Source organism: Elgaria multicarinata, chromosome 2 (genome assembly GCF_023053635.1).
Source record: "Elgaria multicarinata webbii isolate HBS135686 ecotype San Diego chromosome 2, rElgMul1.1.pri, whole genome shotgun sequence".
NCBI classification, from domain to species: Eukaryota; Metazoa; Chordata; class Lepidosauria; order Squamata; family Anguidae; genus Elgaria; species Elgaria multicarinata.
In genome coordinates this window covers 69,231,595-69,808,310 of record NC_086172.1, presented here as the reverse complement: position 1 = coordinate 69,808,310, position 576,716 = coordinate 69,231,595, and the positions used below count along the sequence as shown (strand labels likewise).

General features: G+C 42.4%; 2 protein-coding genes across 2 annotated transcripts; one reads left to right on the top strand and one right to left on the bottom strand.

Moving 5' to 3' along the window:
• Positions 1-132,872: 132,872 nt before the first annotated feature.
• On the top strand, positions 132,873-410,850 carry GLI2 (GLI family zinc finger 2). Its single transcript, XM_063116688.1, has 14 exons — positions 132,873-132,998; positions 198,418-198,589; positions 318,549-318,654; positions 353,842-354,044; positions 357,866-358,057; positions 377,721-377,922; positions 380,673-380,886; positions 382,625-382,738; positions 388,745-388,876; positions 393,580-393,729; positions 396,856-397,020; positions 401,332-401,613; positions 405,208-405,544; positions 408,439-410,850. The coding sequence occupies exons 2-14, from the start codon at positions 198,439-198,441 to the stop codon at positions 410,796-410,798; spliced, it is 4,608 nt and encodes a 1,535-aa protein (XP_062972758.1). The 5' UTR covers positions 132,873-132,998; positions 198,418-198,438; the 3' UTR covers positions 410,799-410,850.
• A 102,165-nt stretch (positions 410,851-513,015) lies between these two features.
• On the bottom strand, positions 513,016-557,525 carry TFCP2L1 (transcription factor CP2 like 1). The gene is made up of 15 exons (XM_063116686.1): positions 557,464-557,525; positions 545,562-545,713; positions 533,931-534,007; positions 531,228-531,333; positions 530,677-530,783; positions 529,538-529,690; positions 527,897-528,007; positions 524,634-524,725; positions 521,621-521,669; positions 521,430-521,523; positions 520,877-520,967; positions 519,657-519,757; positions 517,761-517,903; positions 514,664-514,715; positions 513,016-513,536 (listed from the first exon to the last, which is right to left on the bottom strand). The coding sequence occupies exons 1-15, from the start codon at positions 557,523-557,525 to the stop codon at positions 513,499-513,501; spliced, it is 1,428 nt and encodes a 475-aa protein (XP_062972756.1). The 3' UTR covers positions 513,016-513,498.
• Positions 557,526-576,716: the final 19,191 nt, after the last annotated feature.

Here is a 576,716-nt window from a genome sequence, read left to right as displayed (position 1 = left end):
CCCTAAGTCAAAATCTCTCAAGTTATTACATCAGAGAAGACCTGTGAAAATCAGTACAAATTTTATGTTGGAACTCATTCAGACAAATCCCTTCTTGCGTGAAAATCCGGGGATGAGTCACAGTGTGTGGACTTTACCACCTCCAAGGCAAAGCATTAATTGGCCCTCAATAGCGAGTGTTTGACTGCAGCAATAAAGAGGGCTAGCGTAATAGCAAAGTGATGGAAGCCCTAAGTGGAGCATGCTATTGAGGCATTCTAGTGGTTCCCACCTCAGCTTCTATTCAGCTAGCAGAGTTAACTGAGGATAACGAGAACAAAGTGTACATGTGCTAGAGAGAGAGAGAGAGAGAGAGAGAGAGAGAGAGAGAGAGCTTGCTTTGGCATGAGTGTAGCCCAATATATTATGCCACTTTCTTCTGGGCTCTTTCTCTTAATGTTGCTGCCCAAATCTGTTCAACAGTTGCCATTTCAGTGGCACGTAGAAGAAACCTCACTTTCCCTCTCCTTCCAAGAAAGTCGATTTACGGAATGAACGTAGAAGCTTTCTAGGAAACCATTTGGAATTTCCACCTCTTTTTTTTTTTTTTTTAAGAGGGAGATATTATAGTCTGAAAAGAAAAGAAACCCCTGGATCCAACAAAGCTCACAATATAAAACAACCACCACAACGCGAGAAGTATCCGTGAGGCATAATAAAACAGGGTATGTATACGTGTTGTTCTCACAGAGTGTTCGGCTGAGCCCGGGCAACGTGAAAGCATGCATAGCTAACACTCTTGACTGTGTGAAACCCTTTGTACATTCCACAGCCTCCACAAGAGACTTTGATTGCTGCATTTGGCATGATACCCAATACATTTTTGGAAGGGTTTCATGTCCATCGCTGACACATAATGAGAAATTTATACGCTACCCAAAGCGGAAAAATTAATTTCAAACACTTCAGACCTGGGTCAATAGTGCCTACCGGCAGAGCCTATTATTTGTCCTTTCTATTACAAAAAGAGAGGGGGGGGTGGGACAAGAGAAAGACATTACTCTTCTTCATGGTGATGCCATGGTACAGTGTAAGCAGCAGAACTGCTGGGAGAAAGGCTTGGCAAACACACGCACACACACGCACACACACGAGAGTGCTAGGTTAATGTTAATGTTTCTTACATTGAGGATTGTTTGCTAGAGTGTGCAAGGTCTACTATTTATCTAGTACAGCATCGATGCCTAATTCCTGTGTCACAATTTCCTACATAAGATAGTTTCCATCTGGGAAAAAAGCATGTGTGCTGTAACAAATGAAATGTAGTCATGACTGAGCATGCATAACATAAATACGCACTATATCTGCCCAGATATATGTACTGGGGGCTGGAAAACCAATCTCACAGCATGACAAAGGTTAGATCTAAATGTAACTGAACATTGACATTCTCATGTAAATACTGATATTGAAGACACGTGCTGGTACTGTATATACCCCCAAAGTGGGGGAATCCATATTTATTTTTGGATATTAATGACATTAATCTGAAACTAACAGCATTCCCATATGAATGACAGATTTCAGAGAATGGTGGACATTCACTATACCACTATACTGTTTTGTGCACTATACTGTTTTGTGTGCTGTAACATAATACCATGTTTAATCCCCATTCAGAAACTTCTAGGGTGTGATATGTCTCTCAATGAAATGTCTGAATTTGTACCCTCCACAAACAATACATGGATCCCCATATCCTGTTTCCATGCTGAACTTTCCCAGGCATGATTGTCTCATCCAACATGACTGAATTGGAACTCAGCTTGGATTGAGCCTGAATTAGTTTGTTTTCAGTTTGGACCCATTCTGGTCTTCAGACCTCATCACACCAATGATATCAATGAGATGATAAGGACACTCCTAACTCTGTCATGCATACCCCATTGCCTTTCCTTGTTCCAAAATGGAGAGTGGTCACGAAAAGGATGGCTGTGGTGGTGTTCGTGATCCACCAGGATCAGCAAGGGCACTAGATACAGTTCTTTTTCATTGATTCCAATGGAACCTATTTTTACACATGGAGGAGGGGTGGCATTTTGGGGAGAAATTTAAGGAGCTTAAACCCTCCCATCTTGGACTGCCACAGTTCAAATCCAGAACAGGATGGCATTTGCTTACAGGAGAGTAAAGAAAAACAGCAGTCTCAACAACACCAATCTGCTTAGTAGCATGTGTAGTCTGTCCCTCTGGCCCCACAATGTTGCTCATCATGTTTGCTAAACCTCCCTAAGCACTGGGTTTTCTGGGAATTGTGCTTTCCCAGGGCTCTTGAACTCCCACTGAAGGCCCAGAAACCCTGGGGAACTACCGTGTATATTCCTGTAGGAAAGGAAAGGGCAGTGCCTTCAGTGGATGGAATGGGACTTCCTTGTGGAGGCTAAAGAAGGATTGGGCTCACCATATTCAGTTTGCCCTGCTGCTGGAAACAGATACCTGGACTAAACCCAGCAAAATTGTTGTCAATAGCCTAGAGAACTTCAGCGATTTGGTGGTATATAAATAAATAAATAAATAAATAAATAAATAAATAAATCACCCCAGGGATCTCTAGCAAAAAATATAGCTCTGGGCATGGCACTATTTTCTCCGTGGTTTGGGTTATTTTTGCTTGTTTGGTTTTTGCACACAATTTTGGTGGCATTCCTTAACAGCCTAAGAAGTAGGAACTTCATATGTTGTTGCTGGGAAAATCCATTCCTCTCACCCCACCCCACCCAACTACCGTGAGGAATGCAGCAAAATTCAGAGGAAACAAGAAAGCCTCTGTGTGTGTGTGTGTGTGTGTGTGTGTGTGTGTGTGTGTGAGTGTGAGTGAGAGAGAGAGAGAGAGAGAGAGAGAGAGAGAGAGAGAGATGATGTCATTGCTCCTGCGAATCATTCCTATTTTAATCCTGTGAGCCTTGGTGACACTATGCCACTGGATATACAAGGGGGAGTGTGGAGGCTGTGGGCTGCAGAATTCAAAGAATTTACTCTTGCCTGGGTAGCTGAATGTTATATATGGTTTGGAATATAGCAGACAAAGGTTTGGCTGTACGACACTTCCCTTAAGGCTTTACTGTATTAGAATTCTTAAGGACGTTGTTTCACACCAATAAGTGAAAACTGCTTTATGATTCTTTGTTAGTGCTGGGTTGAAGTATTCAGCCCAGCAATTTTCATTCATTTTGGAGACTGGGGGCAAAATACTACCCCAAGTTTGGATTAATCTTGTAGGAAAAGTAAAACTCCAAGGATGTGTGTGTGTGTGTGTGAAGATTTTTTTAAAAAAGCATTTTTATAGCGCCGCCTCACCATTTCTGGCATCGAGGCGCTTTACAATAACATATAAAACAATTCCATTAAAACCCTCAACCCACATTAAAACAATTCCATTAAAACCCTCACCCTCAAACCATTAAAAGCCCTCAACCCCAATTTAAACCACGTCCTCCCCAGACTCTTGTGAAAATAAAAACGCCTTACAAAGGCATTTGAAGCAATTGAAAGTGGGAGCCTGTCTAATCTCCATTGGCACATTTTTCCATAACCGGGGACCAGCCACTGAAAAAGCCCTGGCCCCGGCACATTCCAATTTGTAACGGGGGACCATCAGGGCACCCTGCTCCTGAGAGCGAGTCTGCCAATGGTGAGATACAGGAGAAAGGCGAGTGCTCAGGTATCCAGGACCCAAGCAATGCAGGGCTTTATACATGGTCAACAAAACCTTGTAGCGCACCCTAGCAGCCACCGGCAGCCAATGGTAAGACAAGATGGTTGTCTTACCTTTAAATTTAAAGTGACTGAGGGTTTTTTCCTGTTCCCTTTTCCTTTATTCATTTTAAACCTGTCATTTCAAGCAAGAAATAAAGAATGATGAAAAAACCCCAAATTTACAATAAAAATAAATACAGTTAACATGTCATCACTCTAAAATAAAACCTCTTTAAAATAAAGAACGGGGAGGGCAAGGGGAGAAACAGCCTTTTCAGCACTAAGGGTAAATCCTATGCATGTTCAGACAGAAAAAAATAATCCTACAATTCCTACCATTTCCCAGCCAGCCATGCTGGCTTGTGAATGCCGGGAATAGTAGGATTTTTTTTCCTGTCTAAACATGCATAGGATTGTGCCCTAAATCAATTAAAATAAGGGGAAGAGATGTAACAATCCACAGAGCTAGAAAAGCACAACATAGTCTGAAAGTTCTGGGAAAACTGAAAGGTCTTGTAGGGTGTGGGAAGGACATTAAAGTTAGAAACATTGGGCCACTCTGGGAAGGGCATTCCACAACCAAAGGGCCACCACTGAAAAGGCCTTCTATGTTGTGTCTACCCACTGCACCTCATTTGGTTGAGGTCAGGTGGAGAAGGACTCAGATGACAATCACATGATTAATAGACAGTTGAATTCATTTTAGTAACCAAAGGAGGAATAGGGTAATCCTAAAATAGAATATCAATGTTTTTACTTTCAGTTCCAGTAAAAAAAAAAAGTCATCAGTTTAAAAAAAAAGTCATCACCATCTTTTTACATGGTTAAAAGTTGTCATTTTTGCTCCTACATTTAATTGAGGGAGTGGGTAGCATAAGAAGCAATTATTCCATTGTTAATGATGACATTTTACACAACAGCAGGTTCTTTCAGCTGGGCAGAACATTCTTCATCTCTCTTTCCCAGATTGAATACACCTTGCTTTTAAAAGCAATCATTTTTCACACTTAAGAATATTTTTGCATGATCTGTTAAAAGGATAGTTCTTACACTATCCTTTGTGAGAATGCACATTTTAGGTGTGAATTATGCATCTATCAGTGATTCCCTTTATATATTTTTCCCCAACTGCTTGGGACTTGCTTTTCCATGTGTGGCTCTTGCACAGCTGGGGTAATATTTAAAAGACTCAGGTTTCAAGCTTATTGTCCCTGGAAGGGTGTCCCATGGACTGTTAAATGCTGAAGATCTTCTCCTCTGCTAATGAAGTGGGAGATCTGCAGGCGGAGAAAGTGGTATTCCCTAAATGGTGATGGACCACACTGTCACCGTGGCTGAATCAAGTCCCTCTTTCCCAGCATTCTCCACTAGGAATGGAGGAGAAATTAATTTGGTTTGCATTTTAATGCGAACTTAGCTAATTTTGCACTTTCTATGCAAACTTAAATTCACTTGTCCTTCAAAATTGGCACTTGTCTGAATATTTCAGTAGAGTTTTCCAATTAAAAAAAAGCATACAAAATGCTTACATTGGTGAAATTTCTGCATGAAAACAGGAAAGGGGAGCTTAAATGCCCCACCACTGAACTGTCACATTCCTGATCCAAATCGGACTCACACATGCTTACACAGAGGCAAGTAAGCCAATCTTGCATAGCTGTGCTGTGTGTGATTAGCAGAATGTGTAGTTTGGCATTGAACTCTCATGGGCCACATGACCTTGTGCTTTCTCACAGGCAATCAGGAGGAGTTGCCATGCTCTCTGTAAGGAGTCCTGTGCTGCTGCAAGGGTATAGGGGCATTTTTAAAGTTTAAAAAATAGACAGAAGGCACACACACACACAGCCACCTTCTTCTCTTTAAATGTTAAAAGGGAAAACCTTCCCCTCTCCCCAAGGAGAAAATTATTCAAAATTCTCGCCTCTTTGACTGGGTGCTTTGGTTCAAGCCAACCCTATAAATTGCCAAAAACAGAAGCATTGAAATATTCAGCCCAGTTTTCAAAAATACTGTGGTGCATTGGAGACTATCTGGTTTATAATGCAATGGAAGTTGGTAGGGAGACATCCGGCAAAGGAAGCTGTCGCCTTCAAAAGTAGAAGCGATAACAAATCACTAAACTGATAGGTCAAATAGTCCTTAAACAAGAAGAGACAACCAAGGGGGAGCTTTGGCTTCTGTAGAGGATGGCTTGGGGCCATTATTTTTACTGGAGTGGAACCAGGACTAAAATTGGTCCAACGTTTCTCTTACAAATTGTTTCTTTGGCATACAACAAAAGAAAAGTTACTGAATTTTCAGGAGCAAACCTGCCTAGAAATGCATCTACATAGTAAAGCTGCTGGCATTATTGGAACCTCCTTAAGGAACTTTGGAGGAATGCCGAAAGGAATGGGAGAAAATGGGAAGCATATACTTCTGTCACTGACAAGAAAACTGGAACCTCTAGCTTGTTATAATTACATAACAGATGATGTATTGTACAGCCTGTACCCTCTCTCCTAAAGTGTAAGAAGTGGACAAGCCAAAGAAGGCTACAGCCTGGCGATGAGTGACCAACTCTGGCCTAACTCCATTGCCATGAATAAAGACAAGGAAGAGTCAAGTTAGTAAGAATAAGCAGGCATAAAAGCTCTGCTTCTTCACAGTATCTAGATTGCTACATAGTCAACAAAACTCTACTTAAAATCGTAATCATAAGAACATATGAAGTGCCATGCTGGATCAGACCAAGGGTCCATCTAGTCTAGCACTCTGTTCATGCAGTAATCAACCAGTTGTTGACCAGGAACCCACAATCAGGACATGGGTGCAAGAGCACCCTCCCACACATGTTCCCCAGCAACTGGTATATATAGGCTTACTGCTTCTGCTACTGGAGGTAGCACATAGCCATCAGGAGAAGTAGCTACTGATAGCTTTCTCTTCCAGGAATTTCTCCAATTCCCTTTTAAAGCCATCCAAATTGGTGGCCATCACCACATCTTGTGATAGCAAATTCCATAGTCTGGCTTTGCTTGCATAAGCATGATTGGAAGGGCAGTGGAGAAGCGAGATGTACAAAAAATGTCAATTTTGGTTTCTCTCAGCTTCCATTTTTCCAATCTTAAATATAGTACATCTTGAAGTTTGAGAATTGCTTTAGTCTTAAGTTTGTTTATTATTTATTTATTTATTTCACTTATATACCGCCCCCATAGCCAGGGCTTTCTGGTCAGTTTACAGAAATTCTAAAATTAAGATAAAAACGAGTATACAAAATTTTACATTTTAAATTCTAAAACACAGAACATTCACACATAAAGCATTGAAAACTGTTTAGTTATGAACCTAGAGAATTTTTAAAAAAGAAACTTTGCATGACAATTCATAACCATTTTTGTGTACATTTCTCCAAATATATGTATTTTTCTATGCACAATATGCCATTTTGTTTTGCATGAAATGTTATTTCTCCTGATATTTTTGTATGCATTTTTTATTAGAAAACTCTACTGAAAAATTCATACAAGTGCAAATTTTGAAGGATGACTGAATTTCAGTTCACATACTGGTTGAAAAATGCAAAATTGGGTAAGTTAACATTAAAATACAAACCAAATGAATTCCTCCTCCATCCCTTGAGGAGATTGCTGGGGAGGAGGGAATCTATTCTGTTTATCTTCCTTTCTTCCTTTCCCTCATTCCTTCAGTAAAATTTATGAGTCAATGCACAGATGGTTTATTTATTTATTACATTCTTATACCGCCCAATAGCCGAAGCTCTCTGGGCGGTTCACAAAAATTAAAACCATGAAGAGCATAAAAACAACCAACAATTTAAAAACACGAATACAAAATACAATATAAAAAGCACAACCAGGATTAAAACCACACAGCAAAAATTGATAAAGGTTAAATATGGAATTAAAACAGCAAAGTTTAAATTTAAGTTTAATTAAGTGTTAAAATACTGAGAAAATAAAAAGGTCTTCAGCTGGCAACGAAAGGAGTACACTGTAGGTGCCAAGCGAGCCTCTCTGGGGAGCTCATTCCACAGCCAGGGTGTTTATAATAAGAACATGAGAAGTGCCATACTGGATCAGATTGAGGGTCCATCTAGTCCAGCACTCTGTTCACACAGTGGCCAACCAGCTGTTAGCCAGGGACCAACAAAGCAGGACATGGTGCAACCACACCCTCCCATGAATGTTCCCCAGCAACTGGGTCACACAGGCTTACTGCCTGGGATACTGGCTGAGGCAGTAATCTGCCAATTTCCCACACAAGCACACCTTCATTACAACTCTCAGAAGACCCTTCTGATATTATTTTCAAGGCAGGAGAACTACAACAACATGGGTCCCTCCACATTGCAAAGGTCCTGTCAAGAGTATTCTGTAGTATTGGAAGCCGGTCTTTCCCATGACAAAGCTACCCCACTTGGAAACTGGGGCAATGCTCGAATGGGAAGGAAATGAATCAGGGATCCTTCCCATGTGACCTAAGACTTCTGACTTTATCGTTGTGGCATGAGAAAGAGCTGCAATGTGTTTAGTAGTGGATTTGGAGGATACGGGGAAGCTTATGCTAAAGCCCATGCTGAAGCGCCACAGTTCTCTGTGAGCAAAATAGCATGAGATAACGGGTTTACTTAGACCAGATAGTGAGTTCATGGCTGAGGCAAGAGTTCATGGCTGTAGACTTCCTGTCTCACAGTTCATCTCTTAGGACATGATACTATATTGACTCTCCTAAATTGAGATATTCATCTGTGTTAGCCTGTATCATATCAGAAAGTATCCTTCATGGTGAAGTTTCTTGTGTTAGAGAAATATTCAACGAAATATATTTGTTCAGGAACAATGTTCTGCACCAGATTGAGCACAACATATCATATCTGCTAATAATACACACAGCAGGATGCCAAATTCCAAGGTATTAAATTCTTCCTGAATAGTCAAAATGTCATTTAGTCTAGGGAGACATGCGGAGAGAGTCGAGTGCTTAAAGCTTATCTGGGCAATATTACTGTTACTGGATATTTATTAACTGACATAGATTCAGGACAATGAAAATTGCAACTGGAGTCAACATCACTTTGGGATTTGTCAAGAACTGATATCTGAAATTCATGTGAATGCTCAGATCGCACAGATGCAGTGATGCTCCTGTTGCAGTTCTAGCAGATGTTCCCAAATATTTAGATATGAATTCCAATCCCACCATATACTATACAAATACCACTGAAAGGAACTTGCCAAGATATGGCACATTTGCATTCTCATGACAGCTGATCTCATTGTCACCACTCCAGATAGTCCATGGATAGGTCATCACATGGAGGAATATATTGTGTGCACCATATGATGCACAGAAATATGGAACAGCAAGTTCTATGATTGCACTGGCACTTTGGCCAGAACTACACAATGTGCTTCCAGTTTTAGGGTCCTCTTAGGTAGGATGGGCTCTCTGAGTGGGACCACCTTCTCATCACCATTGTCATCACCTACCCAATCCACACAATATCTAGAGTGAGAGTTCAAGGCAAGGGTATGCCAGTTTTTGCAAAATTTTGCTAGCCCAGATTAGGGGAGTGTCGTAGTGACAATAGTAAATTCTAATAAGATGTCTGTTCCAGCTGGATTCTGTTTCCCAAACAGGGAAACAAATAGAGGAGAGAAACAGCACATTCCAGCAGATTTTCAGCCTCTGCTGGATTTTGCAAGCCGGGGGCTAAGAGACAGCAGTGATGAAAGGTAGCAAATTTCAGCAAGGTATCTCCGCCTTCAGGATTTTGCTATCTGCTAGTCTAGAAGAAAGAGGGAAACGTTATACAAATTGCAATAGGATGTCTGCCCATTCTGAATTTTGTGATCTATGGAGTTCTGGGCCCATTCTTGATGGTGCTGTGAGCCTCAGGCTCCAGCATTGGCGGTCCTTCCTGGGATCTGCATGGGAAGGAGTGCCAATGAGGAGTTGCTAATGAGGAGGGGGGAGGAATGGGGCAGCCAGCTCACCTCCCTCTGGCTGCCCCATTCCTCCCCCCACATTTTCATTTTTTAATCTGTAGATTAATTTTATTTTTTAAGATTGTTTTTTAATCACATCTACAGATTAATTTTAAAAAAAACAGAGGTGAGGGGAGAGGAAAGGAGCAGCCAGAAGGAGGTCAGAGGGAGGAGAGCCAATTCAGGCACCGTGCGTCCCTCTCTTCATCCCCCTCTGGCTGCCCTGTTCCTACCCCCCAGTTTTTCTTTTAGTCTGTAGATGCGAAGGTTTGCATCTACAGATTAAAAAAAGGGGGGAAGCAATGGGGCAGCCGGAGGGGGAGGAAGAGAGGGATGCACGGTGCCCGAATCAGCCCTCCTCCAGCTGATGGCGACCAATCAGGGGGCGCCATCAGCTGTGGCAAGCCTCCACTTAAAAGAAGTCAGGGTAAGTGCCCAACTTTTTAAAAGCGGAGTTTAGGGGTTTGCCCCTGGATGGCTGTGGGATGGCGGCTGCGTCATATAGATGACCTGCTGCCACTCTGAATCCACTCTGGGGCAAACCCCTCATCAAGACAGGCTCCTGGAGAGTATAGGTAGCAAATTCTGGTAATTTTAACAGATCACAGAGTCATTAGGTTATCAAGAATATTTAGAGTAGTAGAAGGGTAATGGTATCTGGAAAGGAAGCAGGGGTTGTCATAATCCCTGGTTTTGCTACCCATAAGAATGTCTGCCAGGATACTCAATTCTGATGCTGAATTGGGCCTGTGCTGTGTGGCAACCAAGTTCATGGGGACTACTAAGTGCCTGAACTGGTCCATAGCTGTCACACAGTATGGAATTACCCTGCCTTCATTTGTTAATGGGGCTACTTTGGGCAGTTCCAGTCTCAGTGCTCCAACTCCAGCTTCCAACTAAAGATCCCACACTTCAGTTCATTTTCAGGTGCAACTTCAGAGAGATCTCAAGGTGTTGTCATTCTCTCTCTCTCTCTCTCTCTCTCTCTCTCTCTCTCTCTCTCTCGGTGTTGTAGGGTGCTTACAGGTCACTAATGTGAGATATATTGTATTTCCCCAGCTCCATACGCAGGACAAGGCTGTTGTCTCCCTTGTGGCAAATGGGCAAGTCCACTCATGCAGCAGGCCTCAAATTGAAGGGTAAGAGTGATAATAGCCTTTTCAGTTCATCAGCCAATTTTCCTAGTAGTTACTTCTGTCTCTTATTGTTATCTAATACTGAAATTGCAGGAAGCACGGTGACATTCCAGCAAGAAGCTGCTGCCAGTAATATGAGTTGTTGTACAAGCATATACGACCTGTGGCTTGGAAAAAAACACACACGCAGCCATTCACCTACCAGGAAAACTGGCAGAAGTGGGAGGTGGTGGGTGGGGAGAAAGGGAAATGGTTGCATGGATGCGATGTTTAAATGTACAGCCTTGTAACAAATGCCAAATCAAAGATCAGTTATCCTGCCTTGCACTCGTCCCCAACTCCAATAATTGGCTGGGTCTTTGCTACAAAATGGTTCTTGAGAAGGGATTTGAAAGGAGGGATTTAAACTGGGATTTGAAATGTTTGGTCACTAGCTGATCAGCTTTTCCAGTAATGATAGCTGAGCTTTGTCTTATAAATCTTGCATTAACTCTGAGTTTTGATCCAGTATTGTTTTCTGCTGATAAGCCTCATCTACAGTTATGTATGCTCCCATGGTTTACCTGCAATGAATTGGGTTAGCTCCAGAACTGAGACAGCCCTTGGTAAAATGGGCTCCCTCCAGCTTTGGTGGGCCACAGACCTATCTGGCAGCAGCAGTGGGCAACTACGACCCATCATTTCAAATTTCCACAATAGTCCTGATGTAATATCATTCTGGGGCAGGAGCTGGCAAGCTAATCCCATCCCAATGTTTTGGACTACAACTCCTGTCAGCCCCAGCCAGCATGGCCAATGGTCAAGAATGGTGGAAATTGTGGCCTAAAATATTTGGGGGACACCAGTTTACCCACTCCTGCTTCAGGGACAACGATACCCTGAATCCTTACTGCTAATACCTGTAAAACCACTGATAACCTGGCTTCCCCTCTCACGGGCATTTCATTTTTATGATTCACCTGAATTCCTTGAAAAGGATGGTTTCCTTTCTTTCCTTTTTAAAATCATCATCATCATCATCATACAATACACCTTAGAGACATATTATCAATTGAAAACCCATTGTGCAATGACAGTGACACCTTTATTCAGGTGAATTTTTGCATGGTTTTCTTTTTATTCCTCAAGGTAAGAAGATTGCAGATGTCATAACGGTGCATTTCATTCAAATACAATAAAAGAAAACATTGTGTTTGGATCTCATTAATACAGAAATGCCATTCATCTGAATTCATTGAAACTCGCCTGCTCACCCGCATACATATTAGGGATGTGCTCCGCTTCTCTTCGGTTCAGAGAAGCAGGAGCGAGGCGGCCTAATTCGCCTCTGGAAAAGGCAGAGGCAAAGAGAGTCAGGGGGGCTGCGGATCGAGGTGAAGAGGATTGCCTCAATCCAGAGCTTCGCCTGCAGGTAAGGGGGCGGGGCCTAGTCTACCTGGCACCACCGTCGGCGCCATCCATGTGGCGGCGGTGGCAGCACCAGGTAAGGGAGCAGGGAGGAGGGACGCTTACCTTCCTCCATTGCAGGCTTCAATTGAGGCCCCGGTTGAAGCTGGAAGTGAAGGCCGAGGCCTCTTCTGGCTTCAACTGGGGCCTCAATTGAAGCCCGCGATGGAGGAAGGTAAGGAGGTGGGGTGGGTGGGTGGCTTATCTTGCGCTGCTGCTGCCGCCCATATAGGGCCGGTGGCGAAGCTGGATCTCGCTCCGCGGAGCAGAGCGGGAGACGGGCGGAGTGGCGCGAAGAGGATCAGGCCCAATCCGGATTTTCTGGATCGGACCACGAAGTGGATTGGGGGGTCCGTGCACACCCCTAATACATATCAGTATATACATTTATAGTATTTATTTATTTATTTATTACATTTATATACCGCTCCATAGCCGAAGCTCTCTGGGCAGTTTACAAAAGTTAAAAACAGTGGACATTAAAAAAAGTATACAAAATTTAAAACCATCAAAATGTATATAAAAACAACAGTATAAAACAGTAGCCATTTTAAACAACAACAATTCTGGGGTCCATTAAAAAACAAACAAACTTAGCATATGTTGTTAAATGCTGTTAAATGCCTGGGAGAAGAGAAAGGTCATATATGTCATACTATATATACTATATTTTCATGAATCCCATGACAATGTAATCATGCAACACCAATATTTTAATCTAGAGCTTATGTGCACTCTAATGCCTGCCCAGAGATCTCTGAAGGCAAGCTTTCTCTCTGGTTTCAATGGAGGAATCATCTCGGGGCAGGACTGGGAAAGATTCCAGTCTAAAACTCCAGAGAGCTACTTCCAATCAGCATATAACACTCTTCCCCAGCCTAGTATCTTCAAGATCTTGGGAGCTATGGCCATGTTGGCTGGGAATGATGGTGTAGGCAACGCTGTATTTGATGAACCATTAGTCTGTCTAATTTATAAAGCAGATTCCTAGAGCGGTACCATGTTTAAAGTCAATGGGGAAACTCCAGTGGGCAAGGGAACTCTGTGAGTGCAATGCAGCCCTGCATCTACATTGACTCTCTGGATCAGCATATGTCCATATGTATGATAGGGCTGTCAGTTCATTTACTGGCTCACCACCTGTGCCTGTAACAACAGTCTGACAGAAAGAAATTAAGCAGGTAAAGCTCTCCCTGCAACTTTTATCAAAATGCAATCAAGCAATAAATCATGATCTGTTAATTATGGTATTTGTGCCAGGATGCCGTTAAAGGCACAGGAGCAAGGCCACTAATGTAATAAAATCACTTTGCAACTCCAGCGAAAGGGCTGCGTACGATGTCATCCCATGAACAATCCCACCAAGGTTCCTTGCTACCCACCTCAGTTTTTCAGCCCTTCCAACAGGGCTTTCTGTGCATACTCTACTGAGTTCTTTAGGGTGCAAACTGCTCTGGGTACTCAATGCCCCCCCGAAACTTGGGGACTTATGCCTATCCCAAGCAGGGTGGCTGCAGCATAGAGGGGGCCATCTCCTCCATGCACTGTCCACCCAGCTTTTTCAACTAGATGGCCGCTTTGGGCTATCTACCTGGGGCTTTGGAGTAGGAGGGAAGAGGCCGAGCAGCACGTAGGAAGCTGTCTAAAACAGCTTCAGTGGTCTCCCCCCTCCCTGCCCCAGGACCCCCCCATTTCACTCTCTCTGCCCTTGGATTACCAAGCAGCCACCACGGTTCACTCTGCGCTAGCTGTGAGGAGGAGGGGGAGGGGAGAGGGAGTGCAGTTTCCTGGCTTCATGCTTGGAGAGCTGTCTCAGAGCCAGAAAACAAAAAAAAAATCCTATGTTCCCTCAGATGCTGTCCAGGAAACATAGGCTTCCTCTCTCAGTTATATGTTTATTATAACATATTCCTGCCCTATGACTTTTAAATTAGAGGAAATGCATCACCGAAAAATAAAATAAAGAGGGCAAATGTATTTGCATAAAATTCACATTTGCTAATGTATATGTAAAGATGCAAATTCAGAAATAGTAATTGTAATTTAAATAGAAATACAGTACTTTCCCCTCACTATAGTGTGATGAAGTAGCCAGTGTTGGCCTTCTTCTGCCATCAGCTGGGCATGGGCTAACCGTTGGTGGGCAATGGTTCTTATAGTTCATCATCTTTAAAGTGCAATTGGACTGGACAGCCCTTCAAACAGAGGACACCATCAAATAGAGGTAGGTCCTCTGTTAAAAAAAGAAAAGAAAAAAGGACACATAGTCATCCTAATTTAGGAAACCACCATCTTTATGAAAGGTGACCCTGTCAACTGGACTAAATCGAAAACCAGTTGTCTTACCTCCCTGTTTCTATCACCTCCTTCTCAGGAGCTGCTACTATATATATAGTAGATGAGTTTCTAAGGAGGGGTAAATAAACTGCTGATGAAACAGGCCATGCACCAAATGCTGTGTGGAGTAACATGTTAGGGGGAGTATGATTTTATATAGTGAATCCACTCTGGCTAACGGTGTTGTGATCCTCCATTAATTGGAATATATTCTATCCAATGTTCCAAACAATTAGCATAGACTAGAGGATAGCTTTTACCAATTTAGTAACTAATTAGGTAATGGCCATTGGCACTGCAATTACCTATTAGGAGCAGGCAATTTGTGGAAGGGTTTTTTTGATGCGTCAAGCTGCAGGTGCAGATGGTCTGTCAGCAGGACTTCTGCAACATGTACCACAAGGTATTTTAATTAGCCATGTGACCTTGATCATGGTTAAAATGCTGCATTCATTTTCTCACCAGTTGCTCTCTTGTTATTGTGTAGGACTGATGTTGGATTAGTCCAGCCCATTTTTATATGTCATAAAAAAAATTCTTAGTTTGAAGGCAATCAAATTCTAGTACTGAATTCATTTACATGTTGTGAACATGAGTAAAATCAATCTAATGACTCTGAGCTCCATCAGATGAGCGTTTTATTGCATGCTCGATACTGGGAACTCATGGATTTTCATGGGTCCCTCTCACAACGTCATCTGCTTCCCATGCGTCTCCCTCCCCTTCTAGCCTTCTTTGCGTCACAAAAAGACACCCCAGTAAGTCTGACTTATTTTTAAAGATGGAAGTTTTCGCTATCTCCTGCTGTGTGCAGGAGAAGCAGCGTAATCAAAACAGCCCACTGAATGGGCCATGTGCACATTGTTTACTTCCCTTTTCAAATGCGCCAGCGGAGAAGCGATGGTAAGCAATCGCCATTTTCCCCATGTGATGATGTTCTTAATGCTGTTGTCATGCGCATGTTATACTAAGCTGAAAATATATTTCCATCTTGTACATCTTAAACAGGAAGAGCCTTTTCACACATTGTAAAATAAAATACATAAAATCAGGAGGGATGGCAATACAACAGTAGTGAACATTTTGTTCGTGCTATGAAGTTTTTGGATTATTTCCCCCTAAAGGTGCCTTTTATTGGAACGTAGAGGTGACAAAGCAGATTCTAAATTTCAAACTACAGTTAACATCAATGGTGTGATTGTATTTCATTTATTTTTTAAAAAAAAATGGAGGAGAATTTTAGCTATGATGCATAGAGAGAGGGGTTAATCCTCCCCATTCATTCAATTTAAATCCCATTCATTTCAATGGGTCTACCCTGAGCAGAATTTATGTTGGATTTTACCAGTTGTAGCCCATTGCAGATTTCCTCCAGAGGGAAAGCTTCTGATTGGTTGAATTTTGTTGAGCCCAAGTGTATATGTGTGCATATGTGTGGGTAGGTATAGTATTAACCCCCCTCCCTGATCATACCTAGCACACAAACATAGCTGGTATGTTAAAAACAGCAATAAATCATATACATTCAAAGTGATCACCATTTAACATGACATGTAGCTTCTCCCTAATTAGTCCATTTAGGGTTCTTACTTTCAAGATAATTAGCAATACTATACTTAACAAGGATCAGAACCTCAACAGTTTACTCTGTTTAGATAAATAAAAATCTAAACTGCCCAGAGAGCTTTGGCTGTGGGACAGTATATAAATGTAATAAATAAATAAAATAAATAAAGATAAAAATAAAGGGATAAAAATTTGAATTGCTCATATTGCTATGGTTGCCCGCATTTAGCTGAAAATGCTTGATAGTTTAACAGTTTCACAACAGGCAAAAATCCAACAGGTATAGCTGTTCTTATCATGACATTTCCCCATTCTATGGAAAATTACGCATGTTGAATTACCTCTTGTCTTACAGCTATTAAAAAAATCTGTTAAGGGAAAAAAGGTGTCATTTTGAAATATTACACATGGGGGAGGTAAGTGGGAAGTGTTTGCCACACCAATCTCAATTTAAATAAATGTGGTCAAAATAATAATTTCCAGTCCCAGGTGATGTGGAGTGAAAGATGACTCATCAAGACACCTGCTTTGCTTGCATTTGCCAGAACGTAATCGCAACGTGCTACATTTTCTGGACCACCTACTGAGACAAACATGAGGTAACTTTTCTGTATCCAAAATACCAATGCCCATAAAGTTAAATTGGACACCCCCCAATAGAAATTAAGCAAAAACTATGAACACAGATTATGACTAGACTGGAAAAAAAACACCTGACTAGCAAAGTGAGATGCCAAGACTGTACCCTTCTACGTCTTAGGAATTTAAGTTTTAGGCTGCGACCTGATGTACACTTGCGAGTAAGTACCAGTGAACTGAGTGGGTTTACCTCTGAGTAAACATGCTTCAGATTGCACTGTTAAATGGGTAAAATGTGGTGTAAAATTTTATCTGAGTTCAGCTGAATAAGTGGCTGGGTTCAGATGACATGATAATCAATGGGGGGGGGAAGGAGGCAACTGTCAGTTGAGTTGATTACTGTGTCATGCATGGGGGGACACACACAATGCACACACAACTGACAGTATGCTATTTTACCATTTTAATCACTGGAGAAAAGCAACGGGCTGTTCCGTTGCTTATCAAATAATCAATTGATTAAAATGTCGTGTGGAGGGCTTCCCCCCCCCCCCCCCGCATCAAGTGCACTTTCTATTGGCCATAAAGTTCTCTGGCAGGAGCAGCTTAAAAACACTCCGGCTGCTCCTATACAGCTGGCAGAACTTGCAATGGCTGATGGGATGCAGCCAGGAACACTGTGGGAGGGTGGAGTACTGGCAGCCCAGAAGAACACCAGGACTTTCAGCTGCACGACAGGGGAGGGGCAACACGTTGTGTGAGGAGTACCTGGACAATAATGAATAATGAACTCAGCTAGTGTCTTTGTCACAGTACAAACAGGAACCTAAAGATCTGTCTAAAGTTTGAGGAAGTGGTTGAATATGCAGCACATGGCCTCAGAGTTGCATGGCCGCAGAGTGCGAGGAGAATAGGGTGATGACAAGGGTGCTTCTACACTAGGTTTCTTTGAGGCATTATTTTTCTGCAATCAGCTCAAAGTGAAAATAATACAGTGGTTCCACATAGCATTTAATATAGTCTTATATTATCTTGCAAACCCTGTTTGCATTGCCATGATGATCCTATAACATCTACTCAGAAGAAGCATATTTAACACAGTTCCCCTGCAATTTTAATTATAAGCTTCCCCCTTGTAGCTTCTTCATTATATCTGAAGTTACACTAGTGGAAAAAATACAAGAGCTGGTGTTCTTCCACTATTGTTTCCTCAACTGATAGTAGAACAAGTAGTACAATTAGTTCAAGCAACAACTAGTCTAATGAAATTGTATTGAGTTGTGCAATGCCTTGTGGTACATCTTTAATTTTTGTGAACCGCCCAGAGAGCTCCGGCTATTGGGCGGTATAGAAATGTAATAAATAAATAAATAAATAAATAATCTTGTGCAATGCCTTGCACAAGTGGAATCAAATTATTGGATGTGACATTTGCACAAGAAATCTGGCTTTCCACAAGTGACAGAAGCAGAATGTTATTTGTGGATGCAACCCCCTGCCTCTATTTTTTTCCTGTCAATTATTGTTTAATTTAATTAGTCTTTAATTGTCAATTCCCATTCCTGAAGGAACTGTGGGCTAGTCTTCAATTATATATTTCCTATCATTATTATCATTGTTGTAAAAACAACATTCACAATAAAAAAGAAAATAAATAATAAGAGAAAACCAGTAGTTATAACCCAGACTGCTGCTTTTGAGGGAATAGGAACTGACTAACTAGGGTGCAATTATCTAGCCACACTAAACAGGAAACAATCAGAGGTAGAAGTCACCGGGGAAGCTTCTAATTAAAGGTAGAGTGGCTTTGAAAAGCCTCACTAGCTTTTGAACAGGTTGATGCTACAATTGTATTTTAAACAAGGAGAAACGACCACAAATGGTGATCTTTTCAGCACCAAGTTAGGATTTCCCTCTATTCCTAGGCATTTAATGGCATATGATGGGCTTTTTAATGCATCAGTGGAAGTGTTTCATTGTCACAAATGTTTTAGTTGTTCATGAAGTCATGTCCCAAATGTTTGGGGGCTTTCGTGTGGCTCTGCTCTTTTCTTAGGTAGAGAATAACAAGCATTGAAATGAACAACACATTCTTTGTAAGTATGTTTTAACGATATGTTTCTTTGAGCAAAGTTTAAGTTTAAAAGCATTTAAATATGTGAATAATTTCAGGAAAGGAATGATTTTATCTGCTGCTTAACCTCTTGTTTGGATTATTGCAGTGCGTTATACATGAGGCTGCCTTTGAAAATGGTCTGGAAACTTCAGTTGGTACAAAACAGGGCAGTCCGCCTACTAACAGGGACTGGCCGGGGAGATCATATCATGCCAGTCCTTCTGCAACTTCATTGGCTGCCAGTCCAGGTCCAGGCTTGATTCAAAGTGCTGGTATTAACATTTAAAGCCCTAAACGGCTTGGGGCCAGGTTATTTGAAGGAACGCCTCCTCCCATATGTGCCTGCCCGGACCTTAAGATCATCCACAGGGGTCCTTCTCCGTGAGCCCCTGCCAAAGGAAGTGAGGCAGGTGGCTACTAGGAGGAAGGCTTTCTCTGCTGTGGCACCCCGGTTGTAGAACGAGCTCCCCAGAGAGGTTCGCTTGGCACGTACATTGTTTTCTTTCCGTCGCCAGCTGAAGACCTTTTTTATTTTCTCAGTATTTTAACACTTAATTTAACTTAAATTCAAACTTTGCTGTTTTAATCTCATATTTTAACCTATATTAATTTTTGCTGTGTGGTTTTATTCTGGTTGTGTTTTTTATATTGTATTTTGTATTTGTGTTTTAAATTTGATGGTTGTTTTTATGCTCTTCATGGTTTTAATTTTTGTGAACCGCCCAGAGAGCTTTGGCTATTGGGCGGTATAAAAATATAATAAATAAATAAATAAAGGTGAAATCCTCCACTTCATTCACCAGTTGGACTTACATGCGCACAGTTTTGTGCAGGATCCCACTTGAGGGCTCAGTCCTTTAGACCTATACCTTAATTACACAGGAAGGAAAGGAAGAGGAGAACATTGCATAATGTAGGGATGATAATCCAAAGGAGGGTAGCCCACAGACAGAATCTGGATTGAAACATAAGTAGGGGCTTTTCAGTACCAAAGCTGCTTAGGAAGACATAACCCCTCATATAATGTTATTAATGCACAAATCCACTGATTGTGATAGGTAATTAAAACCACAAATCACTTTGCAAGAGATGAAGCACGCATTCGCGCAAAGTTTCATTTAGTTATTTTTCCACACAGATGGATGTCATTGTCAATTGAGGATTATCTCATAATGGTCACATTTACAATCCATTTCAGTGGGCCCCATGCACCCCTGTGTTGTTTGAAATAAATGGACTTCTTCATCTGGTTGTACTTTAGACTATTATTTATTCAAATATGTAGCCATGCGTTGGGGAAAAAGAGTAATCCCAAAATAGCTGACATGATAGAAATGGCTGTTACAGATCTTTAATATTACAAAAGTAGTTGTTGGATTTGCACCCAGAATCCATGCTCTGTTGTAGGGTTGCTGGGTGGCTTACTAACCACCCTCGAGCCATGCAAACTGGGCCATTACCACTCAGCTGTGATTGTCAGCTTCCTGGAAGGCTTTGGCTAACTACTGTGGGGAACAGGAAGCTGGACCAGAGGGATTTTAGAGGCTCTTCTTGTATAGGTGTCTTGGCTTCACTGTGTCAGGCTCACTGGCATTGCTCTTATCCCACTACTGTTGGGCATGGGGGAGGACACCGAGGCCAGATCTACACCAAGCAGGATATGACACTTTGAAAATGGTTTGAAAACTGTATAGGGAGTGTGTCCTGGGCCCCAACAGTTGTCACTACTGTTATAAACCATTTTAAAGCAGTAGTGTAGATCCTGCCCAATTCTTTATGTTAGAATCCAGTCTTTAACTATGATGCTATTGCTCTAAACAAAACTAGGTCCACCTTGATAGAAACAGAAGGGATCCACTCTTGCAAAGTGTCTGTGCTCAATTGGTGTGATGGCATGGGAGGCTGCAACCTTGATGAAGCTAAGTGGGTCTAGGCCTGGTCAGTTTCTGGAAGGGTGAATACCTGGCAACCCCATGTACATTGATTCCTGCACTGAGCAGGGGGTTGGACTCGATGGCCTTGTAGCCCCTTCCAACTCTATGATTCTATGACTGCAATATTTGGGGGGGTGGGATCCCACCTCTCTGCTGCAACACAACCCATTCCATCCAGCACAGTTACCCTACCCAAGCCTCTCTGTAGCACTTCCAGGGGGATGGAAGGGCTACTGTGGGGAGGAAGGAGAAGGGAAGTCAGTTTTTACCAGCCCAGTTGCATAGCCTAAATCTGGTTCCAACACACACACACACGCACACACACATACATATATCGCTCTCTTTCCAGTTCCATTTAAGAGGAATTCCTTAGGATTACTGTAAATTCTATATCAACAGCAGTTCCGTGGGTTAAATCAGATAAAATGGGCTTTTATCAGATTATTAGCCACATTAGGCAATTACATCCTAATCTCTTAGTAATAATTCTCGCAGGCTTTGTGCTTATTTTTCCTCATTAGCAGGAGCTAATTCCTGATTAAGATCTTTGGCCTTCCGTACAATAAACCGATGTATTGGATTTGCCATATAAATTGGAAAATACCTTGCATGAGAGACTAGCCAGCTGTAATCTGACATGGAAAATTATACTTCTTTTGTAATTTATGAAATAATGAATAAAGTTGCCTTGCTTTGAATGAGAACCTATGCTAAAGAGCTACTGTAGGTGTGGATGTTAAAAAGAACTGTGCTCCCAGTGAAACACAGTCACACAACAGAGAAAAATAAAATGAATTTACAGCACAATCCTATACCTGTCTACTAAGAAATAAGTCCTGCTGAATTTAGTGGGGCTTATTCCCAGTTAAATGGGCATAGGGTTGCAGGCTTATGTATTCATGGTCTTGCAGAATATAATGTATACTTTTGTATAGTTTGGAGGAGATTCTTATGTTCTTTTTTGAAACTCATCACTACAAAACATATAACTGCTTCACACATGCACTTGATTTCTCTATACTTCGGGGGTACTCTACACAAGTATGTCCATCACTTGATGACTATAACATCAAGTGATGGGTTGCATGAATGAATGGGCCACCACAGCTATAACACCACATACCTTCTCATATCAAGCAACACTTTTTTTAAGCAGGGATTGGTTCACACATTTAGCTGACATTCAGCAGTTAGATGCATGAGTGATGCACCTTTGTTTGGAATATGAATATGTGCTAGAGAGGTATGGGCATTAGAAATAATTATATATTCCCTATGAAAATAAGGTCACAGAACAGAGAGGAATTAATTTCATTTCACATTCATCCAAACATATACATGATCTTGCAGATTACATTCAAGCGATGCAAAGGCATATGTGAACTAGGCCTTGATGAGTATCAGATGAATGTGTGAATGGATTCTGTGGGAAAGCATGGTACTTCAGGTCATCTAAACATCATATCTAGGGCATTATGAGCTCCATCAGATGAGTGTTTATTACACGCTTGTTACTGGGCACTCAACAGATTTTCGTGGGTCCTTCTCATGACGTTGTCTGCCTCCCGCATACCCCCCGTCCCTTCTAGCCTTCTTCACACCACAAAAAATCATCCCAGTAAGTCTGACTTAGAATAAAGATGGAAATTGTTGCTATCTCCTTTTGTGTGCAGGAGAAGCAGCATGATCAAAACAGCCCACTGAATGGGCCACGTGCGGGTTGTTTACTTCCTCTTTCAAAAGAGGAAGTAATGAGGGACAAATGCACAGGTGGAGAAGTGACAGTAAGCAAATGCAATTTCCCCCATGTGATGATGCTTTTGATCTCTGGTTGCCCATTTATAAGTTGTCACTTTATCCTGTGATCACTGATGCATGTGTGAAGGCGATAGCTTGTGGGCTTCCCACAGGCATCTGGTTGCCACTGTGTGAACAGAATGCTGGATTAGATAGGCCTTTGGTCTGTTCCAGCACAGTTCTTCTTATGTTATTTAAAGATTTAAGCAAGATCATGGAGCATTGGTAAGTCTATCAAACAATAATGATAAACAGGAGTTTATTTATTTACATGCTACTCATGGCAGCTAACATTAAAACCAACCATAAAATATAAAATCCCCTAAAATACAATATAGTTAAGACAAAAAAAATAATGATGCTTAAACATTTATGTAGTGCATTTAATTCTCAAATGGTGCAATCCTGTGAATGTCTACCTGGAATAAAATCCCACTAAGTTCAAGGGTAATTACTTTCAAGAAAGTGTGTTTAAGATTGCAAAGACGTGCTTCACATAAAGTAATCTCAGTCATATTATTATTATTATTATTATTATTATTATTATTATTATTATTATTTATTTATTTATATAGCACCATCAATGTACATGGTGCTGTACAGAGTAAAACAGTAAATAGCAAGACTCCGCCGCATAGGCTTACAATTTAATAAAATCATAGTAAAACAATAAGGAGGGGAAGAGAATGCAAACAGGCACAGGGTAGGGTAAGCAGGCACAGGGTAGGGTAAAACTAATAGTATAAAGTCTGCACAACATCAAGTTTTAAAAGCTTTAGGAAAAAGAAAAGTTTTTAGTTGAGCTTTAAAAGCTGCGATTGAACTTGTAGTTCTCAAATGTTCTGGAAGAGCGTTCCAGGCGTAAGGGGCAGCAGAAGAAAATGGACGGAGCCGAGCAAGGGAAGTAGAGGCCCTTGGGCAGGCGAGAAACATGGCATCAGAGGAGCGAAGAGCACCTGAATGCCTCATATTCAGAGGCATTATACCTGCCAGTATCAAAATGGACGAAAGAAACACTGCATCTGTCATTTATCAAGAGAAAACCACTCACATATGGCATGTGCAAACAGCGATGATATGTCCTGTAGAAAAGACTTCATAAACATTGATACGGCTAAATTCATGGTAAGAGATCCTTGGGGTAGAGCGAGGTGGTGGTGGTGGTGGTGGTGGAAGAGAGATTGGAGAGCACAACTCAAGAGTGCCAGGAAGAGTCAAAGACAGCTATCCAAAATGAACCCAGTACTCTACCAGTTGCTGGGGAACACAAGTGGGAGGGTGCTATTGCAGCTGGTCGGCCACTGTGTGAAGAGAATACTGACTAGATGGACCTTTGGTCTGATTCAGCACGGCTCTTCTTATGACAGGTTCAATTTGAGTGGCAGGTACTCCAGCCAAAGTAGAACTGCATTATGTTATTCTTGTCTGCCTATGGACTGAAAAATGTACATTTAAGGCTGCCAGGTCTAAGCCTTGAGAGGCTCCTGTATCTTCCACAGAATTTCTACACATGCGGTTTTTCCATTATAGCAAGGGTGGGCAACTTGTGGCCTACAACTTCCATGAGCTCTTGCCAGCATAGCCAATGTTGAGGGATGACAGGAATTGTAGGCCAAAACGAGTTGCTCACACCTGTATTATAGTGTGGGAAGAAGTTTCCCTGCAAGTCCAGAGGCAGTCAACATGTAAGAGGCAATAGGATGGCAATAATAACCACATAAGGGGTTGGGAAAAGTTATTTTTATGGCCCACTCTGGGTGGCTACTTTTACATCTCCCCTGAAAGGCAACTGCATCACAAAAAAAAGGCCATAGATTTATGGAACTCACTACCACAAGATGTAGTGATTGCTACCAATTTGGATGGCTTTAAAAGGGGGTTGGATAAATTCCTGGAGGCAAAGGCTCTCAATAGGTACTAGGCCTGATGATTGTGTGCTATTTCCAGTATTCAAGGACGTAAGCCTGTGTGCACCAGTTGCTGGGGAACATGGGTGGGAGGGTGCTGTTGCACCATGTCCTGCTTGTTCATCCCTGGCCAATGGCTGGCTGGCCACTGTGTGAACAGAGTGCTGGACTTGGTCTGATCCAGTATAGCACTTCTTATGTTCTTACATAACATTTGCATATGCTAATTTATATGTAGAGATGCATGTTTAGAAATAAGCACTTCAATGTATATAGAAATACAATGCATTTCACCACTGCTTGGGAGGTTGTGACAGGGGCCTTAGCTAGACCTAAGGTTTATCCCGGGATCGTCCATGCCTGCTCCCGGGATATCCTGTGTGTCATTTACATGAACAGGGAAGACCCCAGAATGATCCCAGGCTAAACCTTAGGTCTAGCTAAGGCCTAGGTGACCTGTGGGCCTGTTCAGCCCATTTATGGGCCACTTCAAGGCCCTTGCTCAGCTCCTCCTTCTTGGGGTTCTTTCTTTTTAGACTAGACTTGGCCTGGCTATCCGTTCAAATAGAGGAAGCCTTCAAATAGAGGATGTTCCTTTGGCAGCCCTGCAAATTGAGGACAGTCCTCCATAAAGTAAGACATACAGACACCCTAGGCACTGGATTTCCACACACTGAGGGAATAATTCATCTGTCAGTTAAGATGCCTTTAAACCTCTTTTGTGCCATCAAACTGCTTCAAAGCCGTCTGAATGGAGCCAAGTTTCTGGCATTTGTATATATTGTCTTCTTTCTTCATAGCAGCAGCATACCTGTCCCGGTATTCACTGGAGCTGGCTTAAAACCATCAAACAGATACTCATCCCATAAACTGGATCTGTGTTTACACCAAAACACTCGGTTATTTTGGCTAAGGTCCATTTTATGAAGAAAGTCTGGCAGGATAAGAAAAAAAAAAACCCAACAGTGTAATAAAGCAAGTAAACATATCTCTGGTAAGGCATTATGTTTGGCTCAATTCTTGGCTAGTGGTCAAATGAAAATGAAGGTGTGGCGTGCTAAACAGCCAAGTTTATAGAATATTCCACTGTTGCAAAAGATACATAGTTTACTTCTAAAGTGAAGGATTTTTACATGGTAGGTTCTGAAATACACTCACCTTCTGGGAAATGAGGCTTTAAAGAACGCCCCACTCCTCCTTTGGATATTTATGGCAAGGAGCATGTCCCACTGAACTCTTTTGGAAAATTTGCTTTAAAAAAAATGAGAGAGGGGTGCACTAAGGAGTAGCAGAGCTGTATACTATCCATTTACTGACAATAAAGCAATTTTTGAAATTCAGACCTAAAAACGTAAAGATTCATATCAAAATAGTACAAAACAAAGCAACCTATTTCATGGACAAACTGAACTGGAAGAATGTTGTAATTTTTATCTTAAAGAACACCAGAATAGTCTAACAAAATATGACACCACATAACACGGCTTAACATGTAACATCTTGTACACAACTTGATGGGTTCACATGACACCTCCTACCCCTTCCACACACATTGAAAGGATGTGTAATGTTAGCCCCTAATGCACACTGCAGCCACCATCTCTGCCACCAAAGCCTATGGCAGAAATGCTTCCTTCCAATCCATGCATGCTGCAGCTGCAGCCTCATGCAAATTCTTATCTGTGCCTTCTATCAAACTAAAGTGATTAAATCCTATAGTCGTTATACTGGATTTCACTTAATTTTACCTGATCAAAATGGGAGGGGGGACACTTTATACTAGAGACTCCCAGGTTCAAATTCCTCCAAAGTCATGGGGGCATTTGAACCTGGGTGCCCACAGTGTAGGGGATAAAGTCCCCCTCCCCCCAGCTCCTTGGAGGAAATACAGGATATAAATTAATTAGATAACAATATAACATGTTTTTGGTCACAGCACATGAGTGCACAACACCAAAGGGGACTTCTGAATATTCTAATTCAAGAAGGCTGCATCTGAGTTATGATTTTAACTTAGTTTTCTTTGCAACCCCCTTTTTCCTCTGCCCCACAACATTTATTCTTCTCTCTTACACTACTATCTCCCTGTAATCCTCTCCTTTCCTCTCTCTCTCTCTCCACCCCATCTTTTTCACCCTTTACCCTTTTTCCATTTTCCTGCTTCATGAGTAGCCTCATCCTCTCTCAGTTACCCCCTTTCTTTTCTTCAATCTCTCAATGTTCTGTTTCTGTAGTTCCTCCACCCTAATCTCTAATCGACTTTGATGAATAGTGTGGTAACAGCACGCAAAATCCCCCTTTCCTCAGCCTTGAAATTCACTGGGCCGGTCTCTCTCTTAGCATAACCCTGCTCACATAATTTTTGTGAGGTTAAAGTGACAGAGTAGGGGTGGAAAGAGCTGCATTTGCTGTCCTGTGCTACTTGGAGAAAGGGTGGGTTATAAATGTAATAACACTTCTGTCAGAAATCCCTGTTTCCATATGAATAAGCACAACTTTAATTTGGTATGTACGATATAGCTATTCCAGTTGGATTGCGTATTGCTGGAGGAATATAATGTTCTTTATTTTCATAAAATTTTCCTAAACAGCTTTTCCTTCCCTTGACCCCATCACTGGTCAGGTTTGTAGTATTGTTTTTCAAAACCAACTCTTCCTCTTGGTGGCAATGAAAATGTTCACAGTTTTATCTTCATAAGAACAAAAAAGGGGGGAAACAATTACCAAAGCAAATCTGCTATTTTGACTGGGATAGGATCAAATGTGCTAATTTCACCAGTGATAAAGGTGGTTCTGCAAGCGTAAATGTGAAACAGCCTTCAGGGTCATCAGTGTTATTATGTCCTGCTTTTCTCAGATGTTTTTGGGAGCTTGTGATATTCCCCCTCCCATCCCTAAATGTAGGATTGCCAAAACTTTGGTCTCCAGACTGGAAACATCTCTCATGTTCTGACTCTCACCTGCATGTCATTGGATTGGGGGTGGGGGGATTGAGGCAGGGATCCCTGAATCAAGTGTGCAAGGCAGGAAAGCATCCAAGATGAACAAGAAAAAGAGAGAAATATCTCAGGAATTGTTTACTACAGGTTGTCTTGGATATATACACTATTCATTCTTACAACCCCATGAAGGCCTATCAGAAAGCAAGAGGCCAAAATGTGTTGGGCTTGTACACAATAAAGTTGTCCACTGCATCCTGAGATGTTTCTCCCTTTTTCTTATCCCTGAATCAAGACCTCTGAAGTCCATATCCTCAGCGATTGCACCCCCTGAAGAACCAAGCTTCTCCATACCAGGGACCTATGCTCCCATGTGGGCTCATCAATAGGCGACAACATGTGTGGGGTGATGGTCATGTGAACCCATCATGTTGTGTACAAGGTATTAACTTGTGTGCGTCCTTAACTTCTTTTTACCTTGATGTTTATCACCGGGGCTCCTCACACTTGGTGAGCTTCAGCCAACTTCCTGTTTGCTTGCCACCACCCAAGTATCCTTCTGCATCACCTTGATGGGATGGGTGTCATGACTTTGACCATGTTGTGACCTTGACAAAAAGCACACAGGGCAGAGCAGGCCATAGTTGCAGCACCATGGAAAGCTCCAAGTACGTAATCTGTTCCAACAATGGTTGGGATTCAACTGAAGCATTTTATACCTCCAGGTCCAGATTACCCCACCCAGGCTTTAAGGCCTTCCACATGCGAAGTGGAAGGCCTTAAAGGGGAAGTCTTTTTGTTTGTAGCCCAGCTGTCCTGCTCCTCCACTCTTTGGATTTGCTATAAAGTGCTTAGTTTTGACTGGATGTTAGTGGACAAAACGGTGGTGAATTGCTTTTCATGGCAACGACTAAGGGCCAAAACAGACATTACATTACATCGGTATCTAGCAACTGAGCCTTTTATCATTTTTACTCTAGAGTAGGTGCAGCAATCTTTAAAAACAAACAAACCCATCTATACCCACACACCCCAGCTAGGGTCCCAATTCAGATCAGAGCCTCTACATTTTCAGTTTACAGTGAAAAAACAAATGTAGCTGCTAAATATGGATTTAAAGGATTTTGGATTTTGGTTAAAATAGGGAGTAATTTAAGTGCAAAGAGAAATCCATAGCAGGATCCAGCACACCCTAGAACAGAAGAAATGGCCTGTATCCTTGAATGAACCCTCTGACGCATTTTGCTATTTACCTCTGTTTTGAAGTTGGATTTTTAGTGCCACACTAACCTTTAGGCTTCATATTGTTAACTGTACAAGAGGCTGCTTCACCAATAATGGGCTCAGCTCTGGTTGAATGCATGCTCTGATTTACAAGCATGATATAACCCAAGGGAGCATTATAAAGGTATGTGGAAGTCAAACTTTGCAGCACGAGTGATCTAAAGCTAATTGTTTTTATAGCCAATGTAACAAACACAAAACTTAAGTAGCCTGAACTTTTTGTTTGCTTCGACCTAACAAAAGCTTCGGTTATAGTCGTTGCTGTTTATTTTACAAGGCAGTTAATGGCCATTCTTCCCCCACCATCCAACCTGCCCCATAGTATAGTTACATATGTAACTACTCTTGTTTCCCCAAAGAGGGAGGGGCATGGCTCACATTTCTATTCCAACATACTGTGCGAAACAGAGAAGGTTACTACTTGTTGGATTGTTCATTCCATGGTACACTGGTGTGTTTGTTCCTGTTCAAACAAAGCTGGAAAAGAAAGGGTTTTTAACAATTGTTGTTGCTAAAGGGGACTGATTCATGTTTCTCATGACAGCATTGAACGTCCTTTTTTAAAAAAACGGATTAACCATTTCATTATGATTCTCCATGCAAGGAGATCTTGTATAGCAGCTATCCACACCACTTCTCATGGGTCCCATTTTAGAGTTCGTTGTTGTTGTTGTTGTTGTTGTTGCAGTAGAGTCTGGTGGCTGATTTCAGTGGGGCTGTGATTCCATTCTGGGTTTCAGTCAGAACCAGCCAGAACTCTAAAAGAGCTATCCAGGGTGATGAACCCATTTTGGGGATAGGGGTCAACACCTTGGCCATGGCAACTCAAGGTCCTCCATCCTTCCCATTCAGTGACCCAATCTCTCCCCATTCAGCCCAAGGGCCAGATATCATTTATCCAGGGTGTGTGTGGATAAATTCCTGGAGGCAGCAGCTATCAATCACTACTAGTCCTGATGGCTAAGTGCAACCTCCGTTATCAGAGGCAGTAAGCCTGTATACATTAGTTGTTGGAGAACATGGGTGGAGGTGTGCTGTTTCACCACGTCCTGCTTGTGGTTCCCTGGTTGACAGCTGGTTGGCCACTGTGGGAACATATCAAATAAATATTAAATATGTATTTAAATGTGAATTGTGCAGCTTTTCTTTTTAAATCACAGATTAAGGCAGAAATGGGTCACAGCAGAGTTATGAATGAAGACAAGCAAAATTGACATGGACTGATCCATCTATCCCTCTTCACAATACACACCTGATGAACCATACTCCACATTCTTCTCAGTATGTACACTTCAACTGCATGTTTTGACAGGGCAGGATTCAAGGGTAGGCGCGGTCGGGGTACTGCCATGGGCCCACATGCCAGCAGGGTCCCTGGAGATGCTCCTCCACTTCACCATTGCAGCCTCCTTGTTCACCTGTCTCTCAGCCTGGTTCAGACAACAATGGAGCCAAGAAAGAGGAGCAATAGATGCCATTGCCAACTTGCTCACTGACTCTCTGCCTACCAAGCAAGCAAGTGATAGCAATGATGAGAAAGAGGATGAGGAGCAATAGCAGGTGGTGACAATGGCGGTGAGTATGTAGACTCACTGAGGGACAGGGTCCATTGAGGGTATCTTGCCCAAGGACCCACCAAAACCTGGAGCTGGCACTGCTTGTTAGGATTTTCATGAGGATAGCTGGTTCTCATCAGCATCTTTAAAGTATAAGCATGCCCACAGCTTTTCATGTAATCTTATGCTTGGGCTGTTTACACCACATTCTATGATTTTTAGCCACTTATAAACTAAAAAGATTACTGTAGCACCCACACACATAGGGCCCATTCAGTCACTTTGACGCAGTGATTCCAGGGTATCCAGGTTCTGTCTCCCCTTGCCCTTCTTGAGGGACATCAGCTTCAGGAAGGGGGCAGAGCCTTGGCCAAGGCTCAGCAGGGCATATGAGGAGGCCTGGTGGACCTCATCCAGCCCATGGTGCAGAGGTTATCAAGTGCTGACATAGGTGCTTTGGAGCAATTGTGCTCATGCATATAAAACTGCATGTGCAATGCTGAGAGTAGCAAGGACAGAAACCTTTGTGGGAAGAAGGAGGAGGAAGAAAGGGGAATGGGACATGAAATTGGAAGAGTTTTAGTGCATCTAGAATCTATATTCTAATTACAGATCCTAAATTGAAATTTGGGAGTGACACAGAGGTTGGAGTAGTCTGCCCCAGCATGTGAAATTCTTTGGCATCCTGCTGGCATTAAGACCACTATTTCCATTGATAGGTAACTCTCTATTAACTCCAGCACCCTGCATAGAAAGCATTTCTCCCTTCTTCCATGGAACTCTGAGTGGTGGTTTGGTCTCACAGCACCAAACCTGTGAAGCAGGTTGGGTTGAGAGACTATGATGTGCCAAAGCCACATAGTCAGCTCCTCAGCAGACCAGAGATTTGAACCGCAGTTCCCCACAACCAAGACCAATATGCTAGCCACGTTGTCATACTGACTTCAACGGAATGTCTGGGAGTCACATGCATGCCCTCACATCCCATATTATGTGCCCAACCCATGACAATTAGTTTGTAGAATGTGATTTCACACACACACACCGAACGCAGCTGAAGCAAACCCTTTTTGAGCCTGTGCTGAAGAGATTGCTCCATAAGATCAGAGTTTAAATTTACATGGCTCTGTATTAGTTCAGGTACCAGAAGTTTCCTTTTGCTTTTCCTTTGAAGTGCATTCCCAATAGAATCAAAAGAAAAAGCTGCCACATTCGATTTGATACCCTCCAGCTGCCCCTTACACTGTGGTTTTTCCCTCCTTTGGCATCCTACAAAACAGCTCTTTGCCAGTGTTTCCACTGGATTTAATTTCTTTTGTTTGAGTGGTTCAGATTGGAATTTTAAATACACACAGAAACAACCATTAGGCAGATGGCAAAGGGAAAAGAAATAGTGTTTTGTAAGGCAGCTTGCTTCCGAAACTGCCCACTCAAAGCAATGCTAGCAAACACAGATGAGATCCAAGTGACATGAATTGTCCTTATTGGGGACAAAAGCGTATCGGCATTATATGGGCATGGTCTGCATTTCTAAGACCCATTTAATAAGGGATAAACCACTTTTCTTTCTGTGAAAGAAAAGTGAAAATGACACAGTAGTTCACAGTTGTGGACTTTGCTTAACCCCTCCCCCAAAATTGGTGGGAGTGGGGTGCCAGCCAACTCCACTGGGTTTAGATACAAAATAGTCAACATTCATTTGCATACTTCCAAATGTGATAATACAAATGGTGACTGTGACTCCTGGTTATTTTGTTGCAGTTTTTATAATATGATGGTGATTCCATGATGAGATATTATAGTGCAAGGCCGGCCCTGCCATTATGCAGAGTGAGGCAATTGCTTCAAACAGCAGATGCTGTGGGTGGGGGTAGGCAGCAGTGATGGCGTTCCAGCTGTTCTTCCTGAACTCCCAGCTGTTTTCCTCTCATGGATGGCAGAGCTCTGTAAACTAGCCTGCTGCCTCAGGTGTGGTGGAAGCAGAGATGAAAAGGCCCAGAAAAAAACCTGGAAAAAATCAGAAAAAAGTACACACGCACACCCCTAGGACCATTTTTTCTTTTGTTGTTTCTGAAAAATTGGAAAAATTGAACAGCTTTGGATTATGAAATATTTTCTTTTAGACATTAAGACAAAGTATTTATATATTGTTACCCAGCTTTTAGTCCCTTAAACTGATTTCTAAAAGCTATGTAATAAGAACACTTTTATAGAAAAACTAGGGATGTAAAAGATCTGGAAATAATGAAGCCAAGAGGAAAATGTGTTGTTGTTTATTAAATCCTCTCTGTAAGATTCCTTTCATTCCTCATTAAAACTATTGTTCTAAAGTATATTTTACTCATGACATTTATGCTCAGTTTCCCTACACATGTGAGTAGAGTCACCATTGTGCATTCTTGACAGTTTGGGTTCTGTTCTACAGAGTCTTGTGTTTCTGATGGTACAGCAGGCATTTAATGTAGTTCTAATCTATTCAGACAATAATTACAAGTTTACTAACAGGGTTTACTTTAAAAAGTTTTAAAATATAATGATAATTTTGTGAGCAAACTAAGTTATACATAAAATAACTTTAGGAACAGAAAGGCTGCTTTATGCCCCACCCCCAGCTGATCTGCATGGATCAACTGAGGAGAGGGCTGGGAAGGGTGTGTGTGCTTGGTGTATGTGTGTGTGTGTGTGTGTCTGTCTGTCTGTGAATGGTGAGTGAAAGAGTGGGCTCTAGCCTCACCTATTGCTGGCATGCAACCCTTGGGAAGCTTCCCTCAGACTGAAAAAGGCTTCCTGCCCCTGACATACACAGTCACAAGATACTTCCCCAAACCCAATACTCATAGCTAGTCAGCCCATCTACAAATCTCCAGTGACTTGTACTTGGGTCTCACCAACATACCATGGGAGAATTACAGTGGCAGAACATCCCTTGTAAATGCAAAAATGTTCACAATTTGAGCCACTTCTCAATTGCTAATGAGCACACAGTACAAAATGGGGGAATTTCCATATTGCATGACAGTACCAGGCACCAACAACCTGGGAACTTAAAAACAAATGAGTTCACTAACTTAGTATTTTAGATCATCAGATAGATTTAATTTGCATGATGAGTTCATGACTGCAAGAAAGTTAGATTTTAAGTAGCAAAGTTGTGTGTGTGTGTGTGTGTGTATATGTGTGTGCGATTATCCACTTACACCTTCAACGTACCTTAAGGTCTACATTAGATTGTCCTCTCTACTCCTGTCTACCTGTCAATTAACACAGTTACAAATTAATTCTTTCAGACATATGGATGCTTTGGTTTATACAAAGAACTCCCACAAGGAGTTGACAAAGGATTTTTAGACCAAGGCCATCATTTTTTAATTCTTCAAAAGACAGAGGTAAAATGTATTCATTGCATAAGAGATCCATAATTTAACAGCCGCTGTGCAGCAGCCTCTCTGTGTCCTAATGCATTCTACTCCTATCAATGATTTTAAATATTTATGCTGTCATCCCTCAGTCATGAAAAAAATATTTAAATTAAACATGGTTAAGGAACAGCTGCCTTTCTGCTTTGATAGGAAACCCCAGCCCTTAACTTCTGCTCATGGAATATTACTTCAGCCGACCCCATCAGTGTGACAACCAAGACAAAGCAGGCAAAGTTTGCCCTGCTTATGAATTCTACAGAGATGAGGTACTTTATTTCACTGATAGGTGCAAGATGTGTCGATTCAAATTTATTTGGTGCATGTTAGGCTTGATTTAAAACACACACACACACACACACACACACACCAACTAGCTGAAGGTGACCTGATAACTTAATGGGGGACCTCACCATAAGGCAATATTTTCCCCACCCTCACTCTTCCATGATTATTCTGGCCCCTGTATGGTATTATAAATGTCCTCTCCGATGTGAAATCAACCTTCAGTGATACGAAATCATGACACAGACACATCAAGAACAGAGATGTTAAATCTCACAGAAATTCACCCATGTGTAGGTTTATGTTTTTTGCATATCATGACCACAAATGCTCCCAGAGTAGGATATATAGTGCTATGCTTAATGTGAGCATGGTAGAGACCACACACAAGTGGATGCAAGTTATTAGATTGTAAGCCTATGCGGCAGAGTCTTGCTATTTACTGTTTTACTCTGTACAGCACCATGTACATTGATGGTGCTATATAAATAAATAAATAAATAATAATAATAATCATAATCATGGGGGATATTACAGGAAGAGTCGCCTTGTGTTGTTATTTCCCCATCAAAACTGACTGCATGAGCTCACACAAAGTCTGCCTTCAAATACAACCTCAGGACCATAGCCTTCCTTCTCACTAGACAAGGCTGCCACATTAGCAGGTGGGGCGTCATAGAAATGAATGGAAAATCTGCAATTTGCTTACAACCAACACAAATTTCACTAACCATTTTGTCAAGCACAAGTGCCTGCGTATTTTATTGCATTCTATGAATCACTGGTGTCAGAAATAATACATTGAATAAGGACTGCCATGTTCATTCATAGTAGGAATAAAGGGATTTCTGGCCACCCAAACACACACACACACACACACACACACACACACACACACAGATGATGATGACTTTTGGAAATCCACTGCGAATTTTCCAGGTTAGGTGGGTGGAGTTTGAACACTACTGTTATTGGGCATGGTACCAGCTGCCACTATTTGTTTTTAAGTGGACATTTTCCTGTTCCAAAACCAGGATCTCATGCCTTAAAGGGGGAAAATGCTCCCTTTTGAAATCAACAACAACAGAAGCCCTTACCAAAAATTGGAGATGTTGCAGAGTGGGCAGAGACCAGTGCAGGGTTGTCTTCTCTCTGTCTATCTGCATGTGTCAGTGGAGGCTGTTGGCTCCAATTTCAGTGAGGCTGTGGATCCACTCTGGGTTTCAGTCAAAACCAGCCAGAACTGTAAAGGATAAGGGTTTGGGGGATAGGGTTCAGCACCTTGGATAGCACCTTTAGAGTTCTGGCTGATTCTGACTAAAACCCAGAGGTGTCCATGTCCTCTGTGTGAATGGGGTGGGTAGCAGTGCCAAATATGCCTTTAATAAAAGGGTTAATTTACATCAGTGCATAATGATTTAAAGTAAACCTTAGTTGCTGAGTGATCTCCAAATCCATACCCCCTCCTTGTGTAAACTTCTCAGAAATTCCTCAGAACACTGGATTGGATCTAGACTTACTCATATTAGATTCATTGAAAACAAATGCTAGGTGTGACTACACCTGGATCAAACTCACTATCTGCAGTTCCCACAGAGAAACCCCTGGCTATGAGGAAGGAACCTTTTCATGGGGCAAGCCATGCTGCTATGTGCCCCTTAAAGGGTGCTTAGTTAATTTTACTCAAATATAGGGAAGTGAAATTGACAATACTAGGTTTTTAAAAGGTCTGGGAAGCAGCATGCCAGAGAGTGAGAGTACATAGCTTTTAGAAAACAAGGAGGAGAAGGAGAAATAATGACGATGGTGACTCTCCTGCAAACACAACCAGCACAGTGCGCACACTCATCATAGATACAAACTGCCTGTAGTAGCCTCTTATTTTTAGCACTGTCAAAAACATTGCAGTTCAAGTGTTGGGGAAATGCTAGTTCCCCCACAAGAGAAATACTTTTTTGAGGAAAGAGGTCTGGATCCTACATCCTACAACTAAACAACATTATGTAGTAAAGCCCCCCCTCCATTAATAGGGTGGTCAATTTTTTGAGCATGATCACTGATAACATATAACGTTGTGTTGGGTTAATTGTATCCTTGTTTTGGCCTTGTAAATGGGATTCCATGCTCCTCCCCTTCCCCAGCCTCAAAATAAGGTTAGTCGAGTGCAGGATGCTAGATAAAATATTTACAGCCCAGTTACAAAACTGAGCCATATCAACTAGATCAACCTTTCCCCCCCCCCTTTCTTTTGTATAAATAACCAGAAAGAACCAACTCATTTCACCTGGTCAGCTGTGGATGCATGTAACTTTCCCCTTTTCCCATTGCAATCATAGTCCTCCTCCAGATGCCTTGCTCAAGGGAAGGTGGCAATAAGAAAAAAGGCCTTCTTGGTAGTGGCCCCATTTGTGGAATGCTCTCCCCACTGAGGTCTGCCTGGTGCCAACATTGACAAGACTTTCTAACAGGTCCTGGGATTTGTATCATTGATTGTGTAAATTTGTTTTGTATGTTTGGATGTGAGTGGTTTTATATTATGGTACTATATTGTATTTTTATGGTTTAAATCTTTATATACCACTCAGAGAGTTTTGGCTATTTGGCCAAATAGAAATGGAATGAATCAATCAATCAATCAATGATCAACAGATTGCCACTGCCTTACTCTATGATATGTGAACATTGGTGAAATGGTTCTGCCACCAGGTCACTGGAACTGATGTATTTCCAATTTGGAACGAAGGATGAGATCTTTAAAATATGCTTTCTTTCTACAGGTCACACAGATGGATGATATTACAGTTTTTCAGAAATAATGGCAGCAGTGGTGATAGTTTTAACAGGTGCTGGTAGACCGGTAGTTTTTGCAAGCCCAGCTGGCCACGGCTGGTTAGCTGGATCTGACACTATTAAGGAGCCTGATTAGCACCACTAATTCCACATTGTAAGCAGACTATGCGGATCAGACGGACCAGCTGTCAAGCTTTATGGGGAGATTATTATTACAGGATTTCATTTTATTGTTTCAGATTGGAATTATAATTTTAATTAGCGATTTTAGCGATTTTGTGATTCACTCCAAATTAGCAAAGGCTGAAGGGGGAAGTGGGGGGGGGGAAATGCCATTCTCCTCCTAAATCCCTCCCATTTCATGTGAGAGAGATAATGAATTCCCTTGGGGGAACGACCCTAGCATTCAACAGGAGATATAACAGTGCAATTTGGCTCATATTATATGATAAGATTTTATGCAAAATCCCTTAATTATTTTAATGACATTTTTCATAACGGTATGTGGAATGTAGAAGAACCAGATTTGGTTTTGGATTTGTAGAGCGCATATCGTCCGTCCTTCAGAGTCCATATCCAGATATGTTTATTTTTAAATCATATTTGAAATTCTTACAATTGGGCAGAGCAATCCAGACACCTGCCGAAGGCTGGCTGAGGGGTCCTTGGATGTGGTGGAATAGTCAGTGCCACTCTGCGGGTGAAGAGGAGCACCGCCAGTAGGATGTCACTTCCACGTGGAAAGTTCCATGGGTGTTGAAGTACCACTGGTGGTGTCCTCTCCAGTGCAGGCTCCAGGCGTTTCAGGGCCCTTGGGCAAGACACCTTCAATGTGCTTCTTCACTGAGTGAGTCCACTATCTCACCACCATTGTCACCATCTCCTATTACCCCTCATCCTCCTTCTCTGCATTGATACCACTTGCTTGCTTGACAGCCAGTGAGCAAGTATGCAGTGGCATCCATTGCTTCTCCTTCTCAGCACCACTACTGTCTGGGCCAGAGCAAGCGGCAGGTGAAAAAGCAGGTTGCACTGGTGAACAGAAGGAGCTCCTCTGGCAGCGTCTTCTCAGTGGGCTACTGATCCTTGGCAAGTGGCTGACCATGCCTACCTTTGCTGCTGGTTCTTGCCACTGGTAGGGCCCAAATCGGGTGTGTTGGGAGCATGTCAGGGATGTACTGGGGCAACCATGGATCCACAGAACCAAATGAGGTCTGGACCTTTCTTCTCTATTGGATACCATCCAATCTGGACCTTTCTTCTCTATTATAATATACTCTTTTGTATTGTGTTTAATAAGATTGTGAGCCTGTGAGGGCAGGGACTGCCTTCTCCTTTCGTCTCTGTACCACCCTTAGAAAACATGCAGGTACTTTAGTGTTAAATAATGAGCATGGACATTTGCAAGAACATCCCTATACTATTTTATATGCAGCCCGTTCCTATCTGTGTTACTCAAAAGCAGGACTTGAAATCAATGTAAGACTCACCACTTTCAACAGGACTCCCAAGAGAACAATTGGGAACATTTTTTTTCCTTGCAGAACAATTTTAAGTCAGGCAGGAGATTTCCGAGTTGGAGGAGCTGCTACTTCCTAAGCCCTGCCAGCTTGCTGCAGCCAGGGCAGGAGGTTAGAGAGGCAGGACTGCAGCAAGCTGGCAAGACTTGGGAAGTAGCAGCTTCTGTGCCTCAGAAATCCCCTTCCTGGCTTACAGTTGTTCTGCAAAGCACAATGTCTTGGGAGTAAGTCATGTTGAAAGTAGTGAGTCTTACCTTTGAGTCCTTTGTGCCTGGGCCAACGTCGTGTGGTCATGTCCTCGGATAGAATCGGGTCACTGACTGCATGATTCTGGCCTATACAAGGTCATACTCACTTGTTCCAAACCTGCAGGTACATGCAGGAAAGTTGGAAATGAGGCAAATATGCTAGGAGTGTAGGGAGGGGAGAATATGCTCTTTACCATCTTCCATGTGATAGTCTAGACTGGGAGAGAAGTATTGTCTGATCCAACCCAGAGATAGGGAGCAAAGACAAGAGCAGAAAGAAGAATAAGAAGGACTAAACCACACAGACACACACAGAAGAGAAGAGAAGTAGATATGCTAGAAATTTAAAGATGCAAAATCCTCTGCTTACTCTGGGATTAGATCCCACTACCAACAGAGGAACTTTTATATATTTGTATATGAATGGTTTTATATTTGGCAGTGTAGAAACATAATAAATATATTACTGTATTGTTCTTTTATGGTTTAATCTTTGCAAACTGCCCACAGAGCGTTGCTATTGGTTGGTATCGAACGGAATGAATGAATGAACAAACTTCCTAGGACTTCCACAAGTGGCTGCCACATTGCATGCTGGGATTAAAGCTAAACCTGGGGACTTTTCAGTTCTGACTGAAAAGATCGAAGACTGCCATTCACGAAGATTGCACCCTACTTCCTTGTGAGTTTGGGGTGCATGATCACATGTCCAATTATGCTAGTCTTGAATTGGGACCACTTGTCTCCTTCTCTACTATGGACCCACAGCTCAGCAGTGGAGCAAATATTGTTAACTGGCACCTGAAATTAAAGAGGATCTTAAATAAGAGGCCTGGTAGAGCACTCTGCCTGAGACTTTGGAGAGTTGTTGTCAGTCAGAGCAGATAATACTGGCCTAGATGGATGAGTGATTCAACTTAGTATACGATATTGGAGCGATGCCTGCAGGCTAGGCTTGCAGATTAATAGCAATTCTTCTATACAGACAAAATATGAGATATCTTCTCAATTACCTGGGGAACAGCAGTAATCTATAATCTGACTGGTTGCTTTTCTCATTTTATTTATTTGGCATGTACTTTCAGCCTTTCCCTATGAAAAAAGTAAAATTTTCTGTACTGTTTCCTGTTGGTTTCCTGTTTCCCAGCTGCTCTTCTGACTCTTTTTCTTCCTTGTTCTTCTCTTCTGTTCTAACATTCCACTGTTTGTCCCATTCTGGAAGTGTTCTGCTCCTCATCTGTTTATCTCAGACTCCATACTTAAATTGGGCATGGATTGACCCCTAACATTAATTGCTGATTATGGTTTTGGCAAACTGATTTTCTGGGCAAATATAGAAAACTCTGTCCCTCTTGGGGTCTTGGTCTTAATTAGGGAAGCCATGTGGCCTACTTGACAGAAGAGTCCTGTATTTGAAGGGCTGTTAGAGTACAATCCTCCATTTGAAGGTATCCTGTCTTTGAAGTGCTGTTCAGCCCAAGTCTGCTTTAAAAAAATAAAGAGCCATAAGGAAGTGAGAGCGGGGTGTGTGTGTGTGTGTGTGTGTGTGTGTGTGTGTGTGTGTGTGTGTGTGTGTGTAGGTTTTTTTTTTTTAAGTTGGCTATCAACAGTTGACACCTGGACAGCCGACTGAGCAAGGAAAACAGGTCACCTTGTCAGTCTTCCTCATGATGGTGAGATGCATTGTATTTCTATTTAAATTATAGTAATTATTTCTAAATTTGCAGCTATACTCGTCTCCTATATCTTTAATGGTTGTATTAAAAAGGGAATTTCAGCAGGTGTCATTTGTATATATGGAGAACCTCCAGATCTACACCAAGCAGGATATGACACTTTGAAACCAGTTTGAAAACTGTATGTGGTGTGTGTCCTGTGTCCCAACAGTTGTCACTACTGTTATAAACCGTTTTAAAGTAGTAGTGTAGATCCTACCCCTGTTGAAATTTCCTCTTCATCACAACAGTAAAAGCTGCCCTGCCCTCTTTTAAATCTGGTCACTCTAGCATAGCTCCTGCACTTTAACTGTTGTGATGAAGAGGGAATTTCACCAGGTTCTCCATATATACAAATGATACTTGCTGAAATTCCCTTTTCTATGCAACTGTTAAAGATACAGGAGCCCTGTACTCCTTTTCATATGGTCACCCTATGTAACATGAGTTGTGTTCTAGCCATTCGTCAAAAACTTAACACCAGGTTCAGCTACTGCTGATTTTCCTATTGGAGAGGTTATTTTTATTTATTACATTTACTCTCTCCAAGGTTTTCAGGGTGGTGTACATGAGGACAATTTAATTTTGTCCTCAAAATAATGCTGTGAGGTGGGTTAGGCTGAGAGATTGATTGGGTCAACCTTTGAATTGCATGGGTTTTACCCAGGTCTCACTTGTTACAAATTCTCCAAAGTTTCATATGTATGCTACACTGATTTCTTTACAACCAAGTTCTAGGGAGTGCTAAATTCATCAATTAAGTGTTATGTTGCAAGGTGGAATAGCTCGTCAAACTGAAAATCACAGCCATGGGAGGAGGTTATCCTGAAAAGAAGGAAGCACAAAGCCCGAGGGAACATGTTGCTGCTGTCACTGGGCCTTCTGCCATCAGCCAATCAAAGAACAACATTGTCTCTCCTATTTGAGGTGGCCCTGGCTCTTCCCAGGTGCTCTTTAGAGCAGCCCAGCCCCACAACCACTGCAATGACAGTCCTGTTTGCTGACTAGAACCAAATTGAAATGGGGGTGAGGAATTCACTCCCTAATTGGGTTTTTTTTTTTTTTTTTTGCGCTGCTGCTGGGGTTGAGGGAGAACCTTTAATCTGAGCTGGTGCATGTAATTTGGCTGGTTATGCCCTATTTAGTCATCATTACTGGCAGGCTCAGATTTGGTTGGAAAGTAAACACTGGATAGCCAGGTGAGCTTTCTAAGGCATCACAGGCCTACTCAACACAACCTCCCAGGGCTTATTGCCTAGAGGACATCATGGATTGGGAACCCTTTGGGGCCTGCAAACTTTACTGACCCCAAGGCTTACTGGTTTTATGGACAGATTTCACTAATAGACCCTCCTCAGCACACCATTAAGGTATGTCAGTACTTAAAGCAAAAGCTATAAAGTATACTGTTTTGTGGCTTTGAGCCACTTGCTGGAAACATAAGAATTTTACTCTGCACGAAGAATGAGGCCTTTATTTAATCCCATACTGGTATCTTTATTCTGAGGTGTTGGTGCAAGTGGTAATCGTCTCTAGCAATTCCCCCCCCCCACACACACACTGGAAATCTCAAGTGCCCTTGTCTTTTCTTCTTCTTTTGTTTAAACAGAGGGGCTAAGCAATTTTGCACAAGAATCAAAAAGCTTCCTTTGTTACATATGCCAGGTGGGTTGTGTGTGGATGATTAATTTTAACTGTGCTTTGACTGTGCACGTCACAAGAAAGATGAAAATGACTTTTTGCTCAGTTGACTTCTAAGGACTTCATTTTAAGGTATTCATTCTATTTCAGTGCAGGAAAAAAATTAAGCACAGCCATTTGACTCAATAATTAGTTTCTATTCTCTGTCATGTTAACAGTAATATTATGCTTCCTCAATTCTTTTTTTGAAAATATATGGGCTTCCCCCACCTCCATTTTTTTATTTTTAGTGGAAGACTTATGAAGATTGTAAACATATTTCTGGTCAGAGATACGCACCTGCGCATGCATATCCACCCCCACACCAGTAGGTTAAGAAGTACAATTGTTTCCTTCTTGAACCCACAGTGAGCTGTAATGTATAGATGGAGCTCCATACATTCATTCATTTGAACAGAGGAGGCAACTCTGGCTTTCTCATCTCTTTGTATGAATCAAGATGTTTCTTTGATAGAGTTTGTAGGACAGGGAAATTCTGTGTAAGGATAGCCAGTTACATATCACCAAAAAGAGGACACCAGTTTGCATAAAATTAATATATGCTATTAGGGATGTGTGGATTTTATAAAAATCCATTCTATCTGTGTTTTGGGGATTGTCATCTTTCATTCCTTTGTCCACTCATTGACAGAATTGGAATTTTTTTTTACCAGAATTTTGTTCTACTTGTGCTAATCCACACAAGTTAGTACAAATTAGCACTAATGTAGAATAGCACAAGTAGAACAAAATTCTGTCTTTAAAACAACAACAATTCTTTCAATGAACGAATGATGGCATGGATTCCTCTGACATCCCTAATGCTAATATAGATCTGTGTGAGCATTAGGATCTCCATGGTAAGGGGCCTCTCAATCAGGGTTAATAATATCTAGCATTTTTATAGAGACTCTCACATTGCCATCCCCTCTATACCTGTGTCTAGAATTGGAGAAATCTGTGATGGATTCAAATGAGTTTGGATTTTCTATGAATCCAACATGTGGATTTAGCAATGTCCTGGCTTTTCTGGAGTAACGTGGATTCTGTGGACCAGTTTTTCACTTTGCAAGGGGATTTGCCATGACCAGTTAAGCTGTGCAGATGCACTACTAACTGTGGGTGGGCATCTTCAAGGGCCCTGCTCAGCTCTCCAATCTTATGGTTCTTTGTCTTTTGAATTGGACTTGGACTGGGCAGGCCTTCAAATAGAGGACACCTTCAAACAGAGGACTGTCTCAAGTAAAGGAGGACATAGGGGCACCCTAGCTCTGAGGTGTGAGCATTAGAATCTTTGCAGCAAAGAATTGCTGGATCAGGCTGAGAAATATCTAGCCTTTTTGTAGATTCTGAAGCAGAGAACCTAGGTTTCCACCCCCCACTCAATCAGACAATGTGGTGGAGATCTTTGTCTGGAACTCCCCAAGGTGGTTGTTTTTCTCCATGGCTAAAAACAACCAGGATTAAAACCACACAGCAAAGTTTAAATTGAAGTTAAATTAAGTGTTTAAATACTGAGAAAATAAAAAGGTCTTCAGCTGGCGACGAAAGGAGTACACTGTAGGCACCAAGCAAACCTCTCTGGGGAGCTCATCCCACAGCTGGGGTGCCACTACAGAGAAATCCCTCCTTTCTCTGTTGTGTAGCAGAGGATGTTCAAAATACACATCCATGTGCATATTATATTTTGTTACCTATGGATGTTTGGAGACAAGGCTTTTGTGGTGCCATTGCCTGTCTCATTCAGGAAATTTTATGGGGGACCAAGTCCAGGTATGAAAGTGAGGCGAGGTTGGTCACCAGCTTCGGGCCCACACCCCAATAGGGGCCCACTGGAGTTGCTCCTCCTCTTCACTTGTAGTTACTAGTGGAATAGGCTGCCGAGGTTGTGCTGCAAAGGCCAATGGGATATGTCCAGGGAGCTGGTGGGAGGCCTAACGGAGTTACAAGCCAAGGCAAGCTACAGAATTCCTGATAATCTGTTCAGAGTAATATTGGTTAGTGAGTGAATAATCCACCCACCGTAACTTATTTTCAGGGTGGCTTATTGTGATATATGAAGAGGCCCACTGGATGAAATGTTTTGTGCTGGTTTGCATGATCACTGGAGCCCACCATGGCTTATTTAAACCGTGGTGGTTTGTGGCACCTGCGAGTGCCAAGTTGCCAACTTATGTCACATCGTGGCTTCTCATGTCATCCGAAGTTGGCAAGGGTGGCTTGTTAACCACCCAAAACCCTACAACAAGCCATGGGTTCTGGATAGTTTGTTAACAAGCCACCTTTGCCAGGGTCAGAGGTTGCAACAATCCTCTCCCAGTGAGAGTTAGGGAAATCGACTGGCACATGTGGGGGGTGGTTAATAAGCCCCTTGTGGGTTATTAACCACCCTTATTTCATGCAAACTGGGCCAGTAGCTCTTAGCTAAAGAAAGGTAGCTGCACAAGTGCTTTGCATTATGTCAAATGACTACCACATATTGTTAATTTCAATAGGAAGTGCAGTTAATTTTCTCTCATTTGTGGCCTTGTTATACAAAATGTGCTGCGTGACTGAAGGTGAATTCTTCTGTGCAACTGGAAACTTTGTAAGCCAAGAGTTTTCCAATCAGTCAGTGTATATGTAGTTATTTATCAGTTGAAGGGAATGACGTAGTTTTTACTTGCTTATTCATGCTTGCTGGTAAACCACCTACCTTGACCTCTTAGGTATAATAAATCTACCCAAATGATTGCAGAATGCTTCTACTCAGCCAGGATTTGGGTATCTTACTGACAGGTTTGTTGGTTCCAGTCACTGGAATTTATGATAGGTTGCTGTGCTCTTGTAATTAAATATGATTGACCTGATAGCGTGTTTTTAAAATGCCAGCTCCATTATCTTTCAAAACACATGCCTTTCTCAATTGAAAACTCTTGGTTTCGCAAGGCAGCATTCAAAACTAGCAACCAACAATATCAACATACAACAGCAGCGTTTGCCATGATTTGAACAGTTCAAATTATGGCAGAATTATGGGTTGCTAAAAATCACAATGGAGTTCAAACAAGATCCAACCACATCTGAAAATTGCCCAAAAAACCAACCAACCAACAAAAAACAAAGACCCAACAACAGATCTCCATTTTTTAAAAAAAGATTCTGAATTTCTTTCACATTTTGCTTTGAAAATTTATTGTGAGTGGTGCTTTGAAAAAGAAAAGTGAGACAACCATTTTGAGGGCTAAAATGTTTAAGACGTTATGTTTGAAACCAATACACTTGGACCATGATATAATGATCCAAGAAATAGAATTACATAGGTTTGGGTCCAGAATCATTCCTCCAACCACAGAATGATACCACTGACAGAAGAGATGCTTCCATTTGCTTCCATATTCTTTGGCAGAAATTTAGAGGGTGTGCTGGGACCTGTAGGTGAAAGGGAGGAAAAGACACCGAAATCCTGTTCTGCCAGTGTTATCCTTCCATGGAGGAATGATTCTGAATCCAACCAGTAGGGTTTATATGCATGAGCTACTTCTGTGGATCAACACCTTTACATCCACCTGCCCTCACTATCTGTAGGTCCTCTTTCTCCTTCCTTCTGGAAGGAAGTAGGGCAACAACAAATACTGGCTCCAGAGTGTGAAGCTATTACTGGTGTCTTGAGGCCAACACTGAGAAGGTTTGGGAAAACTGGGTACAACTTCCAAAGCCCCACATGCCCTTTCTTTTCACTGTAGCCTTAACTAGGGTCATTGTTGCCCTTAAGATAACAGAAACAGATGCGAAATTTGCACATTTATTTATTTATTTGTTGCATTTCCATACCACCCAATAGCCGAAGATCTCTGGGCGGTTCACAAAAATTAAAACCATTCAACATATAAAACAACAGTATAGAACCATAATATAAAATACAATATAAAAGACCTTCATCTTGTGTTGTATTTGTATTTAACATGTGGCTTAGCTGGACTTGCATGAAGTATCTGAATGGAGGATTCTCTCCCAGTGTGCATTGCCACCCACTGATTTCAAGTGGCCTCCTGATTCTTTCTCATCTTCCTTCTTCCCCCCACAAATCTTGAAACCAGCACTGCTTACGTAAGACTTCTATGACCCTTTGTTAAGACTCATGTGTAAACATTACTGCTAGAGGCTACAACTGAATGATAAGATAAAACACTTGAATGGTTTCCATGCTAACACATTTTATTTATAATATGGAACTAAACATATCACTGATCAACATTAGTTTCCATAGCCACAGGACTTTCCTTTATGTTCCTATAGCTGTAAGCTGGGAGGACAGTTAAAATGAGTTTCAAGGACCCCCCTTCTCCCAACTTTGTGAGTCTGTGGTTGTGAAAAGTGATTGCTAGAATGGGTCAAACTGATTGAGCAAATTTAGCCTAGGAGATTCCCTACTGTTATGATCCATGGAGATTAGCTCAGTGGTGGCTGTCCTCCGAGATGGCCATAGGTAGATTGTTCTGGAATGCGGCTTACCTTTCTCTCCCCACACCCAAGTAATGTGCTAATTCTGTGAGAACAATAGAAACAGCTAGGTCTCTAGTTTGGGGCAGTCTATACTGGAACTGGATGTGAAGAGGAGGCAGAGAGCTGACTTTGCTCTTTTCAGGAGAACCTGCAGCATGGTAGGTTCATCTAGACATCTGATGGGGAGCAGGATACTGTTGGAATGTTAATCCTGTGAACCCTCATCTTATGCTCAGCCTGTACATATATGTAAGAACATAAGAAGAGCCATGCTGGATCAGATGAAGGTACTGTCAAGTCCTGCACTTTGTTCATACAGTGGCCAACTTTGTCAATGACACCAAATTATTTAAGGTTGCTAAAACACAAAGGGATTGTGAAGAGCTCCAAAGGGATCTCTCCAAGCTGGGAGAGTGAGCATCCAAATGGCAGATGTGGTTCAATGTAAGCAAATGTAAGGTGGTGCATGTTGGGGCAAAAAAACCCAACTTCAAGTATAATCTGATGGGATCTGAGCTGGCGGTGACTGAACAAGAAAGAGATCTTGGGGTTGTGGTGGACAGCTCAATGAAAATGTCCACCCAGTGTGCAGCAGCTGCAAAGAAGGCAAACTCCATCTTGCATAGTATAACGTAGGATGCTGTATAATTTAGCAGTAGTTAAAAGACTAAAGAATTGTAAACTGCCCAGAGAGCATTGGCTATTGGCTGGTATAGAAATGAAATGAAATAAATGAATAAGAAAAAATTGGATTCAATGGTAGAACAAGCCCTGTGGACCCATGACATGAGAGTTTTAGCTACTACAATAAGAGAAGATAGGAGCTCCTATCAAGGAACAATGCACAAGAACTCACTGAAATGTTGCCATGCATATGAGGGAGGAAGTACACATTACATAGAACATGGGGCTGTCACTGAAAATGGCATCCCTATGTCAGGTTCCTCTGGCTGTTACAAGAACATGCATGTCCCTGATTAGCTGCTACCAGTTGCGGAAGATAAAAATACAACATGCTGAAATCAAGGCATGGTTAAGTGGATTGTGCACTTTACAGTAAAGAAGGGGTAGACAACATGGTGCCCACAGGCACCAATGTCCATCCAGACACCTTTCTTGGTGCCCACCAAGTGCCCTGCTCCTCCCATTTTTAAAGAAAAATTGACATATTTTCTTACCAGCAGCGAGATTGCTGTGAAAAAGGTTGGTGCTGAAAACTGTGGGTTCAAAGGAGTTGTTTATTATATTGAGTTTCAGACCTCACCTCTGCTGTGTACACAGTCTTTTGGGCACAAGCTAGGCATGTGCTCCACTCCGATTAGAAGCGTAGAAGCTGGAGCGAATTGGCCTGCTCCGCCTTGCCCAGAGGCGGAGTAGAAGCGGACCATGGACCCCTAGAAGCAAGGCAAAGAGAAGTGCCCATTTTCGGAGCACTTCTCTTTACGCGGACCGATCCGATCGCCATTTTGAAACATTTCGCCCATAGGATTGCATTGCGGAAAAGAAAAGGGGATAACTGTGTTGTTTTTGAAGCTATCTTTCTGAAACTTCCTGTGCTTAGAGAGTCATGGCTGGGGGTCATTTTGAGCCTACTCTCAGCTCTCTGTGTGGTGCGGTTTGCTTGCTAGAATTTTTTAAAAAACTGGCAGGAAAAATACCTTTTCCGAAGGGCTGAGAACAAGAGTCAACTCCCGGTCATGATCACATGATCCCAAAGTTGGAGGAGGGGATAGGCAAAACGGGTAACTTGGGATTCTGGGAACTTCTCTTTCTTATTCTGAATGGACTTTTCCCAGTGTATTTTAAAACAGTAGCCCCACCAAATGCACAAACACAACCTGAAATCATATACTAAGCCAATAATAAGAGAGCACTGCTACCCACCCTAACTTTGGGGAACAACTGAAAAGATGTGGTGCAAGGGGATGAGCTCCCCTAGGGCATGCCATGTGGACGTGCCCTCACTCTCTCCTGTACTTGGAGGGCCATCAGAGGCCTCCAAAGAGAGTAACCTGGTGGAGCAATGCCTATCATGAGTTGAAGTGAGAGCATTGCTTCTTAAGACTGGGTCAGAGTCCTCCAGTAGCGTGGTGAAGCAATACCTTTCATGACCGGAAGTGAGAGCTTTGCTTCTTAAAAGACTGGTTCTTAGACAGGACCAGTTAAATTGGCCGATGATTCCCCCTCCCCTTGGCACGTCCCCCTCTTACTGGTAAAAGACAGATATAGCCTTTTTAAAAAAAAGTTCTTCTTGTTGTTTATTCAGCAACACTGCTGCTTTTAACTCCACCCCTCCTTCGTTTATTTATTTATTTATTTATTTATTCCATTTTATATGCATTACTGGCTTATCCTTGGCTCACTTCCTTATGCCCCCAGAAATGTCTGCTGCCTGCCTGCCTTCCCTCCCTCCTCCCCTGCCCACCTCACAGGGATGGTTTGTGTCTGGCTTTGACTCAGGGGAGAAGTCCTTCCTGCGCTCACTTGGAGTTTTGGAAGTTCCAAATCCATTTTTCAAGTGTGGAAGAAGATTCATATTAGGTTGATGATCTCTACTCCCCAATTCATGGCATGTTGGGATTTCCTTTGAAACGGCCCCATTGAGCTGTCTGCAGGTTTAAGCCCCGCCAAAAATCAGGGGATGATGGGATTGCCTTGTACCTTGGCATGATTGTGGGTCTAGATGGCATCTGTGAGTGTGCCCACTTCCCTTTTTTTTATCTGTCCAAATGTCAGAGAACAGTCCACGTCTGCAAATGGGGTGCCCGATTTTCATAAATTCCCCAAAAATCAGGGGATGATGTGACTGCCTTGAGACTTGGCATGCATGTGTATCCCTGGATAAGCTGTCATGGTGGTGAGTTTGAGGTTTCTAACGTGCAAATTGATGGAGCTATCAAAAGGGGTGTGAATGGGGTGCCCGATTTTCATAAATTCCCCAAAAATCAGGGGATGATGGGACTGCCTTGAGTCTTGGCATGCATGTGTATCCCTGGATAAGCTGTCACGGTGGTGAGTTTGAGGTTTCTAATGTGCAAATTGACGGAGCTATCGAAAGGGGTGTGAATTAGGGTTATGGGTGGTGTGTTAGAGGTTAGAGCCCCGCCAAAAATCAGGGGATGATTGGACTGCCTTGAGTCTTGGCGTGCATGTGTATCCCTGGATAAGCTGTCATGGTGGTGAGTTTGAGGTTTCTAACGTGCAAATTGATGGAGCTATCGAAAGGGGTGTGAATGAGGTGTTGGATTTCCATAAATTCCCCAAAAATCAGGGGATGATGGGACTGCCTTGAGACTTGGCATGCATGTGTATCCCTGGATAAGCTGTCATGGTGGTGAGTTTGAGGTTTCTAATGTGCAAATTGACGGAGCTATGGAAAGGGGTGTGAATGGGGTGCCCAATTTTCATAAATTCCCCAAAAATCAGGGGATGATGGGATTGCCTTGAGTCTTGGCATGCGTGTGTATACCTCCATGAGGTGTCATGGTGCCAAACTTGAGGTTTCTAACTTTCAGAGAAAAAAAGTTGTATACTTTTTTAGCTTAATGCAAGCCTATGGGGGGGGAAACCGGAGCTCCGATCCCGATCCAGAGCTCCGCAGCGGAGTGGAGCGGACATAGGCGGAGTGAAGCGGCCTGATCCGCAAATCACGGATCTGGAAGAGAAGCAGAGCGGGGGGTCCGTGCACACCCCTAGCACAAGCTACTTATCCTTTGTCATGCCTCTCAGGCAGCCATTTTGTGGTGGTGCCCAGACAGTGTCCCAAAGTGGCCAATGTACCCATGGCCAAAACAGATTGCCTACTGCTACAGTAGAGGGAGCACCTGAAGGTACAGGTGTCATTTTGGGTGGCAGTCCCATGTCTAGCATTACATGTGGTTCTGATTTTCCCATTGATTTAATTTTCCTAGGCAATATGAAATAGTGATGGCAGAGATTTTGGGATGCCTTTTGAAACCAGGTGCAGCTACACATGAACAAGGCTATGTGACCGAGATGAATAACAATGAGGTATGGTAGTGAGTCAAAGGCCATCTGTGTATTGCTCCTTGCCCCTAGCCAGCTTCCCCATTACTTTCTACTAAAGAATATCTCCTTCAGGATTAGACTCTTACCCTCTGCATTGCACACTGAAATACTTATCCATGCTTTTGTGATTAGCACACTGGATTATTGGGTAACTCTATCATCCGCTCCCTTTGGTTGCTGCTCCTCCGTACTGAGTTCACACCATGCTAGCCAGCCTTGGACAAATCTCAACTTTTAAGATCCTTATGTTGACTTAAGCAAAGCCCTGCTGTATGCAGGGTTTGTTTCACAGATCTGATTTGACTTCATCCTGTTTTGATCGGGAGAGCCTGGCATTCCGTTAAAGCTGCCCCTGGATTAAACTCCTCAGGTCTAACATTTTGGTGACATTGGATCCTCCTTGAAGGAGATCACTCAGTTGACTTTGCCTTTCTTCAGGATTCTGTCTGGGCCCCATCTTTATGGAGGTGCTTTGGTGCCACAAGATGCCTTGCACCCGCACTTCCCGGCATCTGCATGGGAAGGAAGGCAAGTGTGCCCCACGCCTCTGGAAAAGTAAAAAACAAAACCAGGGGGAGGAAAGGAATGGGGCTGTGCCTCCCCCTTTCTAAAATTTTATCTTCTGTATCTGCGGAGCTCTGCAGATACATATAATAAAAATAAAAATGGGAGGAAAGGAATGAGGCAGCAGAAGAGGATGCGAGAGGAACTGGGAGAACCACTTCTCTTCCCTCTGTCTGCCCGTTCCTCACCCCTTTTTAAAATTTTATAATCTCTATCTGCAGAGCTGTGCAGATACATATAATTAAAAATAAAAATGGGGAAAGGAACGAGGCAGCCAGAGGAGGAGGACATGAGAGGGCCTGGGCGAACACCCACATCTCCTCCCTCTGGCTGCCTGTTCCTCCCCAACCACACCATTTATTTTTATTATATGTATCTGTGGAGCTCCGCAGATAGAGATAATGAAATTTTAAAAAGGAGGGAGGAACAGCCCCATCCCTCCCTCCCTGTTTTATTTTATTTTATTACTTTTCTAGAGGCGCAGGGCTTCCCATGGCAACCAATCAGGGGCACCATGGCCTCCACTGCCAAAAAAGGTTGGGGTAAGTACCAGACTTTTTTGGACCAGTGTTTCCAGGGTTTGGCCCTGGATGGCTTTACAATGGCGGCTGCATCATGTAGATGACATGCCGCTACTGCGAAGTAACCCCAGGGCAAACCCTTCGTGTAGGTGTGCCCCAGCTCCTACTGAAGTGCGTAGAGAAATTTTCACTGAGAATTATATGATGTGGGAGTGAACTGGGGGTCAGAGGCTAGTGCAGCACAGTAATGGGGAAAAGACACACACACAGAGAGGGGGGATCTACACTACTGGTTTCTAATGGTTTATAATGGTATTCAGAACTGTTGGGGTCCAGGACACATTCCATGTAATGTTTTCAAAGTGTTATATCCTGCACTGGCAAACCTACCTGACCATTCCTTGGTTTTCCTTGCATGCAGCAAAGAAGTGTCCCTATATTTGTGCTATTCTAAGTTACATATTCGAATAATGTTCAAAAACCTCTTGCTCCTGAGGGCTAGTTCTGTCCCCATTTATGCTTAATATTTCTGAAATGCCATGATAATCCCATAGCTGGCATGGGGTGAGTTGGGGGCAGGGACCCTTCTCTAGTGCTCAGGTCAATAGGAGAAAAATGCAGGCACTTCCCCTTACACACACACACACACACACACACACTATGGAGCTGCTTGGGGATGATGGAGCTGCTTGGGGGTTCAGATGATGACCCGGGAAAATAGTGAAACACGCCCACTCTGTGTGCCTCCTCCCCAATCAAAGTTGCTACCGTATCCTTACAAACGCAGTTGGATAAAGACAAATGCATGCACACGCCTTGGGAGATCCATCATGGATTTCCCAGTGTAACATGTTGTTTGGCCCCCAGTCTGTAGCTTTCAAGGCAGGGGCCCTCTATAAAGATTTCTTTGAAATCTAAGTACAAGCTTACTTCTCCTCTTGTGCTTCACACACTTCTAAGGATACCCAGCATGATAAGCCTTTTCCCTTTTTTGTGGTTTCCATTTTCAGACATTTTAAAAACTATCCTTCTGGCACAGAGTGTGCCTTCTCTCTCTCTCTCTCTCTCTCTCTCTCTCTCTCTCTCACACACACACACACACACACACACACACACACACACACACACACACACAGAGCAAGAGCAAGAGAGCGAGCTAGTTATACTCCAGGAAGAACTCATCTTACTCCCCCTAGTCTGGCCAATGTGGAGAGACTGATATGTCCCCAATTATCTTAGTGGAGCACAAGTAGATGGACTGTTCCTGCACCACATACCAGAAAGACTGCAGATTCTACCAACGTCACCAGGCAGATAAATAATCAGAACATTTCCCTCCCTCTATTATCTGGGCTACTTGATGACTACCTGGACTGATACATGGGTCAGTGAAAGTTCTTGCTGTTCTTGACTTTTCCCAAAACAACAGTGCTCTTTATCTAGGTGGCAAAAAAGAAAAAAAGTTTTGTATGTTCATTTTACTTTTTTAGGTAGCTACGATTCTCAGATGTTGTGACTCTTTCTAGCTAAACTAACAGCCGTTTGAATCAACAAACCTGCAATCCTCTACACACCATTTTGGACGAAGTCCCATTGAACTCAGCTGGATTTACTTCTGAATAAGCAAGCATAAGATTGCATTCTTAGGCTGCAGTCCTGTACCACTTATCTGGGAGTAAGTCCTCTTGAATGCAGCTGGACTTTCCTTTGAGTAAATCTATATGGAGGACTGTCCTGTTAACATTGCCATTTTGGAATGATTCATGATGGTTGTAATTCTTAAGTCCTTTCTTCAAATTGTCCTTACTTCTTGGTTGCTGTTGTTTTAAATGCTGGGCATTCATTTGCAAATGCTACATTCAACGTAATGTCAAGAAATATATGATGGCACAAGCAAATCCAGTCAGTACAATCAAACCAAAATTAAGCATTTTCCAGTCTGATCCTAAGTGTGTCTTCTCTGAAGTAAGTCTCACTGAGTTTTATCGCGCTTGCCCAAATTTCCAAAAACAATGTACACAAACTAGTCATTAGATGCCATTTTAGTGGGAGAGGGCCCACTGAATTCCATTGGATTTACACATGCTTAATGTCGATTGGATCATGCCCATTACTTTTAGACACTGTGGTTGGTGCATTTGAGAGAAAGTGTGGTGTACGGAGATCCAGTGAAATCAAAAAGGTCTAATATATGTCAGTGGGGCTTACTAGGAGTATGCAGAGTGGTTTTTCTCCAAGCTGAAATTTGAGGTGGAGCTCCACTAAGCAAGTCCACCACTCTGATTTCCAGAGGCAGTCCATCTCTCCACACCACTGGGTTACTCATCAGAAAACTGCTCCGATTTTGGAGAACCACGCTATTATCAATGTGAATTAACAAAAATGTATACATCTCTGTCATTTTTAAAGATAAAGAAATGAAACTTGGCACCCTGGTAGCTCTTAAGAGCAGCTTTAGCCATGCTGGGCTTAAATCATACCCCCTTCATCCCTTGAGTTTTAGGGTTTTTTTTAAAAAAAAAAACCCCTCGAACCATTCAGGAGGAGGGGCAGCTGCTGCCCCATGCGCCCTGTTCCCTCCCACCCCCTCCAGTTTTTTCCTCCTTCTGCTCCCTCTCCCAACACAGCCAGGGCCAGCAGCAGCAGCAGCACCCATTGCATGCCTTATGATGGAATAATAAACCTTTATTAATCGAGAAAAAATGTGTGCTGCCTGTGCACAAGCTTTGAAAAAAATGTGTGCTGCAACACACTCAAACTAGACAGACTGTAGAAAACACAACACAGAACTCACTATGGATTATTTTTTAAAATATATATATAGTAGAGGAGTAGATGCACACACAATATATAACTAACAGCAAGCACTGGGGGATGAAATGTAAGATAAAGTATTGGAATAGAAAGATAACGAGACTTTTTTGGTATTTTTATATAGTTTTGGGGGAGAGTAGACTGGGTAACAGTAAAACACACACACTGGGTGCTTTGAAGCAACTTCAATTCAAACACACTGACCAGATCTACACAAAGCAGGAGATGACACTTTGAAAACGTTTTGAAAAATGTATCTGGAGTGGGTCCTGGGCCCCAACAGTTGTCACTACTGTTATAAACCATTTTAAAGCAGTATTGTAGATCCTGCCTGAGACAGACTGAGATTTAAAGAGAAGTTGGAAAGATAAAGGATTTTTTTTTCTTAATTCCTTAAATTTTTCACTGGGGGTAATAGGGTAGCACAAGAACACACACACACTAATGGGTGAGTGTGGGGTGAGCAAATAAAAGCAGACAGACACACACAGAGAAAAGCAACCCAGCAGCAAATAAACAAACAAAGGAAGCAGGAGCGATTTCTCTCAGCAACTAGAAATGAAGCAGGCAGAGCAAGCAAGCACAGACTGAGGGCCCTCTCCTTCTCTCTGAACCTCCCCTCCTCCTCCGTTCCCCAATGCTCCACGAGGAAGGAGTTCCAGGGCAGGGAAAAATGGGTTTTATCATTTGTAATTCCCTTGCCCTAAGCAACGTGATTGGAGGGGGGACAGGGAGGAGACTGTGGCTATTGGTTAGCCACAGATAACAATCTCAAAACTCCCCCCTTCCCCCCTTGATGTCTTCCTAATATGGAAGTGTTCAGTTAGCCATCTATCAACATGAAACGAGCCCTCACATTGCCTAAAAACCTTCAGATACAGATCTCTTTGGGGCTCTGAACAATGTTCTACCTCCACTGCGGGTTTCTGTCAACTTTTGAACCACCCCCCTAACTGCACCACGAATTTGGAGGTCCATTGCAGGTCTGTCGAATGCACACCCCTAGAGCTTATATGTATTCAACATCCTGCCCATGGAGAAAGGTGAAAAAACTGTGTATGTTCAATCAAAAGAAAAGAAGATTAAGCAGAACACAATAACAATTTTGAAATATTTAAAAGTTGCCAAGAGAAGATGGTGAACTTACGGTCACAGACAGTAGGATGGGATGATGACATAGGTTCAAGGGGTGAGATGATAGATTTATGTTTGCAGTTAAGAGAAATAATGTTTTGCTGTAACAACAATTGGGCAATGTCCTTTTTGCCCCAAGGGATTTTAGAAGTTCATCCACGGAATGGTTTTAAGAAGGCCTTGGGAAAGCATTTAATAAAGCTAGTTTGAGTATAGGAAATCTGACCTGAGTGTAGGAATCTGGATGAAATCCAAGGTTTTGGAACACTGCCCTGTGCATTGGTGACACAGTGTATATCTCCAATCTTCTATGTATGGGCTGTAATTGACTAATACATACAATATGTGCTGATACACACAATAGGCAGTATGCAAAGCTAGCATGTTACATTAACAGCAGGGAAAAATGGGTTTTATCATTTGTAATTCCCTCCCCCTAACCAACGTGATTGGAGGGGGGACAGGGAGGAGACTGTGACTGCTAGCACAATTGGAAAGTAGTGTTTGCTAGTTCAACCCAAGAAACTACTTGAAAGTATCAGTTCCAGAATGAGACAAGTCAGCAGAGCTCCCTTCCACTTGTCCCATTCCATAAGCTGTAGTTTTGGGTAGTTTCTGGTTGGGCTAGCTGTGCAGGGGCACTATTGGATACTGCCCATTATATGTATTTATTTTCTGCAAATGAATAGTGCAAACTAGTGTCTCAAGGAAGAATAATTGGGACGCAATCCTATGTTCCCTAGACAGAATCTGGGGGACATAGGATTTTTCAGTTTCTGGGATCTGAGATCGGAAACAGGGCTCCAACCAGAATCCGTTCCCTCCACCCCTCTCATAGCTGGTGCAGTTCTCTCCACACTGGCTGTTGCCCTTTCTACACCTAAGGAATATCCCAGGAAAATGGAGGGATCATCCCTGTCATTTGGATGCACAGGGAGGATCCCAGGACGATCCCAGGAAAAAAGGCAGGTGTAGAAATGGCCTATGTCTCTGCGCTCAGAAGTGGAGCGCAGAGATGGCAAAAGGGGGTGGTCCCAGGAGACTATGGAAGATGCATTATGCAGCTTCCAATGCAGTGCACAGCCTCCCCCCTCCTGCTGCAAAACTCTCAGCTAGATAGGCAATATCGCCTGACTAGCCAAAAATACAGGGTGGACACAGCAGGGAGGTGAGGATTGCCTCCATTCTCCAGACACCCTGCAATGGATAGTCATCCAGCTCCGAGTTCGGTGGCTGATGAAAATCTCCACAGGATTGGGTCCACCAACAGATAAAATGCACCTGGAAGAAGTATTTAACACAGCCTTCCACAACCCGATACTTTGGATCAAAAATCCGTAGTGTATCTTAGGCAAAGAATGCATGGGAAAATGCATGTCTTAGGAGACATGTGCACCAAAATATTTCTAAATTTCCATGCAAACTTTTAAAAACAAACTTCTCAAAGTTTGAGATGAACTGGCTTTAAGAGTGGAAAAGTGAGAAACTGAGAGAATCTCAAATGGACACATTTGTCCATTCTTAAAGCTAACAAGGCAGCCAGAAAGAAAAGGTTGCACCCCTGCGCCCCCAAGAAACTACTGCACTCTGCCGCCTGCACTGCAGACTATCATGGCACTGCAGGTAGGTGATCTGCATGGAGAACCAGCAGGAACTAGGAGCAGTCGAATGAACATGGAGCTGCTTGGAACACCACTGCCACCTGAAACCACCCATGTTAGCATTTCAGTGGCAAGGCCATGGGGAAAGTTGTAGACCTTCAGCCCTGGTGGAATCTGGTTGTGGGGACCTGAATGCTATCCTTCCCCAGGTGTGGCCCTTTGAGGAGGCATCTCAGGAGTGTAACAAGTAGCAGGCTGGTGATCCCTTCTTTCCTTGCCCTCATGAGATAAGAGATACAAGTTGAAATGCTTAGTACTCTCCAGATGTTCCGGCTTACAACTCTCACAGGGCCAGCCCTACTATTAGGCAGACTGAAGCCATCACCTCAGGTGGCAGATGCTGGGAGGTGACAGCAACTGTTGGGGAAAATACCTGTGACTCGTATGGCCTTCTTTGGATCTTGCTGTCGTCAGATACAATGGAGGATATTGCCCCATCATCAGTGTTGAAAACAGATTCATATCCCCTGCCCTCATTGTCTTTTTAACATGGAATGGTAGGGGCACCATCTTGTTCTTTGCCTCAGCCAGCCAGCCAGCCAGCTGCCTTGAGCCAGCCCTGAGTTCCCACACGCTCCATCCAGCATGGTGGAGGGTCAAGGATAATGTAAGTTGCAGTACAAAATGTGGAAGTTGTAAAGAGATCCAAAATATGGGGGATCCAAAATATCTGGGGAGCATCAGGTTGTCTACCCATGGTCTACAATGACTAGCAGCAGGTAGGTCCCACTCTTTCCCAGTTGTATTTGTAGATGCCTTGCACCTTTTGTATGCAGAACCTTCAGCCCTTCCTTGAGATATTTTCTTTAGGGACAGGACGAACCAACAGAGGGGAAATGAATCTGATATCAATAACATATTTAGCTGTAATGTTTAAGGAACGATGAAGTGAAAGATGGCCATCCTTGTAGGTCTTTGCTGTTGTATAAAATCCCACGAAAGATCCCACCGAGACCAAATTTGAGCGAGGTTCCATACTGTATGTCCAGCAAACATGAACAGAATTTGTGCCAAGACTTTTATGGAAAGCTACTGCTTTGTATATTTCTATCCCTTTGTGTAGAGATCAAAGACACATTTTTATTCCACTAAAGTAGCAATTGGGTACTCCAGATTTATGGAACCAATTTAGAGAGTTAATAAACCATGTCATAAATCTTGTTAAGGTCACACAGTGCGTGATTGTGCCTGTTTGTAGACAGGGAAATTTGGGATTCTTCCAAGTTGGAAATCAAGTGGGGTGAGGGGGGGACCTAACCCTTTTCAGTGTAGCTAACAACAAGCAATTAAATGTGTGCCCCTCAAATAATGAATGGTGGAAGGGTTGTGAATGCTTGAAAAGATTTGCAGAGCCCAGAATCATGCTGCAGTTGAATTTTCTAGCTTTTGAGGATGGGGGCATATCCAGCAATATGCATTCATGGACTTGCAACATTCATTTGAATGCTCTCTAGGGACCTGTTCAGATAACAAGCTAAGCCATGGTTAGGCCTCTAACCATTTTGCAGTAAATGGTTAGTGAGCATGTTTAAACCATGGTTATGAAATTGTCATGCTTAGGAATGGTTCACATGACACACTAAGTCATGGTTCACACCATACGTTTAGCTCAAAATGCTTAACCACTGTGTTTTGCATATTGTCTGAACAGGGTCAATGTGAGGCTAGCTACCTTTAAACAGTTTGGGGACTCAACTGGATCAACGTGTGGCAGCTTGGCTTTTACCTGGAGCCAATTGCAAAATTGTCATGAGTTACTAGTTTGTTTGTTTGTTTCAGGGCTAAATTCAAGGTGCTAGTCTAACCTTTACAGCCCTAAATGGGCTGGGATACCATTAGGAGTGCTATCTCTTATCTATTTTCTCCACCCACTCACCCACACAGATTTTGCTTCAGGTGTAGGTTGGCCAGGTGTCCTGCTTTACAGAAGTCAGCCCTCTATTTTGGAGAGCTGGCAGAGGATTGTCCTCAATTTGGATCTGTGCTCTCTTTGATGGGCTGACCAATCCAAGTCTGGTTTAAAATCTGAGAACCGTAATGAGGGAGAGCTGCAGGGGTCCTGGTGTTGCCCATCAACCTGGACAGCAGATTCAGAAGGCCCACAGATGACCTGGTCACTGCCTTCCCCACCATGGTGAGATGTACTGCATTTCAATTTAAAATATAGCTATATAATATAGTTATTATTTCTGTGGTTGCACCTATACTTATAAATATGCACATGCAAATATTATGCAAATTGCTACCCTCTTTTGTATTCCTCTCTCGTGATGCAAATCCAGTTTTTTTTTTGGGGGGTGCTCTATTCAGGTGCAACTACTATTTGAAAGGAGGTTGCCATTCTGCTCAAAGAAAAAAGAGTGTGTGTTTTCTGTGGTGGCATGGATGTTGAAGAATTCCCTCCTAAGAGATACCAACCAGACCTACTCAATTGGCAGGTGTGGTAAAAAGAAACCTTTATGTAGTTGAACATCTATTTGTCGCATATGGGGTATGCCAACACAAGAGGACTCCTTTTGCACTAATCAAAAGATGTGCTGCTATCCAAGGCCTTCCTAGACGAGGCCTTAGCGCGCCTTCTGTCCCGGCTTCCCTGCTGTGCGTCCAGATGACGCACAGGGGAATCCGGAGACAGGCCGCGCTGAGGCCTCCTCCAATGCGCCATAAGCGAATTCGCTTATGGCTCGCCTTTTCCCCAGCTCCGGCCTCAGGCCGGAGCTGGGGAACGTCTAGGGACTTCCGCAGCTTTTCGCGGGTCCTCGCTTACTCGTGAGGAGCCCCGAAAAGCCGCGGACCTGGCACAGCGCTCATAGGAGCGCTGTGCCCATCGGCGGGGGGGGGGGAAGGCTGGGACGGTGGGTGGCAGGGTGGGTGGCACGGTGGGAGGGCGGGTGCGATCGTGCTGCGCGCCGCCTGGGCAATGCCTGGCATGGGGCGGCATTGCCCGGGCAATGCCGCCCCATGCCAGGCATTGCCCGGGCTCGGGCAGCGCGTGGCGCGATCGCACCTGCCCTCCCCCCATGCCACCCCCTGCCACCCCCCTCCCAGCCTTCGCCCCTCCCCCGTAAAAATAATTAAAAAAAAACACTTACCTTGTCCGCCGTCTTCGAGCCGCACCCGGCCCCTTTAAAATAATAAAAAAATGGCGGACGCCGCAGGGACACGACATCCCTATGCGTCCGCCGTGTGGTAGCCTGGGGGAGGCGCGCTAACGTTAGCGCGCCTCAGCCCCACCTCCCTGCCGGCGTAAGCCGGCAGGCCTAGCAAGGCCCCCAGTCTCCTCTTTAAGTGTTGTTGTTGTTGTTGTTATTTGTGTATGGTCTCATCTACACCAAACAGGGTATGAAAGCAGTATGAAAGTGGTATATAAAAAGCAGGAGCCACACTACTACTTTATAGTGGTGTTGAAGTGCACTGATAACTGTTGGGGTCCATTGACACGTACCATATACCACGTACCATTGACACGTACTTTTATACCACTTTCATAGTGTTATATCCTGCTTGGTGTAGATGTGTCATGGGCCCCAACACTTGTCAGTGCACTTCAGTACCACTATAAAGCAGTAGTGTGGCTCCTGCAGTGCATTTCAATACTTCTATAAAGCAGTAGTGTGGCTCCTGCCTTTTACATACCACTTTCATAGTGTAACATCCTGCTCATGTAGATGAGCCCCATGTGTGTAAAGAAAAAAAATCCTGGAAGATGCAGTGGGAGAAACACAGGAAGTTTATAAGTGGAATAAACTGGCATTTGTGCCCCCATCAAATTCAGTGAATGAAGCAGGGCAATTCCTGGATAAAAGCACCCTCTGGAAGCTGCCTAGGACGTCTGTGGTCTTTGACTTGCTGGCTGTTATTTTTGTACGGCTAGTTTAGTATTATGATCTATCTTAATTTTAAATAGTTTCTAATATTTTATGTTGTACTTTTTATCATAGGTTGAAGGCCTTTATAGTCCAGAGACAAATATAACCAAATTAAAAAATAAATAAATGCCTCGCTGTCACAATTGAGCCAAAGGGAGAGGCGGGTAAGAAATTATTATTATTATTATTATTATTATTATTATTATTATTATTATTATTATTATATGTAAGATGTATCTATTTCAGTGAGAGAGTGGAGCACATGCTGAAATATATCTTATTTAAACATCAATAGAACATAATAGTGATTGACTTTGATCTTCCATCTAGGACTTCATTATTACAGTCTCTCTCTCTCTCTCTCTCTCTCCCTCTCTCTCTCTCTCTCACACACACACACACTCACAGTCACACTCTGCTGTAAGGAGTTTGGACCACAAACTACCATAATCATAGCAGCTGAATTTTGAGTTCAGGTTCCAGGATTTCTATATGGCAGGTGTTGGCCCTCCAGATGTTTTGGCCTACAACTCCCATCAGCCTTAGCCAGTATGGTCAATACTTAGGGATCATGGGCGTTGTAGGCCAAAAATCTGGAGATCCACAAGTTGTCCATCCCAACTATATGGGCAAAGCTCTTCATTCACCTTCATTAGCATCTGATGGTGGTGCTTTGTGTTTCTACAAAATCCAACACTTGAAAGTGGCTTACAGTGCAATCCTATACATGTCTACTTCAAAGAAAGTGCTATTGAGTTCAATGTGGCTTACTCCCCAGTCATTGGGTTTAGGAATTCAGCCTTACATTGAAAGATCCCAAGCTCCAGCATCATCAGAGACTTTGAAAGATGAAACCAAGATCTTTGTCTACTACAAACTAATATTTACTGTTCACATTGCCTTAAAAATGCATTGGTACAACAACTATGGCTACATGTAGAAAAGAATAAAAATGGTGCCAAAAACATTAATATAAAATACTTGACATTTACAGAAAGTTAAATGCATCTATTAAAGCTGGAAGACATAGACACAGACCCTACACACACTCAGAAGAAAAATAACCTGTTATAGGTAGAATGAATGGTAAACACTAAACAGAAATCTAAGCCTCATTTAGATTGCTTTTCTACAGACAGCTTCCTTTTTCAATATGGATACTATGAGGATTTATGATATTGCGACATTTGAAAGTTGTCCCCAAATATTATCGAGTGACAACTATGGCCGTGATCCAGCCAAAGTAAAAGATTTGGAAATCCCATTGATTTCCCCTGAAAAATTAAAGCACATTTGTGCACCAACCTCTGTCTACAAATACTGGTAGAATCTGGCACTGTTTGTAATATTGCCCCTGGGCAAAACATAAGCCAGATTCCCTGTGAATTCATCTTTGGATTGCTGCCAGTATCGTTGCTGAAAGGCAAAGCTACAGAGACAGCACCAGAGGTGGGACAGCAACTTGCAAATAAAAGGTGGCCATAGACATTTCATGGTACATAGTTTTTATCAAGTTTAATAGAGTTGATATAGGGCTTTTTGTGTAGCAGCACCCCAGTTGGGAATACTCTCCCTGGAGAGGTTAAGCTAACCCCCCTCTCCTTAGTGTCCTATAGACAGCTGGTGGAGACAATATTATTCCATTGAGCTCTTAATCATTGATGCCACTCTCTGTTTTATCATTGTCCCAAGTTTTGAAGTCTCTTTGGGGCTTTTGCACTTTTATGTATTCTTATCTTTTATTTTCATTGTACATCACCTGGGGTGCTCATTGAGTGGACAGGCGATCCAAAAGTACTCTGAATAAATAAACAATGAATGACTCACATTTTAATTCTAGCTAATGAAAAAAGAAAATACTATTGAAGATTATAATTAAAACAAGCCTTACATACTCCCAATCTGGCGTGCAGTCTCATGAACCCAGATAAGACCTGGTGGTTCTGGTGGGTGATGCAACTTGTGGGCTGCAACTCCCATCATCCCCATCCAGCATAGCCAATGATGAGGTATGATGGGAGTTGCAGTCCAAAAGTGTTTGGAGGGCACAAGTTGCCCACCCCTGGATTACAGAATGCAGTTTTTTGTTACTCCAAGCCTGTTCAGCATAATAGGCTGTACATTTCTCACTGGCTGATTGTCAATCATGAATTTAATTACCCAGTAACTAGAGCTGTTGCTACTTCATTCAGGCCAGAAAATGTAGAGGCAGAGGTCCTGGTAATTTGTCGGTTGACCAAGCTGAACATGTTTTTTTCTCCACAAGAAGCAAATAAATCAAATGCAGCCTTTAAGTAGCACAATCGGTTGCAAAATTGGTGTGAAGGAATGGGCGAAACCCAAAACGGATGGTGAGAAAGTAGGCAAGGTGTTTATTGGCACTGTGCAGAACAAATACCCATGGCAGGTGCTAAGAGAATGAGGGGGGCATAGGGCGCAGATGGAAACCACACATTAGGAGGGGTGAGAGCCCCAGTGCCTTGGGCCAGTCTATGCCTACCCGAATTGGCAGGGCAGTGAGCAGTCTTAGCATAAATCGCTGACCTTGGATGGAGGTTGCGATAAAGCCAGGCCAGACAGCCCTTCAGTGTGCATTAAGAAAGTCATGTGTCACTGATAAGAGAGAACCGTATCTCGAGGGAACGCTTGTTTACACAAGAGGTTGTTCACTCAGACTTGGGGCTGTTTCTTGAGGGTTGTTGTTTATCCTGAGATACACAATACAGATCTGTGAAGATCCCAAGAGGAATTCTATGCTGGAATACGTTTCCCTGGCCCAGAGGAAGAAAGTTCTTTGGAAAATCCATCTGTGCTTGAGAATTTGTAAAGTTCCCAATTGTACCAACATATAAATCTCAGATGTTTTGGGCATGCTTATTAGCACTGTGCTCAATTTTTTGTGTGGATCTATTTATTTTTGACCATTTGTTGGAGGGAGGGACAAGTGCCTCGCTGAGTGCCTGAAAACTGAATGAGAACTACTACTACTACTACTACTTCTTCTTCTTCTCCTTCTCCTTCTCCTTCTCCTTCTCCTTCTCCTTCTCCTTCTCCTCCTCCTCCTCCTCCTCCTCCTCCTCCTCCTCCTCCTCCTCCTCCTCTGAAGAGCAATGCTGGATCAGACCAAGGGTCCATCTAGTCCGGCACTCTGATCACATAGTGGCCAACCAGCTGTTGACCAGGGAACCACAAGCAGGACATGGTGCAACAGCGCCCTCCCACCCATGTCCCCCAGCAACTGGTGTATACAGGCTTATGCCCACTCCCCCACAGAATCTTAGGACCTGTCACTCAGTGTGCAAAGAATTATTTGTTGGATCTGTACAACTCTCTCCCCAAATCGTAATTCCACAGGGTCCTTAGGGAAAAGGAATAACTTAAGCCAATATGTCTCCAGCAGAGTATAAATGCACTGAGAAAGACTGGGGCAGGGGGTGGGCAGAGATGGACATATAGACATGTTACTGGTTGGGATTGAAGGTGGGTCCCAGAGCTGAAAAAAAGTGCAAAACCAACTGACTTAAAGCGTGGTCTCAAACCCAGGGATGTCTTCCTAAAAAGAGGCATGACTAACTACTTTGCAGCCGGCCTTTTCTGCAAGTGCCAGGAAAAAATATCAATCAAAGAAAAAGAAGGCCCAGGGTGCACGTGCAAAAGTGCCTTTAGCGCCCTGCCACTATGCTTCTGGAAAGTAGTGTCCATTTGCTTTTCATGGATTGCGCTTTGGCAAGATGAATTGCAGGTGTGCTGTGTGGGGGGGGGAATCTGATCCAAACCAGGACTGCAACAGAGGGGCTAAGGTTAAGGGTCCTCACCTCCCCACCCCATCTCCCAAGCTAGGGGCCTGATTCAGATCAGAGGTGCTGCGCTTTCCCGGGGTAAAAAAGAAAAGACGAAGATGCAGTTGCTAATGATGTCTCTTTATCATCATGTGTGCTTTCCTTTCCTGGAGCTCATGTTGCTCTCTGCTGACCTCTGAATGAAAGGAAATAATAAACCATTCCTATGTGGGCACCATCTCTGCTGGTAGTCCTTCCATAAGTATGTGTGTGTGTGTGTGCATGTGCATGTTTCATGGCCCAGCCACCAGCCCTGCCCACTTATGCAAAGTGTTCTATGGGGCCAAACCCCCCAAAGTCGCTCCCCTCTGAGCCTCTTGCCACATTAAGGATGGAATACTGTTTACTGTGTGAGTGGGTTTGAGAGAGTTAGAACCCAGCAGGGAAAGACGACCATGGGTAGCTGACATCTTCCAACAGGAGGGGAAACGGAGCTGATTCTAACCGCCACCCCACCCCCTGCCTGGACCATTCTGTACACCTGGCTTTTGTCTGTACTTCAATTGCCTAAACGGCAAAGAAGTATGAGAGTATAGTTGGAAGCATGAGCGTTTGAGGAAATTGCTCAGAAGGATTCATGGAGGAATTTGGAACTTTTTTGATCATTTGTGTGTGTGTGGAGGGGGGAAGAGCAACATGACTCAGAGGAGCAGATGGAAGCGATTGTGGCCAAAAGGCTCCATTTCCTAAAAGATTAAAATGAAGCAGATTTGCTTAGGCAACAGATTTTCACATTAGGGAAGACGAGTGATTCCGTATTTTCCTCTTCTGCTGAAAACAGCACATTGCCGCTTCTGCATTGTGCTCAACCTATCAACAAGTCCTCTGACTGACAAAGGACATCTGATGAAGTGGGCTGTAGGCCACAAAAGTGCATGCCATAATAATACATCTGTTAGCATTTAAGGTGCCACAGGACTCTTTGTTTCCTTGCTGCAACAGACTAACATGGCTGTTATCCCTGCGGAACAAGTCCTTAGGCTGTGTGTATCTTGTTCTAGCTTTCACGCGCAGTGCAGTATCATTACCTTCCATTTACATGACCATATTGGTTGATCATTCATCAGGGCCTTTACAGACATGTTGTTTGTTGTTAATGACGATGTGCAAGAATTGCATAGTTTTTACTCAGTCATCCAGGTTGTTGCAAAGAATCCTGCTGTGAGAAATTTGCACTTCCCCCCAGAGTTCGGAAAGAAACATTTTATCATTGGGACGTTATGATTTTCTCCCTTCTACCGCTGCAGATAACATGAATATTGTATGGAAGGAAGTTCTAGGGATGCCATTTGTGTCTACTACATAGTGACAGGGCCTATAGTAACTAGCAATACAGCTCCTCCCATGCACACCCTATGTGATTTTGCATACATTAAACACACACACACACACACACACACACACACACGTGTTTCTTCTCAGAAATCTTAGGGGGTCAATACTCTCCAGCAATATAACTCGAATGCAGGAGTTATCCTAGTCTTCAGACACACCCACAAATCAAAAAGGTCAGTGAAACTACCCTTTCTACTACCACAGTACCCTTGACATGTTATTCACCTTAACCTTCCCCCCCTCTCTCTCTGCCACCCACCCACCCTCCATCCTTATTCCTTTTTCATTCTGCTCCCTCCTTCTTTCTTTCTACCTAGTGGGCTGTCAAAGGAGGACTAGGGGTAGATCGCTCTTGCCAGATGTCTGAACTGCTCACTTGCAGAGGGTTCTTGAAATTGGGCAATGGGCCACAGGTGTGTCATCCCACCCACCAGCCACCAGCTAAAGTTTTTGTGAACCGCCCAGAGAGCTCCGGCTATTGGGCAGTATAGAAATGTAATAAATAAATAAATAAATAAATAAATAAATAAATAAATAAAGTCTGCCTCTATGGTCTGATTAATGAGGAGACTGCTTTTGCAACCTGGGAACATCCAACATCATTTCCCACTTTGCTCTCATCTTGATTTGCCTCATCCAATTTTCCCCTAAACTTTTACAAGCAGGGAGACTTCTTAAGCTTCCGGAACCAAATCCAGACTGGGGGGCTGACTTCACAGCACTGAGTTGGTGCCACATTCCCCCTAAACCTGAGTTGGCATTGGGTAATCCCCACACCAAGGAGGGATTGTGGGGTTTCCGGCAGTCATCTGGGTATTGGAGCCGCCTGCCCTCTTCCTGTCTTCCAGGGACCAATCACTGGTCGCCATCCTCCAGGAGCCTCCCCCCACCCGGATCGGCCATGGAGCTAAGTCAGATGGTGGAAGAGCTGGGGTAATCTTGCTCTCACTGAATAAGTCAGGAAGTCCCCAGTTTTTTTGCTGCGCAGTGTTGCAGAAAAGCCCAGGAGTGGCTACGAATGTGCGACTGCATCATATAACTTGCAGCCACCGCAGAGCTTTGAGCATGTATAGACAGCCCCTGGTTCTTTCCATTTTCAGACTTTGGTCACATCTACACCAAGCAGGATATTCCACTATGAAAGCAGTATATTGAAAGGCAGGGCCACACTACTGCTTTATAGCAGTATTGAAGTGCACTGACAACTGTTGGGGCCCATTGTCACACACCACATACCGCTTTCATACCGTTATATCCTGCTTGGTGTGGCTCCTGCCTTTGATATACCGCTTTCATAGTGCAATATCCTGCTTGGTGTAGATGAGCCCTTTGTCACCAGCAAGAGTCTAATTCTGACAACAAGAGAAAAGACTAAGTGCTAGAAGTTGAGCTTATTATAGATAAAAATGCAAAGAGCTTGGAAAGCACTCCCTTTCTGAAGTCTACATTCCTCTTGCCATGCCTTTGGTGGAATAATAGATAAGAAGATGCAGTAATTGCTCCGATCTACATTACATGATCATGTCTTGGCAACCCAAATGCAGCAGGTGGGAAAGAAAGGAAAAGAAAGATTGGTAAAGAGGGGAGGAGAAAGAATGATTTCACAGAAAGGAGGGGATGGGGGTCTTGGCAGAGAGCCAATATTTGCTAACCTGTTGAAGGGTCCGCTTGTAAAAGAGCTGCCAACACAAATGCCTGCATTTTCGAAAGCTGAAATGGAGCAGAAAAGATTTAGCACTTGATCTCTGAAAAGTAAACACAGCCCAATAAAATGTTGAAAGCTTTCACTTTGAGGATCACTTGACCTTACGGAATGAGATGGTGACCTTAAAAATCAACGTTCTCACTTAAACCTTTGAGAATAGTACTTCAGAAGAGAAAACACAACTCCGAGGGTCAGCTCAGACATTTGTATGAAGAAATAAGGAGTGATCACAGATACACCCACAACCTCCCGGAAGTCATTTCTGTGCATACCTACAGTAGCTGAAAAATGTGCCGGTACCACCTTGGGAAATTTGCTTTTGGGAGGCTGTGGCTCAATCAGGGCAGATTTGATTATTTGAAACCTGCCCTCCCTTCCATTCAGTTTACAATAACGAATTAAAATTAAAATATGATCAGAACAACAGTGAACACAGAGATAGTGGTGAAAACAATCACAGCAGGGGGGAAATGCACCAAAGGTTAAAAGGCTGGGGAAATTAAAAATATATATACTTTCCTGCCTCCTAAAAGACAGTAGTGTCGGCACAAGATGAACCACCCTGCAAGGGGGAAGGAAGGGGTGTTGGAAATCCAAAAGCATTTTGATCCCCCAGACTACCATCCATAGGCTGCACTCTATGGGGCACTGTGCAATATGCAGTCTGCTCCCCTCAACAAAACTTTTTTTAAACAGCTAAATTTAACTCTGAAGTGTAACCCCTTAAAAAAGATGGAACAGTAGTGCTAAGAGCACTGGTGTGGATGGAATATAGTGGGATATACACCCAGAAAACGCAAATCTGAGAATGTGGAGGAGCACTGCATTGACTTCTGCTGCATGCACATACCTTTTCAGTTCATGACACAGTGTTGTTGGCTCTGGACCTTGCTCTTTGGCTATTCAATCAAATGAAGAGGCAAGAACATGGATTAGTTTTCAGCACACATGTAGGGGGGTTGGACTCGATAGCCTTATAGGCCCCTTCCAACTCTATTATTCTATGATTCTAGATAGGTAGGTAGGGATGTGTGCTTGCAGGAAGCTGAAAATATCCCTGAGTTTGTACTTTTGAAATTAACCATGTTTTCCATTTCACTCCTCTCCCTCCCCACTCAATAACATGTTCATCAAATGTTCAATTTTTATTCCTCAAGACCTTTTGCTGGACAAGATGGTGGGCTCCTTCTGTATTCCATGTACTGAAGCTGACTAGGCTGCCACTTGGATCTTACTTCAGTCCTGGTGATGGGATAGCATCGTCCACCACACCTGAGGGCAGCTGGCCAGCTTAGCAAATGCAGGGCAGATTGCATGGCACAGGGAGGGGCTCAGCAGGAACAGCTGGAGGGCTGTTGTGGCCTGGGGCAGTTGCTTCACTCTGCCTAATGGTAGGACTGGCTATACAATTAACTATGTTGCATTCACCCAACCCATTTCCTTTAACTTAGCCCTTGCAGATGCTTACAAGAGAGCTTCAGCTATTGGGCGGTATAAAAATGTAATAAATAAATAAATAAATAAATAAATAAATAAATAAATAAATAACAAATGGGTCCCTGTGAAACTAGGTTGGGTCATATGCACTGCTGATAAAAAGGAAAATATCTTGCATTTTCTTGCTAATAAAAATATATATTGCATCTCCTTTTTAGCTGTCCTTCTCACTCCCTGGTATCCCTAAATCACCCTATCTTAAGTTGACGATACTGGTAGGTACAATGATAATCCATAGCAATTCTGTGCCATTGTACAATCTTCCCAACAAGCTACCCCAACCCTTCCATTTTCCTTGGCTTCTTTTCATCACCCCTCTCCCTCCCTAGGTTTAACCTAGTTTTGCAAGAGAGAGGGGTGGGAGGCAAGGGAGCAAAGCAGGGCCAATGAATGAGGCAGTAACAATTCTTTGGAGAGCAATGCAAGACACCTTTAAATGCAGAGAGAGTCCCTCTGCCTTTTTCTTTACTTTTGCCAAAGTGCTTTTTATCTGTGGGAATAAAAAGGGAGGAAGGTCAGCCTAGGTTCTATTGCCAAATAAAAGCATGCATAAATTAAGCTATTCTTAGTAAGCAAGGGGAAGGGGTGGTGGTGGTGGTACGGTGGGCAATCTATATCTATTCCTCAAATACTGTCACTCACACACACCGCCTCAGTTGGTTGGACATGATAGAAAAGGGCTGTTGTTTGTTGCCTTTTTAAATGATAAATAATAATGTGAACAGGGAATCATCCCATCAGTCCATTGGGCATTTATGACTCACAACCCCCATTCTATTTATTAGGAAAGTGGCGGTGAGGTAGGGCTGGCGAATCTGATATTCTGCAAAAAGGGTAGTTTTTCTTCTAATTTCCCCCTCCCTTCATACTTTTTGCCTTCTCCTTTACTGGCTTAAGACAGAAAGGAAGCAGAAGGTCTCCTATTAGGCAGAATTAGGAAACATAGACCTGGGTGACAGCCGCTCCGTAACTCTAATCCAAGAGAGGAACTTAATGGTATCTGGTTTAAGAGTCATTCGAGCAGTTTTGCAGCAGGCATGGCAAGGCAATTAAGGACATTGGGTGGAGAACAGAAATCTGTTCATTAGCCTAATAAAAGTGGACTAAGCTTGCTTATTCGGCCACTAATAATAATCCTACTATAAGCACCGCACTAGGAGATGGTATTAAAATATGTGTGGCTTACGAGTATCACGGTAGGAATATGGGTCAGCTGATGGCTTATCAAGATGATCAGTTCAAAATGTGCCTCTACCACATTTTAGTTCTTGTGGGACAGTCCTCCAATTCAGTAATAGCATGATATCCAGTCACCCCACATATATGATGGATGGGGCAGTAGCCGTGCTGCACAGGTGGAGAGGGAATATGTTTCCATACCTCTCTTTTAAACAGTGGACGCTTGAACTCACATGGAAATTGACTAGACTCAAGGTAAAAGCTGATGACTCCCCATTGAAGGTGGGCAGATCACCTTCAGTGGGGTGAACTCATTTTGTCTTGAGGTTATTCTATTTCAGATTCTCCTGGGCTAAACTAGCCCCCACTTTTGCAGACTAGGCATTGCTGCTAGCTTAAAAACATATGTGGCCAGGAGATTCGGCAACTTGACAGTCTTTTAGAATTTAAAAAAGCAATAAAGACTGATCTATTCCGGCAGGCCTACCCAGTGAAATTTTAGAATGTTTTTAGAATGTTTTAATCACATATACTATGTTTTAATCAGTTTTTAACGTGTTTTATATTCATTGTTGTTCCATTATTATTATTATTATTATGATGATGATGATGATGATGATGATGGTGGGTCATTTTGTTGCTCATCATCCATGTCACATCCATAAGTGATATGGGCATCTATCCAATAGATGCCCATGTCACTTATGCAATCACATTCTAGATAGCGTTTTTTTTTTTAAAAAAAGGCAAAGGCCTGGCTAGCTAGGGGAAAACTTGAATTTTTCAATCCATAATAAATTGCAGATCAGATGGGTGGCTTTTTGAGTTTTCTTACCATCACTATGGCCTCCTGCTGCTGTCCCATAATAGTGATGATCTCATTACACGGGGAAAGAAAGGGGAAGCAGCAACAACCACGTGGCCCGTTCAGGAGCCATTTATATCACACCACTTTTCCTGTACACAGCAGGAAATGGCAGCACATTCTGTGTTTTTTAAAAAAATGGATTAAAAGGGGTCTATTTTGCAACAGGAAAATGGTTGGAAGGAGCGGGAGGCATGTGGGAGGTGGACTTCGTCATCTAAAGGATACGTGAACATTCATTCGTAAGTGGATACTGTTGTTTTTATGTCCTTGAAGGTTTAAAATTTTGTATACTTTTTAATGCTCACTGTTTTTAACTGTTGTAAAGCGTCCAGAGAGCTTTGGCTATGGGGTGGTATATAAATGTAATAAATAAATAAATAAATAGTATCAAGCATGCAATAAAACGCTCGTCAGATGACACTGTAAGTGCTGAGGAAATGTGATACTGTACACTTCCCAAGGACATGTTAATTAAAACCATTTTCACCAAGCTAGCCACAATAGACTGCAAACTCACCTTCCTCCTGCAAACGTTTCAGCCCAAGTTTGAAAGTTGACCCCCACCCACCCCGGATTTATTTATTTTTTAAGGTTGTGTGAGGACAAGGCAACTGGTTACTTATAGTGATGGGTGTTCTTGAAAAGAAATTGCTTTTTTTCCACGGGTAGTAGTTTCGGTACAAAAGAGCTTTGGCTGTATATCAAATATGAACAGAGGCTAATTGTCTTATTATATGGCCTTCCTGCACTGAGTTGCACATGGAGACACACGTCTCAGGGAGTATGATGAAATTAACATCTAACGCAAGAACACCCACCTAGACAGTACGCATGCCAAGCCTCGATTTTGAGGCACAAGGTTTTCCTTTGGCTCAAGCCATGACTTTTATATTTCTCTGAAAGGGGGTTGGTTGGGTAAGGCACCAACTTGCTGGGCCAGCAATCTTGGACTAGTTCTTTAGTGGCTCATTAAAATGACAGCAATATCACCTTGTTGTGTCCATCTCTAAAGCAGTGCAATTTGCTTAGGACACACATTTTTTAGTGCAGTCATTAGATCGTTGTTAGTTGCTGCACAGGATCCAAATGCTTTTTCTCAAAGTAACACGTTCCATTATCTGGAGTTGCATTTTCCTATAATTCAAGACACAATATTTTTTTATTTATGCCCACTAGCAGACCTGTTTGAACTCATGAATGGTGGAAAGAAGGCAGCTACCTGATTGCCATAGATATGTTTAGTAGTCAGAATTACCCCCTGGATTCCACCTAAAGGAGCATTTATAGCAAATTGGAGGTTCCTAATCTAGTAAAGCATCGAAGGAACGTCAGAGGAAGCAAAGGGTTTTTTGATAAGACACATGCTTACTGTTGACATGACTACTGACAAGTCATGCAACTTCAGACCCATTAAAAACACCCTTTTGTGCACTTTTTAAAAAAATAATGTACTTTAAAACTTCTGCATGCTGAAGTCTGCACCACTGCCCTCCTTGAGACTTTTCACCTATAAATGGATGAATCTCTCCAGTTTGGTTTCTTTCTATTTCTCGTTTTTTCAGTTGTAGGTTTGTTTCCTCCCATTTCCACAGCAGTTTGTTAAGAGAAAAGTCTATATGAAAAATCATATGCACTTCCATGTATATTTCTCCTAATGCATGCATTTTTTGCAAGCAATTTTCCCTAATGTAATGCATTAGTGTACATTATTTTTACTGATATATGCCATATTTGTGTGCACTTTCCCCTAAGACACACATTTTTATATGCATTTTTGACTGGAGTAGTGAATCACAGAACTGAGGTCAGATTTTGATTTCAAAATACAAGTGCTGAATTTTGTGTGTCTCTAAATTGTGTGTGTGTGGCCTTAGCTAGACCTAAGGTTTATCCCAGGATCCCCTGTGCGTCATTTACATGAACAGGAATGACCCCGGGATGATCCCGGTTTAAACCTTAGGTCTAGCTAAGGCCTGTGTCAAATATTGACATCCAAATCAGAATGATCAGATTATTAATACAGATTGTTCCCACTCCAGTTACGGCTATAATCTTTACCTGAACACGTAATTCTTTTACATTTCTGATTGACAAGTATTATTTACTCCTCTGTCCTTGTGGAAGATTCTCTCTTTCCTATGCAATAGTAATGGTATCAGGTGACGTGTACAAGTTAAGCCTGATCATTATGTAACCTTCCCAGCTAAACCCCAGATTGCACGGCAGGTTTTTCCAATCCCGTTACATAGGTGCCTATTGTGTAACCATCAGAATCTAGCACACTGACCTGCAAGCAATGGATATTTTTAAACACTCTAGAGTGTTCATTCATGGTACTGGCAGCACATGGAAAGATCATTTGAGTCTAGACTGGAGGGTAGCTTTAATTGGATTCCTGTAGCTTTATATAATCAAGGGGCTTGGGGCTTAATTCCAAGAAAACACAGCATGAAGAGTCAAGTCCACCTATTTGTATGCACCTGTTGGACAAAGCAACTTCTGTATTTCACTTGTTCATCCTACAACTGAGCGGGAGCCCAACGTTCATAGAAGATCTATCTTGCTGTGCTCCTCTGGACACAAGGAATGTTGTATTGAATTGCTTGATCATTTTCCGTGGGGATGGCTACTACCTGACATCAGCTTTTGCCCAAAGGCACATTTTCAGTAGAACAGCTGTGAAAGCCACACCAGAAGTTATTTGGGGGGATTTTCTGACTGTTTACTTGGAAGTTACATCTCACTTGTGTTTAATAGAGCTTCTTTTTAAACATGTGTGCATAATCTTTAACTCACTCATTATTTTTTAAAATTATACCCCACCAATCCATATTTCTACACACAGGGCAGCTAACAAATAACAATAAATAGTTAAGGCTGATAAAACAGGGTATAACATAACAATCAAATTGTGTCAAAACAATCAGATATGTTAAGGCTTGCTAGCCATGATATTGGGGGGTGGGATTTTGTGGATATTGCGGGGGGAGAGCAAATCTTTGGTGGGAGCAAAACTGGACTGGGCTGATCACACATACCTTTTCCGCCTGATTGGACCAATCCATGTGTTTGTGGCATTCATTTCCATGAAGATCAAAGCTACATGTGATATAACCACCAAGAGCCTTGATGCTGGCCAAAGTGTGCTGCAACACTTCAAAGAATTTGAGACTGTAAAAAACTTTAGTCAGTAACTTGTCAAATGCTGATGATGGCACATTTTGTCATGAAGGCATATGATTAGGCTAGCTTTCCCAACCTGGCACCCTCCACATGGGTTCAACTACAACTCCCATAATAGCCATGCTGGCTGGGAATGATTAGGGTGACCATATGAAAAGGAGGACAGGGCTCCTTTATCTTTAACAGTTGTATTGAAAAGGGAATTTCTGCAGGTGTCATTTGTATATATGGAGAACCTGGTGAAATTTCCTCTTCATCACAACAGTTAAAGCTGCAGGTGCCCTGCCTTCTTTTAAATCTGGTCACTCTAGTATAACTCCTGCATTTTAACTGCTGTGATGAAGAGGAACTTTCACCAGGTTCTCCATATATACAAATAACACCTGCTGAAATTCCCTTTCCTATGCAGTTGTTAAAGATACAGGAGCCCTGTCCTCTTTTTCATATGGTCACCCTAGGAATGATGGGAGTTGCAATCCAACAGATCTGGAGGGCACAAGGTTGAGGAAGGATGGATTTAGTGGCATGAATAAACCACTCCCGCCCCTATCCCCATTTTGCTCTGGGATTTTCAAATTATACTTTGCACATTATGGTAGGGAGGCTATATTAAAAGGAGGATACGGCTCCTGTATCTTTAACAGTTGTGTAGAAAAGGAAATTTCAGCAGGTGTCATTTGTATGCATGCAGCACCTGGTGAGATTCCCTTTTCATCACAAACAGATGCAAAAGAGGTATGGCTCTCTTCATCACAACAACTGCATGCATGCATACAAATGACAGATGCTGAAATTCCCTTCAATACAACCGTTAAAGATAGAGGAGCCCTGTCCTCTTTTCCATATGGTCACCCTACATTATGGACAGTTGCTTCCATTATACATAGGTACTTTAAGTAAGCTGTGCTGAATTAAGAAAATACCAGAGAAGCTGCACAAGGCGAAACCACTTATTTAATGTTGTTCCACTGATGGAGAAAAAAGTCTGTCAAAAATAATTTGTGACCCCCCATGGGGGTGATTTAAATATGTAAACAGGATGCCTGAAATCAACCTAACATTTCTGAGCACACAACAGGCATTTTGTCAGCCTATTGCTGGACAAACCTAGCCATACTGATTGACTTCAAGCTGTCCGGCAAAATCCGCAGTTCATTCAAGGTAACAATAGGCCTCTGAACATGCTGTTGATTTCACAATAAATACCTGACATCACCTTAGGCTAGTGTGTATGTATACATCCTATCCTTAGTCATCCTTATCTCAACTATTCTGCTTTCCTTGTGTTTTCAGGTTTCCCCTGACTGGGGTCACTGCAAATCAAGGGCTTGTTTACATGGTGTTTGACATCACCCAAATAGGCGAAGACTGAAAAGATGGTTGATGGTGGAGTTGTGTAACCTACCACATGCCAGAAATATCTCACATACAGTTCTTTAGTTAGATAATATACTAATATTCACCACCAAGATACTTTTTAAAGATAATAAATAGTGTTGCGGAGCACCCAACGCTCCAGGATAGTTAAAACTAAGTGGGTGGGGACCTAATTAATGCCTGGATTGGAGGCCATTGGGAGACCCAATATATGTGGCTCTGAATGCTTTAGGGTGTAATCCTAGGCACATTTACTTGAGAATAAGCCCAAGGGAATATAATTAAAATGATACCTCAGGCACGCCTCTCTCTCTCTCTCTCCATGACACTTCCATGACAAACACCTGGAACTTTTAATTACTTCTTGAAGTATATATATTGACCACTAATTAAATGAAATATCAGACATATCTGGCTTGATAAAATGATTCATTTTTTTAAAATGGGGGCACACTTCTAGTATACAGTGGTACTGTATATTACAATTCTGAACAAAATAAGGAAACCATGTTCCACAGCAGTGAGAACCTGGTAGAAGAGCCTTCCACTCTGTAGAATGGATATGAGGCTTTTATTGTGCAACCACACTGCCTCACTCATGGAATATTCCAGATGATGTTATCTTCGGGGTTGTTGGTTGTTGTTGTTTTTTTATTTTATTTTTTAGCCTTCTCATGTTTTGCCACCATTTCCATCATTTTCATCATCAGAAAAACACTGTTAAGGAGGAAAACATGGAATACCTGCACAATGGCCTTTGATTGGAAGCCCTAGGAGCCCTCCCTCTGAAAGCATCCAAAGAAGGCCTACCTGACAGATAAAACAAGGCAACAATTCCAGATTAACTACATGTGTATTAAAGGGCTTTTCATCTGGAGTATGAAAGAATTTTGCACTAACGTTGGGCATTTTGTTTTCACTTTTTTAAAAAAAGTTAAAATGAAGTTAGACCATCAATTTCTGAATGACATACTTCAATACAGCATAGTGGATTTTATATAAGACATCCTCCTTTTCTTTGGGAATCAATCTCTTTGTAAAAGCAGGAACAGACTTGAACAAATTTTTAGGGATTCAATGCACTGTGTCCTATTCTGGGCAAATTCATATGTATTCAAGAATGCTTATATCAGCAACCAGAGGACCCCCCCCCCCCACTGTGGATAGTTGGGCAGCTACAGTTGGACCGTGGGGCTAAAGTCCAAGGCCCCACAGCCCAGTCCAAGACACACACCCCCAAATTGACCATCTAGCAAGCAGCAGGTGATAGAGCAAGGGCAAACATGCCTCACATCAGCACCTGGGTCAGCATGGGCATGCCAGAGGCCACAAAGCCAATGCTGCTCACCACAGCATCATTTTAGAGGGCAGCCAAGTGGGCATGTACATGGTTACAGATGCTCATTTTATTATTATTTTCCTCATTTTTTTTCCTACAGAAAAATGATTATTTCCAAATAAATGGGTTTAGCATCAGGAAGGAAGATGCAAACTTCATTTTATTCCTGCAGTCATAAAAGTGCTATGATTTTAGGTAAGTTAAAAATGCAAAAATACACAAGTTTAGAGTCTTTCTTTTTAAATGGGGTTGGTAAACAGGTTTTGTTGTCCTTCTAACTTATTAGGAATGTAGAAGATGCTTTGAAGCATGGAATGACCAGGGGGCAGGGTCTGTGTATGAGATGAGAAATATTAGTCGAGGTCTTTTTTCACAACTAAAGTAACTCACATAGTCTAAAAGAGGCCTCCACAAGACTAGTCAGTATAGAGTCTAAAATTACTTAGCTGCACCACTGGCTGTGGACTGGGTGGCCAGTAAGGAAAATCTTTTCTTGGTGATCCTTTCAAGAGAATCCTGCAAACTAGGATAACATTCCCCAAAGGGGCACCGGAAATGTCATTTGCCAAGTGTAATATGTCACCCATGTCACAAGGGGATTAACAGATGGCACCCTCTAGAAACTCTAGCTTTAAAAAGCTGCCAACTGTGACAGAGTTTGCACAAGGGGACTGTCAAAGCAGTTCTGTGCATCATCACACTAATGTATTTGTAGGAGGCAAATGACTGTATCTCTCTGCAACTGTAACATCTTCTCTCTCACACTTCACCCTTTGCCCAGTCACACCCGAGTAAAAAGTTCTCAGCTTGTCAGTTAACATTTATTTCTCTAACAAGTACTTGCAGGTCCAGAGTTTTTCAGGTCCTTGGTTGAAACCTGCTGTAGCACAGAAAAGAACAAATCGAAATAGATAGATAGATAGATAGATAGATAGATAGATAGATAGATAGATAGATAGATAGATAGATATTCAGCAGTTTATTTTGCGACTGTAGGATTGTTGCTCTTTTACAATGTCTTACAAAAATATATATATCATGTTTTGTTTCAGTTTCCGTTCACTCTAGTTGGTTCATCCCCAGAATTCCTTCTTTCTAAAATAGCACACAATGCCTTAAACTAACTAACTAGCAAATGTTTGTATGGTCCACAAAGCCTTAAACTAACAACAAATGAACAAACAAATGTTTCTATGGAGCTGTACATTCTGCAGAAGAGTGTATTATGAGAAAAGATGTCAAAGATGAAATCAATTTGAATATTATGTCTAGAGATATGTTATACATTGGCAGTCATCGTCAGAAGTACTATAACACTTGCTTGGAGGAACAAGCTTTATTAAGGATCTACAAGTTATTTCAATGGCCCAGGCCTTCAGCAGCAATCTGACCTTTTCAGAAACCTTTCCCAAGACAGAACAATGACAAGACAAAATCCAAAAACTTAGCAAAGCATTAAGAACATGGAACAGCACCATCTGTTGGTTGGGGGTGTTGCTTATATAATCGTTAGAGTACCTGGACCGGCTTAGGTTGGTAAATTGTGTCCCTTGATGATTAGGACCTGGTCATTATCCTGTACATGGATGGCCTAGAAGCTTGCAGCTGATTGTGAACATGGCAGCCTACAGACAGGCTGGCTACAGAAAAAAATAGTACATCTATGTTAGTTTGTTGACACTGGCTGGCTATTAACTACTGGGCCCACTTCAAGGTGTTGGTCATAATCTTTAAAGCTCTAGAAGACCTAGGCTCAGGGTGCCTAAAGGAATGTCTCATCCTGTATCTTTCCACATTTAAAAACCCACCAAAGAAGCCTAGCTCTGGGTTCCTTCTTTTTATGAGATGAAAACTTATCGGGCCTGAGGCAGGCACTGACGTTTTGGATCAGCCTCCCAGGGAAGCTTGCCAGATGATCTCACTATTATGCTAGTGCAGAGGAAATATATATACTTTTTAATTATCTTGTGCTTTTAAAATTATTCTCCATCTGTGCTACTGCCTTTGCCTTTTTCATTGTTTTGGTGTATGCACTGTTTTATCAACTGCTTTTTTAAAAAAAACACATATTAATAGAAAGTAAATTAAAATCATAAATGAAAGGAATTGGTCCAAGGCCATATTGCATCGTATTTGCCCCTGTACTGTAGAATGATTCATATCAAAAAAGAAAAGAAAAAGACAGCTTCCATAGACAAGGCTGATACCTTTTCTACTCCAAAGTACTTTAGTGCCAAAGCAGGAGACCTGGCTGTGACCAGTCAAATCCATAACTGCCTTTGAAAATAGTGTGGATAAACAGGGAGCTACCACAGCTTCAGACCTTCAGGTGGAGTGTGTGATCAGATGCACTGCATGTAAGATGGCCACTTACAAATCTCCGAACAAAGGGGGAAATGCATCACCCAAAAGAGAGGACAAAAGTGGACCAATTTGCATAATATTTGCATTTGCAAATTCATATGTATAGATGCAAATTTAGAAATAATTATTATAGTTCAATTTTATTTATTTTTTTAAAAAGTACATTTCACCATATTATGGAAGACTGTGACAAGGGGGGTATCTTCACAGTGCTGGGGTGGTGCCGCGTCCCTCTCAAACCCCATGCTTTCCCTTCCCCAGAATTGCATCTGGTAATCCAGATGCTGAGGAGGGAGCGCGGGGTTTCTGAATGGCCATCTGGGGACCATTCACTCTTCCTGGTGAAAGGTGATCAATCGCAGGTCACTTTCCACCAGGCAACACCCAGCCGTGCCTCTGCTGTGACTCCAGAGCAAGGCTTTGGACTGTCTTTATGCCGTCTTGCATGTCCTTGCTTCACTCTAGAGAAAAATGTTCTTTTTTTCTCCACAGCTTTGACAGAAAGCCCTGGGGTGGGTGCATGATTGCAGGAGCCTCATATAAACAATGTCGCACCACCAAGCACCCATCCCTGGGCTTTCCGAGCCTTTAGATACCCCCCAGGTGACCTGCCTGTTCAGCCTACAGTTGATGGGCAACACTTCTTATAGTTCATCATCTTAAACTGGCATTGGACTGGGCAGCCCTTCAAGTAGAAGACACCTTCAAACAGAGGATGGTCCTCTGGCAGCTCTTCAAGTAGCAGACTGTCCTCTGTAAAAGATAACACCTGGACACCCTAAAATGGCTGTATGTTATTTCCCCCAGCTAAGCCATCTCCAGTATGTCCCAGGTTCTAAAGTGTACTAAAGCAATTGCCCATGGGCCTGTGCTTGTGAGGCATATAGGGTTTTCTCTTGAGCTTATCAGCTCTTAGAGTAATGTTACTATTGGGCTATGGACCACCACATAGAAGTGCTGCTCCAGAATTTGGGAGGCACAAGTTCAAAGGGTAAGTTTACATCCAAACCCCCTTTGACACAACTAAAGTTAATGTGGAAGGATATCTTAGACCGGTGGGGGGCAGGAGCAGAGGAGAAAGTAGATTGAGAATTACTGGTTGATCTCTGGGTTATTTGCAGTAGATCAGCAGGCGTCTCTGACTTCCAATCATCTAACAACAGTAACAAGGATAAAGGCTGCATCCCTAGGCAAAGTTGCTTGCCAGCTCCATGAGCCAATTACATATTTCTGGGGCAGGATCTACACTACTGCTTATAATGGTTTATAATGGTTATGACAACTGTTCAGGCCCAGGACACATTACATATACAGTTTTCATACCGTTTTTAAAGTGTTATATCCTGCTTGGTGTAGATTGGCCCTCAGTGTTGCCTAGCTGTAAAATGGGACTTGGTGCTTAAGGGCATAGGCACCACGTGCTGCTACAGAAGTCAAACCATCACCCCATCCTCCACTTTCAGTGTTCCTCACTTGTAAAGTGAGTATTAATTGGTTGCTCTTGAGGCAACTCTGCAAGCCAATTTTAGAGTTCTGTGTTGGAATCTCTGATTTGTAATCACTCTGATGTAAACTTCTACTTACCCATGCAGGGCATACCAGTGTATGACTCATGAGATGCAGTAGGTAAGGGGTGTTGAATCTCAGGCCTATGGGTCAGGTCTGGGCCTGCCTGGAATTCCTCAGATGGTCCTTTGCTTCACCTGGCCATCAGTCATTTGCTGATATTTGCATGTACCCCCCCCACACACCATTTTAAAATATTGAAATGCCTTTCCTAAGGCTTAGTTACTGGTGTTTGGCATATTTCTGCCCCTTTTGCTTTTGGCTCTGCCTGACACTGGGCCCCAAGAGCTCCCCAAAAATTGAATTTGGCCCTTGGTTCAACACCATTGCAGTAGATAATGGGCTTCACTTCTGAACCACTGTTTTCTTTCTACCCCCAAACATTTATCTTGCTCTTCACTGCTCCAGCTGCACTGCTTACCAGTGTGTTTTTGACCTTTAAAGCCTTACTTGGTTTGGGACCAAATTAGTTGAAGCACTGTGCTCTTATCATCCTGCCCACACACTTTAAGATCACCAAGTGAGGCATTTCTCACTTGCTCACCAGTGAGGGCAATTAGGAGGGCGAGTGTATGAGACAGGACCTTTGCCACATGGCCCTACACTTCTGGAATAAGTTGTCCCCAAAGGTCTACTAGGCCCTATCATTGCAGGCTTTTAAGAAGGCCGTGAACATTCTAGCCTTCCCTGATTATGGTTTATCAGAGTGGGAGCTTTTCTACATGAGGCTGTCAATCCACTGTAGCTACTTTCAGTTTCATTGCAAAATGACACCTCATGTTATCACAACCTACAAAAAGATTGTAATGAATTAGCAGGGGTGGTGGTTATGCTTTATTTCCAGCTTTCATTCATGATTATAAAATGCAGATTTAGGAGATACACTAAAAAAGACATGAGGCTGGCTCCAGATTTTGTCATACTTAAGTAGACCCATTGAACTTATGTTTGTCAATGAATAACTTAAGTCCCATTGATTTCATTGGATCTATAACTATGTGGCCTACTGTACTATGTTTGGCATTTGGCTGGCTGACTAATTCGCCTATGTTCATCCCTTTTTTCCATGGCCTATTCCATTCCTCCCCTCCAATCGTGTCTTCCCATTTCCAGTCTAAATTTAATTCCAGTGCAAACTTTTGAAGGCGGAGATGTTTCCGTTGCCTATGCTTCTCTACAAAGTGCCAGGTACCTTGGTGGTTCTGTGTAAATAATAACAATCCTAGGTAAATAGCTTTGTGATTCTTTTGCTCCATGACATTTTTGGCAACATGTGGATTTTACAAGTAGCCTAAAATGCCATGTTGGGGGTGGGGAAGAGAGAATTATGATGAATGTTTTATGTTCTGACGTTTGCATGGAATTAAACATCTTTGTCAAGTGCCACCTAGTGGCTCTTAAGCATGTAGAGTTATGTGGCCTTATGCAAGGAACATGCAACTCTTCCATTCTTCCCTTACAAATAAGTGGATACCTTGAGCATGCCAATTTCTTAGAAAATTGTCTCCACGCATACATTTTGTTCCACAACATACATGACATCTGGCACTGGATCACAGATAGATTCCCCCCCCCCTAAATTGGCACACACTCTAGCTTTGATGACACATACTAACAGATTAGTAATGCAGGAAATACTCGACCCTCCATCACTTCAGAAGATTGAATTAGGCAATGGCTGAGCTCTATGCTGCCATAGAAAATCTAAGTCCTATGGAATATGGGAAGTGATCGAGTCAGCCTACTGGTCCATTTAGCTAAGCTCAGTATTGTACTCTGTTCTGACAGGTGTGTGAGTGTGTGTGTTGGTTGCTCAGTGGTAGAGCACCTGCTTTGCATGCAGAAGGTCCCAGATTCAATCCCAGGAGATTTTGTCTGAACATCTGAAGAGCTGCTGCCAGTCAGCGTTGACAATACTGGGCTAGATGGACCCATGGTCTGACTCAGTATAAGGCAGCTTCCAGTGTTCCAGGAGGTTAGGTGGAGGTCTCCTGTAGCCCTGCTAACTGAAATGGTTTTTGGTTAGAGATATAGCCTAGGAGGGACTGAGCCAGGGACCTTCTGCATGCAAACCATGTGCTTTACTACTGTACTGTACTTCCAGGAGCATAGGAAACTGCCTTATACCGAGTCAGGCTATTAGTCCTTCTAGGTCAGTATTGTCTATCCAGAGAGCCTCAACCTAGAACCCCCAAACATTGTTGAACTACAACTCCCATCTCCCTCAGTCAATGTGGACAATGGCTGGGGATGCTGGGAACTGCAGTCCCATGTCTGGAGGGGCACAGTTGGGGACCCCCGGGGCTGGCAGAGGCTCCCCAAGGGCTTCACAGACATCTTTACTTGGAAATGGAGATGCAGCTGAGCTACAGCCCCATCCCCTTTTTGTCTGAAAAGAACTTTCCTGTTCTTCTATCCTGTCCTGATGAGACTGCTGTGAAAAAGAAAGCTCCGGCAAATCTGTCTGAGAGAGTCTCTCTTTTTCTCTCCTTCTCTTTTTCTCTCTCTCTCTCTCTCTGTGTCTCTCTCTTTCTCCAGTAGCCTGCTCAAGCCCAATTCGGTCACCGCCCTTCACCAGTGAGAAGGAGAACAACGGTGAGGGGGGTTAAGGAGGTCAGCTACCTCAAGTTTCCATTGTCAGCCGGGGTTATAGAAAATCACAAGTTCTGATTAGGTTACACCTCACACCTATTGCGGCCTGCGCACGGACTTGGAGTTGCTCCGTGCTCGAACAAAGGCAGGAATGTAGCATATTGTATCTCTAATGCAAGAGGAGGGAGAGACTCACACGCTGGTATGTGACCTTCACTGTTGGGCTGTGCAGGTGCCACTCACAGGCCTCATTATTCAGGCTGTGATATTGATACCAGACTCAAAAGAAGTGGGTGAACAGAGAGAAGTCCGTAGTAAAAACGTTGCTCTTTCTCCCCTCCCCCTCTTTATCTCTAGGAACAATTTTCCCTTTGATTTTGCTTGGGTTTGTGGGCTGAGACACTGTTTTCTTTTCAAGGTCTTACCCTTGCATGATATCCTCCCCCCGCCCCTGCCCCACACCCCCTTTCCCAAGTATAACAGTTCGCTCACTGAAAGAGACATTACTCTTGAGCAATTTGGGGTGGGTATATTTCTGTTTGTTACCAAGCTCATTAATTGAATCCCAACATGGCTTTATGCATTGAAGTCACATATGCGTAGCTCATCACCCACACACATGCACAGGCACAGAACCTGCCTCTTTAGTTAAGACCATTTGCAAAACAAACAAACAACAAAAAGGGGTTCTGCCCTTATAAGTGTCAAAATGCTACTGCTTATAGCAATGGCCAGATCTACACCAAGCAGGATATTGCACTATGAAAGCGGTATGAAAGGGGTATATAAGAGGCAGGAGCTACACCAAGCAGGAAATGGGACTTTGAAAGCAGTATGAAAGCATTATATGGTATGTGTCAATGGGCCCCAACAGTTGTCATTGCACTTCAATACCGCTATAAAGCAGTAGTGTGGCTCCTGCCTTATATATACCACTTCCATACTGCTTTCATAGTGCAATATCCTGCTTGGTGTGGCTCCTGCTTCTTATATACTGCTTTCATACCACTTTCATAGTGCAATATCCTGCTTGGTGTAGATCTGGCCAATGACAATTTGAAACATGACATCTGTGATCTACCTGATGGGTTCTACAATTGTGCAAAATTTCAAACCAATCCAGTAAAATTGCCCTAGGTACAACAAGTTTAAAAGTGCTGAAAATTGACACATATGTACTATTTTCTTTAAGCTGCAGCTCAGCATGTCATATATGTCTTCCATGTATAGGTGAAAGTACTGATGCACATGATTCTGGCTTGCTGAGAAGGTGTGCCTTTCATTCACGATGCAGGAGACGGTGATGAAGCTGTAAACCTCTCTCTGGATTGTGCTATAAGCCTGTAACCGCCCAGAGAGCTTTGGCTATGGGGCGGTATACAAAAGCAATAAACAACAACAACAGCTACATCTATGCACATGTAACTGGGTGGGAGGTGTTGGGAGGGGGAATCTCAGAACTGTTCCCTCTTTAATCCTGCCTCTCTTTTTCTCCCCTGCCATAGTTGTTTTCCCTATGTTGATTTTTTATTATTATTTATTGAGAAAGTTTACAAGAACAAAATAGCTATAGCATACATCAAATACACAAGCACATACAACATACCAAAAATCAAACAAACCAAAAATCAAAACAAAAAAACCCCAAACCCATCATTGGCTCATGCAAAAAGTTTAAACAGATAGCAAATGACTGGTCTCCATATGAGGCAGATGATTCCCTTTCTTGAATTTTAGATTGTAAGCTGTACAGGGCAGGGACCTGTCCTTTTGGACTCTGCAATGGGCCATGCAGAGTGACGATGCTTCAGAAAGAAACCAATTTTAAAATAAAACAAATTCCAGTAAAACTGTGCTTTCCCAAATATATCAGAGTGGCTTATGGATGGTTCTCAGGCAGTCCCCCATCCAGAGTCTATATATGATAAAAGAGGGCACTGTTTTGCATAATATTTGCATGTGGTAATTTATATGTATATTTGCAAATTTAGACAGAATTATTCTAATTTAAATAGAAATACAATACATCTCATGAGACCGTTCAAGTGAGCTGCGTGCCTGTCAGTCTGCTGTCCAGGTGCAAAGTGTTTTGCAAGCAATTTCAAGCCCCCTTGAACTTTAAGTGGGGCTTGGACTGGATAGACCTTCAAGTAGAGGACACCTTCAAATAGAGGGCTGACCTCTATAAAGTAGGACTCACGGTCACCCTACCTCCATCAGGCAGGGCCTTGTTTAGCTTCAGCAGGAGAAATGCCTTGTATGCTGCCTTTGGACCTGGGATGGGAACCTCTATCAGCTCAAGGGCTGGATTTAATTTTGGAGAAGCTCTCAGGGGCCACATTCCAGTAGTGGGTGGGGCTGAGGCAAAAAGGGGGCAGGGCCAAAGGCAAAATGGGTGGGTCCAAACCCGCCCCCACCATATTGTAACTTAAAGCTCTTACTGCCAGTCATTAAGCTGTAGAAGATGCATTTCAACTTCTTAAAATGGAGAAAACACTGCACAACACCCACGAAACCACCCAATGATCAGAGGTCAAGAGAAAGAGGGTGGAGTCAGGAAAAGAGGACATGGCCGCTGTGGAAGCCCAAATGGCTAGTTTGAACCCTGGAAGGGACAGATTTGGCCCCTGTGTTTGAGGAGGCCACACTCATTCACAGGCCAGCTCCAGAGGCATTGTACATATGGACAACATGCCCTGTGTTTGAAGCCCAGTCTCTGGCCATACTTTCTAGCCAAACCAACCATGTCTTCCTGGGCTTGGATCAGGATGAGCTGAATATTAAAAACAGCAATTACACCCCCAAGTTAACTGAGGGTAGCAGATTTACCCTCTCAGTCTCAGATGCCTACCTATTATATAATAACGCTCTTGATTTAGGACTTTAGCCACTCATGGCAGAGGGGGAATGCAGGGCAGAATAGCTCCATCATGGCTTTTTTTCCTTAGAGAAGGAGCAATGAGGTCATCTGCTGGACTGTCAGGGTAATTGATGGAATTTCCTTACTCTGGCAAGTGAAGGAGGTGAAAATGAAGCTTTCTATTTTTACTATTGTTCAGAGAGAAGGGGTGGAAAGGAGATAAATCTCCAGATGTTTGGGACTTCAACTCCCAGAAGCCCCTGCCAACATGGCCAACAGTCAGGAGTTGAAATCCAATACATCTGGAGATGTACTTTTTGCCCCTCCTTGGCATAAAAGAAGTGAGAGAATGAGCAAAATAATCATGCTGAGGCTGGATAATTGTCTTCTTTGATGGGGTTCCTACTTCATACTACCAGTTGAAATATTAACACTTCTTTGCTTGTTTAGATGCATTTTCTTCTGGCTGAAGATCTTTTGTTAAACCTCAGTGTGTTTTACAAGCTGAACCTATGCAGCCTTAAGTAATCAACACTGAGATAAATGGAGTTTATTCTTCAGCAACTATGCACTCAATTACAGTCTTGTTGGTTTGCTTAGGATGTCTGTATTTTATTAGATAGTCTTTAACCAGAGTATAGCTTGTTTGAGTATAATACAAGAACAAGAAAATACACAGAGAACGAGAAAGAGAGAGAGTGCAGAGCATTTTCCTCAGGGTGGGTTACCTTGTTGTCTGAACACAGTGTATTTTCAATAGGGTGACTTGTTAACCACAAACAAGCCAACTTGAGAACCCATGGCTTGTTGCTGGGTTGTTTAGTGTGATTAACAAGCAATACTGCATGGTTAACGAGTAACCACGTGGAAAACATGCTGCATTCAAACAGCACAATAACCCATGCTGTGGAAAACACACTGTTTTCAGACAACATGATAACCCATGGTTCAACAACAACCTACACTGGGTGGGTTGATGTGTTGTGTGAACCAAGCCAGAGAGAAGGAAATCCTAGGGATGTGACTATAAAGTCTCCTTTGAGGCATGGCAATGGCAGCTGTCATGATGAGCAACTGCATATCAAAATTTACCACCACATCACAGACAATGAATAGGATGCATCAGTAGCATCCTGGCAGAAAACAGTAATGTCGCTTCTCATGGTACAAGTGCCTAAGAGCCAGACATTTAGATTGCACAGCCCACACTGCTAATTCTTATAATAGCCCTTTCTGCTGTATAGACAGGTGAGTTGGGCGTAAACCCCATAGGCATAAACATCTGTGCATTTGGATGTCAGTGAATTGGATGCTTACCTGACCCTCTTCCCTTTAGCTATACAGGTATGACTAAGATGGGAGAGCAACTGAACCATGGTGAAGTGAAGCAGAAATGAAAATCTCTCTTTACCACTCAAAGAACTGGATGAAGTCTAAATATGCCAAACTTTTTCCAGGCTTGTAGAGCTAAGTAGATGGACTTTTTTTATGGGACCCCAAGGCCAGCTTAGCACTGGAAAAGTCTATTTCCTTCCTTGTTGATAATGGCAGTGATGGGTTTTATATAGTCCTATAAAACTCCACAGAGACCCATGTGTCTTATCTGCATGGAACTTAGATAATAATAGTGATCATAAATACTTCTTCCTTTGACAGTTTCCCCCTATCCATGGCCTCAACAACATGCTTGGCCAATTAAGTTCCCCAAAATTCCCTGAAGGAGGAAAGAGTGAACTACATAGAGTAATTTCCCAGAGACACTCAGGAATTCTAGGGCAAAATGAGAAATAAATAGGCATCAGAGTAGAAGCAAATATTTGCAAGTCTTCAAAATTCACTAAATTTTCAAACTTTGGGAAAATCTCTAAAAGCAAAATTGGCACATGTCAAATATAAAATCTCACAAATTTAAAAACAGTCAAATACGAAATGCCATTGTGTATCACATTTCAAGTGCTGTCATATGCTCAGCACCATTATGTGTCAATGATTTTTTAAAAAATGATCAATTATCAAATCAGACTGCAAAGTCAAAGAGGGCTGAGCCAAAGCTATCCATCCATAGTCCCCATGGGAAACTAGCCTATCAGAAAGAAGGCTTCAGCCTGGCTTCTACTTGACAAGCTGATTTTCTATATGCAGGGAGGTTTTCAGGGTTCAAATATGTGATTCCCCTGTCCTAGAGCAATATGTAGGTCAAAGCAAGCTTTACGATTTGGTTTCTGGTCATGTATGCTCATGATCTAAATATGAAAACTGCATTTTACTGAGACAGACCCTTGGTCCATCTAGCCCAGTATGGTTGACACTGAGTGGCAGCTCTTCAGTATCCCTGGCAAAATCTGTACCTGGCCCTACCTTGAGATGTTAAGGATTAAACCCAGGACTTTCTGCATGCAACTGATGTTCTCTACCACTGAGCTACAGACCTTCTGAGCATCATAGGAAGGCTGGGGAAAGGTCCTTTCAAAAAGAACAGATTTTTTCCCCAATCCACTTTCATGCCAGTCTAAATGGCCAGTGAAATTCCTGGTTGGTTCCAGTGCCAGAGATATGCAAAGGGAATGAATGCAATACCAGCATCTCCAGGCATGTGTGCTTGCAAGGTTCCAGTGACTTTGGATAGCTAGATGCCTTTTGGATCGCTTCCGAATGCTCCCTAAATGTGTATAACTGGGGATGAGATTTTGTCTAAGGTCCAAAGGGCCATTCCTGTGTGCAGTTGTAGGCACACCTAAACAGGAGTAAATCTCATTGAATGCACTGGAATGTCCTTGCATGTAGCCATACACGGATTTGCTCCGTCAGTGTATCCATAGGGTTAAAAAAAAAACAGATGGTAAGAAAAAGGCACCAGCCTAGATCTGCTTTTTGTTTAAAAGATAATGACAACACAAACCCATTTGGGCACGTGGCATTTCTTTTGTGGGAATCTAAAGCATCTACTTGGGGGTCTGGCATGCAAGATCAAAAGAATTTTTCAAAAAGCTTTGATGTTAGGGTTTGGGAGAGGGTTGCTTATGCCTCCTGTGGTCACGTAATGGTGTATGAGTCATGGAGAATGGACTGACATTTGCTTATTTTATCAAGTTCATTGTCAAGGTACAAGTGGATGAATCTGTAAGATGTGGGGTATGGTAATCTCAGAAAATCCTGTGTAATAACAAATGGGATACTTTGCATCCCAGAAACACAATGTACAATGCTTGCCTGAATATCTTGTTTTCCTCTGCTCTTTGCCATAGAAAAGAGAAGAGTTATGGGCCAACCTACACACACAAACACACACAGTGGCTTAATAATCATTTATCTAGGGAGCCCATGTAAACAGCACATCTACCAGAGGTACCAGATGTCTCTCACAGAGAATTCTCAATGCTTTACCAAACTAAAATTCCCAGAATGCTTTGGGGAAAGGTATGGCAGTTAGAAATCTAGCTATGGCCATGTTCAATCCAATAGGAAAGAGGTGGGCAGTCTTTTTCCTGTTTGAAGGCTTTATCCCCTCATGGTAATCAGTTGCGGGGGAGAGATGTATGTTGGCAGAGGGTGGGTCCAGAACCAAAAGTGGGTGAATCACCCCTTTTCTCTTCCCACCATCCCCTTTTCTCTCCTTCCTGCCCAGCAGACTGCTGAGGAAGAGACAGATAGCTCTTGTCAAAGGTCTGCAATGATCACATGCAGAGGGCTTTGGGAATTAGGCTGAGGGTCACATGACATTGAGCTGAGGGCTGCCGTTTGCTCACCCCTGCAACAGGTAGATTCCTGAGGTGTTCAAGAGGTGAATACTCCCTGGGAAATACTCAAGGGGAGATCACAAGTGCACTCTTACCCCCAAACCCTGGGGCAAGAGTCTAGGGCAGGGATTGGTGTGTCCCTCACTCCACAATTGTTGCAATTGCAGCACCTTGCTCTTACTTCATCCACTTCCAAGGCAGGTGATAGAGGTGAGGGGGGGGGAAACCTTTGAGAAAGGAACACACTTCTGCTCCCTGCTGCCCCTCCCATACAAGGTGCAACACAAAGGAAAGCACAATACAATTTTGGCTGGAGGAGAAACGTAGTTTGACCAGCAATAGAAGGCCATCGTAACATTAATCCTAGTTTACATCTTCTGACAGACTTTCAGTATGGCTTCAAATTCGTTGGCATGTTTCCTTTCCATAAAACAGGAGGTACAAATGTAATTTATACCAAAGCAACCAACTGAACATAAAAAATCCCAATGTATTTCAAGTTTATTATAGACTTTACTTCAGGATAAACTTTTAACAGCCACACAATGCACCTTAGATTTATGTTCACTGGAAAAAGTAGCAGACTTAAGCATCTCCAAGCTAGAAAGTTTACATTCTAACCATAAAGTATATCTTGGACACCTTTAAAAACTACTCCTCCCATCAACTTTTGCCCCCATTTTAAGCAATACTATATTATTTCTTTATCACAACTCTACTACACCATCTGCTCCATTGATGCATATAGACAATCCCTTAGAAACTGTCCTTTCTCTCCTGAAAAGTCACACTTTTTCTAATTGTTAGGAACCTAGGAAGCTGCCTTAGACTGAGTCAGACCATTGGTCCATCTAGTCCAGTATTGTTGACACTGACTGGCAGCAGCTTTCTAGGGTTTCAGACAGGATTCCTTTCCTTGCCCTACCTGAAGAAGCCGGGGATTGAACCTAGGACCTTCTGCATGTGAAACACAAGCTATCGGTCATCATTGTATTGAGATTTTCTTTTAAAGTAATTGTCTTTGAGCTCTGACAACTGGTAACAGCAAACATATATTGAATTCCTGTTCCTCTTCCACTATAATATATAAACAGCCTTCCCCAACCTGGTGTCCTCCAGATGCATTGGACTACAACTCCCATGGTTATTGGTGGCCATGTTGGCTGGGGATAATGGAAGTTGTAGTCTAGTCCATCCAGTAGCAGAGGCGGTATGCCTATGTACATCAGTTACTGGGGAACATGCGTGGGAAGGTGCTGTTGCACCATGTCCTGCTTTGTTGGTCCCTGGCCAATGGCTGGTTGAACAGAGTGCTGGACTAGATGGACCCTTGGTGAGATCCAGCATTGGCTCTTCTTATGTTCTTAACACATCTGGCTGGGGAGGGCTGGATTTGGGAAGGCTGGAATATGTCCTCATACTATGGCATCATATGCTCTCTTCCATCCGCAACTTCAGCAGGGGAACTGGATTTTCTTTTCTTATTTAGAGCAGTATGCATTGCCAAACCACCCACCCCAGAAGATACATCGCCAAAATAGAAAATAGAAGAAGACACAGATTTGCATAAAATACGTATCTGGTAATGTATATACATACATGGAAATTTAGAAAGGATTGCTATAATTCTAGTAGAAGATTCAGTGCATGTGCAATACATCTCCGTGGGGAAGACTGTGACCAGGTGACCTGTGTGCCTGCTCAGTCCACTGTCGAGGTGGAAACTGTTCATAGAATCATAGAATAGTAGAGTTGGAAGGGGCCTATAAGGCCATTGAGTCCAACCCCCTGCTCAGTGCAGGAATCCACCCTAAAGCATCCCTGACAGATGGTTGTCCAGCTGCTTCTTGAAGGCCTCTAATGTGGGAGAGCCCCTAACCTCCCTAGGTAACTGGTTCCATTGTCGTACTGTTGATGGGCAACTTCAAGGCTCCTGCTCTGCTCTCCCTTCTCATGGTTCTTTCTTTATCTTTAAACCGGACTTGGACTGGACACCTCTTCAAACAGAAGACACATTCCAGTAGAGGACTATCCTCTGTCTGCCATGGACGGATGTCCTCATGTCTGCCATTATCTTCTGTAAAGTAGGACACAAGACCATCCTTTTCTTATTGCTATTATTTTGAACAGATTATGTTCCACTTATGGGACTCTTCTTGCCTTTATTTGGGCTGATGACTGCGATTGGTTGATTGACTGTTTGGATTCTTTTAGGTTGCAATCCTATCCTGGGATTAAGCCCCATTGAACTGAATGGGACCTCTGAGTAAACATGTCTAGGATTGCACTGCTACTATTTAATCTTTTGTCTAATTACTGCTTCCATTCTTCTTTGCTTTTTTATTTCTTTTAAAATAAAAAGTGGTATAAATTTTGTAAATATTTTTTTTTAGTAATCCTTAAATATTAGTTTTAATATGGGCCCTTAGAAATTTCTATTTGGAAGGGGAGAAAACAAACTCTTTCCTGCTCCTGTGTGGTGGAATCAAATACATTCAGCACCAAAAGGTTAACTTAGTTGACAGAGTAAATCTTTGAGCTAGGTAAAAGCAACCTCTTTTCAAATAGGAACAATAAATATGTGAAGAAGAAACACTCTCCTAATAGAGTTCATTACCATGAGCCAGACTCCACATAATGCTAAATAGAGCGCTGGGAATAATATTAGGGTATTATTTTTTAATAGTAGCCGTAGATAGGGGAGGGGTCAAGCTAGAATTAGGGGTGTATAAGAACTTTGGTTTTGCTTATAAAACATGTGAGCACGCCATGTTCAAAGCCCCAAATACAACTGTGATCGCGACACCCACCCACTGCAAATGTTTGCAAATTGCCGGACATGTGTTCATATTTGAGTCGCACAGCTTTTCCAGTTCAATTTTGAGCAACTTTCCTAATGTATGCACATTTCTTTGTCGACTGAATCGTATTTTGAAGATTTTTGGAATGCCCCTTCATTCATTGAGTGCTTGCAGTGGCATCCAACTAAAAATATATACAAAAATTAAAATACATAAAACTACAAAAACATCTTTTTTTAAAAAAAAAATGGATTAATGATAAATGATCGTTAAGTATGACACCAGCCTGCACAACTAAGATCCTTTTCCTTCTCCTAATCCATGGGAGTTTTCTAGATCCTGATAACGAATAACATATGTTGTTTAAGAAAATGGTATAGATACAAGGTGGATGAAGAGATAAATTAGTGCAAAAATGAACGAGAGATGAAAGACTGGCTTTAATTAACACAATGAATGAGTTCCAGGAATTGGATCTCACTATATTCTCAGAAATAAATCAGGTTTTGCAGTACAAGTGCTGACCTGAAATGGTGCTGAGAAGCAGCAGCAGCAAGAAAGCTGTTCAATAGAAGATCACTGAGTAAATATGGGATGTCCTGGTAAACATTTCCTTCTTACTAAACTTGCATACATTACTCCAACATATTATTATTATTATTATTATTATTATTATTATTATTATTATTATTTATTTATTTATTTATTTATATAGCACCATCAATGTACATGGTGCTGTACAGAGTAAAACAGTAAATAGCAAGACCCTGCCGCATAGGCTTACAATCTAATAAAATCATAGTAAAACAATAAGGAGGGGAAGAGAATGCAAACAGGTACAGGGTAGGGTAAGCAGGCACAGGGTAGGGAAAAACTAACAGTAGAAAGTAACAGTAGAAGTCTGCACAACATCAAGTTTTATAAGCTTTAGGAAAAAGAAAAGTTTTTAGTTGAGCTTTAAAAGCTGTGGTTGAACTTGTAGTTCTCAAATGTTCTGGAAGAGCGTTCCAGGCGTAAGGGGCAGCAGACGAAAATGGACGAAGCCGAGCAAGGGAAGTAGAGGCCTTTGGGCAGGCGAGAAACATGGCATCAGAGGAGCGAAGAGCACGAGCGGGGCAATAGTGTGAGATGAGAGAGGAGAGATATGCTCCAGAATTACTCCATAGGCTTCAGTGAAACTAATACTGGGGAAAGGGGTTAGTTTATTGAGAGCAGAGTAACTGAAATTCCTTTCAGTGAAATCCAGAGAGTGGACGTACACTTGTGTAACTGGAATTCCCCCTCCCCTCTTCCATCCTGCAGCCCCTGGAATTCCCCCTCCCCAATCTGCTTCCCACTGAAGCAGCTTTTGAAGGGATGCGAGTAGTTGCAAGAGGAGGACGAATTGTCCCCTTCCCATTATGCTGATGGAAGACATTGAGTTTCTCTAAATGAACGGTTTATATCATGCTACTGATTGGTTACTCACGGACGTTTGCAGGTTCATTTCACAATGTCGTCAGCAACTAGGGCCCCTCTTGTGCTATCATCTGGAAATTGCAGGTTTTTTAAAAAGCCCAGAGACAATGTGGGAATATTTGGGAAATTACACCATCTCCCAGCCTGCAATCTCAGCACTGTGCTATAATTACACCACTAGATAGTGCTGTCACATTAAAGTGAATTGAGCACATGGAGCAAGCAGACAGAGGAAATATTCAATTTCAAACCACGGGGCCGCCCACATAGTGGCACCACCCACGTCAAAGAAAGCAGATGCAGATATACGGTAAATCAATGCGATTTTTTAAAAAATAAAATAAATGGAAGCCCATTCTGTTGGCAGGAGTTAATTGGATACTAGCCTTTGTAATCCTATGGATCAGCTTCTCTCAATTGGTCAGGATGTCTGGGGATGATGGGAGTTGTAATTTGACACATCTGGAGGCTACCAGGATGGAGAAGACTGCTATAGATACAGTCCTTCCTTACCTACCTACCTACCTCTCTTTCTGACATGGCATGGATTAAATAAGATAAATACAAGAAGCGCTTGATGATAAATTCTTGTTATTTGCAAACAAACTAATTTTCACCCTTTTCTTGCTCTGTAGCAGCTGCAGGCACCATTTTGTTTTTATTTTGTTTTTCTAATTCCCCCCCACTATTTTTGGCACCTTCTCCCCCAGCCTCCCAAAGTTCCCTATCTCTGATCTAAAAGAAAATAATTTCAGATCCCGCTCTCAAGGTGTATTCATTTCCTAGATCTTAGAAAATTGGAGCTGATTATGTTAACAAAACAATACAAAATCCGTGTGAATCATGTGTGCCTTTTATTCTAAAAGAACCCAGGCTTCACTTCTACATTTCTAAAGGGATATATTAATGGAGACACCGGGATCTGACAAAACCAATCTACTAGCAGTTTCAGAAATACCAAGTGCCTGCGTTTGTGTGTGTTCTTTCAGCCTCTGCCTGCTTGAATGAAGGTTATTCCTCGGTGCTTTTGGGAGCCACCAAGCACTCTGCTCTTCTCCTTGGAATTTCTCTTGGGAGCAGGCATTGCACTTCCTCAGGCCATCCCTAATAACCGTCTCTGGTTGCTACCACGGGGTGTCATAAACTCTGCGCTATCTTCCATGAAACAATGAGAAGAGCTGTTTTGTTGCAGTGAATATCGGGCTGCTTTTGTGGAGAGAGAGGGAGAAACAAGGAGTCTTGGGAGAATCTGTTTAGTGACAGCTGTGGGTCATGAGCCTCTCTTGGAAGTGGTGATTCACTTTAGCAGTCTGTGGAGCAGTTGCACAAACACCACAAGCTTTTTAAAAGCACCTCCCGTAGCTGTGCTGCAATCCTTGGAATATTCAGGACTCAGGAGAAAGTTCAAATACCAAGGATGGAGGGTTGACAGGGGCAAACACGTGACTCAAGGGTTTTCACCCTTCTTTTTTCTGAATGTTTCCATCCCACTATCCTGTTGAGCAATGAGGTTCGTTGTTCACATTTCTGTTCACATTCTTGGAAGTTCACATCTTGGATCTTGTCCTACCCCAATCATGAACAAACCAAACTTGAAGACACCCACCCCTCACCCCATTCCAACACACAAGAAAAACTTATCAGTTCACTCCCAACCACCGAGAAGCTACACTGAAGAACTGAGAGAAATGGAAGATGGAATTTTATCGAACCACTCAATGGAACTCAGACACGCCCACTAAATGCATTGATTGGACACCCTGGTAAAATGTACCCTAGGATTAAAAGATGGACCTGTCACTCACTGAACCATACTCCTTCCCCCCTCCTGCCCCTCCCCTATTCAGCAGTTTAGAGAAATGAAACATAAAGATGCTATATTTTTGCAGGACACCAACTCTCCACATTTCTGAAACATGAAGCATCATTCCAAAGCTGGGTTGGTCCTGTTGCCTTGATAAAGAAGCTCACTTCAACTCAGGAAGCAACAAAAGTGGAGCAAAGCAGCCAGATTCTGCTCAAGCTTCGGGATTTGTCCAAAATCAGTGCACAGCCTTACTGGTCACTTGAGATTTATGATGTTAGAGTTTCAAGAATTCAAAAGTCTTTATTGGCAGAACTGCATACAGTGAGAAATGCATGGCTACCACTGAAAAAGGTATCCTTGTGTTAAGTTCTCTTCCTCCTTTAGAGGATGCAGTGAAACTTACTTGTGTCCTGCTACACAAAGTTATGCACTTCCCCACCACTCTCCAGTGGCAGCCAGTGATGTGAAGTGAGGGCAGGGAGGCACAAGACATTGTAATCACATAACCATGGTAGGTTTTACTACATGTTAGAAAGGGAGAAGATGAAAGCTTGTCACAGCTCTGCCATTTTTGATGGAAGCCCACTGCTCATTGTGATAAGTAGTTCTATCCTCAGCTCAACTTTCCCACTGCAAGACGAACTGTTAATGTCAGACAGTATGGAAGCTATCACTCAAGGAACTTTATTTGACAGAAGCCTTGAATAAGCAGCTGCAAATATGCAACAATATTTGACTAATTGCCCTCTTTTCTTTAGTACCACTAAAAAAAATACTGGTTCTTTTAGATAATAAGTCTAGGGAAGGGACTGCCTCATTATGGATCTGTGTAAGCTGGTCGGAACATTTTTAACTGAAGAGCATGGTAATAATGGTGGTGGTTGTGGTAGTAGTAGTTAGGGTGACCATATGAAAAGGAGGACAGGGCTCCTATACCTTTAACAGTTGTATTGAAAAGAGAATTTCAGTAAGGGTTATTTGTATGCATACGGCACCTGGTGAAATTCTATCTTCATCACAACATTTAAAGCTGCAGGAACCCTGCCCTCTTTTGTATCTGGTCCCTCTAGTATTGCTCCAGCAGCTTTAACTGTTGTGATGATGAGGGAATTTCACCAGGTGCTACATGTATACAAATGACCCCTGCTGAAATTCCTTTTTCAATACAACTGTTAAAGATACAGGAGCCCTGTCCTCCTTTCCATATGGTCACCCTATGTTACGGTAGTAGTAATAATTATGATTGGTGTGTGTGTGTGTGTGTGTGTGTGTGTGTGTGTGTGTGTGTGTGTAGATAGATAAGATACAACTTGTAGCAAAGCCTACATAAAATTACGGCTGCAGTTCTATGCATACCAACTTGGCAGAAAGCCCCACTGAATTTATCAGAATGTAGACCTGTCATTGAACAGTGGCAGCAAGGAAGAGAATCTTTCTCCTGCTGATGTGTAAATCACAGATCAGCTTTCACTGTCCCCAAAAGCTTTACAAATCAATGCCTTGGAAGCAAAACCAGGGAACATCACATAGTTTCATGCTGTTTGGCTGGATTATAAAAAATGCTCCATGGATTGTGGCTTTGTCTCTGCAGCTCCGAAGCCCTTTTGCTGGATCAATCATTTCTCACTTTTCCTAGCCAATTTATTTGGGGCAGTTGCCCCCCTCCACCACCACCCTAAAATAGCCAAACAAATCACAGAGTTCCTAATGTACTTGAAAATCTAAAAAAACAAACAAAAAAATCATCTCACATTTCTCCAGGCTCCTAAGATTGCTGGGTAACTCCTAATTCTTCACACATTTCTGCTATACTTGTGTTAGGCTAGTCATTGCTAAAACAAAAGTTCCCACAGAATGCTCTGTTAGCACCTTGAAAGTGTGTGACTTCCTTTCTTTCCTTATTAAATTACAAAGCAAAGGTGCAGGTTTTTGTGTTTGTGAAAAAGCTCTAATTCTTCACTTCAGAAACTCTACTAAAAAGAAAAAGAAAAAGCTTCTTTGCAAACCTCTCTGAATGGCAAAAACAGCCTGCCATTTTTAGAAATGCCTTGCAAATGTGAATTGCTTGGAAATTATCTTTCCAACTCCACTCCACAACCGATTTATATCCTGCCTTTTTCATCTTGTAAGAATCCAAGATGGTTTACATAGTCTTCCTCTTCTCTATTTTATCTTTTCAAGAACCCTGTGAGATAGATTAGGCTGTGAGTCAGTAACTGGTCCAAAGACACTGACTGAGCTTCATGGCTGAGAGGGGACTAGATCCTAGATCTCCTGAGCCCCAGTCCAACTCTCTAACCACTACACCACAGTGGCTCAATGGTGGTAACAGGCTGTGATTGTTGCAAAGCAAAAACATCTCCTCTAGTGCAGTTCTCCCAACCAATTTGGTGCTCTCCAGATATGTTGAATTACAACTCCCATTGTCCCTAGCCATGCTGATAAGAGGTGACAGGAGGTGTAGCGCAACATATCTAAAGGGTGCCAGGTTGCAGAAGGCTGGTCCAGTCTGTTTCCTACCAGGCAAAAGCTAAATCTGAAGCCAATTGGGAGGTCTGAGCAATCACAGCTCTAAGTCCTCTACATGGACCTCTTGGGAGAAGCTTGTGTTAGTTCTGTTGTGCAAAGTAGATTGGCTTGAAACTGAGTGCTTTTGACCCAGGTTCAAAAGAAAGTGCTAACCTGCCATTTCCAACTTGTACTGCCCCTGGCCTGGCCTGCATCTTCATCTTTCACTGTAAGCGTTATTCCCATTCTTGCCTTCTACACTATATGCAGCCAGACGTCTTCACCCAACTAAGGTTTTGTCTTCCAGCATTATTATTTTTTTTAAAAAAGAAAATGTGTGTTGGGGGCACACACACAAGAAGTTTCCTCAATCTATGACATGCTATTCCTGAGCACACACTGCTTATGGGTTGAATTCAGGTTTGCAAATGCAATTCAACCCATGATAGCTCATACAAATTAATATAATTCATAGATGCTAGATGTTTCTTATGAGCATGACCAGTTAAAGTGTCTGGAAGTAAACCCAAGCTGCTTCTTGTTGTTGTTTTTAAAGGATGGGCAAAGCAACTGAGTTCCAGCAGACCCTGAGATAAACAAGCTCTGGTCCGCTAAAACTTCTGCAGAATCTGGAAATGATTCCACAATCTGTCCGGGTCTCCAAATGGAGCACATGATGGCCTTCATATCAGGGTAGCTAGGCATCCTACTTTACAAAGGATGACTCTGCATTTTGGAGTGTCAGAGAACAGTGCTCTATTTGAAGGTGTCAGTCCAAGTCTGATTTAGAGTAAAAATAAATAAATAAATAAATCATAAAAAGGTAGATCAGCAGGATCCTTGAAGTAGCTCATCCACAGTTGGCACCTGGACAGCAGACGAACCAGGCACACAGGTGATCTGGTCAGTCTTTCCAATGGTGGTGATATGTACTGTGTTTATATTTAAATTATAGTTATTATTTCTGTATTTGCATCTATACATATTCATTTGCATATTCAAATTGGTGCCCCCCTCTTTTTGTCCTATTTTGATTATGCATGTGTGTAATTTTCTTGTTTGGAATACAAACTGTAGCAATTCATAATGTTCACTTTCAAATGTAGGCAAGCATGACAGGCTCATGAGTTCTTCTCTGGATAAGATTGTATTCCAATCTGGAGGAGAACTCTCCCCTCCCTACTTGCATGTTTGTGGAAGCTGAGAAGTCAGATTGGAAACTTCCCTCCCTGCCTGGAATCTTGAATGATGCTATAATAGCATTCTAAGTGTCAGGGAGATACAGTATTCCCAGAATTTCTGGGTTATCTGAATGGGTTGGATGACAGACACTTTTGGGAACTGCTGATTTCCAGGGCCCCTGATAACAATAACAGAGGGCTCAGGTGCTCTGGGAAAGTTGCATTTCCCAGGCTCCCTGGCATCTGAGACACTGCCACAGCAGTGTTCCAGCAGGCAGCAGTAAGTGAAAGGGGGGAGGGTCAGAGGTACAACTTTCCTGTTGCCACTGCTGCTGTTGTCTCAGCTATTGTTGCTGCCACCATCAGGTAAGTGGGAAGAGGATGTCAGGGTAGGTTGTAGGGCTTTACGGACAGAGGTTAGGAGGCTCTGTAGTGGGGGGTGGGGTCCACCAGTAGCTACAGGAGCCTTTAATACATGCTCCCAGTGCTGTAATTGGGAGTGCAATTGGGCTTGGAATAAACTGAGTTGTTAGAATGCAGAAGTGGTGTGCAGCAATCCAAGGGGTGCCAGTCGTTGGGGGAAGCTGCCTTTGAAGAACCCCGGCGGCTACATTCCATCACTTGGATTGCTTGGATCTGTACTGAAGTTACATGCATTCCTGCAGCCATACAGTGGTAGAGAGGTAAGGAAACCTCAAGGTTATTATGTCTAAAGTCAGTGGTTTTCAAACATTAAAAGCAATGAGCTATTCTGATGTGAATGCAGTTTGTCCAGTGGATGAAAACTTTCCTTTTACTCCCAACAGAAGCAAATATGAGCTGTTTGAAGTAGCAATATAATCATAATGAATAATTCATCTAGGTTTTATAGTCCCCCCTGCTAAGGTGCTTAGGGCTGTGACAGCAATGTGAACCAACTTAAAAATAAAAACATCATCACGTTCTGCAAATTAACTAGTTCTGCACCTTTCTTTTCAATGTGGAGCCATGAAAATGCTTACCTTCCACTCTTTCACACTTTTTATGTACATGTGTACATAAAAAGAATGGAGAGGCGGGTTAGAAATAAATTTGTTATATTATTATTATTATTATTATTAATAATAATAATATTATTATTTCTGCCATATTTCTCCTATCTCCTGCTGTTTCTGCACCATTTCTTTTAACGTCAAAGTGATTCCAACCAATCAGAGATCATGTAGAGAATATAATAATAACCTAGTGCTGTGTGGCCATCAGATTTGGTTATGTGATGATGTCAGAGCAGGATGATGGCTCCGATTTCATTGGGGCCGTGAATCCATTCTGGGTTTCGGTTAGAACTCGCCAGACCTCTAAAGGAACTTTCTAAAGTGCTGGATCCCCAAATGATCTGTGCTCTGCTGGTCAGTCCCTGTTCTGCGTTCTTGGCCAAGGGCCCTAAGAACCTGGCTTAGATGGGGTTTTAAAAGTATTGGGCAAATTTATAAAGCCCAGAGGTCTATAAACGGTTACAAGCTCTGATAGTCAAATGCAGGAGTAGGCAATGTGGTACCTCCAGATATTTTAGACAACAGCTCCCATAATCCCTGGCCATTGGCCGTGCTGGCTGGAGCTGATGGGAGTTGCACTCCAAAACATCTGAAGGGTTCTCAATCACATGGAGGGCTTCCATGGATATAGCAGTCTCTCCTCTCCAGAAAGCCACCCTCCATGAGTAGAGGGTGATGGAAACACATGAGGAGTTGAGCAATGCTTACAGGTAGGGGTGTGCACTCTGCCCCAGAATTATCTAGTAACCACAAACATCTGTAGAGCAGTTGATCTTCCAGAGCAGGGATTGGCCACTTCCAAACCCATCGATTAATATCAGAGCAGAGACGTGCCCAATCGGAGCTTCTAAAGTCTCCAGAATTATCCTACTGCTGTGTGTGTGTTGAATATCTCCATATTTGGAAGACACTGAGTGGGGTGAGGGGTAGCTTTGATATTGACTTCTGTGGCTAACCAATTAGGAATAGCCACAGTGCTGTCTCTGACCATGTTCTCCTCCAATCACAATGTCTGAGGGAGTGGGAAACACTAACTGGATGCTGATTCTGGCCATGCTGGGAGAGGGAGCATGTTTCTGCTTGGACTCATAGAAGTCAATCATCCACATTTCCACAGTGTGAAAGTGCTGCTGGGCTGGCTGGCTGGCTGGCAGGCATGGTGAGTGAGAAAGCTTCTACACCTGAGTCAGGCAGAGGCAGGCTCTTTATTTCAGTAGCTGGGTGCAGGGTAGCTGGCTCTGTCCATTGGGTCTGGAGGACACCAGGTTGGAGAAGGCTAGAGTGGGAAAATGTTTTTAAAAATTCCTAAAAAACCAAAGCATGAATGGATCTGATTCAAACTTGGCATGGTGAAAACCCTCCTTAAGAGCTATCATGTTGCCATGTTTCATCTCTTTATCTATAAAAATTATGCAGATGTATTATATGTTTGTTAGTTTGTTGTGAAAATTATAAAAATTAAAACACACACATACAAAAATTATGCAGTTGTAAGCATTGTTGTTAATTTCCATTTTAAAATACCTTAAAAAATCAAAGCATGAATTGATCTGATTCAAACTTGGCAGAGCTATCACTGTGCCAAGTTTTATCTCTTTATCTTTAAAAATGAGGAAGCATTTCTGTTAATACCAGGTACCCAAATACTGAATGGTTATTCGATGAAGTGAAGAGAGGGGGAGGGGGTGCTCTGAAATCAAGGCAGAGAATCACCTCTGCAGAGCTCCAGATTGAATTTCGAGGCAGAGAAGACCCACTTTGCACACCCCTACTAACAGGTTCCCTCTCCTCATGCATTGACTTTGACCCCTCTCAGAATGCCCAGAGAGCTTCGGCTATTGGGCAGTATAGAAATGCAATAAATAAATAAATAAATAAATAACAAATAGGGTTCTATTATCATCCTATGCATTCTTTTTGCTAAGAAGAAGGTCCCACTCAGTGCAATGGGGTTTACTCCCAAATAAGGATGCTTATGATAACAGTCCATTCAAATGAATTCAATGCACACCAAACTCTATGTTGGATTGGAACTTATAGCTCCAATCCTAAGCAGACTTTGTAAGCAGTAAATTCCATGGAACTCAGTGGGACTTACCTTGGAGGGTATAATTAGATATTACAAGAAATCAGAACTGTTACTACTCTGATTCTCTTTCACTCTCTAGTCTTAATTTACACTGAGCTGTGTTTCCTGTCCCCACCTCAGATCTCTGGCTATGGGTGTGGCCACCAGTGTCACTGGAATAACTTCACAACACTTTATGTCAAACAAGACATGCCTGGAAAGAAAGGGTTAGGGATTTGGGGTAGTGGCTATTCTGTGTCTCTATAATGTATACTTGAGTAACTAGAAATGGTAGGCCAGCACTATTATTAGGCAGAGTGAGGCAACTATCTCAGGCAACAGATGCTGGATTATGCATGGGTTTCGGTGGTGGCCACCCCCTGGCCAATCCTGTGTTGGAGGACAGAGCTGTGCATGTCACAGAGCCTGCCATGCACCCCTTGAGCTAACCTGCTTCCTTCAGCTGCATCTGAGGATGGTGTCCTGTTGCCAGGGTTAAGTAAGGCTCAACTACCAGTCCAGTGAGGTTCTGTGTGTAGAATAGGGGTAGCAGACTTCATATTGTCATTTGCCTCGGGCAATAAAATGTCTTGGGCTGGCCTGTGTTACAACCTTGCATAAATATGCTTAAGAAGACCACATTGCATGACTTTGGTGGCAACTGTGATAAGAGTAGACTTCTCCTCCCAAGGCTAGGCTCTCTGATGTTCACTTCTTTCCCCTGCCAGTGTTCTTTTATTGCTGTACTGTAGTGCCATCTCATGGTGATTTCACAGATTTTCATAATACTAAGCAAGCTTTTTCGGCTTCCAGGTAACAGGTCCTTATGCTGCAAAGAGAATAGCTTCAATCAAAATGCAGAAGCTGGAATGAACATCCCTAAAAGAGCCTCATTTAATTTCAAAAACATCTCTCTCTTTTTAAGTTGTGCTATGGAGGAAGCCATAATTTGGGTTTCTTGCATGTGTTTATGTAATGTAATATGACAAATATATAATCTCACATTCATTTCATTTGCTCAAATATATATATATATATATATATATATATATATATATATATACTTAGAAAGGTACTGGAACGTAGGCTCACTTTGGGCCCCTGGGAAGGATAGCTAAATAAAAACCCACAAAAAAACCCAAACAAACAAACAGCCATTGCTTGCTCTGCAATGTGCCTGGAAGCAAATGAGTACAAAGCTCTATAGAAGAGGGATTTTTCACAGGTGAAGCTGGCTACACAGGGTGGAAAATGTTTCAGAATGTATGAAAAGTTGGACCAAAAGAGGCACAAATGAGTACAAGTGGATGGGGTTCTCAGGGCTGGTTGTGGGCAGCAGACTGGGGTAAGCCAGGAGTTGTGGGACAAGTCAACTGTCAGGTCCAAACTGAGAACTATCCAGGACTGAAGGGCAAACCAGAAGCTAGGACTGAAGAGCAAGTCAGAACCAATGGATATACCACGAGGAAGGCCCAAAGGATCATTAAACATACAGGAATGCACCAGAGCTCAGGAAGACACAGCTGCTCTGACAAGTCTCAGTTGGAACAGGAAGTGCTTTATTCTCTGGTGTCAATGATCAGCATCAGTGGGTAGAGTCATCCAGAAAGTTCTTCACTGAGAAGCTGATGATGAAGAAGAATTTCAATGTGCATGGTGCAGTGACAACAAAAAGATAGGTCCCTACCCTGAGGAACGTATAATGTAAAATTCAGCACAAGTGAGCCAACAGATGGAGCGGGGGGGAGGGGGGAGAGAGAGGGAGAGGGAGAGGGAGAGGGAGAGGGAGAGAGAGAGACAGAGAGACAGAGAGACACACAGAGAGAGAGGTAGAGGAGGAAGATGAAGTCAAGGGTAAATGTGGGGAAAATATGAGTTCATTTGGTTGCACATGCTTTGGCTTCCATTCAGAAAGGAAGGAGAACTACAGGATTGCCCCAAAGGATTTTAACATTGAATGTCTTCATTTAAACTCGCTGACTGCTTTCTTCCTAGAGGGAACAGCCATGGCTCACTCATTTTCAAGACATTTTCAAAAAGTCTCTTGGCCAGTGATGATGCTTTATAGTGGTGGTGGGGAGATGCTGATGAACTGCTCATGGGAGTCCTCGGTTCTCTCCCAGGTCACACTTTTCCCTGAATCGTGTCCATAGGAATAAAAGTACAGTTGGAATGAACAACCATGTTCTATGCCAGCCTTCCCCAATGAAATGCCTTCCAGATATGCTGGACTGCAACTCCAGTCATTCCCAGACTGGACCATTGGACCTGCTAGATGGGAAAGTTCTGGAGTTAGAGTCTGTCCAACACTTCTGGAGGGCACCAGGTTGGGGAAGGTGGATTTTTAATGGATGCAGAGCTGCACCAAGATGTTGTTCACTATTAAATAAGTGTCTCATTAAATTGAAATGTCAGCTCCAAGTATTTTGTGAAGAACTTCAGCTCAAATAGCATTGCAAATATCAAGAGAACTTAATATTTTAACTTGCATCATTTGGATCCATAAAACATGCAACATCTTGAACACTTATCACCTGACCCAATGCATATTTATTTAAGATGAAAGTAGGTGTCACTTAATTCCATTGTGTTTCAATTGTGATTCCCTTACTCACATGTCAACTCTACAGAAGTAAATGTCACCTTACTTTCAACTGAATGTACAAGGGATTTCAATGTACAAGGGGATTCTTGGCTGGTACCAATATGGTGGGTGTCATAATTTCCATGTAATTTTTGTTTCATTTTCCCAATTACATTTTTAAAGCTTGATCTAATGTACCCAGGGCCAACATAAGGCAACTAGAAACTGTCATTGACATGTAAGCACAAAGTCTTGGGCGGAGGAGTTGCAAGCACACCTGACAGGTAGGTGCCACTGCTGAAATCTATCTTGATAGATTTGAAGAGAGGAGTAAGAGGGAAATTCAGTGCCAGAGACAGGGATCTAACCCTGCCAGGACGGTGTGTCATATCTGTGTTAGGCTGTCGACAGTGCAATCCTAAAACCACAGCTACCTTTTTTCCTTCCTTTCCTCCTCCCACTCCCCCCTCCCACTCAGTATTCAGCTTTGAAAGGAAAAACGAGACCTCTGTTCCTGTGAGACTGCTACCTGGCTTTCCACATTCAAGGCACTGTTCAGTCAGAGAAAGAACTCAGACAGACTGAGGCTGTGAATCTCTGGGGCATTGCACATCATTAATCTGAAAAGACTTTAGAAGCAACAAGCAGGAGTGACACGCCTGGTACACCAAAGCCTTCATTAGACATTCTCATTCCACAGAACAAGAAACGTGGAGCAGGTGGAAACAGCCTCTTTTATTTGGACCAAAGAGTATTCAAAATGCAATATTCAAGCTTTAGGGTTACACAGAACTGTAACATGGACAGAATGTTCAATAACTCCTTTAAAAAGAAAAACAAAGAAAAAGAAGAGGAGGAGGCAGCAAGCAAGCAAACTAGGGTCCTTTCTGTACCAAGTTACACTGTTGTTTCCAATGGAACCGACTGTCTGCAGATTTTTTTTTTCAGCTCAAGAAAGGAGGTAGGAAGCACACTGATAATGATGTTAAACACAGGCAATGCGGCCAGGTTTCAAGTCTTCTCCTGTCACCTCATCCTTCTCCAGCATGCTTCTACTAATCAGAAAACTAGCTATTGTTTTCCTGGAAGGATTCATGGTCATTTGATAGCTGCAAGAAAAGACAAGCGCAGCAGGTGACGATGGATGTTAGAGAACTGAACAACAGATTCAAATGAGTTTGGATTTCTATGAATCCAACCTATGGATTCTGCAACAGACCATCTTTTTCTGGGTCACACAGATTCTGCAGACTTGCAGACCGGTTTTCCACTTTTGCTGGTGGGGAGGGGAATTTGTGCTGACATGCATTAGTGCATTTGTGCAAGTGCTCATTAGTACAAGTATTAAAAGAAATCCGATTCTGCCAGTGAACGGGCAATGGAACAAAAGACGCTGATAATCCATGAAACACAGACAGAATGGATGTAATAAAATCCATACATCCCTAAGGATCACTACTTGAATTTCCAATTGCCATGCAGGTTGTCAAGAGAAAGAAGCTTTGATGGAAAACAGAAAATTAAAAAAAGTTGGCAATGATAGCCCCTTCTGGACTGTATAAAGGCAGTTAGCCTATATACATCAACTGCTGGGGAACATGGTTGGGAGGGTAGTGTTGCACCCACGTTCTGCTTGAGGTTCCCTGGTCGACAGTGTATTGGCTACGGTGTGAACAGAATGCTGGACTAGATGAAGCCTTGATCTGATCCAGCAGGGCTCTTCTTAAGTTCTAATGTTCTTGATTGGATCTCAGAGTAACTCGTGTCTTCACACCTGGGATGCTACCATCTTTGTCGCCTGCCATTCATTCTGCTTTTCTGCAAAGGGCGATATGGTGCTTCCACTGTGAGAAGTCTGTTGTTGCTCGCATTCCATGATAGCATAATACGGGGAGGGGCAGGCATCCCTCCTCCTTCCCGAAGATGATGATGATGATGATGGTTTATTACATTTATATCATAAATGAAATAAACCACCCAGAGAGCTTTGGCTATGGGGCAGTATATAAATGATAATAATAATAATAATAATAATAATAATAATAATAATAATAATAAATAAATAAATAAATAATATAATGCCCCATAGCTGAAGCTCTCTGGGCAGTTTACAAAGATTAAAAACAGTTAACGTTAAAAACAAATATACAAAATTTAAAACCATAAAAAGCATAAAAACAGACAATATCCATTTAAAATGATATAAGCCATTCTGGCACTAGAAAGCATTGGTTTTGCGTGTGCCCAGGTTGCTAGAGCTGGGATTTCCTACCACTCTGATGCTATGGTGGACAACTTGTAACATCCCCAATTTTTGTCCTACAACTTCCATCAGGCCTTGCCATTGGCTATGCTGGCTTGGGCTGCTGGGAGTTGCAGGCCAACAACATTATTTATTATTATTATTATTATTAATAATAATAATAATTTATTTATATAGCACCATCAATGTACATGGTGCTGTACAGAGTAAACAGTAAATAGCAAGACCCTGCCGCATAGGCTTACATTCTAATAAAATCATAATAAAACAATAAGGAGGGGAAGAGAATGCAAACAGGCACAGGGTAGGGTAAACAGGCACTGGGTAGGGTAAAACTAACAGTATAAAGTCAGAACAAAATCAAGTTTTAAAAGCTTTAGGAAAAATAAAAGTTTTTAGCTGAGCTTTAAAAGCTGCAGTTGAACTTGTAGTTCTCAAATGTTCTGGAAGAGCGTTCCAGGCATAAGGGGCAATGAAGAGCCACAACTTGCCTGTCCCTGCTCTAAAGGCGCAGGCTGAAATAGACTTGCCATCTTCTTTTGCTGGCCCTGCTCCTGTGCCTTCAACATCTACAGCTATTTATGGCATGATGCTAAAGTGACATGAAAAGCCTATTATTAAAGGATCTACATGTTTCTGAAACATGGTAGCAGCATTGTGAGAATCCCATTCCCAGGCCAATGTGCTCAATTCTTTCTTTTCAATTCAGTAAAAAAAAGAGAGAGAGAGAGAGAGAGAGAGAGACTGCTACCTTTTTATCCTGCCTTTAAGTGACTTAAAGAAATAGGTTTGCAATATACAGAACAAACAAACAAACAAACAAAATGAAGACTAACACTGATCCTAAATCTAATCCACTAGGGGGCGGAATAGAATCATTTTTATTATTATTACTGTGTTTTCATTGTTGCCAAATTAAAGGGATAAAAACATTACTTTCTCTGCCAATGAGTAAGTTATCCCTCAGAGCAGCAAAGTGAGAAAATGAATTCTGTAAATTAGTAATGCATGGATCTGACTTGCCAGAGGCAAAAATTCCAAGCCCTTTTTCATATTCTGTAGTTCAAGAGCCTTCCTGTGAGCCCAATCCATATGCTTTCGCAGAAAGATGGGAAAAATTCCTGCATCTGGACAACAAAACCAATATTTGGTATCTATTAGAAATTAGAGTTCTGGAAGAACATATAAATATGTTCCCAGCAGATGACATCCATTCAGAGAAATGGGCTATGACTGAACATAGTTGTTAACATCTGGCTGACCTGGAAATGACCTTAATGGGTTTGCTTTAGAATTCAAATGTTGCAAACCTACCAGTGTATTGCGTACAAGATATTTAGGAAGCAAATTGCAACATAACCAGAACTGTGTTATAAAACAATCAGACCTACTATAGTTATACAGCTCCTTGTCCACTACCTAGCCTTGTCCCTGGTTTTAGTATAATCCAAAGCTACCTTCCATCAACCCCTTCTCCTGTCTGCTACAGTGCACATACCCCCAATTCATTGTTTTGGATATATGAGAAATTCATATCAGTTCATTTTTTATGAGGATTTACCCATTTTGCACCTTCAGGACTGCATGCAGGCCTATCCAGTGGAATTTTAAGATGTTTTTAGAATGTTTTTAGGATGTTTTTAACAATGTATATTATATTTTAATTCAGTTTTATGTATTTTATCATTTATTGTTGTTCTCCACCTCGATCAGAATGGAGAGGCGGGTAAGAAATATATTATTATTATTATTATTATTATTATTATTATTATTATTATTATTATTATTATTATTATTATCAGCCCCCAATAGTAAATTCAACAGCATGTATACACTTGACAATGTGCATAAAAATGTGCACTTTTGCAAAATGCACACAAATACACTTTAATCAATGGCATAAGAATGTGTACATTCAAAGATGTGCACAATTGATAGCATACATTGGAAAAATATACACGAAAGCGCACACAGATTTTCAAGAAAAACAAAACAAAACCAGACTCGCAATCTGATGTGGGCTAGAATCGAAACGAGCTTCATGTTGGAATTTAAAGGATTTCAACATGCTCATGTTTTGCTGATTCACATTTCCCTAGCATAGGAAATTATCTTTGCCAAGTATGTGGGGTCACCCAGTGCAATGAACAGGCAAGAAAGCAGAACAGAATACTATGCAGTGAACAGGGTGCAAAGGTTTGGAGTGGAGAAGAGAATAAACCCTAGAAAAACAAGCTGTTTCTGTTGCTTAGAGAATCATCAGATGGTGGGGGTGGGTGGGATCGCGTTTCCTTACTGTGGGTGCTCTATCTGGTTCTCTTCTGTGTTTGAAACAAGCATTTTTCATGGGGAAGAGACAAGCAACCATGTGGCCTGTAGAGTTCAATGGGGACAGTGCCCTCTAGTGGGCATTTTATAGCGCACGCTCAGAAGAGTCCAATTAAAAGAGGTTTGTTTTGTCATGCTAAAACTGAGAAAAGGAGCGGGAAATGAGCAGGAGGCAGACGTCATCGTCAAAAGGACCCACGAACATCCATGAGTGGCCATTAACGAGTATCCTATAAAATGCCCATCTGATGATGCTCATAAGTTATTTGTTAAAGCTTCTGTGAAGCCTCGTGTGGCGCAGAGCGGTAAAGCAGCAGTTTCTGCAGCTGAAACTCTCCCCACGGCCTGAGTTCGATCCCAGCGGAAGCTGGTTTCAGGCAGCTGCCTCGGGTCGACTCAGCCTTCCATCCTCTCGAGGTCGGTAAAATGAGTACCCAGTTAGCTGGGGGGAAGGTAATAACGGCCGGGGAAGGCAACAGCAAACCACCCCACTATAAGGCCTGCCAAGAAAATGTCAGCAAAAGCTGGCATCCCTCCAAGAGTCAGTAATGACTCAGTGCTTGCACGGGAGGTTCCTTTCCTTTCCTTTCTGTTTATGTAGGTGAGCTATCAGTGAGTTTAGAGCAGGGGTATCAAAGCTCTTCCAGCCCGAGGGCCAAATTTAATTTCAGGCAAGTACTCAGGGGACATGTTCTAGTAGTGGGTGGGCAAAAGGGAGCAGGGTCAAAAACACCAGCCTGTTTGGGCTTAAAGCTCTTACTGCCAGTAACGAAGCATTGATGGAGGCATTTCAACCTTTTAGAGTGGGGAAATAAACTGCCCCAAAGCCAGGAAACAGCAAAACACTTGGCAGTCAAGAGAAAGGAGAAGGGGCCAGGAGAAGGGGATGTGGCCATTGCCCAGAAGGCCTGAGTGGGGCAGCAGGATTTAATCCTGGGCCTGAGGGCCCTTGAGTGTGTTTCCTGTCAAACCTCTCTTCCTCTCTCCACCCCCCCCCCACAAATATACAAGTAATCAGAACAGAAGAACAGGGGTAGGGAACTGGTGCCCCTACAGATGTTGTTGAACTCCTTATCCCATCAGCCCCTGCCGGTTCATCACCCCTAAACAGAAAGTGCTGAGAATCAGTCACAGGTCCAATTGCATTTCCCCCTGTACACCCCAGACACCAAACATTGCCCTTTCAAGGTACAGTTAAAACTGGGGAGAGAGGCAGCCACCATTCTTCTCACACGTTCCTCCTGGGGCCTTGTCATTTGTCCTCTCCCCCATCTGGTGTGGCCAGCTGCTCTCCAGATGTGCCACACCACAAGTGAGGGAGGAGGTGGATGACTGGGCTGTCGTATGAATGGGTAGGAGGAACCCAGCTGCTTTTCTCCTGCTTCAAATGGACATTTAAATGCTTGGTGTCTGAGGTATGAGGCCACAACCCAATTGTTCAACCAAGTGAACACAGCCAACAGCACAATCCTAGGCACGTCTGGTTGAAAATAAGCCTTATTGTTCTCAGGGGAGCTTAGGCCCACATAGGTGAATATAGGATTAGGACTGCAGCCTAAAGAACTCCCCCTTCTTACTTTAAGTCACTGAACATTTAGTTTTCCCATAAAGAATAAGTTTCCCCTGGATGACTAGCTAAATAAGCCAAAGGGGATGCAGGACATGTCCTGTTCACCAGATGCTACTGGGGCTTCACTAGTTCCATGGTTTTAAAATCGTGATGTACAGAATTTGTTGAATACGTTCCATTTGTGTTTTGCGGATTGTCAGTAATTCACTCATTTACAGAATTGGATTTTCATTATTTATTTTTTAGGGATGTATAAGAATTTTACTCTTGTTTACAAATGCACATTTGTGCAAATCTCCCTAAAAAGCAAAAAAAGTCAATCTGCTATGAAATCTGCTGGACAGATTTGTAGAAATCCAAACTTATTTGAATCTGTTGCAGATTTCTCTGAAGTCCCCAATGTAAAAGGTGCACACTATGCCTGCATTCAGATGCTCAAACACTAAGGAGGCAACGAGTGTCCCAAGTATCATTTCTATGACACTGGGACAAGCATGTAACAACCATCACCACCCCTCTCCCCAAGAGTCCTTGTCTATGTTGAAAAATAGGAGTTTTGATTGATGTCTTTTAGTTTCTTTTAGTTCTCTGTGTTTAAACTCTCTGGATTTCAGGCCGCCTGAGTTGTAATTGTAGCCAGATATAGCAACATGATATGGATTATATCAATCATACATGAGTAACATTTTTTCAAATGGTTCTTTGTCCCTGGGATCTAACATTGAGGTTTTTTATACACTCTGGAGACCAGAGGTTTAACTCATTTACTCGTGTATGTTCTGGGAACTGTAAACCAAGGAAGTTTTGGCTTAAACCATCAGCCCAAGTCAGTATAGCCAATGCTGAGGAATTACGGGGGCTGTAGGCCAAGACATCTGATGGGCCACAAGTTGCCCACTCCTCCTGTGAACCGTATCAGCACCACTGGTTTCCCTTGTCCCTCAGATCTTGATGCTCCAGTTTAGTACAGTGCTCATTCCTCCATCTTGCTTCCAGACCCTATTGGCTCCTCCTGCCTCTGCATAGGAAAGACCAAAGGAACTCTCCAGCTTGTAGCTCTTGAAAGATTATGTCACATATGGGGCACACTTTTCTCTTTCTCTCAAACTACAAGCCCTGAGTTTCCTGCAATGGTGCCTCGGTTTTGTCCCTTCATAGAAGAGGATCTAGGCCAGCAGCTCACTGTTTGGAATGCTGGGTTTTCCCCTGTCTGTTTTAATCCTCCTTATTGGCTCTTCAGCAAGTCTCACACCATGTGGCCACCCCATATGGATACATAGGTTCGGTGTGTGTGTGTGGTAATTGTATAAACACCCTCAAGTATGATCTACAACTTAGGCCTTTGGTAGACCTACCTAAAAGTCCAGTCGGGAGGAAGGGCGAGCCCACGCTGCAGCTAGTGCAGGCTGCCACACCAGTCTATATGTCAGATGCGACAGGCTAAAGGAAAGCCCCGTCAAGTCTGCCATTTTTTTCATTTTTAAAGGGCCGGGTGTGCAGGAGCACACGATCTACAAAGGTAAGTTTTTTTAAAAAAAAGGTTTCCCCGATCTCCCCCCTGCCCCATGCGTGGCTTCTCCCGGCTACGCGCGAGTAAGCTGCGTAGCTGGGAAAAGCCACGGAATGGGCTAGACCTTCCGCGGTCCCAGGCTCAGCCTGGGACTGCGGAAATACTGGGCTACAAGTGGAGCCCATTACCCCAGGGCAAGGGAGGGTTGACCCCTGCCTAAACCCGGATCCCCTGTGTGTTATCTGGACACACAGGGGCGATCCCGGGTATCAGCCTGGGATAACTCCTCATCTAGCAAAGCCCTTAGTCTCAATTCTTTTACCCAGGCCGGACTCTCCTTTTCCCCACCCTTGTCCCAAGCTTGGGCCCCAGAGACAAAGCCTGACCATGCTCTCTTCAGCTTGCTGATGCTTTTGTTTCTGTAAGCCAGGGGTTGGTAGACAGTAGATTGGATCTACCAGTATCTCTGGGTGATTTGAACTAGATTAACAAGAGTTTCCAGTGCTGAAATGAGGAAAGCTTAGCGTACCCAGGAGTGGGCTTTGGTGTGAAAGGACTGTGAGCCCAGTTCAGTTCTTGCTAGGCTCAGAATGTGCTCAGAGGTCCTCCATTCTTTGATTCTAAGTGAATGACATTTGCCCATGGTTTTGGTTGGTGGAACTTGGGTTTCTAGTTAAAAACCAAAGTAGACTCAACAAGTCCAACCCTTGCATAACTTATCTCAGAATGCTTTTGCAGAAGATTTCATTCATTCAAACACACATTTGAGGGCTGCCACTTTGAGATGTCCAAACCAATAAGATACACAAAAATATCTGCATGTACTAGCTGTTGGAGTGGCCATTTTTACATCACCCAAGAAGAGGACAAAAGAGGATACAGATTTGCATAACATTTATATGTGTTCATTTATCTGTATATATGCAAATTTATACAGAAGTATTCTAATTTAAACAGAAATGCAATACATCTCAAGTGACCTGTGTGCCTGTCAATCTGCTGTCCATGGGCTAACTGCTTCCAAGAAACTTCAACCCTTCTCTTTCTTTTAATGGGACTTGGAGTAAACAGTCCTTCAAATAGATGGCATCTTCAAATAGAGGACTGTCCTCTGATAGTCCTCCAAATACAAGGCTGCCACCATCAAATCAATTCTGTTTATTGCAGTATATGACTAGATTGAAAAAGTGAGTATACAAGCTCTATTACAAAAATATAAAAAGCAAGAAAATACGTATACAAAAGCACATAAAGCAGTGTACCATCCATGCTGAGCAATACCACATGACAAAGGGCCACCCTACTAGGTGTTGCCTCTGAAGTCATTCTTTTCTGTCCATACAGCATTGCTGCTGTAATGTCACCTTTCTCACTTTTCATCAAATTACATCTCTCTATCGATCTCTCTATGTGAAAACCACTTTGGAAATATTTCATTCCCCCCACTAGGTGGCAGATTATCATAGCAACTTGAGTTTTAGATTCTGAACTTTCCAAGTATGTAAAGAAAAACGTATTCATAAAAGTAAAAACCAAGCAGAATGGATTAGCAAAAAACTTTTTTGTGTTTGTGTAAGTATCCATCATTCCCTCTCCATTTACCTCAGAATTGCTGAGGATGTATACAGTCAATCAGGGCTGTTAAGGAGTAATAGCAAGGATAAAGGGAATTCTAATTCATAGCAGCTATTTTGAGCTTGAACTGCAGGCGTTGAAGGCTGGTGGCTCTGATGTCATTGGGGCAATCAATCCGCTCTGGCTTTCAGTAAGAATCACACCTACTTTTTTTCCTGGTTTGCCTCCACAATTTCCACCTCTGTTTCATTAGCATGTCAAGCTAACAGTCCATTTCACATGTGTTTGTGGTATCGCCACTATACTGTTTAAATCTCCTTTCACTTGTTTGCTCTCCCACTCCATGCCACCCCGCCCCACCCCTTCTCCTTCCCCCTCCAGTTCATTGGTTCTTGTCGTTGATGGAGATTGTGATGGATGGGTGCCTCCCTTCCCTCCCCCCCACTTCCGCTCTGGCTTTGTTGTCCAGTTTTTTGCCGATTTAACATTTCATCGGCTGGGTGCCATTTCTGCTGACAATGAGAGTGGGATTGGAGAAGCAAAAAGCCCATTCAACTGAGTCAGCACAAGCCCGTTTGTTCAACATGGCATGCTGGAGAAGAAGACTCACCCCACCCTCCTCTTTCATCAGCAAGACCTCCCTTCAAAGCACATGCCCCCAACAAAGGACATAGCATGAGGACAGCAAATACATGTGGCGAAAGGGTGCTTTAATCCATATGGAGGAAATAAGCCAGACTTTCCTTGCTCTAGGAAAACACAGAAAATGGAGGGGAAGAGGTGGGGTGACTGCAGGACAGGTATGACGTCATGTGAGTAGTGCACTGCAAAATGGCAAACCAAGCACAATGACAGTGCAATAAAATGCTGGTGTGATGGAAGTCTCAGTCAGAGCTCTAAAGGAGCTATCCAAGATTCTGAACCTCATCCCCAAAGTACAAAGGAAATGGAGTATACACACACACACACACACACACATACACACACACACACACACATACATACACACACACACCGACCAATTAAAATTGGACAGGGCACTGGGAATTGATAAAACTGCTTCAACTGCATCTCACCTTTCTTTTATTTCAGAAGATCTCCTTCAGATCTCACTTATCAGGCAAGTGAGTAACCTTCTCCATTGCGGCTCCCAGGATGTGGAATAGTTTCCTGAAAGAGATGTTCCTGGCCCCTTCACTGTCTGTTTTTAATTTTAAGAACATTTAGAATCTTGGTTTTATCATGCTGTGGTTTTAAAATGTTGTTTGTTTTAACTTCTGTTGGTTTTGCTTGTTAGTTTTTTCTTCTTTTGTTTTTTATGTTGTGCTTCCATCATGGTTTTTATGGAAGCTGACCAGTGTACTTTTCATTAAAAGTTGTAATGTAAATGAGTTGTAACAACAATAGCAACAACAACTTTCCCTCACCAAAGTAAAGGCATTCACATTTCACCAGTGGTCATGGAATAATAACATTTATGGTAACCATTTAAACATGCAACAGGTGATTAAAAAATTCTTATGACATGCAAGCTGATTCTCTCATGCTCATTCATTCATTTATTGTATTATTATTATTATTATTATTATTATTATTATTATTATTATTATTATTATTTATATAGCACCATCAATGTACATGGTGCAGGTTTAGATCACTCAATAATTGAAGTTCTCTGGATAATCTACAGATAAATTGTGAACATAAAATACAAACCACAAAGAAGGATTAAAACAGCACATAATAACAACTTTTAAAACTATGAGCCTAAAAAAACAGACCCAGGCTCATTTCATATTGCTAAAAACCAAAGTAAAACTAGAGCAAAGTAACACCGTCCGAAGATCTAAAAGCACTAAAAACAGTTCTTAAAATGCCTGCAAGAATTAGAAGGCCTTCATCTGGCACCCAAAAGATCAAAACTTAGGTACCAGGTGAGTGCCTCTAGGAAGGGTATTTCCCAGGTCTTCTCTAGGGAGGCTTTTCATATTGGGGCACAGCACAATGGAAAAGTTTCCCTCTCTTCTAGTCACTTCTGTTTATCCCAAAGTCCATCCACCGAGTACATTTGAACTTATTCCCAAGGAAGTGTTGCTTTGGATCACAAGCAATAATAATACTTATGAGCACACGTTAAAGTCGCTCCCACTTTTTTTTTGCATACATGTTAGAATACATGTAGTAAACATAATCTATTTCATATCAAGCCACTAGCGGTATTTGGCCAAGCAGACAAAAAAAGTTAAGAAACTGAACTAAGCCATGGAGAACTTGAACTTAGATGATTCATGGGCGTGTTAGTGCCTGTTGGAATCTGTGAGTGAGATCGTATTCCCCACTTCCATCCTGGTGTGCTGTCCACGGGCTTCCCCCTCACTACACTCATCATGTCCCTCATAGCTTTGTGGGTTAATTGGCAGTGATTTATCATGACTGCCGTGACAGGATAGAATTCCTCTCCCCTTTTGATGGCTCGGTAATGAATCTAGCAGTTTGCAAGGACACTAATTAGAATCTCTTTACAACTTAATTGATCTCTGTTGCTATTAATATGCTATAGAGGCCGTAACAAACAAAACAGATGATGCAACAGAACTGGCTGCCATCCTCAGTCCAATGGAAATGTTTTCACCTGATCTGGGAGGCTCAGCATTTCCTGCCTTGTGTTGTGGTGAATTGCCTGAGAATTTGATTCTGTTCTCGTTTTATTGATGGGTGGTATATAAATGTTTAAAATAAACTAATGGGCTTTTTATATAGCTCCCCTCCTATAGACATGGCACTTTACCAGGAATAAGAGGACAGATTCCAAAACAGAATGACACAAGGAAAAACTTAGAAACATGTAGGCAAGGGGAAACAGGGGGAGGATAAGGGTTATTTCAACTACATGCACTTTGGCCGAGTTATATTATTGTATAGAGCAGAGGTGCTGAACCTCAATGCTGCAGGCCAAATGTGGCCACCCTGGGGTACCAAATTCTTAGGGTACCAATCCAACCCACTGGGTTTCCCAAATGGTCCCTTCCCCTGACTGTTTAGTGGTTTCCTGGATTTTGTGCAGCTCCCCCCCCCCTTCTAAAAGATTGAAATGTCTCTTCTAAGACCTAGTTAATGGCAGTAAGAACTTTAAGCTAAAATGTGCTGATATTCTGGCTGTGCGAGTTATCTACCCATTTTACTGGCTGCATTTCTTGCCTTGACAGCAGCTTGATAATTAAAATGTACTTTTGAAGGCAGGAATATGGATTTTGTTTAATCCATTGCATCTATGTTTCATGGATTGCCAGGCATATTTCATTCCATTGTCTACTCATTGACGAAATTAGATCCTTCTGCATTAGCACAATTTTGAATTTGTGTGAATCCACGCCCCCAAAAGTTTTTTTTAAAAAAACCGTCCATAAGTAATCATGCGACATGGAAGAATCTGCAGGTCAGATTCATAGAAATCCAAACTCATCTGAATCCATTGTAGATCTCTCCAAGATCCCTAGCTGAAGTTGACTCTACCACTTATTGTGGTAGAGTCACTTGCTAAATTTCTGCATATCAGGCTGCTGTTAAAAGGCACAGGAGAAGAAAGGGCCAATTAAAAGATCAACACAGTACATACTGAGAGAATTGCCTCTTTAGCCTATTTATATTCCAAACCATTTCTGACATTTTTCTCTAATGCTTCCCACAGTAAATTCTAGGGCCATCCCATTTTTTTATTCCTTACTACTAGCAGTGAACAACTTGTCAAAGCTTATCCAGGGAGTTTCAGTTGTGAGTCAAGATTTGAATCCAGGGAGAGATCTACACCAAGCAGGATATAACACTATGAGAGCAGTTTGAAAATGGTATATGGAATGTATTGTGGTCCCCAACAGTTGTCAGTGCACTTCAATACCATTATAAACTAGTAGTGTGTAGATCCTGCCCAGGACTTCCCAGTTCAATTCCAGTACGCAGCTCACTACACTAGCCTTACCCGACTTGGTGCCCTTCAGATGTGTTGTCTTGCAACTCCATTTTTTCCCAGCTAGCATGGTGAATGCCATGGGTATGATGATCCCTTTTCAATCCTCCCAGAGTGCAAGACACGGAATAATGGGCTCAAGTTACAGGAAGCCAGATTCCAGCTGGACATCAGGAAAAACTTCCTGACTGTTAGAGCAGTATGACAATGGAAACAGTTGCATGGGAGGTTGTGGGCTCTCCCACACTAGAGGCATTCAAGAGGCAGCTGGGCAACCATCTGTCGGGTATGCTTTAAGGTGGATTCCTGCATTGAGCAGGGGGTTGGACTCAATGGCCTTATAGGTCCCTTCCAACTCTACTATGCTATGATTCTTTGATTCTATGAATGATATAGTCCAACACAACTGAAAGGCATGAATTTGGGGTAAGCTGCACTACACCATACTGGCTTTCCTTGGAATAAGAATGGGACATTCTACCAGTGCTTTAAGGCTGCCATTCTAAGCATACTTACCAGACAATAAAAGCTAAACTAGATGTGTGAACAGTGAAGCACCAGTTTTTAAACTGAAAAGCAGCCAAGGAAGGCTGCTGTTCTTCTGCTCAATGTTTTCTCTCCATGTTGCCTTTCTCCATTCAGATAGAAAGACACAGGCCAGATCTATACCAAGCAGGACATGACACTTTGAAAACAGTTTGAAAACTGTATATGGAGTGTGTCCTAGGCCCCAACAGTTGTCACTACTGTTATAAAACGTTTTAAAGTAGTAGTGTAATTGCGCCTCACTCACTCACTCATTCATTCATTGGATTTATAAGGCTGAAAATCAATAAATATTCTGTGCGTAGCTAATGGGTCAAGACAAATGAAATACAATACTAAAAATATGCAAATACCATAATTTAAAACTATAAACGTGCAAAATATTTTTTTTTAAAAAAAGAACTTCCTTCTGATCCATACAGAGTAAAATAATGATCAGCTCAGTTCAAAAACCTTACTAAAACAGCAAGAGCCCAAGGAGTGTTTAAAAGGTATGGGTGGATAAAAAAAAAGTCTTCACCAAAAAGAGCATAGAAAAGGTGCCAGGTAAGCCCCTCCATACCTGAGATGCTGCCTCCACAAAATCCCTCCCCTTAGTAACCACCCATTTCACTTTACTTGGCAGGAGCACACAGAGCAGGGCCTCTGAAGGTGAACTTAAGCTACAAGTTGCTATACATGAGAGAAGCATCTTAAGAGATGCCTTTGAGAGGGAATGTAAGAAGAGCCCTGCTGGATCAGACTAAGGGTCCATCTAGTCCAGCACTCTGTGGCCAACCAGCTGTCAACCAGGGAACCACAAGCAGGACATGAGTGCAACAGCACTCTTCCACCCGTGTTCCCCAACACAGTGTATACAGGCTTACTGCCTCTGATCCTGGAGCTTGCACTTAGCTATCAGGACTATGAGCCATTGGTAGCCTTCTCCTCCAGGCATTTATCCAATCCCCTTTTAAAGCCATCCAAATTGGTGGCCAACACCACATCTTGCGGTAGTAAATTCCATAGTTTAAGTATGCACGGTGGGAAGTACTTCCTTTCATCTGTGTTGAATCTCCTACCAACCAGCTTCATGGGATGACCCCAGGTTCTAGTACTATGGGAGAGGGAGGGGAAATGGCAGGAAGAGGAGGGGATTAAGTATTCCAGCTGCTGCTTGACTGTCTTCTGTTCCTGATCACAAAATCTGATTCTGCCTTTCAACTTAAAATTAAATGAACAAAGAAATAAACTAACTTTTCTTGCACCTCCCTGATCATTGAACTCCATTAGATTTATTCTGAATAAACATGCTTAGAACCAAACTGCAAACATCTGAAGAAGGTCATCCTGTGGTTAAACCACACTGATTGAAAATTTGTTTCCCATTCATTTTCAGGATAGAGTTCTTCATTGGGATGAACTCCAATACCAAAACAGAGATCACATTAGCTACCCAGATTAATGCACTTTATGTTGGTAGGTATTGAGCTTGCTTCACTGAAAACTGTGGATTCAAAGAAGTTGTTTAGTGTGTAGTGGCTCAGCTCCCACCTCTGGCTTGTAAACAGTCATCTGGGCCGGCTGCGTAGCCTTTGTGAATAGTTACACCTTCTCTGGAAGCCATATTGTGGTGGTGCCCACAACCACTTCTCAATTTGCCAAGTATGCCTGTGGGCCAATAATAATAATAATAATAATAATAATAATAATAATAATAATAATAATAATAATAATAATAATAATTTATTACATTTCTATACCGCCCAATAGCCGGAGCTCTCTAAAAAAGATTACCTACCTCTGGTCTACACATAGCGATGGAGCTGTTTCAGACAGGGGTCCTTTCCAGTCCTACCTGGAGCTGCCAGGAACATTCTGCAAATGAAACTTGGATTCTACCATTGAGCTACAGCTGCTCCTCTGATCTGCTCCACTTCTCGGGGCATGAGCTTGTCCAACAAATAAAAAGACAAGTAAGACCATTAAAAAAGACAATGGCTAAAAATAGAGCTGTGCGCAAGGGGCTTCTAGAAATTCTCCACCCTATTTGTGGGAAGAGAAATTGGGGGGTGGGGAGGAACAATTTCTCCTAATTTCTCCAGGGGGAGGAGAAATTCTCCAACAATTTTCCACAGGTAAGCATCACCATTGGCAAGGGTTGTTCAAGAGCTTCTTCCTTTTTTGCCTAAGGTTTTTTTGGGGGGGCGGGGGGGGGGGTTGCACTGACATTGCAGTAGCAACAGCATCAAGTGTGTTGGCAGACTAGCCCCCATTTTGCATACTACACAATACCCCATATATTTAGCATCATTCCAGGGCATGGCAAGGGGATGCAGTCACCACACACACAAAAATAATGGTGAAGAAAATTTGGGAGAAATGCTGCAAAGTGTCCGTTTATTTCTAGGGGTTAAGAAAAGAAAAATCTCAGGACTTTTCTGAGAAACGTGTGTTCTGAGACATTTTGGCTCACCACTAGTCATTATTCATCAGGGTTCAGCACCTTCTCTAAGGTGTTCCAAATGTTACATTTCTGAGGGGTGATGGTGAATACATCTTGCTCTAATGCAGGTGCTGGCAACACTGCTTCTTCTCAGAAAGCCCTGTAAGCAGGGGTGAGATGGGGAAGCAGTTGTTGCATCCAGTTCAGGAAAAGAGTGGAGTTAACACTGTGCCAAAACCCTTACTCCAGTTTCCTGAAAGTTTTCTTCCCCCATGAAAGAGGCTTCCATTTTTCTGCCTCATTCTCAGGGTATTTTATCATTTATTTTGTATGTGTGTTAGTGGTGTTTTGGACCTTACCTAATCACGGTGAGCTGATTGAAGGTACCGTGTGCATTTTTATTTCCATTATACATCTCACCATTGCTCTACAGTCTCCCAGGCAGCCTGCATTTCCTGATCTAAAAAGGCCCTAGGGGAGGAATAAATTCATGATGTCTTCTTCTGGGCTTTAACTGAAGTGTGGGAAGCCAAGAAGACTCCATGCTGCCAGAGAGATGCTTGAACAATGAAAGACAAGACACCCACCCACCCATTCCTCAGCCATCGCGTAAGTAAGGAAAACACAAGACCCCTGAAACAAACCCATGAGAATTTCTCTGAAATTTCTTCTCCTTTGAATTTCTTTTTGATAGTAATTTCTTTTCCATCAAATCAAATGAGAGTAGCTGAAATTTTCTTGGGAGAAATTTTGGGCACAGCACTAGCTAAAAATGTAATATTCATTGCATGTGTTTCAGTTTATGCTGATTGATTGATTGTTACCGTTTATAAGTCACCCTATAACCAAAGTCTTCTAAGTGGCTTACAGAATTAAAACAAACAAAATTACGATAAAACAATTAAAAAAAAATACAAATCACTTTCAAACAGAGGACAGAGCAAAAGAAACTTCACAGCAACAAATCAGTTTTAAAGAGAGAGAAGAAATGGCTAAACTGGGCATTTTCTTACTTCGATCTATGTCTTAAATTACCCTGACCTTATGACTTTGGTCTGCACTGAATAACATTTTTGCCACTGCTTTTTTCTAGTTTATTTGAAGAATCGGAACTGATCACCCAAGTGCACTCTTAGTGCATTTCCAGGTGGCATATCTGTACACAATATTTGCAAGGCAATATTTATTTATTTGTTATTTAATATATCTATATCCCAAATGTATTCCAGCATGGAACTCAAGGCAAAATACATACATGGGATTCCTGAGTTGTCCCCTATCCTGGTTTACACCAGACCTGAATCTGCTTAGCTTTAACAACATGGTCACTGGTCACCTTATTATGAGTCCTAAGACCATAATATATAATATAGGGGTATAACGTTTTCCCAATATTAAAATCTCAGCATCTCATTCCTGGGGGAAAACAGAATGCCCCCTCCTGCTCTAACCTTCTGGCAAATCTGTCACAATAGCAACACTGTGTGGAATGTGATTGTTGCATGAACATCACAAGCACTTACTAGAAGGGGTTGAGTGACATCAAAGGAACATAACATGAGGTCATATCTCCTCCCATTTTGTGTCCTTCAGAGAAAGGGGGCTTAAACATTTCTTTAGAGGCTCAGCACTTTCTCTTGTGAACCGTTTAAGCATGGGAGACTCCAGGTCCCTTCACAAATGCTCCCAGAAGCATAGCAGCTGTTTCTGTGTGGTACAAAAGCAGCTATTTTCTGTGTGGTACACGTAGGGAGTGGCAGCATTAGGGATGTACTTTTGGGCAAATATTTGGGTCCCCCCTCTCAGCTGAGTGAGCAGCAGGGCCCCCAAATGCAGCATGATGGTAGGGCCAGGGGTGGGGGAGAACTGCCTTAAATTTGAAATAAGTGAAGCAATTCATATCATTTGAAGGGAAGTTCTGTAAGACCATTATATACGGAGTCTAAAATTACGTAACTGTACAAGGTGCACATGCATGTGAATGATGCAACTGCATGGGCAGAAACATCTAGATTTTGGAAATATGTCCCATGTGTGTTTTGTGGATTGTGCAGTATCATTCATTCTGGTGTATGTTTACAGATGGATCTGGTTTTTCCCCTGTTATGCAGAAAAATATGCAAATAATTCTGTAACAGTTTACATAATTTATGTAACATTTATTGTCCCCCATTCCATTCAACTTTTCCTCATGTATATTTTCCTGCAAGGCATATGTCTCAGCAGAACCTTGCATATTTTCCTGCGAAATTGCGTGAATTTTGGGAAAGTAAAAAAAACATAATGGACTCTGTGTGACCTGAATAAGTTGGTCCACATTGCATTCCGCAGGTCGGATTCTTAGAAATCCAAACTTATTTTAGTCCATCTTGAATTTCTCCAGTATCCCTACACATGGATCAAGTTATTCACCCTTTTAGTGTAGCTAAATTATGCCACATAGGAGCAGTGTTCATGTTTGCGAAAGGAGCCTTCTGTATCCCCTTAAAAAGGGACTTACAGAACATAACCATGCTAATCTGCATATACTTCCCCCAGTTGTTTAATTTATTTTGAATGCATGTAACTTTTCCTGGTGACAATTTAGTTTTTTGGGAGCGGGGCGGGGGGAGGAACGCAGAGTTTAATTATTTTTGGTTAACATCGTATGTGTAGGCTAAATTGTAATGTGCTATATATAGGCTTCCAAAAATTTGTGAAATGCATTTATCTCAGAGCATTATAGGACACAGAACCCCCCCTCCCCCACTAAGGGCCTTGACACAGAGGTCTATTTTGCACACTTGAAATTTAGATTAGATTGGCAGCTCCACTGTAAGGCCATTTTCAGACGTGAAACATAAAGCTCCTCTTGCTTCAGCTAGCTTTGAAAGACCTTCATTGGATAGAATACTCATCGGCCCTTTTTACACCTAAGGATTATCCCAGGAAAATGGAGGGGTCGTCCCTGACTGCTCCCGGGATCCCCTGTGTGTCATTTGGATGCACAGGGATGATCCCAAGGAAAAAGGCAGGTGCAGAAACGGCCATCCACATTACAAATGCCTCTCCTCTGCTATCTCTGCCACATTAACAATGAGCAGACTTTAACATAAATAGCCACAAAGGGGCTCAAAGGTTATTGTAGTTCCACATGTAGAAACATACTTGAGCAAAGACAGTGCGGACAAAAGGTCAGCCAGTCTTTCCCTCACGATGGTAAAGACTACCACCACCACCACCACCACCCAGCCCTGGCACAAAATGAAAGTTTTCTGCAATGTAGCTCTAGCTGGCAACAATCAGACACTGGAACCTACATCAAAAATATTTAGGTACCCACTGGATCATCTATTAAAACTCAAAGCAATGGAATAAGAACAAAAATCAAATATTAGACAGAGAGAAATATTAGACAATGCACAACACAAACACTGCGGCTTCCCTTTTCTGACAATAACCAAAAATGTCATTTGCTGACGGAAAAATGGGTGATCATAAAAGGAACTCCAGAAATGACCTGACACCATAATCTCAGCCTCCTGTGTCACAAGTTAGTGAGAAATGGCTCCTTTGCAGCCTAACAATTCAAGGAATAATGACCTAGCAGTGTTCCACTGTGTATTGGGGCCAAGAGATATATTTTTTGCAGGGAGCAACAAATAAGAACAAACACCCGTGAAGAGCAAAGATGCGTAAATCCTTGAGCACACCAGAGAATTCCTGTATTGTGACAGAAGCAATCTATTAACAACATAACCAATCTGAAATATATTAGGGAGTGATTGCAAACATTATTTGACTCCTTGGCAGAGACAAGCTGGTCTCAGATAGAGTGAGGTGTGTTATGGGCTAAACTATGGAGGGGGTGGGCCTCTTTATTTTTGATTGGACATTGATTGGACTTTTTTCCTCCAAGGAGGACAGAAAAATAATCATAGAAGCTTTGGACTGGGCGACCTATTCCTTCAATGAGAGTGAAGTCTCCTCAGTGAGAGTTAGTTCCTGAAGTATGACCCAGGAAGTTCTAGTTCAACTCTTGCATCTGCTGTAAATTTCATAGGGCAGAGGGGTGTTGAACCTCAGGCCTGTGGGCCAAATTTGGCCTGCCTGAGGTCACAATCTAGCCCTCTGAGGTTGCCCAGATGATGGCCATGGTCATTCCCCTGCCCCTGTTTCTCCAACTGCAGATCATTTGACAGTTTCCTATCTTTTGCATGGTTTCCCCACTCCCATCTCCTGTTCTGAAAGCTTGGAACACCTCTCCAAAGTCTTAGTTACTGGCAGTAAAAGCTGTAAGCTAAAATATGCTGGTATTTAGTCCCACCTCCTTTTGGTTTTAGCCCCTCCTACCACTGAAATGCAACACCCATGAGCATCTCTGAAACTGAATTTGGCCCTTGGTATTGTGCCTGTTTGGGATGGAGGGGGACACAGAACAGCTGAGCCTGAGAGTGGTTGGGGAGCAGCCAGGTACATGGGCAAGCAGAAGATATCGGCAGCTCAACCCAACTGATCTCACTCATCAATCTGCCTCAGCATAAAAGACAAGCCTCGAGCCCGGTTCAGGTGCTGGAAGCAATTGTTGCTGATACTTATCCATAACAGTAAGCTTTCCTGCCAGCTCCTGGACCCAGCTTGGATTATTCTTGAATCCAGAACAACTCTGACTATTCTTCAGTACGTTCCTATATCTGGTTTTGTTTTCCTTGGCTTCAGATGGATATCTTTGGTTTATTGACTTTGGACTATTTAATGACCAACTCTAGCTGCTGCTTATCGCTCAACTCCAGTGATTTATGACACTTGGGCTGAAAGAAGTTCAACACTCCTGCATAGGGGGTCTTAGGCATGCTACTAATTCTCCATTGTATTTGTCCACCTCCAGTGTGGGGATAACAATACTCTACCTTAAAGTGTTGTTGTAAAGATGACTAAGAAAAGGTCTGTGAAATGTTATGAGTGCTCTGAAGCAAGGGTGAGTGGATTGCTAGATCATTTGCAGTAAATTGGCAAGTGTGTCTGACTCCTTATTGTTTTACACTAACAACCACAAAACAGAACAGCTCCCTCCCCAACTTAGAGGATGATGGCTGATCTGTAGCAACTCAGAAGAATCCCTGATATGTAGCAACTCAGAAGCACAATTCTATACACAGGTCATCTCAGTTTATGGCTCATATGGTCCTGCAGGTAATTTACTCCTTCCCCTAACCAACCATTTTGCATTTGGCTCTGGTTGGTGGACATTTTCCTTTCCACTTCTGTAAGGGAATTCTCTAAATAAACAGGATGCCACTGCATCTCTCCCAATGTACCATCCTGGTTAAATCATATGAAATTGAAATGTATTTGCAATCTGACATTTGGAGTGGCAATTAAAAAAAAAAAGTTGAAGATGGGAAGAATAAGAGAATCTCTGTAAGGGTATAGTGGGCTACATAATGGATATACTATTCTTGGTTTTCTAGACTGATTTATCTCTGTAACATTATGGTATTCTTTTGAATTATGAAATGATGATATGGGGGGGGGAATCTACACTACTGCTTTAAAGTGCTTTATAACAGTTTTGACAACTGTTGGGGCCCAGGACACACTGCATATACAGGTTTCAAAACGTTTTCAAAGCGCTTTAAATTGCTTTAAAAGCAGTAGTGTAGACCCCCCCCCCCATGATGGCTGTATATCTGTATCTTCTCCCACATGTTGTCATAAATGAATATTGAAGATAGTTTGAGACATATAGTTTGTTCGTGGTTTGTTTTATATCAATCCTATTCCCAATTAAACTCTTCTTGTGCATTCACCTCTGCAATCCCTTCAGAAATTTTTCCCATGAACACCAAAATTAGAAAATGGAGCTTATTTCCAGGTGGAGAGTATAACTCCCTGCCTTGATCCAGAGGGAGAGGCGGGTAACAAATAAAAATATATATTATTATTAATAATAATAATAATTCATTTTCTTTCTATTCCTATGGGGGGGGGAATAAAGAAAAAGAAGGGAGTTTGTGTTAAATGCCTTATTTATCCCAGAACTATTTTCAGTCAGTGGAACTGGACCATACAGAAGTATATGGTCCACACCACACTGACATCTTCAAGACAACTATATATCTGCATTCCCTCAGCTGACCAATAACTACATAGATTCATTGGTTTGGAAAGGATCAGAAAGACGTTTATGCCTGTCCTAGCTTAGCCACTACCCATACCCCATTAGGGAGGTCTACCCCATAGCCATAATCCCCAAACTCTCTGTTGTGTATATATGTTATCTGGCACTCATGATGCATGACAATAAAGGGATTGCAATAAAGGGTCTTGCACTACTACCCCATGTGCTGAGTGAACATTTTCAGAAATACAATGCACACTTGAGCAATAGTGTGCTGCAATGATCCTTGAAATACAAGAGATTTTTCAAGTCTAATTCACACTAGCAGATAAACCAAATATTTGAAGATGAACTGAGTATGAAACATCACATGTGCAGTACAGTGTCATTTAATCTCACTGGCGTGAGAGACATACATGGCAGTCATAAAATCGGAACTTTCAAGGAAGTACAATGAACAGGAGATTATACTGATTTGGGGGCTGTGAATTTGGGTTGACAGAAGATCAAGATATTAATATAAAGACATTGGTTCCAAGGCATTTGATGTGTCCGTGGATCCTTTCCAATCTGGATTCAGACCTGGGTTTTCGGTACAGAACAGCTTTGGTTGCCTTGGTGGATGACCTACGCCAGGAGATAGACAGTGTGAACCTATTGGTTCTGCTGAACCTCTCGATAGCATTTAATAACACCAATTATTCCAGGCCAGCAAGGCCAATGGCTGTGGGGATGATGAAAGATGTAGTCTAATACATCTAGAGGAGACCACATTGGGGGAGGCTGCCATAGATCATAATGTCTTTCTGGGACATTTGAGTGGTATGGAGATGGAAGTGGTGGCAGTGGGCAGGGACACACACACACACACACATTATTTTACAGTAGTGCTGTGCTCTGCTCCGTTTCGTATCCCTGAATCCGAAGCAGAGCGGGATGATCCGGACCTGTGAAGCTCGGTTCTGAAGCAGATCGGGGGAGGTTCAGTTCAGCGCAAAGCAGTGCGGAATGGTCCGAAGCGATTCGGACCGTTCCGAAGCCCTGGACACAGGTAAGTGAGGGGAGGGGGGGCTTACCTGGTGGTGGCGGCGCAGTCCGTGCGGCAACGGCAGCAGAGCCAGGTAAGGGGGCAGGAAGGAGGGGGTGCTTACCCGCATCCATCGCAGTCTGGGCAGTGGCTTCAACTGAGGCCCAGGCCTCAAGGCAGAAACAGGCCACGGCCTGCTTCTGGCTTGAGGCCTTGGTCTCAGTTGAAGCTGCCGCCTGGACCACGACGGACACAGGTAAGTGGGGGATGGGGGGCTTATCTGGCTCCTCCGCCCGCCGTTGCCATGGTCCGTATGGCAGTGGACAGCGAAGCCAGGTAAGAGGGGAGGGAGACCTATTCGGCCCCCATTTGCCCCCCCTTCCCCACTTACCTGCCTCTGCTGTCCGCTGCAGAGGCAAGTAAGCGGGGAAGGGAGGCAAAGTGGGGGCCGAATCTTGATCCGGCCCTCCGGATCTTGCTCTGGATCCAGTTCTGGAGCAGATCGGGGGAGGGTTGGATCGACCCAAACCGGTTCGGGGTGGTGGTGCACAGCCCTATTTTACAGTGGCTCCAATCCTGTTTGGCTGAATATTCTCAGAAGGTAGTGCTAGGGGGATTATTGGTCAGTCCCTTGGATAATGGCCTGTGGGGTTCCTCAGGGTGGATATGATCACAGAGATATCTGCTTGGTCACTACTAGATGAGATTACTACAACACATTTTACTTGGGGCTGCCTTTGAAGAGCATTCAGAGATTGCACTTGTCTTATATCAATTGCACTGGTTTCCGATTAGTTTCTGGACCCATTTTAAGTTGCTGGTTCTTCTCTATAAAGCCTTAAATGGCTTGGGAACAGGATATATAAAAGACCATTTTCTTGCATAATGATCTTTCAGTCATTAATGATCATATTCAGAAGCCCTGTTTTCTAACTCACCACCTCAAGAAGTTTGGCGTGTGGAAATCCGAACAAGCCTTTTCTGTGGCAGGACCCAGTTCATGGAATTCCCTCCCCAAAGAGGTTAGACTAGCCTGATCCCTAATGGTTTTTAAGCAGTCTGTAAAAACTCTTTTATTTCATTTGCCTTCAATGTGCCTAATTATGATATTGAAGTTTGAACTCTTGGTGCTCTCTGGCTTCTTCATCCCTATCTTTAATCTTGTTTAATAATGTTTGTTTGTGCATTCATTCATTCACTCAATACATTTATATCCTGCTTTTCAGAGCATAGAGATAACCTTGAACCTTAAGGCACCCCACAAGTCAAATGAAGTGAAAACAACACAACCTTTCATGATCAACCATCCAGGTGGGACCAGCACTACCATAATATTGATTTATTGTTTATACGCTAATTGTACTAAGCACAATAATTGAATAAAACAAAGTTTTTGTTGTTTTTAAAGCTCCTGAGATATCCAGCACTTGTACTCCCACCATCCAGTCCATGGTGAATGTCATCTACTAGTGCATCCTTCTCCAACAACTACAACTCCCATCATGCATGACCATTGGTCATATTGGCTGGGACTGAAGTGAGCTGCAGTCCAAAACATCTAGAGGGCAGCAGTTGTGGAAGGCTGCCCTAGAGCTGCCAAGCCCATATCTGTCCCCAAACCTGGTTGGAATCCATATTGAAATTGATCCAAATAACCAGTTGCCTGGAGAATCACCTGAAGAGCCACCACCCTTTCCAGAACTTTGCTTTAAAAAGGGAGACTGGATGATAATTATTCAAAACCATGGAATCAAAACTAGATTTGTTCAGCAGAGGCCACACAATTGTCTCCTTGAGAACAGAAGAGACCTTATCCTCCTGCAGAGAGACATTCCCCATCGTTGAGATCCAGGTCTTCAGCTCATCTCTGGCAGCCTTTTGTAACCATGATGGGCAAGGATGCAGAGACAGGTAGTAGGTTGCAAACTTCCAAGCAATATGTCTACATTCTCAGGTTAAACTAACTGAACGGTATGCAACACAAAACCACCTGGGAGAAATTGTGTCAATGGCCTGGGTCATCTCCGTGTTCCAGGTACAGACCAGAGTCTCAACAAGATTGCCAGCCAATGACTGCAGGATAATGTGGGTGGTTTTATTGGTTTTTACTGTACTGCAGACTGCTTGGGTTGTGCGTGTCTTGTTGGGGATGAAACATTTTTATAAATAAACAAATAAAATGATGTAGCAACCTTACTGAGTCTGGCCATGTCTAGGTCTGACCAATGCCTGGATGGGGAACTGTGTGGGAATTTCTTCATGTAAGTCAGAAGAAATAAATAATAACAAAACAACTCCTTGGGTACTTGATCACACAAACCTTCCTTACACAGTTGCAGCTAGTTACAGTTTATTTATTTTGGTCATGGACCAGCACAGCAGAAAACATCATCAGCACTAATATTAGAAAAACCCGACAAGATGTGCTTCTTTATGGCAAGGATTGGGGTATGGTGGGGTGTGGCCCTTCAGATGTTATTTGACTGCCACTCTCATCAGCCTCAGTCCAGCCAACTTCAGAATATGGTAGCTTGGAAAAGTGGGGTGACTTTTGAAATATGGGTTTTATGTGTGTGCTTTCCCCATTCGCATCACTGGGTATGCCTGGAATTTCCCTTGCAGTATTATGACAATGCATCATATGGCAGTTCCATATGGTGCCACTATTTTGGACAAGCCAAATTACCACCACCACCACCTCTCTGTACTGCCATCACCATGATCAAGCCTTACTTCACATTGCTGTTTGAGTTCACAATGAGCTCTAACAGAACTTGCATAGTGACTTTTAAAATGGGGGGGGGGGTAATGTGAAGGATGATGGCAGTTGCAGTCCAACAACATCTGGAGTGCCACATGTGCCCCACCCTTGATTTAGGGTTTGTGAACAGGATGTGTGCGAGGCTAGGTGGCCTAAAGAGTGTGGGTGTGTTTGTCACCCCTTGCATTCCTTAGCAGAGATCAACCTGCCCAGTTCTGAGGATCATCGCTGCTGCTGCTGCTGCTGCTGCTGCTGTTGTCTCCTTGATCCCCAGCGGCGGCTCCTTCCCACTCCGGTATGTGAGGAAGCCCAGCCTATCTGGAACAGCTAATGGTGCAATTGACTTAAGGGCGGGGAGGAGCAGCAGAAAGGAGGAGGAGCACGCGTGGATTAGAATGAAAACAGATCAGTCAATGGATTTGGACTCCGGAGATCATCTGACTTGAGTTAACAAACCCCAACTGGATTTCAAAGTGTGGGAGAGAAGGAGAGAGAGAAAAAGTTTCTTTTCCCCTCCCCCTTGGGTCTCCCCCTTCTTTTTTAAAAACTTTCCTCTACTGGCGGTGGGCGAAAACAGAAATCTCCTCTCTCCCTCTCTCTCCTTGCTGCCTTCCTTAATTTCTCCCCGTGCGTGCGTGTGTGTGTGCGCGCGTGTGTTGATGTCCTACGCTGGGATGATGGATGGCAGAAGGGCAGAACCACGCCAGCAACCGAGGCGCCCGACACTTTTTTAAAGTCTCCCTCTCCTTCCCGGACGGTCCTCAACGAGCCTCGGCGTCGGAGGAAGGGGAAGGAACCTGGGCAACAGCCGGGATTTTGGGTAGCAGCAGCAGCTTCTGCTTTTAAAGAAGGGGCAGAAAGCGACGCACAAAAGGGAAGGACGACCCGCGAAGCCCCCTCCCACCCTCCTGAAGTGGATGATGGGGAGCTGGATTCGCAGCCCTGCTCTGGAGCCCGAACAGCCGCTGGCCCTGTGAAAACTTCTCTTTGGGTAAAGTTGCTTCTCCCATTCCCCGCTGCCTTTTTGTTTCATTTCATTTTATTTTTCTCTTTCGAGTTTTTTTTTGTTGTTGTTGTTTGCGGGGGGGGGGGAGATTCTCAGGGGTGGATTGTAGTAGTGGCGTGGGCGGCCGGGGGGGTGGGCGAAGTAGGAGGGAGAAACTCTTGTTTCCCGCCGCCACCCTTTTGGTGGGTGTGACGGCAAAAGTTGGTCAGCGCGGCTCGGTCCTGTGCATTGATTGATTGCAGCGGGGAACCTGCACTGGTGGAAAGGCAGAGCGTGGGGAGAAAGACACACACACACACACACACAGAGAGAGAGAGAGAGAGAGAGAGAGAGAGAGATGCAATTCCGGAACTTTGTGTCGATGTCTGTCTTCCCCGCTGCAACTAACAAGGAGGGAGGAGGAGCAGAGGCTGAAATTGACCAGGCTCGCTTTATGTTGGGAGAATCGCTCTCCGGTGATGACGCGGGGTCGGGATTGCGGGGGGGGGGGGGATGGTTTGCCCTGATGTCCAGTTGGGCTTGTGCTGAGGATGGAAAGGTCCACGCGGCTTTCGGTCTACTCTCTGTGTACTTCAAATCGCCGATCTCCGCTGGGGCGTGGGATAGCCGTCCATTCAGCAACAAGCGGTTCTTCTAGCCCTCTTCAGCTAACCAGAAGCCACACACACACCCCAGTCCCGCCGCCTTCTTACAGCATGTGGCCCGCTCCACACCTTGATTGCAAAGCGTCTCGGGGATTTCTCTTAGCCTAGCTTAGACATATGTAAAAATGTGTATGCATATTGTGTACGTGTATATGTGCGACAGGGTGTGTGATATATACACATACACGCGTACGTATGGATTCTGCAGGGACGTATCTGTGCACGTGTCTAGAGATCTAAGGCGGTAGACTGTGATATTACGGGGAGTGACAGCCACTCCTTAGCAACTTAGACTTATTTTTGAATACCCAAAACCTTTACAGAGAGTTGTGGCCGGGAAGCGGGTGGGGAGGGAGGGGTGAGAAGGACGCCTGGATTTGACTTCACTCCTCGCAGTCGTCTCCCTCCAAAGTCTTCTCTCCACCCACCCGCCCCCACTCCCCGAAGCAATCTTTCAGCAAGTATATTTGTGAAGGAATTTCAAAAATTCACCGCTGCAACTTGATCCCTGTGTGATGGGGAGAGGCATAGAGTGAGCTGGGCGCCAATCCTATTAAGGATTTGGAGAGCTCAGGGGTTTCTCCCCCCCCCCACCGAAGTTAGTTTTGAAAACAATTGTGGAAGGATCGACTCAACTGGTGGGATCCCTTATTAGTATCTAACCACCCTAACACACACACACACTGTCATGTGTCGGAGTTTTCCACTTTAGAAATGTTCCAGCTTACACAACTGCACTTTGCCTGCCAGTCACCAGAGCGTCTTCTAACTATTAGGCATGTGTGTGTATACAGCTGGGAATCAATGGAGAATGCATCAGAGTTGCATTGTTAAGCATATTGTAGTCCACCTTTTCCCTCAAAGTTAGATGTTTTCAGGTATTGCATTTCTATACTGCCCAAGAGGAGAAGCTCTCAGAGTGGTTCCCAAAACAAAACCTGTTTTGCTTCATACGTTTTGCTTCATATATTTCATATAGAATTGGCCAGGTGAAGTATAGGAATACTTTGGAGCTGTAGTACTCCTTCAAAAGGCTGTTGAGGATCTCCAGGGTTCTGGAACAAGACATGCTTCTTATTGTCTGTGAGGCCGTAACACTATTTTAGGAGATGCTGTGAAGTTCTGGACCGCTTCAAACAATCCTAGAGTTGAGACTTCCCTCCTTTAATTTATTTCACCTACAGGTATGAGAACACACAAAACTTTATAACACTGTTGATCACTCTCCACCTCAAGGATCACAAAACTACTATTGCATTGACCCGTTGAAACAACACACCTTAACATTGTGATTTGGATCCAGACTGAGTCATGTCTAGAGTGGACCTGACTAACTTAAGTCCCATTGATTCCTCCTATGTCTCTGCTCGAATTATGACCAAATCTAGATCCACCCCTGTAAAATTTTGTGAACATTGGCAGGATCTATCCCCAATGGTATGTGGGTTCTAGCTTTCCGTGTGTGTGTAATTATACATATGAGCACAGTTCTGCCAAAGGGAAGCATTTCTAAGTGTTATTGGTTTTAATGGGAGATGTGCAGTGCAAAATTACACATGTTTACTCAGAAGTAAGTGTCACTATATTCAATAGCCCTTACTTACAGCCTGACAGCACAATCCTAAAAATGTTTATTCAGAAATAAATACAGTTGAGTTGAATGAGGATTGTGCACTCGTTACATCTAACTGAATGCATCTGCATTAAATGATTACTGTAGCTTGGTTGCTTTTTACCTACGTATATTATAGATACATTTTAGTCTGTTTTGATTTTTTCTTATTTTATACAGTTTCTCAAATCTTACACATACTTGGGTACATTTTTATAGCCCATGTGTATCCCTGGGTTTTGAAGTTTATGTATTATTGACTGTTACAGATAAAAAGAGCAGTTGTAAAACTTTCTCTTCTTTTTATGCAATTGGGTCTCCTGGGATGTCCAAGAATTTGAAAGTAAACGTTGCTCTCGCATGCTGCATAAAATAGCATTTAAACAAATATTGTATTGGCATGTCCCGTGGACCCAGTGCCAAAAGAGTAGAGTAAATAAACGATGAAATCCAAAATATACAAAAGTGGAAAAGACTGATTTCTTGCAAAGACTTACTGATTTGATCTATTTGTTCTAGCTACCTTAGATTTAAGTGAAAACCTTTTTTTAGGGGGGCCAAAACAAATTTACTTACTTTTTGTTGCAAGGAAAACAAATTATATTGCTTACTTTCACGTGAGAAAGGAAGTTTTCTAGATTACAGTGGACATTTCAGTTTTATGAAATGCATGGTTGTCGATTGCTCATGCAGTCATCTCTGAGTCTTCCTTTTTCTTTTTAATCCTGATGTTTGCCTGAAGTGATTTGCATTTTGCCCAGTGTGCCAGGAAATTTTGACACCTGTCAAACTTTGACTTGCCCTCAAAATAAATGGCACATTGAGTATAACTTCACATCTGGCAAGCTTTCTCTCTCTCTCTCTCTCTCTCTCTCTCTCTCAAACAAATTACCCTTAGTGGAACTTTTTGTGGGGCAATTAAAAATAAGGCAAATTTCCAGAAGTTATTAGACAACCCACCCACAATTTTTAGAAGATGGAAAAACCAATGAACAGTGAACTGTTTCTCTTTGCTGAAGTTTTTTTTTTTCATCCTCTGCTGTGTGTTTGTAAGAGAGATAATCTTTAAAGCAAGGTGTGGAGGAAGATTCACTTGATCCTGAATCCTGCAGTTGCCTTAAGCATATAACTTTGAAGTGCCCAGAAATGTAACCACTGTGCTGTGAAGGAAAACACATCCTGAGGACTGTTTCCAACTTCCTTTTACTGCCTTCTTTTCTTCATTTGTCAAAGGGGGAGTAGGGCTAGGTATATATCTATATGTACAAATAATGTTTGCAGTTGGACATTGGTGTATCTCATGTGTTTATTGAAGTTAAAAGTCTTTAAAAGCTGGGACACAACACTGTTTTAATCTGTCTGTCCTTATTTCAATGTGACTATCCTGATTTCAGTCTGGAAGTGTCTGTGTGTGTGTGTGTGTGTGTGTGTGTGTGTGTGTGTGTGGATATTTCTAGCCTTATGATGAAAAGCTGTGCTGTCATACGCAAAGCATCTGGAGTGAAATGGTCACCCTATTTTATGTGAGAGAATGTTGAGGAGGATCCCCAAGAACTGATGCTATATGAGCCCTCTTGGGTGATTGTGGGGAAAGGTGGGTAGGAATGATTAAAAGAAAGAAATAAAGCAAAAGGTTGGACCCAGACTTAGTCATGCTTGAAATAGACCCACTGAAATCAATGAGACTGAATTCAGTTATGATTTTAGTGGGTCTTCTCTAAGCATGACTATGTCTGAATCCCGTCTAATGCCATTATGGATCTTGTTGAAGAAACCAGTTCCAAATATAATGCTGCCTTAAATATGATGGGGACTGAGATGCTATCATAATGAATTACTGTACAAAGAAATAGCCTTTGTTTATGTTGTCTACAGCAATGAATAGTATAATGGAGTGATACTATGTTAACTTTTAAAAATCAGATGAAATATTTGAGCCACTTATCACTATTTTTTCCTCTTTTCCTTAATAAAGATTTCTTAAATGTATTCGTTTGTTTATAAAGCACGTAAGAGTGTGCTCGGTGCTGTGATCAAGTAAACATAAAAGGGTGGGCCCACCTGCTGGCTTACAATCTAAATTAAAAATGATATAGGTAAAGTGGAAGGAAAAAACAAAAACAAAGCCAAGGTTGAGAGGTGGGTCTTCCCAGTCTAGAGCAGCTGGAAGAAATATATGGAAGCTGGGAGTGGAGGAGATTCATAGCTGGTTTGGTTGGGACTTTTAAAATCCTAGATCCACAGCACAATCCTGTGCATATTTACTCACAAGTAAGTCCACAGAGCTCAGTTGGACTTAAATAGCAATGTTATACCCTCTCACCTGGGAGTAAACTCTATGGAATCCAAATTACGTTTGAGAAGGCCAGTTATTGGGTATATAGAATTGCAGCCTTGAAGCCCTTTCCTGTATTATAAGATTGTGCTTTTCCAATTACCATTAGTTTAAAATGTGTGGTTTCTGGTCTGACTGGCTGCACTGGTACCTTCACACTTTAAGAACAGGGGAAATGTACACCCGAACTGATGGCTGACCCTAATATTTAGGAATGTTAGAGAGCAACTTTGCAAACTTAATTTCAGTTTGGTTTGAGATCATCTTGGCTATTGGCAGCATCTCTTAGAAGGGCAATCTCTCTCCCAAACACATGAGAAGAGTTCTATAGATGCAACTGAATAGATGCTGCTTGCTACCCCTTGCTCCCTCAACTCCTGGTGGCCTACTGTAAGCCACTTGTTTGCACTGTGTCCTGAAAGATACACAAATCCTTCAAGCTTTTTGTACTCTCAGAAGTGCCTCGTTCACAGTGGAGTTTCCAGTACAGATTAGCAAAGAAAGCAAATTCAGCCAGCGGTCACCCAAAACTCTGTATTTATTTGTGCAGCAAACACCCATCCAGTGCTTTCCTTAGAATGAGTACACTTAACAGTCTTACCCAAGGAATTTTGAAGTATGGGGTTAAAAAGAGAAAGGGGTTATTTTGAATGTGTGCCTGCGTGTTTTTAAATACTGTTATTACCTAATTACAGCTTCAAGTCTTCTCTAATACTTTTTGGACTGTGGATGTTTGCACTTGAGCTGCTTGTTCTGTTATCTGAATTTCTATGAATGAAGTAGACTGCACTGTGTTAATTTACTTGAAAAGTGTTTGACATACACTCAAATGCAGGGTAAATTTAGAAAAGGATTGGGGTTTATTTTGTTAGCATTTTGAAGGGAAAACTTTGACCAGAAATTGATCTCGAGAGCTAATTACTTCCTTTACCCATGTTGCCGTTGCAAAAACATCTTATTTAATGGTGTCCGGCTACTCAGTTGTACCCTTGTGCATACTCATTGGATACTTACAGGTCTTAAAAGGCAATTGTGTGAAAGCTGAGCACATAAAACAGGGCAGTGCTCATAGGTAAATCACAGAAGGAGATAGTCTGTTTAAACCACTTTCTTTGGAGTACTGCATAAATGGAGAGCCATCGTACATGAAAGAAAGTAACCACATGCCCTCACAACTTGGATTATGAGTGAAGATAGGTTTTGTACAGAAATCTAATAGAAGCATAACTGCGAGGAACCATTCATTTACATTTTAAGCCAGAAGAATGGCTGGAAAATGTTTATGAAATACAATTTCTATTAATCCCAATCATCTGATGAAGTAACAGTTTTCTAAAACTGTCCCAGGAACTTAAAATAAGGTATCTTGTTTTCTCATGAGAATCTGTAGAAACATACAATATTGATCTTAATCCAGAACCTAACAGCTGCAGTAGGAATCCTTATTTATTTTAAAATCCCCTTTTCTTAATTTACGAAGTTGTTGTTGTTGTGTTTTAAAACTGACTGCTATTGCTAAGTTTTCAACATTGAGTGGAACAAAAGTAATACAGGCAAAAATAGTAGATGCCGATATTTCTCATTGCTGCTCCTTACTGCTTCCAGCTTTCATTTTTAAATGAAAGGCATTTAAAAGAAGCCTTGCCTTATCCAAGACTCCCCCACCTCTTTCTTGCTAGAAAGAGGGAAGGGGGAGAGAGAACCCACATTAATTTTGTGCATTGGCGAGGATAAGCTTTAAGCAGGCTCTGACATTTTGGGTTAACTTGAATAGGTTAATGTATTTTTTAAAAGAAAAAAAAGGGGGGGAGGAAAAAGAAAACACATTGGTGGGAAGTGTGTTTTAACTCTGAGTACCCGATCCCATTCATTAGCATAAGAAAACCAGTTTTAGTGCATTTACTATTGTATTGAGTGAAGAGTTCCAACAGTCAGGAGGAGAAAGAAAGTGAAAAGCTGTAAAGAAATGATGGCCTATTCAGATTATTCAGCAAGCCAAAGCTCTGGTCATCTGCCTCTGAAATCTGCAATCGGGATATCACTTTTATCTTCCGTTTGCCTTTCTTTGGCCTTTTTCACACGTTCACTTTTGTCAAGGTTTATTGATCACGTTTTTCTTTCTCTGCAAATCTGTGGAAAATTTAATGAACCAAAAACAACAGTGAAATGAAAGGAACTTTTAGCACTGGGTTGAATTCCGTCTCTCCCTCTTCGCTCCCCTCCCCGCTTTGCTTCCCCCCCTCCCATGCCCCTCTTTTAGCTAGAAATCTCCTCTCATTGTGTCCTTACTGTAAGACATACAGTAGAAAGTGCAGAAAACAGCTGCAGTGGTAACTGTTCTTTGCAGGGGGAGAAAGTTTGTATAATATGCGTGACTGGACAGAAAGCCCAATTATAAATGCTTTTCTTTCTCCTTTGATACCTTTGTGAGGGTCAGATGCCCCACTCTGCTGCTCACAGGATTGCATATGATAAAGTATTTCCTTTGAGTCAAATGAAGCCCATTAGTTGCCTGGCATTTAAACCCTGAGCCGCAATGATTGCGGATTACCAGTTGTTATTTACAGCCCCAATTGTTTTAGTGCCCTGATCTTTGCTCATTCCACATCTGCTTTGCCCCTGTGCTGTCTTGGCGTGTTTTATGATGCAAATGTTTTTGTCAACTTACAAATAGTTTCCGTATCTGGATGATCTCAGGTGGTGCCCTTGAAAAGCAGCTTCTTTTCTCCCAGTTGGACTCAAACCCTGTCATTAAATGGCGGGGGTGGGGGTGGGCTTCCAGAGGGATTATTATATTTTGCTTCCAGTGCCCTTTTTCAAGCAATTTCTTACCTTGGGTTGAAATGCGCTGAACTATTGGCTCTTTATGAATCGCTAGGGTACATCTGAAAGGTTTTGAACTGTCCTGATTCTTAACCATCCTTTGTTTCTTGCTTTGTTTGTTTTTGCTGGTTGCACATGGTGTGGAATAGCGGAACATTGATTGGAAGACATGGGAGACAAACCACATAGCTACAGATGAAACACACTCAAATGTCCCCCTTTTCCTCATTAGCCTAGATAGATAGCACTTTCTTTGGACTGCTTTACAGACAGTCTCTCGTTTATTTCACGACAACCTGTGAGTGCTTCTTAACGCGTTACAACGCTTAGTCAAATTTACTGATTATCCCAGAGAAATGTTATGGACATATGAAAATAGACACCTAGATATTTACTCACTTTTGGGGGGAGATCAGACAATGAATGCTGATGATCATGTTTAGCAGTCTGTCAACATTAACCAGTGAATCCCTTGAGCTGCATTTTCAGACATTCATACAATTCGTTTGGGATTGCTTACGTTGGCATGTCACCAACATTTTTAGCATCCATCGGAATATTAGTTCTATGCCATTTTTTGTTCCAGATGGAAACCTAAGATTGGCTGTTAGCTGTGGTAGCTAAGAATGGAATGGAGTAATAAGTAATGGGTATAATTAGGGATGTGCTCCGCTCCGATTAGGAGCGTAGAAGCAGTAGCGGATTGGCCTGCTCCGCCTTACCCAGAGGCGGAGTAGGAGCGGACCGCGGACCCCCTAGAAGCAAGGCGAAGAGAAGCGACCATTTTTCGGAGCTCCGAGTTCAGTCGGAGCGCTCCGGTCGCCATCTTGAAAACATTTCGCCATAGGATTGCATTGCGGCAAATAATCGCGCATAACTACGTTGTTTTTGAAGCTATCGTTCTGGAAATTCTTGTGCACAGAGAGTCGTGGATGGGGGTCATTTTGAGACCACTCTCACCTCTCTGCGTGCTGTGGTTCACGTGCAATATTTTTTTAAAAATCGGGTCAACCGCGGGGCTCAAACTGCGTTTCGGCTTTTCGCCCATAGGATTGCATTGAGGGAAAGAATCGGGGATAACTGGGGGGGGGGTTAAGCTATCGTTCTGAAAATTCTTGTGCACAGAGAGTCGTGGATGGGGGTCATTTTGAGACCACTCTCAACTTTCTGCATCGTACGGGTCGCGGGCTAGAAGTTTTTTAAAAATAGGGTCAACCGCGGGGCTCCGTTTCGGCTTTTCGCCCATAGGATTGCATTGAGGGAAAGAATCGGGGATAACTGGGGGGGGGTTTAAGCTATCGTTCTGAAAATTCTTGTGCACAGAGAGTCGTGGATGGGGGTCATTTTGAGACCACTCTCAACTTTCTGCGTGCTGTGGTTCACGTGCAATATTTTTTTAAAAATCGGGGTTTGGGTTTTTTTTTTTTATTATTATTATTTTTTTGGAAGCGATGACAGGCACATTCAACTCCCAATCCTGATGAGAATTCATCTCCTCAGAAAGCATCCTCCTCCAATCCCAGCGTTGGAGGGGGGACTAAGGCAGACCCACCCTGAGAACTTTCTGTTTTGTGTCTCTTTGTGGGTTGGCGTTCGTGGAGGGAACACTTACTTAGCTAGTGCTCCTGCTTTGGAGATAGATTAATTTAATATAGGTTTAGTTTGGCGCGTGTGTGTGTTTGTTTGCTTCTTTCTGACTTGTAGCTTAGTTTGCCCTGTGTTTTCCCCTTACTTTGATTTAATATAAACTTTATTTTTGAATTTTGGAGTGTGTGGTTGGGTTGGTTGCCCCCCCCTTCCCTGTATTAAAGCCTGACTGTTCTGCTTTTGTGAAAGCTTTCTTTTGAAAGCATACACACACTTTTTGTCCCATTTCCCTACATTTATATTCTTAAACATATTTTATTATATTCTTTCACATAGTCCATTAGTATATATTCTCATACATATTATATTAGTATTCATATTTTGTTCTTCTTATAGTAGTGGTTGGTTCTTTTTCCCCCTCCCCTCTCTTAAATCCTGATTGTGTTTCCTTCTATCTTCTATATACCAAATATACCAAAAAAATTGGATTCTCTTTTTCTTCTCTGTGTAACTTCGACGGAGTGGGCTGCTTTTGTCAAGTTCAACAGGCAGCCACAGATTGAGCATTTTGGGGAAAGCATACGCACACCATTTCCCTATTCTTAAACATATTATTATTATATTCTTTGACATAGTCTTAGTAGTCTATTAGTATACATTCTCATACATATTAGTAGTAGTATTCATATTTTGTTCTTCTTATAGTAGTGGTTGTCCCATTTCTTGTCCCATTTCCCTACATTTATTAGTAATATTCTAAAACATATTATTATATTCTTGTAGATATTCTTAGTAGTATATTCTCATACATATTAGTAGTAGTATATTTTATTGTTCTTGTCCCATTTCCCTACATTTAAACATATTATATTCTTCTTATACATATTCTTAGTAGTACCTTATACATAGTATTAGTAGTATTAATATTTTGTTAGTCATCATGAAAAGAGAAAGCAGGCGTGCTGAAAGCAGCAAGGCTCAGTCTGCCAGCAGGGCTTCCTCTCCTCCTGTGAAACTCAAACGGGCAACTCCTTGGCTGACTGCTCCAAAACAGAAGCAGGACAAGCAGCAGGCAGAGCCACTCTCTTCTGCAACTTGTGCCCGGCGTTCTCTTTTTGAGGGTGGGAATGGGAAAAGTGCCCGTTTGCAAGAGGCACGTGGCAGCAGTGCCATTAGAGGAGGAGGAGTATCCCCAACTCCTTCATTCTCCTTTCAGCCCACGAGCCCGCTGATGGACCTAGACGAGGTCCTCAGCACAGTGGAGGGGGGGGAGGAGGAGGAGGCGGTGGGCCTCCAGGATGTGGGGGCTGAGGAGGAGCAGCAGCAGGCCGAGGCTCTCTCCCCAGTCTCATCCCACACCCCTGTTTCTGTGGCAACACCAGAGAGCTCAGGCGGGCAATTGGTGGTGTCACCACAGAAACGAAAGACAAGCATCGTGTGGGACCACTTTGAGTTGGGAGCGGATCCCCGCTTTGCTGTCTGTCGCCACTGCAAACTCAGCCTAAGCAGGGGTTCATCGACAGGGCATTATGGAACCAGCAGCATGAAGATGCATCTTCATAGGCAGCACCAGGCGATCTTGCTGGGGAAAGAGGCGGGCAAGGCGACTGGTTCCAGGGGAAAGCCGAAGGCTGCTGCTGGCACTGCCACTCTAAGCTCTCCATCTCCCATCCCCACAAGGGTTAGGCAGGCAACCCTGCAGGACATGGGGTGGGGGAAGTATTGACCCACAAGATGGCGTTTTCCAATGCCCACCCAGGGTGCTACTGTGTTGGGGCATCTGCCGGGACTGACTCCTCCCCAATACTAGATCTATGACATGTCACTCTGCCTGCCCCTCTGCTAGCCTGTCCTCCTCGGTGACCGACTCGCTGGGATGGTTTGCGTTTGCAATGCGTGACTAACTGCAATGCTGGCTTAGAAACCAGCCATCACTTCCTTGTGCCCCCAGAAATGCCCGCAGCCTGCCTGCCTGCCTGCCCGCCTCCCCCGGGGTGCTGCTGTGGTGGGGCATCTGCCAGGACTGACTCCTCGCCTACTCTGCCTGCCTCTCTGCCCGCCTGGTGCCTGGTTTGCTCCCAATCGTCCTCCTCTGTGCCCCTCAAGGCGTAACTGCTGGCTTAGAAAGAAACAACCAGCCATCTTTGCCTCACTTTGCGCCCACTTATGGGTTGGTTTGCTATGCGTTAGTGCTCAAGCCATCCTTGCGGCACTACAATGCATGCTGCCTGCCTGCTTTCCATTGATGGTGCTATATAAATAAATAATAATAATAATAATAATTCTCCCCTTCCCGCCTTGCAGCGATGGTGTATGTGTCTTGCTTTGACTAAGGGGAGAAGTCCTTCCTGCGCTCACTTAGACTTTATCAAATTCAATAATCCCTTTTTCAAATGTGCCAGAAGATTTAGGGTTATCTCGTGGCATGTTGGGATTGCCTTGGAACTGGCCCCATTGAGCTGTCTGCAATTGCAACTTTAAATCCCTGACATACTGGAGTGTTCAAATTTCAAAAGTTCCCCTAACATCAGGGGATGATGGGATTGCCTTGAAACTTGGTGTCCATGGGGACACATGGGTAAGCTGTCATGGGACCAAAGGATAGGTTTCTAACGTGCAAATTGACGTAGTTGTAGAATGGGACTTGATTTGGGGTGAGTTAAAAAGTTTAAGCCGCGCCAAAAATCAGGGGATGATGGGATTTGCTTGCAACTTGGCGTGCATGTGGACACATGGATAAGCTCTCCTGGTGCCGAGTTTGAGGTTTCTAACATGCAAATTGACGGAGCTATCCCAAGGGGTGTGAATGGGGTGCCCGATTTTCATAAATTCCCCAAAAATCAGGGGATGATGGGATTGCCTTGAAACTTGGCGTGCATGTGGACACGTGGATAAGCTATCATGGTGCTGAGTTTGAGGTTTCTAACGTGCAAATTGACGTAGTTGTAGAATGGGACAATTTGGGGTGAGTTAAGCCATGCCAAAAATCAGGGGATGATGGGATTTGCTTGCAACTTGGCGTGCATGTGGACACATGGATAAGCTCTCCTGGTGCCGAGTTTGAGGTTTCTAACATGCAAATTGACGGAGCTATCCCAAGGGGTGTGAATGGGGTGCCCGATTTTCATAAATTCCCCAAAAATCAGGGGATGATGGGATTGCCTTGAAACTTGGCGTGCATGTGGACACGTGGATAAGCTATCATGGTGCTGAGTTTGAGGTTTCTAACGTGCAAATTGACGGAGCTATCTAAAGGGGTGTGAATTAGGGTTATGGGAGGTGCGTTAGAGGGTAGAGCCGCGCCAAAAATCAGGGGATGATGGGATTTGCTTGCAACTTGGCGTGCATGTGGACACATGGATAAGCTGCCCTGGTGCCGAGTTTGAGGTTTGTAACATGCAAATTGACGGAGCTATCCCAAGGGGTGTGAATGGGGTGCCCGATTTTCAAAAATTCGCCAAAAATCAGGGGATGATGGGATTGCCTTGAAACTTGGCGTGTGTGTGTATACGCCCATGAGGTGTCATGGTGCCAAACGTGAGGTTTCTAACTTCAACGGAAAAAAAGTTGTTTACTTTTTTAGCTTTCAATGCAAGCCTATGGGGGGGCAAAAACGGAGCTCCGGATCCGATCCGGAGCTCCGGGCGGAGCGGAGCGGAAGTGGGCGGAGCGGGGGCGGGGCGGAGCGACCCGCTCCGAAAAATGGCGGATCTGCAAGTGAAGCGGAGCGGGGGGTCCGTGCACACCCCTAGGTATAATATCCCTGATTACCAGTTGCTGAGGTAATCAAGTAAGGGTATGTCTGTTTCCGCCATTTCCCCTGTATGTTAGCTTTCCAGGGGCTGGCTGCTATTGGACTGATAGTGATAGACGAGAAGACCCTTTGATCTGATCTAGCAAGCTAATTCTTTTATATACTTACTATGAACACTGACTTGTTTAAGGTGACCTAATGAACTGCCTAACCAAACAGGGATTTTAAGACAGAGCCTTTAGAGGTACAAACTGAAAACCTGTATCGCTAGAAACACTGGCTTTCCATCCATCCATAAATGTCGTTACGATTCATGGGGATGAATTGCAAAAGAATTGGTACTTGCCAACACAGCTTCATGGTAGATCAGTCTGAAGCTGGAACTGTGCTCATTTCTCTCTGTGTTATCGTATGCGCATTTTATAGCAATTCGCCCAAATGGATCCCCCACTGCACACTCAGATAATGTTGCTTAATTAATCCATTTTGTGAATGGACCAGCATATGTCAAGGGCTCAATGCAGACTCTTGGTAACCACACTGTGACTATTGGTGGGTGGGTGTACGGCCATGGATAGGATTGCAAACTGGCGGGGATTGTATGGAATTACTGATTAATGGTATAAATCAGTGCCTCTATGCAGGGCCTATATGTTCAGATGCCATGGTTTGCATGATGTCAAAGGCCTCCTTTTAAGCTACTGCAATCTCCTACATTGCAGCTGCCCATATACAGCCTCGACATGAAAGAATTGGTTCATACAATTGGCACTTCTGTGTACTTCCCACTGGGTTGGAAACACATTCGTGGCCTTGCAGGTGACCATTTGGTGCCCACCTAGCATCTGAACCAAGCCTGCATCTCACACATCCTAGGAAACTTTTTTAAATGGGCTGCAATGGGATGGTGAGCTACATCCCAATATGTAATACTGACAAAGCGAGATGAGTTTGCCAAATCAAAATCCTTTCTTGCTTGATCAATTCACAGTTACCTCACTACCTAACCACCGTGTAATTGATGCTGGAGAAAGAACAAAGAGGCTAATTTAGTTTTCAGCATTTTTTATTAAATGTTTTAGGATTTTCCTCCTTCCCCGGAGGCCTCAAAGGTGGCTGTCAAATGAGACCAAATGTTCTTCAGTGCTGAAGTCTTAAAAAAAAAGACTCTTGTTAAGACAGAAATACTTTCAGATGGGTCTTGTTTGTCTGCATATGCTGACAGGGCAAGAGGCCAAGGCTCAGTGGTAGAGCACATGCTTTGCATGCAGAAGGGTCAAGGTCTCCTAGTTAAAAGGATCTCTGGTAAGAGGTGCAAAGAAAGACCCTGGAAAGCCATTGCCAGTCAGTGTATACCAGGCTTCCCCACCTTGGTGCCTCTCAGATATTTTGGCTACTACTCCCAGCATTCCTGGCCATTGGCTATGCAAGCTAGAGTTGATGGGGTTGAAGTCCCAAATATCTGGAATGCACCAGGTTGGGGAAATCTGGAGTAGACCAATGGATCCAGATGATTACCATAACTTAAGGGTAGAAGGCAGTGGGTAAAATCCAATGTAAGTCCTACTCAGAGTAGACCAATTGAAATGAATGGGACATAGTCATGATTAATTTAAATCTCATCTATTTCAGTGAGACTACTCTAAGTAGGATTTACATTTGATTGTATCCAATATTCACCCAGATTAATTTTAGTTGTTGGCTCAGTGACTCTTTCCTTTTTCCTAATGTAGGAGATGCCTCATTTGCTTGAGCCATCTTGGCTTTTTGAACTAATCATGTTCCATGATCAAGATGAGTGTCTCTCATAAGGGCACCATTCAGATGACATGCTAAGCATTTTGAGCGAAACTTTATGGTTTAGTAGTGTATTGTGTCAATGATGACTTAAGATGTCGTGCGAACCATTCCTAACCATGGTGGCTACATAACCATGGTTTAAACATGCTCACTAACCATTTACTTCGAAAGGGTTAGTGGCTTAACCATGGCTTATTGTGTTTGAACAGGCCCAAAATAGCTTTGTTTGCCCGCTTTCTGTTTGTGGTGCATTATAAAATGAAATGGGATAGAAATGTCTAAGTATGTGTTATTCTACCTCTATGAAGGAATTTTGGTTGTGAGCTTCGAGTCTGTAGTCTTACAACTCTTAGCTTCTAGGGATGGACCTGCACTGAAGGACTGTTCACACATTGACCTGTGAGAGGGGAGAGTGGAATCGCGCCTGCTGCCCCTCACCTGTCACATGCTCACTCAAACCAGTAAACTCTGACTATGTGCTCTGTGCACAAGTTGGGGTGAATGCTTTGGGGATGGGTGGCTACTGATGAATCGTCAAAAACTGAGGATGTGCAGCACAAAAAAAAAAGAGGTCAAAATAGAGTACAGAGGTGCATGCAATTTGCTTATGCTAATTCATATGTATAGATGTCAATTTAGAAATGATTATTATAGTTTAAACAAAAATACAGTAACTCTCACTAGAGTGTATAAAACTGTAACCACCTGTGCCCCTGCCTGTTCATTTGCTGTTCAGGTACAAACTCTTGATGGACAACAGTTCTTTATCCTTAAATTAGAGGTAGACAGGGCAGAAACCCATAGAAGATGCCTTCAAATAAAGGGTGGTCCTTTTGCTAGCCCTTCAAATAGAGGACTGCCCTCTGTAAAAATTGGACATGATCTTGCTCCTCCCTCCACATGTTTACTTCTCTAAGGGTGGGCATGGGATTGGTCCTGCAGTCAATAGCTGTCTATATCCATCCTATGGCTATCAGGAATTTGCTTTCATTCAGATATGCTGTCAGGTGCACTGCTGATTTGATTTAATGGTTTGACCCATGATGAACACTTATGTGGTCTGAGGTGTGTGGGGTGGGATGGGGCAGAATGCATTGCTCTAATCTTGCACATCAGAATAATAGAAAACATAGAGCTCATCAACACCAAGTAGGATATTCCACTATGAAAGTGGCATGAAAGCAGTATATAAAAGGCAGGAGCCACACTACTGCTTTATAGCAGTATTGAAGTGCACTGACAACTGTTGGGGCCCATTGACACATACCATATACCACTTTCATACCACTTTCATAGTGTTATATCCTGCTTGGTGTAGATGTGTCATGGGCCCCAACAGTTGTCAGTGCACTTCAGTACCGCTATAAAGCAGTAGTGTAGATCCTGCAGTGCACTTCAATACTGCTGCAAAGCAGTAGTGTGGCTCTTGCCTGTTATATACCGCTTTCACACCACTTTCATAGTGAAATATCCTGCTTGGTGTAGATGAACCCTGAGATAGGTGGCTTGACTGACTTGATTTATTTATTCATGAAACTGAGACCAGCTTATTGTAGAGCTCTTGGCCAATCACCAATCCAGATGCTGATCAGGCTGAAACTTACTTTGCTTTAACAATAGGACTGTTCTCCAGTGAATGCAGGAGGTATGGTGGGAGACCAGGATTGCTCCATTCACCATCCCCCAGTAGCCACATCTTTGGTATTGGACACATGAATGCTGAATGCCCAACCACTGTGGGTGTGGCTAGTTGGTGCATTGGAGGCAGCAGGGCTAGTGGGTGCCATCCTGCATCATTGAACGTGTGAGGAGGGTTTATATGAAGAACAGCATTGATGTACAACCTCACATGCCCATTGAGAGCACTCCCTGGGCCTGTTTGAAAGTTAATCCCCTTTTTACACCTAGCAAACACAGTGTGGCATTAAATAATGTTACTAATAATAATCTAATTTTACTAGGTCTTTATGCTGAAAAGTAGTTTGATATACTTGTCATGAATAAAAAGTTTTGAAAAATCCATCCATCCCCTGCTACAGGAAAGCAGGTTTCCTGGCAGCAAGCCCCATTAAACTCAATGGGACTTATTCCTGAGAAGGCTGGTATCAGATTGTGATGTTAGCTAACACACACACACACACACACACACACACACATATATATTATTGGTGTGTGTCTGTGCGTATCTGCATGTATCTTTCAGAGTAACCTGTGAGGTCTTAACAGATTCCTCTTCCCATTTCTTAGCAGCTGAGAAAAGAAAAGACAAATCTGTTGATTATGGAAAGGTCTGTTAAAAGAACATCGGTTTCCAAAAGACTATGATTCCTTTTCAAAGGGACCCTTAGCAAGATTTTGTGTGTGTGGAGGACAATGCAATAAGTCAGAGGGGACATTTTGAGCTGCATCTGTAAGGAACTGTTAGGGCCCCTGAAGTACACTTGTGTTAAGTTGAATTGATTGAGATTTAATGGCCGTTAGTGGCTATGAATGGTAATGATTTTCTTGAGTATCTTCACTGCGCTTGACATTAATAACGGGCGGACGTGTATGTGTGCGCGAACCAAGTGTGTGATTTACTTCTAGAGGTGCTTTCGCCCACCCTTCTTTTTTTGTAATTTAGTTGTTTTAATGCTTTAAAAAAAACACCATTGGCTTCAAGAAGCACGTACATCTTGTCAATTTAATTTGGTCCTCCTGATTCCCCCCCCCCTTTCCAGCATAAATCAAACCATTATATAGCTGGGTGAGATGAATTTGTTTTACATGCCATCATGAATTAATGTTATGCAAATGGAAGCTTTACAGGTACCGTGATTTACTTAATAATAATTTCTAATATTTAGGCCCATTCATTATTTTTTGGAGGTTTATTGGTTGGTATATATATATATATATATATATATATATATATATATATATGGCACATAATCATTATTTTTCCAAATGCAAGATTTGTGTGTGTTTGCTGTATAAGCACATCTTGATGCTTGTGAATCATGGTTCCAACATGCCATGCCTACCAAGGAATTTCAAAGAGAATGTTCCAGTATTAATATGTAGAGTTCAAGAGAGAGAAAATGCCATCTGTGGTTATTTTGGGCAACATTATGATGAGGCATCCACTACATATCATTTCAAGCTTCTTTTGTGTATCCCCCCCCCCAATTATCACCTTTATATCCTTCCTGCATTTGAAAATGAAGGCTGTCCTAAGGGATCCATGAAAGTACCACCTATTCAAAACACTCTGAAAAAAAAATCTTCTAAGGATATAGGAGCTCTCAGGTAAGAGCAACAAATCGACTCGCCAACAGGCTACGAGCAGGAATAGTGTGGCCACTTATGAATCAACAACAACAAAAAAAGAGGACAAAAGGAGATACCAATTTGCATAAAATGTGCTTAAGTTAATTTATATGTATAGATGCAAATTTAGAAATCATTATTATAATTTAAATAGAAATACAGTACACCATCGTGACCAGGGCAGGATCTACACTACTGCTTTATAATGGTTTATAACAGTAGTGACTACTGTTGGGGCCCAGGACACACTCCAGATACAGTTTTCAAACGATTTTCAAAGTGTCATGTCCTGCTTGGTGTAGATCTGGCCCAGGTGACTGGTGTGCTTTGTCCAGCCAGCTGTTCAGCAGCTGTTGATGGACAAATTCAAGGTCCAGCTCTTCCTTTTGATGATTCTTTATCTTTATACTGGACTTGTACTGGAGAGCCCTTCAGACAGAGATACCTTCAAAACGAGGACAGTCCTCTGTAAAAGAGGACACATGGCTGCTCTAGGCAAGAAAGTAATTGATTTTGGTGAACAAGAATGCTCAGGGAGAGAGGTTCCATTACAGCAATTAAATTAGGCTGCCAGGAAAAAAAATCTTGGTTAAATTTTTGGGAGTCTGTTCTCTAATTCTGGATGAATGGAATTAGCAAGGATTTCTTCCCTTTACTCTCCCTGCCCTTTCTGGGAATACTGCAGATATGATTGGTGAGCTTAGACAAGCACCTAATCTACACCTGCTATTTATCCTGGGGTCAGCTCGAGGTCATCCTCTGCAACCAGTTGATGCACAGGGGATCCCGAGGTCAACCATGGATGATCTCTCAGTTGTCCTGGGATAACCGGGACTGCAGTTATCCCAATTTTCCCCATGGTCCTGGGACAACCCTGAGGACCATGGACAGTTCTTCAAACTTGCATGGAGCTGTGCGGGGGGCGGCGGGGCCCCCTCTGTGACCATTGGGGGGCAGCATTTTTGCTAGGGGTGTGCACGGACCCCCCGCTCCGCCCCGCGGGCCGATCCGAAAATTTCGGATCGGCCTGCTCTGCTCCGCTCCGCCCATACTCTGCTCCTCTTCGCCGCAGAGCTCCAGCTCCGAATCAGAGCTCCGCAGTGGAGGGGAGTGGCGCCAGGTAAGGCCGGGAGAGGAGGGGGGGTTACCGGGCCCTGCCACCGTCGCTGCCCGTGCGGTGACGGCGGCAGAGCCCGGTAAGGGACCAAGGGGGAGGGGGGCCTTACCTGCCTCCGCCCGTGGTCCGTCGGCTTCTTCAATTGAGCCCACGGTTCAACCAGGAAGTCTGGGCCGCAAGTGCGGCCCAGACTTCCTGGTTGAACCGCGGGCTCAATTGAAGAAGCCGACGGACCACGGATGGACGCAGGTAAGGGAGAGGAGGGGTTTTTTTACCGGGCCCTGCCGCTGTCGCCGCATGTGCGACTGCGACAGCGGCAGGGCCCGGTAAACCCCACTTACCTTTCCGGCGGAGCTCCGGATCGAGGCGAAGGATCTGCCTTCACCTCGATCCTCTTCGCCACGCTCCGCCGGCCCCCCAATCCTCTTCGCCTCCACCTTAAGGGCAGGCGAAGCCCCCAGCTCCACTTCTAATTCGCCGGTCCGATTAGAAGCGGAGCACATCCCTAATTTTTGCTATCCTCGATGTCCTACTGAGGTACTGGATTGGGCCCCCCACAGTTGCATGAATGTCTCCCAGAAAAAACAAATGCCAGGAACATCCCTCTTGACTTCTGGGACAACGCACCAGTGTTTAGTCGCAGGGAGGCAATCCTGGAAGCAGGTAAGCCCAGGATTCCCACCACCACCAACCTGGAAAGTCTCTAGGTGTAGATGAGGCCAAGGAGAAGTGGGATAGCCGCACCATATTTAATCTGTCTGGTACTGCTTAGTTTGTTTCTCTTCTTCTCCCTATGCAGAGCTGCTTCACCTACATAGTTTATTTTGCTCCCCTTGCCTACAACCTCCTCCTTCAAAGAACTTTTGCAGCCCCAGACTCCAATCTCATCCTGAGAATATATTCCTTCTAAGTACCTCCAAGTCAACAACCTCCTGCCACTTCATTCCAATTGCAGGTAGATTTTAAAAAGAACAGCAAGATGTTTACTTTGCAAATTGATTGACTGACCTGGTGGGACAAGGCAGAGGGCAATTTCAAATGTCCCCTTTTCCTTCCATAGTCATTTAGGGTGCAATACAAAGCATGTTTACAAAGAAAAAAGTCCTACAATACCCATCATACTTCAATAAGCATTGCTGGCTGGAGGGATGCTGGGAGTTGTATGACTTTTTCTGACTAAACATGCATAGGATTGCACCCTTAGTGCCTGCTTTCTTTCCACTGTGTCTCCACCTCTGCAGCCTTTCTCCATTCCCTAGCCCTGCTTGCAAATGGCCTCTCTCTCTCTCACTCCGGGGGCCCTTCCACACGTCGTCCCCAGAGCGCATCTATTCGACCCCAGTGCACTCTGAGGATGATCGTGAAACTTCCCTGTAAAAGAAACGACGAAAAGACATCCTCTGCGCCGGCACTGGCGCCGCTGCTACCCAGCTTCCTGCTTCCCGCCCGGGACGATAGCTCGGCAGAAGAAGGTGGAGGAGAGAGCGGAAGAAGCTTTCTCTCCCAACGTCTTCAAAAAAAGCTCTCCGAGCAGGCCGGGGAACAGGAAGCTGGGTGGCGCCGCCAGCGGCAGCAGCGCCAAGGATGTCTTTCCCAGCTTCCTGCTCCCCGGCCGGCTCGGAGAGCTTTTTTTGAAGACGTTGGGAGAGAGAGCTTCTTCCGCTCTCTCCTCCACCTTCTTCTGCCGAGCTATCGTCCCAGGCGGGAAGCAGGAAGCTGGGTAGCGGCGCTGGCGGCGCGGGCGCAGAGGACGTCTTTTCATCGTTTCTTTTACAGGGAAGTTTCACGATCGTCCTCAGAGTGCACTGGGGTCGAATAGATGCGCTCTGGGGACGACGTGTGGAAGGGCCCCAGTTTTCCACACCAGAAAGAAAAATAAAACCAGAAGACTTGTACCAACTTTTGAGGCTGATTAACGAACAAAAAGACTGGGTTGTGAAGGGGTGCTGTTACAGGGAAGGAAGAAAAATATGGAGTACATTTCTTTGGAAGAGAGGGAAAGACTGTGTCCTAGACTTTTTAATCGTGGTTTTGAAAACAGATGTTTGCTCTGCTGTACTGGGGCTTGGCGGGAATGTGGGAGCAATGTTTAATTCTCAGAAAGAAACCTGCAGGGCACTCAGGCTTTTGTGGAACAATGCTCTCTGGGCTAGTAGCCCTTCTCCTTCATTTCTAAGTGGAAAGGGAAAGACACTCTGCATGTATTCAGAAGAACTTCTGCTATATTCCTGCTGCCTAGGAGAAAAAATGTGGGCTACTAAGCCCAGACATAATATGTAAATTGTTGGCAAAGACTGAATGTTTGTATTATTGCAGATATTTTGGCTGATCATTCTTTGTCTCTCCCTCGTCCTTCCAGTTTTTTACCCAAGGGCTAAGGACAGTGGACGGGTACACCTGACACATAAATACACCTTAAATTGCTGAATATGAGAATAGATTTTAGCTTTGCTTTTCAAAAAATAAAAATAAAAAATTGAGGTCTTGTAAATCTGATGATTGATGGTCCTTCAATCTGTCATTTTTCTCCCCCAAATAAATAGGCTTGAGGCACCTTGGTTTGATACATTGGTCACATTTGGCTCGTGATAATATATTTTGGTTTTGATATTTTCAGTGGCCTAAGGATCAAGGTTTAAAGTCTGGTTTTCACTGTCCAAGTAGCACGCAGCCTTTGAAATATGCACCAGCTCCTAAAACTTGCAACAAAGTTAAGAATGCAAAGGAAGTGAAAAGTTGACATTATTCAGGACAAGGGCACAAATCCACCAGCCGTGTGCTCAGCACAAACCCAAGGGAAGTGAATGAGAGCTGCCCAAGAACACAACTAAGGCCAAATCTGCACCTTGTGTCAAATCATTATGAATGTGGAATAAAAAGCAGAATATAACACTATGAAAGTGGTATGTGGAATGTGGACTAGATCTACACTTCTGCTTTATAGTGGTATTGAAGTGCACTGATAACGGTTGGGGCAGAATCCACATTCCATATACTGCTTTCGTAGTGTTGTTTCCCACTTTTTATTCCACATTCATAATGATTTGACACAAGGTGTAGATTTGGTTGTGGATTGTGCCCCAACAGTTATCAGCGCTCTTCAATTCTTCTATAAAGCAGTAGTGTAGATCTAGCCCCCCGGTCTGATCTGCTCTTGTACAAAACTTCTTAGATTCCAGGGGATTTGCACAGAAGTGGTTCCTGCAGATTATGCCTGCTGTCAACACATCAATATTGGGTGTGTGTAATTATGAATCACACATGTGCCCAAATGCTGGAGGCTTGTCTGGACCTGGAACAGGCAATGTAACTTGGGTATTGGGGATACTGGGGCCTTAGCTAGACCTAAGGTTTATCCTGGGATCGTCCCTGCCTGCTCCCAGGATATCCTGTGTGTCATTTACATGAACAGGGATGACCCCGGGACAATCCCGGGATAAACCTTAGGTCTAGCTAAGGCCTAAAACACGCCCAGCAGGGTAACCAACGGTAGGCATGGTTGGGGATCTGCTGAGGGCCCACACCCCAGCAGGGGCCCACTGGAGCTGCTCCTTCTCACCATTACAACCTGCTTGTTCATATGCCTCTTGCTCTGGCCCAATCAGTGGTGGTTGTAAGAAGGAGCAGGAGATGCCACTGCCTGCTTGCTTACTCTGCCTGCCAAGCAAGCAAGTGGCAGCAATGAGGAGGAGGAGGAGCAAGAGTAGCTAGTGGCAATGGTGGTGAGAAAGTGAATTCTCAGAGGGAAGGGACCCATTGAGGGTATCTTGTCCAAGGGCCTTCAAACACCTGGAGCCAGTACTGATGGCAAGATGAGCGATCTCTAGCTCGTTGAAGGAATTCTACAACAGTTTTCATAAAAGTTGAAGAAAACGGTGAACAATATTCAACCCTGCCTTTGAGGAGGAGGGAGTCTCATTGTTGGAAGCCGGCTCCATTGTATGGGCATTCACACAAAGTGTAGGAAAACTGGCAGCTCATAAACACAGCAACGTCTTGCTTATCTGGCCTTGTCTAATCTAAACCCTTCCTTGTTCTTTATGGCCGTGCGTAGCTGTAAACCTTTCTGCTTTATGAGCCCTCTATTTTGGACATCCCGTTATGGCAGACAAACTTCATGTTCTCCCCACCCCTCATCCCCCAAGGTGTCTGGACACTGGGGTTTTCTATTGCAACTTGTTCTGCCCTTCACCTTTAGAGGTGACTACCCTAGAGTAGATGTAGTGCTTTATTTTCTTCTGCTGCGTGTCATTACTTGCTGAATTAAAAGCTGTGTTTCCTATACCTTCTGGGCGTACTAAAATCACCCATCCTTAAGAACGGTTGTGTAACTCTTGCCGTGTGCCGGCTGGAGAGCACTCAGCCACTGGTGCAGAAGTTCAAACAAAGTGCAGTGCTGCGGGTGCGGCTTTTATTGGCCAGCTTGCTTTCAATGTCACACCTTCTGTGCTCCTTGTTATATCAGGAACATCCTGTCGTCACACCGAGCAGCTCCAGTAACTTGGGCATCCTGAGCTGCTTCACTTTCTCCCCACCCCTGGCAATTGTTCTCTTCTAAGACACCAGAGGAATGTTTAGGATGTGGAAATGCAGCGTACTGCATCTCCTTGCTGGCCAATCCCAGGACAAATTAGGTTGTTTTACTTGGTGTGGTTTTTTTTTTATGATGTTACTGTGTTTATCATATACTCTGTTCTCCATTGAGTTCTGCTCTGAAATTATGTTTCTTCTGAGCAACAACTGATTCCTAAAGGGCTCATGATCTCAGGAATGAATATGCAGACTCTGGTTCTTACTGGTAATTGAAAGTCTCAGAGGAATCCCAGGGAGCTTAATCCATGAGAAACTGATAATATTTTCTCGAGTCAAAATACCACCATAGTCCTTAGATGGATCATTGTAAGTGCATCTCAGTAACTGTTCAAAACATTGCCAAGAGCCCGCCATATGGAGGCACCTTAGGAACATGTGGGACCAATTCTGGGCTTACAGGCTGGCGGCATTCATATAGAAGATGGAACCTCTAAGGTGCACTCAAATATAATTCAATCAGGCCGACGCGTTTTGAAGACATTCTTCATCAGAAGCACTGATAAGACAATGCAACCATGCATTTTCCTTGTGCACTACTGCTAAGTGACTTTATTATAAACTGAAGCATTGGGATGAGTAAATCAGGTCTTAGTGTACCTTAGAGCAGAGGTGGGCAGAAGGTAGATCAGAATGTACTGGTAGATCTCTGGTTGATTTGTGGTAGATCAGCAAAGATTTCTGACTCACAATTTGTTGCCAACAACTGAAAGGCAACCTCCCTGCTCCATTAGTGCAATCCTATAATGTTTACCAGAGGTCAGTTTCACTGTGTTCAGTGGGTGCTTACATCCAGGTTAACTGTATAGAATTGTGATGTCAATTAGGCTGATGAAATGGAGAAGTTTGTGGGGGGAACCAGCAGTGGGTTCTTGAGTGATAAGACTGTGAGCGCAGTTCAGGTACAAAATCCTGAGGTGATCATGTGCTCACAGGAACCCTGATCCTTAATTCTCAGTGTATGACTAAACCCCTGATTGAGCCACTTAGGTCAGTCACTGGACATCAGGGTTCTAGTAAAAACAAAGTAGATCCCACATGTCTGAAGTCTTCCCATCCCTGCTGTAGAGCTTCTCTCTCCTGCACTGGTGCTGTCCTTCCTTTCCTCCAGCATCCACATAGAGATGCCATTTATAAGAACCTACACTTCTATGTAGGTGCTGTTCAGGAAACCACATGTGTATGATCACAGTAGCTCTAAGAAGAGCTACTGCCATTTTGGGGGTCATATAGATTTGAGACATTGGACAGTATCCTATACTATTCCCACACTTCCATTAGTTCTGTTGTGCCAGCGGAACCAACAGGAACTAGCAGTCCCTAAAATAAGTCCTCCTGGTTTCTCAACAGGTTAGGGAAGGCTGGTCTAGTGGCTCATAAAGATTGCCTCTAAGAAAGGGGGGACGCCAGCGATCCCTCTATCTCCCTGTCGGCTGATCTGCAGGATTCAGCCAGAAGATTGGTCCTCCTCCCCAATGTACAGGGCCTCCCCATCCTTCTATCTGACAATTGAACTGTTTGGAAACTCCTTTTTTAACCTGCCACAAAGGTGGTGCTTCAGTCTTCTATGCTCTGAGTATCTTTCTGCTTTTCTATACATTTTTATGCCATCTTCCACTACATTTCTAGGGTGACCATATGACCAGGTTTGCCCGGATTTGTCTGGGTTTTTGATGGCAAATCCGGGAAGGGGAGAGGAAATCCGGATTTTTTTTTCCAAAGAGCAGCTCTAATTGGAATTAACAAAAATGCTTATAACTCTGTCATTTTTTAAGATAAAGACATGAAACTTGGCACAATGGTAGCTCTTAGGAAGGGCTTTAGTCGTACCAAATTTCAAACAGATCCGTTCATCCATTGATTTTTTAGGATTTTTTTCAAAATTGAGGTTTTAAAATTATTATTTTTAAAATTGTCATTTTTAAAGTTAAAGAGATGAAACTTTGTACCATGATAGGATGTAGGTAGAGCTTTAGCCACACCAAATTTGAAACAGATCTGTTCATCCATTGATTTTTTTAGGAATTTTTTAAAAAATGAGGTTTTAAAATTATTTTTAAGCTGTCATTTTTAAAGATAAAAAGCTGAAAGTTGGCACCATGATAGCGTTTAGGTAGAGCTTCAGCCATACCAAATTTGAAACAGATCTGGGGCCAGTAGCAAACCCTGTTAACAACAGCAGCAGCTTGCAATGAGTGAAGATACAGTCAGAAAAGATATTTGAGGGAAGGGGAGAATGTAACACACAGAGTATAGCAAAAGCTTCAAAGTACAGCAAAACCTACAAAAGTAGGAGTGAGTGAAGTTAATTTCAGATACATTGAGTCTCTCACTTGCTCTTTATTTCAGTGATTTTAACATTAAGATATGTAGAACAGATTTGTCTTAAATGTGTGCTGTAAAATCAGACATGTGACCAAGGCTATGTTTGGGTGGGCACGCCCCCTTGGTACTGGACACGCCCCCTTGGGGGGCCGACCATGTTGTCCTCCATTTCCAAGTTCAAATCCTAAAAGATATGCATGAAATTAGGGATTTTAAAAGCATTTCTATGTACAGCGATTTGGTTTGCCTTATAGCAGAAAACACAATGAATCCCTCTTTTTTCAGCTTTAGAAAGTTTTATTTTCTACTGAAGTACACACACACAGAGAGGATTTAATTATTTATTTACACATAAATATAAAACAGAACTTCATTCAAAATGCTTTAGGACTGAAAAGAGCCCTGGAATTCCAAATGTTCTTAATTCAGAGAGCTCCCCACCCCTGGCTTCCTGTCATTCACTTACCACCTACTTTATTCCTCTTGGTTTCTCATACCTCTAATAGCAACCCAATCCTCAGTTCCTCCCACAGACCACTCTGCACAATTCTCTCACTCCATATAGGAACATAAAGGCCCCATTCATAAGGCACCTTAAAACCACAGCTTTAACCATGGTGGTTAAGCCAGAAAGCCAGGCCATGTTCAGATGACACCTTAAACCATGGCTTTAACCATGGTGAATAAGGCTTTTTGCCTTTTTCACCATGGTTAAAGCCGTGTTTAAGGTGTTTTCTGAATGGGGCCAAACATCAGAATAAAAACAGTACTGTTGTTTTTATACTGTTGTGTTTATGTTTTTAAATTTTGTATACTTTTAATGTTTACTGTTTTTAACTTTTGTAAACCACCCAGAGAGCTTCGACTATGGGGCGGTATATAAATGTAACAAATAAATAATAAATAAATAAATAAATAAATAAATATAAGCAGAGCCTTTGCTGGATTGGACCAAAGCCCTTGCTAGTCCACTATCATGTTGGACCCACAATGGCCAATCAAATGCCCTGGGAAGCCCACAAGCAGGGCATGAGAATATTTTAGCACCCTTCTGCTCATGTTCCCACAAAACTTGTATTAAAGAGGTATGCTGCCTCTGTTCAGCTGCAGATCTTCAGTCCATCCTCCTCCTGTTAAGGACTCATGTGGCAGAAGCAACACATTTTCAGAGTGTGTTTTTGATTAACTGCTCAGTATTTCTCAGAATTTGCTGTAGAAGATTCATTGAAAAAGACAAAAGCCATTCCAACTTATGTATGTACAAATATAGAAAAACATCAGCTGCTTGTGGAACATCCAAAAGCTACCCAGACTTCCAATTTGAATAAATTGTGTTATGCTGTGGATGTTTGGAATATGAGGCTTGGATTCAATGGGTTACATGAGAAGCATTCAAACCAAGTAGAATATTGCACTATGAAAGCGATATATAAAAGGCAGGAGCCACACTACTGCTTTATAGTGGTATTGAAGTGCACTGACAACTGTTGGGGCCCATTGACACATACCATATTCCACTTTCGTACTGCTACATCCTGCTTGGTGTAGATTATGCTGAAGTTACATGGAGGGACTTCAGAGAGCCTCTTTCCAATTAATGCACAAACTACATCCAAAGCTTGGGGTAGCTTCAGGAGCAGCCTCCAACACAGGGTGAAGATATGCAATCAGAACTGAAAATTACATGGGACAACCCTGGTATGTAGGTGGAAGCGCATGGGCATGTTCTGGGACTCTTTAGATGTGTTAAAAAAATCATGGAGGGGTATAATGAGCTTGTATAACTGGGAGAACCAATGTGGATAATAGGGATTCTAAATATGGGTATGTAGGAGAGTATGATACCATGAAAACCATTTCGCTATACCAGGGGCAGGTAAGTTGTGGACCCACACATGGTTTGGCCTACAACTCCCATCAGCCCAAGTCAGCATAGCCAGTGCTGAAGGATAATGGGAATTGAAGGCCAAAACATCTGGAGGGCCACAAGTGGCCCACCCTGCATTACACCTTCTGTAACTCCATCACGCTGGGCACTGGGAATCTGGGTGTATATCAAAGTTACCTTAACTTGCTTCACACACACACACACACACACACTTACTTCTTCAGGTATTGATGGCATCTGCTGATGGCAGATGCTTTGTGATAAAGCCATCAGACCAACATGTCTTTGGAGGTATCAGGCAAGGCTCCATGTCCGCACTTGCAGACTACTGAATTATCCAAGAGCCTTTCTTTAATTGTCTTCTCAGGTAGAGAATTTAGTTGTGAGAATCGACTACACTGGTGCCAAAAGGGATTTTACAGCAAGACCTAACATAGTCCCTGCGTCTTCTTTTTTCTCAGCTTCCTGCTCCTTCTTCTTCTAAAGAGCCACCCTCAGTTTAATGATATGAAAAGGGAACTGGAGCATAACCTCCAATGAGAACAATGACTAATTTCAAATACGATACACAAACTCGGATTTTATAGCCCTTCCCTTCAAATGTTTTTTGGAGCTTTATGGTTCCGCTGTTTGTGATGATTTCTGAAATCAAAACCAGAAATCCGAACTTTTGCCAGACCACAGGCTCCTTAGCGCCAGACTTGGGAGACAAGCACCACATGTTTTGGTATGATTTGAAAGCATAACATGTGTTATTTTTAACCCTCCCCCTTCCTTCCCCATTCCAGCTACATAATCTCTTTCCCTACTAATCCAGCAGATTAGCTTGAGTGAAAGCACTGACTTTTTTCAACCCACTCCTGAGCTGCAACGACAAGGCAGCAGAAATACTAAGATTTGGGTTTTCTTTCTTTTGTTCTTTCTTTTTCTTTTATCTTCGCACCGTTGTCTGATATTGCATCAACTGTTCAGGTAAAGTTTAAAACCCTCTGTAGAGTTTTGATTCTTTCTTCAGCAGGACTAAACCTCTTCTGCTTTCAATCAGGGTGGCATCAGTTTCATGTGGGAGCCCATCTTGTGAGTTAAGATCAAGAGCCCCCCCAAGGAACTAAATACACATAATTTCTTTCCCTTTATGGAATGTAATTTGTTCCAGTTTAGCACCAGATCTGTTGTACTATTGTTTTCTAAGACCCGGACAAACTTTGCTGTTGCAGTGTCTATATCAACTCACATAGTCACCAAGGCTGCAATCGTATATCTACTTACTGCAGAGCAAGGCCTAATCTACACCAAGCAGGATATTGCACTATGGGCATGTCTAGACCAGGGGAAGGAGTGGAGAGGATGTTGTGATATTCTGCTAGTAGGATCCTCACCTTTCTCCAGACACACGCACGACATCCCGGGAGGAAGGAGAGATGTCACGCCCGCCATTTTCTTTTCTTTTCACAGAAGGATGAGTTCACGTGCGCTCCAACTAAAAGTGAGGGGTTTTGTTATTGTTTTTTTTAAAAAAATGACTCTTGTTCCCCCATCCACCCCCGATGGGCACGGAGTGCCTGAAGAGCTCCGTGCCCAGATCTCACCTCCTCACATTTACTCACAAGGAGGCAGGACAAAGCTGGGACAGGCACCCACACCTCCCGAGGTCTCGAGTCCATGGGAAGAATTGGGCTAAAAGGGCCTGCCAATATCCCGGGATCATCCCTTCCTGCTCCCGGGATCCCCTGTGAGTCATTTGGACACACAGGGACAATCCCGGGACGATCCCCGGGATAACGACTGGTCTAGACATGCCCTATGAAAATGGAATGAAAGCAGTATATAAAAGGCAGGAGCCACACCAGAGAGGATATAGCGGTATGAAAGCGGTATATGGTCTGTGTCAATGGGTTACATAGTATTGCACTGCAAATCCACCGAACTCAATAGAGTTTACATCTGCTTAGACTTGAATATGATTACATTGTCACTATCTATGCAGAAAAGTGCATGTTGTGTTTTGAGGTATCTCTACCCTAGCATTCAGCAACCTGGCACCTTTCAAACTGATTGGACTACAACTACCATAAGCCACAGCCAGCATGGCCAATGGCCAAGGATTAAGTTGTGCTCCAAAACATCTGGAGAGCATCAGGTTGCCTAACCATGCTCTACCCATTTCTGCTTTACACCATCTATTGTGAGAAAATGAAGAAAAGCCCCAAAGATTCAGAAATTCCTGGTATCTTCTGACATGAGAACTATCCCTAAGCAGTCTGGTGGGAAAAGTGCTCTGTCTAGGTTGTATAATTTGAACAAGGCAAAAGCATAACACTTTGTACCAGCATTAAAACTGCCCTCCATATAAACTAGTAATTTTGGCAGATTTTTTTTTCTCCTGGATATGGCTCCTCCTTGTTGTGATATTCACTTTTTTTCAATCAGTTTACTGACATTTTCTATATGCTTGCTGCTTTTTCCTCCCTTCTGAGCTAGTCAGATGAGTGAGGCAGTACATATGATGATGTCACAATGTTACCCAGCCAACCAGATTTGGTTACATGATGACATCACTGTTAGCAAATGAGGACAACCCAGAATGAGGCCAAGTACATAAGTGAACTGTTTGCAAGGAGTCCAAAAAAACAAATCACAGTGAAGGGAAAATGCTCTTTGGCATTCCTGAGAATGTTCCTAAGTATTGTGTAGTAGTTTTTTGTCAGCTCTGATCAACATCATTGTAGCAACGAGACCAGAGATTAAGATTTTTTCCTATCACACCCGATTGATATCAGCAGCAGACACTGAACAAAAGTGACTTGGTCAGCAGCTGTATCTACTTCATGTTACTGAAGAGATGTTAGTTGTAGTGGCCAAGAATCCATCGTAATATCTAGTTTGGACTTAAAGCACTAGGGAAACACCAAGAGCACAAAAGGATGGAGTATCTGGCAAGAAGGGGAAGAAGTGTCTGGCAAGATGTGGGAAAATCTGCCAATGATGAAAACGTAGGATCTGCAGAAGACCCCAGGACTAGACTCTGTTGATGAAACACTTTTGGTGGACTGTCCCAGCTCCAGGCTGAATCTGCTATGCATGTAGATGATCTCATTCTGGTGCAACCACTTCTGCATAGCCAGTAATTGTTTAGATTGAGGTTTTACAACTCAGGAGCTATTTTAAGGACCATCTTGGTAATATTTGTTCAGATTGCTTAATTAAAGCTAACATATAGCAGGGTTTTAATTATTATTTTTATATGATGGAAAGAACAGCAAGAGATGTATGAAAAGGCCAGATGTTGGACATATTCCAGAACAGGTTATAGGCTCACATTAGAGGCTGTTCTTTTTATTTTTATATGGCAGCTGCTTAATAAGCAAGTAAGTAATGTAATGAATAGTATGTAGCTCTAAGCCTGCACCTGAGGGTTTCATGGTGCTCTTAGACGCACTGTACATATTTATGGTATTAATCATGAGAGTTAACAGTACTCAGAAATGATTAGGAGTGCAGGACCCCAATCTCAGGAAAGTTGGCTGTGCTCAATTTCCATCAAAATTAATGGGGCAACTTGGTTAACTTCCCAACTTGTTGACTTCGAGATATTTGGGACTTCAACTCCCACAAGCCCTAGCCAGCATGGCAAATGATCAGGAATGCTGGGGGTTGTAGTCCAAAACATCTCATTGGGTTAGACTGACTTAAGCCATATTTATATGGACATATCAAAAATGCCTTTTATTGAATTAGACCATTGGTCCATCTAAATCATTATTGGCGACTTGATTGGTGACAGTTATCCAGCATTTCCAGTGGAATCCCCACCCCATTTCCTGACTGTTTTAAGTGGAGCTATCAGGAATTGAATATGGGACTTCCCATTTGCAGAGGATATGTTCTACTATGTAGCTACAGCCCTTTCCCTACTAGCGACATGACTTAAATATGAGTATTTAACATCAAGGCCAAAATGTTTTTAAGTAAGGATGAAAACTAGTTACATGACAAAGCTGGCAACACCAATTTTAAAAATAGACATATTATTTTTAAAAAGCAAAGATGATGTCCAAAATCCTGCTTCTGGGTGAATCTTTGAAGACCAGGCATCTTCTTTTCAGATAGTTTGGAGCCATTTCTTATTAATAACCATAAAGACATCATCACTATAATTAATAAGAGGAGACATGTAATAAGCCAACACCCTAGAATGTGCGAGAAGTTCAAAAATCTGGATCCATTTGTAGTCAGAAAGAGGGTTTTTCTTTCCTTTGTGCTTGTTCAAAACAAGATGGCACACGTATTATCAGGAATCCACTTAACAATATTATTTGACTTTAGGGACTTTGGTTAGAATCCAGGATTATTTTTCCCGTCAGAAGTCTGTAGAGACAGAGACAGACCTAAGCACTTTTGCCTTTGACACTTCAGAGCAGATTCTCTGCCAAAAACTAATGTATTCCTATCAATGCTAGGGAGTGTTGAGACTTATAATCATATGGTGTGATTCGAAAACATGAAATGGTATGTCAAACATTGCACAACACAGGCTTTCTTGCTCTAGCTCAACAAAAAAGTAATAACTGCCTTGCTGAATTAGACCAACATTCTTCTAGTCTAGTCTTTCCTTAGCTTGGGTTCCCAGATACCATTGGACTTCAACTCCCATCATCAGGACAAGCCCAATACTTTTTGCTACTTGATGCCAAGGAAAAGATGATGCATTTCCTCCTACTCCATGTATAAAAGTCACTTGGACTGCAGCTGAATCTTAATACAATGCCGATGACAGGACACTCTCCCTCACCACACTTGAGGGCAGAAGGCTGACTTAGGGGGTGCATGGTGAGCACAACCACCTCACTACTACTAACCACCCCCCAGCTTTTGTTGACTGAGGCAGCCAGTTCACTCTGTCTAATGGTAGGGCCAGCCCTGCCTATCATACCCAGCCAACAGCAAGGCCAGTGGTCCAACAGCCATCTGGAGACCCAAGGTTGGAAAAGGCTGACCTAGTCCCAAGGTTGGGAAAGGCTGACATAGTCCACTATTCAACAGCCAATCAGGATTTGCATGGGTAACTGATCCTAAGATCTTAGGGAGACTTCACAGTAGTAGAATAGGATGCATTGAGAAGCTACTATGTACAGTATATCGGAGAATTGTATTTAATCTCTTTTTACCTTGTATGCCAATATAAAGGTTCTTCAGAACCTTAAGAATGGATATCCTCTCTCCCCACCTGGGCACTTCAATCCTCTTTCTACTCTCTATCCACTCCTGAGACATACTATGTTCAATAGGCAAGACCATTTGTTCTACATGAGCCCTGCTACATATTATAATACCACCACCCCAAATGTGCCAGCATAAGCTTGATATTCATGACACAAGTAGTTACACCGAAGCGGTGCATAACTAACCTTTGCTTTGCAGCAAGAAACTTGTGTGACTTTGACCACCTTACGACCACCCTCTGTTTATGTTATGTCAGAGCTACGAAGTAGGACATTTAGCAATGGCTCCCCCCCACCCCTGTATAGACAGAGAATCTCTGAGTAGGCAAATACAGAGATATTGACTGAAGTGCAAGTGTTTGGGTTTTTTTCGTGCAGTAAGTGGGCAGCTTTGCCCATATTTGCTCGATGCAAACCTGTCATCGTGACTAGACTTGCTGGGGGGGGGCAGCTCAACATCCTAGGACTCAATACCTCTTCTTCTGGGTTCCCCAAATAATGAATCCAGAAATTTGGAAATGGGAATTTAGCAACTTACAGGTTTATTCAGCAAACAGTAATATAGGTAGCTGGGCCAGGATGATACCACCTCCTGTGGCCTATCCCACTTTCAGTCCTTCAATCCTTTCTTGGAGGGACATTGTCATGCAGGACTGTGTTTGTTGCTGCTGATCTCATTGTCGTTTCTGCTTGTTTGCCAGGTCACACTAAGTTGACAGCTGGTTGATCACTGTGTGAACAGAGTGGTGGACTAGATGGACCTATGGTCAGATCCAGCATGGCTGTTTTTCTGTTCTTCTGAAGTGTCAGTAGAGGGTCCTGCCTTTTTTTTCTTTCCCACTTCTCAGCGTCCTACACACATTCTATCAGCTTCTTCACCCTTTCTCTGCCCCTCATTTTCTCTTATATGCTGAATTCACTGACTCCACCCATTCTACCTCACACTTTTAACCCTTTCCTAGCTTCTTCGCTGTCCTGTGCTTGTGTCCACCATGGCCCCTTTCTCCCCTGCCTTGGGGTTCCTTTCCACATCTAGTTCTGTATCTGGTACTCACTACTAGCTGGCTCTCTTACCCCATGCTTCACAAAAACTCTGCGCATTTATGTTGCACTTTGCTTCAGACAATGTGGTATACGCCTTTTCCTAAATGGAGATGAAGTAATATTTGACGTGAGCTTCAAAGAGCAAGCGATATGCATTTCAAGGTACAATGGAGCAGCCTGTGTGGTAGCACAGGCAAAGCATTGAAGTATACAACATATTTAAAACCGATTATGGAAGACAGTTTTAGCTGGGGATCTAATTTGTGATCTAAGCCAGCTGACACTTTCATGTTGTCTGCCTTCCCCCTTCTTTTTCATGGAAGAGCTGAATTACTGGTGTAGATGTTAAGAGCTACGGCTGCATTTGTTTATCTAATTACATGAATCTCCACCATCCAGCTTGCGCAGAAGATAAACTACCATTTTACCAGAGATGCTACAGCTTGATTTAGAGGTCTCTTTTGCCTAATTTTCCAATTGAGGTTTTCAAGATAAGGAAAAGGAAGGTGCAGTCTAGGAGGAGACACGCTTTTGGACTTGCAAGAATCAAAGAAGCCAACTCTGCCCTTCGCTGGCAGTGCAAAAGATATTTTTAAAATGACAGGCAATGTGGAATGGGCAGCCAGTAGGAAAATGATCCTTTGACCTTAGTTTGCATTTCAAGTGGAGTAAAATGCCACAGAAGCAATGGGAGTTTCTAAAGCAAAACTTAAGGTGTGGTACAATAGGTCTGATAAAAGACAAAACTGAATGCTGTAAGTAGGGCTTATTTGCCCTCCCCCCTGTTTTTTGGAGCAAAGTGGAAGATTCCTTGCTCTGAACAAAGAGTTGAACTGGCTCCTTTGATTTCTCTTTGTACCAAAGATGCCAACATGGCACTAAACCCAAAATGGCAACGATAGAATACCCCAATGGCTAACAGTGCAAGATGTGAAACCTTGAAAGGCCCAGATCATTACAGTGAACTAAAGATGAGAAAGAAGCGTGAAGATGAAGGAGAGGAAGAGCGAAATCCAGCATTGTTATTTTTTAAAGCCATTCTGTTCTTCACCTTAACAAAAAATATGAAGGGGGGGGGCTCTTTAGATGGGAAAATGTATTGCTTCGCTTACTACAAAATGCAGTAAATCAGCCCTGTTGTGTTGGAGTCCTCCTGCATTGGAGAGGCAGGGGGCTTGTTCTACTGAATGGGGCCCTGGTCATCTGCCCCAAACTCTTTCTGTCATGTATTTTACTACCATTGTTCACCCAACTATCAAATAAAGGGGCACTAGAAGTGGACAATGGTGGCTCCAAAGTCATGGAGCAGAATTTTAGTCAGAACTCTGAAGGACCTATCCATGGTACTGAACCCTAGGTTAACCCTTGGTTAATTCCTTTCGAGTTCTGACTGAAACCCAGAGCAGATTCACTGTGCCACAGAAATCAAAGCCACCAGCCTCCATTGCGCACTAAGTTCAAACTGAGAAAAGGTTTTTTTTTCTCCCTTGCTTTAATAAAAGTTGGCTAGAAAAATACTAAGTAATCCACAAGAGAATTTGTCCACCAGAACAATGTCTAAAACAGTAATTCTAAAACAGTGTGGCTTGAGAGAGCCACAATGATTCTGTGAGAAATACATTAAACAAAAGGCTTTTGATATGCCGCCTTCCATTCGACCTCCTCCCAGGACAGGTAATGCCGTTGCGCCTCTGCAGTAGGAATGATTGAAGAGCCCAATCACATTGATGCAGAGATGTGTCAGAATTAACCACCCTCAGGCGAGGTTACCTGCTATGTCTCTGCATGAGTCTCTGCTCTGGCTAGGCCTCTTTCCAACCTTATAAGAATCAAGCGTGTCTTCAATTTTAATTCAGAACAGTAGTGTGCCTCAGTTTAGAAAACCCTGGGCTAGATTAGAATCACGTGTTGTGGGAGTTCCTAAGCAGCAGCTGGATAAGCATCTGGCAGGCAGGGTTTAGGTAACGGCTGGGGAATTTACAGTCCACAGACCAGATCTAATTGCCAGTGAAGCAATTTAATCTATTTTCTAGTGACCTATCAGGTTTTAATCACAATGGCCTGGTTCAGACAACATGCTAAACCATGCTGCTGAACCACAAAATGGTTAAGAGAATGCATGGTTAAGGGAATGTTTTGTGGTTAAATAGCATGGTTTAGCATGTTGTCTGAACTAGGCCAATATGAAAAATAATATTGCTGACATTTTTATTTGTGAGGAAAACTTCTTTTTCCTTTAAGCTGTGAGTGATAACACTCAATTACTTTATTGTTACATCCCTCTGTGAGCTTTGTGTGCAAGCCTTAGGATGATAAATACTTGGAGACTTTATTACAGAAGATGGCTTTCCATCTCAAAGGTGCATTGTGTGGCAAAATGCGTTTGCGGCACCTGGATGCTGTCTGGAGAATCAAACAAGAATAGAATATATAGAAATGGGCCATCCCTGGTTTTTCCATGCCTGGACCAGTGGGGGATTAACATAGGGTGTACCAACTATAGACATTCTTAAGGGTTGAAAGAACATGTCTAATCTCTGAATTGATACCAATCTGAGTGGACACAAAATGACTAGCAAGCCAAATGGCTTTGGAGATTGTGTCATACAAAAGGCCATTGCTCAGTACCTGCTTTGCATGCAGAAAGTCCTTGGTGAAATTCCTGACATCTCCAGGTAGGCCTAGAAGAGACACCTGTCTAAAACTCTGGAGAGCTGCTGCCAGTCAGTGTAGAATACACTGAGTTAGATGGACCAATGGTCTGACTCAGTATAAAGCTAGTTTCCTATGTTTCTAGCTTCTTACTTGTAGAGTAAGGGGTTGGACAATGTGTACCCCCCCCAGATGTTGTTGAACTGCAAGTCCCATCTTCCCTCACTATTGGCTATGCTGCCTAGGATGATGGGAATTGAATTCTAACAACACCTGGAAGGTCACATGTTTCCCACTCCTGATGTAAAGAGATTGATTGTGGTTCCCAATTATATCCACCATCATCCTTCCCAACGTTGTTATTATTTTGTGTGGGCATAGTAGGATGTGTTGTTGTATTACTTTGCAAGTATTACTTTCTGTGGTTTTGTGGGATAGTCTACTTTAAAGGAGCTGGGAGGGCAAAGAATTTTGAGGCAGTCTGGAAGGTGGAAATTAAGAACTGCTGAAAAGTTTCAGTGGGCTTGAGCATATTTAACTCTTCTGTTGGCTTGCGGTCAGTTTCTTATGAATCTTCAGTTTCATATTCTTCATTTCTGAATAATAAAGAGTATTGATTATAATAAATACCATGGCCTAACCATGGATTTTCAGGGTTTGTGAAGAAACAGCTAATCAATTGGGATAAGTAAACTGCTGAAAATAAACACTATCTAAAATGTCTTCACATGTGTGAGAAACTTGAATAGATCTCTCTCTCTGTGTGTGTGTGTGTGTGTGCTTGTGCGTGTGTGCGTGTGTTCTTGTATACCTTCTGACATATTAGACCGCTGAAGAAAACCTATAGTTGAAATGTATTTGATTGCCTTTGGTAATGAATGACATAACTGTACACTTTGGTTATGCTTTCTTGCATCATGTTAGAACTATATGTTTTAGCCTGTAGAGGTAAAGTTGCATTATTGGGCCTTTTGAATATTGTTTATTTTTACCCGTTTTCTTATCCTAATTGGTTAGTTATTTCTTGATTTCAGGTTGGGTTATATTTCCTGTTTGGTCTCCAGGGTTTGTGATCTTCAACTTGCCTTTTGGTATTCTAGTAAGGTATAGCCTTAGCTCAGTGGTTCTCAAATTGGCCCTAGGCTGTGGTGGCCACAAGTGTAGTCAAAGGACAATCATGGTGGCCACAATGTCAAAACATGGCTTTTTGTATGGCCATAATTGACAAAACTGCTGGGAATATAGACAATTCTTCTCCAGAGCACATTATTTATTTATTTATTTATTTAAGGATTTTTATGCCGCCATTCAGCCAAAAAAGGCTCTCATGGCGGCTTACAAAGGTATTTCTTGACAGTTATATTACAATTATAATTATAATGCAATTATATTCCCAAATATAAGGATAGATGGAGCAAATTAAGCCTTTTAAAAACTACATTTTCCCCCTCTTCACTCCATTGATTTGGATGAAATATGGGGGGAAAGCATTGTGTACAGCCCACAGTAGAAAAAGTGTACCCTACAAGGGTATTTGCCAGTTGTAACCAATTCTTTTGTTGTCTATAATTCCATGGAGCAAATGAACTCCACTGGCTTGTAGAAAATCAGGGGAAGTGCTCTGTGGCCACATCATATGTCCCTAGTGAGCCTGTTTGAGAAACCATGATCTAGGATTAGAAGTGGAGGCAAAGACTTACCCCTATTGTTTCTAAATGCAGTATTGGGTTGCCTAGTTGCAAAATTCCAGGGTTTAAAGTGCCATCTAAAATTACTCATGACTAAGTGGTATCAAAATCCATGGGACTTAAAATTTAGTCATAACCATCTTGTTCTATCGAAGTCAGTGGGACTTACCAGAGCTATCATTTTAGGCGGGGGGGAAAGCCCCTACCAACCTAAAGTGTGCAACGGGACACGCTTGAGAGGAAAATACCAAAGAATTTATCACAGATTCCAGATCCTGGCTCACGTTGGATTATTATCTACTTACCACAAACATAATTCCTTATTTGGCAGTGTTATTCATGTCAGTAATTACTGCCCACCCCTGAGTAAGATACTCATGAAACTGTTCAGATGTCCAAGTATGATGTGTCCCCAGACCTCTCTTGTTCTGAATAAAGTTGTTTTTTCTTCCTGTGGTTTAGACATTATGAAGCCTGAAACCAGTGTAAGCCAAACTTTATGATGTGAAAATTAAGTTTTCTCTTGTAAGCTGCACTTTGTCAAAACAACAGTATGCATTCCAAGCCGGGGCTGCAATTTGGCAGGATATGAAGAGTTCTCCCTCTCCTGTTGAATATCTCAACAAAATGGAAACCTGGTTTCTTAGCTCTTTGTCAGTTTTGACACATCCCCTTGAACAGCTGGGATAAGCTTCTTACTATTTCCCCCTTTTTGGAGCTGTGACTCACTACTTTAGCCCTGGCCAGTTATTGCAACAATAATTCACAGTTTCAAAACTTGTATTTTGGCAGCAGTTTTGGGGATCAGTTCAAGGACAATGTGGGTCTCCCAGAGAGTTGTCAGATAAGGACTACATCATGTTAGTTCAAACCCAAATATGCCAGTGTCATGAACTGGACTCTTAAGTCAATATATTTGGCCTTTACGTAGTGTAATGTTAAAAACCTCTGTACTCCGTAGTTTAGATTTTTGTTCCAGAACAGAAAGAAAAGGTTAAATGTACATAGCTGTCATTGCATTGTGTGTTTTCCTGAGGTCATGAAAACTGCAGCCTTTCTTGATCTTACTTAGTGTTTTGTGTTCTTTGGGCCAAACCTCCCAGATTAGGGGCCAAGAATAGTCACATCCTTTGTCAAGGTAACTCATCTCTTTCAATTGGAATAAATAATTCCCACAAAGCTCACTTGCCCATTTTTACGAACTTTATTTTGTCGTGAGCAAAGCCATGAGAGTGGGACAAAAAACATAGGCGGTTCTTTGTCCGGTTGATGGAAGCTTTCCTTCATTGAACTTGCAAATTTCAACATGAAAATAAAATTCAACTTAGTTCTGAAGAACCATCTGACATTTTCTATTAAAAGTGATACTTGAAAGTGTTACAGTTGGTCTTTTCCTTCCTTTTATAGGTAGTGTTAGTGTCTTTTTGGCATAGTTTGATTAATGTTTGTCACTGAACTTAAATATGAATTTAGTAAACTTGATAATTATATATTTATATTTATTGATAATTTATTTAATATTTATGCAAACACAGAAGGCATTTTGCTTTGAGCAGTATTGTGTATATAGTCATGCATTATTAGAATGGGCAAATGCAATATTCAGTGCCATGTATATTACTTTTGATAAAGTTTTGTGGAATATCAGAATGGTAATTTGCAATATTTGATACAGTTAATTTAATGCTAACTTTGACATTTGGTTTTGATGGATTATAACCATAATATTTTGCTTGGATAATTAATAAAATATAATTTCAAAAATGATACATGCCCATCTTTGAGGCCTTTTCTTTTGTTTCTTGTGCCTTAATGCCTGCTAAAAACCAGGCTGTTTTCTCTTGCTCCCTACACAATAACTCCACTAAGCAGTTGTTTGAATCTCCTTAACTGCTTCTTCAGATAGTGCCTGCCTCTCTAGAACTGCCTCTTAATGCTCTAAGACAGCAATCCTATGGTCCCTGGGTGAGCGTCCCAGAGACCATAGGATGTTTGGATTCCCCCTTCTGAGGTCGGAAAGAACCACATGGACTACCCTTCAAAGTTGGAAAAGTGACCTTGGAGGAGGGGGAAAGGGGCACTCCAGTGGGCGGGGGGGGGGAGAGAATAGACTGGAGAGGCCAGGATACAATTTATCCCCAGCTTCCTCCAGACTCCTTCTCTCCCTTCCGAAGCACCCTCACTAGATGGGCTAAAAAGCCCATCTAGCAAAATCTGTAGAGCGGGAGGATAAGGAGGCAAAGATCATCTCCACCTCTCCTCATGACCTGCACTGAATGATCAGACATCTCCGAGTTTGGGGGCTTGTGATCATCGATGGCAGAATCAATAGGATTGTGCCCTAAAATAATATATTTACGTCACATTGCAAATGGCGGTATCACACAACTTGGGGGGAAAGGGTTGGATCTAGGATCTGCCTTCTATGAATGGAAGGGATTTGATTATGGAAGATGCCTCCATCCAATTTGGGGGGATCCCTCTTATCTCCACAACTCACCCTTGACCCTCTGTGTAGCATTTTCAGGGAGCTGGAGAGGCTGACGTGGGGAGGAGAGGGTGGGAAACCTTAAATCTGGATCTCCTCCCCACAAAGTGTCATATTGCTTATTTTTTAATTTTTAATTTTTTTTACAAGAAAGCACCACATTCCCATTTGTGCCATTTGCCATATGTTTAAATATTTTATAGTGCAGTGGAAAATGGTCTATTGTGCTCTTAGAGAAAGTAACAGGCTTAGCCAGTTGAGCTGCCAGCAAAGCCCTCTGTTATTAAAATTTCACTGGGACCAGGGAGAAACATGCTATGTCATGTGTAGGAATGAATTGCAGACTATGGGTATTAGTGACATGCAAGTTACAGTACTTCTGCAGTGCTAGTTACCTTCTCACTGTAGTGAGAGAGTTCAGAAGTTCATTGCTTGTGCAGTGGGGTGGGGGGGAGAGAGAGACAAGTCTGGTCTGACTTATTTGTCCTGTTAATAATGATGTCTGGAGCAGAATAACCCCTGGTGAACTTGCATCCTCCAGCCCAGCTGCAACTCTTCAACAAAGACCCATCACTAAATCCAGGAAATGGACTAGCGTGTGGGTGACTTAATGACTCCACAATCACACCCTCTCTACTCTCCCTGAGGGGATGGGACTCTATTGTAGATCACCTGCAAACAAGTGTGTGTGTGTGTGTGTGTGTGTGTGTGTGAGAGAGAGAGAGAGAGAGAGAGAGAAGCTATCGAAGTCTGCCCACACAACTTTTAAAAACCACATTCCCTTCCTGTTTGGCTATTATGGATTTTTCATATTCTTTGATATTTATTCTGTTTCTGAGCTCAAAGGGAACTGCTGTACATATTCCTGGAGGCTATATTTACAGTCATAAAAGATGACTGCACGCACTGAAAATGGAACAAATATCAATTTTCAATAATATTTCGCTTTAAGACATGAGCATTTACCTGGAACACTGTGGGTATATTTCGTTCTCTTTGATGACTCTCAAATATTGAGCTACCGGGTGTCCATTTCTCTCTCTTTTCAAGTTTCTTTCTCTCTTTGGTGAGCTTGCTTTTCTGCTGTATTGACAAGGGTTGTAGAAAGACTAATGCTAAGATGGTGGTTTGGGCCACAGGAATTGGGTTTATTTTGGCAGAGAATATACTGCTTTCCAGTGTTTCCGGAACAGTATTCTTGATTCAATAATGCCAAAGGCCTGTGGGCAACTGTTTCTGCTTGTCCTGTGGGCCATTTCCAACAAAATAGAAAATAATGGGCACACACCTGTATACCAAGTCTGCCTACAGTATCCCGTAAGCACATACCTACTGTTACTACAATGTGGAAAGCAGTCCTGAGTTTAGGTCCGGGGTGCAGAGACACCAAAAGTTTGATGATCAGTGTTGGCCGTCATCAAAACCCATTACATGTAGGCTCAGGGGGCAATTGATCTAGGATTTGTCACTCTTGGGGAGTGAGTAGCTTGGCTGTAATGTGGCCAAGGTGGCAATAGCTGCAAAACCATCATGGACTAGTTGTCTTAATAAATTCCACAGATTCCGTCTTGGGGGAAAAGCGCTATTTATAGGGTCCAGAAGACATGTGTCACTAGTTCTGCAGCTACAGCTGATGAAATCTACTAGGTAAAACTGCTTTCTTCCTGCCTCAACCCAGGACTCTCATCTTGGGTGGGTAGGTGGGGGGTTAATGCTTTTTGAGCTTCCTGCAATGTCAGTCATGGCAGCAGGATATGTAGGTGGGCTGCTTTTGATTAGATGCTCCTCTTGGAGGTGGGGGTTGGGGAAGACCACCAGCTCTGTATCTTGCACTGCACTATACTGTCTGGCCTGCCTACTGACCCCTCATCATGGCTACATTACTCTTAACAGATGCCTGTCTCTTACAGGCAGGTGTTTGCCCTGGGGAATCACCCCCTGGCTGGCATGGTCTTTTTCCTTATATAGTATTTTCTTTAGCAGCCTACACATCAGAATGTAACAGATGATGATGCGTGCAAGTGTAAAGCTTGATTTTCTGACACAGCAAACAGACTACAAAACATGGCACAATTTATTTCTAACATTCCTATCTAGCATTAAATAGATAGATGGCACATTCTCTGTCTTACAAAGTCTCCATCTTTTGATCAAATCTCCACTGCAGGTTAATGGTCTGGCTAGGAACATATGAATAGGGTCTCAGTTCCCATCCAGCTAGATCTTCTGTCCCTTCTGCTCCAGGGCTTCATATACATTTTGGTCCCCAAGATGGCCACAGTGCTTTCTTACAGCAGCTCAAGTATCATGCAATGTTTACCACTTAGGGTGCAGAGTGGTTTCAGAATGCAACAGACCAGGCTGTTCTACAACAAAGTGCCAGAAAGACCTTGCTCATGGTGTCCCCATAAAACATTTTCCTTAAGTGGGGTATGACAAACAGACACTGACACACCACAAGCAGGACCTGAGTACTCCTATATTTCAAGGATCCTCTCAGAAACCACAGTTTATGTGGACTCTCATATTTTACAATATATTTCTGAGTGCTACAGCTGCAACATGACCAGCAAAATGCCTCCCTCCATCCTCCACACACCATCATACTTCACCATATCCTTTCTACTCTGCTACTAAGCTTGAAGGGCCTTCAAGAATGAAAATGAAGGTCTGTAAGACACATTTAATCCAATTAAAGTGGCTCCACCTCCAATGTATGGGTGCTTTTTATGTAATTAATTACATTTTTGCTCCATACTTACTCCAAGGAGATAATAGAATCATAGAATAGTAGAGTTGGAAGGGGCCTATAAGGCCATCGAGTCTAACCCCCTGCTGAATGCAAGAACCCACCTTAAAGGATACCTGAAAGATGGCTGCCCAGATGCATCTTGAATGCCTCTAGTGTGGGAGAGCTCACGACCTCCCTAGGTAACTGGTTCCATTATCGTATTGCTCTAACAGTCAGGAATTTTTCCCTAATGTCCAGCTGGAATCAGGCTTCCTGTACCTTGAGCCCATTATTCCATGTCCTGCACTCTGGGATGATCAAGAAGACATCCTGGTCCTCCTCTCTGTGAAAACCTTTCAAGTACTTGAAGTGTGCTATCATGTCTCCCTCAGTTTTCTCTTCTCAAGGCTAAACATGCCCAGTTCTTTCAGTCTCTCCTCACAAAGGTTTCTTTCCAGACCCCTGATCATCCTTGTTGCCCTCCTCTGAACCCTCTCCAGCTTGTCTGCATCCTTCTTGAAGTGTGGTGCCCAGGGTCTCCTCCCACCTACCCTGCTGAGGAGGTTAGACTGGGAAAGAATGACTTGCCCAAGGTCACCCACTGATCTTCATGGTCAAGTGGGGATTTTATCCCTAGTCTCTTCATCCCTCCTTGAACCCCTTGAACAAGAGGGCATTGCTCTAAAGAGCAAAGAGCAAATGCTACACCCAGCACCATCTTTTAAACCAAGGGTGTGGAACTTATGACCCTCCAGATGGTGCTGTATTCCAAATCAGCCTTGGTTAGCACAGCCAATGGTCAGTGATGATGGGAGCTGTAGTTCAGCAACATCTGGAGATTCATAGGTTCCTCATCGCCGAGTTAAATGCTCTTCAAACTTGGTAGCGAAAAAGATATTTCCAGAATGTCTGCTTTTACCAACCCACCCACCCCACCTCCCATAAATAGTGAGATTAAAAATCCACAATTAAGACTTGGGCAGAAAAGGGTTACATGCCAGTATAATTCCCCCAGTATCCACACATGTAACTGTATTATATCACACAAAATTCTTCCCTGCCCGATGTCTCCTGCCTTGTCATCTAGATTAATGAATTGCCTTAGCAGATCAGTTTAGGGCTGAACTGAACTCAAAGGCCACATCAGCTTTGGGTCATGTGGGAGCCTATTTCTTTTCATTTGAGGTGTGCTTTGCCTTGGTTGATACTTGTTACACTGTGCTCATGTTGTGCCATGAGTTCTGCCACCACCACCACTCATTTCTCCTTTTCCAGATTCTGCCTTGACATTGTTGGGTGAATCACTCTGAGTCTTCTATGTGTGACTTCGCAGAGAGTCTCAAGTGTAGAAGAAGCATTTGCATTGAAGATCTTGGCATGCTGCAATTAATCTGTAGATGAAAGGAAATGGATTAGTGACAGAAAAACAAAGGCCAAGTCAAGTGATGTAATGACAGATCAGTTTGGACTGACCTGAATCACAAGAGTTAAGAATTTATGAAAAATGTCGTACTTTGAGATGAGTTGGAAGGTGTTTAAAGAACTTCAAGAGGACTAGCTCCACAACAGATAAAAAAGAAGGGGGAAATGCAGAAACTACAAACAACAAGCTAATTAAGGCATGTTGCACCTCAGGCCAAATCTAGACCATCTTGGGTCTCAAACTGGCCCTACGGGGTGCCCCAGAAGTCCTTGCCTCCTTTCCATGGAGCACAAATTGTTTGGTGGTTTCTGCCTTTTTTGAGTTTCTTCCCAATTCTAAAAAGTTAAAATGCCTTTCCTAAGGGTTTCTGACTGGGAGTAAGAGCTTTAAGCTCAAATGTGCTGGCATTTCTGCTATTTTGGCCCCCGCCCCTTTCACATTTGGCCCCACCCACAATGGAATGCAGCCCCCAAGAGATGAAATTGAATTCAGACCTTAGGCTGAAAGAGGTTCAACACCCCTGCAGTATAGCCTCATTTATACAAAGTAGGGCCATTTCGAAAATGGCCTGGGAAAATCTAAGCCCACCCAGGATTGTATTAGTCATTGATTCTGACCCAGGCCAATTGACACTCTTCTCCATGATGCTGAAGATCCACCTGTTGATGCTCCATGATGCCATCACCACCTCTTAATCCATGTTCAATGTAAACCTAATCAAAAAGAACATCAAGGTTGTTTTTGTAGGTTATCAGATTGAACCTGGGACTTTTTGTATGCAAAGGATGTGCTCTACAACTGAGCTGTGCTCCTTCTTCTCATGCTTTGTTTTGATTTAAGGTTGAATAGCATTTTCCTTTTTTTTTTTAAAAAAAGAAGAAGACAGAATGGTATGTGACTAGACATGTAAAGTTTCCAGAAATTTTGAAGTCAAGGGAGAAATTTCCCCTACCTGCCATTACAGAAAGAAAAAAAATAGGAGAAAAATGGAAACTTATGCAATACACAGGGCCTGCCCTCCCATGAAGTAGGGTGAGGTTCTTGCATCAGGTGGCAGAGTGGGACGAGTGGTGAATTGCACTGCTCCACCACCACCAACAACAACAACAACAACAACACCAGGAGGGCCCATTACCACCACCTCCAGCAGGTGCTCTGGAGAGCCCCACCACCAGCTGCTCTCCCATCATGGCATTTGCCATTGTAAGAAGAAATGGCTGTGGGTAAGGGGTAAGTGGAAGGGAAGTGTGTGTGTGTCGTTACACCCCACAAGTCAGTTCCCTAATGTATGTCTAAGATTTGTAAGTCTATTGTGTTTAGAATGTTGACCTGAGTGGGTGGAGTTTGAATATCTTAGGAGGGGGGAGGAGGATATATATAAGGGGATGACTGAGGTGATAAGGTGTTGTGTTTTTAAAGTACTTTGGTAGAAGGGAGAATTAGAGGATCAGGGTAAAGAGGGTTGTCTTTTGAGTGTAGTGTGCAGATACTCAGTTGGTGTATATTAAACAATCCTGATAATAAAGAAAGGTCAAGAGTGAAGGTGTGAGAGAAAGGAAAGCGTGTATGAGAAGAGAGAAAGGATTGGATGAGAGGTTTTAACAAGGGTCTGAAAATTTTTATTATGAAACAAGGTTTGTGAACATTCCCTCCCACTTACCTTCAGGCAAAGCTCTGGATTGAGGCAATCCTCTTCGCCTCAATCCGCAGCCCCCCTGACTCTCTTTGCCTCCGCCTTTTCCGGAGGCGAATTCGGCCGCCTCACTCCTGCTTCTCTGAACCAAAGAGAAGCAGAGCACATCCCTAGTCCTATGTACATTATTTATTCATTGTTTATTTAATTAATTGTTATACCACTGACCATACCTTAAAAACATCTTTTAATTTAACAGAAATTAAAATCCAATAAATACAAAAGCTCATCAGTTAAAATGTTTAAAATAACCCTACCCTAATACTAACCAAAACTAAAACACACACGCAAAAAACAACGAAACAAATTAACTGGGCAGCACAGTAATGATACTTTGTATAATTTGGCACATAAAGCTGTATCGTTTCATATGCTTATGAAGTTTAGGCTAGTATCCTATAAACGCTTATCTGGGAACAAGTCCCACTGAACTCAGGAAGGCTTTCTTCAAAGTAGACGGGCAAAGGGTTGAAAGGGTCGCACAGCAGTGCACAAAGTGCAAATGGCTTAGTTTTACTAACACAATTACAAATATATTCACAGCCAGAGGTGGAGCTGCAAGCTGCTGCTTAGGTTTTCCCAGTTTGGAAAATAGGGGGGAAATAAATAAAATAAATATTGAAAATGAAAGATACCAATCTTGTAGTAAACAAAAAGAAGTTACAATCTAGACTTAATGTGTAGGTCTCAGTGCTAGCATGTAAAAAAGAAGAAAATCATATTTTTAGGGGGAAAGGGCAGGGAAACAAATATCATTATAAATAATGTCACTAAAGAATAGAAATCAGTTTTGATAGTTAAAATGGAATACTTCAATAATCAAATAAGGCTGAAATCCAATGCACACTTACAGTGGAGTAAGCCCCATTGAAACGCCAGACTTGCTTCTAGATAAATATGCATTGGATCTACTATAAGAGCTTCGGCTATTGGGCGGTATAAAAATACAATAAAAAATAAATAAAAGTATGATAGTCACTGTAGACAAAATTAGCTATTCTCAACCTATAGTTATTTATTTTGTGTCATTCTGATTGTATGTATGTGTATCCTTGAAAATACTAGCATAACTCAAGTTCCCGTATTGCATTCAGGATCAGGTCTAAAAGCACCACAGCTTTTTTGACACTATGACTTTTCATGTACTAATTTATGGTAGCTGGGTGCCCAGCACTGAAAGGGGGAGCATTGGGTGAGGCAGCTGCAGCTGCCACCACTGTTTCCTTTTCTCCAGAATGCCTCTGGGCCCCGATATGGTATGTGTTAAGGGTGGGGCTCAGAGGCATTGAGGATAATGAGAGCCAGAGTGGTGTAGTGGCTAAAGTGTTGGACTGGGAGTCGGGAGATCCAGGTTCTAGTCCCCACTTGGCCATGGAAGGCCACTGGGTGACTTTGGGTCAGTTACAGACTCTCAGCCCAGCCTACCTCACTGGGTTGTTGTTGTGAGGATAAAATGGAGAGGAGGATGAGGATTATGTACACCACCTTGGGTTCCTTGGAGGAAAAAGGCAGGATATAAATGCAATAATAAATAATGAAGACAGTGGCTACTTCCGTCACCTCACCTGGCACTTCTCTTCTCACCACCAGGTCCTGAAAATGTAAAAAATATCCTCCTTTTTTAATGAAGGAGCAATGGCCCCTCTGGGTTCCCTAGACCCAGGCATTTGCCTGACCATGCCACGTGCTGACCCTACATGTGGTTAACTATGTTTCAGAGCAGATGCTTAGGACGCCCTTGGGAGGGGCGGGTAATAAATAAATAAATTTATTATTGTTGTTGTTGTTGTTGTTGTATATGGTGTTCAGCTTGGTGAGTCAGAGTCACAAGATATGCTGGCCTGGGTTACACAATCGCACCTAGAGATGAAACAGGGTGATGAAACAGGCTTCAGTTTAACCCCTTTATTTGGTTAACAAATCAGAGACCCGGGTGAGTTCAGAAGCTGCTGTCCCAAGATCACTGGGCAAGCAAATATTTATGTTGCCTTTTCCCCTTTTGCTTCCCCCTTCTCCATATCTGCTGCTTTGCTCCTGTTTTAGGCAGATCCTGAAGATAAGGCAGGCTGCTTTCCGGGTTCATCAGCTTTAGTTTGCTCTGATTGAATCTGTTGCCATTTAATTTTAATTGAGAAGCAAAACAGCTTTGGATGATGCAAATTAATGTCCTTCCAAAAATGATACTTAATAATTATATTCCATGTCACTTACATTAGGTATATAAGGTTTAATTCTGGGAATAATTTTAAGAGGGCATCAGCTGTGAAAAAGTAATATAGCTGTGACTAGTGAGGATCTTTACAGTGATAAAGATCACTTTCAGTATATTTGGCACTAGTCAATACCGCTTGCATTCTACTAACATAGATACGTTCATGGCTGCCACTGCCAAATTCTTCCTTTCTCAATGAACAGCAGATTGAATTGCAGCTTCCAAAATCTCCAAACATAGTACAGCCCGTCACTTTCATTTCTTTGCTCCTTCATTGCTTCTTGTCTGGCTTGCTGGTCTAGGAATATGAATCTCGCTTTGGTGGTGCAAGAGGTCTTCAGTTCAAAACCCTGACCAGGGGTGAAAGACTGGCTGTTCCTTGAGAATATGGGGAGGGGTCATAGCTCTGTGACATAGTACATCAGCCTTCTCCGATCTTCAACATATATCCGCCTCTGCCAGCATGGCCAATGGACAAGAATGCTGGGAGTTGTAGTCTTGTGGGCACCAGGTTGGAGCAGGCTGTCAGAACATGCTTTGGATACAAAAGATTCCAGATCCATTCCCCAACCTCTCCAAGCCCTTGCCATGGTCAAACTGCACAGTATGTTTCATATGTAGCTGATCCTCCACTTTCTTACTCTAAAGCAGTGGTGTAGTGGAACCAGGGCTCACAGGGATGCAGCACCAGCATTTTTTTTTTATTAGCAGGGATGCTGATGTCATCTGCCACCTCTGAGTTTTGCTGCTGTTCTCAAAACAGCTGTGGGAAAATGCTTTCCTCAAAACAATTATTGTTCCCTGTTGTAATGCAAAGTATTTTGTGGTGGCTTGATCTTGAATGGAAAGAAAAAACCTGTTCACTTTACAAAAGACCTGCTCTTGGTGGAAATAAAAATTGCTAGAACTAGTCTGTTGATAGAGACCAACAGAGCTGCCTGAATTTTAGTGTGCAGCTGTGGGGCCTATCAAGATGAGTGCCTGCACTTCAAGGTGTACCACAACAACATTGCTCTACAGCTAGTGTGTAGAGCTCCAGTTCTGACTGGGACAATCACAGGAGTGTAGCAGAAGTTTAAACCATCCCTCAAGCCACTTGTTTTCTTAAGTTTGCCTCCCATGTGAGGCTAAATAAGTTGAGGGAATCCTCCATTCCCTTCTTGTGACAGCTTGGCCACATCTACGCCAAGCAGGATATGACACTTTGAAAATGGTTTGAGGACTGTACACAGAGTGTGTCCTGGGCCCCAACAGTTGTCACTACTGTTATAAACCATTTTAAAGTCGTAGTGTAGATCCTGCCCTAGTTTTCTTTAAAGTTACGAAGATCACCAAGAGCCTTGTGACACCTTAAACACTTCACAGATGTATTGTGACATTAGCGTTCATGGACTACAGTCCACTTCATCTGGTAGAGTGAGCTCTATGCCACAAACATTTATGCCCCAGTACATCTGTTAGTCTTTAAGGTGCCGCAAGGCTCTTGGTTATTTTTGCTGCTCAGACCAACCTGACTTGCCCCTCTTAAAATTACAGGGATTCTTTCTGGAGTTTCACTCTCTGGGACAATTCAGTTGTTGTTATGGCACTGTGGTTTCAGCTAAGGTCCCAAGCCACATGGTCACCTCATTCCATATGTGGAGCTATGCACATATGGCTCAAGCAATTTTCAGCCATACAAGAACATTACCAGATAACAATGGGGACAGATATTAGTGGTGCAGAAGGCTCTGGGGCAACCTTCTCCAACCTGGTGCTCTCCGGATGTTTTGGACTGCAACTCCCATTAGCCCCAAACACCTGGGGGGCACCAGGTTGGGGAAACCTGGTCTAGGCAATGACTGAGATAGAAAATTTGCAGAACCTTTGTGCAAATTGCCATTGTAAAGTTGGCTCCTCTTTTGTGAGGCGGGGATTTTAGCACTTAAAATCCAGAAATAGCATACCAGTCTGGACAGGACATGGTATCAGATGTTGATGGCACAGTATACACAGAGCTTGCTAGAGCTCAGCTCCAGAACCCATGACAATCACTCCAAAACACAGTGTGTGTGTGTGTCTGTGTCTGTGTCTATTTTCCAATGTGAGAAGGTTCAAACTGAATGGTATGAGAAGGTAGTAGAAAAATCATGTACCTTCTAAAACAGGTACTTTACCACCAAACAGCCACAACCTGACAATTCAATTGCTGAGAAATCAAAACACAGATTACACATCAAAATTGAATGTAACCCCACCAGCCACATGTGGCAACCCACCAGGGACTTCAGTAAACCTCTTTGCTACCTGCCTGAGGCTACAAATAAGGAAGTCTGTGAAGCACCTGGTCGCGTAACTGGACAGCTGTGTTTAGCTCAGTGGGACAGAGATTGTGCAGGCCTGTCCTAAATGAAAGCTGTTCCCTGTGCAATTACAAATAGTGCTACTACTAATATGTGGCATTCCCCATAGTCCCAGCAGTGTGCTGGACACTTTATAGAAGTGGCACGGTCCCAGACAAGTATGAGGTGTTCGTTTCTGTCTACTGTTTTAATTGTCACCTATGGGATGCAGAATGAAAAGTCTCCTATGCCAAAGAGGCTCCCTGGAGACTTTACATTTTGACTGGTATGAGGTAAAATGAAGCTTAAAAAAACCCAAAAAAGAGTAGTTTGCAATATTATTATAATGACTTATGATCAAATGCCAAAATGGCTTTGAGCCAACTTTGCATTAAATTGGGAGGGGGTAATGCCTCTAAGGCTGTTATTCTGGATATTTGTTTGAAGAGGGGTACATATTTCTGTGTTAGGGGTGTAATGGAAATACTGACAGTATTCCTAGCCTCAGAACAGAACAGGAAGGTGAAATGATCCAATTACATCATGGGCCAAATGAATGAATGGCCACCACTACCACCCTCATTTGCATGCTGAAAGCTTTAGGAACAAACCTCTTCCCTAGAGGCATTTATTCATTTTGTTGTTCCACCTTGGTCTTTAGTCAGAACCATTTCATTCAATTACTCAAGACAGTTTTGCAGAAGAGGCATCTGGAGACATAAGCAAGGCAATAAAAGAGGTCCCTTAGTTGTTGCATCTTCTCTTAATAACGTGGTGCTTAATGGGTCTCATTTGGTTAGGAGGATACATGGTTTCAGAGGCTAGCTTGCACAGTTTGATGGTCTAACTCCCCTTAAAAGCACACATTATATTAACCATATAAATAAATGAATAAACACCCAATAGCTTGCCCTCCCGTCAATCCCCAGCTGGTCTGCTCCCTCAAACAGTAACACAGTGTGGTTGTTATTCACCCGCTGCTACACCCAAATCATGGAGAGCACAAGGAGAATGTGGTTTCTAGGGGGGAGAAAACACCAACCACCACGGGTCACAGGCAAAGTATATTCACCACTAAGTGAATTGCTGACTTCCTGTCTCAGTTTTACCACATATATTGCTGCCCTTTCCATGAAAGAGCTGAAAAGTTTCACATCTGTTGAGGGAGAATAAGATGCAGTGACAGTGAGTAGAAGAAGCCACCTCTCTGGCTTTCAGAAGCTCCACCCAACTTCTTCCAGTTTCAGAGAAAGTGTTGTAATTTGGCTTTTAAAATTATTATTATTAGCAGGGACACTGAGGTCATCTGCCATTCCACTCAGAATTCCCTGTTCCCCTTTGAGCTTACCTGAAATTCTCACAGTAGCTGAATTTTCCCAACAGCAGTAGATTGTTCCCTGTTGAAATACAAACTATTTTGGCATGACTTGGGGGACGTCTACACCAGCTATTTATTGCAGGATTGTTTCATAGTTATCCCTAACAAGGCACATGACTTTTACGTGCTCCAGCAGTGATCACAGCTCCACCTGTCAGTTTTACCAGAATATCCCTGACTGCTTTTGTCACGTTTTTTCTGGCTCTTTTGCGAAGACCATTTGCGGTGTGCCCCCCCCCCCCCCACTTTGCAAGGTTGTGGCTGTTCGCCCCGAGTTCTGGGCTCAGCACACAGCCAATCAGCTGTGAGGGGCGTGTGTATGGGTATCAGCATGTTTTACAGCCAAGTGTGCTTGTTTCTTTTTTTAATACAAACATATTTCTGCACATATTTGACAGATATCCCCCATGTGTCGCTGCATGTCTGTGGTCGTGTGCATCCCTCATGAGTCATTAAAAACAAAAACCTCTGCCTGCTTCTACCAAAAACCTCTGCCCACTTCTACCAATAACTATGTGCAACTGCCTTAACGGGGAACACATGCTCCTGCAACAGCACTCCTGTCATTGCAGTAAACATCGGTCGCGTGTGCCCCGTGAGTGTCAATCGCAGAAGCAGGGAACATTTAGAAGCAGCACTTGGTCTTGAATGGGCATTAGCTTTATCAAAGACTTGCTCCTGGTAGAGATAAAACTGCCAGAACTGGTTTGTTGATATGGGTTCACACAGCTGACTCCATTTGGGGACTTCCTTTGTGGCGTGGCTATAGGGACTGTTATGATGTGCACCTGCACTTCAAAATGTACTATTACACCACTGCTCAAAGTTGCCAGTGTAAGCTATTTCCTTACCTTTTTAATATGTGTATTTCTAAAACTGGGGAGCTTGACTCTTGCTATGTTTATTTTAAGGGAAAGCCAGGATTCTCCAGAAAGTGAATATATATATGGCTAATATGTGATTTACCTCACTACTGTTGACTATCTGTGAACGTCTATCACAAGGTAGCACAGGCACCTTTGCATGAAAGTGGGAGGTGGGACAGGAAGGGACTCCCATTTGTCTTCAGGACTCATGAGCCTCTTTACTTTTACCATGTAAATACCATCCTCAATGGTATTTCATCAGAGAAACTATGTTCCTGATCAGCCCAAGATATTTTGCTGCAAGAGACAGAAGTGTGAATGGCATACTCTCTCCCACCCTTGTCAGTGCATAGTACCCAAGTCTGGTCAAACATTCTGTCACCTGCAGAAACTTTTTGTCACCTGCCCTTTCATGACACCCCAAATCAGCAATCTGACATGGCTACCTCATTCTGCCTAATGGTAGAGCTGGGCCTGTACGTATACTCTTTTCCAGACTTTATGCTGAGAGCATGCTTGGGTGGGAGTGCAGTGTGTGTGTTCCCTCACAGCCTTTACACATGTAGGCTTCTTGTAGCATCTGAAGAGGGCAAATGTGTTGGTCCTCAAACTCTCTTTCTCACACACACACACTATACACATAGTTTTAGGGCCAGTCAGAGTACCAATTTAGGGCCTCTGGAATACCACCAGGCGTGGCTTCCTGTAGGCATCTGAAAGGAGAGCGTTCCATAACTAGGAGTTGCCGCTGAGAATATTTTCCACACGTGGCTCACCAGCCGACTTTTATGTATCATTTCTGACTGCAGCTGGTTCTTAGGCAACACACTCCTGTATCTTTTCATGGCATCTTGACCTCAGTTCTGAGGAACCCCCCAGCACCTTGACTATCTCTGCTCTGACAGTTCTTCTGCTTGAAAGAATTTTGCAGGGGAAGAGCCTTTTATGATAAGGCTTGCTTTTGAAAGTACAAGAATGACTTTGTTTTCCCTGCTGCATTGTAGGAAAAGTGCCTTCCCACCCACCCCCTCTCCCAACCTTCCAACCTCTCACCTCTTCTCAAGAAGGAAACAAAAGGAACTCCTAAAAAAGAAGAACAGTTGCCTCCCCCACTCCTCTACGGCTGCATGTCTTGACATGGACCTGGTGCCTAATCTGTGTCTGTCTTTAGGCTTTTATGTCTGCTCCTAGGTTTAGATGATGTATTGCACTAGGTTTAAATCAGCATGTGAAAGATAACTTCAGATCACAGCCTAATGCCAGCCTCTCAAACAAGTTGCTGACTCAAACTTACTCTTCATCTGTTCCTGTTTGTCCCTTCATGTCAACCTGATTCTACACATGGCTCTGCTATTTGTAGATGAACACCTTTACTTCCTGGACATTGAATAATCCCCTGATTACTCTATATTGGCATGCTTTGCATCATGGATGGGCAGACAATTTAGGGCTTCAACTCCTGGCCACACTGGCAGGGGCTTTTGGGAGTTTAAGTCCAAAACATCTGGAGATCTACCTTCTGCCCACCCCTGCTCTACATCTGGGGTGGAGAACCTGCAGCTCTTTCATCTAGCTGTCTCACCACTGTAGGCTCCCTCTTGCTTTCTGGACTGCTCCTCTAGGAATCACTTCTTCTTTTGTGCACACATACACACAAAAAGAAGTGAATGGATGGGATGGGCCACAGGCAGAAAGCCATGCCATCCTGCAATGACACATCTTCCTCAGTTAGGGTTTTATATTGCAACCTGGAGACCGCTGTTGTATACCTTTGCATGTCTTGATGAAGCAGCCATGTCCTGCCTGTTATGCTCTCCAGCAGTCATTATGGGCTTCTCCAGCTTGGTGGACATCAAGAGCAGGACATTAAAAGTCCTGTAGGGATGGAGGGGCCAGACAAAAGCACTCGGTGGGTGAAAGAGCAATGCAAAGTAGCACATGACTTAAGGCACACACCCAGTCCTGCATTCCCCTAACATGATGCACAGGGGATCCTGGGATCAGGGAGGGATGATCCCTCCCTTGCCCCGGGATAAAGCCCTCTACTTTGGGCCTGCTTTTTCCGCGGTCTCAAGCCTGAGACCTCAGAACGTGTGGCCCGTTGCCGTGATTTGACCTGGCTCCGTGCGATTCCTCATCGGGGGTAGGGTGGGGGGAGTGGGGAAATGATTTTTTTTTTAAAAAAAGCATCTACCTTTAGTGCACAAGCGTTTGTGAGCTCCTCTTCCTTAAAAAAATTAAAAATGGCAGGCACAGCACCTCTCTTCCTGAGGTCATCGTGCCTCGCGTGTAAACAGAGGATGGATCTCACGTTAATCGCAACGCAAGATCTTCCCTCCTCCGTCGCGGACTATCAGGTAGGTCTAGCTAAGGCCTATGATGGTTAATCATTTTGAGCTAAACATTGTGACTTTGTTGTGTGAACCATGACTTAGCTTGTCACATGAACCATTCCTAACCATGGTGGCTACATAACCATGGTTTAAACATACTCACTAACCATTTGCTGTAAAAGAGTTGTTGGCATAACGATGGCTTAGTGTGTTGTGTGAATAGGCCCATTGTGGTTTATCCTTATAACCTAAACCATGGTTTAGCATCATGTGTGAAGACAGCCAATATTCCTGTGATCCAAAGTGCAATTTTCTAGTAATGTGTAAAAAAAAAAAAAAAAAGGTGGGGGGGAAGAATCTTGTTTTGAGGCACCCAGCAGAGGTTGGTGAGAGAAATAAATGAAGAAGTCCCATTCTGCTGTAGTGTACCAAAGCAAAGCTTGCTTTGACTTCTGTAGAGAAGTTGGCATTGCACTGCAGGGGGAGATGGAGAGACAAATTTGGCTCTGGAACAGGATCTGAAGAGTTGCAAAAATATCACAGCAGCCATTGTTAACACTTTCAGTGCTAAAACACTTGGCCCAAATTTTGTTTTATTCAGATGAAACTAGAAGGCTTTTGCTCATATAAATACTATAGCTTCTGGAAGAGAACAAAGAAATAGAGACATCTTATTCTTTCATTTAATTTTTTGATGAAACATGTTGTTTTGACATCCCATAAAGCTGTAATTAAAAGTTATTTTTCTTATTTAGTAAACTTTTTTAAAAAAGAAAATCCAAACTGAATAAAATAACACATTTAGTCAGGCCAAGTTGAGCTGGGATGTTTAATCTTTTCCAGGTTTCACATGAAAGGATCATCAGCATAACACAATAGTTGCATTCTGATGATACTCCAAACCATGGTTTGGGCAGCAAGCCATATGCTTGTGTGCTTCCTCCCACTCTTCTCCCCATGAATGTGGCTTTGATGAATTACTTCTGGCTTTAATTAAACCATAGTTTGTTGCTATATCACAATGTCACAAATGATGGTTTGATCAAATGATAGTTTGCCCACAAACCTCTACCAGCAGGCGCCAGGTCAAGACATTTCTCTTCTCCCAGGCATTTAACATCATTTAACAATGCTAAGTTTGTTTGTTTTTAACAGACCCCAGAACTGTTGTTTTTAAATAGATACCATTGTTTTATACTGTTGTTTTTATGTTTTTGATGGTTTCAAATTTTGTATACTTTTTAATGTTCACGGTTTTTAACTTTTATAAACTGCCCAGAGAGGTTTGGCTCTGGGGCAGTATATAAATGTAATAAATAAATAAATAAATAAATAATGAGAGGAGAGGAGAAGGGACAAGGGAGTGCGTAAGCTAGGGTGACCATATGAAAAGGAGACAGGGCTCCTGTATCTTTAACAGTTGTATTGAAAAGGGAATTTCAGCAGGTGTCATTTGTAGGTATGGAGAACCTGGTGAAATTTCCTCTTCATCACAACAGTTGAAGCTGCAGGTGCCCTGCCCTCTTTTAAATCTGGTCACAGTATAGCTGCAGTATAGCTCCTGCAGCTTTAACTGTTGTGATGAAGAGATAATTTCACCAGGTGTGACATGCATACAACTAACACTGGCTGAAATTCCCTTTTCTATGCAACTGTTAAAGATACAGGAGCCCTGTCCTCCTTTTCATATGGTCACCCTACATAAGCACTATACCTATTTCTGCTATTTCAAACCATGGTTTGAAGAATTGTCTGGAGGCAACCAGTTGTATGCTAGTGACAAGGCAGAAGGGTGTGCAATATTGAGATCAGTCTGTAGGAGGGAGATGCATCAAGCAAATGGTTGTTGTTTTTTATAGTGCCCATATGTTAAGGGTGGCATGCAGCCAATGTTGAGCAATTTAAGTCCTCTTGATTTCAGTGGGAGAGTTAAACCTGTACTTACCACATTGAAATTAGTGGCACTCCTTAATTTTGACTGGAATGTAGGGCTGTGCACCGCTTCAGGACCGAACCCCGAATCCCAGCTGAGGTGGTCCAAAGTGCTTCAGCCCAACTCATGGCAATAGTGAGCTGCTCTCCCCACCCACTCACAGGACTTAGCTGTCCAGCAGCTGCCCACCCTCGATGAGAGTTGCCATTTTCAATAAAGATGGGGGCTCTACTCATTTCTAGGTCTAAGGTCTCAAACTATGGAAATACTGGAAATGGCCCTTTACAGCTGCTGTAGTTTGAGACCTTAGACCTAGGAAATTGTAGAGCCTCCAACTTGAAAATGGCAGCTCTCGTCAAGGGTGAGCAACTGCTATATGGTTCAGGTAAGTCCTGTGGGCAGGTGGGGGCAGTGTCTCTGAGTTGGGAACCTCCAAATTGGCTTCTGAAATGAATTTGGGGGTCAATGCCCAGACCTACTGGATTGTACCCTAAAACATTAAGGGCACATCTATAACTGATCCTACACAGGAATAGCTCCTGTGCAGGAAAGTACTGGCAGAGGCCTTGATAGAACCTTCTTCTCTCCTCCTTCTCTCCCTTCCTTACTGGTCTTCTGAAAATGTAACCATGTAGGATGGGTGGTAACTAATTTTTAAAGATAAACTGTATTTGTAGCAGGTTTTTATCATCTCATTTAAAAACAACAGCAACAACAGCTTTTTGTTCTGGCCTTGTTAAATCTTTGTCTCCAGAAATGATCTATCTATCTGTTTTTGGTTTTTTGCACTAGCTCTACTTGGGCAAAAATTGCTCTGTTCTGATAGGCAGTACATGCTTTTTTGGGCAAACACACATCTGTATTCTTCCTGGACACCTTTTCTCCCCAAGCTATTGATTTGTTTTAGCCCTCTGAAAACAGTTTTGAGTCCATTCCATGCAGACCAAGATGGACTCTGCTCAGGGAAGGGCTTAAAACTCCTTTGTTTTCCTCAGAATGTGCTTCTGGGTTGTTTTCTTTAAACCCCATTGGGACATCTCCCTTTCGGCATATATAATGCAGCTGTTAAAATACTGGGGTCATCCAGAGCAAATCATACAGCAGTTTTCTTATTGAGATCTTGGTTCTTTCTGAATATTTTAGCATCACAGTGGAATTATATTTCAGTTCCAAAATGCAACCATCACTCTGGGCGTCAAAATCAATTGCCTAGCTTTCTGCCTGTGGAGTAAGCTATGCAGTTGAGCAGGCTTGGTAATGCAATGGAGATTTCTAAATTTGAGTAATGATTGAGGAAAGGTTCGTGCCTGAATATTGCACAGGGTCTTCTGTTGAATAGCTACTCCTGAAAGGTCTTTACCAGTAAATAAAAAGAGGTTTCCTCTTGGATTTTTCCATGCCAAATAGCTCTCCCCTAGGATTCATCTGTCACTGAGTTTATAAATTCTCTCTGGCACAAATCCATGGAAAAACTTAAAGACTGAGTGCATAAAAAGCCACGGGTGGGCAGGGGTGTAGAGGGGAGAACTGTGTGTATTTTGTGAAGGTAAATTCATTCTTCATGAAAGGGATACATTTGGCATCCTTAGAGATGTCGTCTCATTCCTCAATTGAACTGACTTGGTAAAAGGCAGCTTCATACCTACTTATGTAACAGGGAGATTCATCCAGGCTCTGGAACTCCCTGCTGAGGGAAGCTAGTTTGGCTTGCCTCTGTTGTCCTTGCGCCAGCAGGCAGCAATGTTTTTATGCAGGCAGGCTGTTGTCACTTTGCTGAAGGGGCTTTTAATTGGTCAGGGCTATTTATTTCTTCTATTGCTGCATTTTAATTGATTTGTACTATGTTATGTTTGAATTAAGATTGTGTTTTTATCTGGATTTCAGTGTTAGCTGCCTTGAGTGCCACTTTTGAGTGGAAAAGGGGAGTATAATTTTTTTTAAAAAATGAATTAAACACATCCATTGCTCTGATGAGCCACAAAGCCGCCTTAATACATTTATGAGTAAAACCATAGGGAAGTTGGTGTCAGGATGTCTGGCAGGGAGGAACAATATCAGAGCAATTTGGCACAGCCTGTCATGAAAAGTGAGAGATGGGAAACCCTTGACATATCAGCTTGTTGCTCACACAAGCAATCCTTCTAGTAATCTGGTTTAGATTCATTAGGCAGCGGGGCATGTTTTGGGACAAGCCAGAACTCTACAAAAGGAAGAGGCTCCATTTAAACCAGAATGGAAGCAGACCTCTGGTGCTTAACCTCAAAAAGGGGGCAGAGCAGCTTTTAAATTGAACCCTAGGGGAAAGCCAACAGGAGCTGAGGAACTACAGCTTCTGTTGGCTTTCCCCCAGGGTTTAGTTTAAAAATCATACCTAGGAGATGAAGGAGTGAATGTTTCCAATTGCCCAAATTGGGATATGGTGGAAATAGACCTACAATAAAACACAATAGCCAGTCAAAGAGGCTTAAAGGCCACAGGAGAAAATCCACATGCCAAAAACATCTGGAGAGGAACACTGTTTATAGGTGTTTCTGTGCTAATGCTAGAAGCCTCCAAGCCAAGATGGGGGAGTTTCAAAGAACAACACAGATACCAGAGGCAGAACGTAAAGCTGATGGACTGGAGGGAACCAGTGGGATACAGCCATCTCTGGATAAAACTCCACAGAAAGGACGGGGCACATGTGGCGGTGTCACTTTGTACATCAAAGAGAGCATAGTGTCAAACAAAGTAGAAAAGCTAAAAGCAACAGAGTCCTCCACAAACTCTCTTTTGGTAGCACTACCAGGCCCCAAAAGTAATTTAGTACTGGGAATATGTTACTGACTAAAATACTCAAGGTGATCTTGAGATGGAGAATGAAATCAAGGAGGCATCCAAAGGAGTCTTGTAGTAATGGGTGACTTAAATTATTCTCATATAGTCTGGATAAATGCTTGTTCCAGTCATGACAAAGAGGTAAAAAGTCTTGATATCCTGAATGACTTGCCTAGAACAGCTGGTCACAGAAATGTGTAAAGTTGAGGCGACCCTGGACTTAATCCCAAATAGCACCACGAGCTGGTGCAGGGTGTGAGTGTTATTTAACCAACTAGAAGCAGTGACCACATGACTATTTAAGTGGTAAGTCCAATGCAGTCACATTTGATTTCAAAAGAGGAAAGTCTCTAAAACAAGGGGACTGGTAAAAAGGAAGTTGAAAGAGAACATCAACAGGGTCAAATCTCTCGAGAATATTTGGGGTTACTAAAACCATAATAATAAAGCTCAGTTAGAATATATACCAGAGATAAGGAAAGACAGCACAAAGCCGATGATATCAGCCACATGGTTAACAAACAGTGTCAAGGGAGCTATAAGGAAAGGTTGAGCAACTTCAGGAGACCTGGGCTATTTTCACCCCTGTGTGCTGCATCCCCCTCAGATGCCAAAAATGGGTGGGTGGGTGGGGATAAAAAAATATTAAGAATTAAAACAAAATGGCAGCCATGGAACATCAAAAGGCTCAAAATTATTTTGCAACAAGCTAATTTTCAGTGCTCCATATTATGTATGGAGCACCAAAAGGGTCAAAATCTATGGATGTATGGAGGATGATCAGGGGTCTGGAAACAAAGCCCTATGAAGAGCGACTGAAAGAACTGGGTTACCAAGTTTGAATAGCATTTAACTCAGTGATGAGGAACCTATGAATCTCCAGATGTTGTTGGACTACAGCTCCCATCTTCACTGACCATTGGCTATGCTAACAGAGGCTGATTTGGAGTACAGCACCATCCGAAGGGTTATACGTTCCACACCCTCGGTTTAAAAGATGGTGCTGGGTGTAGCATCTGCTCTGGGCTCTTTAGAGCAGTGCCCTCTTGTTCAAGGGGTTCGAGGAGGGCTGAAGAGACTAGGGATCAAATCCCCACTTGACCATGAAAATAAGTGGGTGTCCTTGGACGAGTCATTCTTTCCCAGGCTAACCTCCTCCACCGGGTAGGTGGGAGGAGACCCTGGGCACCACACTTCAAAAAGGATGCAGACAAGCTGGAGAGGGTTCAGAGGAGGGCAACAAGGATGATCAGGGGTCTGGAAAGAAACCTCTATGAGGAGAGACTGAAAGAACTGGGCATGATTAGCCTTGAGAAGAGAAGACTGAGGGAGACATGATAGCACTCTTCAAGTACTTGAAAGGTTTTCACACAGAGAAGGGCCAGAATTTCTTCTTGGTCATCTCAGAGTACAGGACACAGAATAATGGGCTCAAGTTACAGGAAGCCAGATTTCAGGTGGACTTTAGGAAAAACTTCCTGACTGTTAGAGCAGTATGACAATGGAATCAATTACCTAGGGAGGTAGTGGGCTCACCTACACTATAGGCCTTCAAGAGGCAGCTGGACAGCCATCTGTTAGGCATGCTTTAAGGTGAATTCCTGCATTGAGCAGAGGGTTGGACCCGATAGCCGTGTAGGCCCCTTCCAACTCTACTAGTCTATGATTCTACAAAGAAGTTGAAACACAATCCCAAGGGCTTGGGATCATTATGCAAGGATTCACCTAATCCTAGGCCACATTTTTGGTGGGCATCTAACCAGTGAGGGATAACGCAATCATTGGTAGCAGGTCTTCCTTTTGTTTTCCATTTCCCTCTCCAACAGGCAAAGGGGAACAGAAGGAGGTGAGCCCCTTATCCAAGATCACTACCTTGCATTTTCAGCATACAAGTAACCATAAATGCGCTGGAGGGATGGCTCTTAGACAAATGTTCAGCTCAGAAACTCAAAGGATGTGGGGGTGGTATTTCTAGGTCTACATCTTATGACTCTTTTAGCAGAAACAATGTCTTTTCATTTAGGGAGTAAAATTACCTCCATGGAGGCATGCTAATTGTTTAGGAATTAATATCATGGTGTTAAATCTCTAGACCTTTTTAGGGTTTTGTTTGTTGTGGTTTCTGTCACTGCTAACTGCTGAAGATTGCAAAGCTGTGTCAGCTTTTTATTGTGCACTTAGTTTTGTATCTCTGATTGTAAAAGTCCCAGTTATTCCGAGTTACTTTGTGTGCTTTCCAATAAGGGTAACAAACTTCTGTCTTATGGATCCCTAATGTAGTGTATAGTGTGTGTGTGTGCGTGTGTGTGCACTCTCTTTCTCCCTGCCACTCTCTCTCCGCACACCCATACCCACACTCTATGCAAGAAACATGCATGACCCATTTTTAATTAGAAAAAACAATATTTTTCTTCTGTGTTTGCTCAATATAAGAGTGAACTATTTAGAAAATTTGAAGACATCCAAAGTATAGCTTATCAGGCTTGCCTCTTCATGTTTGTTTTTGAAAACCATGCTTGTTTGAAGGAGTAAGGTGGGGGTAATATTTCAGAGTGTTATATGTTCTCTTTTAAGCTACTGTTATCAGGAACAGAATCACTTCGTCAATTCTGTTTGCTCTCTGTAACAGTCATTGCATAATAATGGATTACTGTTATGATCTATTCCCATCCTGGCTTTTATTGTTGGACAATTGCACAATGTGGAAAGATACAGTGATCTGCCGCAAATGGCCACATGATCATTGGTGATGGATGTTTTCACACATTCAGATAGTAAACCATTTGCTGCAGAGATCAGCTAAATTAATTCACCCTTAAGAGCCCTATCTCATGAGGTTCTGAGCTGAACCAGTAATATATAGGATCAGATATAAAGGTTGCAGGCCCAGAATAAGGGACACCTAATTTCTCTGACCTGACCCCAACTCAAGTGATGATACAACAGGAACCATTGGGGTCATTTCCTAGTGTTGTTCCCCTTCACCTGTACCATACAATATCCTTATTCAGAAGATGACAGCATGGGATCTGGAAGGGGCCATAGCTCAGTGAAAGAGAGCTATCTTGACTTTGCATGCAGATTCCCAATTCTGGGATAAACCACTGCTTGAAAACTATGGAGAGCTTCTGCTATTTACTGAAGATAGCCCAGAGCTAGATGAACCAGTGGTCTGACTCAATATAAGGCAGTATTCTAAATCTTCCCTTTTTTGACTAGGAATTGATGAATCTATCAATTTCAGTTTCTAATTTTTCCAGTCTTAAGTTCAATTCATCCTGAACTTTGAGATTTTTTTTTAAGTTAGCACAAACATTCATATATATTTTATACACATTTTGCCTAATATACACATTTTTTTTTAGCGGTTTTCCTAATATAATGCTTTTTAATACTATTTTCACTAATAAGAATGTAAGAAATGCCATGTTGGATCAGACCAAGGGTCCATCTAGTCCAGCACTCTGTTCACACGATAAGGGAGGATATGGTGCAACAGCACCCTTCCACCCATGTTCCCCAGCAACTGGTGCACACAGGCTTACTGCCTCGAATACTGGAGATAGCACATGGCCACTAATATGGCAACTTGTGTGTGCGTTTTTCCTAATATGCACATCTTTGTACTCAGTTTCTTTAATTCTTGTTGCAAAATGCAGAGAAGTGTGAATTTTGAAGGATAACTAAGTTTTGTTTCACATATTGGTTTGAAAGTATGAAATTAGGTAAATTTGCATTAAAATGTGAACCAATTGAATTTCTGCCCCATACCTACTTTGGACATATTCCCCAATCCTGTGCATGTTTATGTGGTCTAAGATCCACTGTGTTTAGGGGTGTTTAAATTGTGCATAGAACTGCAGCCTTTCTGATTGCAAACACTGACACTAATCATGAGCTTTCATATTAAAAAAGTAAATCAGGACAATTGTACCTTGCTTAATACAGTGAGTTATTTGGAGTGATGTATCAATGCAGTGTAGCAAGTAACTTGAGTTCCCATAGTACAATTTGTCATTTAGTCCATATCAGCTAAAGATGACCCACAGAGTTAGGTAAATAGTTTTCTCTTTCTGTTATTTCTGTGGTTGTAGATCTGTGAAAGACTCCCACCCCCACCCTGATATAATAATTTAGCATTGCTCTCTATTTCTTTTGCTTAAATGCACTGAGCATAACAATCCAGCAAAACAAGGAAATAAGTCCCATCCATTCAATGGGAAAATTAAATACAGACTTACTTGAATTGATGGGATTTAAAATGCTTAATTTTGGCTGGATCATGCCTATTGTTCGTTCCTACTAAAATGTTTAACTAAAAGAAATTCAGAGTAAATTTGTTTTAAGCTCAAAATAGGCATGGTTGCCCAGAAGGTTTTTGTTTTTGTTTTGCTAATGCCATTAATTCCTCCAATTTTATGCAGTTGGTATGATTGAGGAAAGCTTTGTGTATGAGCAATTTTCAAAGAAAAATGCAAAATGTCTTGTGATGCCTAATGAGGTTACCTATCCAGTTTTAATAACATCTTAGACCAAAATTATTGCTACCTTGGCTATTGCCATGAAGGGTGACTTCGCAAACATACAAATAAATTTATTTTTTTTGGCATGAAATCAACCCTAAGCTATCAAAAGTTGAAAGCTTAGGTGGATTCAGGCCTTTTTCTGGTTGGAATTACAATAGCTTAAGGAAAACTCGGTGGGCAATTAAAAAGATCTTTATTGTTATTGTTTTTAATTATCTTTTGGAAGAGGATCAAAGTTTTTGTATCTTCAATGGAAGAAATGACTGAACTGCCTTTTTGTTTTTGTTTTTAAGGACTGGGAAGCTGGAATATGTATGTCTAAGATGGAAACATCCACCTCAACAGCTGCTGGGAAAAAGGAAGGGAAAAGTGCCCTTCTGGAGGGTAATGGCTTTAATGAAACAGGGAAGAAAACAACTCCCTTGGCAGCAGCAGCAGCAGCAGCAGCGGTGGTGACACAAGGAGGTACTTTTTTTTGTAGCTCACACTTTGTAAGCAACAGGGGCTCTCTTTCATTAGCCTGTTTGGATTTAATATGAACAGAGGCATATGCCCATGTGTGAATATGAGGAGTTTATTGGGGCTCTTGGTCTTAGAAAGTTCCAGGAAGTGGAAGCTGACAGTTTGCAGATCCCAGGCGATCACAGAACGGATATGTTTAACTAGGCAACCTGTGAGTCAAAATATTGGACCTTAAGTGAAGGGATAACTTGCCTGTTTGGTACTAATGTGACTCCTGCATTCCAGTTAACTCCAGAGATAGTACTGTTGGTCAGTTGTTGCTGTTTACTGGATGCGAGGGTTGAAGGAAGATTGTAATTCATCTTGGGGAAAAAGGAACAAACGTTCTGTATTCAAGCAAAACAACATAATTTACAGGGTATGTGGTTTATTTTGACTGCTGAGTTTGTTTTTTAGGGCGTGGGGCCCTGAAGACAGGAGAATTGGGACAATGAGTGTATATAGAAAGTATATGTCCCCCATTCTTATGGATTGTAGAGTGTTACAGACTTGCCCCCATTACAAAAGTTTGGTGTTCTTTAGCCAAATCATCTGTTGATCATGATTTCTTTCTTTTAAAAAAATGGTTACTAGTGTGTGTGGGGGGGTGGGGGGTATTGTGATGTATTCAGATTGTAATGGCTCCATGGCAAGTAATCTGAACGAGGTAACGCTGGCCCAAGACATTTTCCTGACTGAGGTGGATCAGCACACCTCAAATAAAGGTACATAGTACCCAAAGCTGGTCAAGTTATTTTGGCACCTGAGATGGAAAATCCCACAAGCACTTCTCCACCTCCCAGGAAGTAAAAATACAACAACAACAACAACAACAACAACAACAACAACACATTAAATAGTGAATAGTTTGCTACCTGCATAATTTGCTGCCTTTCATGACACTCAAAACCAGTTGCCTGAGGCAGCTGCTGCACTTTGCCTAATGGCAGAGCCAGCCCTAGAAGTACCTGGAGAAAAGTGGATCATTTGAAAGGATTGGTGATACTACTTAGCAAAGGGAAAATAAACTCTAGTAAAAATGGGACTTTATGAACCAGAACTGCCTTTAAGGGTGTAAGAGAGTCTTTGACATCAGCTTCATAGGCTGCATGGCTGTGTAGATTTCTTTTCTGGTAAATTCCAAAACGTAAAGTTGAAAACACTTGGAGAATTCTTTAATTATAGACTTGATATCAGGAATGCTAAAATTCCCGTTGGGAGTAAAGTATCTAAGAACACCATCCTAAAGGATTGGCACTCTTTAGATGTAGGGCTCTATAAGGCTGCAATCCTATACCCATTTTCTTGGAAGGTAAGTCCCATTGGGCTCAGTGGGGCTTACCTTTGAGTAAACATGCATAGGATTATACTGTAAAAGTCTGAAGTTGACTCTTAGAATTTTTATTTTTGTTTTGGTGGCTCCCTCCCAGGTTTAAGGTTCCTAATTTTTTTTTGATTGAAATCTAATGTGAACACAGAGATGACTAGCTAAACTTTTGATGGAATTGTTCTCCCTGCCCCCATCTATTCATTTTTAAATGTGCTGTATGTGCTCCATTGAATCTGACATCTATGGAAAGCTGACTGAGAAACTGTTGACATTTGTTATTGTAGGACAGGAACAAAAAAAAAACCAACCCCAAAAATCATAGTACTGGTGCTTGTGTTGGTTAGACACCAACCCACTCCTTGTTTTTGTTCCATGGGATAGACTGACCTCTCACAGCAGGAAATGAAGAAACAAATTAGCTAGGACTTGACCAACGGAATGTGACAAGTGGCATCTTCAGCTGTCTAAACTTCTTCAGCTGTTTTTTTGGCATATCAAAAATATTTCTTATTGCTGGACAGACTGTGCTTCAGAATATGTCTTTTCCTCAATCTTTGGACACTACATACTCATTTATCTGAGTAGAAGAATGTAGGGAAAGGGTTTTTTCCCCTTCCTTTTACTTTCTTTGCTATTTGGTAGATTATTTGGCCTTGTTTCGGGGAACAACAAAGCTCCCCCACTCTCTTTCCTTTATGGCTGCTTATCATTTCAAGAGGTGTGAGTTGTTATTTCATTCTTTCTTCAAAGGAAACTTCCCAGGTTTTGTTGTAGGAGCTTCAAACGTACAGAACAAGTATTGCTGATGCAGTGGGATGGATAGGGGAGGAAAAGATGGGCATCTTACCATTCTGAGTTACATTATTTCTTAGATAAAACTCCACTGGCAGAAAACAAAAGTTACTCAAACCCCCTGGAGAGTTCGAGAAAGATATTTCTTGAGAAACATCTCTGGACTGTGACATCTAAATTCTAGGTCCAAACAGAATCATTTCCAAAATTTGGAGATAGTTTATTTGTTGACATGGGAATTGAAGGAGGAAAAATAATCACACATAAATATCCATTTCACGATGTTTTCACATATGTGCAAAACACTCTGCTGAAAGAATAACATCATATCATTTCACATTCCTTTCTTCCTCCCTCTAGTGGTGGAAAGTTCAGGCTGGGAATGATGGGGGTAGTTGTTGCTTTTACAAAAAGGCGCCAGATGACACAAATGTACATAAGGATGCTATTTACCAGTTGAGCAGACATCAGTGGGGTGATCATCTGGTGTTAGATAGGTCCAGTGTCTCCAAATCCAAATATCAACTATTCAACTTTGAAAGGATTTCATAGCCTACACTGGAAGGTGGGTGCGATTCAATATATATTCCAATGTGGCTTGGCTAAAAACAAGCCCAATTGCCCATCATTTATGATCAATCTTAAAGAGAGCCACTTTGCTTAACATGACAACAGGACTTTCACTATTCTCCCAAGAGATCAGTCTTCTGAAGTCATGTCAGCCAGCATTCAATGGAAGTAATCTTATTCTTATTACATCCTTCAGCAAAGGTACATTTTATTCTCACAACTATCCTGTAGTTAGGACAAGAGAGATCTTGATAGGCCCAAAGTCAGCCAGTGAGATCTACCTTCTGCCCATCTCTGGGCTGCATGGATGTGGCCAAAGTATATCCTTCATAATTAATATGCTTAAACTGCAATCCTCTACACACTAACATGGAACTAAGTAAGAAAACACAGTGTGGCTTACTCCTAAGTAAACCTGCTTAGGACCTGGCTGCAAGAGCTATTTCTCAAGATAATTGGCCACCTGTTTTTACCATTGTCCCTTGAAAACTTACACTAGTTATGAAATAGCCTTGTGATCAGGCCCAGTATGAGGCATCCTGGGGCTTATTTCGTGGTGTGTTACAACAGTAAATAGAAGAGCAAGATGGTGAACAGGTTGTTACAAATGGGGCCTACAACAAAAAGTGTACCTGTTCAGGGTTCCAGCCAGTCAGCCATGCCCTTTTCCAGGATACCCCATTCCATTCAACCTCCTTAAATCTTTAAACACTTAAATCTTCTGTACTTATTGAGCATATATATGCCACATTGAGCTAATTTGGGAGTTCCTATCCCATTCTTAATGAAATTCGATTATATAAAAAATGTTCTACGACTTTTGGATTCTCCTGAAATTGCTTATACTGTCCGTGTGTGTGTGTGTGTGTGTGTGTGTGGTGTCATTTGGGTTATGTAAGCAACAGCACCTGGGGAATGAGTTTGTTATTAGTATATAGGATATTTGCCCCATATACAGAGAGAATAAATGTTTATATTGGGCATTCTGTCATCATTTGAATTTTTCTTTATTATTTTTACACACCATAAAGTGCAAGTGGAACAATATTCAAATAACTGTTAATATACTAATATTTGTGCAGCAGTGTTCAGATATAACCTGAAGTCTTTCTTTTCCTAACCTGTATTTAGTTTCAAGAGCAAGACGTTATTCTTTTTTATGTGACTAGCATTAGCAACCGGTTATCCACCCTGGAAGGGTTTAATTACAAACTCAATATTTCTCTCTCTCTCTCTCTCTCTCTCTCTCTCTCTCTCTCTCTCTCTCTCTCTTTGAGTTTAAAAGTGAGAAGGAAATTGTTTGAAGATGTCAGATGGATAGTGATAAAAGCATTGTGTAATGGGATGTAAGGAAGCATTCTAGCTCTTGCCGGGGAGAAAATGGTTGATAACTTCCCAAAAATGGCTACTAAGCTTGGTTCTAACCAATGGTCTTCACTAAGGAGATAATGAAGCTGTATTTTCATGTTAATGAGTGTTTTTTTAATGCTCATTATTCTTAGAAATCGTCCCAGTCCACATAGACTATTTCTCAACTATCTGAACAATTTGACTGCTCCATGGCTGGGTATGTATGTGTTCATGACTGCCTGAACAAATGTTGGTGTGAACCAAGCTGGATGCAGTGACTTCAGTAATGGCAGTCATACTTTTTCAGCTGCCGTTGCCAGGGATTGTTATAGGGTGGCCACTTACGGATTGCCAAAAAAAAGAGGGGAAATGTATCACAGGATTACTGTGATTTGCATAAAATTTGCATATACTAATATTATTAAATAGAAACAGAGTACATCTTACCATAGTGTGGAGGACTGTGTTTGGCCTGCTGTTCAGGTTCAAACTGTTGATGGGCTACAGCCCTTATAGTTCATTATATTTAAATTGGAATTAGACAGGATAGCCCTTCAAATAGAGAATGGTCTGTCTAAACATGCATAGGATTGCAGCCCAACTATTCTTATTTTCTTAATCTTGCAGCATTTGATAGCTCCTATGCAATGGTACTTGGGTATCTAATGGTTCACAGTTTTTGAGATTTCTTATTTGAAGTCTTCCAGGATCAAAACAAACCAGAAACACCACGTCTAAGACATTCACATTTTGAAGCAAAATTTCACATTCAAGATAGGAATCTGAAGTCAAAGCACCTTTTCTTTTTTTAAAAAAAAAATGACTAGTGATTTTTGGATATTTATAAAGACTACATTCAGTTCTAATTCAAACTGCGATGCCTTATTGTTTCCAAAGCCAAAAGAGCACCATTTGTACCCCCATAATACTGCACACCCCTCATGACACAAATACCTACTTGGTGAATTGATGGTGTTTATGTTGGCACCATTTTTTTTCCTCCTGATGTCTGGCTCTGTCAAGACTAATTTTAGCATTTCTAAAGCTGGGTAAAAATATGGCCTCATTACTTTGATGTCAGAGCATGGTTTACTATTAGTATATTCTGGGGTTTATCATTTTAGTCATGTTTAACACGGCTACGGGAGGCATGCACTATTAAATCTGGCTTATTTTACATTCCTGTCCGGGATTATTTATTTGGAACAATTTCCTCTCTATCAAAAGACACAGCTAATGCTGAGTTTTAATGTGTTATTTACACACAAAATAACCTATTTACAACTTGGTATCTGCCGGAGGGAGAATGAATGGGCCGGTGCTCTCTCCATTCTGTTCTATCGGAGTTTAACAATCTGGATTGCTAATAGAACCATTTATCATGGGGTGGTAATTTATTTTATGTTAGTTGCATAGGTCTGGCTGCCTCTGATCTATAGAAATACTTGGTGTATAATGAAGTCCAACAAGTCATTTGGTGTAAACATGGAAAAGTCAAGCTTGGAGCCAGTGAAACTCAGGATGTACTCTTTCCACTAGGTAATATTTCTCAGAAATTAATCCCTTGTTTGATTAAATAAAGCCTATCACCTTCTACATGTGCTTTAAGTACAGAATGGGTGGGATGGAATATTGTACAGGCTGCATTTATGCTATAGAGCTAAGAAGATTTGTTTTTCTATGAGGTTCAAATAGACAGAATTCTTTGAAAGATTGTCATAGGTCAAGAAAGATTTTCTCCCCTTTTAGGTTGATATAAACATCCATGGAGCCCTACAGCATGTAGTGTTTGATTTGAGCCTATGAATTTGTTGCCCATGCTAGGTCTATCCCTTACTCCAAGTAAATGACTGCTGTCAAAGATCACCATTTTGCCATGCAGTTGCACCATTTTACTGCCACATTTTGCCACCCAACGACAAAGTGTGAGCAAGTCCTCTAACACTTGGCAGAATGAATGCAGTTGTCTAAGCTACCACATGAGGCTTACCCAAGGGTAACTTGGTCATCTCTTGGGTCACTCATGTTTTCTACCCTATAATATAGTTGATGAGGACTATGTATATGATTTTAACTTTCCACTTGCTGAGAACTCCTTCCATGCTTGAAGGGGCTGGTTTGGACCACTCTGGCCCATCCTGTGGAGTGGAGCGAGGACACATTTGTCTCCCTGCATGTTCTTGCTATCCGTGTGGGCATGGCACATTCAAAATCAGCCTATGCACCTGCATTCTGATGCAGACTGGCCTCGCTTGCAAGACCTGCTCTCTGCTCTCCATCTGCCTCATTTCCACCTGGGCCTTGATTGACTCCAGCTACAAAGGCTGCTCCCACTGCTCAAGGAGTCCCATCAAGGGTGGGGTTTGGTTTGGGGGCTTTCAGTGGAGGCAACATTTAGTTTGGTTTTGTATTTCTATTGTGCAGTTGTAGTATGAATAACTGGTGGATAGTTTAATTTTGCTATGCATTGATTAATATTGCCTATTATTTTAATGGCCGTATACATTTTGTTATGTTTTGTAACTGTTAGTGAGCTAAGTTGAACTGTTACTATATCATGTACATTTTTTCTGATGTTGTGAGCCACTCTGAGCATGGTTGGCCATGGAAAACCATTGATGATGACAATGATGATTCTTTGGAAAATATCCAGGAAATCAACTGAGTAACTGAGGTCTATGCAGGTTTAATATTATACAAGTAGATGGACTCTAGATGTATCATTCCCATTCAGATATACAGAGCTGGTATGCCAGTTGAGCAGGTGAAACAGATATGCCCTTGCTTTGCTCCATGCAATGGGCCAACTTAACTTGAAATTCTCATCTGAACCATCCCTTGGCCGAAGATCCTGCATTTCTCCTATGGAATCTCTGTATGCTGCTAAGATGTCTGGGCTTGGCTCTGCTCTCAGGGGCATCCTAAAGTAATGTGGAGCACTAGCCAAACTTGCCCAGGTTACTGTACATCCACAAAACTGGAGAGGGCACTCTAGGGCCGGATCTACACTACTGCTTTAAAGCGCTTTATAACTGTTATAAAGCGCTTTAACTGCTTTAAAGTGCTATAAAACTGTTATAAAGCGCTTTAAAGCAGTAGTGTAGATCCGGCCTAGGAGTCCTCAAACAGTAGCCAATCCCCATGAGGCTGCACATCTCGGGAGAAAGGTTTCTAATGGTAGAGAAGCTTTCAGGAGGCCCTTGTCTGTCATGATCAGTCTTCTCACTAAGGAAAACCAGACATGCTTTTAAGGAGCTTCAAGATGCCCAGGAATGCAGCTTGAAAACAACTGGACTAAACAACTAGGAGTACTTGAGAGAGACTGGACTAGATACTGTCCTGTTAAGTATCCCTCTCTCCGCCCTCTGCAGAACTGCAGTGGCTGCTACTCTCACTGCTGCACTCCTCTTCTCTCATGGGGCAAGATCTGACAAGACACTGGACTCAGCTGTAGTAGGAGTGCTGCCCGCTGCCGTTGGTTTGCCCTGGCAGGAAACCATTTTTAATAACAGTTTTTCCCATTGCTGCAAGGTGGTAGCAGTATTCCTACTTCTTAGAGCTTGTCCCAACATCTCATTCTCTGAGAAGGGACATTAGACTTCTGAGAAGCCACTGGCTGCTAGGTAGGAGCACCATTGCCACTTTGCTACTGTGAAGAAGTGCCGTGGCAAAGTGACATCAGCAGCACACTTGGGCAGCGACAGATAGACGAGAAACATTGGCAGGTTGTATCTGCAGCAGGCGGGTGTGTGCTCGCTCCCCTGTCTATCCAAAATCTACCACCTGAGACAAATGGCTCACCTTGGCTCAGGATAGAACCAGGCCTGCTTGTAATTCTGTGATATTATATTTGATTATCCTGGTGTCCCAAAAGCTCTGTTAACTTAAACCCATGGATTAATGGACTGAGAGAAACACTTAAACTAGAGCTTTAGAAATAGTTTGTCCATTCTCAATAATACGGGACTAAAAAGGAGCTCTTCCTACTAAAGTCCTTGCAGTCTGTAAGTGGAACGAATTGGATCATCCCCAAGAAAGTGATGACGATAGATAGGAAGGTCAGCTGTGTGCATGGGAAAGCGAAGGTGGAAGGAAAGGAGAATACCAGTAGACCTCACATAAACAAACCAATAAAAATGTCAACTGTGTGTGTTCCTTCGAATTAAAGGAATAAGAAAATAGAAACTGCCACTTAAGTCATCTAACCTACCCTTCTTGGCAGGCCAGTGACTCCTCCAGAGAATTGTGTTTGCCTGGTTTTGCCAGCAAAAGGAAACATAAGAGATAGTTATGTACTCTGTAGTAAGTCTTTTAAGTTCTTTTCTGCTGGAGTAGATGAGAATGTTTTAGCCAGAGAAAACTGTATAGAGGAAATGGCGATCCTGTTACATTAACCTGTGTTCAGACCTCGCCACTGGGTTCCTTTCCCGTTTTATATTCACTGCATATGTTTTGTTCTAACTTTCGGGTCTCTTCTTGACCCTACTTTCCACTACATTTTGACTTCTGAAATCTCTTATATGCACTCCATGCCCTTGAAAGCCACTCTTCATTTCTTGTTCTCACAATTAGGGGAAACATGCAAGCATGGCTAGTAAAAAGAGGAAACTTGGGACATATGAGTACACTTTCATGATAGGACAAATAGCTGCTGCGCTCATGTCCTGCTTGTGGGTTTTGCATTGACAACTGATTGGCCACTGTGTGAACAGAATACTAGACTAGATGGATCCTTGGTCTGATCCAGCATGGCTCTTCTGATGTTCTTCTTTATCCCTATATGCATTTTTGTGTCTAGCGTTTCAAGATCTGTTGCTTGTTGCAGAGGTGACGATGAGGTCGTCTAGAGAAGTAGGGACTGGGGCAAACCATTGGATCATGTCTTCTCTTTCCCCAGTCTTTCTTTTCCCAGAGCAGAACTATCCTCCCAACATCCTAAGGGATATGTCCACACAGGCATTAACCATGACGAAGGCTAAACAAGCTTTGAAACTGGATAGGAATACTGATTAAGTGAAGCACCTAATTAGTTTTAACCAGCTTACAGAACAATCATATACATGTCTACTCAGAAGTAAGTCCCATTGAGCTCAAATTAAGCGCATTCACCGATAAGTGAGCATAGGATTGCAGCCTAAATGTCAGTGCAAATGGATCTCTTTACCACAGTGAAGGTAAGAAGGAGCTCTGTCTAATGCTGTACTCTCAAACCATGGTTGATGGAACCCCAATGTTACATGTACACCAGTTTTGCACATGACCCTCTCCTGGTCTATAAGTTTAACTGCTGCAAACGTTCATGAGATACTACGTAATACAAGCTACCAATTTAGATCAATTCTGCTGGTGTGGCATTCATGGAAAGAGTTTCTAGTCAGTTGCAGAATGTTGAGAAGCACTTTGTGAATTATGTCCAGGCAGACAGCTGAAAAGAGTGTCAGCTTGTGAGGTGGGGGGAATCTATCCAGGTGTACAGTGGTTTCACTGATACCCATAGTAGGTGCATCTCTGATGGAATGGCTGTGGATGCTAAAGAGGAATCTCCGTGGCTTTACTAAATGCCTTTTCCGTTCATCATCTTGCTTGCTTTTAGTTAGTCCAGCAGCAATGACAGTTTAAACTTAAGTGCAATCAGCATTTTCCACACACTTTCCACATTGCAAAGCATGCCCTTGGCAACTTAGGAATGGACACCAGTAAAAATGGTATGAAACCTTATTCAGTGACATAGAGACTTTCAAACATTTGATTTCTACCCAAAGGATTTGTAGTCTACACTATGCATTGACTTCTACTGGATTGTCATAGACCTGATGGAGCAAAACAGGGGACAGAGCCAAAGGGAATTCTGCTGTTTTGGAGCAGGCAGATCCTGTGAAGCGTGTGACTCACTTTAAATACCATTTGTGATGTTGCCATGCTAATAGCTGTCTCTAAACAGTAAGCAGGTGATTCAAAGTAAAACTGAAATGAATTGGTGGGACAAAGGTTTGAATTCTTTTAACTCAAGTTCAACTATGGTATTAGTTGTTGTTTTGTTTAAAAACATCTATTTTATTGAATTTTGAAAATATAACCATCAACAGTTGACAATTCAATAGTAAAAAAGGGAAATCTAGATCTCTCAGAGGAATTCATTGATGGTGCTTTCATGGGTAGATTATCATAGCACATAATAAGTACAGAAAGCTCTGGCGTGGGCTGGTCCATGAAGAATAAACAACAAGCTGCTTATTGTATGAATTGTACTTATTATGTACTATGATATGTGCTATGAGTATCTCTCCACAGTTTTCCATGACTTCCTGGTGGCTTTCTTACAGTACTGGAGTTTTCAGGTAAGGAAAATTTGTGACCTTTTAAAAAAAACATGGAGAAAAAGTCATGTTGGACAGAGATTTCTTTCAGTTCTTTCACTGAAACTGACATTCAACCTAATCAATAACAGAGCAACATTTTAAAATTTTGATTTGTCTTGGCTTTTTCTTTTCTGAGCATTTTGCTTTTATCTCTCTCTCTCTCTCTGCTGACAGCTAGCCTTTCACCCTTCCTCTATAATTGGTGTGTATAGCTTTCATTTAACAAACCTACCAGCTGACAATATAAATTTTGCTTTGTCTTGTTAACACTGGCATTGTAGAAGAATGTAATAAGAATGAATAGACAGATTTTGCTTTGACTCTCTCATCTAATAACCATAAGCTTTGGGGGTTCTTTTCCTATGACTGCAGTGAATTTGATGATTCCTAGATCTTGAGAGTATTTTCTTATAGGAAACTGTTTTTCTAAGCAGTTTAGCATTGCAGTAGGGGCAGGATTTTCATTCTGATCATACCAAGGAGGGAAGATATAAGCCCCCCTCCCTGTGCACTGTGTTTCCCATAAGGTTCACCCCACTGTGCCTGTCATTGATTATAGTAAAAACATGATGTGTAGCTTCCTGTTATTTATTAATCTAGTTTGGCCCTCAAGAAATACATTCAAGTGATATGTCGGTCTGAGACCTTGGAAAACTTCTATTCATTGAAGAATACAGTATTGGGTTAGGTGATCTGACCCTCTTCCACTTTCCCCATGCTTGACTTCTAAGTCTGACTTATCACAGGGAACCTCATGCATTCACATTCAGAAGTTCAAACTAAATGGGAGGTGTTCCCACCTACTCTCATCCATGCTATTTCATCATCACTGCTGCCTGAATTTATGAACTGGAGCTAATCATAGAATCATAGAATAGTAGAGTTGGAAGGGGCCTATAAGGCCATCGAGTCCAACCCCCTGCTCAGTGCAGTAATCCACCCTAAAGCATCCCTGACAGATGGTTGTCCAGCTGCCTCATGAATGCTTCTAGTGTGGGAGAGCCCACAATCTCCCTAGGTAACTGGTTCCATTGTCGTACTGCTTGTCGTACTATCATTCTGAGAACTGATTCTCACAATGTTTCAGGTGGAAGAATCTCTCTTTCGTGAAACTATCCAGAGAACTTTGTTCAGTATAGAAATTAAATGAATGAATGAATGAATAAACAAATAAATAAAGCAAGTTGGTCTTGTGAAAATACCTGGAATTTTTAAAAAGTTTTTTGTTCTGGTCAGTTTATTCTTCAGTGGGCTTTTCTAAATGACGTTTAGGTAACTAATGCTGCAACCCTATACCCACTTACCTCATTGAACATAATGGGCCTTATTTCTGAGCAAACATGCAAAGGATTGCACTATAATATAAGCTTTGTAAGAGCTGGACTTAATGGATCAAAACACTTTACAAGATAGCTGCTCTGTGAGCTGTAAGTCTTGCAAAACATGAGCTACTGGATGAAGTAGAGCTCCTTATGAGATCACAACTCCTTTTCAAGTTCAGTAAAATAAACTCCCTGAAACAACAGTTTCAGCTGCAGTTTGAACAAGAGATCTGGCATGTCACTCTGTTGGAGGGACAATGCCATTCTTGCCCTGCTGGTGAAGCAAAGTCCGTGATTACTTCTTGGATTTACTCCTGTGGATTTATTCCAGCTGTACAGTGATGTTACTAAGGTCTGCTCCAGATGTTCTGAAATGCATCCATGGTAGCTTCCACATTTTCCAAAGCCCTAGTATGGATGTTATGCTATTAGATATCTAGTGGGTTCTTTGAGATGTGTGTTGGGGGAACTGAGAATGTTGCCACAGCTCAGGAATACTTTATATCAGCCTTCCCCAACCTGGTTGCCCTCCAGATGTTTTGGACTACAACTTTTGTCAGCCACAGCTAGCATGGCCAATGGTTATGGATGCTGAGAGTTGTGGTCCAAAACATCTGGAGGGCAACCAGTTTGGGTAAGGCTCCTTTACATATTATGACCATTATGGGTACATGTCTGTATATTGTTCCCTGTAGAACCATGGGGCCCAGGAACAGCAGCCTTCTGTGATGTGTTCAGTGCCTTCTATTATTATTATTATTATTATTATTATTATTATTATTATTATTATTATTTATTGCATTTTTATACCGCCCAATAGCCGAAGCTCCCTGGGCGGTTCACAAAAACTTAAACAATTCAAAGTGAAAAAACAAACAGTATAAAAACATGAGATAAAATACACATTAAAACGAATTAAAACATACCATACATGATTAAAACATCCTGAAAACATTCTAAAATTTCACTGGATAGGCCTGCCGGAATAGATCAGTCTTTATTGCTTTTTTAAATTCTAAAAGACTGTCAAGTTGACGAATCTCCTCCGGCAGGCCATTCCACAGTCTGGGAGCAGCAGAAGAGAAGGTCCTCTGGGTAACAGTTGTTAATCTAGCTTTTGCTAGCTGAAGTGGATTCTTCCCAGAGGACCTGAGTGTGCGGGGCGGATTGTACAGGAGAAGGCGATCCTGCAGGTAGCCTGGACCCAAACCATGTAGGGCTTTAAAGGTAATAACCAAAACTTTGTACTTCGCCCAGAAACTAATCGGCAGCCAGTGAAGAGATTTTAAAACTGGTGTAATGTGGTCACCCCTAGGTGTACCAGTGACCAGCCTGGCTGCGATATTTTGGACTAATTGAAGTTTCCGGACTAGGCACAGAGGTAGCCCCATGTAGAGCACATTACAGAAGTCAAGCCTCGAAGTTACCAGTGCGTGCACTACCATCTTTAGGTCTTCCAACTCTAGGAAGGGGCGCAGCTGGCGTATCAGCCGAAGCTGATAGTAGGCACTCCTGGCCGTCGCATCTATCTGGGCTGTCATTTGGAGCGACGGATCCAGAAGCACCCCCAAGCTGCGAACACAGTCTTTCAGGGGAAGTGTAACCCCATCCAGAACCGGTTGGCACACCTCCAAACCTAGGTTGTGGCCTTTGACAGCGAGCACCTCCGTCTTGTCTGGATTCAGCTTCAGTTTGTTTTTCCTCATCCAGCCCATTACCGCCTCCAAGCATTCATTCAGAGGAGACACACTATCCTTAGCTGATGCTGTTATTGAAGGCATAGAGAAATATATTTGGGTGTCATCAGCATACTGATAGCACCCCGCCCCATGCCTCCGGATGATCTCTCCCAGCGGTTTCATGTAAATATTAAATAGCATTGGGGAAAGGATGGCACCATGCGGTACACCGCACAGCAGCTCCTTTTTTGAGGAGCAGCTATCCCCAAGCATCACCATCTGGAACCTGCCCGAGAGGTAGGACCGGAACCACCGAAGGACAGTGCCTCCAATTCCCAATCCTCTCAGGCGATCCAGAAGGATACCATGGTCAATGGTATCAAAAGCCGCTGAGAGGTCCAAGAGTACCAGCAGGGACACACTCCCCCTGTCAATACTCAGGCGTAGATCATCTGCTAAGGCGACCATAGCGGTCTCAACTCCATATCCTGCTCTAAAGCCAGTTTGAAATGGGTCTAGAAAATCTGTGTCATCCAAAACTGCTTGGAGTTGGTGAGCAACTGCCCTATTATGTAAGAGCCTCACTATGATGGCTACCACCATCTTCATCCCACAATGTGGTGTCAAAGACATGCACTCAATGACTACAGTGAACATAAGAAGGGCCATGCTGGAACAGACCAAGGGTCCATCTAGTCCTAAAGTCTGTTCATACAGTGGCTAACTGTATGCCTGTGGGAAATTCACGAGTAGGACATGCATGCAATAGCCCCCTCTCACTTGTGTTCCCCAGCAGCTGGTGTACATAGGCAGGCTGCCTCTGATACTGAAACTAACATATAGCCATCAGGAGTAGTAGCCGTTGATAGCTTTCTCCTCCATGAATTTGTCTAAATCTCCTTTAAAAGCCATCCAAATAAGTGGCCATCACTCCATTGTGTGATAACAAATTCCATAGTTTGACTATGTGCTGCATAAAGACATCCTTCCTTATATCTGTCCAGAATCTCCCAAAAATCAGCTTCATGGGATGACCCAGGGTTCTAGTATTATGAGAGAGGGAGAAAAAAAATGTTTCCCTATGCACTTCCACACCATGCATAATTTTGCCCACCTCAAAATTTTATGAACACAGCAAGCGAATGCAGTACATGTGAAGCAGCCCTGACATTATCCATCCTATGAACGAATTCCTATGAATGAAATAAGCAAGCTAAAGCAAAGTCTGAATGGGCTCTCTAAGGTCGATATTTTTCAAGCAGTCAAGCTTTTGAAAAATCACCAATGGGGACTTAGTGGGCTTCCCCTCTCCTATTTAAACGCTACAAAAGATAAAAAATAACCCACGTTGAAGGAAGGCTGCTAACACGAAATAAATAATTACATTATGGAAAAGGCCTGGAGAGATTGGTTGTGTAAATCACTTCTAAAAGAGAACAAGCTCCAGATAAAATCCATTCTTTTATCACACAGATTAAGTCTTTCCCTTTGACACTCAATAATTGATAGGGTTTGGCAGCGCGTTCCACAGCTGCCTTTGCAAAGCAGTGGGACTGCTCTCAGGGTCAAGCAACTGGCAAAGAAAAATGCTCTTAAAAACGCTGCGCATCCACTACTGACACCTCGAAATGGGACTTGTATTCCCCGCCCTCCTTAAAGAATGGCCGTGATGCCTCGAGAAGACAGCAGAGCGCCTCAGGAGCGAAAGGGAAAGACTGTGTTACTTCTATTACGCTTAATGTCCGAGCCTGAGGTGGATTTGGTGAGTTGTTTTTCACTCGGTGGTGGTGGTGGGGTTTAAGCACCATATTATAACCTGCATAGATTTTAGATTTAGTGTTGCTATTTGTGCCATTTCACATAATCTATCACTTTTAAAAATTGCTAGAAGTCAGCTTGATGGGGGAACCCTAGGCAAGGACCATGGGGCCCTCACTTCAAGACCAGCATACTTGAGAGGATTTATGAGAATAAACATAAGTCAGTTCTTTCGGCAGTGTCAAAAGTGGCCAGTCTCAATTATTAAATGAGCCTTGCCTCTTCCACCAACAGTGCAGGCCCTTCTATTATGTAGATTCTTCACTATGCTGAGTTGGCCACCACTGTCTTCATCCCCACAATGTGGTGTCAAGTAACAGACACACAAAGTAATTCTAGTGTGACCACTTTCAAATTGCTAAAACAGAGGACAAAAGAGCACACAGATTTGTATAAAAATGCATGCAATGTTTTTTGTTTAATTTATAGCCCATCTTTTTGCCAAAAAAGGCACTCAAGGCAGCTAACAATAAAAATCAGAATAAAAAAATGTAATTAAAACATAACATAACATTTAGAGATCATTGCTATAATTACTATAGCAATTGCTAATTAGTATTTGCTAATTATAATTTAGATAGAAATGCTATAGATCTTACCATAGTAGGGAAGACCAGGAGACCTGTGTGCCTTGCTCAGCCTGCTGTCCGGGTGTCTTTGATGGACAACGTCAAGGCCCAGCCTCTTCCTTCTGATGGTACTTTATCTACAAATTAGATTTGGACTGTACAGCCCTTCAAATAGAGCTTTTAAAATTTCACGTCAGGTGCAAATGTGTGGTAAAATGAATGGTGGTAAGGAAGGTAAAATGGCAATCTGTATCCGTCTGGGAGTGGCATTGCCCAAAAACCAGTCCTCCTGGCTCAATTAATTACAGTCAACTCTATATCTAAAATCACCAGTCAGTTGTTGGTTGTCTCCTGAATACCCTAAAAATTATTGGCAGCTGTTGACAGCATGTTGTTTGTGGAAGGTGGAAGATACCAGCGTCTTCCTGAATTAGAGTCGGACTTCAGCTCTGGGACATCTGGGAAATAACCAAAAGGAGAGTGGCTTTGACCATGTACAGAGTATCTTTCTCTCCCCACTCAGTCAGTAGAACCCTGCCCCCCCCCCCACACACACACATTTGAGGTTATGTGAATAGACTTAACTGGTCAGGGATGACTTGATACCTCACATTTTACAAATTAGACATTGGGAGAGATATAATATATTAACTACCCTTTCTGTAAAGAATCAAATTGACTGATGAAGCTCTTCTCCTTCTAGTAAATAAACTGACCGAATAAATTCCTGAGGGTGGATGAGATGATTGACTGTCCAGTTCATAACTTATTCTCAGAAGCAGGATAGGGGGAAGACCATATGTGTGAAAGCTGATTGGCCAAGAATGGTCCTCTACATCTGAAAGTTCTAGAGAACTGGAAGGAGGTGGCTCCTCATCAGTTTCACTGGAGGCTCCTAGGCGCCTCGCGGCTATTTGATCGGCAGGCTGGTTCTTTATGTAAACATCTTCCAACTTTTTAGCATCTTTCAGTTTTCATAGATTCCAAGGGGAATGGAGGCAGGCATTCTCCAAGCAATGTCCTGAGGAGATCAGAATGTGGTTTGTAAAAGAGCTTTTCAGGGGCTGGAGTCTGGGATCCATAACATTTATGCCAAAATAGCTGAGCGGCTTTCTGCCACATGGACTTACTCATGGCTCTGAAAAGGATCCAAGAAATGCTGCTCACAGCAGATGCATTTCTAAATAAACAGCTAAAGTCAAGGTTTTGATAACTTATATTGTATCAATATGGAAGTCTAAAATGTGTAGTTTAAAAACAAAACATGCCATACTAGGGGTCCAGTAGAGGATTTTCCTCCCTTCTCTTGTAGCTTTCACCCTCTGTCCATTGTGTTGAAGACTAAATGGTCTAATAGGTCATATAAAGTTAAAATTGGACATTAGTGTTTTTTAACATGTAATTAGATTTGCTTAAAAGACACAATTATATTAAACGGTTCCATAGGTTCCAATCAGTTTGCAGATGTCGCCGAAATGTCAAATAATTCTGCTGCAAGAAGTCAAACATTAACTAAGCCAAAACATATAGGCATACTATCACCACCACCCCTAAAAAAGAGATCTGGATCAGTCTGCTTGAATAGCAATGACGCAAGCACAGAGTATTGTTACTTGGAAAAGTTATAGAGTTAATTTAGAATTGAACTCAATGGGCTTTAATGCACTTAGGTTGCAATCCTACACATGTTTAGGCAGAAAAAAATCCTACAACTCCCAGCATTCCCCAGCCAACATGGGGGATGCTGGGAGTTGTAGAACTTTTCTCTATCTAAACATGCATAGCACCCTTAATTCTTGTATTTGATTTTGGCCATATTCTCTCCTGAACCATTAATCCTCTTGTTCAAGTAGAATGGACTACTTCATTAGTTACCTGTATATTGCTTAGTCAGGATAGATCTGGCCATAATCGGGTTCAATATTATAAACTAGATTGGGCCTGATCCACCCTGTTCTTTTCTTCTTCTTTTAACTACATCTGTTCAGGGTCTAAACATTCCAACTTCTCAGAGTTCATTTTTCATGCAAATTGCAATGGTTGAGTTTAATGTTTTAACACTTTTTCTAGGCAATTATCTAGGCATATCAATTTCTCAACATGATTTTCCTTAGTTCTTCTGTACTAGTAGATGCATTCACAGACAACTACTTGAAGTGACTTTGCCCACACACCCTATTTTATGTATCTTTTTTGTTGTTGTTTTAATGAAATGGATCAACATAATAGAATCTGGTCAATATCCTGTTTTTCTGATGGACTGTTTATTCAGGTAACATGTTACATCTTGGCATAGCGAGACACTTGCTATTCATCTTCCCTTCCTTTCACATACAAGCAGGAACGCGTCGAGACAGCTTGCTTGCTAGAACCGCAGTTGGCACAGGAACCTACCTCTCTAATGTTGGCCTGTAATTAGAGTCACTGATGCGCTCTCAAAAGTGTTAGCAGCTGGAGCAAGTAGCAAAATAAAAAACACAAAGGTGATGATTTTGCTAAGTGTGTTCATGGACTTTAATGGAAGTATTATGATATGCTCTAGTAAAGTTTCTTTCTTTCCAGAAGTTTGCTTTGGGGAGGAATCAAGCTGCATTTGGATAAAACATTAGTGATACCTGTTGTGTGTTACTTTTTGCAAATGCAGGACGTGAAGCTTGTGAATTTTCCAACGTCATCTGCATGCACGTGAAAATGTATTTTATGAAATAAAATGTGTGACTGGCTCCCTGACAGAGTCGTGATTGTTAAATCAGAGTCTTGCAGTTCATGTGGCTGTTGGGAGTCATTTGGGTAAAATCAAAAACACTGAGCTGGGTTCACAAACTCTGATTTTAGTTCCTTGTATATTCCTATATTTCCTGTCTGACATTTTGAATGAATCCCGTACAGCGTAAGATTTCAAAGGACAATCATGGATCAAAACAATGAGATCTACTCTTCTGGAGTAATCTAATTTGATTCTGTTTGTAGCTGGTGAGATACCACTGTATCATTCATATCTTTTGGTACTACAGACTAGGGGTGCGCACTCCGCCCTGGAATTATCTGGTAACCGCGAATATCCGCAGAGCATTCAATCTTCCAGAGCAGAGATTGGCTGTTTCCAAGAGATGTGCTCAATCGGAGCTTCTAAAGTCTTCGGAATTATCCTGCTCTCTCTCTCTCTCTCTCTCTCTCTTTTGCTCTCTCTCTCTCTCTCTGTGTGTGTCTAAACTGAATATCTCTATATTTGGAAGATGCTGAGTGAGGTAAGGGGTATTGACTTCTGTGGCTAACCAATTAGGAATAGCCACAGTGCTGCCCCTGACCGTGTTCTCCTCCAATCGCAGTGTTTGGGGGAGTGGGAAACACTAACTGGCTGCTGATTCTGGCCAGGGGAGGGAGAGGGAGCGTGTTTCTGCTCAGACTCATAGAAGTCAATCATCCATAGAAGTCAATCATCCACATTTCCACAATGTGAAAGTCCTGCTGCACAGGCTGGCTGGCTGGCATGGTGTAGGAGAAAGCTTCTACACCTGAGCCAGGCACAGGCAGGCTCTTTATTTCAGTGGATGGGTGTGTGGTGGTGGTGGTGTGTCTGTCCAATAGATCTGGAGGGCACCAGGTTGGAGAAGCCTGGAGTGGGGAAATATATTTTAAAAATTAAAAAAAATAGGCATGAATGGATATAATTCAAACATGGCATAGCTAAAGCCCTCCTTAAGAGCTATCACATTGCTATGTTTCATCTCTATCTATATAAACTATGCAGGTGAAAGCATTTTTGTTACTTCCCATTTTAAAATTCCTAAAAAAATCAAAGCATGAACCAATCTGATTCAAACTTGGCAGGGCTAAAGCCCTCCATAAGAGTTATCACTGTACCAAGTTTTATCTCTTTATTTTTCAGAAATGAGGGAGCTGTAAGCATTTCTGTTAATACCGGTTACCAGAATACTGAATGGTTGTTTGACGAGTAATTTGATGAGGCAGAGAGGGGGGGCACTCCAAAATCAAGGCAGAGAATCACCTCTATTGAGCTCCAGTTCGAATTTCAAGGCAGAGAAGTCCCACTTTGCACACCCCTACTACAGATTACTGAGAATAAGAAAGTAGCATTGTCCTCTACGTTTAGATTCCCTCCCTAACTTTTCTGATAATTTGTCAAACATGACCATGGCTACAGCCAGTACTCTTGACCTTAGGGGTTGTACTCAACATCTGAGAACTCTTTCTGCAGAGTAGCTCAAGCCCCAGGTTTTCCTTTCACATTGAGAGAATCATAATATGGCTGAGTAGTTGGTTTAATGATATATCTGAAATTAAAGCTAGGTTCACCAAATGATTTGCTGAGGTTCCTGAATGTAGGTAAACTTGGATGAGCATATGGTTTTGGGTAGAAACCACATATGACTCCATGGATTCAGCTCTTAAACCAGGCAATATTTAGTGGCTGAATGTGAGCATTTAGTGGTTACACATTCAAAGCAACTGCATAAAGGTGAGCATGTTACTTTGAGGGAGGGATGTTTAGAAAGCCTGAGAAGAAAAAGGCAATAAGAGGCTTATTGAAATGAATGGGTGAAAAGTGAGAGCAAGTGAATATTATTTTTCTCGGTTAGCCGAAATCCATCTTTTGCCATAGATGAACAACAGTACCTGCTGCCTTATCTTTCCATAAGCATTAGACCATGGAAGATTTTTTTCCTTAAAGGTATTTGTAAAAAATTGTTATTTGAATATAGCCAACGTTTAAGTAGACCTGAGGGTGGCCATGTAGCCTACCTTAAAGAGGACAACCCAAAATTTGAAGCACCATCAGAGGATAGTCCTCTATTTCAAGGTGTCCTCTAACTCTTAAGCTGTCCAGTTCAAGTCTCATTTAAGATAAAGAACTATAAGGAGGGAGAGAAAAGCAGGGACCTTGAAACTGTCCATCAACTGTAACCCAGAGGACCTCCTCTTCTGCTGCTCCCAGACTGTGGAATGGCCTGCCGGAGGAGACTCATCAACTTAACAGCCTACTAGCATTCAAGATGACATGCTGTCATGACATGGCTTGGGACCGCAATACCTGATGGAACGCCTCTCCCAACATGAACCTACCCGTACACTGCGCTCAACATCTAAGGTCCTCCTCCGAGTGCCTATTCCGAGGGAAGCTCAGAGGATGGCAACAAGGGAGAGGGCCTTTTCGGTGGTGGCCCCCCGACTGTGGAATGATCTCCCCGATGAGGCTCGCCTGGCGCCAACACTGTTATCTTTCAGGCGCCAGGTCAAGATTTTTCTCTTCTCCCAGGCATTTAGCAGCATTTAACAATGCTGAGTTTGTTTTCTAATGGACCCCAGAACTGTTGTTTTTTAAATTGATATTGTAGTTTTTATACTGTTGTTTTTATGTTTCTGATGGTTTTTAAATTTTGTATACTTTTTAATGTGTTTAGGGAGGTTTTTAGGAGGTTTTTAACAATGTATATTATGTTTTAATTGAGTATTACATATTTTATCATTTATTGTTGTTTCCCATCTTGATCGAAATGAAGAAGCGGGTAAGAAATAATTTATTATTATTATTATTATTATTATTATTAGTAGTAGTAGTAGTAGTAGTAAGCACCTGGACAGCAGAGTGAGCAGGCACACAGATCACCTGGTCAAAGTCTTCCCCATTTTGTTGAGATGTATTGTATTACTTATAATTACCAAGAGCTGGCTTGTATGTCACAGCAAGACTCGAGCGTGCGAGCTGCACACTCACCATAATTAACAACCCAGAAACAACCCTGTTCCTGGGTTGTTTCATGACATCCAAACCTAGAAACTCTGGGTTGGTTCTGAAGTAAACAACTTGGAGTTAATCCAGCATGGGCAATTTGTTTCTGGCTTGTTTATTAAAATGATGAATGTGCAGCTTACACATTCAGCTCATCCCCACAAGTCCTATGTTACCCAGAAATGGCTGTCATGACATGGGAACTAGGTTAGTAATTCTTTCTAAATTTGTGTTTACACATATAAATTGACTTGTGCAAACTTTATGCCAATGTGTGTCTGCTTTTGTCCTGTTTTGGCCTCTTTCTTTTTAAGATGATGAGTGAATGGCCACCCTCGTTATGATCCATTTTGGGGGATCCTGGAGCCCACTGCAGCCACCAGTGGTGCTGCCACTGCTCATAAAGTTCCTATTGTTAATCATTTGTGATAGTATATATTAAAATAAAACCTACAGAATTCTCTTTAAGGGAGTATCTTGGTAAGAAATGTTTATAGCCAGAATCAAGAGAAGGAAGATGGCTTGTAACAAAGTAATGAGCACCAGACATGTTTCAACAAGAGGGTACTCCAGTTTAAAAAACCCTCATTTTAAGATCTTCAATTAATGGATTAATTGAGGCAATTAACAGACTGATGCATATAGTTCTACAGATCAACAATATTTATAATGAACTGTTTAAATGGGGCAGTACAACGTGAGCTGAGGAAATCTGATTGCGGCATTTTATAGGACTAGCTAAAACAGTGTCTTAGCAACATCTGGAAGTCACAGTGTGTCACAGAGTCACTAACATCTGAATCAAACCAAATTTATTGCTGGTTTCTAAAAATATATAGAGCAAAGTAAAAGTTCCAAGCATTAACTATGTGCATTGTAAAGATAAGTAACGGCTGCTATAAGATCACTTTTAAAAAAATTCCCTTTGGGATATGAAAGAGGTCTTTGAAGGGAGCAAGTTTTAATGCAGAAATGTTGGGTCATAAAACTATATTTGAGATGGAGGGAGTGGGGGAAATATTTTTCTTATTAAAGTGAGGATGGATTCGCTTTTATGATAGGTTGTAACAGCTCTTTAACCTATGTATCACTCAAGCAAGCCAGACTAGGCATTCGAATTTTCCAGAAGGCTCCTTGTCTCTTGTTTCCATAACTACAGAGTCGGTTCTTGGGTCTCTTTCCTAAACATTTCCTCGTAGCCCAAATATGTTCTTTTGCTTACAAAGTGCTAAGTTTTCAAGGACTAAAGATTTCCGTTTCTTAGAAGGTGTGCATGTATATATGTGTGTAATAGTAATTAGTGCTGTGCAGGGACCCCCCGATCCACCTCGGAGGCCAATCCAGAGCCTGCCTCAGGGGTTCCCGATCCGCCTCAGTGCTGAAGCCGAGGTGAAATTTGGACCTTCCGAGGCGACTCAGAATTTTCTGGGTGCTAGCTGCACAGCCGGGCTGCGCAGCCGGCACGCAGAAAACTCTCCCCACTTACCTGGTGCCTCTGCCGTCCGCCGCTGTGGACAGCGGAAGCACCAGGTAAGCCCCCCTTACCTGTGTCCACCGCCACCGCCGGCTTGCATCCGGCAGCTTCAGCGTCCTCCAGTTGAAGCCGCTGGACACAAGCCAGCAGCAGTGGATGCAGGTAAGTGGGGAAAGAGAGAGGGGGGCTTACCTGCTGCCTCAATCACCGCCGCCATCTTTCTTCTGGCAGCTTTCAGTTCCACGGGAAATGAAAGGGAGTAGGCCGGCGATAACTTAAAATCACGCGGCCTACTCTCTTTCATTTCCAGCGGCGGCACCAGAAGTCGCCAGAAGAAAGATGGAGGTGGCGATGGAAGCAGCAGATAAGGAGATGGGTGGGGGTGGGGGGCGGGGCCTGCTCTGAAGGGCCGAGGTGGCCCGAAGCTGCAGAGCCAATTGGCTTTGGCTTCAGACTCCCTCGGCCTTCGCCTGAACCGCCTCGGATCTGGTTCAGAAGGGTTCAGGATTCAGATCTGAGGCGATGCACAGCCCTATTAATAATTAGCATGTATAGGATACATTTCAAATATTAGACTGACTCATATATTATCACAGTTTTAATCTTTACAACCATTCTGTAAGATAGGCCAGTACTATTATCCTTATATTACAAATTTGGGAGGGGGTGTATTGAAAGGTATTGGCTTGCCAAGATGAATCTGTGGTGAAATTTAAACTGTACATTTTGCATTTCACAGCTCATATTCTCATTAAGTTATGCCACTCTTTTATTCTGCCTAAGAACAAAGAAGTCCACAGAATTGGAAGGTACTGAAATCTAATCCAATGTGTTGAATTGAGAGAGGATACTTAACCAGTGGTTGCCACACTTCCTGCTTTAGAAAACCATTTCTATGCTGATTCATCAGTGAGGGATATGAGCAATTTTGCCCTGGAATATCAACAAAGTGCAGAAAATGTTCTAGGTCACAGACTCATTTCCTGAAAGGCACCATCCAAACTTGTTGGGCCTTCCTACTGCTCTGCGAGAAGCATGCAAGCAACCTAGCACAAACCCAACACTAGACATTACTGAGTAGGGTGGGGGGAATGGATAACATTGCATGAAAAGTTATCTTTCAGGGAAGCTTATCCACCTTTACCAATGGGTTGGAGCCAGACTTAGTGGAATTTAGGTCCCATTGAAATCAATGGAATGAGTTCATAATGACTTACGTCTCATTGATTTCAGCATATGTGTGTGTAAATAGATGGAGAGGGGGTGAAGAAATGTGTGAGAAAGGTGGAAAGAATTTGGTTTGATGATCTTAAGTTATGATCACCACAACCGCAAAACTGTATTTCTCTCTCTGTGTCTTTCTCTCTCTCTCAATCTCAATTGATACTTAAGAGAGAAAGTCAGACAGAGGCCGTTTCTACACCTGCCTTTTTTCCAGGGATCATCCCTATGCATCCAAATGACACACAGGGGATCCTGGGAGCAGGCAGGGACAATCCCTCCATTTTCCTGGGATAATCCTTAGGTGTAGAAAGGGCCAGAGAATGGGATGGTGATGACCTTAAAGGAGTCAAAGAGAGAGTGCCTGGTGACCCTAACCCCAACCCTTAATCCTTGCTTCCGCAACTAGTCCCAGCATTCCTGATCATTGGCCATGCCGGCTGTAGAGTTGAAGTCCAAAACAAGGAAATTTGCCTACTGCCCCCACCCCTGCTCTGCATCTGGGATGGGGAACCTGCAGCCTAATTTTATCTGTCTCTGCCAGTGCCGCAAGGGTGTACTAGTCTGTAGGATGAGAACCTACTGTCAAAGCTGCATCTTATGGACAGACTGGGCTAAGGATACTCAGATGAAAGTTATCACCCTTATAAACCTTTAGAACAAAACATTGTCCCAGTTCTGAAAGTAAATACACAGTATAGGAAAAAGTGACCCTGCAAATACCTGCACACTTTTTTTTTTAAATAAGGAATGAAAATTTCTCTTTTTTAATTCATTAAACCGGATTGCACTGTCTTTAATAGAAAGATTCCTGCTGCAATGCCATGTATGTCTGATATTCTGCTTTTCAGAGTTTCCTAGGGATGTACAAGAATGTCTTTCCTGTTTGTAAACCAGGCGAACATGTCCCATTTGCAATCCTGAATGCGAATGAAAACGGGAAAGCCGCTCTCATGAAATTTTTGCAATTTCCTGGACTTGCATTCATATTTGAAAGTGTGCAGTTGCACAAATGCACATTTTTGAAAATGTGCATTTTTCTCAGAAAGATGGTCATGTTCAGGAATGTGAGCAAGGCAAAACAAGCTTTAAAGAAGAATTTGGAGAACCTCAATGAGATTGAATATTGCATGTTTGCCCATCCCTGCCTTTTTGTCAACTTGTGCAATCACATCTTTTGTTTTGCTGGGTGTATCTCTCTGTATGAATTATTATTATTATTATTATTATTATTATTATTATTATTATTATTATTATTCCCATGTGGTTCACCCTTCCCATTTTTGGCTTGTTTGCTGGGTAAATAAAACTGTAGAGGAATGGATTATTGTCTATAATCAGCTTGTAATACCATTTCCTTTAGCATCCTCTCCCTGAAGGGAAAATGACACAGACATAAATCAATAGTTCTCTTGCTGCTCTTAGCTAACAATATAATTAACCTGAGCACAGCAGCCATTTTTTTCCTAAGGCCAATAAACAAATAGCTATGATAGCAAAGGCACTGAAGCGTTCAGGTTAGCAAAAGCAATGTAGCCCAGCCAGCAGTTCCTATTCTATTATCTCCATGTCCCATGCCATTCTCAAAACCCACTAGCTGGCACCCACTAGCAGTCAAAAGAAACTTGGTGGTGAATCATTACTACCATTGTTGGGTGCTGAAAACCTAAACCTTGGAGAAGTGAGGCCTACCATTTGTGTGCTGGACCCTTGCCCTTCCTGGCATATAAAAGCAGCTGGGGAACTGGCTGTGTGGGTAAGGCTAGTGGTGAATACCTCTTTATGGCAAGGTGTGGTTCCATCTTGCCTAAAGAAGGCAGTGGTAAGACCTTTAAAAACCCACCTTCCTGAACTCTACTGTATTGGATAATTTCCAGGTGGTCTCTAATATTCCATTCTTGGAGCATGTGATGGCTTCTCAGCTCCAAGGATTTCTAGATGATGTGGATTATCTAGATCTATTTCAATCTGTCTTCAGGCCTGATTACGGGTTAGAGACTGCTTTGGTCACCTTGGTGTACAATCTACATAAGGAACTGGACAGGGGGAGTATTTCAAGCTGAACCTCTTGATGGCTTTCATTACCATTGACCATGGTATTTTCTGGGGTGTCCATCTGAGGTGGGACTGGGAGGCCGTCTCATGGAATTCTGCTCTTTCTTAGAAGGGTGATCTCAGAAGATGGTACTGAAGGACTCTTGTTTGACACTGTGGCCATCGGCCTTTGGTGTCCCTCAAGGTTCCATCTTATCCCCCATGCTATTTAACATATACATGAAATTGCTGGGACAGATTTCCAGAATTTGGGGTTTGGAGTCACCAGCATGCTGATAGCTCCCAACTCTACCGCTCATTTTCACCTAAATCCAAGGAAGCTGTTCTAGTTCTAAATCGGTGTTTGATGTTGGTAAGGGATGAGAACAAACAAATTGAAGTTTAATCCAGACAAGACAGAGGTGCTCTGGGTTAGTCTCAAGGGAGATCAGGGAATAGGGTTTCAACCTGTGCTGGATGGGATTACACTCCCCTTGAAGAATCATGTTCACAGTTTGGGTGTACTCTGGACTCAGCCTTGAATCTGGATTCCCAGGTTCTGGCAGTGGCTGAGAGAGCGTTTCCACAGATGAGGCTAGTGCGCCAACTGCACCCATTCCTAGAGATGTTCTGTTCTGACCATGGACATGCATCCCTTAGTTACATCCCATTTGGACAACTAAACATGCTCTACATGGGTCTGCCTTCAAAAATTGTTCAGAAACTTCATCTGGTCCATAATGCTGTGGCCAGACTGTTGACCAGGGCTGATTACAGGGAGCATGCAACTCCCTTCTTACAACACCTTTACTGGCTTCCAGGCAGAATTCAAAATGCTTGTTCTAACCTATACAGCTTGGGACCAAGCTACCTGGTAAAACGGTCTTCTCCCACAAGAGCCTGCCTGGGAGAGGCCCTGCTTTTGAGACGACCACCTTCAGAGGCACTTTTGGTGGCAATGCAAAAGAGGGCCTTCTTAGTGCCCACTCCCTGGCTGTGGAATTCCCTGCCAAAGGAGGCTGGGTTTCCTTCCTTTCTGTTGTCCTTCCACTGGTAGGCAAAGACCACTTTACTCAGTCAGGTCTTTGGTGTGTAAGTGATTCTGTTGGGCTGGACGTTGTTTTTACTGTGTTATTGTTGTATTCTTAATTGTTTTTAATTGTGTTTTAAAGTATTGTTTTTATCAAGTTTTATTAGTAATTGTAAGCTGCCTCAAGGGCCATTTTTAGTAGAAAAGCAGGATACAAATCAAATACATAAATAAATAATCCATAAATCTGGTACTCAGAGCAAGAGAGAGTGAGAGAGAGAGAGCATTGTGGCTTTTACAGGCCAAAACAGGTATGACTTTAAATCTACAACTAGTAGCTATGTCTTTGTTTTTAATTTTCCCTCTAAAGTTGGTGCAGGGTTCCAATCCAGGTATTATGAGCCCTCTACTACCCACAATAGGGTGTGTTCTGCATCAAGCCCCTGCATCATTTTCAATAAAGCCAGCACATTTTGTCAGGGGTCCATCTAGCCCACTGATGCCTTTACTGACTGGCAGCAGCTCTCCAGGATTTCAGGCGAGATCTCCTAGCCCTACCTGGAGATGCCAAGGGTTGAACCTGGGGTCTTGTACATGCAAAGCACATGCTCTACCACTGAGCTACGGTCCCTCCCATCACCTCCTAGTTTATCATTTGTAAGGAGCATTCTAATACAATTTTATTGTATGCCATTTTTAATTTTATTGTAAATGTGTAATACGGGGATAGGCAACCTGGTGCCCTCCAAACATTTTAGACTACAACTCCCATAATCCTTGACTATTGGCCATGCTGAGTGGGGTTTATGGGAGTTGTCATCCAAAACACCTGCAGTCATCAGGTTACCTACTCCTGATGTGTGTGTTTTGTTGTCGTTGCTCTGTTTTTAAGGGTTGTCTTGTTGTCGGCCTGGTGAGCTTATCCACATGTGAAAAAATGAGATGACATCAAGAGCCAACATTGTCACTTTGGGAGTACCATTTCTAGGGCTAATCTGCATCCCTACCCTTCCCACTATTATCTACTACATTATTCTTTGCCTATCATAAGATCAGCTTTATGTAGGGCTGAACTGACAAGGGGATACTTACTTTTTCATAGTCTCTGGCCTAATCTACACCTGCCATTTATCCCGGGGTGGTCACGAGGTCATCTCTGGGCATCCAAATATCACACAGCTGATCTTGGGGTGAACCAGGGATGAGCACTCAGTTTTCCCGGGATACCTGGGACTGCTTTTTTCCTCCCCCCCCCCCAGTCTTGGGACCATCCTGAGCACTGCAGGTGGTGTGGCTCTCCTGCCCAGGGTCCTCCCTGTTCACCACAACTAGCAGGGCTCAGGAAACAGGCACAGAGCTGTGCAGGGGGAGTCCATAGGCATTGGGGGTAAGGGGGAGAGCATTTTTGCCATCTTTGGGATGGCACTTGGTGTTTTCCAGCACCGAGTTTGTTGTGTGTGTATTTTTAAAAAAATCTCACCTTCGTGCAGGATTGCGTCTGCACAATTGTGCAAATGTCTCCTCTTTTTAAAAAAAGAAAAAGAAAAAGAAAAGAATGTGCCCAAAATGTCCAGTACAACTCAATGGCGTGTGGCTCCTGAGGAATGATCCCGGAAGTGGAAAACTCCGTCATCATCCCTCCCCACTCCCCAAAGATCTATGGGTGTAGATGAGCCTTCTCTCTCTCTCTCTCTCTCTCTCTCTCTCTCTCTCTCTCTCTCTCTCTCTCTTAGACACACACACACGCACACAGGTAAGCATTCAAAAATGTGATTTTTCCCGACCTGCAGTTTGAAGTGGTACACTTTCTTCTACTACCTGATGACTCTACAATCATATTACCACCACTTCACTTCCTTTGATTTCCAAGGAAAGTTGGTAACTCTTGAACTTAAACTCATAGTTGGAATCAACAGATAACTGCCTTTCTACATGGATACAAGTGTGGGCTGAGTGGTACCCCCCATCACAATCTTCCAGCATTTATTGCAAAGTTAAAATAAAGCCTACACGTGTTCAGATCCCCCTTTTTGATCAGGATCCTTGGAAAAACAGGATTCCTGATTGTTTGGAGAGAGAGAGAGAGAGAGAGAGAGAGAGAGAGAGAGAGAGAGAGAGAGAGAGAGAGAGCACTATGCCTATGTGTATCACATTGTATGCATCTCAGCTTTGTTCTGACCTTGAAATTAACAAAAGTTGGGTCTGAATCTGCTATTGCTCTACCTTTGAAAAGAGCTGCAGTAGTCTCAGCAGCTGTTGCATGGTCCAAAGTTGCCTGAATCCACCCCAGATCCACCTTTATTTTGTTGTTCAAATGTTGGCAGAGTTGAATTCATTGAAATCAAGACAGACTTCCACTTAGTTCAGCAGTTCTCCTGGCTGTAGACCATTCATTCCAGAAGATGTCAGGGCATCAAAGTTCCTTTACATTTAGGGCACTGAGAAAGGACTATGTGGCAAAGGCATGTCTCTCAAACCCATTTGATAGCTGCATGACATTTTCTCTGTGGGCAGCAGAACAGCAGGATGGCGCCTATGATCCAGGTAACAGTGTGGAGGCTTCTCGTAATGGGAATGGTCACATATGGCAAGCGCTTGTTTTCAAGGCAAACCTGCAAAAAGAGCTTTGGCGGAACTTACACCCCCCTACTTGCTCAGCCTCCCTTCCAAGCCATTGTATAAATCAAGGCTGCAAAACTGCCTGTGTCATGGTCACATGATGTGGTCTAAACATGCCTATAAGAACTCAAGGAGGTTCATTCCGCTAGCAACGTCCCTGGTACTTGGAACCAGTAACACGCAAAGAAAACAGAAGGGGTATAAGGAGAGGCAGACGATACCACTGGATGTTGTTTGTAGGGAAGGCTACAGAATAGCAGCGCGGAAGGGCCAATTTGCCGACGTGGTTTCTAAGTATATGTTTTCAAAACCTGTTTGTGACTAAAAGGATTTTTAAAGAGGATGTCATCTGCTTACTCGGTAACTTCTGTGTGGCCTACAAGTGGTTTCAGATGCTTAGCCAAAACCAAGTAATCTCTCCTCAAGGAATTTTTTTTTAAAAGTATGCTCATGTTGCACAAAGTCTCGGATTGAAATGACATTCTTTATTCCTGCTCTGTTGTTTTGCACGATCGTTACGCCACTTTTTTTGCGCCTTGCAGAGCTGTGGTGTGTGTTTTGAAGAACCCCGATGTTATGATTTGCACTTAGTTTGGATAAATATATTTTATCCATCACTTTTGGGTGTGTTTTTTTAAAAAAAAATAATGTAAGAAAGAATACAGTGATATGTTATGCTTTAGAATTTAACTGAGCACTTTTAGAAATACATGACATTTCACATCAGGAAAATAATAAAGCAGAGTAAACTTTCCAAGCTGAGAACTGCATGATAAAATGTGGTTAAGTGTGCATGCTATGCACCAATCTGCATATTAGTCTGGAAAGTGTAAATTAGGTCAAATCACTTTAAAATTTGGACCAAAGGAAATTCTTTCCCATCTCTATCAGGGTCTTTTTGATTTAGCCCCTTAGTAATAAATAGGAAGCAAGACAGAGTCTCTGAAAGTGTATAAATGTTCCCATGATCCAGCTGTTTCCCTTTAGCAGAACATTCCTTTTTTTAATCACAGCTGCAGACAACAAATGTGGGAAGCCTCAAGTTTGAATGCTGAAGCCTCAAGATTGAATGCCTTCCCACATGGCTGCTGTGTAAGCTAAGAAAATGCACTGGGCTACAAAGAACAAACAAATGAAAGTCGTATCCTCAGTATAACATCCCGTATTCTTCCCAAATGACTCCAGTTATTTATATTCCAGGTGTATCGCTTTTTCCAAAGCTTCAGTTTTGCCTGTGTAATCTTTTTGGTATGCTGTGTAATCCCTAGAGTTAATGAGTTCTGCAGGGATGCACCACAGTGGCTAAAGATCATTTACCTGAATTGCTTTTTAATTTCTGGAATGGGAAGTCACTTGAGCAGCAGTATAATTATAATATAATTTACAGCAATCCTGAATCTATAAATTTAGTTATAATGGAGCAAAAGAGGAGGATGGAAAAAAATCCCCCTATATTAAATTATCTCACATTCTGAGGTTGATGTTCTAAGATCTTGACAATAAAGGCAGGGTCAACACTACTGCTTTAAAATGGTTTATAACAGTAGTGACAACTGTTGGGGCCCAGGACACACTCCCTATACAGTTTTTAAACCGTTTTCAAAGTGTCACATCCTGCTTGGTGTAGATCTGGCCAAAGTGAGGGTAGGAGGAGGGATGAGGAGCCATCCCTTCAGAAACCTGGTGCCATAAATCAATTGGAGGTGGCCAAAGACATGTGCAGCAAGGGTGACTTCTGGGAGAAAACTAGTCCTGCAAAGAATTCTATGTTTGGTATCTGACTACGCTTCTAGATTGAAGTCATGCTCAGATGTGTGTATATACAGAAAGTCTGAACATATAACATCAATTCTGGCCTGCTTGCACTGGCTGCCTGTATGTTTCTGGGGCTGGGTTTGACCTATAAAGCCGTACGTCGTTAGAGACCACAATGCCTGATAGAGTACCTCTCCCAATATGAACCTACCGGTATACTTAAATCATCATCTGAGGTCCTTCAAGTGCCTCCTCCGAAGGAAGCTTGGAAGGTGGCAACAAGAGAGATGGCTTTCTTGGTGGTGGCTTCCTGATTGTGGAATGCTCTCTCTACTGAGGTCTGCCTGGTGCCAACATTGTCATCTCTCCAGTGCCAGTTCAAAACTTCCCTCTGCTTCCAGGTGTTTGACAGCATATGTGTTGTAGTTTTTTAAATGGGATTTTTATTGCTGATTGTGTAGGCTTGTTTTATAAGTTTGTATGTGAATGGTTTTATATTATATTACTATAGTGCATTTTTATGGTTTTAATCTTTGTAAGCTGCCCAGAGAACATTGGCTATTGGGTTGTATAGAAATGTAATAAATGAAACGTTACTGCACCCTATCAGCAGTAACAGTGCAAACAAGGAAGCCCATCACTATTTTATCACTTAAGACATTGGCTCTGCTAAATCTCTTCCATTGCCGGTCAAATATTCTGCTAAATTTGTGTATGTGCACACACACACACACACACACACACCGCATAGTGTGCTTCCTAGGCTGGATCTATACTAGATCTTCTTTCAGATGTCAGGCAAACCGATGCTGGTTTTTCACCAAATGAAATCATTGCTGTAGTGGCACAGGTTAATGAATACAGCATGGTAGTCACCGTGTTTATAACATGATTGAGCATCACACACAAATGCAATTGCAGGAGGAGGCGTTTCCTTTCCCCCTTTTTTTTCCTTTTCCTTTTTGACTCAGCTGACAGAATGGGCACCTTTGAGGGTACACAGCAATGGAGATTTAAAAATAACTTGTATGGTAATAAAGACCTCCATTCCACCTTACGTGCGCAGTCAAAAGTAGCTGGGGTGGGGGTGGGAAACAGAGGAGGAGCAGGAAAAGGATGGAGGTGCTGCCTTAAAGCTACTTCAGCCCCTTTTCGTCTGCTCATGCCTTTGACATGGCAACTGGTGAGGGATCCCCAGTGCCCTCTTCCTTTCTCACTTGTTCTTGCAGGGCAGTGTCCAGCAAAATGCCTCCTTGCCTCTACTGTCCCTCCCCAGCCATCTCTCCTCCTGCTGCTGCTCCTCCTCCTCCTCTGTTCATTCCCAGCTTTTCCCTTACTAATAGCAGCTGCGAGCGGCTGTTTTGCTGGTAGTACCATGCAAGAGTGAGTGAAAAGGGAAGAAGGCATTGGAGGGTGGGTGTGGGGGTTTTTTAATAAAAAAATCAGTGCAACGGAAGAGCAGGGAATGAAAGGAGGAGGAGGAGGAAGAGAAGGAGAAAGACAGGGGGCAGGGAAAGCTTTAAGGACACTTCTACTGGTAAGAGTTATAATACCACTTGGTTGGAACACATACTCTGAGAACCCTGAAGTTTGCTGAAGTACAAAAATACTTTAGAAAACAAAAACGTAGGGGGGAAATACACACACACACACACACACACACACACACACAATCTCATAGTGAGCATGCTTAGTAGCTACAGAATGTTGAGTATCAATTGGGAACACACACACACACACACCTGGAGTAGTGGCCTGGTGGCATGCCATTCTAGAAGAGAAAGGCTGTTTAAAACCTGGAACAGGAGCACACCTGTTAGAGATGAGGATACACGGCAACATTTTGTTGCAGTTCCTTTTCTTGTAGCCACTAAGGAATGACCTGGATGGATTCCCAGTGTTATCTTTTGGATTCCGCATTCTAGGATGCAAAGGGCCACCGCAAGTCCCAGCGTCACCATGGCAAATGAAAGAAGCTAACCTTGCCGAGCTGCGGAGCAGAACAAGGGCATGTTCCTTCGCCAAAGCACAGCAGGCAGTTGCCTAGGGCAGCAGAAAGGTTTAATGACTGCGGCCGCAGAGGGCTGTGCCTTTTCCGGTATGTCTAGAGCAGCAAAACGTCTACAGCCAGCACAGGCGGCGGCTGCTGCTGCTGACTTTCAGCATCTGTTCCTCATTCAGCTCTTTGCAACAAGAGACCAGAGCAGGTCATTAGGGCTGGGCTTGCCACAGACCTCACTCGCCCTGCAGTTTTGAGACCTGGTGCCTTGTTAAATAGAGAGACAGGCTACGGGTGAAATTTTCCTTGCTGGATGATACTTCGGTAAAGCTTTTGCTGCTACTCCCCCATCTCCTGCCAGGTTTGCTACCAGCTCCTGGCCCTAAGTGGTGTACCTAGACCAGGGAGAAGTCAGCCCAGTGCTGTTTTCCTGATCACTGCAGTCCTTTGACTGCACCTGTTGAACTTACTCCTGTCTTATGCATAAAAGGAAGCAATCTTTTGTGAGTATTTCAATGGTTTGGTGTCATCAAAGTCTGCCGGCAAAGGACTGGCCGACTGGGGAGGGGAGTATCAGGGTAGAGGGAGCTCCAATTTTTCATGTTCCCCTGCCCCACATTCAGAGCCACATAGGGTGGCCGCTTAGGAATTGACAAAAAAGCAGAAGTACATCACCCAAAAAGAGGATATCAATTTGCATATGCTAATTTATATGAATAGATGCTAATTAAGATGTTGTTGTTGTTTAAACAGAAATACAGTCCATCTCTCCATTTTGGGGAGGACTGTGGCCAGGTGGCCTGTGTGCCTTGCTCAGTCTGCTGTCCAGGTGTCTTTAATGGGCAGCTTCAAGGTTTAGCTCTTCCTTCTGAGGATTCTTTATCTTTAATCCATACCTGGACTAGACAGCTTTTCAAATAGAGGACACCTTCAAAATAAGGGACAGTCCTCTGACAGCCCTTCAAGTAGAGAACTGCCCTTTGTAAAAGAGGACACGTGGCCACTCTGTGCTATTGAGAGTGAGCCAAATGGAATCTCTTTTCTCAGAGCATCCTTTCAACAAGAGTCAATGTAATGTAGTGGATAGAAAATCAGATTAAGACTGGGCAGATCTGGATTCAGTTCTCACACATCCATGAAGTTCACTGGCTGACTTTCAGCCAGTCACTATCTCTCAGCCTAACCAACCTCAACAAGTTGGTGTGAAGATAAAATGGCATGGAGAAACTTGTACACCACCTGGAGCTCTTTAGAGGAAAAAATGTAAATAATAAAATGTAAAATGTAAATAAATGTAAATAATAAACGTATCTGTTTTATTTTATTTTTTTATTTTACTTAATTATTTTAAATATCACAAAGTGGCTTATATACAAAAATGCAACATAAAACTATAGCTTTACATTCCAGTAAAGTGCATTTATTTAAAACAGTGGTTTAAAACATTTCAAAGACAGGCAGGACACCTTGCCATTGTTCAAAAATTAATTGAAACAATGGCAAAACCAAAACTTAGCAGCAATATAGACCATTATGGCTGCAATCCTATACACAGTTAACGAGGAGCATGCCTGCATTGAACTCAGTAAGACTTACCTCTGAGTAGATATATATAAGATTGCAGTGAGAACAGTTAAAAAAAATGAGCTCAGGATCTCAACTAATAGCCAAAACCAGATGGTTTTCAAGGTCTATTTAAAAGCCAATACCGATGGAGCCAAACAACTGTCCTTAGGAGGGAGATACAGAGTGAGAGGTACACCACTGAAAAGGCCGTGTTGCTACTGAGAGAGCCAAGAGTTTAATTCTTATGACTTTCCCAAAGAATCCTGGATATTTCTTGGGTTTTGGCTTTTTTAGTGTGTGCGTGTGTGCGTGTGTGCACGCATGTGTAGGAGGGAGGTTCTTTAACCCCCCTCACAAAACTGCTATTGCCAGTGTAGAGAAGCTTTGTTCCCTCAGATTCCTGGGGAGTGTCTTGACGAGGTTGCTTTTCTGCTCATTCCCTCAAAACCCAGCAGGATCACAGCTGCAGGGTGGAAGCGGCAAATCTTCACAGCAGGAGGAAGCACAGGCTTTCCGGCCAAAAAAAGCCACAGTGCCAGTGACCATACAGCTTATCGAGCCCGCCCTCTGCCTGGCCTTTCCGCACTGGGCCTCAATTCACCCCTGCAATGCACCCAGCCAGAATCCGAAGCAAGGTCACCACTGACAGACGGAGCAAAGAAAGTGGTGACCTCAGAGAAAAGGAAATAGTCACAGAAAGTCAGTGACTTTTAAAAAGTGCAGTTTTGGGGAGAAAGCCCATGGTGGCTGCAAGTTGACGGCTGCGTCATATAAACAACACAGCACCAACGCACAGTCACCATGGGCTAAACAGGGTGTATAAACAAGTCCCTGGGATATAATGGGGCAGCAGGGTTTCTACTGCCTTCATCACCTGCAGGGGCTTCCCAGAACAATATGACTGACCATCGTTGGAAACAGGATATTGGACTGAGTAGATCTTAAGTCTGATCCAGCCTCTTCTTATATACACTTTAGTGAAATTTGGGGGTGGGGGGACTGTGGTGTTTGTGTATTACATGATGGCTGACTGGGAAAATGTTCTTCGGTCATTCAGAAAGTGGGCTTAGTTTTTGTTCTTAAGATCTGACATCGTGTTGTGACCAGCCAGTACCTGGTTCTAATTTGCTAGCAAACGCAAGGAACAGAAGAATGTGTTATGTATAATTTTCAGAGCAAGCAAGAGGCCAAAAAGCTGCGAGTACACTTTTGTGCCGTGTCTTCATTTGGTTACACATCTTCCTTGTTTTCTTTGCCCTCTATTCATCTCACAGGAAGGAACTGTGCTTGAGTTTTGACTTAAAAAAGAAAAAGCCGTGCCCACCTTAAAACTGAATAGCTTTTATTTTTTCCTTTGAACCACAGACAGTCTATTTGAAAGCTATACCCATAACGGGATGTTGTTTTGAAAGGAAATCACTTTGTTGTATTTGAGAAGGATTACACTCTGGTATGAGCTCATGAGGGCATTTCTAGAAATAGCAATTAAATACTTTTTTCAGTCTCAAGTGCTTAAGCAGCATGGGCAAGGTTTGTCAAGTGGGGGATTTGACTTGAAGTTTTTGAGAGAAGTTGCATTCCCCCCATCCACCTCCAACTAGACATTGCCATTTGAACGAACAAGGGCAGACCAATGATGGGAAATAATGAGCCTTGAATGCTTTGAGGCAGGATTTATATGAAAATAATGTGGAGAAGTTCAGTGCTATGTTGGGGCATAATGCAGATTTCATAACTATGGTTGCCAATTTCATAACTAAGGTTAAGAGATCAGGAAGAAGACATCGGTCACATGCAATCTTTCCCTCACCCCAATATGAACTCCCCCTTCTCTTCTTTTGTTTGCCTTAACCATGGTATAGGGTTACTTCTGCAGTAATACTAACCATGGTTGATGCTAACCATGGGGGATCTACACTACTGCTTTAAAGCACTTTATAACAGTTTTGACAACTGTTGGGGCCCAGGACACACTGCATATACAGGTTTCAAAACATTTTCAAAGTGCTTTAAAAGCAGTAATGTAGATCCCCCCAGGGCTCACTCTTGGCCAGTGTTTGAAAACTGTATTTGGTGATTTTGGAAAACATGTTTAAGAAGGAACCTTGCTTAGCTTTGCCCACAGGTTAGGGCCAATGCAGTTGTAACACTAAACTGGGGTTCAAGTCAATAAAAGAAGGGAAGGGGTTGCTGGAGATGGGAGGAAGAAGGGAGAAGGAACACGTAAGCCGGTGCCCTGTTTCTGAGCTCTTATCCATAGTTATGGATTTGGCAGGTTTAAATCTACAAGAGGCCCAAATAGTGTGCTACTAACTTCTAAATAGAAGTGATTGCTTAGTGCAAACATTTGCACACTATCAACTATATTGGGTGTGAGGACCAGTCTCCTTTTTGGCTCTGGCCTTGTGATCTTATTTTGTGTGCCTGTGTTTGGAGACCGTGGCTTGACACCAGTGAGCTTGATGAAACTCAACCCAAGCAAATTAACTGAATAATGGCTAGAAGACATAGCGTATTTGCCAGTCATTGATAGGGTTCAGCTTTGTCTTGTTATTCAATCATTCAAGCCCTGGGATCCTACTAGATACACTCTCTGTCTGGACCATCAGACACAAAGTGAACAGCCACCATGAACATAGATAGATAGACATGCCTTGGCTCCCCACCCCATTTGTGCCCACTGTGGTGATGGTGGTAGAGCAGGAAAGACATCCTCATGGCATAATTGAGCAGTGATCAGGATTGGCCCCACATCTGGAATCTAATCAGCTGCCTTCCCAGGAGTGGGACTTTGGAGCAGACCAGAGAGGGAACTTCTCCTTCTGGTCCACTCTGGGGCCATGAAATGGGTCCCAGCCTAGGCTACTGATCAGTACCTGTTTCACTTTTCCTTCCATCCATTCTTGCAGTGCCACACTCATCACATTGCTATGGACAGAGGAGACACCAGTTGACAGGACTAGGAAGGAATTTTAGCTGGAGTTGTGATTGGCTAAGTGAATCATGACTTTGTCTTCCTCATAGCAAAGTTCATATTAGGGTTCTTTCATTGCACTGTCCGATATCCTAGTCATAACAGTCTGGCAGGTACTGAAGGCACTGTGCGAAACCCACATCAGTAGTAAGTCGGGTTAAAATTCCTGCTCTCCACAGGAGGACCCCTTTAGGGGGGTTTGAGGGTGTCCCTTTGAGGTCTAGCCCAGCTCTGGGCTGGCCTGCCTTCCTCACACCCAGGTTGGTAGTGATAGTGGCCTTCCATCCTTTACCATTTTTTCCTGCCCAGCATATACACTGGGTAACTGTCTCAGTCAGCAGTTTGGCTGTCAGAGTCTGGATCCTTGCCCTATGCCACACCAAAGTCTCTGTAATCAATCAGTGTTGTGGCCAGTTTTAACCAGTATATCATCTCTGTGTTGTTCTTGCTCTCCTAAACTGCCCACTACCAGGCTGTGGTCACAAGTAACAACTGTACTTACAAATTGCACCTAGTCCTTTGAATTGTTGTGCCTTGTTGTTGCTGTTTTTAAAACGTGGTGTAGTACCCTAGGTACTTGTACCCTTGCTGCTTATCAGAGAGTCTTTGTTGTCATCAATTGTTCTGGATGGAAGAAATGAACAGAACAAGACTCAAGGCTAATCTACACACAATAGCTACAATACCCATCTGAAAGAGCTGTCTCCAAAACCCAAACTGCTGGCAACTTCTAAAGACCATCCAAACGTTCTGATGGCTATATTGCATTACTACACATTTAAGCTTAACAGAACTGTATAAGCAGTAGTGGGTCAAAGAATGCAAGTCTACAATCTTTATGATGAAGCAATTGAAATAACCTGCTGCTCACTGAGCTATTAACACCAGGGTAGCCATGTGTCCTGTTTAACAGAGGACAGCCCTGTATTTTGAAGGCCACCTCTTTTTGAAGGGCCATTAAGTCCAAGCCCAGTTTAAAGGCAGAGAACTTTCAGAAGGAAGAACAGCAGGGACCCTGCACACGTCACCTGCTCCCTGTGTTCCCCGCTATGGAGAGATGTACTGAATTTCTCCCTTATAGCAGTGATTTCAAAATGTGCATCAGTACATAGAAATCAGCATACGCAGATTTTATACAAATCAGCCTCTCTGTTTTGGTGATGCATAAGTGCCCAGCCTAATTAAGAATGTCTAAATGGTGCATGTAGAAGCAGTTATATAAACACTGTAGGTGAGAGTGTAAGCTAGGTTCATAAAACCATAGGATTTTTTAAAAAATCGATTCAATAAGGATTTAACCTCTGGGTACCATATTTTCCTGACCCACCAACATGTGCAGGGGGGCGGGGAAAGCATTGGTTTTCAGTCGCTTAGTATCTTGGAAAAGGTATGTCAAAGTGCTGAAAAAATGTAATAAAACTAGTGGTGGGGGGTCAGGAGACATGATTTAGTTTTTTTAAAAAAGCAAAAGTGATTCACTGCTTTAAAAAAAGAAAGTCCTGCTTTGCTAGAATCAGGCAGGAATTACTGCACGCCGCCAGCCTTTGAAATGAAGCCCCCTCCCTCCCCAGCTTCTTTAATGTCCAGATGGGGAATTCCAAGGGTTTAGCCTAATCCAGGCAAATCTGAAATCTAACCCTGTTGGGAGGAAACAATGTGGGAAACAGATTCATATTGAGATCTGCTTTGTGCCTTGGAAAGTGATTAAGATAAACTGCCAAGAGTATTTCAATAGAGTTTGCAAACTCACCAGTGCCTGCATGTCATGTACTCTTCACTTTGGTCTTGGTGCCTGAAATAACAGATGGAACTGAACTGGTTCTGCTATCAACAATACCTTCCCTTTCACCCCACCACATCCCCACCCTGAGTTTAGTTGTTGAAAATACTGCTGGTTACCTTTGCAGAACCACTTGGGATCTAACCATTCCAACTCTAGTTAGGCTACTTTAACCTTATAATTAACTTCTGATATATTAACAGCCTTTCCCAACCACATGTTTTAGGCTACAAATCCCATCAGCCCCATACAGCATGGGCAATGAATGGACAGAGATGATGGGAGTTATAATATAAAATATCTGGAGGACACCTGGTTGGGGAAGACTTTATTATAGTGTAAGTACCACATCTTTGGCCATGTCAGTACTCTAGAGGTTAAATCACATAAATGTGATGTTTGCATGGCTTACATCAGGACTGGTCAACTTGTAGCTCTCCAGATGTTTTGGCCTACAAGTCCCATAAGCCTTAGTCAGCAAAGCCAGTGGTGATGGCTGATGGGACTTTTAGGCCAAAACTTCTGGAAGGTTGACAACCCCTGGCTTACATACTGCACATCTATCATGGTTTTTATCTGGCCATCTCCTCCCCAAAGTTTTCCCATCTAATCATGCTGGTCATTCCACAGTAAATGTCACATTTCAAATGGACAAGCACAATAACACATTTTGCTTTCTAAATTGCTTACATTTTTATTTGTGAGCCAAGTGAGGCTTATGGTAATCTCTAATGGGTCATTACATTCTAATAAAAATGTTAAATCAATTCAGTGCAACTTAGCTTTATTACTTTTGAAAACTGGTAACTTAAGTTGACTTAAAGGATTCGCACTTCAATATCTGAAATACAAAACCACCGTTTTGCTCTGTTATATGTATCAATATACACCCAAACCTGCCTAGGGCAGGGGATAGAGCTTCCTGGTACCACAGCAACCCTTCCCTCCCACCCGTGCGCTTTCATTCTAACCAGTAAAGGGCTATTGTGTGTGCTTGTGTTATACGGTCCTCAAAGCCAAGGACTGGAGACTGACATTTTATGACATTGTTCAGTAGCTTCATAACTCCATGATTAGGTTAGAAGTGTGGGCCACAAAAAAGAAAAAAGAAAAAAAGCCAGACTACATCAAGAGCTGAGCAGTAAATGGCACAGAGCTTTTCAAAGACATTCCTTGTGCTTTGAGTCCTCTGATGGGGAGAGGGATGGGATGCCAATAAAGCCTGAATGTATTCATGCCTGTGCCACCCCAGTTCTTCAGACTGTCCTAACCCTCTCTTGTCCTCTTGTCTCTTCTCTGACCATCCACTCTGATTTCCTGCGTAGCCCCACAAACTCTTTTTCTCAAAATCATTGTGCTTGTGGAAACCATTATGTTTCTGAATCTCTAACAGTGCAATCATATCAGTAACTATTCAGAATCAACCCCCTTTGAGTTTTGGGACTTACATCCAGACAAGTGTCTATGTAGGATTGCAGTTTACGTCTGCTTTTGTCCAGTTTCCAAAGTTTAGATCCAGACTTGAATTATCTTCTCTACAACCCTGCTGTTAAGATGAGTGCTTCTATATGGTAATGGGCGTACTTTGGTCTATGTTTTTCAAAGATGACGGTCTAAATGGAATTCAAGCAGAATACGCTGACTGTTCTAAAGGCCATATAAATAGAGTCAAAAAGAATGGGAGCAGCCACCAGTTATACATACACATCTGTACAATCCTTGTGTCATGCTCATCTTTATTATGCCTGATAATTACAGTTGCCTGCAGGTGGTAAAAATGTCGGCCGGATGGTGTCATGCAATTTTGCAGTCTGCAATATGAAAAAAAGCCTTTGTAACAGCTGCCCACCCCCGGCTGCAGCACCAAGGCAATGTGAAGCATAAGCCAGTTAAATTAGAATACTTGGTTATAGTTCCACTGACTTCAATGGGAATAAACCAATTTTAAACATTAGGATTAACTGGATTGTGCATCATATTAGGAGGGACATGATGTATGGGCATGGATCAGCCCAATGCAGAAATAGCCAACAGCCAATGACGCCTGATTATTTACTTATCTTGGCAAAGTTGTAGGTAATAAATATAAGCGAGATACGTTTTGCAGTGTGGTATTTCCATTAAGTGAAAGAAAATAGAGAAGTAAGGGGAAACTCTGGCCTAGATCTTATTTCTCAGGTGGAAGAAATGTATAGGGATGGGATGCATTTCATCTTTAACTATGGGCCAGATTATTAAGGTCCATTGCTGAGTCAAACCCTTAATTATAGTTCAAGGTCCATTCTTGTTTTCAAATTTGAGCCGCTATCAAGCAGAGAGTTAGGTTTGCTTGGGCTGATTGACTGCTTACTGGTGAAGCTTGTGGTTTTGCTCTCCAGAGACAGCCCATGTTAGCCCTAAAAACACATTTTCAACTTTCTCTTATTTTCAGGAAATAATAGAGGCAGGATCTGATTTAACTACTGATTTAAAATGGTTTATAACACTGGTGTAGAGTGACCATATGAAAAAGAAGACAGGGCTCCTGTATCTTTAACAGTTGCATAGAAAAGGGAATTTTAGCAGGTGTTATTTGTATGCATGTCACACCTGGTGAAATTCCCTCTTCATCACAACAGTTAAAGCTGCAGGAGCTATACTAGAGTGACCAGATTTAAAAGAGGGCAGGGCACCTGCAGCTTTAACTGTTGTGATGAAGAGGAAATTCCCCCAGGTTCTCCAGATATACAAACGACACCTGCTGAAATTCCCTTTTCAATACAATGGTTAAAGATACAGGAGCCCTGTCCTCCTTTTCATATGGTCACCCTATGGTCTAGCCTCCCCCAACACCACCCATATCACATTATTGTTTGGGGTTGCTTGTAAAGTAGTGTGCATTTAAATTATTATTTATTATTATTATTTATTACATTTGTATACTGCACCATAGCTGAAGCTTTCTGGGTGGTTCACAAAAGATAAATTAGCATAAGAAAATGAGCCACCATCACTGTGGAAAAGTTTATTTAGAGCTCAGAAAATTTATCTATTCCAAGTTATCTGATGCATGTGTAATATAAATAATTTCTGCGATATGACTCAATTAAAAGTGATCCCGTGAAGGATATTACTATTCACATTTCAAACAAGGATGGCAGCTATTTGTTACCATGGTGGTATTCCCTCAGAAGTCAAGACTAACTCTCGCCGTTTCATACATTCTGTTTTCTTAAAGAAGCAGAATTTGTCTGTATTTAATTGCCTATTAAGCTCATCACATTTTTTTTTCTTAATAGTAGAGACAGTTTGTCTGACTCTTCTTTTCCCTGCCCTTATACTTTAAGAAAGACTGGAGAAATTACTGTCAACTGTTAATTTTGCTGAAATGTTACTGACAGATGAGATTAAAACTTTTTTTTTTTTTAAAAAAAAAAACCCAACAGGTTTCTAGATACTTTTAATTTGTGGATGGTACCCAATTTCTGTTCCACATCACAGGCATTGCTTCAGGTAACACCATTTGAAATGGATGGGCCACCTCACTCAATTGAAATAGACCTTTTGGCATTGGCTATGCTGTCTCTTGCTGAGATGAAGATGCCTGCCAAGTTCTTCAGGAGACATTTGCATGTCTGCTTCATACCTGAAAGCTGATTCTGAACATTCTTTGGTTTTCATCAAAGTCAACAGGATAAAAAAACTAATTCTAGCATTTACCTTGCTGGCATACTCATGATCAACTTTCTATGGAGACTCCTAGAATGCATTTCAGAGTAGAAATGAATGAGATATTCATCTCGGGACATTTTAAATCAGGATTTATCCAGTTCTCTCCTTCTGGACCAAACACAGACCCAGACGCATTCTGCAGTCGAAGTCTGTGCATTTTGAGCTTGCAATGTGATTTGCAGATTTAAACAATGTGTTCGACAGCGTGGGTACCGTTGAAAAATGCACATAAAAATGTGTACTGTTGAATAATGTGCATAAATACACTTTCATCAATGGGAGAGGAATGCAGACATTTCATAGATGTACACAATTGATGTGTACATTTGGAAAACATGAAATGAAAAAAATGCACGCAACCTGATATGGACTCGAATCAGAATGAGCTTTGAGGTGAAATTTAGAGAATTTCAGCAAGCTCGAATTTTGCTGATTCGTATATCCCTATGCCTGAGCTAAGTAAACCTATAGGCAATTGCAAAAGGTCTTAACACAATAAAAATTACAGTATATGGAAAACCACATATCCACACACATAATTCACAAAAATTAAGCATAGTCTTCAGCTTTGTAGTTGAAAGCAATTGGCTTTCTAACCCAAAACTTGGACTGAAAAACTGAAAACATCATTCAAATGGCAACTAATGATAAGGCTTTGAAGACTAATCACTTCTCAAAGAAAAGTTCAAAACAGCCAGTTGGAGCCACTGGATCCTAAGAGCAGTTTCATTCAGTTGACCATTTCCCACCTGACGGAACCTTGGCAGAAAGTCAACATTTGATAGGGAAATTGACTCTCCAAATCCATCCTCCAAAAGTTATGCTCCTCCAAAAAGATCATCCTTGGACCACCAACTCTGGATTTCTCACAACAGAATCCTACAGTACCTATTTTAGCCTGAGTGATTGGGGAATGCAGGTCTGCATCCTTGTTCATTGAATTATTCTATGATCTCCAAATGGGTTCTAATAACAGAAGTCCCACACATTTCTGCCGGATATGTGCCAGCACCATGCTTTGAAATTGGAGTATCCTGCTGCTGCTATGGAGCCTTTAGAAATGTCACGTAAATACTCAAAAATGTTTTCAGAAAATACAATCAGCCCCATAGCTTGTGCACGAACTGTAAAAACATGTCATGGTTCTTTGAAGAGCATCTGTCTGCCACATTGCTTGCATGCCTAAGTATTTTTTATTATATCAAGAGCTTGATTTCTACGAGAGGCTCCATAGTAACCATTTGCATTTAATGTGCTTCCATGGAATCAGTCTTATTCCCACATGGTTTATATAGGAGGTTCTTTCATCTAGAGAATCTGCTTGGAAAATTGATGTTCAAGTTCCCAGAATTCAAAATTCCACAGAGCAGAATTCTGTTCCTTGCATTGTAGGAACTCCAGGATGTGACCTGCCAAATGTTCTATTCAAGGCTTATTTTGATAGGAGTTACCTTTTCATCATTAGTTATTACATGATAATTGAAACTGAGCGCATAGGAAGAAATGTTTGGACCATATAGCACAAGTGAACTGTTTTATTACATTTGTTTCATGCTAGGAATGACTCTTGTACAGTCTGCCAATCCCTCCCACCCCATTTTTCTGGAGAAGGGTGGAGAGCGGAGAGTCATTATACTTTCCAGAATATATCATTCTGGGGGCCCAGTTCTTTAGAACCAACCAAGGGGATTCATTTGTCATGATTATGATCCACATAACTTGGAACCCAACACCACCCTCTTCAGAAAACCTTTATGCAAACTTTCATCTTACCTTCTAAGGGTTGGGTGGGTAAAAATGCAGTATTAAAGTTAACATGAGATAAAACATTAGACCTTTAAAATAAACTGGGAGGGTGTCACCTCAGAGAGTAAATGAAGAAAACAATCACTGGAAGTAAAACTTTCTAGCAGTGAGGATAAACATATCTCTTCTCCCTTCCCATAACTACACCAAGATTGCTTCATCTTCATTTATTGATTTATCTATTTATTTTAATTATATCCTGTCTTTCAACTTTTAATTTTTTTACAATGCTGCTAACAATAAGGCAATCCAATAGTAGATAAAACAATTAGGCTCTAGAGCTTTCCAGAGCTCTGCCATGTATCCTGCATGTTCATGTGCATAAAACAACAATAGAGTTTTCTAGAGCTTAGCCATGTAGCATTCATGTTCATGTGAATGAAAACCAGCAACACCCCCCATCATACACATGTACACAGGCACACACAACACCACTAAGTCTCCAATGTTTTAGAATTGTTCTCTCCCAAGGATAGTCAACCTGTTACCCGCTCTGCAAATGTTTTGAACTACAACTCCCATAAACCTTGGCCAGCATGGCCAATAGTCAGGGATTATGGGATTTGTGTTCCAAAAATCTGGAGGGCAATAGGTTGCCATGCTGACATTTGCTGCTATACATGGTAACATTTGAAGAAGAATAACAGAGATGAAATAGTGGATATACCCATTTCTGCCTAGTCTGCCTGACTCATCATCAAAGCAGTTGGCCTGTTGAAGCTGGAATTGGAGTAGTACTGCAACCCAAACAAAATAAAGAGCTAGAGGCTGTAAGTGGGAAAAACCACCCTCTGTCCTGACTTGGCAAAGCTTTCAGCAAAATGTTTCTCCACACTCTCCCACCACCGCCCGGCACTTAAGCCACAAGGCCTCCCAGACTCAAAAGCAAAAGCAGTGTTATGAGAACATCCAATCACATTTTTTTCTTTTTAAATGTTCCAAGTGACCTTTTAAAAAATATCCAAATTATAGATAAAACTAAAGCATAATGTAATTTTAATTTTGCTTCACTATCAACTTGTCTATTATGACTTTTGAGATTTCATACATGGTTTCCAAAGGTATGCTCTCTATTGCCAAGTCCACAACAATTTCTGGGAGTATGTTACCTATTCCCAAGATAGATAGATAGATAGATCGATAGATCGATAGATAGATAGATAGATATCCAATGGGTATTCTCCATTTCAGAAAAGAAATGTTCCTTGGGTCTCCTCGTATCTGCCAAACCTTTGAACCTTTGAGTTGTAGTGCAGTATTTATCTCCACCAGGGTAAGTAGGAGTGGTCAGTGCACAAGTAGTAAATGCACACTTTCTGTACTAACATCTGAATTCAGTGTGTGCCCCCATTATATCGGTATAGTCATGAGTTATATTTGGGGCACATGTTCAGTTCAGACATCACATGTTGACCCAGGTAGCTTTGATGTGGAAGTCTTTTAGACTTGCTTTCATTGTCGTGCGATTACCCTTTGATGTCGTAGTGAGAAAGATAGCTGTCAGGAACTGCAAAAATCCATGTAATGGAAACTGCATCTATGGTAGCATATACTATCTAGCCAAGTGGTGCTTAATGGAAGTGCTCTCCTGAAAATCATAGAATAGCAGAGTTGGAAGGGGCCTAAAACGCCATTGAGTCCAACCCCCTTCTCAATGCAGAAATCCACCTTAATCCATCCCAGGGTCAAGATTCCATGAGAAAATGGCTTTCCTATTATGGATTCCTCCACGCTGTCAAAGAGATTATTAAAGGCCAATGTTTCTCATAAACTAAGAGATAAACACAGTGAGAGGCTAACAAGGACTACTTTGGATTGTGGAGCAATTGCCCACTGCATCACTGGCAGGATCTACACTACTGCTTTATAATGGTATTGAAGTGCACTGATAACTGTTTGGGCCCATGACAAACAGTAACAGATTGGGGGGCAGGGGGAAATTGTGTTTCCTTACCATCACTTTGCCTCCTGCTTCTGTGCCACAATAGGGATGGACAGCTTCCTCTTTCTTCACATGGAAAGAAAGAGGGAGCAGGCAACGACCACATAGCCCATTCAGGTGCCATTTTTATCATATTGCTTCTCCTGCATACAGCAGGAAATGGCAGCAGGTATCATTATAGTAAAAAAAATATATCAGATTTTGCCGGTCTTATTTTTTGACGGAAAAAGAGCAGAAGGAGCTGGAGATGCACGGGAGGAGGATAGCATCATCAAGAGGACTAGCGAACATCCGTGAGTGGCCAGTAATGAGCGTGCTATAAAACGCTCGTCTGATGATGCTCACATTCCATATACTGCTTTCAAACCGCTTTCATAGTGTTATATCCTGCTTGGTATAGATCTGGCCACTGTCTTCCCGAGTGTTTACAGAAAATGCATTACAGAAAATATGGCCTGAGCTCATTTGATCCTATAAAATTAGGCTAAGATTGCATATATGGACCGGAGCTCTCGGGGACATAGGAGGAGAAGAAAATCTTTATTATAGCAAAGATCACAATTGTGACGAGCAATTGAAAGGATACTGCTAGCCCTGTAAACCTCAGGGCTCATCCATACACTTAAATTTTTCTCCTGTTCTTTACTGCTGGGATGTGTCTTACTCTTTCAGCTAATTTAATGCCGCTGTGCCCAAAAGCTAGCAGGACTTGTTTGGCTTACCACTGCCTTACCTTGCAAGCTCTCTTTTTGTGTGTGTGGGAAAACAGAGGGAGTCAAAGAAGCAGTAGACATTGCTGTGTGATGCATCTTGTTTATCTCTTATTTATTGCAGATATTTATACAGGGCTGGTCCCGGTGCTTTGCTCACAAGTTCCCAAGAGTAGTAGGTTCTACTAACCAGGGGAAGGAAATATGAATAATGCAATATTCATTGTATATTTATTGACAATGTCTAGTCAACACACTCACACCCGATCCATTTAAAGAGTAAAAAAAGAGGCTTTGAATTTCCCCCTCTTTGCAGCTTGTTAAAATTCAGGTTGAAGATGACATCCACGTGCTACTGAATCTCCAACCCTTTGTAATTCACCTGCATCCTGACCACAGTGTCCAGAACTTGGTATTTCCTGCTTCATTTTATGGTGATTTTCACCATCTTCTCGTTGGAATGTCCGTTCCCATTTTTTTTTATGCCCCCCAGTTGCGAAGACTGAAAGCAGCTGCATTCACAATGCAGGCCGCTTGGCGTAGTGGTCCTTGGCCAGTAACCAATGTTGCCCATCTGCTCACGGAGCTCACTACCACTTCCATCCCACAAGCGGTCAGCCCCACCAATACTGGTGCACAAGCAGCACTCACTGCTTGCCCATGACTGCCTGGGAAATGCTGGGAGTTGTGGGACTTTCCTGTCTAAACATGCATAGGATCATGCCATAAAAATCATAGAACTAACGATTAAATCTTGCAGCAGAATCAGCCAGGGAAGGCCCAGGTAAACAAATAGGTTTCTAACTAGCACCTAGTGGGGAGGGCATTCTACAAAGTGGAGGCCACCATGGAGAAGCCCACTTCTGGGCTGCCACCAAATGGCAATCTGCAGGTCACAGTACGGTCAGGAAGACCTCTGTAATGGGATTATTTGGTATTGCTGCCTCCTTTTAAAAAGGCAGCTGGCAGAGAAAAAAGGCTTTCAATTTTCATTTTGATTTCCAGCCAGAGTATTCTCCTTTAACCTCTCTCTCTCTCTCTCTCTCTCTCTCTCTCTCTCTCTCTCTCTCTCTCTCTCTCTCTCTCTCTCTCTCTCATATCCTCCCTCCGTGTGCTGTCATTTATTCTCTAATTGTGTGAGCCATTTTATTCTACAGTTTGCACCGAAGATGCACTTGCCAAATAAAGTTTGTGTCGTATATATGACATTGTGATCTGTAATTTGTATTTCCTTTGCCATAAAATTCCCAAGATTTATTCAGATAAGCAAGGCATGCTGCCTAGCAGAATTATTAATATCAAGTAGACACTGCAATTTGTTTTTTTATGAGTTCCCCTTGCCAATCCCTCTTTATTACTTCTCCATCTCCCCTGGTGATACAGAATGACTGAGTAATTGCATTGCAAGGATTGTAGATATCTGTCTAGTCTATAATAGTGAGAAGCAGGTTAGTCAGATCAAGTCCAAATGTTTATTACCATAACCTGCCCGATCCTAGAGGAAGACTCCCTCCTTTCCTGTCTCCCTTTCCTTTTCCTTTTCTTTAAATATTCAGACACTCTGTATTTGGGAAATGGTTTTAGGTGCCGTGACGTGTTGGGAATGTGATGGCCTGTATAGCTCATTGCTATGGCATGCTGAAGTGCCTTTTGTTTCCCGGGACATTCTTATGACTTGGTGACCCTGACGGTAGCCCTGCTAAGGCCTCTGATCCCAGTTCTTTGTTAATGTGGTCGGGGAAGTCATTAAAATTAAAGCCATATAACTGTAATGAAAAGGTTATTTCCTCCTCATGCAAGCTAAGCTCAAGTCACTCTGCCTTTTGCCCTGCCTATGTAGAAAGTTCATTGTTTGCCTGACCACAGAGGGATTGGGAGGAAGGCAGGGAATGAGGAGATGAGGAGAAAGAGGAGTGTAAGAGAGATAGGATTTCTTTTGGAGGCAGTTCTGCATGGGCTAATTTAAATATATATATATATATATATATATATATATATATATATATATATATATTCTCATATATAATTCAGGCCTTCCCTAAACTGGTGCCCTCACAGATGTTTTGGACTCCAGTCCTGTTCTGCATCTGACCAGTATTGTCAACACTGACTGGCAGCAGCTCGCCAGGGTTTCAGCCAGGAGTTTTTCCAGCATTACTTGGAGAAGATGGGAATTGAACCTGAGACCTTTTGCATGCAAAAACAGCTTGACTACTGAGTTATGGCCTGTCCCCATTGATAATCCAGGCCACTGTGACACTGTAACCTCAATCTTCAGAGATAACCAATCTGATAAATGTGTACATATGTTATGCATACACACATGCACACACACATTATTATTATTATTATTATTATTATTATTATTATTATTATTATTATTATTATTATACCACCTCATAGCTGAAGCTCTCAGAGTGGTTTACAGTAGGGCTTTGGATCTGAATCCCAAATCCGAGGTGAATCAGGGTGATTTGGAGGGCTTTGAAACAGATCTGAAGCAAATCAAAACAGATCCGAATTGGTCCAAAGCGAGTCGGCATGGTCTGAATTGATTCAGATTGTTTCGGATTGATTTGGACCTTTTTTTCAAGCGCAGAGAATCTGTCTATGCTTGCAATATTTCTTTTGTTAGAATAGAGAGGGGGAGGAGTTTGGAGGGGGAAATTGGCTTCATCTCCCAATCCGCCTGAAGTCTCCCAATTCTCTCCAGCAGCCTCCAATCACAATGGTGGAGGAGGGCTTAAGGACAATCAGGAGATCGAGCTTCCTTCACCCTTGCCCTTTGTGGGTTAGACTTGGTAGGAGTAGGGAGTTTGGGGCTGGTTAGCTTAGGTTTCCCGTTGGTGTGTGTTTGGGGGCCTTAGTACTTGGATCTTTCTTGAGCTTTCCTCCTTCTCTCACTGTTCTCTTGCATCTATTTCTCCTTCTGCTTGCCTTTTTTTAAAAATTCATGTTGTACCCTGCCTCGATCCAGAGGGAGAGGCGGGTAACTATATATATATATATTCTTATAGTTGTTAGCCTTTAGTGTGTTTGTTCCAGTCCTTCCCCCTTCCTTCCCCTTCCTCCATTTTTCCCTGAAAAAAGCAAGTTTTACCAGTTGATTACACAAATACCACTGCATCAATCTGTCTGGAATTTGGAAGACATGAGTACCTCCACAGTGTCTCTAAGGCCGTAGCTAGACCTAAGGTTTATCCCTGGATCGTCCAGGGGTTAAACCTGTTCATCTAGATGACACACAGGGGATCCAGTGCTCAGGCAGAGCTGAACCCTGGATGATCCCAGGATAAACCTTAGGTCTAGCTGTGGCCTTAGTTTCCCTAAAAACAAATCAAAATTTGCCAGTTGATTGTATCAATACCAATGCACCAATCAGTCTGATATTTGGCAGACAGGGGCACCCTCACAGCACCTATACGATCTCCAAACTTCATGTTTGTATCATAAAAAATGAAAAAGTTATAGGCATTTCTTTTTCCCAATGCAAGTCTATGGGACAATCAGAAAGCTGAATCTGGATTTGGAAATCCGAATCTCAATTTGAATTCGGATCAGAAGAGAATTGAAACAGGTCTGAGTCATTTGATCAGGGCTGTTTACTTCCAACAACTCCAAGATCTGATGTGCACCCCTTAACAAAGAGGCTAAAGTAAATTTAGAGGTTGTTACCTTAGGATAACAGACCATATAAATTGTCCGAAGTGAGGTCAGTTGTGTACTGTTGGTTTTAATAGTGGTAGACTACAGATCTATCAGTGTGTCTGTAGTTTAGTAGTTCAGTTTGTGCATTTAAGATGACTTTTCTTAAAAGGAAGTATGATTTTAAACTTTGATCAGAGTCAGTAATTCACTGAACTACAAGGTGTTTTAGATCCATGGATAATTTTCTGCATGTTTAGTGCCTGTTTTGTCTTTCCTCCAATACTGCCTTTTTCTGAAATGGCTATAACATTTTGCAATTGCATGAAAGCTTATCTGAAAGCTACAAAGGCAAATGTAGAACATTGTTGAAAATAGAAGGCAATCTCCAGCCTAAAATGACCAAAACTTTTATCAGGCCTGAAGGTTTTCTCTGAATGCCTGGTTGTGTGAGAATGTGGGTGCTGTTTTGAATTCTGCTCCCTTAAGAGAAGGCAGCATGTCTTAATGACAAAAGGCCTTGAAAGCGTTAAGATAGACAGCCCCAAAGAAATCTTGTTTCTCCTTGTAAAATATGCAGTCAGTGCCACACAACGCAGTATTCCCAAAGTCAAGCTCTCCTTTGCATTAGTCAGTGTTGTTCCTAAAGCTTTAGCTTGGCTAATAAATGATTCATAATCACCACACCTTTGTACACAGCCGTCCACTTGATGTTCAGTCCATACCAATACATCAAGAACGCTTGTGTGCATGAGCTCTACAGTTCCAGTTCAGCAGCGTCTTCCCAGTAACTGTGACAGAGTGAAAGGCATTGGGGTAACAAATGAGAAGCCAAGAGAAAAGGTTTCTCTTCTACCTCTTAAAGTGCAAATTAGCAATGCTCCTTTGTACTTTTTGTGTAGCCTGGGCTTGATGCGCGCTCCTGAGAAGCGGAGTTTGGGAGGAGAAGCTCCAGCTCCTTTTATCCTAGGAGAATTCTAAAAGTTCTGGAAAACAACCTTTTACATTTCTCCTACTACCTATAAAAACAGATTACAGGATGATCAGCAATGGATTTGCCAGATATTGCTAAAGCCAAAGTTGCGGTCTTTTCCCTCTTCCTCGGCCTCTAATACATATTTATGCACAGAACTGTGCTAGGCACTGTACAAAATGCAGAAGTCATATGGAGCTGGTTTACAATCTACAATGAACCAGCAGGACAAAAATGAGGCAGGAGGATGGCAGTTATACGCACCAAATTTCATGGTGGGGGAAAAAATAAGACAAGCTCGTTTATTAATGAACTAACCTAGTATCCCTGGAGAAGGTGAGTAAGGCAAATGCATATTAAAGGGACATGGGCATGCCCCTTTAGTTAAGCCAAGTAGAGAGAGAGAGAGAGATAGATAGATAGATAGATAGATAGATAGATAGATAGGGGGAGAGTTCAAACATTATCAGCTTCCAAGTTCTATTGCTTATAAAAATGACAATTCTTGAGTTAAAACTCGAAAGGTGACATGCATTATCTGTCATAGGAGATCTATGTTTGTGTCAAATTGCAAACCAATCTGGTCAACAATGCCACATATGTCCTGCAAGTTAAGAAGTGCTGAAAATTGTCGCATTTACCCTTTTTTCTCATAAGGCAAGGCAAGACTGGAAACATGGGACATCCTTGCTGTTCCCAGGCACTCCATCCTTCCCATATAGATTTGGGCCTGAAAGACCAAGGAGAAGTGTGGGTGCATGGAGGGTAAGCAAGCACAATTTGTGACATTGCACAACATCATTACTGGCCATCCAATGGTTTGTTTATCATTTAATTCTATAACTTTATTTATTTACAATATTTATATACAGAAAAACAGAATAAAACACCTTAAAATAGATTTTTAAAAGAAGCAAAATGAAAAATGTGACTACATGATGCTAAGTGACCTGCCCAATGTCATATATTGACAGTCCAATCTGATGCTTCTTTAGTGGATGAGAGTTCGGCCATAGCTAGACCAGGCCTATATCCCGGGATCGTCCTGGGATCTTCCCTGTGCACCCAAATGACACCCAGGGGATCCCGGGAGCAGGCAGGGATGACTCCTCCATTTGCCTGGGATAATTTTGTGAACCGCCCAGAGAGCTTTGGCTATTGGGCAGTATAAAAATGTAATAAACAAACAAACAAACAAACAAATAAATAAATAAATAATCCTTAGGTCTAGCTAAGGCCTTCCTTGTATGAAAGTGCGCACATGATTTTGGCTGGAACGAAGAGAAGAGTTCAGCTTAGAAACCAAAGTCAGCTATGGGCACATACTCCCACGGCATTTTTGAAGGGCAGATGAGGGAACCTCTGCCACCACATCTAGATCTAAAATGCTTCTCAGCTACTACTCTCCATACATTCATTCATGAATAGTAAGCATAATATAGCTTTCCAAGGGCAGGTATAAAATAATCATTAGAGACTGCCAACCATAATAGCTCAGTCTTAGGTGCTTTCCATTTGAAACCCCAAACAATTTTCTACTACAGAGTGTGTGTCTCCCTATATATATTTCTCTTCTTTGCAAGACCAATCTCAAACTTTTGAAGCATGAAATGATTTTCACTGGCCCTTGGCAATAAGATTCTTTCCCCTGATACTGTCTTTTTCTGAAATGGCTATAATATTTTGCAAGTATTGCATGAAAGCTACATGCCGCAGTCCCACCTAACATTCTTCTTACTGACTGATGGTGTATTGCTTTAAAAAAGTAAACTGATTGTGAAATAGTGATAAATCATTCTGGGATGAAGTGTCTTAAACAGTAGGGGGGGACATTCAGGAGGAGAAAAGTTTGGAGCCAATTTGATGCGACATCCAAAGGTTCTAGGGCTTCCTTGTGAATTTAAATTATTAAAATGTTGAATCACCAGCTCCAACTTTATTATTATTATTATTATTATTATTATTATTATTATTATTATTACTTATTTATTTATATAGCACCATCAATGTACATATTTACATTTCATATTTACATGTTTATATATATTTACATGTTCATATTTACATTTTTATCTTGCAATTTTATAGCCAATTTTTTGAACACTTCCTCTTTTTTAAACATACATTTTTTCATAGAATCATAGAATAGCAGAGTTGGAAGAGGCCTATAAGGCCATCGAGTCCAACCCCCTGCTCAATGCAGGAATCCACCTTAAAGCATCCCTGACAGATGGCTGTCCAGCTGCCTCTTGAAGGCCTCGAGTGTGGCCTTTTTTTACTGCAGCTCTCCACAACCTGGTGCCGTCTAGATGTTTCAGACTGCAACTCCCAGAATTCCCAGCCAGGTAGCTGGGGATTATGGGGGTTGTAGTCAACACATCTGGAAAACACCAGGTTGAGGAAGGCTTTTATAGTGAAACTGTATGTTCTATTTCCTCGTCTGCTGAAACCCAGCTGTCACTTCTTTTCTCTTGAAAATGGTGTTGAGGAGGGGCAATTTGCTGGGGATAAGAGTTAGGCAGAGTGGTGCTTAATCCTACCCCATCCATGACTTTTGCCCCATAATTCCTGACCCAAAGGTTACTTTTCCCACAGCAGGAATTTCAGACACCTCTTCAGAAGTGCCCAGTTCTAAAATAATTGTGTTCCTTGTTTCCAGCCCTTGACATTTGGGCCTCTATCTATCTATCTATCTATCTATCTATCTATCTATCTATCTATCCATCTATCCATCTATCCCTTTGAGTTTCAATGGGTAGTATCCAATAGAAGCCTTGCATGCATAGCCAGCCCTGCTGGTTGCAGTCCATGCACACCCAACCCCACTGATTGTAGTCCATGTGCGCTACTGCTTGTATCCTCGATGTAGTGCTTCAGCAAGCCCCTAAACGAGCGGAAATGCTAGTTTCTGGAAGGGGCACAACCTGCCCCTTCCAGAAACCAGAGCTTCCACTCATTTCAGGGTTTGCCTCAGAAGCAGTACATTGTGGCCACAAGTGGTATCATTCATGTGCAGACCCTGACCGATGTGGCTGGCAGGGCCTCTATTTCAATATTGCCGTCTTTGTGGATTTTCCACAAACCCAATACAACTGTGCAATAAGAATATTGTGACCTGCGCATTTGACGAAAAGGGGGGGAAGGAAGTAAAGTGAATCAGAATTTGAAGTTTGATGTGATTCAGACACCTACAGTGTCATCACACAGGGGAAAATCACATTTGCTTACCACCACTTCTCCGTCCTCATTACTTCCTCCTTTGAAAGAGGAAGTAAGCAACGTGCACGTGGCCCATTCAGTGGCCCATTTTGATCACGCTGCTTCTTGTCACACAGCATGAAATAGCGGCAACCTCCACCTTTAAAAATAGGTTTGACTTCGTGGGGTGGGTTTTTTTGTCACGTGAAGAAGGCTAAAAGGGGTGGGAGGCATGCGGGAGGCAGACAGCATCATGAGAGGGACCCGCAAAAATCCATGAATGCCCAGTAACGAGTGTGCAATGAAATGCTCATCTGATGGAGCTCCTAGTTTTTAAAGTGAAATGTTTGGATTTGGGTGTCCTGTTACACAGCTACTTAAAAGTGTTGTTGTTGTCATTATGATACCATGAGGGGAAATGTGGCCCTCCAGATGTTGGACTCAAACTCCCATTAGCCCCAGCCAGCACGGCCAGTGGCCACAGGTGAGGGGAATTACAGTCCAATTACTTCTGGAAGATCACTGGTTCCTCACCTACTGTGTAAATGGATACCTGATGCATTGAGAGAGAAGTTGAGGGATTGACCCACATGTAGGGTGACCATATGGAAAGGAGGACTAGAGGGACCGGGTACCAAAGAGGACAGGGCTCCTGAGGCTTTAGCTGTTGTGATGAAGAGGGAATGTCACCAGGTGCTGCATGCATACAAATGACACCTGCTGAAATTCCCTTTTCTGTTAAAGATACAGGAGCCCTGTCCTCCTTTCCATAAGGTCACCCTACCCACATGCCTGCCTTTCTAATGTGATGTCAGTGTGTATTACAAATGATAGGTGACAGATTTTTACATTTTCTCAAGGCAGTTGCCTTAAGTGAGGATAAGATCCCACATGTTCCAGTGATCACCTCATGAATAGCTTGGTGGCCTTCTTAATCACTCAAAGCTGGTTAGATGAGATCTAATTTCATCAGTTCCTGTTATATGTGGCACCATCCATAATGCCATAAGGGCCATTGCATTTATTTTGGTAGTCCAATGGGCCAATTGTCATAAAATCTGTAAGAGATTGTAGGGCTAGTCCCCAGGTGCTAAGCATTTCTTTGAGATCCTGTAGTTAATCAGTCACCATGGTAATGTGATAGCCCGCTACTTACAATTCAAAGTAAGAATTGCTGGACAAACGCTTTGTTGTCTTGTCTCATAATGAACCTTTTTCTTCCTAGCCAGGATTTGGTGCTAATCTTCACACCGTCAAACCAGCCCTGATTGGTGTGAGTTTGCAAAGGGCCTCTTTTGTTCTCGTTGAGTATCTAACCTCTAAATCTATTTAATACTCTTTCCGTGGTTGTCCATCATTATGACACATGATTTTCCAAAGGATTTACTATTAGTTAGCGGCACGGGGCTTTCTCCCTGGGGTAGCAGTTCCATGCAGTGAAGAAAATGCATGTTCAATGTAGCAATTTGTCTTTTTTTATATATTTATTATAAGAGTAAATGAGTTATCATGGGGGGACTTCAATATTATTGCAAATTAGGTGCTACAAACTGAGTCGCACACATTTGTTATGTCTCCAGACATACGCAGCTTGCATAGTCGCTCCAAAATCAGCAGTTGTGAGCTCTGTGTAGGGCCTGCCCTGGGCAACTGATACAAGTATTTGTGTTGTTGTGGGCGTTTTAAGATTATGACTGCTCCAAATGAAGGAGAAACAGAGTTTGCAATAGCAGAAATATTGCTGTAAGTATCAAGGTAACAATGCGAATGTTTGAGAAAAAACAATAGCTGCCAAAGAATGCAAAGGACCTGTAAGTTAATGAGAACAGACTAGCACACACCACATCTCTTGCGGTTGTTTTATTATCACACCATACTGATTTATGGATTCAGTTCCATTCTTTGCACTCTTTTCTTTGACTGAGCCATCCTTAATGTGGGCACAATTGTCATTAGTGTTGCTCCCTTTTTCTGAAAAGTGGTCTGTTGTTCAAGCAATGTTGTGTTTCTCTTACATATTTCAATAAAGAGGGCAGCTGCTAATTCCAGCTGTTTAGAAGAAAGGACAGCTCCAATCTCGGTCTCCATTGCATCTGAGTATCCAGTGCTTTGCCAGGCTGCTCCTGGCAGGGCAGGGGGACAACGGAGGTGATTTTGGGCTATCCATCTTTCTTTAACATAATTTCCTTCCAGGCAGGCCTTTGAGCCAGCCTGGAAGGAAATTATGTTAATAATTTTGAGGAAGGTGTGCTGATGGGGACTGGGCCAAGGCTGCAGAGGTCATAGGTTTCCTCCTATCCTGGCCTCTCCTCCTCCCTCCCTGCCCACCAGAACACACCCTTTCCCCTCCCTCCAAGGTTGCAGTTGCAAACTCAGGAAGCAGCCAGCAAGGTTCTTTTTCCATGACGGTGGCAAGGGGATTGGGGATCATAACTCAAGAGTCCCTCTCATGACGTCTAAGCAGTATTTATGGCCTCAGGAGGAGGATTCCAAGCAATCCTATGGTTGCTCTCCCAGGGACCATACGATTTGCCCTCTTCAAGGAATAGCATTAGCAATGACTAAGACTACATATTTTATACCAGCCAACTGGGCAATTCCATTTGCACATTACTTCACCCCAAACACGATGATTTTTCAATGGAATCATTTAATGATGAAAAATCAAGTGGTATGCATGCATATATAAACCAGCCCTAAGCCCCATTGATTTCAGCAGGGCTTATAAACATTTCAGTGGGTCTTATTTTTAAGAAAACAAAGGATTGCAGCCTTATCTTTATTTATTTTTCAGGATTCTTCTGGATCCTTAGATACCTGTTGGGCTGAGCAACTCTTGGCCTCAAGACTTACTCTAAACCCATTACATGGAAGGTGGAAGAGATCAACAAGAATTACATACTGATATTGTAGGGATCCTTTTGCTAGCTAGTCAGAATGGTATCCGCTGCAGGGCCGGCACTACAATTCAACAGCATGAAGAGACTTCCCTAGCAGACAGATGCTGAACAGTGGTGAGGTTTGAAAGGACAAAGCTTTGTGCTCCAGGCAGTCTGCTCTGTGCCCTCTGAGCTACCCTGGCTGTGTCTTGATGGTGGCACATTGGCGCCGCTAGCCCTCAAACCCCCGGGTTTGCACTCCTTTGCCTTGTCACCACAGCAAGGAGCACAAATGTGATTTTTGAAATGTCACTGGGAGGAGGAGGAGGAGGAGGAGGAGGAGGAGGAGGAGCTGCTGCTGCTGCCCCATACACCCCATTCCTCTCCCCACATTTCCCCCCTCCTCCTCCTCCCTGGGCAGTTTCTGGGATGGAACGAGTCCAATGGTTGTTACATTGAGGGGGATCTCCCACCCACTGTTGAAGAGAAAGCAGTTGTGGAAGGAGGAGATGGGCGTCCTCTCTCTCTCTCTCTCTCTCTCTCCCTTCACCGCTGCTACTCTTTGGGCAGAGGGGCGCAGGGCACCTGCCATGTTGCTGTTGGTGCCCTTAACTTCTGTGCTTAAGTTTTGGAGGTTTGTGGCACAGCGGACATAAAGTGAAGGTGCCAACAAAAGATGCATGGAGATATTCCAGTCCCCTCCTCCCTGTCCGGCAATGGTGACCAATCAGGGGTTGTCATTGGCCAGGACACGGCTCTGGAGCAAAGCTGGAGGATGGCGACAGACGGCAGATGTTCATCTGTGCCTTGTTGACATGAAAAAGTTGGGGTAAGTCCCCAACTTTTTAAAACCGGATCTTTGGCGTAGTGCCCTGGGATGGCTCTGCAATGGCTGCTGCATCATGTAAATGACCTAGCGCCACTACGGATCAATCCTGAGGCTTTTGCCTCTTCAAGACAAGCCCCCTGCTGCTTTCCGGTACCACAGAAGACACTGCCCTATCACACGATTGAAGTAAAAGTCAACTGGAAGTTCAGTTGCTTCTGTCCCTGAAGTTGGCTAGGAAGGTACCATCTTGTCTTTTGCCCTAGGTGGAAAAAATGTCTTAACCACCTTGATCCTTTTTCTTGGGACCACCTTGTGAATCACGACCTAAAAAAACCTTCTCTGTGTGTGTGTGTGTGTGTGTGTGTGTGTGTGTGTGAATATTTCTCTCCTGTCCAATGCTGCTGCTGCACCTCCTCTGAGTATGTTGTACCAGCAGGATCCACCTCCATTGCAACAGGAAGCCAGCACTTTCTAGAGTAACCCTGGAAATGAGCAGAAACGCTCATTTCTGGAACAAGACATGTCAACGGAGCGCTCTTTGGGGAGCTATGCCAACCTGTTCCATTCCAGAAATGAGCATTTTGGCTGATTTCCAATCATTTGAGGAAGCATTAACTTCCTGTTGCACCAGCGGTGGGTCCCCCTGGTGCACGGGCAGCATTGGGTACTGCTCCTTATTTCCTATTTATGCATTTTATTTTACAGAACTCTGATTTTTGGCTCCAGCTCATTTTATCCATCTCTTTTTGAAATGCCTCTTCTCTTATTCAGTCCCTTCTTCACTGTGAAGTTTAAAATCTGAGTAATATTTTGTATGTGAGGATGGCATTTAGTGGATATGAATGCTGTTGGTCTCTCATTATAGACAACTGTACAGGAAATCCCACTTCTTGCTGTCTATTTCACACTATCCTTTCCTTTAAAAAAAAAAGAAGAAGCCTGAATCTCATACCCCATATTTCATGTAACACTGCTTACATTTATCATAGATGACCTGTATCATTTGTACTTGTTTTTTATTGTCTCCTGACATGCATTGTTTTCTCAGGGTTGAAATATAGCACATGTAATGAGGTAGCTATCTCTTCAGATATAGTCAATCAGTTCATGAAAGATGCTTCAGTAAGGCTTGGACTACTTTGTTTTTTTAAAGCTGGCATTTTGTCAGATCTTGTCCTGCAAGAACCACAATTTAAAAACAAAACAACACACAAATCTACATATCTGTAGCCAAAAGAACGTGTGACACAACACTTTTGTTAACTTAGGCAGAAATCCTAAATATACATACTACGAAATAAGCCCCACTGAACACAGATTTACGTCTGAATAAACATGCATAGGATTGCTCTGTTACTGCATTTGTAATTCAAGCTATAACTATGATTACTGTGTCTTAAAGTCTGTCGAGAAGGAAGAAAAATATAAGATGGCCATTTTTTTAAAAAAACAGTCCAAATTATATATCGAAAGTGTAGATCCAATCCAGCTTCAGTTAAGTGTGCAATTATGGGGCACAGTCTAACCAGTCTGAGGTCTCCTGTTTTCAGTGGGAAAGTTGAAGTAATACTTAAATCCGTTTAACGACCATGCATTTGGCTGAACTGAGCCCTGAGTTTTAAATGTATGCCTACATGTTTAAGCAGTGTAGTAGGTGACTTCACTTGATGGATCTGGATATGTCACTTCTTCAAATCTCAACTCTACGTCTGTGAAGTGTGAATAAGAAAGGCCCACCTCAAAGGGGCAATGTGAGTGAAAAGGGATCATCACATACTATGTGATAATGTAGATGTGATACCACGCTGCACTTGTCCATAAGTTTCTCTCTTTCCCTTCATTGCCACTTAGTTGTGTGTGCGTGCGTGTGTTTGAAAGAGCACTTCGGATGATGCAGGGAGGGCAGGGGAAGCTCTATTTGTCACATTCTTCTATTGACACAAGATGATGGATATGGCAGAGTTGAGTAAAGCAGTTGCTGCCGATGTGACAGGATTGATATGTTCAGTAACAGGAACTTCAAAGAACAGCACTCGGGAAGAAAAATGAAAGGGCAGCGAACAGCCTTGAAAGCCCATTCTGTAGTATTGTTTCTGTGCTAGCTGAGATCTTCAAAACGCAAAGACTTGTAGTCTAAAAGAAAGAGAGTAAGTTTGTGCAAGTCTGTCTGTCTCCCGCTACCAGCATGTGAAACATCTCTGTTCCTTTATTTCCCAGTGGGCCAAACTAAACAATATATTGGACTAACTGGACAGGTCCAAGACATTTTGCTGCCTGAAGTGAATGACAAAATTGTGCTCGCTCATTCCATGTAGAGAAGCCAACTGGACTGGCAGTTGTATCTTATTTCAATACCGGTGCTAGGACAGCATGCTCTTTCATACCTGAGAGCAGCAAGCTAGCTTTGGGAGCACAGGGCACGCCATCTGGCACCCACAGCAAACACGCCCACCATGTGGCACACACAGCAAACTAACTTCAAGTGCAGAGGGCAGGCCATGTGGCACACACATGTATCAGATTGTGAGCTTTGTTTTTCCATTTTGCATGAACATCCGTGCGTATCTTCATGCATATTTTTTTTACAAAAGTATGCACCGATTGTGCACATTTCCAAGGCACTCATCCTTCTCCCATTGATTAAAGTATATTTCTGCACATTTTTTCAAAAGTACACATGCTTTTGAACACATTGCTTTTGTCCATGAATCACATTGCCAGCTTGGAAATGCATGGATTTAAGCCGCAGATTGTTTCCGAGTGTGTGTTCGGTCTGGAAGGTGTGTAAACTGGGGCCAGATCTACAGCAAGCAGGATATAACACTATGCAGGGGGTTGGACTCGATGGCCTTATAGGCCCCTTCCAATCCACTATTCTATGATTCTATGAAAGCGGTTTGAAAACGGTCTGTGGAATCTGTCCAGGGCCCTAAAAGTTGTTAGTGCACTTCAATACCATTATAAGCAGTAGTGTAGATCCTACCTGAGTAAATCCTGATCAAAAACAAACTGAACACACTTTTCTCATACATCTGTACTCCAGGATCAAGGCAGCATACTCCAGCGGCAGGGGAATAATAGCAGGAAAAGGCTATTGTCTTCATCTCCTACTTCTGGGCTTTCCAGAGGCCTCAGGCTGGCTACTGTAGAAAGCAGGATGCTGGACTAGATTAGGGTGACCATATTTGGGAAACCAAAAAAGAGGACACCTAGTGTGTGGGGGGGGAAGCAGCTTTCTGAGTCCTGCAGAAAGTACATTATTTCCCCGCCACCTTAAAGAACCCGATTGGAGTGGAGGAGGGGAAAGGATTTCATTCTGCACCACCACCATCCACTCCAATTGGGGCCTTTTCTATAATGTCCACGAATGACCCACTTTCCCCTTTAAGACCTCAATTGGAGCTCGGGGTGGGGGAATGATGTGCCTCAAGAAAGCATGTCATTCCCTCCTGCCATGCTAATGGCAGCCTTAAAGGGGAAGGTGTGTCATTCCAGGACATTATTGAAAATTATAGAAAATCCCCCCTGACACCATGGAAAGAACAAAAACCAGGACAAATCCGGGGAAATCCTGACAGTTGGTCACCCTAGACTAGATAGGCCTTGATCTGATCCAGTGGGGCTTTTCTAATGATCCTAAGAACTCATTCCCATTCTCTCTAAGACTCAGAATTTAAATAGAAACTTTCTAGAAGGATTTGTGCTCTGGAATTGTCATTTGGACTCAGACCTACATAAGGGTTTTAAAATTTCATAATGTAAAATAATGGCAGGAAAAGCCATGCAGTTCATTTGATTGATTATATTTGCATGTCACCCTTGTCCCAAGGAATCATCCTCACACTTGAGGCTGTTCAGACTTGCTGTAAGCCACGTGGTAACTTATACCTCAATGGTAATGTTTCTCACCCATCTGAGTCCAACCATCTAGTCACTGTACCCCAGTTTTGCCAACTCCTTTTCCAGGAAAAAAAATCTGCTGCATATAAGTTATTGCTAGATAATTTGAAGGCTGTGGCTTGAGCAATCACAAAGGCTCATTCAAACATCGGTGTTTAGGTTAAAGGGAATGGCTTTGTACTACACTCTCAAGTAATTACTGCTCTCAAATACTCTGAAGTATTTCTTCATGACTCAGTTTCTAAAAGCCAATGTTGGCTGTACATGCCTGTATGCAATTATCAGTTGTAATTAAAAGGTTTTGATCCTTATTTATGGCAACTCGTTTTGGAATGTATATTCTATGTTTTTGCCAACAGATGAAACAAATCTTGTGACTTATTATACCATGGGTTGTATGCTGCTGTTTTTCACATTCTGAAAACTTTGTAGATAGATATACTTGTCCTTAAATAATATTTTTTGTTAACCTGTTCATTATTGATCTTAATGGGGTTGCCCTATAGTAAAGTGAGTTGAGGATATTAAAAAGAAGAAGTAATATGATGTTATTATAGTTTGTCTACCAATATAGTTTATATATGTGCACCAACAATTTAATCTCTCTAATTATTGTGAAAGTATTGCAGTATAACAATTGTGAAAGTATTAGCAGTCCTCAAAATCTATTATTTTATCTTTTGTAGTTGATAAAACAAGAAGAGCTGCCTCCTTTGTGCAAATTCAGTCAACCTAATATGTTGCTGAAAAGCACCTGAAATAATAGAGTAGCTCTTTAGTCATAAATGGCTTTACGTTCAGGTTCCCTACTTTCCAAAGAAATCTGATACTCTGCTTATAATTAGCAGCAAGGAATGTTGCCCTATAATCAATTTGTCACTCTGAAGTCCACTTAGGTTTCTGAACAAAGGAAATATTCATCTCTGTGGAAACACTTTTCAGTTCTACGTGAATTGCTCAAAGCAAATGTTATTGTATGATAAAGGAACTTCCTCTACTACGAAAGAAGTCCTATTAAATAGAAATGTGGTCTATTTATGTTGTTATCTTCAGGAAGGTACAGAATGGAATGTATAGGATCTTTGGTTTCAAATGCAATAAACATGATTTCATAGGCAAGCTGTAATACACAAGCTGTTGGTCTAAACTCTCCTAGATGTCTTCTATATTCACACTAATATGTGGAATAAAAATGTGTTATACGCATTAATACTACCTATCAAAATCTAGAATGGGGCTTGTTACTTCCTTCAACCCCTTAGAGTTCCATTAATGTCTTGTTTTCAATGTGAGTTACAGAACCATCTGGTAGTGGTGGCGGTAGTGTGGAGACCCCATGGCAGAGCTGCCACCATTTTCTACGTCTACTGGTTTGTTGCCACCATGGTTGGAGGTGCCCCCTTTCCTTGTGTGTCATGTCTTTCTCAGATTGTAAGCCTGAGCGCAGGAACTTTGTTTTCATTGTAAGCTGCGCCTGGAGCTTTTGGCGGGCTGAAGAGCAGGATAAATAAATAATGATAAAGATAAATAAAGATTGCCCTCAGGCAATCTTTGGCTGAATTTAGGATTTTGTCCTTAGTGTGGATCAGTGCATAAAGTGTTGGTTAAAGCAGCTTTGGACATTACCACAAGTACCTAACCCCGGTGAGATTAAATAAAATAAATAAGTTGAATTCAGCAAATTGCTGGAGAGGTTGTCAAAAAAAAAAAGGAACGTATTTACATATGTGGTGGGAATGCGAATTTTGTACAAAAATTATGGAATTATGTTTAATGAGAGAAAAGAAATTTTAGGAATGGAGATTGAAGAGACACCTATAGTGGCATTGTTATCATTATATGGAGAATTAAATTGTAGTAAAGAGACAAAAGAACTGATTATTATTATTATTATTATTATTATTATTATTATTTATATAGCACCATCAGTATACATGGTGCTGTACAGAGTAAAACAGTAAATAGCAAGACCCTGCCGCATAGGCTTACAATCTAATAAAATCATAGTAAAACAATAAGGAGAGGAAGAGAATGCAAACAGGTACAGAGTAGGGTAAGCAGGCACAGGGTAGGGTAAAACTAACAGTAGAAAGTAACAGTAGAAGTCTGCACAACATCAAGTTTTAAAAGCTTTAGGAAAAAGAAAAGTTTTTAGTTGAGCTTTAAAAGCTGTGGTTGAACTTGTAGTTCTCAAATGTTCTGGAAGAGCGTTCCAGGCGTAAGGGGCAGCAGAAGAGAATGGACGAAGCCGTGCAAGGGAAGTAGAGGCCCTTGGGCAGGCGAGAAACATGGCATCAGAGGAGCGAAGAGCACGAGCGGGGCAATTTTTTTTTTGTGAACCGCCCAGAGAGCTTCGGCTATTGGGCGGTATAAAAATGTAATAAATAAATAAAAAATAAATAAATTTGTTAACAGCAGCAAGGTTAATGATATCTAGGAACTGGAAGGTTCAAGGGGATTATCATATAGAAGATTTGTATAAAGAAATATGGGATATTGCTATTAATGACAAATTAACATGTAATATAAAAGTTAAACGAGGAATGATAAAAACGAATGATTTTGAGGGAATATGGAAACAGTTCCTAGAATTTGTATTATCTAAGGGGAGTGGGAAAACACCTCCAGAAGAAACAGGAATAAGATCCCGTGGTGGTGGGGGGGTGCACTTTTATGTTAAGTATGATTATGTTAATAGAATAAGCTAGAATATACATTATCAAATGTTATCTAATAATTTATGTATTATGTTGTATTGTTTTTATTGTATTGATGTATGTTGAAGTATTAAATAAAACTTATAATAATAATAAAAAAGGACATTACCACAAGCATAGTCAGCCTGATGCACAAATGCTTTGTGGCTCTGGTTGTTGCAGCCTGGTGTAATATTGAAAAAGGAATGTTTGCATGGGGCATTCTCATACTTCAGGTGCCCATTCAGTTTCACATTTGTGCAACAGTTACAGTTCCACCTGTGCGAGACCCCTCTGAAGTCCTTTGATGGACACATGCACAAGGCCAAGATGAATCTGGGTGGCGAAAAGCAAGTCACTCTGAGCCTCAGCTTTCAGTCTGGGAAATGGCAATATAAATGACATTGTAGAGTTCCTTGCAAAATGAAAAATGCTAAACGTTTTTGAAGAAATGAAAAGGCAATTTGGCTTGCTTAGCTTTTCATGTTTTAGATTGGCCTTCTCCAACTTGGAACCCTCCAGATGTTTGGACTACCATAACCCCTCATCATTGGCCATGCTGGCTGCAGCTGTTGGGTGTTAAAGTCCAAAATATCTGGGGGGTCCCAGGTTGGGGAACACAATTTTAGATCTTCCCTCTTTCCCTCCCTCTCTTATAAATGCCGCAGATGTGGGGGAAATCACTGAGAAAACTTCAGTAGTTCTTACAGATTACTTCTTTTTCTTTTTTGGACCAGGTCCAAACTGTCTAGTCAGCTGTCAGTAAGGTTATGCCCCGAGCATGGATTCTACTGACTGGCATGTGGGATGTGCATTCCTTGTTTTGAATCATGCCCTTTTCTCACTACAAGTTGCTTTGTGCAATTACACCTCAAGGCCAGATACTACATTCTGGAATATTTGTTGGCCAGCCATACTAATGATTCTCTTGTTGTGGCAAGTTTGCTGGAATAGAAGATGAACACAGAATCAATTTACTGTCTGATTTATAAACTTCAACCAGCTGCTGTCCTCAACTGGTGGGTCATGACCCAAAAGTGGGTTGTAGCAAAGCTCGTGATGCCAATTGAAAGTGGGTTCCATGTTGCAGGTTGGGAGTCTGAGGTGGGTATTGGGTCTGGACCAGCTGAAGACCACTGCTCTAGATTTCATTTAATTTGGTGGTGGTATTTAATTCGGATTAGTAGACTACTTTCCCTTCAAAGTACTACTAGCTCCAATCTGCTGCACTGTCTCCCACAAGGATTATTCTGTAGCACAGGAATAGACAATAAGGTGCCCTCCAGATGTTTTGGCCTACAATTCCCATACTGCCTTTCCCTTGGCCTTGCTGGTTGGGGCTGATGGGACTTGTAGTCCAAAAAGGTGCCGTGTTGCCTGCCTTCTGGGGCAGAATGTCCAAACTATTTTGAGGAGCAGCAGAGAGTTCAGTTATCGCTAGCCTTGCCAATCTAGGCAGGTCTGCACAATCCCTGAGCCAAATGCAGCCCACCAGCCAAGTACGACAGCCCGTGAGGAACTCAGTAACCTTCCCTTTTCTGTTCCCTGTGTTCAACTGCAAGTCAAACCAGGTGGTGGTCATGTGCAGCTAGTCAGCTGCATTTAGCCTGGTGGATCACAAACTGTGCGTGCCTGATCTAGGAGTTCTTTTTCTGGCATGATTCAGGGACGTACCCATTTCTTTTAAGTACTGTAGCCGCAGGGTCGAAATGAGGGTTCCCAAATGCAGGTGCAGGAGTGTTTAAAGACGCAGTTATGTATGTCCACATTTTACATCATGAGTGCAGAACATCTTTCAGCCTAAGGTCTGAATTCCATTTCAGAGAACCTTTTGCCCATGATGGGGGGCGGGGAGGGTGTGGCCAAAGAGTTGGAGCCAAAGAACCAGGTGTACTTTAGCTTTAAGCTCTAATTGCCAGTAACTAAGCCTTGTGATGCCACCAAACCATCTGTTGTTGGAAGAACAGGCCCAGGGGCCAGGCCCGATTGGGATCCCTAGAGGGCCAGATTTGGCCCCCAGGCCTGAGGTCCTGCACCCCTGCTTTACATGCTCAATGTATAAAACAGCATAGGAAACGTCGCACCGATCTGCTGCTTTGCCATTCAGACCAGTAGAGATCAGCACAGTGCCCGTGTGGACTCCTGGGCACTGGGCACGCAGAATCAGCATCACTGACACACAGAGGAGCTCTTCGGCTGAAAATACCCTCGGTTCAGAAGGATATTGTAGTCAATGGGAAGAGCTTGGTGATTCATTTTCTGCAGACCCTCTCAGAGCATCATGTGCAAACCAGCCCCATCGCTTTGGAGAAGAAAAGACCTTAATTGCACTGAGGTTTAAGGGGTGTGTACACGCGGCTAATTGCACAATCTCCTTTGACTTTGAAAGCTGCCTTCCACTTTGTTCAGGTCCTCGTGGCTTTCACCCAGAGACTTAGCTCTCATTCCAAAAGCATCCTTTTAATTAAGATCCCTCTCCCACATAAACAAGAACCCCACATCTCCCCCACCCTTTCTTTCTTCAAGCCCAAATTAAAACAAAGCCTAATTTCACTTCTTCATTTCATCTCTTTGTGCTCTCCACCCTCCACCCACCCACCCCCAGCAAGTGCCCCTTTGGTTCAGTTTATGACTTTGGTTTTCTGATTTACGTCTAGGAAAATTTTGTGGTGATTCTTCTCGTATTCCTCAGAAATTAAAGCTAGGAGGCAATCTAAAGCAAAACAAGGGAAAGGAAATTCTCTCTCTCTCTCTCTCTCTCTCACACACACACACACACACACACACAGGAAAATGGCATTGGGTTTGTCTTTAGAAGTAGTCTGGCATGCACAGCACTTCAGAGAATTCACCACAACTATGTTGTAGATTTCAAAAGCCTCTAAATGGAACCCAGGGGTTGCAATATTTTCAACAGTGTTTTTAACTGTGGCAATGGGAGGAATCATATAAAAGTATGCCAGTGTGGAATTTATTTATTACATTTATGGGCTGCCCAATAAACAGAGTTCTTTGGGTGGCCTACAGGTAAATTCAAAAACATAAAATACAAAACAATGGACAATGACGAAAACAGCACACAATAAAAATGAGATAAAGCCAGCAGCAAAGGGTAAAAACTGTACAGCACAAAAGGAGAAAAATGTTTTTTTTAAAAAAAGATAGTGGAATACAAGACCTAAAATTATTAAAAACAGTCCATAAAATGCCTAGAAGAATAAAAAGATCTTCACCTGGGCCAGAGCTATACTTTGTGTCAACTCATTACGAATGCAGAATGAAAAGCAGGAAAGAACACTAAGAAAGCGGTATATATGGAATGTAGTTTGTGCCCCAACAATTATCAGTGTACTTCAATACCGCTATAAAGCTGTAGTGTAGCTACCCCTGGTGCTGTAAAAGACTGAATCATAGACAGTAGGGGAGCTTCTCTGAGGAGGTCACTGCACAGACTGGGTGCCAACACAGAAAAGGCCCTCTCTCTTGTAGCCATCCTCCTTGCCTCATTTGCCAAAGGCACTTAGAGGAGAGCCTTAGGATTCAGGTAGGTAGATATTGGGAGAAGACACTCCTTCAGGCAACCTTACCCCTAGTCATTAGTAGTATATAGTTACTATTACTTAACATGTATATGATCCATTTGATTTGCAAAACACATGGTAATTATTATTGTATCTATTTTCACAAGGGCTTTACCTCAATGCAAAAGGTCCCAAAGGCAATCCCTGGCACTTCCAGGTAGGGCTGAGAAAGTACCTGAAGACATCTGAGATCCTGGTCAGCTACTGAATTAAATGGACTGATAGTCTGACTCACTATATGGGAACTTCCTACATCCTTTACAATCCTGTTCTTTCCAATTTCCAGATGGGGCTGAGACTAGAACTAGCTATTCACAAGAATTGTGTGGCTATTGCTGAAAGTCACAACCCTGTATCACCTCCTTCTCTCTCTCCCACAGCATCTAGTTATCCAAAACTTGTGATATATCCTCACTATGGGGGAGTCTACACCAGCTGTTTACTGCAGGATTGTTTTCGTAGTTGTCACTAATGGGCCACATGATGTTCACCTGCTCCTGCAGTGATCTCCGCTCCACCTCTCAGTTTTCCCAGAATATCCCTGCTTTTGTCACGGTTTTTCTGGCTCTCTTGCTTCCATTGTGAAGAACATGTGCAGTGCAGGTCCCCCTTTGCGAGGTTGTTGTGCCCCATAGCCATCTGCCTAGCCCCACCCACTTCTACCGATACACATGTGGAACTGACGTAACAGGGCACACGTGCTCCCACAATGGCATTCCTGTCATTGTGGGAAATGTTGCTCACGTGTGCCTTATGAGTGCCAATCGTGGAAGCAGGAAAAGTTGCAATCACCCCTCCTCCATTGTGAAAGGGCTGTAGGTGTAGATTAGGCCTATGTTCCAGGCTCCCTATCCCTTGCTCTGGTTCAGGGGTAGGCAACCTGGTGCTCTCCAGATGTATTGGACTACAGCTCCCATCATCCCTGTCCATTGACCATGCTGGCAGGGACTCATTGGAGTTGTAGTCCAAAACATGTGGAAGTCACCAGGTTGTCTGTCCCTGTGGTACTTCATCGGCTGCCATGTACAGGGATGGGGAATTCAGAGCACAGTGTTCAGGTCATGAGTTGTGAATTAATAGTTCTCACTGGGGTGGGAGAAGATGGGGCATAGAACTGCCGTTTTCAAAGTTCTTATAATGCCTCCTTCCCAGCTGAAAGACAGACATACTCAAAAAACCATGGAGGAGGTGAGATCTTTTTTGTTTTTTTCTTTATCCACACAAGGACGACTGCTAATCAATGGTTTCCTATGTTCTGGTTCTGTTTCCGTGTGACGGCTTCCTAACTCTCTTTGACTATTCAGTTTCACACCCTTAACTACTTTTTGTATTATTACTTAGCAGTTTGTAGCTACTACCACAGCTGTGGTTTTATGGTTCTTGACTCAGTATGGTTTCTTGACAATGCCTCTTACTTCCTAGGTCATGACCAAAGTCTTGCTGCTACACACAGGGAAACATTAGAGCTTCAATTCAAGTATATTATAGAAAAACCCTAAATATATGAATTTATCTCTGCTCCCTTTATTAATCCACAGTTTGCAGACTTTTCAACATTAGTGAAATTTACCATAATGCTCAGCAGATTTTGTTAATCTAAGACCAGCGAGTCCTTTCTCTTTGCTTTAAATGATGATGAAATTAAAACAGTTATGCTTGGATAGCTATGCAACACAATAGTCATAGCACTGCACAATTATTGTCTCCCCCTTTTTTCTTTTTTTTTAGTAATATCCTACCTGGTTGAAAGGATGACATGGATGAAGTACAAGTTTACTTCCCCTCATTGCTTTTCAGGGCTGCAACTGATTCCAAGATGCTTTTTTGACTTTATTCTAAGCTTGGACATTCCTGGATAACTCAAAGGCCTCCTTCAGGCTTGAATCACATGAAGGGACACCACCTGTAGAAAGGCCATGACCCCCAGGGTTCCACTACTTCTCCACCCTCTCCGTAAAGTGTATAATCAGTGTTTCAGAGCATGTGGAGAGGGCCCGCAGATAGAGGAGGCTCTACTCTTCAGATTGTCACCCTCCATGAGTAGAAGTGTTGTAGAAATGGAACAAGGCAGAGGGTCAGGGCTGGAGGAAGGATGTCAGAGAAATCTGCAACGGAACCAAATGAGTTCTGGTTTTTATGAATCCAATCCATGGAGTCCACAGCCAACTGGCTTTCCACCTGTCAGGTGGATTCTGCTGACTTCCAGACAGTTTTTTTCTAACCTTTGGGAATTTCATGCAAATTTTGTCCTAGAAACACTCACAAAGATTTTTTCAGAATCAGAAAATTGTTGGAGAGGTTGTGGGGTTAAAGGAACGTATTTGCATATGTGGTGGGAATGTAACTATGTTCAAAAATTGTGGAAGATGGTGTTTTTGGAGATTGAAAAAATTGTGGAAATGAAGATAGAGCGAACACCAAAAGTTGCATTGCTGTCACTATTTGAAGAAGATTTTAAATGTAAAAAGGAAATTAAGGAACTGATAACGAATTTGCTGACTGCAGCAAGATTGATTGTAGCTAGGAACTGGAAGATTCAAGGGGAATATTCTATTGAAGAATGGTATAAAGAAGTATGGGATATAGCTATTAATGATAAATTGACAAGTAATATTAAATGGAGAAGAGGTATAGCTAAATCAAATGATTTTGAAGGAATTTGGAAACAGTTCCTAATATTTGTGTTTTCTAAAGGAAGTGGGAAACCACCAGCAGAAGAAAGTATGAGAGTCTGGAATCAGGAATGAGATCCCGAGGTGGGGGGGGGGGTGCACTTCTATGTTAATTTTGATTATGTATTTAGATAAGATATTATGTATTCAACGTTTCAATATTATGTAGTATGTTGTTGTTGTTTTTCTTTATGAGAGGATGTAATGTGTATGTTTAAGTATTGTAGAAAAATAAAATTATTATAAAAAAAAAAAATCCAGACAAAAACGTGCATTTCCCCATAGGCTAAAGTGTGACAATACACATTTGGGGGGAATTTGCACATTTTCACACATGCGAATTTGTGCAAATTTACACAAGTGCAAATTTGGAGACTAAAAAAAATCTGAGTCCGTAGGTGGGCAGACGATAGAACAAAAGGTGCCTGGCAATCCATGAAACAGATGGAATGGATTTGACCCAATTCATACATCCCTAAGTTCGAGCACTCCCTCCCCTCCCATGTTTACATTAGTGAGTTCAAACCATGAGCAATTTAGAATTGGGAATGATTTAAGTCCCATGCAATGGGACTTAAATCATTCCCAATTAGCCAAATAGCCCCTTTCCTATATATGATGCTCCACACATGAACTTACCAGCTGATTTGATAAAGTTCCTCCCAAAACAGCCATTGCTACGTCTAAGGCTCCAGCAAAATGTCCACCTTTATGAATTTGTTGGAATAGGCACTATCTAAAGGCTGAGCAACATGAGCAGTGGTCCAATTTATCCAGTATTGGGCCTGGATAAATAGTGTGTGAAGGATCATAACCCTCCTACTCCAGAAAAGCTAACTTGGGGGAGAAAATGGGTGGCAAGGACCATCACTAGGGAACCGGGTGGTTGTATCTCATGTTAGTCTAAGCTATGTCCCATTCATCTCAATGTGTCTACTCTAAGTATTGGGTACAACCCAAGGCTTTTGCTATACACATTAAATACAAATATACATTGACTGAAAGGGATCTCATGTCCACCTACTCTGATAATGTTCTGGCTTTTCCCCATTCCTTTGATAGATAGTTGAGTTAAAGAGCATATTGCTTCCACTTTCACATCTTCATTATTGAAGAACTTCAAAGCTCAAGCAGTAGCTGAATTGGTGTTACTATGTAATGAATTTTCCAGCTCACTCAGTCTTAAAATTTATGACTGCATGTGAACTCTTTTGACCCTTCTTTTTATACGCTCTTTAGACATGGAATCCTTTCACAACACCAGGATGGTGGTTAAATATCAGGCAGTAACTCAGCTTGCCAGCCATATGGCTTCTCAATCCACAGTTACACTGAGGTGTAAACAGATGTATAATTAATAACAATAACAAAAACGGTAATATAGTTTAATAGTAAACTATAATAAGAGAGAATAACAGTTTTGTTATTAACAATAACAATAAAATTCATAATGTAATTATTGGATTTATTGTATGATAGCTATATTTAGCACTTTGCAGAGCAACACACACACACAAAATTCACTGCCCCCTGCCCCAAGGAGATTACAGTCTACATTTTGATAGCATTGGAGACAGCAAAAGCAATGGACGAAAGGGAGAGGCAAAGATCATCTACCAGCCAGATATACACATTGATTTTTCAGTAACCATAGTTGAAACTCTGTGACAGACTCTATATATTTTGGACATGCTCAACAACTGGAACTGGAACTAAATTTCCAAAAAAAATTCATAGTTTACATTCAGTTCAAGTTTGTTACTGGTCAGATTTCAAATATACTGAGCACCCAGAAAATTCTATTGTGTTACACATGCCCAGAATGACAACTGAACTATGTACATAAGTGGAGTGGTATAATATAGATTATCTTGCACAGGAACTGAATGTGACCCATTTACCAGCATGCCCAGGACTACTTGACCCACCTTCCTATTGATTTGGTTAGTCCCTGGGGTGTAAAAATGGGGCAGAGATTTTGTGAAGGCAGACGAGGGAGGCCAAATTCATATGTTCAAAGAGGGTTGTGATTGGCAGATACAAAAGAAGGCAGGGCTCCTGCAACTTTAACTGTTGCTATGAAGAGGGAATTTCACCAGGTGCTGCATGCATACAAATGACCCCTGCTGAAATTCCCTTTTCTGTACAACTGTTAAAGATACAGGAGCCCTGTCCTCCTCTCCATATGGTCACTCTATCTGTGGAGGGTCTGCGGACGATTTAGAACCCTGGATTTGAGCTTGCCAGCTGCCTTCCTGTGAGCGTATTGATGGGACAGCCATTCTTGATGTGCCCTGTGCCACAGAAGCAATGAGGTCAGTGAATAACAGCATAATCCAATGCATATCTACTCAGAACTAAGTCCTTCTGCATTTAATGGCACTTACTCCCACATAAGTGTGTATGGGACTGTATCCTAAGTGTTTCTTAATGATAAAGTAGTGTTCTGATAGCTATGATTAAAAAAAAACACATTCAATTATTATTTGCCTAATGAGAACCTACACACTAGTCCAGCCTTCGCAAACTGGTGTCCTCCTAATGTCTTGGACTTCAATTCCCATCTTCCCCAGCTAGCATGTCCAAGCTGGCTGGGGGATGGTGGGAATTGTAGTCCAAAATATCTTGAAGATACCAGGTTGGGGAAGGCTGCACTAGTCATTACTAAATAAATGTCCCACCTGATATTTCTGTGAGTGTGTGCACGTATATCTATCAATCTATGCATCCAATTGTCAATTGCTAGTTGTGGGTAAGGGAGGACGCATGAAAGAAGACACAGACACCAGAGCATTGGGTATAACTAGGGCCTCTTTATTGAATAATTCTGTTAATCCAACCCTCCCCGGATCTGAGTGTGACAGTGCGAGAATCTCACAACTGTTCAGGCCTACTGCCTGCCAAAGGGCGAGCCACTCTCCAGGCAAGAAGCCGTTTCACCGGCTCCCTGCCTGTACGACACTCTGAGAGTGTGGAGAGACCATCCCACTGCACCCACTGCCATAAGGGACAGTGGGTAGATGCAGTCAGTATGGTCTCCAACTGCACACCATAGCCTGACTCGCGAGCCACACAACCCCGAGGAGCAGGTCCTCTGGCCATGCAGCTCACCGCCAAGGGTGCCAGTGGGCTCACCGTCCCTGTCCTAGGTTTAGATTCCCGCACCTTCCTGCTCACAAATTAACCTACTTATAACCCAGATCGCCATAACGCTCCTAGTATGAAGTAGGCGAAAACCACATTGTGGGAAAAATTCCTACTTAACCCTCCTTCCAAAAGGAGCAGCTGGCTAATCCCAAACTAGGAATGGGCAGGAGGGAGGGAGCCGAAAAAACCAAAAGAGGCCGAGCCTCGGGCGGTGCAGCTTTTATAGCCGCGGCCCCGCGCCAAGCACACGAGGCTCGCACACAGAGCCACGTGAGCTCTTGCTCCTTTCCAGCCCCTCCCAACCCACAACCGTTGCTTTCCCACCCAAACTTTCAGGTTGGGGGGGAAGCATATTAAAGGAATTGGCAAAACTGCGATAAATATATATTCTTCCATTTTAATCAAATATTTTGGAGGAAGGGGCAGCCTTTGGAGAAAAGCATAAGGTATTTTTGGCTGCATACGTGTTTCCTATACATTCCAGTGACCTCAAGTGGCTTCAGACTAGCCTTAAGCAGCTAATACATGGCAAATTGATGATTAGCAGGAACATTTTATTTCTGATATCTTTTATGTGTTTATGTCTTTGCAGTTCAAATCTCATTACCTATGCAAACCTGATATCTATTTTTCCAGATGTTGTGACTCCTTTCCTATTTTAACACTGCTATACTGTATATGTTAGGTCCTAGTCACAAAACCTTCTCCTTATTTGGGGTGGTGGTGGTGGTAATGGGCTACATACTTCTTTTGAGTTCTTTTAGTGAGTCATATAATCAAATTCAGCATGATCTGTAGGGGCAGCAGGGGCTCAAATAGCACATTATTTAATTTATTATGCTCCTTGTAGTCACAAGGAGAGAAACAGAACTATATAGGAGACTGAGGCCCTAACTGGAAACTGCAGTGTTGCTCAGGAATAAGTCCCAAATAAGTGAGTATAGGATTGCAGCCTAAAGGGCTCAAACATTTGGTTCACATCATCAGGATCGTAATTTCCGCACCCGTTACCAAATTCTGAATATGCACACTATTGCTTACATTTCCTTCAAGAGGGTTCCTTCTTTCTTTTCCCTTTCTGGTTTTCAAAAGCGGGCTTTTGAAAACATGGTTTCTTTCTCCGTATACATAGTTCCAAAAAAGGGGGGGAAAGCCTACTGTTTGAGGTTAGCCCTGAGTCAACTTGTACCATTTACTTTGGAGCATTTCAAAGGGAACACACACACACACATCAGAACAAGACTAGAGGAGAAGTTTGGGTGTTTAGTTTGAATGTGTACACAACAATCATTACTGAGGAAGTCCTTCTCCTCGGGAGTACATTATTCCTAAGCAAAATCACTGTTTGCTTTGTTTTGTCTAGTCCGCAATTTGCATTCACTTGATGGATTGCCAGGGTCGGAGGTGCACCGCTTGGAAATGCTGAAGTGCCATCTCAGCAAACTCTTAAGAGGAAGAGAACACTAATACAAGCCTTTGCCCAAACTCCTTGAGTCTTTTTAGGCTGTGCTAGATCAATATGACAGTTTGCTAAGAAGCCTGGACAGACATCCATAAGCACTTCTCTGTTGGATTACCCAATGTGCGATTCAAAAGGCAGCCGTCTTCAATGGAAACACGGCTCTTCCAGGGTTCACTGTCAAGGGCTCATTCACCTCCAGGTCCGCTCATGCCATATACTCTATCACCTGCCAGCTATGGAAGACTTTGAGAAATTTACAATGGCTAGTCAAGACAATATCTGCATAAGAGAGAGGACACAAAGTGGACATTGAAAAATCTGTGAGGGGCTATTTGTATTCGTGTACCTCGGAAACTCCACACATGTCCTTAATGGTCACTATACTTAAACATAACTATTTATTTATTTATTTATTTATTTAATTAATTAATTTCTATACCACCCAATAGCCGAAGCTCTCTGGGCGGTTCTTTAAATGACAACGCACATCTCGGCTGGTACAAATGCTAGCCTCATTTCCCTTTTTTATACAATTGCGGTGACAGAGAAAGTAGCGATCCTCTCCCTTAAGTCACTCATTTCTCACACGTCCCCCTCTGCTCCCCACTTCTGCACCCCCAACTTCCTCAGCACCTTGAAAACACTTAAAACAAGGGTGGGCAACTTGTGGGCCCCCAGATGTTTTGGGCTATAAGTCCCATCATCCCCAGCTCACATAGCCAATGGTGAGGGAGTTGTAGGCCAAAGCACCTAGAGGGTACCAGGCTGAGAAGGCAGACCTACTATGTTCTCAGTCTGTCCATCGATCTTCATTTATTACAAGTCTATACTGCTCAATCGCCAAAGCTCTCTGTAGAAGTATTCTGCAATCTAAAGAAATTCTGCCACACCCATTTTTTTCATCTCAAGGCAATAGGAGATTAAGGTGCAACATGGAAATAAGAACCATATACACCATCATATCATGAACATGTGAGTATCCCCTGACCCCACAATCACATGGATTAGGAAGCCGAGTCAAGCAGTGATTTTGCCAAACATGGTCCAACAGACATTTGAGCTCTTTTCACATGTTATGGTGCATTTTCCTGACCATGGAGGCTTTTTCTAGGTAAGAATAATACACTGTGTGAAGCTGCCCCAACATGATTACTTTGGGGGCATGGAGCTTCAACAGGGTCACTTGATTTCATGCCCACAAAACATTTGACTATCTAAAACTGCTAGCTTTAGACTTCCACAACTAGTAATACTTCCAGGAAGAAATCTACACTAGTCTAGTTAGAACGTGTCTTACCGGTTTTAAGTGTGCCTTTCGTAGTATTATGCCACATGATGTTCAGGTTTTGACGTTTTATTGAGGTCTTTTCTCCGAGTTTTTTTTTTTTAACTTTTCTGAAATAGCTCGTTGTATTTGTTATGATGTGGCTGATTTCGCCATATTAATTAGCTTTCCTTTCTTTCTTAATTAGCCAATTGCATTCCTAGGGGGGGTGTTTATTTAATTTTTGCGCCCAAAGTTGGAGCTGTTTTTTTTTCTGTGAAGCCTTGGACTTCAACTCCCATCAGCCATATCTAGCAGAGCCAATGGTGAGGAATGCTGGGATTTGTAGTCCAAAAGATCAGGAAAGCACCAGGTTGGGGAAGGCTGGTGCCTGAGCTGAGGAAGGCTGGTGCTGCTTTCATGCGCTCTCATTCTCTCCCCGTTTATGAGTCTGTATCTGTGGCGCTGTGCCGGGAGTTGCTTGCTGAGCCACTTCTCCTCTCTCCCTCCCTCTCCTCCCCCCCACCTTGCTCTCCTCCTTCCTTCCCTCCCTCCATCACACTCTCTCTCACACTCTCTCTCTTCCTCCCTCCCTATCGTTCTCTCTCTCTCTCTCTCTCACTCGCACACGCACACAGAACTCAGGAGCTCGTGGCTTTGGTTGAAGGCGAGCGACTCGTGCTCCCTTTGCCTGCCTCAGCCACCGACACCCTCAGAACCCAAATAGTAAAAGGAGCAGGGAATGGGGGGGGGGAGAAAAAGAAAGCCCACTGCACCTTGTGTCAGTTACTGAATGGAGGCAGCCATGGAACGGGAAGAGCAGGACAGAGGCGGGACATAGGAGGAGGAGGCACCTCACGCGCAAAATAAAACAGAAGTATTTTCTTAGTGTGGCCAAAAGGAACGCATTCCCATGGAAAGAGAAAACGCAAGTAAACGTTTTAAAACCAGCTACGTTTGAAATCGGTCAAGAATAAAACGTTCAATGCCTGTGAAAACAACGTTTCATGTACTAGTGTAGATCCCTTCCAGGTTTGTAATGTGGGCTATTTGCTTCAAAAATATGTGTGCTCGAAGCTTTGCAAGGACAAATGGATATAGTCCATTGCTGGAGGGTTCCAGGCTTTCTCCATAAGAACATAAGAAGAGCCCTGCTGAATTCAGGGCCCAAACGTCATTTTGGAGGGCTGAGTATAAACTTGTAATATGGGCCATTCCCCAACATACATATCATGATCCCATCCCAATATAGGCACATACAATACAGGCAGAAGTAAGTTTCCATAAATATCTTCAAGCATAATTTACAATGTAGCCTCAGTTCCCCCCACCCCTTTGTAATGGGGTTGTAGCTTGCCTGTCTCTACTCAGCCTTTGAGTCCCAGTACACATGCACTCATACATATGCATACATATATTTCTTCTGCAAGAAGCAAGCATTTATTTTAACATAAGAAACATCTTCATTCAAACACAACGTCTTTACTGTCAGCAGTGTCTCTCATTCCATCGCCAGAGAGGCTGCCTCCTTCCTTTCCCCCATCCTCCTCTAGAAAGACTTCAGCACTGATGTGACTCTGTGGGCATTAGATATAAAATGTTTGGGGGCATCTTAAACCAATCCAGGTTTTATCAGTCCTGCCAAGTTCGAAACACACGTTGAGTCAATTCCGATGTGGTGCTTGCAATGCATGTACCTTGGCTATCGTGGATGTCTATGTGTTTTTAAAGAAAGTTTTATACCCTTGAGGAACTTAGGGATGGGGGTGGGAAGGGAAGCAGCTGTGAAGACTAACTTTCCTTCCATATGGCAGAAAGACTTTAGAAAGTTGGATTAAATCATGGCCGCCTGCCTGTGGCTAAGCGAGCAAGAAGGCATTTTGAATTGGAGGTCAGGACTGTGGTCAAACTTCTGCTTCAGCTTTTTTTATATATAGTTTGCTGTAATTTTCCCTTAGACCAAGCCTTCTGTCAGGCTCCAAAAGGGCCCAGATGCTCTGCATCCGACCTTTAAGGACATTTTTCAGAGAGTCATGTTTTCTGCTTGAAATTGCAGCTGAAGCGTATTTTAAGGAGCATCATCTTTTTTGTGTGTATGTGTGCTTAGCTAGATATATGCGCTCTTAAGTGCTTTTCTCTATCTTTTGCCTCACTATTTGATTACATGGTGATTTCTTTTTTCCAGAATTCTTTGGCATTCAGGATTGGGGAAAAATATCTTTATTGATGAAACTTGTTTCACCACTTTGGGTTTTACAATATTCATAGCCAGGTTAAAGGACCTGGTGGGGGGGCAGCTATAGTCTCAGTTTGGCCATATCCAGCAATCTTACATCACTGAAGCACAGGCATCCTTTCATTTCATTTATTATATTTCTATACTGCTCCATAGCCAAAGCTCTTTGGGCAGTTATTATTATTATTATTATTATTATTATTATTATTATTATATTTATTTGTATCCCGCTTTTTGCCCAATGCTGGGCCTCAAGGCGGCCTTACAAAGTTTAAAATATACATGGGGGTGGGGTGGGGAAACAAAACCATAAACATTTAAAATACACAACAAAATTATAAGACAATAACATAGATGGAGGGCCAGATTATTTTCCAAAGGCCTGCTGGAACAAAAATTTTTTAGCCTGCTTCCAAAAGCCCATCAAGGAGGGAGCCAGCCTAGCTTCCCCGGGAAGAGAATTCCAGAGCACCGGAGCAGCCACCGAGAAGGCCCTCTCCCATGTTCTCACCAAGCGTGTCTGTGAAGAAGGTGGGACTGAAAGAAGGGCTTCTCCAGAAGATCTCAAAGCACGGGCAGGCTCATAAGGGAGAATACGTTCTTTCAAATAACCTGGACCCGAACCATATAGGGCTTTATAGGTCATAACCAGCACTTTAAAAACCATTACAAAATACATTACCCAAAGTACAAAACTATTTACATAAAATCATATAAACAGACAGCGCATGCGTAGACAACATATATCTAAAACATTTGTAATTGTTACTCATGCATATTAGTATTCACAAAGGTGGGATAGGCATTCCTTGAGATTCTATACTACTAAGTCTAAAAATTGATGTATCTTTTAGAGAGCAATCCTGTGCCCCCCCTAAACAGCATCTGGGGGACACAGTATTATTTGGTATCTTGGCTTTGAGGTCAGAAACAGGACTCTGACCTCGAAGCCAGGAAACAGCACTCCCTGTTCCCTACCCTGTAGGCAGTGTGGAGAGAACAGTGTCAATTTCCTCTCCATGCTTGGAAAATGGAGCACGGAGATAGGGAAAGGGAGCAGGAGGGGAGGAGACCAGGGTGACAGCCATACGACAAATCCTATGGTCGCCCAAGCCTCCAAGCCTCCCCTTCTCCAAAGACTTCACTAGATGGGCAAAGACTAGCTTAAACTAGCTTAAATGCAGAACAGGAGGTGCAATGCACCTCCCGCTCTGCATAGGATACTTGTAAGCCTCTGAGAATACGATTGCACTCTTACTTGGCTAGAGCAATTCAAACAACTCAAATAATTGGTCAGACTTAACTGAAATCAGGAAGTACATCCTGATTTCCCACTTGTGCGTAGTTGTGGCCAAAACCCCACCCAAATTACAGATGATCTTCCACTCTTCAATTCTTAGGAGGCAGTTTGTAGTGTCATAATACTTTATGGTCAGATTGGGGCAGGCAAAGTAGAGTTGTGTAAACGATATAAAAGTCCTTGTATTACTCTGCCCATCATACGATGCATACTTGCCCTCCCTGCCAAAAGCATTAATTAAAAGTATTTTTTAAGAAAACCTCAGACTAACAATATCCTAGTGACAGTCTTTGGGGTGTTTAATCCATATTTTTCACATTGTTTGGGGGGAAGCTTAAGAACAGATAACATGTTTTATTTGAGAGAGAGAGAGAGAGAGAGAGAGAGAGAGAGCATTTTAAATCTAAACAACTTAACTGTATTATTCATTAGGTGCATTTTGATAACAACTGCTATTTTGCATTAACTGGAGTTTGCATTCAGAGCCAAAACTTTTTAGAGTCAAATGTTCTGATCCTTGCACTTTTGCACATTTATAGGTCAGAAGTACCATTTGGCTAGTTAAGCAAGCTGTGTTACATTGGTGACATTGTTTTCATGTTTGGCCTGCCTTAGAAATTAAGAACAATGTTAAAGACTGAATGTGTAATATCCATAAAAAGCAGATTTGGGAGGGGAGATGTAAAGTGGATAAAAAGCAAGAGCAGTGCATGCATAACCCTTCCTTTCACTCCCGCTATGTATGTATGTTTATGTATGTGCCTTCCTATGTATGTTTAGACAGAAAAAAGTCCTATAATTCCCCAGCCAGCCATGAATTGCAACCTAATTCTTTAATCCATATTACCCCCAAGATTTGTCTTTATTCAGTCTATAAAACAAGAAATTAATGATTACGTCAGAAGATCTGTAACCCTCCTGGGCAAATAAAAGGTCTGCACCTATGCCAGGCAACCTTCTGTGATGCCAAAGCCAGGGCACCACAAATGAAAAGTTTTTGCCCATTTCTGAGCTTTTCTACACAAGGCTGTTAATCTCTTGATCTACTGTTGGTTTTGTTGCAGAATTTCCTGCTTTTCTACTACACAACCTCTAGGTGAAGCTGTGCTATAGCAGAATAGTAGAAATACACCAATAGAAACAGCACTTTCAGAAATAATACCCCATTTTCCCCATTCCACAAAAAACAAAACAGGAAAAACAGGAAAGTGCTCTGAAAAAACAAGCGAAACTGGAGAATCATGACATCGTGTAAAGAACCCATAAACAACTGTTACTAAGGAATCATGAGTGCACAATAATTACATCTTGGAGAAAAGCTCATCATCACAAACTCACCTCCAAAGGCAGAAGACTTGGAGAAGGACCTTCAAAGGAGATTTTAATACTCAGGAAAATGCATGTTGGAGACATTCATAACAGAGAATAGGAAATGTTGAGTATCTCCTTCCACTGCCTCATGACATCTGCTTCACTATGCCCCCTACATGTATTTGCATATACCAAGGGGTGGGCAACCTGTGACCCTCCAGATATTTTGGCCTACAACTCCCATAAGCCCTATCCAAAACAGTCAATAGTGAGGGATCATGGGAGCTGTAGGCCAAAAATTTGTAGGGCCGCAAGGCATATACTACCTACTTTGCCCCTAAAAGTGCCAGCTTCGCAAGGCTACCATGTTGAAAAGCAGCTAAGAAAGTGGTTGCTGTTGACATTTTAATACTTTTTATTAAAAATTAAACACTAGCAACTTGTGTTTCTAGTCCTAGTGGCAGCAGATTTGGAGCGTAATATTGGACAATTCTATTAATCCCCTGGTGGTTTTTATGGGTTCCTTCCAACGCTGATATTGTAGCAGGCAATGCCTCGGGAAATGTTATCATTGTCTAATGTTTTCCACCCTGAAGCTGGAAGGGCCTCCATTGTCTGACACTGAATCTGGCCATTACCTGCATTGTGTCCTTCCAGCCTCCTAGAGGAATCTACTAATATGGTAATATAATACATTTGTGGCCTCTGTCTCAGATCATTCTAAATCTGTGACATCAGATTACCTGACATTGGAGCTCTGGCACTTAAATTCTTTGGGGGGTGGCCATGTGGTGAAGCATTGAAAAACTGCATTTGAAGGCCAAGGCATTGTCTTACCATGCAGGCCATCAGCTGTGCGCTACTTACAGGCCCTTTCTAGGCAATGGCATTTTTGTGCAATAAATGTGGTTGGCAGTTATTCATTGGTTTCAGGGGATCCAGGACTCTCCCCCCTTCACCCCCTAAAGTAGTGCTTCTGTCTCAGGGATATTTTATTTTTTCATCCTTCAATCCTAAATATCTTGCCAGTGGGGACACACACACACACACACACACACACACACACAGAGAGAGAGAGAGAGAGAGAGAGAGAGAGAGAGAGAGTCTTGAATTTGTGCAATGCTTGGGTTGGGGGGGCAGGAATAATTGGTAGCCTGCCTCAGGTATAGAAAAGACTAGTAAGGCACTAGATCAGTGGTTCCCAAACCACTGGGTTGGGGGGGCAGGAATAATTGGTAGCCTGCCTCAGGTATAGAAAAGACTAGTAAGGCACTAGATCAGTGGTTCCCAAACTTTTTCAGGTAACCGCCCCCTTGGTTCCACAAACTTATGCCCAGTGCCCCCTACCCTACACGATAAAAATCATTATTCAGAACAGTGGTTTTCAATGACCCACTAAGGAAGATAATAACAATAACATTCAAACCAGTAACAATTAATTGAATATTTATTCAAAATCTAATTACTTTTAGTTTATTCAATTTAACTTGAGCCAGTGATATCATCTTTCCAAAGTCTGATAGTAATTTAGCAAGAATATTAGATATCACATTTAGTAACTAGGGTAGAGTACCTCACTATTCTGTAAATTTGTAATGTGATGGATGGGCTTGATAGGGCCTTGCTAGACCTGCCGGGATAAGCCGGCAGGGAGGCGGGGCGACGGCGTGCAAACTTTAACGCGCGCCGCCCAGCCTCCTAGACGCACAACGCGCAGGGACGACGGAAGCCCTGCAGCGCCGGCCATTTTTTAAAAAGTTTAAAGGGGCCACGTGCGCCCGAAGACTGCAGAGAAGGTAAGGGTTTTTTATTAGTTAACCCCCCCCCATCCGCTCCTGATCCCTTCCTGATCTTTCTCTCCCTCCATGTCCCGTGTGTCGTCTCCCCTCCTTTTCCCTCCGTGTGTGTGTGTGTGTGTCCTGTGTCATCTCCCCTCCTTTTCCCTCCGTGTGTGTGTGTGTGTGTCCTGTGTCGTCTCCCCTCCTTTTCCCTCCGTGCGTGTGTGTGTGTCCTGTGTCATCTCCCCTCCTTTTCCCTCCGTGTGTGTGTGTGTGTGTGTGTGTGTGTGTGTGTGTCCTGTGTCGTCTCCCCTCCTTTTCCCTCCCGGGATCTCCCCGGCCGATGGGCACAGCGCTCAGCGCTGTGGCCAGTCCGCGGCTTTTTGTGGCTACTCGTGAGTAAGCGATTAGCCGCAAAAAGCCACGGAAGTCCCTAGACCTTCCCCAGCTCCGGCCTCAGGCCGGAGCTGGGGAAAAGGCGCGCCATAAGCGAATTCGCTTATGGCGCGTTGGAGAAGGCCTCAGCGCGGCCTGTCTCCGGATTCCCCTGTGCGTCATCTGGACGCACAGCAGGGAAGCCGGGACAGAAGGCGCGCTAAGGCCTCGTCTAGGAAGGCCCATAATGTCTGGTTTAAAGTCACTTAACATGAGTCTTAAATCACCGCATTTAGTAATCTGGAATCGATTTCTTTGCTTGGAGAGAAGTAGGCAGACCACACTAAAACCACATTCCACCAAATATGATGTTGGAAATGCAACCAGGAGCTTCTGAACCACTTTCCATAGTGCAGGATAGCAGGGCACACCAAGCAGGGTATGTCTCTTCATTAGCATTTTTGTGCTTTTGAAACATTTCAATTCACCATTAAAAGGACTCTTCTTAAACGGTATTAATACATGCGTGGATTCTTCCCCTATATGGCTTGGGACCAAACTACCTTCTCCCATAAAAATGTCCCTGGGTTTTAAGACCTTCTGGAGAGGCACTTCTCGGAAAAGACCACCTCCAAACACCCCCCTGCTGCCGCTCTGTCTCTTAACGCCCCCCTATGCAATCCCACCACCCCCAAGGAGGCAGTACCGCCCACTTTGGGAACCACTGCACTAGATCTACCTGTTGCAGCACAAGTAAAGAACTTCCAAATGTCTCCACGCTAATCCCAAACTATGCCTGCTTTCTCACAATTAACATTTTCCCCTCATGTGCTAAGGAGCCCCTTCTCCCCCTCCTCTGAAACCTCTTCCCATATGTCTTCAAGGAGGCCCCTGAGAAGCTGTGGTTCTGCAGGAGGTGGAGGTTTAGAAGAGAATTTTTTATGCCTGAATTCACCTATAGAAAATAGAATTTGCTAGCCGTTGTAGTTCAAGACAAAAATTGTGAATTGCCAGGAGCCAGACAAGTTAACAGGAGTTGCTGAAGGAGCAAGCGCTTGCTAAAAGAAAAAGAAAAAAGTGTGTGTGTGGCCTTGCTGTTTAAAAACAAAACAAAACAAAACAACAACAACAACAACAACAACAACGAATCACAAGAGTTCAGAAGTTGGTGCTAAGGGGAAAGGGTGGTGTTCCTTGGCTCTGAAGGTTCTCCTTCTATTTTTCTGTCTTCTTCTGACACCTCCTCCCCACTCCTGTCCCGTTGCAAGTGGAATCTTTCTCGTCAAGCTGTTTGTTTTGTATCAGCCCAAGTAATAACCCAAGCTTGGGCCAAAAGAAGCTGAAGGGTGGAGGACAGCGGGTTGATTTAACGATTAGCCACCTGACCCTATAGCATCTTTTGGAACCTTAGCTGAAGAATAAATTCCCATTCTTCTGAACATGGACGGCATGTTAATTACTTGGAGGAAAGAGGGAGGGGAGGAGGTTGCAATAGCAGCATTGTTCACAAGGCAGGGTGAAATCTTAAAAAGAAAACTGCCCGTCCCTGCTGCTTTGTGCCGGCTTCACGCTGAGCTTTGGACACTCGAGTTTCTTTTGCCAAGCCTCTGTGCCCTGTTGATACGCTATTTTCCAGTGGGCAAAAGTCTCATGAACGTCTTCACGTCCCCTTTAATAATAATAATTTATTATTATTATTATTATTATTATTATTATTATTATTATTATTATTATTATATATAGATTTCACTATGCATGCCTGAGTTACTGCCAAAGCACAACTTTGTGAAAAATGCAAGTTAGGTGTGTATGTGCATGGGTGCTTCTTTCTTGTAAAGTCATGCAAACCACTACTTTGCTGTTGTTTTTAGAAAGAGTTGCTGCATCAGCATAGGATTTTTGAAGGGAATTATACCAATTAGGAGAAACTCCTGCTGATTTGCCCCTCACCCCCACCCCATGTGGATTTTTCATGTTTCAATCTTACAACCATTGTCACTCATTTATCGAATATTCACTTCTTATCTTATCTCTGCAGAGTTCATTCCGATCTAGGGAGTCTTAAAAATGATTGCAAACTGGTTTGGGGAATAATTGCAAAGCTGGTTAAAGACATAAGCAGACCAGTGGGGACATTTAACAACCACCAGTATCCCTGTTTAAATCTCAGACACTTTGAGCTGATCCATGAGCTAATTTGGTGTGTGTCCACCATAACATGGGTACTCCTTGACAATTTTGATATTGTGAAATGCTCCTACGAATATTTCAAAATGTGGCAGGACTTCGGTTTATCACACAACCATATACAACCTACTTTTCTAAAAAGGTCCTGGAAGCACATTCCATCCAGAAGTTTGCAATGCAAAAATGGTCAGTTTGTGATTATTTCAGCACATTGGGGGGGGGGGAAGAATCCGTTGTCCCTCTGTATTGAACTAAGGCTCCAATTCACACTGGCACATTCCATTCACAAATTCAGTATGTGCAAGTTTCTGCATCATGGATATTAACTGATGGAAAAACTTCACCAGTTGAATTTCTGCATATAGTGCAGCTCTTAAAGGCAGTATAAATATTCCTGTGAAGCACATTTCTATTCCATGCTTTCTCTAGGGAGCTCAGGATAGGCATTTTATCCTCACAACAGTGCTGTGAGGTAGGTTATGCCAAGACAGTGCCCAGGTTTGCACAAACACCACAGCCCACCATGGCTTCTTTTGTAGAGTGTGCCACCCTCCCTTTTGAAGTCATGGCAGGCAGGTGCTGTGGCTTGTCATGTCATGCAAACCAGGTAAAGGTAGCTTATGTGAGGGTTAAACAACCCGTGTACAACCCTAAAACAGCCCATGGGTTATGCAAGGGTAGTTTAACCCTTGCCAGGTTTATGACACGATAAGCCACAGTGTCTGCCCACCATGGCTTGAGTATTCAAAACGGCTGTCAGCATGTGACACAACCCATCCCAGCTTAAATAAGCCATGGTAGCCTGTGGCAATCATGGGACTCAGGCCAACATCATCTAATGGGTGGAGAATATGAATTTAAATCTCCCCACTCCTTCGCAACACTGTAACTACTACACCACACTGCTTTTATAACTAAATACTTTAAAAGAAAGAAATACATTTTGGCTGGGGATGAAAGTAGGAAATATCTCCTAGTCTAAATGGCCATCCTATTTCTTTCTAGCCATTTTTGGATCACACTGGCTTAACCGTTGAACTCATAAACTAAAGACAGGTTACCAAATAACTGATTCTTAAATCAGATTACAAAATCAAGTGTAACATTTTTTTAATGCGAACTTTACATATTCTCAGTCCAGATATTCTTTAGCTGCAACCTGAGATTATGTCTTTAAAGGGGCAATAACCTTTATGGCCTTCTCTGCCCCACAGGTGCAGGCAAAACATGGGCACAATTCAATCATTAAAAGAGGGTTAAAATATTGTCGTTTGCACCTGCTGCTCATTTCACGGATGAAATGGCGAGAGGCTGTGCTCACCAACTGCATTCCTAGTAAATGTCAAAATCCAGGATTTTTAGCATGCCTTAAAGAGCTTCTAGAGCAGGGATGAGAAACTTGTGGTCCTCCAGATTATTCTTGGACCACAACTCCCGTCAGCATACCCAGGGGTGATGGGAAATGTAATCCAATAACATCCTGAGGGCCTAGGTTCCTTGACCTGGCCTGTTCCAGAGAAATCCAGTTTTGGTGATGGGCATAAGGAAGACTTCATCTGCAATACAACCCACCCATGAAATGGCTGTCATAATAATGGGTAGTAGAAAGGTACTAAACAGCAGACAACTATTACACACATCTGTAGGGCTTTATAACTGTTGCCATTCCCTCCAAGTGGAGTCTGCTGTCCCGTTAGAGCACTTGGATGGAGTTATGGAGACTGTCAGGGATCAGGCATAACTTGTGACTCAACAGACCTAACACAGCCCACCAGTGGTATATGTAGGTTGCCCGTGTGGAAAGGAGGACAGGGCTCCTGTATCTTTAACAGTTTATAGAAAAGGGTATTTCAGCAGGTGTCATGCAGCACCTGGTGAAAATTCCCTTTTCTACACAAGTTAAAGAAACAGGAGTCCTGTCCTCATTTCCATATGGTCACCCTAACAAATAGAGGTAGAAAACTCAGCATGAGCACAGGATCTCTCCCTGATAGCAAATTGTATGTGTGAAGTCCTTTCCCATGCTGTTGCAACTGTCCCAGCTGTCAAGTAATTGCAATTTGCAAAGCCCCTAAAAAGCAGGAGTTGCACCACACTGCTGCTGAATTTTTGCTGCATCTGCATCGAGTGACCACCTGAATGCCGTGCCAGGTGGAGCTACTTCCAGATGGATTTTCAGGTGTTGGCTCTCTCTGCCGTTAAATGCTGGTGTGAGCTGGGGCCGTGGGCATGGAAGTGCTTTACAGCAGACACTAATTTGGGTCGCAAAAGTGTATCGCTAAGATGTAGGACCTTGCAAACATTCACATGGTGCTCCTTTATGTCTTGTCAAGTCCATCTCTTGTCATGCAGATGAATATATGAAACATACAAAAAAAACCCCACTGGATGCCAGCTGGTACTTCTGTTTGAGTCTTTCCCCCCCTTACATTAGATGTCCAAACAAAATAGGATTCATATGGTCACCCTAAGCTCCAGGACTTTTTTTTTTTTTACAGAGCAGGGGTGATGATGTCATCTTCAAGCACTAGTATAATTGATGGACCCACTTTGCTCTGGCAGGTGAATGAGGTGATAATGAGGCTTTCTTCTATTGTTTGTGACAGATTAACATAGAGGAGGTCAGAGACAGAGGAAAATGGTAGGGTTTCCTTTGATAGGGTTATTACTAGGGATGAGGGGGACATTTGTTCAGTTCCCAGATTAATATGAATTTGCCTAATTTCGCACTTACACATCACTATGTGAATTGAAAGTCGGTTTGAAATTTGCACTTTTCTAAATTTTGCAATGGAATTCTCCAACCCCAAAATGCATACACAAGTGCCTATTAGAAAAAAATATTGTTCAAATATGTGTTATATTAGGGAAACTACTTGCAAAAATGTGTGTTAGGCAAAAATGCATGTGTACAAAAATGTGTACAAAAGGCTTAGAAATGTTCATGCAAAACTGGTGCGGGGGGATCCTCAAAGCTTGGGATCAACCAAATTTAAGGCTAGAGAAATTCTCAAAGTTTGAGATTAACTGAATTTAAGACTGTAAAAATTAGGAACTGAGAAAAAGTGAAACAAACAGATTCATCCACCCCTTCCTTCCTTCTATTTATAAATGATACTAAATGATAACATTTCTTTGTAAGATTGTTTGCTCTTGTAATTAAAACTGGAGGTTGCATTTTATCTAGCTGAATATCTTTTGTTAAAGCAAAGTGTCTTTTACATGTTGAACCTATGCAGTCAAAAGTAAGCAACATTAAATTCAGTGCAGCTTTCTTCCAGGCTACTATGAATAGCATTGTAGTCACACCCTCTAAACTTAATTGTGAGGTTTTATTTGTTGTTTTTAGTTGTCTATGTTTTATGATGGAATATATGTACACATTCTGGGGGAGAAGGCTGACAATGGATTCTCCATGGGGGTATTGTTATGAGGGAGATGTCTTGATGAGCTTGTACACATCAAAATTCACCACTACACTGTTGTCCCTGGATTGGCAACTTGATATTAAGATCCACAACATGTCATTAAGACATCCATGCTATGATGAGTTTATTTGCAAAGCCAGATATTAATGTATGTTTCAGAACAAAGTCATAAATAAAAAAGTAAAAATAAAAATACGCATACAGGTTATGTAGACTTGAGGGCAAATATATGATTCTGTAGAATTTAATAGAGGTGATGTGTGAAAGCAGAATGGTCACATTTTGAGGGCTGTATAGAAGTTGTTGCCTTTACAAATCACTCCTGTTGTTCTCTCCTATTAGAGCTGTACACTGGAGGTTTTGGGGGGGACCTCTGGGAAATGTGTGTTAAGCAGATGTTCAAAATCTGTTTAAAAGGCAGCCAAATCCTGATCTCATAAGAGGACAATTTTGTCTTTTGGGACGATGTCTTCATAGCTAAGGTTAGGTTCTTCTTCTCAGGTGGTCTCTATACAGGCACGCATATGGGCTACTCCTCCTGTGCAGAACATCATTTGGAAGCTTCGAAAGCAGGGCTAGCAACTTGTTGCCTTCCAGATGTTTTGGTCTAGAACTCCTTATGCTCCTTCACCATTGGCTAGTTAAGAAATGCTCCTGAAAGAGTGTGAGGCAGCTATTGTTCTGGCACCTTTTAAAGCCACATTATAGGACAATGGCCTATCTAGGTGGCTACCAACATATAACAAACAAAACTACGAAGTCCAATAATATGACATACTCTAAGCACAAATTAGAAACAACAAAACTGACAGAAAGCCAGCAAGCTGAAGTACAAGTTAATCAAAAATTAAAACATTTTTCAGCCCAGAACAAAAACAATAATAAATTCCAATAACTAGCAGTGTGAGCAGAAGGGGTGAGCAGAAGGGGAGTGGAGTCCTATGGACTCCTGATGGGCCTCATGCTCAGATTCGGAACTGAATCCAAAGTGGGCCAGGGCAGTACTAAGTCACCCTAAGCTAAATCAGGGCCGATTTTGATGCTCTGTATCGGCCTCTAGGGCAAATTGGAGGCTGTGCATAGCCCCAGTATTAATAGGGTGTAACAACATCTACAGCTCCACAAATGAACCTCAGCTACTTGCCTTTTGTTCCAGTAGCCACCGAATCTTTTCCTGACTCAGGCCAATTAGAATTTCTAGGAACAGCCTGGACTGGAGTGTATTGTTGTTGTGCTTGTTATCCTGCTTTTCTGTAGATAATGCAATGCTTATGGATGGCCAACAGCTTACGGCATCTCTCCTACAAGCAAAAACTGAAGATCTGTTATGGCAACACCAGAAATGAAATCCCATGGAAACTGCAAGAATATTGCTGCCCCTTCATTATGTGCAAGAGAGAGAATAATTGGACATCAGTGAAGGAGGAAATCCTCTCCTTGCATCAAGCGAAGAGGTTCCTCGCGGGCTGAACAAACACCAGTTGTTTGTTTTGAGATTTATGATTTCAGTAGCATTGTGTATGTGTTTTAACCTCCATGGTCTGATAGCAGATTTGGTTTGTTTAGCCAGCTTGCTCGTAGGCTACGGAGTGTGCTGAATCTACAGGCCTGTCCAGTATCTAACATCCAATAAAAATAACACACTCTGCCATTTGGGGGCAGCGGGGGAGGGAGGAGGAAGCAAAGCTACATTCATTCTCAAACTGATTTTTTGTTCCAGTGGAATCCCTTCAAGAAGGAAAGCAGGTCTGTCATGGTTCGGTGGGTTTTTCGGCAAAGTGCATTACATTTGCATTGAATTCCCTTAATCTGTCTTCACAGGAAAATGCCTTCCCCCTTTTCTCTAGGGAAGAGACCCTTTGAGGCTTCTATTGTTGAAGGGAACATTCTTTAAATGTGGAGATATCATTTATTATGAAAGAACATGGGGCGGGGCAGGTCAAAGGCACCTTAACCCAGATCGAGGGCAAGGCCCGTTGGGAGTCTACAGAGCCCGTCGTGATTACTCGCAATAGAGAGCCAATTATATGGAACACTGTTGATGTTTAATTCAAACAGCAGCCACTGCTGGTGTGTGTGTGTGTGTGTGTGTGTGTGTGTGTGTGCGCGTGCGTGTGCGTGCGTGTATCTCTTCAGTGTAAATGTTTGAATAGAAGCTGTGTGGATACAATTAGTGAACTTGTTTATTTATTTCAAATATTTGAAGGCCACTTTTCTGCAGCTCAAAGCAGTGCACAAAAATAAAACAAATAAAAGAATCAATTTAAAACCAACAAACCCATTTTTTAAAACAACAACAACATGAAATTAAAATTACAACGTGGGATTTGCCTTTTGAATTATCCAGTACCTAACCTGCTACTCCAAAAGCCAAGCAACAAAAGTGCATCTTGCAGCACTTTCTAAACACAGGTAAGGAAGTTGACCTCTGAACTTCAGAGGGCAAAGGCTCTGCATCTGGGGTTACAGTTTGCACTAGGGATAGTCTAGCTGGCAAAGCTCCTGGCACCTGTCATTTCAATTCCCTTGCAAGGCCTTTAAAGTCTGGCATCATATTTAGGGTGACCATATGGAAAGGAGGACAGGGCTCCTGTATCTTTAACAGTTGTATAGAAAATGGAATTTCAGCAGGTGTCATTTGTATGCATGCAGCACCTGGTGGAATTACCTCTTTGTCACAACAGTTAAAGCTGCAGGAGCCCTGCTCTCTTTTGTATCTGGTCACTCTAATATAGCTCCTGCAGCTTTAACAGTTGTGATGAAGAGGGAATTTTACAAGGTGCTGCATGCATACAAACGACATTTGCTGAAATTCCCTTTTCTATCCAGCTGTTAAAGATGCAGGAGCCCTGTCCTCCTTTTATATAGTCATCCTAATCGTACTGCTCAGAAGCAACATTGTTGGAAGCCCAGAGACACTGTGGGAGAATTAAAATGGCAAGTGCCAGCAACAGCCACCAGGACTCCAGTGCTGAGAGGATCCCCAGGCCTGAGTGTCTGTATATGGTATTTGGGGTAAGTGGAAGTATAGGTGGTGGGACCTTTTGAGGGCTTAGGCCATCAGCACCTACCCAGTGGTGCCAATTTATGGTGCCAGGTTGGTGGAGGGCACCTCCTTTAATGCACAGAGCACCATTGTTTCCTGACCGGAAGTTGGAACTTGACTATAATTCCCTTTTAGGAAATGACACTCCACACATCATTTGCTCATGTGTAAAGCATCTTTCAACCATGGATGCTGGGAAAAGGCTATACTCTGAGCACATGCTGCCATCTCCTCTGACCCCCTCCCATCCCCTTGCTCAAGGTTTTTTTGCCAAGGGGAAGGAAGAGATGGAGGTGGCAGCTGACATACAAGGAGTGTAAGCAAAATGGAGTTCGGGGCTTTGCTCACGCTAGGTTGAGCTTGCTTCAGTTCTGCTCAGATGAATTCCAATCCCACCCCTGGTTCTAATCTGATGTTAGAAAGTGAAGCAGGACCCAATTTAAAGAATTAAGTGGTGTGCAGATTGATGTCTTTGTGATACGTGTATCCTAGGCTGTGGAGGCCTTAAATGCATCTCTTTTTTGTAGCGTGAACACTTTTCGTAGTTTGGAGCAGCCTTTCCCAACCTAAGGAATATTGGTTGGGGATGCTGGGAATTGTAATTAACACATCTGGAGAGCACCAGGTTGGGGAAGGGTGTTTTTGAGGGTCTGAGAAACAATGAATGCATCTTATGAGGCCATTTTTAAGGCAAAACATGAAACCACATTTATCTAGAATCGAGATAAACAGGATAGCTGACACTACTATTTATTAATTTCAATGTTTGGTCTCAGGGTACATGATGTAGCTGCTTTGCTGGAGCTAAACAGTTCTGGGTCTGGTTAGGGTCTGAATAGGAGACTGCTTGGAACTATATATATGCTACCTCGAGTTTCATCATGGGAGAAAGGTGGGATATCAATGTCGTAAAAGCAGGAAAATAAAAATAAGTGAGACCGAGGGTAATCATGGACACATCTCTACCTTATGTCAGAATTTGGGAACCAGCAACAGAAAATGGATTGTGGATAAGACAGAGTGACCATGGGCCTAACCCACATGCTCATGGTACTGTACATTTTTAAAAGGAGGAAACACTATACCTACTTTGCTTTGCATACACAACAAATCCCAACTGTTTGCTCATAGTCTGATCAGACAAATGCTTTACAGATGTAACATTACAATTGTGGTTTGAATAGCAAATGTGTGTGCAAACCATGTCCACCACACTTTTAAAAAAAACAAAATTGCTGTATCTGTTTCCACCCTAAGGATCAAGGCCAGGGGGAAGCCCCAGCTGCGTATCGGAGAATGTGATGAAGGAGCTGCATGAATCATCTGTCGGCCGTGGCTAGCCTTGGTACCAAGCAGTGCTAGGATACGAGGCATTATCAGTCACAGTAAAAGATAGCAATTTGGGGAAAGGCTTTTTGCGAGCCTGAGCCAGGAGCAAGGAAACTTGCCATTCGTCACAGGCTGCGTACACTCAGCTGCCTTAGAGTCAAAAGGTTTCTGGCAAAATGTGTGGAGAGGCTTGAAACAGCTTCCCAGCCCTAGATGACAAGAGATTATTATTTTTTAAAGCATGTGTTGGGGGATGATGTTAGTTCACAAAGGAATGCAAGATGGAGGGCTCTGGGCGTTTTTAAGATGCTAGGGAAACAAGCAACCACACATGCTTCAAAGCATATCCTCTAAATTGCTTAATAGACTCCTTATAGTCAGGTAGAGCAAAAGCATTCCTAGCTATAATTTTTCATTGAGTACTTTGAGACAACGCAAGGGACTGGGGGAGGGGAGGGGAGGGGTGGGGAGGCTAACAGTATACTACGACGAGCAACGCTTAGTGCTAATGATACAACAGCTAGTTCCTGGCAGTGTACAATCTTCTGCTACTGTGCAGAGAATTTCACCTGCCCACTCCTTTCCTCATAAAGACCTCTGCTGTTTCAGAGAGGGTACCATTTTCTTTTTCTCATAAGGTGGCCATAAGTCCTCTTTTAAAGAGGACAGCCCTTTATCTGAAGGGCTGCCACAGGACTGTCCTCTATTTTGAAGGTGTCGTCTGTTTGAAGGGCTGCTCAATCCAAGTTCGGTTTAAAGATCAAGAACTCGTAGAAGGAAAAGCAGGTCTTGAAGCTGCCCATCAACAAACCTGGACAGCAGAACTGAATAGGCAGACCCACAGGTCACCCAATCAGAGTTGTCCACATTATGGTGTGAGATGATCTGTATTTCTATTTTACGTATCTATACACATAACATGTGGAGGTGTTGTTTTTTTTATCAAAATGCATGCCCTTTTTGGGGGGGGGGATGATGCATTTCCTCTGCTTGGGGTGATTCATAAGTGTCCACCTTTCTTTAAAGGTATTGGTATAAACATTTTTTTTTTTTTTTTTTAAAAAGTGCCCTAATTAACTAGGGCTCCTGCCAGTTGTAGTTGTTAGAAAAATGTTGCCTTTGAGTTAGCTTCATTCCCCAAAAGCAGTGCCAGAGCAAAACAGTGATTTTAGATGGATTGATGGATAGATAGATAGAAAAGGGAAAAAGACAAACTGGGCAGAGGATTGCTTTCTTTGTTAGCTATGTAACATTCTGTCATCTGCTCATTGATAGAATTGGATTTTTCTTTATAGGGATGTACAAGAATTTTGTTCCTGTTTAGAAATATGCAATTGCGCTGATGCACATGGGTGCAAGTCCCTCCCCCAAAAGCAAAAACACAGCCCGCAAGTCCACAGAAGCCGCATGACTACGAAAAACATGCTCCGCAGCGGAATCCCTGCATTAGATTAATAGAACTCTGAACTTGTTTGAATTGTTTGTCTTATATACAGAATGGGTAATGATGATAGCTTGAGGAGATAATGGAGAAAGACAGGATGACGCACCATCCATTATCATATTGCAAGCCACCCTGGCAAGCCAGAGGCCACAATACGACTAGGCCCAGTTCACACTCAGAAGACTTGCACTGTAATTCTGAAGCAATTTCCGGAAAAAATCACTACAACTGAGCAACTTTTTTAAAAAAAAAAAAAAACAGAGGAAAATGCCTAGGAATGGGTTTGGGAAGAAATGTCTGGTTTCTTGGAAACAAATGAATAAGTAAAAGATATCTAGGCCAGAGAAAAAGGCTGGTGTGGAAACACCCTTTGCCTGCACAAATAGGTACTGCTGAAATGCAAGTTGATACGAAGTGAATTTAAAAGACACAAGTCTTGAGTTCCAGAAGGCTGTAATAGGCGCACCGACCTTATTAACTTATTTACCGCTGGATGAACTTTAGGGATGTAGAGTTTTTGTTAAATCCGTTCCATCTGCATTTCTTGGATTGTCAGGGATCTTTGTTCTCTCATCTCTTCATTGACAGAATTTGATATTATTATTATTATTATTATTATTATTATTATTATTATTATTATTGGGATGTACAAGAATTTTGTTCATGTTTAAAAATACGCAATTGCATTAATGTGCACTTGCACAAATCCCCCCCCCAAAAGGAAAAGTAGGGTCTACAAGTCTGCAGAAGTCGCATGACTCAGAAAAAGCCACTTTGCTGCAGAATCCGCAGGTTAGATTAATAGAAATTTGAATTTATTTGAATCTGTTGTGGATTTCTCCGACATCCCTAGTGACCTTGAGTATCTTCTGCTTGTTTTTCTTATATATAGCTTCTAACTGATGTATCCATGCAGCTTCGTACTAGCTTCAGTTTAGTTTAGAGATACAAATTAAAGCCAAGGGACAGTGCTTCATTGTGTTGCAGTGCTAAAGAAGAATTTTACCTGCAAATCCACATCCCGTATCAGAAGGAACATGGCCAAATGACCACTGTTTCACCCAACCGAATTAGATACTAAGGCCAGATCTACACCAAGCAGGATATAACACTATGTAAGTAGTTTGAAAATGGTATATAGGCCCCAACAGTTGTCAGTGTGCATCAATACTATTATAAAGCAGTGGTGTAGATCTTGCCTAAGTTCATCAGGATCTTGGCCAGAGATGCATTATGCAAGAAGCAACCTGCCTGTCCCCCTTAGAAGATGCTCTTAAGCGCCTAGGCTCATAGCACGAAAGAAAGATTACAGCCACCTTGAAAAGAATATCCTGACTGAGTCACATACCATAGACAGAAGATCATTTAAGCAATTTTCTCATGGGAACAAAAATATCCCCATCAAATCAAGCAACGTTGAAAATAGGTTTAACTCCTCTCCACTGCCACCAAAGCAGTCTGCCGAAATACTGTAATCCAATGGCTTGGTGTGGTAGCATGTGATACGGCAACCTTTCTGAAGCTAAGCAGGTCCAGGTAGAGGCTGGATGGGAGATCACCTGTGTAGCCCATGTATGCTGCCTTGAGGAAGAAAGATGGGATGCACATGTAATAAGCAAATAAATAAATAAAATAGTTCAATAGCTTTCCTCTTGCTTGCTGGAGCAAATAGGACTTTTGTGTCCAGAGGAGGATGCAAGGATGTATTTTCTTTTGCAGTTACAGATCTTTTAAGGAGACAGACTCAATCCCTGAGTTGATTTCTCTAGCAACCTTCACCCCAATCAACTCGTAACAGAAAACCCCAATAAACCAAGTAAGACTGCCATGAAACTCAATAAGACTTGTTTAGGACCTGTGGGATGAGTTCCTGAACAGGACATAAATGGAATGTTAAACAGATAAAATTTTGTGGATCTGTATTTGAGGGTCTAACAAAAATTGACCGGGGTCAATGAAACTTTTAATGGACTTAATAGGCTATTCCGATTATAAATCTCTTGCAGAATTGACTAACCTTTCACTGTACACATTCTTTCACTTAAAAGTTTGACATGCACACTCTTCTACCATTTTGTACACACACTGAAAGGTAATATGAGCATGTGTTACAGCAACCTAGTGATAAAAAGCAATAACCCGATCCCATGTAAGAGCATTAGAATAAAAGCTTGATCTAATTCAGTACTATGCAGCATGCATGGCTTTTGAGTTATAATGAGGAAGCCACCGCTGGTAATTGTAGTCCAATTCGGAAGACAGGGTTTCCAGATTCCCCTGCTAGCTTTGCCTGTGTAGTTTGAGCTAAATTCACCTTTGAGGAATATAATTCTTCTGTATATAAAAACTGGTGTGGAGTTTAACCATGATTCCAGTAGGTGTTTTTACATATGTATATGTTGGATAAATTGTAACTCATATTAGAACAGCTTCTGGCCATTAGCATTTCAGAAGTTGAGCTCTTTTGAGGGCAGGGAGGCAGAATGGAGTAACTGCAAACTTGCTAAATTGATATGCTCATGCTCTCTATACAATGTAAGAACTTTTTATTAGTCCCTTCAAAGAGGATCTAAATTGTGAGCCTTTGCATATGAATTTAGTACTTGGCAAAATAAATAAACCAGCAGGGAGTCTCAAACTTCTACAGTGACCCAAGTAATGTGATCTCTATTCAGGCTCGTGTATGTGGCTTCCAGCACTGTTCCCAGGCGTCTCTTTGTAAAAGTGTTGTTCAAATTCCCCTTTAGGAGAAAAAACACACAAGAGGAAGCCTGTGAGAAATTGTACATGGGGTTCATTGTAGTGTGCCTATGTGGAGGGATGGAGAATTAGTGAAGGAGAGGCAAGATGGTAGCAGGTGACTCATACAAAGGGAGGATGACTGCCTGGACTCTTTATTCATTTCTGATAACTGGAAAACGAAAGGACAAGTGAAAAAAATATATTAGGGGATGACTTAAATGTTTGAACCTTATGACACTGTTTAAATGACACAGAAGGATCATTTCAGACACAATTTTTATACATTCCGACTGGATCATCTATGCACTCAGCAAAATCACATGGTAGAGTCCTTCCTGGAGTGCACAGACTACAAATCTCATTTTGGAGTGCTGCTCAATATTAAAAAATATAATAAAAAGCACCTTCACATAGAAAACTATCACATTAAGAAAAAAAGTTTTTAGCTATCTTGATGTGCTACTTTTTTTACAAGCTGGGAAGGTTCTGTGTGTATGTGTGTGTTTTAATTTAGGACAGCATTTAAATAGATAGCATTTAGAAAGTACTATAGCAAGTGGGGGGCGTTCTTGCTCAACATGTAACTTGGCTATCAGCTCCAAGTCACTGACAGTGATGCAATGTAATGTAAGTTTATGATTCATACATGTGAGTCATGAACTGATTGTATAGTGTTTCTTTCCAATTTTTTTGCAAAGTGTATGGCATGCTAGTAACAATAGAAAAAGCAGTAAGTGGCAGCACATACTGTGGAACACTTAGTGTTCAATAGTCAAATGCCTCTCTTCATAATTAATTCTAGCAGTCAGTGTAAAGTCTGTTTCTTAAAAAATAATTTAAAAAAAACCATTCCAACCATCTTAGAATATTTTTATTTTAAAAGAGTGTGTGTGTGTATGTGCATGATGGGAGGGAAATCTCAGATGATCTATTACATGATTTTTCCAGCACCCATTCATTCATCAGTAAAAGACTTAAAGATAATAAACTTTTTTTTTGTTTAAGGCAATTACTTAATCTCAGCAAACTCCTGTGTTAAGCACGGCTATTAACAGAGCAGGCCATAAATCAACGCCCAACCAGGTGGGTGATTATTCTGAACTGCAATCACTCTTCAGGACCTTCTGAAGACCCCTCACAGTCTTAAGCACCCTAATTGCACAGGCAGCATGCTAACAACCAGCACTTTGCATGAGCAGCAATGAGGATGTGCTGTAAGATGCACCAGGCCCATTTTTAATACCAGTCAGAACACTTACTTACCAAGGCAGGATGATACATGGGGGTTATTAGCCAGCACCAGAACCACAGCTGGGTACAACTGATAACTCCCTCATTCTCTCCTCTACTCTAAGACCATACTGACTGCCTTGCACTCATTATAAAATGGCCACAGCTACTGGTCTGGTTATTTGCATAGGCTTGCTGGGTGAAGTAGGGAGAAATAATATGGTCTTTATGGGGTCCAACAGAATGAAAGGGTTCTCTATGTGGGGCTGTCCCAGGGACAATTTCATGTGTATTCAGTACGGCAGTGTATTCGAGAGGATGACGTGGCATATCAGAAAAACTGGACAGCAATTTTCACGATGTCAAAAAATTGTAACTTGTCATCACCATCTGATGCTCAACCATCTAAATGCCACATCTTTGTTATTTTAATTAAAATTGTTTCTTTCTTCAGCATTCTGAGGCTTTTTAACAGTAGCTTGGCTGCCTTCACCAGCCTAGCAGTGTTCCCTTCATAACTTGGAATAGAATGCCCCATGGGAAAGATGATACACCAAGATGTAGCATCATTCTTGGTGTCATTCTTGTGTGTGTGTTTGGTGGAGGGTTTGGGTGGGAAGATGGCTCTTGCATCAGCTGTGGTGGCAAAGCATTTTTTCCCCCTAGACTCAGATGCTATTCAAAACCAGAGAGTCAGGATTTCCTCCTAACTTAACAAAATGATTAGAGGCACAACATGGTAAGTTTTGTCCGAATCATCTTACTGTGAGGAGAGTTTTACCACATATCAAGTATGTATATGCAGTAATGGGCATCTGTGGCCTTAGCTAGACTTAAGGTTTATCCCGGGATCGTCCCAGAGTCATCCCTGTTCATGTAAATGACACACAGGATATCCCAGGAGCAGGCAGGGACAACCCTGGGACGATCCCAGGATAAATCTTAAGTCTAGCTAAGGCCTGTATCTATTCTGAACCAATTGTTTTAAAGTAAACGGCCTGAATCAGGAAATCGCAGGCTAAGAGAAGCCGGCTTCTGTTGGTATAGTATTGTCATGTATACAAGCAATTGGTGTCTATCAACGATTCAGAACATGTCTCTTTCATTGATAATGCTATTAGGAGTATGAATTTCGAATATCTTTTCTCCATTTTCCATGACATGTTTGGCTTCAAAAATAGTGCTAGGGTTTTTAATATCGCCATGCCAAACCACAGAAAGTAAGTTTGCTTTGCTTTCTTTATGATTATAGCATATAGCCCAAGTCTAGTAAAGATACCAAAATAAACTCAAATCAAAGTTTCTGCTATAGACATTGGCCTTCATACTTTCTTCTGCAGACGAAACCTCTTCTTTTATATTTTCTTTAATGGGGGGGATGAGAAAACAAACTTGAAATTCCACCTTGCTTGAAGTTGTGCCATTGGCCTCGTGTGCCAATGGCTTCATAGATTCACTCATGTTAAGGATGAAATGCCTTCATAGATCTAAAGGACAACCAACTGTACAGCGTTGCTTTTACTACAGGGAGCCAAATGTGTTTTCATTTTTGTTCAGTTCAGATTGTTTCAGTTCTGGTCAAACATGACTGGGGTAATTCCCTGGGTGAAAAGGAATATAGCCAGTCCATGTTGTAGTATTTAGTGGCATTAGGCTTGACAGTGTCCCATGATAGTTTTAATACAGCCCTCACCACAGATGACCATGGCACTAAACAGCTGCCATGGAATCACAACTTATGCACAAGGAGGACAAAACTCATGTATTGGGATGAATGTGTTCCACATACCTACATTTGTATCATGGACATATGAAATGGAATATATGTTTCATTGGAATTTAGCACCACTCACAATTTTAGTTTTCCTTTACAAAAATAAAATAAAATTGGAAGACTGACTAGGCCTTTTGGCTGGGGAAAACCTGTTCAAAGCAATGTAGCAAAAGGTCTGGTGAAGTTTCAGAAACTGCAGGAGTCTGAAAATAGCTTCCAATGGTCAGGGTGGGTGGGTTCCAAATCTCTCCCAGAAATTGCATATATATGTTTAAAGGAACCAAGAACCAGATGGAAACTTGTGATGTGCCATATAACAAAGCGCAAGGGATTGAGTAATGGTGGGATGAAGTCTATCAGGTAGGAGGACACTGCCAAGAAGTGATTCCCCACTTTTGCTCATCTCAGAAGTTCTAGAAGGATTTGATGATAAGTTGTATCACAACCACTGAGAGTTCCACAAGAAACTGCACTATCTCTATACATATCTAGATGAAGCCTGTTGAGCAGGCAATCAATGTGGTTTCAGTATTGAATCCTGTCCTTTTCAGCATGGATGCAGAAAATCCATCTCATCCAATAATATGTGGAACTGTCCTCGCCCATCCCTCCTCAATCACTTTACTCAAAAAGTGCAAATGTGCCTATGGTTTTTCAGGTTAGCTGAGTCCACAGAAAGCTTCTTCAGAAGTGGGCAAATCATCCACACCGTAGGGAGATCCCCTCCTTTGACTATTGAGCAGAGGCGGGAGAAATGTTTTAAACCTAAACCAGGTAGATTTCACTAAACAAGCTGAGCAAAGGGGACCAGTGGTGGGCTGCAGATCTCCACAAATTCTGTCTACTTACTCAGGCAACAGCAGTTGAGATGCGCCTATATCAAAAATGGACAAGCAAGCAGATGCTTCTGATACTTCTCCCAAGCCTACATCAAACATGGAGTACAGAGCAGAGTAGATATGAGTACATTTATCCAGAAAATGTCTTGCAAACTGGCCACAACAGGTCTCTGAGATAGCTTCCACCTTCAGGCATAGAGCTACCTTACTAGTTGAAAAGTTCTACTGGCCAACATTGCATGGGAGGAATGGTGGCTGAGAAGAATAGCTTCTTCAGTACCATCATCGCCATAGCATAGACTATAAAATGAGCCCTAAGCTGTGATTCAACCCAAAGCTTCCTCCATCTGTGCTCCAGGCATGTCACTTGCAACTTCAAATCTCAGACACCTAGGCCCATTGCATGGTGAGAGGGTGTCATGGTGTGCATCTTCTGCCTTCTCTGAGATTCTTGGGGAATGGCTCTCATGACAAAGCCTATGGAACCTCATTCACAAAGCACCACTCCAGCCATTTTTGCCCATGAAACAGCCAATTAGTATTTTCTTCTGCTTTACCAGTGGCCCTGGAAAGATGTGCTGAATCATTTCCCTGCCAGGTTGCACTGACAAATGGCTTTACTGGCAAAAACTGGAGTGTGCAGGGAATGTTTGAAATGGTGCCCTCGAAGTGGGTGAGCCAGCCATGGTAATGAGTGAAATTTCTACACTCCTCTATTCATGAAGTTATGCTTGGCTCTAGGGCATCTTTGCAAGAATGTGTTCCTTGGCGGCCCATGCTTCTCCACTGTAAAAAGTCATGCTAAATCCTTTATAAGCAGGTCATTGATTTCAATATTAGTCACACCACACCAAGAATAAGAAGGGGATTGTGGCTTAGCCCATCTGAAGAGGCCCGTTGCAGGATGCAGACAAGGTATGATTCTCGCTTTGATCCATACATGCAGCCCATTTTGCAAATGGGTTCCAGGAATGCAGCTTCCACCAAGAAAAGCACTTGGGCGTGAAATCCCGGGAGCCTTTGCCAGTGAAAGTCTTGATCTGTTTGACTTCAATGACCAGACTTCTTCAGTAGTGCCACTGATCAAGAAACATCTGCCAGCGGTACAAGCACCACAGCCTCATACAAAAAGTGCATACTTCTGGGACCTCCAAAGTCTTACCTTACTGATGTACTGAGAGGATGGCTATGAACCAAACCATTGTGCTTCTTGGATGGACACAAGGGACACATTCACATGAATGTATTCCACACAGAGCTCTACCACGAGATGGGGGCCTAAAATCACCTCATGGTCACTTGAATTGACCTTCTGGCTTTTGAGAATTTAGGATTTTGATAAATGCTTAGCACATGGAATAATGTTATTATATGTGACATTGTTATGATATATCCATGTTGAACACATGAAGATACCATATAGGGAGTCAAAATATATTGGTCCATCACAGTAGCTCATATTGTCTACTCTGACCACCATCTCCGGTGTCAGCTCCGGGTTTTTCAAGGCCCTTGAGGAAGATATCCTCCATGGGCTCCTCATATTAGCTCCCACTTGTTTAACAGGCAGAGAGAGCCAGTGAGTAAGCAGGCAAAGGCATCTACTTCTCCTCCTCACCACCATCATTGTCTGGGTGAGAGCAAGAGGCAGTTGAACAACCAAGTCACAACGATGAAGAGGAAGAGGTACTCCAGGGGGCTCTTGTCAGTAAACCCCTGTCGGAATGTGTGCCCTTGGTGCCCACCCCACACACCACCACTAGAAAACTACAGAGTCAAGTTATCATATCAAAACCTTTCTGGCTAAAACAATTGTGCAGATTAATCCAAAATCACCAAGAGATGCTTCAAGTGTATAAATAACAGATTTCTTTGTGGCTGATATTGCCCCTCTTTAAGTAACCCCATTGTGGGCCTGTTCAGACAACATGCTAAGCCATGATTAGGCTGCTAACCCTTTTGCAGCAAATGGTTAGTGAACATCATCATCATCATCACCATCACCATCATCATCATCATCATCATCATCATCATATATTTCTTACTCACATTTCCCTTTGGATCGAGGCAGGGAACAACATTAGTACAACATTACAATATAAATCAAATACATAAAATTAAATAAAGAGTATATAAAATCAATACAATATCAAAATAGCAATCAAAACATCTTAAAATTCTTGGTTTAAAATTCATCTGGGTAGGTCTGCCAGAAGAGACTAGTCTTTATGGCTGTCTTACTCAAAGAGTATTAAGCCAACGAATCTCCTCTGGCAGGCCATTCCACAGTCTGGGGGTGGCAGAAGAAAACGTCCTCTGGGTAACAGTTGTCAGCCTAGTTTTGGCCGACTGAAGTAAGTTCTCCCCAGAGGACCTGAGTGTGCGGTGCGGATTGTACTGGAGAAGGCAATCCCGCAGGTAACCTGGACCCAAACCATGTAGGGCTTTAAAGGTTTGTACTTATTTATACTTGGTTATATAGCCACCACAGGGCTAGGAATGGTTTACATGACATGCTAAATCATGGTTCACATGACATGCTAAGCCATAATGTTTAGCTCAAAATGCTTAACCAATTGTGGCTTGGCGTGTTGTCTGAACAGGATCTATGTGAACAAAAGGGTGTTTATGTATCTAACTCTGTTAGAAACAAAAGGTAGCATTTTCCATTTGAGAATATCAACCTCCTTCTTTCAATATTTTTGAGCCAGTGTGGTGTAGTGGCTAAAGTGTTGGACTGGGAGTCAGGAGATTCGGGTTCTAGTCCCCACTCAGCCATGGAAACTTGGGGCCAGTCACAGACTCTCAGCCCAACCTGCCTCACAAGGTTGTTGTTGTGAGGATAAAATGGAGAGCAGGAAGATTATGTATGCCGCTTTGGGTTCCTTGGAGGAAAAAAGGTGGAATATAAATGCAATTAAATAATAATAATAATAATAATAATAATAATAATAATAATAATAATAATAATTTTGTTTCATTATTTAAGGGATTTGCCCCCCTTCCATCATAACCCAGTCCACACTCTTAAACCCCCACTAACGCAGTCACGTGCTTTTGACAACCACCTGCTTTCCCTTTCATCTTCTCCACTACCTTATTTCACTCCATGAATCTTGCTAGCCAGTTGGAACTTCTTCCTTATTATTCTGAAGCAGCTGTTGGAAGAATGAGCCCGAGATTCCATCTGGCTCTTTAAGTTCAATAGCCTTTTACGTTAGCTTTCTCCACCAAACTGCAGCACCCCCTCTAAATACAATGGCAACATTATATAACAGTGACTTCCCAGCAAAGCAAACCCTCTTTGATTTGATTGTGTCTCCTCTCTCCCTTTAGAATTACCACAGCAGTCAAGTCCACAATATGTTTTCAGATCTGAGCTAGTCTAGAGCGCTTCCCCACCCCCTCTCCCCATGGTTGCTTTCTGGAGGAATTGGCAGAGGACTGTGTTATTAGGATACAAGCCAACTTGTTCTAGTGGAATTTCCTGTCTGGTTTTTAATCCCCCCTTAATTTCCCCCCTCCCCTCCTTCAGAGTGAGACGAGAAAAAGATTTTTTAATTACACTGCCATAGGTTACCCTTTCAGGATATTATTATTCTTATTAAGCACTTCCTCTTGGGAAGAAGCTGAGGAGCAGAGCCTAACAAGGATGATGGTGCAGTCAAGACTTGTGGCCTTATTGTTCTTTAATAACTTTCAGATTGGAGGAGTGATTAGACATATGTCTTGGCATGACAATCAAGCAACAACGTGGTTTCCAAGGCTCTTAGCACTTTGCAGCTCTGGACCTGCAGAAATTAATGAGTTGCTGCTGATTTAAAAACCCTCCGGGTTGAGTTTTCTTCTCTGGATTTGCAGTTCCTTAAAAGCTTTGAATCCAGTAACTCAACCAGTGGTGAATTTAGGTTGTCACTGCATAAGGTTGCCAGATCATAACGCAGAGCTCATGCTGTCTCTTTAATAATTTGGCAGCCATGAAAAGAGGATGTAGCATCTGCTTCTCCTTCTAATTCCTATCTTTTTGTACTCCTCTCCCACCAGTTGAAACAAAGCTGGGCAGGATCTACACTACTGCTTTATAATGGTTTATAATGGTAGTGACAACTGTTTAGGCCCAGGACACACTCCAGATATAATTTTCAAACAGTTTTCAAAGTGTTATATCCTGCTTGGTGTAGATCTGGCGGAATCTCTTTTTGTCCCTATGTTGTGGGGATGGGTGGTGGTGGAAGGTAGTCTATAGGTTTCAAGATTCAGGCAAGTGACAGCTTGATGTTATTAGCTTGTCTGAATCACTCTGCTCAGAAGACCAATGGCATGTGGGCAGAGAGGGAAAGGGTTGTACTAGAGCTGTACATGAGCTACTCTGTGCCCTGCTCTCTGTATGCACAGTGAGCAAGATGTACGTGAAACAATTTGAATATCCCAAAAGGGATTTATAAATGTTGAATAAAACTGAAAAACCAATGTTAATGTAATCCAGTGCCCTCCAGATGTTTTGGGACTGCATCATGATCCCTGACCATTGGCCATGCTGGCTGGGGCTGATGGGAGTGGTTCTCCAAAACATCTGGAAGGCATCAGGTTTCTTACTTTTGATGTGTGCTCTCCCTGGGCTTAGTGTAATTCAGATAGTGGACTGCTAAGATATACTGAACACCTCAGTGTATAGGCTACAGTGTTCCCATGAACAATAAAACGTGCTGCCTGGAACTGCCTCCCTGACCATCTTCATGATGCTACCTCACTCTCTTCTTTCAAAATCCATCTTTTCTCTATATCCTTTGGCATAACCTCCTAGTCCTCACCATCCCCTACTGAAAGCCCAAGTACATGTAACTAAACTGGAGGCAGTGGAGGCCAGTGGCTCTGATTTTGGTGGGGCTGTGATTACATTCTGGGTTTAAGTCAGAACCAGCCAGAACTCTAAAGGAGCTGTCCAATGTGCTGAATCCTAGGTTCAGCACCTTGGATAGCTTTTTTTAGAGGTCTTGCTGAAACCCAGAATGGGATTACAGCCCCACCAAAATCAGAACCACCAGCCTCCACTGACTTGGAAGTATTATCATCTTCCTCTTCCTCCCCTGTCTCTGTAGACCCAGGCACTGTCTCTCACCCTAACCTACCACACCAGCTTGTTGTGAGGATAAAATAGATGGGGAGGGGGAGAAGAAACATGTATGCCAGCTACTTGGAAGACAGGTCAAATAGAAATGTAATGACTAAATAAATAAAATTTAGATTGTAAGCTGCTTGCAGCAGGGACCTGTCTTTATCTTGTTACCATGTGAGGCACCGTTCACATTGATGTTATTTATTTATTTATTATTCCATTTGTTTATCATATTTACATACTGCCTTTCCACAAATGTCACTGTGCTGTACAGCAATTTAGAAACAATAATAGATAAAAACAGTAAAGCAATAAAACCACATTAAATCATTAAAACCATATTAAAATCACTATGTACATTAATAAAACATAATATAAGAGAAAAGCTGCTGGTGTTGCTAGGAAACCTTCTCCAAAGGCCTCATGTACCATGAAGCCTCAAGAAACCATCAATTGAGTGATATCATACCACATTAGACCTTTTTCATTTATGAAACTACATGGGGCAGAACCAAATTTGGGGACACCTTCACATCTTTTCCTATTATTTATCCTCCTCCCCCCTCCCCCAATAAGTAAAAGCATCCAGAATCTCTGGTAGAACAATAGTACTCTGCCTTTCCACATGGACTTCTACCCAGAGATGCTTGAGAAGCTTATAGTCCTGCGCTAATTTTCACGGCACCTCCAGTGAAGATTTTATGACCCCTGTTTTGCTGGTGGTTTCACAGTGCGTCAATGACACAGCTTGGGAATAAAACCTAGGTGTTCAAAAGAAAAGATCCAAGTTTTAACAGAGTAATAAGAGTTCAATTTACAATAAATAGGTCTGAGTGAGGGTGTACCGCTTACCTCCAACCACAGGGGATGTTAGGAAACTGTTTAATGAGTGCATTATTCCATCATTATTCATGCTGGTATTTCCTGTGTCTTCATCAGAAGCAGCTGGCACTGGCTATCATTGCAGAACAATTGCTGGTTAAGCTGTCTCTCACTGATCTCTTGTGGAACAAAAATTCTTTACTTATAATTTCAGTAACAATCATTCAGCTTGATTTTATGTTCAGATGCACAGCTGCATAGCTCTGCCACCCTTCCAAGATGTGACTTCAGCTGCTGTGATACAATCTTTGAATAGCATAGTAGCAAAAAAGGCAGCATGGGTGGATTATGTCTGGATGGATTATTGCTCCACATAAGGTTATTCCTTTGGGCAGCTCCACACATTATCATTGTTGCAGCAAATCCATGAAGTGTGGATCTCTCTCTCTCTCTCTCACACACACACACACACACACACACACACACGTACGTGTGTGTGTGTGTGTATCTTTAAACAATAGTTACATCAGGGGTCCCCAACCATTTCGGACCTGTGGGCACATTTGGGAATTTGAGAAGCTGCTGTAGACACCACCACAAAATGTATTAAACTGGATCACCACTTTGGTCTATGGACCTTAGGTTGCATCTTATTTTGCAAAAATGTTTGTTTCCTGTCTATTGGACATCGCAACATCTCTTTAATAAGGGATTGTCTAATTCAGCTAATTGCTGGTGGTGCAATACAGTTAATGCTTCTTTTAAACGTATGTCTTGGCAATGTCCATTAGTTGCTTGTTTTTGGGAGGAGGTTATTATACAAATAAATTTTGTACTGGAACACACTTTAATATTTACTGACCTATATCATCTTTTAAATTATGTAAATTAATTAATCATCAACATAACTGGATTTTCCATGCCCTTTTTATTGCTAAAAGGCTGATATTATAATATTGGAAGTATAAATACTCCCCTCCTATAATGCAATGGATTGAGGACCTTGCAATGCTTTCAAAAGTTGAATGGGTGCCATATAGACACCATCTTCAAATGGATACTTATTTGGATATTTGGTCTGCTTTTGTTGAAACCTATATATAATTACTATGGAAGTGTATGCATTTCACATGTATTCATTGATATGGATATATACAAATCCATGTACATGTATTATTATTATTATTATTATTATTATTATTATTATTATTATTATTATTATTTTAAAAAAGGTGGAAAGTTTTGCAGTTGCCCACAGGTGCCACATTAGGGGGCCTCTCATGAGCTCTATTTGAGACACCCTGGGTGCTGCATTGGGACTTCTGGTGTATATGTCTAGGCCTCTGATACTACTAATGATGGTATCTATCTAGACCACCTTCATGGGATGGTGACTGGAGGCACTGCATTGTCTTTGGACCTACCTGGACAATTGATTTCAGAAGGTGGCACTGATGGGATCATTGTCCTCAGCATAGGAATGATCCTATGGTATTTCCAGTGATCAGTCTTGCCTTCCATGCTATTTCATACCTACATGACCCCAGTGGGTACAGGATATGGAATGTATTATCAATATGTGGATGAAACCAAATCTCCGTGCCTGAACACTAGAAATCAGTGATGGAATAGATTAAGGTAAATTAACTCAGTCTAGACAAAAACTAGATAATTATGGTTGATAGTTCTGTTGCCCACTGGAAGAACAAGCAATCTGGATCCAGCGCATAATGAATGAATTAATAAATACGCTGGCGAGAAGATTCTTACCATTTCCCTTCCTCACTGGATTCCTGATCAGTAGCAAAAGCATGGTAATTCTTTGGCAGGGCAATACAGATACCAAACTTACCCAGTGGTTATGTGCAGAGTGTGGTAAAATAACACTGGTGGATTATCAGATCCTTTGTAGAATCAAAGCAGAGAAGTTTGTCCCACTGCTATACATAGCCAGGTCTGACTTTGATACTTGTCTTCAGTGCAATAGTCCTCTATTCTGCAAATTGTATGGATGTATGAGAAACTCATTTCAATTATTGTTGTTGTTATTATTATTATTATTATTATTATTATTATTATTATTATTATTAAGATTTACCCAGTTTGCAACTTCTGGATTTGAAATCTCATCGAGTTGTAACAACCCAGCAGTGAAACATCAGGTCACTTCTTACAAATTCTCTTCTCAGGGCTGAAAAGAGGTTATGCAAGGATAAACTTTAACTTGTAAAACTGCTCCCTAGGCCAGATCAAACATGAATAATCAATCTGGAAGGAACAGTCTTCATACAGGGACTATGCCAGCTCATCATCTTATCAGAAGGCATTTCTTTGAAAGTGTCCCCCTTATGAACATCACAGCAGCATATTGATGTACCACTCATTCAGAGCTTCTTTACAGGAGTGGTTTATTGCATGCTCATGATTTTCCACTCATGGAAGTTTGTGGGTCCTTTACATGATGCCATCAATCTCTAGGATGCCACCCTGCTAATCTCACCATTAAAAAACAGAGACAATGCAATATTTAAAATAATCATGGGATTAATCCTGCCACTAGATGGTGCTGTTTCAATTAACTTTATGGAACATTGCCCAGCGAGGAAGTTTTCAGTTACAAATCACATGATCATTGGTTGTTGTTTAAAGGAGCCCATAGTAAATGCAGAAAGATCTGAGAAAAAGAAAAACTCAGATGCAATCTACTTTTGAAGTTTTTATATTTCTGAGCTCACAATGTGATTTGCGGACCAAAAAAATGTGAATACACTTAAAACATGTGCATGAAAAATGTGTACTTTGAAAAATGTGCACAAATACACTTTAATCAATGGGAGAAGAATGTGTACATTTCAAAGATGTGCACAATTGATGCATGCATTTGGAAAAATATGTACGGATTTTCATGCAGAGGAAAAAGAGCTCACAATCTGGTACAGACTTGTGTCTAGGCTGCCCATATGAAAAGGAGGACAAGGCTCCTGTATCTTTAACAGTCTATAAAAAAAGGGAATTTCAGCAGATGTCATTTGTATGCACGCAGCACCTGGTGAAATTCCATCTTCATCACAACAGTTAAAGCTGCGGGAGCCCTGCCCTCTTTTGTATCTGGTGACTAGCTAAAGAGGGCAGGGCTCCTGCAGCTTTAACTGTAGTGATGAAGAGGGAATTCCACTAGGTGCTGTGTGCATTACCCATTTCCTATGCAACTGTTAAAGATATAGGAGCCCTGTCCTCCTTTCCATATGGTCACCCTACTTGAGTCAGAACGAGCTTTGTGGTGAAATTTGGAGAACTTCAGCAAGCTCGAGTTTTGGTGATTTGCACAACCCTAGAAAATTGGCACTGACCTTTGATAAAATATGCGGCCTAAAAATAATACAACAGAAAACAATGCCCATTTCTCAATGGGAGTACTCAGCAGCAGCAGCACTAAGATAAAGCAGTCATTTCTATGTATGTCTGAAGCATGAATGATCTAAAGAAAGTGATTTTGGGAGTATGGAATACATTTCACATGGTTTTGTGTGTTCCTATAGACCCCTCTGTTGTGTTCAGGGGTGGGGTGGGGGGAGAGAAATAGTTTCTGCCTCTGATGCAACAGAGATGGGGGAAGGGGGAATCCTTTCAACAAAGGAATGCAATAACGTTTCAATGAGCCTTTTTTTATAGCTCAAATTACACATTCACCTCTGGCTTTAAAATGTGCAGACAAAGTGTAATTAGCAACCACATAATTACTTTCTCTGGAGTAAAGAGCACACATTCTGTGAGGGGTGTATTTTGTAAACTATTCCAGATAAGTCATGTTACTTTAAATGCTATTAAATGTAAGCCTCTAATGGAGTTTTGATCGCAGGTTAAGTCAGAGCTACTGTAAGTTTGCTTTTCTTCTGTGCTTCCTTTCCCACCTTCTTCTTTCCTTCTGATTCTTACAAATGCCTTTCCCAGCACATTAACATTCAGTGCGGTAATTGTGACTTCATCAGACTGTGGAGAATCCCACAGGCATACCGATGGGATATGCTCTGTCACGCTGCTGCGACCCAGTTTCCCCCCTACTCTTTGTTTCAGACCTTCTCTGACCCGTCCCTATTCTGTCCTCTGTTAATTCACCCCAGTCCATTATTAACAGTGCATTAAGTTAGGCTGTGCCTTCAAGCAAGTTATTTTTCTTGTGCGCTTCCAGCTCATTTAAAAAAGCCAAGATAATTATCAAATGACATCATAAAAATACATGGAGAAATCCCCCTTCCCCTTACTGATAACCCAGGGCAGTTTCCTATCTAGGATTGTGGTTTGACTTGCGTAAGTCCCTGAACTCCAACGGAAATCAAATGAAAGCCATACCACCAGACATAACTGCTTATGGGTGGGGAGTTGGACTCCAGGAAATACTTTTTAGTTCTTTGACCTAAATAATTTGCATTTGGTCTCGCCTATTGGTTCTACTCAACTTCAGAATGTAATTATGGATGAATGGGAGTGTGCTTTTAAAGAAAAAGTATGTCCATTGATGTACACATAAACGAGGGATGAGGCACGTGTGGTCCTCCAGATGACATTGGACTGCAGTTCTCATAATCTATTGTCAATGGCTATGCTGGGTAGGCCTGGTGTGAGTTGCAGATCCACCAACATCTAGAGGGCCATGCATTTTCTTCTGACATAAACAAAAACATTTTACTGCACTAGAGGGATAGAAAGCGCCAAGACACAGTGATAAGGTTTACAATTCTTATCAAATCAAACCTCTGTGGATTGGTAGAGTGGGTTTGGTCAAACCTTGACAACTCCAGTAGTGCTTCCATGCAAATACCGTCTAGCCACAGACTACACACACACACACACCAGGTTCCTTACTGGGGGACAGGGAGTAGAAGTAGTATTAGCTGTTATGCTATGCCTCATAGCAGGGCTTCTCATGAGCCTACCTTGTGGGGGATTAATGCGGATACAACATCTGCATTGTTGTCCTTCTTCAGGAAGGGTAAGAAAGGAGTTGGGTTTCAGGACTCAGGAGAAGCTGGCTTCCAGCCCAAGTGAGCTAGAACCAGGCAAATGATCCAAAATAGACAGGGAGTGAATTCCAGAGCAGCAAACAAGAATGAGGTGGGCCAAAAGCAGGTGCAGAGTCTAAATCTCAGGTACTGCAGCCTAGATGATTCCCTTAAAGGACAGAGCTTGGTCTGCCTGTCTTACCATGGAAACAGTGGTGCAGGAGGTAAAGCACCAAGCCCTGACTGCTGGGAGTCTTGGTTTAAAGCTCCTCTGGTGCCTTACAATTGCACAGAAAAGGAGGCGGAAGAGTTCTACTTAATGTTGTTCCTCAGGGCAGAAATAAAAGTCAAATCTGCCCATGCCCCCATAATGTCTAGTAGAATTTACGTCATGTCCTCCTGATGACGTTATATGTGTTTCTCCACCCCACCCCCAGCAGCAGCCTGTAATGCAGATTATGAGTAGGGAATTGCACAGCATAACAGCTCCTTCATACATTAATTGCACCACTGGCTCACTCCCAATGTTGTGTCGCTTCAACAGCCCCAGTATCCACACATTGAGCATGGATGTCTGCAGTGGGGAAGGGAAGCCTATGCATGTAGACATCTGTATGGTGTAGGGTGACCATCTAGAAAGGAGGACTGGGCTCCTGTATGTATATTCAACAGTTGTATAGAAAGGGGAATTTCAGCAGGTGTCATTTGTATGCATGCTATACTAGAGTGACCAGATACAAAAGAGGGCAGGGCTCCTGCAGCTTTAACAGTTGTAATGAAGAGGGAAATTCACCAGGTGCTGCATGCATACAAATGACACCTGCTGAAATTCCCTTTTCTGTTCAACTGTTAAAAATACAGGATCCCTGTCCACCTTTTCATATGGTCACCCTACCCTACCCATCAGCCTTAGCCATTGGTGAGGAATGATAGGAGTTGTAGGCCTAAATTTCTGGGGTTCACGATGCCCAGCCATTGTATAAAATGTATGGTAACATGTGTACTTTGTGTATAAAGCTCAAAATGCAAAATAGGCATCAGCCCTAGGGAAAGTCACTAAAGAAATACTGTGCTTGTTAAGAAGTTGGTTAAGGTGAACAGTTTAACTTCTCTGATCATACGTAAAATGCCCTTAATGTTGCTTTGTCCCCAAATACTACCCATTAAACTACCAATAAACCTATCAGTATTCATCTGCATGCCCTGGAACTTACTGCACTAAATTCTATACATGTCTACTCAGAAATAAGCCCCACTGATATACCCAATGTGGATTCCAGCCAATGCAATAACATGATATGTGTACTGTACAAAATTCTGGATTCAAAATTTCAACTTTTTAAGTTTGTTTAAACCTTTCCACTTGAGTCTTCTCTCTTTACATCATTACCTGTAAGTAGGATTTCTGCATTTGAGCAGGCTAAGAGGAAGGAAGACACATTACCAAGAGCAGCTGAAGAAATGCCTTTTCAGTTCAGGCTGCCCGAAGGTTTTTCTTTTCTTTCTAGAAATGTGTGTTGATCCTTGGAGAAATCCAGCAATTGCTTCTATTCCCACCCCGGCCCCCAAATGCCCAATTCTGATATTTGCTCACGTTCTTTGATTGGTAGTTCATAGATATCCTCTTTGGACTTGCCTCGCTTTTTATCCCGGTAACGAAATTGGCTTCTTTTGAATCCAGAAAATATTAATAATCTCTCTAGGTAAATTAGAACAAGCTGAAGAGGCTTGTCTGTGGTCAGATAAAATGTCCACATTTTCAAGAAATAGAATCTGCGCTTATTTTTATTTTATTTTTATTTTAAAAAAAGAACCCTCCAAAAAACCTACTCATTTCATTAGTTTTTGTGAACCACCCAGAGAGCTTCGGCTATTGGGCGGTATAAAAATGTAATAAATAAATAAAATAAATAAATAAATTCATGGTCTCCCCACTCTCTTTCCTTTGGTGAAATTCCCTCTTCATCACAAAAAGCTGCAGGAGCCCTGCCCTCTTTTGTACCTGGTCACTCTAGTATAACTCCTGCAGCTTTAACTGTTGTGATAAGAGGGAATTTCACCAGGTGCTGCACACATAAAATGACATCTGCTGAAATTCCCTTTTCAATACAACTGTTAAAGATACAGTAGCCTCTCTTCCTTTTCATATGGTCACCCTGCTTCAATGTGAAAGGAAGTGCACTCTGCACATGCTCTTTATTATTGGTTCTTTCAAGGTTAAGCCCTGGTGCTGAAAATTGTTAAGCTCTAGTTTACTTGACATTGAATGGGGTAGAGATTGGCACTGAAGAGATTCATTGCTGTAAAACAGAAGTATGAACGAGCATTTGTTTTGATTTGAGACCAAATAGGATCATGCTGCATTTTCAGCTTGGGTAGACACTGGCTGTATCTTTATTTAAAAGATTCCTACTACACAGGCCCTTTGAGTAGTGTCAGATTAATGTGTAGACAGAAGCCAGAGGGGGGGGCATGTGGCTGTGTGGACCCAACTTCTTCTTTTTTTCTTTTTGAGGGGTTTAACAGTTGCTCTACTATGTATTGACACTGGCCAGGCTGCCAAAAACCTGCCACTGTATTAGGATCAGCACACAGCCGGAGTTCCTCTGTGCCTCTTAGAACAAACCTACTATAGAAACTTGAATCCTTTCTACTAGGAAATCCCTGAATTTCACTCCTCTCTCTCAGCAGTGTTGGAAACAGGATGGTTTTCAGAGGGAAGCTTTCTTTTTTGGATTCTGCTCACTGTGAAGCTGAAGCAATGTCTAGATATTCTACCTGTCCTGGGGAGACCACAGCTAAAAGGAAGAACTATAGCAATGTATTCTATGATCCAGTGGTACCATCAGGGCAGGACTTTGGGGCAGATGTTCATGGCCCAGGACCCCTCAGCAGCAGAGACCCCAACAGCATGTTTTAAAGAAAGCAAGTAATACAGATTACCACCCAAAGAGGGTGGGGGATAAGACCGTTAAGTCCACAATCTGAAGTTATCTAAGGGTGCAATCCTATGCAATCCAGACAGAAATAAGCCCTAAAATTCCCAACATGCTCTAGCCAGTCATGGAGGCTGAGGAATGCTGGGAGTTGCCAAACATATTTCTGTCTAAGCAAGCATAGGATTGTGCCTTTCTACAACTTAATGCATGGTGGGCTGACTTCAGCCTTGTGGGATTTCAATTGATTTTGCTAAAACCCTTAGGTCTGCCTTTCAGAGCCAGGTAAAAAATACTGGCTCAGGCGTTTGTTTGTTTGTTTGTTATTGTTGTTGTAAAGGGAATAAATAATCTGGAGATTCTATTTAAGCCAAGGGCTGGATAGTCTATCGGGAGACAAATACATTGCTAGAATAAGCAGTAGTTTGTCAGTGCTTGAATTACAAGGGTGGGGGCAAAGAGGCCCCAGACCCCACACATTTTGTCATAGCCCCCTTGGGTACTGCTTTTTGGCAGGCTACAGGGAAGTTGTGATTTCACAAAATTGGGTGTGTCAGAGTTTGGAGCTTGTGGCTTTTAAGGGCCCCCTGCCTTTCGGCTCATAATTCAAGTACTGCCATTTGCCTGTATTCTCTCCTAGTCCAGGACTGCAGCACTTACAACGGGCAGCTAAGGATGCCCGGTCCCTGCCAAGTTTTTATTTACATTGTCTACATCAGCCTTCCCCAGTGTGCCTTCCAGACGTTTTGGACTACAACTCCCCACTTGATCATTGACTATGCCAACTAACGCTGATGGGAGTGGTAGTACAAAACATCTGGAGGGCACCAAGTGGGTGAAGGCTGGTCTGCATCAAGCAAGACCAGATGTTCTACATCATGCAGGGCCAGATGTTCAGTTGATGTGAATGAGAGGAATTTTACCAAAATCAAAGCTATAATTATCCCAGCTTAACTCTTCATGATAAAAGACTGTGGAAGTTGTCCTTGGAAATTTGCTCACTGACAGCTGGGGTCTGGGCTTGCAGCACTCATTTTGGAGGACATTTGCTTTCAAGAACTTGAAATGATATGTTTGAAGTACGCAAATCAACTTTGCATTTTTATTTTTAAAATGCACGGCGACTTTCTGTTAGTTTTGGAATGATCAGCACACCTTTCCTCTGACAATCTCAAATGTTGCCTGGGTATGTATAAAGGAAAGTGGTCTGCTAGAAAGTCCTTACAATTGTTGGTTCGCTTGGCACCTACATTATATGCTTTTAGACGCCAGGTGAAGACCTTTTTATTCTCCCAGCATTTTAACAGTCTATAAATACATTTTAACTTGGTGTTTTAAATTTGTAATTTTGCATTGCTGCTGTTTTTATCTGGTTGAGCTTTTATATTATATTTTATGTTATGGTTTTATACTATTGTTTTATACTTTGAATGTTTTTAATTTTTGTGAACCGCCCAGAGAGCTCCGGCTATTGGGCGGTATAGAAATGTAATTAATAAATAAATAAATAATTGGTACTGTGCCTTTGGTTTTGTAAATGGCTCTTCACAAGCAATGCAATTCACAGGCATATTTCACGCTGTATTCCCAAGTTTCCACTACCTTTTCATTTGTGTTGAGACCAAAACCTTACATGTTTTCTCACAAAGTAAGTTGGTCCAATGTCTACTTTGCATTACATCTCCTAAATCACATGGTCAGCCAAGAGCTATTATTAAGCTCCATTTGTAAAAGTGATTGTGCTTTACAAATATGTTAAATCAGTTGTTCTCATTTATGTGAAGTCAGGAACCTTAGCCTCGTGAATTTTCCATTTGCATGACAACTCACAAATCTTCTCACTTTTAACTTTGAGGACCAATAATAAATTTGAACACCTGTAGTTTTTGTAGATTTTGTAAGTGTTCTATGCCTTTTGAGACCATTTTATCGGCGATGAAACAAATGAATAAGAACAAACTCACAAATTATAACAAATAAGGGCAAGTTATGGCACAATCCAATGCATATTTAGATTTTTTTTAACAAAAAGTCCTACAACTCCCAGAATTCCCTTGCCAGCACATAGGACTTTTTTCCAGCCTAAATATGCATAGAATCGCACCCTTAATCTCTTTTCTCTGAACCACAGTCACAAATCCTTTTCAGCCAGTCCTTACTATTTTCAAGCTCCATACTCTGTGTGTGTGTGTGTGCGCGCACGCATGCACGTGTGCACCTTTTAGGGGGAAAGTGCAGCAGAGATGATGCTCTGGTGGGTTCCGCCAAGCTCTGTCAACACCAATTTGCATTGGGAGCCCAGCATTCCTTAGTGCTTCCTATAAACTCTGTGAGTTCAAAGAGCCCTTAGTTGCTTGTCTTTGTCAAAAACCCTGTTGGAGATCTTTTATGTCGAAGATGTAGGATTTCTCCAAATGACTTTGATTATTTATTCATTCCTCTTCTCTGGTGTACCCTAGCGCTGATATCACGAAGACCCCCTTGTCTGGTTCTGCACTTGCTCTGAAATGCATGGAGCTTTAGTATCTTTGAAACTGTTTTTTTTTTTTTAAAAAAAAAATGAAGGGCGTGTTTGTGTGTGTGTGTGTTTTAAAGTTCTTTTTCTTCTTTCCCTCTCCACAGTTCCACAGCATATTTTTCCAGCCTTCCATTCTCCTTTGCCAATTGACATGCGTCACCAGGAAGGAAGATACCATTATGAACCTCACGCCATCCATACTATTCATGGGTAAGTTTTGCAACTTTGCTCTGATGGTGTCGCCTCCTCCTTCCTGAGTTTTACTTTAATGATAGGGGGAGGGAAGAAATACAGTGTACATGGCAAGCAAGGCCTTCCCATAAGGTAACCAAACAAATTCTATTCTGAGCTTCACCAGAATCCATTAACCATTTCTCTATATAAATCTCCTATGTAATGAAATATCACTGAGGTATGGACACTATAAATTTATTTATTTATTTATTAAAACATTTGTATCCCTCCCTACATCACTGGGATCTCAGGGCGACGTAAAATTCTAGAAATGACAGAAGATTTTTAGATGAAATTTGTTGTGTAAATAGCAGCATCACTGATCATCAGTGCTGTGTATGATTCTCAATTCAGGGTTCACACCATCCAAGTACAGAAATTGATTCATGTCCTATCATCCAGCATTCTAAGAAAAATGACTGTTATTATTTTAAAAAAGCAAGTTTCTAGTCCTCATTACTGCAAAGGATTGAAAGTGAGTGGGCAGTGGCTGCTGAAATCTCAAGAACTGGGGTTGGGGTGGCAGGATTTACGGTGGACAGGGTGGTCAGGCATTCATTGCTCCATACATCTTTTTGCACCTTCCACAGACTAGCAGAAGCACAATGAATTAACAAAACATACAACTATATGTAAATGAACTGATATCCTGCACTAGAGGGAATGTTGGATGTGCACTGGGGAGACAACAGAGTGACATTCAGTGCATTAAGAAGCAAAAGAAATTGTATCAGGAGGAGAAATTGTACCACCAGTCCTGTTTGAGCAGCAACTATTTCAGCCTTTCCCAACCTGGCGCCCTCCAGATGTTTGGATTATAACTCTCAGCATTCTTGACGATTGGCCATGCTGGCTGGAGCTGATGAGTTGAAGTCAAAAACATCTGGAGGGCACCAGGTTGCAGAAGGCTGGGCTATTTGATTCTGCACCATTGTGCTTAGGGCTGAGTGTACTCTATGCAAAAAACATTCATATTTTGCACCCAGGCTATCTACATTCTGCACCAAGAAAAGCTGGATTCTGTGCCCTGTATAAATAGTCCAACCTGAGTAGATATGCATAATTAGTTTACTTTTGCCAAATTTATTCTGCAGGAGTTGAATCCACATTTATTGAAACCAGCGTCACTTAAGTTAGTCATAACTGATTTAAGCCCCACTTATTTCAACAGGAAATTTTTAAGTATGACTGAATATGGATCCAGCCAGAGGTGGTCATTGTTGTTGTTTAATCATTTTACATAATTTTCCCTGGATTTTCCTGGGCCAGGCAGAGGAGCAAGGAGCTATATAGGGCACTGAAGCCTTCCCCTCAGTCACTGGAAAACTTACAGTACAATCCTACACATGTCTTTTCAGATGTAAACACCACTGAGAAATCAATGAGATTTACTCCCAGATACGTTTGTATGGGATTGCAATCCTGGGCCTTAGCTATACCTACCTGTTATTGTGCGTCAGAGGGGTGAAGATCTCCCAATGTTTTATTGTGAGATCCCCCTCTGTTTACATGTGGCGTGCAATGACCTCAGAGGGAGCGGCGTCGTGCCTGCCATTTTTTTATTTTTAAAGAGGCAGCAGCGCATGAGCGCTCATGCGCAAAAGGTAGGGTTTTTTTTTTAAAAAAAGATTGTCCCCGCTCACCCCACCCCACCCTCAATGGGCGCAGTGTTCCTGAGGAGCTCTGCGCCCCGTGCGTGGGTCCCAGCTCCTCATGAGGAACCACGAGGAGCCGGGACAAACTGCGGCGCCTGGCCACACATTCCATGGTCTCGGGCTCAGCCGAAAAAAACAGGCCTAAAGTGGAGGGTGAGATCCTGGGGCAAGGGAGGGATCATCCCTCCCTGATCCCAGGATCCCCTGTGCATCATGGGATGATCCCAGGATTCCCTGTGCATCATGGGACGATCCTGGGGATTGCCCCGGGATATAGCCCCATCTAGCTATGACCATAGTCAGCTACCTTTTGAGGATTTTGGCCAGTGTGGCTTTGAAGCATCCCTTTGTAGTTCATAAGTCTAGAAAGTTGCTTTAAAAATACTAATAAAAAAGAAGAATCTCAATGAAGGCTGAGATTCTCAGAAACGGAATCCGGTGCCTGACGCCATATTCTGCCTTACTTTTCTGCGCTGCTGTAGAAATCTTGGCATACATACAGGCCTGTTTGTTTCTTCTACTCCAGTCATATCTGGAGCAGAACTATCGTTCATCAATACTGTAAGCCCTTCTTAGTATCTCATAGCCATACCTACGTTTCTGATGGTTCCATATTTATGAGGTTTGCTCTACAACCCAGTGAGGGAGACTGACTCATTGGGGAGAAAGAAAAGGCTCTGTAGTAGAGGAAAATGACTCCAGAGGGAGAAGTGTCAAGGGGCTGATTTAGCTGTTTCCCAACCCTGCATGGAGTGAAGGCAAAAAATCCATTGCACCATAACATAACGAAGAGCCACTCAGCCAAGGGGTTCCTCCCCCTTTCTCTTCTGGAATGCTCTGTTTCCGGATATCCCCCTTTTTAAGAAAAGGAATTGCTGTGAGGATGAAGGCAAGTCTGAAGGTCTGACAGCTGAGCAATTTCATGCAATGAGGAGCTGTGGAAGTCTTTGAAAAGGGTATTAACAGCTTCATGGTTGCCAAAAAATGCCAGGCGCAGTGCCTGGGACAAAATGTGCTTCCCTGGCTGTCCTGAGTATCCCTTGTCGGATTTATCATGGCATGGCTAGCATGTTGATTACTGCAGTGCAAATGCCCCATCCGTGGGGTTTGGTAATGAAATCTCCACAGTGATAAAAGCTATGCATAAATACACATTTATCGCTTCTGAAATGAAAACCTATGGGTTGTGCGGCAATGGATTTGAGGCAGCAGCAGAAAATATTCTGAACTTTAAAAAGAAAAATAATCTCTGTACTGTGTGCTAGTGGGTATCACAGCTCTAAGTTCATCATCTAACACTATGCTGAATTCACACGATCTTCATTAGAGGGAACCCACCCACCCCTTTAGCCTGTGATGTGCAATGCAATCCTGTGCAGACATGTCCAGCCAGTAGCCCCAATGAGTGCAATAGGATTTATTCCCAAGTGAGAATAGGTTGCTTGAGAACTCTTGTGGACCTGGAGTGGCCCAGGCTCTGGACACAAACTCACTCAAGAATATCAAGTTAATGTGCAAATCCATTTCATGTTCACCCCCCAAAAGTCAACTGAATCTTGTTGCTGTCATTAATCGCGAGGGTGAAATGGCTATATGAACCTGCCCATACTTTGAAGAAGCCGGAACGTGTGCACCAATTTAAGTATTGCACTCAAAAGAAAAGAACTGCTGAAGAATCTTGCTTTTCCCCTATTGCTAAGAGATGCCCTAGTATACCCCCTGCATCAGGCAGTAAAGGCGAAAGCATTGGCCCAAAGCAATCTAAAGCACAAAGATAGATGCTATTGCACAGTATCCTTCTGAGATGTTTCTCCTGAGGTCCTCTGGAGAGCTTTTCTTTTTACTACTCTTTCCCCCTAGCATCTCAGCAGAAATAACTAATCCATTTAATTAGATGGAGATCTACTTACTCCAGCTTTACCACTGGGACTAAATCAACCTAAGACACACACTGGGCAGAATTCAATGAAGACCAACTGTGAGTGGCCAGCCCTGCTGATCCTGCTGCACAAATGGCACCCACCACTTGCAAAACAGAGATTTAGCACTTCTGGGTGTTTGGAGCCCTCCACCTATCGTATGCCCTGCTGGGTGAGAGGAGGACAGAGGCAATTTTGCCTCCATTCCTCTGTGTAAAATATAAAAAGCAGCTAGATAGGCCTCTGAGTCTGCCTTGTGACCTACTTTTTGGTGGGCAGGGAAGGGACTGGAGAGGCCATGGGATACTGTGTATCTTGGCTTCTTCTCTATCCTCCTCTCCCCGCACACCAGCATGCCCCATTTTCTTCCTCTCCAACTTCTCTTATGAAGTCACAGTTGCAGCTTCATAAGATAAGCTATCTGTACAGCTGGGAGGGGGAAAGGGAAGGGGTCTCTCCCTTCATGCTTGTAGCTCTGTCCACAGGCATGGAGGAGGAGATCTGCAGGATCTATATGGTCAGGCTATGTTACAGCAACCCAGATGCTGTCTAGGGGCTGTAGGGTTGCTCTCTTAAAGACAAAGGCATTGACATGAGGGTAGAGCCCTCTCTGATTGAAAATCACAGCCATAAAATTGCAGCCAATTTTTTTTTAAAGCCAAATGTTGTTTTAACTTAATACTTCCCTATGTAACATAGAAGTTTACAGTTTGCTTTGCTACTGGAAGGCCCATAGCAAGAAGCAGCACTTCCTGAGTTAGGACTCTGGGGCATTCTCTGTCTCCTTGGCAGAAGGTGCAGTGTGGAAGTTGGAGTGTGTGGCTTTCACTGATTCCAGATGGGAAAACAACTTAAGAACAGGCTTGTCTGTGTACTTACAGGAAAGCTTGGCTGAGAATTAGCTTGAGACTACACCATAGTTGCAAAAAGGTAGGACAACAGGTCAGGGGAATTGTTCCTTCTGCTGAAGATTCTTGCTTATGAATAACTGTAAGAGCAACCTAAGGTTGAGCACTTCCAGAGTTAGTGCCTCATCCCCAATGCAGAATTACATGGCAAGACATATTCAGGTCTGGCCAACTCAGGAAATTTTGCTGCCTAAGGCAGAACAGGAAATTGCCACACACACACACATTAACACACACACACACACACACACACACACACACACACAATTAAATTGCATAATAGTCAAGTCATATGAGGCAGAAAATCTCTCAAGCATGTCTTCTTGAAAGGAAAAGTCCAATAGGTTGTTGCCAGTGTTAATTCTATTTAAAGTACACCTATTGAAATGAATGGGATTTAAGTTAGAGTAACATTGGATATGGATGAATAAAAATACATTAAAAATAAATAAACATTTTTTGTCAGTTAATGCCACCCCAGATCAGCTGCCTGAGACGACCCCTCACTTTGCCTAATGGTAGGGCCAGCCTTGTCTTGCGGATAATGCATGTTTTGGATGGTTTGCCAGTGATGGGAATATTAAGAAGCTGTAGTTACATGCTCTATGGAATGGAACGTAATCTGGATCATGCAGTACAAACTCAGACACATCAGAGCCAAAGTAGACATGATGTTAAGCATGGAATTAGTTGATGTGTGTTTGGTTTTTGTTTACTAACTAACAGTCATTGGGGGAAGCAAACCAAATTAGGACAAGGATGTAGACCAGGTTATATAGTCCAACTGATCTGGGGGGCACCAGATCGGTGAAAGCTGGCTTAGAAAACAAATGATTTTGCCCTTTGCCCCCATTCCAGTGTTATTCTGGATTCCTCCTTCCCCCAGCTGGTATTTGCCCTGGCAGGGAAACTGTCATTAGCAACGAGGACAGCTTTCCTCCAGGGGAAAATAGCAGCAGTGGTGGATTCCTATCAGAACCATGGTAAGGACAAACAGTGAAATCTCCTCTCACCCCAAGTTACATTCCCAATCCAGATTCATGCCACCCCACGCAGTGCTATTGAGTAAACCAAACCTAAAGACCAGTCACACACTCCATGGGCTCATCTACACCAAGCAGGATATACCACTATGGAAGCAGTATATAAAAGGCAGGAGCCACACTACTGATTTATAGCAGTATTGAAATGCACTGACAACTGTTGGGACTCATGAAACATACCATATACCACTTTCATAGTGTTATATCCTGCTTGGTGTAGATGTGTCATAGGCCCCAACAGTTGTCAGTGCACTTCAGTACCACTATAAAGCAGTAGTGTAGATCATGCAGTGTACTTCAATACCACTATAAAGCAGTAGTGTGGCTCCTGCCTTTTATGTACAGCTTTCATAGTGGAATATCCTGCTTGGTGTCGATGAGCCCCTTGTCACATCTAGCTGGCTGCTAATAAAGTGTGCTTTGGGTGACACTTTAGCATTATACCTCATTGGTGGCCAAGCTGTGGTACAGGTATCACAAATGGCACAGAAAGCAGGCTGGCTGAATGCCTGCCTGTTTTTGCAGGGCTTTGCTGCCTCCTGCTTCTTGATTCAGCAGGCAAAACCTGAGAAGAGCCCTGCTTGATCAGACCAAAGGCCTAAGTATTTTATTCTAAGAATTCTATTTGTGGTGTTCCCACAACCCAGTGCCTATGGGAATACCACAAATAGGTTATGAGTGCAATAGCATCAAGACATGGGGAAGGAGACCTGGATACATATACTCTAAATGCATACTGCACCATCACATAGATTTGACTTGTATACTTGTCAAACAGGTTGAACACCAGGTTGGACATCAATGGCATACCTCACCCACTTTCTTGACACTACAGAAGAGACTGTTGCTGCTTGGTAACAAATGTCAAACTATAGAAATAAGTTTGGGGTGTATTAGTAGCCATAACACTGACTTTTGACAAAGATTGGACAGCTCCAGTGGTTCCATTGAAAACAGAATGGTTATAGAAAGTACAAGGCTTAATTCATCTTGTTAGGTTGGGCAGCTTCTCCAAGACCTTTGGCTAAATTCAACTTCGAAATCTGATTGCATTCTGCCTCAGCAATCATCCCACAATAGCACTTTTGAATGGTTGAGTTTGGAATAATCATACAACATGTGTGTGCTCCATGGGACTGTGTAGTAAGAAGCCTCTCTGTTTAAATAATTGCAATATTTCTTATGATTATTCTATTATAATCACAATAATCACATTTTAATTGGAAAAAATACTTTTATTCCAAAATGGTAGCATATTTTCCCTGTGGAAACGACAGGAAGAGTGTATATTGTAAAGAAAAATTGAGACACCAAGCTTTGGCTTTATGATTAATATGATCAGAGCCTGACGGAGGGTCCCCCAATTCATCATGACCATATTCTAGCTGTCTACTTTCTTGCCTGTACCAAATGTATCTAATTACATGAACACTGCACAGCAAATTAAGTGTAGTCTCATTTGTTGTCAACCGCAGCGTCTTATTATCTGCCTGCTGCTTTGTGTCAAAGGTTTGTTTTCTGGCTGCTCAACATGACACGGCTCTATGTTCCCTTTCATCACTGTTTGCATATACCCTAATGAGAGAGGGAGTTGGTTCATCACAGCTGCTGGGGAAGGGAGCAGCGGGGTTCCAACGGGAGATGGTGGCAAGGGACAGAGCACGCGTGGGAGCACAGAAAGTTGCTTTCCAGGCTTCCGTGTATTGATAAAATGAGCCTAGATCAGGGGAAACCAGGTAGGGCACATTTCACAGTGTGCAATAAGCTCACATCAAGTTTACACTTGGGTGGCAAATAAACAGATTTGCATAGGAGCAGCTTCCATTGGCTGAGAGAGGCTGTGCTGGTTTTCAGTGTCTCAGGCCTTAGCTAGACCTAAGGTTTATCCCAGGATCATCCTGGGGTCATCCCTGTTCATGTAAATGACACACAGCAGATCCCGGGAGCAGGCAGGGACGACCCTGGGATAAACCTTAGGTCTAGCTAAGGCCTCAGAAAGCAGGATAAAGGTAGGATAACACCTTAAAGTGACTATTTCCTCCCACAATGACCTAGGCAAACAAAGAAGCCTTTAAAAGAGCAATCCTATGGTTCCTGGACAAGCTTTTGCCATCCTCATGGCTTTCACATCAGTGCAGGAATGGCGACTGCAGAAGAAAGGCAGAATAGAGCCTCCAACCATGTGTAATGGTGATCGGAAACGTTAGGTAGACATCCTTAGTATAAGAAAAGGGATGATATAAATCGATCCCCATTTCAGTCTGTCCAACACTTGAGGTTAGGTAGTAAGGGTTTGTTTATATAAGGTGCCCTAATTGTGAACTGCACCATTATCAAATATGTTAGGATGGATCCAGATTTAGTCATATTTAGAGAAAGCCCATTGACATTAGAGCGACTTAAGTTAGTCATAACTAATTTAAGTCCCGTTGATTTCAGTGGGTGTACTCTAAAGATGACTATATCCAGATTCTTTTCTGCCAGCAAGAGCATTCCCTGAATGGAGGTCCACTCAGAACACTCCCGCCAGCAGGGGTGGGGGGGTTAAGTGATCTTCGACAATTGCCCCCTCCCTCTGCACCCCAGCACCACTTTGTCCCATTGTTCCAGAGGGTTGCCTAAACCCATTGGTGCAGATTTTTGGGGATATGTGGGACTGCAGAGGGAAGGGAGAACTAATAAAGATTGCCACCAATGCCATTCCACCAGTAGCATTCCTCAGAAGCTGTTTCAGGATCCAACTCATGACTAATAGAAAACTCATTGTGTGAGCCATCATGTAGCCAAAATGGTGCCATCCACGAAAGAGAGGGTGGTATCAGCAGGCTTATGGGAACCCCCAAGGTTTGTCAAAGTACAAAATATTTGGGGGCACTCAGGGGGAACCCCTCCCAAAAGCAGCCCAATGAGGACTAAGCATCCTCAGTAGCCACTAAATACAGGCTCAATGTTGTGGCAGTGAGGGGGGGATATTAGGAGGGAGAGGGAGGGAATGGAATGGAGTATCCTGAACAGGAGCCCCCCCCCCATTCTATGGCAGGCCTCACTTGTATATGCTGTAATCCTAGAAACCCTGTGTTGTTGAGGTTTTTAGAGTAACTTACCATTTTAAGAGAAGACACTAGAAAAGTAGAAGTGCACTAGCTGCTGACTGAGCTTACATTGGAACTGACCAAAGCTTCCGTATTTGATTATTAGCCCTTAAATCAAAATTGATGATATCCATTTAAATCAATCAGAGTGTCTAACATTTTTCCAGAACTATGTAGGATCAGACCCCTAGCAAAAGAGTAGAATTCTTTCCAGATTGATCAATGTGGTATAAACAGCTCGCTTCCTTTCCCCAATTTTAATTTGCTTTTCCTACTCAAATGTGGTTGGCTTTTTCCTCAGAAACTTTTGAAGGAAAAACCCTAAGTCAGCTTAAAAAAACATGGGGGGAGGGAGAACCTTGCTGACAACCTTGGAGCCCTGAGGGCTAACATATATAAGCTCCATGCTAGATCTTGACTTAGCAAGAGACTTCTTCAAAGCAGTTTCTTTCCTGTGATTAAAAGTTGTCAAACACTATGAAATATAACAAGAAAGGTAGCATTGTTGTTAGGTTGATGTTCTGGCATGTTTTAGGATGCAGTCTCAGCACTGTTTTGTTATTCAGACGGAACTACAAAGCTGCAGGGCTGCGGGGTTGGTAGAAGTCCTCAGTCCAGGAGCGGGGGTGGAGGGGGTCTTTAAATTTTGTCATAGATCCTCCCCACTACCACCAAGAAAAAGCTGTGCAAGCTGTGGAACATGTACGCTTGCCCTTGCTTAGAAGCAAATAGGAAACAGGAAGCTTACATCTTTGTAAAAGGCCGGACTTCCTCAATTTGGCCGCCCCCAGGTGTGTTAAACTACAAATCCCATCATCCTCAGCCAGCATAGCCTGGGGATGACTGGAGTTCTTGTCCAACAGATCTGAAGGGCACCAAGTTAGAGAAGACTGTAATCTATGCTTTGATTACCAATACCTGGATCAGTTGGGATTCAGGCTGGGTTTTAGCATGGAAACAGCCCTGTACGATATCCTATGTCTGGAGAAAGACAGGAGGTGTGTAAACCTGTTGATTCTCCTTGATCTCGCAGGGGCTTTCATTACCATCGACCATGGTATCCTTCTGGGGTGACTGTCTGTGCTGGAAGTTGGGGGTACTGTGTTGCAGTGGTTCCACTCCTACTGTCCTGCAAGTGCCCCAGCCAAGACTTAGATAGTCCCAGTAGTCACAGAGAGAGAAACCAGGCCAGGCCAGGGTCATGCACAAGATGCCAAGTAGGGTTGGCAGGGGAAGGTCAAAGCAGTCCAGAGTTCAAGGAGTCAGTCTTACCAAGCATCAAGGCCAGTCAGTGAGTATCCGAGAGAGTGGCCCAGATGGGTAGCCAAGGGTCTAGGAATCTGCAAAGGACCAGAATAGCAATACGAAACATGGGGGTTAAGGCACTATTGTTTGCAGCAGAGAGCTTCTTTCGGCTGTGCTGATTTATAGCTGGTCATTAATCAGCACAGCTGGCTAATTAGGTCAGTGTGTTGCTTTTATGGGAGGACCCACACTGTGGTTTCTTTTTGCACTTTTCTGCTCCGTCGTTCAGAGGGATGAATTATCTCAGGCTCTGATCCCTGCATTTGGGAGAGTTCAGGAATGGCACTGGAGGGACCAGGTTTCTCTTCTAATGGTTCCAGAGGAGGGCTGTCAGCTGAAGTCTCCAGCTCCTTGTCTGGCTCTTTCTGGGGCCCATTGTGCTGGCTCTCCCGTTCCTCTGCTTCATCAGATGAATCCTCTTCCAGGTAGGGCATGACACCTACTTGAAGGTCAACTCCAGAAGGTGGTGCTTGGGGAACAATCCTTGGCCCCATGTATTCTCCAGTATGTGATTCCACAGGGGGTCAGTTTTGTCCCCCATCATGTTTAACATCTACATGAAACCATTGAGTGTGGTCATTGGAGTTTTGGAGTATGTTGCAATCAGTATGCTGATGACACACAGCTCTATTTCTCCTTTTTCACATTCATCAGATAAGGCTGTGTATATGCTAAATCAAGTGCCTGGCTGCGACAATGGATGGATGCAGGCTAATAAACTGAAACTCAATCCATCCAGACAAGACTAAGATGCTGTTAGCAGGTGGTTCTTCTGACCAGATAAGATGGAGAGTGCTGAACCTGTTCTGGATGGGCACTCCCTCTGAAGGAGCAGGTTCAAAGCCTGGGTAATTTTCTAGAACCATCTCTGTCACCTGAGGCTCACGTGGCCTCAGTGGCACTCAGTACCTTCTGCCAACTTTGGTTGGTAGCCCAGCTATGCCTTTATCTGGACAAGGATAACCTGGCTTCACTTGTTTATTCTCTGGTCATCTGCAAGTTAGATTACTGTAATGCATGGTTCAGAAGCTGCAAAATGTGGTGGCCAGATTGATAAACATGGGTGGGAGGGTGCTATTGCACCGTGTCCTGCTTGTGGGTCCCTGGTCAACAGCTGGTTAGCCACTGTGTGAACAGAGTGCTGGATTAGATGGCTTTTCCTATGTTCTTATAATGGGGACTGAACATATAAGACCAACTCTGGGCTGCTTTCATTGGCTATATGTTTCCAAGCTTGCTGGTTTTAACCTATAAAGCCTTACATGACTCAGGACTTCAATACCTGATAGAGCACCTCTCCCAATGTGAATGTACCATACACTATGCTCAACATCTAAGCTCCTCCTCTGGGTTCCTATCCAAGCAAGGCTCAAAAGACAGCAACAAGGGAGAGGGCCTCCTTGGTGGTCGCCCCCCCCATGTCTGTTTAAAAAACCCGCCATGAGCGAGAAATCATCATCATCATCATCATCATCATCATCATCATCTTTCTGCCTGCCTGGCATTAATAGATACAATATTCACCACCCGGCCTGTAATGAAATATCAAACAGCAAAGCAGGTGAGTTGGGATTCCTCTTTCAAGCTCTACCTCTAGTACCCAAGAGGGCCACAATATACAAATCTCCATAAAAGACTGTGAGTTAGATAACCAAATTAGTTAATCAAGTAATGAATTATGTCAGCTGTAACAGCAGTAGTGTGGGTTACCTCAGAAACAAGAGTCAGTTGCTATGCCGGAGTGGGCGGGAGGGGAGAGACTGTAAAAAATTGCCATTGATGATTGGTACTCAGGGGAAGAGGGTGAGCTAGGGGAGGGGGTGGAACTAGGATAAGGGTTTTGTCCCTCTGGGAAGCCCCAGAGGGGCAGATTGAAACCTTAGGCTGGCTTTCTATCGGTATTATAAGCATTAATAGATACTATAAATTCAACACACCTGCTATAGGTATTATAAGAAATAATTACCCCTGAGCAACTGTTTGTGGTTCGGTATAATTCTATGCCAGGCCCCACTGTTTGTGGATAAGCCACAAGTGTGAACAAGCCCTACTCTGGAAAGTACCCAAATAGAATGGGTGGCTTATTCTCTAAATTTTGTGTTCCTTAAGGCAGCTTATATTTCCATATTTACATTTCTAAAGGAGGTACTAAAGGGAGGTGGAAAACTCCTCTGTAATTTCTGAATAGTGTAGCCCTTTGTGTCATATTTACAGCTGCCCAGTTCTAGTTTGCATATGCATGGACAACAAGAGTACAGAAACGTATTACTCCAAGCAGCCTATTGATGTTTGGTCTGAGAGAGGAGCCTCCCTAAACATACTTACTAGGAAGTATGCCCCATTGGAACAGTGGGACTTACTTCCCAGTTAAATGTGCATAGGATGCACTGTTGGTCATGTTTTACTGTCTAATATAAAGTGTAAAAAGGAGGCATGTATCTGTAAAGACAAAGTGGACAGGCACACCATTGAGTTCTTAAGTATGTGGAAACATACGACTCCCTTTCATGTTTTACGTGAAGGGGAAAAACAAAGAAACTCTTGCTGTAAAAGTGCTATATATGATTGCATGTAAAATGTGCTATATAAAGTGTGAGGCTGGGTGCACATTATTACTGGATACTGTCAGCTGTTAGGATACTGACCTAAATATGCCATTGTCACCTTGTCCCAGGCTGCTTCCAGATGGCTCCTATTGCCATCCAATCATTGTTCTTCCCATTTAAACTACAAGCAAAATTGCTCGTGAATTTCCACGTTATTGGGAGTCTTGAAAAGTGTGCACAAAAATACATAGTCAAACTGATGCAGAAATGAGTTGGAACAAAGTTAAGGTTGGAAAAATGAAAAATGGAGTGAAATCGAAACTGACATATTCACCCATTTCTATTTCCTATTAGCTATGATTTCCCAAACTTTGTCTGTGGGGATGAATGAAACCTTATATAGGATTAATTAGGCTCCAGTTAGCACATAGCCTTGTGCACTTAGACTTTCCTTGAACATTTTCTGTTTGGAGTTTTTCGTGTGTAGTCCATTCAATCAAAATGAGGCATTTCTGTCAAAAAGATGTCTGTTTCTAGTCTCCCAGGGTAGATTAAAAAGGGACACACCTGCCTTTGAGATCACTTTTTATAGAAGAAAGCTCATAAGTCAGTTTAACTTCATAACATCCTTTCCAACAAAGCCTCACTGTTCGCTGTTATGTACTTCTCTAGTGTGTTTTTTAAAGTCTCTGCCTTCTTTTGATTGATGTCTCTCTGCTTCTTCAGAGCTGGAGCGTCTTCCAGACTCAAAGTGAGCACAGAGTTGTTGTCTTGTACCTGTCTGGTCAAACTCATAACATTTGGTAAAATAGACATCACTCACTTGGTTTTTCTATAAAGCTGACATTAGACACTACAGACTTAAACTAGTTCCCTCTCCCAAGGAAACCCAGGGAGATATAGTTCTGTAAGGAAAACTAGAGGTCTCTAATGGAATTCTTCGCCTGCTAGTCAAACTACAATTCCCATGTTTCTTTGCAGGAAGCGATGCTCATTGCAATGGTTTAGGACCCAGTGTTGCAGCCAGGACTAGACCTCAAGGCTGTAGTCCTAGGCCCACAGTCCTGGAAGTCCTCAATGGCCACCCAGAGAGCATCAGGTGATGGGGGCTACAGAAAACAAGCCTGGTTTCAGCACCTGGGCCAGCATAAATATGACAGGACCTATCAGGACTGACACTGTTCACTGCAGGCATCCTTTCTTTCTTTTATTTTTAAAGTTGGGGCAGACAATGAAGCATTTTTGTGGTTAAAGATGCTCATCTTTAAATTTTTCCTATAGTGTATATATTACTTGTTTCTTCAGCAAAACAATGCTTATACACAGGTAAATGTTTTTAGCAGCAGAAGCAAACACAATTTTATTGCTGTAGTTATGGTGGTGCTAAGATTTAAATTGTGTTTTAAAAAAGTCAAAACTGCACGTGCTAAGGGTATTTTTTTTCCCTTTTAATCAGAGTTGGCAAACAGCTTTTCTTTTCTTTGTTTATGTTTTACCCAAATGTATTATAAAGTAGAAGCAGTTGTAAAGCATGGAATGGCAGATTAGAGGGAAGGGAGAAAGGAAATGTTTGTTTTGTGCCACATATGGACATGTAATGGAGGATAGGGGCTGTGAAACCCTTAAGTTCAAGGTCTAAAATTAGCTAGCTGCACCACTGTTAGTGCTATAGAAGTGTATAGTGTAGATACACTTCTAAAGCATTAACAGAAGGGACTTCTAGAAGGGACTTCCCCAACCTGGTGCTCTCCAAATGTTTTGTACTATAATTTCCAGCATTCCTGTCCACTAGCAATTTTGGTAACCCATTGGAGGAGACTTCTTTCATTTATTTACATTTATGGCTCATTCAATTCCACGGGTTCAGAGTGGTTTACAATAGTTTAAAAATAATAAAACAGTAAGATCAAATATAAAGGAAGTATAAATATACCACTAACATGACCCTTAGCATATCCCAGGAGAACAGAACACTGCCTAAATTAAAATTGTTTGCTTTGTTGCTCAAGGCCATTTGATGCAAGGTCAAGTGAAAGGATTACAGCCATCTTGCGAATGGTGTTGGAAGAAAATCCCTCACAGTCACTGCTGCAACCAACATCGGATGTGACTGTACTTCTCACTGTATAATGACCACATGTGGTTCTAGCTGCCAATGCAGTGAAAACCAGAATGTGCTTCCTAATGGATTTCATATTAAGCCTCTGCCATGTGCTCATTTAGGAGAAACCCATTCCATAATCCACTATTGTTTTTAAAGGTCACTCACAAAGCTTTCTGTTAATAAATCTTAACAAGTGATAATCCCTTTGCTTAGCTCACTTTATTAGTAGATAAAATAATGGAAGCATGAAGTCACTTTCTGTGTTGCTTCCCTTTTATTCCTGAGCTTGTAACTCTGCTTCTGTCTGCACCATACATTCAAATAAATGAAAACCACCCTGTTAACTACTCAAAAATCAACCTCTCACCTATCCTAAAACGTTCTGCTGTAGTACATTCCCAGGGGAGCCTGAATGCAGGTAGGCCATTTCAGAGAGTTGAAGAAAATCAAAGGTAACTTCTAGAATCAAAGCGTAAACTATGAAGACTGTCCAAGAAGAGCCAAAACAGTTTTTAATGTGAAGAAGCCTTCTTCAGCACGCACGCACGCACGCACGCGCACACACACACACACACACACACACACACACACACACACACACACACACCAGTAGCAGAAGTCTGATTGTTGATCACAAAGATGTTCCACAGCCAATGTTCCCTTCTCCAGTGTTTTTAATATAGGCCATGGCTAGACCAGGCCTATATCCCGAGTTTGTCCCAGGACCATCCCTGTGCATCCAAATGACACACAGGGGATCCCAGGAGCAGGCAGGGATGACCCCTCCATTTGCCTGAGATAATCCTTAGGTCTAGATAAGGCTGCAGTCTACTTTCCCAGCATTAACAATAGATTTAATTTAGTTATATGCTGTTTTTCCACATTAAACTGTGCCCGAAATGGCTCATTACAAACATTTATATATTATAATATCAAAATATATAACATTTGAAATAAAACAATTTATTACAAAACATATAAGTAAAATATATAAATCAACAATTCAATAAACATAGGAGAAATTAATATAATGAAATAACCTAGACTTAATACATAACAAGCATAGGGTAAAAAATTAAAATGTACTTGTAAAAATAAATAAATAAAATTAAAGCTAATCCATCGTACTAGTTCTAGTCTTACTGCAATCCAGGGATCCGCAACTGCCTTAACTAGAGTTTGATGGGGTGTGAGGAGGAACGGATCTACAACTGCCTTCCCCAACCTAGTATTCTCCAAATTGCTTGGACTACAGCTCCCATCAACCCAAGCCAGCATGGCCAGTGGTTGGGCCTGATGGGAGCTGCTGTCCAACACATCTGGAGGGCACTGGATCACCTACCCCTCTTCTAAAGTATAATAAAAATTGTTTGAATATGAACTTGCTGCATTTTAAAGCCTTTTTCACATGTTCAGTGAAGGGGGAATCAGGATTGTGCCCACTGTCTCCACTCTCAACTGCCACATATTTAGCTAAGGATGTAAATGAAGCCTATATCTGAACGTGTTGTATATAAATAGCCTCTCTCGGTACAACAGGAACTCTGGAAAGGTTAGGATCCCTGATTGCCTATGAAAATACAGTAGTATGTGTATAGGCTCAGTTTGGAGCTTCAGCAAGGATTTACGTTTGACTCCTTTGGAAAATATGTTTTGAAAGGAATGTAATGAGGCTCCAATCTCATTAGGAAACTATTCTAAAATCTAATAGAGTTTGAGCTCCAGCAAATGAGCATTTTATAGCATGCTCGTTACTGGGCACTCACGAGTTTTTGTGGGTCCCTCTCACGACGTTGTCTGCCTCCTGCGCACCTCCTGCCCCTTCTAGCTTTCTTCGCACCACAAAAAACCACCCCAGTAAGTGTGTGCAGGAGAAGCAGCACAATCAAAACGGCCTTGTCCTACACCAAAAACTAAGAACAGAAATGGTAGTTTGCGTGACATCAATCAGAACTTATGTAGAATTGTAGAATCAATATGTAGAATCAATACTTTCAAGTATACCTATTCAAAAGTTACAGTGTCTATTTTCTGACCATATATACAGGTCGTTATGTACTAAATTTGTGCCTAAAATTGTAGCTTACTCGCTTTCTGCATGTATTTGTGTGGAACAATATTGTCTCTGTCTGTTTTGAGAGTGAGATCTGCCCATTTGATTTAGCATGCTATGAATGTTGGAATTCTGTAAATATTAAGTATTTTTGGAGTGAGATGTTGCGTGTCACTCAAAATATACAAACATAACATGAAACCGAAAAATGAATTTTAGATGATTGAACAGGCATATTTTAGAGCTGCAAAGTTTCTTTGATGGGTATGACAAAAGCACCAACAGAACCAGCAGAGTCACTAGAACCCATTGCTCATTCAACAAGGATGCCATCAGTCAAATGCTGAAGGTCTTCTCTGGAAGATCCCCATTGAGTTCTATGCTGCAAAACGTTTGAAAGAAGGAAGACATGAGTCAACCCAATTAGAATTAGACCGTGTGGTCTGAAAGATCCTACACTCTTTAGTCTAGTGCTAGACCACCCAAGTGACTGTGGTAAAAGCAGGCCTGATTTGGCAGAGGTCTGGATCTGTATGCCCTGCCAGGATTTCACTCAACAAAACATGCTCTTGAAAAAACGTCAAGAGACAGAGTTGGGTGCCCATCAGACTAATCTTGTACACATCTACAAGATGGTTTTGGCTGTTCCAAATTCTTTCAAGTGGATGTCTGGAGGCTTTTAATTTGATGCATGGTTGTACTTTTCATGTGCCAGAGCCTCTGGTTTTGCATAATTATATACACATTAGAGTATGCCTTGCATTCCATTGCTATTTTAACAATTGATATTAAAATGGACTAAGAACTGGAGAGCCAGTGGGATGTTGTGGTTAGAGTGTTGGACTGGGAGTCGGGAGATCTGGGTTTTAGTCCCCACTCAGCCATGGAAGCTCACTGGGTGACTTTGGGCCAGTCACAGACTCTCAGTCCAACCTACCTCACAGGGTTGATGTTGTTGTAAGAATAAAATGGAGAGGAGGAGGAGGATTGGGTACACTACCTTGATTTCCTTGAAGGAAAAAAAGGCAGGATATAAATGTAATAAATAAATAAATAAATAAATAAATAAATAAATAAATAAAATGTTTGGCACATTTTGGTAGCATTCTTAGGGATACAGTCATGGAAGCAAATCTCTTTACAGTCAGCAGGTCTTACCTCTAAGTAAACTCAGGGAAGATAAGGCTTCGTCTATTTAATTTTAAATTTTTTGTGATATGGTGCTCCTTTAACATCTGTTTAAAGGGTCTGGTTTCTGGAGGTTCTTGAGATGCTTGTTCTATATAAGCCACGTAAGGGTTTGGGAACGGCTGACCAAGTCCCTAGCCTACAAACCTCTAATAAGATCCCACAGTGCGACCACATGGTAAAAATTATTGCTGCTAGAGCAAGGGATGCAAACTTGTGGTCAAAAAATAAATAACACAGAAAGGGCCACTTTTCAAGTCTGTTTTTATTTCATGACCATACTTTTAAATCTGTCTCTTTGCTTAATCATCGTTGTGCATCTACTCTCTGCTTACCTTCTGAGTTGATTTCTCCAGTTTTAGATTAATCAACTTTCAAGATACATTTGTCACCTTGTGCTTTGAAACATAAAATAACTCCAGAGAGAATCATAAGAGATGTGTGTTGCAGGAAGGCTGTAAGAACACCCACATGCATCAGGCTAACATTCTGTTCAGTACTGTATTTTGCCTCTGCAACAGTGACCATAATTGGATACGTTAGAAGATACTTCCAAGATACTTCCTCTTATTTGCTTGTGACTTCTACCGTTCTGAACTTTTGGGACATGTGGTAGACCATGTGCAGAAACTTCGTGTGCAAAGGGTGGGGAATCAGCAGAAGGAGTGAAAAACAAATGTTGGGGAAGAGAGAGGTGGGGAGGAGGTAGATTGGCCAGCCTGATTTATTCCACTTCCTCATCACACCCTTTCCTCTCTCAGCTTAGCATGGTTACCTTCAGATTTTGTTGGCCCATCTCCTTAGTACAGTCATTTATTGCCCTCTCCCATCTATGCCAAATCTACAGCACTGCCCAGAATGAGAAAGCAAGGAAAATAGAGACTACTGCTTCTCTTTACCCTTGCCTTCACTCATACACTTCTGGAAGGCAATTGAACAGGCAGGAGGAGGAGGAGGAGGAGGAGGAGGAGGAGGAGGGCGGCAGCTCTGGGAAACAACAGTGGAGCCCCCTGGGGTATGGGCCTTGGCAGGTGCCCTATTATGTCAATACCTGGCACCAGCCCTGCTGGTCAGTCATGGCATTTAGGGGTAAATTCCTTTGCTGAGCAATCTAGTGATCAAGTCCCCTCCCCAACACACACACACAAGCTTTGTGCACCAGTACTAAGAGGCCAAATGCAAGAGGCCAGGGAAGCAGCACACCCAGTACCAGTGAGGTGAGAGGAGCGAAAGGTTGAGGGAATAGGTGACCCAATCCCATTCTTTTTTACTGAAACATCATTCTGTAAATTTCCTGTCCTCTGAACACAGAGATTCCATCCATTATTATTATTATTATTATTATTATTATTATTATTATTATTATTTATATAGCACCATCAATGTACATGGTGCTGTACAGAGTAAAACAGTAAATAGCAAGACTCTGCCGCATAGGCTTACAATCTAATAAAATCCTAGTAAAACAATAAGGAGGGGAAGAGAATGCAAACAGGTACAGGGTAGGGTAAGCAGGCACAGGGTAGGGTAAAACTAACAGTATAAAGTCTGCACAACATCAAGTTTTAAAAGCTTTAGGAAAAAGAAAAGTTTTGAGTTGAGCTTTAAAAGCTGCGATTGAACTTGTAGTTCTCAAATGTTCTGGAAGAGCGTTCCAGGCGTAAGGGGCAGCAGAAGAAAATGGACGGAGCCGAGCAAGGGAAGTAGAGGCCCTTGGGCAGGCGAGAAACATGGCATCAGAGGAGCGAAGAGCACGAGTGGGGCAATAGTGTGAGATGAGAGAGGAACAGGCACAGTGGAGATATATTTGGGGACCGTCCAGCCAGGGTTAAGCATTTTAAGCTCCATTGGTTTAAATCAAGATTGAGGCATGTTCTTAATGGGAGAATCACTATTCACAATGTGAATAATCAAGTGATGAGAAATAGTTATGTGCATACATGTATTAATGTGGGGGGATTAAGTTTTGTTTTGTTTTTGTTTTGAGTTAGAGACTCTGAGCAGTATCTTAAGATGTCCATGCACTAGTGGGACCCATGACTGATGCAATGGAAAGCTAGCAGTTCCTCAAGCATCTGAAAAGAGCAGAAATGCTCATTTCTGGAACAGGGCATGACAGCATAGCTCGCTAGAATATCCACTCTCCTGTCATAATCCAGAAATGAGAGTATCTGCTCATTTCCAGGGTTGCTTTTGGAACTGCTAGTTCCTGTTGCACTTGTGGTGAGTCCTCTGCTGCAACAGAACTAGCAGAAGTTCAATGGCAGTATAGGATACTACCCTCTGTATGCTTCACTTTTATGTTCTTCAAATGCCCGATGTAGTCTGATTGATTGATTATTCAACAATGACCGATTCAACTTTAGCCTTTCACTGAAACTCTGACACATATTCAATGTCCTAGCCATATGAGCTCAATACAAATGTTTGTCAATAATCTGACACTAGATATTGACACAAATTATTTTCTCTCAGATTGTCAGGAGTGTAATTGCATTGAAGTTCAGCTTTTTGGGGGAATTAATTACAAAGTGATTACACAAAATTGCACTGTGTTAGGATAAAGCAGTTTAATGAACACACCCTAATACTCAAATTCTGCTGTCTTAAGAACATAAGAAGAGTCATGCTGGATCAGACCAAGGGTCCATCTCATCCAGCATTCTGTTCACACAGTGGCCAACCAGCTGCCTGTGGAAAACCTGCAAGTAGGATTTGAGTGCAATAGCACCCTCCCAGTTGTGTGCCTCAGATGTACATCAGCATACTTGAGGTAGCATATAGCCAACAGGACTGATACCAATTTATAGCCTTATCTTGCATGAATTTTATTGCCCCCTTTTAAAGCCATCCAAAGTGGTGGCTATCACTACATCTTGTGGTAGCGAATTCCATAGTTTAACTGTGTGAAGAAGTATTATGTGAGAGGTTGAAAAATGTTTCTTTATCCATTTTCTGCACAACACACATAATTCTGTAGATCTCTATCATGTCTTCTCTCACTTGCCTTTTCTCTAAGCTAAACTGCCCCACATCTCACAATCTTTCCTCATAAAGGAGTTGCTCCAGCTCCTTAATAATTTTAGTTGCCTTTTTTCAACTCTACAATATCCCTTTTTAGGTGCAGTGACCAGAATTGTACACAGTATTACAAGTGTGATCATACCACGGATTTGTACAAGGGTAGTATGATATTGGCAGTTGTATTTTTGATCCCTTTCGTAATTATACCTACCATGGAAATTACCTTTTTTATAGCATTACTACAAGATCTCTTTCTTGGTTAGTTTCTAATTGCTTGGGTCATATCAGCATCAACGTGAAGGGGGGATTTTTTATTTATTTATTTATTTATTTATTTATTTTGCCCAATGTGCATCATTTTACACTTGCTTACATTGAACCACCTTTGCCTTTGATGCCCATTCTTCCAGTTAGAGAGATCCTTTTGGAGCACTTTGCAATCCCTTTTTATTTTAAACACTCAAAATAATCTGGTGTCATCAGCAAACTTGGTCACATGCTCACTCCTAATTCCAGATCATTATGGAGGAGTTGAAAACCATTGGTCCCAATACAAATCTCATGGGACCCCATTATTTATATCCATCCATAGGGAGAATTTACCAATTATTCCTACTCTCAGCTTTCTGCTCTTTAACCAGTTACTGATCCATGAGATGACCTCTCCTCTTATTCCATAACTGATATGTTTGCTCCGGAGTCCTTTGTTTATCATTGGCTTTTCAATTAGGTAGTACAATTCTGTGGCCCTCATACACCCCAGAGCGTACAAATTGTTTCTGCCTCCATGGTTCAGTATAGATTTGTGTGTATGTGTAAAAAGTATTCTTTCACTCAAGAGTTTCAGGGTCTGCAAACTATTTTCATCATCCATTATCACTAGGTACAATCTAGCCTGAAAAGTAATTTTCTTACCTGGAGTTCATCAAGTCCTGGGCACTCTATGAGTGGATTAGAGTTTCAGGGTAGTGCTAAGCTAAAATAGAGGTGTTGTCTCTGTCTGCAAAAGGTGCCAGCCTATTTTGGCAAATTTTTATATCTGTTTGCGAAAAGGTGCAAAACCGTTCACAAGGAGGCAGCTGTCTGGAAGAATGAAAGTTTCCCTTTTGCCAGGCATACCAGTTATTTACAGCACAATATGTATGTGGATTTGTATTCAGATGTTTATCCAAAAGGAGATGTCTGTGCACTTACAATGGGATGTACATTTGAACACAGTTTAACCATGTTCTCAGCAAATAGTCATGTGTTATATGCTGCTGAGCTGGATTGTGTCTTACTTCAAAGCACTACTGGGCAAATAAAAGGACCAGTGCAAGACAGAAAACAATGGCCCAGTTGTCTCAACCCAGGGGTGTATTCCTTCTTCCACACAACACCCTAGCCTCCAATTCATTTGCCTTCGGTTATGTCATCATAAAGCCAAAATTGAATTGATTATGTGACATTATGCAGTCCTATTCACTATGTGATCCCTGATTGTCTGGGATAAGAAGTCCTTTCAAATTAACAAAAATGATGCAAAAGCAACAGAAAATCAGTAGCTGTGAAAATGCACAAAAACGTGTGATAAAGCAGAGTAGTCACTCAAGCAAAAGTTTTAAATGCATCTCCCCTCCTCTTTATCTTCCATTCAGCTGTTTCTTGAGATCCCTTTGCAGGTTGATTGTAATGCACTTTCCCTCAGACTTTTTAACATTGGCTAAAAAGTCAGTCTATTCAAGCAGTGATAGTTTGCATTTCCTGCTCCCTCCCACCTCTTAAATGCTAGCCCCATTCCAAGTCTTGGAATGATATGTCATTATACAGTAGTGAAGAAAATGTACTTTGCATATGGTCCAAGACTCTATTCCTCTTTACTGCCTCACATGTTTCAGGGTTGAGTAAAAAAAAAAAGTGTTCCATGGCTGAATTGCCAGGTTCCAAAGTATTCCAATGAGAGAATGCATTATCATGCTGGTATGCTCATATTTCTACCTCTCCTTCCCTTTGAGTTGCTGCTAGAAAATCTGGAAAATAGAAAATCTCCTATATTTTGTAAAACTATAACATATTTGGGGTCCAATTCTATACCCAATTGCCTGGGAATAAGCCCCATTTAACTCGGTTGGACTTACTTCCTAGCAGACATATATAGGATTGCACTGTTATAGTCTTTTGTTTATATCAGTACTCTTTATATAGAACCTAATTAGGGTGGCTTTCAGTAACTGGCAAAAGGCTAAGGTATTAGGACTGCAGCCAAAGTTCTCTTGTAAAAATGAGTCATATTCTACTTTAAATTAGCAAAATTAAGGGGGTGCAAGTTGCACTCTAGACTAAGTATGCCTTATTAAAAAATGTGCTGAATGCTTTATGTAAAGAACATACTTTATAATAGCTATTTGGCTAACATAATGGCTTACATCATGCTACATGCTGACAGCCTACCATAAACATTATGCTGTGCAAAAGTAAGCCTTCTGTCCACTGCTAAATGGTAAAAATCACATGGCATCCATTGCAGAAATTTTAGATCATAAAGAGAGCTCCAGATCAGGTCTATTTTCCACCCCTCTTTGAAACAGACACAATCTTAAGTGCTTGGATTCAGGAATGTACACAGACAGACTGCATTTGGATGGTTTATCATGATGGGAATGAACATAGCTTTCCCCCAGGCTCACGCACACCCACCTCCCTTCTCCAGATTGGCCATGAGCAGATCAGAACTAATTGCTTAACTTAACTGGGGGTCTCCAAGGTGGAGCCCGTGGGCATTAATGTGCCCATAGAGACCTCTCTTGACACCTGCTAGGCTCCCTGCCTCTCCTGATTTTTATTTGATTTCTTAAGATTTGTTCACTGGATGCTGCTGCAATTTAATCAAAGCTATGAAAAGCCTGCTCTTTGCACATCTGCTGTATTTGCTTACTCTGCTTTATGTACTATAGAAGAAGAATGTGTGATCATTTCTATTACACTTATTTTAGGCTCAGTTACAGTAGGGTGTTGGGACTAAGAGATTGTTCCAAGGTGAGTTTTGAGCAGGGCTTTGAAGAAAGTAAAGGAGCTAGCATCACAATGCATTCTGGGAGGGCATTTTCAAGGATAAGGGGCAGCAACAGAGAAAGGCAGAGTCATTTCAGTGAGCAAGAGACTTTTGGAAGGCTAAGGATGAGTCAACATAATAGACTCCCTTCCCGTGTTATGACAACAGTGTGGGAGGTACTGCATTGTAGCCTGTTCCTGTGCCATTGTGAGGTTTACAAGTACTCTTCGCTAGACAAGGATGAGAATTTCATTAGTCTGCATTTTCAACTTTACCCCCTGAACCAAAAGCACAGACCAAAACTGTCAAAAAGATTCACCCACACTTTCCCAGAATGCCATGCTCAAGTTTCCGTCTGCTTAAAAAATGTGCACCAAAAATGTTCATATTTAAAAATGCCACACGCATGCACACATCTGGAAAAATACATGCAGCTTCACCTTATCCAAAAGGGGAAATGCGTACATTTCTAAAATGTGGACAAAAATGCACACTTGGAAAAAATGCACACAGAAAAAAGCAGTTTTATTTGCTCTTTTTCAAAAGAAAAAATTTGCAAATTGGTAAGAAAGGAGGTCCGAATGATTTTTGGTGCAAAAAATCAGAAACCAAATCAGAAATGGACTTGGAATGACCCATCCCTCTTCCTCACACCAGTGTTGCCTTCCTGGAACTTGGGAGTTGTGATGAAACTAGCCCAAGAAATCATCCCACAAGCAACTCTCTTGCTTTTCCAACCAAAGAAGAAGAAGACAAAACCCCTCAATTTATTAAACAACCCTGTTAAGTAGCCGAAAGTTGAATTAAGCAGCGTGGATGGTATTGTCTTGTAGTGTGCTTTAACAAAGTCCATCCGCATGAGTCGGTATCTCTTTCTAGAAACAATTTTATAACTTAATTTCCTTACCAAAACATAAGCGTTTACTCAGTAAGAAATCTGCTCTTTGTCACTTTAAAACAGTGATTTCTTTATTACCGCTCCGCAAAAGGGATGACAGTCCGGGGGCTGGCAGTGAAGCAAGTCTGGTTGAGCCTACAACAATGTTGTAATGGAAACAGGGTGATCTTGGGGTCAAGCGGAATGGGATTTGTGTACAGATATGTGTCTGCATAAGGAACTGAGGTATGTGCTGAGAGAATGAGAGCTGAAGCTTGCTGGAGACCTTTTGCTTGGACAATGGTGAGCTGTTACCATTACAATGGGGGATTGTTATTGATAGACAGGTAGGTATCTATGTTCATATTAAGTGTTAAGTCCAGTCAAAGTTAAGCATTTATAAGCATCTTGATTTCAATGGGAGAGTTAAGCAAATAATTTAAAAAAATAGGGTTCTTTGGAGGTACATTCCTATCTGGGCCATCATTTGAAGTAGAGAGGATCTACACTAGAGCCCCTTTCATGTGTGAGACAACACTGTGCCACTATTTCCCCCCTAAAAAATGCAGCTGTTATTCTGGAGTTACACACTAATGAATTCAGCTCCATACCATGTTTATAGCATAACTGAGTGCCACATACAAATGCATAATTGCAGAAGTGAAGGGTGAGTAAATAATGAGACGACACACAAGATTGGGTTTAAATATGGGCCACGTTTATTTAAAGATCTGCAAAAGGGTGGAAGGCCTAAGTGGGCATCAGCTATTGGCCACCTGTGAGGCCTTTATTGGATTCAGGTGAGGCAATCACGGCCCGTCCAGTGGCGCTTGTTCATTTACCACCATACGGGCTTCCCCCTCACGGGGTAGGGAGGCCTTCCGTTGTCAAACCCTCCTCACGCCGCCAGTCTCTGAGTGGTTTGAGGAGGGTTGGCCTTAAAGGTAACCCTTATCCCCCCATCTGGTGCTGCTGGTCTCCCAGTGGTTGGCCCTCAGGGATTACCTATCACCAAAAATGGTGTTTGTAAATGCTCACTAATTTACACCTCGCCCCAGATGCTCGCTCCTATCCGCCTACCCAAATTACAACCAGATCAACCTAATTAAACACCCTGCCTGTCTTACAGTGTGAAGTAGGTGAAAAAACTCATAACCAAGTTATGAAAAAATCCTACTTGGCCTCCAAAAAGATGACCAGTGAACCCACAATGTCTACAAGGAAGGGAGGGAGGGAGGCACGCACCAAGAGAGGCAGATGGGAGGGGTATGTTGGCTTTTATAGCCTGCTCCCCCTCCCAGTGCGAGTAGCACCACATGGAGGCAGCCAATGGCCTCACCTGCAATTAGCCTTCCCACGACCAGGTGTCTGAGCTCCCAGTGGGGTTAAGGCATTTGTGGGAGGAGTTAGAAAATTCCTATGTGTTTTGTCAGTTGCGTTTGTAGTCTGAGGCAGGATCTGCACTACTGCTTTATGATGGTTTATAACAGTTTTGACAACTGTTGGGACTCATGACACATTCCATATACAGTTTTCAAACTGCTTTCAAAGTGTTGTATCCTGCATGATGTAGATCAGGCCTGAGAGTATGACACAAGCTTCAGTATAGTGCTGCAATGGGGGTGGGTAGGAAAATGAGAGGGCATGCTGCCATTTCAGTTTACTTTTTCTGTCTTTTCAGTCTGCTGACTGCATGTACACCTTTGATGGTGCGCAGCAATGGAGTTTTTAAAATAAACTATGTGGTCATTTACAGCTGGGCAGCTCTGTACATACACTGTCAAAAATAGGTGCAAAAGAAACCATGGAGGAGGAGAGAAGGTGGGGAACTCATGGTGCTGGTTTTGGTTTTTGATTTGGTTTGGTTTTTTCTGCCCACAAATCCCTTAAAAATCAGTATGAGGAAAGAACAGGGAAGGACAAGAGTAGAGGAAAGACATGGGAGAACGGAAAAGGAAGTGTTTCAAAGTAGGTTCTATAATTTTAAAGTCATTCCCGCCTATAAGAGTTATAATACTACTAGGTTGGAACATACATGTATTTAAAGTGCATGAAAACTGCAAGCATCAGGAAAACACACACACCAGAAAAGTGCTTTGGGAAACAATAGAATATTAAGGGAGTGTGCATCATGTGTCCTGTGCATGAGCCAGATGTTAGAGTACCAGAATAAAATGCTCCTGTAGATTATCCTGTAGTCTTGGCATTTAGAGAAGCATTGCAGTAGTAGAGAGATGTGATAAAAGAGTCCAGTCATCATAGCCGAGGGTCCTCAAGTAAAGCAGTTCATTTTTCCCCACGAGTGAATGGCAGCCATAGGAGAAATACAACATTGGAGATGCTATTGAGATAGATGCTAAATCTGTTTCCTTGCCACTGATGGCTCCAAGCATGAAATATCAACCTGGTTCCTACCTACATAACCCCATCCTGGATTCTGTTTCTAACAGTACAATTAATGTTTACTCCAACATAAGTCCCAATGTGTTCAGTGGGGTTCCACTCTTGAATAAGTGTATATAAGAGTGAGTGTAGCCATTCAGTGCAATCCTAAATCTATTTACTCAGATTAAAATCCCTTCACGGGGCTTCCTATACGGCAATAGGTTGCCATAGCTTTTACAAAAACCCCGTGCTTTCTCTGCTGAAGGGTGGCATCAGCTAATCCTGCCACAGAGGAAGGGTGCAGGGTTTCCAGCAGCCATGTGGCTTGCTGGACAGCCCCCTGCCCTCTGCTGGGCAGACGGCAACCAATCAGGGGGTCACCTTCCACATCGATGCTGGAGCGAGGTTAGATGGTGGAAGAGCCATGTTCGCCTTGCTCCAGCCTAAAAAGTCAGGGTAAGTCCCCAACTTTCAAAATGCGGAGCTTCACAGGAAAGCCCCGTGGTGGCTTTGAGATAGCTGCTGTGTCATATAACTGATGCAGCAGCACCGCACACTTACTGTGGGGCTTTCGGAGCATATAGACAACAAGCAGTTTTGATGGTACTTGCACTCTAATAAGTGTGTTTAGAACTGTAGTCTTGCAGAGCAATCCTAAGTTAAGATGGAAGTAAAGTGGCAGATCTTCCACTTCCACTTCCAACACTTTGCTGGCTCATACTGATCATCGGGGGAAGTGTTAGGAAGCAGACATGTCCCACAAACACACACCTCCACATACCCACACACATCTTTGTTTGTGTTCCCTCATTGAGGTTTGTCCTGTTCCTGATTGGTTCTGGCTCAGCTTTTAAGTGGTATTGTAGCAGACTCTTATTTGTGACTGAAGCATGTGTGTGTGTGTGTGTGTGTGTGTGTGTGTGTGTGTGTGTGTGTGTGTGTGTGTGTGTTTAAAAAAAATTAAAGCTATAACATTTTGGGTGTTTTTTTTTCATTTTAAATCTTTAAAAATGTATAAACCAGATGAACTATTTGTTGTCATTTGTTTTGTTTTTGAAACCTTTGGGTTTTTTTTGTAATTTTCACCCATTGAACAGCTGTTTTTCAGTACCTTACAATAGCTACTACTAGCAGAAAGACAAGGACAAGATGACAGAGGGGTTAGATCAGAGGTAGGATTTTAGGACTGAGAGAGAGAGAGAAGTCTGTGGTGATTGTGCAGGGATTGTTTGAGAGAACAATCCTTAATTTTGAAGAATTATGTATGAGGGAACCTATATTGATACAGCCATTTAAAATGTACTTGTTTATTAAACAGTTTATAATTGTAATTAATAAATCTTTCTTTGTTTATAAAATCCTATGACTTCTGCTCATGGCTGCATAAGGGGGAGGTAATAAAGGGAGCATTACAAGGTTATAGAATCATGTTTGTGTGTCCTTGCAGACAGAGCACTTAGTAAAGGTTGGGCCTGAGCCTTAAAGTTCCTGGTGACAGCAAAACCCAGTGTGTGAGAGAGAAAATACTTCCTGCTTGGAGTGAGAAAGACCTTAGAGAAGGGGAATACTCGCTGAGGGAATGCCACAGTTGATAGAATCATGCCCACAGAGTCCTCTGTAGGTGTAGCAGGGGGTTCTGTGACAGACATGCACCCCACACTCACAGAGCTCCTCTCTGCCCATGGAAAGGTGCCTCTGCACTATCCTAACCTCCTCCAGTAAGCAGTTCTGGGGGTACTTATTGTAAGTCACTCTAGAGCAGCCTTCCTCAACCTGGGGCTGCTCTAGAGTGTCATCCAATATTGAGAATTGACTTTTACATGTACAGATATCTTTCATGGTTTTTTTTAAAAAAACACCCCTCTTCTGCTAGTAAGGACTTCGGAGTTGCCAATTCAACTCTCCTTGATGCAGAAGGTTTATACAAAAAGGTAGGACATACAGATTAAAATGGAAAGATCATGTAAGTAAGGTAATTAGATTTTTTTAAAGGCTGTTAGGACCTGAAGCAGTATGTTTACTTCCTTTGAAGTAACATGGAAACATATGCCTAAAAACAAATGCCATAAAGTGGGCTTTGAGGCATGTTAAACAGCAACAAGAATTACCATTATTAAGTTTGAATCAAAGTTCTGTCTTTACCACATTAATTTAATTTGGTTTCAGAGGTCCCCATCTTAATTCTAATTTCTGCCTTTGATGTCCGGCTCCTCTCCCCGCTAGATTTTATTTTGTGGGGGTGGGGGGACAGGCTGCATAGTTGAGGTTCACCTTCCTTATCCAGATGATTTGGCCATCTGCTAATTTTCTATCAGTTAGACCTGTTGAGTTTAGGGTGCTGAACAAATGTACTGTGGGACAACTTCACTGTCCTGAAAGAGTTTTACAGCTAGAGTTTCAAAATAAGACTTGCACAAATTGTGACCCACAAAGCTGAATGCAGCCCATCAATCAGTCTGGTTTTGCTGCCTACGTGGGACAAAAAAAAAAAACCAGGGTTGTCAAAATCCTGAAAGGGCACAATACACAGGTGTTGAACCTCAAGTCTGCAGGCCAAATCTGGCCCACCTGGAGTCTCAATTTGCCATGCCCTGTTCCCCTGGCCCCACACCCTTTCCACAAACCACCAATTGTTTGGTGGTATCCCAGTTTTTGCATGTTCCCCCTCCCTCATTCTAAAAGGCTGAAATGCCTCCTCTAAGGCTTAGTTACTGGCAGTAAGAGCTTAAAGCTAAAATATGCTGGTATTTGGGGGGGGGGGTATTTTGGGTCCACCCCTTTTGACTTTGGCTCCATCCACCAAAGGACCATGGCCCCTAAGAGCTTCTTTGAAATTGAATTTGGCCCTCAGACTGAAAGAGGTCCAACACCCCTAGCATAATAGGTGGCTGGTGGGCTACATAAAGGCCACAGCTAGACCTAAGGTTTATCCTGGGATCATCCAGGGTTCACCCCTGCCTGAGCACTGGATCCCCTGTGTGTCACCTAGATGAACAGGTTTGACCCCTGGACAATCCAGGGATAAACCTTAGGTCTAGCTATGACCTCAGTGTATTGGATCACAAGTATCCGAAGCCAGTACAAGATCATGTACCAACCACACCATAAGTTTGTCTGATGGGAATGATGTTGTTGAGATATGATCTACACAGAATGAATTGTGAATATGTTGGTATTTATTTATTTTTATTTATTTATTTATTTATTTATTGCATTTTTATAGCGCCCAATAGCCGAAGCTCCCTGGGTGGTTCACAAAACTTAAAACCATTCAAAGTAGATATCTGACATGGAAGGATGTATTTTATCAGTTTCTATTGCAAGTGGTGGGGCACATTCTTAAATGTTTCCCTATCCAAACAACAACCCCCCTCCTTTAAAACTGAAAACTAGCGCGGAAAGAAATGAACTGAGATTTTTTAAAAAAATCTCTTCCTGCTGTACAATTTTTACGTGGAGGACCATTCTAAACTGGTACCCCTACTTTTAGTCTGAAATGGTATGGTACATTCCACCATCTCAGGATTCCTACCACCTCTTTCTGTTGCATGTGTAGACCAAGCCTGAGATCATATTGTGACCTGAAGAGGGCTAGCAGACAAAACCAAGACATATGCCCAAAAAAACCACCCATGGCTTGTTAATCCTAGCCATCAATGCTCAACCAAAATGGTAATGACTTGCAATTTTTCAAAGAGGCTTTTAGTCTTAGGATGTGGTGCATCAAAGGAAGATTCATAAGAACCTAAAAACACTTTTCTACATGCCCTCAAAGAGTTTTGTAGGTGGCATGAGTTGCAAAGAAAAGAGGTCCAATTCAAGCTAGTAAAGATCAGTGAGGGGAACACCAGACTACATATCCCAGGATCCACAGTGGTGTCTCCTTCCAGTAATGATTAGTTGTCCATCAGCTGTGCTCCCACAAACAGGGCTGTCTACTTCCCAGGTGTTGTTGTTTTTGTTTTTCTCTACTAAATTGTTGGCATGGTTGGCCATCCGCTGTACTTCAGCATATTTGACATTGACGAAAAGCATCATACTTTTGCTCTGGTTTCCTTTTGCTGCATCAAAGGAACCACAGATGCTAAGAAAATTAAGCTGCTTTCCTTAGCCCACAAAGATATAGGGTGCTGATAGTACCCGTGGAAACAACTGACATTCCTGATGTCCTGCTGATTATATGTGTCAGCTGTCAGCTCCTGATATATCTTACTGCCGGTGTTCTATTCCGGCACCCCATCACATACCAACCGCTGAGCTGCCTCCCTTTTCCTGTGTCTGTGGAGGAATGTACATCAGACCCCTAGTCTGCAGGGTGGCTTTCAACATTGACAGGTAGGTGAGGACATGACACCAGCAGGAAAAACTATTGACAGCTGGTGAAATAATCTGAGATCTCCTTCTTAGGGCTGCAAATTATGCTCCAAGCGAGACACATCTCTTTTTCCTGTGATCTCTCTTTCTCTCTCCCTCTTTCATTCCCAGGCCCCTCACCCCAACCCGACAATATCAGACACCAATGACATTTCTAAAAACACTATAAGTAACTCTAAAAAAAAGAAATACATGGAACAATTTACCTACATCAGAAGTGGGTCACCTCTTTCAGCCTGAGGGCCAAAATGAATTTCAGATTAGTTGTCAGGGGTTTCACTGCTATGGTGGCTAGGGACGAAGGCAAATGGAGGAGGGGCAAAAATACACAAAAGATTGCCAGCATATTGTATCTAAAAGCTGTTACTGTCAGTAGGAGAGGCATTCAACTTTTAGAATTGGAGGAGGGTAGGAAATACACAAGCACTTCATAGAATCATAGAATAGCAGAGTTGGAAGGGGCCTACAAGGCCATCGAGTCCAACCCCCTGCTCAATGCAGGAATCCACCCTAAAGCATCCCTGACAGATGGTTGTCCAGCTGCCTCTTGAAGGACTCTAGTGTGGGAGATACCACAACCTCACCAGGCAACTGATTCCATTGTCGTACTGCTCTAACAGTCAGGAAGTTTTTCCTGATGTCCAGCTGGAATCTGGCTTCCTTTAACTTGAGCCCATCATTCCATGTCCTGCACTCTATGAAAGATATATATTCAGAATGTGGGAGAAAGAATGTGAAAGAGTTTGTTACAGATTTGTAAAACTCAGTCCTTTGAATATGGCCCATTCACAGACTTCCTTATTGAAACTAAAATTGTTTGGGGGTGCAATAATTTTCTTTAAAAAGGTGTCCAAGCAGTTTATAAGAAAAAAGAAACTGAGGTTAGATCTACACTGCTGCTTTATATCAGTATTGAACTACAGCGATAACTATTGGACCACTGGACACATTCCATATACCACTTTCGTAGGAATTCATCACACTGGGGGAAATCATGTTTCCTTGCCGTAATTTCTCTGCCCTCACTTCTATCCCTAATTACTTCCTCTTTCTTCTGGAAGGGAAAGAGGAAGTAAACATAGACCATGTGGCCCGTTCAGGGACCATTTTTATCATGCCACTTTTCCTGCCCACAGCAGGACAGCGTAGCACATTCATATATATAGTTTTGCAAGTGTGCAATAAAACACTCATATGATGAACCTCATAGTGTTACTTCCTGCTTTTTATTCCACATTCGTAATGATTTGACACAAGGTGTAGATCTGGACTAAAATAAGAATTTACATATCCTAAACAGTAGAACTAGAAGACAAAAGCATGCATGTTCTGGCAAACAACACAATTGTCAAGAAGGCCTACAGGAAGTCTGTCTAGATACATTGTAAGGAGATTAACTCTAGGGTACAACTACCTTTACATTATATATCCCCTTTTCTTGTGAAATAATAAACAAGGATTATACCATAAAAATTGCCAATTTATTAACTTATGCTGTTAATGCATCTTTGCTCATATTGTGGGATGGATCAATAATCATCAATACCAGTTGTTTTACTGTGGAGCTGCCCATTTTGAGGAAAGGGTGCTTATAATCATTTTTTGGTAAGTGAAATTGTTGGTGGAATTGTCCTAATTTTCAAATATTATTGGATTTATTTTCAGGTATTCAAGCAGCACACTGCAATTTCCCCTGCAAATTTCCTCGATGAAAGTATGCCAATGGTGGCCCCCTGCATACACTGTTACCTTCCCCAATATAGCATGCATAAAACTTTGATCCCGTTGCCTTTCATTCTTGTTTTTGACCAATATAGAGATTATGTCTTCAGTGGAACTGAAAGGACTCCACCTCTCCAGAATAAGCCTTGGGCAAAAATGAAAAGCAAGCCCTGGTTATTGTTAATGGGCTTTAGATGTTGGCCTCCTAGTTTGATCAGAATAGACTCAAAAGGGTCATAAACCAAGGAATACATAGTTTCAAGCCTGCATCAAAGGCATTCACAATCCTGTTGGGGGAAACTGAGTATTGATGAAAGAGGAAGCTTATTGTGTATGTAAGAGAATTTCTTTCTAGGCTTATACATTAAGGCAGGCTCCATGGGGCAGGGTAGACTGGGACTGCTTTCAATTTACATCCCACCCTCTCCTGCTTCCACTTCCCCATTACAGTCACACATTTGAATTTAGCCTTCATCAGCATTAAAATGTCAGATGTTTTCTTAATGACATCACTTATTTTATTGTATTTTTAATCCTGTTTCATATTTTCCAGATGAGGCCAGGGATTATTTGTAATGATCCCAAGCCGAATCTGAAACACAGTCTTTGATTCACTTTTTTCTCATTTCTCCCCCTCCACCAGTACAAATTAAATTGCTGGATTTTGCACAGTTGCCTTATTATCGGCCACCTTTCCTGAAACAGGAAGTGTGGGCTTTCGTTGAGCTTTGCCTGCACATTGATGGCTGGTGTGGATGATGTCAGAGTTGAAGTGCGGGGGATGCTTACGAGCTACATGCCACACCGTGACATAAACAGGCTCCATGCAATTAAACAGGGCAGTCCGAATAGTGACTATATTTCCCGTGTAACTTTAGTAGCAAAAATGACCTAGTCATGCAGATGGAAGTTTGGAAAACATTAGATGCTGTTTTCCAAAAATATTTTTAAACGAGGGCTCTCATTTTTCCCATTACACCTAGTGCAACATTGTAGAGACATAAGCAGAGCCTGCAGAAACAGACCAAAAGTCCATCTATTTTGCATTTCGCCTTCCACAGTAGCCGGCCAGATGGTTTCTAGAAGCACGCATGTAGTGCCTGAAAACAATTGCAATCCCCTGATGTGACTCTCCAAGAAGTGGTACTCAGTAACAATACAACCTTTGACCATAGCAGTTCCAATAGCAAGAATAGACAAGCTGGTACCCTCTAGAAGTTTTGGACTAGCCATTGACCATGCTGGCTGGGCCTTATGGGAGTTCTAGTCCAAAGCATCTAGAGTGTACTAGGTTGCCTACCTCTGCCATGGCTAATAGACATTGATAGACGTATCCTCCATGAATTTCTCTAATCCCCTTTTAGAGCCATCTCACATCGGGGGACGGGGGCGCTCAAGATACATGCACACATGCTCCACTAATGTTAATAGGTTATAAATACTACTTTTCCTGTTAAAAGTATGATGTGGCTTTTATTTGGTAAGTTGTAAATTATCTCACACTTCTTTCATATATTACTGTCATATTGCAGATTTATTACCTTTAAGCTGCAATCCTATACACACTTACCTAGGAGTAAATCCCATTGAACTCAGTGGACATGCTTCTGAGTAGGATTGCATTATTAATTGCTTACCTAATTAATCAGGCAAAAGGTAGTTGATTCTTCAATTAAAAATTATTTCATCCGTGAACTGTCCTAGGCCTGTATTGTATAGAAGTAAGGCACCTTTACATCATTTCTCCTTCTGAGTAGCTGTTCCTCAGTGGCCTTAAAAAAACCTGCACAAAACCCTGGGATTGTTAATCTGCCTATATGTTCTGTCTTAATTATAAATTTGTTTTTGACTTTCATAGCATACTAACACAACAAAAGCCACTAAAGAGACTGAACAAAATGTCACACTGATGAAGCTTCTTTCTGCCTCCTTTACAGACCTTCTACCCTGAGTGGTAGCCCTGTTATCTCTGACATTTCCCTCATCCGTCTTTCTCCACATCCTGCGGGACCAGCAGAATCACCTTTCAACCACCCTCACCCATACATGAACCCCCATATGGAACACTACCTCCGATCCATGCACAGCAGCCCTACCCTGTCTATGATCTCAGCTGCTAGAGGTCTCAGCCCAGCTGACGGTAAGTAGGGCACAGAAGCTTGACTAAGCAGTTGACTTAAACCTTGTAGATATACCATATATCAGTGCAAATCATCTCTAGGATAGTCTCACTGGGTTATATCTAATCTTCGTCTAACTCAACTCTCATTCATTTCAGTGGGTTACTTTAAGTAAGTATAACCGTGGATACAGAGACATTTTTCACCCTCTCTCAGAATACTGGAATATGGGTTCATCCCATGAAGCTGACTGGTGAGAAGTACTTCTTTACATTTGCCACCAGAAGATGTAGTGATGGCTATCAACTTGGATGGCTTTAAAAGGGGGTTAGAAAAATCCATGGAGGATAAGGCTACCTGTGGCTACTATTCATGATGGCTATATATTACCTCCAGTATCAGAGGCAGTATCCCTATGTACACCAGTTGCTGGGGAACCCAACCAGGAGCATGCTGTTGGACTCATGTTCTACTTGGGAGGTTTGACACAGGCGTCTGGTTGATGACTGTGTGAACAGAATCTTGGATTAATTGGATTCTTGGTCTGATCCAGCATAATTCTTCTTATGTTCTTATGTTATCTTACATTGGAAATAACCTGACAAAGGGAATTGTCCATATGAAAGAAGAACTCCTGTTGGACCAAACCCTTCTCAATTATATTGTTACCAATAGCATTTTTAAAGGAAGGGTTTACATTCTGGGATTGTTTCTGCTCATGAAGGAAAGAAGTACCTTACTAGCAGTTTGGCCTAATTGATTTCCACTGCTCTCTTGCTTATTGTCCACTGTTCAGTATGAGCAGCCCACTAGTTCACACTATATTTGCATGCTGAAGTACATACAAATTAATCTCTTCATTGGATTTATACCTGTAAAACTGATCTTCTGAATTATAAAAAAAAAAGTGTATATCACGATTGAAGACTTCAGCTTTCAATCTTCTTTTTGAAGGTATTTCAGGATGTTTTGATAAGAATTTAAGCTCTGCTGGAACAGAGCTAAGACCTGTCTAGTCCAGCATTTTGATCACACAGTAGCCAGCCAGCTAGGATTGCAATAGCACCCTCCTGCTTGTGTTCCCCAGCAACTGATATTCAAAGGTAGCATAGAGCCATCATGACTAGTAGCCATTATCCTCAATGAATTTGTCTAATCCCCTTTTAAAGCCATCCAAGCTGTTAGCCATCGCTACATCTTCTGGTGGTGAATTCCATGATTAGACTATGTGCGGTGTGAAGAAATACTTCCCTTCATCTCTCCTGACTTCCCAAAATTCAGCCTCATTGGGTGAACCCACATTCTAGTAGAAAACATCTCTCTGACTATCCACTTTCTCCACATGCATAATTTTATAAATAGGGATTTTTAGTAGCAGCACCCTGATTGTGGAACTCTATCCTAAGAGGGGTCAGATTGGCTCCTTCTTTATTTTGTTTTAAAGGGGCAATAAAAATGGTTAGGTTCTGTTTGGTTTTCACCTCTGGACAATGTTTTGTTGTTCTTCAATTTTAAAACTGCTCTCAAATTTTATTGTAGATAGTTATTTTTCCATTTTTCTTTCTTTTCCCCCCCTTCTTTTTTATTTTAGGGACTTTTTCTTTTCTTTTTTCTTTACTTCTTTCTCTTGGTTGGGCACATGGCAGCCAAGCTTTGGGTCAGCTCATCTCCCATTCCAAAGCACCACTGCTGCCTCTGCTACTCACCTCCAACCCACCCCAGAGCAACATCAGGGTAGGCATTGCATTTGGGGTTATTTTCATTTAACAGGTGGCACAAAGGTTGCCATTCCAAAATGCCACCATTACCCACTAGGGAAGCTTGTTCCGGGCTGTGTGTTAGGCAGTAGTGGGGGCAGGGGTGTGCCAATGCCGCCCTAGTCATGGGGCACTGGCAGCAGCAGCCACTATTCAGGAAGTAGGGGTGGCAGAGGCCCATCAGGCGCACTATGTCCTATGGGCCTCCTAAAGTCTGGCCCTGGCCCTCCGCTATAGTGCCTTTCAAAAAGAAGACATTACAGATTCAAATCAAAACTAGTAGTAGACCAATATTCACCCACTATCAATGATCTTGGCAGGATCTACACTACTGCTTATAACAGTTTATAATGGTTATGACAACTGTTCAGGCCCAGGACACATTACATATACTGTTTTCATAACGTTTTTAAAGTGTTATATCCTGCTTGGTGTAGATCGGGCCCTTAGCACCAACTAGCAGTGCCCACACACACATTTAATGTTTTCAACGTCATGTGCTGGGTTGGAGGAAAAACTGAAATAGGAGCAGACCAGGAAAAAAGTTAAAACATTGAAAATTATGATTAGGACAGTGGTGGTCTTAATACTCCTGCTCACTGATGTCTCCTTGTCAATGGAGCCAGAGTGGTGTAGTGGCTAGAGTTTTGGACTGGCAATCGGGAGATCTGGGTTCTAGTCCCCATTTGGCCATGGAAGCCCACCAGGTGGCTTTGGGCCAGTCACAAACTCTCAGCCCAACCTACCTCACAGGGTTGTTGTGAGGATAAAATGGAGAGGAGGAGGATTATTTCCTTAAGGAGGAAAAAAAGCCCGGACATAAATGTAATAAATAAACAAATAAATAATGGTAAACATGAACAGGGTTTGTGAAAAATAACTCCTATCCAAATGGTAGAAGCCACCTACCTACTTTGTAGCAAACTCTCCACATTGATATGGCCCAAAGAAACTAGCCTATGTAATATCTCCAGCAGGAACTACACTACTGCTTTTAAATGGTTTATAACAGTAGTGACAACTGTTGGGGCCCAGGATACACTCCAGATACAGTTTTCAAACCGTTTTCAAAGTGTCATGTCCTACTTGGTGTAGATCTGGCCTCTGTCTAAACTTTATGTGTGATGAAGCCAAAAACGCAATGCTCCAGAATAAGAACTGGATGTAGGGCACGATCCTCCAGCCAGGCAGACTTAACATCTTGTAAAACCTGGTTTTCCTGCTACTTCTGATCTGGTTTTGCTGATCCCAGAGGCCTCCCACTGTAGCAAGTGTTAAGATTCCAAACCTCTCCTCTAAGCAGACTGCAGATGCGTTTTATTGCTGTTGTAGTCCTTCTCCCTCCCACCGCTCCTGAGCCTCCTTCCTGCCTGCGAAAGAAATTTTTATTATGACTTGGCATGAGAAAGGGGCCCTTTGTGTTGGATTTCCTTTTTCTTTCTTTTTCTTTTCTTTCTTTTCTTTCTTTCTTTCTCGAAGCCACAGTAAATAAGTTAATGGGGAGCGGGCGGAGAGACAGGTTTGAAAATTCACAAATGGGCAAAAGTGAGGATAATTGGTTCTGGCAAGCCAAATGGTTTTCTACTGCCAGGCACTAAAAAAGGGGGGAAACACATGCATGCACACCCTCTCGCTCTACATATTAGAACCCTGCTTTAATTTTCTTACACTGCTTCTCGTTAGCTGGGCTGTGTTTGTCTTTTCTCTTTCGTAATAGGCGGGGATGTTAATTCTGACAGCATTACTGCACCTAGATCCCTCGCCACCTCCCCTCCTCTCCCTCCACCACCCCCTCTCTCACTGGTGAAGTCTATGTTCATACACAGGGATTATTAGAAGGGGGTGGAAATGAGAGATTGTTTATAAATTTGCGGAAATGGAGGAATGTGGAGGGCCCCAGCCTGGTGTCTTTTGTCCACAGAGAGCACACGTCCCAAGCACACGTCAGAGTCGTAACTACAGGATTTTTGGCAGGGAAAGGGGGAGATTCTAACATCACCACAGAAGTTTTATTCTCTGGAACTGTTTTACCCTTGTTGTTTCTTCTCCCTCCTGTGCCCCCTGTCACTTGCTTGCCCGTGCAGTAGCTCATGAGCATCTGAAAGAGAGAGGTCTCTTTGGCCTCCCCCCTCCTCCCCCAGGAGCCAACCCTGCGGACTACTATCACCAGATGACTCTCATGGCCAGCCATCCTAATCCTTACGGGGACCTCCTCATGCAGAGCGGGGGAGCAGCCAGTGCAACGCACCTTCACGATTACCTCAGCCCTGTAGATGGTGAGTAAGGAAGCACGCCTCTTCCTTAGTGGTGTACGCCCCAAAGGCTTTCTAGCCGGGAGGATTGTTTCTTGAGGGGAAAACAGGCACTGTGTTCCTGGCGACTACCGTGGCGAGCTCACACTGTAATTAGTCTGTAATTATCAGTGGATTTCGCCACAGTCTTCTGGTTGTAAAAATGTGTGTGCGTATGTTTACGTTTTCCTAAAAGACGACTTTGTACAGGGCACTGGATCGTTTAGCCAGACCTTCCGAATTTGTGTGTGTGACAGCAGGTCCTCTTTCGTGACAAGTAGTAAACCAAGAGGGCCAATGGGCCACGCCATGCCCCAGCCTCATTTCTGAGAACTCTTTATCAAAAACATACAACATACATTTCACAGACTCCAGCACTGGTGGTAACAAACACCCCTCATTAGACACATCAGGTAGGAGAGAGATTAAGAAGTGTGAGTTGGAAGGACTTTGCCATGCTAATGAGGGAAGGCACTGTCACTTTACAATGCAAAAGACATGAATGCAAGACAACCTCCCCCTCCCAAAGTGGAAGAGGCATTGAGGGGGAATTGTTCTAGTCCAGCATTTTGCTTGCTTTGCCTATTTAGGCTGTATGCTTCAATGGAGCAATGGCCCTTCAAATCAATTAAGAGGGCAAAGAATTCATTACACTGAGTTAGCACAATTTTTGTGATAAGTATTTCTTCACTTATTGTGGTCAATGTTTTTGTTCATTTATTTGTTTGTTTTAAGATAGTTCCTTTGAACACAATCCAACCTAGCTGAAGCACTTCTAAGCGGAGTCCCCTTGATTTCAGTGGGAAGAGAGCTAAGCACATGCTTAAGTCATCCATCAAAATAAATGGGGCTTACAAGTGCTTAACGTTGGCTGGATGATGTGTTTTGTGTCTCTTCTTTTCATGGAAGCAGAAGAGGTGGCCGCAACTGGGAAATGAGACAGCAGAAAGGAAGAATTGTCTGGGCTGAAATACTACAGAAACTTGAGTCGCTTGGCTCCTGAGGTGCTAACTGATGACCTTATTTGGGCTTAGGTAGAAGAACGTTTACCAGGGATCAGAGACTGTGTGGGAGGGAGAGGGCATTGCTACAGCAGTCTTTAAACATGTGTGGAATCTTTTGCATTGCCAAAGCTGTGTGATAAATTTAAGAAGTCCTTTTGGAACACGTCATTGTTGCCCAAGAGGTCTTCTGGAGATCTATCAGCTCATCGGGACACATTTTAACAGAGTAGCCATGTTACCATGTTGGAGCAGAAAGCAAAGAATCTAGTGTCACCTTAAAGTCTGCTCAGTGTATTCTGACTTGGGCTTTGGGAGGCAGAACTCCACTGCATCAGAGCTATGAGTTGGATGGGAAAGAGGTGGAGTATATAGGGGTGGAAGGAAAAAGGAAGAGGGGCTGACCAAGGGCAAGATGGATGGATGATATTCTGGAGGTGACAGACTTGACCTTGGGGGAGCTGGGGTGGCAACGGCCGACAGAAAGCTCTGGCGTGGGCTGGTCCATAAAGTCACGAAGAGTCGGAAGCGACTGAACGAATAAACAACAACAACAAATATAGGGGTTTAGTGGAGGAGAAAAACTCTTCTCATGCTCAGATTGTTCAACAATCAGTTATATGTTTTCTTCCTCTAGTTTACCTCTATCTGTGTGCCAACGATTGTTTCTTGCCCACTGACGCTCAGCCGTGTCATAGGACTATTCTCAGCAGGCCGCTTTGGAGTAAAACTTCCACTTCTGGACAGCTGCACTTATGTTAATGTCACGCAGGAGGACAGGATTTTGGCAACCTCCAGAGAATGAGATCAGCTTTTTAGTTTGGTCCTCTGAGGAAGGACCTTTAGCGTGGTCTCTTTTGTAAACATTCAGAGACTATAAGTAACTACAAAACTGCTGAGACCGTGTGACTAGTACTGTTTCCCCCCTCTTAGACCAGGGGTGGGAGAACCTCGTTCAAACCAAGGGCAAAATTCAATTTCAGATAAGCATATTGGAGGGAGGAGGACAGGGCAACGGCAAAGGGGGTGTCCAAAGGACAATGGGTGGGGTCAAAATCCAAAAGATACCAGCGTATTGCAACTTTTAACATTCTGACTGCCAGTAGCTAAGCCTCATGAGAGTGATTTCAACCTTTTAGAATATGGAAGAATGGGGGAATGGGGAAGAAACTGCACAAATGCTGGGGGGAAACCCCAAAGAATTGGTAGTTGGGGAGAAAGGGACCATGGGAAAGGGCTGTGGCTATCTGCAGAGCCCCTGAGGGCTGAATTTGGCCCTGGGCCAGAGATTCTCCATCCATGGGTTAGACACCCATGGGTTAGGGGTTGGATAAATTCCTGGAGGAAAAGGTTATCAATGGCTGTTAGTCCTCCTGATGGCTATGTGCTACCTCCAGTATCAGGCAGTAAATCTATATACACCATTTGCCAGGAAACAAGGGTAGGAGGGTGCTGTTGCACCTTGTGAGTACCTGGTCGACAGCTGGTTGGCCACTGTGTGAACACAGTGCTGGGCCGTGTCTTCACCAGCCGTTTATTCCAGGAATATCGAAGTCATCCCTACCAGGCCACATGACACACAGTTGACCCTGTTGTGATCTCATCTTCACCACTCAGTTATTCCAGGATTTCACTGACATGTTCCCCCCCTTTTTTGCTACAGTCCCGAGGTCTGCGGCTGGTTTGGGGGGGGCCCTTCATGAGCTGTTGCTGTTCGCTGTGAGTTTCGGGATCAGCAAACAGCCAATTAGTTGTGAGGGGGGTGCGCATGGGCATTGGCGTGTTTCATTGCTGCAGGTTGTTGTTTTTTTGGTAAACAAACATATATCTGCGCAGGAGCACATTTACAGCACAGTACCGATCTCCCCTTGTGTTGCTGTGTATTTGTGCTTCTGCGCATCTCTCAGGAGTTATTTTTTAAAAAAATCCTGTGCCCCATAGGCATTTGCCTAGTCTCGCCTCCTTCTCCTGATACACATTTGGAACTGCTGTAACAGGGCACACATTCTCCCACAATGGCTCTCCTTTAATTGCGGGAAACATTGGTGGTGTGTGCCCCGTGAGCGACAATTACAGAAGCAGCAAAACTCACGATCACCCCCTCCTCCCTTGCAAAAGGACTGTAAGTGTAGATCTGCCCTTGGGCTAGATGGTCCTTTGGCTCTTCTTATGTTCTTAATGAAGATGCTCCTATGTTGCTCTCCTGGTTTTTAATCCACACCACAAACTGTAGCACAAGAAATACTTGTGACCACATGCTGCTGTCCTGTGATATGGCAGGCTGGTATGGGAACTATTGCTTGGGGAGGCTGTCCAGGAGGATAGACCCATTCCTGGCAAGCAGAGAGCTTCTGGTCTAGTCAGTTTCACTCCAGAAACCAGGGAGAGTGAGGGAGCATAAGCAGGACATACCTAACATGAACCAAATTACCCAAAACTGCCTTTTCAAGCTGTAGACATGCTATGGGCAATGTATTTCATACAATGTCTCTCTACTCTAGATATTACTAGGGTTGTTAGTGAAGTGAGTAGTACCATTTTAATGAGATATTTCCTAGCCAGAAAATCTAGGTGTGGAAGTAGGGTGGCCATGTGTCCACTCTTCCAGAGAATGGTCCTCTATTTTGAAGGCATCCTATATTTTGATGGCCTTTAAACCAACCAGTCCATGGTTGGTTTAAAACCAAAGAACCATCAGAAGGAAGAGCTGGGCCTTGACATTGACCATCAACAGCACCTAGACAGCAGACTAAGCAAGGCACACAGGCCATTTGATCACAGTCTTTCACACCATGGTGCCATGTAAGGTATTTCTGTTTAAAGAATAATAATTTCTCAATTTGAAGATATGTGTTAGCATACACAAATTTTAACTGCATCAGTATCCTCTTTGAATCTTTTTGGATGATACATGACTTGCTTTGGGGTGATTTACAAGTGGCCACCCTAGGTGGAACTTCAATGAGGAACCCTACCCTGGACATAGTAGAACCTGTCAGTGAAATGATACATTGTGATGTTTTAAAGGAAGGACATAAAAGACTACTGTTACTTTCTACTGTTACTTTCTACTGTTAGTTTTACCCTACCCTGTGCCTGCTTACCCTACCCTGTACCTGTTTGCATTCTCTTCCCCTCCTTATTGTTTTACTATGATTTTATTAGATTGTAAGCCTATGCGGCAGGGTCTTGCTATTTACTGTTTTACTCTGTACAGCATCATGTACACTGATGGTGCTATATAAATAAATAAATAAATAAATAAATAAATAAATAAATAAATAATAATAATAAGACCTTTCCCAAAATGGTGTGACCCACATGTGACATACTGGCCTTTAAGTTCACACTCATCTTGCCTATGATCAATAATCCCCCCCCCCCCTTGTTCCCATCACTGGTAAGTCCTCTTAATATACACACATGCCTCCTATGGATGAGTTTCTGCACTGAACTCTAGATCAAACCAGCCCATCCAACTCCCAACTCAGTCAACAAGGAGGACCACAGTTGAACCACTGACATATGATGCTGGCCTTAAACGTTTTCAAACAACAAGCAAAAATAAGTCAAAATGTTGTATATATTGTAGAGGAGGCTAGAGTTTATTTTTAAATGACGTCAAGTGAAAGGCAGAAAAAAGTCCCACCCCCCTGAAATGTTCAGCCCAGAGTGACTGCTTCATATTGCTTTATAAGGCCAACCTGTACACTGTATGTACAGCATACAACATGATCACTGAGTCCTACTGTGTCTGCTAGGTTGCTTATCTGTGAATACAGCGTTATTCTGTACATGGGACAGAATAGTCACTTTGAGTTTGCCTGGGAAATCTCTAGCTTTCTCCACTGACTCTGCAATCAGAAAATACAAAGTCTGCAATCGGAATATATTAGTCAAATTTGCATCAGCCTAGACTGCATATATGTAGCTGGAGTGGTAGGCTTTTATGGGTTGTGGGGACAAATTTATTTATTTCATTTGTATCTTGTCCTTCTTCCAAGGAGCTCAGAGAGGCATATATGGTTCTCTCCTACCCATTTCGTCCTCACAACAATCCTGTGAAGTAGGCTACGCTCAGAGTGAGTGACCCACTTTCTGGTTGGCCCAAAGTCATCCACTGAGCTTCATGGCTTAGTACGATCTTGAACCTTGGACTTTCCAGTCTTAGTCCAGCACTAACCAATGCACCATTATGCTTCACATAAAGAAGTAGCCTTTCTGAAGGCAAGAAGGTGGTGAAGTGCATTTGGAGAGCTATGGTGTGCATATGTGGCTTGTCACCAAGTCACATTTCTACAACTGGCATTCATCAGGGACCAGATTTGTTCCAATGGCCACAGGTTGCTGACCCCTTACTGTGTCACCTTCTCCCCCAAAAAGGTTCTTAGTCAAAAATCTGTTTAATACTCTGCAGAAAGATTTTCTGTGCAAGGAATACTACAGCTAGGTGTATGCAAAAGCCCCTTGAGAAATTTCACACGTCCTATCAAAACTCTTCACTTCTTCATTGTGGTCTCTATGCATCACACATATGGGCTCTGCGCCTGCGCAGAGACCCGAACCGGAACCTTCTATAGCTTAGGGAAACGTTTTTGGCGGGAACCCCTCCCCCACGCTACTGCGCATATCCCTGGGGTTCCCGCCCTCACCAGTTCTTCGTCATCCGCCATTGTGCAAAGACCTCATAACCGTTCCTCTAGCTTTTCTCTAAAATAATCTTCTTATTACTCTTCAAACCCTTAAAGATATCTTTCTTCTCCTCTTCTCTCTCTGCTTCTTCTAGATAATAATAATAATAATAATAATAATAATAATAAATTATTATATTTTTCATCCCTCTCTTCTCCTATTCCTCTGAGTGATCCTCAGATCACGGCCGCCTCAGGCGCATGGCCGTGAATGGGAAAAGGCCCTGAAGGCCACTGAACCCACGCCGCAGAGGCAAACGGAAATATCCTCCTCAAGGACAATGAGCAGGGACCACAGCCCTGAGATCCAGTCCTTTGTCATAACTGAGGAGATGATGGCAGAAATCAAGGCCATACCCCTGATGCCAGGCCGATCCCTTGAGGTATCCGCAGCCAAAAGGACTGCCAAAAAGACGCGGACCCCAATATCGGCAGAGCAATCGGAGCTCATGGCGGGAATCAGGGCCATACCCTTGACGCCAGGCCGATCCCCTGAGGTATTCGCAGCCAAGATGACTGCCAAAAAGGCGCGGATCTCAAAATCGGCAAAGCAATCAGAGACGATGGTGGAAAACAGGGCCATACCCCTGACGCCAGGCCGATCCCTTGCGGTATCCATAGCCAAAAAGATTGCCAAAATGGCGCGGATCCCGAAATCGGCAGAACGATCAAAAAGGAAAAACAAAAGAGAAAGGAGGCCGACAAACATTCCTCTTCTAGGGCTGCGACCGTAACAACGGCGTCGCCCAGGGCCATCACCATATCGAGGCCAATTACGGTACCGACGCAAACCTCGATACCACAAAATTCTTCGATACCGACTCCCATACCGACAGCCAGAAGCTCAATGTCGGACGGAGAGATCCGTGACTCGGTATCAGCTATTTCGATACCGTGCGCTGCCAGACAAACAAGTTCCTCAACCTATGGTACTGGCACCGCCTAGTCATCGAGAGAGGCCTGTACCTTCTCGACCAGACTATGATTGAATCTTCCAATACTCAGGATATCATAGTCATGAATTATATGACTGGGAGTATTACCGATCCCAGGAATACTATCCAGATTAATGTACACAAGAGGAGTACTATGCATACCCTTCTCCCCCTACCAGGGTCATTCGAGTCTCATCACCTCGGGCCCTAACTCCATCAGGGCACCGTAGCAGAATAGATACTTCGATACCGAGGGTTATTGCAGGTACCGAGGGTTACTGCATCATCTTCGGTACCACACTGTGAACAAGCATTGCCACCTGACGATGATTATAGGTCTGACTCAGATTCAATAGCGTCGCAGCCTCGATGCCGTCATCAGAGGACAAAGTTAACAACCATGATCCAGCTTCCCCATCGGACGATATGGGAAGTTTTTCAGATCATATCCTCAGGATGGCACGGCCTTTATGCTTGGGCATCGAACAACCTGCAGAGGTTGAAAATGACCCAATATATGATGTGTTTAAGACAGAGTCGAACTCTATACTCGCAATTCCGTTCCCTCCTACCTTGAAACGCACGACTCAAGTCTCATGAGAAACACTGTGCGCAATTCAACCAACTTCCAAACGATTGGAAGCAATGCATAAACTACAGGAGGCTAACGCAGAATTCTTATTCCAGCATCCTAAGCTCAATTCAATAATTGTTGAATCTGCTCAGGGCAAATCCAAACAAAAGCTGCAATTTCCCGTGACAGGCCATTTTGCCAGGCCATTGGCAACATCTGTGGTTTTCAACAGCGCTGTTCCACGTCGGGACATTTGCAGGACCGCAACCTGGTCCACCCTTTCCACATTTGTAAAGCTTTACAGCTTAGACACTCGTTCTAGGCAGGACTGTTCATTTGGAAGGATGGTGCTCTCAGAAGTTTTAAAGTAATACACCAGCCCACCTCCAAGGTATATTAGCTTGCTACTCGCCCATATGTGTGATGCATAGAGACCACGATGAAGAAATGCAGGTTGCTTACCTGTAACTGTAGTTCTTCGAGTGGTCATCTGTGCAGTCACACAACCCACCCACCATCCCCACTTAGTGGTGTGAAACTTACAAATGACACAGTTAAATGTACAACTTGACTTTATTTAGTATACACTCATGTTTATGGGGGCACAATGTCGGACTCCTGTAAACTGAGGTAAGGGCGGGAACCCCAGGGATATGCGCAGTAGCGTGGGGGAGGGGTTCCCGCCAAAAACGTTTCCCTAAGCTATAGAAGGTTCCGGTTCGGGTCTCCGCGCAGGCGCAGAGCCCATATGTGTGAATGCATAGATGACCACTCGAAGAACTACAGTTACAGGTAAGCAACCTGCATTTCTCTTGAAATGTCTCAGATGTTTAGTCTTAGGATGAACTACCAAATTTGCTTCACATTTTGCCTGTCTTAACAAAACTGTTTGGATTTCCCCCGAAATTCCACAGTTGAAGTTCACTTTCAGCAAAAAAATTTAGTGACTACTTTAATACTGTCTGTTTCATTGTATACTTGTTGGAGATAGAAGGACCTAGCAAAACTAAACTTCAAATGGTTTTCAAAACATGGATTAATTCATTCTTCTAAGCTACTCTGGGTACCTTTTGACCGAAGACCAGGATAAAATGCTTTGAATAAATAAAGTCCCAAGATTATAAGATCAATGTTGTATAAGAACATAAGAAGAGCCATGCTGGATCAGACCAAGGGTCCATCTAGTCCAGGACTCTGTTCACACAGTAGCCAACCAGCTATTGACCAGGAATGTGTTCCCATACCAGCCTTCTTCAACCTGGCACCCTCCAGTTGTGTTGGACTACAATGCCCATCACTCAGCCAGCATGACTGGCTAGGGATAATGGGAGTTGTAGTTGAACACATCTGGAGGGTGCCAGATCGGGATAGGAGAACCATGGATGCTCCAGTTCACCAAGATTATCCAAACGCCACTTCAAAGTTTTCTTCGCCTCACTCCCACTTTTGTTTGTGATCTGTTTTTCTTCTTTCTTGAATGGGGAAAGAATGCATTTTAAACAGGAAAAGTGTACATTTCTGTGCACATTTTTCAAAAGTGCACACTTTCCCCTATTAACTAAAGCCTAAAAATGCATATTTTAAAAGATGCACATTTTAAAGTGCTTTTTTAAAAAGAAAAACATCAGCATTTTTCAAACACGATTGCAAGTTCAGCAATGTGTGAGCTTTTTCAAAAAACTGTGCCTGCATTTGGGTTCGCGAACAGAGCTACTTCTGATGATTTGCAAACTCAAATTATATTCTTGTGCATCCAGGCTGGGAAGAAATCTGTCCTACACCATTGGCTTTTGGCCATTGCAAGTTGCTTGTAGGTATCAAGGTTGAATGGATGCAAGTAAAATCATAATAAATTATTATTGTTGTTGTTTATGCATTTGGGTTGAAAATATAATTCACCTCTGATTTAACTCAATGGCTTTTACTGTGCTCAACTGAAAATAATATTTACAAGACTGAAAAGATAGCTTCACACATAGCTTGTCTCCAAGAGTTCTTCCCTTGGAGCTTTGGACTAAACCTTTACTGAATACCGATTTCTGAAGGAATCTAATAGAATCCCATTTACTTATGCTGGTTTAAGGACTCCTAGACAACCACTTTTGTGGACTGTGGGATAGAAAGGCGCTTTCTTGTCTCCCAGCAAGGATCTTCAAATACCTCGAACTGCAAAACTAAAGGGGCCTTCTGTGCCTTATGAAATCAGGCTTCTAGGACATCACCTGGTGCCAGAACGAATGCTTGGCATTTGCTGCAGCGTAAACAAGAAGTGAAGCGAGGTGATGCCGCAGCGCAGCACATGCAAACAAGGAAACAGTTCAGTGAAGTTGATTACAGCTGGTCGCTGCTTTGTGATAAGGAGATTTGTCCTGTGCCAACTCCAGAAGTCCTTTTGATGATGCATTTGCTTGCTACTTTTTGATTTGAGTGGATGTCATAAAGATGCTTCTGGTTGTATGTCCTATGAATAGTATTGTACTTCATTTTTTAGATGCAGATGGAGCAGAAGATAGGTTTCAGTGGTCCTGCGGTTCTTATAGGTTCCTTTTCCAAGCTGGCTACCAGAAATAGGGGATTGAAGAATGGCAAGGTAGCATCTCAGTGGCTGGCAGGTGCTTTCAGCTTCTTCTCTTCAACAATCCAGAGTCAGAACTTTTGAAGGGGGGCATAAGGGAAGGTGGAGGGGCAGCAATCAATCATTACGAAACATCAAAAACCCAGATTAAAAAAATCTAAGAGCACAATCCTATGCATGTTTAGACAGAAAAAAATCCTACAAGTCTGGGAGCTGAAGGACATTTTCCTGTCTAAACATGCACAGGATTGCACCTTAAGTTGTTTAAAGCTCTTTATTAATTATTAATATTGATAATAAATTGAATAGCTTTAAACAACATAGATTGCTTATCTTAAAGCTTTTGCTATTTGCTCCCCCTTCAAAAAAAACAAAAAAAAAACACAAACATCAGTATCCCTTTTTGCTCTCTCACCACCAAAGTACTGACTGTGGGCCCACTCATAAGATACTCCACCAATTTGGAACAAGATTGCTTATTTCTTACTGGGCCATTGGGCAGAATGCTGCATATTTTCCATGAAAAATATACACAAGGAAAAAAGCTAGAGACCAACTGTTTTAATGAATGCTGACAATTCAGAGACCAGTCTTGGAATAGTCCCGAATGGAGCAGTCCACCTCCCATGGCCTACTTTATCCTGTGTCTGTAGGAGGCATCAAAACAAAAGCAAAATATTCACAAGCTAACGTGGTCTTAGCATGAATTCAAAAGAGGCAGTGATGTGGGGAAACTACTACAGAGAAGCATGTCAAAGTAACTCTGGTTTCAGACAGGAACAGGAAGTACACGGTCCCTACGCTTCCTGTTCCTGTGAACCAATGTCACATTGCAATGTCACTTTGCATTCCCCACCCCCACCCCCACCCCCTGCCATCACCAGTCTCCATCTGGGCAACCTGCACTTCCCTCAGGAGTGCAACATTCAAGTGCTGTGTTCCTGCCATGACGTCGTTGTGGAGGAACAAGAAGTATGGGGAACTTGCACTTCCTCTTTTGTGCCTAGCACAGAATGGTCTAAAGCTCTCTTTAATGGAGAAAGATCAGAGGGGAAATCTAATGCCTTTGAGCTTTCTGTCTTTGGTCATCTCTTGGTTCACATTGTTCATTGCCTCATCTGCTGTCTGGGTATTCTGTGTAAAAACTGAAGAAAAACAATTTTATTTTCTTTCTCCCCCTCACCTTTTTTATTTTAAAAAAGCAAGTTTCTAGCCATTAAGCTTGCGAATATAGCTTTGAAAATGATTGATTTAGAGTCCCTGCAAAATAAAGACTGACTCATAAAATGTGACACACACACCCCAAAGCAAAATTATCACAATTTGTTTAATTTCCATAATTTTCATAGATTACAGAATTGAGTTTTTCTTTGGGAAGATTTTTTTAAAGTGCAGCACATACAAAGCATTAACAGTTCTGTGCTACTTTCATCACTTTTGTAGCCTTTTGCAAAGGTTATTCATGTGGTAATGTAGACGAAAAAGTGATGAGCCTTTGTAATGCAAATTAGCATTTTGGCCAATATGGCTTTACATTTGCACTACAAATTTGATTCATTCAATAACCGCAAGTGTGGAAAAATGCCCCTAGCTTCTCATAACTATGTTTGTGCAACTTTTCACTAAAAGAAAACAAACTCTCCCCCTGCTTCCTTCCTGCAGGGGAGTTTGTACTAAGAGACAAAAGTAATTCATCTGTTGAATAATCAGAAGTCAACCTTGTGACTTCAGCAACGTATGTGAACCCATCTTAACAGAGAGACCCTAGTGGAAAATTAAAACCACAATCATAGAAGATACATTTAAAAACAAAACAAACAAAACAGCCCTTCTCCATATCTTGCAATACCTGGAGGATCTAAATTAAAGCAGTAATAAAATGCATATTACTTGATTTGTGCTGGAAGAGTCCCAGGCCAACCTGCAGAATCAGACAGCTTCCAGCAGAGCTTTAATACCCTGGAAAAAATTACTTACAGTATGTGTGCAGAGAAGGGGTGTGTTAGATGGCTGCACCAATAAAACCCAGGCTGCTGTTGGACATCAAGACTTCTTCCCTTGTCAAATTAATGGGGACCAATGGCAGAGCTGACACTGTGGGCATAAATCATGGGAAGGAGCAGCGAGGAATGAGTACAAGGCTTTTCTTTCTATTTAGTAATTTATCAAGGGAAGTGGCACATTAATAAACAGATCTCCCTTGAGGTGTGGGAGTAACAGAGACAAATATGACTGTCAAACACAGCCTGCTTCCTCCTCTTAGCAAGACAGGAGATTGGACACAGAGAAAACTATGTGGCTCTATGTGTGTGTATGTGTGTGTTTGTATGTGTAACTTCTATCGCAATAGCATCTTGAAGTTTTAATCAAAATCAGGACTTTTTGGTGCAAGATTCCTCAATTGCCAAACTACTATTACCCAAGAGCACATTCAGAGAGAGGTTTTTCAAGGGGGTCAGATATACATTGGATGCTGTCCAACCTCTGCAGTACATGCTTATTGAGCTCCTTGTCCTGCTGTGCCCCACAGGCCATGTCACAGACCGAAGCGATTGCTGGATTAGCGGCATGCGATTGACTGCATGAGAAAATTTGCAATGTCAGCATGGGGACATACAGGCAAATGGAGCATCTACTTCTCCAAAGAGGCTCCTTAAGTCCCGCCATGACTGCATGTGTGGCAGGGCTCAGTCAGGCTCCGTGTATCCTCCATGTTGCCTTTTGACAGTGAGCCCCAAGCATTTAGCATCTCCCTTTATACAAATATCTAATAATCCAATATTCTTATGTCCTACAGGGCACTCGGATAAATCATGATCCTTACACAGCTAGATCTGTTTTTTTAAAAAAAAATATCACACATTCCACATTGTATAGATGTGTGCATTCCAGCCAAACATTTAAAAAGGTAGAATGAAGAATGTATCACTGGGGTGTTTCCAAGCAGGTGGCTCCTAGTGCTACCCATCAAAAGGCACTGCGCAGCCACTCCGTCTTTTCCTTCTTGACTGATTTTTTTGTGGAAATAAAAAGACAGAAGGGGGGATGGGAGGGTTACAAGTGGAAGATGACGTCATCTGGACCCCCTGTAAAATTCTGTGAATGAGGTAAGCCCCAAAGAAAAGCCTCCTCAGTCACAAAATTCAGAGTAATGATAGCTCCTGAGTAAGGCTCTTGTTTGTTGTTTATTCGTTCAATCGTTTCCGACTCTTCGTGACTTCATGGACCAGCCCACGCCAGAGCTTTCTGTCGGCCATTGCCACCCCCAGCTCCCCCAAGGTCAAGTCTGTCACCTCCAGAATATCATCCATCCATCTTGCCCTTGGTCGGCCCCTCTTCCTTTTGCCTTCCACTTTCCCTAGCATCAGCCTCTTCTTCAGGGTATCCTGTCTTCTCATTATGTGGCCAAAGTACTTCAGTTTTGCCTTTAATACTAGGGGTGTGCACGGACCCCCCGCTCCGCTTCACTTCCAGATCCGCGATTTGTGGATCAGGCTGCTCTGCCCCACCCCACCCCGCCCCCGCTCCACCTATGTCCACTCCGCTCCGCTCGGAGCTCCAGATCCGGATCGGAGCTCCGTTCCCCCCCCCCCCATAGGCTTGCATTAAGCTAAAAAAGTATACAACTTTTTTTCTGTTAAAGTTAGAAACCTCAAGTTTGGCACCATGACACTTCATGGAGGTATACACACGCACGCCAACACTCAAGGCAATCCCATCATCCCCTGATTTTTGGGGAATTTATGAAAACCGGGCACCCCATTCACACCCCTTTCCATAGCTCCGTCAATTTGCACTTTAGAAACCTCAAACTCGCCACCATGATAGCTTGTCCAGGGATACATACGCACGCCAAGACTCAAGGCAGTCCCAGCGGCAGAGCCCTGTAAAGGACCAAGGGAGAGGGGGACCTTACCTGCCTCCGTCCATGGTCTGTCGCCGTCTTCAATTGAGCCCGCGGTTCCGCTTGCGGCCCAGACTTCCTGGTGGAACCGCGGGCTCAATTGAAGACGCTGACGGACCGCGGACGGAGGCAGGTAAGGGAGAGGAGGGCGGGGGGGTTACCGGGCCCTGCCGCCGTTGCCGCATGGGAGAGGGGGGCCTTACCTGCCTCCGTCCGCGGTCCGTCGGCATCTTCAATTGAGCCCGCGGTTCCACCAGGAAGTCTGGGCTTCCTGGTGGAACCGCGGGCTCAATTGAAGACGCCGACGGACCGCGGATGGAGGCAGGTAAGGGAGAGGAGGGCAGGGAGGGGGGTTACCGGGCCCTGCCGCCATCGCCGCATGGGCGACGGCGACAGCAGCAGGGCCCGGTAAACCCCACTTACCTTTCCGGCGGAGCTCCAGATCGAGGCGAAGGATCCGCCTTCACCTCGATCCTCTTCACCACGCTCCGCCGGCCCCCCAATCCTCTTCGCCTCCGCCTTAAGGGCAGGCGAAGCCCCCCGCTCCGCTCCTGCTTCTCCGGTCCGATTAGAAGCGGAGCACATCCCTATTTAATACCATTCCCTCAAGTGAGCAGTCTGGCTTTATTTCCTGGAGTATGGACTGGTTTGATCTTCTTGCAGTCCAAGGCACTCTCAGAATTTTCCTCCAACACCACAGTTCAAAACCATCTATCTTCCTTCGCTCAGCTTTCCTTATGGTCCAGCCGTCGCAGCCATAGGTTACTATGGGGAATACCATTGCTTTAACTATGCGGACCTTTGTTGTCAGTGTGGTGTCTCTGCCAGCACCACGACAAGGTAACGATCTCCTTTGCTGGAGGAGTAAGACTCTAGCTTATATTTATATAGATAGCTTGTGTGTACAGGAAATGTTGGCTAAACTCTTCAAAACCACATAGGAACTCAGAAGGATTTCCAGTGGTCAGGAGATGGGTTTTCAGACCCTACAAAGTTTACTACACCATGGCTAGAAAGAACTAGAATAAATTGTGCAAAATAAGCAAATAATCTTGTCGATTTATACATGCACTAAATTTTCCTGGGTTTCCTGTGTGCACAGTTTTGGTCTTTTTAATGCTGTTCTTTATATACAGATAGCTCAGCTGGTGATGTGAACAGGCAGAGGGTGGCACTGTTGATAAGTGGCAGCTGCAAAATTGTTCACAGTTAGAACATACTCCTCTGCTTTGAAACAAACTCCTTTTGTCTAGTATAAGAGATAGGCAATGTAAGGAAAAGGTGTATCTGTCACCTAGAGCAAGGGAGATGTAGGATTTGCTCTAGTATCAGCTTTTGTCTGCAAATTCAGAGCTCTTTTGAATTGTTTTTCCCACTTTTCCAATTACATCTCTAGTAAATCAAGATGGAATTTGTATTTGAATTCCTGCTTGTACTGGACAAGTGCTGGCATTGGCTAGTATCTCATACAATTGATGAAGTGGCCTCTAATCCAGAAAAGCTTATGCCGTAGTAAATCTGATAGCCTTTAAGGTGCCACAAAACGCTTCTTTGTTATTGCTGCAGCAGACTAATATGGCTACCCCTCTGTAACAAAGCCTAAGTTACTTTTGGACTTCCCATATAATTGATACAACAGAGGTTGCGGTGCTTGTCCATGAGAAGAAGAAAATCCAAAACTCCACAGTTGGGCAATACCTTTTTTAGGACCAAACAATATTCTGCAAGATTGTACAAGCTTGCAAGTTCTACAGAACTCTTTATCAGGCTTTCCTTGACTGCTCAGAGAGCTTTGGTTATTGAGCAGTATAGAAATGTAATAAATTAGTTCTGTGACCTAACGTTATTAGATTGTAAGCCTATGCGGCAGGGTCTTGCTATTTACTGTGTAATCTGTACAGCACCATGTACATTGATGGTGCTATATAAATAAATAATAATAATAAATAATAATAATAGTTACAGCCTATTTGAATACTGCCGGTATCGTTGATTGATAAAGAGAAGAACCTTTGAAGTCCAAGACCTTCTCCAGTAACAATTCCTTGAACATTCCTCCCACCTGACCCTCATTACACTTTAGGCTATCTACCAACTTTCAGCACCTGCAAACAAATCTAAACAAATTGGAGATCACTTATTGACTTAATGGCTGACAATTGCTAATACAGTAAGTATACGCTCAAGTAATAGTTAGCCTCTGTGTGCCTGCTTTGTGAATTGATTTCTAGATTAAAATGTTCCCCACACCCCTTTTTTTTTTTAATTGTAGAGGTGGTGAAAGACTTTGATTGAAAGCTCTGCCAAATGAATGTCTCTGTTTATTCGGTAAAAGTGGTGTCGTGTCGTCTTTCTCCCTGAATAGCAAGTATGATATATTTTTCCCTCTCCCCGCAACATAAATCCCCCCCCCCGACCCAAACGATCCCGTTCTGAGAACTGAAATGTAGTCTAGCCCCTCTCCTGTGGGGGAAAAAAAAGCAGGCAAACAGATGAACTGTTTAGCTAGACCGAACATTTTCTTTAACAAGGAAAGCAAACAAACCAACTATTAATTAAATACCAAACTCTTATGAAGTCAACTGAGAGACAGACCCAAACTGAAGGGCCTACACTACCTGCCTCCCATTACTTTGCTTATTCTCAAAATACCAAAGTACTTTGAAGAATGCTAAACAGCCCCTTCGAGAACTGTGGATTTGCACATCCCTGCCAGAAAGCAAAGAGTCTTGCCTCTTATACAAATGGACCGTGACTGCTACCGGTCTTTACTGGTTTCGTAAATCTTGGGTTCATCCCTGACTATTATTATTATTATTATTATTATTATTATTATTATTATTTATTGCATTTTTATACTGCCCAATAGCTGAAGCTCCCTGGGCGGTTCACAAAAACTAAAACAATTCAAAGTATAAAACAAACAGTATGATATAAACTATATCATATGATATAGTATATATCATATACTATATAATATACATATATCAGATATGATATGACTAGGGATGGATGAATCTGTCAATTGCAATTTTTCTCTGTTCCTCATTTTTCTGATCTTAAATTCAACTTATCCCTGAACTTTGAGAATTTCTCCAGTCTTAAATTCAGTTCATCTTAAACTTTTTGATGATTCCCCCCCGCCCAAGGTTGGCATGAAAGTTAATAAGTATTTTGTACACATTTTTTGCAAGCTGTTTTCCTAACATAATGCATATTTGAACCTTGTGTTCCCTAATTATACATTTTTGTATACTTTTTTTGGTTTGGAGAACCCCGTTGCAAAATTGGTAAAAGTGCAAATTTCAAAGGATATCTGGGTTTCAAGCTGCATAGAATGTGAATTTACCTAATATGAAATTAGGTAAATTCACATTAAAATGCAAACTGAATAAATTCCTCCCTCATCCCAATACCTGTAAATTAGGCATTTGGCTTTGGAGTGATGTTGTTTTCCTTTAGCATCCTCGTTGACTGGGACCTCTTTGCCCTATATCCTTGGCCCTCAAAGTGTCCCTTTAGCCTCACTCAGAAAGACAAGCAGTTACAAGAGGAAGAGGCATGTTTTCTTGCTGTAGCACACTCATACGTCCCCTGATCCAGATTCACTGCGTTTACTGACCAGGACAGGAAACATAGGACTGACTAGGGATGCAGGGATCAATCTATTTTCAGTCTATGTTAGTTTGGCATGTGTTCGTTCATAAGACTGTCCTGTTCTGCTTCCACATTAAAATGTGTTTATTTCGGGGTTGGAGAGGCATCTGCCTGAAACCTCATGCATGCCTTATATACATTTTATTGTGAAATACACATTTTTATATAATATATGCATTTTATTTGTAGTTAGCATGAAACATGCATTTTATGTGGAGTTTGGCCTGAAATGTTCAGAACATTTTAAAGCAGAAGCTTGTGTTGCACAATCTGGAGAAGCACAAAATCAGAAGAATAAATGCATTCTGGTCCGCACATTTGTTTGGGAGGTGTGAATCAAGTCGGTTCACTTCAAAACGCAGACAGGACTAAATTCTTCAGATCTGACTTTTCTTCCCTTTATCTCTTAACATAGGTTTCTTGTGAGTTTGTTGTGTAAGTTACTCAAATAGGGGCAGCTCCTCACTTCAGTAAGCTCTTAGAGTGTTCTCCTACAACCATCAGTCTCATATGGATGCTTTTTTAGACATATATTGGACTGCTCGTATTTATGAAACAGAATTGTCAAATCCTTCTTTTCCCCTCTCTTCCACTCTTTTCTTCTTCTTTTTTGCATTTAGAGTGATGTAAATAAATTAATGTGTATGGAAATGTTTTATGATATGTTCTTTCTTTCCTTCTTTCTTGTTTCTCCTTGTGCCCCCTTCTTTTTTGTTATATTTGCAAATAAAAAAATTAAAGTAAAGAAGCAAGCTCTTATACTGTTTGAGGAGGGGGGTGACGTGCCGCCTGCACTTCTGCTCTCCCCATTGATCTCCCTGTCCCAGGGGCCCAAGGCAAGATCTAATGCTGATCAAGCAACTGCACAGATGTCCACTTTCAATGTAGCCATACAGAAGCTACTCTGCAGTATTGAGTGTAGCCATTTACCATATAGAATCTCTCACTTTTCACCATTTCTTGGAGGGGATGGAAAGCGGTGGTGTAGCAGAGCTGAGGCTGGCAGGGATGTCATCTGGCCTCAGAATCCCCTGGTCCCTCTGAGCGGAGCTGCAATTCTCAAAGTAGCTGGGAAGAAATGAATTTTCCCAGGATCAATTTATTGCTCCCTGTAACAATGCAAAGTATATTGGGGTGGCCTGGTCTTCAATGGGCAATTAAGAAGACCCCATTAGCTTGACGAAAGACCTGCTCTCAGTGGAGATGAAAATGGCTAGAACTGGTTTGAGCTTCACACAAATAATATGACAATGGGAGGAGCCCCCACATCTATCTATCATCTATCTATCCGAGGCATTTATATGCCACCTATAACTAAATTTCCGAGGTAGCTTACAACAAAAATTAGAGCATTACATATATATATATATGTAACTATCATATAAAAAACAAGTGATTAGACCACCTTGTAGGTGTCAGGTGCATCTCTCCACAGAATGCCTTCCACATCCAGGGTACCACCACTGAGAAGATCCTTTCCCTGGTACCTACCCAGTGCAACTGGCTCAGCGTGGGCGCCCAGAAAAGGGACTCAGAAGTTCTTATAGTCCAGATCCATTCATATGGAGACAAGCAATTCATCACATGATTAGTTTTTGCATAGCCACTGTGTTGTATAAAATCCTACAACTCAATACTTTTCTAAATGTTCAAACTGTTTCATACATTTCTAACCCTGACAACAACCCTGTATGGTAGGCCAGTATTATTACCCCCATAATACTGATAGGGATCTAAAGCTGAAAGACTGTGGCTTGTGTAAGATCTTTTGATCGGTGCATGGCTAAGTTGAGATTTGAACTGGAAGCTTCCTTGCTGCGGACTTATTTTAGTAATCTATATAGTGTGCCTTGAAGAGGCTGCCTTGGACACACCCCATGTGACTGAGTTTGACAGCTCATCACCTACACTCTTCTCTTCTCTTCCCTTCATCCCAGATAAGGAGCTAACTTGTGATTAGTGCCATGGGATAGTGCAAAAATACTAAGGGCTCAATCCTATGCATGTTTAGACAGAAAAAAGGTATACAATTCCCAGCACACCCAGCTGAAGAGATGCTGGGAGTTGTAGGACATTTTTTGGTCTAAACATGCATAAGATTGTACTCGAAGGCTGTGATCCAAAACAAACCTATGTTCAATGAGTACTCATTGAACATAATGGGGCTTACTTCTTAGTACACACATAAAGGATGGCACAGTGGTTTTTATGTCCTTTATCTATGCTGAAATAATTTTCTTTGAAAGATTAAGTTCTGTTCTTTCAGTCCAGATCCAAACATGGCATTTCCCTTTATTTTCCTTTCATACAGTGTCAAGATTCTCTAGTCCGAGAGTGACTCCAAGATTAAGCCGGAAGCGAGCACTTTCGATATCCCCGTTGTCCGACGCCAGCATTGATCTCCAGACAATGATCCGGACCTCACCAAATTCCTTGGTGGCTTATATAAATAACTCCAGAAGTAGTTCTGCAGCTAGTGGCTCGTACGGGCATTTATCAGCAGGGGCAATAAGGTAAGGGAAGAAGGAGTAAAGTCCTTAACCCGCTTTTTTGAGTGTAGCCTCTCTAAGATGAGTGAGACAACTCCCAATGATTAAAGCTGTCATTCTGGGAAGTTTGGGGAATCCTGTGCTAACCACATTTGCCCTGTTGTCAAAACCAGTGTTTACAGAAAAGGGAACCTTTGAAGGAAGAAATGTGTGCAAAATGAATTTTATTTCTGTAGTATAAGCCTTAGACTTAAACAGAGATGAACGTGCTCCTTGATTTCAAGCATTTGAAGAGTACATTACATTTAGCATGTGTGTCTTTTTTTCATATTGTTGAAAGTGATCATGGTTCAGCAGCAAATATACTGTTCTGTATTCCTCCACTACCACTTATCTGCCCACTATGAGGAGCCACTTAGACCAATTGACCAATGGTGATGATGACAGAAGGATGTTAACATGAATAAATTACTTCCTCCACAACACCCCCTAATTTCTCTTTATAAACATTCTTATGCCAATGTACCTAACTGCTTTATTATGTGTAGCTCTACTGTGCAGTATATTCTGTTTCTAATGTCTAATATTACAATTCTTATGACTACTGATAGAGGATAGTAAGTGGTATGAGGATCAAAGTCCAAGGAAATAGGAATAAATATCCTATTTAAGTAACATATCAGTCTCACACTTTTCCTGTGTTTCCAAGGGATTTTAATTTCCAGGAATCTGGTTTCTAATCTGGATTTAGCAGCAAGTCCCACCTGTAGTTTCATGGAGCTGCCTTCCCCACAAATATAACGACTGGAACAGAAGGAGCATCATCAAAGAAAGACTCTAAGAGATATGAGAAGATTATGCTGTGCAGTGCGCTGTCCCTCGGTGTGAACACTAACTAACAATGACCCATGCCTGCATAAGGCCCCAACAGTTCATGAACAGGGTTAACTTTGGTTCCATCAGGGCTCCAGGCCTGCCCATGTGTAATTCACACTCTGCAAATATAGACAAAGGCCAGGTCTAGTGAGATCAATGTACCTCATAGGATAATAGAAGAAATGGCTTTACATGGAACTTCTGGGGAAATCAGAATTTGCCAGTGGAAAATTCCATAATCTAAAGTTGTTGGTTAAAGTTAAAATTGAGATTTATCTAAAGTAATAGTACCTTTTTTGTAGGTGCATTTTTTGAAACAAAAAATAGCCAAAGGCAAGGGTGGAACCAAGTAATCTTCAACAATAATATTAGTAAAAGTTTTATTAAAGTGCCAAGTTTCAAACGCAGTTGAGTTCTTCCTCAGGGCTTTATCTAAAAAACAAAGAAGTCCTTTGTATCATAATATTTACAATTAGAGGCATTTTACAGGTATCTGTACCTTAAAAGTTTATAATATCTAGTTAGAAAAACTTTAAAACGATATGTATAACAATATGTATAACAAGACATACAAATAGCAATCAAAAAAGGTGTAATACATCATCATTCAACTAATTGGAGCATCTATGCAAAATATAACAACCAGGAACAAATAATCTATGTTACAATAACAAACAACAGTATTTACTTACAATGTTCATGCAGTTGTCTGCAGAAGCTGCTAGGCTAGCATGATACAGGAAGAAGTGAGATATATAGGGAAAAGAGACCTTGACAACTAGTTGGAATCAGCTGTTTCTTATAGCAATGCCGATAGTTCCAAAGACTCATTGAGGCCAGAGGGGCTGATTGTATTAAGCCTGATGATCCATCTGGCCTCTTTCTCTGAAAGGATCCAATCAGATTTATTCTTGATTATTTCTATAACCCAAAATGATAAATCTTTTAATTGATGTGATTTCTCTTTCCATTGGTGAACTAATGATGCTCCTTCTATTCCACATTTGATCTTGCTAATATGCTTACCTATCCTGGTTTTAACACTTCTTGTAGTTTTGCCAATATATAGTTTATTACAGGGACAGATTATGCCATATATTACAAATCCTGTGTTGCACGTGGTAAAATCTTTTTCCTCTCTAAGAGGAGAAAGAAACCCAACAATGTTGTCCTTATCCCAGTTGCCTTGCCCGTAACCAGACATTGTTCACCAAATGTTAGCTGCTTAAAGACTTTATTTATTTATTTATTTATTTATTACATTTTTATATTGCCCAATAGCTGAAGCTCTTGGGTTGTTTTACAAAGATTAAAACACAGAACAAATATACAAAATTTAAAAACAAATATACAAAATTATCCATTTAAAACTATTCTGGGGTCAGTTAAAAAAATTCAACATATGCTGTTAAATGCCTGGGAGAAGAGAAAAGTCTTGACCTGGTGCCGAAAAGATAACAATGTTGGCACCAGGTGAGTCTCATCATGGAGATCGTTTCATAATTGGGGGCCACCACTGAAAAGGCCCTCTCCCTTGTTGCCATCTTCTGAACTTCTCTCAGAGTAGGCACCCAGAGGAGGACCTTAGATATTGAGCATAGCGTATGGGTAGGTTCATGTCAGGAGAGGCATTCCATCAGGTATTGTGGTCCCAAGCTGTGTAAGGCTTTATAGGTTAAAACCAGCACTTTGAATTGGTGCCTCAAGTGACAGAGATGGTTCTAGAAGAACCCTAGAAGAACCCCCAAGCTGTGAACCTGCTCCTTCAGAGGGAGTGCAATCCCATCCAGAACGGGTTGAACACCCACTATCTTTCAGCAGTATATAAGTTAATAAAATAAAAATAAAATGTTCCAACTATCATATGTTTTCCTTCTGTTGTTGTTTTTTCTCCTCAGTCCAGCCTTCACCTTCCCTCATCCAATCAATCCGGTGACATACCAGCAGATTCTGAATCAGCAAAGAGGCCTGAGTTCCGCATTTGGACATACACCACCCTTCATACAGCCATCCCCGACATTTCCGGCACGGCAACATGTGGCTGTCATCTCTGTCAATTCTACTCCTGCTCAGATCAATAATAGTAGCAACTGCATAGCTGATTCTAACCAGGTAGGATCCGCAGTGGCTTCTAGCAGAATTTTAATTGGGCTCACCACAAACTCCTTGAAGAAGATGCAGTCTCTGTCTATTAAGACTCATCTTTTCAATTTTCTATTTATTTAGTTGTTGTTGTTACATTTATAGTTTGCTTTTTTCCTCCTGGAGCCAAGGCAGCTTACATGGTCCTCTGCCTCGCCAACTCTCACATAACTTACGCTCACCAGATTCACATGATATGACAGTATCTGAGTGGGAGGCGGGTTTTGTATACACAACCTGGTGCCCGTGGGCAATGCAGCTTGTTATCTGAATCCAGTCACTGAGTCAGAGCCCTAAACCAGACCTATGCTTGCCAGTTTGCACAACATGAAAACCCAAAAGTGTGTGTGTGGGGGGGCATATTCAAAATGGTGGCTACAAACGCCACAACCTTATTGATTAAATAACCCACGCTGGGCTGTCCTTTCATGTGAACAGTCCCAGCGTAAGACAGCTTCCTATGTTTCTGTATTTGCAGCCATCGTGCAAATGAATCAGATGCTGTGAACTCAGATTGCCAAATTAACTGCTATAAATTGAGTGGGGAAATCTACTAGGCTAGTCCAGAGAGCAATTTGTGCATGAAGCAGTTGGTTCAAATGACCAGGTTGCCCTGGGCCCGTTAAGTGGAGGACATGAAAACTAAACCTTAAAAATGGTTATGTGAATGGGTCATTTCTTTTAAACTGAGAAGCAAATTCACTCCTCAGTAGCACCTTATCCCCAACCCTAGGCTGTAATGAGGCTGGCTGTCCTCCACAGATGTACTATCATTCCTTTTTTTTGCATGCGAGCATTATATTAAACAGAAGAAGAACAAACAAGAGTGGAGTTTTAATTCATAAAATACATATTAGATATATTAAATATATAATTGCAAAGGAGATTTCAGTTAAAAACTATGAGGAGTGCATTTGCTTGTCAGTTTTCCACATGTCAGTCACATTTTGAATGAGGAAACCCTGGCTCTTTCAAATGCTCCTGATTCTGATGATAACGGCTGACATGTCAGTAGGTTTTGCAAATATAGCTAGAGGTGGATATTAGTGATTGTGTTCACAGTCCACACCACATATTCAGTTCAGTGTTGCCCTTTTTGTAAAATCTGTATCCTTTTTGAAGGCTACGGATGTCTGTCGCCAGAAAATCCGGCCCTTTCTGGGCTCACCGGAATTCCATAACACGCCCAACGTAGCTCACATTTGTGGGCCAAGCCATAGTTTTTCCCAGAATCTGGGAATTTTTTCCTGGGGATTTTCCACAAATTGCAGCTGAAATTTGCACAAATTACACAAACTGCAAGTGCAATTTCCTCAAATCTTTGTTTGTGCAAACAAACAAAAATGCAGAAAATCCTTTAGCTGGACTGACTCACTGCAGACCAAATCAGGTCAGCTAGCAGAAGATGAACTGCAGTCCTGGGGGGCCAAGTTGATGAAAGCTCATTGAGCTCCACCCCACAACCAGATTCCTCCAACATCCATATTGAAGGCCACCATAAAACCTTACAGTATTGCTGGATTGATTCTCACCTAATCTAAACTACAGCTCCTACTAATGGATCATTGAATTTGCTATATCACAAGAGGGTGATATACCCTCTTTTACCATTAAAGGCAGCCTAAAAATAATTTTAAATAAATAAGTGATGGCGATGCTGCATATCCTTGAGAACTTTGATATGATGTCCCCATTTTTGTCTCCTTAGAGCAAACAGAACAGTGAGTCAGCCGTCAGCAGCACCGTCAATCCAGTAATTAATAAACGCAGTAAAGTCAAAACTGAAATGGAAACTCTGCCACCAGCTTCCCCACCTTCTCAGGTAACTCTTTGGTACAAGCTCACCTTCAACATCTGAGCAGATGGACCTCAGATTTCTTACCAACAACAACTACTCAGGGCAAATTATTAATTCCTCTCTACAGTAACAAGACAACAGTTTCCAATGCAATATTTTTGCTGTTTGAAAATATGGAGAGCTACAGCTGTGAACACACCAGACTTCACATCCATTGCATTTGGATGCATTATGGTTCCCTGCCCAGTGATGGCACTGATCCCTCTTTCATCTATGTCCCCAGAATCATGGGATTTTCCCTTCTTCTAGGCCATCTGGGAGTGCTCTGCCCCAAAGACATTTCCTTTGGGGAAAATTCAGGGGATTGTGGGCCAAAACAGACATTACTTTCAATGTGTGTCTAGCAGCTCTGACTTTATATATATATATATAGAGAGAGAGAGAGAGTAAAATATATATATATAAGAAGTCAGAGCTGCTAGGCCAATCCAAATCTTAAAAACAAAACAAAATACCTAACCCTCATGCTAGGGCCCTAATCTAGCGTAAAAAATGGGGGCGGGGGAGAGATGTAGCTGCTCTACACATAAGTAATGTCTGTTTTGGCCCATGGTTTCATTCAATCTAAGGCCTAAATTTGCACAACACCTTTGTGACTTGATTGTTGTTCCTCTATGGCCAGCTCCTCCATGTCATATCAATAATACCTGCATATCACATAGGCTGTTTGGGTCAGATGTGTACTTCCGATGCCAGAACCCTATTCCCATTACAGTTGCTGGTATGGACCAATATGTGCCAACATGATGTAGAAATTAGATGCTACCAACCATGTGATGAGAACACTAACTATAGAGAATGACCTAAGAGTAACTGATCACCATACTGGAAATGACAGGGGAAATTTGCCCTAGGTCAGAATCACTAGTGACCTTGGTAAATAATGTTTCACTTTCTTCTGTAGTGTGTGGTTTGGCTTGCTTGCTTGAATCATCTGAAATCATTCAGATGACTTACAGTGCAGTCCTACACATATTTACTCAGTAATAAGATCCACTACATCCAGTGGAGCTTATTCTCTAGTAAGTGTGTTTAGGGTTGCAGCCTGAATAGTTTCAGCTGCACTTTGACCCTGAATGTGGGCTGAATTACAACAGGTTGATCTTTAATGGGGCTTGTGAATGGATGGTTCTGCCATGCAATGGGGAGAGTGGGGAAAATAGGGTAGATTTCCTTGGGGTCCTTTCCAACACAGGGAACAGCAGCAGCATTGAAAACTGGAAATGTCCACTTCCCTGTCACATCAAGGTCAAATGGATACATTTAAACATATGATAGCTCCTGGCAGCTGATAACCTGAAAAATTCTAACACACAGCAAGCACTTTGAAAGATGTATGTGTTTGGGGGCAGGTGGAATATTTGGGAAAGAATTACGAGCAGGGATGTTTCAAGGTAACAGATCTCCTACCCAAAGCCCCAGCATGATGGGCAGATACAGGTTTTCATGAGTGATTGGAATGAGACGTTCTGTGGGTTCTTGGGTCATGGAATCCTCCTGGCAGCTTAGGTAGAAATGCCATATTTCAGCCAGGTGCCTTTAAAAATTATGCTTGACACTTGTAGACTGCAAAGCAAGCAGTAATGGTGTCTCAAAGCAAACATAGATTACCAGGAGATCTTGTACGTAGGTTGGATGCTCTCCAGAAAGGAGCTGCCCCTATTCAGGAAGGAATTGCTCACAGCAGCATCTTTTACCTCGGTGACACAACATTTGACACCCAGAAGAGCCCACCGGCTTCTATGTTCTTGTCGGAGCCGCGCACTTCCAAACTGCTTAATGGCTGACAGTATCTATCTGACCATTCTTTATCACAACTGTAAACTATTGGGAGTGCTCTGGGCACTTCATTTTCATGAAATATGAGGCTGTGCTATTGTCAAGCCAACAGAAGAGTTTATGACAAATCTCTCTTTCAGCTCCAGTTCAGAAGCGGGTTTTGGCATGATGCATGGGGACAGCAACATGTGCAATCATCAGGGGGCTGGTAAAATTGATGAAGATAGCATATCTGGGAAAGATAAACATGCTGTAGTCAGCACGATTAGGGCAAAGAGGCATCTCTCCAGAGCTTTGGGTTTAGGAACACCTCGGCATACAATGGCAGAAAGCAGCACATGACATGAAATCACCAACCCACGTTACTCCCATCTTAATCAGGTCACAGATTTCCGTCTTGTGCACGAAGAGACTGGAAGAGGAGATGTTCTGCTTTCCTAGGGTTAGGAATCTACAGAGGAACAGAGCAGGGCAATATTAATAGAAGTGCCCTTTAATTAATTCCCATGTGCAGTTGCAAATTTTATCTGCTAAATCCCCAATCCTAAGATTTAATTTAGCAGCAAGGGCTTCATTAAATGCTGCTTTTTTTTAGGTGTGTACCAAAGATGTTTTACATGTACTCCTAAACATGTACAAGTATGAATGCAACCAATGCACACTTGTAAATGCCTGTTTCATACTGATCACCTTTGCCAAGAAGTCCCAATTGGCTGAGGTTCCTTATCGAGTGCACACTTGGCAGCAAACCTGGATTTGCCACTGTGGTCACATTCGTATATCACGATAAGCCACTGTGCCCATCACATGATCACACCAATCCTCCCCTTGATCCTCCCTCCCCCTCAGTCCTTCAGCCCACATCCCAGCAGACTCGTTGAAAATCTAATGTAAGTGATGAAGGAACGATCTCTACTGGCTTTCATTAGATTTTCAAAGTGCCCCTCATGAAAATCCCACCTCATCATTAGTCCTGTTGCCCAAAGACCCATGGCATGCAGGTGGGATTCTCTAACCCCCGATTTTCACAACAAGCACTTTGAAAATCTAATGAAAGCCAATGGAGCTTCTTGCTCCATTTACTTACATAAGATTTTCAACATGTTCCATGTGATAATTGGGGCTGGATGTGTGAAAACAAATCCCTTGTCAAGGACTGTGTCAAGGATCCAGGACAACCCGCAACACCTGTCCACACATTCTGTGGTCTCGGGATCATCCTGAGACCACGGGAGAAGCGGGGGGGGGGGGGGAGGCTATGCCGATATCCCGGGGAAAGGGAGGGATCATCCCTCCCTGCTCCCAGGATCCCCTGTGTGTCAAGTGAATGCACAGGGATAATCCCAGGGCGATCACCAGGATATTGCCCTGTCTAGCCATGGCCTTGGTGTTTGATGTGGTGCTCCTTCCTGTCTGAAGGAAATGTGCCCATCCCAATGCCATGTTAACCAAATGAAGGACTCTGAGAACATCTCAGCTTGGTTAGGGCCTGTCAACTCTCTCTCCCTGAACCAAGAATCACAGAATTGGAAGGGACCAATTGTTGCACTGTTTGTGGGTTTTTCATGGGCAGCTGGTTGGCTACTATGTGAACAGAATGCTGGACTAGATGGACCCTTGGTTTGATCTCGTACGGGTGTTCTTAAATTCTTATTTGTGATGCATTTACATCCTTGTATGGAATTCGGCTGTGACTTTCCTCCAGCATTCTGTAACAGGAGTTGACAATTTAGGGCTAATTAGCACCAATCTCTCTGCCTGTAAACTTTTTAAAATGAATATAAAAGTCACACTTGGCATCTGAAATTACCCCAGCTGTTTAAAGAATAAAGCACATGCTTTTACAGTGCACTTTGCTCCCTCCAAACCCCATTTGACTGTTAAATAGCAAAGCATTATGAACAAAAAGAATCGCTAGCAGATCTTGATATTAAAAGGTACAGGAATGCAAAGCAGGTTTACAGAAGCTGTTGCATCCATGAGTTTGAAGCTATCGGGGCATAGTCTTGTTGGGACACTAGAAAATACTCACGAAGGCCTCATAATAAAACCAGCATGAGATATAGTTGGAGAAACATTTGCTAAGGTGTCTTTCAATTTAAAGTAGTTCTATCCTATCAGCCCCCTTTTTAATTTCTTGGAGAACAGCTGATGTTGGAGCCACCAACTCAACTACATTTACATTCCACTGGAAACAGTCCTTGAGAATTGCACACATCCCTTTGTGCAGGGTAATGAGCTGCCCCTGCTCACTCCTCTGAAATGGTGGGGATGGAGAACAAGGCCTCTGTAGGTGCCCTGGAGCATACGTGGAGCTCTGGATCCAATATCAGTATAGGATTTCCCGTATTAGTGCAAATTATATTTGACTCTCTTGTTTCTTAATCTGTAAAGAGGCATGGAATTCAGTGGGTTCTGGATGTAGGGGATCTCACCCCTTACAGAACAGATGCACAGCTCCTTCATCCAGCCTTGTCTTTAGAGGCCCAGGTGACCTCTTCAGCACAGAGGGCCTTTCACCAGCTTTGGCTGGTATGCCAACTGTGACTTCTGCTGGGCAGAGACAGTCTGCTCATGCTTCTCCATGCTCTGGTAACATCCGGCCTGGAATACCGCCATGTGTTCTGTATAGGGCTGCCTCTGAAGCTTTAATTAGTGAAAAATGCGAGAAGCAGAGTTTTGACTGGCACTGCTTGCCTATATATTATTTATTTATTTTATTTATGTCCTGCCTTTTTTCTACCAAGGTGGCATACATAATCCTCCTCCTCTCCATTTTATCCTCACAACAACAACCCTGTGAGGTAGGCTGGGCTGAGAGTCTGTGACTGGCCCAAAGTCATCCAATGAGCTTCCATGACCAAGTAAAGAATAGAAACTGGGACTCACGACTCTCAGTCTGACACTCCTAGCCAGTATGTCACGTTGGCAGCCTTAAAAGAAATCCCTTTAAAGCCCTAATGGAGTGCCTCCCCCAGAGCAGCCTGCCTACGTGCTACAGTCATTGGCTCATGCCCTTCTCCAAATACCACCTGCATCGGAGAGGAGGTCAACGAGGGAGAGGGCTTTCTCAGCAGTTCTTCCTGCCCCACATATGGAATGCCCTCCTCCGGGAGATACCCTGGAGATACCCCAGTACTAACGTTACTGTTCTTTTGATGCCAGTCAAACCCCCCCTTTTTCCCCATTTACCAAGCATTCGTTTTTACAATCTTCAATATTTTAAACTTCCTGACTTAGAATTGGGCTTTTATTTACTATTTGTTATATAGACATTCATTGTTGATGTACTTGTTGTACAGGGCGTTGTCTACACCTGCCATTTATCCCGGGGTGTTCACGAGGTTGTCCCTGCACATCCAAATGATGCTCAGCTGATCCCGGGGTGAACCAGAGACGAGCACTCAGTTCTCCCAGGATAGCTGGGAACATCCCAAGCACCACGGGCAGCGTGGGTCTCCCTTGCAGGGTCCTCCCTCTTCCCCACGAGCAGTGGGGCTCAGGAAATGGGCATGGAGCTGTGGAGGGGGAGTCCATGGGCATCGGGGGTGAGGGGAGAGAATTTTCGCCATTTGTGGGATGGCGCTTGGCATCTTCCAGCACCGAGTTTGATTTATTTTTTATTTTCATAAAAAAAGTTCCTTCGCGCAGGATCACGCCCATGCAATTGCGCAAATGTCTTCTCTTTAAAAAGTAAATTAAAATGGTGCCCCGGAATGTCCCTCTTTATTTCCGGGACAACTCATTGGCATGTGGCCCCTGAAAGACAATCCCAGAAGTGGAAAACTCCGGGATCGTCCCTCTCCACTCCCCAAAGGGCTGCAGGTGTAGATGAGCCATTGGTTTTTATAAAATGCCTGAAATCATTGATGAAGGGAGGTATATGGGATGGATGGATGGATGGATGGATGGATGGATGGATGGATGGATGGATGGATGAGTTTTAGAGGAAAATAAATAAAGCAGCTGTTTAGCAGCAAGACTGCAGACGGATCCTTTAATTCAAGTAAGGAACAAAATCTCTGTGCCTGTCTTCATTCAGCTTGCAGTGCTCATCTCTGTGCATCTACTGCTGTTGCCCTGCAGTGGCTCTTTCCTTTCTTACACCGGCACCTGCTGTGTAATCTATGGGTGACGGAGGAGTTCAGGCCAAACCAGTCCGTCTTACACAGAGCGCTTTGTATCTTACAGGAGCATCTGACAGACTTGAAAGAGGAACTTGATAAGGATGAATGCAAACAGGAGCCCGAAGTTATTTATGAGACCAACTGTCACTGGGAAGGTTGTGCAAAGGAGTACGACACGCAGGAGCAGCTTGTCCATGTGAGTGATGTCAGGAAAGGGGCGCAAGTCATAAATTCGGGGTTTTGTCCTCCCTTCGTATCACGATACTGTGCTGCCGGAATTCAAACTGTGAGCCACTGAAAGTAACCAGTTGTCAAGACGTGCCATATGTAAACTCTGCCAAATCAGGTCGAACTCCCAGAAGAACTAAGCTGCAGGGAAGCCTTTGATGGATTATTTTTGTATTTTTCTCAGCATCCAGCAGTTCAGAATAAGAAACCCTTGTAACCATGAGCAGCTCCTAGGATAATTCTGTGGCATGGAATCATACCATACCCAAATGTTGAGGTGTTTGTGAATTTTATTGTGACCTGGAAAAACTTGCCCCTCCTAGACTGTCAGGCTAATTGCTGAGTGATGCAACCTAGCGTTGAGTGTGCAGTGAGCAATCCCATCTCAAGAGAAAAGCAAGGCCAGATCCTCAGTAATCTTATCCTGCCCTGGTGCTCAAATTCCTTGTGAGAGCACAACCCAAAGGTCCATGTGAGACAGGGCATGTTCTTATCTCAGCAGGACTCTAAACCAGCTCGCCCACTTTAAAGCAGTAGTGTAGATCCCCCCCTAGATCTTATATGCCACCAGCACCACTCATGTAGACTTTTGTTTTTTCCATGCAGCGCCCATTCTAAATCAAGTCTTGTGATTGCCACCGTACATCTGAAATGACTCCCAGATGGCCAAGCTAACTTTCATCATATTATCACAAATCCACTTGATAGGTCTCTCTGACAAATAGCCCACTTCTCAAAGCCAGTAGCCACTATGTGAAGGGTGTGATGTTCTCAAAAGCAGCATGGAAGGAAGGGTGGGAGGTAACAGGAGATTCCATGAGAAGGTCCTGCTGGCTGCCACAGTTGTGAGGAGAGGATGTGAAAGAGAACAGTGAGGTGCAGTGGTTAGAGTATTGCACTGGATGAGGGTGGCATGGGTTCAGGTCCCTGCTCAGCCATAAAGCTTGCTGGGTGATTTGGGGGGAGTTCCTGGGCCCATTCAGATATAACACCAAACTATGATTTGGCACTGCAAATGAGTGTTTTTCCTGCATGCTCTCTCTTCCCCTTCCCAACTTCTCTTGCACAAGCCAATTGCTTCTGCATTCTCAGCAAACGAATTGATCATTTTGTCCAAATCGGGCAAATCATAGTATGTGTAAAGTGCAGGCTACCCATTCAAATGAAAAGGTAAACTGGTTTGGAAGAAACCAGGTAAGCAATCAGCATGCATAGGGAAAGAAGAGGGAATTTATGCTCATTAGGCTCATTCACACAGTGCAAACCCACCCACCCCCATGATATGGCATTACCTCAGGAAGGACCGATTATCTGTCAGTATATCCTACATCAGTAGGTTGTTTTGAAGAAAAGATGGGATAACCCCATGTACGTTGCTCTAGGCTCTGTTGTTTAAGAGCATGATTAAACAATAAATAAAAGCAGCCTTGGGGGCTCAACAAGGCAAAGGAGTAAGCAGGACAGATAAAAGAACTTGGTCAGCTTGAAGATCTCCAGGGGATGATGCAGGGAAGATCTTGGGCAATGCGTCAGAAGACTACTCAAAAATCCACGGAGGATCCTTCAACAGGTGAAGGAGTTTGTCAGATGTTTGTGTCAGACAGAGAGGTGGTACGTAGTGCCAAGAAAGATGTACACAAGGTGGAATGCCATCCTTCGTTACACCTAAACCTTTTAAATGAGGATTTGCTTCGTCCAGAATGTTGCTCTTCCAACAGTAATCAGATTCTATATCGCAGTGGTATAGGGAGTTGCAATCTGCATGCTAAACCTCAGTGTTGAAAGGAAAAGAAATTCAGAATCTGAGAAGCCCTCCGGGCATTATATTTTAAGACTTGCCATTGGATCTTTAAGGGAGGAAGCCTTTATTTCTGGTAATTAGAGAAAAAGACAACCCCAGGTGCATTACAATGCAAGAGCAGCACTGTTGCCAGCTTCTTAAAATTCCCATGTTTGATCATTCCTCAGCCTGTAAAATAGGAGCTGAAGACCCAGGCTCTGCAGCAACAGGAGGCTTTTATGGGGCTGAATAGTTAGTAGTACATGGAGCTGGGCACGTTTACAACTTTGCTTCTGATTTTGCGCATGTTATTTCTTGCTACACACTGCAAGCAGAGGTTTCAGGCTGAGCATCCAATTTATTTCAGAGCATATATTTGTTCCTCCTGGAGGAGAATGCTATCAATGGCTACTAGTCCTGAGAGCTATGTGCTACCTCCAGTATCAGAGGCAGTAAACCTAAGTACACCAGTTGCTGGGGAACACGGGGAGGAAGGTGCTGTTACACTTGGGTCCTGCTTGTGGGTTGCTAGTCAACAGTTGGTTGTCCACTGTGTGAACAGAAGGCTGAACTAGATGGACCCTTGGTCTGATCCAGCAGGGCTCTTCTTATGACTGTGCTAGAAACTGGGATGAGGCACCAGGTACAATTTCCATCTAGAATTTCATAACTGTGGTGTCATAGAATCATAGAATAGTAGAGTTGGAAGGGGCCTATAAGGCCATCGAGTCCAACCCCCTGCTCGATACTTATCCAGAATCAGCTTGGTGCTGGAAGCTTTGGCCCTCAAAGAGTTCCTTTGTGGTTCACTTAGGTTGATGTATACGCATATCCATCTAGCACCCAGACTGAATGCTGGTACATACCTGAAGTGAGTGACAATGAGGGGTAGGTCTGACAGCTTACCTCCAAAATGACACTAAGGCTGAGGGAATGTAACAGATCTTGGAGCTTCATAAGAGGCAGTGGCATAATGGGATGAAATTGGCTCTCTGATATCACCTGGTTTCCAGCACCAAGCTGATTCTGGATAAGGAAGTTAGTTTCCCAGCAAAATAGCCTTTATTTTCTTCCCCTGACCTATGACCTTGGTGGTTTAGGGAGCAATGCCCAATCCACAGCTTTCCTGGTTCAAGCCCTGTGGCCCCTAACAGCTTTATATGGGGAAAAAATATCTGCAGAAACACCTGCTTGGCAAAGCCAAGTAAAACTGCAATTTCCCGCTTTTCACCATTTAGCAAAGATTGTAAGTTTTTCAGCCTTGCAAATTGACAATTCTCATCAATTCTAATAATGGGTGTAACTGTAGAGGAACTTGGAGGAACGCATATCCCAACTTCTGTGGTCATGGCTGTTTTTTTTATTTTCCGAGGCAGCAGCTGTAGGTAACAAACTAAGATAAATGCTAAACAACACACAACTGTACAAAGTCAAAATAACAACCAGGACAATTGGGTAAACAGACTAATATATGTTAACAATGGAGAAATTACAACAGGATATGGACAGAGTGAAGACATTCAGAAACAGTTTCATGTACTTAGTAATGAAATGCTGAGCGACATAAAGCTTTTAATGGACTCTGGGTTTTACAGCTGTTTCACCACAGCTTCTTCAGAAACTCGCTATAGTTACACCACTAATAAGCATGTGTCATGGGTGAAAAGGTGAGGCCATTCTTAAATTGTTCCTCTGCCCCAAAATGTCTCTAATCGTCCTCCGAGATGGATTGACTCAAATCCTAGGCAAGTTTTCCAAAAATCTTCAGAGGTGGTGAGTGCTTGAAAAAAACTCACCACCTCTAAAGCTTGCTGCTTCCCTGTTTTAACTCTTCACTACAAGTGAGAATACTTTCTGGGTAGTTGCACATGGACAGCTCCTAGTGCTACTGATCAAAAGGCATTATGCAGTATTTCCAACTTTCCTTCTTTAGCAGATATTTTTCTGGAAAGAAGATAGAAGCAGCAGTGGGAAAAATGGAAGACACCTACCCTCCGCCCCTTGTAAAATTCCGTGTCTGAGGCAGGGCAGTTGAACAATGAAAGCCTCACCTGGAAGCATCCACGGTTTCAAAAAACAGAGCACGCAAGCTCTCCTTCTGCCATCCACTAACCCTGATAGAGTGATTAAGGGCCTTTTCATCACTCATTTCACTTAGGGTAATTTTTAATGACACAGCACCAGGTGGGGGATGCTTATAGTCTCAGCACACCACCTCTGCATCTGCATGGGCAAGCAGGTCACCTGTAATGACAAGCCATGAGGTAAAGCTAACCTTACTGTGTTCTCCATTATCTCCCCCTGCCCCCCCACACACACACCTAAACCAGCCTAAATGCCATGGCATGGAACAATAATCTCCCAGCAGCACCTTCTGGAATCGGCCATCTAAGTAGGAGCAGAACCACTGCAACACAGTGCCTCCAACTCCCAGCCCAGACAACCTATCCAGAAGGATACCATGGTTGATGGTATCGAAAACTGATGAGAGGTCCAAGAGAATCAACAGGGTCACACTCCCCCTCTCCCTCTCCCAGCAAAGGTCATCCCACAGGGCAACCAAGGCAGTTTTCTTTTTGAAGGAAAGCCTCCTCAAGGCTGTTTACAAGTTTAAAAAAATTAAAATAATAAAATGCAGAATGCAATAAAGCAGCATAAACAACTAAAATAATAGCAACAGCAAAATAGCAAAAAAAAAAAAGAAAGGCAGTTTCTAAAGTAAAGATGAGCACCTATTCATTTAAAAGCAGACAGGAACTTCCAAGTCTTTAATTCCCATTTAAGGGAGGGAGCCTCGCACAAGACTTCTACAAGTTTTATTGGAGGAGGTGACATCAGTGTAGTTGACTTCCTTATTTAACAGTCTGGCTTCTTCTTTTCTCATCTTCCAGCACATCAATAATGATCACATTCATGGGGAGAAGAAGGAGTTTGTGTGTCGTTGGCAAGAGTGTACACGGGAGCAGAAGCCGTTCAAAGCACAGTATATGCTGGTAGTGCATATGAGAAGGCACACTGGAGAAAAGCCACACAAGTGCACGGTAAGGCATTGATGACATAAACCTACACAAGCTGGTACATTGGAATGTGTTGGGCAGAACCTCATCATGTCTATGTGTCCACAAACCGGAGCTCAATGGCTATAATCCAATGTTAGTCCTTCTTAGAGCAAACCCACTATGAATGGGACTTAAGTTGAACCTCAGGCCTGGAAGCCAAATCTTATCCTCCTGGGGTCCCCATACAGCCCTCCAATGTTCCTCAGATGTCTATGCCCTCTGCTCCTGGCCCTACTCCCTTTCACCGACCTCTGATTATTTGGTGGGTTTCTTGGCTTTTGCAGGGGGGGAGGGGGTTCCCCCTCCATTCTAAAAGACAGAAGCGCCTCTCCAAAGGCTAAGATAATGTCAGCAAGAGCTTTTAACTAAAATATGCCTCTGTTATTCGTTGGTTGGCTCCATCCCCTTTGCCTTCAGCTCCACCCACCAGAATGTCCCCCCCCCCCAGAGCTTCTAAGGAATTGAATCCGTCCCTCAGGCTGGAGGAGGTTCAACACCCCTGCAGTGCACCAAGCATCTTCCACAGCATCAGTGTAAACAATTCAAAGCACAGTTTCTACAAACAGAGAGCAACGTTGCAAAAAGACGCTTGCTGCACAAATGCCGCTCGTTGAACCAGGCTCCTGGATTGTTCTTCCCCTGATCTTCGGGCAGAGAAAATTGAGTTCTATCGCTGATTGACTTCATCTGCTAGGAACAGTGTTTTCTTGAAAGACGAACAGAGTAATTCCAGTATTCTAAGGATTGAGGCAATTATTACCTTCTACATCCTGGGAAGTTACAGTCTATCCACTTTGTCACCCGACTATCACTTGACCACTGCTCCTTCTGACTCCAGAACAAAGAACTCATTCCACATATTGTGGCAATATAAGTTAAAACCTCATCTAGGGGAGTTTGTTGTCCAGGTTCATTGTGCAGTAATTTTTCAATGTGTGCTTGGTCTTTAAAAACAAATTTGAGAGACAAAGAACCTGACTTCATCTAGACTAGAGGCGAGTCTAGGGTGCAACTTTTAGATACATCCTTGTTCAGAATTAGGGGTGGGTTGGAGGAGATGTCTAATTTTACTATTTGGACATCACATTTTCATAGGGAGATCAGGCCAGGCAGAGAAATATGCCTTGGTGTGGACCTTTGGGAGCTTCAACCCAATCACAGTTCTCAGGCGCGCACGCACGCGCGCGCACACACACACACACACACACACACACAGGGTTTAAAAATGAGTAAATTTAATATGTTTGATATGGGTGTCACATCAAACACACTGGTGTCTCCACAACAATCATTCTTGTAAAATAATTATTTTACTGCTGTTTCTGTTACTTTTAATGAGACATTTAATGTTGCATTTTAAAATAATCTTTTCCCATATTTTAGCTGCTTGGATATTTGTCTCATATTTTAAAGTTTTTTTAAAGCATTGCTACTATTTTTAAAACTTTTTAAAAATCCTTTTGATTATCATTGGAATCATTGTATTGGTTGTTATCATTTCCCTAGCAGCTGCAGCTACAGGGCAATGACTACTACTAGTACTATAGCCATTGTGGTGTAGGGGTTAGGGTGTTGGACTGGGAGTTGGGAGATCTGGTTTCTAGTCCCCACTCAGCCATGGAAACGCCCAGGTGACTTTGGGCCAGTCACAGACTCTTAGCACAGCCTACATCACAGGGTGGTTGTTGTGAGGATAAAATGGAGAGGAAGAGGATTATGTATGCTGCCTTGGGTTCCTTAAGGAGGAAAAAAGTTGGGGTATAAATGTAATAAATAAAGATGTTGTTGATGATGATGATATTAGGGATGTGCTCCGCTTCTAATCGGACCGGCGAATTAGAAGCGGAGCGGGGGGCTTCGCCTGCCCTTAAGGTGGAGGTGAAGAGGATTGGGGGGCCGGCGGAGCGTGGCGAAGAGGATTGAGGTGAAGGCGGATCCTTCGCCTCAATCCAGAGCTCCGCCAGAAAGGTAAGTGGGGTTTACCGGGCCCTGCCACTGTCGCTGTCGCCCATGCGGCGACAGCGGCAAGGCCCGGTAAAAAAAAAACCCCACCCTCCTCTCCCTTACCTGCCTCCGTCCGCGGTCTGTCAGCGTCTTCAATTGAGCCCGCAGTTCAACCAGGAAGTCTGACCCCTACACCGCAAGCGGCCCAGACTTCCTGGTTGAACCGCGGGCTCAATTGAAGACACCGACGGACCGCGGATGGAGGCAGGTAAGGCCCCCCTCCCCCTTGGTCCCTTACCGGGCTCTGCTTCCGTTGCCGCATGGGCAGCGACGGCAGCAGGGCCCGGTAACCCCCCCCGCCCTCCTCTCCCTTACCTGCCTCCGTCCGCGGTCCGTCGGCGTCTTCAATTGAGTCCGCGGTTCAACCAGAAAGTATGGGCCGCCCTCCTCTCCCGGCCTTACCTGGCGCCACTCCCCTCCACTGCGGAGCTCCGATTCGGAGCCGGAGCTCCGCGGCGAAGAGGAGCGGAGTATGGGCGGACCGGCGCGGAGCGGGCCGACCCGAAATTTTCGGATCGGCCCGCGGGGCAGAGCGGGGGGTCCTTGCACACCCCTAGATGATATGCAGTGTGTGCCTCATGATAACCATGCAAAGTGGGCTGAGCTCAAATATTTTTCCCTGACAGCTTCGGCTACAAGGTAATGGTGGGGATGATATATTATTTTATTATTATTATTATTATTATTATTATTATTATTATTATTATTATTATGCCATATAGTGTGTGCCTCATGAGAGCTATGCAGAGTGGGCTGGGCTTAAATATGTTTTCCTGGCAGCTTTGGCTACAGGGTAACAGCAACAGTAATAATAGCAGTAATAATTCAATTTATTTTTATTTTTATTATCATTATTAGTCTGACATATATAGTGTGCCTCATGGTAGCCATATAGAGTGGGTTGGGCTTAAATAGCAAGCACCTGTATTAAATCAGCTGCCCCAATTATAAATTGCATTTTTTAAAAAAAAAATCCTTCCTCTCCTGCTTATGAAAGCCAAGTTCTGCCTGGGATTTATGCTCTTCAAGGAGGTGGAGATTAAAACCAGATGAGATGGAAAAATGCCTCCAGCTGATTAACACTCTGGTTTTGTTTTGTTTTAGTTTGAGGGTTGCTCCAAAGCCTATTCACGGCTAGAGAACTTAAAGACTCACCTGAGGTCTCACACTGGAGAAAAGCCTTACGTCTGTGAACATGAAGGCTGCAATAAAGCCTTTTCTAATGCTTCTGACCGAGCAAAACACCAGAACAGGACGCATTCCAATGAGGTAGGTGAAGTCCGTTACCACAAACTGGATGGGATCTTTCTTTAAAATGCTGCTAATAATAAACACTTTACACACAGGGCTTGTGTAATGTACATAATAATGGCAAGCTGCTTTTAAACCTTTGCTAGTTGGAACTTTATGAATTCAAACTTTATGAATTCAACAATTGAGCTAACTTTCTCCCATGCCTTGGGCCTGAACCCTGGTGCTTGGCACATGCAAAATGCTTCCTGATCCAAACAGCTCTGTGTGTTTGCGGTTTCAGAATGCATCCCAAGGAGCTGGGATCCTGGCGCCTTGCTCGAATGCCGTTGCTGCCTTGTGGACACACGAGGCTGGGGCACGAGACAAATGCTTTGTTATGCTTTGCTAATTAAGGCCCGTTATTAGTTGCTGGGGGAGGGCAGGAAATTGCATTTATTGTAAAGCATGTGATGGTCTGCTGCAAATCGCTAATGCTGAGGCTGAAATTTATATTACCACTAATTAAGCAACCCGAGGAAGGGTGGTGGGAATGCTCCAAAGTTCTGAAAACAGCTGTGACTGGGCAGAGTTTTGACTCTAGCCTCATTTGTAATGATTAATATGAATTATTATGAGCAAGTTAGAATGGTATGAGCCCAGAGCTTTTAAAGTGACAGCTTTGGGTGGCATCAAGCTAGTGACATTGCACTGAGACTACATCACCCTCTTGTGAATCTCCTGTGACACCCCACAGCTAGCTTTTGTATGAAGCCGTTCTCTCTTAAGTAGAAAAATATGCTTGTTTCATCATCAGGAGGGCTTGGAGATTAGATAGTGTGAGTCGGAGTAGGGGGCTACAAATTTACTGGTAAAAAAGGAAGGGGTAATTCTTGAATTTTGCCAAAGGGGAGAAAAAGCCAGCAAATTAAGGTAGTAAAATGATAGAGCCAATCCATGCCATTGTATTTATAAAATACAAATGAAATACAAATAAAACATATTCATTTATTTATATTCCACTTTTTCACCAAAAAATATTGCTGAAGGTGGCTAACAATAAAATAAATTGAAAACAAAATCTGAATTAAAACATAACATAAAAAGAAATAAATTAAAACACACGATAAAAAGAAATAAACAGCATCCAACTAATTAAAAACTCCTTCATCAACAGTCCAGCTTGTATGCTAAAGCCTGCTGAATAAAAATATCTTTGCCTGCCGGTGGAAGATCAGCAGGGAGGACGCCAACCTGTTTCCTTCATTAATTCGTCCTTTGTATGGGTGGAATGGGCTTGTCCTGGGCATGACAAAAACAGTTGCTTAAAGTTTGAATGCAGGAAAGATCCAGAGGGGCTCAAGTCAAGTGCAGCCAGTGTGTGTGTGTGTGTCAGGATTTCTATGTGCCAGGATTCTTGAGCTCTGCTTTAACAGCAGCCCCACCCCCGGAAACCCAGGGCGTAGAAATCTGCAGTGCCATTCCTTGCATTGGCTCTGGTCAGCACCTAGTTTTACAAGATGGCCACACTGGGGGTTGGAGGGGGGGTGGAGAGAGGTGGCCAGAGTTCTATCCATTCTCCAAAGCAGAGTGCCAGTTGAAATGTTCACTCAGTCCCAGGGAGATCCAATATTATAAACTGAATTGGCTCAAGAGGGCCACACTTAGAAGACATTTGCATTCATCATCTCAAGTCGATATGTGTCCAAGCACCTAGAGAGGTGAGACTGTTGGGTAAAATAGACAGGGCCTTCTTTGTAGCAGCACCTCAGTTGTGAAACTCACTCCTCAGGGAAGTAAGGCCATCCTGGCCTCTTTATTGACCTTTAGATGGCTGGTGAACAACATTGTTGCACTGAGATTTTCATGCAGCTTTGTGATTTTCATATTAATCCCTGGTTATATTGTACAAAACGTCATTCAGCTTTTTGTAGTTTATATATTTTTATAGTTCATGTATTTTATTCTTTTTTTAAAATTGTTTTTATTTGCAATCCTGTTTGTAATCCACCCAGAGAACACAGGTTATTGGGTGAATTAAAAATAGAATAAATAAATTGTACATTGCTTCAAGCATTCATTGAAAGGAAGGGTGGTCTAAAAATATTCCAAATAAGTATGTTTTTAAAATAAAATGTTAGGGAACTTTTTGGAAAAGGTGGTGGTACAATATTTATGGCAGAATTCATAAGGTTAGCCCTCAAGAAGCATGAGCATGCGTGATAAATGAAGTCCTTTATGTCGTGCTTCCTATGGATTCAAGAATAAACAACCCAAATGGCCTTTCAGGCTTTGGTCATGGGCAGTTGCAACCCAAACTTTTCACGCAAACAATCCTTTCCCATTTTCTTTTTTACCACATTTTGCCCAGCTTGTGGGTGAAACCAGCTGTGGGATGAATGTAAAGGCAATTTGATTGCAGGGGAAATGGAGTTCTCACATCCTATGCCCTTCCACTAGTCAAGTCAGACTGTGCCCACCCATTGACTTAAGGTGGAATCAGAGCGAGGCAAAGACATACACAACAAAAGTTGAAAGAAGGTATACCCATGTATTCTTGCATGGTGCCCTTGTAAGGCCTCAGTGGAAAAGTACTTTAAGCAACTGTTAGCCTGAAATGGCTTCTTTTTTTTCCTTCTTCTTCGTCGTCTTCTTTTTTTTTTTTTAATGAATCCAACTCTTCAGAAACATCACCAGAGTTATCTTGCCCTAGCCAATTCCTGTAAATGCCTTTTGGATTTGGGAATGGATCAATTGCATGGGAGGTGGAAAGGATGCCTTCCTGTTTTCTTACTTCTCTTTCCAGCTGTGTAGCTCTTAACTTTCCTTATTTGTGCTGTGGTTATCAGTGACTCATGATTTCAGGAGTTACAGCACTATCATCTTCAAAACCCCTACATGCCTGTGGATTTTACCCTACAGCGTCATGGCTACCCAGCTGACAGGTGATGGAGATGTAGAAGAGAACTGATGGATTGGAAATCCAGCTTGGGTTGTCTCCCTGGCTTTCTGCAAAACAGGATGCCTCTTTCCCTCCCACCACCCTCACAGCCTACTCTATTTCAGCAGGAGGGCTGCCTTGAAAAGACTCCCTGCACAGCCTAGCCACATCCCAAGCTAATCCTGTTAACATTCCTGCGGCAACTGGAACAAATGCAAACCAAGCAAAATGCTATGAGGCAAGGTGTTAGCGTATTTTTGGTAGGAACCCCATGACAATTTGCTAAAGTTTGAGTGTTGACTCAGACTTTGTAAATTTGTAGTATAAAATGTGAACATACTCTCCTTAATCAGCAGTGTAGCACATATCTGTTCCAAGCCACTCAAAGGAAGAGGCAAAATGTGGGACCTACAGAATTCTTGCATTTGAATTGCCTTTTTCAGTGGTTTCAAAAAGCTGAGAACAATGAGTAGATGCAAAGCAAGGTGACTGTCCTATCCAGTTGTATTTGAACATTAGAAACCAAGTCTGGCTAGCTGTAGACCATTTTCTCTGCCACTGGACTGTGGCCTCCCACCACCACCCTCAGCCCTGAGTGGGGAACCAATGAAGCTGGAACGCTGGAGATGGTCCTAAACCCAGTAGACACAGAATCTTCTGTATATTAAACAATGCTTACAGAAATCACTGCATGCTTGGATACAACAGGGGTGTCTAGCATAAATTGGAGGCTTTTCCTCCCTCTCTTATAATTCTAGAATCCAGGTTCAACGAAGCTAAATGGTGGGATATTCAGGACAGATAAAAGGAAGTATTTCTTCACACCGCGCATAGTCAAATAATGGAATTTGCCACCAGATGATGTAGTGATGGCCACCAGCTTGGATGGCTTTAAAAAGGGAATCTGACAAAATCATGGAGGATCAGGCTGTCAATGGCTACTAGTCATGATATTGCCTCCAAGTTCAGAGGCAATATGCCTAAAGATGTGAAGGTTGGGGAGGGAGGGGGAAACAGAAATATATGGAAGGGGGGGAAATCCCCAATTTTTTCAAATATTCCTATGGGGGAAATTCCCTAGTCCCCCCTTCCCCATTTTTTCTGAGATTTTCTCAGCCTTCATATCTCTAAATCTGCCCTCCCCCCCCCCAATACCGGTTGCTAAGGAACATGAGCAGGAGGGTGCTGTTGCATTTATGTCCTGTTGTGGGTTTCCCATAAACATCTGGCTGGCCACTATGGAAAAGGAAGGCTAGACTATATAGGCCTTTGGTTCTTCTTCTTAAGTTGTTAACATGTCTGCCCCAAATGCAACATAAAGGCTGTCTTTCAATCAAAATTGTCATCAACAGCATGTCACAAATATTTCACTCGGCTTCATATAACTTTACATTTCTTTCCATTGGCAGAAGCCCTATGTCTGTAAAATTCCAGGCTGCACAAAGCGATACACAGATCCCAGTTCCCTCAGGAAACACGTGAAGACTGTGCATGGGCCAGAGGCTCACGTCACCAAGAAGCAACGCAATGACGTTCATCTGAGACCGCCTGCACTTAAGGAAAATAGTGACAATGAAGCAAGTGCCAAACAGAGTGGCAAAGCCGCTGAAGACCGTGCTGAGGCAAACAGCACTACCAGAGGCACGGAGGACTGTTTACAAGTTAAAACAATAAAGACGGAGAATTCTGTGGTAAGATACTTACTTGCTTTGAAATGTTGATGATACCATTTAATAGATCAAGTCATGGAAAATGCAAAGTTACTAACTTTTCCGCCCCTTCACCTTTTCAAATCTCCCAGCTCAGAACTCACCAAGGCCTATGTACAATCCGATGCAATCTTCCCTTTGCATGTTAATTGTAGGGCTTTGCATGCATTTACGCATAGCTAAGGCATTACATTCAGAATCCAGGAGGAAGATGTAACATTAAGGTTTACATATACATACTCCAGTGTGCACGCAAGCAAAATATACTATGGCCAAAACTCCTCCGTCGTATGTCTTATATTCTGTAAAGTGCCATGCACATGGAGGGTGTGATATCCATCATCATCATCATCATCATCGAATTCTAAGTCTTACATTAGAAGGGACAAACATTCTTTTAGCTGTGGCATGGATGTTTCAAAGCTGCCATTGTTTTTTACATCTCTCCCATGCTCCATCAATACCCTCAGCCCTTTCCCTTCGTGTTGGCTGTGTTCTAACAACCTGTTCTTTCTCCTCTTTTAACTTTCTCTACTCTACTTCACAAGGACAGTCGGTACTAAGGTGAGCAAATACACTGTCTTTGTCAAAATCTCTGTACACAACACATAATGTGCATTGTCCTATGTATGTAGCTAAATAAACCAAATATGCAGATACATGTATATTTTCTGCAGGTGCCAAGGTGGACTATGTGCGGTAAAATGGCCATGGTCCAGCAGGTCTTGCTTTAAGTATCCATAATTCTTCCTATTCCATCCTATCCTTTTGTCATTCCACTTTCCTATTTAAGGTCCAGCATATAGAATTCATTTGTGGGTGACAAACCCATCCCTGCCCAAAACAACAGGGTGGTACTGGCCTGCGCAAGTGCAATTTGAAATAGAGCCATGTCCCCATTTAGATTTAAGTTTTCACCTCCAAGTGCTCTGTGATGTTGAAGGTGCAATTCCAGGAAGACAAGGGGGTGGCCATAATGGAGTACTGCTGTTTATATATGATATTGGCAAAGGTGGTAGCAATATCATATAGTTAAGTCTCATGCCATTAGCCTTTTCTGAGTATTTATTTATTACATATATATCCTGCCTTTTTTTCCTCTTGCAAGGGACCCAAGGTGGTGTTCATGAGCTGCCGCCTCACTATTTCATCCTTACAAGAACCTGGTGAGGTAGGTTAGGCTGAGAGTCCATGACTCGCCCAAAGTCACCCAATGAGTTTCATGGATGAGTGGGGACTAGAACCTGGATCTTCCGAGTCTCAGGTCAACACTCTAACCACTGCACCACACTGGCTCTCAGTATCGATGTGACATTATTAGTCTTGAGAGATGTTTCATGTATGATGACACCACTATGCTACTACCCCTTTCTCAGAGTTACTTTGCTCCAGATGGTATTGCCACCAGCATCCCCTTTTTAGCAGTCCCTCCATTTTCTAGTAACGGTTAGAAATCATAAGCTTTCTTGTTCCATCTATGAGTATCCTAGTGATCTTGTCTGCCCATGAGGAAATGGGCAAAAACCCAGGTTATATTCCATGTAATGTTCTGGAAAAAGTGAGAAACCTTTAAACCAAGGGTTATCTGGCATTCCAACTCTACAGCCATCTAGGATCAGCCATCATCAATCATCATTCCATGGCCCAGACAGCAAAAAAAGCCCTTCCTTTGAGCCAGCAGAGAACATTTAACCTTTATTGCAAATAAATTACTTAATGTGAAATGTAATTCCTAATAAAAAGCATTTACCAAAACTAAGCCTGCAAATCATGCCCTTATCTGCCTATAAAGACTGACAGCCAAACATGTTAGGATCCTTTGAACTGCAAGAAGCACACTGTGCCTGAAGCATTTGGGGTTTGATTCTGTGGCAGATAAACAGGCGCACACTCTGCAAAGCTGAGAGGGATGGAGGGGGGGGGGATCTACTAGTGTTCTGAGATTATCTCCAAAAAGCATCAAGAGCTTAAGTTTCTTGAGCAGAGCCCATGCTAAAAGGGGGGAAAATCCACCCTCAAGGCTTTTAGCTCCCTGTTATTTACATTCCAGTGCTTGAAAGAGTCATAAAATTAACTTAATCGCTTAAAATCACTTATCTTATGGAAAATCCTGTGTCCACACCACGGTGCCATCACACTTGTGGACAATAATAGACACATTGGCCTTATCACATAATGAGGATTTGTTTACAAATAGAATCACTCTTCTTCAAATTAAACTTGATTGAAGCCCAGAATGGGAGTGGTAGTTTGGTATGGCCTTTAAGTCTTTTAATGTATTGTGTTTCAGTGATGTAAGGGAGACTTAACATCTTCTACTATTGTCCCTGTCATATTAATTCACCTCTGAAGATTGCTAATTTTAACTTCATCATGAGTATTTATTTTTACAGTATTAGTTATATAGATAAAATGCAGTCTGACCTTTTGCAAAGCAATGTTAAGTATTATTGGAGTAAGTCATACATGTGTTAAGAAAATACACTCAATTCCCATAGCCCTTTATCCTCTCGAGTACCCACATCTGAACGAGATGGACTGCTGGATTCTCTTCAGTGAAGGAAACCTGAACAAAAAATATTCCCAGTGAAACCCAACTAAGCACGCTTTCATTTTTGAAATGAAACGATTTGCCCTTTTTTGGGTTCGTTTTTATGAGTGCCAAAAAGTATCTACTGTTTTTAGGTACATTTGGATTCTTTGACATATTTGCATCATCTCAATGCTTTTTCTTATTTGCCTTCATTTGCCCTCACAGCCTTTAATCTGATAAATTGTGTTAACCCGAATGATTGTTTCCAACAACATCACACCCGATGTGATGAGATCATGGACATCCATAAACAAAACCATGTGGGGAACTGTGGCTAATCAAATAAATACCTGGTTCACACTTAATGAACAACCATGGATTAATTAAGACCTGTGATTGCATATAATGTGTGAGCAAGCATCTTGCTTCCACTTTGCATCCAGTTTAGTAAGCAACCCAGGAATGCCCAGATCCTGACTTGTTTGGTGTGACATGCGAACCCAGCACTCTGGGTTGTTGAGTGAAGAACCCAGAGTTTTAACCTAACTATGAACTATGGGTTATTTTTCCCCTCATCAATCCAGGGTGGCAGATTCAGACATCGCAGCAAACAAGCCAACAGCAGGGCATTTCTGGTTTGTTTGCAAAATTGGATGCAAAGCAGAAGCAGCAAGCAGGTGGGAGGCAACGCACTTGCTCGCTCACATGTGGCCCTCAGGTTGTTGTTAGGTGTGAACTGGGTCTAAATGACAGCATGGGAAAATAAGGCAAAGGACAGTGAGGGAAAAAGATGAAGAAAAAGAAGAATGGAGCCAAGAAGGAGCATCCAGGGGAACAAAAGAGGGTCAGAACAACCCAAATGTCTAGCAAGCTTATGTGTTTCTTCAGTAATTCATTTGGCTCCTTCAGTTGTGCTCATTTTGAGGTGGGTTGTGAAATGAGATTATTATGGGCAGCCTTGGTTGGTAGAGTTAGCCAAGCTGACACTGGGCGAGAAGCCTGAAAGTGGTTCAGACCTTCTCCTTTCCCTTTGTTTCTCTAAGATGTATCAGTCCAGTCCTGGTGGCCAGTCATCATGCAGCAGTGAACCATCACCACTTGGGAGCACCAACAACAATGACAGTGGAGTAGAAATGAACATGCACAGTGGGGGAAGTCTGGGGGACCTGACCGCGTTGGAGGATGGCACTCCTGTTGTGGACTCAACGGTCTCATCTGGCAACTCGACCGTCAGCCTTCAGCTAAGGAAGCACATGACAACAATGCAACGCCTTGAGCAGCTCAAGAAAGAGAAACTCAGGACAGTGAAGGATTCTTGTTCATGGGTGAATCCGGCACCACAAGTCAGAAATACCAAGCTGCCTCCCATCCCAGGCAATGGTAAGCCTCGCTGCTGCTTGATATCTATCCAACAGTGTTTGAGAGGCTCCTCTTCAGCTGATATCTATTGCACATCTTTCATCCTCCCTTGAAAAGAGGTACAGGGGCTGAGCTGGGATCCAAACCTGAAATATAGAAGGCATCCTGCACATGCCCACAGGCCTTTGTTTGTTTGTTTGTTTGTGTCAACCTTCATGTCAGGTATCACATTGCAGCGTGGTTGTAGATTTTCCCTAGCCTTTATGTAGGGTGGGGAGGCAAGCCTGGGTTCTAACTTGAAATCTAGAATGTTGTCCTAAGCATGCATACCATCTTTTGTTCAGATGTCTCAGTCTTCAAGGCAAATTGTATCGCATTGTGCTGAATATCCCTTTTGCCCTCCATGAAAACCAATGCCTGGGTCAAGCTGGGATTCATAATTGAAACAGAAACTTTACCAACTTCCCTTGTGATGTCTTGGCCTCAAGGGAAATATGGCATTGCATTATATTTTGCATCTTTCCTGACCCCTCAAAAATGGGTGTGTGGGTTGAGCTAGTGGTCCAACTTGAAAACTAGAGTGCCACATTTCATTTGGATATGTTAGTGTTCATCAAAGTTAGTGCACAACAGAAATAACTCACAAGCCAGAAGACTAACACAAGTTAAACCAAAGATATATATAATACACACACACACACACAAACAAACAAATAAATAAATGGGGGAAGTGGAGTATTGAACTAAGATCTGATTGTGAATAGAAAGAGAACCATTGGTTCTTTGGAACTCAGCAAGGACAGAATGAGCCTTGCCTGATGACACTTTTTTAGATCCAGCTGCTTGGCTTCAGATTGCCACACATAACCCCCTTTCCAGGCAAATCTCCCCCATCTGTTTTTTATCCAACAGTACAGGAGTGGGGAACCCCAAGCTGGGGGCCAAATCCAGACCACCTGGAGTTACCTAAGCCCCATATTCCCCTGGCCTCATCCCCTTTCCCCAAACCACCAACTGTCCGGCAGTTTCTCAGCTTTTGTGTAGTTTTTTTCCCATTCTAAATGATTGAAATGCCTCCCCTAAGGCTTTAAGTAAGAGCCTTAAGGTACAATATGTGGGGTCTTTGTTTTGGTGTTTTGGCTCCACCCCTTTTGCCTTAAGCCCCACCCACCACTGGAACATGGGCCCCGAGAGCCTGTCTGAAATTGGATTCGGCTCTTGACCTGAAAGAGGTTCCCCACCCCTGCTATAGTAATTTGGGCCATTGCTAGACTAGGGTTTAGCCCGGGCTGATATCCGGGCTCACCCCTGTGTGTCCAGATGACTCAAAGGGGATCCCGGGGTAAACCCAGGCTAAACCCTCCCTTGTCCCAGGATAACTGGCACCAGCTGTGGCCCGGTATTTCCGCAGCCCCGGGCTCAGCGGAAGGTCTAGCCCGTTCCACAGCTTTTCCTGGCTATGCGGCTTACTCGTGAGTAGTCAGGAGAAGCCGTACACTGGGCACAGTGCTCTGGGGGGGGGAGATGGGGGCCGGGGGGGGAAAGCAGACCCGGCGGGAAAGATGGGGGGAAGAGCGGAGCCAGGGTGGGGAGATAGCGGGCTGGGGGGATCGGAAATCACAGGTGGGGGGGCAGAGGGAGCATCAGACATGGTGGGCGGACATGGCAGGCGGGCGATCAGACATGGCGGACAGGCAATCAGGCAGGTGGGGGGCAATCGGATATGGCAGGCAATCGGGTGGGTGGGCGATCAAGCGGGGGGGCATCGGACATGGCGGGTGGGCTGGGGAAGGAGAACGGGGCCAGGGGGGGGAGATCGCAAATGGGGGGAAGGAGTTTTTTTTAAAAAAAAAAACCCTACTTACTGTTCCTGGGTCCTGCGCTGCTGCCACCCTTTAAAACTAAAACAAAATGGTGGCCATGACGGCTCTCCTCCAGAGCTCGTCATGGCTTGCATGTGAATAAGGGCGAGATCTCTCGTTATTCATAACACAAGGTCTCCCTTCCTCTCCCCCGGATTTTCCACCAGGTCTAGCAAAGGCCTTGGTCTCAGAAAAGGAATCTAAATGATCTAGGAGGAAATATGTGTTTCAGAATGGAAATGGCATAGTCAGCTGTTTGAGGTGTATATTTACAAAAGCAGTAAGCGCGGAGTCCCTGGAGCACGCTGAGTCAATAGGAAAGACGGCACGTGGGAGGTTCAAATGAATATAACACCATATTGTAATTATCTCTGTGAAGGGAATGACTCCCCTTTCTAAATCTTTGGAAACTTTCTTCACAGCTGATCAATTGTAGTCATTTAAACGAACCACTGTGCCCATCATATCTTTCATTCTGACACAGTCTAGGCCTAAGAAATTCTCTCACAGGCTATTTCATTACTTATTAAATTCATGTCTCTGCAACAGCCTTTTATTGCCTTTCACTGCTCTCTTCCCTGACCTTCAGTGCCTTGTAATATACATTTCCTTACAATGGGGACAGACAATAGCTGTTTTTCCCCCAAAAGAGTAGTATGACTGAGGCATCTTTACCAACAGTGTCTGTCCCACCATCATCACTGATCAAACAGGTTGAGTAGGTTTTCACAGTCCTTCAAAAACCTTCTTTGACCAAAGCTGACAGCAGAACAAAGGAAAGTGTGCACGAGGCAATGATGGCTCTGTCACACCATTTTTACATTTCTTTAAAATGATTGACTGTCCCCAGTCTATGGTAAGTGGCCCTGTTAACAGCCTGAATAACCATTGCATGGAAGACATACAGCCTAGACAACTCACATGTATGGGGGGAGAAGGTGTGGGAAGAGAATGCATTCAAGTAATGAAATACAAGCAGTGGAGTTGCCTTTCTTCTCCCAACTCTGACTAACAAGCCTACTCACTTTTTTTTTCTTCGCCTTTCCCCTTCAGGCTGTCTACTGGACAACATAGGTGGTACCTCTGCAGCTCTGCCTAACCCAAGGATAACTGAGCTGTCCATCAATGAGGTCACAATGCTGAACCAACTAGCTGAACGCCGTGACAGCTCAACCAGCACCATCAGCTCTGCCTACACCGTCAGCCGCAGGTCATCAGGGATATCCCCTTACTTCTCCAGCCGTCGTTCCAGCGAAGCGTCACCATTTGGAAACCGCCCAAACAACACAAGCTCTGCTGACTCCTATGACCCCATTTCCACCGATGCCTCCCGTAGGTCGAGTGATGCCAGCCAGTGTAGCGGGATCCCGGGTCTTCTGAACCTCACTCCGGCTCAGCAGTACAGGCTGAAAGCAAAGTATGCTGCCGCCACCGGTGGCCCTCCACCGACACCCTTGCCTAACATGGAAAGAGTAACCCTGAGGAACAAACTCTCCCTTCTGGATGGGTCAGAGCCTCCTTTGTCTTCCTTTCGCCTCCCTCCTGGGCCTAGACGTTGTAGTGACAGTAGTGCTTATGTGTATGGGGCACCACCCATGTTCTCACATGATTTGCCAGGCAATAGCACGAGACGCGCAAGCGATCCAGTGAGGAGACCTCCTGGAGACCCAACTTCTCTCTCTCGAGTCCACCGTTTCAACAGCACCAACAACATGAATCCTCTTCACCCTCCCGCAGACAGACGGAACTTCAACCTTCCAAACTTTATGCGTTCAGATGGAAGCATTGCCAGGCACGTCTATTCTCCACGGCCTCCAAGTATTAGTGAAAATATTGCCATGGAAGCAATGTCCGGTGAGACCGACGGTTCTGTTGGAGATGATGATATTGTGCTACCAGATGACGTGGTGCAATATATCAAATCGCAAAACAACGGGATGACTGCAGATAATGCTTCCATGGGGTATGGAAATGAGATGCAGAACGTCCAAGCGAATGTGAAAATGCAACATAACAATCTATTAAGCCAGCGCAGGATGGCTGTTCCAGATGTGAGTATGAATCATGCAGCTCCAGTGGTGGGCGGATGCCAAATAAACTTTGGGGCTAACTCCATTTTGAATAAAAACAACATGCCAGTCCAGTGGAATGAAGTTAGCTCAGGCACTGTTGATGTGTCCTCGGCTCAAGCAAAGCAGCAGTTTCCTCAACGGAACTTAGCTGTAGTCCATCAAAAGCAGAACTTTGGCCAGTATCAGAACTTTGGCCATCAGCAGATGCAGATGGGTCAGAGCAACATGAACATGACCCTGCAGCAATTTGTGCAGAAGAATACAAGCGTGGATGGGCAAAGGTTAAACTGCATGCACTTAAGGCAGCAACAGGTGAATCCAGGTCCTAGTAGCAATCCAGATTTGAACTCGCATGAAGCATACAATCAGGTTCATCCAATGCTGAGCCCAAATGCAATGGGTGGGGATCTCAATCAGCTTTCTCCTTCCTGTAATAACATGATAGTGAAGCCTGCATCCCATGTTCATCCTCAGCAGATAGAGACTATGGCTGATCCAATTTCCATGGTCAACAATAGCAGAGAATGCATAATGCACAATCAGGTCATGGAGGAACCAGGGCATCAACAGAGCTTTTCATCTCAGCCAAGCCATATGAACTTCTCCATGACACAGGAGGTCTTCCATCAACCTTCTACTTTAATGACCTCAAATCAATCAAACTTTGAGCTGCAACAGGATATGCTTGGTTCAGCTGGACAGAGCTTCACTTCCAGTATGGTATTGCCTCATCCTCCAACTAATCCCAGTCCAGCAAACAGAGCCCGAGGGGTACGTGCTATGCAACAGTTGGGTTACATGAGAACACCTCATCCAACTAATGATGTGAGCCCAGGGCAGGAAAGGGCAGAACCCACCCCCAAGAGAACGACTGGTGTAGCACCATCACAGCCACAGCAATGTAACAATAGTATGAGAGAGAATCATTTGATGCACTATTATGGTCAAATACATATGTATGAACAAAATGGGAATTATAATAACCACGTGGACTGTAGTGTAAGACAGCAACAGTGTGCATTGAACATCAAGCCAGGCACCATGTCCTCTCCTGGAGCTAATCATGTTTCAAGCACTGTGGACTCTCAGGTTCTGGAGCCTCCTCAGATAGATTTTGATGCCATCATGGACGATGGTGACCATTCAAGTCTGATGTCAGGGACCCTGAGCCCAAGCATCCTACAGAATCTCTCCCAGAACTCTTCTCGCCTTACGACTCCCCGAAACTCCCTGACACTACCATCCATACCAGCTGGAATTAGTAATATGGCAATAGGGGACATGAGCTCTATGTTGACCACCCTGGCAGAAGAGAATAAATTTCTTAACATGATGTCTTAATGCTTAAAGCACAACTGTCTAGAAGTATCCAAGGGATGACATGCTAAGCAATTTTATGAATGTGCTTTTTTTAAAAAAAATGTTTCCATAGAGTAGACTCTCTCTCTCTCTCTCTCTCTTTTTTTTTTTACAAGTATTAAATACATTAAAGGGATTCCAAATAAGGAAAAAATGTCTTTGTACAAGCATGTATAAACTATATAAAAGAAGCACTGAAAGGATGCACCTCTAGTATTATTTTTGTGCTTGTTTTTCAGAGTGCTCAAAGATGCCACCATTCTGGAATGTTCCTTCCACGTGTCCCTGTTTGTAAAAGAAAGGCCACATTTGGCATTGTGTTTTCTTTTTAAACTGACCACCATCACCACCTCTTCCCTTTTTAGTTTTCAGTGTCTCATAGTTTCTCAACCTTTCAACTTCAGAAATAGGAAGAACTTCGCCAAACGTGAAACACTAGAAAGTCATGCGCTAAAGTATTGAAAAGCAATGTTTCAAATGAAACCCTATCTTGTAAGCAGCACATATTTTGCTATTTCCTGTTGGTTTCCCCTTAGTTATCGCTGCACAAAATGCAATTTCTTGCCCTATGCAGTGACAAATAGGACGTGTATCATTTTGACCCAAATGCAAAAGCCATACCGTGTATGCTTTATGCTTTGCTTTGTGGCCAGAACCGTGTGCATATGTGCACGCTCACATACACGCACACCGAGCATTATTTATACAGCCAATATAGCTCTTTGTACCTTGCAGCTTGGCTGAGAAGCATCAGCTCATGAACAGTTTTGCAGCAAAGTGCCTTAACTGTGCGTTAGTTGTTGAATCCTCAAGGCATCTCTTGTCCATTAACGTCAAATAAAGTGTATTGCCAGAAGCATGTATCAAATAAAGGTGCATTTATAGAAGGCATTGCAGTGTTGCTAAAGAGACATTTGAGAGAGACACATTGATAGGGAGGGGATGTGAAAGATTAATGCCCTGTTTTGTTTTGTTTTTTTCACAGGGTAGTTTTACAAGGGGATTTATATCATGGAGAATGTAGTGGAAGTTTGAAAATGCCACTAATTTAAAAATATGACTAGTAGGAGAAAGGTCCCTGCCGTGAATAGCATAGAATAGTTCTTTAAAGAATACATATCACTCTTAATTTCTGTTGACTTCATATTGGAGTTGAAAGTACACAGAGGACAGCCACATCAGAGCCTGTTAAATATGAGATAAAATGAGTGATGCTGCAGACATTTTGCATACCTTCTCATGTCACAAGATTTGCCCTTCTCTACCAGTTTTATGATATCTGAAATTACTTAGCCCCAGGTTGTATACATGTCAGCTCAGTGGCTACTGTCCAGGTTTGGATATGGATAACCCACTCAGAAATTAAATGTCCTGTGTGGCCTTGGGCAGTCCTTATTTCTCAGCCTATCTTGTTGTAAGCTTTGAATATCTTGAAGAAAATCTTGAAGAAAAGCAGGATATAAGTGAACAAATAAAAAAGATCAGTGCTATATGCACTTCTGTACTGGTGCACAAAAACAAATTACGTTGTTGTCCTTTGCGGGACACATGCAATCATATGGGTTGTAGCCAGTGTTAGCCCTACTTGGAGTAGACAAATTGAAATGAATGGGGCTTAGGTAAGACTAACATTAGATATAACCCTATTTATATAAGTATTGTTGCCCACCAAGTGGTCATAAAATTGCCATGTGTGTCTCAAAGAGCTGCTTTTGTGTATATCACTGCACCCATAGAAGACCAACCCACATATTTATCTCCATGTTGTGGCAGCTTTGAGCATGAGAAAGCAGTCTTAAGCATTCAGCTTGTGCACTTCATTCTGTGAAAATACTGCACAATTATATTAATTGGTTGATGGAAAACAATGTTTTCTTTTTCTTTTCTTCGCACGTTGATCTAACTGAAGTTTATTTTTCAAGCTTTGTTTTAATGTGCCATGCTGGTGAAAATTGTGAGACCTGGCAATCATTATTTAAGAGCAGCCAGCTAAAGTAAGACATAGAAACCTGTGCATGTACATAAAGGAGTTCACTAGATTTGGATTCATATGTTTGAGCACAAACCAATGGCATTGCATATCAAAATACATCAGTATCCATCGAGCAATCATCTCTATGGATTGTAACCAATATGATCCACTAGTGGGACATTCCACTACTGGCAGAATGGATCCACCTCCCCCTTGCAGCTCCCCACAGCATGCCCCCAAATTTGCTTCAGCAGGGCTGAGTCCACCCTCCAACACAGATCTGGGAAGCATGTCAGGGAGGAGAGGGAGGGGGCATCCCATTGTGCAAGTGGGAGTCCTCCGTATTATAGATGTAGTCTATCTGTTTTTACTGTGCATTTTGGTTGCACAGACATGAAAGCATAATATACCATAAATTTCCAGCTTTATGTACTTGTACAGTTTGATGATGGTGGTATTTTACCATTATTACTATTTTTAAAAAATGTTAGCCTGGTTGTTTAAGAAAATGTGGATCCCCGGCCCATCTTTGCTCATGATTTTGATCAATATTCTAAACCAGAATTCATACATCTAGCAGTACCATGCAGTCTCCTCCAGGGTCATGCAGGGCTAATGGTGGCCTATTAGCATGGTCAGAATCATGTGGAATTGTCATTTCTTTAATCCAGAAAGTCCACATAGGACTGTACATAAAACTACTATGAATTGTACAGTCATGATGGCTTGAGCAAGAACCACTTGGTGCAACTCACGGTGACCATGTGTATTGCCTCCAGTAAGGGACATGGAGTCATACAAATGGCACCTCCGCATGATTCTTTCTGAGCTGCAAACCTGTGGGGAACCTTGCACAAGTGACCACATCAGGAAATGTGGATGTATGAACTAGTCCTAAATTACTGTGGGAATTGAGGTCCACATAATCACTTTGAGCAGTGTCAATTCCATAAATATAGGGCTATATCTTGCATGTGCAGGGTTATTTGGCATAGCCGATAATAGGCCAAAGGTGCAATATTCATGCAATATTCACTCCATGCAATATTCACCCCATGTCTGGTATTTGATGCAATGGAAAAGGATGCTGATTCTCATGTCAAATGTTGATCAGGCAAAGCTTTCAGAGGGTAGATTTTCATATCAATTTCCTTTGATGTACATTTATTTCAGTGGAACTCCCTGACATCCTAAATGCTAAACTGCATCACACAAGAACACTATGCAAAAATGGCATGGTGAAAAATAACTTTGGTCATGACTTTAGCCATGTCAAAAGTTAACATGAGAATTCATCATAATTAGAAGTCCCACTGAAATCAGTGTAAGCATCCAAAATTTATTGTTTTGTTGCTCACAAAGGATAATGTTAGCCTGAAAAGTAGCTAAAATGTATAGGGTCTTCTGAGTATTGCAATATATATAACACATTCTGACATTACACATCTCAAGGAAGGGTAAGATTGTGCAACATTCATGATAAAATGATGATAAAATGAACTGGATTCTCATTCTTTAGCTATGACTGAAACGTGAGAATTAGAGTTGCAGGGAACCAAAACGGGCTAAGTGATCACAATATTGCCTGGTGGCAAGGTTACATATGGATATGAGTGCTTGTAAACTCTTAGAGCAAAAAAAGAAATATCTATTTACCCATTACTTTCTTCAGCTTTACAATGGTGGTCTTCCTCTATTTACTGTAATAGTATTATAACAACAATACTGGCTCTGTATATATTCTGTATAGAAGACATTCATTATTAATAAGAGTACTGTAGCTGAATTGTTCTGTCTTTATATCTTCAGGACCTTTTTAGCTGTTTTCTACATCATAAGGATGGCAGTCACATGCTGAAACTGTATATAAATGTTTTGTACATTAAAAAAGTAATTTTTTTCATAATTGCCATTTGTCATTATTCAGCCTGCAGTTGCAGTAGGAGGATAGCCAAAGCACCATGCAGAAGCATAGATTTACACATTACATTTCTTTCTAAGGGCATGTGTAAGATGTTCTGTGCGGACACCTAAAAGGCAAAGTTTGAATGTGATTTGCTGAGACTCCTACATGTATACCCATTAAGGGGCTGTGATTGGTTACAGTTCCCAATAGGATGTTTACTTGGGGAAATTCTAGATTTGTCTCTGCATGATGTGTGAGAAGGCCTTGAATGTTCTGGGTAAAATCCCGACCACTTGCCAGTACAAGGTAAATTATACATCACTCCCTGTTGAATGGATAGATGCTCAGTTAAGAAATTACACCACAATTCAACTGAATTTCTCAACAAGGCTGGTGTAATTCTGTAGATTGTATAAATAAATAGGACCAATGTGTAGATTTTCCCTCCCGATTTATTTCGCATCTATAAAGTTGGAAACACGCATTCACTTTATAGAAGCATTTAAAATCAATTCTCCCTTCAATACGGTAATCTTAAGAACATCCAATTCTATACATGCATGATGTGGATGTGGAATTGTGAGGTATGTGCAGCCCTCCAGTGCTCCTTTGATGTCAAAGGAAAATGGCCTGGGCAGTAGGTATTTGTGACACACCTGGACAGAAGCAGAATGATTGGCCTATGATATAGAACAGGGTTGGGCAACTTGTGGTCCTCCAGATGTTTTGGCCTACAACTCCCATCAACCCTCACCTTTGCCTCTGCTGGCTAGCGCTGATGGGAATTGTAGGCCAAAACATCTGGAGGGCCACAAAGTGCCCACCCCTGATGTAGAGTCAGGCATCCAGTCCTGCTGGTCTTTCCATTGCTGCCTATCTCACATTTAGTGGCCAAAGCCTGCTCCAAGCATGGGAAGGGAGCTTCTTCTGAAGACCATTGTTCCATCCAGCCCAATATTGCCTGTTCTGACTGGCAATGGCTCTGCAGAGTCTCAGGCAGAGGTCTTTGATATCATGTGCTACCTGATCCTTTCAACTGGAGATGTTGGAGATTTAACCTAAGACTTGCATGTGACGCAGCTGCTCTATCACTGAGCTATGGCTCCTTCCCCAAAGCAGGTCACCATCTCATATTTTAGACTTGACTACTGCCCCATTTTGTTATAGCAGAGTTTAAAGAAAGACAGCCTTACAAAGCATGGTGCAAGGGAAATAGGACCTTGAATTCAGATTCTTTTCCACCCGCAGGAGCATTGCCTGAGGGCCAAATTACACATTTTATTAATCACGTTAGTATAGATGAGCCTGCTATTTTTCTTTACTTTTGTGTGAGCATGTGTAATCCCAATCTTGGCCATGGCATTTTGGGAGAGGAGTTTAAGCTTCACCACCACCCATTTTTTCTCCTTTTAAAAAGAGAACAGAACGATCTCCATTGATTCCAACTGGGGATGCATGGATTTTGTTAAATCCATTCTGTTTGTGTTTCATGGATTATGAGGCATCGGATATTTTTTTAGGGATGTACGAGAATTTCAGTCCACTTGCACTAATGCAATTTGCACAAATCCCCCCAAAGGGTTTTCTAAAAAATGATCCACAAATCTGATGAGTTTGTGCAGCTATGAAAAAGCCAGTCCACTGCAGAATCCACAGATCAGATTCATAAAAATCCAAACTCATTTAAACCCATTTTATATTTCACTGAATTCCAATGCAGATTTTTGGAGTGGGGACCAGGGACTGCAGCAGGGAGAGGGACACATGAAGACTGCCTCTTCCCCCATCCCATCAGCAGAACTGCTCCACTGGATCAGAAGCCTTCCCAGATGGAAGGAAACTTCTGCTCACAGAAAAATGGCCGTGGATCCAACCCAGGACTTCCAGGATGAGTCATTACAGTAGCTTCATTCTTTTTATTGGTCCTTTCTCATTCGTTTAGGGTGCAAATGGAGAAAGCTCCTACAACTCCCAGCATTCCCCAGCCAACATGGTGGACACTGTAGGACTTCTCTCTGTCAAAACATGCATAGGATTGTGCCCTTATTGATTCTTACTTAAATCTACGATCATGACAACACACTTGCCAAAAAACGAGCTTCACCTCTATTCTAAATGCTGGATTTTGTTGCATTCCAGCCAAGAGCAGTCACTCCAGTCCCTCACCCACCCCACCACTCCTTGCCACTGAGAGGCTCTTGTTCTTTAGGAGTAGTTAGATCCATTTGGAGAAAGGGCTGCATTGTAAATCAACAGAGCATTCTATATTGTAGGGATGACAATTTATGACCAACCAAGGCCTCTTGCCGACAGCTATTTAACGTGTAAGTAAAATGGCCTAACAAAACAAACCTGTCCCCTGTAAGTGTAATTTCTCCCCTCCAGGATTTATGTCCCGTGTAAACATGTGAACTGCCACTTTAAATACGTTGCCGTAAAAGTAATATAAAACAAACAAGACAAAAAGTGAAGTTCTTAAACATAAGCTTGATCCTGACTCTTTGGGCTCCGTCTGGAGATAGATCAGCTCTCCGTATTTATCAGGGATGGTCCCTTTTTTTCCAACCCCTGGTAAAACACGGTCCTTGTTTTGCCTTCTCATCAGATGCTGGGGGAACTTTTTTCAAAGTTGTTCTTCAAGTGTCAGCCCCTCTCCCAGAACTTTGCATAAAGTTTTCAATGGCTACTAGTCACAATGCCTCTCAGTGTCAATTGTGAGACAGTTGAGCAGAAGGGTGCTATTGCATGCATATCCTGCTGTGGGTTTCCCATAGGCATCTGGTTGGCCACTGTGAAACAGTGGTCTGTTGCACTATTTTTCTTCTGTTGTTTTGTTCTTAACTGGTGTGTTGACTCTAGTGCACACACATGCGAATGCAGGCATGTGGATATCTAGGAAGATGCCTTATACTGAATCAGACCATTGGTCCATTTAACTAAATATTATCCAAACCAGGCATGGAGAACCTCCAGAGACAAGAGCTGATCTTTCATCCTTATCATGGCATGCTGGGACAGGAGGTTTAAACCTCCCTGTCCAGTGTGCCGCAACAGGAATAAAGATTGGGACCCTCTGCATTTTAGCTTCTGTAGACCCGAGGAGCAGAGGGCACCTGGTTTTATCCCCCATCAGGGCACACTTTGTGGGGAAGTTTGGACCTCCCCAACCAGTGCACTGCATGAAAATGCCCCCCTTCTCAGCTGATCTGCATGGAAGTGTGTGTGTGTGTGTGTGTGTGTGTGTTGTTTGTTGATACTGTTTGTATGTGGATGATGTGTGAGAAAATGGGAGGCAGAAGCTGTGGCCACATTTAAGGGGAAACATATTATGGTCAGTTTACCAATACAGTTGGCTTTAGATCCCTGCAGGACAGGCTAACAATCGCAAAGTACATGAATCGCAAAGTGTACCAGAGGCAGCAAAGACCTTCCAACAATGTGTGGAGGGGGAGGGGGAGATGACAGCACTGTGATAAGTATCCAAGAGTGTCCCTGTTTTCACCCATGAAATGTTGGAGAGTGTAGCATATGCACTAGAGCAGCTTTTCCCGACTTGCTCTTCAGGTGTGTTGGACTACAACTCACATCATTCTCAGCCAGGCCATGCTGGTAGAGGATTTTTGGAATTGCACTCCAACACATCTGGAGAGCACCAGGTTAGGGAAGGCACTACTAGAGAATGAGATTCACAAGGAAATTGGGAAATGGAGCCTCCTAAACTGATGCTACCCTAGGGTCACTGTAGTAAATCAAAATGGTGGTCACCCGGCACTTCTTGGAAGAATGCAACTGCCACGGGAGAAGTATATTGAGGAAGGCTATATAGTGTAGGAGTAGTCATCAGAGGACACTATACCAAGGTCTTCCTTAAGGCTGGAGCTGGCCCTGTCTTCTTGCAACATTTGCCAGTAAACTTCAAACTCACATTTGCATTGCAAAACAAATATGTTTCTTTCTGCCTCATTGACATGAATTCTGGTGGTTTAGCCACAGGACACCAAAGACAGTATTGTCTACCATCCAACACCGGACTGTATGAAAATTTACAGAGAGAGGGTTGTTGTGCCTAACCGAAAAACATGTTCACAATAATAACAGTCACATCCTTTTCTTTCACACCACAGACACATGGCATCAGAAGTACTGAGCTACAAATAAACACTGAAAAGTTGGCTCCCATCCACTAGTCAGTAGATAAATGTGATGGTGGGGGTGAAAGTGAGAGGCAGAAAATAGAAAGTGTCTTTCTCAATGTTAGAAATAGCAAATCTTCAATTCCTCCTAGTAAATCTTTTATTTACTTTGGCAAAGAGTGTGATATTATCAGGCTCCTGCTCCAAGGAAACTAGGTCTGCCGTACTTTACTCCCAGATAAGCAAAGTGTGAAAAGCTATGCAGCAGAGGTAAAACTGTGTGAGGATCTTGAAATCCTGCTCCAAGAAGATTGGCGCAACAGACAGCTCTACCAAGGAGTGGGGAGGGGGAGGCAGAGCAGACATATTTTTGGATCATAGAAGGATAGCAAGATATTCAGAGTCTCAAAATAATGCAAGAGGTTGCATGACCTGGCAGAAAGTAATAGTAAAAAACACATCTCTCTCACTGCCCTGAGTACTTTTCTATGGAACATGCAGGATATTGATAAAATTAGGTAAGATATGGATGGATGGATGGATGGATGGATGGATGGATGGATGGATGGATGGATGGATGGATATGGATGGATGGATATGGATGGATGGATGGATGGATGGATGGTCTTTACCCTTTCAAAAGAAAATGGGGGAGGGGGGAAACCAGATGATTACATCTGCATACAGAGCTCCAAGCCTGGAACCCAGGAAAGTGGCCTTTGAAAGCTCACTTGGTCCCTGCACAAGTGACCACTGCACCTTCCCCACCATCACTGCAAAGTAGCTGACAAGAGAGTGGGAAGCCAACTGAGGTGCTGGGAGAGCCTAGTTTCCCCCACTGAAGCACAGAAGAAAAAGAACATAAGAAGAGCCAAAGGCTAGTATCTAATCTAGCAATCTAGTCCCACAGTGGCCAACCTATGGGAAGCCAATGAGAATATAAGAAGCAGGACATGAGTGCAGTAGGCTCCTTCCACTTGTGTTCTCCAGCAATTGGTATTGAGAAGCATACTGCCTCTGATACTGAAAGGTAAGGTACTGATAGCTTTCTCCTCCATAAATTTGTCTAATCCCCTTTTAAAGTTATCCAAGTTGATGGCCATTACTACCTCTTGTGACAGCAAATTTCACAGTTGAACTATGAACAATGTGAAGAAGTACTTTGTATCTGTACTGAATCTCCCAACATTCACATTTGCTGGATGACCTTGGGTTCAAGCATCTGGCAGATGGTATGGGAATAGGCATCATGTTGCAGAGGTTGGTCACACTTCTTCATAGGTGCAATGCTCAAGTAGCGCAAACAGTGCTTAGAAGTGCCCATGGGGCTTTGGATTGGGAGCAAGAATCATGTGCTCAAAGAGTTGAAAAAAGAATATCTAAAACGTGTGCTTACTTAGAAGGAATGGTAAAAGCAGGTCTTTCAAAATGCCAGCTCTTCTCAGGGTCCATAGCATGGTCTTACCGTTCCCATTGGGCTACAGATGTATCTACACTGGGCAAGCACACTGATTTCCTAACAGGCACCCAGTGCAGTTACAGGTTTTATATGAGCAGAGCTAAGTGTCCTGGGAGCACCCTAGCTGCTGCGTTTTGCACTAGCTGCAGCTTCCAAACCACACATGGGTAGCCCCACGTAGAGCGTGTTACAGTAATCTAAACGTGAGGTTACCAGTGCATGAATGACCGTGACAAGGCTATCCCTATCCAGGAACGGGCATAGTTGGCATAACAACCGAAGTTGATAATGGGCGCTCTGGGCCACCGAGGTCACCTGGGCCTCCAGTGACAGAGATTGATCCAGGAACATCCCCAAACTACAGACCTGCTCCTTCAGAGGGAGTGCAACCCCATCCAGAACAGTCAAACACCCCAATTCTCGGACCTGGGAACCACCAACTCACAAGGCCTCTGTCTTATCAGGATTCTGCTTCAGTTTGTTGGCCCTCATCCAAGCCATAACTGTATCCAAGCACTGATTCAGTATGTGCATGGCCTCTCCCGATTCAGATGTTACAGAGAAATAGAGCTGGGTGTCATTAGCATACTAATGGTGACACCTTGCCCCCAAATCTCCCAATGGCTTCATAATAGCTACTAAATAACATTGGGGAAAAGATGGTGCCCTGTGGCACCCCACAATTCAACTGCCATGGGGCAGAAGTACAGTCCCCCAATGCTCTGGAACCGACCCCACAAATATGAGCTGAACCACTGTAAAACAGTGCCTCCATCCCCCAACTTATGGAAGTGTTCCAGGAGGATACCGTGGCCAATGGTATCAAAAGCTGCTGAGAGATTGAGGAGGAGTAACAGGGTCGCACTCCCCCTGTCCCTCTCCTGCAGAAGGTCATCCATCAGGGTGACCAAGGCAGATTCCATCCCCAAACCAGGCCTGAATCCAGTAGTTAGAATGCATCCTCACAGAACCACAGATCCCAAGGTTTCCTTGGGAGAGGGATGCGTTGTTAAAGGTTTTAATCCAAAAAACAGACACACCCAAGGGTTTGTTTTAGCTAGGATTCTTTAGTGCTAAACCGGTGTTTGTTGGCAGTAATGGATTGGATGAGGGCGAACAAATTGAAGCTTAATCCAGATAAGACAGAGGTGCTCCTGGTCAGTCGAAAGGCAGATCAGGGATTAGAGATTCAGCTTGTGTTGGATGGGGTTACACTCCCCCTGAAGACACAGGTCCACAGCTTGGGTGTACTTCTGGATTCAGTCCTGAGCCTGGATGCCTAGGTTTCGGCGGTGGCCAGGAGCGCATTTGCACAGTTAAAGCTAGTGCGCCAGCTGTGCCCATTCCTAGAGATGTCGGACCTGGCCACGGTGACACATGCCTTAGTTACATCTCGACTGGATTACTGTAACACGCTCTACGTGGGGCTGCCTTTGAAGAGTGTTCGGAAACTCCAGCTGGTTCAAAGAGCTGCAGCCAGATTGTTGACCGGGGCTGGTTACAGGGAGCACACAACTCCCCTGTTAAAACAGCTCCACTGGCTTCCAGTCTGTTTCCGGGCACAATTCAAAGTGCTGGTTATGACCTATAAAGCCCTATATGGCTCGGGTCCAGTTATTTGAAAGAACGTATTCTCCCTTATGAGCCTGCCTGTGCTTTAAGATCTTCTGGAGAAGCCTTTCTTTCAGTAACACCATCTTTACAGGCGCGCTTGGTGGGAACATGGGAGAGGGCCATGTTCCAGTGCTCTGGAACTCTATTCCCAGGGAAGCTAGGCTGGCTCCCTCCTTGATGGGCTTTCGGAAGCAGGCTAAAACTTTTTTGTTCCAGCAGGCCTTTGGAGAGTAATCTGGCCCTCCATCTATGTTAATGTCTTACAATTTTGTTGGGTATTTTAAACGTTTATGGTTTTGTTTCCCCACCCCCACCCCCAATGTATGTTTTAAACTTTGTAAGGCCACCTTGAGGCCCAGCATAGGGCAAAAGGCGGGATACAAATAAAAAGAAGAAGAAGAAGAAGAAGAAGAAGAAGAAGAAGAAGAAGAAGAAGAAGAAGAAGAAGAAGAAGAAGAAGAAGAAGAAGAAGAAGAAGAAGTGCATAGAGATAGCAGTATACAAAATGTGCTTGTTGTGTACCAGCAACCGCCATTGGTTACAGAGTTGCATTTCCTTGCTGTTCCTTTCCACAGAGGGTCAATTGAATTGGAACTTCGAATATGGTAGCCAGACACCTTAATTACTTGGCAGGTTTTTGGACAGGTTTTTGAGGAAGGGGTGACTGAATGGCTTGGTTTGGATTACATTTAAGGATATAACCAAAAGTCAAATTCAGGTCAAAAAGCTATTTACACCTTGCTTTGATGATCAGAAGTGCTGAAGCTGCATTCCCAGTCAAGAGTAGGAATGGAGCGGTGCATTTGAAATAAGATAGTCACAGTTGTGTGGTTTTGGAGGAGAATAATGTTGCCTTTCCAGTTCTAGACTGTTGTGTACACTGTTGCCAAGAACGAGATAGGTAATTAACATCTCAAAGGAAAAAACAGAGAGAGATGGTTCCAAATTTAGTCATACTTATACAGATTAATTGAAAACAATGATGCTTGTTGACTTTGGTAACAATAGTAAGTTGATGCCTAACAAGTTCCATTGATTTCAATAGATCTATTCTAAACTTCACCTGGAATCAACCTATAATAGGGAATATATGAGAACCTGATTCCAATGATATGGAAAGTGAAATATTCATGAACTTTAGCCTGCAGAAATGTTAATACAGAAAAAATCCCTCCAAAGAGAACCCATCATCATCATCATCATCATCACAATCATCATGTACGACACTTATAAATAAGATTACTCAGACAAGTTCCTAAATCGGCCCCAATCCAAGCAGTAACCAGTCTGAGAACTATTTCTCTTTAACAATGTGACAGCACCCTATACTTTCAGAGCATTGTCAGATCTTAAGCCTTTCACACAGCACATAGTTAAACTATGGAATTAATTACCACAACATGTGGTGATGGCCACCAATTTGGGTGGCTTTAAATGGGGGCTGGATAAATTCCTGGAGACGGCTAGCAATTGCTACTAGTCCTGATGGCTATGTGCTACCTCCAGTATCAGAGGCAGTAGGCCTATGTACACCAGTTGCTGGGGAACGTGGGCAGGAGGGTGCTGATGCACCATGTCCTGCAACCTGTTCCAGGTTGACAGCTGGTTGGCTGCTGTGTGAACAGAATGTTGGAGTAGATGGACCCTTGGTCTGATCCAACATGGTTCTTCTTATGTTCTTACTGGTTAAGCATTCAACTTACTGATTAAGCAAACACACAAGCAAGGAACAGGTCCATGTGCTTCCCCTTGGCATCCATAGGTTGAACATGAAAACAGGAGGCCTGCTCTATGTTTACGCTTTATGCATGGCTACCAGTGGGAGGCATCATATGACCTGCACAACCTCAGGGATGGTCACTCTAGTATAGCTCCTGCAGCTTTAACTGTTGTGATGAAGAGGGAATTTCACCAGGTGCTGCAGGCATACAAATGACACCTGCTGAAATCCCCTTTTCTATACAACAAAGATTCAGGAACCCTATTTTAGCGTAAAGCTCTAACTGCCAGTAACTAAGTCTTAGGAGACCCCGGGGGCGGGGGCAGCACAAAAGCCAAGAAATCACCAAGCCATCCATGGTGGGAAGAAAGGCCATGGGGCCAGGGGAAGGGGTGTGGCTATCTGGGGCACCCCTGACCTAATTGGTCAGTTGAATGCCAGTTGAATTGCCTCTGACACACTTTTTAATTCTTCCTTCAGTTTGCAGAGTAGAGAATGACACTGGTGATGATGAGGATCAATCTAGAGAAATGCGCCATACTTAAAAGGGAAGTGGCTGTTCCAAACAAATGCACAACAAAAAACTACTTCTGCAGAGGCAATTTATTAACCTTTTACTTATAAATTAAGCTCTGATTTGAAAATTAAGGCATTGTAATTTAATATTAACCCGTATGTCATAAAGTAATGAGACAAACTGCAGGGGAAATTGCATTCCATATTGCAAAAGACCCTTGTTATTTATAATGACCAGGATTACAAGTTATGCCAACATTGATGGATCATACTTTAAAAATCTTGATAGCTCATTCATTTCTCTAATTGCATTTATTACAAATTAAATAAGTTGTGCACACCCTCGATATACAAAGAGACAAAATTAATTTGCAAATCAGTATGAATCTGCCATCAAACTAAGCAAACTGTACAATGCTGAATACAATGCAGTGTGCAAAGAATTTTGTAATATATGCAGTGTAATATCATCTAACCGATTTTCATTTGGCAAAGAGATAAGCTCTTAACAGGGACAAAGGGTTTGCCATATGAGGTCAGGTGTCTTACCTCTTCAATTATTAGCACGGGTATCATTACTTTTTTTTCATTCATATTAGCAGATGAGCTTTCCTTTTTCCTAACCTGATACCATCGAGAAAAATGATTGGGCAGACCACACAGTATGAAGAGTGAATCAACCGTGGGCCAAGACACTCCTTTCTCTCTCTTTTGGCCCAAAAGAAATGGAAAATGGCCAAAACAGACCGTTTTCCAAAGAGAGATATGAAATGAAGACATTCATGGATGCACAGTGACGCGAGGAAGCGCAGGGCAGAATGATGGGATGATAGGGTGAGAATAAGAGCCTTTGAGGATTATACACTGTGGCAGCAGATGAATGCAAAGATGATCAGAGTTCTTTTTCAACCGTTGTAAATCAGCATGTTAATGAGTTAATGGCAAAGAAAGCTCTCATCTAGCTTTTACAAAGGACACACACAAGCCACGATATGGCAATTCTGTATAGTGCTTTTTTTGGTCTGTATACCTTGGCTCCCCAAGCAAAAGTTCTAGAGACAACTATTTTTAATTATGATCGGTTGACCTAGTGAGCAGAGGCATAAACTATGGTGGGGATGGCAGGGCTCAAGCCCCCACTGGGATTTCCCAGAGGGGGGAATGCCCAACCAGATAACACCAGTAAGCTCACAGCCTGGCTGGCCGATTCCTCATTCAGGCAGGATCTACACTACTACTTTAAAACAGTTTATAGCATGTCTGTCTAGAAAAACACCCTGAGTGAGAAAAGAGAAATAATAATAATAATAATAATAATAATAATAATAATAATAATAATAATAATAATAATACCACCTTTCCTAAGGAAGAAGGCTTGGACATTGAATATCCCTTACCAATCCATTGTAAGCTACAAGAAGACAGAGTACTCCAGTTGTTTAGCTATCACTTCCTTGTAACACTAGGTTGTCTCCAGCAGTGATCACCATGAGCATCACCACGTTTTTCAGCCCTCCCTGAACCCCACCAGAACAAGTAACAATAGGATTTTAAAAAAAACCTAGCTACTCCAGATGGAATCCATTCTTAAAGCTCCTTTTTTGGAGGTGGGAACAGCCCTAAAGTGGGATGGGGGCAGAGGTGTGTGCATGGGGTGTGCCAGGTGTGCCAGGCACACCCTAATTTCCCAGAGCCACCTCCACTTTCCTGCCGCCTCCCCACTGCTCCAATTGGAGTGAAGGAGGGGAAAGTGCACTTTCCAGGGCCTTCGTAAAGTGTGTATTTCCCTGCACCATGCTAATGGCAGCCCCCATTAGCATGGTGGTGGGGAATTATGCACTTTCTGGAGGCCTGGAAAGCGCACTTTCTCAAGCTTGCTTTCCCCTCCTCTGCTCCAATAGGGGCCTAATGAAATGAGCTGTGCACGCCTATGATGTGGGATCACATTTTTCTGCAATGAGGGTTGGGTGCAAAACATGTGTAGAGTGCATAACAAACTTGTGTGCATTGCTGGGGCATAGAGTCCAAACTTCGATCATGAGTGGCGGAGCGCTGAGCGGATTGATATTAGTGTGGATCTCACAGTGCGTCCTGTGCTCTTCACTTCTCTGGGTTCTCATAACCAATTCAATAGGTACACATTGAGGCTTCCAGGAAAGGACATTGATAGCACGGGTGGAAACAAGCACATCGAGAAAGGGGGAACATATATTAATTAGGTTGCTTTCCTTGATCATGGCTGGAATGTTTGGTATCCAGAGTGTTACCCTGGATTGATCACTCCAGAAACTGCTGAATGTGTTGCTTTGAATAAAATGGGCAGAGTAGACCTTAACAGATGGCCAGATAATTTAAGCCAACCAAAGAGGCAGCATGTTAGCCATTAGAAGGCTACAGTTCTTGCCAGGAGCATCAGAATGGTGGTTCATGCCTTTTGGATTCAGAGGATAGAACAAACAACTATGCAGCTGCATAAGAGATGCTCACTTCTCTTGAAAATACATTTAATGGTATTGGAGCGGGGGGGGGGTGAGACTGTGGTAAGCCACAGCTTGCCTCTTCAGCAAATTTTTATTTTTTTACTCAAACTTACAAATGTCAGTAAATGTGCAAGTGGGTTCACATCTTGATTTCTTTCTTTCCTACCAAAGCGTTCATGGATATAAGCCAGATTGTTTGGATCTTTTGCAAAATTAGATAAAGCACAATAAATCAAATGCCTTTAGGGGGGAAAAACATTTTTTTAATTGCCAGACTTCTCAATACATCTCGACACTTTTTGAGTAATGACAGCCCTGCATCCGGTGAACATCTTAAAGAACAGACAAGAACCCCTTCACTGAAGTGGATATAATAAGATGTAGTGTGTGCTGCATTTATGTATTTTGAAGAATTGAAGGATGGTCCCTGAATCGCCAAATCCTGGCCTGAGAGCAAAAGAGCGAGGTGCCCAGGCCTGGCAATGAGTTAGCTCAGCTGAAGCACTTTTAAGTCCCTCCTAGGCATGTAAGTGACTCATAGTGTGGATGGAATCCGCACAGGACAATTCCCCTCACCAGACAGACTGGCCTCCCAAGGGTCAGGGTCCCACATTCCATCACTCAGCTTGATCCCCATAATTCATCATTATTATCCCCACACACCTTATTCCATTGCCACCTCCATTATGTCCCCCTTGCCCTTTGCTGCCCCTGTTTCATGACCCCAATCAGGATTTAATCTGAGGCAGAGCCCACCCCTCAAACCAAACAACAATAGTGTCTCTAAGCATGTGCAGAGATTGTTCCCCTCACCCCTGAGTAGAGCTGCCAACTTCTTAGCAAGCCACTGTATCTGTGCCTTTTGAATCATATCTTGAGAGGCAAGCAGTTTAGGATTGTTGTTGTTGTTATTTTATGCTGTCGAAAGTTTTACCTGCGGGCTCCTCGACTTCAAGGAGCTACTCTTAAAGGCACAAGAGTTGGCCAGGCTGGATCTCTCTTCTTTTCTCTCCCCTCAGAAGTTAAAAGATAACAGTTAATTTCTCCCTTTGTGGTGTGGACCAAACTGTGGGGGTGAGAGTAGAGTAGGGTGACCATATGAAAAGGAGGATAGGGCTCCTGTATCTTTAACAGTTGTATTGAAAGGGAATTTCAGCAGGTGTCATTTGTATATCTGGAGAATCTGGTGAAATTTCCTCTTCATCACAACAGTTAAAGCTGCAGGTGCCCTGCCCTCCTTTAAATCTGGTCACAGTATAGCTGCAGTATAGCTCCTGCAGCTTTAACTGTTGTGATGAAGAGGAAGTTTCACCAGGTGCGACATGCATACAAATGACACCTGCAGAAATTCCCTTTTCAATATAACTGTTAAAGATACAGGAGCCCTGTCCTCCTTTTCATATGGTCACCCTAGAGTAGAGAGGAGAACTAGAGAATAGAAAAATAGAGGGGGAATGTTTCTTTCTTTTGGGGTTGGGGGCAGGGACAGCATGGATTGAAAAGGAATGAAATGGCAGGATGGGTGGGCGGCTGAGTTTGGAGAAAACTGATTTTGGGTTGATCTGGAGATGTTCTTGGGACAGGGCCTGGTGACTAATGAGTTTGGAGGGAATTGATCTGGGGGTAGTAGGATCAGTGTCTTTCAAAAAAAAAAGTCTTTTAAAAATGGATTAGGGGGCCTGCTGTCTGACAATATTTGCTTTTATTTAAAAAATAAATAAATTCTGAGGATTGCTGCTGCTGTGGTTTGAGAATGGTTTCTTTGTTGCTCTGAGGACATTATAATTTATATTCCTATCGGCCCCATCAGTCACAGTGGACCCCAGCCATCTCTGCTCCCCACCCCTCAGTGTGTGTGCGTTTCTCCCTATCCAATCGTGGGCAGGGCCAGAGCCACAAGAGGGTGACTCACCCCTTTTCTCTTTCTGACACCCCCTTTTCTAGCTCTTCCTCTTCCTCCCCACCCAGTTAGGGTGACCATATGAAAAGGAGGAGAGGACTCTTGTATTTTTAACAATTGTATCAAAAAGGGAATTTTCACAGGGAAATTTTTCACAGGGAACCTGGTGAAATTTCCCCTTCATCACAACAGTTAAAGCTGCAGGTGCCCTGCCCTCTTTTAAATCTGGTAACTCTAGTATAGCTCCTGCAGCTTTAACTGTTGTGATGAAGGGGAAATTTCACAAGGTGTGATATGCATACAAATGACACCTGCTGAAATTTCCTTTTCTATGCGACTGTTAAAGATACAGGAGCCCTGTCCTCCTTTCCATATGGTCACCCTACACCCAGTGGCCAGCAATGGAACAGACTGATTGTTATTGCCAGAGGTCTGAATGGATTGCACACAGAGGGGTTTTCACATTAGGCTGAGGGCTGCATGAAATTAGGATGAGTACCAAGTGAGGAGGGTGCAGTGCTGCATGGAATAACCACCCATTGCCACGCACACTAGCCACATGTTTGACGAGCACGGGAGGGGGACCTGTTAGCATACTGATGTTTGCATGTAAAGAGGGATCCTGATGGGCCAAGAGGGATACCGATTGGCCAAGGATTCCTCATGGCATGGAAGACTTCCATATGCGTACCTCACAGGCACATAGGGTTCCTTCTCACACTCCTTGAGTGTGCAGTCAGCAGTGTGCATGCAACACCCATGATGGTGGGAGGGGGCACTGGCCAGTAGGTGAAAGCCTATTTCTCCCTGACACACTCATTATATGATGTGTGATGGTTTGAATAGTCCAATAGTTACAGATTGCACTAGAAATACTGACTGTTGCTACCATGATACATAACCACATGACGCAATCTATGGTAGCCATGTGGACGGAAGATGTTCCTATGAGCGTGGGAGCAATGACGGAGGTCGAGCCAACCATACCACTGCTGGGAATATGGAAATGGGATCTCAGACACTCCTAACAACTGGCTTCCTTGTGGGAATACCAAGAACATTTGTAAATTCCAGTCACAGCCTGTCTCAATAAGCAGCCATTTTCCTTTCTTCACAGATGAAGTCTTTAAGGCATCATCTGGGAATGGCCTGTCATTGATTACAAACTTATTTAGTTACGGGTATGTAACTCTAAACTGCATGGCTACATATTGCACTTTATTAGTGGATGCTGACTGCTAAAGGATATGGAGAGATCAATAGGATATGACAGGATGGCTGGGCTGACTTTGCCTTGGTTCAACATGTTGCAGTATTAGGGATTTAAAAATGTTTCCCAGATGTTATTAAAATTTGCATCTGCCGTGGAAGAAGCTGGGCATTAATAGCTGGGGGGGGGGAGAAAAGCCTATGGAAAAAACATGTTAGTTTTTGCATGTTTCCACATGATGAAAGAGAACAAAGCAAACACAAATAGTGCAGAATGAAAAAAAATGTGTTCAAAAGAGCAGCACTGTGGAGTGGAGAGAAGAAAATGACTTCTAGCTCCTTCGACATATACACTGTCACTTTGTAAAACATCTTTGAAGGAGAAAACAAAATGGCTGTTGCTTGTCCATAGCTCAGTGGTTGAAACTCTTCAATCTGAAGCAGAATTTCTGCCTGAGGCACCATTGCACATGGCTCATTTTCCCCTGGCTTCCAGCATTTAAGCCTTGAAGCTCTGGGGGAGGGGGTCACTGCCTGCTGGCTCTTTGGGGCTATATTACTTTCTCCTCATTATGTTGTTTTGAAGATGTCTGTAAGGGGTTACAAGATGAGAGGCAAGTAACAGATAACAGCAGAACCACAAATCCTCTGGGAAGGTTACTGGCTAGAAAGAAGCCATTCTACAAGTCATCAAGAAAAACTCCCAGGGCATGGTCTGAGGCATGTGATGCAGCTACCCTGATGAAACAAAGCAAGTCAGGTTCCCATGGGAGAATATCTCGAGACCCATGAAGAAGGACAGAATATAAATAAACTGAAATTTTATTTATTTCCTAAACATATTTATTAGGAAGTAAGCCCCATTAAACATAGTTCAATCTAAGCATGCAAAGGATCACACTGTGCATAAATGCGTAGAATGAGTAGGGAGGGACCAGAAGGCTTGGTGTGGTCAAGGGAGGACAGGTGGGAGAGAAGGAGGAGCTCCATCCAATAAAAAGCAAAGAGTGAGTAGGATTGTGTGGTAGAAAAGAAAGGCTGAGGTGTGAGTGGGAATTTCCCTTGGCACAGAGTCAGTGAAGAGGGCTTTGTGTGCTACCATGGTGAGGATGGAATCTAGAGTCTGACAGCAGAGCAGTTAGCAAGAGCAAGGGATTGGGTGGCAGAGTATCAGCTCAAAAGGGCAAGAATCGGAAAATGGAAGCAAGAGAGGTCAAAGATAAGTCTGCCAGGTCCCAGGGAAGAGACGTCTTCCATCCAATGAGTGCCGGTTGCTGACTGAGTCTTTATATACCCTGTCAACCTGGTCAACACAAAAACATGCAGACCCTTAAAGGGGCAGTCCTTTGGCCTGGTACTCCATTACCTTTCCATTATCTCTTGTTGGGCCCAGAGCCTGGTGTGTTGAGCATGTTCGGTGGCACATGAGACCCTTGTGGACTAATTCCTTAATGGCTTCCAGCTCAGGGCCTGCAATCACTGGGAATTGTAGGTCACTGTTGTTGCCTGGTTGTGACATCTTCATGGTAATGTATTGTAAATGAAGTATTGAGCTTCATTTGGGGTTTATTAATTGTTACCTGCTCCAAGATTTTGGGTTATTATAACATCCACTAATATCACTATCACAAAGGAAAGCTCTTTAAATATAGCTATTGATGGAAAGTTGGTGGAAAAAATGGGAGAAAGAAGAAACAACCTGATAGAAATAGCAGGGATATTTGAGTAACCCATGGATTTGCAACGAAGAAGTCCTACATGCGACGCCCCATTACAATTTACCAAGAAACCCATAAGTACACTCTGCAAGTCTTTTCCATAATGAAATGGTGTGTGAGACAAAAATCAATCCAAGGCACATTCCCCTCGATTCCAATCTCCCTTTTCTCTGTTTTGGGATGATAAATGACAACCAATGGTGATTTTGGGATGATGAGGTAACCCTCCCTCCGGTGAAAGCGATATGCACAGCTTAAATTTGTTTTGATTTTAATGGACCATAAAAATGCCAAAAGGGAAAATACAAGAATGAACTACATATAACTTACTTAGAAGGTGTTTTCTATTCACCTTTTCTGGAGAGTTTCCTTCAAAAGAAGTTAAACACATACATTACTGTTTAAGTAGACTAATTCAACCCAGACAACAATATCCTATCAATATTCATGATTTTGTTTTAACATTAAGATAACATCTGTTTGAAAACATCTGCAATCTGTTTTCAATGCTTCAGTAACATTTAAATTAACTGTAACTAATACAATAAAGCACTATTAGGGATAATGATAATGAAAGATGCCCATTAGGAGACATGAATAACATGGACTGCAGGGCATAGGAGGGGATGAAATAGACTCCAGTGAACTTAAATTAAGCCATTATCTGGACTCTTTTTTCCAGTATACAGGAGTACTGGTTAGCAGTGTCATCTGCTGCTTTTCAGTTCTTTTGGATGGCTGGGAACATATATGGAGCTTGTACACAAATATTAATCAGATCTAAATTCCCATTCTGGCAATATTTACTTAGAAACCCTGCGTATTTCAATGGAACTATCCCAAATTAGGATGCTTAGGACAAGCTTCCATCACCTGAGATCTGCCAAGCTGAATACAGTATTCAGACCAAGCATGGCAACCCACGAAAGGCTCAGTAATTTCCCCCAATTTGTCTTCCTACCTGGAAAACCAAAACAAACAAACAATAGGTTTATCAACTGTTTGGAAGTTGAAAACACATGTCTAGTAAGATGCCTTCAGTTTGGTGTGTCACAAATGGTTCCGGCCTGGTTTGGTCTTGTATTTATCTTAGACTCTAGTCTTTAAATACGTTCCTGAAGGACAAAAAGAAAGTGCAACGCCCTATAATGTCACTCATATATACCACATGATTTCATATAGCAGTACAAGAATACTTGACGATATTGTTGCTGCTCCCTCTAGTGGCCCAACATAATACTCTTTGTTCCATAGGAATGGTCTCCCCTGCCAACCCTTCATCTCTGTGGAAATTGCTTTGCATGGCTCTGGATATCTCACTAGGCCAGTATAATTTTTCATCATAATATGGTTCTGTGAGGAACAAAAAAGAAATCTGCACTCCAACTTACATATTTCAATGGTGCTTGCTTGCAAGTAATGGCCTTTACTTTTTCTTTTTTACCAATTTTGGTAACCATTTTTAAGTATTTTCCCTTTTGAATGATTTGGCCCCAGAATCACCAAACTGCTGTTTAATTTCCTGTTAGCTAAGAAAAGAAAGAAAGAAAGAAAGAAAGAAAGAAAGAAAGAAAGAAAGAAAGAAAGATGTTGAGATTAACAACAATAGCTGAGAGATCCATGCAAGCAGCAACACCAATTTCCTTTCATATCTCCCAATGGCTAGTTTAAACTCAGTTTATAAAGTTTAAATCAAACTTTGGGAGCACTGAAAGGCACTTTCCAAAAAGGTGTTTCATATCAACGCACTAGACCATTTAAAGTATATGAACCCATTTCTGGTTAGTGTGGATTAAGTAAGAACTAGATGCAGCTATCAGGTTGTGCTCTCATATCCACCTGGACTTGTAAACCATTTCTGTTCAAGTAGCATGTCCAAGATGATATGAAGTTCCAACCTGGTAATACAGAAATCAAGGTGAAGATCATACATGTGTGAACTCAGCCATAAGCTGCAAGCCTTCTGGTCAGAGATCTGGTCACCTCTGGCTTCTGCACAGTACTGAGCCCACCATCACTAGGAGGTGACTTATGTAGGAGAAGGCTTCATGCCATACCCACATGACTTCAGCAAGCCAGTCCCATGCTGGAAAGAAAGGTATTGGTGGAATCTAAGGCCTTAGCTAGACCTAAGGATTATCCCAGGCAAATGGAGGGGTCGTCCCTGCCTACTCCCAGGATCCCCTGTGTGTCATTTGGATGCACAGGGATGATCCTGGGATGATCCCGGGATATAGGCCTGGTCTAGCCATGGCCTAAGATGGAGGTTTATTATTGTAGAGTTCACTTCATCCATAGCACATTCAGGTTCACACCTGAAAAACCATATTAATAATATAGAGCCTGAGCATTACCAATGAAGTAGGGAAGCCATACCAGCTGCCGTTGTTTCACTCTGCCTAATGCTACTTAAACTTAGCAAAGATAAGTCACAGGCAGTCAACTGCTTCTTTTCTTTGTGTGTGTGTGTGCGTGAGTGTGTGTGTGTTGTGTGCGGTGATGTTTCACAGTTTGATTATCAGTCATGAAAAGGCATTACTTAAAGCAGCAGTGACACTGTCTAATCATTCTTGTGAAATATAGACTTCTCTCTCCCCTTCAGACAGAGCCAGCATTAATACACATTTATGCAAAGCAGAGACGGATCTGTCACAGGCTAATCTTTGCAAGTATGATAGATGATGTTTATTTTCGGTGATGGAACGAAACACCCCGGCTGACAATAATTGTAATAAAAAGGACAGATCAACTTCTATAAAATGATTGAATTACCAGTCTATTGCATTAATGTTTGCTCTCAGCTGTGTCATAAAACCTGCTTTAGGTTTGTTCCAAGTTACGGTGCACTGGGAAGCATCCACCTTCAGTGAGACATCCTGCCCTTGACCTGGGCTAATGAAAGGGCAGCCACAGTTGGGCGCAGTTTCTGGCCAATGCTATTTGTATTCATTTGGAGCTTAAACCAATGTTTCCCCGGTCCCTGACAGAATGAAAAAAGGAACCTGTGCTAAAAGTTATGCAGCTTAGTTCAGCCAGCCGAGATTGTTCGGCTGCACAAATTTGATAACGTTTTTGATAACGAGGCACAGGTTGAAGTTCTAATTAGGAACTGTGCAAGATGTTTACTCAGAAGGAAGTCTTGTGGTGTTCAGCGGGGGCTACTGCTAGGCACGTGCACTGTAAGATTGCTGTCTGGGGGAATCTTTCTAAGACTGGATGGAGTAGCCATGAATGTCGTCCAATCCTAACTTAGAAATAGAGCAGCAATGGAGGTAAAATAGGTATAGCTGACAAACGGAGTCAGCAGAGAACAATTTCTTTCACCCCAGCTGTACTGTACTACAAGACAAGTAAGCAAGACAAGGAATGGGGGGGGGGAACTACTTTCTCATTGGCCTGCATCAGGAACAGACACAACACATCTCTCTGAGTGCTCCATGCAATATGTGTGCCGCGTGTTTCCTCCACCATAGTTTAATTACACTGGCATTTCCAATGTGAGAGTACCTCTTTCAAGACAGGAGAGCCTCCCTGAAATGGGAACAGGGCCAAATGACAGATATGACAAAAACAACTAAAGGTGTGATCCTATGCTGGCTGGGGAATGCTAGGATTTATAGGAGTGTGGTTTTTTTCCTGGCTAAACATGCATAGGATTGTGTTGTAAACAACACATTTTTTTCAGATCTGGAGCAATGTTGTCATTTGATACAGTGCCAATGCAATTGATGGCACCTCCTTGCTCTAGCCAGTGAATGAGATGAAAACAAGGCATTTAAGTTTTACTACTGTTTGTAACCGATCCTCATAGAGGAACAGCTTCTTTAAATGAGCGATTTATAGCACACTCATGGCTGGCCACTCATGGAAGTTTGTGAGTCCTTTTGACGACGTAGTGAGTCTCCTGCAAGTCTCCTGCTCCTTTTTCCGGTTATTCCAGGAACCTAGAAAAACCCCAATTCTTCTGGAAGTTGCACTATAAAACAACCCCATTCAACTATATGAGCTGGGAGGTTTTAAATTACAGGTCACGTGGTCGCTGCTCTCTTCCCATGTAATTCAGCTCATTACAAATGTGGAAAAGAAGCAGGAAGCAGAGCAACAGTAAGGAAACATGATTTCCCCCTATCTGAAAGCACTCAAAGTCAAATAATGAGGTCAACAATCAGAGAGAGGCTGGAAACGTCTTTTCATTTCTTTGATGGGGTTCCTACTAAACACCTACTAAACGCCGAAATGATGATACTTGGTTGCAAGATTGTATTTGTAATTAAAATAAAGGCTGCATTTCATCTGGTTGAAATATATATATATATATATATATATATATATATATATATATATCAATGTGGGCAATCAGAAGTAAACACCACTGAGTTCGATGCAGCTTACTCATAGAGAACTATGTATAGGTTTGTAGCCATGCCCTGCAAACCTGTGAGATTTTATTTGTTGTTTGTTTGTTTGTTTACTACATTTTTTCTTCTTGCAAGGAACCCAGAGCAGCTTACATTATGCTCCTCCTCTCTATTTTATCCTCACAACAACCCTGTGAGGTAGGTTAGGCTGAGAGTCAGTGAGAAACACCCAGTGAGCTTCATGGCCGAGTGGGGATTAGAATCCAGATCTCCCAAGCCCCAGTTCAACACTCTAACCACCACACCACACTGCCCCTTGCTTGTTTGTTTTGGATGCCTGTGTTTTATGACGGAGTTTTTAACCCAAGTATTAGCTCCGTTGAGTACAAATAATTTTTAAAAGCAGGATATAGATATGTATACCCTGTGGGTGTGGCTATGGATTCTCCATGAGGTATGGCTATGGGGGCTGTCACAATGAACTGCTGCACTCCAACATTTACCAGTAAATATTTGTACTAGAGCATGGGTGGGCAACAATGCAACAACCACCATCCCCCACCCCCGCCCTTGACTGCTGAAATTTGGCAATGGAATGTGTGTATATTTATTTATTACATATTTATCCTGCCCACAGCCTAGGCTCTCTGGGCAGTTTACAACTAAAACCATAAAATCCAATTTAAAAAATTAAAATCACATGAAACCAGAATAAGTTATGATCCAGGGAAGGCATGTTTAAAAAGATAAGCCTTTAGGAGGCGTTTAAAAGTTATTAAACGCCTCCTAAAGGGTGGGTGCCGCTACAGAGAAGGCCTGCTGCCAAGGTTCTTCATGGTGACATTCCCTTCACGTCGGGATGATGAGCAGGGCCTCCTCTGAAGATCATAAATGTCGCCTGGCTGTATATAAGGGAAGACAGTCTGCTAGGTATCCTGGTCCCAAGTTGTTTAGGGCTTTGTAAGATAATAGCATGACCTTGTACAAGGCTAGCAAATTGCTAGTGAGACTCAAAAGTGCCAATCTCAAAAGTGAGATTGTTTTCAAGCTCACTGTGGCCCATTTGAATTTCTATGGCAGTAGGCTGCTTAATTGTAGCAGCAAATTGCTGGCTCTGTTGTCACTGCTGGTATTGCAGTGGTAGAAGTGTGACTCCCATGCGGGTCCAAGAGCAAGAAACTGACCTCCAGAATGCCCAAACTTGTCCACCCGTATACTAGAGACATGTTGTATGATGCGATTACTTAAAAACATGCACTTCCCTTTGCAGTGCTACTCACATTATTCTATCTTTATAAAGCGGTGAACATAATACAGCAGTCATTCATAGCACGCCTACATCTCCTCCTTGGGGATGGAATATCTCACTACTGGAAAGGATTCAAACAGCATTCCTCAATCTGGTACCCTGCAGATATGTTGGGCTATATTTCCCAGCAACCCCCAGCCAGCCATAAGAATTGCAGTCCAATACATCTGGAGGACACCAAGTTGGGGAAAGTTGGGTTAGAACTAGCATGTTGAGGGGAAAGTCCTCTTTTCTAAAAGAAACATCATCCAGAGAGTCTCTAGGAAACCAAATACATTTACTTCAATCATATCCTTGAATGTTGTTCCCCACATAACTTTTCTAACATATGCCTTAAAGCTTTCATAAATATTGCAAAAGCATAATAAAGAAAGATCAAAGATAAAGGAAGCTGAGGAGCTTCAACTGGTCTGTTTTTGGTAACCTGGATCTTTCCAGTGTCATGTGCTCCCCATCCAGTCCCAGCCTGGGCTGTTTAAACCCATGCGCGTCGCTTTTGAAGGTACAAAAATCTCCAAGTGCCTTGAAGTGCGATGAGAGGCTCAGAGCACTTAGAGGCTCAGGCATCTGTGAGGCATTTTGATGCCTTCCCCAAGCACTGTGGCGCTTTTTGTTTGTTTGTTGTCACCGCTTTCATTAAAGTTGTATTCGATCTGAAAGTGCAGTGGACTCTACCTGGTATTTTTAGAACTATGTTATCATACTTTCCTTGAGAGCTCCATGAAGAACCTTGGCAGAGTTGCGTCTTCCAAAGTCCCTGCGGAGGCAGTCAGAGGAGGCTAGCACAGGAGACCTCCAACAGATCCTGTTCCATGTCTTGCACTGCTGCGAAATGTTTCTTTTATTTAAAAAAAAGAAGAAGCATATGTTATTTTTCTGGAAGCTTTATGTTATGAAAATTAAATGCAAAGGTTGTAGTCAGACACAGGTGGGGGAAGAAAGAACTTGGTGCCAAGAACCTTTCAACTGTTTGAAAACACGCAATTAGTTTATTCTGGGTCTAGTGAAAGGTTGCTTGTGGTCTGGTGTCCTGAGAACCAGAAGAGGGGGAGAAATTAGAAATGCTACCAGAAAATGCCAGCAGAATATGTTTTGCTTCACTTGTATGCTGAGGGATTTGCACCTGCCCTAGGGGAAAAAAACAGATTTTCCATGTTCTGTTCCTCACACTTTAGTCTGAAAGCAGCCCATTGGTCTCTTTGAGCTAAAATATATATATTAGTCCTGCTACTACACCAATTAGAGTGGCCTATGAAAAGCTCCATTCTCTTCTCTCACCACTTTGATGGCAAGTGTGTTTTGATGGAACTTCAACGACATAAGAAAGAAAACACATTTTAAAGTGTCAGGAAAAATGTGTGGTATTTACATGTGTGGTTTTGTTTTGTTTTTAAAAATGTCCAGCCTGGTTTTGTTTCGTTTTGTTTTTGGGTGCTGAAGTAGACAGTAAGCTTCCCTGTCTTGCTCCAAGAAATTGGAGCGGGGTTATTTTCTTTCCCGTTTGCTCACTAATACTTTTTTTAAAATGTCTTGGCATTAGGAAATCTGCAAAGAAAGCTCGCAAAGCCACACTTTTCTCTCTGTAAGCCAAGGCATTCCTGCTACATGCTTCTTTAAAGCAAACTTTCACCTATGTTCAACAAAGGGGTGTGGCAGTAGGCCTCCCTGAGGAAGCACTACAGTAGTTACGAAGGTGATGTGAATGCCTCTCAGGCCATAGCTAGATGGGGCGAAATCCCAGGGCGATCCCCAGGATCATTTTGTTCTGTACAGCACCATGAAAATTGATGGCACCATATAAATAAATATTATTAATAATAATCCCTGTGCGTCCACATGATGCACAGGGGATCCTGGGAGCAGAGAGGGATGATCCCTCCCTTGCCTCGGGATCTTGCCCTCCCCTTTGAGCCTGCTTTTTCCACGGTCTCGGGCTGATTCCGAGACCACAAAACGTGTGTGCAGACATCACAGTTTGTCCCGGTTAGTTGTGGTTACCTGCAAGGAGCCAGGAACCGTGCACGGGGCACAGAGCTCTTCAGAAGCTCTGCACCCATCGGGTTGGGGGGAGTGGGGAAATTAATTTTAAATTAAAAAAACCATACCTTTTGCACACATGCGTTCATGCGCTCTTCTTTAAGAATATTTATTTATTTATTTATTTATTTATTTATTTATTTATTTATTACATTTTTATACTGCCCAATAGCTGAAGCTCTCTGGGCAGTTCACAAAAAACAAACAAAATGGCAAGCGCAATGTCCTCTCCCTCCGAGGTCATCGCGTGCCGCATGTAAACAGAGGGGGAGATCTCACGATAAAAATATCATGAGATCCTCACCCCTCTATCACGCTAGACCAGGTAGGTCTAGCTGAGGCCTCGTCACCATCTTCACCCCACTCATTGTGTGGTGTCTCTTTCTCCGCTTTTCCTGATCTAGGCAAACACATTGTGTGATATGATAACCCCTATCTGGATGGTCACTGTAAGAGATAAAACTATGAGGACCATTGCTCTGACTCTTCATCTGGTTGTCACTGTGAGAACTATAAGACATGGAACTATAACTTCTGAGCTGCTGGTCCTCCGTGTCTCTTCCCCCCCCCCCTCTTCTTGATCTGGGTAAACACTTCGTAGCACATCATTCTGCTATGTGTTCCCCCACTTCAGCTCTCATCTTTGGTAGCTTTTGGAGGCACAGCAATGCATTGAGTTTATCTAGACATTATAAAGAGAGCTCCGGCTATTGGGCGGTATAGAAATGTAATAAATAAATAAATAAATCAATAAATAAATAAGAAGAGTGGGGGAAAGATATAAAGAAGAAGCTCCATACTTCTCATAGTATCTAGTTCAGCCCTGAAGTGCATGGGCTGTGTGCCCCCTACTTATTGCATGAGCAGTGCCAGTAGTTCAACAGAATAGAGCTCCTGGGACTCTGAAGGCGAGCCACAACAGGTACTGGTTATGTACCTGCTTACTTTGTCTTCTTCTAGTCTTTTGTGTTCATGATTGTATGCCAGTGCCACCTCAAGAAGATGTAAGCTATCTCACCATCACTCAGATCTTCAGGTCCTAAGAATGACTCTCCATTAATGCCATACAAAACTGTAATGCCATCCTTCATTACAGTGATGACACATAAAATAAGCAACGTGGAAACAATGGGTTAAATCCAACATCGCACAAGTGGAAATCTGCTAGAGTGACCTGACTTCCTCCTTCACTTCTCCCTTTTGCAGCCTGAAAATCTGCTCTGGACGGTTTCCCAGCCCTCTGGTACAGATTTTGAGGGCATGTGAGGAGCTGCGGTGGGCTGAAGCAGGAGAAAGAATTGCCCCCCTCCTGGTTCCACTGACAGAACTGCTTCCATCAGCAGAACGACACCACTGGATACAGGTGTTATAACTGGGATGCAGAATTGCTAATAAAATACACCTGTAAGTTATTCTACTATCCAGCACAAAGTCAGAGGCCACATTTATGTCAGCGGGATGTAAGTGCATATAATTGTACTGGATATCAACCACTGGATTGTGGCCACTGAATACCGAACAACAAGTTGTTATGAGGACAAATACTGGTTGCTCCCAATGCAAACTCTTGTCTGGCTGATCCCATGCAATTTGTACTACTAGAAAAACATGACCATCTAATTTTGGCCTACAGTACATAATATACTGGAATACAAAAGGAGAGAGCACCTAAGAATCCCCATCTCTTATAGTCCCATCTCTGAGAGTGACCAACCAGCTGGTCTAGGAAAGTTCCTCTGCAGGGCAGGATAGTGAAACTCATATTCCCATTCATTCCAAACATCTGGTGGATAGATGTCTACTGTTTCCGAATGTGGAGCCTTTGTTTCTTGTTATCCTGGCTAGCAGGTACTGATACACCAACCCTCAAGTCATTTCATTTAATCCAAAGCTATCACTTTTCAGTCACCTCATAAAAGAAGTATTGGCAGCGGAGAAAAATTGCAGAAGATCAGCTGTCCAAACTAGAGGTGGCAAGCAATTTTCAAAAAAGGACATGTTCGGAAATGTCTAGTTTCTTATATTTAAAAGAGCATGATAGATCCCATGAGAGTAGAAGAAAGAGTTTGAAAAATTGTCCTCTGACCATTGTCAAATTATTCTTGCAGAATTATCATTATCAGCAGCAGCATCAAGAACAACAGTATAGTGCTTCAGAATGTTCAAAGTGTTTCACATACATTATATTGGTATTTTTTTTACAACAGCCATGTAAGATCAACTAGTATTAATTGGTCAACTTCAGACTAAGTTCAGTGAACTTTGTTCCCATTAAATTCTATGGGATTTAAATCATGACTAAAGGAGGTCCATTGAATTCAATGGGGTCTACATTCAGCTAATGTAGACAGGATCCAATCTATTATCTCTATACTATACTGCTTTGGTAGCAGGGAGAAGGATGGCGACAGTAGCTAAGGGGAAGAGCTGAAGCTCAGTGGCAGAGCACCTGCTTTGCATACAGGAAGTCCCAGGTTCAATCCCCAGCATCTCCAGATAGGGCTAGGAAAGACTGTTGGGTCAAGTCCAGTGGTGCTCATCAGCTGGTGAGATGGATATTGCTGGTGGAATGGATTTCCCAGCCAGCCAACCCATCCCAACAGCATGTCTCCAGAATCCACTCTGGAGGATCGGAGGACTCCAGGGAGCAGATATGAAGAGGAGGAGATGCAGTGGGGAAGGAGAGGGAGGGGAAGTCCTGTTGTATGAGTGGAAGCACTCATGTGCCATGTTAGATGTCACCTGCTGCCTGAAACCCTGGAGAGTCACTGCAAGTCAGTGCAGACAATCTGGAGCTAGAAGAACCAGTGCTCTGACACTGTATAAGGCAGTTTCCTATGTCCCAAACTGAGGCTACCTAGTATGTTCAAAGCCAAAAAGAGATTTGAACCAGGAACTTCCCATCTCAAAGTTCTTTGCCACTCCCATATTAGCATTCAGACAGATAACATTATGACAGAATTGAGAATCTACACAGACTTTAAATTTCAGTGTTAAAAATGTGTACTCTTCAATGTGAATGATAGCATCAAAAGCACCCCCCTGAAAGAAAATGTCGCAGAGTCTGATGCAAACCAGAAGGCGGTGAAGTTGTTTCTTTTCCTTTTTCATTTTGCAGCATAAAGAGAAATTAAGTCCTTTATTTCCAGCCTACCCACAAAGTCCTTGAACTTGCAAGAAACGTTAGCAGATGTTCATTAATGCATAGGCAACTGGAGGATTGGAGGCGTTTGCTGGTGATCCATGTTATGAATAAATGTTCGAAAGTCTCTATAGGGGAATATCGCTTCTGGTTCAGAGCCAGTTGGCTACATATTACTGAAGGGGTGGAGGCGTGGGAAAGGGGTTAGGCTGAACAGGTTTGGGTTTGTAATTGTTCTTATTATGTGTTTGTTTTTTAATTAGAAAAGTAACTGCCCCAAACATATGGAAATTTACACACATTAACCCCCAGCCACCCTGAACATAATGAAAGGGAAATATTTTGGTGGGAGAAATGATTTTGGGTTAAAGGGGGGATGTGTAAAGGTACAGGATTTCCGATTACACTCTAAATTTCTTGCAGGGTTCACAGCTACCTGTTTATTCAAAGGGTTATACTTTATTTAAGAAGGCCGTAGTCCTACAACCCAATCCTAGGGTTCTCATTTACATGTGGCATGACAGCCATAGTTTGAAAACATGGCAGAGGCACCCAGATTTACACCCTCATTATAACAAAACAAAACAAAACCCACCAGATTGTGCTAGCAGCGTGAGGCCCCTAGATCAGGTGGCGGAACAGGAGGAGGGGCGAATTGGGCCACTCCTACCCACCCCTGCCCACTGGTGCAGCCTCCTGCAGGTGCTCAAAAGAGCTCCACCAATTGCTCTTCCAATGTGGTGTTTTCTCCGGTGAGGGAGCAGCTGGCAGGGCTCTCTAGAGCACCCATCCACCCTCTCCTTCTCTCATTGTGCACGGCCAGAAGATGTGGCCACAGAGCTCCCATGACCTCCCGTGCGACCCATACGATCTCCCACGCGAACTTCGATGAGAGCCTCATGGCCGCTTCTTCCACCCATACAGCTTTCCACAGAGCTGATGTGGTAGCGAAGATAAAAGTAGAAAGAGCAGGAAATAGGGTTCCAGCAACATGATTTTTCTCTCGCCTCAGGTGGCGAGAGACCTTGCTCCAAGCCTGAATGTTAGTGGACCAACGTCATTCTCGTCATGGTCAATGGGAGGACATTGTGAAGGGTCATCACCAGCCCCACTGTCTTATAAACCTGTGCCCCACAATGCCCTTCTGTAGTGCTCATGCACAGGCTTGTCAGCAGGAATCTGATTGCGAAGCCAGAGTCTGCTCCAACAGGATTGCAACACTGGAGGCTGAGCCTGTGATGGGAGCCATTGAATTGAGCCTGCAAGCTGAGATGTTAGAACAACAGCTTCTAAGAACAGGTCACAAGAGAATCTAAATCATCTAACAGAAAGCTCCACAGATACCAATGTTCCAGAGCATTCATTATTATGACTCAAGTTGTCCTGACATTAAGCACACTGTGAGTCATTGCTAGGGATGCAGGAGAAATCCTCAAAGGTTTTAAAGGACATTGGATTCCTAAGAACCGCCCAGAGAGCTTCGGCTATTGGGCAGTATAAAAATGTAATAAATAAATAAATAAATAATATAAGAATCCAATCTGCAGAATCCACAACATGCCCGCTCTCTCTGCCAGTGTGTGGTTTGCGGATTCCAGCAAGATACATAAATTGCAATTGCAATTTATGCACAATTAAGCACTTTACTGCCACAATTTGTGCAAATTGCACCAATTACAGGCATAATTTTTCCAAGGTACACAAATTTTGGCCGCAATTTGCATAGCTGGCTGTTTTTAAAGAAAAAAAATTAAGCCAAAATCTGCAAGCTAAGCCGGGCCTCTGGGGAAATCCGTCAAGCCCTAAAAGAGCCAGATTTCCCCGTGACATGGAAAAGATATTGCCAAAGCCACAGCTAATAAAAGTAAGTATCACATATCTTTTTGTGATAGTGATTACGTCGTTCCTTCTAGCAGTGGAAGCAAGAAGAGGCTTTGACAGCTTGCAGGCATTCACAAGGCTGGTAGAGCCACAACCAAATTCAAACTTATAGAATCATAGAATCATAGAATAATAGTGTTGGATGGGGGCTATAAGGACATTGAGTCGAACCCCCTGCTCAATGCAGGAATCCACCTAAAAGCATCTCTGACAGATGGTTGTCCAGCTGCCTCTTGAATGCCTCTAGTGTGGGAGAGCCCACAACCTCCCTAGGTAACTGGCTCCATTGTCATACTGCTCTAACAGTCAGAAAGTTTTTCCTGATGTCCAGCCAAAATCTGGCTTCCTGTAACTTGATCCCATTATTCTGTGTCCTGCACTCTGGGATGATCGAGAAGAGATCCTGGCCCTCCTCTGTCTGACAACCTTTAATTAACTCATCTAGAAAAAGGGTGTGCCATAGTATTGCACAGCCTCTTACATCCATGCAATGGGTGCAACCCGATGGGCTTAATATGGCCTGATGCAAGAGACAGACATTAGGAGAGATGTGAAGAGAGCTTCTGTCAGAGGAGACTGTGGCCACTGGCTTCTCTTACTTTACCCCTTCAAGTTACATTTAGGAGAGATGATTACATTAATTCAAGCTCAAAACAAGTAGAAGGAACTAAAACATATTTTGCCTCTTCAGTTTTAACCCTCCAAGAATGTACAAACGTCTCCTGGGCAGGGAAGTCACGTCTACATCAGGGGCAGCCCAAGACATTTTGCTGCCTGAGGCAGAAAAGCAAATGGTGCCCCTTCCCCTGCAATCAACCTGCATAATACTCAAGGCTGATTGAGTTATTTTGGTGTCTGAGGCAGAAAATCCCACAAGTCTCTCTCTTCCTCCTTCTGCTTCCGCCATGAACTGGGCTGGAGTGAACAAGCAAGTTGCAGTAGTGAAGAGATGTTCAGGGGACTCTTGTCAGGCTCACCAGATGCCCAGTCATGCCTCGCCCTTGACTCCGGCCCTGTTGCTGGATGTTGGGTCACCTGTGGGTATGCCTGAAGTGCTTCTTTCTGTGGGAAATAGGCCTAGAGCAATCCCTTCCCTCTCCATTTATCATCTACTTCTGGAGGGTTATCCCTAATGAAAACGGAGATGCCAATAGTTTGACTCAGCACAAGGCCGCTTGTTTTCTCCTCACATGTCTGACGTGGGTGGGTTTGGAGGTCAAAGGGAAGAAAAAATGCAATCTCAACCAAGCTGACTTCTGGCTGACCTGGGCCAACCAAAATCAACCAGGGCAATCTAGGAATTCATCTGTTGCTGCTGTTGTACAGCATTCTTTCCCACCACACACTATGCTGGACAGCAACTTGGATATCTGGACAGCAACATTATTATTTTTTTAGCTTTTCCAGCGAACATATTGGAGTTGCGTCTGTCTTGTTTTCGGAAACACGCTTGGCCATTCTTATGTTCTCCGGAGACTTGCCGTATTTTTTATAAAATAAATAGAAGAAAAACAAACAAAAAGGAAATGGTACTACCAAAAACAAAAGCAAAGACCGAAAGCACACATACACACACACACCCCAAAACGTTCCTGTTCTAATTATCACAGATGCTTGTTATGTGTAAAAGAGATGTGCCATGTGGGAGCTGTAGGAGCCTGTTCTTAACTTGTAGCTTAAGGCTATAACTTAATCTTACAGTCTGCTGAGAGTAAAGGGATGGGTTTGAATGTGAGATGTGATTTTTTTTAAAAAAAAAAAACACCAAAAGAACACAGAGATTAAATTAGTGTAAACTAAGGCAGGCCAAATGCCACATCAGATCAATGCATATGATTAAATTGATGTCAGTCAGATGAGGAGTTTATAGAGGAGGTCTGGAGTTTTGCATTAAAAATCCTAAAATGTTGCTAGCAGAAATCTCACTTGTTTTAACTGGAATAAAAAAGAAGTATGTATACTGGAATAAACTGGTTTTCTTTGAATAATCTTACACACATTGGTATGGCTACAGGGTGCATGTTATATTTTGAGTTAAGGTGTTGTTACAGAGTTGCCGCAGTCCAAAGAGCGGCAGGTTAGAGTTGCTCCACTGTGCATGAGGTGCTCCATACTGTCAGTTTTGAAAACACCAATGTTTCGAAAGTGGCACTGGATTCAATCTCTCCTGCTTTTGTCACCAGATGATTAAGCACTTACAGTACTGGGGAAGGGTTGATCCAGCAAGAAGGGCTCCCCAGATATGATAAGATATGTTGTTGTTGTTGATTGGAATTTAGGCTACCCTTCCTCACAATATTAATATTAATAATAATAATAATAATAATAATAATAATAATAATAATAATTTTTATTTCTTACCCCCCTCTCCATTCCAATCAAGGCGGGGAACAACAACAAAGGATAAAATACATAAAACTGAATTAAAACATAATATACATTGTTAAAAACATCCTAAAAAGCATCCTAAAAACATTATAAAAATATCTTAGAATTCCACTGGATAGGCCTGCTGGAAGAGATCAGTCTTTATAGCTTTCTTGAATGCTAGGAGCCCAGGTTGCCTTAGAACAGCTTTCTCCAACCTGATGATCTCAGACGTTTTGGACTTCATCTCTCGTTAGCCCCAGAGAGCATGACAAGTGATCACGAATGCTGGTAGAGAACTAGCGAAGGCTGTACTAGAATATTAACATCACCCCCCGCTATTTTGAACCAAAATGATCTACAATAGGGATGGGCAACAGAATATTTATAACCCCTCTTTATGGACCAAAAAGATCTACAACAGTGAGAGAATTAAAATTAAAAAATTAAAAATCGCTTGCTGATCCCTAAAATTTGGCAGCAAACTGCTGAATAGGGCTCAGTAATGCTAAAAGGGCTAAATTTGGCTTGCTATCAAGCTAAATTTAGCCCTTTTAGCACTCTATAGCTGCTATGGGGCAGCATTTCATTTCTTTTTAAAAAATATGCATTTCGTCCAGTGCATGTCAGGGAGCAGTATGTTGGGACCCATTGGTATCATGTTGGAGACTCCAGTCATACACTGATAAAAAGCCCTCTGGTTGGCCACTGTCATCAGTGGAGAATCTAGGAACAGCCCTGAATCCAAGAGCCCACCCAATACACAAATCTAAGTCTTCAGGGGGTAGCACAAGCCAACCAGTTGTACCAGCTCCCTGAGAGCAAATTTTATTATTATTATTTATTTATTTATATAGCACCATCAATGTACATGGTGCTGTACAGATAACACAGTAAATAGCCAATAGTACTTCCCAACTAACAAACCCAGGCCATGGAAACTGGGATCCAAGCATGGGAACCATACACCCAGCACCATTTTGCACATGAAAGATCTGCATCCATGCATTCTGGATGGCAGCCAGGGTGTAAGTGACAACACGGTACCTGGGGCTGACATTCTCCTGACCTAATTTCACAAAAGTACAATGATAGTGGTTCAGCTGCTACTATCCATATGGGAATTAAGAACTGAAAGTCCATTGGTTTCTTGAACTTGTACACAGATCAGTTTACCATCATTGGATGAACAGAATATTCCTAGGGACAGCTTTCTTATTCCCACATAACTCTGCATTTCCTGTATGCAGCTGGGATCATCCCCCAAAGAAGCTGTCCTGTTCTTGTGGTATTTCTGGCTGGGACGGAAGCATAGCATGACTTACTTTCCAAGTTTATTTTCCAGCAGCAGACTCAAAAGGGCTGGGTAGTTCAAGGATAAATCCAAATGTTTGCAAGTCTGCCCAAAACTGAACTGCGGCTGGCTGGAAATTTCCAAGGCCAGACGTGAACATTTTCTGTTGAAAAAAACTCCACAAAGGACTCTGCAGAAAGCCCCCCCAAGTTTTGTGGCTGAAGTTCAGGATGAGAAACTAAAGCTGCTGGGGATGATATACCAGCCTTCCCCAACCTGTGATGCCCTCCAGATGTATAGAACTACAATCCCCATCATCCCCAGCCAGCATGGCCATTGGGCATGCTGGTTGGGGATAGTGGGAGTTGTTGTACATGTGGAAGGCACCAGATTGGGGAAGTCTGAATTTCCCTAGTGACAAAATCTTTCTGATTTTGCCCCCCACCCCACCTCATGGCTGGTCCGTAAACAAAACAGTCAAAATAATTTTCAAACTGCAAATTGGTTCATAAAGTGAAAATGGAAGTGAGGCAGTCAAGGGAAAGGAGTTAATTTAAGGGGAAAATTATAAATGCAATGAAGCATGCTAAATAAGCACGTTGGATGAAATGCCATTATGCACCACAAGTGAAGCCATAGGTGTTACATCTTCAGGAATCTAGACACAGTTTGTGTCACAATTTCTTCTTTGCAAAGCCTGTGTGTGTGCGTGCGTGCATGCGTGCATGTGTGTGTGCGCGCGTGGGTGTGTAAAGTACAAATAATGAATGTGTAATTAAGAGGCAAAGCCTACTTCTACAGCATTTCCTGAGACCAATCAGAAAATGCCATAAAATACTCACAGGTGACAAGACAAATGAGTAACCTGCCTCTTTTAATGGCTGCATAAGAAGTTGATGTTGCAGACAGATAGTGCTGCTGGCATGACAGTTTAGCATAGTTAGAAGATTAGTGCTCGGTTATAGCTAGATGCTCTCTCTCACACACACACACCAATTCCTGCAATCATCTTTCCCATGCTGTAGGGATGCTGCATGTGCAGAACAGGTGTGTCCTCTGAAATCTCATCCACAATATGCTTCATGTGGAAAGCAAGAGCAGATCCATTGTTGTACCTTCCACACGCCAATGAAAGCCACACAAATTTCCGATCAAAGAAAACTGGGCTGGCATACAGAATCTGCCATTCTTTTTCCATGTGCACAACGTACCAGGCATCGGCACAATGGTATTGCCGAGAGTCTAGGCAGTCTGCCTCCCAGTCAAAGAATCATGAACAGTATTGAACACATGCAAAATCTTTTTGCATGTTGGGGACACTAGTTCAAGTTCAGGTTTCTCTCCATCTCTCATAATACTAGAACCTGACAGCATCCAACGAAACTGAATGGCAGAAGCTTTGAAACAGAAAAAAGGAGCTGCTTCTTCACACAAAGAACTTGGAGTTGAGCTTGCATATGTTTTACTTATATAATAATGATGATGATGATAATGATGATGATGCTGATAATTTATTTCTTATCCGCCTCTCCATTTGTATCGAGGTGGGAACAACAATACATAAAACTGAATTTAAAACATAGTATACAATTATTAAAACATCCTAAAAACATCCTAAATAAGTTTGTTTTACTTATTTATTCATTATTTTTCTTTGCGCCAAGGGCATAATGTTCTGTGTGTCATACTATTTGAAACAAATTTATGTTACTTTCTGAAAATTAAAAGTGTAGTTTTAGAGCAAAGGTAGGCACCCTAGTGCCTTCTAGATGTTTTGGCTGACAACTCCCATAATACCTGACCATTGGCCATGGTGGCTGGGATTTCTGGGAGTTGTAGTCCAAACATCTGGAGGGCACTTGGTTCAGAGAATCCAGGCAAATGTATGTCCTGAAAATAATACTTCAATTTTGCTTTTGTCTCCCTAATTCTAAGGAAGCAACTCTCTCTCTCTCTTCACCTTCTTACTGCCAAATTGTGAATTAGTTACCTGCTTGCTTAATGTGATGTAGCAACTGGCATCACTTGTACAATTGGGTTGAAGCAACAGTGACAGAAAGGATGGGGTGATGTTGTCTTACTCCCTTGCTCATGTTGAAGTATTTGGAGGAAAAAATATATATCTTCAAACAAGATTCTTAGTGCCACCTTGTGGGGAGATGTCATTTTTAAATTTACAACAAATCTACATGAAGCTTCATCACTTCTCAAAGTTTGCAAAGTACTGATCAATACTCTCATAATACAAAACACTTCCAAGAATTGCCTCCACCATGCTAAGTCCCCCCCCCCCCCATCTCTGAAGATCAGTTTGGACAATAATGAGCCAGTTGAATTCTCATTCATAATGACGGATTGTAGGAAGGTTTCAGTCACATGTGTGGTGTAGTAGTGGAGGAGGTAAGTTTCTTGAGATGGCAGCAGGTCCTCCTCTGGGGCTTAGAAAAATTGGAAGAAGTTGCAAAAAAAGTCCCTTCTGACATGGCATTGCAGTTATTTGCAAGAGTTTAGCTGGTGTAGAGAATATTGCTCCATCTGAACTGGACTAGAAGAAGATATTTGAATGCCTGGAACAGAAGATTTAGCTATTGGGCAGTATAAAAATGCAATAAATAAATAAATAAATAAATAAATAAATAAATAAATAAATAAATAAATAAATACGATCCAAAGGTACCCACCATATGGCAGTAAAAAAATCTTTAAATAAACAGCTGGCTCATCTTGCCTAATGGTAGGGTTGGCCCTGGTAGGGGGTCATTTATGAATCACCCAAATCATCATCATCATCATCATCATCATCATCATCATCATCTATATGACCAAAAAAGAGGACACCAATTTGCATAAAATTTGCATATGTTAATTTATATGTATATATGCAAATTTATGTGCCTGCTCAGTCAGCTGTTTGGGTGCTGTTTGGGGGCCAGATTCAATGCCTGCCATTTGCTTCTTGTGGTTCTTTTTTTTTTAACTTGACAGCCCTTCAAAGAGAGAACTCTCCTCTGTAAAACAGGACACATGGCCACCCTTGGCCCTGGTGAGATTACCCTTGCAAAAGGGAATTTCAGCAGGTGTCATTTGTATGCATGCATCACCTGGTGAAATTCCCTCTTCACCACAACCGTTAAAGCTGCAGGAGCCCTGCCCTCTTTTTTACCTGATCAAGAGGGCAGAGCTCCTGCAGCTTTAGCAGTTGTGATGAAAAGGGAATTTCACCAGGTGATGCACCTGCTGAAATTCCCTTTTCTATGCAACCGTTAAAGATACAGGAGCCCTGTCCTCCATTCCGTATGGTCACCCTAGAATTTCATACATAGGTATCTCTGCCTTGCCACTTCACCAAGGAGTACTCAACATTTAAGAACAATTATACCACAACAAAATACAACTAAAATCAAATAAATCCCAGAAAATGATGCAATCAAAGAGCAGAACAAAATACAAAGGGATACTTTAAAGAGCCAACAGGAAACGTTTGTTTAACTGGCAATGAAAAATCATTAATGAAGGGAGCAAGATGACTCTCTCAGGGCAGGATGCTTTCACAGAGAAGGCACTTTCCCTTGTTCTCAGGAACCATGGCTCAGCCAGTGACTGGGCACACAGAAGGGCCTCTCCAGCTGAATACTTGGGTCAGGCTGAACCACGGAAGGGAGGCAGCCATTAAGGTTCCTTCATCATAAATCGCTTAGGGCTTTATTGAACAGAGACCTAGAAACAAACTGGTGACCAGTGAAGTTGGCAGAAGAGTAGAGCAATACGCTCCATGAAACTGACCCTGGTCAAAATCCTCACAACCAGTTGACGTTTCTGTATGCACAGCCTGTACCTCATCAATTTTAGACAAGGCTTTTCTTTTTAGCTCTGCCTCAGTGATACTAATGTACAATATTTAATGTGCACATTCTCAAATGAACTAATATATGGAAAAAGGAGAAGGACTCTTGGGACGTCACAAGCATTCAAACAGGGGTGTTCGCAAGAGTAAGCTCCCTTCTTCAACTGCTTCTGAGTGGGATCCAGGTGAGTACAGTGTTACTTCCAATTCCATCCATCTCAGAAGTCTTCAGAGGAAGTACTGAACAACAGAAAGATGTAGCAATTCCAAAGCTGTCAAGTTTATGTCTCCAGCAAGGTTGTACAAAAGCAAGGAAAACCCCGTGGGGGAGTAAAAAGAAAAGCCAAAGGCAAAGGTAAAACCAGGCAATCTTCAAAACGGAATATTTACAAAAGTTTATTTACAGTGCCAAGGTACCGCCTACGCGTTTTGAACGCAACTGCACTCTTCCTCAGGGCTGTTATAGAGTTCTATAACAGAACGTTCTGCAGACAACTTAACGAACTCTATAACAGCCCTGAGGAAGAGTGCAGTTGCATTCGAAACGCGTAGGCGGTACCTTGGCACTGTAAATAAACTTTTGTAAATATTCCGTTTTGAAGATTGCCTGGTTCTACCTTTGCCTTTGGCTTTTCTTTTTACTCCAGCAAGGTTGGCCGGGATACCAAAGGTGGCTTAGAGCACCACTGAGGTACATTGCAAATCAGAGCCAAGTCTCATGGTAAGCTGTTCTCTATGTGCCTCAGGGGAAATTGTAGTGAGGGAAATTCTCAAGACAATTTTTTGAGGGGTACCTACACGACCTCTAGAGTTCTGGCCCAAATCTCATCTAGGTAATTCAATCTTTCTTTCTTTCTTTTTCTTTCTTTCTTTCTTTCCTTTTCTTTTCTTAATCGCCCCTGAAAGATAGAGCAAACTTAATTTCCTGTCCTGAACTCTGGTGCTGAATTGCCAGCCGTTTCCCCACTGAACAACTACCGCTGGCCACCTCTGAGAGAGCTCCATTTCAGATGCAGGTCAATGCGAGGTCTGTGTTCACTCTGTGCAGCACTTAGGAGTAAATGCACAAAGCCTGCAATATGGATTATTTTGTCTGCTTCACTTTGTACTGTTGTTTAGGGTTCCTGGTAAGCTGCCAGCACACCTCTTACATGAACAGTTGTGTCCTATTGCTAACAATAACTGAACTTCCCCAGACTACAAACCCAGAGGAGAAGGAGGCTGTAGGTCATTACCAAAAGGATTAATGATAGCTGTGTAACTGTAAGGTATTCACTTTGTGAATCTTGGCATGTCTGTAAACTGATGGTTGTTAGTTTTACAGGGAGTGGAAATAGGATTTTCTTTATGACTTTGACAGGAACTCCCATCATGGCATCATTATAGGAGTAGAAGGCTGTGTGTAACGAAGACCATATGCCCCAGTAAAAATGCACACACTGATATAAGCCCCTTGCGAGGTTGACAGAAGTGTGTAAATGTGTGTCTGTGCCATAGACAGGAAATCATGGAATCATATTTGAAATTATAAACCATGGATCCATATCCATGAAGGTTTAATGGAGGTATTGGTATTAAGACAGATGTTGAGATCTATTAACAGAGCTGATAAGAAAATTCTTTTTAACCTCAGAAACCATTAACCATCTTGGGCCTTACATTACAGCAGCTTTCCCCAACATGCTGCCCTCCAGGATTCCTGAGCATTGGCCATGCTGGGTGGGGCTGATAGGAGTTAAAGTGCACACATCCGGAGGGCACCATGTTGGGATAAGCTGCATTAGAGAATGCCTACAGATAAAAGGAAATACTTCTTCACACAGCACATAGTTAACTATAGAATGATAGTAGTGATGGCCACCAATTTGGTTGGCTTTAAAAGGGGGTTAGATAAATTCCTGAAGGAGAAGGCATCAATGGCTCCTAATCCTGATAAGTATGTGCTACCTCCAATATCAGAGGCAGTAAACCTATGTACACCAGTTGCTGGGGAACATGGGTGGGAGGGAGCTGTTGCACCTGTGTCCTGCTTGTGGGTTTCTAGTCGGTAGCTGTTTGGCCACTGTGTGAACAGAATGCTAGAGTAGATGGACCCTTGGTGGTATCCAGCACGGCTCCTCTTATGTTTTTATGTTCTATATTCCATCACCAGCTGTAAGACTTTGGTCATCAGCAGGTAATTTTCCATGGGCTGATCAGCACTTCAACTATGGATGACCAAACACCCTACTTGCTCAACCCCCCAAAAATCAAATGGGCTGCTCTCAAGGGCTCAACTTCAGTACTCAAGTAGCTCAATTACCCTCTTTCACCAAACCTCCTCATCTTCTCTGCTCCCCTGCCAGCCTTCCCCAAGAATAAGATCAGGATGTTCACATGTATCCTTTCACATGACATAAACCAAAGGAATTGTAAGGGAGCCCCACACAGGCTAGCCTCATCACACATATGCACCATGGCGTAATTCTCACCACTCTCACAGAACAAAAATACTTCCCTTCTGTCTATGCAATCTGGCATGGCAGGAGCTTTGCACCTGCTTTGCATGCAAAAGGACACAGGTTTGATCCCTGGCATCTCCAGGTAGGGAGGGAAACACTGCACAAAATCCTGGTGAGCTGCTGCCAGTCACTGTTGACAATACTGGGCTAGATGGATCAAGTTACTTCTTGCTTCTTTAGAACAGAAAAGCAGCTTTCTGTGCTCCTATATCATGAGAAAGGACTCAAGCACACAGCTGGACATGGGCACAGCAGCACATTCTTCAGCATTTGTTCCACAGCTTTAAAGACTTGCTTTATAGAAGAGATAGCTTTCACACTGAGGTAAAACACAGGTGCAAAACACTGGTGCTACTCCATCAGATGCGGCATATGTGCAAATCCCGTTCCCTGGACACTCATCAAAGTCTAAGCCTATGCAACTTGTGGAAGCATTTTAACTATATTGCTCAAACTGATTTTTGATTGCCAGGATTAAACAAGCATAGGATTATTTTAACCTGTTTTTGGTATGGTATTTTATTTTGCACTGGGTTTTTCCCCTACACCTCAAGTTCTAGGGATAGTAAAAGGCTGGATCTACACTACTGCTTTAAAGCGCTTTAAAGTGCTTTATAACAGTTTTGACAACTGTATATGGAGTGTGTCCTGGGCCTCAACAGTTGTCACTACTGTTATAAACCATTTTAAAGCAAGTAGTGTAGATCCTTCCCAAGTTAGAAATTAGCATACATAACTAAACATTGGACATAACTAGATATTGTTAAAAGGCAGCAATGGCAATGGAGCAACAAGTCTAGCTCAGATGAAAACAGGCACCGGATATTGTGGCTAGAGAGCTAAAATCCAATTTTAAACCAAGTACTTTCTAGACTCTAGTGGCCGGGACTAGGGTTATTAACTGAGGAGCTGGTGTCTGTCTCCAGTTATTATTTACAACAATATTGTTTGATGTGTTTTTAATTGATTTGGTTTTGTGTTTCAATCATAATTTTGTATTTTATCTTATATTTTATTGTAGAGAACTGTCTTGAATGCTGTTTGTTGTTAAAAAAAAAAAGAAAGAAAAGAAAAAGCAGGACATCAATTTAATTCATTAATAAACTCACATACTCCTGACCATGAACCAGAAAGAAGCAGGGAGATCTACAAGAAATATATTCTCCACAATGCCCCCCACCCTGCAAGATTATAAGTCATCCTAGATCTACGTGTTGGTTAGAAGACAGCCAGTAATTTCATCAGCACACTTCTATTTATGTAAAAATGTATTGTGGTGCAATCCTGTGAATGTTTAGGCAGTAGTAAATCCTACAACTTCCAGCATTCTCCAGCCAGGCGATGCTGGGTTTTGCATGCATAGAATTGCGCAATAAACCACCTTCACAGAGAACTGAGAATGGTGAATGACCATAAATGAACTATTAAAACAGCATGATGAAATCACTACAATCAAAATATTTCAGTTGTGACACAGGCACAATATAAACCAATTAATAACTACAGAAAGAAATACCATTTATGCCATCACTCTCTCTGTCTCTCTCTCTCTAGATATAGATACATTTGGCCAAATAAGTTTTAACTTAATCTACCACCTCGTGAGCTTTTCTACTTGAGGTATTTATAGTACACACATGATTCCTTACTCACATTTGTTTATGGGTTCTTTAGAAGATGATATGATCCTCTAGTTTTGTTTCTGTTATTTTATGTATGTGTGTGTGTTTATAATAGGGAAAATCAGATATTATTTCTGAAAGTGCTATTTCTACTTGTGTATTTGTGCCATTCCACTGTAGCCCAGCTCCACCTAGATATTACGTAGCAGAAAAGCAGGAAAGGAAAAGGTCTTTGTGTATTCCTCAGATCCCAATTGTGCAACCAAACCAAAAGTAGATACCATGATTAAGAGCTTCATGTAGAAAAGCTCAGTATCAAAAGCAAAAAGAGATGTTAGGTAGGTAGGGCCTCTTTTGGGAAGAATTCTATAGTGATGGAATCACCAGTGAAAATTGCACAAAATAGGATATCCCAAAGACACCAAGGAACAGAAGAAGGGAGCCACTAGGGATAACAAAAATATATAATGTAAAAATGTCTTTAATGATGTAGATCTCTCCATCTCTCTCTCGCTCTCTCTCTGTGCCATATTTTCGTTTTAGATTGTAAGCCTATGGGCAGGGACTGTCTCAAAAAATACCTTTGTAAGCCATCTCAGCAGCCATTTTGTCTAAAGGGCAAGATAAAATGCTATAATAAACAAATAAATGTATTTGTTTAAAGCATTTTTATCCTACTCCTCAGTCAAAAAGGGGCTCTTGGAGTGGCTAAAAGTGAATCTCTCCTCCATGTGCTCCAGTAGAGAAGTTCTATACTGATGGCAGCAGCATCCGATCCTTGTAGGATAGTATTGGTGAGTTGGAAATGACCTCAAAAACTTCCAAAACAAAAACAGAGTTTTTCTCTGCTGCCGGAGATCATCCCTGTTGTCAGAGGACAGTGCATAGGTACAAGCCTGGAGAGTTAATAGCATTGTCTGAGGGAGGAAAGTGCCGTTTTCTGAGGGAAGGAAGTGCCACTTATTTCCCTCATAATGGAATCATCTTTAATTTTGTTTATGTAACCCCCTCAAAGATATTACTCATCCAGTTTCATCTGCTGAAGACAATGAAAATGACTGGGAGACCTATTTGCAATCCTTTTCATCTGATGTTTGTCCCACTTTCCCGGAAGTCACTGTATTTATGGCATGCTGAGAAGCAGGACCAGGAAACCCAGTGAGGGATGGAATGTGGGGGAATTTTCTTGGGCTCCCGCAAACTCTTAAAAACTTGCTTTATGGGAGATAGCTGTCAAGCTGAGGCAAAACACAGGTGCAAAACACAGACACAACTCCACAGGACTTGGCATGTGTGCAAAAGTGACCTCTTCCCTCGCTGGTGTCTGCTAAAAATCCACGATTCCCATCATGCACATGGTGTGTCATTTCCCATGAGTGCCTGCCTGTTTCTGCCATCTGCTGTGATTTATTGAAAATGGGCAATGATTAATAGCTTAGTCAATGCCGAATGAAGCCATTTTCTTTCATTTACCTGCTCCCTGACCTCCCTCTGCAGACCTAGACAGGAGCTAGGGAAGTGTATTAATCATGCACTTAAAAATATTTAGAAAGGGAGATTGGCTGAGAGCCCAGTCTTTTTTTTTTTCTGTCTTTTTTTAATGGACTCATTTTCTACAGAGGATGTATAATATTCTAATTGCCAGGTACAACAAACAGACTCTTTGAAATGTAAACAAGTCACTAGAAGTAGTTTTTCTTTGATACCCTAAATCCAAGCTCACTCTGGGGTTTTCTGCCATATATCTTTTAACAACAACAACAACAGCAGCAGCAGTAAAAGGCAGTCAAATACAAAAAAGAATACAGAATGATTGAAAGTATTAGTATTATGAGGTGGCTTGTAAGAAAATAAATAAGGCAAAGCAGTGGGGATGTTAAGGTGTGGTTTAAGCTGAGGTTTCTTGAAACCCCCTCAGTTGCTGTATATCAGGGGTGTTGAACCTCTTTCGGCTCCGAGGGCCAAATTTCCTTTCATAGAAGCTCTTGGAGGCTGCAGTGTGGGCAGGACCAAAGGCAAAACAGGCAGAACCAAAATGCCACCCTATTGGGCCAGTTCGGCCAAAAATCACAGCAAACCTGGGGCTGTTTATATAATTAATCCATATCACACCTTTTTACTCAAAAATGGAACCCCCCAAAATAAAACACAATTAGGAACAATCAATAAAAGAAATAGCAAATATAACATATCTTGAGCACTTAGGAATGACTGAGTTAGAAATATAAATAAATAAATGCATATCCAAGATTGGATGCATAATCTTCTCTCTGTTTTGTTATATAGGTCCTTCCACAGTCAATAAGGACTTCATCACATTCTCCAGTGTGGTTCAAGATAGTCATCCACCTGTTTCTTTAGGGCTGATAACCCCTGGATGATTATTGTGCACTCCTTCGTGAGATGTGCATTTCTTATTTGTACCCTAAAACATGTAAATAGCAGTCTTCACATTGGTCCACAAAAACCTCATAGAATACTCCATCCTTGTTGGAGACCAAAGCTTTGTTGACAGCTTAATTAACTGTGTTCGTAATGAATTTTTAGCCACATGTGACTGAGTAATTATCAAAGCAAGCCCTAATCTCTTTCCAACACATCAAAGTAGTGTGCACTAAGAAAACTGTTAGACCTATCTTAGATAGCATTCTTTGCACAGTAATTCTAATATAATTAAAAATATGTCAGGGCTAAGGCAATTATGAAAGGTGCTTATGCAGCATAGCAATGCAACATGAGCTGAAGTTTTTCATGATTAAGGCATTAAGATCTTAGTTAATCAAGAAAGTTTTGAGGCAGTTTTGACTGCATTATAAATAATAATACAACCTCACAGTGATTTCTTGAAGAGATGCCAGTTACCTTAAGCCAATCACTCCCAAATTTGTCACTCATCTAAACGCACAAAACATCTCTCCAAAAGAAGAGAAAGAGTACAGACAAGCTCTCTACATCTTTATTATAGTGCTATAGAGACTAGCCCTTTGGTTAGATTGATCTAATCCCTTGCTATCCTTCAATAAAGCCACGAGGTACCAGATCAAACACTACAATGGAGGCACACACAGTTCATAAGGGATAAAATAAAATTAATATTAGAGTTCCCTTAAATCAAGCAAGCAACTACCCACATTTCCTTGAGTGTAATTAAACACATCCAGATTATTATTATTTTAAAAAATAGGGACATGATTCAGTCAAACTCATGAGCCTCACTGATTCCAATAGGGAAGTATTAAGCATGTGCTTAAATTTCTCCCAATAAAACAAATGGGGCTTAGTGGTATCTGACTGTGGCCACAGCTAGACCTAAGGTTTATCCTGGGATCATCCAGGGTTCGCCCCTGCCTGAGCACTGGTTCCCCTGTGTGTCACCTAGGTGAACAGGTTTGACCCCTGGACGATACAGGGATAAACCTTAGGTCTAGCTATGGCCTTTGACTGGGTGATGCCTGTATTTGTATTTGTACTCATCCCCATTCAGTGTCTGTAGCCACAGTGCACTATTTTGACCCCCATGTACTGGGGAGAGAGGGAGCCTTCTGTGGAAGGTAGACATATTTGTGTCAGGAATATAAGGTGTTAGCATGACCCAGATGTAATCCTATCAACTTCCTTTCCTTCCTGGTTTAAACATTTTAAAATGGTTCATCAACTTGAGGTTTACTTATATGCCCTGTCTCCCAGTCCCTTTAAATGGGCATATATGACACCGAGTTTTCAATCACGGAAATACATGAGACTTCAAGAGGAGCTACAGATTGCTTCCATGGGTTCAGTGGGTTCAGTAGGGCACAGTCTATGCTGGAGTCCGTTTTGTTTCTGAGGCACCACTGCATCAGAAACTTTTTTCAAACACAATTGAGGCGCTGTGGGCTCACATTAATGCATACAGTGCAGCATCCATTGAGTTTATGACATGATCAGGCACCACACACCAGTGCATAGTGTTGCAATTGCAGGAGAAGTAGGAGGAGATTGAAAAGTTATGTGTACTTTCTCATTTGTGTTTATAGCGGCAGGACATGCCACAAAACACAGTATAGTGCTGTAACTGCAAGAGAAGTTGCTTTTAAAAAATTAGGTCTGGCAAGTGCACAAACAACTGTGCAGGAATGCCCTCTTTTAAATAAGATTCGTAGATATTCAGGCCAGATCTACACTAAGCAGAATATAACACTATGAAGGTGGTTTGTGTCATGGGCCCCAACAGTATAAAGCAGTAGTGTAGCTCATGCCTCATGCGTAGATGCACATTGAAAGATAGTCACCACCAAAAATACAATGGCTAACCAACTGCACTGGTCATAGGAGGAGAGGAAATGGAGTACAGTCCATGGATTTCCTGTCTGCAAATCTCTCCCCTCAATACTTGAAGGCAAAGGAGAAAGTGGGGGGAACTGTTGCAAAAGAGTTTCTACGACTTTGAAGCCATTCCCACCAGTAAAAGTTACAATAGCATTAGCCTGGAACACATCGTGGTAGCTTAGCATCAAGACAAAAAAAGATGGGAAACAGGTCACGTGCTGCCAGATTTTACAGTACTGAGATAAAATGCTTAGGAAAGTGCTCTGATTTGAATGCATTTTTAAAATAAATATAAAACTTAAAGGAAGGGTTCTAAAACATCCCAGAAAAGTACCCCCAGTGGTGATGTAATAATCTCTATCTGATAAGTGCCCATGACACATAACTGTATGGTTGTGGGCTGAGTTGGCACCCAAACCCGATTCCATCCTTGAATAAGATTACATTTCCTGGAAGTGTCAGGAAATTGGTTCTCATTTTCTCTGGCCACTATTTTTGCTTTCCTAAGAAACCTGCCTCATGCCAAGAACTCCTGTGCTTCGTTAAATGCTTTGAAGGACTTCCATGTATTCCGTGAGATGGAATCGGGCAAACTGCAGGAGAGGAAACGTCAAGTGTCAGATTGCTAGAACAACAGTTGTTTAGACACACAATGGTCATTTCTGCAACATTTCTTTTGTTAATGCAGCAGGTGACCTAGTTTTCTGAAGAAGAGGAGATCCAAATATATGCTGCGTGAACAGCATTGGCAATAACAAAAGAAAATGCTGCTGTGCCAAGCAGCAAGAAGCACACCTGCTCCGACATAACACCAGGTCACCAAGTAAGACTAAAGGTGACTTAGAAAGCAGAACAGAATCAAAGTTTTCTTCATGTAACATCACATATGGGATTATACCATTACAGGGAAGTGTGTTGATGCTGAAGGTGGAAGACTGGAAGATCAAATCTTCACTCAATCATGAGTACAAATATATCAGGATCCTGTCGAATTCAGACCCTGGAGAAACCTATTTGGAGAAAGAGACTTGGTGCTTGGTAATAGTATCTGAGGAACCTTCAGAGACTTAGGGCTCCATCACACCAGCAATTTAGTGCACTCTCAGCATGTCTGGTGTACGGATGCTGACACCCCACCTCTTCCCCAGCCTTTTCCGTCTTTTCCTAGAACGCCTAAAGTCTGGATTATTTTCCCTAAGTGTATTTAATGCGCTCTTAAGCCTTGTGAAGTGCTGTACTCATGTTTTCCTTTGTTGGGGGCTGTGATGTGAGTCTGGCTGTTGGCTTGAATGGATTGCATCAGGTCCTGGCAGGGAAAAGCAATCTCTCCCAGCAGCCAGCTCCAAGTCTAATTGGACTTACCTCTCAATAACCCCCTACTTGCCTCTAGTGATGCTAGAGGTAAATCATCCCTCTTGTAAACATAGTAGTTTTGACTACATCTAGCAAAATAACAACTTGGGACCAGGATACCTGAGAGAGCGCCTTCTCCCTTACCAACCTGCCCGGTCACTGAGGTCATCCGAGGGCCTGCTCCTGGTGGTTCCACACAGATCCATCCTCTGATTGGAATCCACCAGGGGAAGAGCCTTCAGCGTGGTCGCGTCCCTCCTGTGGAATTCCCTGCCTCTGGAGGTCAGGCAGGCGGCAACCTAGTACTCCTTTCAGCGCCTCCTGCAAACATCTTTATACCAAGAAGCCTTTCTTTAATATGCAGCCTTGGATTTCTGTTTTTGCTTCTTTTAAATTTTGTTTTAACTGTTTTATTCTGTTTTTATTTTCATTCTATCTTGTACACCGCTCCGAAATTTTTCAATGGGGAGCAGTATATAAATATTCTAAATAAATAAATAAATAAATAATAAATAAATAAATAAATAAAATGGAAGTACCAGTAGGGAATCCTAATCATGGGAATAATTAATTCCTTTGAAGAAAGCTGTTCTGTTCAAATGGTTAAAAGCAAATGTTTCACAAATGCTGTGTGAATTTGTGCAAGTTCCTCAGTCTCTTTTTCTTCCACATCAGTCTTCAGCAACTAGATGTAGTAATACTAAATCAGCCTTCCCCAACTTGGTACCTTCCAGATATGTTGGACTATAATTCCCATCATCCTCAGCCAGTAGTCCAACCCATCTGAAAGGCATGTGGTTGGGGAAGGCTATGAGCATACCAATATTCAAAGCAAGGTACTTTGAGCAACTGAGAACAGCTTTAGTTTTACTTTCTTTCCTAGTTGTAAGATTTATTATTGCAGAGGTAAGCAACCTGGCACCCCCCAGATGTTTTGGACAACAACTCCCATCATCCCACCGTTGGGCATGCTGACTAGCCATATGAGCATTGTAGTCCAAAATGTCTGGAGGACACTAGGTTACCTGCCTACCCCTGATTTACAGTATTTAGGTTGATTTTACAATGGAAATCGCCCGAGAGGAAGAATTCAGCTATCCATTGCTTTCCTAACCATTAGGACATGGGGCCTTTCATAGATTTTTCTTCTTCTTTTGCTGCATTAAAGAGGCATAAATCCGTCATCATTCTGCTGAAGCCCATGAGAAGGCATGGGGTTAACCTATATCAGAAAGAGGGCTTTCCACAGATGCCAGGACATATGTTCCATTTTTCCCCAGCTGCTAGAACTCCACTCTTTTCTGTGGCCTTTGGAGGCATTTGCCAACAGAGAAGCTGCATCTGAACAGATTTCAGCTTTGGCTTGACTTCATTAATCAAATCATTCCCTGACATGAAACCATTGAGGACTTGGTGGAGGTGTGAGGCCAGGGAGCCTGGGATTTACTGAATGGCTCCATGGGATATGTCAAAAGTGACACAAGGATACAACTTCAGTGAGAGTTGGACTTCCACACTTAACTATCAAACCTCTCTACAGCAAACTGGAGAGTTTGATCTAAGCACAACTAGCATGTTCCTCTGATACTCTTAACCTTAGTCCCCTCAGCATACGGCCCTGGCAGTTACAGTGGGCAAAACACAGATAACTATTTACTTAACAGGTAACCTTTCATGGTGTGCATGTAGTCGTTAGGTGCACTGGCCATCCACTTGATCTGCCAAGTATGAGGAGAAGGACTTTACCACACACTTCCTTGTCCAGTTAGAAACCTGTGGAAGTTGGCGAGTGGTAAGTTCCTCCTCAGCATTTTGAAGCATGATACAGACAGCTGGCTTTTAAAGTGTGAACGCTGTAGTATCCATGAGCCACACTCATGGATACTACAGGATCATCCAGGGTTCGCCCCTGCCTGAGCACTGGATCCCCTGTGTGTCACCTAGATGAACAGGTTTGACCCCTGGACAATCCAGGGATTAAACCTTAGGTCTAGCTATGGCCTGGATATGGAAGCTCGAACAGGAGTCAAAGCTGGAGCTGGAGCCATACTGGCGAGTACCAGGGCTGCATACAGTAGGTTCAAAAGGAGCTGTTCAAGGGATGGGTTGAAATCATCCCTGCATAGTCACTTCCGGTCCCCCACAAGTATGGCAGGGGTCTAAGCCATCTTCCTATTGGTCCATGGTGGCATGACAAATTCATAGAAGAGTCACATGAAGAGTCAGGTGATGCCTCCATCCAGGGCAGGACTTCCAGAGGTGGGAATTCTATCGATGGGTTGGGATTAATGGCTGTTGTGGGGCTAAACCACCTGTCACATTTGAAAAGGGGGCAGGACTTACAGTTTGGTGTGAGCTTTTTCAGTACTCACTTGACCACGGCATTCCATCTCTACTACAGACTCACCGAAGTTCAAGTCTAAGCACCTTGTTTTGTGCTTCACAAGGGTAGAATTGAAAAAGGATGATGTAGAGGTTCCCATGAACTGGATGAAAGGAGGGATTTATGCTTTGAATGCGTGCCCTGAAGTTTTAGAAATAGAGGCATCCTCACTTGCTCTTGTTTTCATCTCCCTCAGTTCAACTTGCTGGAAAGGCTAGAATACCCTGACAATATCCCTCATGTGGTCACAGAAGTATGCTTAGCTTAAGGGTATCCTAACCATATTTTTTCCAGCTTTGTGGGTTGGTCCTGTATGGGTCAGGCCCTATCATGAAGTGGTAGGAAGCCTGCGCAGCAGATGGCGGAGTATGGGAAGAGCAGTACTCCCCCACAACAGGTCTGCCTCTTCTTGGTCCTTCTGGTCACCTGCATGGCCAGCCAGCCAGCCAGCCAGCCAGCCAGCAGGACCAAGAAGCAGCTCCTCACCCGCTCACCTCCTGCATTGCCCACACAACACACTCATTCATCTCTGAACCTTGCTGGCTAGCCAGCTTACTTTTCCTGGTGAAAACACATGTGCCCACATCAACAGCACGCTGCCTGTAAGGTCCTTCGGTCTTCAGGAGCTGCGCGGCGCCTGCCTGAGGTCAGGCAATCATGAGAAGTCCCAGAAGTTTTGGGAACTCTCACGATACTTTGCCAGACAGGTGCCACATGGCTCCTGAAGGCAGAAAGACCTTACAGGCAGCACACTGGTGATGTAGGCATGTGAGTCCATGCCAGAAAAAGTAAGCTTCCTGGTGGTGGGCAGGCATTCAGAGCGGGGTAGCAGGGGGAGGAGGAGAAGGAGGCACTGCAGGTCCCCACTTCAGATGGTGACATGCCTTGGGCTGGTCCTGGTCCTGTAAGAGGTAAATAAGCAGAGACATCCAAACTGGATGGGGCATAACCTTCCCAAAGGGAAGTTGGATTGTGTGTCCCACCAAGAATTTTCTGAGCAATTTCAAGCTCTGGAGTGAGAATGCAGATAGCCTGAAGGAAACAAAGAGTGTGCAGGATAGCTAGCAGTCTGCCTTGTGTTGCTCTCAATGTCCCTCTTGTAATCCTCTCTGAGGAGCCAGCTCAGACTTGCTTCACAGTTGCTGTGGAAACCACTGTCTCTGAAGCATATTTAGGGTGGCAAATAAGCTGCTATTCTTAACAGAATACCAATAAAAACTGTGGCTGGTCAATCAAGGAAGGCTTCTCAGAATAAAGTTGTTTTAGGAGGTGCCAAAAACAACACAATGTTGGTGCCTGCCTGACCTCCAGAAGCAAGGAGTTCCACAGAAAGGGGGCCACCACACTGAAGGCTTTTCTCCAGGTACATTCCAATCAGGCCATAGGTCCATGTGGAACTACCAGGACCGGCTTGCTGACGACCACAGTGACCAGGCAAGTTGATAAGGGAAAAGGTGCTCTTTCAAGTATCCTGGTCCCAAGTTGTTTAGGACTCTGCATATTTTATAGAGGCTTGACGATGTGGACAAGGTGCTTGGCCAAGTCCGGTCGACCACCTGTGTGCTTGACCTTTGCCCTTCATGGCTTATTACATCAATTAAGGAGGGGATCGCCGGCTGGGTCCAGGAGGTTGTAAATGCCTCCTTGAGAGAGGGAGTGGTGCCGGACTCTTTAAAAGAGGAGGTAATTAGACCACTCCTGAAGAAGCCAAACCTGGACCGGGAAGATGTTAAAAACTATAGGCCGGTGGCTAACATCCCCTTCCTAGGCAAGGTGCTTGAGCGGGTGGTTGCAGGACAACTCCAGGCACTCTTGAATGAAACGGATTATCTAGATCCATTTCAATTGGGTTTCAGGCCTGGTTTTGGAATGGAAACTGCCTTGGTTGCCCTGTGGGATGACCTTTGCCGGGAGAGAGACAAGGGGAGTGTGACCCTGTTGGTTCTCCTGGACCTCTCAGCGGCTTTCGATACTATTGAATATGGTATCCTTCTGGATAGGTTGTCTGAGCTGGGAGTTGGAGGTACTGCGTTGCAGTCGTTCCGCTCCTACTTGGATGGCCGATTCCAGAAGGTGGTGCTGGGGGATTATTGCTCTGTGCCGTGGCTCCTAAGACATGGGGTTCCACAGGGCTCTATCATATCCCCTATGCTGTTTGACATATACATGAAGCCACTGGGGGAGGTTATCCGGAGATGTGGACTGAGGTGTCATCAATATGCGGATGATACCCAGCTCTACCTTTCCTTTTCATCAAACCCAGGTGAGGCAGTGGCTGTTCTGAACCAGTGCCTGGGCACGGTAATGGACTGGATGAGGGCTAATAAACTGAAACTCAATCCAGACAAGATGGAGGTACTGTTAGTGGGTGGCTCATCTGTCCGGCGAGGTGATGTTTGCCCTGTCCTGGATGGGGTTGCACTCTCCCTAAAGGATCAGGTCTGTAGTTTGGGGGTGCTCTTGGATCCAGAACTGTCACTTGAGGCACAGGTGAACTCAGTGGCAAAGAGCACCTTTTATCAGTTTAGGCTGATATACCAGCTGCGCACTTATCTGGACAGAGATAGCCTAGCTACAGTTATCCATGCTCTGATAACCTCTCGTTTGGATTACTGCAATGCGTTATATGTGGGGCTGCCTTTGAAAATGGTCTGGAAACTTCAGCTGGTACAAAACAGGGCAGCCCGCCTACTAACAGGGACTGGCCAGGGAGATCACATTACGCCAGTCCTTTTACAACTTCATTGGCTGCCGGTCCAGGTCCAGGCCCGATTCAAAGTGCTAGTATTGACATTCAAAGCCCTAAACGGTTTGGGGCCAGGTTATTTGAAGGAATACCTCCTCCCATATGTACCTGCCCGGACCTTAAGATCATCTACAGGGGCCCGTCTCCGTGAGCCCCTGCCAAAGGAAGTGAGGCAGGTGGCTACTAGGAGGAAGGCTTTCTCCGCTGTGGCACCCTGGTTGTGGAATGAGCTCCCCAGAGAGGTCCGCCTGGCACCTACACTGTACTCTTTTCATCACCAGCTGAAGAGCTTTTTATTCTCGCAGTATTTTAACACTTAATTTTAACTTACATTTAAATTTTACTGTTCTAACTCTGTATTTTAATCTTACATCAATTTTGCTGCGTGGTTTTATCCTGGTTGTGCTTTTGATACTGTATTTTGTATTTGTGTTTTTAACCTGTTGGTTGTTTTATTATGGTTTTAATTTTTGTGAACTGCCCAGAGAGCTTCGGCTATTGGGCCGTATAAAAATGTAATAAATAAATAAATAAATATGAAACCTTAAAACTGGCCCGGTAGCAAATAGGCAGCCAGTGCAGTCCCTTCAGCAAAGGAGCTGCATGCTGAAAAGGGGCAGCTCTCGATAACAGCCAAGCGGCTGCATTCTGCACTAGCTCCAGGTCCCAGACAGCCATAAGAACAGCCACACATAGAACGCATTGCAGTAATCCAGTCCTGAGGCTACTCACACCTGTACCACTGTGGCCCAGCTATCCCTGCCCAGGAGAGGCCGTAGCAATATCAGTCTACTGGGGTCATCTGCCAATGTTCTCTGAGTAGCCAATCTATCGTAGGCGAGGCGGATGAAACCGGCAACCAGGAAGATGGCATTTGGGTGTGTGGCACCTCACGTGTAAAGCCCACGGTGCCAATGCTGCTATCTTTTCAGCGAGTCCTTTTTTAAAAAAAGAAAGTTATTCACACAGGTCTTTTATCATTGTGTGGGCGGGGGGATCTGGCCCTTTTGCTGCTTTTATTGTTGCTTTATGCTGATTTTTTATTATTTGTAAATATATATATATATATATATTAGGGATGTGCTCCGCTCCGATTAGGAGCGTAGAAGCAGTAGCGGATTGGCCTGCTCCGCCTTACCCAGAGGCGGAGTAGGAGCGGACCGCGGACCCCCTAGAAGCAAGGCGAAGAGAAGCGGCCATTTTTCGGAGCTCCGAGTTCAGGCGGAGCGCTCCGGTCGCCATCTTGAAAACATTTCGCCATAGGATTGCATTGCGGCAAATAATCGCGCATAACTACGTTGTTTTTGAAGCTATCATTCTGAAAATTCTTGTGCACAGAGAGTCGTGGATGGGGGTCATTTTGAGACCACTCTCACCTCTCTGCATCGTACGGGTCACGGGCTATATTTTTGTGAAAATCGGGTCAACCGCGCGGCTCAAACTGCGTTTTCGGCTTTTCGCCCATAGGATTGCATTGAGGGAAAGAATCGGGGATAACTGGGGGGGGGGTTTAAGCTATCATTCTGAAAATTCTTGTGCACAGAGAGTCGTGGATGGGGGTCATTTTGAGACCACTCTCAACTTTCTGCATCGTACGGGTCGCGGGCTATATTTTTGTGAAAATCGGGTCAACCGCGCGGCTCAAACTGCGTTTTCGGCTTTTCGCCCATAGGATTGCATTGAGGGAAAGAATCGGGGATAACTGGGGGGGGGGGGTTTAAGCTATCATTCTGAAAATTCTTGTGCACAGAGAGTCGTGGATGGGGGTCATTTTGAGACCACTCTCAACTTTCTGCATCGTACGGGTCGCGGGCTATATTTTTGTGAAAATCGGGTCAACCGCGCGGCTCAAACTGCGTTTTCGGCTTTTCGCCCATAGGATTGCATTGAGGGAAAGAATCGGGGATAACTGGGGGGGGGGGTTAAGCTATCATTCTGAAAATTCTTGTGCACAGAGAGTCGTGGATGGGGGTCATTTTGAGACCACTCTCAACTTTCCGCATCGTACGGGTCGCGGGCTAGAAGTTTTTTAAAAATCGGCGGGAAAAATACCTTTTTCAAAGGGCTGAGGGGCAGAGTCAGCTCCCGGTCATGATGATCCCAAAGTTGGAGGAGGGCATAGGCAAAACAGGTAACTTGGGATTCTGGGAAACTTCTCTTTCTTCATCTGAACGGGCTTTTCCCCGTGTTTTTTAACACACCTCGCAGGGATGTTGTGTGTGGGGTGCCCGATTTTCAAAAATTCGCCAAAAATCAGGGGATGATGGGATTGCTTTGAAACTTGGCGTGCGTGTGTATATCCCCATGAGGTGTCATGGTGCCAAACATGAGATTTCTAACTTGAACAGAAAAAAAGTTGTATAATTTTTTAGCTTTCAATGCAAGCCTATGGGGGGGGGGGAAATGGAGCTCCAGATCCGGATCCGGAGCTCCGGGCGGAGCGGAGCGGAAGTGGGCGGAGCGGGGGCAGGGCGGAGCGGCCCGATCCGAAAAATGGCGGATCTGCAAGTGAAGCGGAGCGGGGGGTCCGTGCACACCCCTAATATATATATTGTAAGCCACACTGGAATCATATGATGAAGAGAATTATATCACTTAACTGGTTAATTGATAAATGATATTTAGCAGGGCCAGCTTCAGAAGGTGCTGTAGTTGGGCATATGACAGAGCACCAAAAAGAACAAAGAGCCCCCCGATTTCAACAGCGCTGCTATTTTCACTTTCCATGCAACACTGATGTGCAATTTTGTACAAGCCAACTCTCCCAGCTTAACTGAGCTCTGGTTTCTTGCCTGAGGACCCCAAAATCTTGAAGCTGGCGCTGAATTTTAGTATTAACTGAGCACTTTTTGAGTCTTTGAAGCAACTGGATTGCTACCTATTAGCTACGAAGCCAAGTTCAAGATCGACTTGAGACCAGGTTACCTGGTATCACCTTCCCCCATACACCTTGTGTGATCATTAAGATAATTGCAGGAGGCCTTTCTGATTGTACTGCAACCTGCAGATTGCCATCTTGCAGCAACCAGGAAGTGGGCCTTCTCTGTGGTGGCACCTACTTATGGAATGTTCTTCTTCCTAGTGTTCAGGAGGAGGTAACTGGGACATATGTTAGAATCCATCCCTTTACCCAAACCTTAAAGTTCAATCTCTGTACTCAAGCCTTCTGTGATTGATTGTGCTGCCCAGTTTCTTTATTAATTATGGTGTTGCAAGTACTTGGTTTTAATGTTTTATATAAATGTTTGTGTATTTATTAGGATATAGTTTAATGTATTTTTATCTTCCTTTGTAAATTGCTTAGAGATATTTTTTTAAATGGGGCAAGCGCTATATAAATTTATTAAATAAGATAATAAGTCTTCCTGTGGTTATGGAGCTGTAGCCAAAATGGCACCACCAATGCAAAGAGGGAGGCGTCGGCAGACTTGGGGTAACTCCAAAGTTTGCAGGTGCCTAACAAATCTTTAATAAAATAACAACAACAACAACAACAACAACAACAACCAAACAACCTGAGGAACCCATAAAGCTGGGGTAGGGAACCTTTATTACCCCTGGGGCCTGAATTCCAATTTGGGAAGGGTCTTGAGGACTGCATTCTAGTAGGGGAAAGGGCCATGGACAGAGAAAGGGCTAAAGAAAAGCAAGTAAGGCCAGATATATACAATGCCAGTTTCAACAGTTTCCCACCAAGTATACAAAGCTCAACTCAAGTCTATGCATGGCTAAGCTGTAAGCCCCATTGCAAGAGCTTGCATTTGTACAAGCACAACTCAGTTCTAGCATACAGATTCTACACACATTTCATTCCATTCACTGTTCAAACAGTTGCAATAGCCTGGTGCACAAATTGGCAGAAGCCGATGGCATAGTGTAACCAGATACAAAAGAGGGCAGGGCTCCTGTAGCTTTAAGAGGGAATTTCACCAGGTGCTGCATGCATGCAAAGGACACCTGCTGAAATTCTCTTTTCTATACAACTGTTAGAGATCCAGAGATAAAGAGACCTGTACTCCTTTCCATATGGTCACCCTACCCTGGCACCCAGCCTCAGCCTACAAACTGCTCACTTCTCTCCCAGCAATGGGAGCTCACTGCCAAACCTTCCTTTAAGCTTCTCTGTCAACCTGGAGGTATGTTTCATTAAGAAAAACAAAAAAGAAGGAGGCTTGCAAGATTTGTTAATCACAATGAGCAATACGTCCGGAAATTCTCTTTATACTCATGTTCATTTTATTTGATTCAGATGTATGTGATGACTCACACTTGTCATTATTTTCAGGATTAGCCCTTTGCAGAAGTCCAAAGTGCTTGAAGAGTAGGATTGGTTTGGTTTAGGACCTCACATTATAAGGGGCTTCTAAATATGTTGGAGATAACTATGATGCATTATAACTGAAATCACTTTGGTTTAAATATGTTGGAAAGTCTGGTGTGACTTACAGCAGAGTTGCTTTATATAGAGTAAAAGCATGGCAACACAGCATTTAGTATTGAAGGCAATAGGCACAAACTAGAGCCAGTATAAAAGAAGTTCAAATCAACTTAATTCAATAGTGTTTTTTACGCACATCTTTAGAGAAGGCTATCTATCACTGTTTAGCTACAAGCACCTCCTAACTCTGGGTGGTTCCCTTTCATTGACCTTTCCATTATGATTTAATACATACATGTCTTAATCCGGCCCTGGTTTGGAGACTTTTGGTTACATAGTAGTTGGAAGAGGAGAGATCTACTCTGTTTCAGGAGCCCTCTAGTGGCTGAAGGCTGGAAAGCTGGTAGTTGTCTGGCGATGTAAGAGAAAAGGCAGCAATAAAGCTCTCCTTCTCAAAATCAAGGAGAAAGGGTGTCTGGACCTGTTTCTTCTAGCATAATACCAACATGGCTTAGATGTAGGTAGTGTTGCATGGAAAGTTCCCCCCTTAAAAAAAAAATCTTGTACAGGTTCTAGAAATGTCCTACAATTAATAAAAGAGCAAATTACAAAATATTGAAGAATTTGTGTTCAACAAGTCTTCCTGTGCATGTTCCTCCTCAGTATATGTTTGAACAGAGAGGGTTAGCAATATGGAACATATTTATTCACAGACAACACAAAACTTGGAGAAATAACAACACTGCATTGGATCCAGTCTTTGTGATTTCCATGGGTCTACTTTAAGTATGACTAAGTCCAACCCAATGTTTCTCAACCTATGGGGCAAAATTAATATCATCAAAATGAGCATCAACCTTAGACTGATTTATAATAATTTCAGAGTTACAGGTGTCACTTCTGCAAATAGAACTTCAGTGAATAGATTCATAATCTTACTGGTCTTTGTAGAGGGCAACTATAAGTCTTGGGATCATTATCAGTTAATAGTACCATGCTTATCATTATACTAGGCACCATCTGAAAGTTAGACCAGTGTGGTGTAGTGGTTAGAATGTTGTATTGAGACTTGAGAGATCTGGATTCTAGACCTCACTTGGTCATTATGCTCATTGGGTGGCTTTGGGCCAGTCACAGACTCTCAGCCCAAACTACCTCACAGGGTTGTTGTGAGGATAAAAATGGAAAAGAGAAGGATCATGTAAGTCGCCTTCCATTTCTTGCAAGAGGAAAAAAGACAGGATGTGAAAATGAATGAATGGATAATACGTAAACAAACAGGGGATGTGGCCCTTCTGAAAGCTTACAATCAAGTAGAATACAAAACACAACTCAGGATGAATGATGGAGAATATGCCAAATGTCAGTCAGGAAAAACAAAAAGGCTCATGTAAGTATCAAAACCAAATTATAAGGAATAGGATCACCTTGTTGTGACTACTTTAGTAATCCACTGCATTAGGACAGAAGTAGTGTTAAGGCCCCACTTCACATAGCTTGTTGAAGTATATTAATCTTGACCCCTATCTATCCTGTTTTCTTTCTCTTTTTACACCTGCTTTGGCAGTAGCTACCTTGTAGATATGTTGTTGTCTGATGGAGATGGCCAATGCTGATCCTTATTCATCAGTTATGTTGTGTTAAATACAATTCTCGACAAATGATACATAAAGAAGAGAACAGCAGGTGGTGCTGCAGACTAAGGAATGTGGGGATGAGAAAAGTAAGGGAAACTACTTGAAGTCATTAAGCCACATCTATTTTCAAGGAGAAAGGGGCCAAATCACAGTTAGAATGGGTTTAATAAGAGTTCTGTGCTATATCCAGATGGTTGGAGGGCGGGGGAAGCATTCTACATGTGTAGTGTCTTTAAGGAGCAGGGAGTCACAGAAGCACAGGGTTGGGAAGGATCATGGGGAACCCTCACAAGCCAGGTCATGGTCATCCAAATAATTTTCATTGGGTGTTAAACAGGTGAAATAATTTATCCCTGGCCAACACTGGCTTTTAGTAAGCACTGGGTGTAGTGTTGGCTCTGGGCTTTTAAGGTCTCTTGGGTGAGATACCCTCAATGGATCCCCTCTCTCAGTAGATCTACCTTCTCACTACTTCCCTTGCTCGGCTTCGTCCATTTTCTTCGGCTGCCCCTTACACCTGGAACACTCTTCCAGAGCATTTGAGAACTACAAGTTCAATCGCAGCTTTTAAAGCTCAGCTAAAAACTTTTCTTTTTCCTAAAGCTTTTAAAACTTGATTTTGTTCTGACTTCTATACTGCCTGTTTGGTGCATTCTCTTCCCCTCCTTATTGCTTTATTATGATTTTATTAGAATGTAAGCCTATGCAGCAGGGTCTTGCTATTTATTGTTTTACTTTGTACAGTACCATGTACATTAATGGTGCTATATAAATAATAATAATAATAATAATAATAATAATAATAATAATATTGTCACCTGCTCTTATTGCTCCTCTTCCACATCATTGCTACCACTTGCTGGCTTGGCAGAGAGTAGGCAGTGGTATCTACTAATTCTGTTTCTCAGCGTTACTGTTATCTAGGCCAGTGCAAGAGGCAGGTGAGCAAGCAGGTGGGAGTGGTGCAGAGGAAGAGCAACTTCAGGGGGGCTGTTCTCAGTGGCTTTGTGGGAGAGTGACATGGCAGGCATTAGCACAGCACCATCTGCACTCTAACTCTGAGAAGAGCATCAAGCCATCTAATGATGATGATGATGATGATAAATCAGCAACTGCCCAGCTGTACTGGCCCCCAGATGCCAGGCCTGCAAATCCTAATGGGAATTCAAGTTGCCAGGTTTCTTTAGAATGAAATCCTATATCCACAAAGCTGAGAATAAACCGCATTGAAATTAATGGGGCTTACTTCTGAGTAGACATGCATAGGATTGTGCTGTTAAATGATTGTGTTTAATTGTTAAACATCACTTACATTGATGAAATAAGTGCAATCCTCTGCATATTTATTTGGAAATAATTGTCACTCTGTTCAATGGGTTTTACTTTCTAGTTAGTGGGTTTAGGATTGCAGCCATAGTTATCTAACATTAATTGGGGTGGTGAGGTTGAGAGTCTTACTATTTTAAAAAAAATATCATCCGGACTGAACGGCACCAGAAGAGGCGTGAGCAGCAATGGAATGTTCCTTATGGACAAACATGACTTTCAAACAGAATGGGCCAAATTCTTCAACTGCTGTAAGTTGGTATCACCCTCTTAGACTGCGATGGAGCCACATAGTTTTACACAGCTGAAAATCTGGCAGACACATAATTACCTTTTTGTGAAGCCAGCCAAAACATTAGTTTCATGTTGGCAGAGAGAGGCCATGAAACCAGCATCCCCACCCCACCCCACCACACACACTGCATTTTCCTTCCTGCACAAGTCTGGAAGGAACTTATATTTGCTTTATTTATAGAATGGAAACTGCTCTAATACCTTCAGTATTTAAAGCTTTCTCTTAAAGAATTTAAATCATAGCTCTCCTTTTCCTTTTCTTAAATTTCAAAGCTTAACAACAGGCTCAAAGAAATGTGCCTAGATTGCACAAACACTAGCTTTACCCATGACACCCTTATCTAAATGCGAGTCCTGATGTGACAAGAAGCTGGCACTCAAAACAGATTGCATACACTGGAGGCTTCAGGAGGACTGTACTGAAAACAGAAAGAAATTAAAACAGGTAGGTCAGGCTAACATAGCTCAAATGTTTTCTTCTGGGCTCTCTCTCCACTGACGTGCTGACAGTCTGATCCATAAGCCTAAAAGGACTGGTTTAAAAATGACTTAATTCCATGATAGTCCTTGCTGATAGGAAAGTCACTACAGCAATGTCTATAGAGAGATGAGAGACTCAACCAAAATATGATATAAGTAAGCCATACATACACTACAGAATTAAACTGCTTTAAACATCCTAGGCATGTTTAGACAGAAAAAGTCCTACAACTCCCAGCATGCCCCAGCCACCTCTTTCCATCTAAACATCCATAGGATTGTGCTTTTAATAGTTATTCCCTAATATCTCTAAGGGATTTACATTATTTTAAAAAATACATATAGTACGATATCAAAGTATTATATTCTTATGTATTTCAAGATTTAAGCAACGTATAAATAAAAACAATGTGTCCATGCAGGTCACAGTAGATCTAAGGTCTCCAACGTCATGCCCATGGGCAGCAATATGCTTGTGTACACTTCTCTTGGTGCCTGTCAGACTCCCTGCACCTCCTGATTTGTTTTTCATTTCTTAAGAATTTGTTAATTATTTTTTTCAACTGGAAGGCTGGCATGATGTCAAGTGGATTGCTGCCCGCCTCCAGTGACGTCTTTTTTTTCAGATTTAAAAAAGTGGATTTGTGTTTTGGTTGTTAAACAAGTTACTTTTTTTTTTTTAGCCTTACCAGTTTGATTTCTGGGAAATGAATGTTTGTGACTGCCCATGCCCACCACGTTAGCCATTTTATGAGGACACACGCACACGCACCATCATGGCAGCCATTTTGTGAGAACACCCATGACATTCTCTCAAAATTCCAAATCTGCCCACTGACCAGATGTTCAAGCTAGAAAATCCTCTGGGAACCTAAAGCACTGTTCCTCTCTGGTTGTAATGTCAGGCTTTCCCAGAGCTGTATTGATTCAATGTTCAAAAGCATTTTAGCTCCTGGAGAATCTAAAGAAAGCCGCAGGCCCCAGTTGTACTAAACTCCATACTCTATTTGAGTTACAGTTTAACTCCTACTTGAAAGTAGAGGCCAACAGGTGAAGCATTCAGGTTGGAGAGCAGTAGTCCCTGTAGATGGAATGCTATTAGCTGGCATGCTACATAAACTGGCATTCTTCCCTGAATGAAAGCTTACGACCTGTGACGCACAAAAATTGCAGGTGGTAAATGACATCCCTTGGGCATGACAATGCAAAATATGTCCTCTAACAATTCCAGATGGATAGGTGCTTGCATTTTGAAAAATATTCATTCCTTTGAATTTCCCTTAAGACACTGTCCTGAAACAGAAATCATAAAAAGTAGCTGATCTGACACATTAAATCAGCTCCACAAATCAGTTAAGCTAGAATTTAAGGTAGTTTAAAGTTGGGTGGTATCATCAGGGCCAGATCTAAGAGCATCATCAGATGGGGGGGGGAATCATAGTTCCTTACTGTCGCTTCTCCACCCCTGCTTCTGTCCCACAATACTTCCTCTTTCTTCCCAAAGAAGAAAGAGGAAGTAAACAAAGACCACGTGGCCAATTCTGGGGGCATTTTCATCGTGACACTTTTCCTGCACACAGCAGGAAATGGCAGCACATTCTGTTTCCCAAAAAAGTCAGATTTTGGGGGGTCTATTTTGTGATGGAAGGAAGGCAAGAAAGAGCGGAAGGCAGATGGCAGCTTCTAAAGGACGCGCGAAAAACCATGAGTAGGCAGTAGCAAGCATGTGATAAAACACTCATCTGATGAACCCCTACATCTCATTTCCTATAGATATGATCTATCCCTCTTGTGCATTTATACCTCGTAGTGCACACAATTATATCTGTTGCAGTATTTTTTGGATAATATGGAATAAAAAGCAGGTAATGATGCTAGAAAGGTGGCATACGGAATGCCTAATGTGCCCCAACAGTTATCAGTGCCTTTCAATACTGCTAAAAAGCACTAATACATATCAAGCCCTAGTTGCAGTTGTTTGTTTATTAAAAATGTAGGCCACCTTTAAGAGTAAACCCCTTAATTCTATGAATATTTACTTGGAAGACAATCCCATTGAACAAAGTGGGAATGGCTTTAGGAAAGGCTGCACATCAATTTCTTTCAGCTCATAATTCAGATTATGAAGTGAACTGTATCAAGTTACGAGCTTTCATCTCTTCTTGTTTGTATTGTTTCCAAAGCTATATTGACACACACACCCATCATGTTGGGAAATGTGATAGGGAAATTATGACTGCTAGAGGATTATGGTCATAGTAGAGACTCATATGGGAATTTCTCTCCATTTCTACACTACACATGTGGAAGTATGAATGGAACTGGGAGAGGAGGAATAGCAGGTGGGATGGACAGCAAGAGCCATTTCAAGTCCGATCCAGAATAACAGGATTATTGAATTGGGAGGAACCTCAAAGCTCATCTGTTCCAACCCCATGCAGATGTAGGAAATCCACTGCTAGCACATCCGTGGTGGCTGGCCACCCAACCTCTACTTTAAAACCCTCTGAGGCAGCTGTCAAACAGATCATACCACCAGGAAGTTCTTCCTGGGATTGTTTTGCTTGGAAAAAAGGAGGCTAAGGGGAAACATGATAGAGGTGTACAAAATCATGCATGGTGTGGAGAATGTGGATAGGGCGACATTTTTCTCCCTCTCTCAAAATACTAGAACCAGGAGTCATCCCATGAAGCTGACTGGTGGGAGATTCAGGACAAATAAAAGGAAGTACTTCTTCACCCAGTGCATAGTAAAATTATGGAACTCGCTGCCACAAGATGTAGTGATGGCCACCAATTTGGATGGCTTTAAAAGGGGGTTGGATAAATTCCTGGAGGAGAAGGCTATCAATGGCTACTAGCCCTGATGGTTGTGTGCTATCTCCAGTATTCGAGGCAGTAAGCCTGTGTGCACCAGTTGCTGGGGGACATTGGTGGGAGGGTGCCATTGCACCATGTCCTGCTTTGTTGGTCCCTGGTTGGCAGCTGGTTGGCCACCGTGTTAACAGAGTGCTGGACTAGATGGACCCTTGGTCTGATCCAGCATGGCACTTCTTATATTCTTATTTTCAAAAGTATATTCAAAATTTTCTTTCTTGAAATTTCAACACATTGGTTCAGTTCCTACTGTATGGAGCAACAGAGAATAAAATTGCTCCATTATCTAAATGACAACCATTCAGATATTTGAAGATGGCAATCATATTGCCTCTTAATCAACTCTTCTCTAGGCTAAACAAACCCAACTACTTCAACCCTTCCTCATTAAACTTGGGCAGGATCTACACTACTGCTTTAAAACGGTTTATAACAGTAGTGACAACAGTTGGGGCCCAGGAAACACTCCATATACAGTTTTCAAACCATTTTCAAAGTGTTATATCCTGCTGGGTGTAGATCTGGCCATGGTCTCCAAGCCCCTTACCATCTCTGTCACCCTCTTCTGGTCATGTTGCAGTTTGTCGATTTCCTGCTTTAAAAGGGACACAATTTTTCAAGAGTTGGGAAGGGTCTTGTTTTTGCTTTTCAAGCTTCTCTGCTTTGGGGATATTCTCTTTTAAGTATTTGGCATCATGCAGCTTTTGGCCACCATCCAATGCACACCTGCACATTTTACAGTCCCTATGAAATTAATGGATCTTACGCATGCCTACCTCCATGCTGAATTATAACCATTGGCCTCTTAAACCTGATTTGCATAGAAGAAAACAGGTGGAAGCTGACCTACTAGCCATTTCCTCATATATCCCAGCAGGCATTTCTCTGTTTAGATCCATAATAAAGGCAAGAGGCTCCCATAATTCACCCTTTTAAAAAGATTTCAATAGCCATCTTCAGACTGTGTTACAGACTCCATGCACCAGTAAGAATAATCTATAAGGTAATGGAAGTGAAGATATAAGGGCACAGGCATTAATGTGGGCAGGTATCACAACAATACTAACTTCTGCAGGGTTTTCTTTCAATATGACATCATTAATCAGGTTTTCAAGATGGCAAGTGAAGACCCTTGGGCAAGACACCTTCAATAGTCATCATACCAGACAGGCTAGACCTTTAGCTGCAGCCTAACACAGTCAAGCACATTCAGTCATTGAATATTACTGGCAGGTGAGAAGAAAAATCAGTCATGTCACCACATTGGCTAGCAGAACTCAGCAGGGTCTGATCTGTTTTATTTGTTTTCACACAAACGCTTCTAAGTAGATAGCTGAATAGAGCTATGGTGAGAACATGGAAATTCAGAACATGGATACACAGCCATTCTCCTTGCTACTGGGGCCTTAGCTAGACCTAAGGATTATCCCAGGCAAATGGATGGGTCATCCCTACCTACTCCCGGGATCTCCTGTGTGGCATTTGGATGCACAGGGATGATCTTAGGACAATCCCAGGATATAGGCCTGGTTTAGCCATGGCCTGGAAGTGATGGAGCATAGAATTGGGATCTACCCCACATGTAGAAATTACTAATTTACTTACAACACTATCCCTGATAGAGCAGTACCAATGGCACTGAGGCTGCTGGATTTGAGACAGAGGATAGGGTGGCTTCTTCTGTAAAAGAGGCTTTTTAAAATGACCTAAAACCTGGGAGATTCTCAGAAAGAAGTTGCGTAGTCATTGCCAAGAAGGTGACTTTAGCATGAGTGATGTGATCTCAGCAGGGTATTTGAACTCAAGGCACAACCAAATGTATCTTGATGACCTATAAAACTCTAAGCAAAGTTATCTTCCTATGAGTAATGGCATGTGCTAATTATATCTCCTTTCCTTTCCCTTGCCTACAGCCACTAAAAAGTGTGCAGGTTGCTGCGATCCAACAGGGAGAAAGGATAGCAGATCTGGCTGCAGAGTTTCTTTTCTTAAAATAGATGAGCACTTTAGGAAGTCATGTCCTCTCTTTGCCCCCTTCAGCAACAGCGATGGCCTCTCAGGCCATATCTACTCTCATCTAACATTTCAACTTTTTCTTCAGAAAAGAGATTTCACAGGGTAACAAAATAAAACCTCTGTATTCACCCCCACTGTTTCCCTCTGGGCATTCCTAACGAATAACTCGTGCAGCCTCAGAAACCTAGAGTTCTTAGCTAATACATACAGTCAGTTCCTCAGTTCCAAAAAATGATGTATTTGCATCTAAACCATTGGTCTTCAGCTGGCAGGTCAGGAGGACCCACTACTAGGATCACAGGTTAACCATACAAACTTATAGCTGTTAATAGTATTTTCCTGAAATGCATTCTTTGGCTAAAGGTGGGTTTCATAAATACTAGTTATCTAAACTGAAGGACTGCCAAATCTTATGAATCTGCTTTATTTGTCACTGATGGCACCTTATCTGATGGCAGCATATCAGTCAGATACAATTAAATAACTACATGGCGAACATATTACTAGCCATCAATGTAGTGAGAAAAGCTTTAATAGAGGGCTTTTTCTGTTGTGGCACCCCGGTTGTGGAATGCCCTCTCCTTGGAGGCCCAAAAGGCGCTGACGCTGGCTTTATTTTGGCCCCAAGTTAGAACACGGCTTTTTATCAAAGCCTTTGAGGGCTAAATTTGCCTAAAGATGCACATCATTTTAATTGTTTATTGCTTTTAAATTTTCTACTGGTTTTAGCTTGTTAATGGTTTAATGCGTTTTTAACTGTGTACATTATTTATTGTTTTACACTGTTTGAACTGAATTTATTTGTACTCCACCCTGAGATCAAAAAGATATAGGATGAGATACAAATGTTTTAAATACAATATAATTTCATATGTGTAATTGTGGCATGTCTTAAAAGACCAGAGGGACCAAAGGAACTGGGTTCTTTAGATCAGGCAGTTGGACTTCACTTCACTCTGCTTCCCATATCATTTCACAATCCCTAGCTCTTTCTACCTGCCCATGAAATGCCCCCGCCAGTAATGCCTGTGTTCATTTCCCTTCACACTTCCTGTCTCTGTTCAAAATTCCTAATGTTATATGCACTAAAATGTTGTCATTAGAATTATATCACTGTTTGTAACCATGGTTCATTCAGGTGGCTGATTAGGGAGAGGAATCAGACATGACAGTTTGTTAAAATAAGGCTGTGGGTACTGGTCATGATGGCTATATATTACCTCCAGTATTGGGGGAAGCATGGCTCTATATGCCAGTTGTGGGAAATGCAAGGGGGCTTTTATCAGTGGGGCCCTGCTAGGGTGGGGAGTCTTCAGCAGGTGCCCAATCATGCCTACCATCGACGCTGGCCCTGCTGCTGCACTCATGTTCCTCTTGTGGGCGTCCCAGGGGCATCTGGTTGGCCACTGTGTGAACAGAATGCTGGATAATTAAATAGACCTTTGCTCTGATCCGGCATGGCTCTACTTATGTTCTCTTTCATGCTAGAAAATAGGGGGAGGGAAGCACACTGACCCACCAAACTCTGCCCCAAATTCCTCAAGCAAACCATAAGGCTAGCACATGTATGCTGACAATGGGCCACCTGGAAGCTGAGGTTGGTAAACTAATGCATAAGGAGGTTAGGGTGAACTAATGCATATGGAAAAGAGGGAGGGTGTTAGCCTAAGAGGAAGGGAAGCAGTAGCCTCGCAATCCAATTCAACACCTGTGCCCACTTTCTCCACAGAGGGAAGGCGAAGAGCCACTGCTGTCAATGCTGAAAAGCTGCTCTGCCCCCAAGACCTCTGGCACTACAACCACTGGTGCCCCCATGGCAGTGGAAGGAGTGGGATAGATTGTGAGAAAGGTTGTGCTAGTGTTGGACTACAACTCCCATCACCCCTGAAATGGCACCAGGTTGGAAAAGACTGGACCAGCAACTTTTGCTGTGATGATGCTGTGCCCTGGGAGTTCCTGGGCCAAAGCAGGGTCATACTGGTTTCCTTAGGTCCGTCTGCCTCTTGACTTCATGGAGACAATGAGTGCAAGGACCTGCTACTGATGGAAGATGCCAGCAACTATAGTGACAAGATGCAAAGAATAGCGATCCTAAAGTTGGGCCTGGAGTAGAAATGGACATTTCAGCAGAATAATATATATATTCCCCCCGCCCTCTTTTGCAGCTACCCATCCTACTGGAGCTTTATTCATGCCTCAAGTTGTTGAAAAACAAAAGTGTCCAACAGCATAGTCTGAAAAAACAGTGTGAATTTTATTAATTCAGCAATTAGAATCTTGTATTATGACTTAACTCTTCCTTGACAGTTTAGTTTTCATTGTGTCATCATAGCACAGGAGATGAGGGCAGCAAGCTAATCTCTTGTGTTGGTTTTCCTGTTCAATGCTCCTATCAAACACTTCTGCGTCTTAAGAAGGAATGCGTTTTTCCATGCACAAGGTTATCAGCTACAGTGGGGGGAAACGAACATAGAAAAGGCCCCCATTTCTACATAAAGATTTCAACTGATGTGGACATTCTCTAATGAAGAGGTTACAACCCTGCCAAGATTCTCAATCAGTTGACACATACTAGAATTCATTTAAGCCTGGAATGCAAAAGAACCAGTTACAGGGAGGTAGCTGGAGGACATTTTGGTCCCCTGAACCAAGAAATGACACAGAGAAGGAATGCTAGTCACTGGATAGGTATCTCTGACTAGGGGAGCTGGTGCAAGCAGAATTGTTAACAAAACAAATTCCCATGGTTTAGGAAGCACCTTACTGGAATTTGCTATAGCATGCATAAATGTGCACTAACAAATGATAATCCAGGATGTGTGTCTCCATGTGTTCATGGAAACATAATCATTGTTGCAGCTTCTAATCCATATTGGGCCTGTTCAGATGACACGCTAAGCCATGGTTAGGCCGTTAACCCTTTTGCAGCAAATGGTTAGTGCATGTGTTTAAACCGTGGTTATGTAGCCACCGTGGTTAGGAATGGTTCACACAACACACTAAGCCATAATGCTTAGCTCAAAATGCTTAACCACCATAGCTTAGTGTGTTGTCTGAACAGGATCTTTCTTCATGGATTAATATCAAATAAATATAACAAATAAGGGTAAATTGTTCTTTTTGTGTGTGGATTATTGTTGTTGTGGATGTAGCAGAAATCAATATTCACCCAAGTATAGTGGCTGCGAAAGAGTCCTTTCCCATGTGTGTGCTGGGGACGGTGAGGGTAACATAAGAATACATCCCTTCTGCCTGCTATTGCCACATATTCAATTGAGACAATGGACAGTGGTTAAATAGACCTGAATACACAATGAAAAGAATCCAACCAATCACTACTTCCCATGCATAACAACTACCTTGACCACCCGTTCCCGACTGAACATTTCTGGTGCTCTGAATCAGCACCAGCTGATTAAACTTCCCACAATGCCTCATTGGGAGGATTTAAAATGGTAGCTACAGCCAGAAGCTCTAAGCTGCTGTATCCCACTGACAGGTATTCTTGCTATGAGGTGTCAATGGAGGGGTCCCACTAAAGGGTGCTTTTCCATGGGGTCCCTCAAATCTGGAGCTGACCTTGAAGATGGGCAAAGGGGTTTTGATGGCAACCAGAGGGGGTAAAGTATATATATGACCCATCCCTTAGGCTGTTAATTCACTATTTATATTTTCAGTTTTGTCACAAGATTGAGACTGGAGCTCCAGACAAAGAGTGTTTCCTTTCTGCTACATAACCTCACCGAAGGTATAGCGGAATAGCACAATTACACAAGTAGGAAAGGGCTTTCTTTTGCTTTCACAAATAATGCCTCATTTTCCCTGCTCTTTTAAAAAAAAAAAACTCACCGAAAGTGTATTTACAAACATAAGTGAAACTGGGAGGTTATTAAAAAACACACATAAATGACTGTGAGTAGGGAATGCTGAGTACACAATCAATGCTTTGTGTAGAAAAGCTCTTTGTCTATATTATGATTACTGAACTCTTGCCAAAGGATACATTTTTCCCGAAGATAAGCCATACCTGCAGAGTAGGATGAAACCGGTATTACACAACACCAACTCAATCCTGTACCTTCCCTCTGAGCAATCTAGAAGTCTTCCATTTGCTTCTCTCCTCTACTGTGGAGCACCTAACATCTTTTGCCTCCCCATGGAACCAGCATCAAGCCATGGCCCAAATCTCTACTCACAATGCATGGGGCCCATCTGACATCTTGGCAAGATAATAGTCCTATTCAGCCATTCTCAATCTGTGTAGAGGCAAGACGTGAGGAAAGGGAGAGCTCCAGCCCCTCCCTTTTCCTTGCATATTTTTGTCATCTTTTACGCATGGAGGACAATGGTCTGAAGAGGACGAACCTTCTGTATTTGTGGAGGCTCTCCAAGCAATTAGGAATGCTGATTTTCCAGGGTTTGTAATTATATGGAGCACCTCTTCCGACCACCTCCCTCCACGCGTACAGGGTGATGAATGCAATGATGGAGAGGGTGTGGGACTGGAGCGTTCCCTTTTCTCCTACATTTAGTCTTTACAGGTTGGGAACAACTGAATAGGGCTAAGGTGTTACATCAAAACCTCAACAGTGATTATTCATCTCCACAGTTGTGGCCATGGGCAGTTACACACCATGATGAATGGTATGATAGAACATAATTTACTTTTTATAGGAGAATTCATTCAACTGTAGTTATAGATTGGCCAGGTGCAAAAATAAATCACCTGCCTCAATGTACTTGTATAAAAATGTTTAAAGGTGCATTAAATTCCCATAAAAGGCAATGCCTCACAAGTAAACTTTTGCATGTTCCCTAAGCAGTTTGATTAGGAATGACTGATAGCTTATTTGTTTTTTATGGCCTTTGGCTTGGAAGACAATGTTCAGGAACCTTTTTAACAAGGCAATAACACCACATGAACCTTGGCAATCAATATCCAATGCAAATACAATTTCAAGCACCTCCAGATGACAATTTTCATGGCATTTGTTCTGTTTCTGGAATAACAGCGTTCCATAAAGATTCCTGGAAACAGGTGCTCCCTGGAGTTCATCCTGTTTCACCACTTTGCTTATACACGTGCTCAATTCTTCAGACTAAAAGCATACTCTAAAAGCAGAGATCACATTTGAGATGTTGCCCTGAACTCTCATCTGAGACCCAAAGAGCCTGCCCTGCTGTAGCTTTATGGTTTACTTTATGAGGTTGGGTTTGGAGTTTATTTTCTTTTAGGCTGAACATAAGGTTTCCAAAACTGCATCACACTGATAAGGGTAGGATCTACACTACTGCTTTATAACACTACTAGCTGTACCCGGCGTAACATACGCTGTTGTAGCATACCTTAAAGTTTATTAATTAAATATCATCGTGGGGGCGCGGGCTGCTTGGAGGCTACCGATACAGCGCCGTCTGGCAGACCTGGTGGGCAGGAAGGTTGGGGGGAGGGGGAGTAGGTGTCCCCCTCTCCCCGGGTTCCTGTCGGCCTTGGGCCGCCTGCTCAGTTCACATGAGATTAGGCTGGGGCCGGGGCTCACAACAGGTGAGTGACCTCCCACCCGACCACCGAGGGCCCCGGCCGTGCCTCGCTCATGATCCGGACCCTCTCCCTGGGGTTCCTGTCAGCCTTGGGCCACCCACCCAGCTTGCATGAGATTAGGCCGGGGCTTCGGCTCGCAGGAGGCGAGAGGCCTCCCACCCAGCCACCTGGTCCTGCCTTGCTCATGCTCCGGACCGTGGTGCTGCCCCCTTCGTGGGGGGGAGGAGCGAAGAGGCAGAAAGGGGGGTAGGATTACCTTGGAAAGCCCGGAGTTGGGCGAGGGGCTTAGCAACCTGAATCAGCTGACATTACACATTGTTACTGTTGCTTAGTAACCTGTATCAGCTGAAGCCTTTACGGAAACATACCTAAGCATTTTATATATATAGAAAACAGAAGATTGAAATGCACTGACAATTGTTGGGGTCCATGGCACTTTCCATATACCATTTTCAAACCACTTTCATAGTGTTATATCCTGCTTGGTATAGATCTGGGCAAACTCCAATCACCCACCACCCCCAAAAAAGGAACTTCAGGTTACTAAATTGCCATCTTGCAACCTAAACAGATGTTAGCAGAAGAAAAGAGAACCATGATTGATCCAGGTGTCAGGAAACACCCACCCCACAGATTTTCAAGGGTTGCTTCCAGATGATGCTGTAATCACCCTACCCCATGCATGGAATTTTGCAAGAGGTGCAGGCAACATTACCGCCCACCTATAACCTCCCATGTTTCCCCATCTCTTCTTCCATCGATGTTATTATGCTTTCTGCAAAAAAATCAATTAAGGAGGAAGGACCAGGTTTAAGGACCAGATTTCAAAGAGGGCAGGGCACCAGCAGCTTTAACTGGTGTGGTGAAGAGGAAATTTCACCAGGTTCTCCGTATATACAAATGACACCTGCTGAACTTCCCATTTCAATACAACTGTTAAAGATACAGGAGCCCTGTCCTCGTTTTAATATGGTCACCCTGTGTTAGACCTTATCAGACTCAAAGAAAAAGCCTTATAAATTAAACCACTGAGAATATTGAGTAGAGGAGGGATTCCACTTGGCAGCACAAGCCACAATCCTCCTAGCCTGGGAAGTCAGGTGATTTCAGGGACCAATCTGACACCACCAGTTAATAAAATGCTCCCCGAGCTGCTGTCTTCTCACCAACTTCTCCCTCTGTGTCACTAGGACTGCAACCTTCCAGGGCAATTTGCTTCTGCCCTCAGGCCTGAGCATCTAACAATTGTCCACATGCCCTGTTTATGGAGGTCCCTAAGGCACCTGCCAATCATCAAAAAGAATGCTGAGCTAAGGAGGATAAGCCTTCACATAATTATCTCAATTATCTTCACAGTAACCTCCTGAAATGGGATATTAACATTCCCATTTTGTAGATAAGACAGTGGCCACAGCTAGACCTAAGGTTTATCCTGGGATCATCCAGGGTTCGCCCCTGCCTGAGCACTGGATCCCCTGTGTGTCACCAAGATGAACAGGTTTGACCCCTGGACGATCCAGGGATAAACCTTAGGTCTAGCTATGGCCACTGAGGCTGCAAGCCACTGAGTTCATCAAGGCTACCTTGTTCATTGCTGCTGAGGCTGGATTTGAACCCTGATTTCCTGAATCAACCCACATTATCTACAGGTTCACACTGGTTCTTTCACTCCACCCTGCCAATGGGCATGTTGAAATGTTCCATGCTGTCCTACACTCCCCATATGGTAGCACAAATTAGACTTAACAAGATGCCATGGCAAGTCTGTTACTTAACTGAATGAACAGCTATGAGATTTAGTCTGGGTGAGGAGCTTTTCTGGATACCACAGCACTATCTAAAGCCAGACTTCCTCAACCTTGTGCCCTCCAAATGCTTTGAGCTACAACCCCCAGCATTCCTGCCATTGGCCTTACTGGCTAGGGATGATGGGAATTGAAGTCCCAAACATCTGGAGGGCACCAAGTTGAGGAATGCTAATCTAGGCAACTGGTTTCCAACCATCTACTTTTTTGCTTATGGAAGTTATTTTAAAAATACTGCTGCACTTGTATTGCTAATGCCCTTGAGATGTACTTGTATCTGTTGTCTTAACACAGAGAGGCAAGCAATGCTCAGAAGCAGGTATGAAAGAAATGCCCAAATGAGCAGAAGCTCTCTGTGGTGAATCTCTTGCTATGGTCTTGCCAAACCCAGTGCTAACGTTGCATAGGTGTGAAGAATTCAAACATTTAATCCCACTTCTAAAGTGGTACATAGCCCAGACCACATCAGGCTTCTGCTAGTTTGTTTCAACTTACACCCAATTATACCTGCAGGTCTAGCTCTTCTGGAGCTGAATTCAGCAACATGCCGTTTTTCTGTCCTTTCCCCTCTCTGCCCAGTCTCTCCTCCTCTATCCCTTCTTTCTCCCAAGAGCATACCTTGTTTTCAAATTAGTAATTATGTGTGTAAAGAAACTGGTCCCATCTGGCTGAAGTTGGTTAAAATACAACTTTTCTATCAAAGCCATCAGCCTTTTGCAGGTTAAGTTGAAGGGAAATGATCCTTGAAAATGTCATCCTGGATGGCCATGAAAATTATTATAGTGCTTTACAGTTCTCCAATGGGTGACAATACGGAGAAATTACTTCTAGATCACCTTGTTCTCTTTCCTAAAATGCTTCACTGAGGTGGGATTAATTGCTATGTTTGGAACCACCTATCTTAAAATATTAAAAGAGGTAGATTTCCTACATATATCTGCAAAGGTGTTAAAGTAGAAATGGTTGCTAAAGTTCATTTGCATTCATTATAAGGGATGAAAAGTAACTCCTGAGGCTTGCATGGCAAGTTACATTTGCTAAAATTCCCTTTTCTGCACAACTATTAAAGGTACAGGAGCCCTGTGCTCTTTTGCATCTGAGATCAAACAGAAGAGATCATTTTCCTGATCAATAATACCTGAAGGGAGGTGAGGAGAAGAAATCGGGAAAGAACTGCACATTTTACACAGGTGATCAGTACTATGCCATTAAAATAATTTAAGAAAACACAAACACAGGTAAATTGGTAAACAAAAAATGAACGAATTTCAGAATTCACAACAGCATACAAAATCTGTTATAGAACAGATAAAGCATATCATAAACCCATTACAAATTTTCAATCTCAGATTGCAAGATTTAATAGAGTACAGTCTAGTCAAATTAATATTGTTATTTGCCAAATGTGTTTTGACTGGATAATTGTCTTCAGTGACAGATTTACAAAACTTCAAATAGCTGCTTCAGCATGAATCCAGAGAACCCAATATCCAAACCAGTGCCACTCAAGATAGAAGCACACAGTTAGAGTGGATACTGTGAAATATTCCTCTATTCAACATTGAAATGCCATCCTGAGAAGGACAAGTGGATTGATAATGGAGTACTGAAGATGATACTATATTATATACATTATTTTAATAATATAATATAGATCTCCTGTGTAAAATTTGCAGTTATTTCCTGATTTCTTTCTTCTCTTTTGCATCTGACTATGCTAGGTACAGAGCACAGAAGTGACATGATCCATGCCAGAGGAACTTCAATTAACCTTTGCAAGACACAAGTAGGAGGAGAGGTCAATTAGCAGCATGCTGTGGTAGAGAAAACTTGAATGGCTAGGAGGTTTTGCTGAAAAAGCGAGTCTTGAAAGAGCAGGGAAGAAGGGGAACTTGTACCAGGGACAAGAAGTAGCATGGCAGAAGAAGAAAAGATGGGGTGTGGGAGAAGAAGACAGACAAGCAAAGAGATCAAGTTAGGGTCGAGAGATACAAAGTGCTAAGAATAAGGACTAGAAGCTTGAAGCTGATGAAGGCCTAATCTACACCAAGCAGGATATTTCACTATGACAGCAGTATGGAAGCAGTATATAAAAGGCAGGAGCCACACTACTGTTTTATAGTGGTACTGAAGTGCACTGACAACTGTTGGGGCCCATTGACACATACTGTATATTGCTTTCATACCACTTTCATAGTGCTGTATCCTGCTTGGTGTGGCTCCTGCCTTTTATATACTGCTTTCCTACCACTTTCATAGTGAAATATCCTGCTTGGTGTAGATTAGGCCATAGAGTGCAATAGGTAACTTTGTAATAATACAGATGTACAGACTCTCCCTATAGAAATCCGTTAGCTTTAGCAAAAAAAAATTTTCCCTTCAAACCCTTTAGATGTTTTTCCAAGCTGGGAGCTCCACATTTTATCCAAAATTGTTAATCCTAACAGTAGGAAATGGGCATGGACCTTAGCAAAGTCATTCTGAGTTGACTGGAGAAGAGCGATATGGCAAGAGAGAAGGCCAACTGAGAAGAGCTTTGCTATCTATGAAGGTCACCAGACAGAGGAAATGGTGATTCTCTACCATCACTTTTCTGTCCCACAATAGGGACGAGCAGTTTCCTCTTTCTTCACATGGGGAAGAAAGAGGAAGCAAGAAACGACCACAAGGCCCATTCAGCAGGTGTTTTTATTGCACTGCTTCTCCTGCACACAGCCGGGAATGGTGGCAAGTTTCGTCATAGCCAAAAGAATTGGATTTTCCAGGTCTTTTTTTGTGACAGAAAAATGAGTGGAAGGAGCGTGAGATGAGCAGGAGGCAGATGGCACCATGAGAGGGACCCATGAAAAACCATGAGTGGCCAGTAACGAACATGCTATAAAACCCAAGACACGAGTGACCAGAGGATAAACAAAAGGTTTAGCAGTGGCTACAGAGAGGGGGGAAAACAGATCTTGGAGGCTATGAAAAGACTTGGTGACCCCTTGAATGTGAAATGACAGACAACCATAATATTCTAACATTAAACCTGCATCAAAGATCACAGTTTGCTGTATTTGAGCATCTAATGTATTTCACAGTATTATGCTGAAGCATCCTAAACCTATTAAATCTGAGTTGTTAGCCAAACAACAAGAACAGTCACCAAGCAACGGATTGTTCAGTTGTATAACTGTCTCTGTGCTAAGAAAGCACATACTGTCCCGGTTCATTAATTCCCAGCATAAAACCCTTTGTGGCTCGTATACCAAGAGGGCCTTTGAACATCTTTTTCCATTTTTAATACCAATTTCCAAACACCATTTTCACAGGTCAGAGAATTTCTGCATTTAAAATAATATCATTGGTAAGTAAATAAGGATTAGTTATGTATGCGCCTATGGAATCTGCAATGATGTTTTGGTTTTATTGGTCAGGCCACTGATCACACAGACTCCCTGATCCCTAGATGTCAACTGCAGTAACATTCAAAGACCTTCTTGCCACAAAATACATGGAATTGGACTTCGTCATACTTAGAGGAGATGACTGAAATCAATGGGAGTTAGTCATGACCAAACAGCATATATTGAAAACTTGGGGGAGAGAGGTGGCCCTGCCCCTAATCTCCAATGAATCATAGTTCTTTTGCACAAAACTCCTACTAATGTAGCCTACAATTCCCAATGATGTGGAGCCTTTCTACCTGAGGCATTTATTGTGCACTCACTCACGATAGTTTGTGAGTAGTTTACATGACGTTGTTCTCCAGGGTCTCTTACATGCTTTGCAACCATTATAGCAAGTTTTTTTCTAACAAGGAAAGTCTGGTATTTCTAAAAATGGTGGCATGAAACCTGATATATTTGCACAATTCCGCTATACCACACCACCACCTAGTGTTTTTGTAATGGAACATATAGAAAAGCAGAGAAAGACAAACCTGGGGGTGGGGGGAATATGTAAGATGCCAATCTTAATCCAACAAAGAATCTGTAAGCAGAAGTCTCAGTAAAGTGGCGGGTTAAAAGCATCATATAGAAAAACCCGTGGAGGGAGCCTACATATATACAGATTGTATATGTTTGTGTTCTGTATAAATGGACTGAAGAATATAACTTGTGGAGGGTAGCCATCATATCGATCATGGTTAGCTAGCAACCACTACACTATTCACAAACCATGAGGAACACTATGCTTTTCACTACAGTCATTGTGCCACATAGCCACTACAAAGGGATCTGACTTGTAGAATGTGTGTATCTTCGAGAGAGAGAGATCTGAAGGTGAGACCTTGCAGAACTCCAACCTGATTCCATGACAACCACCAAAGACCAGATCCTAGCACTGGGTTGCAGCAGAACTGCTGGCTCTACCATTAAGAAGAGTGAGGCAGTCATCTCAGCCAGCAGAGATGACTGTTGGATTTATATGTGCTATGCAGCCTGCCCTGCAGGACAAAGCTAGCCAGCTGACTTCAGGTGCATTGTTCCATCGCCAGTGTTGAAAACAGATTCACTTGCCAGCCCAGTGGGCTTCTGTGTGTGGAATTGGGGGGCAGCAGCATCTTGTTCTTCACATCAGGTAGCAAAATCTCTTGACCTTGCCTAGTTTATAAATTTTATTCTGTGACCCAGATCAAATGATTACCGCAGCCCACCATGGCTTGTGGTGTCATCTGAAGCCAGGCGGTTGGAATTGTGGGAGGGTTAAACAATCCTCTTACAAACCCTGCCGCCTGGGTTTGGATGGCATGACAAGCCACTGCTTGAATGTTGATAATGGCTGCCCACATGCATTGCAGCCCACTGTGGCTTATTTGATTGTGCGAACTGACCCTACCACTCTATGTTGCTGGGAGGCAACCTGTGAACTCAGCAGACTTCAGATAAATCTCTTCCCCCATTAACCTGTCCTGAAGGACTATTTCAAAACAATGCAAGGGAACATTATATATTAAGATAGATTGTCCTGCTAAAGCTATGATGCAATTCTCTGCACATTGTCTTCTGCAGACCAATGTTCCTATTAAGCCTATTGTCATTGATTGTGAAGAAACTATGGGAAGAAATGATTACTCTGGCACCAGAAGCTGGCACCTTCTTATGGGTATACACGCTTGTCCTTGGCTACTCTTCAGCATCTGATATGCAAAGACTGCAAGTTGCCAAAATGTATTAAGGAGTTCCACTTCCCACACAGTCTCTGGCATCTAGACAAGCTTTCCATTTCATGACCAACAACAACTCTCTACTGTAGCTGAGAGGCAGTCTTCTCACCAGGTAGCTATCCTGTCAGGGCCTGAGACTTAAACTTCTTTTCCAAGTGGTAAGGAAATTTATGATATTCCAAGAAACAAGTTTACTAACAGAATCCCCAGAACTCTCCTGAGCCAAAATATATACATGGCGCGAGGCTGCATTTTTAAAATGATTTCATTAGGCATGTGCTCCGCTCCTATTAGAAGCGCAGAAGCAGGAGCGAATTGGCCTGCTCCGCCTTGCCCAGAGGCAGAGTAGAAGCGGACCATGGACCTCTAGAAGCAAGGCGAAGAGAAGCGCCCATTTTCGGAGCGCTTCTCTTTCCGCGGAGTGCTCCGATCACCATCTTGAAACATTTCGCCCATAGATAACTGGGTTGTTTTTGAAGCTATCGTTCTGAAAATTCTTGTGCTTAGACAGTCGTGGATGGGGGTCATTTTGAGACTACTCTCGGCTCTCTGCGTCGTGCGGGTCGCGTGCTATATTTTTTTAAAAATCGGGTCAACAAACGGACAGCGGGGGTCAAACGGCGGTTTTCGCCCATAGGATTGCATTGCGGAAAAGAATCGGGGATAACTGGGTTGATTTTTAAGCTATCGTTCTGAAAATTCTTGTGCTTAGACAGTCGTGGATGGGGGTCATTTTGAGACTACTCTCACCTCTCTGCGTCGTGCGGGTCGCGTGTTAGAATTTTTTAAAAAGTAGGGTAAAGGCGGGAAAAAGATTACCTTTTCGATTGCTGAGGGGCAGAGTCAACTCCCGGTCATGATCACATGATCCCAAAGTTGGAGGAGGGGATAGGCAAAACGGGTAACTTGGGATTCAGGGAAACTTCTCTTTCTTAGTCTGAACGGACTTTTCCCAGTGTTTTTTAAAACAGTAGCCCCACCAAATGCACAAACACAACTTGTGAAATCATATACTAAGCCAATAATAAGAGATAGAAACACAGCACTGCTACCCACCCTAACTTTGGGGAACAACTGAAAATATGTGGTGCAAGGGGATGAGCTCCCCTAGGGCATTTAATTGTGGACGTGCCCCCACTCTCTCCTGTACTTGGAAGGCCATCAGAGCCTTCCAAAGAGAGTAACCCGGTGGAGCGATGCCTATCATGAGTTGAAGTGACAGTTCCACTTCTTAGCGGTGGAGCAATGGCTTTCATGAGTTGAACTGACAGCCTTGCTTCTTAAAAGACTGGTTGACCACCAGTCAAATTGGCAGCTGCTGCTTCCCCCTCCCCTGGGCACGTCCCCCTATTGCTGGTAAAAGACAGATATAGCCTTTTTTTAAAAGTTCTTCTTGCTGTTTATTCAGCAACACTGCTGCTTTTAATTCCACCCCTCCTTCGTTTATTTATTTATTTATTCCATTTTATATGCATTACTGGCTTATCCTTGGCTCACTTCCTTATGCCCCCAGAAATGTCTGCTGCCTGCCTGCCTGCCTTCCCTCTCTCCTCCCCTGCCCGCCTTGCAGGGATGTTGTGTGTGTCTGGCTTTGACTCAGGGGAGAAGTCCTTCCTGCGCTCACTTGGAGTTTTGGAAGTTCCAAATCCATTTTTCAAGTGTGGAAGAAGATTCATATAGGTTGATCTCTACTCCCCAATTCATGGCATGTTGGGATTTCCTTTGAAATGGCCCCATTGAGAGGTCTGCAGGTTTAAGCCCTGCCAAAAAACAGGGGATGATGGGACTGCCTTGAGTCTCGGCATGCGGCATACGTATCCCTGGATAAGCTGTCATGGTGGTGAGTTTAAGGGGGTTTTTTAACGTGCAAATTGACGGAGCTATTGGAAAGGGGTGTGAATGGGTGTTGGATTTTCATAAATTCCCCAAAAATCAGGGGATGATGGGACTGCCTTGAGTCTCGGCATGCATATGTATCCCTGGATAAGCTTTCATGGTGGTGAGTTTGAAGTTTCTAACGTGCAAATTGACGGAGCTATGGAAAGGGGTGTGAATGGGGTGCCCGATCTTCAAAAATTCCCCAAAAATCAGGGGATGATGGGATTGCCTTGAAACTTGGTGTCCATGTGGACACGTGGATAAGCTATCATGGTGCCGAGTTTGACGTTTCTAGCGTGCAAATTGACGGAGCTATCGAAAGGGGTGTGACTTAGGGTTATGGGTGGTGCATTAGAGGTTAGAGCCCTGCCAAAAATCAGGGGATGATGGGACTGCCTTGAGTCTGGGCGTCCATGTGGACACATGGATAAGCTGTCATGGTGGTGAGTTTGAGGTTTCTAATGTGCAAATTGACGGAGCTATCCCAAGGGGTCTGAATGGGGTGCCCGATTTTCATAAATTCCCCAAAAATCAGGGGATGATGGGATTGCCTTGAAACTTGGCGTGCGTGTGTATACATCCATGAGGTGTCATGGTGCCAAACGTGAGGTTTCTAACTTGAACCAAAAAAAAGTTGTTTACTTTTTTAGCTTTCAATGCAACCCTATGGGGGGGGGAAACGGAGCTCCGATCCGGATCCGGAGCTCCGAGCGGAGCAGAGCGGAAATGGGCGGAGCGGGGGCGGGGCGAAGCGGCCCGATCCAAAAATCGCGGATCTGGAAGTGAAGCAGAGCGGGGGGTCCATGCACACCCCTAGATTTCATTATTGTTAAACATACAATTAACATAATTATATATAGAACTATACTCAGGATAAACATAATGTAAATTTAAATAAGTTTAGATGAACCAACCAACAATAATAATTTAATTTTCATAATTACATCAGTAACTTAAAATATGAATAGCTATATTTTTCTGAGAATGTGTATTCAAACATTCATTAATTAAGTTCCATCTTCACACAAACATATCTGATATTAGTCAACCTCCATCACCATTCTCACCATAACCCTAAATTTTATACAAGTAGTAATTTACCCCACCCCCATTTATAGGCCACTTCTGTTGTAGCTATAATAATTGGATCCGATGCCAATTCTTGCTCCCTTTTTGGTGCTATAGCTACAATATATAACCAAGAAATGCTTAATTGCATTAATGGAAACTCACAGGTAGTCATTCTTTCAATGTTTTTTAACCAGGGGTGTTGCTAGGGCTAGGCCCATGGGTCTCAAGCACCAAATCTATTTTCCAGGCCCCCTGACCTATTCCATTGGTGCCTATGGAAGGCTGCTTCTTCTTCTTCTTCTTCTTCTTCTTCTTCTTCTTCTTCTTCTTCTTCTTCTTCTTCTTCTTCATTGCCATGCAAGCCAAGGGAGAATGAATGGCTGACTCCCCCCTTCCTACATGCTGTAACACCCCTCCATATCCCTCTGCATGGTGATACCCTGAGGTGATTTGGATGGTTTTGCGGCTTGTGAAATTTAAATTATTCTTAGTAATTATCTCAAAATTTGCATGAGTAACATATGCAGATTTTATGCAGATTTGTGTCATGTGGGCCTGGGCCCCAAATCTTTTCAGTGCCTAGCAACGCTCCTGATTTTGACAACTTCCTTCCAAAACTGCTAAGTAATTCTGCATACCTATCATGTATGAAAACCATCTGCTCTTGGTGAAGCACTTCTTCAGTACTAGGGATGTATGGATTTTGGTAAATCCATTTCATCTGTGCTTTGTGGATTGACAAGTGTCTTTCGTCTTGTCATCCATTCATTGATGGAATCAGAGCTTTTTAAATCAGAATTTCTAATTCACACTAACTTCAAATTCTCACAAACGGTTGTAGCCAGTGTTAGTTTAGTTTAAGTCCCATTCATTTCAGTGGGTCTATTCTACATAGGACTAACATTGGATTCAATCCAAATCCCCCCCCCAAAAAAGTGAAACATCAGTCTGTAGAATCCACATGCCTCAGAAAAATCTGGTCCGTTGCAGAATCCACAGGTCAGATTCATAGAAATCTGAACTCATTTGAATCTATCGTGGATTTCTCCAGTATCCCTATCCAATGCAAATGTGGTACTAAGTTACTAAGAATCAGGTGCCAGTTGTAAAAAAAACTAGGGTTGTGCAACACTTCAGCTCTTGATCCAAATTCCAAGCCAAAGATGACCAATTCAGACTGAATCTGTCTGGAGTCAAAAACGGGTCAGCCCAATTTGGAGTGAATTTGGTCCAATTGGGTCCAATGTGCTTCAGAACACTTCAGACCAATCCAGACCTCCACCACCTCACCTCACGAGCCCGCATATTAATTTAAAAAAAAATCCTAAAAACATCAAGGGATGAAGGGATCTGTTTCAAACTTGGCAAGCCTAAAGCCTTTCTTATGAGCTATCGTGCTGCCAAATTTCATCTCTTTAGCTTTAAAAATGACAGAGCTGTAAGGATTTTAGTTCATTACCATAGCCTATAATGAAGCGGTTATCCGAAAATGGAGCAGTTTTTCTACGAGTAATCTGGCGGTGCAGAGAGATGGACCTCCTCCCAAAATTGGTGCAGAGAATCCCCTTCAACAGAGCTCCACCCCAAATTTCAGGGCAGAGAAGACCCACTCTGCACACCCCTAGTACATACTTAACTGGGAATTCCCAATGAAGAAGACTTACTTATGAGTAAACACGCACAGAATTGGACTGAATTGGTTTAATTAATATGCATCTTTTAAACACATGCATATTCACTAGCAGTGAGACTGAACAAAAGAATTAGAAGGCTGGCAAAAACAAATTAGTCGGCAAACAAACCTACACCTTTCATCTTACATCTACTAGAAGCATAGAAAGCTCATGCCATATTTATACCTGTATAAACGACCAGGTTCTCAGATTGCCACAACCCACCATGGCTTATCTCCCCAATGGGGTGGTGGGGTTAGCATGGTTTGTCATATCATCCTAATGCCACTCTCAGTGGCAAGGATTCTTTGAGGGGGAAACAACCCTCCAATAATGCATGACCTGTTACAGGGTTATCTGAGGATTATTCCCCCTTCCAGCAATCCCTGCTGCCCAGGTTTCTATGACACAACAAACCACTGCAGCCCTCCACTGGGGGATGAATAGTCAGAATAGCCACTTGCATGCACTGCAATCCACCATGGTTTAAATAAGCCATAGTGGGGCTGTGGTGAACATAAGAACTGACACAGCGGGAAATTGGTAGCACAAAAATGTAAGATCAGCACTAATGCCATATCTGAATATGAATCTATAGAACTGGCAATACATTGAAAGCATTTTTGAGATGCGATCTCTTGTCAGGCAACTTATTTTATTTTTGTCCTTTGCCGCATTGGCAATTACACTAGAGGCTTGTAACAGTTTCCCACCCTTGTGCCATTGTTCTTCAACAGTACAAGTATTTTGAATGATAATTTGGGAAAACAAGGGGTGGTCTAAGGTGTGGGAATAGAAAGTACAAAATACTGGCAAGCCTTATTACACACTGAGCCACAATAGCCATAATTGAGCAGAAGTATAGAAAAGTCACATAAATGTCTCAAATATTCTATATTTGAGATATACTCTCCACAGAATTCCATTAACCATGATATCTGGACATCTTGTTATCCAGTGAGAACTGTGGAAATGAACAATGGCCTAAGCAAGGTCTCTAACATTTTTGGATCGGTGGGTACATTTGAAATTTTAACAGTGTGTTATAGACACTCTCAGGAAATAGCTGTCATCGGTGGGGATGGGCTTGACTATTCACAAAATGGCTGCCATGGTGGGTGTGGCCATTCACAAAACACCCATTTTCCAGAATTGCCCAAGGCAGAATCTACACTACTGCTTATAACAGTTTATAATGGTTATGACAACTGTTCAGGCCCAGGACACATTACATGTACAGTTTTCATACCGTTTTAAAAGTGTAATATCCTGCTTGGTGCAGATCGGCCCTAAGAATGTAAACACAAGGCAATGATGGGGGTCTGAGCTCCAAAACACAAAACCATTCTTTTGAACCCATAGTTTTCTTCTGCCATTTCACAGAAAGCAAACTGATGAGGTTCAGAGATAAGTACGTTGGCCAAGAAACTGTATAACCACCTATACCTACTGACATTTATTGTTCTACCCAATTATTAAAGATACAGGAACTTTGTCCTCTTTTGAATCTGGCCACCTACACCACAAATAGGGGTGATTGGGAGACTCCCACAAACTATGTAGCTTGCAGTCGAGTTTAATGTTTGTTTTCAAGTGTCTAACTTTGCCTAATTTCCAAATTTTTATGAGCCAAACCTATAGCATAGGCTATTATAATACATTGGAGACCCTCCTGAAATAGCATGCACTGGGACACTGCGGGAGAAACTGGAGAAGGGGGTGGAATCCCCCTAAATAGGGAGGAGGCTGTGAGTGGAGCTCTTTTTTCCACAAGTTGCCTCCACCCTACTTGGAGTGATCTTCCCATCCTCCAGCAGTCCCCAGGGCCACATCCCACACCATTCAGGAGGTTCCCCCAAACTCTCCAGAGAAGCTTTTCAGGGGAGATGCAGATGGGTGCACAAGGGGAGGGTGGGACAGGGAAGTTCCCTTCCATTCACAATTCTTAAGTTTGTTCTTTATGATCCTTTCTGAAGCTAATATTTCTGCCTAAGCGAATATATAGTTTTAACAAGCATTTGACCTGAGTATTTCTTGTTTCAGTTTAAAAGGGTTGCTTTTATTGGACAATGAGGTCCCCACTTATAAGCTACATCACCAGAACAATCTAAGGACTCAAGAAATTGTAACCTCTGAAGAGAACCCCAAGCATTGGCAGTAAATGCAAGTGTGTGTGTACGGGTGACTCTGAGTGTAGTCAGTGCATAAACATGAAGTATCCTGGCTACAGCTCTGCTTTTCTTCCCCAGTCCCACCCACAGTTCTGTTCTGGTGGCTGAAGAAATTGGATTTCATATGACTGAGCATATGACCACCTTGTAACAAGAGCAATATGAAGTGGTTTCAGTGAAGTGGTTTTACCCGAACTAATCATGATTTGTCATAGACTAACTTCGGAACTGGGTCACTTCCTTCCTAATTTCTGTGGAGCTTGTCTACCTTATGCAATGCAATCCTTCTTCATGTTGCTGGGATGGCATCCTGCCACCTTATGCAACTAGATGGAATGATAGAATCCAGTGGCATCTTCCTATTTCAATCGTGTCTTGAATCTTACACCAGCGGCCAAGGGCAAATCTTGAAGTTCATAGCTAAGGGTCAGACTCTGACAAATGTAAAGGCCATTTAGATGTTCCTTGGATGTTGCTTACTATTGGCCTGTATAGCATGCACAGAAATACCTCTAGATTAGTCATACCTACCACAGTGCTTCATATCACATTTGTTATTTTCTTCCATGTCTTTCATTATTTTTCATTTAACATTCTGAGTTATATTTAGCTATCCTCCATCTAACAAGTACCAGGACAGAATTAAACAATGGTATTGTGGGGTTAGCTATCTTGATAACAGTGAACAAGGCCAGCCAAAGACATATTTGTTGCCTGAGGTAAAGGACAAGATGACACCTCCCCTCATTCTATGTACAGATGCCTACCAGAATTCACTGTTGAATCTCACTTCAACACTGGTACAGCATCCTCCGCCATACCTAAGGGCAGTTAGGTTAACTTATAGGGTACTGTGCAGGCTACATGGCATAAGCATGTCCTCCAATTCCTCACTGCTGTTCCCTGCCTGCCCCTGCCCCTGCCCCTGCCCCCAGCATCTGCCACTTGAGGCAGCTGCCTCACTTTGCCCAATGGTAAGTCCATCTCTGACTGTAAATGAGTAAATGGCCTTGACAAAAGAATGTTGAAGTTTGTTTACCACTGTAGATAGTCTCTTGAATGAGCACCTACAAGATTGGGATCTGCAGCCCAAACTAGTCATGGTGGTAAAAGTGTCTTGGTATACACTTGAGCTGAGGGAAATGAAACAAGTTGGGAGATGTCTGGAAATCAAGAGGGGGAAAAGCCAGGGCGAATACAATCAAACGAAAGGAAGACTTCATTATTGACCCTTCCCTGTGACAGTGATGGTGTCAAAGAAGCAATTTTTCTCTACTACAGGGCATTCTCTCCAAGTCATCCAGTGGAGCTTTTCTGAGTGATTTGTGACCTTTTAACATCTGGATTTGATGGTGATGTGGTGTAACCCTCATTGACACACTCTGACATGTTTGCTAGCCATTGCTTGTATCCATCAAGGGTTGGATTCCATAATTGATGTAAATCAATCCAGAGGGTGTCCAGAGCACTGTGTGGTCCTATACTGTTGGATTAATTTCAATTTATGGGGTTGAAGGATACAGTCAAGGTGACTGGTAATGTCTGGCCAATTTCTTGTATGCTCAATCCTTGCCCCTTGTGGCTGATTACATGGAGGGGATCGCTGGCTGGGTCCAGGATGTACTCTACTCCTGTTTAAGAGAGGAAGTGGTCCCAGCATCCTTAAAGGAAGGGTTCAGCTACACCAAGCAGGATATTCCATTATGAAAGTGGTATATAAAAGGCAGGAGGCACACCAAGCAGGATATAGCGGTATGAAAGGGTATATAGTATGTGTCAATGGGCCCCAACAGTTGTCAGTGCACTTCAATACCACTATAAAGCAGTAGTGTGGCTCCTGCCTTTTATATACTGCTTTCATAGTGGAATATCCTGCTTGGTGTAGATGAGCCTGAAGTAGGAATGTGAGCACTCCTGAAGAAACTGTCATTGGACCCAGAAGAGCTTAACAATTACAGGCCAGTGGCAAGTGCACCCTTTCTTGGGCAAGATGCTCAAACACATGGGGGCTGACCAGCTCCAGTCTCTGACTGATTTTCTAAGTCTATTTCAACCAGTTGGTTACCTATGGACATACTTTGAGCAGAAAAATCAAATCTAATGAAAGGTTTAACTAAATTTTGACTTGGTTACTTTTAACTTAGGGTCCCTTAATCCCTTCATGATTTGTTTACAGGCTGTATATTACTGGCATATCATTGTACTTTGGCCTGCACCTGTGTTTCTAAAGGTGTAGAGAGACTTTTGTTTGTGTTCATATCTCATTTTGCTCTAATTTGCAATTAATAACGTTTGTGTAATTATACTCAACATTTTTTACATTAAAAACCAGACTTTTCCTGGTTTTTCTTGTGGCGCATGGAAGGCCAGAAGGGGTGGAAGGCGCAAGAGAGGCAGATGATGTCATGTGAGGGACCTGTGAAAAATCCGTGAGTGCCCAGTAATGAACGTGCAATAAAATACTCATCAGATGGAGCGCTGAGGCTCAAAGGGTGGTGATAAGTAAGAGGGTTGTTTTTGTCATATCTGACCCCCTCCAGTTCAGGAATGGTCTCCCTGTGCCCATGCTGCTGTCTTTTCAGTGCCAGTCTAAGCCTTTTCTGTTCTTCCAGCCTTTTAAATTATTTTAATATTTAAGATCCACTATTTTAGTCCCTGAGGTGTGGTTTCAGCTCTTGTAAGTGATAGCAGTTTTTAAGTGAATTGGATGGAGAATTGATCATCTGGCTTTGTCTTCTGTGAAATTCTAATAAATCTGAGCAATTATTTCTAAATTTCTGTGTGATTTGTGTCTATGGACCTGGCCTCCAAACCTTTTAATTATCTAGCAACATTTTTAGTCTTTAAGAAAAATATAACTTCTCATGTTTATCAACACAGCAGCTAGGAAGTGAATAGGAAGTAATTTCAGGAATGCAAAGGGTGGCACCCACCTGACATTAAGAGCTAGACAAGCCTCTTTGCTGTAAAGTTCACAAGGTTTACACAAATGCAGGGGGGTTCTCTTAGTTTTTATAATTCCTTGGTGGTTCACAGCACAGAAAGGTCTTTATATCCACCCATGTCCAAAAATATCCCTCTTCAAGCCTGAGCTTGTAAAAATAGTAAACAAAATATGTCAGGCACCCACCAGGTCAAGACACCGAGTCAGCTATATTTTAAAGGAAGACAGAGAGACAGTTTCCATTTGGGCAGCAACAAGAACAAAATGTACAGATTAAACAATTTACTAAGCAAAAAATGTTCCTTAGGCAATTGGTGTTCTATCCTGCTCCACTACTTTCAGGTGAACAATGAATTAAATTATGCCTTCCCTGCCAGAGGGAAAAAAAGTTGATGTATTGTAATTTCCCACTTAGAAACAGGATAGAGAGAAGGGTGGGGAAATGGATTACAATTGAAATGGGAACTTAAAAGAACATTATATGGAACTTTTTCAGGCACCTTCCAATGACTGAGTGTTACAGATTCTTTTCTTTTTTTAAAAAAAGTGTCTAGAGATCGCGGGCGGGGGGATCACGGCTAGGGGTGGAAATGGAGCCAGGGGGGATGGGGGGATCGGAGTTCGCGGGCGGGCAGGGGAATCGCGGGCGGGGGGAAATCGGCGGCCGGGGGGGGGAGCAGGGAACACTTTTTTAAAAAAAAAACCACTACATATATCGTTGGTGTGCTCCTGCGCACATGGCCCCTTTAAGACTACAAACAAAATGGCTGACGTGACGGGGCTTTTCTTTACCCCATCATGTTGATGTGTGGATAGGAGCGACAGCCCGCGCTACTTCTAGCGCGGGCTGGCCCCTCCACATGCCCGGATTTTAAGGTAGGTCTAGCAAGGCCCTGTGTCTTATTAACTCCGCAAACATGACCTCTTTTTATAAGTAATATGGATTGAGTGGGGGGAAATCATATTTTTCTTTTGAGCAAAAAAACATCTAATTCAGCATCTTGTTTCCAACAATGGCAGCTGCCAACCCCTTACATGTTCTTTGTGCCCAGAGATAGGAGTGTGACCTGCAACTAAATTGCAGTGTGAAGTCCTCCTTTTCAAGCCCTTTTCCAGGATACTCCATTCTATTCCTTTTCACTTCTAATTTTCCATTCCAAACACACACACACACACACACACACACACACACACACACACACACACACATTCCATGCCTACTGAGCATGCTCAGACCTTTATTTGTATTTCTCTCCTCCCTCCCTCGGTTAGGGATTATTATTATTTTCTAAAGATGTTTTGTACTTCTGCAAACCTTAGGATTCTCACACACTTATTAATAACTCCTTCTTGGAGTGCCATATTAGCTACATAACCACTGGCACTCAGAGAATTGACTTAATAGTAATATACATGATACAGTGTTCACTGATATCTAATTGGAACATTGAGGTTCCAATTGGATATCATTGCAAATTGTTATTATCTGACAAGTGTTTTGTTGCACACTTGTTACTGGGCACTCACGGATTATTTTGCAGGTCCCTCCACCTTCCGCCCCTTCTTGCCTTCCTTGCGCAACAAAAAAACTCTCCACAAAGTCCAATATATTTTAAACCAGGAAGTTGCTGCTCTCTCCTGCTGTGTGTAGGAGAAGCAGCACGATTAGAACAGCCTACTGAATGGGCCTTGTGGTCATTGTTTAAATGCCAAAAGAGGAAGTAACTGAGCACCAGAAACATGGTCAGAGAAGCGATGGTAGGAAGCGTGCCCCCCCCCCCCCCGCCATTAGCACAGTGCTTGTATCAGGTCAAAGTCTCAGACCTGACATCTCCAGTTACAGGGTTTGGAGTAGAAGAGATGGGAAAGACATAACACAAGATACCCTGTCATCCTGGAGATGAGGCTGCAACCAGGAATACAGATGCTCCTGAGGAATAAGATACAACACAAAACACCTACAGGGCTGCCCTCTCAAAATTGTAACCATAGCAGCAGCATTCTGCAGGTAGCCATAATTTAACCCAACTTCCTTGTTTCTGCAAATATACATGTTTTAAAGAAGAACAGGCTTGTAACTGTCTCACACATTGTGGGGTAGAAAGAGAGAGAGAGAAATATTTAACTTGTATTTGCTTTCAGGGTTTATATGGCTAAGCAATGCATGAGGGCAAAAATGCTCCTCTTGCTCTCCTCACACCTACCCAGCACCCCTGTGTGTGCCCCAAATCTCCCTAGAGGGTCTCTCAAGCCTATGCTGCAGAGTTGGGAGGAATGGTGGACTTCAGGGGGAGGGGATACAGGCAATCTTCTCTCCCTTGCTGAGCTTAAAGGAAAGTAGTTCTTTGTGTTTACAGCAGAAACCAGCTATGCACAACACTGACTGGCTGGAACCTATTACATGATTACTTCATGCAGTAGTTTTTCAACTAGATAAAATTGTGCTTTAAGCAAATAAATAAATAAAATGTACACAAACAGATGATACTATCCAGATCTACTCAGAAAGAAGACCCAAAGGGACTTACTCATAGGTAACTCTCTATGGGATACCTGCCTACATGAATAACTGTATATGCAGCATTTTAAGAACAAGTACTTTTGCCAAATACCTTGTGCAAGTGGAGAAAGCTAAACTCATCTTGGGATGTCGCAGATGCCTGGGTCCAGCAGTCTGGTGGACTCCCCTGTGCCCCCACCCCCTAGGACCCAGCTCGCTGGGCCATGGCACATTCACAGCTCCACTCTCTAACCCCCCCTCCCCCGCTGCTCAGTGACTGTCAGGCAGCTATCCGCCCTCACCCGGAGCCTCTATTGTGTGTAACAAAGGCAATTCCAGAAATTGCGTATTTCCTAAGTTGTGTAAATAACAGCCATAAAGGCCCCATTTGAAAGCATGAATGCTTGTCCCATAAAGGAAATTGCACACAGTGAAACTTTTTTGTAAGGTACATTTGTTTGCACCCATTATGTAGCAGAGCGGGGGTGCAGAACTTCAGCTGGTGGCCAAATCTGGCCCTCCGGGGATCCCAGTTTGGCTGTCCTGGAATCCTCAGAAGGCCAGAATCCCCGGCCCTACCCACTTACCCCAATCACAGATCATCTGTTGGTTTCCCAGCTTTTGTGCAGTTTTTTCCTCATTCTAAAAGGTTGAAATTGTGCCTCCTAAATCAGGATTTGCAAATGAGCAGAACTATAGCTCAACCAAGATCTCAGAATTCCATCTCAAAGCACATTCCAACTTGATGTTGAGTTTGTTCTGACTCTATACTGTTAGCCTCACCCTACCCGGTGCCTGTTTACACTTCCTTGTGCCTGTTTGCATTCTCTTTCACTCCTTATTGTTTACTACAACTTTATTAGATTGTAAGCCTATGAGGCAGGGTCTTGCTATTTACTGTGTAATCTGTACAGCACCATGTACATTGATGGTGCTATATAAATAAATAAATAATAATAATAATCAGATTGCACACCTTTTTTTCATATGAAAATCTGTGCATAAGTTCATGTATATTTTTTCAAATGTATGCATTGATTGTGTGCATCTTTTAAGTGTATGCATTCCTCTCTCATTGACTAAAGCGCTTTTGTGTGGGTTTTTCAAAAGTATGCATTTTTTCATGCACATTTTCAAATGTATGCATGCTGTTGAACGCATATATTTTTTGGTCCACGAATCACATTGTAAGCCCAGAAAAGAATGGATTTTGACTGCAGATCTCATCTGAGTTCGTGCTTAGTCTGGAAGGTGTGAACTGTATAATCCTGATAAAAAATGAACTGAAATGAATTTCTCATTCATCCCTTCTCCTGAGGTTTACTAACTGGCAGTAAGAGCTTTAAGCTAGAATATGTTGGTATTTTTGGCTTCACCCCTTCCCCCTGGAATGAAGCTTCTGTGAGCATTTCCAAAATGGAATTCAGCCTATCAGCTAAAAAGGGTTCTCCACCCTGTAAGGATATTGTTAATTCAGCCAAACAAAGTATCACAGAATAGTGAACAAGCTTTTGAGTTCTTCAGAAAGTTTGCTCACAATTTTGTAGCATTGTGGTTAGTCTAATAAAAGTATTGCCCTACTATAGATTTGGTGTGTGTGTGTGTGTGTGTGTGTTTTCTTACGGGCCAACACAACTCACTTTGCTTTCCGTGTAGCTAATCCTACGTGAAAAGCTACATTGTTTTATTACAAGGTGGAAAATCAATTTGAAAAAGTCATTTTGCTTGCTGTGCTAGTTTAAAGCAGATTAGTGGAAAGGTATGACCAGGTTGTTCTAACCTCTGCCTTTCTTCAGTTAATGAAGGATTCTTTTTTAAAATCTGCCCAACCTTAATCCAGTTATATCCATTGGTTTCTGGTAGATTTGTAACATGCTTTTTCTTAAACGTTCTAGCAGACAATTTGGCAAAGGCTGTGAATTTAGCTTCATTACATTTGAACAATTTTTAATTTGGCACCACCTCATCATGGTGCTAAAAGAAGTTGTCGAATCTACTCATTTTCATTCAACCCAAAATTGAGTGTTTAGAACCATAATATCTGCTACCTGGGGACCCTATTTTATTTAAGTGAGCATTTTAAGTGCTAGTGTGAATTTTGTTGGGGGCGGGGTTGTTGCTGCTATGGAGCTTTACTGCTGGTTCCCCCCCCCCTTTTTGTCTCCTTTAACTTATCACTAGGTGATAGTTGTTTTTCTATTTAGTGACTAAGATGTTGTTATTCATATTTATATGGTCTCAGCTGGAGGGCAGCCAATTCCATTGTTAGGCAAATTGCTGTTTAATAATCCATGAAAGGTCACTTGATGTTTCATAAATAGGAGATAATGATTAAAATTGTCTGATAGCTGGGGATCTCTTCTGTTTTTGAATGAGATTCTTATCAGACCTTGAAGAAGGTAACACACAGGGTGTTTCTCCAGGGATCTGAAATGAGGTGGTGGATCAGCTGCCTTGACTGCCATTTCTTTATGATCTGTGTTTGTATTTGTAATATGAAGGACGTTTTACAAAGACACACCAAGTACTCTCATCCAAAGGAAACAAAGCACAATAGTCCAACCTCTAAAATTTCTCACCACTTACGGAAGTAAGAGATACATTAAAAAAAATGTAAACCACGCTTATGGCTCCTCTGAACATAGTGGTGCCAGAAAATGTCAAGTAAACCAAAACTAGGGCAACCATTACGAATACAAATGACCAACAAGTGCTAGAGAGCACGTAATACTATAATTAAACCTGAACTCTAATATGCGTACAATTCTAATATGCAGAGTTTTGTATGCATATTAAGAGTTCAGTGGTTTAAGTGCAGTAGTGGTATGCTCTTCAGAACTTGTTGGTTGTTGGTAAAAACAATGTCAAACTCACATAGGCTTGGATCCAAATTTAGGACCTGTGGAAGCGGACTCCCCCCTAACCTCCAATCAGCTTCTCCAGGCCCCTGAAAATGCTACACAAAGGGTTATGGGACCCTGCAAAATCAGGCAGAGGCACCTTTCATGAGTGGAGACCTTATGTCCATGGAAGGCAAATCCTGCATCCAACTCACATACTTGGCGAAAGAACTGCTAGGACTTAAAACATTGCCAAAATTGCAGCCCTTGCCTTACTTCAGAACACATGGGACTGAAGTTATTGTATGCTTGGTTTTTATACACAGTTCTCCCTCTATGGAGCTCAGATCAGCTTATATATGGCTACCAGTTGGTCACCCATCCAGCTCAGGATGGGGCTTCTTCTCTTTAGCAACTGAACTTTGCCATGTATCTTCACAGTGATCACAAACCATCCTTTGTATTTTACTAAGCCCAGTGCTGAAAACAGGCTCCTGGATACAGAAGGAGAATTTAGAAGCAAGACAATACAGCCACAGTAAATGTGAAGTTTTGCCCCCTGCCCTGAATTGAACTCTGTATCTGCTTCAGTTTGGAAGTTACAAAACCATTTGACACAGTTGGTCCAACCATCTGATACTGATGTTAGGGTGGAGATTCCCTTCAATGATTCAATCTATAGTAATCTGAAGTGCTTTGGCACTTGTTGAATGAGGATTTCAAGAATACTAATAGGCAATGAACGTTTCCATATAACCTCACTCACTTAGGGCACTACACCTGTTGCTTAGACAACTTGGAGAAATATCAAATGAAGCATAAAATCACCAAAGGAGAGTGTATTGGAAAGGTATGTAGGAATTTGAATGATGGAGATGGATTCCTGCCATATTTTAAACCCAGTGTTTCCTCCCCACTATTCTGTTAAACCCCTCTGTTCTATACCCCATAGTACTTTTTTTTTCTGCACCACCGTAGTTCTCTGTGTACCTTCTTATCATTTCTTTCACACCAACCCCTCCACCATTCTCTTGCTATCTCATAATTCAGGCAGGCAACTTGTGGCCCTCCAGGTAGTTTGACCTACAACTTCAATCAGCCCTAGCCATCATAGCCAATGGTGAGAGATCATAAGAGCCATGCTGAACCAGACCAAGGGTACATCAAACTGTTCACACAGTGGCCAACGAGCTGCCCATGGCAAAGCCACAAGCAAGATGTGAGTGTAACAGAACCATCCTGCCCATGTTCCCCAGCAACATAGGCATACTGCCTCTGATACTAGAGGTACCATATACCCATAAAGACTGGTAACCATTGATAGCCTTCTCTTTCAGGAAAGTTGGGAGGTATAGATCACAAATCACCCACAGGGTATGCTCTCTCTTTCTTTCTGCACCATCACATCTCTCTCTCTACCACCCCAACATTTCTTCTTTTATCCCACTTCTCGTATTCACCACTGTACAGGTATTTCTGCACTTCCACCCCCAACCTTTTCCTTTTCAGTCCTTCTCTTTTCATATGGTAATTAATCTATTTCTTGCCCTTCTCTCTTATGGTCACAGTCACTCATGATATTTTAATTATTTTAATATTGTATTGGTTTTATATGCTCTTTTAACCAGTTTTATGTATCATATTGTATTTAATGTTGTTCCCCACCTCGATCCAGAGGGAAAGGCGGGTAAGAAATAAATAAATATATATTATTATTATTATTATTATTATTATTATTATTATTATTATTATTATTATTAAAAAAATCCATGGAACCCAACAATGCTTAGTAGTCCAGAGCCTCTCCTGAATTCCATTATGCACCAGTAATAGAATTTCAGAGCATGACTTAGGCTGCAATCCTGTTTCCACTTACCTGAAAGTAAGCCCCATTAAATTCATTGAGTAGGCATGTATAGGATTGTGCAGTAAGTTAATTATTTATAAACATACAATCCCAACAGATATGAGAAAAGTGTTTCTTGGTTACCATTCCATGAATGTCACTTTGTGATTCCATTGTTTCATGGTAGCTTGATTTGGGAGTGAAGTCAATGAAGCCATGTTGGTTTCTCCAGTTGTATACAGAGGCCTACTTCTGACAAAGTTTTCACAGAGCATTGACTGTGAGGGCAATAGGAGGGAAAGGTTTTTTGGTTCTAAAGTGGTATGAGTAAAGCCAAGTAGGAGACTAAAAATGTTGCTGTGGCCTTATATGACTGAAATAAATATTCTATCCACTCCAAAAGCACAAGTATTTCTTACAAACAGGTTTATTTGCATTTTTTTTTTACTGGAGCACAGAGTCTAAATACAGTAGTGTCTTTTCTTCTGTACAACAGTAGAATGGCCAGTGCAAAATATGCATTTTTTAAAAAAAAATCCTTATATATATATATATATTTATATTTTAAAAAAAGTCTGGCAGTATTACTCACAATTCTTATGCTTGGCTTTCCTTCCAACCCCCTCTATTCACCCCTTCATTTAAATCACAATTTAAATGGTAGTCGCATTATATAGGTGAAGAGAAGTAAACTCCCATAGCCCTTTTGAAAGACAGAAATACCTACCCCAATCAACTGAAAACATTAAACATTAAAAAAATAAAGAGTCCCTCCTCCCTCCCCCAGACAAAAGTGGGTGCAAAACCAAAAACACACATAGATTATACAATTGGCATACGTTTTAAAAGTTAGGCACTAATTTAAAGCTACTTTTCCTGAGAGACAAGCATATATTAAGAAGTATTACAGCCCATTATCTTTCTTGTGCATATTGAGGACTTTAGTCTCAATACCAAGTTCACAGACTTTCTCCCATGCTACAGTGAGAGGGGAACAGAATATTGGTGTGTTGGTAAATAACTTTTTTCGATATAGGTCTAGAGGTAATTGAAGCACTAAAAGCAACACCACCAAAAAACCGCTTCCATCTTCTTTTGAAGGAGAAGAACTCAAGCTCAGCAGTTGAAAGGTACAAATAAGCCAGGGAAAATGTTTTCCTATTGACACACAGATGGTTCAGCACTTGTTTGAGATACCAAGCTTTCTCCAGTCTATTTGTTAAAATTACACGTAGCTACCCATCTGCTAGAGAAGCAGTGATTTACTTATTTTTTAAGAAGTAAGAAGCCAGGATTATCTTCCCCAAGACTACAGCATTTATGTTTCTGTGAAATGCAACACTTTCAAGCAGTTACAAATGTGCTAAATATAAATTTGGGCCATGATTACATTCTTCTATGATATTACTCATTAGAACCGTTCAGGGAGTGTAATAATTTCAGTGTTTCCCTTCACTGTTTAAGAGCCAGATAAAGGCAACAAGATGCACACTAAGCTCCAATCTAGGGAGTCCCATACACTGCTGTATATGAAGATCTGGCATTGTGCACCCCCTGAACAGACATCATGGAAATGATAGATAAGGCAGTAGCATACATTGTTCCCCCCTTTGGTGAGCTCTGTGTACAGAGTCCCAATCCAGCAACTAGCACTATAGGGTGTAGGTACTAGATATAGGTATCCTGCCATGGGAGATACATGCACAATACTTATTTGTATGCACAGTTCCTGATCCAGCAAGGAGTCTTTACACAGAAGCCTGCTTCTGGATATCCACTGCATTCATTGGATCAGCTCATATACATGCTGAATAGACAGCACTTCAATCACATCTGTTCAGCTTAATGTTATTGTCAACATAACTAGAAAAATATTTTAACACAAAGATTTCGTACTGTTTAATGTCTGCTCAGAGGCTAAAGAGGTGGAGGAGGCACAACAGCATCATTGAGAAGGCAATCAAGATTAGCAAAGTAGACTTATTTTGCCAAAGAAGCAGATGACTGTCTTTCCAACTTCTTAGTGAAAAAAACGAAACAAAAACCACTTTTGAGTCTTGTGAGGACCTTATTCATTCATTGAGTTCTTAAGGGGGTCATTTGTGTAACAGAAACTTTCATTCCCAATTGCTGGATTAGAATGTTACTTACAGCATTTACTTTCAAACACTGTGTTTTCTTAAACCAGCCTTTGCTACCATCACCACCTTCTAGAAAATGAGTACAAACAATAGAAGTATATAACCTCTTTGGTGGTATTCTTCTGAAAAATCTTGAAGATAGAAAGGACAAATCTTCATAATTTTATTGACAGCTTCACAGCCATGCTGAAACAGTTCCCAAAGTTATGGGTCTCTCGCTTTCAAATTAGGGCCACCAGCATCTTTTGTGCTACTTGTACACACATTTGTGTAATAAGTACTCAAAAGGAACAAATGATAACAGGAAGGGGTACAATTGCTTCTTTAAAATGAATAGACAATATCCAAAACATAGTTAGTGGAAACAACATAACTTCTGTTAGCTTAGGAACCTTACCATACAATTGATGGTGAAGCATATATGATGAGACGTATGGGTCTGCTCGCACAACTCTCTAACTGATACTCAGTAGTTGAGTATGGGTTATTGTTGAACTGTGGGTTGTTTGTTGAACTATGGGTTAGCATGTTGTCTCACCCAGGACATTTTCAGAAGGGTTGCTTGTTAACCATGCAGTGTTGCTTGTTAACCACCCTGAACAATCCAGCAACAAACCATGGGGTGTCAAGATGAGTTGTTAGAGAAAAACAAGCCACATTGCATGGTTAACAAGCCATTTTGTGGAAAATGTCTTGGATCCAGACAATACGCTAATCTATGGTTCAACAACAACACATACTCAACCACTGAGTGTCGGTTAACATGTTGAACTCCTTCAAATGGGGGAAAATCATATTCCCTTACCTTGGCTCTGCTTCCTGCTTCTCTCCCACATTTGCAATGAACTGTAATTACATGAGGAAGAGAGCAGCAAACACGTGGCCCATACAATTAAATGGGACAGTGCCTTCTAGTGGGTATTTTCTAGCGCCACTTCGCCTGGACATGGCAAGAAAACTCAACAAATACAGATATATCTCTGAAGAGCCAGGTTTTCTGAGGTTTATTTTTTACCGCTAAAATGGAGCGAGAAACATGCAGGAGGCTGACGGCATAATCAAAATGACCCACAAACATCCATGAAAGGCCAGTCATGAGCATGCTATAAAACACTCATTTAAAGAAGCTCATTGTGTGAACAACCCACACACGTTCAGCTCAGGGAAGGATAGATGTAAGCAGAACTTGCCAAATCCCTCCCTCATCTTTCCTTCCCCTCTTAGCAACACTATTAATGTGAGAGTTTTGGAAGTAAGGGGGTGGATGGAGAGGGGCAAGATAAGACTTCTCACTTGCAGTGACAGTAAAAGTCCAAGGCAGAGAGTGGGAGTTCCCTGACCAAACCAGTAACTTTCTGCCATACAAGTGAATGGAGCCAATTCACCTCCACAGTTCTTTATCACATCACTGAATGAAGGGTAAAGCTTGCTCCCTGCCCTGGAGTGAGGTAGGTTTTTGTGAGGGCAAACCCCACACTCACAGGTGTGACCAATTTGTTTTCTTCCCAAGTCAAATCTCCTGCTGAATTCCATGGGGGAGTTGCAACCTGGGATGCAGGAAAGAGGAAGCAAAACCTCCCACTTCTTTGACTCTCTCCTAATATGGTCAGTCACTTTTCTTCCTCTAGTATATCACAGTGAGCTTCATGGGGCAAATAGGGGCATAATTCAGCTGAGGTTTACCCTGCCCTCCACTTTGTCCTGTTTTTAGTTTGTAGTCCTAAGGATGTGGAGGAAGGAATCATTAAAATGTAAAAGTAGGTTCTAGCTATATAGGAGAATACAAAAAAAAGGAGGGGGAGTGACCTTCTACCTGGTGTTTGTCTAACTCAGCAAGGAACAAAAAAAACTTTCCTAATGAGCTTAGATGACAGCAGCTTTTCTTTTAAAATAAAACCCAAACAATACAAATTATAAACATCCATAGCTGACTGGTTATTGTACACCACCTAAGAAGAGAAGAGAAACATAGGCTCAGTTAAAATAACATCTGTATCCAGGGTGATTAGCCTTCAACTCCAGAGCCTGGTGGTTTGGGAGAAGTGCTTTTTCACTTGCTCAGGTTAAAACGAGTACCCGATTTTGAATAATGAACCAAAATATCATATAGCTAATAAGCCCTAAAAGAGAAGAAGAGAAGTAAGAAAACAAACTCCAAAGGCATTCTCTAGTCCCCACGACTCTGAAATCTGCACACTTAAAATTTTTCATGTTAGGGCATTCAATCAATAGGAGCACTTTATCCAAATGAGTTTTCAATCTTTCCAGTCTGGGTTGCAGTAATACGGAGTGAGGCATCATATTGTTAAGATGTTCAAAGTCCCATTGTATAGAGAGATGGGTCATTTCAGAATGATATGGTAGCCATCGTTACTTTCAGCTGTAAGATAAGAAAACTTTTGTCAGTGTTTTATTGCAATCTTTGGATTCTGCCCCCGTAGGTTACTACAAATTCCATCAGTTTGTACTTTCTTCAGATGTAGATTGCACAAAAAGAGACTATAAAAATGTCAATTTTTCAAAAAGATTTTGCATGTATTGGAAGGTCATCTTAGCATTTAATTATGGGATGTGGTGTGCTAGAAAATGCAAAGTGATTTTAGTGAAATTATGGAAAGTAGTAGCTTGGTATGTTGTGTGTAGGGGTGGAAGAGGCAACAAGACAATGGTAAAGAGGAATAGTTAAACAAATAGTTATGCTGGCAACCAGTAAACTTGGATGAACACTGGAGGACCTTCAAATATTTGGCTAAGAATGATCGAACATCGAGCAAATCAAGTGATGCCCTTATATATGGGGCTGATCACAGATCATGCTAACCCATGAGTGTGGGCTGTTTTGAACTGTGGGTTGTTTGTTGAACCATGGCTTATTATGTTGTCTGAATGCAGCCACGGTGACTTGTTAACCATGCAGTGTGGGTTATTTTTCTCAACAGACAACCTTGAGAACTCTAGGTTGTTGGGGGATAAACAACCCAGTGTTCTAGATGGCTAAGAAATCGCTGCTAGGCTTGCACTGAGATGAAGTCCTCTTCAAAAAGCTGTAACAATTGCAGTTATTTGCTCATTCCATTCCACTCCCCTCTCCAAATATCCAATCAGCATGATTATTGCTTTCTGAAGAGTGCTCCAGGGGTGCTATCTGGCTGCTGTATATTTAAACAGTTGAATTACAGCCCAAGTGCCTCTGATACTCAAAGTAGAGTATCTGTAGGAAGTTTACACCTTTTGCTTTTAGAAGTTTCATCCTTCAGTTTGAGACCCATTAAGAAAAGATCACATCATTAAGAAAAGATCACATCAGGACCATTCTGTTTGGCTGTTTATGTATTTGCTGTTTATGTATTTGCTGCTTTTATGTCTGCCAGTTTTTGATCCCCTTATTCTGGGAAAACAATTCTGCTTAAAACAAACTATTATGGGAAGATAACAAACTATTATGGGAAGATGGCCTTTTAGGCCCCTTCCAACTCTACTATTCTATGATTCTATGATTCTATATACCTTTTAATGTAGAGATGACAAAACAAGATTCGTCTTGAAAGTTTTGTACCATCTGGATAAAGAGACAAATTAAACAGATTTTTAAAAAAGGAAATACCTTCTCCCAATGAAAACCCCCCACATTTTCTCATTAAGCTTCATTCAATAAAGTGCCAGTGCATTAAAATGCAGGGAACTATCAATTATGCAGAGAGTGGGTTGTTGTAAAGAGGCCAATTGGCCTCTTAAGAAGGATCCCATTCTAATTCGAGAGGTGAAAGGCTCATTCTGACTTAATATTCTGTAATCATAAGATGGTTCCTAAAGAAATTCTTGCAGAATCATCCATGCAGCCTCCTCAACTCTATGTGTGAATTACAGATTCCTGAATAGTTGATGTTAACACAGTGCTACAAAACATCAGAAATGAGGGGGCAGATTATCAATCTTTAAAAAACTCTTCATTTGTCTCGTTGCAAGACAAATATACCATCCCATAGCCAAAGCTCTTTGGACGGTTTACAAAGGTTAAAAACAGTGAACAATATAAAGAAATATACAAAATTTTAAACCATAAAAAGCATAAAATACAAACAAAAACAGTCAATATCCAAAAACAGACAATAACACAGTAGAATGAACAGTGTAAGATTTGCTTGCCCCTAAATGTATGAGATTATTAGATAGGAATGCACTGGGCATACCACCTGCTATTATCTGTGGTTATTTCAGCAACACATACTTGGGCATAGTTAGAGTAGCAGGATATTGGGTCTTTGGTGAAAAGATGAGTTTTCAGGTGAGATGGGAAGTTAAAAGAGATAGTCTCACTTAGGCATTCTCGGAGGTAGTTCCAGGAATATGGGGCAGCAAGGGACAAAAATGCAGAATGGTTTTGGGGAGCTGGAAACAATGTACTACAATAAAACTTTTTTTATTTCTGAGCACTCATTTGAGATTTTGGCTTAGGGTTTTTGGAATGCCTCTTTTTTATCATCTGCAAAAGCACCTACTTGGGTGTAGGGGGGGAAATCTTTTACATTTACATTCCAGGAACCATCCTATGGATATAAAAAACTTGTGTGGAAGTGTGACTACTTGCAGACACATACACTAACCACAGTTTGGTCAAGCAAGAGATAATCCATCTGATTTAGACATCGAAGTAAACAAGCACATCTATGAGGAAACTGCTCCTTCACTGGGCTATCCTACTTCTGGGAAAATCTTATTTTTTCCAGCAAATGCTTATTTTTCAGGGCCTAAGGAACTTCCTATCACAATCTCAGAGCTCCACAAACTGTCCCTTTTCTGCTGTCACCAATCTTCTTAGAATACTTTACAGCCTCTTAGTGGCTTGGTGGAAGAGACTTAGGCATGACATGGTCACTGCCACTAGAGCCAGGGTGAACTATTAAAAGAGTTGGTTAATTAACAGGATATTTTATATATAAGGGTATACTTTGGGGTACTCAAAAGAATGTTTGCTGACACTGCTTAAGGATTCAAGAGACACTGTTGCTAATACAAACTTTTAATTGATTTATCTCAGGCCAAATTCCCTAAACCTCCACTCCAGCCAAATACACCCACAACCAGGTCTCAGTCTTTCTGTGACACCAAAGCTTCTCTTGTTGTACTATTGGCTGCTTGGATAGTTTATCTGGTTGTTAATGCCTGCTTCTGTAACCTTCTTTTGGTAAGATCTTAGGGCAGTCTCCTGGCATAACACAGCCACCTGCTCCTTACTACTGATCTTCACCAGTCATGTAGGGTTATCACACAGAGCCAATAAATAATGCAGTATTCAAGCTGTAGGTATTTAGCTTCCTTTTAGTTCTTCCCTAGCCCTTTTCTCACACACCAACCAAACCCCTTGCTGACCAAAAACTGACTTCAACTGTCATTTCCCAACCACTCTTTTCCCAGACCAATCAAACCTGAATTTACCAGATCCAGGTCCCACCTATCAATATTAAAAGTGACCATCTCTCTTTCCCCCTTCTGAACAAGGTCACAAAGCAGGCCTTCACACAGGCCTCCAACACAGTAACAGCATTAGGCCTCAGGCCTACACAGTTACATTATACTTTCACAGAAGTCACACAGAGAACATCAACCACACCATTTATATACATAGTACTTCTTTACGACATCCCCAAAGAATATTCTGATTTCTAAAATTGTTAATGATGACATTTTCCATTGAGCAACTGTATACCCCAGTGTTAATTATCTCTGTTAAAGTAATAATTTGAAAAAGGTTAGAGGCATCAATGAAGCTAGTATTTAACCCATCACAACATCTGTTCAGTCCCATAAGTTTGCCACGTTTTGGTAGAGATCATAGGTGACAGTTGCTGTTTTGTCCATATTTTTTTTAGATTTATGTTTCCTTCCCCACAATACTGCTCTTAAGCATTTAAGGTTTTTCCTCCCCCAACTATTTCCACACACAGAAATATTCTCCAAAATTAAGGTCAACACTGCCCTCATACACACACACACACCATGTCTAATGATGCATGAAGAACATACATTTGCTGCCTCTTGTTTGCATCAGTTTTTCTGCCTTGCCACTAGAGCACAAAAATAAGGCAATCTTAGTGGTTAATCAGTAACCAAAGTATTTCATGAAGGGCCTCGGTGCACCAAAATTGGTCAAGGCAATTCCCCTTTCCCGAGGCTGCCTTAAAGCACTTCATAACTATTCAAACATTGAAGGTTTCAAAATTATCAGGGTGAAACGGTAGGCAGACTTTCAGAATAAATATTAGAGGTTCCATTTGTAGCTGTGCTGGGAGTCTCGCTCTTTGCTTTAATGCTTCTCCAGAGGTCATATGCAATGAAGTTTTGTAAGTGATTCAATAGCATGCATCTGACTGGGAATATGTAGAAAAGACTGGGGATATATAGCATGAGAATATTTAACTTAAGAAAATAAAATGAGACATTTGTGGAAAAGGTTGAAAGAAATCAACTGGAGTTCTTGCTCTCATTTGACCAAAAGCAAACGTTTCCTCCAAGAAAAGGCATGTTTAATATGAAAAAGGTCAGCTAGGTGTCCTGAACACCAATAGCGAACATCAGATGAGATGTATTCTAGTTAAACCCTTACCTCATTGCTCACTAATACATGGATCCCTGTAGGTCCTTGCCGATAGATCCGGTTTATCTGCTGTGGGGAAATACTGTACAAATTTGCAATCTTCTCCATCAATTCCAGTGTCGTCAGCTCTTCTAAGAAGATAGCATGGTATACTGTAACAGTATTGGGAGAAAGAGAAAGCTTTAAACTTCCACCCTAAGATTTGCATATATTCAAGGCCTCTCTTCACCCTTTACATTTGTTTTAGCACACCAGGAATCCAAGGCAAAGAACAGAAAGTCATTTACTGTCCTAGAGGCAGAATTCACCTTTTGTTTTAGGTTCACATTGATGACAGAAAGAGGCCACCCCACTCAGATTATTTTATGATATCTATTCCATTTTTAATGTTGCAGTAAATGACCCAATTTGTACGTCACAACAATTCCTGGGTTGCTTAACCCAGGAATTTTCAGGTCCAAGCAGCAACTAGCGAGTGTGTTCCCTGCTTTTAATCAACAACTAAGGAATGGGCATTCCTGGGTTGTTATCATGATAGTTGAACTCAGAACTCTGGGTTGCTTAGGGGTTAAACAACCCAGAGTTAACTCAACAAGAAACTATAGGTGATTGCTTAGTAAATTATGACTTGTTTAATCCCTAAACAAGAGCTCAAGAATCAGACTTCATGATAACCCAGGAACAGACTCTATAGACTTTAATAGAGATAGGGAAAAGGGTGCCCTGCTGAAAAATGGCTGGGGGAGAAGCCCACCCCTCACTAAAGAGCCTTCGGGCAATAGGGACCTTGGATGTGGGTGGCTTGGTCCCCCCCTCCAGCTGTTTTTTTGTGAAGGGACCCTTCCCCCCAGCTCTTTTAAAGACAATGGAGCCATCTTGCTGCATTGACTTCAACAGAACTAGGGAAAAGGATGCCCTGTTGAAAATCGCCTGGGTTGAGGGCAAGAAAAGTGAAAACCTGAGAAGGGGAAACAAACTTAAGGCATAGTTGGTTGTGGTGCATGCCACAGCTCATTTCGAATATTCAACCCCTGATGGTTTGTCGTGGTGTCCAAACCTGTGTGGCAAAGATTGTCTGAGGTTTAAACAACTCTCAGCTAACCCTACAAAAGACCATGACTTATTTGAGCACTGTTTAACCATCAAACAACCCCTGCCACCAAAGTTTGGGCAACACAACAAACCATGGCAAGCTTCTGCTGAGGGTTGAATTTTCAAAATGGCCACCAGCATGCTCCATAGCCCACCATGGTGGCCTGTGGTCATCATGTGAACCGGCCCTTTAGGTCCGCAGCTACATATTTTCATTTTTACTCTTGGATAGGTACAGGCCCCCCACCAATCCAGATCATGACCCTAGTGTGGGGCAAGGGGGGGGGTAAAGTGCTAAATTGCCTTCCAATGCCTACTCTAAAGTAAAAAAAAATTAAAAAACATATGTGTTAGATATGGAATTAAAGTAATATCTGCTTTGGGCCTGAGTGCATTGGCTGAATAGCTATTTACCGTTTGTGTTGGTGGGAGAAGTTATTTGACTTTGGATTCTTTGGGGGAGGTGAATATTTTCAAAATGACAGCCTTAATGTGGGATAAGGATAGAGGGAAAGTGTCATGGCTCAGTTGTAGAGCACGTGCCTTGTAAGCAAAAAGTCCCAGATTAAACTCCTGGCATTACCAGGTAGGGTTGGGAAATACCGCTGCCTGAAACCTTAGAGACCGCTGCCTTTCAATGTTGATGATAGTGTGCTAGATGGACCAATGGTCTGACTCAGTAGAAGCCAGCTTCCTATGCTCTTATGAGTGGATATATTTGATTAAAGCAGCCAGAGCTTTTCAGAGTTTGTGGGATTTGCGTTACAGCTCACGAAAGGCTTGAAAACCTAGCCAAAAGAACAAAACACTTACTACATAAGTTACTGTCTCCATTCTCTCGTTTTTGATGAAGATGAGATCGATTTTGCTCAGGTTCTTGACAGACATAAATGGTCATCTTAGGCCTTACATTCCTACAGGCAAAAAAAGATTATCTCTTCAGTACTATTCAATAATAATAATAATAATAATAATAATAATAATAATAATAATAATGATAATAATAATAATAATTTTTATACCACCCCATAGCCCAAACTCTCTGGGCGGTTCACAAATATGCTTTACGTCTGTACAACACCCCAGTCTTGCATCAGTAACCACTATGTTGCTGTTCATGAATACAGTTAATAAGAATAACATGAATTCTATTGTGGAAAAAGAGGGGGAAAGCACCACGAAAAGGCTATGAGAAAAAGAGGAGACTAGCTCTGGTGCTATGAAATGTCAAAAGAGGTTTCTTTATTTTTCTTATCCAAAATGCAAAAAATGTTCAAAAAACTTTAAACCAAACTTCTACAAATGCTCAGAAGTTTGGTTTAAAGTTTTTTGAACATTTTTTTGCGTTTCGGATAAGAAAAATAAAGAAAACTCTTTTGACATTTCATAGCACTAGAGCTAGTCTCCTCTTTTTCTCATAACATGAATTCTAACCACTGTGCAGATCACTTCAAGTCCCTGCACATTCTCGAAGCTTACTGGGTGACTTTGGGCTAATCATTATCTCTCACCTTAACCTACCTCATATAGTTGGTATTAAGATACAAAGGGGACCAGTAGTTGCTTGCAAGTATTTTTACCACCTCCCCTAAACAATTGAGTTCCAATACTCAGGAAAAAAAGGAAAGGAACCTCTCATGCAAGCACTAGAGTCATTGCTGACTCCTAGAGGGATGCCTGCTTTCACTGACGTTTTCCTGGCAGACTTTGTAGCAGGGTGGTTTGCCATTGCCTTCCCCAGTCACAGTTACCTTTCCCCCAGCTAGCTGGGTACTTAATTTTACCGACCTCGGAAGGATGGAAGGCTGAGTCGACCTGAGCCGGCTGCCTGAAAACCAGTTTCCGCTGGGATCGAACTCAGGCCGTAGGGAGAGTTTCGGCTGCAGTAACTGCCGCTTACCACTCTGCGCCACATGAGTTGCTTGCAAGTATTTTTACTACCTTCCCCAAACAATTGAGTTCCAATACTCAACACTGCACAAAAATTAATAAATTTGACAACTGATGCTGTAACAATAAGATGTGTTACATACCTTCCTTTAATGGCATTAAAAAGTCGAATGCCATCAGCTGGGCCACAGATCTGAACAAAATCTTCTTTGGACATCTTCAGTAAATCAGCACCTACACATTCCAAGCAAAGGTTGTTTTTACCCCAGAAAAATGATTAAGAAGCCTCTATACAGACAGATACTCACAGGCTTGAGTATCTGTCTGTATAGAGCTGAAATGCACTCGTTCTTAGCAAGACAGGGAGGAAGCACATAATCTCTAAAGATTTTTTTTTTAAAAAAAAGTATACAAATATGAGAAAATTATGAGATGTTATTTCTCAGATTAGATATGCTTTCACTTGCTATTTTTCACAATAGCAATGGATGTCCTATCTTCTGTGATTGTGAGAAATACCACATTTTCCCAAGTACAGAAATGCTGCTACTCAAGTACTGGAAATGTGTAGTATTCTCACAAGTGTGCAGCTTGAGAGAAAAGACACTATGATATTAGTGTGCAACTATTTCACAATAAAACTACTTATGCAGAAGGCCAATGTTTATGTTACTTGAATAGATTTATCACACATACCTGAGAAACTTGAAAAGAGTCTACAGAACTGAGAGAACCTATTTCGATGAAGCCATTGCTGAGCATCTTGAATAGAAGCAGAGGGAAGGAGATGCTACATTGCAAAAAGAATAAGAGGGTCTTGAAATGAACTGTTCACCAGTGTCCTAAAAAAAGAAAAGCATCACATTAACATGATCTCAAATACTTACATCATTGCTGGGAGGCAGGAGCTCCACCTGATGAGTTGGAGAACTGTTGCTAAAAATTGTACAGAGTTGGGAAAGAAAAAAGGAATTTTAAGTCTCCCATCAGTAATGTTGGCAATTCCCCTCCCCCCGCCTCTCCACTTTCTAGTTGGGTTGGTTGAACAAAAGTCTAAGTCTACTTTTCTAGGAGGTTATTAACTTCACCTGAACTAAAAACTGCAAAGTGTTACTTTGTTTGGATTGGTCTTTCCATGAATATGCATCCATTTGTGGACAGCATTTATAAACTAAATATGTGCCAAGTAGAAGTTGCCTAATCAATAGTAGAAGGTAACAGACAATGCAGAGATCTCTTGCTTGCTAGACCAACTCCATTAAAAGAAGTCAAAATGTTTTTGTTCTGTTTCTTTAAAAGGAAACAATTTTTTTCTGTATGTAAGGGCATATTTATATATGGTGCTGTATTATTATTATTGCAACACTAGTATAATACAGCTAAACAGTAGCCACATATTAAGATAAAAACATCTGTTCTTGGTATGCATGGATACTGTTGAGCATCTAAACTGTCCCTTCATTTAATTAGTAGGTCCATGGGCAGAATCAAATGAGATAGATGCTTATGCCCCCAGCGATTCCTGTCTGCTTTGCCGATTCCCTTCTGCAAGCAGCCAATTCCACTGCACAAGCAGAACCCATGGCTTCTCCCAGGGTTTCTCTAGGAGATTTAACACTTCCTAGAGAAGCCCTGAAATGAGCGAAAATGCATAAGGAAGCTCAGCCGGCCAGCCTCCTTCCAGTAACAAGTATTTCCGCTCATTTCAGGGCTTCCACCAGGGAAATGAGTGGAAATGCTCATTTCTGGGGAAAGGCTGACCAGAGGTGTTCCTTTATGTGAGCTCAGCCAACCTTCTTCCTTCCAGAAATGGGCATTTCTACTCTTGTGCAATCAATGGGGGTTACTTGTACAATGGAATTGGTAGGGCATAACAGAATTGTTGGGGTGTAAGCGCCCCAGTGGATTCTGCCCCATACTTTTGAGCTGAATCCTTCCTGTAGTGGAAAAGACATTTTTTGCAGAATCAGTGCAGAATTTTTTTTTTATTTACAATATTTATATGCTGCTCCATATCTGAACTGATTCCACAGCGGTGAACAATAAAAGGTAAAAAGAATAAAACACCATATTTAAAGTATCATTAAAAAAAAAGAGTATAAATGAAAACCATGGCTGGTCTATCAAGGAAGACTTCTTGAAATGTTTTCAGGAGATGCAAAAACAACACACTGTTGGAACCTGCCTAACCACACTGAAGGCTCTTCTCTTCTCTGGGTGAACTCCAATCAGGCCATAGGTCCATGTGGAACCACCAGGAACAAGCCCTCTGATGACTTCAGTGACCAGGCAGGTTGATAAGGGAGAAGATGCTCTCTCAAGTATCCTAGCCTCAAGTTGTTTAGGCCTTTATATACTGGTAGCAAAACCTTAAACTTTGACCAGTAGGGAATAGGCAATCAATGTAGTTCCCTCAGCAAAGGAATTACATCTTGAAAGGGGGCAATTTCTGACAACAGCTGAACTGCTGCATACTGCACCAGCAACAGCTTCTGGAACAGTCTTAAGGGCAGTCCCACATAAAGCACATTACAGTAACCCAGTCTTAAGGTTACTAGAACCTGTACCACTGTGGCCAAGATATCCCTGTCCAGGAGAAGCTGTAGCTGGTGAACCCGCCAAAGCTTGTAAAAGGCACTCCAAGCTGCCATGTGATGGATGTAGGAGTAACCCCAGACTACAAACCTGATCTTTCAAAGGAAGCACAACCCCATTCAGAACAGACAATGAGCCTATCTCCTGGACTCAGGACCCATTCACCCACAGGGCTTCCATCTGGCCAGGATTCAGCTTCAACTTATTTGGCTTCATCCAGCCCGTCACTGAGTCTAGGCACTGATCCAGGACTTGCACAGCCTCACCTGATTCAGATGGCACACAGCTCTATTTCCATGACATCAGCATACTGATAGCACTTGGCTCCAAATCCCTAATGACTACTCCCAGTGACTTCATACAGCTGTTGAATAACATTTGGGACAAGGTGGTACCCTGTTGAATTCCATAGCTAAATTGCCAAGGGACCAAAGAATGGTCACCCACTGTTACTCTTTGGAATCAACCCCACAGGTAAGAGAGAAACCACTTTAACACAAGTTATTGTAACACAAGTAGGAGCAGAACAACTGCAGAGCAGGGCTTCCAACTCCCAATTCTCTATCCAGAAGGATGCCATGACCACACTCCCCTTGTCCCTGTCTTGGCAAAAGTTATCCCACAGGGTGACCAAGGCAGTGTCTGTTCCAAAATTAGACCTGAAGCCAGATTGAAATTGATCTAGATAATCAGTTCATGGACTCCACACACACAACCACTGATAGTTTGCCATCAGAATTATTAATTTACTGCTGGGTAAGACACAATACTTTAAAGAGGAAGATGTTGTTCTACAAATTTTTTATTTTAAGACCTAATCCTTCTTTACTATTGATTAATTAGAGTAGTGTAACGGTTGGACTAGGATTGAGAAGACTCAAGTCCAAATCTTTACTCAGCCACGATGCTTACTGGGAGACCTTGGAGCAGTCAACATCTCTCTACCTAACCCACCTAACAAGGCTGCTGTGAGGATAAAATGGGCTAGGGGAGAGAACTGTGTATGTTATCCTGAGTTTCTTGGAGGAAGAACAGATATAAATATAATAAAATAAATTGAGCACAACCTATCAGGAACCCTCCCATATGTAAGTATCTTTCAAGTGAGTGGGAGTTGTGTAAGAGCACAACTGCACATAGATGGATCTTGCAATCTCAGTATATCAACTTTAAGCTTGGCCTGAATGCCAGGTTAAGCTTTCTAATCTTTGATACTCGGAAGCATTTTTTTAAAACACACACACACTCATACACAAAACTGGAGCTCCACTGTCAGCTGAAGAGATAAAAATATTTATCACGTACCCATCTCCAAGGCTGAAGCTGTTTGGAGAGCTGTTGTAACTCGGAGACGGAGCGTTGTTCACTTGATAAGGCACATCTGGCCATGGAGAACACTGTTTAAACAAAACCAAATTAGGAACACTAAAAAGAGCATGTTTTGAAATAATGAGAAACTCTAGTCTTATTCTTTCTCAAAACTTTTTTCCACATCATCAGTAGTGAAATGAATGTATCTTTCATACCAAAAACGCGCACTCTGATTCAAGAATTTTCTGATTTTTCTAGTAGAAGGCTCATACACATGAAAGGGATCAACTTAAAACATGCTACCTTTGTGCATGGAGGGAATAATTTCAAAGAATTTTACTCATGCATGCCCAAAGGTATAAAGATTCTAGTCCATTGTGTTTACAGTAACACCTCTGGACTATAGAAATTAAGTTAGTAACTGAATTGTTGACATTGACTGGCACCATCTCTCCAGAATTTCAGGCAGACTTTTTTCCTGCCCTATCTGGAGATGTCAGGGATCGACCCTGCGACCGTTTACACACAAAGCATGTGCCTACCACTGACCTATGGCTCTTCCTTTGTTTTAAGCACCATGCACGGGCTGCTTGCAGTTTCAAGTAATCTATGAAAGCAGCATTCAGAGGTTGTTTCCATGACATCTGAACCTGGTGACTTGAGGTTGCTCGTGGGTTAAACAGCCCTAAGTTAAGTTATGGGATTGTTTAACCTACAAACATCCCCAAGGCCGCATTCATAGATAGTTGCTGGAAACTGGAAGCTGCCTGCATGCACCCCCACAATTAGCTAATTAACCTACAAACTGCTGTTGAACGCCACTGTTAGGTCTGAACAGAGTCAATGGGTTGGTTCCAGATTGTCATATTTAGACTAAATCCATTGAAATCATTGGGACTTATAGTCACGACTCATTTGTCCCATTCATTTCAATGGGTTTACTCGAATTATGACTAAATCTGAAACCAACTCAACATTTCTTCTGTTTGCAACTAATGGAAGAGAGGCAATCTGTGACATTCCATAGGATTTCACTCCTTAGCAAATACAAACATTAGCAAATATTTAACTCTTTAGTAGCAAGGGCTATATGATTTCCTGCTTCCTAGTGCTAAAGGTCATTCCTGACAAGGGTAGGCCACCTTAATCTGGCAGTCCCTTAAAAATTAGGTCACTTTCCACGCAAAGGTCTCACTGCCCTGAACTATTGGGACATATTATATTACAACTCGCTAAACTATATACAAATATAAAAAGGTTTTATGAATGAAGCAGCAAGCTTCTTTATGCTCCTCTTTTAAAAACTAATAAGTGGGGTTAAAGTTACTGTTTAATCTGTGCCTTGCAGTGGTGTGAACTTTAAGACTAAAATATCAAACTGCAGTGAGGAGGTTTTGCAAGGAAGATGACATGAGACCTTCCTAGCAGACTCAGAGGAAGTTAACATTTATTTTACTTACTGCATTTTCATACCACCTAATAGCTGAAGCTCTCTGGGAGGTTCAAAGTACATTTTAACATAATAAAGCACACAAATAAAACATAATGCAAAATTTAGAAGTGATTAGAACAGCTGAAGAAGAGAAAAAAACAAGGTAAAACTAACAGCAGTGCAAAGAGCTAAACCAAAAGATTTAGAAGCATGAGAGAATAAAAGGTGCCAAAGGACCACAATGTAGGTCACAGGCAAGCCTCTCTGGGGAGGGCATTCCATAACCAGGCTATCCCCACTGAGAAAGCCCTCTGTTTAGCAGCCATCCACCTCAGTTCATTTGGCAGGGGCACATGGAAGAGAACCTCAGAAGATGAACTTGGGGTTTGAGTAACCTGCCTGTAAGCCATTTAGAGTCTTAAAGGTTCATACCATCACTTATTAACTGGGCTCAGAAATGGGACTGGAAGTCAGTACAAATTGCAAACCATTGGTGTCCTATGATCATGTATATGTTTGCTAAGCGTAAGGTAGTTTGAAATCACTCCACACCATACATTTGTGCTGGCATGAAATACAGTCCAGTTCTGCTCATGGCAGCAGCTGTACACAACCAAATGCTCCTGGCCAGGTTGCCAATATGCACAGCTACTTCCCAAGTCCCTCTGAGCACTGATTTTGTTTTCTAGCATGATTGGACTACAATGCTACATTATTTCATTTTTTTTTTAAAGAAGATCTCTCTTTCTGAAACAACCACACCAAAAGGCATGAAGCTCATTCCATGGTTGAGCAAAGTGGCTGAAGGTTCATAGATCAAACTGCAGAAGCTTTTACCACACAATCAGATAAATGCCCAGTTAGAACATGCAACAGGTCTGCCAAGCTTCAGACACATGATCAGCCTCAGGCTTGTCCTAGCCTGTAACTATATTAAGATAGTTCCACAGAAACTGGAGATACCTGACAATATCAAAGGAACTTCTGCAATCCTGCATGTGCTTGTGGTTCACAGAGTCCTATCTCCGCGTAGAAATATGTATGTATAGGCTGGATGTATGAACCAGCCCAAAACTTCATTGAATACATTCAATCTCAAATATTTTACTAAAAGGAGGCTTGACTGGAACTTTGTTTTCAGATCCAGATGCTGGCTCCAACCCATGTTCTGAAGTGAGTGGCTCTTAATGCCCTATGCTTGCTCCTCAAAGGATCCAATGGTATGCTACTGAGAGCACTATTGACATTGCACTAGCGAAAACTAATGCTTGTGCAATGTCAATAGCACTTGCTAGTGTGATGGTTTTCTGGGAAATTCGTTGCACTAGCAAGTCTTATTAATGTTGTGCAAGCATTGGTTTCCAATAGCACAACATCAATCATTGGAAACAGTTGGATTCTTTCCTTTGTTCCTAATGATCACTCCTGAGAGCCTTGCAACTTGTTCACAAAGAGTCATGAATCTCACCTATTTGGGAATCCTAAATCTCACACAGCATCCTTTTTTGGACACTGGCCTGATGTTTCAGGGTCCAAAGCAAGACTTGAAAGAGATGCCCACTTTCAGCTCTTTGGAGTATGAATGAAATTTCACTGGATGATTATGGAGGTTAAGGATATAATGTTTTCCAATACAGGCCAGGCAGTTAATGGTTGAAAATCACTAACACTGAGAGAATGAGAGAGTTGAATTTCAAACTTTTGTCCAATGAATCATAAAATATTTTTGTCTTACTCAAAAGTACTGTCATCTTCCATCAATTTAAAATATGCAGCCCATCATACCAAATAGCCACAGGACATTACAACTCTAGGACAATTGTACCTCTGTGAGGATGGTTGTATCATAGGAAGGCTGATATTTTTCCCTTTCTTGAGTGGTTTTCTTCTCCATTTTTTCTCTGTCCGTTTTCTGTTTTCTATCTGCTCCTTTAGGCTATAAAAGGCAAAGAAGAAGTAATTTAATTTATTACAAGGATCATTGAACAAAGAGTTCCCTTGATATCTGAACAAAAGCAACACTTGTAACTTAATGGATACTCTTCACTAGGAAAAAGGGTACATTTACCATATTACTATGGGTTGCGATGATGGGGACATATCTTTTCTGTGGAGTATACTAGCATTACTAGACACAACTTACTCTTGCTGAGCAGTAGCTAGTCATTAGGATCACTGGCCTAGTATTATTTAAATTTGGGCCTTGCCCTTCATTGTTTTTTTGGCTTCATTTCAAACTCAAGAGGTTGAAAGGTAATGACTTTCACAAAGTCACCTAGTGAAATTTATAGCCAAGAGGACATTTTATTACAACTGCGAGGAAATCCTGCATGTGTTAATTTTCACTAAGTTTATAGCATGCAACACAACATCTCCCAGAATTGACACTGTGCAACTCTATTACAAAGGTCTACATTATCTGCCTTTGATAAGACTTGTCCAGTCTTGGTATGTCGTCATACAGGCTTATATCAAAATTTGTCTAATAACTGGAATCTGATTATGTTTCTAATTTTAATACATATTATTCTGGCAGCTACGATCATGTAGGCTGCTAATGTTCTATTGATTAAATGTACTGTATTTTTATCCCACTCTTTCCCAAAGGAGCTGAGAGTGGTGTACATCTTCCCATCCCTTTAAAATTCCACAATCACCCTGTGCAGTAGAAGCTTCACTGACAGAACAACTGGCCCAGTAATCCTTGTGGCCAAGCAGGAATTTGAGCCTGGGTCTCTCTAGTCTAAGTTCAACACCTCATCGGCTCTATGTTGTAGATTTATGGATTCTGTATTTGTCAACAAAACAGAAAGTAATCCATTTGGATTTCAACTTTTAAGCCTGATCACCACTGATAAAAGTTCCAACTTGCTATTGACATTTCTAGCATGCTGGACTGTAAATTCCAAAATTGCATTTAAATAAATTAGTTACATACCATGGAATCACTGGGTTGTATCCAATTTAGTCCTACTTAGAACAGACCCATTGAAGTGAATTGAGTTTAAGTTAGACTAATATTGGCTATAGCCCATTAAGTTAAAACCATCCACCTCTACATTTACAGAGTGAGAAACAGTGGCCTTCTTTCCAAAGGCATTCTCAACTTTCAAAAAACTACTGTGGAGCTAGACTCAACTTACTACATAATACTTATACTACTCTGTCCCATGCACTTTGTCTACTGTGCAAGATTGAATATCTTTTCCTGCATAAATAACACCATGGTTGTTGGCTATATTTAGTATTTATTTTCACTGAATGAGTAAGAAGGCTCCCCGACAAACAGTGCCAGTTCAAACTGCACTAATTCTTCCTTTTCTAACAACCTGTAGTCCCCAGCAAGCCCATCTACCAGCCACCATTCAGCAATTACAAAGTAAAAATAATAATAAACTTCATATGTGGCTATATCATTATTCCAAAGTATAAATGGCAATTTCTGGAAATCATACTAGCCTTGTACCTTAAACACTTTGATCTGACAGCTTGCAGAATGCAAGTGTTCTGTATATTCGCCATTTTCATTCTGTTTGAATGTATCCATTTGTATCCGGAAGGGGACCCCCTTTTCTCCTCCATGTTTTCTTGGAGTAAATTCTGTACTGATACAGTGTACCTAAGCCAAGGGAAAAGTGGTTAGTGTTCAAGTCCCAGAGCAGAACATTTGATGATACTTTACATAAAGAGGGTTAACTTGCCCCATGTAAGGCTATCAGCAATTTTTTAAAAATGCAGCCTGCCTATCACTACCTTCAAGGAATCACTTCTGTGTTCAGCTGATAGTGCTTTTCAAAACACTTTAAAAAAATAATTTGCACAGGCTGTATATAGACATGTATAGTCTGAACAGCTTTCCATTTTAAGTAACATTGCTAGCTGAATGTTAAAGTGAATGCTTATTTGGCTGGCTGTTCTCCATAAGTTAGGGTTGGGCAGGAGTTAGCTCTCCAGATATTTTGGACTTCAATTCTGAGGATTCCTGATCACTGGGGCTTCTAGGAGCTGAAGTCCAAAACATCTGGAGATCTTCCTTCCACCCAACCCTACCATAAATAATATCCTGAGCTACTCTCAGACAGTGAAAATTAAGGAATAAGGCTTTCTATTCTCTCCTGCTTGCAGAAAAATCAAAATAGTGTTAGTTTACTTTCTCTTTGGCCTGCCAGTTTAAATAGAAAGGGCTTAATTTCTCTCTATTACTTGAAAAGGGTTGAGTTTAATCAACTTAATTAGGAAGATGTGTTTGTTAAGGGTGGATTCCTGCATTGAGCAGGGGGTTGGACTCGATAGCCTTGTAGGCCCCTTCCAACTCTGCTATTCTATGATTCTATGATCTGTAGCTCTGTAGTATCATTCATTCTGTATTTATTCCTATGAACCTTTCCAAATTGATTGCCACTGAAGGATACAATTCTTATTTTGAATTATATAAAATTATTTCATTCTAAGTTATGTTATCATTAAATAAAGTTTGTTTCTACTGTCTGTGAACATTAGCATTATATGCAAACCAGGTTATTATGTCACAAAGAATGCAAAAGGATGACATTTTTTTTAAAAAAGACAAAATATATTTACTTAGATGGTATTTTCGCTCCTTACCTGAACAAATGCAGATGCTCTCTTAGATGGATCCCACAAAAATTCAACGGTATTCAGCTGCGTTGGACTGGCTCTTGGGTCTAAGATACCAACTGACAGTGGGATATCTGTAGAAGAAAACCCCTAAAATTTTAAAAAAATTAAAATTGAAGAACAGAAACATTGCAATATAATCACCAGATGCATTTGAAAAGCCAACCAACCAGAAACACAACTAAAAGATTCTATGTTTTTCTCATCTTGCTCTCATTGTAATGACATCTCTATAGTTTTTTTTTAAAAAAAACACACACACACTAAGAAACAAAGTGGGCATGTTGACCTGTTATCTGCCTTTGTAAGGAATTTTCCTAAAATGGAAAATGTACTGGTGGTAGAATAAAACATACTGTAAAAATATAGGAACTGTTACCTCTTTTTTTAGAGAAGTAAATTATCCAACTATTGTTCAGCGAGGTGCATGACTTGACTCATAGCTGACACTGTTACAGAATGAAAGGTAGCTCAAAGAGATATACATTAATGCAAGAATCATAATGAAAAGTTCTCACCTATGTCAAGAATGCGGTCTCCAGGCCGACTCCATCTCCAGCCTTCCAGCTGCTGGTGCTCTGTATACTGCAGACGACGATCATGGAAAACCACACGAATGATGCTCTGTTGAGAAAAGAAGACGCCAGAGTTAACAGTGATTCAAGTGTTTTTAAATGCTTTTAAACGCTTCACTTCTAATAAAAGAGCAATGGAAGGCTTAAAGTTTGTGCTTAACTCAAGGCAATGCAGGTCTCTACAGAAGCCACCCATCACCACATACACCAAATATTCTATAAGCATAACGAGAAAAGAAAAAGATCTCATCTACCTAGAGAAATCTATAGATACAATTCTGCTACTATGTTAGCCAGCCTTGCCAATGTGTTTTCCTATCTTAGTTAACAGTTGGGAAACTTCTATTGAAAATGCACTGATGACCAGCCACTTGGGACTGAGGAAATTGTACTTTTGATATGGCTGAGGCATAGAAACGGGACATTTAAAACTATTGTATCTTGATGTGAAGCACCTAACTAGACTTCACATCCCACATTTATTTATTTTGGGTGTCACTGTCCATGAACATGGAGAGCTAAAATAGTTTGAACATATATTTGAAGACCTAAAAAGCAAGAAAATTGATTATTTGGAGGAAACGTGAACAACAAAATGCAGATCTGTATCCTGGACGTTGAGAGGACAGAACCCAAATAGCCTTAAATCTTCAGAGATCTTAAAAATATAAAGCAAATGGCTTTTGCAATATGCAAAACAAATACCAGTGTTTGCAAATAACCCCAGAGTCATTTAACCAGAGCATCTGTTAAGTGATAAGACATTAGAAGCTGGAACCAAGGTATGTATTCAAATGAAGAACCCAGGAAATAGGGAGAAAGTTCCAAAACAATCCATCTGAGGACCACTTTACATTTTATAAACTGAATCTTTCATATGTATTTCAGGATCCAATTGCATTTTGTAGGCTGTGTGCTTCTCCAGTGGAATTTGTGAAGCTTACTACAGCTTTGTTTCAGCAAGGTAGGGATCCAGTCTGATTAATTAAAATGCTTGTTCACATGTTATATTTTAGAGTCCAAGCAATGGCTTTTTAAGGCAGAGAGGAGCTACAAGTTAGAAAATTCTTTACAAATCACAAATTGACTGATTTAAAGCTGGACTGTATTGACCAACTATCTACTAAACCTCTTACTACATACATAAGAATACAGTACATACTGGATGTTGTCAAAAAATGCAGGTTGCTTACCTGAAACAGTAGTTTTCCGAGCAGTCATCTATGCATTCATACATATGGGCTTTCGCACCTGTGTAGAGCCTCGTTTGGGAACTTTCCATAGCTGAGAATCGATTTCTGCGGGAACCCCTCCTCCACCGTCCACTGAGCATGCTCTAATGGGTTCCTGGCTGTCTCCTCTGTTCCTTGAGACCAAGAAGTGCACTCCAGTATCGAATACCAAGGAAGCCACACCGAAGCGTGGATGGTGGGTGGGTTGTGTGAATGCACAGATGACCACTCTGAGGTAAGCAACCTGCATTTCTCCAACATGGTCTCTGTGCATCAGTGTCACTTCCTTGGTGTTTGATACTGGAGTGCACTTCTTCTAAGTCCCAAGGCCTTACACTGGTCTCAAAGAACTGAGAAGACAGCCAAGAACCCACTGGAGCATGCACAGTGGACGGTGGGGGAGGGGTTCCTGCAGAAATCAATTTTCAGCTATGGAAAGTTCCTGAACGAGGTTCCGCACAGGTGTGAAAGCCCATATGTATGAATGTACAGAGACCACGATGGAGAATTATACCTTACAGAGTAATATAGCCTTCTCAACCAGGTGCCCTCCAGATGTTTTGGATTTCAACTCCCACTGAAGCCAAAACATCTTCAGACCCAGCCAGCATTGTCAATGGTAAGGAATGCTGGGAATTGTAGTCTAAATCATCTAGAGGGCACAAAGTTGGGGAAAGCTGTATAAATATGTGTGTCAGCTACAGTGAAAGGCAGATAGCTATTAGCACCCTTCACAGGTCACATATTTACAAGCAATGAGAGATCCAGTACCCCATGAATTTCTTTTTAAATTTATCACACAGAAAGAAAAACACCCCAATTAGCATGTGAGCAAGCATTAAGTTCAAGGGCCATTCTGATCTGGAACATTTCTGCCTTTTTGACTAGAGTAGAAAAGGTCTATAGCAGTGGTATTAAAATGGTGTTCCTAAAGAATGCTGTGTTTCCTCAAAAGCTCATCTGGGATTCCTCAAGAAAACCTATGTTGGTAGACAAAGGTTGCTAAAGACCAACCTTCCCCTGTAATATACAGCTATAGCGGAGCGTTGAACTCATTCTTAGCCCTCAAAGACAGTCCTGGGGCTTAACAGGCTGGCCAGCAACAAGCCACATACCAAAACTGTGTGCTAGAACAGACCCCAGAATCTTTTAACACACATAGGGGATCTGTGGCAGAAACACACTGGATCCTCAGGAGATAATTAATATGGAAATGATTCATAGAAGGCAAGAATGGGAAATCACCAACCTCCACAAAGCCCTATAGTCCTGCTTAGATCAAAGGAGATCAGGAGACAGACCACCACCACCACCACCCCATGTCCTGCCATCTCACTAGTAAATTCTCTTCCAGTAATATGACCATCTTATTATAGTATGCCTGTATGTAACAGCAGGAAGAAAATCTCCTTACCTTTACATATTTTGTGTTTAAATCTTGAAACTCTCCCAATTTCCTATTCTCAAGTAGACGGATTTCATAAGACTGACCTAGGATTTCAAGGAAACATTTCCAAGGTGTTTAAGCATGTTGCAGCAAGAACAGAAAGAGACAATTGCACTGGCATCAATCATGCTTTTGAGAGGGAGCTCATTTTTTCTCTGGCAATATAGTAGATTTCTCTCAATAAATGGGTAGGCATTATTGTAATTCTTCTTAAGAGAAAGATTGAGGGTTTGGCTAAATCACTGTTTTGGAAATTTGGAGAGCTCAGTGCCTTCGAATTCCTCAGCCCTTTGTATAAACTTGTCATATATGGGGATCTGAAGCATATTTATACAGTCTAACTAAGAAGGGTATCTTAAAAAGTGGTGGCTGAAGCATAGACCATTGATAGTTCACAAACCCACAGTTAATGTTCTGTAACTTTTCCTCTGGCATCTGCTTTTTGTTTCTGGTTGAATCATGGGAGAATGAGCTTTTAAGGGATCAGTAGCATATGCAAAACTCTCAGAAAGATATCTTCAAGTGTGTTACTGAACAACTATCAGGAGAAGCTACTGCTACTATTCAGGCTACATTCCTGAAACACAGTTACAAGGGAGTCAGCCCCATTGAACATAGAAGGGTTTAATTTCTGTAGTAATTATGCATAGGATTGCACTGTTAGCATCCTTAACAAGAAATTGTACTTGCTGACTGCTCAGATCAGATGGTGGCTACTAAGCATTCTGGAAGACTGAAGCAATAGCCTAAAATATAGGCCTATAACAACGGATATTGTATGTATATACACAATGGCTTGCAAAATATATTCTTCATACATGCCATATGTAGGTTTTGGGGGAAAAATGGATTTTGGATATTCTTCATACAGCACTGTAATGGAAGAGGAATTGTGGTGACTAAATTTTTCCACATCTTGTCCTTTTCATTTACTTTGTAACTTTCATAGGATCCCATAGGTGAACAAATAAATAAGAAGACTTTCTCCTTAAAATGGCTTCCAATAATGCAACCTAACACACAAGTCTTAAGTATGAAAATGTTTGTGTGTATTTATTTAGTAGAGGCTAACTGAAAGAGCCTTTCTGTTAATTCTCAAAACAGATTTGAATACTTGTTGCGTTTTAGACTTGCCAAATGTTATTAGTAACATAACTGTTTCTGATAAATAGGCTTTCAAGATGGTATAAATGGTATAATTATAATCTCATAATGTATTAAGCTCTCTTTATAGACTATTGATAAGCTAAAGCAGCCAACAGCAATTGGCATGCATTTCCATGTATATCAACCCAATCAGTGATATAAATCTTTTTATTTTGGATACAAACATTTGTTTAGTAATCAAATGTTGGGAACAAGAGCAAAATTACAAATACAATAAAACCAGGGAACAGATACACAGGAACTGGTTTTTCAAGTTCCTCTTGCAACCACCACCTCTCCTTGCACAAGAATGCAGATAAATGTATAACAAAGCAATCTAAAATGATAATCAGTTTTAGGTTCTTGTTTGACCAGTTGTAGGGTTGATCCTCCAAAGAAAATGATATAACAAATATATCTCCCTCCTGCAGAGGGAAGAAAAATGCTATATATCTGGACTTCAGAAACAACAGATTTATTCCAACAACCCAAGCACTGTTAAAAACTTTGCATTGAAGTCCTAGAAATCGGATGGAGCCATAGGAATTATGGCATTAGCTGTGGCTGAATAATTAATTTAGAAATAAGATGGATCTCTTTGTAAAAAGAAAAAAAAAGCTAAGTTAACTTGTCTCTTATCTAAGAAAAGACTCCCTTGATGTTGCTAATATTCATTATCTGAATCAATCCAATAATTAAAGATTATCATCACCTTTCAATTCAGTTAAAGGGTGTTTCTATGTATGGGCTTTAGGCCAATATGACAGTTAACGATGTTTCTTAATGCTTTGGCAGCTAGAGGCATTACATTCTTTTAGTAACAACCTCTGGAGACCTAAGTATTTCACTCAGATTAAATAAAGGCTAAAAATATGACACACACAAAAATGTATCTACAAACACTAACAGTATGACTGGGGTAAATGATAGTGAAACTATTTCACAATTGCCTACAGGAGGTTACTGAGATCATACGCATAAACCAGACATATGCCTGTTAGAGGCACTATAGCCGCTAAAGATCTGCCGCACAGAAGTCAATTTTCACTGGACTCCAACCATGTGTTGAGCTAAAACCCAGTGTTCTTCAAAATGTTCTACCTTCACTCAATGCTTTCCACCTTAATTTGTCCCCTGAACATCTGCCATGGAACCCCAGGGCATGGCAGAGGATTCTGGGGTATGTTCTAGGCTAGGGAACGCACTTAGTTTATGCTGAGAGCTGGCCAAGTCTATTGAGCCTCCACTTATTTATCTACATGAATTGAAAGTATGATCTAAAACACATGGAACACTCTTCTCCAGCTGTGCAATGCAGGTTAAGATCCATAATTGGAAGCTTGCTGTCTAAAAAATGCTTGTAGGTCATCATCCAGGCCTACACGGAAGAACCACCAAGAAGCTTATCAAGACCCATGCAGAGCTTCCCATCACACACATTGAGGTAAGTAGATCTATAGTCCCACTACTTCCTGGAAAATTCCAAGAAAATAGGGAGCATAATTAACACTCTTTCCAAAAGATCATGCTATGATCAAAACCGTCAGACAGATTTTTTTTAAAAAGTACTATGTTCTAACTGATTGTGCTCTGGAAGAGATCATATGGTGCATTCAGACAAACACTTGACAACAGAATTATATGTGAAATTTACTCTACCGCCTTGCCCATTTTTGTTAAACTCTTTACAGTGAGGTGAACAAATTTTTAATATTTATACTCCACCTTTTAAGACTATGACCTCATAAGGTTGATTTTAAGATGTGACAAGAGGAAGACACTCCTGGAGCAACAGATATTTACATATCACTACTAAGCACGCTGTAATGTATGCAGTGCTGCCACGTAATTAAAAAGAAAGTAAAAAGAATGGTAGTAAAAGCTGCTAGGTTCACAATGTTCTTGGATTGTACAATGTGAAGCAATTCCACCTGTCCATAAAAGATTACGTTTTATGAGCCCTTTGCATTTAGTAAGGCTATTTTCTCCTGCAATTAAAAGCCACATAAATGTAATGGCATTACATTTGAACATTTAGGACAAAAGAGCTGCCTGCTAACTATCGGGGGGGGGGGGGAGGAATGAAGACAAATCAAACACTGGAAAGCTATGTCGTATAGTATGAAGTCAAGCTTCCCCATTTTCCTCACCATGGAAAATGATACAGAGCCCCAGGCTTCCTCCCACCTTTGGAGCTGCAGAGGTGGACGTGAATCACTCTGGCAGGTATGCAGCAACCCTCCCCACAGCTTCTCACCTCTGAAGGAAAGCTGGCAGTTGTTTTAGTGCTATATTGCCAGGGGACACCTTGGCTGTGCAGAGGCAAAAATAGCAAGCCCCCGCCTTCTAGATCTAAAGTTGGTCAAGGGGAACAGAAGATCGTTACCAACATTGTGCTATGCCATCAGACGAAGTCAGTGGCAGAGCCCTGGCGACCACGTTTTTGACTTGGCTACCAATTTGTGAATCCCTTTCAGTAAGTGAAGGAAGATGAGTAAATTGTACCTTTCAAAAGGGCTAAGTAAACTATTTCTGTACAGAGGAACCAAATACTTACATTCCATCCCAAAACAATTTATTTATTTATTTATTACATTTTTATACCGCCCAATAGCTGAAGCTCTCTGGGTGGTTCACTTTCATTATTTCCACTTTCAAGTATTTCAGGGAGAAACAGTAGTAGCCAACTAACAGTGACATGGAAAATGCCTAATGAATACATCAAACAATAACTTTAAAGTGAACCCATTTGCTTACATATAGCGAGAGTAACTATTACTACTGCCCCCAGGTTCACAATGTTCCTAGATTGTACGATGTGAAGCAATTCTATAGCAAATAATTAGTCAATAAGTTGGTAGTAGGTACCAGACAGTACATATGCTTTATTCTACAGCAGAAGGCAATGAGCTCCTTCAGATGAGGATTTTATCGTTGCTGGGCACTCACGGATTTTTACAGGTCCCTCTCATGATGTCGACTGCCTCTCATGCACTTCCTGGCCTTCCTTGTGCCACAAAAAACCACCCAGAAAGTCAGATATATTTTTTTAAATGGAAGTTACTGCTATCTCCTGCTGCGATCAGAAAAGCCTACTGAATGGGGCACATCCATATTGTTTGCTTCCTCTTTTGAAAGAGGAAGTATCAAGCAACAAAAGCGGGGGCGGAGAATCAACAGCAGGGAAGTGTGATTTCCCCATCTGATGGAGCTCAAAGTTAGCAAAGAAATAAAGCCAACAAACAAACAAACAGGAAACCCTGAGCAATGTATCAGATCCCTTAAACCATCAAAGGTGTGCAAACAAAAGGGTTTAATCAGTGAGCAACTTAACTTTGAAGAGGGTCTGTATAATTATTTCAGAACATTTTTAACATGATGGCTGAAAGCCAACATCTAAATAGTCTCTTATTCATCTTCCCTCTCTCCCCTCCACCTCAAACGATTTACTTGTCAAAGTACATTTTTTACAACCTGGATACTTTCACACATAGTGCATTGTTAACAAGGGCAGGAAAAAACTATTGCACACTGGGAAATCAAGAAAAAAAATCTCTGCTGGATCAGTTCTAGTTCGAAACGGTCCATGACACTTGGATTAGAATTAGAAAGCAGCTCATTTTCAAAAACAGTCCACAGATAGGTGCCTTTTGATTCCAGCTAAGCTTGTTAAAATGTTCTCCAGTTTAACCGCACCATTTATTTTACGAGAGAAACCCCTTTATTTAGCGCAATCCAGCAGTTATCAGCCTTCAGCAAAAAACAAAACAAAAAACCATAGGTTCTTCTTTTCAAGGTAGAGAACAGAAGTTAAGAGAAATGTGGTACGATAGCAAAGCTATATGTTTTATTTGCTGCTAGAGACAGATTTGGGTACAAAGTCAGTGACTGTCTGTTCAGAACACAAATGCTGTAGTATGAAAACTGATTGTGGCAGGATTGACAGTACCAGGTAAGGACTGGTAGGGTAGATAGGGGTTGAAGTATGGAAGACAAGAAGTGTTGCACACATTCAGGTGTACTGGACAGGCTAGAAGCAGCACACGCCTCCTGCCTCTTCCAACTTTACCAGCACAATCTGTGCAAAGTGCAGCATGCAAGGTTGACTTCTGACAGTGCACAGAGAAGAGGCGTCAAGTTGCCCCTCAATATGAGAAGTCAGGGACAACACAACCTCAAGCATTCTTCCTGTCCAAGTAGCCTGTCCTTTGTGCAAAGTCCTCAGGTGTCATAGGCTCAGGAGCCAATTTTATAATATAGCTGGGCTTATTATTATTTATTATTATTATTTACATTTATATATCGCCCCATAGCCGAAGCTCTCTGGGCGGTTTCTATAAAAATCTAAATGTGTGGGCAGTCTTTTTAAGTGGCAATTGTCAGGGTGGGGATCTCATTTAGCCCACATTAGCTTCATGATCTTCTGTTTATTCCTCCTTGCCTTTGCAAGCCTCTTCTCTCCACACTTTCTCATAAGTCCCCATCCTTCACCTCCTTTGTTAAGCAGTGCAATCTTATACAGGTCTACCAGTTCAGTGGGACTTGCAGCCATAATCTCTGGTAAGTGTGGTATGGATTGCAGCCTTAGTCCATTATAAAAAGATACAACATTCTGCACACAAAAATGAAAAACCCTAATGCATTATTTTGAGCACGTCCCATCCTTGCATTGTAGAGCTTTGTAGTTTGGATCTGCAGTACAACCTAAACTTATACTCAGTTGTAAAAAGTATTTTAAAATAATGCATTTACTTACAAAGAAATAGTTTCTAATTACGTTTTTATCTTGCCTTTTCTTCAGTGAGCTCAAGGCTGCATACACACTTGTCCCACTTTTATCCTCACAACAACCCTGTGAGGTAGGCTAGCCTGAGAGACAGTGGGTCACTCAAAGTCACCCAGAACACTTCATGGCCAAAAAGTTATTTGAACCTGGGTCTCCCCCAGTCTGAGTCCAGTACTCTAACCACGAGACCACAGAATTAAGGTTCAAGCACTAAGTTACTACAAAGAAATAACTGTTTAAGGGTCCTTTGAAATGAACATAAAGATCCTTGACTTTAACAGGCACTTGTTTACTGGGATTTCCAGAACCATATTTATAGTGTGTGTTCCCAGTAAAATCTGCTTTAAAGATGATTTGTGATTGAAACAGACTTTTATGGACTAGCAAAGCAGAAGTTCTTATAAACAACATATTCATAAAGGGTTTTAGAGAACAAGCTCACAAAATCATTGCTTTTGAAGTGCCGTTTTCTAAGCACTGGGCAGATATTAAATGCTAAGACAGTCCCTGCGTGCAAGCTCAAAATATAAAAGTTGCAACACAAATGGAAAAAGGAATGAGGAGGGAAGATGAAGCACCGGAGCAGCTGCTCCTTCACTGGCCATTGGGAAGGGGGCAGGTTGGACCCTACTGGGGGGCATGGGATGGAGCTTCCCAATGGCCTTTGATCCCCTGCTCTGCAGTTCACGGGCAGTTGGAGTGTTCTTTCTGGTGGGTGGGTGGGTAGGTAGATGTGAGGGAGGAAGCGACCTCCTTGTAGCTGCTCCTTCACTGGTGGATGGAAGGGGGCGAGGCTCGTCTTCTCCTTGTTATGGTGTTCTCCCTCTCTTTACTTGTATCGCTTCAAATCATTTATTATTATTTATTTATATAGCACCATCAATGTACATGGTGCTGTACAGATAAAACAATAAAATAGCAAAACGCTGCCGCATAGGCTTACATTCTAATAGAATCATGCACTCTTGAGAGCATGAACACACCCTCTCTCCTTTCTCTCAATCTACCTCCATATCAAAAAGGATGCCCCAGAGCTGAGAAAAGATACAGGAAAAGGCAAATAAAATAATTGGAAGAAAGGTGGCTTTTTAGCTTAGAGCAGGGGAAGGAAACCTGCTGCCCTCCAGATGTTTTGGACTACAACTCTCAAAATCCTTTACAATTGGATGTGCTGGCTGGGGTTGATGGGTGTTGTAGTTCAAAATGTCTGGCAGGCGCCGCGCCGCACCACGTTGCCTATCCTTGACTTACAGACTAATATGGACAAAGGTTTACCAAAATATTAATGTTGCAGAGAGAATGAATAGAGATGTTTCTCCCTCTTGATATTGGAGAAATCAGGGTCAACCAATGAATGTATGGAATTCACTACTGCAACATGTGGTTATTATGGACCCTCTAGCTAACCCCCCTTCTCCTGCCACCCACCCACCCACCCCTTTTTTCCTGTCCACCTATCCTTTGGTGGCTTTCTACCTTTCGTGCAGCCCCCATTCTAAAAGGTTGAAATGGCTCTCCCAAGGCTTAGATAGTGGCAGTAAGAGCTTTAAGCTAAAATATAGGGATCTGTTTTGTATTTTGGTCCTGTTCTTTTTGCATTTGATCCCACCCATCAGTGGAATGTGCCCTCAAGAGCTTTCTTCAAAATCGAATTCTGCCCTCAGGCTGAAAGAAATTCCAAACTCCTGTTTTGAATACTAAGCAAGTTTATGGAGTCTTTATGATAGCTAAATAAAAGTGGGGCTGGGCAGAGTGATGAAGATGGTCTTGCCATTCCCTTTCTGCCTACCAGTGATTTCCCAGTAGTATTTACCTGGTGGAAAGAATGCTAAACTAGATGGATCTTAATCCCACCCAACAGGGCATTTCTTATATTCTTATCATTCTGATTCATTGCTTGTTGGCCTTATATTCATGATCATAATCTTACAATACTTGTGATGCTGTTCAGAATGCCCGTTAGCAGTATTAACTGTTGCAAGCCCTGCCCTTGTCCTGGAAATCAACTTAATTACGAAAGGTCTGCACAGCATATGCTGGTCATGGCTAAAAAACAAACAAACTAGTCTTCAGGCTTTATATCTTATTCTGGAAAAAGATGTTAATTTTTTTTTACTTCAGAAGTTGCAAAAGATCTTGGACAGGAAGCACAATTTAATTGAGCTTCCTGTTCTTCTTGTATTATGTAATGTCCAAAAGCTAGTAAAGATAACTGTAGGAAAATCAATCAATCAATTATTTATTACAGTTGCAGACCAGCAAAATCAATATAAAACATACAAAGGATAGATAAAAAGTGACATAAAAACAAAATATAGCTTTGTGAAGTACCTTCTCTCAGGAGGATTGCAACATTATTTTTCTAATTTGCACTGAGGTCATAAGAAACTTTGAGACCCTTTCAGTAATATGGGAGGACACATCCCTTAAACAAATTAATACCAAAGTTGTGGGGTTATATCCAGAAAATGGAATAATGGAAAGATTAGCTTCTTTCTGCATACCTCATACATGTTACAATGCAAAACAATATGTTTGACAGATTCTATTCCTCCAGTGCCACAGGGACAGATCTATTCATTAACCAGGATTTTACTAAACTGTCCTTATAGTAGTGCTGATGGCAACACATTTAAGCAAGCAAGAGGAAATGCTCTTCTATACTTTGGAATGGTTAACACATTCAGATATGAAGCTGCAGTGAGTCCGTAGTTATTGAAATTATTATAGATCAATGGAGAGCTGGATTTATTAGCAGCAGTTCTTAAATGCTGTAGATCTAAATCTATTAATCTTTGAACAACAAGAGATTGGGCCTTCTGAAGCCCATAGTTGCCCACAGGTTCCACAGAGAAGCCTAGTCTAAGTAACTTCTTCTCCGTCTCTCTCATCCAATGAGTGACATAGGGATCTGAGAACAGTAAAAAGATATAACTACCAGGAACTGCCAGGAAGTGTAACTGTAGCCACCATTTAAAGGCCTCGATACATGCCTTGCATTCGACTGATACCCACTTCCAGATAAATAGCTGCGTTCCACACACAGGAAGGAAGGCTCTGTAGTTTCCTAAGAAATACAGTCTGGACTCTTTCAATTTGGGCTTTAAATCCCAATATCCAAATAGGAATACCTTTGGTAAGTTGGGCCAGAGACTTAACTTTGTAAATTTGAATTGCAGAAGGGATGAATTGACCACCTTGCATAAAAAAGAATCTTAGGATCAGCTGCTGTCTAGAATTTGCTGAATCGATAGCCTGCCTTCTTTGTTCACCCAAGCTCCAGTGCTCTGCATTTGTATGCCTAGTTATTTTATATGGACAACTTGCTTAATGATATTACCATTTAAAGTCCATTTGTATTGCTTACGAGCTTTAGAGAACACCTAAACTTTAGACTTAGTATAACTGATAGTCAAACTATTCTCAGAGCAATAGGTCCCAAATGCAGAAATTGTTGTTGTTGTTTATTCGTTCAGTCACTTCCGACTCTTCGTGACTTCATGGACCAGCCCATGCCAGAGCTTTCTGTCGGCTGTTGCCACCCCTAGCTCCCCCAAGGTCAAGTCTGTCACCCATCCATCTTGCCCTTGGTCGGCCCCTCTTCCTTTTGCCTTCCACTTTCCCTAGCATCAGCATCTTCTCCAGGGTATCCTGTCTTCTCATGATGTGGCCAAAGTACTTCAGTTTTGCCTTTAATACCATTCCCTCAAGTGAGCAGTCTGGCTTTATTTCCTGGAGTATGGACTGGTTTGATCTTCTTGCAGTCCAAGGCACTCTCAGAATTTTCCTCCAACACCTCAGTTCAAAAGCATCTATCTTCCTACGCTCAGCTTTCCTTATGGTCCAGCTCTCGCAGCCATAGGTTACTACGGGGAATACCATTGCTTTAACTATGTGGACCTTTGTTGTCAGTGTGGTGTCTCTGCTCTTAACTATTTTATCAAGATTTGTCATTGCTCTCCTCCCAAGAAGTAAATGTCTTCTGATTTCCTGGCTGCAGTCAGCGTCTGCAATAATCTTTGCGCCCAGAAATACAAAGTCTGTCACTGCCTCCACGTTTTCTCCCTCTATTTGCCAGTTATCAAAAAGTAAAGGTATCTTGGTGTTGAACAATTTGGGAACATGGGAATCAACAATACAAAGATAAGAATCCAGGTCATTTAAAAATAAATTAAAAAGAAAAGGGCCCAAAATATAGCCCTGTCTTACTCCTCTTGTAACCAGCACTGAGTTGGAAACTTGTCCCTGCTGCTCACATCTGACTTGACTAGAGGTCTGATTATACAGGCATCTAATGAGAAACAGTCCATAGAACTTTTGTGTAATTTGGACAATAGCAGTTCCCTTGAAACTAAGTCGAAGGCAGACTTAAGATCAATAAAGGCAGTAAAAAGCTTACCACCAGGAAATGAGGTATATTTCTCTGCCAGGTGAGCTAACTCACAACAATGGTCTAAGGTTGAGCAACCAGCTTTAAACCCGATCTGTTCCTCACCTATTATGTTATTATCCTCCATCCAAATTAGAACCTTACATTTTAAATACCTAGCATAAAGTTTTCCAATAACAGGATGATAATTTGCTGGTTTGGTCCTGTCATCTCTTTTAAAAATATGAACTATAATCACTTTACCCCAAATATCTGGGATGTTTCCAGAGTTATTAATAAAAGTAAATAGAATTGCTAATGTGGGAGCCCACCATTCTGGATTAGATTTTAAAAGATCAGGGGGTATAGAAACGGCCTGGAGCTTTGCCAGATTTAAGTTCAGTAATCAAATCGACAATTTCACAATGAGTAACAGATTGTCACTCTGGGACATCAGGGGACTATTGGAAACTGGACACTAAGAAATTGTTTGGAAGAATTGCAGAAAAGTATCTTTCCTACTCACAATTGGAGATAAAACAAGCAGGATGTTCTTGTCGCTCTGACAAAGTCCCTGTGACAATTCGCCAGAATACTTTGCTATCCTTCTTTTGTGTAGCATATAGTAGTTGATTCCATTTTTCTGTCTCTTTAGCTCTTTTCTTTCAAATAATAAGTGCTTTGTATTCTCGTTTCAGTTTATAATACACTTCAGAATTGTAGGGAAATGTTAACATTAATTCCATCTATGGTTATTGGTTCTTAGAAATGCACCCAAATATGATAAAACAGAAATATGATGTTAAGAGGGAGCATTAGTTTTTTAAAAATAATGTTGTGCCACTGATTCACTATTTATAGAACAAACAATGAATAGGCATAAGGATTTTTTTCATCATGTGGTGTCACCTCCATCTGCAAAGTTACTTTAAAAATATTTTGTGGAACTACTAGAATTGGAATACTACATTTCAAGTGACAATAATGAGATACATCTCATTGGAATCACATGCTTGGTTGGTAGAAGTCAACTCTTGACTTCATACGAGTATTTACTGATTTTTACAATGCAAAGGGCTGTAAGAATATTTGTGCAGATTTTTTGCTCACAGGCAAGAGCAGAGTAACTGCTTTCCCATTCTTCCTTTAACAAGCTCAGAACAGTGTACATTGAACTCCATGAAATGACTACACTTGGCTTCCACAACTCCCAGAGCAAATAGGACCTAATACTTGCACCACTTAGTCTGGGAATCATGGGAGAGCAATTGCCTATCCAATTTTGTATTGGTCTTACCTTGGTTGAGATATGTCAGAGTTTCATCATGAAGCTTCACAGCAGGAGATGTAGCTGTGCAGAGCACATACTGAAATGGAGGGAGTTTCGTGTCATTCCCAGGGGAGAGTTGAGGCTCTTCCTGTTTAAAGATTGGCAGTGCAAGGACATCACTGAAACAACACAATACACACCCAATTAGCAACAGAACACACTCTTGTCATACAGACTACTACTAAAATAAGGATGATCGCAGGAACTGCAGGATCCATATCTCATCAGTATTCTTGCTGTGTAAGATGGGCTTTCTGGTAATATTACTAAATATAAGTATGTAGGGCAATAGAGGGCAACCAACAGCCCACAGACCTAGTCCAGAGATAACAGCAGGAGATACGGATGGACAGGGAACTTGCCTGTGCAATGCTTTCCCCATTAGGGAAGCTGCCACACGGGCAAAGCTGCTGGACTGAGCAGGTGGCTGGAGGAGAATGCAGCCAGCAGCCAGTTCAGTCGGGTAGTTTCCCCTGCCTCAAGTCCTCTCTCCATCAGCAGAAGGCATGGATCAGCAGATGTAACTTTGCTGCATGTGAGAGTTCTCCAATAGCAGCAGGCCTACTCACAGTGAGGGTGGTTCCCAGCAGACTCATTGGGAGGATCATCCTCCCAATGCACCCACCAAGAACTGAATGACGGCAAAAGGGCTTGGTCTTGCTTCCACAAAGGGCTGAGTGGAGGGTCAACTGGGCCCCACCTGTGTTTGGCTGCCCTCCCCTGATGTAGGGTTACAGACTGAATTAAGTAGATAGGACCACTTTGAGTAGATATAAATTCAAAGAATTTAGATTTAGTGACCTTCTTACAATATGAAATGAAGGACTTGTGCTAAATAAGATGCAGACTTTTTCTCAAATCCATTTCCATGCACACAGTTGATTCGAGTCAGCTCTCCTTGGCAAGTAAACACAAGAAACTCAATTTCCTCAGAGCTACAGCCCTTTTCTTACCTAGCTCCTCCCATCTAGAACTATGAAACTCTTATTTATCCTCTCAGAAACTACCACTTCCCAGAAACTATTTCTAGTTTCAAAACAGCAGTTCCCCACTCAGAGCAATTCAGCGATCTCACACACCAGAGATTACACAAGAGGTATGTGTGTGTTTGAGCGAGAGAAAGAGAAAGATCCCAAAAGCTCAAGTTTACTGTGTGTGAGAGAGAAATTTCATCTTGCTTGTACCATGTTTGCCCTTCTTGTACATAGAATTGACATTCTAGATTCCTATCAGATTGCTGCACTGGATGCTAACCACAGTAAAATGACCTTAACACTTGCTCCTTGTTGGAAACACATTTTGTCTATGTTGTTGACAGCTGAAGACAGAGCAAAAATATGATGTACTGGTCAGAAAAGAAATTTTCCAGCCACTTTAATTAGCCAAATTAAAGAGGTGTTCAAATTAACTTAAAATAAATGCATTTATTTTATCTTTTTACATCTAAAATCCAAGACTTTCTTTATAGGGTATGAAATTAGATTGCAGAAGAGAATGGATTTAGAGAAGAACTAAGGCAGACTAGCATTATGTGAGAAAGTACAACAGGCAAGAGAGCTACACAGGGCACTGAAGCCCTATGATAAGCAGCAAAAGCACATGCATCAAAGTAGCAGCAGAAGAGGCAAACCTGTTCCACCTGCTACTCCAGGGGTGGGCAATTTGTGGCCCTCCAATTGTTTTGACCTAAAACTCCCATCAGCCTTAGTCAGCATAGCCAATGGTGAGGAATGCTGGGAGTTGTAGGCCCAAACATATAGTGTCATCTAATGGCAACGCTAGTCCATTCTGGAGTACATGTTCAAAGCTCATACAAAGGATACATGGATCAACATATGGTGGAAAGATTAGTCATATTTGTGTAATGAGCACACCACATCAGATGTCTAGAAGTATTTTTAAATACATCATTAAAACTAATAATATTGCATCAGTAGTTGTTTTTAGTCCAAACCAATTCTCAGACCAATTGCCCTTTTGTAACTGAACACATAGCACACATCCCAGTTACTCTAATAAATCAAGCTTATTTTATTCACCTGTGTTGATATATGTTTTTAATCATAAATGATCCAGGATGTATAGTGCTTATGAGATCAAGTTCCGTTAACATTGCTGTCTAGTCATATGTCATGAAACTTATTGATATTCCATTTATGGAAGCAACTGCTTCACAAAATCGATCTTACGACATGCACACCAATAAGGATTAAAGCAATCTACAAACATGAACTGAAAATTAGGGTAAGAAGGTGTTTGCCCTGTTCCTGCAAAGATTAATAATTCACTCGTTTCAGTTTCTCATCACTGGACTAGGTGATAAAGGAAGGCTTCTGAGCCCATTAAAAGAAATGTGCTTGTTTGGTAATAAAACATGATCAAAAAATGTATTGACTGCTGCTGCATTTTATGAAGAAATAAAGCTAAAGGGCACTTGAACGTGTTGGGCATCGAAAGGCAGATAGTTTGTTTTACAGTATCAATATCAGGAAAACTATCTTAAGGGCACAATCCTATGCATAGTTAGACAAAAATAAGTCCTACTATTCCCAGCATTTCCCACTCTGCCATCCTGGCTGGGGGAAACTGGAAGCTGTATGACTTTTTTTCTGTCTAAATGTGCATAGGATTATGCCTTAAATTACTTTCTACTGTGTTATGATAGGGAATGGAGAACTCATGGGAGGCATATCCCAAAAGTTCGCTAAGCCCACTTGTTTGGCCCTGTTCCGAGGAACTGGGTCAGATGAGCACTCAGCCATTAGCATGGCCGGGGGAATTACACACTTTCTGGAGCCCCCCCCCCCCCCCCCGGTAAGGATGCTTTGCCTTCCCCCTATGCTAATCAGGGCCTTAAAGACTCTCTTAACCTTGCATTAAGAGGGCCCTCTAAGGCCCTGACTGGTGCATGGGGGAGGAGGTAAGGCAACTTTAACAACTTTACATCCAAATTACATTGTGTGTAGTTTTTCCCAAATTCTTCCCCCACCTCCAAATGGAAACTGCAATTTGTACTGGAGAGCTGGTTTTTAGAGGGGGGGGAGACTTAATCCTTGTGTGGTTTTCCAAGTCAGTCAGCTTAGGGAGGTTAATTTTTAATGGGGGGGGGGACAAGAGAGAACAGGACACACATCCCGCACACACACAAACATAACAATGTCCCACAGCAGATACCAAGACTCTGCAGCTGCATTTTGTAAAACAAAATAACCACATCTGAGGAAATCTATATATGACATCAGCATCATGAGCTTGGTCCTTAAAACACACTAAGGCAACTCTTACAGTACTTAATTTGTTGGCCACCAGTGGCCTGGAGTGTATACTAGCAAGCCCTCAGTTCAAATATCACTTTAATCATTAACTCAGTTGATGGCTTCAGGTATGCCACCATCTCACACAACATCAGATCTGCAATACGGATATAATATTGTCCCACTTACAGGGTTACCATAAAGATTACTGAGAATTTATGTGAAATGCTTTGAACATCAGGGAACGCACAAAATAATATTTAATGACAGGTTCTATTACTACAAAAATCTTAACAGAAGTGATTGTTATGAACACGTTAGGGAGAACTGAGTGTTATGAACATGCTTCTCCCCCCACGACCATTAAACAAAGTCAAAGAAACAGTGTGGAGTAATGGCTAAAGCATGGGGTACACAACTTGGTGCCCTCCAAATGTTTTGGACTAAAACTCCCATCAGTCTGAGCTTGGATGGCCAATGTAAAGATATTATGGGGGCTATGGAGCAAAACATCCAGAGGGTACCAGGTTGCCTATCACAGGGTGTGCTGGGCTGTGACTGGGAAGACTTGGCTTCAAATTCTTGCTAGGACGCATCACTGCGCGAGCTTGGGCAAATCACTATCTTTCAACCTAACCTCAAACCCCAGAGGGTTATTATGTGGATAAATTAGTGGAAGGGACCAGATTCACCTTCCTGAGTTCCTTGGAAGAATAGGGTAATAAACATGTGATAAAGTAAAACCATTTGCAGGCCTATCTATGCATGTTTACTTGGAAGTTCTACTGTGTCAGGTGGAGCCAACTCCCAGCTGAACGTGCATAGATGGTAAGCTTACCCCACTTTGCTTTTTAAAAGATTTTCAAACTAAGGTAGGAAGATTTAGGTACCACTAAATCTGACACCCACCCACAGTGCATGCTCAGAGGCTATGGAGAGTCACTCACTGCAATGAGTGAGTCAAGACCCAGTTTGGACATTCCACCCTACTTTTCACAAGAAGTTTGCTTTATTACATCTCCCTCTTAAAGCACAACACAACAAGCCCACATCTTTGAATTTTCTGCCATTAACTGTTAAATGAAGGTGTGAATGTGACACATGAGTATCATATATACTTGTCATCAAGGAGCTGTTATTGACTTAAAGGTACACTATAGCATACAAAATGGCTATTCTCTGTAACATGCAAAATGGTCTGTAAGAATGCACCCTACAGCTATAGCATTTTTGCATTCTTTTTGTGAGTATTCCTTAAAGGGTGCTATTCCCTTTGTTTCAGAAAAATTTAGATTTACTGCCTTACCCCATCCTAGGGGCTGGGTTGGTAATAAAATTACACAACATTAAATTACACAGCTTTCCATCTACATTAGGTGAAAGACAAAGCAGGATGAATAAGGAGAGGGAAAAGCCTGGAGGAATGCTAGTCCACTCAAATCCTTACAATTCAATTCTGCCCAGCAGCCCAAACTACACCAGGGTTGGGGAACCCAGAGGCTAAATCTGGCCCTCCTGGAGGACCCCAAAGGGCCATACCTCATTCCCCCCAACTAATGATTGCTTGGTAGTTGCCTGACAATTGGGCAGTTCCCCCCACCCTCTCCTAAGGCTTAGTTTCTGGCAGTAAGAGCTTTAAGCTAGAATATGCTGGTATTTCTTGCACCTTTGGCTCCATCCCCTTTGCCTCTAACCTTGCGCACCAATGAAACGAAGACACAAAGAGCTTCTCCGAAATAGGATTTGACCCTCAAGCTGAAAGTGGTTGCCCATCCTTGCTCTTCACCCAACTCAGTTGGTAGAACCTCTGAAATTCTCATGTTTATTTTCTCTCATACACACCACATGAATCTTGCTGATTAGCTCCACACAAGCCACACACCACTAAATGGCATCATATAGCTAATTTTTCCTGATATTGTTTGATCACAATTACATTTAGCTCATTTCCAATGATAGGCAGTAATTATTGGTTTTCCACATTTTGTGTGTGCATGGTCTGTCTCTTCTGAAAAATACGTCTGAAACCAAATTTCCAGTTCACATGCCAGGATTCATTATGCTGCTCTGCTCAACAGAGTAGTGTCAGGAGTTTCAAGTCATATCCAGATAAAATGATAAATTATACAGATGAATAGGAATTTAGTTTTACACAGAAATTATATGGACTAGTACACTGTGCTAAAGAACATCTTATACAAAAGTGTACAATTAAATATGTAGTACCAATTGGATAAAAGAGGTCATTGATACCTATTCTCTGAGTCCAAGAAGTCCATCACACCAGCAATTTATCGCACTCTTGCCATGCCTGTGTGTTTTTTTGCAGCACAGTACTCACATCATGTCATCCCTGTCCTGCGCTCATCTCGCCTCTTCCCCTCCCTTTTCCATATTATTTTGGAGTGGGGAAAGTCTGAGTTTTTTCTCTCCGTGCACAATAAAGCTGCTCCTCCCTCCTGTGTATTGCAGTTCTTGTGCTATATTGGACTATCCCATTTTTTGTTTGGGCATGTGTGACGAAAGGTGGTCTTGCTGACAAAAGAGGGGCAGTTCTCCACTCAACTGCTCAAGCATGAATGGGGAGGGAGAGAGGGCACCTGAACAGAGAAGGAGAGCAAGGCTGCCACTGCCCATGCCTCCATCCCATTCAACGCTATGGTCCTTACTCCTGAGTAGGCATGTCTAAGTTTCCTGACCAGAACAATCTCGGCTGCCCCTTGCCATGCCAACTTTGAACACAAACTTCTCCAAAAACTAATTGTAATATTTTCTCTTCACTTATCTTGCTTAATATGATTTTAGGGGAAAGTATAGTGTGTTGTTTTACCATAATTGCACACTTTCAGGCTGCCATACTATTGTATTTGTGTAGGGTGTATATATATATATATATATATATATATATATATATATATATAAAACTGGGGGTGGAGAAGAACATAGGGAGCGGGGTGGGAAATTTGGCCGTCATAGTAGCGATGCAGATGAAAAGATACATGAGCTGAAATAGCACAGCACTGCACAGATGTGAAAGTGCCCTGCAGTAGATTCCCTAAGGAAATGGAGGGGGAAACTGTGGACTCAAAGCTGGGGGTGGGGAATAGGTATGATGGCACTCCAAAATAGCAGCAGCACCCTTTAGATGTTACAGACACACTGGTGACCAACGAAGAATCCAATGTTCACAGTGAGCAAAATGCATCAGTTTCTAACAGATAAACTGATTCTGTAGCTAACTCATGCAATTATTGATTTAGTGCACAGGTGCTAGAATCAGAATGAGGATTAAAGGTACAGAATATTTGCATGCACAAAGATTAATATTTGTTCCATACCACTGGCAAAATGTTGCACAATTTATTCAACAAACTCTTTTAAAAATCTGAATAGTTTGCTTTTACAATTCCAATTCTAAGTACACTTATCTCCTGTTTTCTCTTTTCCAGTTTTGCTTATAAACATTTCCTAAATACTCTCTCTTCTCCTACACCATTTTGTTCTCAGAAATTTTGAGATAGTGACTAAAAGTGCAATCCTATCTAGGTCCATTCATAAGCTCCACTGAGTACAATGGGACTTACTCCAAGGTAACCTCTCAGAAGAATGAAAGAGAAAATATTTTTGTCCACAAGTAAGAAATACATTTTCAGTGTAAAGAATACAAAAATAACCTAGGGTGACCATATGAAAAGGAGGACAGGGCTCCTGTATCTTTAACAGTTGTATTGAAAGGGGAATTTCAGCAGCTGTCATTTGCATATATGGGGAACCTGGTAAAATGTCCTCTGCATCACAACAGTTAAAGCTGCAGGTGCCCTGCCCTCTTTTAAATCTGGTCACTCTAGTATAGCTCCTGCAGCTTTAATTGTTGTGATGAAGAGGAAATTTCACCAGGTTCTCCATATATACAAATGACACCTGCTGAAATTCCATTTTCTATGCATCTGTTAAAGATACAGGAGCCCTGTCCTCCTTTTCATATGGTCACCCTAAATAACCCCTCTTGCATTCATGTACACTTTATAATCTTAATAGAACATCTGAATCAGGAGAGGTTGTGCAAGTCCTAGATCAGTGTCTAAACTCAGTAATGGGCTGGATGAGGGCCAATAAACTGAAGCTGAATCCTGGCAAGACTTGTGGGTAAGTGGTTCCCGAGTCTGGGAAATAGGCTCACTGCCTATTCTGAATGGGGTTGCGCTCCCTCTGAAAGATGAGAATCATAGTTTTAGGCTACTCCTAGATCAATTATTGTTGCTGGAGGCCCAAGTGACTGCAGCAGCTCGGAGTGCCTTTTATTAGCTTCGGCTGGCTCACCAGCTATGGCCTCTTCTGGACAGGGATAGCTTGGCCACAGTGGTACAGGCATTAGTAGCCTCCAGACTGGATTACAGCAATGCACTCTATGTGGGGCTGCCCTTAAGACTGCTCTGGAAGCTGGAGCTAGTGCAGAACGCAGCAGCTTGGCTGTTGTCAGGAGCTGCCTCTTTTCAGCATATAACTCCTTTGCTAAGGGAATTGCACTGGCTACCGGGCCAGGTTTAAGGTTTTGGTACTAGTGTACAAAGCCCTAAATAACTTGGGACCTAAGAGAGCGCCTTCTTCCTTACCAACCCGTCTAAGGTCATTAGAAGGCATACTCCTGGCGTTCTGCTCCTGTGGCTCAGTTGGAGACAACCAGGAAGAGAGCCTTTAATGTGGTAGCCCCTTCTCTTTGGAACTCCCTACCCTTGGAGGTCAGGGAGGTGCCAACACTGTGCTGCTTCTGGCGCCTCCTGAAAACAACTCTTTTCCAGGAAGCGTTCCTCAAGTGACCAGCCACCATTTTTATTGGTACTTTGTTTTAAATTGAACAATTTTAATTTCCTTTTTTTAATCTTCTGATCTTTTTACTGTTTTATTCCTATGTTCACCACTCCGGAATCTATTTTAGATATAGAGCGGTACATAAATACTGTAAATAAATAAATGAGTATCACAGAATGCAGAATTTTACAAAGTGTGGCATTTCTTATCAAAGAACAGCAGCAATGGGCAAAGTTGCAGCTAGGTAGTGTCGTCTCAGGGTTTGGACTCAACAGCTGTAGCAACAACACTGCTTCACAAAGTCCATAGATGAGAAGAGCCATGGCATGCCTCCTTATTGCAGTACTGTACATTAGCAAAGGACATTTTTTGCATGAAGGACACATTTGAATGTGCACATGATGCATTAAATGGCTTGGCTCTCCCTAGCCCAACGGAATTAAGACAACATCTTCCTAATCCAGTCAAGTTCTAACTTGATTAGTATGATTAGTGAATTCATTAAAACAATGCCTTAATTGAGCTAAGCTCTACTAAGAGCTATGCAGGTCTCATGATAGCACCTAGGTTACATGTCTTCCAATCACTTGTTAATGCTACCAATTTGTTTTCCACCCAAAATCTATGGCTTTGCCAATATAAAAACTGACAAGTTTCTCTTCCCTTCTGTTTTCTACTTTACAAAGAACTTGTGATAGATCAGTCTGCTGGGATTTATATATATTTTTAAAAAAGGGACTAGTCATTCCTTGGTTCTTTGTCCCAGCAGCCCTAGGTACACATCTGAATAGCATCTGATGAAGCCTAATCCAATTAATGCAATCTCTTCCTATACTCAAGATCGGGGGGAGGGGGAACCATGGCTTCAATATGATTAAACCAGCATTCTTCACTCCCTCTCCCCATTTTGCTTACCATTCAGCTGGAAAAAGGGTTCTGCAAATTCCAGTTCGTTCACTACTTTATGACATTTTGGTTGGTCCTAATAAAGGTATTGCTCAAGTGTGGGTTTTGAAACTGCATGCTAGATATTCTTAAAAGCGTATAGATAAAAATCACACCGTTTTTAAAAGTGAAGGGCCCTCCCAACTGCACAAGTATAGCTTTTAAGTAACTAAAGTGAATGAAAAGTATCTACTCATCTTTCTCGTGTGTGTGTGTGTGTGTGTGTGTGTGTGTGTGTGTGCGCGCTGGTGGGTAAGGCTGTCACACATCTCCAAGCCTTAGATAACTGGTGCTTTCCTCAACAGCAAGGTATTTGCCAGTGCTTTACAGATAGCTGATATGTCTCCCAGATCATTTTGCATCTTCCCAAATTTGTTCATAAGATGATTAATTTAGGGAGTAATGCATCTGATGAAGAGAGCTCTAGATAACAAAAGCTTATGCTAATGAATTTGTTAGTCTTTAAAGTGCTTCAAGACAGTTATTCCAAAATTTCCAGAGGGGCAGCTGTGTTATTCTGTTGCAGCAAAAAAAGTCCTATGGCACCTTAAAGGCTAACAAATTGATTATGAAACAAAGTAAGCCATACTGGTCCAGAATAAAAGTTCCAAACTCCACATCAGGCAATACCTTTATTAGTACCAAACAAATATGTACAATATCTCCACATCTCTAGATCAGCAAGATATTATAAAAGGGGAGCAGGGAGAAAAACAAATGTTTGCTTGTCACAGCCGTCCTAGGTATAACCTGGAACCTGCATGCCACTTAGTAGAACCTAATCTATTTAGGTCTCTGCCTCTTCCTCCATTCCATCCTTAGACTCTGACCATGCAGGACTTCATGATTTCAACATCCTCACCCCCTCCTCTTCTATTCCCACACCCTTTTGTAACATCCTGCCTGCTGAAGAGATCTTGAAAGCTCGCCCACAATTTTGTGCATATTTGGTTGGTCCTAATAAAGGTATTACCTGACTTTGGATTTGACATTTATTATGCTGAACTAGAATCCATTTCAGATGTATAATGTGTTAGCCTAAACTGAGAGGCAACATTTGTACACAATCACATGTACACTTCATGGCACACACACTCCATGGTTTCAGAGGTGCATATATATCTGCCACCTTAGTATAACACTATTCCACTAAAGCTTATGCTGTAATAAGTTTGTTGGTCTGTAAACCACAAGGTTCTATTCCATAGTTATCAAGTCATTAACACAGAGTAAGATCCTTATGCCCCCACAATGTGGATAGAGAAAAAACGTTTTGAGACATGTATCCTTTCATGGTTTTAAGTACCACAGCTGTGAACACAGACAACACCAGACTGCTATTAATTAATCCAGATTAAATGCCATCCATACTCAATCACCAATACCGATTAAAATCTCCACTTCACCCACAGCTATGTGCCTTTTAACTATATTGAATATGACAACTTAGCAGAAGGGCATTAAGGGTTAATTAACCAACATTAAACAACCTGGGTAGACATTGCAGTTGCCAGACCCTTTTCTGGCTTTCTACAATTTTCACTTGCTCAAATACACACCCTACTTCTACTAAACTCAGTGGACAAGAGTGATCCTTAGGGAAAGATACCCCCTGAAATGCAGAATTTTCCCCAGCATTCAGACAATTGAAACCGACTCTGAAATATCAGCTGATTCATACATCCCATCTACCTGGGAGTGGAATGCAAGGTCAAATGTGCACAGAGCTTACTTGTACAAATTCACAGTTTTTCAGCTAGCAAAATACCTGTGAGACAGGTTCAATACTTTGCTGGCAGCACATCTGCATAAAGTAACTTTGATGTAGGGTCACCTACGTGTGTGAGAGGGTGTCTATACCATCACCCCAAACCTTATTGTCTTTCCTCCCACCTTCTGTTGTTTCCCCACTATTTCAGAGTGTAAGCACCTTGGGAGCAGAGACTTCTTCGTTTTCTATGACATTCTGTAACGTGCCATGATGGTGCAGTTTATCCATCCCACTGCGGCCCCTCAACGTAGGCACTGCTATACCAGTTTTGTGGGCTTTGGTCAATTGTTTATATATCCCCATCTGAACGTAACACTTTATGTTATAGGAAATAAAGGATTGGATCCAATGTTAGTCTAACTTAAGCCCCATTCATTTTAGTGGGTCTATTCTACGGTAGGGCAAACATTGGACACAACAAATAAACAGGTCTCTGCTCCAATACTAGAAACGTAAGAAGCTGTGTTATACTAAAGGCAAACCACTGTTCTATTTGGCCCAGTATTGTCGACATTGACTGGCAGGTGCTCTCCAAGTTTCAGGCAGGATTTCTTCAAGCCCTGCCTAGAAATGCGGGGATTGACCCTGGAACCATCCATAATGCCCGTTATATTCCTGTGCCCCCTGTCTTCCTCCAACACCGCACCGCACCGCATCGCGACCCACACTGGCGCCTGAATCGCCCTTCAAAGGTTCCTCCTCTGGGGTCGCAGTTCTGCATGTACGCTTACCTGCGAGCAAGCCCCATTACACACGGCAGGACTTACTTCCGAGTAAGCACGCCGTGGCTACGTTTGCTCCCACCAAACAAGTCTCTCGCTTCAGAGACTTTGGTGCTCTCGCTCCCACGTTAGCAGCCCGAACTCAACCCGGGACGGTCCTCAAAAGCCGCGACGCTGTCGGCAAAAAGCTGGAAAGGTGGCTTTTCTGCGGCAATGGTTCACTCCCGTCAGTCTGCGGGGCGGGGGCATTCGCGATGTTCCTCTTTCGGGGGCCACCTCAGTTCCCCCCCCCCACGCCCTTTGAGTGAGGGAGCGCCGCGCGCCCTCTTCCCCCATGGTGGTTTGCCGGGTTTGAGGGGCTCACTCACCGCAAGTAGCTGCCTGTCGAGTGCTGGTTGTAATGCTCCGGCTGCGTGTGCCAAAACAGCATCTTCGCCTTCTGAGACTTCGTCAAGCAGCCCTGAGCCCCAGCAAAATCCCTACGCGAGGCGGGCTGCGACCCTCTGGCACTCAGTCAAGACAGAGACGACGGCAGCAGCAGCAGGAGGCACTCGACGGCTGGAGACGCTCCGTGCGCTTTTATTGGTCAGCCGCGTGATCCGCGCCTTGGCCGCTCCCTAGCGCTGAGGTCAGCCGCGGGCCTCTTCTCTGCCTTTCCCCCCGCCCAGCCACGACTGGGCGCCAGTCCCGGCGTCGCCCCGCGGCGCAGGTGGAGCAGCTGCGCAGAAGTGGAGCTGTGAGGGGAGAGATCCGCAGAAGGAATGGAGCAGTAGCGGCCCCGCCCCTCTCCGTGGCGCCCCCAATTCCAGGTTATTCACATGGTTCTAAGAAGTCCTTCATGTCGCCTCAGGATAACAACACGGGCCATCCAACCGCCCTGTCAGGAAGCTTAGCCAGTGGGAGCTTCTTCATGGCTGACTGAGGGGTTTAAAACTTTTAGCTCGAGGGCAGAATCACCAGTTTATCCGCCTTAACAGACCATCCTAAAAGCTCCCTTTCCAGCCAGGCTGCTTTAAAACCATTCTCTCTCGGCTGACCCCCAAACCCACCCCAGATGTCTAGAAGGTAGGTTAGGTGGGAAGAGCTATTCGTTTAAAACAGCAACTCACTGTCAAGAGTTGGACAGAGTCACCTGGTTTGAAGAATTGCTAGCTATGGTTGCTTCGCCTGCAGGCGCCAGGTTGGTGAACTAAACCCGCGGAGGCAGCTTCTTGTGTGTAGAAATGGGTGAGGGTGGGATAGTGGGGTGGTTGACAAGCCACCCAGAGCCCATGGGCTGTTTTGGGTTGCAGGTGGCTTGTCAGCAACCCACCCTCGCCAGGTTCGCATGTAATGAGAAGTTATCATGCATCCCCACTATGCCCCAAATATTCAAAATGGCGGCTGCTTCCACAATGAAAAGCCCACAGTGGCTTCTTGTTACGTTCAAAGGGCCCCTGTCTGAGTGAAGCCATGTCCGCTGGTACTCCTAGGCATGGACCCTTGTAAGGGAGAGGTTTGTCTACTCTGTTTCCCTGTGGAGGGAACAGGGCCGTGGCAAGGGGGGGCCTTCAAACACATGGATACATGAAAATTGATTAATATGTTTTAAAAGCAAAATGACCCTGAAGTGCACACCCCTTAGTGTGCATGCTGCATTTGAGAAGTTTTGGTTTAGGTTTCTTTGGCTTGCTGCTACAGCGGTTATGACTAGACACATGCAGATATCCTCTTTTCTTATGGATAATCTAAGGGTAAATCCTAATACTGGAAATGGAAATGGGTTATCACCCATCATGAGTTAATTTTGAAAAAAGAGATGCCAGTTTTAATGATAAGGATAATGGTCTCTTTACATTGCTTAGGGCCACCTTCACCCATATCTTCCTTCCCACACTTTAAGATCAGCAAAAGAGGCCATTCTCATTTGCCCACCTACGAGAGCAGTTAGGTGGTGACAACATGAGAGGGAGGTACTTTTCCACAGTGGCCCCAAACAGGGGAATAAGTTGCCATCAGGGGTCCTCCAGACGCCATCATTGCAGGCTTTTAAAAAGGTCCTGAAAACTTACTACTTTACTCCCACCTTCCTCTGATTACGTTTTAGCAGGCTGGGTTGTAGCTTAAGTTGTCTGTTGTAAGATTTATTTTGTACTGGTGTTTGTGGTTTCTTATCATGTTTGTTGTTCTTGCTGTTTTTGTTGTGGTTTTACTGTTTATTATTAAAGTAAATTATCTGATGCAAAGGGTAAGTCAGGATGATGTAGAAGGAGCAAGTGGTAGGGCTCTCTTGCCCCACCACTGCTTTGTTCTACAATGGCACAAGTAAGCAGCAACAGGGACTTTTTGTCTCAGACATCTTCTGCCAAATGAGGAGAAGCCAGGTCAAGGGTGAGGCAAGCTGCATACCACCTCAGATGTTCACCATAACCAAACAATAGAAGCTCTGGCCTGCTTTTTCATATAGAATTACAACTGCTTAACCAAAACACTGTGCTTTCTTTTCAACTCCATGTTGCAAAAAAGAAATATTTATACAATGGGCAAGTGTTTGTGTATTTTAAAGAATGCTGGCAGGATAGCACTTGGTGAATGATATGGATGTAAAATTTCGTTTGCTGCCTGCAAGCAATCTTGATTTCCAATGTACATACAATATTTACATATACAACACCTCGGCAGTAATTATTGGAGTTGGCACAACTCAAAGAAAAATAATTATCTAAGGAATGAGAAGATTTCTCTAATGTTTTGGCTAAAATTACTGAAGGGCAAAAATGGAAAATTGCAAATTGGCACATGGCATAAATAAAGGTGGAAACACTTGTTGAGATGCAACCTCTCAATATGTGCTATCTAAGACCTTTCTAATTATTTATGCAGGATGCAGAATAGGGGTAGATAATATTAGTTATGGGATCAACAACTCATTCAAAGGAAGCTGCTTTAGCTGCATCAAAACAAATGTGAATTTGGGGTATTAAAACTAAAGCCATATTCTGTATTTTTCTTCTCACAACACATTTTATAAAACAGTCTAGTCCTATGAATATTGACATAAAAAAGGCATGCAATAAATGGCAGGAGGCATTTATAGCATTTTAATTGACTTAAAATTTCAATAACATTAAGAAGTATTATTATTATTATTATTTATTTATTTATTTATTTATATAGCACCATCAATGTACATGGTGCTGTACAGAGTAAAACAGTAAATAGCAAGACCCTGCCGCATAGGCTTACAATCTAATAAAATCATAGTAAAACAATAAGGAGGGGAAGAGAATGCAAACAGGCACAGGGTAGGGTAAGCAGGCACAGGGTAGTGCATAAATGCTTGTCAATCATTCTAGTGCCTTGGTAGTCATTGACTGGGACACCAAAAAGCAGGAGCAAATTTTTATTTCTTACTTATGCATACTGCCTGCACATATTCTCTTATAAGTAAGAGGGCCACTACTAGAAATCTTATTCAGCCATCTGTCTGCTTCTGAGATGGGGTAGGCAACCTTTTTGGGCAGTGGGCACATTTGACAATTTGAGAAACTTTCCTGGTTACCACCACAAAATGGCTGCTATGGCTAGGGTGACCATATGGAAAGGAGGGCAGGGCTCCTGTATCTTTAACGGTTGTACAGAAAAGGGAATTTCAGCAGATGTCATTTGTATGCATGCAGTGAAATTTGTATGCATGCAGTGAAATTCCCTCTTCATCACAGCAGTTAAAGCTGCAGGAGCCCTGCCCTCTTGACCAGGTATAAAAGAGGGCAGGGCTCCTGCAGCTTTAACTGTTGTGATGAAGAGGGAATTTCACTGCATGCATACAAATTTCACTGCATGCATACAAATTTTAAAGGCACAGTTACAAACAATTCCAACAAGGAGAAAAGATAGAAGACAACAGAGGAAACCAATGTGGCTCCACAAAAAGCTTAGAGATGACCTGAAAACAAAAAGGGATACATATAGGAAGTGGAAGGAAGGCCAGACTACAAAAGAAGAGTACAGACAAGTGGCGCAGAAGTGCCAAAATGGCGTCAGGAAGGCTAAAGCTGTGAATGAGCTGAGATTAGCGAGGGATGCTAAAAGCAATAAAAAGTCTTTCTTCAGATATGTGAGTAGTAAAAGACAGAGGAAAGAAATGGTGGTTCAACTGCTTAATGAAGATGGCAAATTGATAACAGATGACAAAGAAAAGGCTGAAGTGCTCAATTCCTACTTTGCCTCGGTCTTCTCCCAAAAGCGGGTCTATGACCCCCCTGGAAAAAGTGAAGCAGAAGTTGAGGGGGCAGGATTGCAGTTTGAGATTGATAAAGAAATGGTCAAAGAACACCTAATTTCCTTGAATGAGTTCAAATCTCCAGGGCCCGATGAACTGCATCCTAGAGTAATGAAGGAGCTAGCGGAAGAACTCTCAGAACCTTTGTCTGTTATCTTTGCAAAATCATGGAAGATGGGTGAGGTGCCAGACGACTGGAGGACGGCTAATGTCCCTATCTTCAAAAAGGGCAAAAAGGAGCAACCTGGGAACTACAGACCAGTCAGTCTGACATCCATCCCTGGGAAAATTCTGGAGCAGATTATAAAGAACTCAGTCTGTAAACACCTTGAAATCAATGTGGTGATCACTAGAAGCCAACATGAATTTGTCAAGAACAAGTCTTGTCAGACAAATTTGATCTCATTTTTTGATAAGGTAAGCTCCCTTGTGGACCGTGGGAATGCTGTGGACATCATATATCTTGACTTCAGCAAAGCTTTTGACAAAGTGCCCCATGATATTCTGATTAACAAACTAGCTAAAAGTGGGCTAGATGGAACAACTATTAGGTGGATTCACAGTTGGCTACAGAATCGGACTCAAAGGTTCAATGGAACCTTCTCAAACTGGGGAGAGGCAACGAGTGGGGTACCGCAGGGCTCAGTCTTGGGCCCAGTGCTCTTCAACATTTTTATTAATGATTTGGACGAGGAGGTGCAGGGAACGCTCATCAAATTTGCAGATGACACAAAATTGGGTGGGATAGCTAATACCCTGGAAGACAGAAACAAACTTCAAAGTGATCTTGATAGGCTGGAGTGCTGGGCTGAAAACAGGATGAAATTTAATAGGGATAAATGCCAAGTTCTACATTTAGGAAATAGAAACCAAATGCACAGTTACAAGATGGGGGATACTTGGCTCAGCAATACTACAAACGAGAAGGAGCTTGGAATTGTAGACTGCAAGCTGAATATGAGCCAACAGTGCGATATGTCTGCAAGAAAGGTCAATGCTATTTTGGGCTGCATTAATAGAAGTATAGCTTCCAAATCATGTGAGGTACTGGTTCCTCTCTATTCGGCCCTGGTTAGGCCTCATCTAGAGTATTGCATCCAGTTCTGGGCTCCACAATTCAAGAAGGACGCAGTCAAGCTGGAGCGTGTTCAGAGGAGGGCGACCAGGATGATCAGGGGTCTGGAAACAAAGCCCTATGAAGAGAGACTGAAAGAACTGGGCATGTTTAGCCTGGAGAAGATAAGATTGAGGGGAGACATGATAGCACTCTTCAAATACTTAAAAGGTTGTCACACAGAGGAGGGCCAGGATCTCTTCTCGATCCTCCCAGAGTGCAGGACATGGAATAATGGGCTCAAGTTAAAGGAAGCCAGATTCCAGCTGGACATCAGGAAAAACTTCCTGACTGTTAGAGCAGTACGACAATGGAATCAGTTACCTAAGGAGGTTGTGGGCTCTCCCACACGAGAGGCCTTCAAGAGGCAGCTGGACAAGCATCTGTCAGGGATGCTTTAGGGTAGATTCCTGCATTGAGCAGGGGGTTGGACTTGATGGCCTTGTCAGCCCCTTCCAACTCTGCTGTTTAATGATTCTATGATTCTGTGAAATGACACCTGCTGAAATTCCCTTTTTTGTACAACCGTTAAAGATACAGGAGCCTTGTCCTCCTTTCCATATGGTCACCCTTGCCATGGGAGATGTGGCAAAGGATGGTTAACCTGTCCAAAAGACTGAGGCAGAGGTGGACTCTGAGCCTTAACCCAATTAATAACTCCTTTGAAACCACAGTTTCCAGCACCTACAGAAATCTATTCTATAGCTATTATAGCTGTCAGCTGCTTGTGGGTACAACATTGCCTCCCATGCATTAGTGTATTGTTCATGTATTTTTAAGCATAAAAACTAGAAACTTGTTTTGAAATGCACTGAAATGTTCAGTGGAAGCTAACATTGTAAGGAAGCTGAATTTTGTGCCCGGTACAATAATCAACATTCTTGTAAAATCATGGCATATCTACAGCTCTGGTTATACATCAGCAAATGTAGTTAGGACTCTATAGAAAACTATATATAGTTTAGATAAAACACAAATTATTAACTCTTTTACTGGTGTATTCTTTCCTCCACTTACTTCAGAGTTTTCTTATTGACTTCAGAAGCATTCACCAGAATGAAGATTACAACCAGATAGAGCAATTCACACATGACTTAAAGTGAAACTTTGCATTTAGATTGGTTTCTTCCCATTGAAGTCTGCAAGCATTATTTCAGGTACGTTCCTTTCTATGACGGTAAGTGGCTTGGAATCTGCAGTCTAAATACATTTCCACACATGACACTAAAAGGGGTTTCTATGTTTCCTTTGTAAATGTAAAATCTGAAATAGTAGATAATAGAACTTTTATTTAAAATTGATTTGTATCTTACATTGTCAGCATTCCCAAGTGCATACAAATACTGCATGGAAGCAATTTAAATGGCACATTTCATACTCTAGGATTGTAAAATATTTAGATCTGTGTAGAATGTCTGTTTATACATACTATATTTCACCAAATATACTGGAATATGTGTGATTCCTTATGAAGTTCAAGGACACGTGACCTGCATACCTCTAGCTCCCATCATCCTTCACCATTGGTTATGCTGGCTGGATGTTGAAAGCCAAAACATCTGAGGAGGCACAGGTTGCCCACCTCTGTCCTAGTAGGTATCTAGTTAATTTGCAGTAGATTGTCAAGGATTTCAGGCTGCCAAGTATTTAACAATGACTGCCCCACATCTTAATTTATACTGTTGAAATGAAGAAAGCTAGAAGTAACTAGTAGTAGATTTTTGTGAGAAAGTACTGTGAGCTCCATTTTGTTCTGGTACTCAAAATACATTCCTGGCTCAGAATTCTTTAATTCTAAGTTACCCTGTTCAGACAACACACTTAGGTCATAGCTAGATGGGGCGATATCCGGGATCATCCATGTGCATCCACATGATGCACAGGGGATCTCGGGAGCACGGAGGGATGATCCCTCCCTTTCCCGGGATCTCTCCCTACCCTTAAAGCGTGCTTTTTCCACAGTCTCGGGATGATCCCAAGACTGTGGAATGTGTGGGCGTGTATCGCGGTTTGTCCCGGCTCCTCACGAGTAACCACAAGGAGCAAGGATCCGCGCACGGGGCACAAAGCTCCTCAGGAGCTCTGTGGCCAACAGGGGTGGGGGGAGTGGGGAATTATTATTATTATTTTTTAAAAAAACCTCACAGTTCAGCGCTCAAGTTCAGCGCTGAGGCCTAAGCCACTGTGGTTAAGCATTTTGAACTAAGCATTCAGGCTTAGTGTGTCGTGTGAACCATTCCTAACCACGGTGACTATATAACCATGGTTTAAATATGTTCACTAATCATTTGCTGCAAAAGGATTAGTAGTCTAACCATGGCTTAGTGTGTTGTCTGAATAGGCCCAAAGTAGTCTATTGCACCAGGTTCTGTTTGGTAGATCCCATGGTTATAGTGTTTTGGTATTGTTGTTTTTAAAGCAAATCTCACAAATCTAAAATCCGCCCATTCCTATGTGCCAAGATATTCAAGTTAACCAGAAACCAATGCACACAATTACTTTGGGGTGGGAGTGCTATGTACTGGAGTAACATCTTTTGTCAACCAGGACATCAGGAGCAAATTCTTTTGTCAACTAGGACTGAATGTGCATATGGTGAAGCACATCTGAGTACTCCACAGCTCCTCATGTTCTGTTGACATGGCTGAAAATTAGGTGCACAGCTATGTCACAGAACAGCCAATCATGCAGAGTGAAACCCATGAAGTACGCCTCCTCAGCATCAACCATGGAGCAGAGCACTTTGAATCTGTTATAATGACCATGTCATTAATAATAACAGCTGGAGGATGCTGGGGGCTGTAGGACTTTTTTCTGTCTAAACATGGATAGGATTATGAATCCAGCCTGTAATTCAGAAAGAAACAGCTGATTTACCTGGGCCCTGTTGTGTTGCATAACTTCAAATAATAGAGCTTTCAGTAATTTACCTTGAACTATGTTCCCTGCCCAAACTGAACAAAACCTGATAACCTCTTGGAACTGCAGATGTGTTTATCATACCACCTCTAAGAAAACACCAACTTTGTTTCCCCACCCCAAAAAGTGGTAAAAGAACTCAACACCCAAACCCTAGGAGCCTCTGGCAACGTTGCCATTCACCTGGTGAGAGCAGGACAGGAAACTTTGTGTTTGCACCTTTGTGTTTGCTTTTGCTATCCATATATATGCAAAGAAAAAAAATCATAGCTGTGATAAAATGTTAAATATCAGTTTGCCTGAAGGATTTCTTGGCAGAAACGTTTCCTGCTGCATCTTCCAGTCCCATCTATGTGGAAGATCAATGACCAGTAGTACTCTGAAAACAGTAGTACTCTGGCAACTATTTCACTGGGCCACTATTTTTGAAAGCTTTAGTATTTCAGAAAGAAATATTGCTATAAATTCCTGATCACAGAAGCAATTGTGATAACTGAACATAAACATATACATCCTTACATTGGAAGACACTGTTCTTGTTTTATAATGTATGTATTATTGCATTTATATCCCACCTTTTTTCCTCCAAGGAACCCAAGGTGACTTACATAATCCTCCTCCTCTCCTTTATAATACCACTTTTTCCTTTGATAATTTTATTTGGCTTTTAAAGATTATATAATAACAACGGCAAATTCTGGAGATTCAACAAATCATCCAAACTACAATGATATGCACAGCTAACACACCACCCTCTTCTTCACCCTAATCCCTCCTACTGTTCTGTGAGTGGTGTGTAACAATGGTGAATAGACCAACATATATCACACACACACACACACACAAGAGAGGGAACATCTGACAATCCATTTTGTTATACTGAAAATGTTTTCTGTCAAAGGGTATGTGCATATCCACGTGCACATGCATAGCAACTAGCACTGATAATATTGATGGCTGACTTGCATTTCTCTTGAGTCTGACAGGAATTTAATCTTGTGCTACCTTAATTTCTCAATTGAAAAGCACTTAATAATGCTAAACACAAATTTCTTAGTTAATGTTTACCATTTGCACAAATATGAAGCTGCAGTGTAGATGATACACCCACATGTTTGTGGTTGATCTCAGTTTATACAAGCTTGATTTATATCTACTCCAAGGGCTGGAAGAAAGTAACAACAATTATATATTAAAATAACAAATTCCCCAATGTCTCTGAGTTTAAATCAGACAATGAATACAAAGGGAAAAGACCATTCAAAGACACACACACACACTAAACGTCCCACTGTCCCATTGCTATTCCTTATTTCTCCTCCTTCTACTCATTTGAAGGATTCAACCTAATGTTTCTGAAATTCTTTAATCCCCCCACACATGCACAATATATATTCTGTCTTTTAAGCTGCCCCAATTTAGAAACAAACTTTAGTTCAATCTATAAACGTTTGACGTTCTCATGTACAGCAATATGAATACAACCTGATACTTTGCACAGGTATCTGTATATTTGAGGGAAAGTGATAATAAATACTATTTTATCAGAGGTGTTCTTTCCCCATCACCCCAGTTTTCTTGAATAGGTTGGCTGGGGCTGACATGGATGCTGGGGACGAGGATGTCTAGCCTGGATAGTCTAGTTAACAGGAAATGAAGGAGCCATCTTATTTAGTTAGGTGGGTTGGTTCTGCAGGGCTGGGAAGACATGGGGGCTATCTTCACGGTGCCAAGTTGGCACCACATTCCCCCAAACCCCATGCTTTCACTCCTGCGAAGTTGTGCCACATCATCCCCATGCCAAGGAGCAAGCGCGGGATTTATGGCTATCATCTGCTCCCTCCCCCATCCCTCCTTGAGACTAGGATGAGGAGGAGGTGGTAGCAGCAGCAGCTCGGGGAGGATGAGAGAAAACATTTTAGGTGGAGGAGGTGGCAGTGGAAGCAGCAGCTTGAGGGGAGAAAATAATTGGAGGAGGTGGTGGTGGCAGCTCATGAGGAGAAATAAACTCTTCTCCCCACAGCAAGGCAGTGTGGGGCAACGTCAGGGTAAGTCCTTGACTTTTCAGCTGTGCATTTTTGGCTCTTTGCCCTAGGGTGGCTTCAAATCTGCAGCTGTGTCATCTAACCAACGCTGCATAAATTCGGAGCCAACCTGGGGCAAAGAAGACATCAGGACAGCTCCATGGAGAGGAAGAGAAGGAATGTCTGTCTAGCTGCTTAGCAAAGGCCAGGAACTGAGTAACTCCCTTTCTTACAGCTTCTCCTTCATGAATTTTCACTATTAGTCATGGTTCTAGCCTCAGTCCAGCCTCTTCTCCTGGCCCTCACCCACTGGAATCAAAGTTCTGCTTGAAAGAGGGACTGAGGTTGACCGGAAGCATTACAAGCTCTCACAAAGAGTGGTATAGGAATCATGAGGGAATAGTCTGCTGGTATTTACAGAAAGGAGGAATTGATCAATACACTGGACCAGCAGACTATTTCCTTATGATTTCTAGTATCAGTAATAGAGCAGAAAAAGAATTATGGTTTGTCAAATAAAGGAGAAGGGGAGACAATAATAGAGAAGGTAGTATTTGGAGGACAATAATTTCCAAAACCCCATGTTCCTTGCGCTGGTAAGGACTTGAGATCACCTGGAGTAGATGCACGGAATTCCCATCTCCATCTGCTTTATATTTGATAAACATGGTGAAGACTGCACTATACAATGTATTTACAAGTAGACCCAAGTGTTTTATGGCTTATATCGAATGGGATATGTGCCCATTGATCAATTTTTAGTATATTGCATTACCTTTAAGTGGTTTTAGAACTTGAATAATTCCATTTACAGAATATGCCCTTCCAAACTGCAGAATGTTAGCTTTTCACTTGTAGTAGGCTAGACTCCCAGACAGGCTGGCAGATGTTTATTCAGGAACAAAGATTGTTTTGTGTTGAGAATACTTCAGATGGGAGCCTCTGGCCTTAGTACAAACACATTCTCTTTCATATTAAGATTATTCTGTTTGTTAGGAAACTGACCCAGAAACCACTTTGTAATAAACAAATTGGACTCTGTCTTAGAGGATATAAGATTTACACATTTATATTTGAGAGGAGACATCTTTTGTTGCTCTCCGTTTTTTAGTCTTCTGCAGTATCTCGGCTTCATTAATGCTAAATTGCAGTCAGGTAAATGATCCAACCTAAAATTCTTGCCTGTCAGATTGAATGTAGATAAGACAAAAGAAGCTTAGATAGCTTTGGTTGTCCTTCATCTCCAAATAAACTGGGCATGTTTAGTGAAGCTGAAAAGTCTGTGTCAACATGATTCACTCACTTCCTCCATCTCAATAATCCCCTAAGTTAACTTAAACCAGGCCTCCTCTTACAGCGATAAAGTGGAGTTACAATCAGCTCTAGCTTCCGACAGACAATCAACTGGTTTGGATCTAGCATAGTATCATGTGAAATCGCTTGGAATCAATGAAAATATTAAGGAACTGCTTTACTGTTTGACAAACACACCAAAGGGATATTCATCTTTGACTTAAGGGCACCTGGGCAGTCAATCATATTCAAAATTCCATGTTCCTTGCTCTGCTAAGGGCTTGAAATCACCTGGACTAGATGCATGGAATCCCCATCACTCTCTGCTTTATATTTGATAAACGTGGTGAGGACTGAGTTATATTTACAAGTAGTCCCATTGACTTCCAAGGGCCTATGCTGCTTGATGTTGGAATCAAAAGTAGTAGCTATGTCATCAGTTGTCAGCATGATCTCAAGGTTATTTTAGCAGTAAAGAAAGGACTCCTGAACCTTTGCCACCAAGGTAACGTTGGATTAAGCCCTAGTATGCTTAAGAAGGGCTGCTAACTTTTCTTTGGGCCTATTCAGATGAACATAGAGCAGGGTAGGGGAACTATGCAGAGGGGAGGAATAATGGAACAATGACAAGCAGACCTGCCACATGAATGGGACTACACCACACACTGTGGTTCCACTACAAAACTCTCTGCAATTAGTTCCCTTATCTCCACGCTGCTTAACCTTGCATCCCTCCATCCTTCACAACCGAAACGGGTGGGCGGCAGCTGCTCTGTTGATAATATATATATATATATATATATATATATATATATATATATATATGTCTGCTCACCATGGAGAATGTCTGTGGTGGCAAGAGTGGCAGTTGCAGTGGCAGTTGCTCTTGTCGGCAGACTCTAGTTGCTGCCATTTGTGTGTGTGTGTTTTTCCGAAATGAAGACAAAACCCCATCAGGATCCTGTCACACAACATGGGAACCACCTTAGAAGCCTGCTAACCATCATGCAGAAAATGCGTAGTGGGCATGTGTACCCTGGCCACCATGGGGAGGGAAATCTCTCACTGCATGACACACTAACCCACTATGGATCACATTTTTGAGCAATCCATAGTGGGTTAGCATGTTGTCTGAACAGGTCCTCTCACTCCACAATGCCACAGAAGAAGGGTGGACAGTTTGTGGCTTTTCAGATATCTTAGCCTACAACTCCCATCAGCCCTAGTCAGCCTATCCAATAGTAAGGGATGATGGGAGTTGTAGGCCAAAGCATTTGGAGGGTCACAAGTTGATTATCCTGCATAGAATAAATAAAATTTATAGAAATGCAGGGGAGGTGTAATGTCTGTGAAGCTTCCAAGGGGGCAACCAGCACACAGGATGTTATAACTAAGGTGGGGTCAAAATAAACATATTCCAGATCCAGGATCTACATAAAAATAAATTGGATTCAGTATCTCTGGGCCTTATACCCGTTTGTTCTTATCCAGTCAGAGGTGCAGAGCTGTAAGCCCAAGTATTCAGGCACTGTGAGGCAGGCCACCTTAGGTAATTCATGTTTATTTCTACCTCCGTAAAGTGGCAGAATGTCTAGTCACTTTACCAAACTCTAGGCATCATCTCTGGCTAAGGAACTCCTGTGCTTCGCTCTCACCCTGAATCTGCTCCCCGACCACAAACTATTGCAACACGCTAACCAGGTTCACGTGATCATAAAGGGAAAATAAGCCACCCTGAAACCCATGGCTTGTTCTAAGGTTGTTGAATGGTTTATTTTCCCTTCATGATTGTGTGAACCTGTCTACTATGTAGGGTGACTTTGACCCAGTTTACATGATCTAAACAATTCACCATTCCTTAAGAAAGCCACAGTGGCTTGTGAGCCATGGTGCATACCAGGCACGGTTTGCATAATCACTATGGCTTATTATGTTGCAACGTGGGCTATTACAGGGTTATTTGAGAGTTGTTTAACTCTCCAAAAAGCTATGCCACCCAAATTCAGATGATATGATAAACTGCAGCCGGGTGGTGATTATGTAAAACATGCCCGGCATATGACATGCCTCACAGCAAGCCACTGTGGCTTGTTTTTATTATGCAAACTAGCTGAATGTAGTTTAATGCAAGGATGGAGTGGAGAAATTGGGCTCAGTTTCCCACTTAGCCATGTAGCTCACCATGTGGCTTTGATCAAGGGAGCTAGCCTACCTAACAAAGTAATGAAAACATACCTGAATTCTTAAATGGAAAGGTGGGGTCCAATTGTGATAAACAAAAGAAAAGGGAACCTGTCAATCTTTAAAGCAAGACACAAATGCAGAGATCCCAGTTTCCCTTAATTTTACTCTTTGTCCAATAAAGTTTCCTGCAGCCTCTTTTCAAGAATCAGTATTGTTACCTGGAACACAAATCCAAGAACTTATTTTAATTTGCTGAAACTCACAAAAAGCATAGATAGATTAAGGTTTTTTAAAGTGTTGGACTGAGCAAGCTTTGAAGCCCTGGTAATCATTCTAGAAGCTAAGGGTCATAGACAGTTCTGTGTTGCAGATGCCCCTCTGCAAGAAAAAGCAGGAAAAAACTGGCAAGGAGTGGAAATGAATGGCCGAGGAGATTAGAAAGCTAGCCTCCTATTTTTAGAATAGCAACAAAATCATCAAGAGTATTAGCCCCTGGGGCATGTCAGTGATGGCTTAACCCTTTGAAGTTCTGGCTTCAAATGACTTAGAAATTGAAGGTTTTTTTAAAAAAAAGACCGATATGAACAAACTTCTACTGAAAAAGCTCATACACAAGTGCAATACTTCTAATCAGAACAAGGAATCATGTTCAACACAGGGAAGTATTACTGATGTGTACAGAATTCATATGTGCTAAAAGGTGCAGACAAATATTTTAAACTAAAGGTGTAGGCAGAAATATTGTAAAAGGTTTAATCATTGCAGCCAAGTTTTGACAGTTTATACATAATACTGTTGGTGTGTTCCCAGCAGATGATCACATAATTGTGCTTGTGACAGGTGTGTACACAAACGTAAGAGCTTAGTTATTACTACTTTTATGCTCTCATCCACATAATCATGGAGCTCAAAGAGCACTCACGGAGTTTGCTCAGGTCCCTCACATGACGTTGTCTGCCTCCCGTGTGCCTTCTGCCCCTTCTGGCCTTCCTTGCATGACAAAAAAACCCTCATTAAGTCAGATTTTTTAAAAAAACTCGGAATTGCTGCTCTCTCCTGCTGTGTGCAGGAGAAGCAGCGCCATTAGAACAGTGGACTCAATGGGCCTCGTGCTAACTGTGTACTCCCTCTTTTGAAAAGAAGTAGTAATTGAGGAATGAAAACATGGGCAGAGAAGTGAAGGTACGTTTAAGTCTCAAGATTTGAACTTGCTACAAACTGTTTCTGTGCCCCTCCCACTAGGTCTGATCAGTGTTACTTTCTGAAACTAAGGGAGAGAGATTAAGGAAAATATCCCCAGTTATTTAGCAACATAAACATTCTTTCCACCAGTCCTTAACTATTTATTAGTGATTAGTTTGTCAGATGAAGCTGTCAGAAAAAGGCACAACCCAACCAAAAATTGTTGTGATAGCTGCCCCATCTTATGTGTCCTTGATTGGAATGAAGTTCTACCAAGGTCAGTGGGACCTGCTCCCATGCAAGTGTGCTAGTGCTCCAGTCCCATGCATGCTAACAGCCAATCAGTAGTGTTGTGGTAATTGTTGAAGTGTAGGAGCTCATAATGACAGTTCTCATACCTGTGCCCTCTATTAATATGCATAGTTATACCCTTAGGATGGATGGATAGATACTTATTGCTTTTGATAGATACTTATTGCTTATGATTTATAGTCAAAGGAGCTGGCAAAATCACACAGTTAAGTTTACAGGCTTTGATTGCAATCTTAGGCATAGTTACCTGGGAATAAGCTCCATTGAACTCAATGGTGCTTACTTCTGCTACATTGGATCATAAGTTTAACATGGAAAATACATAGAGCTTTAACAAAATACCTTCAGCTAATGGAAATATGACCTTTGGCTTTTAATTAGAAATGCAAACAAGACTGCAAAGAAGTGTTATCATTTAATTTGTTAGCATGTAGTTGGTACTCCATCAAAGAAAAGGAAAGAACGAAGTATCCAGCCTCTGCTTGATTATTGTCTTCATTCATTGACTTCCTCTATGCTAATCTGTTGCAAATGATGGTAAAACCTGAAAGCCATGTTATCCCTTCATTCACTTACCAGAGCTAGGAAGATCTATTAGTATCCTGACCTTTCTGCAGATAATGTCATCGCTCTCACTCTGAGAAAAGCACTGGAGCTGTACTCTCCAGCATTTCCTCTTCCACTACATCATTGCAGGCAGTCCTATGCATCAGAAGTAAGTACAACGGAATTAAATTGAATGTACTCCGAGGGGAACATGTCATAGGATTCATTGTGCATTCAGGGCAGAACTTGGGGGCATATGTCCAGGGCCCCACTCAGCAGGAATGAGGAAGTGGACTCCCAAATACAGCAAGGCTGGCTTACCATATTTTGAAGTAAGTGAAATAATAATCATCATTACCATCTTAAGAGGGGCACCTATATGACCATTAAGACCATAGTCTAAAAATTAACTGCACCACTGATAGCATTGCAGCCTTAGCTGAGAGTAACCTTCATTACTTACTTCTGAGTAAACATACTTAAAGTTTTCTATTTTCTTTTAGAGTAACCTTATGGCTGCTTCCAGATTGTCTTAAGTATATTTTTACAGTACTTTTTGTTACTGCTTAATTGATCCAAATCCTTTTCCCCTTCAATTTTTCTTGTTAAAACTGGATTTAAAAGGGAGTTCATTATCTCAGCCTCTTGCAAGTCAACCCTTTCCTCGCTAATTACTCATTACTACTTTCTCTTTAGTGCTCTTTCGCCTCCAGATATATTTGTAAACAGCCTGGTTTCCAAACTTTAATCCCTTTGACCATCCTTAAGTCATTCTGGTTTGGACTGCTTTTAATGTTTTCCGTTTGCAAGCTTTAATTGACTTTTCATATTCCCACTGTTTAATCTCCCACTTTATTAATACTGTGAATACTAAGATGCAGTGGAGCTCCCATTATTGGGATGCTTCAGGAGGAACTTATTGGTCTACCACAGGAGGTAACGGAACTAGAAGAGAAAAACGAATTCTGTTCCAGTGAAAACATTAAGCAGGAACTAGCATACAAAAGAATGCACATAAGAAACATACATACAAAGATGCCTCCCCTCCTGCTCAGTGTCTTTAGCATCTCCATGATAGCTAGAAAATCAACAGGGTATATTTCCTAGCACTATCTCCATACTGGAGAAAGCCACATCTGTCGAATTTCTACCTTTCATGCAGCTCTTAAAGGTGCAGAGCCTCTGTCAAGAGAGAAGGTGGGTAAAAACAACATATGACCTTGCACAGCTATAAACCCAGAAGCGTCTAGGGCTGCCTGGTTTCCATGGTTCTGACACCTTTAAAAGTTGTGTAAATGGCAGAATTTTACCAGATACAGCTTTCTCCACTATAATGAAGCAGCAATGGGAGAAGTTACCCCACCTGCTCCTTCTTTTTAAAAAGGAACGCCAATGTGGCATTTGAAAATGTGAACACTTTCTTAAGGCTCAATCCTATGCATGTTTACACAGAAAAAAAGTGTTACAACTTCCAGCATTTCCCAGTCAGCAAGGATTGCACTTGTAAATACTCTTCCCATAGTTATATCCCCTCCTTTTGATTGATGTCCTATTTATGATTGGCTTGTCTGATCTAGTTAAGTGTGAAACCTCCTGTGCAACTAAACTGATGGCATTAGCTGAAATGCATAATCTGTCTTGATCGTTCTGCTTAATATATCCAAGGCTTGCACAATTTACACTCTATCCAGTAGGAGTATGGTTTACATTTCGATCCTAAAACCAGCTATTTGCATCTCATGCCTACATATTTTCAACAATACTGTCTCAGAGGTATATGGGGTCTGGATTCTGAAAATATAGGGTGGTCTTCCTGGGATGTGTTCAATGTTCCGTGAGGAAGAGCTTTCTGAGGCAGATAGAAACTCCCCCATGTACACACACCTGGGGTTGATGTTTGTTTATTTATTGCATTTTTATACTGCCCAATAGTTGAAGCTCCCTGGGTGGTTCACAAAAATTAAAATCATTCAAAGTATAAACCAAACAGTATAAAAACATGATATAAAATACAATATAAAGGCCCAGGTGCTGCCACAGCCCCAAGAAGAAGGGGAGATAGCCTTATCATGAGATAGCAAGGGATATGGGATTACAACTTTTTGAGGAAGGAGAAGTTCCCTAGCATTGCACTAAGATAGAGGTATGGAACCTCAGGCCCAGGGACCACATCTGGCGCACCTGGGCTCCCAAGCTGTTCCTCCATGTTTCTCCAGATGGCCATGCCCCCTTCCCCTGACTGCCAATTGTTTCAATTTTGAACTTTATCTCTCATCCTAAAAGCTTGAAATGCCTCTCATAAAGCTTAGTTATTAGCAGTAAGAGTTTAAACTCAAATAGGCTGATATTTTTGGTTTCACACCTTTTGCCTTTGACCTTGCCCACCCTTAGGTTGACCCTATGAAAAGGAGGACAGGGCTCCTGTATCTTTTAACAGTTACACAGAAAAGGGAATTTCAGGAGCCCCGCCCTCTTTAGCTAGAGTGACCAGATACAAAAGAGGGCAAGGCTCTGTAGTTTTAACTGTTGTAGTGATGAAGAGAGAATTTCACAAGGTGCTGTATTCATACAAATGACACCTGCTGAAATTCCTTTATACAACTGTTAAAGATACAGGAGCCCTGTCCTCTTTTCCATAGGGTCACCCTACCCAGCCTGCAATGTGCCCACCTGACAGCTTTTCCAAAATTGAATTTGGCCCTTGGGCTGAAACAGGTGCAACAGCCCTTCACCAAGGGCCCTTGGAGTTGTAGTTACCACCTGTGTTTTAGAGAGATTCCATGATGTATAGGAGTTATGAGACTGGCAGAGACAAACAGTAGTTTATCAGAGTTTGAAGGTAATATTGTAAAGCTACATATGCCTATGGTACACACTGTATTATGTGTGTGGTTGTGTGTGCATATGTGTGTATGTACAACATGTCCTGCAGTTTGTTTCATCTGTTTAAACTGGTGGTGTAGGGTTTATGGAAGTTCAAGCTGTACTCTAAACTACCTGTTAAAAGAATGTCCATCACAGCTACAATATATGTGCATATGCTTTGGAGTGATTTCTGTCAGTTTCATCTGCTTCTGATGCCCCATCTACAAAACATGGGTATGTCAGGTCCCTTACCAAGATTTACAATCTAAAATAGATAGAAGGAAACAGCAGAGGAAGGGGAAATGAAGGTATGGCTAAGCAAAGGAAGCTTATGGAGGAGCTATGCTGGGAAAGAGACAGGGGGAATGCGACCTGCTAATTATCCTTGACCTCTCAGCAGCTGTTAATACAATTGAAGATGGTATCCTTCTGGATTGACTCTGTGGGTTAGGAGTTGGAGGTACAGTGTTGCAGGGATTCCACTGCTTTGCAGGGTGATTTTCAGAAGGTAGTGCTTGGAGACTTTTTCTTTGCCCCGTATCATATTTGCTATGGTCTCTCTCTCTCTCACTCTCTCCATGATCTGATCTTCTTTTCTATACATATAGCTCTGTGTACGAACATGGAGGAGATCTGCAGCAACCTATGGTGCCCCACATGTTCTCTAGGGATCATAAGATTGCTCTCTCAGTGACTTTTTGGTTTGACACAACCTATAGAATAGCATTATTGATAAGTTTACTACAACAAAGCCAAGCATAGTTATCTTAGAATAGTATGAGGTGAGTGGAAGTAAATCGTAGGCTGTTGCCTACAGAAACTTCGTGTCGTGATTTATCTCTCAGGAACTGCTGTGTTACAACTTTCTTTTCGTCTGTTTTATAGTATGTGGGCAGAACTGTAAGGAGAATATACTACTGC

Excerpts from the sequence above, each read along its gene's own strand:
- GLI2 (XM_063116688.1), top strand. The coding sequence starts at position 198,439 with ATGTCTAAGATGGAAACATCCACCTCAACAGCTGCTGGGAAAAAGGAA. Across the intron at positions 393,730-396,855 it reads AAAAGCCACACAAGTGCACG|TTTGAGGGTTGCTCCAAAGC; the intron begins GTAAGGCATTGA and ends GTTTTGTTTTAG. Across the intron at positions 405,545-408,438 it reads GCCTCCCATCCCAGGCAATG|GCTGTCTACTGGACAACATA; the intron begins GTAAGCCTCGCT and ends TTTCCCCTTCAG.
- TFCP2L1 (XM_063116686.1), bottom strand. The coding sequence starts at position 557,525 with ATGCTGTTTTGGCACACGCAGCCGGAGCATTACAACCAGCACTCGACA. Across the intron at positions 530,784-531,227 it reads AGACCGCATTCTTGACATAG|ATATCCCACTGTCAGTTGGT; the intron begins GTGAGAACTTTT and ends TTTCTTCTACAG. Across the intron at positions 517,904-519,656 it reads TGGAGACAGTAACTTATGTA|TATACCATGCTATCTTCTTA; the intron begins GTAAGTGTTTTG and ends ATACTGTTACAG.